A 480367-nucleotide genomic window follows, 5' to 3' on the forward strand; every position below is an offset into this window, starting at 1 on the left:
TTTCACGAACGTCTTTCATCATATCGTATGTCTCTTTTAAGTTAATACCATAAGCGATTGGATCGAAGGTTATTTGTTACCGTTGTGTAGTAGAACCACTTTTAAACTATACTTGCACGAATCTATGAAAAGGCGCCAGTCCTCAGGTTTACGAACTTGTTCTAAGTACAACATAAGCTTATCAATATTTGTGCAATAAACCAAACTATTTTCATCAATAAAGTACTGAGAAAGTTCTTTTTGTCAGCTTCGAAAGCCCAAAAATTGTTTGAAGTAAATTCCAACCTTGCAGACTTGATCCTAACAGTTCAGCCTGACTTTCTGATAAATTTAAATCTCTAACCAAGTCATTTAATTCACCTTGTGATATAATATGTGGCTTATTGGAAGATAATTCAAAATCAAAATCACTATTGTCTTCTTCAGTAATGCCTGATTCTTCATCTCTGCTTTCGAAACTTACATTCACACGTGACTCAGGAATTGGAATAATTTCACTGTAAGGTACAGGCCTGATTGCAGATTGCAAAGAAGGATATTTTACAGTATGTTTAGATTTGTTAGAAACTATATTTGCATCCGTAGTAGCGACTGCCGACAACCTCGCAGATATTTAGGAGATCCCTTCCCAGATAAATATTAGAGTTAAGTAAATTCGAAATAAATTTTATAACAAAATAAATAATTTTGCCAACATCATTTCCAGAATTAAATTTGGCGTTTGAACTGGAGCATCGTATTTGTCTACGAGTACAACTAATCTTTTGTTAAAATATAAATGTAATAGTTCGGGAAAAAACCTCACACCTTCTAATAAATCATCTTCATTTAAACTATTACTAATAATTTTATCACGTATGCATTAATAATTCTAACTATAAGATTAGTTTAGTTACTACTGTTCAACAGATATTCATATCGGTCAAACGCCCGATACCATTGCCTTAAAACTATTTACAAAATACCGAAAGAAGTTCCCTGTAGTAAAATTTATAAATATGACCAGATATTTTCCAAAATATTTATGTAAAAAACGCTTGTTTTTATACACATCTTAGAGTTTTCTATTCAACTTTTAGTACTTTTTTAGAAAAGAAATTTAATATTTCTTATTTTAATGAATCCGAGTTCTATTTCGGAACACTTGTACTTCACTGAATTTCATTCTCATATACACGTTTGTGCTATTTTGAAAACACCGAGGCACTGCGATCAAAATAAAACGTCATTTAGGTGCGAAGAAATCCTTAATAAGCGTCATTTTATCAACAAAATAAGATGTTTTCACCAGTCTCTTTCAAAATTCCTGCTACGGCCGGTAGCAGGAATTTTAAGAGAGGCATATCTAGACTGAAGTTTCGCGCAGAGTGCTAACAAAATTTCCACACGGTAGCACGTACAATATGTTTTTGCCCACTCTCCTCGTGAATGAGCCTCCTCTCCCAAAAAATGGACTCCTTTTTGTACCCGCCCCTGGATTTCTTGTAATTTTAACTAACTTTTTTGGGGGATCTCTTTAATGCCATTTTATATTTCAACGTTTGTACAAAAACTTGCTTCTCTTAACTTTATTAATGAAAATCAACAGGTTAATAATATTATGTAACGTAGATTTTAAATATTTTTAAAGTTTTCACTTTTGCATTACTCGCATTACGAAAGTCTGAAGAAAAGTCAAGATTCAGAAATAAACAAGAAAAAATACCTTATTATAAAAGAATAAAACTAACAAAGTACAAAGTTCAGTAATTTCAAAAAATAAGTCTCCTTGGGGGATCCTTTGACAACTCATCCAATACCTCATCTGCAGCAACTGCGATATCTCGGTGCGTCTTTAGGTTCACCAACCTAGTCGTTTTGTCTGCTAACATTGCATTTTTTAGGTAAGTCTTCAGTCTTCCGAAGGTGCTGAATGACTTTTCAGAGGTTGCAGTTGTGACTGGAAAAGCTACTACTAACTTGAAAATTTGTCTTTTGAGAAGAAATGAGCTCGTACATACGTTGAATGCTTTGATAGCATCCAATAAATCGAGTTCTTCTTGAAAAGCAAATTGTCTCCGTAACTTTACTTAACCCAGCCATGTATTTTGTGAATACTGAAGCAAGTCTCAAATGTGTCATACAAATGCTTTGCAGATCCTTTCACATTCATGGCGCTAATATTGGTTTGCATAATTGTTAAAATATTGAAATTTTGTAAAATGTTTTCATGATTAGAAAATCCGTCCGTCAAGTGCCTTATACGCTCCAAGAAAAGGATTAAACATTGGAAGCCTGTAACACGCTTGTGTGTCCTTTGCAGGCCCAATACTACGATTAGTTTTCTGTTACGTTATTTGTGGCATCTTAATTTGAATATCACACTTTTGACAATCCTACTTCACAATATCAGAAATTTTCTTGAGCTCAGAATTTGCATCTACACGTATCTTAACTAATGCACAGGTAGATGCGTAAGCTAACGTAACAGCCCCAGCGAGATATCCATATTTTCCAATTGAAGCTGTGAACTCAGTGGTAGGACAGTGTACATACTGCACCACTGCAAGAAATTTGAGATTAAACACTTTTCAAGGTATTCAAAATTCTGAAAGCCGTACTTGCTGCCTTAGAATCAGTCCAAGTCGTCGAAATTTTTTGAAGTGCTTTAAAAACAAACGACTGTAACTAGATATATGTTTCCATAGCTTCATGACGTTCAACTCAGCTTGTTGGAAATAATTTCTTAAAATTTTTCTGCTTAGGCTTAACCGGCTTGCTTTTTTCTTCAGCTTCAGCCTCTTCTTCGGCTTCGGCCATTTCGTCAACTTCGGCCTTTTCATCGGCTTCAGCCTCTCTGTCAGCTGCACCCCATCTTCGGATTTTATTTTTTCAACAGAGCAGCTTGTCATTTTAGAGTATTAAAAACCACATAAACAGTATCAATCGTTCTGAGAGCATTTCAAATGTGCACAATCTCACGAGCATTTGAAATTGCCAAGTTTAGGCAGTGTGACGCACAGTGCGATTTGATATATATTTTGCCTATATTTATATTTTTTTAAAAATATGCATGAGTACCATGAAATTTACTTCTCATTACGATTATTATTATCATTAAGAGTACGTTCATGCTCAAAATGTATGGAATACCTTTGAGTGCAACACGTTAGGTGATTACCACGATCTTTATCCTCTTAGCGATGTATTATTGCTGACTGATGTCTTTCATAACTTTCGAAACACTTCCATGCAATACTATAGTTTGGACCCCTGTCATCTTTACTCCACCCCTCATTTCACCTGGAATGCTATGTTAAAGTTTACCCGTCAAACATTTGAACTGTTAACCGACATCGATATGGACCTGTTTGTTGAGAAAGGAACGAGGTGGAGTAACAATGATCTCAAACAGATACGCCAAGGCGAACAACCCAATGATTTAGACCAGTACGACCCGTCAAAACCCACGCCCTGGGTTCAATGCTACGATTGCAACAACTTGTACGAAACAGCCATGATTGAGCCCTTACCCTACGCCAATTGTAGGTGGCTAAGTGCTGAGGAGATTATCTCCTCAGCACTTATAGACACTATAGACGATCGTGGCGAAAAGGACTATATTTTCGAAGTAGATCTTGAATATCCAAAAGAATTGCACGATCATCACAAGGACTAACCACTTGCATCCGAACGTAGAATACCAACTGACGACATGGTATCTACTTATTTGAAAAATTTAAAAAGATGCCCTGTCAAAAAACTAATGACGACATTATTCGACAAGGAACTTCATGTACTGCACTTTAGAAACCTTAAACTATATACACGGCTAGGACTGAGACTGAGAAAAATACATAGAGTTCTGAAATTCTCCCAATCGCCTTGGTTGAAGCGTACATCGAATTCAATACTGAAAAACGCACACAAGCAATAAACAGTTTTGAAAAAGACTTCTTTAAGCTACTAAATAATGCGGTGTATGGTAAGTCTTTGGAAAACGTACGAAACCGTATAGACTTCGAACTGATTACAGACGAACGTAAACCAGATAAGGTGATAGCAAAACCGAGAGTGAAAACTTGGTATGTCTATAACACAGAGGTGGTTGGGGTTAGTTTGAAAAAACCGAGATTTTCCTAAATCATCCGGTCTACGTTGCATTCTCCGTGTTGGACATTAGTAAAATGATTATGTACCAATTCTATTATGACTACATGGTGGAAAAGTACGACCAAAGTATAAGCCTTCTAATGACAGACACGGACAATTTAATCTATCATAGCATGACCGATAACGTGTATCACGATATTGTGCAGGATATTGACCTATTCGACACTTCGGACTATCCACCTGATCATATGTGCTTTAGTAATGTCAATAAGAAACGTCTTCGTAAGTTCAAAGACCAAATGAATGGAAAAGCTATTCGTGAATTTGTAGGGCTTCGGGCTAAGATGTACAGCATTCTCGATTTCAATAAGAATGATAAGAACGTAGCAAAGGGTATTCCTAGATCTTAGGTTCGAACTTTACAAAAATGTCTCTTTGATGATACCCTTACATACACATGTGCGTACGGTATCATAAGCAATCTGCACAATATCTCTATTCTATTCATCAGTCTAAGAAATTGCTTTCGCCCTATGACGACAAACGATACATAGAAGAAGAAGAAAAGACTCACACTCTTCCGTACGGTCACTACAGCATAAATAAAAAACGTATCGATAATGACAATGACATTGCCGAATAGAAACGAAGAACCGTATATGACACTTCCTACTCATTATGATTATCATAGCTCATCATCATATGGTAAACATACATTTGAATTGCCGTTTTTCTATTTCATCATTAAATTTTATAAATAACTAGCTGTACCCGCCACGCTTCGCTGTGGCACATTGTGGTTGCATGGATGAGAAATGAGAAACAAAACAAAGCATACGTTTCATACAAGTTTAATTTTGCAATACTTGTGGATATACAATATTTTTTGTTTTTCCACTGTCTACGTAGATATAAAGGCTATCTGGTTTGCCGACTCGGGAACGCGCACATACAGTTGTCCATGTGAGAAGCAATCCGCATCTAAATCTAAACCACACAATTCTAAAGATTGACCTTGAGCTTTATTGATTGTGATTGCAAATGCCAATCGAATTGGGAATAAAATACGTGTAAAGCGAATTATGATTTAATCGGTTATCGACTCGGGGGGTTTAGGGCGGTCCTGAAAAGGGCCTTTTTATGAATACACAATGTACAATTTTTTTTAGTGAAATAAATTTTTATATAACCATTATTTATTGGTGTCTGACAATAAGGACATGAATTGTGACCTGCACTCATTAAATTAATGAAGCACACAAAATGTGTGTTCACAATCAAGCAGTACAGCGCTCACCAGACAGTTAAGACACAAAGAACACCGAAGAAAGTGTTCGATCTCTTCGACGTTACTTGTTCCTCGCTGTACTGAGTTACGGCACCCATGTGCCGTATTGACTCGCTTATGTTATTTAAAAATCTTATATCGCGTATTCGCGATCTGTTTATAGCACGCGCTGGATGTCGCAAAGCACTCATTATTCTTAACCGTGCGATACGTAGCGGTATATCGTTCTCTGTAATGGTGTTCATGTTTAATAATGAATGCTACTAATTCATTAGCTATATATATATCTGTAGCATTTTCAAGTAATAATAATACAAAAGGAAGTAGTAATGAGATTATTAGATATGAAAAAAAATTAAAAAATAAAATATCACTTTCAAAAGGAAGTGGTAATTGATCTTTAGTTTAATTAATATAAAATCATAAACAAACTGTCTGTGTTCTTAATTATTTATTTTTAAAAAAATAACTTCAAGTAAAAATAATTAAAGGACGAGGTAATTTATTATTAGTTTAATTAATATAAAATGATAAACAAACTGTTTGCTATAAATTGAGTATTTATTTTAAAATTTGTTCATTCTTATTTGGTTACATTCTTACTTCCTGAATGGGCTTCTGACGCAATTTTAGTTTTCATTTGGTACTGTATCGTTTGATGACCACGAAATTTTTCTAACGTTTTTATCCAGTCAACATATGGCTCAGTTATAAAAGCACCTAATTTTTGGTCACCCATACCACTAACTTTTGGCTTGACAAAGAAATCACAGTATTTACAAAATGCTCCATCTAATTTTGGAAAATAAACAAGCCAATCAAATTCCTTTCCAAACGTATTTCAACCGTAAGTTGCGGAGTTTTTTTGTTAAAAGGAATTTAGAAGTTAGGGGTAGTGGCATCGAAAGTTTATCCATTAGTTCATTTCGATTTCCATCGATCCGCTTACGCTCTTTTTTAATATTTTCTATAAAATCCGCAATATCTACTCGTATTCCAGAACTAATAGAATGAGATTACCTTATCGTTATTTTGAATATTTTCAATTTCCTCATCGGCATTTTCATTGTCTCGTCGTTCCTTTCGTTGGTTTCACTGGCTCCACGCCCCTCTTCTTGATTTTGGCCGTCTTCAATTAAGTTCAGCCCCTTCGATTTGTCCAGCTAGCAGTTGTAGATTATCTGCAGTGACGTTATGCTTCTTAAAATACGACTCTATAGTATTATTCTGATTCGATTGTCTGTTTATATTCATTCACAAAAAAACGAATAAACTAAAGTGAAAAGATCAACTTGCATAGGTGCGAAAAATCTGTTTGGTCGATTTACATATCTCACACACATGGTCATCTTTTTATACAACGAACAGTCCGAGAGTCCGAACACCTTTACACCACTGTACATAAAGTCATATTTCCCTAATTAAATAACCACAAATACACAAACATTCATTCCAAGCAAAAAAAAAAAAAACTGCGAACATACGGCATTCGAGTGCGAAACAGTGAAAACAATAATCGCTTAAAAAGGAAAACAGTAATCGCAAATCTCTAGATTCAAATTTCAAAACTGGACACGTATATTATTCGCATAAATACCGTAAGATACAGTAAATGAACGCTGATACGTATATAAACCTCTATGCTCTATCGATAAACACATAAACCAAAAAAAAAAAATGCATCTTAAAAAGAAAAACAGAATTATTTTTTTACATTTCTTAAAATTACTTTGTTAACCTCCCGATTGGAACGGAAGGATAACGGGGAATAATATCCCCCTATTAATCGCAGAACCTGGACAACGGTCCCTTGTTGCTGGGTATTTTTTATTATCGGGCGGTATTTGTTTATTTAGTATCGGTTATGTATTTGTTTTGTTTATGACAGAATTATGGATTGCGTTCCGATCCTGACAGATCAAATTGTTGACCTCCAGAGGGCACTAATTCGATTTTATTACTTTTTAAATTATTTCGATGATATTTATTTGTATTATTTATAAATATTAACATAATATTCTATATTATTAAAGACAACATACAAAAAAATTTTTCTTTTTCTTTTAATCTATTATTATTTTTTTCTGCACCTAAGCCGGGTCCCTCCGAATTATGGGCTCTATACATTTGTCTATTGGTTAATCCGGCCCTGCAATTATGAATATGATTAATAATTAGAATACCGGGTGATTCAAAAAGAACTTCACAAGTTTAAAAGCCTATAAAAATTTAGTTAACTTATAGATTAGGTTGAGGTCTTCTTTCACAGCAAAACACATCAAGTTTGAACCGATGTTGTTTATTACTACGGAATTTGGCCACCAGCGCTGTCACCAGTTTTGTTAAAAAGAAACTTGTTTAATGGTGCAGAAGTGGCTGCTGTGTGTGTATTATATATATATATATACATATGTGTGTGTGTGTGTGTGTGTGAATGTATATATAACACATATTTATATAATAAAATATTATATTCATTTCCTGGCAAATATAGTTTAGAATAGCTATGTATAATGGGAAAGTAATGTAAAAAAATGGGGTATCAAGTTTTTTGCAAACCTTTATGTTTTAGGGTCCAACTAGTTCTTATAAACCAAAAAAGCACATGTATGTACGCGCGTGTGCGTGTGTGTGTGTGTGTGTGTGTCACACAATTTTTGGTCTTATATCTCAGACCGATTTTCTTCAAATTTGGCTTAATTATTTTTATATATGGGGCATTGATCATATTAATTTTTTTTTCAAAATTCAAAGAGGGTGTATGGCAAATAAACCAATTTCGATTTTCTTCAGAGGTATTTTAGGGAAAACTTTATTAAAGTAAATTTTTACCTAAAGTACATATGTAAATAATCCAAAAAACCAACCGCTACTTCTTAAAACTGAAATATATGTTTCTTGTTCTTTCGCTCAATCTTCCTTCGGTTTAAATATTTTCAAAAAATGTTTGATAGTTTATACTATCAAACAAAAAAAATTATCAAGAAATATTTATAGTTTTTGTAAAATATAAACCCGCATCTAAAATGAAGAAAAAAGATTTTGTAATGAAAAAGCTTTGCCAGATATTAAATGACTTGACCAGCGTAGCAGGGAATGCCAACTGTTTTTAAACCCAAATAAAACAAAAAAAGCTGACAACTGTGGATTGTTTCTGATGCACGGCTTACACACACAGCCTAATTTAAAATATTTATCATTTTATTTAAATTTTATTTATTTTTTTGTTTATTTAATTCAATGATTCTAACTAAAGAGCGCGCGTATACCGTATTTAATTTGCGCGGGTGTGGCGGTACTAGGGCGACAGTCGGATTTAACTTATGTAATTTCACAACTTACATAGAACAAATTTCGCTTGTACGATCAATAGACTGATGCAGCCGCGAGGCATAACGCACCAAATACCGAGTCAACCGGGCGATCGAGTTCGAGACTCAGCCAGAGACCGAGTTCCTTTTTTAGATTTTAAATCTTACTCATTTATTTAATTATACCGCTCACCTGTGACGTCACAGCATAGCAGTAGCTTAGAACACTTTGTGGGAATATTGCAAAAATGTTTTTTGCAAATATTGTTAATTTTCAATCGTTAACAAATGCGCCTAAGAAAAATATGACCTTAGTTAGGCGAAATCTTGTGATAAACCTTGCTCCGCAGCCTCACCCCCCTTGACGTTTTAAGTTGAAAATTTAATGGCATCAATGCCCTATATAAAGGATTAATCTGACCACGTATTGTGAAAATCGATCCAGTAGTTCTGGAGATATAAGGAGGGCAAGACCGAACACACATGCGTACATATGAACATTAACATCCCGAAAATTTCCTTCCAGTTTTTAGGTATTCGTGTTCCTTAGGTGTTAAAATGTCAACATCCGGTTTTCACTAGGCGTAACTCAATAGGATATGTTTGTATGAAATTTTTTCTAAGCTCTAGAATCAGTTACCAGATTATATCCCTTTCTTCCTAAATCATCTGTAAGTAATCAAAGAGTAATATTCCATATTTACCCAATTAGTAATCAAAAGATAAAAAATAAATAAAATTAATATTTATTAGTAATTGATAATACAACAATAAAAATTATAAAGTTAGTATTCATAGCAACCACATTAAAAATTATATTTAAATTTATTAGGAAAGGTAGAAGTGTGACTTGACACGTATTTAAAGCTGAGTATTTGGTTGAGCGACGAAATTTATTTTATATAAATAAATATATACATATATTAATTAAAAGGTATTTTTTTATTGTATAAATCTGTTTTTAAATGACTTAATCTCTGTTAAGATAAGTTTAAGCTATTATTTAAATACTGAGTACAATTTAAAAGATGTTGTTTATAAATGATATGAAATATATCAATTTTATAAGTGAAACATAAAGTGTGATAACGATGAATTAAATACTTAATAATAGAATGACAAAATTGAAATCTAATAGAGGCATAAAAAATGTATGTAAATTAAACTCTACGTATAACTATATATATAATTAAAATTAAATATGTATTACATAAACTTTCAAATATAATTTTTAACTTAAATATAAAAACTGTAGAATATTTTTAATAATAAAAGTTATTTTTTTTTGTGTGTAAACTTCTTGCTTACTTCAGGATATTTGTTTTCAGGATTTCTTTTCAGGCGTTATATTAAATGAAAATGAAAAGGTGTCTTTCCAGTACTAACTACACAAAGTACATTGCGAAGAAAGAGCTAGACAATATTAATTATTGCTCAAAGTAATTGTTCAAATCTTCAATTCGGTGACAATGAAAGTAATAAAATATATAAAATGGTAAAGTTATTAAAAAAAGGGTGAGAGTCCGTTTTATATACTACAATAATAATATAAAATTGGTTTCTAGTTAAAAACAACTTACTTTCAGAGAAAAAAATGAATATAATATCAAAAAAATAACTAATTACTCTATATAAAATTATTATTCAAAGTGATGGGTAAAGATTCAATATAGTAATTTTGTAAGTTAAAATTGTATTGTTTTGTATTTTTAACAGATTTCATTTTTTCAGGGTATTAACAATTTTTTTTCAGGTACATATGAAATGAATATAATATAAAAATAACTAATTAATCAGTATAAAATTATTATTCATCGTGATTCAACATGTATTCTTTTCAGGGTATTAACAATTTTCTTACAGGTAAATGTAAAATGAATATAATATCAAAATGAAAAATAGATAATTAATTATAAAATAATTATTGAAAATGATGGTAAGAGACTCAATATATTATTTGTATTAGCAATATAAAACTAATGTTTTTTAACATACTGTATCTATTTTTAGGATACTAACAATTTTCTTTCAGGTACAGATAAAATGAATATAATTGCAAAATAAAAACTAAATTCTTCATTATAAAACTATTGAAAATGATGGTAAGAGATTCAATATATTATTTGTATTAGCAATATAGGACTGATGTTTTTTAAAAAAATGTATTCTTTTCAGGGTATTAACAATTTTCTTTCAGGTATATGTAAAATGAATATAATATCAAAATAGAAAATAAATAATTTGTTATAAAATTATTATCGAAAATGATGGTGAGAGATTCAATATATTATTTCTATTAGCAATATAAGGACTTTTTAACAAAATTTATTTATTTTTAGGGTACTAACAATTTTTTTTCAGGTACATATAAAATGAATATAATAACAAAATAAAAAAAAATTATTCATTATAAATTTATTATTGAAAATGATGGTAAGACATTCAAGATATTATTTGTATTAGCGATATAGGATTTATGGTTGTAAGCAAAATGTATTCTTTTTAGTGTACAAACATATTTCTTTCAGGTTCATGTAAAATTATTATAAAATCAAATTAAAACTAAATTATTCATTATAAAATTTTCAAATTGAAAAGACATTCAATATACTATTTGTATTAGCAATATAGGACTTATGTTTTTTAAAAAATGTATCTTTTTTTAGGGTTTTAACAATTTTCTTTCAGGTACATATAAAATGAATATATCAAAATAAAAACTAAATTATTCATTATAAAATTATTATTGAAAGTGATGGTAAGAGATTCAGTATAGTATTTGTATTATCAATATAGGACTTATGTTTTTTTAACAAAATTTATCATTTTATTAGTGTACTAACAATTTCCTTTCAGGTACATATAAAATGAATATAATTGCAAAATAAAAACTAAGTTTTCATTATAAAATTAATATTTAAAATGATCTTATGAGATTCAATATATATTATTTATATTAGCAATATAGGCCGTATCTTTTTTTAGGGTATTAACAATTTTCTTTCAGGCACATATAAAATGAATATAATGTAAAATAAAAATTTAGTTATTCATTATAAAATTGTTATTGAAAATGATGGTAAGAGATTAATATATTTGTATTAGCTATAGGGGACATGTGGTTTTTAAAAAAATGTATTCTTTTCAGGGTATTAACAATTTTCTTTCAGGTACATGTAAAATGAATATAATATCAAAATAAAAAATAAATAATTTGTTCTAAAATTATCGAAAATGATGGTGAGAGATTCAATATATTTGTATTAGCAATATAGGACTTATGTTTTTTTTAACAAAATGTATCTTTTTTTAGTGTACTAACAATTTTCTTTCAGGTACATATAAAATGAATATATCAAAATAAAAACTAAATTATCCATTATAAAATTATTATTGAATTGATGGTAAGAGATAAAATACAGTATTTGTATTAGCAATACAAGATGTTTTATTTTATCACAAAGCTTGTTTTTTTAACAAATTTATCTATTTTTAAGGTACTAACAATTTTTTTTCAGGTACATACATAATGAAAATAATTGCAAAATAAAAACTTAATTATTCATTCTAAAAGTTATTATTGAAAATGATCTTATGAGATTCAATATATTACTTGTATTAGTAATATAGGACTATGTTTTGTTAACAAAATGTATTCTTTTCAGGGTATTAACATTTTTCTTTCAGGTACATGTAAAATGAATATAATATCAAAATAAAAAAATAAATAATTTGTTATAAAATTATCGAAAATGATGGTGAGAGATTCAATATATTATTCGTATTAGCAATATAGGACTTTTTAACAAAATTTATTTATTTTTACGGTACTAACAATTTTTTTTCAGGTACATATAAAATGAATATAATTGCAAAATAAAAACTAAGTTTACATTATAAAATTAATATTTCAATGATCTTATAAGATTAAATATATTATTTGTATTAGTAATATAGGGCTATGTTTTTTAACAAAATGTATTCTTTTCAGGGTATTAACAATTTTCTTTCAGGTACATGTAAAATGAATATAATATCAAAATAAAAAAATAAATAATTTGTTATAAAATTATTATCGAAAATGATGGTAAGAGATTCAATATATTATTTGTATTAGCAATATAAGGACTTTTTAACAAAATTTATTTATTTTTAGGGTACTAACAATTTTTTTTCAGGTACATATAAAATGAATATAATATCAAAATATAAAATAAATAATTCATTATAAATTTATTATTGAAAATGATGGTAAGACATTCAAGATATTATTTGTATTAGCGATATAGGATTTATGGTTGTAAGCAAAATGTATTCTTTTTAGTGTACAAACATATTTCTTTCAGGTTCATGTAAAATTATTATAAAATCAAATTAAAACTAAATTATTCATTATAAAATTTTCAAATTGAAAAGACATTCAATATACTATTTGTATTAGCAATATAGGACTTATGTTTTTTAAAAAATGTATCTTTTTTTAGGGTTTTAACAATTTTCTTTCAGGTACATATAAAATGAATATATCAAAATAAAAACTAAATTATTCATTATAAAATTATTATTGAAAGTGATGGTAAGAGATTCAGTATAGTATTTGTATTATCAATATAGGACTTATGTTTTTTTAACAAAATTTATCATTTTATTAGTGTACTAACAATTTCCTTTCAGGTACATATAAAATGAATATAATTGCAAAATAAAAACTAAGTTTTCATTATAAAATTAATATTTAAAATGATCTTATGAGATTCAATATATATTATTTATATTAGCAATATAGGCCGTATCTTTTTTTAGGGTATTAACAATTTTCTTTCAGGCACATATAAAATGAATATAATGTAAAATAAAAATTTAGTTATTCATTATAAAATTGTTATTGAAAATGATGATAAGAGATTCAATATATTTGTATTAGCAATAAAGGACATATGGTTTTTAACAAAATGTATTCTTTTCAGGGTATTAACAATATCAAAATAAAAAATAATTTGTTATAAAATTATTATCGAAAATGATGGTGAGAGATTCAATATATTATTTGTATTAGTAATATAGGACTTGTTTTTTTTAACAAAATGTATCTTTTTTTAGTGTACTAACAATTTTCTTTCAGGTACATGTAAAATAAATTTAATAACAAAATAAAAAATAAATAATTTGTTATAAAGTTATCGAAAATGATGGTGAGAGAATCAATATATTATTTGTATTAGCAATATAGGATTTTTTAACAAAATTTATTTATTTTTAGGGTACTAACAATTTTTTTTCAGGTACATATAAAATGAATATAATTGCAAAAAAAAACTAAGTTTTCATTATAAAATTAATATTTAAATGATCTTATAAGATTCAATATATTATTTGTATTAGTAATATAGGGCTATGTTTTTTAACAAAATGTATTCTTTTCAGGGTATTATCAATTTTCTTTCAGGTACATGTAAAATGAATATAATATCAAAATACAAAATAATTTGTTATAAAATTATTATCGAAAATGATGGTGAGAGATTCAATATATTTGTATTAGCAATATAGGACTTATGTTTTTTTTTAACAAAATGTATCTTTTTTTAGTGTACTAACAATTTTCTTTCAGGTACATATAAAATGAATATATCAAAATAACAACTAAATTATCGATTATAATATTATTATTGAATTGATGGTAAGAGATTAAATACAGTATTTGTATTAGCAATATAAGATGTTTTATTTTAACATAAAGCTTGTTTTTTTAACAAAATTTATTTATTTTTAGGGTACTAACAATTTTTTTTCAGGTACATATAAAATGAATATAATTGCAAAATCAAAACTAAGTTTACATTATAAAATTAATATTTCAATGATCTTATAAGATTAAATATATTATTTGTATTAGTAATATAGGGCTATGTTTTTTAACAAAATGTATTCTTTTCAGGGTATTAACAATTTTCTTTCAGGTACATGTAAAATGAATATAATATCAAAATAAAAAAATAAATAATTTGTTATAAAATTATTATCGAAAATGATGGTAAGAGATTCAATATATTATTTGTATTAGCAATATAAGGACTTTTTAACAAAATTTATTTATTTTTAGCGTACTAACAATTTTTTTTCAGGTACATATAAAATGAATATAATATCAAAATATAAAATAAATTATTCATTATAAATTTATTATTGAAAATGATGGTAAGACATTCAAGATATTATTTGTATTAGCGATATAGGATTTATGGTTGTAAGCAAAATGTATTCAATTTAGTGTACTAACGTATTTCTTTCAGGTACATGTAAAATTATTATAAAATCAAATTAAAACTAAATTATTCATTATAAAATTTTCAAAATGAAAAGACATTCAAGATACTATTTGTATTAGCAATATAGGACTTATGTTTTTTAAAAAATGTATCTTTTTTTAGGGTTTTAACAATTTTCTTTCAGGTACATATAAAATGAATATATCAAAATAAAAACTAAATTATTCATTATAAAATTATTATTGAAAGTGATGGTAAGAGATTCAATGTAATATTTGTATTATTAATATAGGACTTATTTGTTAGTGTACTAACAATTTTCTTTCAGGTCCATATAAAATGAATATAATATAAAAATAAAAACTAAATTATTCGTTACAAAATTATTGAAAATGATAGTAAGAGATTGAATATATTATTAAGTATTAGCAATATAAGTCTTATGTTTGTTAACAAAATGTATTCTTTTTAGGGTATTAACAATTTCTTTTCAGGTACATATAAAATGAATATAATAAAATAATAACCAAATTTTTCATTATAAAATTATTATTTAAAATGATGGTATGAGATTCAATATCAAAATAAAACTAAATTATTCACCACAAAATTATTATTGAAAATGATGATGAGAGATTTAATATATTTATATTAGCTATATAAGGATTGTTTTTTGAAAATGGATCTATTATTAGGGTACTAACAATTTTTTTTCAGGTGCATATATAATGAATGCAATTGCAAAACCTTAATTATTCATTATAAAAATTATTATTGAAAATGTTGGGTAGATATGTAATATATTAGTATTAGCAATATGACTTATGTTTTTTAACAAAATGTATTATTTTTAGGGTACTAACAATTTTTTTCAGGTACATATAATATCAAAATAAAAACAAAATTATTCATTTTAAAAATGTTTTTTTAAAAATGATGGTTAGATATTCAATATATTATTAGTATTAGCTATATACGACTTATGTTTTTTTAACAAAATGTTTTTTTTAGGGTATTATCAATGAAACAAAATGTTTCATTATAAAATTTGAAAATGGTGTGAGTTTCAATATATTATTTATAAAAGCAAATAAGATGTAAGTTTTTTAACAAAATGTATCTATTTTTAGGGTATTAACAATTTCTTTTCAGGTACATATAAAAGGAATATAATATCAAAATAAAAACTAATTTATTCATTATAAAATTATTATTAAAAATGATGGTAAGAGATTTAATATATTATTTTTATACGTAATATAGGTTTTATGTTTTTTTAACAAAATATTCTTGTTTTAGGGTATTAATCATTTTCTTTCAGGTTGCTATGAAATGAATATAATATCAAAATAACTAAATAATCAGTATAAAAAAATTATAAAAATTATGATAAGAGATTCAAAATATTATTTGTATAAGCAATGTAGACTTATGATTGTTAACAAAATGTATTTTTTTCAGGATATTAACCATTTTCTTTCAGGTTTATATGAAATGAATATATCAAAAAAACTAATTATTCTGTTTAATAATTAAATTTATAATTTCGTGTGAAGTAATTATTTATTTCATAATAACTTTTTTCAGGTAAACATTTTTCTTCCAGATATCCTATAAAATATTATTATATTATTATACTATTAAGATATAACAGATATCCTTATATTATTTTTATGTTACATTTTTTATAGCCCAAATGTTTATTGGCTTCTACTTCACTTCTTTATGTACTTGGATCATCAAGAATCCAGAGATGTCTGAAGAGTGCTCCCTTCATTACAACATCTTCAATTTTCAATTTCCAAACAAAGTGGAGAGGATTGGTTAGTCCTTATTTACACACTGAGAGGAATTTTCTTCTATTCCCAGGGTACCCCCAAGTTGAAAAGATATCTCCAGTTGCATCAAATTTGAGTGGGATCCCAAAAAAATAATGTAAGTGTGTATGTTTCCTTGTATTTTGTTTCACATATATTGCATGTGTGTGTGTGTGTGTGTGTGTGTGTGTCTGTGAGTAATATTTTCGTGTAAAGTAATTATTTATTTCATAATAACTTTTTTCAGGTTAACATTTTTCTTCCAGATATCCTATAAAACGTAATTTTACAAAGTTTTCTTATATTATTTTTATGTTACGTTTTCTATAGCTCAAATGTTTATTGTCTTCTACTTCACTTCTTTAAGTACTTGGATCATCAAGAACCCAGAGATGTCTGAAGAGTGTTCCCTTCATTACAACATCTTCAATTTTCAATCTCCAATCAAAGAGGAGAGGATTGGTTAGTCCTTATTTACACGCTGAGAGGAATTTTCTTCTATTCCCAGGGTACCCCCAAGATGAGAAGATATCTCCAGTTGCATCAAATTTGAGTGGGATCCCAAAAAAATAATGTAAGTGTATATGTTTCCTTGTGTTTTATGTTTAACATATATATTGCATGTGTGTGTGTGTGTGAGTAATTTTGTGAACTACAAATATGTTATAATTGCATATTTTCATTCATGCTTGTGTACATACTATGGAAATAAATAAAAGAATGTGTTATATATTCAGGAAGAAATATTAGAGCACAAATAAAAAAAATAAACATATTTCACTAATTACCTCTGGTTAAAAATCAAATTTATTATAGACCGACCACGTTTATAACGTGCAAACGAGAACTGCTTATATATTTCAAATATTAAATATATATATATTTAAATTTATATATTTCAAATTGCTAGAAAAGAATTCAATGCTGCAGGGGCCTACTACCATTTCCCAGAAATAAATCCTAACTGTACAAATATTTCATTTTGATACAACTTTGTATCCCATCAACGTTGATCATACAACTTTGTTATCCCATCACTGATTGCCACCAGTAATATTATTATTAGACATTCTAAACTTATTCTCTGAATATTTATTTTCAGTTTTAATATCGATTACACCACTCCTATAAAGTACAGATTTTTTTTCCTTTTCAGACTGGTATAGATTTTAAGTAGCATTTTAATATATCAATTGAGCTAGTATCTGGATAAGTAGGTTACTAATTAGTAAGTAGGCACTTTTCAAGATTTGGAAAAGTTGGGAAAGTCTTTCGTTTCTTAAACATGATAGGCTATAATAGTATATTAATTCTGCACAAAGTGGAAAAATGAAATAAACAATTTAAAATTTTGTTTCAGAAGATTTTCCACTTCAGACGTATAATTTGAAGAAGGAGGAGAAGAAGAAGAAGGAGAAGAAGAATGAAAAGAATAAGGAAGATCAAGTTATCTTATAAAAAAATTGACTTGCGTTAAAAATGATGAAATGAAATATTGTGTTTTTTTAATAAAGACTATATATTTTCATCATTTCTTAGTATAATAAATAATTTCTTAGTATAATTTCTTAGTATAATAATTGTGACGCACGTGGGGTTAGTCTATAATCATTACTTACAGTGCAATTAAGAACTGTTTTTAAATAATTTATTTATTTTTAGGGTACTAACAATTTTTTTCAGGTACATGTAAAATGAATATAATTGCAAATTAAATACTAAGTTTTCATTATAAAATTAATATTTAAAATGATCTTATGAGATTCAATATATTATTTGTATTAGCAATATAGGACTTTTAACAAAATTTATTTATGATTAGGGTACTAACAATTTTTTTTCAGGTACATATAAAATGAATATAATATCAAAATAAAAACTAAATTATTCATTATAAATTTATTATTGAAAATGATGGTAAGACATTCAAGATATTATTTGTATTAGCGATATAGGATTTAAGCTTGTAAGCAAAATGTATTCTTTTTAGTGTACTAACATATTTCATTCAGGTTCATGTAAAATTATTATAATATCAAACTAAAACTAAATTATTCATTATAAAATGTTCAAATTGAAAAGACATACAATATACTATTTGTATTAGCAATATAGGACTTATGTTTTTTAAAAAAATGTATCTTTTTTTAGGATTTTAACAATTTTCTTTCAGGTACATATAAAATGAATATAATTGCAAAATAAAAATTAAGTTTTCATTATAAAATTAATATTTAAATGATCTTATAAGATTCAATATATTATTTGTATTAGTAATATAGGGCTATGTTTTTTAACAAAATGTATCTTTTTTTAGTGTACTAACAATTTTCTTTCAGGTACATATAAAATGAATATATCAAAATAAAAACTAAATTATCCATTATAAAATTAATATTGAATTGATGGTAAGAGATTAAATACAGTATTTGTATTAGCAATATAAGATGTTTTATTTTAACATAAAGCTTGTTTTTTTAACAAATGTATCTATTTTTAAGGTACTAACAATTTTTTTTCAGGTACATACATAATGAATATAATTGCAAAATAAAAACTTAATTATTCATTCTAAAAATTATTATTGAAAATGATCTTATGAGATTCAATATATTATTTGTATTAGTAATATAGGACTATGTTTTGTTAACAAAATGTATTCTTTTCAGGGTATTAACATTTTTCAAAATAAATAAATAAATATTTTGTTATAAAATTATCGAAAATGATGGTGAGAGATTCAATATATTATTCGTATTAGCAATATAGGACTTTTTAACAAAATTTATTTATTTTTAGGGTACAAAATTTTTTTTTTCAGGTACATATAAAATGAATATAATATCAAAATAAAAACTAAATTATTCATTATAAATTTATTATTGAAAATGTTGGTAAGACATTCAAGATATTATTTGTATTAGCGATATAGGATTTATGCTTGTAAGCAAAATGTATTCTTTTTAGTGTACTAACATATTTCATTCAGGTTCATGTAAAATTATTATAATATCAAACTAAACCTAAATTATTCATTATAAAATGTTCAAATTGAAAAGACATACAATATACTATTTGTATTAGCAATATAGGACTTATGTTTTTTAAAAAAATGTATCTTTTTTTAGGATTTTAACAATTTTCTTTCAGGTACATATAAAATGAATATATCAAAATAAAAACTAAATTATGCATTATAAAATTATTATTGAAAGTGATGGTAAGAGATACAATATAGTATTTGTATTAGCAATATAGCACTTATGTTTTTTTTTAACATAATGCTTGTTTTTTTAACAAATGTATCTATTTTTAGGGTACTAACAATTTTTTTTCAGGTACATATATAATGAATATAATTGCAAAATAAAAACTAAACTATTAATTATACAATTATTATTGAAAGTGATGGTAAGAGATTCAATGTAATATTTGTATTATTAATATAGGACTTATTTGTTAGTGTACTAACAATTTTCTTTCAGGTACATATAAAATGAATATAATATAAAAATAAAAACTAAATTATTCGTTACAAAATTATTGAAAATGATAGTAAGAGATTCAATATATTATTAAGTATTAGCAATATAAGTCTTATGTTTGTTAACAAAATGTATTCTTTTTAGGGTATTAACAATTTCTTTTCAGGTACATATAAAATGAATATAATAAAATAAAAACCAAATTTTTCATTATAAAATTATTATTTAAAATGATGGTATGAGATTCAATATCAAAATAAAACTAAATTATTCACCACAAAATTATTATTGAAAATGATGAGAGATTTAATATATTTATATTAGCTATATAAGGATTGTTTTTTGAAAATGGATCTATTATTAGGGTACTAACAATTTTTTTTCAGGTGCATATATAATGAATGCAATTGCAAAACCTTAATTATTCATTATAAAAATTATTATTGAAAATGTTGGGTAGATATGTAATATATTAGTATTAGCAATATGACTTATGTTTTTTAACAAAATGTATTATTTTTAGGGTACTAACAATTTTTTTCAGGTACATATAATATCAAAATAAAAACAAAATTATTCATTTTAAAAATGTTTTTTTTAAAAATGATGGTTAGATATTCAATATATTATTAGTATTAGCTATATACGACTTATGTTTTTTTAACAAAATGTTTTTTTTAGGGTATTATCAATGAAACAAAATGTTTCATTATAAAATTTGAAAATGGTGTGAGTTTCAATATATTATTTATAAAAGCAAATAAGATGTAAGTTTTTTAACAAAATGTATCTATTTTTAGGGTATTAACAATTTCTTTTCAGGTACATATAAAAGGAATATAATATCAAAATAAAAACTAAATTATTCATTATAAATTTATTATTGAAAATGATGGTAAGACATTCAAGATATTATTTGTATTAGCGATATAGGATTTAAGCTTGTAAGCAAAATGTATTCTTTTTAGTGTACTAACATATTTCATTCAGGTTCATGTAAAATTATTATAATATCAAACTAAAACTAAATTATTCATTATAAAATGTTCAAATTGAATAGACATACAATATACTATTTGTATTAGCAATATAGGACTTATGTTTTTTAAAAAAATGTATCTTTTTTTAGGATTTTAACAATTTTCTTTCAGGTACATATAAAATGAATATATCAAAATAAAAACTAAATTATGCATTATAAAATTATTATTGAAAGTGATGGTAAGAGATTCAATGTAATATTTGTATTATTAATATAGGACTTATTTGTTAGTGTACTAACAATTTTCTTTCAGGTACATATAAAATGAATATAATATAAAAATAAAAACTAAATTATTCGTTACAAAATTATTGAAAATGATAGTAAGAGATTCAATATATTATTAAGTATTAGCAATATAAGTCTTATGTTTGTTAACAAAATGTATTCTTTTTAGGGTATTAACAATTTCTTTTCAGGTACATATAAAATGAATATAATAAAATAAAAACCAAATTTTTCATTATAAAATTATTATTTAAAATGATGGTATGAGATTCAATATCAAAATAAAACTAAATTATTCACCACAAAATTATTATTGAAAATGATGATGAGAGATTTAATATATTTATATTAGCTATATAAGGATTGTTTTTTGAAAATGGATCTATTATTAGGGTACTAACAATTTTTTTTCAGGTGCATATATAATGAATGCAATTGCAAAACCTTAATTATTCATTATAAAAATTATTATTGAAAATGTTGGGTAGATATGTAATATATTAGTATTAGCAATATGACTTATGTTTTTTAACAAAATGTATTATTTTTAGGGTACTAACAATTTTTTTCAGGTACATATAATATCAAAATAAAAACAAAATTATTCATTTTAAAAATGTTTTTTTAAAAATGATGGTTAGATATTCAATATATTATTAGTATTAGCTATATACGACTTATGTTTTTTTAACAAAATGTTTTTTTTAGGGTATTATCAATGAAACAAAATGTTTCATTATAAAATTTGAAAATGGTGTGAGTTTCAATATATTATTTATAAAAGCAAATAGGATGTAAGTTTTTTAACAAAATGTATCGATTTTTAGGGTATTAACAATTTCTTTTCAGGTACATATAAAAGGAATATAATATCAAAATAAAAACTAATTTATTCATTATAAAATTATTATTAAAAATGATGGTAAGAGATTTAATATATTATTTTTATACGTAATATAGGTTTTATGTTTTTTTAACAAAATATTCTTGTTTTAGGGTATTAATCATTTTCTTTCAGGTTGCTATGAAATGAATATAATATCAAAATAACTAAATAATCAGTATAAAAAAATTATACAAAATTATGATAAGAGATTCAAAATATTATTTGTATAAGCAATGTAGACTTATGATTGTTAACAAAATGTATTTTTTTCAGGATATTAACCATTTTCTTTCAGGTTTATATGAAATGAATATATCAAAAAAACTAATTATTCTGTTTAATAATTAAATTTATAATTTCGTGTGAAGTAATTATTTATTTCATAATAACTTTTTTCAGGTAAACATTTTTCTTCCAGATATCCTATAAAATATTATTATATTATTATACTATTAAGATATAATAGATATCCTTATATTATAACAAATATATAACAGATATCCTTATATTATTTTTATGTTACATTTTTTATAGCCCAAATGTTTATTGGCTTCTACTTCACTTCTTTATGTACTTGGATCATCAAGAATCCAGAGATGTCTGAAGAGTGCTCCCTTCATTACAACATCTTCAATTTTCAATTTCCAAACAAAGTGGAGAGGATTGGTTAGTCCTTATTTACACACTGAGAGGAATTTTCTTCTATTCCCAGGGTACCCCCAAGTTGAAAAGATATCTCCAGTTGCATCAAATTTGAGTGGGATCCCAAAAAAATAATGTAAGTGTGTATGTTTCCTTGTATTTTGTTTCACATATATTGCATGTGTGTGTGTGTGTGTGTGTGTGTGTGTGTGTGTCTGTGAGTAATATTTTCGTGTAAAGTAATTATTTATTTCATAATAACTTTTTTCAGGTTAACATTTTTCTTCCAGATATCCTATAAAACGTAATTTTACAAAGTTTTCTTATATTATTTTTATGTTACGTTTTCTATAGCTCAAATGTTTATTGGCTTCTACTTCACTTCTTTAAGTACTTGGATCATCAAGAACCCAGAGATGTCTGAAGAGTGTTCCCTTCATTACAACATCTTCAATTTTCAATCTCCAATCAAAGAGGAGAGGATTGGTTAGTCCTTATTTACACGCTGAGAGGAATTTTCTTCTATTCCCAGGGTACCCCCAAGTTGAGAAGATATCTCCAGTTGCATCAAATTTGAGTGGGATCCCAAAAAAATAATGTAAGTGTATATGTTTCCTTGTGTTTTATGTTTCACATATATTGCATGTGTGTGTGTGTGAGTAATTTTGTGAACTACAAATATGTTATAATTGCATATTTTCATTCATGCTTATGTACATACTATGGAAATAAATAAAAAAATGTGTTATACATTCAGAAAGAAATATTAGAGCACAAATAAAAAAAATAAACATATTTCACTAATTACCTCTGGTTAAAAATCAAATTTATTATAGACCGACCACGTTTATAACGTGCAAATGAGAACTGCTTATATATTTCAAATATTAAATATATATATATTTAAATTTATATATTTCAAATTGCTAGAAAAGAATTCAATGCTGCAGGGGCCTACTACCATTCCCCAGAAATAAATCCTAACTGTACAAATATTTCATTTTGATACAACTTTGTATCCCATCAACGTTGATCATACAACTTTGTTATCCCATCACTGATTGCCACCAGTAATATTATTATTAGACATTCTAAACTTATTCTCTGAATATATATTTTCAGTTTTAATATCGATTAAACCACTCCTATAAAGTACAGATTTTTTTTCCTTTTCAGACTGGTATAGATTTTAAGTAGCATTTTAATATATCAATTGAGCTAGTATCTGGATAAGTAGGTTACTAATTAGTAAGTAGGCACTTTTCAAGATTTGGAAAAGTTGGGAAAGTCTTTTGTTTCTTAAACATGATAGGCTATAATAGTATATTAATTCTGCACAAAGTGGAAAAATGAAATAAACAATTTAAAATTTTGTTTCAGAAGATTTTCCACTTCAGACGTATAATTTGAAGAAGGAGGAGAAGAAGAAGAAGGAGAAGAAGAATGAAAAGAATAAGGAAGATCAAGTTATCTTATAAAAAAATTGACTTGCGTTAAAAATGATTAAATGAAATACTGTGTTTTTTTTAATAAAGACTATATTTTTTCATCATTTCTTAGTATAATAAATAATTTCTTAGTATAATTTCTTAGTATAATAATTGTGACGCACGTGGGGTTAGTCTATAATCATTACTTACAGTGCAATTAAGAACTGTTTTTAAATAATTTATTTATTTTTAGGGTACTAACAATTTTTTTTCAGGTACATATAAAATGAATATAATTGCAAATTAAATACTAAGTTTTCATTATAAAATTAATATTTAAAATGAATTTATGAGATTCAATATATTATTTGTATTAGTAATATAGGACTATGTTTTTTAACAAATGTATTCTTTTCAGGGTATTAACAATTTTCTTTCAGGTACATGTAAAATGAATATAATATCAAAATAAAACTTAAATAATTTGTTATAAAATTATTATCGAAAATGATGGTGAGAGATTCAATATATTATTTGTATTAGCAATATAGGACTTTTAACAAAATTTATTTATGATTAGGGTACTAACCATTTTTTTTTTCAGGTACATATAAAATGAATACCATATCAAAATAAAAACTAAATTATTCATTATAAATTTATTATTGAAAATGATGGTAAGACATTCAAGATATAATTTGTATTAGCGATATAGGATTTATGCTTGTAAGCAAAATGTATTCTTTTTAGTGTACCAACATATTTCATTCAGGTTCATGTAAAATTATTATAATGTCAAACTAAAACTAAATTATTCATTTAAAATTTTCAAATTGAAAAGACATTCAATATACTATTTGTATTAGCAATATAGGACTTATGTTTTTTAAAAAAATGTATCTTTTTTTAGGATTTTAACAATTTTCTTTCAGGTACATATAAAATGAATATATCAAAATAAAAACTAAATTATTCATTATAAAATTATTATTGAAAGTGATGGTAAGAGATTCAGTATAGTATTTGTATTTTCAATATAGGACATGTTTTTTTAACAAAATGTATCATTTTTTTAGTGTACTAACAATTTCCTTTCAGGTACATATAAAATGAATATAATTGCAAAATAAAAACTAAGTTTTCATTATAAAATTAATATTTAAAATGATCTTATGAGATTCAATATATATTATTTATATTAGCAGTATAGGCCGTATCTTTTTTTAGGGTATTAACAATTTTCTTTCAGGCACATATAAAATGAATATAATATCAAAATAAAAATTTAGTTATTCATTATAAAATTGTTATTGAAAATGATAAGAGATTCAATATATTTGTATTAGCAATATAGGACATGTGGTTTTTAACAAAATGTATTCTTTTCAGGGTATTAACAATTTTCTTTCAGGTACACGTAAAATGAATATAATATCAAAATAAAAAATAAATAATTTGTTATAAAATTATTATCGAAAATGATGGTGAGAGATTCAATATATTTGTATTAGCAATATAGGACTTATGTTTTTTTTAACAAAATGTATCTTTTTTTAGTGTATTAACAATTTTCTTAAAGGTACATATAAAATGAATATATCAAAATAAAAACTAAATTATCCATTATAAAATTATTATTGAATTGATGGTAAGAGATTAAATATAGTATTTGTATTAGCAATATAAGATGTTATATTTTAACATAAAGCTTGTTTTTTTAACAAATGTATCTATTTTTAAGGTACTAACAATTTTTTTTCAGGTACATACATAATGAATATAATTGCAAAATAAAAACTAAGTTTTCATTATAAAATTAATATTTAAATGATCTTATAAGATTCAATATATTATTTGTATTAGTAATATAGGGCTATGTTTTTTAACAAAATGTATTCTTTTCAGGGTATTAAGAATTTTCTTTCAGGTACATGTAAAATGAATATAATATCAAAATAAAAAATAAATAATTTGTTATAAAATTATTATCGAAAATGATGGTGAGAGATTCAATATGTTATTTGTATTAGCAATATAGGAATTATGTTTTTTATGTTTTTTAAAAAAATGTATCTTTTTTTAGGGTTTTAACAATTTTCTTTCAGGTACATATAAAATGAATATATCAAAATAAAAACTAAATTATTCATTATATAATTATTATTATTGGTAAGAGATTCAGTATGGTATTTGTATTAGCAATATAGGACTTATGTTTTTTTAACAAAATGTATCTTTTTTTAGTGTACTAACAATTTCCTTTCAGCTACATATAAAATGAATATAATTGCAAAATAAAAACTAAACTATTCATTATAAAATTACTATTGAAAGTGATGGTAAGAGATTAAATGTAATATTTGTATTATTAATATAGGACTTATTTGTTAGTGTACTAACAATTTTCTTTCAGGTACATATAAAATGAATATAATATAAAAATAAAAACTAAATTATTAGTTACAAAATTATTGAAAATGATGGTAAGAGATTCAATATATTATTAAGTATTAGCAATATAAGTCTTATGTTTTTTAACAAAATGTATTCTTTTTAGGGTATTAACAATTTCTTTTCAGGTACATATAAAATGAATATAATAACAAAATAAAAACCAAATTTTTCATTATAAAATTATTATTTAAAATTATGGTATGAGATTCAATATCAAAATAAAACTAAATTTTTCACCACAAAATTATTATTGAAAATGATGAGAGATTTAATATATTTATATTAGCTATATAAGGATTATGTTTTTTAAAAATGGATCTATTATTAGGGTACTAACAATTTTTTTCAGGTACATATAATATGAATATAATATCAAAATAAAAACAAAATTATTCATTTTAAAAATGTTTTTTAAAAATGGTGAGATATTCAATATATTATTAGTATTAGCTATATACGACTTATGTTTTTTAACAAAATGTATTTTTTAGGGTATTATCAATGAAACAAAATGTTTCATTATAAAATTTGAAAATGTGTGAGATTCAATATATTATTTATATTAGCAAATAGGATGTACGTTTTTTAACAAAATGTTCTATTTTTAGGGTATTAACAATTTCTTTAAAGATACATATAAAAGGAATATAATATCAAAATAAAAACTAATTTTTTCATTATAAAATTATTATTAAAAATGATGGTAAGAGATTTAATATATTATTTTTATACGTAATATAGGTTTTATGTTTTTTTAAAAAAATATTCTTTTTTTAGGGTATTAATCATTTTCTTTCAGGTTGCTATGAAATGAATATAATATCAAAATAACTAATCAGTATAAAAAAATTATACAAAATTATGATAAGAGATTCAAAATATTATTTGTATAAGCAATGTAGACTTATGATTGTTAACAAAATGTATTTTTTTCAGGATATTAACCATTTTCTTTCAGGTTTATATGAAATGAATATATCAAAAAAACTAATTATTCTGTTTAATAATTAAATTTATATTTTCGTGTGAAGTAATTATTTATTTCATAATAACTTTTTTCAGGTAAACATTTTTCTTCCAGATATCCTTTAAAAATATTATTATGATATTATTATATTATTAAGATATAATAGATATCCTTATATTATAACATATATATAAACAGATATATAACAGATATCCTTATATTATTTTTATGTTACGTTTTCTTTAGCTCAAATGTTTATTGGCTTCTACTTCACTTCTTTATGTACTTGGATAATCAAGAAGCCAGAGATGTCTGAAGAGTGCTCCCTTCATTACATCTTCAATTTTCAATCTCCAGTCAAAGAGGAGAGGATTGGTTAGTCCTTATTTACACGCTGAGAGGAATTATCTTCTATTTCCAGGGTACACCCAAGTTGAGAAGATATCTCCAGTTGCATCAAATTTGAGTGGGATCCCAAAAAAATAATGTAAGTGTATATGTTTCCTTGTGTTTTATGTTGTTGTTTTATATATATTGCATGTGTGTGTGTGTGTGAGTAATTTTGTGAACTACAAATATGTTATAATTGCATATTTTCATTCATGCTTGTGTACATACTATGGAAATAAATAAAAGAATGTGTTATATATTCAGGAAGAAATATTAGAGCACAAATAAAAAAAATAAATTTATTTCACTAATTACCTCTGGTTAAAAATCAAATTTATTATAGACCGACCACGTATATAACGTGCAAATGAGAACTGCTTTGAATCTAGTTTTTTACAATATTTTTGCATCTACATTTCTCAATAATTTATATATTTCAAATTGCTAGAAAAGAATTCAATGCTGCAGGGGCCTACTACCATTTCCCAGAAATAAACCCTAACTGTACAAATATTTCATATCCCATCAAAGTTGATCATACAACTTTGTTATCCCATCACTGATTGCCACCAGTAATATTATTATTAGACATTCTAAACTTATTCTCTGAATATTTATTTTCAGTTTTAATATCGATTACACCACTCCTATAAAGTACAGATTTTTTTTCCTTTTCAGACTGGTATAGATTTTAAGTAGCATTTTAATATATCAATTGAGCTAGTATCTGGATAAGTAGGTTACTAATTAGTAAGTAGGCACTTTTCAAGATTTGGAAAAGTTGGGAAAGTCTTTTGTTTCTTAAACATCATAGCCTATAATAGTATATTAATTCTGCACAAAGTGGAAAAATGAAATAAACAATTTAAAATTTTGTTTCAGAAGATTTTCCACTTCAGACGTATAATTTGAAGGAGGAGAAGAAGAATGAAAAGAATAAGGAAGATCAAGTTATCTTATAAAAAAATTGACTTACGTGAAAAATGATTAAATGAAATACTGTGTTTTTTTTAATAAAGACTATATTTTTTCATCATTTCTTAGTATAATAATTTCTTAGTATAATAATTGTGACGCACGTGGGGTTAGTCTATAATCATTACTTACAGTGCAATTAAGAACTCGCCATCGTCACCCAATCACAATAATACTATGTTCGGTATGGTGCGGCGGGACGTAATAAACTCCTACTACAATTAATAGTACCATGTTGGACCTTTTTATTTGCCCTTCATTCACAAACCCGTCCTTGTTTATAAAACTGTCAGAAAAATTTTAAGTTAGAAATTCTAAAATCAAGCACGAATACTCTTCTAGATCAAATTAGTTATTTCTTATTTTCCAAAATATGTTAAAATTTTAATAAATTTAAAGTAATTTTCAGTAATAACTAAAAATAAATTAGTTATCGTATTACACAAATTACTTTTTAAATGCAGTGTTGCTCACCCTGCATTTTAATGCAGGGTGAGCAACTTAAAACCGAACCAAGCCGGCTTGAATTGCAGATTTGAGTTACTTTTAATGCCGCTACTACTGTACACTCTCTCTTTTTAACTCATCTTGTGATGAGTTAATCACTAGACCAGCCCGGTGGGTTGCTACGACTGTACGAGTGCCAGTGTTACTACTCCTGTCTATTGTACACTCTGCACGTTTCAATACTGTATTGATTCATTCTTGGTAGCTGGTTTAAGTGCGGGTTCTGTAAGTGATGGGTTTCTTTAAAGAAACCCATCAAATATTCACGGAAGGATTTCCTCATGCTAGTACCTCAACAAAGAGTAAAACAAACGATTTGCGTACCATGGTATCAGTTTCAAACTCAAAACAAAATAGCTGACCTTCCGTTAGCATTGCAGGCACCCCATACGCTCAGTTAACAAAGTGAACGGTCAGGACCTTTGCATTTCCTAGTTTTGTCTAATCGCGAAAACTAGAGTTTACGAGTTGTATCTCAATGAAACTCACAATCTAAGCAAGAGGAACATGCAAACAAAAAATTTGTTTAAAACTCGTTTTGTCTTACAGAGTTGTTAGTTACTTTCACAAATAATTTCTGAAAAAACCTTTTGGTTTTACTCTTAAGAAATATTTCTCATACAGAACATACTTACATTAAATGTTTCTTTTAGCTAATTTTTTTTTACATTCTTTAATAAAGCAAGCCTTCTCTTTTTCTCCTATTTTAATTAAACCACTAAGATAAGAAAATTTACCACTATTACAAACAAAAGTTCCTTTAAGAACTTATTTTAGTGTTTTTCAAAAAGCATATACTTTATGCTCATCGTTAGCAGAAAATTTGGAACAAATAAATTTCTTTATCTTTTAGTCTTACAGAAATTACAGGGAAGAAATCAATTTAAATAAAATGTTCAGAAAACAAGGTGAAACTTATTTTTTTAAACCACATAATTTAAAACTTCATCAGTAAATATTAATATAGAAAAGAAGCTGTACAAAAAGAGAAAAAGTTTTATAAAGAAAAAGGAATATTTTGAAAGTGTAGGGAAATAAAAGATTTGTAAACAAATCATAAAGAATGTGGACATGTTCCATATCATGTTTTTGCAATAATCAGCAGTGGTAAATTTTATTGATTATTGCAAAGCATGATTCCACATGCTTTATGATTCATTTTATTTAAATTGATTTCTTCCCTGTAATTTCTGCTAACGATGAGCATGTTTGTAAATTTCCATAAGTTTTATCGACTTTTAAAAAAATCTGAAATATAGTCATTTGGCAAACAAATTTCTTTGAATTATAAATAAGTCCTATATAAATGAGAGTTAAACAATCCATTTCAAAATTGGTTAGAAAATAACTTTCTTTCGAAACATCTTAGTTCTATTTTTACAGCCACAATTCGATTTTATAATTTATAATATATGTTTTATATTTAGCTGCTATTTCTTGGCATTTATATTTAGTTATTTTCATAATTCTTTCTTTAATTTTTCCAAAACTGGATTTTTTGCTCACATCCGGCTAATTTATATGTAGAAAATTTACCTCTAAGATCCATAAAAATGCTTCTTAATACATAATTCTTTATTTATTCTTATTCTTCATTTTGCTAATTTAATCCCCAAAATTTTTGTGAAGGAATCTATTCTCAACTGAAGATGATGCAATAAAGTAATTTTTTGATCATGGTTTTAAAGATTGTAAGTCAGTACATACTGAACCAGGCATCATATACAACATTTAATTTTCTATTACTATACATTTTTTAAAAAAAAAAACTGCATAGATATTTAAAAAAGAATACATTCAGTAAACAGTACATCCAGACTATGAAAGGATTATTAAGGGGTTTGAAGCTTATCCAGTAAATGCAAACACATATTAGCTTCATGAAATTTAAAATTATTTTTTTATTTAAAATATGAGGCTCTGCTGATTAATTTTACACACTAGCGTGCTACACAGAGACAAAAGGTACTATAGAGTTGGGGATGGCAGCACATGATAGCTAAAAACCCATGATGGCTAAAAACCCCACCTGCAATAATGTGTTGAAATCCATTCACAGATTCGTTTTCAGTAGCAGTTAAAATGACAACAGTTAAAACAGCAGTGATCGAATTTTTAACAGCAAAACTATGAATATTTTTCATCATTTAAAAGCGGTTTACAGTAATGAAACTGTTGTCAGGAGTACTGTGAATAGATGGGTGTTGGAATTTCACAAATGTGAAGCTGGTAAAGCGACAATTGAGGACGCACCTCACAGCCGATTTTGTTTCTGTGTCTGATGAGACACATCACAAGGAGGTGGGCGATTTTCTTCAAAGTGCCTGGCAAATCACCCAGCAACGCATCGCTATTAAGTTATGTATATCTAAAGAATGAGTAGGCTATATTAAACAACTGGGTTACCATAAATCTGTGCACAAAGGGTACACAAACTAATGGAACTGATGGATGAACACAAGCAGCATTGTGTTGAATGTTGCGAAGAACTTTTACACCGCTATCGTGCCACAGGAAACTACTTCCTTTTTAATATTGTGACCGGGAATGAGAGTTGGGTACATCATTACGACCCAGAAGAAGAATACAGACATTACAAATAACTAAAACCCAAAAAATTAAAAACTCAAGCCTCTGCGAAGAAACTTCTTTTGATAGTATTTTGAGTATCTGGAACATGGGATAACTGTGAACTCTGAACATCACATACAAAACATGCCCATAATCTTGCAACATGACAATGTGCAGCCTCACACATCGCATGCCAACATAGAGGCTCTCCACAAGCTAACTTTCAGGATATTCCGCATCCATCATACTTGACTCTGTGTGACTTCCACTTCTTCTGTGACCACTTAGATCTAAGAAAGACCACCAGAATTTTTCAGTGATGGAATGCAAAAACTTGTCACAAGTTGGGAAAAGTGTTTCAATGTAAGCGGAGATTATATTGAAAAATAAATACTGCCATTTTGTAGCTAAGGTATTGTATTTTTTTCACATAAGAAAAATGAATGTTCATTTTTTATATTTTTTAAATGTTCTGAAGGTTGTGATTTTGAATACCATTAGTGAATCACATTAATCAAGATCTAATGTACTGAACAACTCCTTGCAAGTAAAACTGTTTTTTCTACAGAAACTTAACATAGCCTCAGGTACCTAAAAAACTGTGCGTCAACTCCAAAACTGTCTTTTATTGAAGTATCCACGCAAAATATTAACACCTGCCAGAATGCTACTGGAGAACAAATGTGATAAATATTTAAATTCTTTAAGAAAAAGAATTACTGCAGAACTTTCAGAATAAACTAGAACTTTCTACTTCAAAGGGTAAGCAATCAGTGAAAAACTGAAGTAAACAATTTCACAAGTATAATCTTGTTAAAAAAAAAGAATTCTTGTTAAATCAAAAACATTACATTAATTGCTTAATGAAGAGTTACATATTGCAGCTTTGAAAAGCAGTTTTGTAGACGATTAGAAAATGATTTATGCTAATAACAAATCTTTAATGAGTGTTTGAACAGCATAAATTCAGCTTAAACTAAATAAGCAAGGGATAATTTAATACCTCAGAGTACTAACAATTTATTAAAATTGTAAAAGGCTTGGTTTGAATTCTATTACAATAGAAAGTTACATTTTTTAGCATTTGAATGGAGTTCTTTTGATTGCAATAACAGAAGTTCTCTCAAGACTGGTTGGAATGAGTCTATTTTACATTTCACTGAATGCATGGCAGACATGTATGGTAACAATGAGAATGATAGCCAAAAGTTACACCTAATTGATGTAAGCCTCATCAATAAGATGAGGCTTAAAACTATGTTATTATTAAAAAATTACTTTTTAATTATTTTTGAAACTACATTTACGCGTGCACACAAACAAAAAAAAAAATTGAAAGGGACTAAAATTTACAACCATCAATCTTTTTTGTAACCGAGATGTTTCTCTTCAAACTTATTATACTTTTCTATAAAAGATAAAGAAGTACATTTTACATTTAGAGAATTGCTGCTTTTGGCTACAGCTCAGCTGAAGAAAATATATAATATTTAGACAACTTAAAATCAGTTCACAAAGTAATCTACTTAATGCATAATATAGTTCTTTCTCAGTTAAACTCTATCAGATTAAAATACAGGTGGGGCAGTAAAATTGCATGTTTCTAAGAAGCTTGTACAGCAGGGGAAATAAACAGAACCTTCACTTTCCATAAACTTGGAAGTATAGAATAACATACAGCATTGGAGTGATCAACAATGAGGTTTCGGTGTTACAGCATGGTAAGAAAATGGTTACATATATGCACAACACGAATATCACCTATATTTTCATTTTCTGCCTTATGCTCCTGTTTCAAGTAGTAAAGTCAAACAGGTCAAACAACAACAAGAGGTGACAGTGCAAGAACTGCAGGATTCCCATTAATGTGGAGGCTGTATGCATAGTGATTACAAGAAGCCCTAGCAGAACTGCCCTGCCAGATAGCACAGCGTTGCTCTCAAACTTTTGACTTGAACAATAAGGAAAATTTTGCATGATGACTTGCACCTACACCCGTATAAAATGAAAATACTCCATGCTTTAACCACAGAAATTATTCTATTTGCGCTGGTTTTTATGAGCACATGTTACAGTTGCTTTTAGACACAGCTCATTGATATGTGGATAAATTAAATACAATTTTCGCTATTGAGCCAGTGCCAACCCTCAACACTTCAAAAACAGTCTCTCTCTATCTCTCTCTCTCTCTCTTCAGAAACAGTTTTACTGCAGCCTCTATTTGGCTTAAGTTACAATCTGGTGTGCAATCTCTTCAAATGGCATAATTGGCCCATAATTTTGCAAGGATGATGATGGCCATGCAGTTACAGTAACATCAGCAAGCTTTGTTCAATTGCTGGAAACATTCCTCATTCCAGAATTTCAACAATTTCCTGTAAATGAGAACTCTCATTTCTAACTAGACACACAACCAGGGTGACAATGAACTTACTGAAAAAACCTTTGTTGAACCGCCTCATCAGTAGGAATGATAATGTTCACAGGGTCCACAATCGTCAGAGCTGAGCTCTTGTGATTTCTTTTTATGGGGATATCTGTAGTCAAAGGCTTTTTGAAACCGCCCAGTGTAAAAACACTGATACTCAGACAATGCGTACAAAATGATGGTTGCCGTCTTCCTGGACTGACATTCACCAATAATCAACTTTTTTTGGCTCTTATACTAATTTACACAACACTCAACATTTGTTGCAATAAATAAGAAAAAAATGTTTTTGTAAGGTTTTTAAATACTTATAAAAAGTGGTTTAACTGCCCCACCTGTATATGGTTGATTCTCTCTTTAAGTGAAAATAAGTCTTGTTTGTTGATAGTTAATATAAAAATGAGCTTCGCGATTCATTCACAAAATCGAAATAAAAGATAAGGTAAGACTTAATACATTAAGATTTATACGGCTATACAAAGTATAGCCAAGCAGGTATAGCAGCAAGGCGCTTGCGAAGGGGAGTAGATGTACAGCTATACATCGAGGAAAAAGCGCCTTGCTAGAACAGCTCTGCTATATATGTTTCATGATTTTTTTGTTAACTACCATAGTTAGACACCTGCTACTTATTCGCTTGATAATAAAACAACAAAATTACAAAGTTTCAGTAAAAACAAACTGACATTCCTATTTCCAGAGCTTTAAATATTTAGCTAAGATTTCTATTTTGAGCTGCACTTAGCCGCATGTCCTTAAAAACAGTGTTTTACTATATAATAGTAGTTCACCATCATTATAAATTCTGGTAATGTTACACTTCTGACGTATTGGTAAAATAACATATATATAAAATTATCAATTTCAAAGGATATCATCTAAACATTTAATAATTAAGATTGAATACATAGTACTCAAAATAAACAATATAACTTTTGATTCGATAAAGGGCAACACAATAACACAGCTTCCACAGTAAAATAAAATGCCACCATATATTTCTGTGACTGTACATGATGAAAAAGAAAGAGGAATATATAATGTAATTAGTAATTTCATATTATTCATGGCAGAGAAAAAAAAAATTATCACAATAGCATAGTATAGTAATACATGTATATATATATATACATGTATAACATGTGAAAGGTACATAAAAGATTTAAAAGAAATTAAAATAAATGATGAAAATAATGACAAAATATTTTGATAAAACAGTTTTGCATTTAATATGTAATACTTTAAACCACCACTTATCCTAAATTCACTTAGGCATTAACTTTTTATGCTGTTTTAATTTTTATAAAAAAAATGCTGACAGTTAACTAGGACATAAAGATGCTTACTGTTACAAGGTTAAAAAAAAAACCCAATAACAACATAATTTTGTATTTTATATAGGATAATTAAAAATAAAACATAAAATACTACCTACATAGAAAAAAATTCAATAATAAACAGTTTCAAGACTAATTTTTTTCATTAAGTATAGATAAATATACATTTATAAATTAACAGTCAAAACATTTATAAATTTTATATCCTATTCTTCAAACTCTTGCAATAAATCTAATAGTAAACCAGCAGTGGATGGAGCAGTAGTGAATATATTTCCTGAAATAAAATAAATAAAAGAAAATAAATAAATTTCATACATAACCACAATAAACTAACTATAACTATGATACAACTACCTAACATAACCCAGCAACTGAAATTGTTGGGCGACAAATCATTCCTACCAAGAAAGGTAGAAAGAAATTTCTACCAAAAGTTCCTTCCTGCTACAAAAACAATTAGTTACCTGTGTAACAGCATTTGCAGGTTAGATATGCCTTCATTGGTAGATTAAAAGACACTAATATTATCAAATAATGCTGGACTTCAGTTGTTAAAAAGGAATTTGATCAATTAAACTTACATGAAAAGGAAATACATCATCCATATTTAATAATAAAACAAGTTCATAAATAGTCCAATAAGGCAGCTGGTTTGTTATGCAAGTTTAACCTGAAGCTAGCATATGGAACAGTCAATCACAACTCATACTACCAAGTCCAAGCAATATAAAAAATCTCTCCATTAATAATATTTTAGGTAATCAGCTACAAGAGGATTTTCTTGATTGCAGTCTGACAATAGAAGCTGCAATGTTCATATATAATGGCACAGATAGATGCTGCAATGTTCATATACAATGGCACAGAAAGACCATTGTTTGTAGAAGCCCATACCTTAAGCCAGGATAGTCACTTTCCTTAGATAAGATGGAGCAATACTGAAGCAGAAAACCATTGTACAAGAGTTGAATGATTTGTGTTCAAAACTGTATGCCGACCTCCCACAACATGATGTTCATTCAAATGAACATTTGAATTGACAAATCCCAAAATGGTAACAGTTAATTTTGAAATATTATTGATTCTAGCTGTGCTTTCTGCTGGTTACTTCAGAATGTCAGAAGATTCTGCTGGCTAAATTGACTTGATCCCTCTAGATACCTTAGGGTACCTTTGTAATATTACTTATGAGCATAAACAATGGGAAATAATCTCCTTACTGAGATTTCCAATGTAATGGGAAATCTTATCTGCAGATTTTATATAAACCTACATTTTTAAATTGTGTATCTAGTATAGATTGACCATAACCACTTCAGGACCTAACAGTGGATAAACTCAAGGGGAGAGTATATCATTAGCTTAGCTCAACTTCAAAGATCTGCTGACAGAAATTAGTAAAGAATAAGTACGAACTACAACTGAACTCTGGTTTAACCATGAAAAATCTTAACTTCCTAAAATTACCTAACTGATCACAGGAAATAATAAACTGGATCACCTAGCAGTGTATACGACTTTACTTTGAAGCATGACTGTCCTTTCCTCCATACCATATTCTAAAAAGCAAAACGATTCAAAAGGTTGCCACACATATTTTCTTTAGGTTAGGCCATTTCTGGTCAAAGCTATTAAATACCAGGTCAGTTACCAGGTAGGTTGACATTCATAGCAACAAATTAGCCTAAACAATCAGAACAGCAGAACAGATAATTTAATTTAACTAATGCATATAACTTTCAAATTGTTAAAACCACAAAGATGAGTTACATATCTGGGCAAAATAATTTGGGGTCATTCCCTTGTTTTAAAATATTAATTAACTTGGCTACACTGAATCAAGGGTATGATTTTTGCCAACTGATTAATACCTCTGAAAGTGTACATGCAACCAATTCAACAGCTTAAGGGCTATATTGTACTAATACTTTTAGAAGGTGCATCTGGTAGTTAAATTAATTTTTGTCATTTTGTCTCTGTCAAAAAAAGGCTCAATAGATATTTCATTGGAATTCCCACATCTACTGTAGATACTACACTCATCTTCTTACAACAACAGCAGAACTCACCACGCCTAGGCAATTGTGAACTATGATTTATAATGTGGAAACACTAAAGGGCCTCTCCTCTCTGCAACTCCTATGCAAAACAAAACTTTTTCTAAAGTACAAGCTTTCTGATCCAAATGGGTAAGTGCAGATTTTCTACAGTTTCCAGCATTTAGTCTTCCTAGTGTTATCTAAAATCTAAATGAGGGACTAATTTAATTTACTGTTCTCAATCAATCCTTTTTTCTTTGTAACTTCTATGATACACTGGGTCTAATACAAAAGATAAATGACCAAAGGTTGAAATTTGTAGATTTATTTGTGTCTAAAACTTGCTGTGTAGTACATTTTCTTATATTTGTTTTTAAAAACAAACTAATTTTTATGACCAATAACATTACATGACTTGCAATATTTTTTTAACTTAAAATTCCACATATTTGACTCTACTCTTGATATTGTTGACTACTCAATATTTCTAAAGCTCAGAAATATTTCTGACTCAATATTTTACTCAATATTTCTGAGCTTTAGAAATATTGAGCACAGATCTGTAAAAATGTAAATGAAATTTTTTTTTCAATCTAATGACTGATTTTAATGTGATCTGATGTTTTAAAATTAACTGTTCCACAAAATGAAAGCAGACAATATAGGAACAGTATATTCTGAGAATCAATTATATTTTAACTAAAATATTATCATGCGCCGAACCTTAAAAAAACTGTTAACATCTTACATTATGTTACCTCTTTTATTATGTTGCCTTTTAATTTTTTGCATGAGGCTTTTTCTGCCATATTTTCTATTATACACAAATTGCAACTTCTTTCTTCAATATTAGTTGGCGATGTTCCACATTCCCTGGTATCTGCATTCCAATTTATTTATATCGTAGTGTAATTTTTCCCCTGTTTTTTACCGATAGGACCAATATTTTCCAAGAAGTAATTAAAATGAAAATTTAGGAAGTTTAATTATATATAACCAATTGAAATTCAAGAACATTATACAACCAAATCTCTAAACTTTGTTACAGAGTTTTTAACAATAAACTTAAAAGTCCTAATATTTTTATTGAATGGTTAATTCACCACATAAGCTCCAGGCTGTTGCTTGTGAAATACGCAAGATATTTGTAGTGCATGAAAAATACCAAGCCTTACCTTAATTCAAACCCAAAACCTTCTGGATGAAAGATGGATGCTACACCATTTTGTCACAGAAATCAGTAAACGTTATTTTCCAAAAAGGTTTTTTAACAACTCTTTATTAGATCATTCTATACATCTTTTGTTTTTATTTCTTCCATTTTGATTTCAAATCCTTCATCTTTGAAAAGTTTTTGAATACCTGAACTGATGAAAATAGTTCTCAGTTTTGCTTCTGATGACATGGAGACTTGTACATACATGTAAAACATTCACTTTCTTTTCTATAGAGCATTTACAAATTGCATCATCAATACAAGTTTGATATAAAGTAGAAGAAGGAGGGTTTTATATATATCAATCAAATGTGGCCACAGTATTTTTAACCCCTTCCAAGTTCTAATATTCCACCTACATAGCTACTTCTTCCTGCCACTTTTTCTCAGCTGTTCTATTCACATAAGAGATATTTGGTGTATTCTCTTCTTTTTTTTTGGTGCTCTCTAAGATACAAGTTTTAAGTTGCCACATATCCATTCATGAACACACTAAGTTTTAATAAAATTTTTAATTCTTGTAGTACTTTTTTGGATACATGGAATGCCCTACTCGCACAACATGCATGTTACCATTTGAAGAATGGAAGAATGATTAGCCTCCATGCCTTTACATCATATGTTCTGCCAAATTATTTTTAACAGGCCAGGAATGATATTAACAAAATAATAAGCAACGATCTTTGAATATACATTAAATTTTTTTTCCTCTATATCTGAATCATGAGAAAAAAGTACCAAGGGCCAATAAGTTTTTCTACTTTAATTTTGAGTCTAACAACTCAGCTGAATCTTAACATTCAGTCTGAATGACTTAGTTTTTCAAGTTCATGCTGTAAAAAAAAGGTTGTAGATTAGAACTGCCCTAAATATAGTTTAAAGCAGTTAAATAAACTATCAACCCACAGACTTCAGAGTATTCAAAACACAAATAAAATTACTTTAAAATAAAGAGATGAACTTAGTTAACTTTCTACAAAATACTAAAAGTTTAGAAAACTATTTTAAACCAAACCTTTTCACACAATGTTCTAACCAACCTTTTCACACAATGTTCTAACAGCAACTAGTAAATTTTTATAAAAGTAGTTAGATTTTGGGAGGAAGGTAATAAATCTAATACTTATTACCTTTCAAATATTTTTCATTGCTGAACTGTTCTGTTCAGCGAGATCAACGACACTGTAAATCAGACTAATTATTCTTTTTAAGAATTTAACAAAGGCCTGCAATGAAATTTAATAAATGTATCACTTAACCTTCAAGAACTCTCACTAAAAATTTAATACAACTACTCATGCTTTGTATTTTATACAACAGTAACAATTTTTAATAAATATTGCATGCATTTTAGTGTAAATTAGACATGTACTTAAAACGGATTAATATTAGATTATAAAATTCTAAGTACCATTTGACCAAATGATATTTGAATCATCAAAATAATAGTGTATCTAATAAAAAATAACCAAAAAAAAAAATCAACATTTTACACTAAACATTTTAGGTTCCATTTGACCAAATCATGCTTGTATCATCAATGTTTTACTGTATGTAGAGTGTAATTAAAAAAAAAATTTAATTTTAATTAGATCCCATTTTACCCATGAAAAGACAAAATTTGGATACAGTTAATAAAAAATTTTGACTTAGTTCAACATTCCAACTACATCAGTACTCGCACATTATATTTTATACAGCAATCTGAAATGTCTCCAATAAAATTCCAGTATCTCAGAAATTCGTGAAATTCATAACATACTACACAATATACAACAAACAAGGAACAGACTTGTTGTACAAAATACAACAGTACAAGTTCCTGAAGGTTAATATTGGACTTCTAACTTAACTATTTAAACTAAAATAAGTTTTTATTTTAATTTTAAAATTAAATATGTATTTCAACTGACCCACAACATTTTTTGATCCAGTGTTGGCTATCACTCTACAATTATTTCTCTCAACAATTTTAAAACCAGATGAAGTCAACTGTTTGTCAAATTCTCTCTTTGAATTGTAGAATGGATTATAATATGGTAATCCAGAAAAAGGATTGATGAAATCTGCCCAGTATCCACCCATTTTCAGTTTGACACAAATCTCAGAAGCAGTAATCACAAACTAAAACATAAAAAATGTTCAACAAAACAAAAAGTGCAAACTATTAGAGCTTCACATATCATAACTTAAAATGTATACGATTGAAAAGGTAGTAGAATATTGTTTTAAAAACTTGATAATTAAGAATCTTAATTGTCATCCATAATAAAAAATTAACAATAAACTCACAAACCTTACTTGTGTGTGTGGAATGAATATTACAGCTAAACACACATGCAGTATGTGGTATGTGTGTCTGTGTGAAACATTGCCACACAGAATGGAATCCTGGGATAGATAGTAATCACATTTATTAAAAGGAGGTTGTACAGCAAATTTTATTCATGGGCAACCAACAACCAGGAAAATTATACTGGACACTCTTAGTATCTGTAAATTAAAGGATGTGAGCAAGGATGATAAATGCCATTTGTCAAAGGCCAATTAGTGTTACAAAAACTGGCTCTGTAAGTAGTCTTTGAGAAACTGGTAAAAAAATACTTTTCTAACATACGTTTGGCAAATTTTTGCAGAAATTAATAATTGTAGTCAAAAATAAATGAAAATGTTATTTACATGAAAGTAGTATTTCCTAGCCTTTGTAATCCTTACACAACTTATAATCCAATGATTAAACTCAAGAAATGTGAGCACATACAACAAACAAACCCATGCACCATATCCTTTTATATAAGATAACTTTATTATTCAAGTAATACAGAAAATATCATGAAGTTCTATAACTATAATAACCTATTCTACTTGTGAAAATAATGGAAAAAGTTTATATAAACGTAAGCCCTAAAAAGTTTTATATGGGAGTTAACGATTGGTGAAAGATTTCGCTCGGGTTTAAGCTACCCTGGTGAAATGAGGTCATACAGAAATTTTTAAAATGTTAATTAAGGAACAGAGTGATTTCTTATGGTTTTTGATTTAATTCTGAAGAATTAAATAAAATAGATCCCACAACCATATCTGCAGTAGTTTTTGAGATATTTGGGGTGAAAACCAATAAATTGGGGTAACAAAGTGTTTTTTACGACTGATGTAAAATAACTTTATTAAATGGGTCATACACACAAAAATTTTAAACAAAACTTGTAGACAATTTAATTTTGAGTAAAATGGTGTAAGGTAAATTGAATTAAACAGAGAAAAGTTAGAAAGATTCAAATTTTTATTTAGAAACAGTACACCAGAACAAAGTCCATATACATACTAGTTTATAACAAATGTTAAAAAATAAGCCCACCATTTTCAATACATTTCTTGGCAGACTTCTACACTGCTTTTGTTGCTCTTTTTAGTACTTCGGGGCTGTCCTCAAGTTGCTCCACAACATCCATATTGTGGACAATTACTTCCGAACCAGAATGTATTTTTGTTCATTATATCTTATTTTTCATCCATCCCCAGATGCAAAAATTTAAAGGTGTTATTAGATCGGACGTCGGTGACCAGGAACACAGACCTCCATGACCGATCAATTTCTCAAGGAAAATAATCTAAGTGGAAACGGCACAAAAGTGAAGAGGCACACTATCATGCTGGAAGTATACATTACGTCTCAGCGCTACAGGAACATCTTCAAGCAGCTGTGGCGTTCATTTTAAAGAAAGTGCAAGTAGACCTCAGCATTTAAGCAGCCAAGAGCTGATTGTAAAGAAGGCTGCACCATGTAATTGATGTTGAAAATTGCCTTCCATCATTTCATGAGGATTTACTTCTATCCATGTATGTTGACGCCATCTCGAATGAAATTTGCCTCTTCAGTAAACTAAACTTATTTATAGAGTTCTTGATTTATATTTCACCAGTTTCAGAACTCCAAGCGAAGAGGACTGTCTCCTGGGTGTAGATGTTGAACTGAATGTTTCTATCTGCATTGATAATAATCTAATCAATAATAGCATCATGTTGAGCAGATAGCTGGTACAAATATTAGGTAGTGAACCTGAAGATTAGGTAGTTTCCTGAAGATTGTGAAAAATATAGCTAATTGTTTTGGGATCTGAAATCTCAGAAAACTTATTTCATATTCTACTGCAGCAACTGTAAAATTACCATTACACACCCAAAATGAATACTATAACAGCGTATTCCTCTATTGTAAATTAGTACAGCCTATTAGTTTAACGGCCAACCGATCACATTCAAGGTAAAATTTACAGAAAAACTTCACTAAAATGATAGCACAGTTCGCAGTACCTGATAATACTTAATATATCATACAGAATGATTTAATTAATACAGTATTATATATTGTTGATCACCTATTCTTATTTTATTGCCAACATTGAAATGATAATTTTTCAATTAATTTATTGTATTTCTGTCATTAATAAAAAATTATTGCGCAAGTAATTTTTATTTCACAACTGTGTAATTCCCAAATCTTTTTAAATTTTTAATAGTAAATATTGATTTTACAAATTTTTCACATCAACAAAAAAAATTGGTTTTTGTTTACATTAAACAAGTACTTTTCTAACAAATAAAGTAACGTATTTTCTAAATAAAATTCAAATTTTATTTAACTTTCCTTTGTTTTATTCAATTTACCTTACACCAATTTGTTCAAAATTAAGTTTTGTTTAAAAGTTTTATGTGTTTATTACACACTTAATACAGTTATCTTACATCAATCATAAAAAACACATTTTTATCCCAATTTATTCGTTTTCACCACCCCAGATTTCTCAAAAACTACCGCAGATATGTTTGTGGGACCTTTTTATTTAATCTTTTAGGATTAAATCAAAAACCATAAGAAATCACTAATTTTGCCCATTAATTAATATCCTAAAGATTTCAGTACAATCTCAATTGACCAGGGTAGCTGAAATCGTGAACGAAATCTTTCACTACGTGTTAACTTGCAAATGAAACATTCCAGAACATATGTTATGAACTTTTTCCATTATTTTCACCAGTAGAATAGGTTATGAAAGTCCTGGGAGAACTTCGTGATACACTCTGTATAACATAAGCTTTTCAATATTATACTCAAGCTTCATAAAAGCTTAATTTGTTTTTCATAAAAATGCATAATTAACCTTACTGCAAATAATCTAACTCACCATTTCTCAACCTTGGGGTCCTAGTCATACAAGAGTCAACTTTACATGTAAACAACAATGAAAATATGTATGAGCAAAAAAAAATCATTTATTATAAACATTTTAGTTACAAGTAGTACACATGAAAAGATAAATTAATGAGATGGTTGCATTTGTTTTTCATTTTAAATTTTCTCCATATACGGATCAATGTTAGAAAACACAAAAGCAAATTGCCTTTTATCACCAAAAGGCAATTTGTATGTTTAGTTATTAGCATAACCATAGACAAAAACCCTTTTCACAAAGGTAAGATGTAATGAAAGGGACTAAATATTTTCAATGCTTCTAGGGCTAAATTTCCATATTCACTTAGATGAGCAGCCAGAACATATCTAAATCTTCAGACGTGAATTGCAGGTGTGTTTCATCAACGAACATTTTAATGAGCTGGTTGTGAAACTATACTGCTAATTTAGCAGCTGCAACAACGTTTTCACTAAATGATTCAGTACCAATCTCATTTTTATCTTCCGGGAAATACTCCACAACTGAATTTTTTTTTATCTTCATGCTATCAAATCTGTGGTGAATAATAATGTATTCTTCACCCAAATTTTTTCTCAATATAATCTGAAGGGAATGGAAACATATCAAAATTTTTGCTTTGAAGGCGAATAATCCAGATATCAAGCTTCTTAATGAAAGCAAGAACTTTGTCATTAATAAAATGTTTTTATCATGTCCTTGTTAATTCAGATTCAAGTTGTCTAAATACAAAAATACATCAGCTAAGAAAGCCAATAGCAACATATACTCATTATTGAAAATCATCAAGAATGGTGTTTGTACATACTGGAAAAATAATATTAATTTATCTTGCAATTCCAATAACCAGGTTAACACTTTCTGCTATGATAACCATGAGACTTCTGTATGGAAAAGAAGAGATTTTTACTTTTCATCAACTTCATTACATAGTTTAGCAAACAGCCTATTCTGTAATAGTTGACTTTAAATAAAATTAAACATTCTAAGCTTTACAAAGAATTAGTTTGAGATTTGCTGGCATATTTTTTGTGGCAAGAGCATGTCTGTAATGGAAGCAGTATGTCCCATTTTGCCCTTGGTATGACAATAATTTTTTCAAAAATTCAGTTCTTTTCTGTTACTGCCTTTGCACTATCACTACATACTCTAATACTATTATCCAACCTATGTTATACTTTTTAGAAGCCTCATAAAAATCAAATTAAAAAGACTGTCCTGTTGCATGACCAGGTATTGATTTGCAAAACATTTTTCTTTTATTGATTTATCCCTATCGCATTCATATCTAACAAAACATAAGAACTGAGAAATGTTTGCCACTGCTGATTCATCAAACTGAATATTACAAAATTCACTTGAACTCACTGAATTACCAGATTGCGAACCGGCAGCCATGTCATCTATTTGCCTTGATACTATGTCATTAGAAAGTGGGATTTCCATGCTTGTTAAACACTGACTATATCAATTGCAGCAGGCAATATGAGGTTTTCTACGATTACATGTGGTTTGGACATCTTAGCTACTCTTAATGTTACAAGAAAGAATGCTTCAAATGCACTTTTATCAGTACAGTTTGATTTACAAATGCTCAAGCATGTAATTTTCTTTAAAAATTCCAAGGGTATGATTTATGATCCAGATGTTTAGTTTCAAAGTGTTAAATTAATTCTGATGGATTCATGCTTTCATCGGAGAGGACTTGAAATCAAACAATGCACTGTGGCTTTCCATCCAAAGAGGTAAGATCATAATTTAAATAACTGTCATTGTATAATCTTGTCTTTTTACCAATTAATTCATTCTGGATGTGGATGGCTCACTTTATTTTTTCATGAATTTATCCCTTAAGCTTAACAACACAGAAAATGGTGATGAGTTCCTTAATTTGATTGTTACTGGCTTACATGCCAGAGAGAAAACGACAGTCAAGTGAATGGAGTAATCCTCAATCGCCAACCAGAATGACAAAGGTCAAGCCACAGCCATTTGAATGTAAATTGATGGTCACAGTTTTTGGGGATCGGTTTGGCATACTGCTGATCGATTTCATGCCATATGGAACTATAAATGCAAAAGCCTACTGCAAAACTCTACGTAAGTTATGACGCACCATTCAAAATCTGCAAATGGGCAGCTGACCGATATTGTCCTGCTGCACGATAATGCACATCCAAATGTTGTGGTGGATCCGACATGTGATTTACTGAGAATATTTGTATGGGAAATTTTTGATCACACATCATACAGTCTGGACTTAGCTTCTTCTGATTACCATTTGTTTGGGAAATTGAAGGAATTTTTGAGTGGTGAACTTAAAAATGCTGTTAATCAGTGGCTAAATGGACTGGCGGCTGAAGAATATGATGAGGGTATATTGAAGCTGGTATCACATAACCTACCATAAATGTCTTAATTCATGTGGTGATTATATAGAGAAGTAGTAGTATAAGGTATGTAGTTAAGAGAAATAAAAAATATTATGTTTTCAGAATAAATTTTTTTATAATGAAACTGTCTTTACTTTAGAGATAACGTCTCAAATGTTTATATGAATCTTTTATTTTCACTGGTAGAACATATTCCCAAATTATTTTTTTTTTCAAGACATGTTGTATAGCTGTTCTATAGCATTCAGAAGAAATAAGAGTTGTACAAACTCAAGGCTACAAATGTCTTAAAATAAATCTGGCAGAGTTTCAATGCTGTGTGGGTAGGTGCATTGTCGTGATGAAGCAGCCAGTTTTTCGATCACCACAATTCAAGTAGTTTTTTCTCACTGCCATGTACAATCACTTCAGCACTTCTGGATAGTAATGTTGGTTTACTGTGGTGCCCTGAGGAACAAATTTAACATGACAGGAAACAGAACAGATGTTGGTGAGTTACTCTTTTAATGTTTGCAATAATAGAATCACAAAGCGTTGAAGAAAATAATCACATTGCTGCAAAAGTTTCTCATGAATGCTTCCTAGACAACTGAGTAGGGTCTGTCTAGTAAATGCACCTAGTGGGAAAAGGCAGCACTCCCAACCACTTGTCTACAGAAAATAATTTCCATTTCTTTTTGGGTACCCTCTCCATATCTAATCATTTTACTGAATATAACACAATCCCCTCTCCTAGATAAGCTTATAAGGGTTGCAAATTAGTTTAGATTTATAAATGGGAAGGATCAAATACAATATGTTTTTAAAGAAATACATGAAAGATTTTGATCAGATTTTGACTAAGTTATAAAATATGAACATCACAAAAAAAAAAATAAATAAAATTCTTGAATGGCTAGCAAGCTTTTTGCATTTTCAAGAGTTTATTTTGATAGAATAATGTAATATCAGGTTTTGAAATTTGTAAGTGATAACAATAACTGTGTAGGATATCTATTATATAGTTTACTTACATACTTTGATTCAAATCTGAAATAAAATTACAAATACTTCTCTCCTCTGAAAATTACATTGAGCAGCGCTACTTTGTTGTAATTAAAAATATAAACTACCCGTAACAATAATTAAATAAATCTGAAAAGCTTTTATCTTTATATGTAGTCAAAATTCCAAATCTTAAAACAAATTTATTACAAAGAATAACAATTTTTCTAGCACAAAAAAATTCATTAAGATCAAAAAACTAATAATTATAGATATAAATTTTTAAATTTGTCAAACCATTTAAAAATATATCAAATAGAAAAATTATAACTGAAAAAGCATGTCTAAAATTCTGCTTTTAAAAAAAAATTACTTTTGCAGCAAGAAATTGAAGCACTGTAACAAGCTATACTGTACTGTATAGCTATAGGACCAATGAGTAATGGCAAACACTGAGCACTAAAACCACACCACAACCTCCCATATTTTTAATAATATGAAAGGATATACAAGAATGACCACTGTCGCTTATTGATGCTTAGCAGGACATTACAATCCATTCTCCAACATTAGATGTGTTAAGAATCTTTCATCACAAATAAGACTATAAAGGTCATAAATAATTATACAGAAAAACATGGAAGGTAATTAAGTGAAAGATTATAGTATTTCTTTATGTGTCATTTTAGCTATTGGGGCAGTAGTCTATAAGGAGGTTGACAGCGCAACAGCTCAAACAAGAATAAAACAGCTTACACATTATACATTCACGCTTTACTGTAGTAAGTTATTTATTTATGTTCAAAATAACAGGCTGAAACCAGATTATAATTGTTATAAAAATGACTGCTATAACAAATATTTCAGAACCAAATAATAAAAAATGCTTACAAATAAATAATACGTATAAGTAATCTTATAAAATAACCAGAAGTGATTAAATTATAATAATAATATAATTCAGCAACCAGATCACATTTTTATAGGTCTAAAGATTCTTTTAAAATAATGTTTCTTATTGTAACTCACTAGTTTAGTCAACTTCTCCAATTCTTGTATAGTAATTTGTTGTGATTTCTTTAACTTGGTCTTTTTCTGTGATAGAGTAATAACTGAAACTGAACCATTGCCAAGATCAGTTCCTGGAAACATATCTATAATGCCTAAAACAGATCAAAGATACCATTGGAAATGATAAGTACTAATGAAACAAAATTGAACATTTGTACTAAAAGATAAATAAAAAATCTTAAACTTTGCTCATAATAAAATATTATAATTTTTAATTTAGGGTTAAATTTGATTTTATTCTACAGGTAATTTGTAAAATACATCAAAGACAAAAAAAATAACAACGAGTAAACCTACCAGCAGTCAATACTCTTTTGCAGATTTTCAATGCTAAGTTCAATAATAAAACAAATGATAAAAGAGGCATCTGGAAAGTAAGTACTGTTTTCATTTGTTACTTAAAAAGACACAATTTTCAACAGAATAATTCTATTATTGCAACTACTTTTCTGTATAATTTCCACCATTATAAAGGCAGTTTATATATCTTGCAATCAATCTTTTCTTCATTCCTTCCTTGAATAATGGAGCTGCCAGTGAAGATAACCACTGTTGTACAACATTTTTCACATCATATCAAGGGATCACTTGAGATAGAGAAAAGAATGATAGTCATTTGGTGCCAAATCAGGAATAAGGTGGGTGCTTCAGCTGTTAGCAGCCAAACTGTTCAATCAAGACTTGAGTTTCACTGGCAACATGCGGATAAGCATTGTTATGAAGCAACAAATCCAATAACTGAGCGTGTGCCTCTCCTTTTGTTTTGGATTGCACAGCACAGTTTTTTGAGAGTATTACAATAATGTGAACTACTTAACAGTCTCATCTCTTGGCAAGAAAATAATCAACAATACTCTATTCTTAACCCAGAGGACAGTTCACATGATTTTTCGCGTGTTGAAACAGTGATTTTGACCCCATAGACTGCTGTTTGGATTCTGTGGTGGTGTGCAAGACCCAAGTCTCGTAACTAGTCACTATTTGGCTCAAGAAATTGTTACCTTCATTTTTATATCATAAAAGAAAAAACTGAGCAGTCTTAATTGCTTGTTTTTTGTGAACACTGTTACATTTTTGGCACCCAACATGAACAGAGATTGTTATAGCCTAGGTTTTGTGTTAAAATTTCATGCAGAACTGTTTCTGATATTTTAGAGAACTTAATACATAACAAAGAAATTGTAAATGTTCAATTACTGCATCGCTCAATGAACTGCTGCACAAACTTTCTAACCATTCCTTACTCATATTTTTTTAAACATAATTTTCACTAATTTGTTGATGAATATCAGCTGGTTTGATATTTCTCAAGTTTAAAAATCTGATAACTGCTTTAATTTCACAATCAGCAGGAATCTCACTTAAAACATTTAAAACTATGTTTAATTAACTATAAACAAACATTGTGTACTTGTAATGGCGTTTACTGAATGCCAATGAATGAGAGCATGTGTGAGCATACTCAAGAGTTGTGATCACAGCAGAGGGTGATAGAAGAAAATTGTACTTACCTTTTGGATACACATCGCATAAATTAAAATAGCAGTTTCTCACAATCAAATTTATATTCTCAGAAATCATTTGTTTAATAAATTTAGTAAGGTAACAACTGTTTCAATTAAAACAATATTTTAATTAATGATTATTTGAATGATCATTAAAATAAATTGTAGAATACTCATTTTCCAATGAAAATTCTATAAAGTTCAGTCTGTTTTCTGACTTATCTTAGTGATTTTTTTGAATAATTATCAACATTAACATGTTTACACATATAATGGAATATAATGCTCGAAAAAATATTCACAATATAAAGAAAAATTACTAATAAAGAAATTATTTAGCAATACAAAAGCAGGTAGACAAACTCTGGGAAGCAATATTTATGCAAATCACAAGAATGCATTCATATACAGAGTGTCCAGGACTTTCCAGGTATCCAAAAGTAACAGCTTATATTAAAAGAACCAGTTAATATATCTTAAATCATTACTTTCTTTACTAAACACAGCAACTCACCAAGTTTTAATGAAGGTTAGTCAAGTTCGATGTGTGCACCTTATGTAGCTAAACAGATATCTAGATGATAATTTTTTTTATTCTACATTGGAGGAGGGAAAATCTGCTACCAGATGCCCAGCAGTCTGTACTACTGGGTGTCTGGGGTTTCCCGCCTATGCGGGGACCCACTAAACACCCTCTCCCCTAAACTAAACTACATGGTGATGGTTGTTACCTTAAGGTGTTACATAAGGTATGCCCTCATCACTACGAATGTCTTTGGGAACTCCCGGCATCGCCCTCAGGTGATGGCTTTCAGCATCTCCCAAGGGCACCCAGCAGCGATGATCCTGTTGGACCCTGCTACCCACCCACAGAGGCTGGCCTTCCACAATCACTACTATTAGACTTACTTCCTGTTCTTAGTTCCATTCTTCTTCTTCTTTCAACTTTTTAGTTAACACTCTTTTAAACCAGCTATACTACAATGGTTCCACCCCTCTTCCGAACAAAGCATGTTAACCATAATCTCCTCTGGGAGTAATTCTGACTGGAATGAGTACTCTGACCTCCATCCAGGGCACCTTAAAAATGTGAAAACGCACATCTTCCTCACTATACAAACACCAAGGGGTCTCCCTTCTTCTCTTTGTGTGGAGGTAGTCAATGAACGACCCATATTCCATCAGCCACCTAGTCGTCCATATATCCAGCTCCCTATGTCCCCTGTTTAACCATGACCTGATGCACCTGGAATTAAGCGAAGTGTCCATCTGCCTGTGTAATCACCATCCCATCACTCTTGCTATTTTCTCATTAGCTCATCACTGGCCACCTTCAAATCTTCACCCTGATACCTGGCCAGCCTCCCCTCTGCCATTAAATCTAATGGATGCATTCCGGTGATGACCAGCACTGCCATGAGCAACACTGTTCAATAAGCTTGTGCGACCTGCAGCACCAGTCGCCAATAAACACTGTGTACACGAGCTTTGTTACGCTTAATCCATAGGGGCATGTCCCAAATTGGTACTGCATATAAAATGGCCGAAATGGTAGAAGCAATAATTCTTCCCTTCGAGGTGTGAAGGCCCCCAACATACCGCATCAGCCTCCCCACCGCGGCAGTCAACCTCTCTGCTTTCATACATACTTCCAAAAGATGTGTAGTAAACCCTCTCATCCTATCTATACACTCTCCCAAATACTTTGCTATGAGGAGAGGGTCACCTCAATAGCCTCCCGCCTTACAGAGACTCCAGGGATCCTTCTTCTCCCGGTCATCTAGATCATGATTATTTTGTTAGGCAACACTGACAGTCCTCTTAGTTTTAGCCATTCAACAAGGTACAACAAAACTTTGTCGGCCAGCTATTTCCTCCGTCACTATCCTCGCGGGCACTACCTGCACGAGGTCATCTATGTAAGCGACTATTTCAGCACCTGCTGGAAGCCTCCTTGCCAGGAGGCTCTCTTAAACAACACTCCACAAAAGGGGGTCCAGTAGTGATCCCTGAGGCGACACCCCCTTTCCATTGTCATGGCAACCTCCTCTCCTTTCATAGAGGCAATGTTCTACCCATCACCATCAAGTATTCTTGTATAGTTCTGATCAGGTAAAAAGTCACCTTCTCCTCCAGTTGGTTAATAATAGAGGTCCAAGTGGTGCAGTTAAATGCTTTCTTAATATCTAAAAATGACAATAGGAATTCTTCTGGTGTGTCTATATCTGGCTGCCGCCTCGTTCGAAATCTCCATAACCCTTCTAACTGCATCAATTGTAGATTTCCCTTTTCTAAAGCCGGTTTTCCAAAAGGCCTCTCTGATTCTTCAACTTTAATTCCAGTCTTCTAGCTAGTAATGTTTCTTTTAACACTTCTCCCACAGTGTTAATGAGGGACATGGGACAAAACCCACCCCCTCCTTAACAATCATCACCAAGTAGTCATGTAATCCCGAGCATCCTTCCAGCTCCCCAGGATAGTCTCCCTCAGGAGGGCCAAACTGTAAACTTCCAAAAACGCCAAAAGTGATGCCTCAGCAAAAATTTTAAGAACATCCACTGGGATGTCATCTGGTCCTGGACTCTTGCATGGTCTAAGTTTAGGTAGGGCATAATGCCATTCTTCCATGGCAAATCTAGGATCTCCACTGCTACCACTTGCCTCCTCCTTCAGCTGTTATCCTCAGGAAAACGCTTCCAAAGAGACTTCCTCAACTGATCTTTAGATAGCTTGGGAAGTGCCCTTCCAAATTTATCACTCACTCTTTCAAACGTGACACCAAAGGATCTCTTCGAGGTCAGCGAATACCTTATTCCATTTAGCCATTTTTGATTTTGTAATGATCTTTCTTAATTGTTTTCTAGTCTGTTTAAGCAATTTATAGGTCATGCTCTAAATCACCGTCGTGTCCTATCACCTGCTGCTCTGCATCAGAATCCTGCATAGTCGAACATCTCTTCCAAATATCTGCAATTTCTGGAGTCCACCACCAAACTGTTTTGTGTCTCATACACCTACCCTATCCATCATTAGATCACTGGTTAGGATAGGAGTCCATCATTGCGCCATGCAACCTCTCCAGCTCAATTCTATCCAGATCTCCAACGTTCTCCACAAAAATTTCCTGCAGTTGGGGTATCAATTCCAGAGTCACTCTCCAGAGCAACAGAGTCACACTCCAGAAAACCCTAAGATGCCCAACAATCACCTCTACACACCTATGATTGCTCAGCTCTCCTCATTTAATACTCTCCATTCTACTTTGTTCATATATGCCTCCCTGACAAACATCAGGTCAAAAGTGTATCCACGAAGTTCATGATGGAATGTGTGCTCATTAACACTCACCATACCCAAGGAGACCATCTTTCACAGCCCATCTCCGGATTCTTAGCATTGAACTCCCCAGACAACATGACCTGGCCATCACAACTCCTTATCACCACAGTCAGATCTTCAAGCACCTAAAGAATAGCCTGAAAGGATACTCTGCAAATGTAGCAGTTAAAAAAGGTAGTCTCTTCCACCACCACCCAGACAAAACCCCTGCCAGAACCACTACTACTGATATAAGTTCGTCCGGCCACCAGCAGTTGCACACGTGCAATTCGGGTTCTTCTACCACTTCTTACCATGCGTTGCTCCCCAGTTGGGCTCTGTGACCAGCAAAAGAACACATCTGCCATCTCTAGCTGTGCCCCATAGAAGATCATGGGCCTGACAGCTTCTGTATACACAGAGTTGCAGACTGAGAGGATTTCCAAGTCATCCTCCTCACAACACTTGACCTCTCTTAATAGGTACGCATATGCCTGTTTTCCATCTTTCTCTGTCAATCTAGTGACCAGGGTTTTTTTACTTATCCTTTGGCTGCCTAGATGAACCTGTTCCTTCTAAAGTTAGTTTTAGTGGCTTTGTCAATGTATATGCCGGATGATCTGTCGGTTCTGTAAAATGTACATTCAATTAATTTCCGTAACACACATGCCACATCACAATCTTTTGCAGCAAAAATCACATTATATTTCGCCAAGAGAAAGACTTTAACAATGCACTTCCCTTTGACAGTATATTTGCCCCTCCAATCCCTGAATCAATTACTATGATAAAGACCTTCCGTTCATAATCTTCCAAATCATCACCATGTAGGAGCATGGCGGCCTCACTACAGACCATCAAGTGTCCCACCTCAAGCTTACCTCCCATGGCGAGATCGCTGACTTTCGGAACCACTTTTAAACTGATTCAGAGTCTAAACTTCAGTTTTGATAGATCCATAAAACCACAAAGTCCCTGTCCCTATCAAGGAATGTCAATTCTTTAAGCTCAATAATTCTAATAAATGTAGAATTTCATCTGGCTACCACCATCTTGTCTACATCTTCATCCTTAGCACCCTCCTCCAATTGTGGCAGGATCTCACTAATGCCCATCTTGCTCACTGTCTGGCAGACTACCTCCTTACCCACAACCTTCTTCTCGAACTGGTTAGATTCACGGAGTTCTGCCACCACTCCCACCATGTCTCCTGCTAACTCCTTAAGCTCATGGAGAAGTGTGGTTTTTGCTGCATGTTTCATAAGAGTACCACTCAAGCTTTTTTTTTTCAATCAGCTAACGGACATATTTAAAGAATTCCCCTTTCAAGGAGTTCAGTGTCCCTCCTCCTGCTCTGCCCCCTCATCTTGTGAGGCTCCTTTTGTGGAGTGACTCCTCTTTCTTCTCTCCTTCTTCTCTTTGGACCAGCTACCTCAGCAGACTCACTAGTAGTAGATTCTGGCAAGCTGTACTCATGCAGCAATGCCTAAATAACAATGTATCAAGATTGTTTTCAACACAGTGCATTACCTCTGCAACAAACTGATATCATAAATTGCAATCGTTTGGTTTAATGTGATGAAGTTGTAACTTGTACACTCACAAATGGAGCTGCTTATGAACAATATCATGAACACTAGAACAAGAAATTTTCAGTTCTTAACTAGCCTGCTTAATTGACTTTCCATGACTGACAGTGATTGCTTTGTGTAAACGAACCATAGTCTCGTCACTAACTGCAACTTTTGGATGATTTCCAGTTTGTGAAACCAAGCTTCCAAGTCATATCCCACTGACGAATAGACTACAGGAGGATCAATATTCCATTCAGTTTGTAACTTATTGAAACTCCAGTAACCAAAGCCTGCCTTCTGTTGTACGATCCACATCCTACAACAACTACTACCAACTATATTTGCATTGTGAGTAAGATTGCCTGTGCATGCAAATTCCACTGACTTTGAGAGTATACAGAACAAATCTTGGAGATATTTCTTGTCCATTGAGCCTCTGTTTAAGAGATTATGATGACTGGTTTTCTAAATATAGGCAATTACTTTTGGATACCTTTAGCCCAGACCTTATATAATGAAATTTGTAATCAAGTTTAAACTTTCATTCTTTATGAAATAAATGTAGCCGATTTATATCTCCAAATTTCATAATGGCAGCCATGTCAATTTTTAATTTAATTAAATTCTCTATATCAGCTTTGTCAAATTATGTGAAATCTTAATTATTAGGTGAAATCTTTACATTTTATTGTATAAAAAAATTGCCACACATTTAAACACAACCGAAACAATCAAACTACAGTGTAATCTGAGAAATAGTTTTGTGCCAGTTTTTATTAGCGACAATAAATGTTTTTTCAAAATAAATACTGTGTCACTTAAAAGAAACACAAGTTTATGCCGAGATGTAATAAGATTGTTTGAACACTTTTTCATCATGATAATATATAAGTTTTATTTATATATATATATATATATAATCCTGCTCAAAATAAGTTTAATCACAGTAAAGTCTGGTTAATTAAAAATATATTTTATGAAATGCTATCAGAGAATTCAGACTAGTCCTATAAAAAATAAATATAGGGCATAGCATTCCTTGTAAGTTCAGCAGTAGTGGATACTTATGATCAGCATGCCAAATGACATCGTTCTGCATATATCTGGGTTTTTAATTTGCAGTTTTGTTATCACATGCTAGGCACATCTGCAATTTCACTATAGAGCATAAGGTGAAGCAGAGAGGTTAACATAAATTCTGCATCAAACTCACATATCTACAACAAAGAACTATCAAATAATCTACCAGGCCTATAGCAATGATGCAGTAAGTCAAGGTAATAAGGAATAGTCAAGGTATTTTGAGAGTTATCATAGCTCGTGAATAGAGAGATCACAGACACCATCGTGTACACACCCAGAAAATGTAAACAAAATTAAACAGCTTAAACAAATCATCTGACACAATGCAGACAATCCTCGTGTCTATTATAAAGACTTGTATTGAACTATTGACAACTTCATAAGAAGGACCATGGTTAAAAATACAAGAAAATTCATCAGGAAGCACAGAATATTCCAAACTTCAGGTTGTGTGTGGGGGGGGGGGGGGGGGTAGGCTAGAAGTAGGCAACTATGATCCAAAAACTAAGCAGATTCTTCACAAAGAGAGACCTCAACACTCACAGGCCAAAGAAAGAATAGCATTTCATTGGCAACTCCACCAATTTGGTAGTGAAACTGATTTTCTTCTGGAAAAATCAGATTATCAATGTAAAGTTCTGCTGTAAGGTTCTGAGATATCTAAGAAATGAAATTGGACACTACTAACAAATTTAAACTTTACTTAAAAGTATTTGGGTATTCCACCACAATTCTCCAAATGACATACCCAAAAACATGAGTTGTTTAGCTGGAATAACATTCAAGTTTTTCAGCTACATGTGTCCCACACTTAGTCAGTGAAACTTTCCTCTTCACCAAACACTCAAACTTAACGGTCATTTATTTTGAAATTGTGAAGGAGATCCAGTATGATTAGGCCCTACTCAAAGTATATAACAGACTTACTACATGAAACTTCCTTGAAGCATTCCAATAGTAAGAGAACCAACAGAAAATATGCAGTGCATTACTGCACAAGGAGACTACTTCATAGAGGATGGTGGTCAAATTTACATCAGGTAATTGAACAGAACTGAATTTAGTTTATGCTTTGATAAGCAATAAGGTATGTTTTTTTTATAAGTCTAGTTTCAGAATTTCTTTATCACATTTCATATTTACTGTTATTTGCTTTATAATCCACTGTTAGACATAAATATTCATCTAATTAGTAAAATACAGCATACCTTGTCGAAGCAAAACAGGACATTCTTGCACAGTGCAATCAAGTTCTAAACATTCAATACCTAAAAACTGAAAATAAACATTATTACTTAACTAACTTTTTATAACATTAAACTTAACTGACAATCTATTACAATAAAAGAAGATTGTACTAACAAATTTCACATATTTGACTTCAGCAACTGTGCAATCTTGAAATCAAAATTACCAAACATCCTTGATGTAGTAATAAAATTAAATTTTCATCAGTAAAATTTCAAGATTAAGCCTTAAAATGGTTACTTTTCTTGACTATTGTACTGATTTTTTAAACACGTTTTCTTATATACCTTTAAAAATATAAACAAACAGTTTTCTTGGCATTATATTTTAACTTTTCAAAAACGGAAAATAAAAAGGCAACTAACTTAAGGATAAACATGGCAATGTAGATAACTTCTTTTGCAAATTGCCATCTTCCTATATTTCTTTTTCACACGTCTGATTGTAAAAACATAATTTATCCTGTGATAAATATTCAAATTGTAAATATATAGTAAAAAACAATCTATTTCCCTTTAATAGCTAAATAAGGAAGCACATTTGAAAATATATGATGGGAGGTTGTAACAAGGTATGTTAAAGAGTAATTTTAAAACTTAATCCAAATTCAACAAAATCAAATAGATATAGTGTAAAGAGATTATTTGTTTTTTTTTTTTTAAAGACACCTTATTATGATTAAGTAATTTTTTTAAAATTAGAAACAAAAATTTTACGTACAAAATAATTTATTCATTAAAAAACATTTATAAAAGAAACTTACATAAAATTGTACAATCATTAAATAAAAATAAATATAAAATAAAACACAAAAATTTACTGCAATGGATTTGCTTCATGTATGACATAAAACAGTAATTTAATGTAAACTCATATAAATATAACAGTAATGTAATTATTGTTGTATTAACTTAACTCAATATAGTAAGTCATTAACTTTCTTATTATGTAACACACACTTATTTGATATTAGGATAAGATACCAGGTTATGGATAAGGGGAGAAAACTGTACCCAGATAACCTGATTGTTTCACATTATCTGGAAAACCTCAAAAAAGAATAAAATTTTGAAAAAGAAGGTAATAATCACAGCAATGTAAAATTAAATGATATCCGTAAATCATTAATTACAACAATAAGTGGAGTTTCCATCTGGATAAATAACTTTTTACTGTTTACTTTTTGTAACAAAGATGAAAGGTTGATAGCCATAAATTAACATTATGCAGTACATATTACAGTAAAATATCAATTGAAAATATTTTTCTATTTTAAATTTGAAAAGTGCTTTTGGGCTACACAATCTTGTAAATACTTTAACGTTAAAAGTTTCTTAGAAGTTTTCTTATCTTTCACAACAGGTAATTGCTCTAACATTTCCACAGATTCAGAATTATTTGGGCAAGTTACATCTTCTACAATTTCATCGTCTGAGCTGTCATTTTAGCTAACTTGCAAGGACGTCACCAACAAGCCTTCACAATCTCATCTTCACTCAAGATCTCATTCCCAATGTTATTTATCTCATGTTATCCAGAGAGCAATGTCTTCATCATTTACTACTGAACAACCTTCCAATTTCTGAAATAACTGAAAAAGGTTTTCATAAGTGTCGCTGTCTTTATCAATTAAAATTAGACAACGAGTGATTCTTCCATTTGGACATCTGGCCAAATATTTATCCAGCTTTTTATTAGTCACTTTGGTAATTTCATCCAAGCTGCGACACAAAAATCGCTGTTTTTACATTGATTGTTTTAAGAATTTCTATAAGATTTTTTTGTTCTTCAGTAGCTTCTTGTTGTTAAAACATTGAAGTTATCAATTTCTTTCTATATCACCTCTTCAAACCTTCTATAACTCCTTGTTTGAGGAGTTGTACGAGAGCAATTACATTTGGTAGTAGAAATTTGACATAAACATTACATTCAGCTGTTCTTCTGCTGGATGACATGCAGTACTGTCAATGAACAAAACCTTTCTTCTAGTCCTTTTTCTTTCAAATATTTGATGACTGAGGGAGCAAATGTGTAGTGAAACAAATTTTTAAAAATATTTGAACTCAACCAAGCTGATTTTTGGGACGTGTGTTTAGCTGGAAGAGCATTCATATTAATATTTTTTAGTGCACATAGTCTAGTAGACTTCCCTAATTAACAATGGCAATTTTAGTCCTAATGTGTTACTTCATAACAGAACTATAACTTTCTTGCTAGATTTATGGCCTTTTGCTGAAGTTTCAAATTTTGAGACCATTGTTTTTTTCAGTAACATTCAATAAAATATACCAGTCTTATCCACATAAATGTTTGAGCAGCAATTAAGTAAATTTTTTTAAAAACTTTTCACTAACTAGACTGTCACTACAAAGACTTTTCACCACAGATGTTTAATAGGCATATACCATGTCATTCTTTCCACCTTGCTACCCAACCATTTTTGCACTTAAGTTTTCAATGGTCTCTCTATTTTTTTTTCCAATTGGAAACTGTTTACTTCACAACTCCTAATTCAAGGGCTATGTTTTTTAAACTTTCTGCTTTGTCAACACGGTTAAGCGAATGCATTTTTCTTGCATAGAAACTGTTACACTTTTTCTTTTTGTCATTGTTTGTTTGTCCTGATTTTTCGTTTCAGAAACACAAAACATGCAAGCACACAAGAATGCCAATACATATTAACAAACAAGCAAAAATGTGATATGAATTTAACTATACCGTATTTACTATAATGTATATGTAACGCAACTACAACTACAAACGACCAAATTCGACAATACACAGTAACATAGTGTACAACACTAATGTCACATAGGCCTAATCATAAACAGAAGTAATTAGTCATCTTATTGGCATCTTTAAGAATCTACTCTCTTTTTCCTTCAAATGCGATGTTTTCAGAAACTTCTTTACGATTTATAAAGATCGGATTGGGAGGATTATTCCCAATAATCAATGGGATCTGGATTAGCATGATTTTACTGTATTTAAAATTATTGTAGTATTTTAATTTAAATAAAGTCATTTTATCTGAGTTTTTAAGAGAATGAAATTGTCAATTATCCACAAACGGTAAAATTTCACTAATATCTTAAATTTCTGTGATAATAAACTAATAATAAATTAAATTCAGTTTTTGTCATCTGACTGTAAGACATCAATAGTGTTGTCATTAATTAGAGATACAATGGGAGGCTCAATTTTGTTTTCTATTTTATTATCTAATTACCAATAAATTGGTTCAACAGTATCCGTTGTATGTTTTATGCAGCATGAATTTTTAAAAGCAGTATTTTCTGATAACACATAATTTTTGATTCGTCCCCAATTTAACTCAATTGGGTTGAATACAAAATAATAGGGAGGTAATCAAAGCACGATTCTGCCACAGGATCTTATATACACATTAAAATTACTTTTAGTGTGCAAAACCCTTTGCAATAAATTGGACCTCAGGTTCAAGCCACATTCTGATATCATTCTCTTTCAAAGACATAGCTATAATTCTTTCCTTTTTACATGAATGATAAGGGGCATTGTCTAAGAAAATAACCGAATTACCTTCCAGAGGAGGTAACTCACTACTAAACCGTTTCTCAATAAATAAATTTTGTGTACTTTTTATGAACAGTGATTTTATTGCGGGTTTTTTTTTTTTTTTTTTTTTTTTAGTAAACTATAATCATTAGTACATTTATAGTCAAGAATTACATTGTACACTGAAGCAGCACAACTTAAATGTTAGCAGTTTATTAACAACATCCGAAAATCAATGCCATTGGATTATTCTATAATTCACTTTTGAGAGCATTTAAAATTGTGTTTTTTTACACAGCTTTTTGTGCAACCTTTTTTTTCAGGGGGGATATCAGTGATCGTGCACCATTATCTGTTAAATCAATCAGACATTGAGTCAAAATAATGGTATACCTCAAGTTGTACAGACACAAATCTAGCAATACACTACACTCGCATTCCAATAAACTTAAAAAAATTGCATTATATTAACTTTAAATAACATTAGAGAAAATAAATAAGTAACAAAAAACAAAAATTGAACATTAGAACAAAAGTGTGGTCATATGAAAAGATCAAGGGTTTTAATAGAACTGAGAAGAGATGTTATATAAATTTTTGATTATATTGACTACTATATGACAAATTAATTATATGGTGACTAAATTAATTATATAGTAATATAGTATGTGGTAATGATTATAGTATTGTACACAGATATGGCCACGTTGTGAATCGGCACTGACAAAAGGGATGTGACTCAGCAGAATCATGATGAACTTCACTGACACAAAGGCAACTTTTGTTTATTCTTAATAACATTTAAGAATTTATTTTTTGGATAAAATTTATGTACCTACTCTTGTCCTGTATGAAATTGTTTATCTTGGAGTTTATTAAGACCAACACTAACAAAAATTAACTTTTTAAGGAGAAATTTGTTATATTATTAACAGGTACGAAGCCTTCATTAGTTATAGCAAGCATCTAGTTCCTAAACTTTTAACATGAATGCTTTTCTTTTTACTGATGAATTAATTCACCACAGAAGCTTACAAAGTTTGTACGTGGAAATATGTAAATGGAAATTTGTAGCATTTAATAAAATTCCTATACTCACCAGGATTCAAACCCAGGACCTCCGGATGAAAAATACTGCCACTCTGATCAGGAAATTTTCACCATTACATTAAATATCACCAATAATATTAATGGCTGATAAATGTAAAATCGGTCATAAACAAAAACAAAGGCTTTAATACAACTCATGAATTTATAAACTGAAAAGTGTATTTTTAACTCTGAATAAAATTAATTATACTCTAACAGAACATTTACCAAATAAAATTATCCGAAATAACTTTAAACAAAAAAAATTTAATTAAATTAAAATGTAGAATTTATTTCTTAAATTACCTGACTACTAGAATTTATAGTAGATGATGGTTCAGTCCATGCCAGTCCAACACTTCCAGGGAGAAAGAACCTATAACCATGAGGATTAAGGAGCTCCCAATTGGATTCAATTCCAACATTACTATTATTAAATTCTGCAAGCAAAGGCAAATGAAACTAATAATTCACAATTTTAAAACATCAAATGTAAAGGATTTAAATAAAGTTTGTAAATAAGATGAGAAAAAATTACTCTTTAATCACAGGTAGTATTAACAGCCACAGGGAAATATAGATGTAACCTACAGCAAGTCCAAAAAAGATTGTTTAATTTTCTAAATTGTTTTTCTAGGTGCCCAGTATGTAGGAGAGATGTAAGTTATACTGATTGCTATTAGATAATTCAAGTTTTGATTGAAACACCCTTCTCATTCCCATGAGCACAAATTTTTCAAGTTGGCACCCACCAGACAACAGAAAGCATTTTGTGCTGTGAAATACAAAAGACAACGTCTGTTACCACAGTTTAACGCAACTTTTGGCGACAGTTTGAGGTCGATCCACCTGACAAGAACTCCATAAGTGTTGGTATACACAACTCAAACAGGTTGCCTATGCAAAGGCAAAAACACAGGCCGTTCTTTGCATTCACAGAACAGTGGATAGAGTTCAGCAATCTGTTCAAGCAAGCCCCATAAAATCAGTTCAGAAAGTGAGCCGTGAGTTAGCATTACCCTGCTCAACAGTCTGGGATGTTCTTCGTTAAATGTTTGAAATTCAAGGTTTACAAGCTGAATCTTTTGCAGGCATTTACTGAAGTTGACAAACAACTTTGCACTGTCTTCAGTGTACACATGTTGGAATTCCTGGAAAATTATGAGTTTGGGGACAGAATAATCCTCAGTGATGAGACAAACTTCCATATCAATAGCAAAGTCAGCAGACATAATGTTTGAATCTGGGGTTCAGGACACCCTTGGCGAATCATTTAGTACATCAGAGATACTCCAAAGTTGAACGTCTTTGCTGCCATATGCAGAAGGAAGCTTTACGGGCAATTTTTCTTAGCGGAAAGAACTGTAAAGGGACACTTACCTTGACATGCTCCAGTTTTGGTTGATGTCACAACTTGGAGACTCCCAAAATTTCATTTTTCAACAGGATGGAGCTCCACCCCACTTCCACAATAACGTGAGAGAAGTACTGACATGACAACATGCGACTCCTTTTTGTGGGCTTTGTCAAAGACAAGGTCTTTGTTCCACCATTGACTCAAGATCTGATCAAGTTGTAGTGTTGGTACAACATTCATACATAAACATCCATCCATGAGTTAGGTGCTAATAAATTTTCAACATGCTTTTGTAAAAAAGAAATGCACTGATTACAGGATCTTTCTCTACAGTTAAATAAGTTCTGAATTCTCTAAATTAAAACATAATTTTATGTTTCTGTGATTTGACACAATCATTCTTCATTCTTTTAGGAAAACTTGAGTAATATGATGTTAAGAAAGTTAGCTTAATTGTTAACTCTACTTAGTAAACAAATCCCAACTGGTAGAAATATGTTCTAATTGAATGAGCAGAAGTAATGAAGACAAACTCAATTTTGGGTCCTTGACTACTTTTAAGATATATAAATTATTTCCCTGACTACTTACAATTAAATTTGTACAATTTAGACAAGATTAGTTCAATTTTTTAAAAAACTGGTAAAGAAATTAACATCTTGCGTTGAGAATAAAATGTAGTTTGGGGAAATAATAAACTTGAATGCATATAAACATATTAAATTTTTAATAAAAAAAAAGATTGTTGGACTATTAATATAATTTAGCAATAACATAATACGATATGACTAACAAATCTTTTGATCAATTACTTACAACACCACCTTCTTTGAGATGTGTGACAACTCTCAAGTTTGAAAGGGAACCAATGGATATAAGCCGATTACTACTACGTTTTCTGTATTAGTGAAATATTTGTTTACTACAATTTTTCACCCTATCCCAATTACATTTTAATCGTTACATAGAACTAGCAGTTGATGATGTTAAAGAACAATTTAGATTCGGAGTAACAGTACAAGGTGAAAAGATAAAGATGCTACGATTTGCTGATGATATAGTAATTCTAGCTGAGAGTAAAAGGGATTTTACAAATCCATGAATGGCACATTTACAAACAATGAATGGCATGGATGAAGTCCTATGCAAGAACTATTGCATGAAAATAAACAAGAACAAAACAAAAGCAATGAAATGTAGTAGAAATAACAAAGATGGACCACTGAATGTGAAAATAGGAGGAGAAAAGATTATGGAGGTAGAGGAATTTTGTTATTTGGGAAGTAGAATTCCTAAAGATGGACGAAGCAGGAGCGATATAAAATGCTGAATAGCACAGGCGAAACGAGCCTTCAGTCAGAAATATAATTTATTTACATCAAAAATTAACTTAAATGTCAGGAAAATATTGTTGAAAGTATATGTCTGGAGCACTGCTTTATATGGAAGTGGACTGGACGATTGAGTACCTGAGAAGTAAAGATTAGAAGTTTTTGAAATGTGGTGCTATAGGAGAATGTTAAAAATCAGATGGGTGGATAAAGTGACAAATGAAGAGTTTGGAATATGTAAAACAAATTGTTAGGGATGTAGGATGTAGGGGGTATACCGAAATGAAACGACTAGCACTAGATAGGGAATCTTGGAGAGCTGAATCAAACCAGTCAAATGACTGAAGACCAAAAAAAAAAATTTTGAAAAGTTTCATATTCAGCAGAAGCAAGATAATAAACAATTTTCATCTATTAAAATCTCTTTTTATAAATGTTAACATTCATATAATTATTTGGGAGGGATATAGGTTTGATATTACGGTGCTTTTAATGCTGTAAATGTATACATATATATATATATATAATAAAAAAAATCCAACAAATCCTTTTTACCCTTTATTTATTTTTTATGGTTTTTTTAAGAATTTATATTTAGTTTAAACAAATATATATATATATATTTAATGTACACAAAAATGGTCTTGAACAAGAAGAATTTTAAGAAAAATAAATCTTTGTGTTACCTTATATCTGTATGAGGTTTGAAAAAAAAAATATGCAGAATTTTTACATTTTTCATGCGGTATAAAAATCCAGTTGTCAAAATTTTTTTGTTGTGTTGGCACACTTGTCTCTAATGTATATTTACATGTATGCTTAGTTTACTGTTGGCTTTCAAAAAGTCTACACATGTGTTTTATATGGTCGGCGATTTTTAAATTGTGGAAAAAATAGAACACAGAATTTGCATTAAATTTTGCTTTAAAAATGTTAAAGTGCAGCACCGCATTAGAAATGTTGAATTTTGTTTTTGGCGATTTTTCTATGAATAAAACAAGTGTTTACAAGTTGTACAAACGTTTCCAAGAGGGCCATGAAGACGATGAGCAGCCTCACGTCCCAGCATATCAACAACCAATGACAACATTGAAAGTGAAGAAACTGATTATGGACATTCACTATCAGAGAGGTTACCGATGATGTTGGCGTATCATTTGGCTCATGCCAAACAATTTTTCTTTTGGTTTTTTGAACATGAAACAAATGTAGCAAAATATGTTACGAAACTGTTGAATTTCAAAACAATTCATGGCAGTTGCACCACAATAATATAATGCACCTGCAAACATAACACTTCACTGCTTGTTTGTGAATTTTTGGCCAGAAAAACATCATTTTAATGCCTCAGCCTCCATATTCACCAGACGTGCCCGCCTGTGACTTCTTCCTACACCCCAATCTGAAAAGAACCACAAAAGGACAATGATGTTTTGCCAACATTGAAAAGATACAGATAGAATCGGAGCTAAACACCATATCAAAAATTGTGTTCCATAGGGGCTTCGAAGATTGGAAAAAGTGCTGGCACAATTGTACTACATCTGAAAGGGAGTATTTTGAAGGTGACGAAATTGGTATTGATGAATAAATAAAAGTTTTGAGAAAGATTAAAATTCTGTAAAATTTTGATCAAATCTCATATACTCTGCTGGTTTTATTAAAATTAACTGTAATTTATTTATTAGAAGAAATAACAGTACACACTTTATAAGACACTCCAATTTGTAAGAACTTTTCACAGAGCCACTACATTTGTGTTCTTACTGCATTATTGGTAAAGGTTTTTAACAAGGTACTACATGATATTAATATATATAAAACATATTTTAATTTAAAAGCAATCAATCACAAACTTTCTTTTGTAAATAACTGTATTTACTCAAATTAAAATACTTTACAATGAATAAATACTGAAACACACATATTAAACATATGAAATTTTTAAATCATAATAGTATGTTTACTTTTTTTTGTTTACATAATATTATTTGAAATAAAAGAAATTCTCAGCTAATGTGAGAGTGCCTAAAATAAATAAATAAATATCTCCATAGACAATGTGAGGTCAGTTACATATGAATACAACACCACCACTGACAACAGGTTATTGACACACAACAGTTACGAAGGTACCTTCTCAATGAATGTAGAAGATCGGTGATATGGTAAGACCTTCTCAATTCAAAAATACAATAAAAATATTTAAGCAAGTTACAATAATTCTCAACAATGATTAAGCATAACTAGTGTTTTTGTTATCAAAGAATATGCTCTGTTTGAAAAAATTAATTAAATCTAAATCTAATTTTAGGCAAATTTTTTGCCTTATTTCAATGGAGAAGAGTTCTAAGTCTTGAGCAATATACATGGGAAACAAATTAATCACATATGAAACTGACAAGCAGTTACAGAAACTGATTCTAGAATGTAAGAATCATCAGCAATCTTCATCAAATGAGCAACAGACCTAATTGTATGTTAAGACTTTAATTTCCACTCTCGTAGGACAATCAAAGAATAGTTTTATCACGAGGTAGCTGATGTTTTCCATAAAAAGGATATTTGCAAATTTTATTATTTTTATCTTAGATTATATAAAGATATAATGCAATAAAAATACCACTATTTTCAATACCAAATAGAACCTCATAAAAGGATTTTCATAAAAATTATATATGAAATTCTGTAAACCTTTCTCTTGAAAACTACTCTTAAATATATCTTGAAATTTTTTCTTAAATTGATGCTCCAAATCCATTAACACTTATAGACCTAGCTTGAAAATAAATATTCTCCACGTTGGAACAATCTTTTTATTTATTAAACCACTTCTCACTTGCAACAAAAGCTTCATTTAAGCCACAAATTTTTAACTTTTAAACGCACTTTTTCCCTTGAAAAAATGTGGCAATAGAAATTTTGGATGATATACTCTACACTCTTCGCATAATTTTTTCTAATTTCAACGCAATTTCAGCTAAAATCATCTCTATTCTTCTACTGTAACTGTGGACTATTTAATTAGAAATGGTTAAAAATGCTTATATTTAATGATCCTCAATCATAATTACAAATTTATAAAAAAATTATTTCTTTTTAAATCGTTTGTTTGTATCTACATTACATAAGAAACCTTTGTCCCGTCACTCAATGAAATGCTATTAAATAAAAAAAGTAAAACCACAAAAATGTACCAGATTGTAACTTGACTTGAAGGAAACTGAATATTTACTGACAATGTTAAAAGATGAAATAATACTTTTATTATCAAACAAATAAAATAAAAATTGACAATATACATTATATACTGCTATGATGGTTACTACAATTCATTAAAAATACTTTTGTTTAACTGTTTACAATTATACGCAATTTACTGATGTTCAATACGCATGCAGTTTGTAATACTGCAATACCTGCAGAATATAAACTGTTCCTGAGAGACACTGTCAAGATATGTTCCATTATCTCATTGGTAGTTACTGGTCTGATAAATAACTGCAACAATATTCTGTTAAACAGTTACAAATGTACATCAAAAAACCAAGTATAATTAAAATAATATTGACGACATTACTTCCTTAAATAGAGTAGACTATATTAATGTAAATGAATGCATTCATTTTCAAACATGTTAAATCACAACTGCACAACATAAAACAAGCGAAATTGAGAGGTACCTACATTGTAGTCTATTTACTGAAAAATATGTATTTAGTTAATTAAAATTATAAAGTAGGTACTGGTAAATGTGTACTGATTCTCATTCTCATAATTCTACAACAATGGAACATCTCAAAAACAGAAGAGTTTGAGCAAGGATTAGACAATGATGCAATTTTTCTTAAGATTACTCAATGTAATCAATTCAAAGTGCAAATTGCTAGGATACTAATAGCACATGATATTATTAAAGACCACAAGAGTTGTTGCAACTTAGAAAAAAAATTAAAATTATTTCCTTGAATAGTTACTATACTTTTTCTTAGATTTTGTTGTGCTTAACAAAGGCCAAGACTTTTTCAGAGTGAAAAGGTAGACAAACTACATATACTTAGTTACATTATAAATTCAAATAATACTATACAAAATGATAAAGTTATGAGAGCAAAAAAGTAAACAACAATTAAGAGCAAGAAAGTTGACTCTTTCAGGTATTTTCAATTTTCATACCAAATTTTGAATATCAAACTAAGTCATCAGCAAACAGTTTTTTCTTATCCTTCTGTTAAGTGATGAAGAAAATAAACCTTATGAGCTTATAAATATCCTAATAACATGGAATACATCTATCCATCATAGCTACGATTAAGATGTCTTGCTATAGTATTATTATTAGTAAAAAAAAAAAAATATATATATATATATATATATATAAACAAAAATGTAATTCATTCACATACTATACTGCAAGTAAGCACTCTAAAAATGAATTTGCATGCTTAGTATAATTTTATAGAGTCCCATTCACCTGCATACAGCAGAGTCCAAAATGTAAATACAATATTCATAGTTTGTTGGGAAACAAACTACGAAGTAGAATGTTCAAACTAGTGGTTTAAAATTAACATCAATGTATACAGTAATCAACAATAAACTCTTTTCTTATTACTACACGTTATCAAAAATAAATTATCATACACATGTTGTGTATTCCTATAATCTTTCCTTAAAAATTTATAATATTACCAATAAGAATTTTTGATCTGGGTATAAATTTTGTTTGTCTAGAACAAGTTTTCACATTTTCTTTTACATCTAACAAAAGAAAGTAAAATTTGACCTAACTGAAGTTATCAGTCTACTTCTTGGTTTTTATTTGGTGCATAATTCTACAATTCCATTAAACATATATGCATAAACAAACAGGCAAAGTAAAAACTCAAAACTTATATATCTTACCATCAACAGCATCAGTCTGCTTTGTAACTATTTTAAATGTTGACTGATTGGAGCTGCTTCTACGAGAGTAGAAAGCTTGTGCATGCTTGCATATAAATAAGAATTTTCCTCCAACATTATTAGTTAATCTAAATAACTGTGAATTCAGCATCTGAAACATAATTAAAAAAAAACTTTTTAAATGAAAATATATAGAATTAATTGTTTTTAGTGAATAATTTAATAACCATCTATCAATGTTTGCTTTCTGTATAGCATCTGCTTTTACTTCTACCAACTTTATTCACACCTGAAAGGGTCAATAAATTTCAAGTCACCCAATGGTAGTTAGTTGCATTACCATTTGAACATTTTTAATTGTTCTAATTTTTTTTTATACTCATTTGCTGATAGTTCAAGAGTTCAAAACCAGTTGTTTTATTTTAAAATAATTGTATGCACAGGGTTAAATTTTACAATGCCTGCATGCCAATTTTTTCATTTTTTTGCATTTGTGGTTTTTAAACAGCACAAAAAAGTTTTATATTCAATACAATGGTTTTTAAACTTGGATTGAATTTGGTTAGTTAACTTTATTAGTAATCATTCAATTCTAATATTATCATTCAACATATCTGTGACTGGGTTAATTTAAATACTTGATACAGTTTTGATAGTATTCATCTATTTTGTATCTATAAATAACAACAGTGCAATTGTAAACCATCTGTGAACTGTTATGATAATTTGTAAGCAATCTAAAACATCCTGCCAAGACTTCATTAGATTAGAAGGAGAAAGCAATTAGTTTTTTCCAAAAAGATGCTGTCTTGTTTTAAAGAAAAAGCAATTCTTGTACAAACAATGACTAAGTATATTATTATAAACAATTAATAAATAAGTAAAGTAATCAAGTTACTGATTCAGTTACAGTTAGGCACAATTGGTGTTATAAAAAAACTGAATGATATACTTCACAGATTTAACATCACAGTAATAATTTAATGTAATTTTTGATTCGCATAAGACACTTTGTTTCAGGGTTTATATTAATGCAATTAAATTCAGTCTGTCTGTCACCTATTTAACAAATGTTTTTATCCTACTTTTTCTGCTATCTTTACTGCTCATTTTGAAACAAATGAATCAATTTTATGTTAACAATAAATATTTTTTTTTTTAATGCTTACTATTAAAAAATTTTTTCTACTCTTTAAAATAAGAAAAACTTATAACTGGAGAAAGATACATTATTGCCATTTAGAAACAGGCATATACTACATTGATAAGGCAGATTAAACATGTGTGTCTGACAACAAAGGAACACTCAACTGATCCTATCCTACTTAGACCCTCTAATATAAATTACTACAACTGAGTTTACCTGGAAAAGATGTTTACAAAACTGCTGTTGAAACATAAGGCAACTAGTATATTTTTACAGCTTATTAGCTATATGTGAAAATGAAGTAAGGTAAATGTGGAAAAGTACACTAATAGAAAATGAATATAGTAAGGATTTTTTAGTAGTAATAGACAGATGATAAGCACCAGTAGCAAGTCAAAAGAAAATTGTTAAAAACAATATTTGAGGAAGCAAACCACTGAGTAAATCCAATCAAGATCCTACACATTCTGCGTGAATTTTGTTAATTCTTACAGAATATGTTATTTCAATATCAAAACTTATTTTATTTGATTTATGAACCACTTACATGTAATACCAAAAATAATACAATTTCTTATCCACTGTACATCACATTCCCATTATTAATTACAATGTATTTAACATATGCCCAACAAATGTATTTTAATATACTTTACTATTATGTATGCCCTAAAATTCAACAATGATCAAATTGAATAACAAGAATCACTTTCAAAATCCATTTGCAACCCCAAACAAATTTTACAAGTGCACTTTCTTTTTTGATATAATCATGACTACAAATTTTCATTCTAAACTACCATGTTGTTTCATATACATCTCTAGCTCATGAATAATTCTTAGGTATTATAGTAAACAAGACTACCAAATATTTTTTCTCCACTGTACCAAGTATAATTAATGTTGGAAACATCATAAAACCCTAATCTATACAATTAATAGATTTTGCCACAGCAGTGACTTGTTTACAAGTTTTAATAATTGAAATTCAATTATCACTCACGATAATTTAATACATTAAGGAAACAGTTTTGAGGCTTGAAAAATCATTGAGATATGATGAAAACTGTGAATTAATAAAATGTTCATATACTCGTATATTACAGATTGTTACAATAATGATTTCAATCCCATAAATTATCATCTGACAAAGCAGGTTAATTCTGTAATGAATATTGTTACTTGAAGATCAAACATAAATCTGACACTTTCATTTTTTAGAATGCATGTGATAATGTTAGAATATGAAAACGTTTAATATCAAAACAACTTTCCACAGTTTAACAATGGTAAAAATCAATCAGTAGTTTGTGCAGGAGAGTGAAGTATAAACAAATAACACAAGATATTTAAATAATGCAATGGACATTAATATTATGAAGCGATGAATTATATACTGTTCTACTGCAAATTACTTAGAAAATACCAGTAGCAATTAAAATAATCCAATTGATACTGAGGACAGAATTAAGATCTATTATACATAACAGAAACAAAAGTGAGTACAACATTCTATACAACAAATGTTATTTCAAGATATAGTTGTGCCATCAATAAAGTGAAGTGTATAAGTTGCTATTTTCCAGCAGACCTAAAATAGGAGCTGCAAGAGAGTCACAAATGAATCTACACATAATGAAAATAAGTGTTCTCATTTAAACCAGCTTCAAACTGTTAATAACAGTCATAGCCCGTGATAATTATACAAACATACGACTCTACAATTGAATACACCTAGTCACTGGTTTTATTGTATCCCAGAATCAATCCTTTCACCATTATTATTATTATTATTAATTACGAGCAATTTTTATGACTGACAAAAGATAAAGCTAGGTTTAAAATTTATCATAACAGAAATAAATTTTAAATAACACAAGAAATACAATTTTCTAAAACTAACACCAAGCAGTGAATAAACACCTCAACATAAATTTTATTTTGCTTCACATAAACAACTTAAATTACCATGGAAACATAAATTAACAGTTAAAGTATAACAGAATAAAGAAAGTGGATGTGCATGTTAAGGACACACATTTACGATTTAAATAACAGCACATTTCTAAATATGAATAAAACAGTAGTAACTTAAAATCTACTTCAATAATAAAATATTGTTCAAATTTTGAACATTACCATGTGTAATGAATTATTAACTACATTAACATACTGAATTTATTACTAAAGATTTTTATTTTAATTTAAAAAAATATATTCCCAATACCCTAAAATTAATACTAAAACAACCCTATTATCGATTCAGTGAAATTACTTTATTTCTAAGATTTAAAAAAAAATATATATCAATTAATATTGTTTAAATATTATTAATTGCTGTTACTGAGTACTTTGCATGCATAAATGGAAAGTACTCAGACTCAGTTTTCCCATTAAACAAAACCAGAGAATACAGAAATCTAGCAGGGCTATTCTAAAGGGGTTCATGAAGTAAAATAACCAAAAATTATAATAATTTTCAGAGCTGGAGGGGTTATATAAAAATTATTTAAAAAGGAATATCAAGACTAAAGAGCTAGAAATACGACACTGCCAAGGGATTTTATTTTCACTCAACCCTACGGGGGCTAAAAAGGAATGTAAATTATATCAAGAAAAACAACTCATTAACTAATCATTCATTCTCCCATTGTTTAAATACTCAGAAGAAAGCTGAACTTTTTGCCTGGTATAAAATAAAATATGTAAACAACTATTTTTATTAATCCTTAAGGAGATTTAAATAGGTATGAAAAAGTGCCAAGATCAGAAGGTACTGGAACTCAAATGTCATGGATATTTCTCTCAGTAATAAGCTAACACTCCTGTAAAGGGACTCCTTTACCTGGACCTTCCTAATTAAGGAATTAGAAAATGGAATACAAACCAATGTTCAAAATCAGAGTACTCTTTTGGAATTTCCTCCCCAAAATTTTATCTATTTTTTTTTTTTATATATGACGAATCGTAGGTATATTAACATAAACAAACATGTATACTTAATGTTAAATATGCAAATTATATACAACAGTGATGCAATCTTTAATGATGGCTAACACAGTTTGTTGGATTTATATTTACGTGAATTTCTATGGCATCACAAACATAAGGATGAGGAAGATTTCTTTAATTTGATACTTCAACATATTACTAATTTCATCCTGTAGCATAATTATTGTTTAGTAAAAATAAGTATTGTATTGTATTTATAAAAGTAAATGTAATTATGATTTATAATAAATGTATAATTAAACATTTTTAAATATAACTCATTTCTCTAAAATAATTTTATCTTATCATTAAAATACACATATTTTTAATCAGAAAATATCATCCAATTGAGATGAAGCAATGAAATTTGCCACATATACTTTCTCTACTTACATTCAAAGCAACTTATACTCTAAGGTTAGAAATTTCCTTTTAAACCAGCCACGAGAGGGTTAATTAAACGAGGAATAAGTTTTCTATGCTTTAATCTGTGAATATGTTCTTAACTTAGTTCGATAAAAGCTTGAAATTCAGTACCCATTCTCCAACATTCCATATAACACACACCTCAGATTTTTCTGTTAAACTACTCCAAAAGTGAAGCCTAATATAGGTGGCTTTCACAGTTACCAAATCTGAGAAATCAAACTGTAATAAAAGCTAGATCTAAAGCCTGATATATATCTAAAAAAAAAAATGAGCTCTCAGATGAACCAACCCTAAACGTATTAAGTTTATCTGGCTGCACCCTTTAAATAATTAACATGAAATGACCCTGAAAATAATGAACATTTTAGAAATTAAATTAGATTCTGACAGAGAGCACAAAAAATGTAACTGAAAGTATGTACTTAACTGTAACTTTATTTACAGTAATATTTTAAGAAAAATAATTTATATCTTCTCTAAATTCAACAAAAATAAAACTTGAATAAGAACATTGTTTCAAACAAAAAAATCTCCTAAAATTAAAAAATAATAAAAAGGTTTTGACATTCAAAAATTATCAAAAACCTACAAACAATTTATTTATCCTAAATTTGGCACAACTTCAAAATTAAAAAAAAAAATATATTGTGCACTTTACATTGCTGCTCTTTAATAAGTTAACTTTATTAGTTTTATTTATATTTAATAATGTAAAGGCCTATAAGGATTACCCACATCAAACGGATGTATAAATAAAAAAGCAAAAAACCTGCATCCTGATAAATATATGAAAAGTAATGTACAGATGAGAAGAAATTAAACTGCAATAGAGTGTAAATTCAATACTTTGTGCTACTTATTTTTTTGTTCATTTTCTCGAATTTTTATACAAAAATAAATAATAGAAGAATGGCATCAAGCTATATATCATCAAATTATAGTAATGCAGTAGAGACTGCTCTGATAAAATGACAATTAAAAATAAAAAAATTAAAAATTCCTGAAAATCAGCTGTGTAGACAGTGAAACTTATACACAAATTAAATTCCCACTTATCTGGAAAAACTTTACAACAGGAACACTAGAGAAATTTTCTCTACACAGTAAAACAATAATTAAAATTAGTGTCTGTGAAAAGGAAAGCTTGAACTTTCATTAAAAAAAAATTACACATGGGTTTAATAGGAAACTTATTCCTTCCTTACTGAACTTACAAAAAAAATAGCTTCATTTTTTTGTTATATATTGACACGTGTCAGAATAACTCCGCTGTCAAAAGTTACTGTAGGTTGACGCATTTTGGAATAACTCCATTGTCAAATGTTATTGTAACTTACAATAACCACTGACAATTGAATTATTTCACAATAGCAAATGAAATCATATCTATGCAGCATACTTTGCTTAAACAATGAAGCAGAAGTAGATTTAATGCTTCATAACCATATTAATAAACAATGAAGATTAATTAAATCGTAACTCATGGAATAAGAGAAATATTCAAATTGAAAAAATATTACTTCAAAAGAACTCTTTATCCAGGAACTAAATTATTAACAAAAAAAAACTTTTTTTAATCGACTATTCGCCTGATCAATTTCTATTCTCTAATAATGTCGTAATACTATACATAAAGATAAGTTCTACGCCTTTAATCTACGTTCCATTATCTATAAATAATTACAGACTACACTAATAAAAAATAAATTCTTAATCACCCAAAGTGACTAGCTAAATGGAAAAGAAAAAAATTATGTTAAAGTATAAAGATTAGTAATAAAGTACAAAAAGATCCATAAAATTGTAAAGAAAAATGAATAAGCAAGTAAGAGTAGAATGCAAGAGAAAAGTACAAAGACCTGCTGCAGATTATGTTCAAAATGGAATAGATTTAAGGTTAAAACCAAACTTTTCATTCAAACAGAAAACACCAAATTATAGGAAAAATTTTAGATACTACTTCACCATGTACTCTTCAGGATTCAGTTTAATCATGTATACTATTAATTCATAATTTTAACCTGGATCAACTTAATAATACGGAACGATAATTCACAAAAAATATAATTTAAATATTTACCTGGTTGTTTTTGAGGTTAGGTATAAACTACATAAATTGAATACGCCAAAATTGAAATAAATTCCTTGATAACCCACAAACACACTACAATAAAATTAATTTGTATAAGTTTGGAAAAATAATCTAAAAACATATACTACGTCATGCAAATGTTATGGCATAGTACAAGTGTTAATTTTTATTTAAAACACAACCACCCGCTCAAAAATTACATTTCTGTCAAAATAATTAAACAGTTACACAGCAATTATTAATTAAATCAAAACATATAACTAATAAAAATACAATACGAAGAATGAATGCATCACAAATTTTTATTTTAAAAAACAATATTTCGACCTTACCTTCCAACTAATGTAATCATTTTAGCCTCTTCACGTTGGCAAACAATTATTAACAAAAATAAATAATTTTATTTTTATTATTTTATTTAATTGAAATAATGAAAGTAGATAATTAAAATTACTAAAAAAATTTAATTAAAATATATTTATGAGTTTTATTACGTCAATTTTATTTTGTCATATATAATATTCAAACGTAATATGTTCTCTATATTTACATAAAGTAAATATTCGATATTAAAATAAATTTAATGCTACAATATTTTAATAGTTGAAAAGAAAAATGATAAGAAATTAATTGTTTTGATGTTCGAAATTTGAATGTCTTCTCTTATATCAGCTGATAAGTGGCGAAAACTTTGAATTAGGAAACGGCATGAGTGGCAAAATTGAAAGCAAAATTATTTTCTTTCTCTATTTTTGTTTAAAAATTATACTACTTTACAAAGGTAAATACCAATTTTAGATATGGCATATGGTATTGACTATCCCAGAGCTAAAATTCATAAACAGCCCCCTTATTGAATCCTGAAGGGAAACATAGATATTTAAAGATGTGGTTTATTTATTATATTTTGGTCCGTTACATTCACATTCCACTTCAATTATGTATTTTATAATAATCATAAGATGTACTTCATAAAATGAAAACTACCATACTTGCCTTAAATTTTAACCCAGAACCTACCAGTTGAAAGTTAAAAGATGTGCCAATCGTAACATGAGTGAATGGCAGTACATTTTTGTACTGCCATTTGGCTGATCCTAATAATCCATTATAACATAATGCACATAATAATGATAACATAATCATTATAGCTGCAAAACCAAATACTTTAATAACACTCCCTTTGTCACTTGGAACACATAAAACTACAGTGACTGACATGTATACAACATTAATAGTCATAATTGAAAAAGAACTTATTTAGTTATTGCTTGTAATAATTATTTTATTTCCATCAGTGCAGACTTGTATTTTTTTTTTACTCTTGTTCCCTTGGACTGGTCCGAACTGGAGGGTATAACTCAGTCTAGAGGAGTGTCTTTTTTACTCAAATGAGCCTCTCCACCTGTTGGCTATACATCTGGCATGGCAGATAAGCACGCCGGTCAGCTCTTTTAAGGGTGTTATTTGCCCACTCAAATGAGGGATGCTGAGACACCCTCAACCAGTTTGAGTCTTTTCAACCTACACTTTTTTATACATTTACACATTTTTCGCTTCTTCTGTGATGACCTATAAATCATTTTTATAATAAACTCAAATGTACAATATTATTTAACTGATTATTACATACTCGAAATAGCGTTAGTTTTTCTGTGCAAACTTATCTTATTGTCAATTACTTACTTTATATTTAGACAGAAAAAAATTATTGTTGCTTTTATGTAACCTCAGCAGCAATGAATATTTATAAGGAAAGCCATGAGTCACCAGCACTATAGAGATATAAAAATAAATTTACATTTGGATGATAATGATGCTAAATACTCCAGACAAGGTCTATAAAGTGCATCTTTACATTGATCTTCTGATAAAAACTTTGGCAAATATGGTGTGTTTGTTCACCATCTTTGAATAGATGATACCATAATTTTATCACCATTCCTGTAAAATTTTTATGAAAGAAAAACCTGTGAACTTCAACTACAAGATGTGGTGTTTATGTTTTTCACAAGGATACCTTTTCCTAAATCAAAAGAAAAGAAGCAGAAGTAGATTCTACCCTTGGATTAGCTGCTTCAGGTGCTAAAAATTTATTGTACATTGTAGACAATCCTAGAAAGTAACAACATTAATTTTGATAATTTTTTTAATTTGTATGAATTTTTAAGTTTACTGAAGAAGAAAGGCTTTTTTGCAACTGGAACAGTTAATGAAAATAGAATTCAAAACTGCCCTTTGGAAGATTCTTGTCTTTGTGTAAGGAACTTCATAGGCCATACGATTATCTATTTGATACCACCAATTCAATTTTTATTACAAAATGGAACAACTCTCCTGTTAATATAACTAAAAATTTTCAGTCCTCTGAACCTCTAAATGTCAAAAGGTATTCCAAGGTGAAAAAAATGAAAGATTCATTCCAACAGCCAGATCTCATCAAGCAATACAATCGCTATATGGGTGGGATTGATTCACTGAACAATGCAACTATCGAATAACAATGAAAATAAAATAAATGGTAGTGGTCTTTGTTTTCAAACTTTCTTGATGTAGCTTTATTAAATTCAAGGAAGCTTTATCAATTCACCCACAAAGATCAAGTCAAGCAACTCAAATTTCAACAACTTGTAGTTAACATATTATTATTGTCAAAGGAAAATAACATGGAAGAAATTGGTACTCCACAAATGCAGATTTGGATGACCAACAGTGTTTTCAGTTGCAACAACTCATCAACACTCCAGTTGACAAGCATCTTCCTGATAAAAATGTAAGTAGTAGAAGAATCTGCTGCCAACAATGTAAAAGTACAATTGTATTTTTGTGTAATGAGTTGAACTTTACCCGAAATGTTTTATTGATTACCATAAAAAATAAACTTCACATATTCATTGTACACTGAAATAAATTGTAAACATTTCATTTATGTTGTATCTTAATTTGTTTTTATTTATATTTGTAAAAATATTAAAAAAATAGTAATCTAAATCTGTTTGTGTTAATTTAGACACTTTCCTGTTGAAGTTGCATTTTTGCATCATTTCATAAATCAATAAATAAACATATTTGAGGGTCAAAAATCATATATATGGTTCAGAAGCATCTATAAACCTAAGAAACATTTTATGACCAGTGCATCAGAGCATGGCAAAATATGGGTTAAAGCATCAGGGGCTTGGTTAGATAAATTCTGAGCCGGTCTCCATGACGTGAGCGGTAGCGTCTCAGCCTTTCATCCAAAGGTCCCGAGTTCGAATCCCAATCAGGCATGGCACTTTTTTCACATGCTAAAAAAATTGTCATTCTTCTCATCCTCTGTAAGTCCATCAACTGTAGTCCAGGAGGTTAAAAAAAAAGATTAGACATAATGTTTCATTTAAAAACATTTATGGTGAAATGTCTGGGTCTGCAAATGAGAATTTGGTGTATGAGTGGAAGAAAAAGTAAAATGAAATATGCGTGAATTATAATGAAAGAAAGATTTTTAATTGTGATGATTCTGATGCAATGCTCACCACACCATCTGAGCAGATAACATCAGATAGTTGCAGCAAAGTATTCTCTGCAATTTACTGCAGAGGATCAGAAGATTCCATCTCTGAGACCTCAAACACCTTGGAATTCAATATTGAGGCCTTCAGAATTATGGAAAGAAGAAGAAAAAAGGGATGGCCAAGGGTAAACCTAGACGATAGAAATAGGAATGTAGATAGTTTTATAAGCTTTTGATGAATTTAATGAAAGGATTAATTTTTTAACAACTATATGACTTTGCCACTGTTTTGATAGATCTGACAACAATTCTTTAGAAATGGATTGTATGTTTTTAAGTGGCAAGGATACACCATTTTATTCTGTGTTATTTTGGTTTTTTTTAATGTTCTTTGACAAGTTTATTTCTGGATGATTTTTTTGACAAGAGTAGCCTTCTGACTAGTTTGCTGGTGATTTTTTCAAGGAGGGAAAAAATCTTTTTTTTTTAATTGGAGAAAAGGACTATGACCTTAGCAATGGCCATAGTAATGACCCCCTCCAAAAAAATAATGGTGAGTTATCTTCTTCTTCTTCTTCTTAGTATTACATATGAAACAAATTCTGTTATTCTCTTCCTTATTTGACTTACAATTTAGTGGCAACAATGAACCCCTTACACAAAAAAAAAATTGCATGAATAAAGCTCCTTTTTTTTCTTATTGTCACTAAATATGAGATATTTTAAATTAATATTAGAATGTTCTTGATGGCTACCAAAATACATAGGTTTTTTATTTTCCACAGTTATACAAAATTTCCATATACATACAAAAATATAGAAATTTTCTTTTTAATTATTTAGTTTATATTTGATGAGATATACATGAAACAAACATAATTTCAAAGAAATAAAACTCCAATTATATGTTTTTTTTTTACTTTTTTTGCATGTACCCTGTCAGGTGTACGAGCACCTTTGTTATGATATATAACTCCTGGACTCACGCACCCGTATGGGTACATGAGCTCTCTTATTCCTCTGAGCCTGCCACTAGGAACGCCAATAGTTATGTAGACATCTGAATATAATATTACCTGAATAATAATATATATTTACCTGAATAAAACAGTTATTTTTAAACTTGAATTATATAGTCCTTTTCATGGCACTTCTAATAAGCTGTTGTATGATTTTAAACGTCTACATTATAGCCAGACTAAAAATAATACTATAAGAAACCTGTGAAAATGTGTACCCCATTGGGCACATGACGCACTTTACTAATGGACAGAGTACCCCTATGTGTAGATGTCATCATTTAAAAGAAAAATTGTGTACCCGTATGGGTGCACAATGTCACAAATGTGTTAATTGTACAACTGATGAAATTGAGCTGTGTACGTCTTTTCATCCATAAATTCTGAGCTTCTTCCCTTAATAATCCCAATATAGTAGTACAACAATTCATCAATTCATTGCTATTCTTTATAAAATATCAGTGGATATTCATTTTCTATAGAAAATTATTAAAACCGATTTTATCTTCTATACCTAACCAGCTATAAGCTTTTATTCCTCAATAATTATTTGGTTAACTGTTAGGCAACCTATTATCTGTCATATCAAGTATTTGACATATATATATTTTTTTAATATTTGTCAAGTTCTAATACTCATATAAATCCTGTCTCGAAATCTAAATGTGGGATATTTACAGGTACACAGAGGATGTTCAGAACTTCTTCAAATAAACCAGTGCTAATATTTAAAATCTCAAATAAAGTCCCACATACTTTTTGGGAACATTTCACTGGGTGTTATATATGCCATTTGTGATGGATTCTGATAATAAAACCTTAATTTTGTAAAATTTTCATTCTCAACCATAATTTTTACTCAGCTATAATACAGGTAAACAACAAAAACTATATACAGTAAAGGTATTCATAGTTTATTTATTGTAATTACTAAGTGATACTTTGGTTTCAAGAAACATATGAATTAAAAACAACTAGAGTAACTGAGCACAAAATTTTAGCATAGTGAAGTACGTGTTCGTGACTTTGGATTCGAGCCTTTAATAATGCTCATATATTTAACTTATTTCTTCAACAATGATCAACGTACAATATAAATCGATTTCGCTTTTGAAATCACAGCCTATGTATTAACTTAGAAGTTTTCAAGTAATTTTTTTTAGCGCTTAAGACACTAACGCCATCTACGATATATTATCGAAACACAGAAATTGCCATCTTTGAAACAGCTGATTTTTGTTTAATAAAATCGAACGAATTAGTCTGTCATTCTCCGTATTAAAAATTTGTTTAATGTTTTATCATCTTATATTTTTGTACGAAATTTCGTGTGTTAAATTGTAGTGAATAATTTTATATGTTTCAATTATTGTTATTTTTACGTATTTATGTACGCTATTGTTATAGGTAAGTTTCTCCTAGAACACGGAAACATTCTTAACCTAAAGCATAAGTATGCCTTTTTGCTACTGTGGGTATTATATACGTTGATTTCACGTTACAGTGCAGATTAAATAGTAATCTGGTTTTAATAATTAGGAAGAAATTTACAGTAAGTACTGGCTTTGTTGATGAATTTGTGTTAATAATATTGTCGAAGTTTTTCTTTAACGTCACGTAAAAACTGAAGTGGTATAATGTAAACAGATTCTCTCGTTAATTTGATTAATTTCTGTATGATTATTGATGAGAAAATTGTTGCGTGTTTAAGTAATATGTAATTTTTAATAATAAAATATTTTGTATTTAAATTACAGTTTTATAAATAGTGGATTAATTTGGTTCTTAATAAGTTCTTTAAATATGTATCTTAACTATTCAACTTTTGGAAGTATGTGAAATATGAAATACCTACCTGTATTTACGTAGGTTTTGTTGTTATCCGTGTAACGAGTCTTAAAACAGCCAAAACACGTTTTGTACATCAACAGACGGATATTTGATATTAAAAAAAAATATTCACTTTGAGCAATAGGATAATTGCACAAACCAAGCCTATTAATAATGTTATAATTTATAAAAATGCTAATATGAATTATTAATTATGATTAATTAAAAGTAATTCATCAGTTTTAGTTAAAATAAATAACTGATTGTTTATATAATTATAATTTCTATTCAGTATATTTTATATTATTTTTAACAATCTTTTTAGAATTTATCAATCTGATTGGTTTGATACTATCTCTGTCTCTGTTTGTGTTACTTATTCCTGTTCTTATTTTGCTGCTTTTATGCTAAATACCCATCTGTTTATAAATTAAGTAACACTTCTCTTATTAAGTTAAATGTAAAACCTGGTTGTCCTAATATATTGTTTGCCTCAACAAGATTCTGCCAGACATTTCAACATTCTTATTTTGAAATCATCATTTTTAATTCTACGAATCTTATAGATATCAACATCCAATCTGTATGATCAAAGGCTTCTTCCTTTCTGTTTTTCCTGTTGTCCTTCCAGTGAATACAATCCATTCAGTAACTTATTTTTTATTTTTCCCAAATAAACAATGTCATCAGATAATCTTAAAATTTTCTTCTTCGGTAATTGTTCCACTTTCACATTTTTCCTTTAACTTGTGTTTTGCTTCTGTATCCCCTGAAAAGGAGGGGATAAACTGATTCTTTATTTTTTACCTTTTCAATTCATCTGTTCTTAAAATTACCTAATACTTATTACTGCTGTTGTATAGATTGTAAATTGTTTGCTCTGTAACATTAAAAATTCTATACAATTTACATTTTCACTAAAAGTCTTATCTTATGTCTATGAAACCAATGTAATTGATGCCTTTAAGCCTTAGTCCTGAGAGCCAGAATAGCCTCCCATTATCTGGTCTGACTGAAACTCAGCTGGTCTTTAACATACTTTCCACTTCATGCTCTGTTTACCAGAACACTATCCTGGTGAGTGTTTTTTTAATTGATGTAACATTACTGATATTGTGATATTTCTCATTTATCTTATTTTAGTTTCTTTTTTTATGGTAAGAAATTACACTTTTTTATTCTAAAGGGAATTTATCTAGCCTTACTTACAGACCTACTTCTTTCAGATAGAATAGTATACAGATGTTAAATCATCAATCTGTACTCTTACAATAATTTTTAAATCTCATCTCATTCACTAGTTGTGTAAGAAAACTTTACATAAATACAACACTTGAAATATTAGTTTAAGAACCCTATTCCTAAAAAATCATGTAATTTTATTCCTGAAATTCTCTTTTTTTTGTTCCATGAGTAAATAATTTCTCATCACTATTTAATTTGATTATCTGTATATATATATTTATTTATTTATTTTATTAGATCTACCAAAGTACAGAATAAAGGAAGTAGGATGATGCACCTTATTCCACTATATATGCTGGAGTGCTTCCACGATTTACTCACACCATCAGCTGCATTGTATATTTATACATTCATCTCAAATTATATTACAAACTTTATATTTATTTGTTTATTTCATTTAAAAATTTAAACCTTTAATATTTTTATTTTAAATTTTTATTAAGTTAAATTAAAAATTAAAACAAAATTTGAAAAATTAATTAAAATTAAATTGTAAAAATTTTTGCATATGTAAAAATATGACGTCAAGGCATAAAATTAACAATTAAAGATCAAAAATTATAATTAAAAATTCAAATTAAAATAAAATAAAATTGATTTTAAGTAAAACAATTATGCATGTTTTCCATTTATCTGAACTTACTTTATCATACTGATTAAAAAATATGTTAAATAATACATCACTATCAAAATGGATGATGGTATCATCTACTGCAGCTTTAAAAATACTGTTATTCACATATTCTGTCTCGAGGTTGATCATATTATATTTATTTTTATGTTTATATAAAATTCTTAAAAATTGATTTAAAATATATATATATTTATTATTTTTTTCTTTTTGTGGAAGTTTGAATCTTATACTGTGGTTGTGCATGTCACTATTTACCTTTATTTCTGTTGGCAATGACAGTCATGATCACTTTGTATATTTAAAATAACAAAAAGAAAGCATCTGGAATATTTAAAACTGTTGAGAGTGGAAATGTAGCACCAGTTATTTTGAAAAAGTGAACATTTGGCTTCTGTTACTTATTGCCTCTGCAGAGGCAGTATGCAACATGATAGGTAATATGATACAATATGAAATTGATCTGATTTTTCTTTATATGATAAGTTATAATATACAGTGTAGAGTTGAGCACTTTTGCTCTTAGAACAGTGTTTTATCAGTAATATTTGAAATATAGAATTTTGAAAAATCTGTATGTGATTTAAAAACAATTAATTATGTATTTTAAAATTAGTATATTTGAATCAATTGACAAATTACTTCTGGTAGCTTAAATCTTTGATGAACTATGTTATTTGCAGTCAAATACTTGTTAATCTTTTGCCCAGAAATTCTTTTTTACAAACTCTGCTTCCTTTTTTTTAGCATATAGACAGTTTATTCTAGTTAAATTTGTAATTTTTTCTTATAATATTGCTGAATGTTTTTTAAAACTAGATGGCTTAGAATGTAGTATTACATCAGAGACCAGTAAGGAAATAATAAAATCAAATGAGAATTTTTTCATTCCATAACAAAAATGGTAATTAAAAATTTATTTGGAGAAATATAATTAATTTGTTTCAGTTAGTATAGATAGCTCATTATTATTGGTGGAAAAAATTATCAGGATTTAGAATATTTATTATTATAAATATAAATTAAATTTCATAATGTAATTGTTTGTGTGTTTTTTTTTCAGAATAATTAAAAAGTAACATTAGCTATTTAATATTTATTTCTAATGTCTCAGAGAATAATTAGCTGCTGATAAAATGTTTTACAATAAATATGATGTTGATAAGAATTGTAAGTACACTTCATATATTATTTTTTTAATTTTAGAAAGTCTAAAAATATTTTAGATAAATATTTATGCTGGTTCATTTGCACATATATTTATGCATGAATGCTGCTTATGCAGTTTGTGTATTTGAGGACTATATTAGTAGAATATTCTGGCTTGTTTACATCCCTTTGGTACGTTTATTTTACTCTATTGTATATATTTCTCCAACCAGTTTTCCAGCTATCGCTGGGTCTGAGTGATACGTGTAGGTAAATTCAGTTACTACTACCAGCTTGCCAGGCCTGATGTAGCTGCAGTGTAAGTGAAAATGTACTAGTAAACATGTAGTCTGGAACAGACTCAGGTCAAACCACTCCAGAAACATGGTTAATTAAAACCCAATCACCAAAGAACACTGATATACACAGTCTGGCATTCAAATCCATACAAAAGCAACTGTCTTTATAAAGACTCGAACCTTATAATTCTCAACCTTGAAAAACAGCTGATTTTGCAATGATGAGTTTTAACCATTAGACCAGCCCCACAGGTTTACTCTGTTAACATGAGATCTGTAAATAAAGGAATGAGACTGATTCAGGAAAACTTGTTATTTACAGTCCAATTATACAGACACTCTATCACCTTCGAAATAGTTCCCTTGGGTAGCCATGCAATGCTTCAAACAGTTTTCCCATTCTTCATAGAAGTGTTGGAACTCAGAAACTGGAATATCCTTCAGATGGTCAGTTACATTTCTTATTATGTTTTCTACTGTTCCAAAATGGTGACCTTTGAGGTGGTTTTTAAAGTTGGGAACAGGAAAAAGTTGCAGGGACAAGTCAGGTGAATAAGGTGGAATAAGGAACTACAGGAATGTTTTTCTTTGCTAAAAACTCATTAATTGAGAGTGCAGTGTGACAAGGTGCATTGTCTTTGACTGCAGCATCCAGTTGTCTTTGATGGCTGGTCTCACAAGGATAACACTTTTCCGCAGTCTTTCAAGAATTTCTTGGCAAACATATTGATTTACAGTCTGTCCTGTAGGCAAAAACTCCTTATGGACAATGCCACTATCAAATAAACAAATTAGCATGGTTTTGATTTTTGATTTGCTTTTTTGGGACATGGTGAGTTTGAAGTGTGCCGCTCCTTGGTCTGGTATTTTGTTTCGGGTTGTACTCAAATATGCAAGATTCATCACCAGTAATAAAATTATTTAGAAAATCAGGATCAGTTTCAATTTGCCCTAGAAGATTGCGGCACACTTCCACCCTGTTTTTCTGTTCAAGAGTGAGGATTTTTGGGACCAATTTTGCACAAACGTTTTTCATATCAACTCGTTTGTCAAAATTTGATGAACTGTGGTATGGTTCTAATTCAATTGTTCTGCAATCATTTTGACAGTTAATCACCAGTCGTATATCAAGTCTCTGATTCACTCAACATTGTTGTCACTTTTTGATGTTAACAGTCTTCCAAAATGTGGATCATCCGCAACTGATTCCTGGCCATCTGATAATGCTTTAAACCACCTAGAAACTTGGGCTCCTGACAGAGCGTCATCTCCACATGCTCTTTTCAATTTTGAAAAAGTTTCAGTAGCATTCTCACAGAGTTCAACTCTAAACTTGATTGCACAATGTTGCTCATAATTAATATCACTCATTTTTGTAATTCACAACAAAAACTTATTTCATGAAAAGTTTGTTTACGTCTCATGTGCCAAGAATTGACTAAAAATATTAATACCTAATATAAATCAGTTAGTTGTTCATATAACCATATGTTTACTACTAACTTTACAGTGTTTGGCTACAAAAAAAACTAGTCTCATTTCTTTACTTACAGACCTCGTATACCAGTTTTATTTATATTATTAATGTATTCATTTAATTTTATTTATATTAATTTATTGTTTCACACTTAACTAACCCAGTTTTTCTTATGTCTAAGATTCTTTATTGTGCACAATAATTCTTTTAATGATGTTATTTTGTTATTCTTAGTTGTAGTCAGAAGTTTTGTGAAGGGTGATTGCAACTATACTGTACCTACTTTGCTGTAGATTTGCAAATCTATAAGAGATAGTTGTTAGAATTGCTTTTCTTATAGGAATGATGTTTATATTCATCCAATCCTTTTGGTGAAGACACTATGTGTCAGTTCTAGGGTTGAATGTCATTGGCATGCTGATATGCAACATTATATTTAGTTAAGTGTAAAAAAAAGCAACTGGAAACCATTTTACTTCTTATCATTTATTAGAAATTTGATGTAGAATACTGGTTATTATTGAAAATGAGTGTTTTAGTTGATTTATGTCATGTCTGGTTGTGGTACAACTCTTCAGTTTGGAGCACCACATTTTTCAGATATTACAAAGAACATATATCCTGTCTGAAACATTATAATAAGCTAGGTTCACAAAATTTTTTCCTTTTTTAGAGTCAGTCAATTGTTAATTTATTGAACACATAAAAGTAAATTAAGCTATTATTTTGTAAGTAGTCTTACATGGAATATATGATAAGTTCATGAAAATAATAAAGAAGTTTTTTCAGGTTTTAACATAATTTCCTTTAAGTGTATTCACTTTTAAGTCTGATGATGCTTGAAGTTTTACCCTTCCTCAGAGAGTTGATGAAGATTATGCCATGAGCATTCCATAGTAGTGGCTACCTTTCCTGCGCGTGGAATGGCTCACTTTCATTGGAGCAAGTTCCCTGACTGTAACCTACTGCTCTGACTGTTGTGTGGTCTCAGATTCAAGTTTCATCAACTATTATGAAATAACACAAAAATTCCTTTCATTTACTTTGAAACAGTCCCAAACCGTGCTTAGAAATGTTTACTTGTTCATGATTTTGATCATTTAAGAGAAAATATGACACCCGTGCTTTGGTAGTTTTCACATTTATAAATATGATAAATATTATAATATTTATAAATATGATAATATTATAAATATGATTCACCCTTTCATTTGAGATGCTTATTGCCTTAGCAGTCTCACACACTTTCAGTCTTCTATTTTCTTATGGATATAATCATCACCTTATGAATTTTTTAATACTCTCTGCAGTCGTAACTTAAACAGAGCATCTGCAATTTTTAGTCATTTGTGCTCATGTGACCACTTTGAAAATAACCAAACCACTTGCAATGGAGCTTACTTATAATATTATACCTTTGCTTGGAACGTTTGTGGAACTCCCTCCCCCCCAAAAAAAACCTGCATAATTTTTTAACCATTGGGCCAAAAATCAATGTATTTTTAATATCCAATAAGAATTATGTTTTCCTGAGTTAGGAATTCCTGAAAGAGGGCAGCAGCTCTTTTAATAGTTGTTAAGGGCATAGGTCAGGATGACTTAAACGGCCATATCAACATCACTTAATCTCCTGAGTACTGCGCAGCTGAAAGCAATGGAAAACTACAGCTGCTTGTTTTTCAAGAAAATGTAGTTCTCTGCATTTTCATATAACAAAGATGGACGCGCCTTCCTTGGTAAAATATTCCGGAGGTAAACTAGTTACCCGTTCGGATCGCCGGGTGGGTACTACTAAGGAAGGGGTCACCAGAAAATTAAAGAATAACATTTTACGAGTCAGAGCATGGAATGTTAGAAGTCTAAAAAAGGTTGGTTGGGTAGAAAATTTAAAGAGTGGAAATGGATAGGATAAATGTAGATGTAGTAGGAATTAGCGAGGTTCAGTGAGAAGAGGAAAACGACTTATGGTCAGGTAATTTTAAAATAATTAACTGAACTTCAAATAATGGACAGGCAGGAGTAGGTTTTGTAATGAAGAAGAAGATAGGGAAGAGAGTAGAGTATTTCAAAATGCATAGCGATGAGTCATTGCAATAAGGATAAAATCAAAACCTAAACCAACAATGATTGTTAACATCTATATGCCTACAAGGCCCATGATGATGATGATGATGATGAGTAAACGAAGAAATTGACGAAGCAATTAAAGACATAAAAGGGGATGAAAATTTAATAATAGTTGGAGATTGGAATACAAGCATTAGAAAAGGCAAGGAAGGAAATATTGTGGGTGAATACAGGCTGGGCAGAAGGAATGAAAGAGGGGACTGATTTACTGAGTTTTGCACGAAGTATAATTTAGTAATTGCCATCACCCAGTTTAAAAATCATAATAGAAGAAGAATATACGCATGGAAAAAGCCAGGTGATACTGCAAGGTATCAGATAGATTATATCATGGTTAAGCAAAGATTTAGAAATCAACTCATCGACTCCAAAGCTTATCCTGGAGTAGACATTGATAGTGACCATAATTTAGTGATAATGAAATGTAGATTGGGTTTTAAAGTCCTGAAGAAAAGGTTTCAGATGAATCTGTGGAATTTAGCGAAGCTTGAGGAAGAGGAGGTAAAGTAGATTTATATCCTTTAAAATCGAAGGTTTTCTACCAGTTCTCTTTGTTCCGCCTAAGTTTGCTTCTGCTGATTTAAGAATTTGCTTTTCAACACTCCCATTCCTCTACATTTTCTACCTTATCTTTTTTACTAAGACCTCTTGTGATGTCCTCCTCAAAAATCTACTGAGGAGGACATCACAAGAGGTCTTAGTAAAAAAGATAAGGTAGAAAATGTAGAAGAATGGGAGAGTGTTGAAAAGTAAATTCTTAAATCAGCAGAAGCAAACTTAAAAGGAACAAAGAGAACTGGTAGAAAACCTTCGATTTCAAAGGATATATTTCAGCTGATTGATGAACGTAGAAAATACAAGAATGCTAGTGATGAAGAAAATAAAAGGAACTAGCATCACATAAGAAATACTATAAGTGAAAACTAGCGAAAGAAGAGTGAATTAAAGAAAAGTGTTCAGAAATGGAAAGAGAAATGAACATTGGTAAAATAGACTGACCATATGGGAAAGTTAAGGAAAATTTTGGGTTACATAAATTAAAATCTAATAATGTATTAAACAAAGATGGTACACCAGTTTATAGAACAAAAGGAAAAGTCAATTGGTGGGTGGAATATATTGAAGAGTTGTACAGAGGAAATGAGTTAGAAAATGGTGATATAGAGGAAGAAGAGGAATTCGAAGAGGATGAAAGGGCAGAAGCAATACTGAGATCTGAATTTAAGAGAGCATAAAAAGATTTGAATGGCAGAAAGGCTCCTGGAATAGACAGAATACCTGCAGAAATACTGCCCAGTGCAGGTGAGGAAGTGATTTATAGGTTACACAAACTGGTGTTTAATATTTATGAAAAAGGGGAAGTTCCATCAGACTTCAAAAAAAGAGTTATAGTCATGATACCAAAGAAAGCGGGAGCAGATAAATTTGAAGAATACAGAACAATTCATAAAAACAGTAATGCATAAAAAATATTAACTAGAATTCTGTACAGAAGAATTGCGAGGAGAGTGGAAGAAGTGTTTAGGAGAAGACCAATTTGGTTTCAGGAAAAATATAGGGACAGAAAAGCAATTTTTTGTAGTAGAAATAATGAAGATGGACCACTGAATGTAAAAATAGGAAGAGAAAAGATTGTGGAGGTAGAAGAATTTTGTTGTTTGGGAAGTAGAATTTCTAAAGATGGACAAAGCAGGAGTGATATAAAATGCTGACTAGCACAGGCAAAATGAACCGTCAGTCAGAAATATAATTTGTTTACATCAAAAATTAATTTATACGTCCGGAAAACATTTTTGAAAGTATATGTTTGGAGCGCAGTTTTATATGGAAGTGAAACTTGGACGATCGGAGTACCTGAGAAGAAATCATTAGAAGCTTTTGAAATGTAGTATTACAGGAGAATGTTAAAAATCAGATGGGTGGATAAAGTGAGAAATAAAGAAGTGTTGCGGCAAATTGATGAAGAAAAAAGCAGTTGGAAAAATATAGTTAAAAGAAGAGACAGACATATAGGCCACATATTAAGGCATCCTGGAATAGTTGCTTTAATATTGGAGGGACAGGTAGAAGGAAAAACTTTTGCAGACAGGCAATGTTTGGAATATGTAAAACAAATTGTTAGAGATGTGGGATATAGCGGGTATACTGAAATGAAATGACTAGCACTAGATAGGAAATCTTGGAGAGCTGCATGAAACCAGTCAAATGACTGAAGACAAAAAAAAAGAATATAAGAATTAGGTGGGAATATGCATGTTTCAAAACAGCATGGAATATTGATTAACAATAAGCAGGTTGGAGAGATAACCCAATAATCTGATGCCAACACACTAACCTTTATACTGGTCATTTTAAACATTCTCCATATTAACGTATTTTACATTTTAAAAATATAAGCATTATTGCTTATAATTATAGGTATAAATTATAATTGGTCAAACTTAACCTACGCTCGCTTCGATCGCTAACCTCGTAAGCCGTCTTGCTAGTTATGATTAAATTAAAAGATTTAAAGATTTCTTTTGAAACTTCCATGTTGCAAAATCAGTTACTGTCCTAAGCATCGTAGTCTATTTGATTATTACTCTAATTCAGCAAAAGATTAATCCATTTTGTGATAATATCTTTTAGTATTGCTTCTAGTATTTAGTTGTTTTGACACAAAATTTTTTGTTGTCCAGCTGAATGGGTGATATTGATTATCTCAAATGAAGTATGCTCAAGTTGTATGGGTGAAATTTTATGGGTATTCTTGTTTTAGAGATCAGCAAAGATAATGAACGTGATTATGCATATGTTGGTATGTTGGATTATGTGTGTATGCTGGAAAAATTTTGTTTTTGTAAGGTACTTGAAGTTTTTTACCTAAATTATATATCAAATTGTGTATCTAAATTTGAAGAATGTAAAGGAACTGCGGTCAGAAGTTTTATATTTTTCCTAATATTAGTTGAAAAGAGATTATTCATTTGATTTATGTGGAAAGGGAGCAGTATATTGAAGTTGTACAATTCAATTCTGGTTGAACACTCAAGTTAGGTTGTTGCCTTGTAAGTCAACAACTAGAGTTCATAAATTGTAATTTTTTCTTTTTGTATGTTTGTTAATTTAAATAATTTGGTGTCTATGGTGTCTGTGAATATTATTTCTATTATTTTAATCTTTTGATCAGTTTTCCTTTTCATAACATGTAAAGGAAACTATTTTACATGTTCTGAGTATTGGATACTACTGTACATATTCTTAGTAATGTACCCAATTTTGTCAAAAAAAGTATCATTCATCAAATTTTTTTCTGGACAGCCCTTGTCTGAATTTGGTTGTGAAGAAAATGGTTTCCTCCACCCCAACAGTGTTCTGTTGTATTTATATATTTCCAAATTGATAAAATTATTCTGTGGTTACTGGCAACCATCACCACAGTCTGTTATCATTCCATCTAAATATGAGAGTTTCTGTTTTTATGTCATAAGCGAACTGAAATGAATCTATATTCATTTTTAAAAAATGTTTTTTTGAGCTTTTTATTGGAAGTCTATTTTCTTTTACAGTGCCTTAAAAAAAATCCTTCTAAAAATATAGCGAAAAAAACTATCCTTCCTCTTCACACTAATGGATTGGGTTAATGATTCATCAATCCATTGGCCAAACGTACATGAACGCAACATTTCCTCAGTTAACAGAATACAATACCAATTTAAAAAAAATATTCTTATGTGTTTATAACTAATATCAAATTATTTGAATAAACAAATCATACTGTCAATAAAAAATTTTTGTGCTGATAACATAAAAAAAATAAAATAAAATAAAAAATAGATTATGACCACACAAAATCCATAATTTTTGTATTTCAATAAATCCGCAAGTTTATAACAAAGTAGTTGAAGTAGTCTTCAATACCTTAAAAGCAATTCAAATAATAAGTAAGTGCAAGTAGTTCAAAATAGATAAAAAAATTTTGGAATTTTAGAAAAAAACAAGTTTGAATGTAAAGGTTTGTAATAGATTTTTGATAACTAGTTGGATTCACAAGCGGATTATAATGCAGATTTCTTTTTAAATTAAAAGAAAGATTTTAGTAGTAATCTTATTATGCTGAAAAACTGTTTATTATATGTAGTGATAATATTAATTCAATTTCATGTAAACAGAGACAAAGTAACCCTTCTAATCTTTAAGAATTTAGTATCTTTTTATGAAGGAATTTGTGGAAATATTGCCAATAAGCTTTCTCTAACATAAAACAAATATGTCATTAAAGTAAGAGTACATTTCTTTTATTGCTTTTATCATAATGTTTAAATTATTTTATGAAATAAAAGCGCTAGTATTTATAATAAAATAATCAGCAAATCTCGTCCATTAGATTTACTTATTATATATATATTAATTTATATTTAATAGATCAACCCCCAAGAACAGAATAATTGAAATAGGATGACATACCTTATATCATTACATAAGCAAAAGCGCTTTCGTGAAGTTGATTCGCATCATCAGCTGTATTATATTTATATATATATATTTCATAAACCATCATAAACTCACAATCCATGATATCAAACCACTTAAATTTAATGTTAAAAGTATTTGTAAACTAATTAAATTTTACTAAAATTTTTTTAACTAAATTTAACTTATACTATAAAAGCTTATACAAAAATTTAAAACTTTTATTGAAATTTTAAAATTATAATCAAAACAAAACATAAGTTATAACAAATTATTTTATTAACACTTTATATTATATTTTATTATATATTATTGATATGTTATTAATAATAATAAAAAAATAATCTACAACCTAAAAAGTAAATTAATTTATGATAGCATTGTTTTAAAATTTGACATAACAAACACACCGGTCATCATGCATTCTGATAAATATAAAAATTTAATGAAACAGTATATAATAAATAGGTAATGAGTTAAAAGAGATAATGACCCTTATAGAAAATTTTTGAGAATTACTAAAAGTTTAATAATGGAATTTTGTAATATTTTAAATTATAATTTAACATATCATACTAGATTGTATCCTTATGAACCAAGTGCATCGTTTACCAAAGTTACACAAAGAGGATATAGCTATGTGTCCTTTAATTAATTTTAAAACCACTCCTTCTTACATTATATCTAAAATAATAGATAGAATTCTCAGAAGTAAAATAAAGTTAGAGTTTAAATATAATATAAAAATGGATACGAGTTGGTAAATAAATTAAAATTCTGAAATGTAAATGATAAAACTAGAATGGTTAGTTATGATATCTGTAATGTGTATCCTAGTACAACCATAGAAGTAACTATTAATATATTAATAAAAAAAAAAATTTGTAAAAAAATCATGAAGATCCTTATTTATTGAAAATATTGTTATTATAAGCAACATATGCAAACAAAATTATTTTAGTTTTGATAATAAATATTACACCCAAGAAAATACACTACTGATAGGTTTTCCGTTGTCATCCATATTGTCTGAGGTTTATTTACAAATATGAAGATAAGATACTGTACGGGATAACACATATATGTGATATTTTAATGTGGACTACATTGATGATATTTTTGTAGTCCATAATACGGTGATAAATGATGAACATTTTATTAATCTTGAATAGTTAATTCATACTGTAGTAATTTTAAATTGATAACAATAGAAAAATAAAAAATAAATCATTTAGTTGTTGGGATTGAGTATAGTAAAAATAATCAACGTATAACTTTAGTATACAGGAAACCAACATCTAACAAAACCACTGAATACAGAGCTTCAAATCACCCATGGTCACATAAGATTAGTATGTATACAAATATGGTAAATAGAGCTATTAATTATACGAAACATAATGTATATAAAAATGAATTAAACAAAGAATTAAATATTATAAAAAAAAATTGCTATGTATAATGGTTATGATAGTAGATTGGTAGATAATATTTTTAATAAACAAATGGTAAAAATTAAAAATAACACCAATTTAATACCAATAAATAACACAAAAAAATTTACAGTGTATTTTATTTAAAATATGTATATATTGGTAAAATAGTTGAACACATTACAATGGTTTATGATAATAATAAGTTATTATGATAATAAGTTATTATGATAATAATAAGACAAATAACCACATAATAAAACACTTGATAAGTAATATACATAATAATACTTCTGATTTGTTCAATTTGAGTGGTATTTATACAGTTGTATGCAATGATTGTGACCATATTTATGTTGGTTAGACTACAGATCTTTTAAAACCAGATTCATGGAACATTTAAGAAGTTATAAAAAAAAGGTAAACTGTGGTTTTCAAATGTATCAGATGATTTGATTAAAATTAAGCTCACAATATCAGATATTCAGACAAATTTAAAAATATTAGAAATTAAAAAGTGCGATATGGATAGGAATAATAACGTTTTGACATTTTAGAAAGGTATATATATATATATACATACATAAGAATGAATTTAATATGATTAACCTTCACGCAGAGTATGCCGATGATGGTATTATAAAGGCTGCAGTAGGTAACACCACTACCCGTGTTGATAATAATGTTGAGTAATTGATCTTTCAGTATGGTTAGTAAAGTAAATTCAGTGAAATGGGGTTTGATGTGTGATTTCTTGATAACAAATATTGGGCCTAATTTTATTTACAAAACCCTTGACAGTCTGGCATTCCAGAATATAATTATGCAATTTGTAGCTCTTCTGCAGCCTGATAAACACTATTTTTAATTGCAATAAGATGGAAGAGAAATAGCACAGGCCAAACAAGCTTTCAGTTAGAAATATAATTTGCTTACATCAAAAATTAATTTAAACATCAGGAAAACATTTTTGAAGTATATGTTTGGAGCGTAGTTTTATATGGAAGTGAAACTTGGACGATTGGAATATCTGAGAAGAAAAGATTAGAAGCTTTTGAAAGGTGATGCTATAGAAGAATGTTAAAAATCAGATGGGTGGATAAAGTGAGAAATGAATAGGTGTTGCAGCAAATTGATGAAGATAGAGTCATTTGGAAAAATATAGCTAAAAGAAGAGACAAACTTATAGGCCACATCTTAAGACATCCTGGAATGGTCGCACTGATATTGGAGGGACAGGTAGATAGGTAAATTTGTGAGGCAGGCAACATCATTTGGAATATGTAAAACACATTGTTAGGGATAAAGGATATAGGGGGTGTACTGAAATAGAATGACTGGCACTAGATAGGGAATCTTGGAGAGCTGCACAAACCAGTCAAATGAATGAAGACAAAAAAAAAGTGGAATTACAGTGTGTAGTGTAGTATCATGATGTGCATGATAAAATGATTGCAATGTGTATACAGAGGGGTTCTAAATTGCATGGCAATCTCTCAATTCTATAGCCAAAAATAAGAAAAAAGTTTGTCAAAAAACGGTTTGTGTGAGTTTTGACTCGTGAAACATTTTGCCCTGCTTTCTGCTCCATCTGTGAAATTAAACCATACTAAAATTATTAGAGTACAAATTGAGGGGTAAATTTGATTCTTCCTTATTGTTATTGGTCTAAGAAATTGGATTAAAGTGGACCCAGACCATGTTACTTACTTACTTTTTAAGAAAAGTGGGGTAGAACAAGAAAACGTTTTGTCCGAAAATATACTTTTTTAGGTTTTGAGTAAAATAACTTTGGAACTTCATCAGTAAACAAATAAAAATATCTAATTAACTTTGTAGAGAGTTTAATTATGAGAAAATTGATATAAATAACATCTATTAAAATTAAACACTAATTTGAGAAGTTCAACTTTTATTAGAAACATACACAAACTGGATCAGAAAAGTAATAAGATTTTTAACAGAAGAATTTTCATCAATATTTGAGTAACATGATATAAATGAAAATAAATAGCAAATCTATCAATAACAGAAAAAATTAATAAAAAATAGATTTAAAAAAAATAACAATCGTATACTTTTTGTTTTTTTTTCTAAAAACGATTAAATATCAAAATAGTTACTTGATGAAGCTGCAAACATTTCTTCAAAGCAGTTGCTTAATGTGGCTGCCAATCTGTTCAATGCACAGTTCAGCTCAGTGAATCTATATTAGCCAGATACATCTAATAGCATCATTATTATCCCTAACAGTAGCTCCAGCTTCTGTTATATGAAAATATAATTCTTTAATTCTTCCTAAATATAATCCTGGCTTTAATTCTTCTTGTGTATGAGCAGAATAGATTAAGAGCAGGGGTCTGAAAGGGGATCCAACCTGAAAGGAAATGTCTGCTGGCTTAAAATCATCAGGAGATTGAGGTAGCCATTTTACTGGTCTATTTAGACCAATCTGTTGCCTACTACATGTGTTATTAAAATTATTCATCATCACAACGGTAGAGAGCAAGGTGTGCTATCATTGAAAAACCACAGCTGCACTCTTACCTACAAGTGGAATATCTTCCAAAAGTTCCATCAGATCTGTTTGCAAAAGATGCAAATACCACTCTCCATTGAACCTTGGTGGTTCAATGGAGATTATCACCAAGAAGGTGATGACCATGACTATGAGATTATCACCAAGAAGACCACACCACACATTAAATGAAAAAGTGTGTTGGAAATGACTTGTAGCAGTCTCATGGAGATTTTATTCTGCCCAAGTGTGAAAGTATATCAATAATTTACAATGCTATTGTAAAACAGGATTCATCGGTAATTAGAATATTACTTAGGAAATTGGGATAATGTTCACATTTTCTAATTATCCATCCACAAAATTTCATCAGTTTATTAAAATCAGATGGTAAAAACTCTCTTGTACATGTATTGTACAGAATGAGTATAACTGTTGCTCCTGTAATGTCTGCCACACACTTTGTTGAGAAACATGAAAGCGATGTGACAACCTTCTGGTGCTTGAGGTGGGAGATTCTTGTACTGCATTTATTACTGCTTCTTCAGCATTGACATTTCTCATAAAACATTCATGACCAGCATTGAATCGTTATGGTTTAAGAACACCTGTTTCTCGAACTTGCCTCTTTAAACTTCAAATGTTTTACGATCTGGTGCTTTTCAATCTGGATAATTTTCCTAGTATTCATGCACAGCAGCCAATCCATTTTTATTAACTTTACCTTAAATTAACAACATGTCTGTTAACTCTCCAAATAAAGATAAATTTGTGGTAACACCTATTGTGAATGGCTGACCGAACAATAACACTGTAAATACCATTCAAATGAATATGCAAATGACACTCAACTTAATTGTTGATCATCTGTTATTGCCAACCTATGAAAAAATTAAAAAAAATTTAATATGATTTAGAAGGATGTCTTTCAAATTTATTTTTATAATATTTAGCATTTGAATATATATTGTTCTGTTTAAATAAAATTGTGTCAGTTTTCCGATCCAGTTTGTGTTTTGTTTTTTATTAAAAGTTGAACTTCTCAAATTTGTTTTTAATTTTAGTAGATGTTATTTACTCAGAATTAAATTCTCTACAAAGTTAACTTGAAATTTTTGTTCATATATTGGTAAATTAACAAAGTTATTTTATTCCAAACCTAAAAAAAAACATTTTTGTGTTTAATCCCATTTTTCTTAAAACCTAAGTAAGATAGAGGTTTGGGACTTTTATTCAATTTCGTAAGCCAAAACAATATGGAAGAACCAAATTTACCACCTGATTTGGACACAAGAATTTAAGTACATTTTTTACAGAGGTAGCAGAAATCAGGGCTAAATAATTTGCAAGCCGAAATTCTGGAAAGAAAGGTCAGAAAATGAACCATTTTCTTTATATGAATGTTTTTTCTTATTTTTGACTTAAGAATCATTTTCTGAAAGATTGCTGTATAGTTTTAAATCACTCTGTATGTAAACACGCGCGTGCACACACACACACACACACACAGACAGAGAGAGATTCAAAGTTGCACGGCAACCCTCAGGAGCTGAATCTATAGGTAAAAATAGGCAAAAAAGCTCATATAAACTTGGGTCAAAAACTCTTTGTTAGCGAGTTACAGCTAGTGAAAAATTTTGCTTGGATTTCAGTTGCTCTGGAGAAATTAAGACTTCCTCAGATTCTGGGAAGGTAAATTAAGGTGCAAATTTAGTTGCTTCTTGTGGTATTTGACACAAAAATATTTAAAAATTGGTCCCAGAACTGTACCTTCTATTAGTTTTAAAGATATCTGACATAAAACACAAAAATTGAAGGTAAAAAGTAGCATGCTTTTGGGTTTAACGTAAGAAAACTTTGTCAAATGGTTAAGTAGGTTATATTTTTTTTCAGTTAGAAATATAGAAAATTTAATTTTGAAAGAAATCATGTAAATTACTTAAGAAAAACTTGAATACAGAATATTGAAATTTAACTTTATTAAAGAAAACAAAACAGACTGAATTGTGAAAAAAAAATGTTTGCAGCATGAAATGTTAACAGAAGTTATTAATTTAAAATTTTCTTTAAAAAAAAATGTGTTAAATATATGTAGTAGACAATAGATATACAATAATAGAAAATAAACAATGTTTAAGCATTCCATATAATAAGAAAAAAAAAATTTGTTACAAAACTTACTGTCCCGATTTCATTTATTAAACAAAGAATAATCATAAGAATTTTATTGTTTCTGTAAATGTGATATGTATTACATATAATGAAATCGGCCATATAAAACATATAAATAAACTAACATATAAATTAAATACAATTATTATTACTAATGGTATAATTTAAGAACATTCTACTGCTGCATCAGAAATTCAAAAATTATTTTTTTTTTAAATCATCACATCTCTGTTAGTTGCTTAAATAGTTATTGTGACAGTTGTATAAATATTTTGTTTTAAAATCTTTTACAGCTTCTTACATGGATGGTATTCCAGTAAAAATTAGTGAGCAGTATAAACCTCCTAAAAAAATAACCATACCAAGTGGTGTTCTTAATAGGCATAGTGGTGAATCTTTGGAAGATGTAAGTATACTTTATAAATATATTATATTTCAATATTTGTTTTATTTGTTTAATAATAAGCTGTTGTATGTCATTAGTAGTTGGTTTATTTTTAACAGATTACATTTTCAGTAGCATGCAAGGTAATCTGAACACTGATGTTATTTAATAAAAAGTAACTTTATTTAGAAAAAAGTCATATCGCTACAATTTTTGAATATCTAGTAATGAATATCCCTCTTTTATTCTTAATCACTTCATGTACCACAATTTGGCATTGATCAACAAGTGTACAAAAGATTTTTTTTTTTTTTATTTCTTCATCATGAAACTGCATATTATTGAAGTAATAAGGTTAATTTTTGTGGCGCAGTTCATTTTTTAGAGTGGTTTTTGAATATTGCCCAAAGATTTTCAATTGGATTTAAGTGTGGGAAGTTACCTTGCCATAAGAGCACTTTAATGTTTTGTTCTTTGGAAACTTTTTACACTTTTCTGGCAATATGGCATGGCACCAGATCTTCTTGGAACATCCGTTGCATGTGGGAATTTATTTTGAAGTTGTATCACAAACCTTTTCTAAACAATCTTTTTATATCCATCAATTTTCAACATACCGTCTACTGGAAGTATTGAACAAGGATCTTCAGATGTGAAACAACCTGAAGATATTTTTTTCTGGGGATGTTTAACTGATTGTTGGAGCCAGTGAGCCAGTGATGTACTTTCATCTGATGCTTTTCTGATGTATGGAACCCTCTCCCCCAGAAAATAGAAATGAGACTTTGGAAAACATAACATTTTTGAAGCCTTCTTTGGTCCAGTTAGCATGAAATTTGGCCCACAAGAGCCTTTTTTTGCTCATTGCTGATGTTAGCTGGCTGACAAGCTTTCTGTCTAGCTGCAGAAAGTATGCGTCTAACAGTTATTGTGTGTAAATCTGTTCCACTGCCTGTTAATTCTCAATTCACAGCAGAAAATTTTGGATCTCTTTTTCTCTAATAATTGATCCTGTATTGAAATTGTTTTTCTTTTACAGCTACATTAGACTTACCAGTTTCTTTAAATTGTTTTAAAATAGCATTTACTGTCACTATCTAACACCACATGCAAAAGCTATTTGTCGTGTCATACTGTTTATTTATGTTCAGAAAGAGAAACAACTTTTGAATGCTTTCTTGCTTTCACCCTAAGACCCAATCAGGCTTGAAATTTTTCAATATGCTAGAGATTTTCTGTGCATATTCCCATGCATAAGCTTTAACATTATGGTGAATTAATCACAGTCAAAAAAAGAAGATATTTAAAAACATGAGCATTTAGTATATTTTTATTTTTCCAGACTCTACAGAACTTTTATTATTGTACACTTTCCAGTACCCTAACATCTCTTTCTGACTTATATAAATGAAAGAAAGTGTTGCTACTGAACAAGAATTCCTTTTTGTTTGGTATTTCTTAAATTTTTACCTTCTCTTTAGGTTATAGATAAGTGAACCAAATTCAGAAATTTAAAAAATTGGTTTACAAATTGTGCGTGTGTGTGTTTGTGTGCGTGTGTGTGTGTGTATCGGGTGATTAAAAATGTACTGTAAAAGCATATAAAAAAAGGTCTCAAAGGTCGAGGTCTCATTTGATAGTAAAACACATCAAGTTTTGACTTCTGTAGTTCATTAGTACTGATTTCGGCCACTGTCACCAGTGGTGTTAAAATTGGATATATTTATTGGTGAGGAATGTGCTTGATTTGTGTTTTGGTTTTATGATTTGCAGCCATAACTGAAGTTCAATGTAATTTTCATGCAAGTACGGTAGTGAGCCTCCCAGTAGGCATATAATTTACTTTTGGCACCAAAACATAGTTGAGACAGGCTGTTCTGTTAAACATACAAAACCACCAGGATTCCCATGCTTTCCTCCCTGAAGCTGCTGTGGAACAACTCGGAGAAAGCTCTGCATGTAATCCAAAGAAATCAACTTGACATGTGTTATGTGAGACTGGCATTCCACAAATAACTGTTTGTTATGTATTACATAAACGATTGCACTTGAAACTATTCAAACTAATTGTGTTCAACACATTACATATGAGACAAAGTTGCTCAGCTGCAGTTTTGTGTGGAAATGATGCATTGCAGATAACAATACATTTTTAGGCAATGTAATTTTTAGCGATGCGTCAACGTTTCATATCAGTGGCAAGATGACCTGTTGACCTGTTGTAACTGCTGAATGTGGGGTAGCAAAAACCCTCATGAAACTTTGCAGAACAGTCAGGCCTGTGCTTCTAAGAGGCAACTGTAAATGGTATCATTTATCTGGATAAGCTTCAAAATTCAATAATTCCTCAGTTAAATGTTGATGATCAAGATGGATGCCATTAATATCAGCAAGATGAGGAACACCTCGCTACCACTTATAAGTCAGAGATTTTCTTGGTACTTTATTCCCAGGATGGTGGATTGGTTATGAAGATCCAATTGCATGACCAACTTGCTTTCCAGATTTGACCCCACTAAATTTTTTCTTGTGGGTTTTCATTAAAGATTGAGTTTGTGTACCACTTTTGCTTGCTGATCTTGTTGAGCTAAGACTTTGAATTAATGCCACAGCTGCAGAGGTAACACCCGACTTGGTGCTTACAGTCTGCAATGAATCAACTTCAAGTGGGATGTATGTCACATTGCAAATGAAAGCTATATTGAACCAAAGTGAATGTTGGGTGACAAACTTGATGTGTTTTTCTATGAAATGAGATTTCACCCGAATCTGTAAGTTATCTTAATAAATTTTCATATGTCGTTAAATATGTGAAGTCCTTTGTGAATCATCTGGTATATATATATATATATTTGTGTGTGTTTGTTACTATTATTTCTCTTAATTTCTCAGAAAGTTTGATATTCACTATCATGGAATTTAATATTTCAATATGTATATAAAGGAAATGATTATATTAAACAAGAATGTCAGATAAGATGATATTAGTATTCAGCATTTTTAATCTAAACAAGAACAAGACCCCTTTTGTTGGAAGGATATTGTAAAATATGAGCACTTCATGATCTCATCCTTGCCCCTCACGTTGAAGAGGCTGCTTCAAAACATAATTTGTTGATTGGTCTCTTCAACACAACATTAGAAGTTTTAACAGTGACAACTTGAACCTTGTTATCTTCCTGCTGAATGAAATTCTACAATATGGGCCATTCTCCATTGTAAAGAGGGAAGAGAATCTTCCTTGATGGTGACCATGTCACCAATGCTTAAATTAGGTGAAGAAGTGGTCCACTTGTTTCTTTGCTGTAGTCCATTCAAATAGTCTCGTGACCAGAAGTGTTGTAATAACTGTTGGATTTGTTGCCAGTGAGATAGCTTATTTGCTGAAAGATCAGATATGAAAGCTTCAGGATTAGTTGTGAATACATCACCGATTAAGATTTGAGAAGGATTTATAGGAGAAAGATCGGTTGGGTTATCTGATAAAGGAACTAATGGGCATGAATTTATGCATGCCTCTACCTGTGCTAATAATGTTACAAACTGAACGTATGTTAAACTGATATCTTCATGATACATTTTAGGTGTGTTTTGACAAGTTTGACTAATGACTCCCATAAACCTCCAAAATGTGGAGCCTTGGGTGGTATGAAATGCCACGTTATCCCTTGTTGTGATAGAACTCTTAAATTCCTCATTCTTCTGTAACTCAGCTAGTTTCTAGCAGTTCTTGCTGAGCACTAATAAAATTAGTTCCGTTATCCGAGTAAATATCTTTGGGTTTCCCTTGTCTTGAGATAAATCTTTGAAGTGCTGCCAATAAATACTCTGTAGTAAGATCTTCTACTAGTTCTAAATGTAAAGCCTTTGTACTGAAGCAAATGAAAAGTGAAATTTAACATTTTGCTGGTGTAGCTTCTCTTCATGTAGTTAATTTAACATGAAATGGACCACAATAGTCTACACCTGTGGTATAGAAAGGACGAGGTGGTGTTTGAACTCTTGATCTTGGTAAATCACTCATGACTTGTGTTTGAAGTTTTGGATTTACCTTGAAATATGTAATGCATTGATGGAAGATTTTATTAGCTAAATTCCTGCCATTGATCGGCCAATATTTTTGACGAGTATTGTTTAACAATAACTGTGGCCCTGCATGAAGCGTTTTGATGTGAAATTGTCTGGCAATCAAGTCAGTGAATGTATGAGTCTTTAGTAAGACGATGGGGTGAATTTGATCTGGAGTTAAATCTGAGTGCTGTAATCTTCCACCAACTCTTATTACATTGTTTTTGTCTAAGAATGAACTTAGAGAAATGAGTTTGGTGGTTTTTGTTAGTGGTTTTCCTAGCTACAAATCGTTAAGCTCACTTGGAAATGATTCCCTTTGCACAATCTTCACTAAAGCACACTCTGCTAATCGAAGTTCAGAAGCTGATAATGGACCACAAAGGCGTAAATTTTGTGCTTGAGAGTTATTAGTAAAGCGTAAACAGTAACCCATTACACGTTGAGCCCTTGTAAAACTAGAAAAATTATTTACATTGATCATTTGGTTTTCATTTGTAACACATGATAACACTGTGTGACGACGCTCTGGAATTTGATCGCCATTTGGTAGAGTAATTGGCTCTTCTGGAGATTCCTGTGACCTGTACAAAAATAAGGCCCCCTTCCAATACAAGTCCGCCTTTGTAATCTTATCTGGCATTAAGCCTCTCGACAGATAGTCAGCAGGATTGTTTTGACTCTTCAAATGCTTCCATGAACTGATGTCTGTGTTGGTTTGTATCTTAGATACCCTGTTAGCAACAAATGTTGTCCAATGAGAAGATGGAGCCTTAATTCATTCTGATGTTTTAGTCGAATCAGTGTAATATGAAATTGAATCAATTTGAAGATGTAATACATTAATGGTTGATTTGCATAGTTCAGATAACAACAAAGTACCACACAACTCTAGTCTGGGTAACAAAATTTTCATTAATGGTGCGACACGAGATTTTGATTTGACAAAATTAACAGTGATGATTCCATCAAGTTCAATACACTTGAGATATATACAGGAACCATAAGCAGATTCTGAAGCATCTACGAATCCATGTATCTCTAACTTTAGAACACCTTTCTGTTTAGGGACTATGGCATTTTGGACTTGAATGTTTGATAGCATATGCAATGACTCTTGAAACTTGAGGTCACTCTTTAAGTAATTCATCAGGTACCATTTCATCCCATCCTAGTGAATAGGACCACAATTTTTGCATGATTAATTTCGCAGTTAAAATTACTGGATTTATGATTCCAAGGGGATCATAAAAATCCTTCCGATTGCCGACAAAATAGTATGTTTAGTTGTTTTTACAGCTCTGTTTTCATCACAAAAAGAAAATTGAAATACATCTTGTCTTGGATTCCACATAAGACCCAGTGTCTTAATTTTAGTGTCTTGATCAATCTCAACGCAACCCTTAACCATATCTTCTAATGGAACGTCAGATGGAATGTCTGGATTGTTGGCACTCCACTTTCTAAGATGAAAACCACTTCCACGAAGCAGATGTTGGCTCCAGTCATAACATCGTCCACATAAAAATCCTCTATGACTACCTTGGATGCGACTGGAAAGGAGGATTCTTCATCCAATGCTAGCTGCTTTAGAGTTCTCATTGCTAGGTAAGGAGCACTAGCGGTGCCATAAGTGATTGTCAGTAATTTAAATGTTTTAATAGGATCTTCTGGCTGGTCTCTCCAAAAGATTATTTGTAGATTTTGTTGAGCTGATTTGACATTAATCTGATGATACATTTTTTCAGTATCTACTGTTACAACATATGGATGTGTTCTGAATCTGTATACAATACTGCCAAGATGTGATTGTACTATTGGACCAATGATTGAGATGTCATTTAATGAGACACCGGAGCTTGTTTTTGAGGATGTATAGAAAACTGCCCATAATTTGGTGGTTGTGGAATCTTCCCTTAACACTGCATGATGCTGAATGCAATAAGCCTTCGATGAATTAGCTTCAGCCATTTTAATTTCTTTCGTATGGCCTAGCTCTTCATATTCTTTCATGAATTGGATGCATTGTGAATGCATCTCTGGGTTAACAGATAAGGAAGCGCCTCTCTAATGATAAAAATCTTTTGAATGCAAAATCCTTTGATTCACCAAGTTCACCTAGTTCACAAATATCACCCTTCAAGGGGATTTGCATACATTACCTTCCAAGATCATCCCTGAAGGTTGTATTCATATGTAGGTCTTTACACAGTTTGTTGTTTCCGGTGTACTGCCTTTCAGAGCAACCATCTTCTATGTCCCAAAACTTCTATATGGTTTTGTTTATGTTGTCCGGTGTAGGTAGATGGCACACTGTAATTATGTGCGATGTAGTGTTAGTGATTACTTTGTCGGAAATGATCCAACAAAGCACTGTATTTTGAAGGGTTGGAAATGAATCATGAAGTTTTAGTCTTCTGTTACGTAGCAAGTCAAAAAATAACTGCTCCAATGATCATGTCAATGTCACTTGACTGATTGAAATGAGGATCTGCTAATTGAACATTAAGTGGAATTTTCATGTCCGATTTCTCAATTGGCATAGTGGGTAAATGTTTGGTAATAGATGTTAGGACTACACAGTCAGTAGTGAAGGAAAATGTATTAAATCTTGAGTTAATGACACATTGAACAACCTTAGAAGTTTTGGTAGTGGATGTTCCAATTCCATTCACTTCTACAGACACATTTGCAAATGGCAAGCCTAGTTTTCTGACCACCCTTTCAGTCACAAAATTTGACTGTGACCCTGAATCTAATAGTGCACGACAAAGATGAGGAGCCCCACGATGATCGAAAACAGACACTAGGGCAGTAGACAACAACACTGAAGAAGGAACATCTTGGCATGATATATGTGATGTCGACATGATTGATTGATTTTAACTACTAGATTCAGCTTTGCAAATTGATGTATTTGATTCAGGATGCAAAGATGTATTTGTCCTTTCTGAATAATACAATAATGTATTGTGATGTTTACCACAAAGTTTGCATTAGCCTGCAGCACAATTTTTTATTTTATGATTACCAGAAGACAGGCAATTAAAGCACAGTCCGAACTTCTGAACCTCCCTTTCTCTATCTTTAATGGATAATAATTTGAATTTATCACAAAAATATAATGGATGGGAATTGTCACATAATGAACATTTCTTTATAAAAGATAAGTAGTTAGTTGTGGATATATTATTTTTTGAATTTTGTTTTAGTTTTGATTGGAAATTTTCGGTTGGAGATTAGTTTAATAAGGGTGCTGGTTTAGATTCAACAGCTTCTATGATTTGACATCTTTTCTGTAGAAGTTTTATTAAATCAGATAAAACGGGCACATTTTTAGAATCTATTTCTGATTCCCACTGACAGTGAGTAGTTTTATCCAACTTGCTGATAATCAAGTGAATTATTAAAGTGTCCCAGTGTTCAGTGGGTCGACCTAATGTATGAAGGGCACGCATATGTTTTTGTACATTGTCAATTAATTTTTTTCAAATTAGAACTATACTGTCTAATTTATTTAGATTATTGAAAATAACTGAGACCTGTATGTTAATTAAATACCTTTTATTTTGAAACCTTTCCACCAAGAGGTCCCAAGCAATTTTGTAATTTTCAGATGACCCTTCTAGAGATTGTAAGACACTGGCGGCAACTTGACAAAAGACAACTTGATTTAAAGACAACTTGAGATAGTGAAATTTCTGACAATTAGACAGATTTGGGTTGTCATGAATTAATGATTTAAAATTGTGATGGAATGATAACCATTTGTCATAATCTCCCGAAAATGTGGGCAGCTTGATAGCTGGTAAGGAAAAGTGGGGATAAGCCCAACTTGACTCCTTATTTTCGTCAGTTGTTTCATGGTTTACACCGATATTGTCAGCCTTAGTGAGCTGCTGAAGTTTAGTTTGGGCTTGTGTAGTTAATCGATAGAATGTATCTTCAAATTGAGCCCAATCATCATCAATCAATCATCATGAATAGTGTAAAATGTCAATTTTGGTTTGAGTTTTTTCAAAATCTGACAACAGTTCTCGAAACTTAACTAACCTAAATTTAAGCTGAGTAACATCATCTGATTTATCTAAATAACTACTGAATCTCATCATTTGTCCTTTAACTACACCTCATTTTTTAATTAACAGTCTTAACTGTTCTGAATCCTCCATGTTTGAACTGATAATAGTGAAGATATGATAATTCACAAATAATTAAAAATAATTAAACTATGACTCATCTGAATTTTTCTGGTCACTGCGCGTTTGTTGATGATGTCAGCATAGGCTGTACACGGTAGCCGACATCATTGATTATGAAATAAGTGCCGCATGTGATTTGAATAATTAAATTACGAACACATTAATTAACACAAACACATTAAATTGTGATTCATTAGTTGGGTTGGTCAGATCAATTATGGTTGATGTTGCTTCACATGAAACAATTTTTGCACTGTTTTTTAACACAAATTTTGAGTAGACTTTATATTAATGAGTTCTTATTATGCCCTTATTGTTGTGGCCCAGCTGGTCCCACCCACGTTGTAACACATAGAATGTAAACAAATAGAATGTAAATAGTAAACAAATAAGAGCCCTTCACGATCTCATCCACACACGCATGCGTGCACACACACTCAATTGGATACTGGTTATCCGAACACTAATTTTCTGAATGTCAACTATCCAGACTGCTTACTTTCTTAGGCAAAAAAAAATTAATTTAGGCAGTTAAAAAAATGTAATACATTATTTAAAAATCTAAAATATTATTCAAATAAAGCTTTTCTTCAACTGGAATGTATTTTTATCGATCATTGATTTTACTGGATTTTTTAATTGACTTTTTTGCAATTCATATAGGATAAAACATGTAAATTTAGGTCTCCATTAATCTAATTATAAAATTAACTTTTAAAAAGATTGATGGAAACACAATAATTGTCTAGCATGGCATCAAGAACTGTGATGTAATGATTTTTTTTTTATTCTGCTGTGCATATATAGTAGGTCAAAACAAATGTCATCGTTTCTGTATTCCTTGCCTTATGTAAGTTTCATAACTTAAGGCAGGTATGCTGTGTAATTTTCATGATGAAATCCCACATTTTTATTCACTGGGATATTTTAAGCCTCTTCTTTTAAACCAGTATAATAAATTCACTGATCTTATGTGCCCGCACAGGGTTTGTGCTTCCGTGAACTCCTCGGTTATCTAGTTCAGAGGGAAATGATGTAGGACATTCAAGATGCCCGGATGAGGCCTACAGCGAAGGCAAAAGCTGAGTTACTAAATCACTGATGTAAATGTCTACCGAGGCATTTACATCGGTGTCATCCCAACAGGGCCAGGCTTATTACTATGAGATGTAAAAAGAGTCAGGGGTAGATAGACGACTCCCAGCCCATCAGGGCTAGGAATGGGTGGGGTGGCAGCGACAGGAACGTCACTAGGCGGGTGTCTTCCCCTATCGGGTTGGGATGATCTTATGTGTGCCCACTTCTGCACAATTAATTTAACTCCTGTACTGTTAACATAACTGTTGATATCGTTAGGGTTGATTAACATCACATCTGCAGTAGACTGAAAACACGTTTTATCAATGAAAGAGAAAGTTGTATCTATGAAAAAACTAAAAATGGTGTTTTCGGTAAATTACTAACAGATTAATATGCTGTAAAGATATCAACTATTTCAGAATAAAGAAAAATGGAAATGCCGTTATGAATTATGCATTTCCAGAGGAAAACTTTATTCTTCCTCAAAGAATGAAGAGGTGAACCAAGCTCTTTTCTGATGGTTTATCCAAAAGTAATTCCTTGGTGAGCCAATTTCTGGGCCAATTCTATTAGTGAAAGCAATTATTTTTAATGAAAAACTAAATGGAATGAAAATTTTAAAGCACGTTAAAGGTGGTTTCAGAATTTTAAAGTGTTACATGGTTTTAAAATTGACCAAAATCTTATAGTTACTTACAAAAATCAAAAGAAAGTAGATGATGTACAATATTTTTTTTTCAGATTAGTAAGATTCTGTTAGTTATAATGAAGAATTATTTCCTTTAGAAAGTTGCTTATAAAGAGAGAATGGAAAATTCAAAGTTTTGTTTCTACCTCCTAATGTTACATCCACTTTACAAATGAATGGATCCAGGGGTTATCGTTTCCGTGAAATGCCTTTACCACAAAGAATTAATAAAAAAAAGTATTTTGGCTAATAATGTAGGTAAATAGATAGATGTAAGCAGTACAGTTATAATGAACAAAAACATTATCTTAAAAGACTATTGTTATATGGTGGCTGATCAATGGATTTCTACCAAAAGTGTGGCATTTGCATGGGATAAAATTTTAAATAAGACATTGCCCAGCAAGACTGATGAAATACATCATGAAAAACTTCATGATGTATTTATATTATATAAATACATTTCCTTATATTTAGCAAATATAAGGAAGTTCACAGAAGAGTACCAGGCTGTTGCAACTGTGACTTCATGATAGTTGATAAATGGATCATCTGTAATTACAACAATTCACAGTACTAAATTGTGAGTGACAACAGATCGTAGAATCCATATGAGAAGATAATCAGCTAACAGCTGAAGAAGAAGTTGATGACTTGCACCCAGGATTGTAAAAAAAAAATTCTCATGAATGATTATCCATTGCTATGGACTGGTTAGAGTGACAAAAAGAATGCATTTCTAAACAGATTCATTGTTTAAAAAGATGACATGATTGTGCAGCTTTAAACAAAAATCACTTACAGCAAAAACAGATTTGAAATATTTTTAAGGAGAAATAGTTTTTTAAAGGTATGTTTTGATTATTGACTGTCATTAAGTCTTATTCAATTAAATATAATGTAGTTTTTTGATTTTTGTCATTTGCAATAAGTGATATTCTTTATAACATACAATATCTAATTATTTCTATTCAAAATGTTCTTTGTAAATTTTTTAATATGGCATTTTCTATAAAACAGTAGGATAGTAAGTAAATTTTAATTTTTTTCTGATAATTATTGTAAATTTTGATTCTTATATATACTATCAAATACCCATTTGAATTTTAAAAACCAGAAGATTAGTTGTGAAGATATAACAAAATTTCCAAATAATCTTGTTACTCATAATTCAGGTTACTCTCGATCTAACAGATCGAGAGTAACCTGATGCATGCGAAACTTGCCTTCAACCTAATAACAAATACCCCGTTTGAATTTTGAAAAAAGGATATTGTTTGCAGAGATATAAGAGTACCTCATTGCACTTCCCAAAACAGTGCCCCATGGGCGGGCACCCTGTTGGTTACCAGTTGATGATGATGATTGGTCTAGCCTTCCACAAGTTGCCCACATACATAACCACTCTAGTCTTACATGCAGCCCTTATTGTTAAACAGATACTTTTTAAATTTACGTAATATTATTTTATTTAACTAAATTTAATTCTATTATTTTTGTAATATTATTTATTTGATTGATTACAAAAATTTGGTTCGAATCATTCTGTTCAAACCTAGCCTACACAGCGGTAAAGACTCACAGTTCTGTTCATTAAGTTTTGGCTTCAACCAGTTTTGTGTCTCTCTAATTATTGAATGATCCTTTGTATTGTAGCGTATTTTATTGCAATTGTGACTCACAGTAACGTATGCTGATGTTTCCTACAAAATTGCTTAATAATAATATTTTATACTGCTGCTAAGTTGTACAAAAATGAAGTAAGATATGTTTAATTCACATATTAAAAAGAATGCACTTCACTACTACTTATACTTTGAGATGAAATATATCTAAAAAAACCTCAGTTATGCCAAGAAACATGGGTAAAAATTTGGTTATGGTTGATGGAGTAGTTTTTTTGTTTATCCCAAACAAACAAAAACCTTTCTCCTCTTCTTTATATAATAGTATATATATATATATATATATATATATATATATACACACACACCATATAAATATTAAATTATACTGTAATTCCATATAAATATAATGGTATAACAGCTGAAAGTGAATGTCATTTCATCATTGTTTATTCAAATTAATATTCCTTAGCTTTATCTACAGGAAGTAGTAAAATAATGTTGGTTTTCCTTTTAATGTATGGAAAGCCTAATAGATTATTATTACCTAAACACATTATTTGATTTCATTTATTTTATTTTGTTTAATTTTTCGTTAACTTGTATTTATGAATTGCATTATTTAATTTGGCTAGAAATGTCAAAAAATAATTATAAATTGTATGCCTGTAATTTAATAAAAACTCTTGTACTAAACTGTATCTAAAATAATATTACACATTGTAGACATACATTAATCTTTTTGTTGTTAGAAAAAGTAAACTAAAAAGTAAAAGATAAGAAATGATGAAAAGGTGTTGTAATAATATTTTAAAGATAGCATTATAAAGCTATGAAGTTCAATCAATGATTAAAGACAGAAATGATTAGAAAAATTGTTATTTCATTATTGTCAATGAAACTAATGCTATCTTGCAACATAATTCCCTGCTATGTTTAGGCACTTGTCCCATCTTTCTGTGATTCTAGTAGTAAAAATAGTTCACTTTGGTGACTGAGCCATTCATATATGCATTCCTAACCTGCTTATTGTTGCCTTAATTGGTACTATGTAAAAACTCTTTGAGAAGGCCAAACAAGACTCTGATCCTGGGAGATCGGGACTGTAAGGTGGATGTCTCAACACCTTCTGACCCAATTTTTGCATAGCTTCATCATATCTTTTGAACGACATTAGGGCAGGTGTTACCGTTCATAAGAATTATGCCTTTTGAGAGAGAACCAGGAGTTGTTTCCTCTTTATTGTTGGTTTCAATTTATTTTCTAGCAAGTCACAATAATACTCACTGTTGGTTTTACATTTTTCTTCCAAATAACCACAATAAAATGGCCCCAAAACACCATTAGCATCACTTTACCAGCTGACTGGTAAAAAAGCCTTAGCTAGCTTTTGCTGGTGGGCAAAATCAAATGGTCCATTCCATATTCTGACGTTTCCTCAAAATTATGAATCCAAGTTTAGGCAGAAAGTATATTATGTGATCTAAAAAAGTATTACCTAAATTGAAAAACTGTTAAGTTCTGTGTAATTGTGAATTCAGGTTTTGAGTTAACTTTCTCAGAACCCACCTTAAACATGCTTTATGGTGATAGCGGATAGACAGTGTCAATATTCACATTACAAATTTCCACATTTTCCCTAAATTTTTTGCATCTGCCCTTGCGACTAAAACTTCATTTGATTTTGCAAAGCATCACTCAAAACGTTAACTGATTTTCTGCTACAGTGAACTTCATGACACTTTTTCCTGCCAAGTTTAAACTGTTCAATTTACTTATAAAAATTTTTATGGTGAATACACTCTTTATCATACTATTTTACCATTGGTAAGTGAATTTTGGCAGGTTTTACTTTTCAGAAAATAAAAATATTATTACTGCATTCTCTTCATCCGTGGCATACATTTTAAGGGGTAGCCAGCATTGTGGAATAAGCGGAAGAGTTGTAATAATGGAAGGAAATTCTTTTCAAACAGTTAATATGTTTTGTACCAGGGGTACTAACTTGAATGTCAGATAGTTCAGTTTATTCTTTTAAATAATTTTTCTTTGTTGCCATTTATATCTCTAATTATTGAATGATCCTTTGTATTATAGCGTATTTCATTGCAAATGTGACTTATGTCACAAAATGTATTTTATTTCACGCAAATGTATTTTATTGCGTATGCTGATGTTTGGTACAAAATTGCTTAATAATAATATTTTATACTGCTGCTAAGTTGTACAAAAATGAAGTAAGATATGTTTAATTCACATATTAAAAAGAATGCACTTCTCAGTATTTTCTTACTTCGTTCTTTTGTTTAAAGTATGATTTCAGACTAGAAAAGAGTATGATTCAAAAGATGGGGGAATGGCGTGAATTACGTAAATCTTATGCTGAAAGAAGGAAACAGAGATTGGAAGCAGAAGAACAGCAGTGTGGTGGTAGCAGTGAAGCTAAAAGCAGTGGAGCGGTATCAGAGGTGCTTTCAAGATTGAGAGTGCAGAGTCCTGAGACTACAGCATCGCAGCAGCCTCAGCCTTCAGTAACAGTGCCTGTGAGTCAACAGGAACCACCTCAATGTACTTCATACCATATACAAGGGAGTGATCAAAGGGTACAGAGTGTCCATTCTCACTCTAATCCTATTCTAACTCCAGTACCTGTTACTTCCTATAATCCCTACAATCAGACAGTATCGAACAAATCATTCAATATTTCTGATTTTGAATCGGACACTTCAAGTCCATTTGATAATATGGAATTGAAAACGCTAAATGATATAGAGGAATTAGCTCATGTATTACAGCCTAATTTAAATTCTAGTAATCATGACATTCCTTGTCCTACATCATCACAACCACAGGAAGTTAACACATTAACTCATGTAACACCTATTAGTGAGGCATCCTTATCACTTATTAAAAAAACTGATGATACTTATCCTGTAAGAATTAATGGTATAAATCAATTACATTATAGTAATTATAATCATTTAAATTCAAATCATCTGTGGCCTCAGTATAATTTAATACATCATCATCATAATAATCATCATCATCATAATAATCATAGTTATTTAGGTGCCCATTCATGGGCGCAACCTGTTCTTCCTTCCTACAATCCAAACATTCAATCCTATGTCGTTCAGAGATTGGACCATCTTGAGACTGACAACCAGCTGCAGCATTTGGCAACTTCAGTAACTTCAGAAACTACATCAAAAAGTGTTCCTGACATTATCCAGGAGTTGGAATTAGAGTTAAAAGATAAACGAGCATCAGAGAAACAAAGGGTTGAGAGGATTCTTAACCAGCCTGCTAGACCTGCAAGCATTGGACCTACAGAGGTATTTATATATTTTTTTTTTATATATTATAATATTGTTAATTAATCACAAGACATACACAGTTTTAATTTCCTTCAACAAAAAAGTTGAGAATGGAATTTTATTTTTGGTTACAGGAAAGTATAATTTTTCTTCTGAGTAATAAAATTTATTTTTTTAAATAAGTGGTATTACCCTGTACGATAGACAAGCTCTGCAGATTGAATTTTGACAATCTTCTTTACAGAAAAACTGCAGTTGTCGATAAATATCTAAGCTCACTTCTGTACATTAAAAGTCAAACATTTTAATCATAAAGCAATGGGTCAGTTTATTTATGAGACACAATAGTAACAATAACAGTAATAATGTTTTTCATACTTTTATTATACACCTTATTTCACTTCAGCCTATTGTACTCTAGTTGTAACTGATAAGACAGTGCACTAGTTTTTGGAATTATTTTATGACCGTTTGATCATTCTATAAAAGATTATAATGTATAAGTAAAGATGATATTTTTGAGTAAAATTAAAGCATTTCATCATTGTATAGCTTGAATAAGTGCAGGTATTACATATTTTTAAATATTGTTTACAAAATGAAGAAGATTGTCTTAAGATGGCATTTTACCTAATAACAGTGAAATAATTGATGAAACAGCAAAAAAAAAAAAAAAAAAAAAAAAAACAGCTGAACAGTGACAAGTCTGTAAATTATGAAAATTAAATCAAAACTGGTTGTTCATTAATTTTTAATGTATAAAAAAACTTTAACTGAAAATTTTTCTATGATCTTACCTTCAGTGTTTATTAGTTGTCAGTGGTATACAATATGGAAACTGCATATTCAGCTTTTTTTAACTTCATTGTAGTAACTGGCTTGTACTATTGCCATTGTATGTATTTCTTATCCTTTACTTTCAAGGATGTTACTTTCTGAAAAATTCTAATTTTAATTGAAGCTTCAAATTGTAAAGGATGCAATTTACCAACTTCTCTGGAGCCAACAACTTAATGTTTAGCTTGCAAAATTAATCATTTAAATTAAAAATACAGTATATAAAAAATAAAAAGAACAGCTATTGTACAAAGTCCGGGAGCACTTTAGTGTTGTATTACATTAATGTTAATTGCTGATTCCTGACTTGCTTTATTTCAATTGAGTGAGTACTGTCAGCTAAAAATAATCAGCTTTAAATTCTAATGGAAAATTAGAGTTTTTCCACAATGCTAATAGTGATTGGTTGTAATTATGATTAGAGGCCTATTAAATAATTTTTTTATTTGTGTGTAATCATAAATTTGGATGTTGAACTAGAAAAAGAATAGTAAAAAAAAATCTCATTATGTTTTTTAATTTATATCTTTCAAATGCACATTTATTTTAGCCGCTAACAATTAAGAGTCTAAACGAGACAAGATTTATAAAAAATAACAATTGTTTATATTAACTATTGAATACACTTTTATATTACCTATTGAATTGAGTATTTGAAAAGTTATGAAATTTTACCAGTAATTATTGAAATTAGATGAAACTAAACAAAAATGTACTTTGTTAGTTGAAATTATCTTAATTTTGTGAATTACTTGATCGCAAAAATTCATCTAAAAGAAACAAATTGCATTTATTTGTATTTATTCTTAAACAGTTGACATAATTATACTCTTCATTTTAAAAATATGTAGTATCTATTTTAATATTTTGAAGAAATGCTGTTAAGGTTAACTCATTTGCTTAACTTAAAGCTAAGAATAGAAAAGAGCAGAAAGCCAAGAGCAGAAAGAAAGAAAAATTATCTGCCTTAAACTTCTGTCAAAAGTCCTAAACTGTTCTTGACCACCACACACAGCTTCATTGAGATACTGATTTAGAAAAATAGGAAAACTAATTGAGAAAATAGGAACATAAGGTAAAATATCCTATTTTACCTATTTTCTTATTGCAGTATGTAGCAATCATTTACCTAAAAATAATAAGAAAAAGTCAGTTGACTCGTACTTTAATCTCTATGTAGTTTTACATATATTGCATAGAATAATTATTGTACCTTTTTAAGATAAAAATATTTGCTATAAACATAAATTATGAAATTTTAATTAATTAGTTGTGAAATTTGTAACATTTGTTATTTTGTAGAATCTTTTCAGTAAAATTAAAAATGTTCAGGCAGTTCAAGTACTGTCACTTTTTGTGTACCGTTTATTAGAATATTGAACAAAATTTATTTAGGTAAAATTTTAAGATTTAGTAAACAAAGAAAGTGAAACATGTGTAAATCAATTGAGATATTGTTTGGCATGAAATTATAATATTAAGTGTATGTTTAAAAATCATTAATCTGAGAATTTTTTGCTGTTAAGAAAACAAACATTATTGTTATAAAATGAGTAAAATATTTTATATTTTTTTTATGTAATGTAGATAGTTTCACTAACGAATTACTGCAAGAAAAAATGAAGTTTGGCTAAAGGTATTATGTAGCTGATGAATTTTTATTTTATAGTTTGCTAATTATTCCAAAAACTTTGTCTTATTATTAAACCACGTTACGTAATACATTCTGATGTAAAGTTATCATTTTTATTGAATTTTACTTTAATAAAATTAAAGTTAATTTTATATTTTGTATAACTATAACATGTTACCACATTTTTGTTCAGGTTTTTTAACTCCTCAAAAAAACTCTTTTGTTAAAAATTTGGAAAAGAATGTTGATTTCAGATTTTAAAACATCCAGAAATACAGAGATACAAAGGAATTTATAGACTCAAGCGTTTGGATATTTTTATCGAATATGTGGAACTGATTGTTTTATCAAGATCTAATTGGTTAAATGTTATTTTTGTTTTGCATCTTATATATTTTAAAAGATTAAGCTGTATAGATATTAAAATTGTTTATTTGTAATTTCAGAATGAAAGATACAAGTGAAAGATATTAGTCTCCTTGCCAAAGTGTATTGACAAGCAAGTATCTGGAAACTATATCTCTCACAACAGATTACTTGAGCCAACTCTCAAAGGATTAATTAAATCTTGCTTGGAATAGCTTTTGAGCAGTTCATAATGTTTTTTGTTCAGCTATTAATTAACCATCATAATTAAGCAGGTGTTATCTATTTGTATTATTACTAATTTATCATAAAGACCAGATAAAGGAAAACTCTCCATGATGCATTTTCATCCTATATCTGAGAATATAAAATAACATACTAGATTTCAATATTTTATAAAGGTCAGAAAACTTGGTATACTTAATTACTCTAAGCAGACTTACTCAAAATTTTGTTTGATTGATAGGAAAGTACGTCTCATTAATCCTTAATGAAGAAATTTTAACTATTCAAAAACTCCTTGAGTGAACCTCTATAATTCATTTGTATAAGTTTATCTCAGTCAAATTAAATTATGAGATTTATGTATTGCAAGTGTCACAGCACTATACAGCTTTTTCAGTATAAAAATTACTCTGTAACTTAGATCAAACCTTCAAGCCTCTGTCAGAATTAGACAGTACCTTCAATTTGTTCAAGTTCAGCAGCACATCTATAGCTAATATTTTAGAAATAAATTTTATTTATTCATTGTTTTGCAGTAATAAATATTTAGTTTCTTTCTGGTAATAACCATATTATACTTTCTTATATACTTTTTTTATTCTGATCCAATGTATTGATGGTACAATAATTTTTTACTTTAAAACAGATGATCATCTTAAGAAATACTGGTAAATTTCTATGGTGTGCATGCATCAATGAAGTAGGACTAAGTCTTAGGCATGAATTATGAGCTGTCTTCAGTTATGCATTATTGTTATAAAATTTTCTATATCAAAATATATTCAATAAATTACACACACACAGAGAGAGAAGGACAGATTTACACATGCACACACAAAGAGAGAGAGAGAGACCCAGACACATACAGATAGAGAAAGAGACACAGGCACATAACAGAGAGTGAGAGAGACACAGACACATATCAAAGTGTGAGAGAGAGAGAGAGAGTGATAGAGCGAATAAGAGGGAGAGTGAGAAAGATAGACTGCACATTATACATAGATTGTTGTTACATAGATTACATGAGACATTATACATAGATTTTTAACTAGCTCTCTCTCTCTCTCTCTCTCTCTCTCTCTCTATATATATATATATATATGTTTAAATAATATTAATGTACCAGTACATTTGAAATAATTGTAATGGTGGAGTGCAATTAGATTTATACTCTGTAAACTAATACTTTGCAACTAAATTCTCTGTCAATGAAATTTTAAAAAAAATATTCTAAAAAGTAATCGACGCAAGAATCCAAACCTCTTAACTAATGTTACTCTTGTGCTACCTTTTTTATTTAACAAGTAATATAAAAAAATGTTTTTTTTTTCTACTATTAACATATTAAAAATAATCTAAGTTATTGAATGAACAAATGAAACAGCCTTCCATGATAAATGAATAATAATAGCAGCAACTGAATATACTTGTGTTTCAGAGATTAGGATTTTTTGTTATAGTTAAGATTTATCAGTAATTAAAATAAAAAAAATTCCTTTTCGTTAGAATGATTTCATTTACTGTATGAACATTTATGCCCAAGTGTTTGATGGATTAAGTTATATCATGTTCATAAGAATAGACATTATGATTTAATTAAGAAATTATTTTAACCTTTCTGTAGTACGTAAAACATTATTTATCTAAAACGTCCTTTTAAAGTGGGTTTTTGATACACATTATCTAGTGTTAAGTATGATATTGGTTTGTCTGTAGATATAGTTTCATTCACTGTGAATGAAATTGTAGTTTAATGTAACTTTTGCTTAATAATCTCTTATCTTCATCATGTTATTATGATTCAGTCATTTTTATATTTCATCTTTACTAGTTAAGTATTTATAATCTTTTATTTTATCCTTCTCAGTGCGTTGTTTTCCATGGCAAGGTAATAATCTGTTTGTTTACGCTATCTGTTATAATCTGTCATATGGCTGTAATGCATGCAGAGCGCCTGACATAAAAGTAACTGTTTTCACAATTTCTTCTTTTAAGAGGAGTGATATTTGTTGTACAACTAGTCTTTGTGGTGAGCTGAGTAAATCCTGTATTTTGGAGGGTTTGCTGTGCTTTTAGAAACGGTACATTCAGCTGAGTGTACATGGCAACAGGAACCACTTCATTCCTCACTTTTTCTTAAAATTTTTGGTATGGGTACTTGTTATTTCTATGAATTAATTTGTCATTTTCAGGAGTCTAGTATATCATGGTCTCATATCTGGTCATCCACACATGACCATTAATGCGTAACACATAACCAATTAAGTAAATTAATCTTATCACTTACACAATCTTTTTTAATAAATAAAATTAACTTAAGAAATTCATGCTCTTATCCTTCAATGTGTTCTGTTTTCCTTTAGGATGAATTGCGGAAAAAATCAGCTTTACCAAATCCCTACAATCAGTTATCTCCATCTTGTCAGCAGCTTACAATGCGTTTGACTGAGATGGGTTTTCCTTCTGCTAGAGTTGCACGTGCTGTTCAGCATTTTGGTGATAATGAATCCAGGGTTAGTGAATCTCCTGTCATGTTTCTAGTAGATAATAAATATTTTTCACAAAGATTAACAATTTTGAATCGGAATCACGGCTTATCTTTAATTTTTCGTATTAGGTGAAATTGTATTATCTATTAGTAGTTATTGGTAATCAGTAATTGAATTAATAATAGCTTTTTAATAATCATGGTATTCATAATAGACAATCTATAAATGCTTAAAATTGTTCTGAATGACCATGAGTTTGATACCAGTGACCAATTTTTCTGTAATTGTCTTTAAATAAGTTATGAAGTGTTTTATGACTTTGAACAGATAATTAGTAATTTTGTAACAAAGATGAGTAAGTAACAGAATGTAAGTAACAGAAAATGACACTCCTTAGCTCATAGTAACTGAAGTAAGAAACAATATTTTTGGGTGCACAGTACAATACAAAAGCTTTTTTAAACATTACCTTTTGCACGCTTATATTAAGTTATTTTGCTTGAGAATGTGAATTGTTTTTAGGTTTTTTGTAAGTTTAAAATTTGTGTTGAATTGAATGTTTTTTAAAATAAAAATTTCTAACTGGTTTTTAATTTGGTGTATTATATATTACATCTGAAAAATTATTGTTTAATTAATACAGAAGGATATAGTGTAAATGAAGGTATTGGAGAAACAATGAATAAGAAGCAGTAACAATACTGCACAAATTTTGTGGGAGAGAATTGTTTTAGTAAGAATGGAAACAAAACTTACAAAAATCATTCATGCATAAAGTGCGTGCATATACTTGTCATCCTCTTGATGAAAAGTTGAACAGATGTAAGGTGTAAAAGGTGATGATAACAAATGAATTGCAGATGTGTACCATTAAGTGCTCAGAAATTTATTATTTATTACAGACTCTGTACAATGTACAAATTTTTCTTTTTACTGTACAGAGTGATTCACATAGTGATACCAATGCTTTTTGAGCTCATTCTATTCATAAAAATAATGAAAAAAATTTGTTATAAACATGGATGTAAAAATGCTTTGTTAGCGAGTTACGCCTAGTAAAAGATTTCACTCTGATTCCTGGGCAAAGTGGAATAAAATCATACTGAAATTCTAGGGACCCAAATTAAGGGGTAAACTTGATGGTTTCTTATAGTATTTGACCTGACAAATAGAATGAAACAGGTTCCAAAACCATATTTCCAGCAGTAGTTTTCATAATATTAGTTGTAATACAGAAAAATTTGTTGTCTAAAAACACTTTTTTTATGTTTGTAATAAAAAAACTTTGCTAAATGACTTTTATAAATATGTGAAATATATTATCAAAACTTATAGAGAAGTTAATGTAAAACTTATAGAAAATTGATGTAAAATAGCTCAATAAAAAAAAATACAAGTTCAGTAAATTTAATTTTATTATTAACACTTATTGTGTTAAATTTGAAATGTTATCAAGTTCAGAAAATGAAGTTAACATATAATCGATATAATGTTAAACAAATAAAATTGTAATTTATACATTTAATAAAGTTTAAAGTTTTAAAAAATGTGCCTTTATACTTCAATACATTTGGCTGCATGCTTTCAGGTTAGTAGCATTGCCTGTTGCAATTCTGCATGATTTTCTTAATTTGTGCAGTGGCATCTGTAATAATATGAGCAACCAACTCTTCAAGCATATTAACTTTTTTATTGTATACAATACTTTTCATCCAACCCCACATGCAAAAATCTAACAGTGTTACATCAGATGATATTGGTGGCTTGGAGTGTGGCCCTCTGTGGCCAACCCATTGCTCTGGAAATTGCTGATTTAAGTATGCAGATATAGTACAATAGAAATGGGGAGGTGCACCATCATGCTGAAAGTACATGTGGTACTTTGATGCTAGTGGAACATCTATGGAAGTTGTTCCTTAAGGAATTACAAGTAAATGTCTGAATTTAATGTCCTTGGGGAATGAATGCTCTATTTAACTGATAATGTGATGGTCTAAACTAGACCACACCACACACTGATGCTAAATCAGTATTGGAAATTATGTTCTGCTGTAGACTGTCGATTGACTACTGCTCAGGTGTGTTTGTTGTGAAGGTTATTGATGTTTTCCTGAGAGAAACTGAGCGTAATCAGTTAACAAAATGAACCTGTGCAATTGGTGGTTCATATTCAACCAGTTGCAATATTGCTAACAAAGAGGAAGATCTCTTGGTTGAAGATTTTGTACTTGTTGATTATGGTAAGAATACAGGTGGTTGTTATGAAGTATCCTCCACACCAGAGACTGGGAAACTCCAAACCTCTGGGAAAGGCATCGTGTACTAACACTCTGATTGGGTTTACTAGCCTTGATAATGGTTTCATCAATATTGGCACCATGATGGGCAAACGGTCACAGTGAGTACTAACACTGGGAAGTGTACCAGTTTTTTTGTAATTTATGGAATGTTCCATTAATTGTTGTAGGATTTGGAACCCTGCAGGTAGGAAAATATCTTTGATATTCTACAACAGCGGCAGCAGTTGCATTTCCGTTACATACCCCCAAGATAAATACCATGTTGGTGTGTGTTCCTCATTCATAAATATCAAAGCCATTGCTGCAGCATGATAGTTAAAACATAGTTAAAACAAAAACACACTCTTAAATACACTTTACCGGCAGCACTTCATAGCAGTAATGCAAAATAAGCAATGCACTGATCACTTGACAAAAAAATATCGCTGGTCAGTTGATTTCTCTGTTCCCAACTTATGAAAAAAAAATACTCAAATTCCCATTTGACAGTGAATTCAAGAAAGAGACATAAACTTTATTGTCTGAATAACATTAGTACCTGTTTATTTATCTTATTAGTTTTCTAATTTTATTTTTATCTTTAATACAACACTACCTTTTGTTTCATTGCACTTGTAGGAAAGCAAACATGCTTTGTACATGTAATCTCTTAGTTTTCATGTGGTAAATGTTACTAATAAAATCAAATTTCTTGAACTTGTATTTGTTTTTAATTGTGCTATTTTACAATAAAATTTTTTCAAGAATTTGTCAACAAGTTTTGATAATAAATTTTATGCGCAATAGTCATTTAACAATGTTTTGTATTACAAATGTAAAAAAATGTGTTTAAGTTACAAATATTTCTGTTTTATGTCTGATATTATGAAAATAACTATTGAAGTTAAGGTTCTGGAACCTGTTTTATTCAATTTATCAGATCAAAACCTATTAGAAACCATCAAGTTTACCCCTTAATTTGGGTATGGACCCCTTAATTTATGTTAATTTGATTTTATCCCTTAATTTCAGTATGGTTTATTTCACTTTGCCCAGGAGTCAGGGTGAAATCTTTAGCTAGCCGTAACTTGATAACGAAGCATTTCCGGACACATATTTATAATTAAACTTTTTTCATTATTTTTGCTTGTAGAATCCATTCAAAAAGCACTGATAGCACTAAGTGACTTGCTATGTATTTGTATTTAACCTCAGGTGGAACATAGATGTTGTACAGCCTTATTGGAATGAAACACTAGTCACCAAAATGATGTAATTTTTATTTACCAATAATGCCACAAAATTATAAGCCAACTGTATCTTCAAACAAGTTGATAGTCCCAATTGTTGGATTGGTATCCTGTTGATAATGTTATCAGCTGTTGATCATGCCACAATGAACATTGATTTCTTTTTACATCTGTTCAAATTGGCCAGTTTGGTATCTTCAGCTGCTATCTTGACCCACAATCAGCTCAGCATATTGGAGCCGGTTTCATTGCTTGACTGACATAAGCATAGTTTTACACATTACTATCCACACCATAACACTGAATTTTCTAGATCAAATCTCATGATCAACTGTATCAAAGTCTTTGGTTAGATCAAAGAAGAAACAAATGTGTTGTGTATTACATGCAAAGATATTATGCTTCTTCTTTTAGTTTCATTGTTAAAATAAATTATTAATAAATAAGGCTTCATTAGTAAATTTACAAAAAGTGTCTTGGATACATAACCAATAACAATTTCTTTTAGGACTTGGGACTTCAAATATTATAAATTTATTAAGTCTACTTTTTAGTTTTCTACTCAAGAATTGTATGTAATAGTAAAAATAATATAATTATGTAACAGGGACATAATGGGCTTTGGTTTAGTGTTATGATGAAGTAATTTGAGAAAAAGAGTTTGTGGTTTAATTTTTTTTAAATAACTGATTTATTAAGTGTGAAGCAAAAAAAAAAGTAATATATACAAACTAAATCAGATCCCATTTACAATAATTTAGAGAGTTTTCTGAAGAGGACTCTCCAATAAATATATATATATAAATCATGTATCTGATTTGATGTTCTTTAGCTGATAAATGAGATTGATTTATGTCTCTTACGTCTGTTGTACCTTGTTGAAAATATTGTTTTTCCCCATACTATCTTATAATGTGTAACTTCATTTTAAGAAAAAGTTATTGATATGTAATATTACTTATTAAATTATACATTGAAGTGTACATAGTGGTTAATTTACTTGCAGTATTGCAATAGTAATAAAACACTGTGTAATATTGATTGCTAAAAGTATTTGGTTATTTGGATGTAATTTACAAGTGTGCATAATTCCTTAAACTGCGAACAATTTAGAATATTTAAAACATTTTTATGTATAAATTGGCTCAGATTTAATCATTTTAGCTATTTCATATATGTGAATCGTTCTTTAAGCATTCTACAATGTTTTGTAACTCTATCTGTTGTACTTATTATTGTATTATTTGTATATAAGATGCTCTGCCTCTATTGCACATCATTCTATTAAACAATAAATTAAATTTCTTTTTGCTCTTTGAGTGTAATTCCTCACATTTTAATAAGCTAGACATTCTTTTTACGTAGTTATTATAGATAGTGAAGGTTAATTAAAAAAATTAGCCTTTTTGTAGCTCATAAAAAACAGATAAAATACAACTTGTAATAACATCAATTGTTTTCAGCCTAAAAACATTAAAATTAACAAATCAGACATGGTAAAGTATAGACATAACAGACTACATTCAATAAAAAAACACACGACAATGTAAGCACTTCTCCTATGGAATATGAAAATAATAATAAAGCCCACATTTATGCTATAAAGATTATAAATTATTTAATTATGTTATGGATATTACTCATCTCATATTACACCAGTTGTTAAGATAAGTAAAACTGCAATAAAATAAAAAAAAACACATGTAAAATAAACCAGTCTTTTTTTAAGCTTATAACATTACATTATATCTAAAAAATATTATCATTCATATGGCCTTCACAGCTTTGCTTGACATAGCTAAGTCTATCAACAAAATTTTGCATGACTTTTCCACAGATCATCTTGAATTTCACTGATATTTTATGCTCCTATGCATAGTTTTCTTGCAGACTCCTTGCATTTCTTTTGTAAATTTGTGTTTTAACATCATGTAGCAAAAATTTTCTAAATTTTTTGACCATAAAATAAAATTGTACTTTTGTTTGGCCGATTATGCACACTATAAATATTGTGAAGTGCACAATATGTAGATGTAACCGATTCCATATTTCAGTGATAAATTTTTATGATTTGTAAATTGTTGAGGTGTGTAGCATTCCATGATGATTTGCCTTAAACTACTGAAAACAAATGATGCTTGAAAATTAAAATAAAAATCAACATTGCTACTACAATCTGTCAACCTTTTGCGCTGAATTTGAAAGACCCCATATACAAGGCATGGTTTAAAAGTAAGGGCCAATTGGTAACAAAATGTGAACGGTTGAAAAAATGAAAAATTTATTAATGGTTTAAAATACTTACATATTTACTTTATTTTCTACTTGATCACCACTTCGATATCGTGAAACATGATTCTTCACATCCATTGCATAAAATTCTGCTGCCTGAGTTTGTAGCAGCTACTTTTGAACAAGCTTTTCAATTTTTCACTTGTGAAATGGGCACGACACAGTTCAGAAAGTGTTTCACAGTAGACTTGTGATGTGATGGATGTTCCAGGTTCAGTGAAAACAATTAATGCATAATCTTTTGGTTACAGAATTCAGTTACCATGATTTTCCTTTGAGATTGGGCTTGCTTGAATTTTTTGATTTAGGTGAACTGGAATGACACCACTGCATAGATTGTTGTTTCATCTCAGCATTGAGTTATGAAATCCAGTTTTTTCACCAGTGACAATATGGGAAAAAAATTCGTTTTCTGGTTACAGTGGTCTAGAAAAGCATGTGCGGATGTCATTCTTCTATCTTAGTGAGCACTTTTTAATATTTTTGCCACCCATCAAGCATATGGTTTATGATAGCCAAGGGTGTCAGTCACAGTTCTCAACAATGTTGTCTTTGAAACCTCTGGAAATTCTAGAGAAATATTTCTAATCGTAAAGAGACAATTTTCTCTCGCTTTTGCATTCATATGTTGAACGAGATTACCTGTCCAGATACTAGGCTTGCCACTTCTTTGTTCATTGTGAATATTTTAACAGCCTTCCTTAAACTCACGACACCATTGCCTTACTTTTCCTTCACTCATTATGAACAGCATTATGTCCTCTTGAGTTTAGAAATCTAATCAATGATAAAACTTCACATCTAGTGGGATTTGTTATTGCTGCACTTATTTTAACACACTGTAATGCAAAGCCAAAGAACAATGAACTGACAGTAGTGACAGTTACATACCCACCAGACCACTTAGTTAGTTACTGTGCATGTGTGAACCGGTCAGTGTTGTCAATCACTATTTATAACTCATCAGCCCTTAACTTTTGAACCACCCCTCTTATATATATATAAAACACACATGCGCGTATGCACACACACCTACACACACATATTTGTATGTATATATGCATAGATATAGTACAATGTAAGTGTAAATGTACCGGTAAACTTGTAGTCTGGAACAGACTCAGGTCGATAACTGAGACCATCAAAGAACACCAGTATCCACGTCTAGCATTCAAATTCATATAAAAGCAACTGCCTTTACAAGGACTCAAACCTTAGAACTCTTGACTTTGAAAATTGGCTGATTTTGCAATGATGAGTTTAACCACTAGACTAACCTGGCAGGTTATGAGATACATATTTATCATATGATAATATATATAAATACATTAAAACTACTTCACATCACCGTTTTGCTTTCCGAATGAAAATAAGTTGTACATTAATAATAATAATAGTTATTTTAAATTGATTTAAAAGATATAAATTAATTTTAAAAACAGAATAATTTTAAAAACAAATGTTGTTCTAGTAATTTATTTTATGAGGCATGTTTCAATAGTAAGGGCTAATTGATAATAGGAAGTAGTTGGCAACAGTGAATCATTTCAAGTATGTGCAGTAATTTCACCGCTTCATTAGCTAGCTGTCAGCTAGTTAGCAGTCTGTTTTTGTTTGCCTTGCTGTTGGTAGTAATTAATGATGACTGGGACAATGATCAATCCTACCAGTTGTGAAATCCAGAGTGTGATTTGTTTTCTTAACACAAAAGGTCATAATGTTTGTGAAATTCATCATGAATTTATGAAATTAATGCTGTATTAATGAGTGAAGAAAGGTAAGGTGGTATCATAAGTTTGATGAAGACTACAAATGTTCATGATGAAGAAAGAAGTGGAGGACCTAATGTTCAAAACGAAAAACACAAAAGTCATCAGAGTAGAAGGTTCCAGTATGTCATACCAAAAGAAGTAACAAAGTCAGTCAAATGTGAATAAAATGATGATGGTTTTCTTGAATTTTATGGTTACCAAGAATCACGAATTTGCCCCTAGTGGGTGGACAGTCAACCAGAAATACTATAAAATTGTAGTATTACATGAAAATATGCAAAAGAAAAGGCCTGCACTCAGGTGAGTCAAGAATTGGGTTCCATCACAACGCACTAGCTGATCATGCATTCTTGATCATGGAATTTTTGGCCAAATTCCTGTGCTTCGCAACCCCCTACTATACCTCTGATGTAGCTCCTACTGACTTCTACTAATTTCTTAAATAGAGATTTTTGATGGAAGGGAACCAATTTGATTCAACTGAAGACATTCATCCAGGCAGATATTAAGAGGGTGCATATTCTGGATGAAAACATCCAGAATATTTTCTTTTTTTAGAAAAGAAAATATCCTGGAATACTTCCAAAAGTGGAAATACCATTGGAATCTGTATGTACAATCAGAACGAGACTACTTTGCAGGAGATAAATCACAGTATCCTGCAAGTACTGCTATTTTAAAATTACAAACCCAATCTTAAAACTTTTAAAACTTTCTAATCACACCTCATAATAGCACAAATCAAAATTAATGATTTTTTTTTCACCATACATCTCTATGAGTGCACAAATGTAAGAAACTATGCTCAAGTTTTGGTTTATGTGTAGTATATATTTCAAAGTACAATTAGAGAGGATTATTTATTTTGTGATGAGCTATCAACACAAATTACTGCCGATGAAATATTAAAAAATCTGAATGACTTCTTTTTAGGAAATGAACTGGACTAGAAGCAGTGCGATGGCTTCTGTTCTGATGCTGCTTGAGCTGTGACAGGAAAGTATGGAGTTGTCGCCACCAAAATAAAATTGGTTATTGAAAATTCTACCCTCATTCATTGCAGAATCCACAGAGAAGCTTTAGCATAAAATAGACGTCTGAACAGTTTAAACATGTTCGCAAAAAGATTGTCAAGGTGGTAAATTTTAACAAATCCTCAGCCTCTTAAACTCTCATTTATTTTCAAGACTGTGTTTTGAAACGGCAGTGACCCTATTCAGCTTTCTGAAGGAAAAATAGCTGTGCATTACAACACTAGCCTACTTATCAGATATTTTCAATCATCTTTATGACTTAAATTTAAGTTTGCAACGTGAACAACAAATCGATTTTCAGTAGATGGTAGAATAAGGCCATTTATCAAAAAATGTCAATCTATAAATAATAAAATTTCAAATGAAAACCAAATTTGGAAAACTTTGTGACAATACATGAAAAATTGAAATGAAAGATAATCTCATCAAATAATATAGAATGCCTAATGCTTGTTGAAACTTTAAAGGATATTTTAAAGAAGAGTATTCTGAATTCCTGTGTACACAAAACCCCTTGATACTGAATATCATTCCTGGAACCCTCACTAACAATGAAACAGAATATTTGATAGAACTACCTTAAATGGAGGTTTGAAAGTAGAATTTACTAAATTCAGAGTTACCTGAATTTTGGCTGAAGGTTAAAAATGAATATCAATTCCTGTCCAGAAAAGCATTGTTATTTTTAGCTCGTTTTTTACTACTTATTTTTGTGGAACTAGATTTTCTGCTATGGTGATATTAAAAAATACATTTTATAATAAACTGAACCTTACTTCAAATTTTTGCTTAAAATTAAGTTAAATTAACTTTTACCTCTTCACTTATCTCAAGAAAATGCTGACCACCTTTTCACTTAATTTTTAGTCATTATTTAATATTGTATTAATTTTGTAATCAGTAATGTAGGTAAATTTATAATATAACATTTCTTTGTAAAATGAATTAATGTTTTTTTAAAAAAATTATTAAAATATTTAATACAGAAATTGTAATACATGATTTTTTTATAAAATAGATACTTTCAAAAATATTGTAATTTTTTTATTATTTTACCATTCAGAGATATAACTCTTTCTTAACAACATATTACATACACAATTATACTCCATCAGTATGCTTTACTGATCTGTAATTTACATGAATGGTACTAAAAAATTTTGAAAACTGCTCGTTCAGATGAGGTTTAATTTATACATTGTTCTCTTTTTCATTACATATGATTTTTTGACAGATTGATTGATTGACTGTCAAAAGATTTTGAATGTCATCGATCGTGCTAAAATATTATTTGTACCTGGTTGCAGATCCAGTTTAAGGAGTTCCTGACCTGCTAGATTTTAAAGTAACATTGGCAGTTTTGCCAAATCAATGAAAATTTTTAAAACAATTGTTTTGGTGGGTGTATTTTATTATTTTTTATCTTGACTTTTTGTTTATTCACAGGTTTTAGAGTTCCTGTTACAAGTACAGAATTTAGAAGAAACAGGTTGTCCAGCTGATAGAGCAGAGAACGCCTTAGTTTTGAATAAATACAATTTGTCAGAAACTGTCAGATATTTAGAAATGGTAAAACAGTTACTTGACCTGGGATTTATGGAAAAAAAAGTGATGGAAGCCTTAGAAAAACATTCCAATGACCGTGATAAAGCATTAGAATCGCTTATATCATAACTTGAACATTAATTAATAAACGTATTAATATATTATATTTATAAACGTATGTTGTAAACGGTGCTAAGTATAAGGATAATAATCTATACTGATTGATTGAATTAAGAGTGTTGTTTTTTTACTTATTTAAAACAAGTGCAGATACAAGTTGAATAATGCTTTTTATAGAACTGTCTAATTTAAAGGAACTTGTTACTTTTGTTGTATTATTCAATAAGAATTACTGTTATGATATATTATTATTCTTACTGTTACTATTACTGCAGTACTACTATTGTATTTCGTTACGTCCAAGTATTATTTGTGTATGCACATATATATATATATATATATATATATATTTGTATACATATAGTAATTACATTTTTATCACCCGCTTATAAATGATTTTATTTATTAATATTATTGCAGCTCATAAATCTGGATGAAGTGAAGAATATAGTTTTTAAAATAAATAGTATAAAACTTATTTTATTTAAAAGTAATTTTATTTTAAGTTTCCTTTTACTTTATTTTCTTTACGCTTTCCTCATAAAACATGGACAGTTAAACATGGTACAGATAATTTATTTTAAATATTGATGTACATTTTTAAAAAACAAAGAATTTTCAAGAACTAATGTTGATTTCAAATTTGTTCCTGTGAATTATGTTTAAATCTTCAATTTATTGGGGGAAATATGATTCCTGTTGTGTTACATAACACTGCACTGATTATTTGTGGGTTTTCAGTCCAGACTGGTAGTACATTATAGTGATTGCCATCATTAGTTTGTATACAAGAAGAGCTGTGTTCCATAATTAGTTGCATTTATGGGCCGAAAAAATTAAACTTGTGAATTGTATGAAAAAACCAAACATATGGACATCAGAAATGTGTCCATTGTTTGACTTAAATATTTTGTAATGGCAGTCACTCTTGTTTGATTAGCCGCACGTCAGAAGACTAGCCTCATCAATTATGAAAAATGGTAGTTTTGTGTAAATATTATTCTTGTTGACTTTTTGGAGCAAGGAATAATTGTCATTACTGATCGTTGTAAGGAAGCTCTCAGGAATCTTTGTCAGGCGCTCATAAACAAACATCCAGGAAGACAAATAGAATCATTCTCCAGCATAACGTTTGTTGATATGTTGTAGAATCTCTGCCTCTCTTTTGAAATTGTAATAGCGGGGAACCATAACTTATCTACCACACAGCTCTGACCTTGCACTCTTTGATTTTCACTGCTTGAGAAGTTAAAAGAACATTTCAAGAAGTGCAATTTGCTGATAATGAATTGAAAGAGCCAGTCAAAAATTCTTTGAGAATAAACAAAATATTTAAAAATAATCTCATCTTATCTGAACAGCTGACATTTCATCACAGAAAGCAATAAATTCTATTTATTCTTTGTTGAAAAACAAAGAGATTAAAATTTTTGCTACTCAAATGATGACGAAGGATACTTTGCAAACTTAATGAACAGAGAGTAATAATTGAAAAATAATTTACTTTTAAGTCCTTGATGGCCTTCTTTACAATTCACCTCAGGCATAACTTAGACATAACATACAAAATTCTTTCAAAAATTTTCTTCAATAACATTAGTTTACAACTCAAGAAAAAATCTAGGAGAATACCAGATACGTTTCACACTCTGGAGGAACTGTCCAGACCAGTTCATAAGTCTCAAGCTAATAATGATTACAACAGAAAAAGACGCAAAAAAGAGACATTGTGATAACATTTGTACATTTCAAGAAAGCATATGATTGCATCCACAGAGAAACAAACTGTGTTAGTTTTGCCAACAACTTGATACTGCTAGCAAATGACAAAGGGGGCTAAAATATAGATATTAGAACTTCAAAACATTGCAAATAAAATTGGCTTCAAAATATCATTCAGAAAGACAGAAATTATGCCGCAAAAATCAAAACAAAAGGAGTAAATATAAACTATAATAAAGTCAAAATAGTAACCCAATTTAAATACCTCTGAGAAATAATAACCACATAAACAAAATCTGAACAAGAACAAACAAACCTAGAGTAAAAAGGTGTACCCATAAACACAAACATAAGACACTACAACACAGTTATAAAACCAGAAGCCATCAGAAATACTCATCCACCTGCAGAAATACTTGCAGCAGAAATACTCATCCACCTGAATGAACAATCAAAGATTGATAGACTCCAGATAATCAAATGAAGAACTAGAAGAACCTTCATCAACAAAAAATATTCAGAAGACAGGGAATGGTGGGTCATGTTCAACAAGTAGTGTACAAAGAGTTAAGAAGCCATCACTGAAAACATGCAGGAGACTAGGATTCTTTGGACGCATCATGAGGATTCAAGATATGAGTCTTGTGAAACAGGCTGGTAGAGTGTAGTTTCAAGTCAAAAAAACATCAAGACAGGATACAGATGGATTAGAGAAATAAGAGAGGATCAGAAGGAAATTGGCCTTATACCACAGACAAGAATGAAAAGATTAAGGACAAAAACACTTGTTTCACACTCATAAGAAAGAAACTCGCAAGACAATCATTTTCTACGAAAAGTCGCTGAGATCGGAACATATGAAAAAGTACTGCGAGGACTGCAAGATCCAAAACATTCCCTTCGAAGATACTTGGATATTGATTTGACTAAAGTGATCCAATGCAATAAAGCTGAAAAAAAATAATAAAGTCATGATTATGAATAAAGGAAGTAACAACTAGAATTTAAAAAAAAAATGCAGTTTTTTATTAATAAATAAGCAGCATTCTACTTAATTACTCATAGGTGTTAATTTATTTAGTACTTACAGATAATATCTCATAAATTAATTACTTCCTAACATCTTAACTATGCTATAAAAGTTAACCTGGTAAGTAAACATTATTGAATATTTTTTACTTATGACAGATAATATTTGAGTATAACTTTTCTTTTCGTAAAAGTTTTGATTTGTTTACAATTTTATAAAAGAATTAATTACTTTATAGAAACGCTTAGTTTTTTCTTTATTAATCAGTTAATTTTCTATATCAAAACCATCTCTCAGATGGTTATTGTTAGTCAATTGTAAATAGAGAAAAAGTACCATACAATTATTTGACGAGAGAGAAACAAAACATTCTTTTTATTAAAATTTATGAATTCTTCATAATATTTTTTTTTTAATGATTTTGACATGTTAATATAACATGTAATGAAGAATAAAACAAAATATAGAATAAAACAGAACGCACAACATCTAGATAAAAAAAAGGATTTGAAAATAATTCCTGAAGACAGTATTGCTGAGAGGTAGCCAGTAAAGATAGTATTTTTACATTCAATTCCAAATTTGTATGGAGCACTAACATCACTTGTAATACATGCTACCTGTTTTAACTTTATGTTTGATATCATTATTTTTTTATTCTACATCCTGCATATTCTGTCTGTCTCTTGTTTACATACTAACTGCCATTTTAATAAATATAGTAGACAAAATTATCATGAGTGCAAAGAAAATAACAAGTACAAGCAATACATATATAATCAGAGCAGACAGTGTGCACTTATGAAGGACTTCCATATTGCTGAGAAAATTTATTTTACATCATTTATCTCTAAATTTTCTCTAATTCCTTTGTCACAATTTAATACTGCCAGAATTTTTACATGATTACCTAAATTACAATGTAAAATCCTAATTATTCTATAAATGTAATAATGAAATCAGAGTAAATAAAAAAAAAAAAAAAAATCAACTTTTGTACAGTAATGGCAGCTGATATTCTTTTAAAGCTTGTTTTTTCATTTACTTTTCTTATTTCTAAATTTTGACTAGCTGACAGCCATTTTTTTTGTGTTTCATTGCTGCTGATATGAGCAATATTTAGAACTCGTCCAGTAATTCTACTCGAAAGGAGTTTTCTTTTACAAATTAGTGAAGAAATTTCAAGATGTCATAGTAACAAACAGAAAGACTTACCTACCGTTGATTGTTAAAACTTAGGCCAACAAAGAAATTTAAAACAGGTTGTAACAACCTATTTTGAAAATTTCATTAAAAACAGAAAAATATTTTGTAAAGAAAAATTCAGAATGATGTCACAATCCAAAATGACAGGAAAAAAAATTCAGGTTTAACTGATTTTTTAAAACATTAATTCCCAACAGATTTTTTCAACTGGAAAACTGCATTTTGAATTGCTTTGTGCTAAATTTGTTATAAGACTTAAATCTAGTGAAGAAAATAAAATCACTTTGAAAATTAAATCAATTTGTTCATCTGTCATACATCATAAAAATTATATAAAGTGTGTGTTTAAAAGAAAAAATAGAAAAATACATTTAAAAAGTTAAACAAAAATAATTTTTTTTTCTTCAGTCATTTGACTGGTTTGATGCAGCTCTCCAAGATTCCCTCTAGTGCTAGTTGTTTCATTTCAGTATACCTTCTACATCCTACATCCCTAACAATTTGTTTTACATATTCCAAACGCTGCCTGCCTGCACAATTTTTCCCTTCTACCTGCCCCTCCAATATTAAAGCGATTATTCCAGGATGCCTTAATATGTGGCTTATAAGTCTGTCTCTTCTTTTAACTATATTTTTCCAAATGCTTCTTTCTTCATCGATTTGCTGCAACACCTCTTCATTTGTCACTTTATCTACACATCTGATTTTTAACATTCTCCTATAGCACCACATTCAAAAGCTTCTAATCTTTTCTTCTCAGGTACTCCGATCATCCAAGTTTCACTTCCATATATATTTGGTTTGGTGCTCCAAACATATACTTTCAAAAATCTTTTCCTGACATTTAAATTAATTTTTGATGTAAACAAATTATATTTCTGACTGAAGGTTCATTTCGCCTGTGCTATTCGACATTTTATATCGCTCTTGCTTCGTCCATCTTTAGTAATTCTACTTTCCAAATAACAAAGTTCTTTTACCTCCATAATCTTTTTTCTTCTCATTTTCACATTCAGTGGTCCATTATTTCATTACATTATTTCTACTACATTTAATTACTTTTGTTTTGTTCTTGTTTATTTTCATGCGGTAGTTCTTGCGTAGGACTTCCATGCTGTTTATTGTTCCTTCTAAAATTTTTTACTCTCTGCTAGAATTACTGTATCATCAGCAAATCGTAGCATCTTTATCTTTTCACCTTGTACTGTTACTCCGAATCTAAATTGTTCTTTAACATCATTAACTGCTAGTTCCATGTAAAGATGAAAAAGTAACTGAGATAGGGAACATCCTTGTCAGACTCCCTTTCTTATTACGGCTTTTTTCTTATGTTCTTCAATTATTACTGTTGCTGTTTAGTTCCTGTAAATGTTACCAATTGTTCTTCTATCTTGGTATTTGAACCCTAATTTTTTTTTAAAATGCTGAACATTTTATTCCAGTCTAAATGCCTAGTTTATTTACATGTATTATAATCATAAGAAAGACAGAGCTAGCATAAAGCAACAAATTAATTTCTAGTTACTGTGGGAAACTACACATTACTCAGTTTTTCTGTAATTGATATGGAAATTAAATAGTCTACAGAGAAATAATTTTTGTACGGAAAATTACTAATTCAAAAAATATTTCTATTTTATATTTAGTGAATTCCATTCAATGAAGGATTACAGTTAAAAAAAATTAAAACTATTTGAAACAAGTAAGTATTTTTTTAAATTACGTTTTATAAAGTTTCTAATAAGCCTAACCAAACTTTTTCATATAAATTATTGTGTAACTAGTTAGTAGTTCATTCAGTATCAAACTAGAAACTGATTTTAGCTACACAATAATATATCTTAGTCACTGTTATTCGTTCTTTTGTTGAAATATTTCTATCTATTTTTTAAATGATTTTTTTAAATAAAATTTCAAACAATCCTTCAAACAAATTACGCGGGGTTCAGAAATAAATGTAAAATCTAATGTTAACGGCTACAAGATCCTCCAGAAGTTACAAAATTTTCGTATTTTCTATGTTATTCGCGCAGTAATAATAGTGAATAAGAAGTTGGGAAATAAAGACGAATGACGTAGTCTGGAGTGATTGAAGAATTGACCCTTAAGAAGAAAGCCTTGATCTGAAAAACACAAGCGGTGAGGTCGAGCGCAGCGATACTGAAGATACATACAAGTAAAAAAGTCATGAGTTTTATTACAATTTTATTTTAAAAATATTTGTTTTTAACTCTTTAAGATACATACAAGTAAAAAAGTCATGAGTTTTATTACAATTTTATTTTAAAAATATTTGTTTTTAACTCTTTTTAAATTTGTTATTACTGTTTTTGATTTAGCCATTTACTGATGTAATTTTTAATACTGTGCTGTGATTTTTTTTTTTAATAATCGTTACATCTTTCCGTTCTTTTTTCAATGCGGTCTAAAAGTAAAGATCGCCGTAAATTTGACTCGGTACGATAATAAAAGCAAGATATAAAAAAAAATCATATAAAGAATATGTAAAAAAAAAATCATACACTTTTCAATAATGCAGCCAGTTAGTACTGACCAAATTGCATTATAGTTATTTTTTTGAGTGATATATATATTTCTTACATTGCGTTATGTTTCAGGCCTATACCTAACAATGCAGGAAATTTTTAATTTATTTGACATTCATTTTGTTTGTGAAATACAAAACATATTTCATCTGTAATTAAAAATAAAAAGATTAATAAGATGTTCAGTAAAAATTTGTATCAATAATAAACTGTTAAAATGATTAGTAAGTGGTTGATAGAATTTATACGAGTATAACACGATTGCCATTTGATTGGCTTTTCGGTTACAACGGAAGTCGGTTTTCGTTATGTTTCTAATCTTTGTGGAAGGTTTTACTAATATGAAAGAGGTTAATGTTTTTATACTAAATCTAAACAGAGTAAACGATTTACTCCTAAACTTAAATTTTACTTTTTTGAAGCTATTAAATTTAAACCATTGTATTTTTTGGAATAAATCTTGTAAAAATGAGTTCTTTACTTTTGTATGGGGCTTACATAATCCTGTTCAGCAAAAATCGATTTTGGGATTCAAATTATTACAAACAAAATCTACAATGTTCTTACGGAGAAGTTTTTTTATACATAAAATTTAAATAAAAAAATTACAAAAATGTTATGGATTTTGAGAAGTTTTTTAAAAATTTGACGGTTTATCAAAAAATCATTTTGATGTAACTCGGTGCACTTGCTTGTAGATCTGCAGAAAAAAAAATCAGCTCTGTTACAGATTTTAGTCGAAATATTTTTTTCTTAATTTGGCACACAATAAAATTACGATACTTCACAAATAAAAATTTTGTTAACAAGATTTCAGTAATAATTACAATAGAACTTTACTTGTTCTAAGGTATGGGTTGTTTTAGCTTCCTAAATTTTTTTTTTCTTCTTGGAATGAATTTTTTTCTTGTAGACTGCAGTTCGCACGGCTATATACGAGGCTTTTGATGATTTCAATAGAATATCTTCCTAAAGAAAATCTTAAGGTTTTTGTCTACCAAAGCGTTGCAGAACAGCCATGATTTTACTCGGAAACACCATTTACTATGTAGTAGTATTATTCTATGAGCAAAATCACCTTAATCAAACTGCGACATATACATTAATATATATTTAATAATTTTATTGTCATATCTGATAAGTAATATATACCGGTAAGTTTTTACTGAGGAAGAATTTGTTCACAATGTTAAGGTGGTCTTTTGATGTTTGTAGCAGCTGCTGATAAAAACAAAAACATTCTTTATTCTGAGAACAGTTACGTAGTAATGAATTTTTGCCTATGTATGAACTCTGCGATACTGTAACCATTTAAAACTCTTCTTTGTATCTACACTAATTTTGTTTTTGTGATGGCTATTTTTTTTATACTTTGTTAACATTTAAACAGTACTGAATGTTACAGTCCTAGGCAGTGTTTCACAAGAGTTATTCATTTTTTACAACAATCGTTTACAACTTTCCTAAGTCCAGTCATCAAGCTCCCATTAACATTATTTACGCTTTCTGTTTTTTTTTTTTCATTATTACAGTCAGAATTATATATTTGAAACGCTTGTAAAAAAAAAAAAACGTTTGGGTAATGCCATAATCTGACAAAAGTCTAAATGAATAACTGAAGTCAAGAGCCAAGGTTCCAATCAAGATTGGAGCCAATCAAGATTTGGTGTAAACACCAAAAATTATTTCTATTAATGAAATAAACAAAAATAACAAAATTATGTTAATTTACTGACATTAAGTTATAAAAAAGAATCCAAGCATTATAATCGAACATTTTTGAAAATAAATCGGTAAATACTCCTCTCAATACTTGTATATTTAATTTATCTTTGCTTTTACACTTGCCTTTTCTTTCACAAGCATTTTTTGAAAGTAGCATTTTATTTTCTACATACGAGTTCTGTAAATAACTTTGTATATCCGTTGCAACAGATTATGTAATTTTATTTTTTCTCTGGCGCATATGTTTTTTTTTGCCTGTTTCTGATGGTAGTATAAGTGGATTACTAATGATTTGTTAAAATAGATTGTCTTCCAAATTGTAATATTAGTAGTGAGTTTAGCGTGTGATACCGACGAGTCTGGATGCATTTGCTTGAGCTCTATCGTTATAGTTATAATTGTGGTATTTTCGTTCTTTGTTTTTAGTTTTTGTTTTGTGTTCTTGAAAGGTATTTAATTGTTGGTTTCAGTGTTGTTTTGTTATTTAGTTTATATTTTATTTAGTTTTTGGCCTTTAAAGGCCAGGTAATAAAGAACTTACTTTATTATTATTAGAAAGGTAATAAAGGCCAGGAGGCTTGCGCATTCTCAGTTTGAAGGAAAATCCAAAAGATCTCAGGATTGTGGCGGATGATAGTGAGACTGAGCGAAATGTCAGAGACGAGTGGATTAATGAATATTCAATAAAGACGATGGTCACTAAGGTCCTGAGACCAAGTTTGTTTACGACGTCCCGCAAAATTTGGGAGATAAAGGGTTCGTGGATGCGGTTTGGAGTCGGAATACAAAATATTCAGAGGATGAATTAAAAAATTTATTTGAAGTAGTTTTTCGTGCAGAAACAGGGGCAGCAGTAATGCGCTTTATACAGTTGAGTGTGACAAGCAGTTACATGCTTTTTTCTCGAGAAAGGTAGGTTATTTGTGGATTATGGGTCTTGCAAGATTAAGATTACAATAGAGTGAGTCGGTGTTTCCGGTGCTCTGGATTAGGATATGTGGCCATAGCATGTAAGGGTGAAGAGCTGTGTTCCTACTGCAGCAAGGAGGGATATTATGGGAAGGACTGTCCAATTAGGAAAGCAGGTGGCCCTCCTAATTGTGTTAATTGTTCCCGTGTTGGGAAGCCTGCAGCTCATGACTGTAAGTCAGGTGAATGCCACACATACAGACGTGCACGGGAGGTGCTGTGTAACAAGATTGACACCTAGATCTGGTGATTGTGGCAGTTGGAAGTTCTTTGATGTTTATGTTCTGTTATATTTTTGTACCTTAGGTTTCTATGTTCTTGTTTTTGTTAATGTGTGTTACCGTACTGTTCTTGTTGTTTCTATTATTTGTGTTGTCTCTATTGCTGACCCTGCTTCTTGCTTTGAGATTTCCTAGTTTTAATATTTTTATGGGTGTTGTTCTCTTGTACGAATAGTTTTATAGTTTTGTTGTAGTTTTTATCACGTTATTTGGCTACTTGTCTTCTTGTTAGGGTTTAGTTGCTTTCGTTTGTTTTGGTTTTTATTATTTTGTGTATTTTGATATCCTTATAGGTGTTCTATACTTTGGTCCTTTGATGCGGACAAAGTGACGTTGCGTCTGAAGCTCTCTTTCTGTGTGTTTTGAGCTGTTGTCGTGTGTGTACCTTCGACAGTTCTGAGCGAATTCGATTTGAGTACTTTAGCAAAGATAGCATCGTTTAAATTTAGACCCCTCAATCACTACTTGTGCACGCAGTGCAAGGCGAATAGTTGTTTGGGCACCCGCCTCAGCGTGGTGATAAGGTGGCAACGACTCCTGGTTGTAAGTCCCCGTAATGAGTAAAGGGTAGCGCCCTTAGTCCTACTCGTGTTCTTTTAAGAATGAGGGCAGTAATCAGTGGTTTTTTGACGTACGTACTGTACCTATTGCATTTAATCGATCCAGTAGCGGCGAAGAGGTGCATAGTGTAACAGGAGAATGTTTAAGGTCTCCGGCTGTCCGTGCTCGCTGCAGACAGTTGTCACGTTTGTGGACTTGCCCAATCTAGTGGGTAGGAGAAAGACAGTGAGAATTTCGTTAGTTAGGAAGGATATTAGGAAATCTTCGGCCATGACAGATTTTGAGGATGTGCGTAAGTCCAGGGGGAAGAGAAAGCCGGAGCCCTTGTCAACAAGCTCCTCCGAGGACGAGGAAGCGAGATGGACACGACGGGCGCACACACTCGGATTAAGGCGACCCCGGCAGTCGAGGCTTTCAGAAATGAGAAGGGCAGACCTGGCAGTTCTGCCCCGCTGGCTAAAGTAGTAGGAGGACCTGGACTACTTGTTTGAGTTCTTAGCGCTTCCCGGCGGCGTCAGCGTGGGAACGAGGAAGACGATTCTTCCCCGTCCCGCTAACATCAAAGAGGTGTTCTCTGCGGTGTTAGATGGTTTCGAGGCTCTGGCCTCCAAGCACGGAGTTTCCCGCTGTCCCGAAGCTTGAGGTCAAGGTTGACCCCAAGTGCTTGAGAAGGCCCCGGGTCATAATTTATGACATTGAGCGGAGGCTCTCTGACGAGGAAGTTCTGTCGCTCATACGAGAGCAAAACACCGACTTGGACGAGGCTTCGTTCAAGAACGAGTGTAGGTTAGTCTCCTAGACTGGCAAATGTGATAGCCCTCGGAATCACGGAATTTTTGAGTTAGGCGCTGGTCTCTACCAGAAGTTCGTGTCGGAGGGACGAATTTTTGTGGATTTCACATCCTGACGCGTCAAGAAGTACCTTGACGTCCCAAAATTTAGGGGTAAGGATAAAAAAAGTTCAAACTGTGTAGGCCATCCCTGCCTCTTGAAAAAAATTACGAGAAGTGAAATTTCACAGGTTTTCAAGTCCAAATTTAATGGTAATTTTCTCATAGAAAGAAGAGACATAGGTAAATAAACTACCTGAGCCAGTTTTTTTACCTTGAGAAAATATGAATAAATTGGTTTTTGTTTCATCCTTCCAGAACCAATAGTTTTTTAGTTATGATTTTTTACGTAAACCCTTACAATCACAAAAATAGCTGTGCGCACTGTAAAAATATGACCGCCACAGGTAAACTGTTTAAATAAAAAAATTAAAAAAAATAGTTTTAAGGTTCTGAGATTTGTAGGAAACAAGCGGGTAGGTTTCAGTTTTTTGAACTGATCAAGCAGCCACCCTTGGGTCACTTAAAATGGATCGACCCGTCACATGGTTTAAGGCTAAAACAAACAAACAATCAGGTTTAAGGCTAAAAGTTGTTTAAAATGCGTCAACTAATACTTTTTTAGCAGCAGTAATTGCTCACACTGGTACAAAATATTTTATCATATTTTTATTTACAAATACCAATATTTAACATGCGTATCAGCTAAAAAAAAAAATAAAAAATAATCATCCCTGACTGAAATAGCTATTGCAAAACGGTTGATAACCGGAAAGCCAATGATAAGAAATAATTCAGATTGTGCGTGACCAGTGAGAAGAATTAAACATTCGGCAGTCATTAGAACACATTTAAAAAAAAGTCTAGTTGTTTCATGCAGATATAAAATTATGTTAGCCTAAAAAGTAGAAAAAAGTGCACTTTTTTACTTTAAAGTATAAAAAAGGTATTTTTTCTAAATTTAAAAAAAATCTGAAGAATGTTTTTTTCAGATTTAAAATAAAAATTTCAGTAAGAGAAATCGTATAAATTAACAGTAAATAGTTGGAGAATAAGGTAAGAATAAGGTAACAACTAAAAATAAAACTAAGGTAAAAACAAAAACGCTGTTACCAGATATAAAACCTTGATTAGAGAGACTGCATGATGACACTGATTTCTTCATGACCCAGTTCCTCACAGGACATGTAAATTTTAATAGTTATCTGCATAAGTTGGGTAGACGAGAAGAACCCACGTGCATGTACTGTGAGGGACTGGATGACGTAGAATGTACGTTCTTGGAATGCCATAAATGGGCAAATTATAGTGAGAATGCGGATATATCGGGTAAAAGTCCACCTGATATACTAAGATACATGTTAGGCGACGAATTACAATGGAAAAAAGTGGCTGAATTCGTAAGAAAATTGCTATCTCAGAAGAATGCAGACGAAAGGATGCTGGGTTATTAGTAAGAGTTTAGGGAAGGGTGGACAGCCTCAGCGGTGAGAGTCGACATGCTGAGTTGTGTCAGTCTCGGTGAACCGCTGAGGACTCCCAAGGAAGTATAGGAGTAGGAAACTTGTACAAAAGACCCGACATCACGTCACGACGTACCTGGTATAGCATGGTGTCCAAAAAAGGCAATAACAACAAAGAAAATCTCAAAAGAGCTGACCTCATGGCAGGCCGACCTACCATGCCGGTATATAGCCGGTAGGTGGGAAGGCCTGTTAGAGTAATCAGATACTCCTCTGGGTGGCGTAATACAAAGTCGGACCGGCCCAGGGGAGTAGAGAGGAAAAAAAAGGTAAAAACTTAATTGCTGTTAAGTTTTAAATCATCTTCTCCAAGATGTATTGCGAGTAGTACAGCTTACAAATGCCATTAATGCATAAAAAAAATACTTTATATTGAACCAAGGTTGTTAGAAGAACAAATAATTTGATTTTCACGAATCAAATACTACAATAAAATACAAAGCTTTTTTAAATTTTATATGCACATGTACCTGTCGTATGCAGAACAAGATTTTAAGAGTAGTTCAGGACATAATTCGTAAAATTTAGATCGCTTTTTTAAGGAATCAAATAAAAAAACATTTGATTTACATAAAATGATTTTAAGTTAAATCAAATTAGAAATCTTTATTTGGACTAAAAGCTGAAGTTTATCCGGGTTCTGACAATTTAGTCAGAATTGTAGATGTACACAGCTAATATTTCACTAAGGAGACCTATACATAAATTTTTACCAACTTTTAAAGATTAACAGATAGCCTACCAACCTTTGATACTTTGATATTTCATACCTACTTTGGCATTTACCTAGTATCGGTATTACTTTGGTATTTTATACCTATCTTTGATATTTCGCATTTAATTTGCCTCATAATCTGTTTTTGCAGATCCCGAATTTAATATAAATAAAATTAATATCCTTATTGGAGCGCAGTTTTATTTGAATTCTATTTTACCTAGGAAAGTTATTCGAACCATTTTTTTAATTTATTTTTTAAATCGTTTAAGCGTACAGCAATATGAAGGTGATAAAAGATTTACATTAATATGCACAGTAATACATTAATCAACAAATTAAATCGTAACATGAAATTCAGTAATAATATAAAGTAGAAATCAAATAATATATCTTGAAAATATCATTTAAATTATCTAATTATTTATTTAAACAATATAATTTTCAAGATATACTATTTAAGATACAAGGTTAAGTAAATACTCTTATGGCTGATACTGAGAGCTAGAAATTTTGAAAAAAGAGAAACCCAGGATTAGTTTCGATTGTAAATTATAATTGACTGAGAGTACCTACTGTAATTAAAAGGAAATGAAGTAAAGTATCCCACCTCCGCACTGTATGGGAGTTTGCTTAGCAGTGCAGGTAGTGGCAGAGTTTACTAAACGCTATTTTTATTCGTAATGAATAAGATAGTTGGCTTTGAATCAACATTGTCCGCGACTTCTTTTCCCTGTATCGTTTAGTGGTGTTAGAAAAGTTTAACTGTGGTCCAGAAAATATAATGAGATTGTTTAACCAAAATTGTGTGCTTTTAAAGAAATTAGTTTTGAAATTAATTTTTTAGCTGCATTTCCATTTATAATCTTTTTTCTTAAGATAAATCCTTGTTTACGTATGTTTAAACATGTATACTCAATCACGTACTGCAATCATACGCTCTGTACGCCATAAATACGTTATAAAACAAATAGTGAAATGTCTTTCGCCTAAAAGTCTTTAAAAGTAGTATTATTACAACAATATATTTTCATTATACCTTCCTTACCTTTTTTGTATAATGTGTATGTGTATGTGTGTGTGTGTGTGTGTGTGTGTGTGTGTGTGTGTGTGTGTGTGTGTGTGTGTGTGTGTGCATGTGCGCGCGTGTGTGTCTATTAAGAGTACATATATATTAAACAAAAACAAAAAAACACTGAGTGTTTGTGTATGCATACACACACTCATTGTTTTTTTTTTGTTTCACACACACACACACACACACACATTGTTTTTTTTTTTAAATGCAGAATACCTTTGATAGCTTGCAAAATCTAATTTATAAACAAAAAAGTAAAAAAAAATGAAACATTATTAATTAAAAATAGCGTTATTTTTCAAAGTATTACCATGATGCAAAGTAAAACAACTCAATATGTCGTATGTTACTGTTCAAAAAAAAAAAACAAGTTCAATAAATTTATTACGTGGAGACTATATTTCTCTTCATGAAATGTGTACTTTGCAGCCGACACATTTATATTTTATGTCCTTAGTGTTTATTTTAGTGAGCTATAGTGAGCGTGCGTTTGAGTTTGTAAAATGTTCAATTTATTAATTTTTAATTCTATTGTGTATTTACATAATTTATATTTGTTAATGAACTTAAATAATACTTATTTTATTTATTTATTTTTTTAAAATTGATTGCGATGAACGCTCAAATAATTATAATAAATGGTAGGATGTTACTCAGTGGGCAACTCTATATTACTGGAACATCATTTGCTAGAAATAAAAGCTTTAACAGGTAATATTTGAAAATTCATCGTAGGAAATGAATGCTTTCTCATTCCTTGAAAGCTGGCTTTAACTTTCAGAAATGGAATTGATTTTATAAGAGTTCAAGTCTGCATCTAAGACCTAGAATACTAACACGAGATATGAATAGAGTTAGGACTTTTGAAATTATTGGACTGGATAACCAATTAAGATTTAGTTAGACGATGTGTTGAGTACTACAACAGAAAAGAATTCCTGACTACAAAAAAAATTAGTTAAGATTTAGAATGAAAATTTCATATAGATTCGATCTTCTTAAATACACAATTTAAGAAAATTGTATGACAATCAAGAAATTTTGTATTTGAATAAAAAGCCGTATTTACCGAACTTTTGTAGTTCAGTTTTATGTAGCGCATTCATTTACATTTTGGTTTTTGTTTTTTTTATAAAAAAATGTTTTTTTTTCTTTTATGTAAAATAATGTAAAAATAAGTAGTTATTTTTTAGTTGAATCTAATAATTATAATGAATTAATTTTAACTAATATAATAGTAATCATGATAAATAATATTGGTTATTAATCACAGTAATTAACTAAAATTGAGTATAAAAATGTAAAGAAGAAAACAATTCTAGATTATAATTTTCAATTAGTATTAAATAGTCAGATGTTTCACCAAACCTATTACATATACATATGTGTAATAGTGCCTATTAAATTACATACACACATTTTTAAAAATACATAAAATTTTATTTCACTAATAACTTCTGATTTTTTCATTTTTTTTTATTGTTATTGAAGAATAATTTATTGGAAAACTTTTTACAATCAGGAGTTAATAATTATTAATAAATAAATATATTTAAATTAAAAAAAAGTAAAAAAAAAGAAGAGGAGATGAAATCTGATTCACAATTTTCAATCATAATTTCCATCGCGCTCCTCTCTCATACAATAACAATGTTTAAAATAATAATGCAATTTGAGTATTTTCACTCTAAAGCTTCACTACTACTTTAATTATAAACCTTACAAATTACCAAGAATAAGTACATTTATTTATATTTGGCAACACCGATCCCGTTGCATTGAAAAAACCAGAATCGATGCCTCTCTATTACTTTCTTTCTTACATCCACCGTATCGGACATTCTCGTGGCTTCACGAGAAGTTTCGATTTGTCTAGAACATTTTGGAACGTCTGCGTGACCGTTTGCGCTAACGTATATAAGTGCTGTACCTCGTTCAATTTCAGCCAGTCTCAGTCGAGTCGATCCTTTTATCATTATCGAATCTATCGTGAATGTGTATGTTGTAATTTGTGTGTTAACTGCAACTCACAGTATTAAATATTCACGGCAGAAGAATCATGGATAAATTTTTAGGTGGGCATAAGCGAGCATTAGACGATAGTGATGCATCAACAAGAGCACAGACGAGCGTAATTCCGAAAATAAAATCAGGAAAATATTCTCAAGAATATTTAAATTTTGGGTTATTTTAGGTTAGTACTGAAGTAAACGAAGATGTTTACGCCAATGCGTAAAGTAGGTTTTAATCCAATCATGTTTTTGTTATTATTTTTGTCTGCTGTGGTTGCAATGTTTCATAAAAACATTTAACCAAACTAGTCTTAACTGTTTTTGTTATCTCCACTTTTAATGTTGTCAAAGTTCCTAGAAGTCTAATTTTCTTTGTCTGCGATCACGTCATTTCTTCAACTTGTTCGTATTCAGCAACTATTTTATCAGTCTTACGTAACTCTTTTAATAGTCTGATTGCTCTAAAAATAATCGTTGTTATGTCTTTCGTACCCAAACTTCCCGTTTATGCTAATCGTTCTCATACCAATACTAGCGCATTATCTCTTGTTAACACACACACACTCTCTTCTGTCCATTGCCTAGTTTGTTTCCCCCTCTTCTCATCACGCCTTTTCTTTTGTCAGAGTGGACCTGACTCTCACTATGCGTGGTTGCCTGCGTTTCGCTTTCACGTTTCTCTCTCTCGTATAGCTTAGCTATTCTCGTCACCTTTGTGCACTCATAACTGTGGTAATACTCCGTCTCCATATCGTCTTGTACTCTGTTGAAAGTGGTTCAGTGTCACAAAACCAGCCAAATTTATCGAATCAGGATCTTCCAAACTGGTTATTACAATTTTGTGACACCTCCGTATTGTTCAAGTTCTACTAACAAAGTGTTACCTCTGTATTTTCTGATACAACATTGTAGACTACGCCAAGGACAAACTGTATGTATATATGTGTACTTTAACTTCACGAGTTCATTTTTTACAAATATTTATATGTGATTAAGGCAAATTCAAATCATTCATCATTTATTATATTAAACAGTTTTGTTATTAGTAAAATCTGTGAAATACTTAATTAATTGTACATTGTGTATTGGAATTTCAAGATCTGCTTAAACAACCATTTCTTCATTCAAGTGTAGTCACGAAGGTGGCTTAGATAAAGGTTATGTCATTATTTCTCATGTGTAACATATTTTATGTGCTATTAATGCCAACTATTGTTATTATCAAATCAACTTGTATTTGAACAGTACCTCAGAATTATAAAAGAATATGTATGACACAAACATTAATGAACATGAATGTGTTGGTTAATAACATTTTATATACATTTTAGCAACTTTCAAGAATGTTTTCTATTGTACTGATTGTCTCTTGTAACTGCACAACTTTTTGATTTCATTTGGAAAATAACAATTTTTATTGAGACAGTTTATTTATCTTTTATTTTACATAATTCTAATGTGTTAGATTATTGCCGTTGTTAATAATTTTAATGAATGTTAAATATTGTTTTGCTCTATCAAGTATTATATTATTTTTACAAATTAGAAAAAGGAAGTCATTAACATGAGAATGGCTTAGAAACTTAAATATTTTCAAGAAGGCTAGCTTACTAAATGAACTCTATTTATATGATTACTTATTACAATTTGATTATATTGTAATTAACTCTTTTTATACTGGAATATTATCGTGGCCTTTTTTTCTATTACAAACTAGAAATGCAAGTTTTAATTATTTAATGATAAGTTTGAAGATGTTCATAATTCAGAAAAGGCAGTGTCAATGATAAGAATTGTTGTAGTTTATTTTTCTAAGTTAATGACATTCGTTCATTGCTAATTTTTCATTATTACAGAATATGCCAATAATGCAACAGTTTTCCAGTTACACTATGTTTATTGATGTTATGTTTATAAGTATATAATTGTAAAAAAAAGGTGTTTTAAATTCTTTTGTTTTCAGGCTTTGTTTAATTGTAGATTTTCAAAATGATTATTTGAAAAATGTATGTTTATGTATTTCTCATTTAATATTATAATTGATATGTTGATTCAGCTGATATTCCTTGTATAAATTCTGTTTAGAATTAAGTTAAGCTTATTTCATAATTTCATTTAATTTTTTAAGGTTACGATTTAAGAAAAGGTTAAATTGTTTTTATTCTAATTAAAGTCCAATTTCTTTTGGCAAATACGAGCTGTGTCATTTTATTTTTGTTAATTTTACCCAGCAGAAGATGAAAGGTCCCTGTGTTTCAATAGCTCAAAGATTTTGGCAGCAGACAGCATGAAACCTAATAAACTTAAACGATATTTGGAAACGCTTCATAATGAGTACGTTAACAAACTTCGAGAATTGTTCGAACTAAAATTAAAATCATATGAAATGTAAACATAATTTTAAAAAAACTTTTTAATTGAAAAAAGTTTTACTTGCCTCTTACAAAGTTTCATATAAAACAATCAGATGTAAAAAAGCCTCACTCATTGGTGAAGAGCTTATTTTACCAGCTGCAATGGAAATTGTAGAAACTATATTTGACAATTCTGCCAAACAATTGCAGTCTATACCTCTATCAAATGATACTGTTATCCGCCGAATTGGTGATATAGCTGAAGATGTACAGCATCAGCTTTTCGGGAAGTTGCTTGACAAATTGTTTTCAATTCAGCTTGCTAAGGCAACAGATAACAATAAAGATGCTCATTGCCTATGTTTGATTTTGTGATGATATATCAGCAGTAGAAGAACTACTTTTCTGCAAACCAATACAATTCGAAGCAACAGAATTCGCATTATTTGATATCTTAAATGATTTTATAAACGAGGCAAACACAGAGTGGAAAAATTACGTCAGAATATGCACCAATGGTGCTCGTTCAATGTATCGAAGATTCCAAAGTATAGAAGGACTTGTAAAATAAAAATCTCCACAATGTGTCTGGACACATTACACGATCCACAGAGAAGCTGAGTCCTGGTCTGAATATTGTGCTAACGACAGTTGTAACCGTAGTAAATTATATAAAAATGAGACCCCTAAAATCAAAAATCTTTTCTGCACTTTGTAAAAGACACGGGTGCAGTACATTCAGCGTTATTTTATTTTATTACAAGGCAAGATGGCTATCACATGTGACATTTTTGCAACGTATTTATGAATTAAGAGATGAAATCGCCTTTTTTCTAGAAGAAGAAGACCGACCGGAAGCCGAAAAGTTTCGAGATGGTTTATTTGTGATGGAATTGAGCTACTTGGTCGACATATTCGAGAAATTAAATAACTTGAATCTTAAACTTCAAAGAGCAAATACACGGTTGGATACGAGCGAAAAAGTTAATGCTTTTTGTAGAAAATTGGAATTGTGGAGCAGAAATTTAAAGCAAAAAATCTAGAAATGTTTGCAAATGTGGATGAAAATGTTAAAACTTACAAAGGTGAAAAACAAAATGTGAAAGTTGTGTTTGTAACCATTGAAAATCATTTAGCCATGCCGGCAAAGAATTTTAAAAAGTATTTTCTTGCTGACGACAACCTGGTAGCAAGTTAAGAGTGGGATAGGGATCCATTTCAAAATACTATTGAAGGCCTCTCAACTGCCGAAAAAGAAATCTTCATAGACAACGGCAAATGGCGAAATCAAAGAATAATTTAGTAATAAATTACTCTTTGAATTTTAGGTGCGGGTGGATGAGTTTTTTGCACAGAAAACAAGAGAATTTCGTATATGATTGCCATTTTCAACATCCTACCTTTGCGAAACCGGATTTTCTGGGGTGACTGCTTTGAAGACAAAATATAGATCTCAGCTAAATACTGAAAAAGAACTCAGAGTGTCTATTTCTTAGAGTGTCTATTTTTTTTCAAATAGACACTCAAATATTAAACCTTCAAATATTAAACCTTCCTTCAGAAACCCTGCAAGACAGGTGTCCAAGGAAGTCACTAATAGTTATTAAACTTGTTTTTAATTTAGTACTGGTAAATTAATTATTAAATCCATTGTGCAGTACTGATACAATCCTATTTATCAGTTGTTATATCAGTGTAAATGTGTATTTTATTATTTATTACGTCAGATGTATTTTATTTTGCATTCCTTTCAGTAAATTAATACATTTTTTAATAATATTTTCTTTTCGATATGCTCGCGTCTCGCATTTAGTGCTCCCCTAGAGGGGCGCGCCCCACAGGTTGAGAAACTCTTTTTTAAGCGATCAAATTTCTGTAAGTAAAACTTTCCTGCATATTTTTTTTTAATAAAAATTATTTGTAAAAAAAATTGTTTCGTAATTTTATTTAAAAAAGATCAAATTACTAACACTGCTTTTTATCCTTATTTATTATTCATTCTATTATCGTATTTACCAGTTTTGAATACACCTTTCTAAATTTGATTTGTACATTCACTATATATTCTATATGGATGTATTACAACAGGACATTGACTCTTCTAAAAAACCCCAATGAAATTTTTTTTGTTATTCTCTTTTTTTCTTATAAAAGAGCAGGCATCAACAGTTATGGTCATTAGACCTGAGGAAATTTGAACCACATGAAAAGATACCACATCGGACCGGGAATCGAACACGGTTTCTCCACACAAAATGCGGAGGCGCTACCTATTCAGCCACTGAGATCGGCTTCTCTTACTTTAATAGTAATTTTATTATGTGTTTCAAAGGTTAATTAATCCTGGTTTTTTCATTTACTAATACTAGCACACAATTAGAATTTGATATGGTAATTTTATTATTTAATTCAATAGATAAATGAATAAACATACATTTTATTAGGTTATCTTTCTAATTTTAAATTAGATAACTGGACTGGATGTCTTTGATTGACATAATGATGGCGAAAATGTTTTGTATTAAATAATTTGAAATAATTTTTTTTATAATTATAATTATTTTATTTAAAAAAAAGGGTTTCATCCGGCACAATGAAGGGGCTCCATAACTAAAAAAAAAGAAAAAAAAAAGATTATACATAAATGTGTCACCCTTCAAAGTTGAAAATTATATTATTAAATGACAAATGTATGGTATCTTTTGATCCACATTATGATCCTGGTTTCAGCCGCATAAATTAAACGTTATAATACAACCTTAGAAAAATGTTATTTTTTATTACGTAATTGGTATTATCTACATTTTTACCACCTCATTACTGTATAAAAGACAACGTATTTTTAATTTGTCTTAAGGAAGGTCTTTCGGAATCTTTACTAGTCCTGACATTAAAAAAATTCTTAAAGATGGTAATTTTGAGAAACAAATGGATTTTGCATAAAAAGAAGCCTGGAGTGCCTTTAAAGCATAGTAACCAACTTTCTGGTAATAAGAAGGATCCGAACTTCAAATCAATAGTGAGAACATGCTGCAGAAGTACAATAATTTAGGATGTTCCATGAGCTTGAAGGTTCACTTCCTAAATTCACATGTGTACTACTTACCTGAAAACCTGAAATCCGTTAGCGAAGACATGGGTTAGAGATTTCATCTGGATATGAAAGGAATGGAAAGGAGGTATCGAGGAAAATGGACTACTTCGATTATGACAGACGATTGCTGTATGTTACACAGAGGTGAACCCTACAAAGAACATAGAAAAAAAACGCGAAGCGGATTATAAACCGTCCAATGATACTTCGATACATGGAATAAAATTGTAAGTATTTTACATACTTCATCATTAAGGGTGGGTGACGATGGAGAGTGGTTTCCAAAACATGACATACATCATAAAAATTAATTAAATGAATAAAGTGAAAAATGCATTATAATAGAAATTAGTCTTATTATGTGGCAATTTTCATTAGAAATTATGGTGTCAGTGAACCCCACCGCCTACCTTTTCAGAACCCTCAACTGTTTAGTTATAAAAATGCATAGTAGTAACCAAAAAATTGAATATATATTAATTTATTATAAAAAAAGTTTTATTTCTGTTTTATTGTACCACATTTTCGCAATTTTTTCAACTTTTTACAAAATAAGAAATTCGCGATTTGCGAAAAGTCCAGTCGTGAAAACAAATGAAGTTTATTTGCAGATTCAGCTTTAAAAAATATATAACATTCAATTATCAGAAACTAAAAAACGCAACCGTCGCAGGATTGTGTAATTTAAATGAAGAGAAATCAACACAAAAATAAAAATGAATCTAGCCTTCCATCTAACTAAAAATACCTATAATAAGAAATCATTCGATATGAATGTTAAGAAATGACATTACCAAACAGTGATATTTCGAGAAGCTTTATATATATCGGAAACACTTAACTATAATAGAACAGGATTAGCTGAAAGACTGGACAAGATGAGAAAAAGGTTGCTAGTAAGATGTATGGCCCAAAATTAAATGTGAACTTTGAAGCAAGAAGTAGATCAAACGAAGAAATACATTCCAGAATAAACAGGATTTCAAACACAATTAGGAAACGATGCTTACGGTTTTTATGGACATATTTTCAGAATGGGCAATGATAGAATAACAAAAAAAATTAATTAAATGAATAAACTAAAAAGCAGTTCTCTATGGGTGAAAGAAGTTAAAAAAGAAACTGCAGAATTAAATGTTACAGATGAAATAATTAATGATAGAGATTCATTCAGTAAACATATTCAAGGTTATAAAGGTTTTCCAGAAAAAAAACCAGAAGAGTTGGCAGAAAATGTTCTGAAGAACGTAAACGACTACTGTCACAGAAAATAAAAGAAAACTGTACCAAACACACAAAACTGAAACCTTCAAAAAGAAGAAACTAAAGAGGTGCCAATTCAATGTTAATTAATGTAGCTTCTTAAGAGCTTATTCGAAAAAAGAGAAATATTTAAATTCAATGGAAGCTTCCTGGATTCAGTGAACTAAAAAATGCAATTTTTATATAAATTTTCTGTCCATTTTTTCAGTATTTCAATCTTTTAAACTGTCTGTTCTAATTCAAAAACCTAAGTAATATTGTTAATAAATCTAAACCTTGAACAATATTGTTGTCAAATTATTGTACTCTATGACTGGTAAAAAATACAACAGACTGATAAATAAATTTGCGGACAGATAGTTTAAGTTACAATCATATATATGTTTTTATAATCTGATAATGTTTTACCTGTAAAATAATCGTTAACCAATTTTAATGTAGGAATTTTTATTGACGAACGATTTCAAATTATGAATATCACAAAAATTAACTCGTCCAGAAATACAGATATATAAATTTATACGGATTTGAATTCTAAACAGTGGATACCGGTTTACTTTGCTAGTTGGGATTAAATTAACCCCACATGTCTCAGGAATATAGGGCCTGAGTCTGTACAAGACTACACCTCATCATACAAATCATCCTTACCTCATTGGGCTGCGGGGAGTTGTTTATTGTTCGCTAGTTGAACAAATTGCGACGAAAATATTAAGAAAATAAAAATAAAGAAATACCGAAAAAGCGGGATTTTTTTTTAAATTGGGGAAATTTTGTATGTGAAAGGGAATTTCTGGGCTCGTGTCGCTTGCGGATTGCTGGCGCTGGCCAGGACTTCCTTCAGTCGATAGTGCGCTAAGGAACTGGTGTAAGGGTGTTGTGCTTCGGTAATCGTTTTTTTGTTTTTATTACTGCTGGAATTAATTTTTTTTTCAAGAACCGGTTGATCAATTTTATGTACTGTTGAAAATATAGGTATTCAATTGACGGTAAGTCAGTCAAATTTGTTAAAAACTACTTATTGTTTATTTTAAATTTTTTACTACTTGTTGCTTCCTAAATTAGTCCACATTAAAATGCTGAAGTACATTCCATGTACGAATTTTTAAATCTATCCTGCTGTTTTTTTAGTGAAATTTAATTGATAATTTAACATAAATATGTTAATAAAAAAATAATGGGTAAGCTGTAGTGTTAACTTAATTTTTTAAATTTATATTTCATTAGAAATTATTACTAAATTTTACGGTTAGAACTAAACAAAACTTTTAGTAGTGAGTAAATAATGATGATTAGTTCGAAATCATTCCGTATTAAGGAAAAATAGAATTAAAAAAATACGTTTTAAGTATCCTCATTCTTCAATTTTTGTTTCTGTTTATTATGAAACTAACTTTTACACTTAAAATCCAGATTTTAGTAAATAAAAAAAATTTCACAAAAAACATTTTTTCTAAATACTAAATAAATTTTCATCTTTTCTCATTTTCTTAGTAGATCTTCAGTTTTTTTAAATTATTTTATCATATACTTTTTATCTTTCAAATCTTTCTCGCTATCGAAATGGACGTTTTTGTGAAGTGATGCTTAGTGAATAGTTGCGAAAGTTTAATTAATTTCTTGATAGTAATTTATTACTACTCATTATTTTTACATTTTCTGTACTAATATGGCATTACACTTATAAGGATAATTAGAATTACAAAAACATTTTGCAGAAAATATTTCTGCAATCCATTTTCATTAGATTTTTCAAATAGCATGAAGAGTAATAATAAAAATATTTACTGATAAAACTAGAATGATTAAGACAGAAACGGTATGATTGTTGGATATTATTAAGACACTCACTGCCCTTGTTTTTAAAACGACGTTGGTTCTGTGCGAGTAGAATTAAACATTTATCCTAGTTATCTTATGAATACCGTCTTATTGTTTTATCTGCCTAACATGCGTGGATTGATCAAGTTTTTTTTTAAGACTGTCAGAATTTGTAGGTTGTTTTGAACCGACCGATACTAACAACAGGTTTTTGTCGGCGCATTGCTGGGGTAGCCGCTGGCTGTTGAAATTTCTTGTTTATCTTCAAACGAAAAATAAATCAGTGGCTGCGGGCGTGAAAACCCCCTCTCAATATTCAAGTGAATAAAATACTTTTAAGATGAGAACCGATATGTAATTGTTGTTATACTCGTATTATATTATTATACGAAAGTGCTCAAACACTTATTTCAAGCTCGTGGTCAGCAGGGTTACAAAAAAACATTATCGAACTGTAACGTTTGTTACTCTATTCATCTATATACTTTTGCTTTGTTATATGTGTCAAAGTGACGTATTGTATTCTGTTTTTCATTCTTCTTTTCTTAACTTAATTCTTTGATAGTAAAGTGTAATTGCTTCTTTTTTATTAAAAATTAGTATTTATGAGTTATTTATTCTCAAGTGAACTTTAAAACTGGCTCGTTGATTAATTCCTGGGTGTTTCTTGTTATGTAACTATTTAAGTTTCTTGTAAATTGTTACTTTTGGTAGTAGTGGTAGGTATTTTTTGTTTTATTAAGTGATATTGTGTCGCTGAAATTTTAGCCCGTTAAATTTACAGTAAATATCATTGCAATAATCTTCATTGAGTACATTGAGTATATTTATTATAGAATAAAAGTTTCAAAATGTTTATGATCATTAGTTATTACGAAAATGAGCGTCCTCCATTGTATACCGCGTATCTGTGTTATCATTCTAGATGAATACGCACTTCTGTTTCGGTTAAAAGATTAATCCGGGTTGATTAAACAGCAAATTTCGTATCATGAAGAAAATTTAATTTAGTAATCCAAGTGTTGGCGCATGTTTTCTTGTTTAATAGCTTTCTATTCTTCAATAAAATGTGCAGTAAATTTTCTTTCTCTTCATTAGTAAAATAACATTTTTTTTTTGTAAAAGTAAATCACTTTTCACACGCCATAATCCTGCCACGCTGTTGATTCTTTTAAGCAGTAGATTTATGCGAGAAACAATTTAAGAAATACCCATTAAAATGCAGTCATTTTTGACCAAAATAAATAATATATACACGCGAGTATATAATGTATATATATATTCAATTACATTCCAATCATTTTCCCGCAAGTACTGAGTCTTGTTAATAAAATTGTGTTATGGAACAAAAAAGTTATTTTACAAAGAATAAATGCACTTTAATCAATTTGTTTTTCATCTTGATTTATGTATTCCTAATTTATCGACATAAAACACAACTTTTAATGTAGTCATGAAAAAATATTCTGTTACAGTACTTAAAACGAACATTTTTCAAACTATCGCAACTAAACAGTTTATTCATGAATATTGTTCTGACCCTTACATTAAAATGTTTAAGTATTAACGTAACGATTTGTTTTCTAATTAATGAAACTTTCTTTGAAAGGCCACTCGAAACTAACTTATCAGCTTCTTTCTCAGTGTAGTATCTGGTAGTACTACTGCCGACAGCGCCTGTTTTATGAAGGCTATAGAATCCGTTTTTTATGTGATCGTGTTAGATATTATTTGTGTTGTGTTTACTCATTTAAAATGTTTTTGCAAATAAATTTTCTAATTCGTATTTCACGGGTGTGTAAAGGTCTTAATTTTTGTGTTACGTATAAAATATACATGTTGCGGTTAATGCCTTCACTTTTATGTTCTGTTTTTATTGTGAATTGAACATTTTGATTCTTTTTTGCTTTTATTGTCTGTATGGATTTATTCTATCTGTGGGGGAATTTAAGTCCAGTCTCTCCGATATTACTTTTAAGATGAATGCCGTTGACAGTGTGCTAACGGATTCTCTGTGGGTAATGAGTTGAGGCGAAAGAAATTTGGAAGAAAATATTCAGTTCATTTGAAAACTTTGAAAGTGAGTCGTTTAGTAATCATTATTTATTAAACAATGAAAGTGTCACCAGGTTTCGTATGCTTGGGTAATCACTGCTTGAGTTTTATGAAATAGGTATAAAACATGTTTTTCTAACATGGCACCGTTGGTAAAATACAATTATTACATGTAATATAAACGGCTTACCAATATATTATTCGTTTCTCTCTAGCACTTTTGGCTGTTCTGCCATCTTCAGGAGGGATTATAATTTATGATTGAAATATATAAAAAGTATAAAACTCACATATTTAAATTATATACATAAAAATTGAATTAAAAACAAAATTTTAACTCTAGTAACATTGGAGCCTCTATATTAAAAGCATTACCAAAAATTCAAAAAACCGGTATGCCTATACGTCCACTTATAAATTTTATTAATTCACCTACATACCAATTAAGTAGATTTTTATCAAACATTAAAAAAATATATTAAAATCGAAAATAAATATAATTTAACAAACAGTTATGAATTAATAAATATTCTTGATAATATCAATATTAACAAAAATACTAAACTTATGACACCTGACATAAAAGATATGTATACAAGTATTGATATAAATATGACCATAAGTGTAATTAACACTACATTATCTACATTGAAATTACAAACCAATTTGATTATGTAATAATGATTTATTAAAATTATGCCTTAAATATAATTATTTTAAATTCAATAATAAATTCAAACAACAGGAGAAAGGACTTGCTGTGGGATCACCACTTTCAGCAATTCTGGCAGACATTTTTATGAATAATTCTGAAAATACAATTTTACCGTCAATAATTAATAAACAACAAATCATACTATATAAAATATATGTGAATGACATTTTAATCTGAAAAATTTCGGTTTTCAGATTTAACGGAAATATCCATTTTGACCATCCCTGAATCCATTTTGACTAGTTTCGGCGTGACGTCTGTACGTACATACGTACCTCGCATAACTAAAAAAAAATTAGCTACAAAATGTTGAAATTTTGGATTTACGATTGTTGTAACATCTAGTTGTGCACCTCTTCTTTTGATTGCAATCGACTGGACCAAAAGTGTCCAAAAAAAGCCAAAACATATTTTGGAACTAAACATAATTATGATCCAAATAAATTCATGGCAGTATTGGATTACTCTTATGATTATTATAATATTATTAATCTCGAAAAATTCCATCTATGCAATAATCAAATTAATAAATGAACAAATTAAATTCGATGATGATATATTATAAAAGCAAATAATAAACAGTAATAATTAAGTTGGTTAAACTGATTCCACTATCTACATAGTTCATAGCAATTTTGATTCTATTACAACACGGTCGTAGTTACTTTGACATAAGACTTAAACTTTTACAAAACGACGATCAATTGTTATGTATATAATTTAAATATGTGAGTTTTATACTTTTTATATAATTCAATTATAAATTATTATCTCTCCTAAAGATGGCAGAATAGCCGAAACCGCTAGAGGGAAACGAATGTTTATAATGTATAATAAAGGTATAAAACAATTTGTCTCAACTACGTGATTGCAAATGGACACATGAGGAATAAAAAAATAAAGGGTTTTTACGTTTTGTCTCCGACTTCATAAAAAAATTTTCCTTGTGTAATTCAATTTTGTAATGTAACTTTGTTAGGGCTTTTTTTAGCTTTTGTGTATAATCATCGTTTAGTTATCTGCCCTGATGCAGGTCTTTGCATCCCTTGCTAGCCTTCTAGTTTTCTTCTCTTGACATGTACCATTCGGTCAGTTTTTCTATTCTGAAATGTTTTGATTAAGTTTCTATTCCCCTTATCTTCTCAGTATTGTACTCTTCACTCTGTCTGTCTATTTAATATTTTTACCGATCTCCTTCATGCCTACATTTCAAATTCTGTTTATCTACTTGTGCTTAGAAGGACCCGGATGTTACTATAAAATGGACAGTCGGAATCTAAGTAAAATTTTTAAATAAAATAATATAAGACAGCTGTTAAATGAACGGATTAGATGAAAATACATAATTTTAGGGTTTTAGTTTCTATATGTGCTCCACTACTAACCCTGCAAACATCTAAACGTTGTGGTACAACTTATAACAAGGTACGGGTAATGGTTCGCGAAACATTGGCGAGGATCTGGGATATCTTACCTATTATTTTTCATCTTAATTGTTAAAATACATGCAAAAGGATGTCAGAGGACGTAATAAAACATCGACTGTGGGCACTGCGAAATGTTGCAGCTGCATCATTTCATCGATCGAAACGGCTAAGTGAAAATACTTCTGCAACGTAACCTTAAAACGAAAAAAAACACAGAACTTCTTCTTTTTTTTTAATATCTTTTGAAACGAAATGAAAGCATATAATGTTTGTTTTTTAATCTCATATTTTTACACGGTGTTGCTAATTAGTGTTATATGCAGCCTTGAAATTGAGTTGGTTTAAACAATTGTCTGCAGGAGGTACTTTGTTAACTTTTTTTTAGATAAATTTACGTAACGAATTGAAGTTGCGTTGACAGAAATTTTAAAAATCACGGTTTTTCCCCCGAAAAATTATTCTTTATATTTTTTGAAATATGAAACAAACAAATGTACCTCGTAATTCCTTACTTAAAAGAAACAAAATAATGTTATAAGAATCTTCTTTTCAACTAATTTCCTTAACAAAATTATGCCCCAAAACAAATATTTTAAAGAAATTTTGGCTTATTTTACCGTAGCTCGGTTAATTTTCAAGATAAAATAAAGAAAGAAAACTTAATTGTTTGAAAATAATTTCTCTAAAACTTCTGTTTAAGGTTTGTTTTTCCTTAATCTTAGTTATAAAGTTGGTCGCGAAGAAATAGTCAGAAACACGTGAAACAGCTCACGTGGGAGAGGGAGTAAAATATTGAAAAACTTACAGAGGCCATAACTTACTTACTTTTTATCGTAGAGTAAAACAAAAAACCGATTTGCTAATATCCCATTAGGTTTAATGAAGGTACACTGATGAAAGGTAAGAAAAGTGACAGCTTTTTGTCTAAACAGATTTTCAAATAATTTTTATTGATTTTCAAACATTTTACAGTGTATGTTTTAAATAAGTTAGAACTGCCTATTTTACAATATTGTCAAAGTATAACAATTCAATTTTTTTCCTTCTATAAAAACAAATTAAATGAACTGCTGACTTTTTTTAATAGCAATATATCTAACAATAATTGATCGAGTGAAGTAGAGTCGATAATAATCCTTTCATTTTCATGGTTTTTGGAGAAGAAAATTAAAAGTAGTAAAAGAATTTAATGGTTAATTAAGAAAGCAATAATCGGCTATTCAGGCCGTTAATGCCAACTTTTACAATTATGTTATTCATTAATTTTTTTTGGAACTATATTTCATTATTCTTTGATTCATTTTAAATATTCGTTTAGGCTAGTGTCTAAAGTGAAGAAAGAATTTGTTAAAATATAAATTAATTCCTGCCAGTTAATTGCATTTCAGACAAATGGACATTAATTACATAAAATCTAGAACAGTTAAGCATTTTTTATTCACGTTAAAAAATGGCATACAATATAAAAACGTTCAGTAATAGTATACAATAATGGATGTAATTATGGTAAATTTGTTGCGCTGTTGTGTAATCTGAAATTATAATGGTTTTTCTGTGAAACTTTTTTTTCTGAAATGGTTTAGGAATAATCTCTTTTTATTATTATTACTGTTCATAGTAGTCTTACCGCAAAAACCTAGTATAAAGGAAATTAAATTAAAAAACGTAATTTTTCATACACCAGTGCTCCGGGTACTGTAATATCATTGTTTCCCCAACTGAGTTTGAGGCACTGTTTATATTTTACTATTTCCTGTAGACAAGGGTATTCATTTTTTGCTTTGTGGTACTTGTTGCTGTATTTCTTTCAGCTTTGACACATCTAGAGCACCTGAGTTATAACAGATACCATCAATGTTGTTTTTTCCTAAGTGTAAAAATTTTCACTATGCAGTCAATCCTTGTCTTAGTAACTCTATAAAGTACAACCAAAATATGCTTCTCCTTTATCTGAAACTGGAATTAACTGCGAATTCTTTATATAACAGAACTTTTATTTACCCACGATTTTTAAAAAGTTTTGAAAGATTTTTTTTATTAAGTTTGAATATTAAACATTTATTAACATCCAACTTAATTTTGTGATCATGAATTATTTTTGAGATTATATGACCATCCAAAGATTTTTTTTTGGAGGGGAGGACTTTATCAACAGAGTTTTAGCAGGAAACATTTTATTTAGCAAAGGTTGTTGACTCATTTTGCTAACATTATTTGATTTCATACATTTAATTTTCTCATTATCTTTTACAAACAATTTGTTCAGATGAATATAGTATCATTTCATTAATCTCCTAAATCCATTTTATTGTATTTTACAACCAAACTAGATAAATGAAATATACAAGTCAAATAAAATAAAAGTAAAATAATTAACATTGGCAATTTTTAAGTTCTAATAATATAATTACATTGTATAAAACATAATTTCAAACGTAAAACTATAAATATATCTAAAAATTCTTAATTTACTTTAAACAAACATGGTCTGCTGATCAAACAAGATGAGACCAAAATCAAACATGTTCTGCTGGTAGCAGATCATGTTGCTGGATCAAAAATGATGTGCTTGTAGCGAGATGAGTGTCGATGATTTAGAATTGACATACCGACATAAGTAGACTATTGATTAGATTAAATTTACCTGTTAGATGATTAGCTTATTCTGATGTTTTAGAAAAAAAATATCTTACAAACAACAAACGAATAGGTTAAATTTTAAAGTTTACTACATTAAATGAAGTAAATAATAAAGGTTATGTCCTTCTATCTCCCATAATTTTAGGTGATGTGTATGTGCGTTATTCACAAGGAGTACATTCAATTATTACTTTATACATCTGTCCCTGTCGTTTTTATAGCTGTGTTCCATGTATTCTTGAGGTGTTAGAGCCACTTTTCAGAGACTTTTTATTATTAATGATATTCCCGTACAGATTGTATTCCCCGTACAATCCGAAATGATCAGATTGGTCTCATTTGCAAGGAGGAATATAAACTGCATCTCGGGTGGATTTGACATACTGAGTTGATTTACAAATCGTTTGTGCTTGATCGAGCGAAAAATATTACGGGAAACAGCTAATTTTTTCTGTTTCTCTAGTAAAACTGACACGAGATGGTTATTATTCATGAAAATGAAATGCTGTTTTCAGTAGTGACTTGTATGAGTCGTTTAAAAATATTACGATTATGTACCAAAGTATTGTAAGTTAAGTTTAATAACATACAAAGGCTTGTAGTAGATGCCGATTTACTTACAAAAGTTTCTAAAAAAAAAGAGTTTTGAATCGAGTCGTGAGTTTTAAATCCTGAATGCAATATTTGGTTTTGGTTGTAATTGAAAAATAAAATTAACGTGAAGTTAAGTTTGAATGTATACATTAGATTAACTATTATATCACTTACATAATTCTCTTACATTTGTGCGATTATTTTTTTCATAATAATCAATACCTCATATGTCCATCGATTGCACTATACTTTTATAATTATCTTTTTTCTCAGTTAGGTTTATGTAATGAAGAAAAGTAGTTTTATACGTTTAAGATAAAATGTAAATTGACTTTATTATTAAATAAACATAATGTTATCTCATTAATTGATCGACTTCATTACATTAATGTCATGCATTTAAAGTACAACTTAAAAAAAATTATAAGAACTGACGAACGTTTTGAATTTTAATTTTATCCTCAAGATCGAATTAGCGTTTAACAGAAGAATAGGAAATAGCAAATATGAAGTTTCAAAGGAATTCAGTTATTAACGCGTAACATGAATGCGCGAGGAATATTAAATAACTCTCATTACAAGAGCTAATCTTATTGCAAAAAGTAAAATAATAATTGCAGACCTCCAACGATGTCACCACTTCTTTCCGATCTTACCTCCATGAGATTATTTTTACAAAATTTTTGATGTGCTCTAATTTTAATTTTGAGTTAAAAAAACCTATGCTTTTTTGTAGTTCTTAAGATAAAGTTTAATGTTTTGATAATTTTAATTTCGGTCTACGTGTTTATTTATTTGTTCTGAATATTTAATACAAAATTTTTAAATCTACTTTGTGTTCGTGGTAAAATATATCTCATTTTTAACTTTATTAAATTTACGTTTTCTTCGGAGTAGGTAAAAAACGACTGCAGATTTTTTCCTATCGAAATTGATTGGGATACGTTTTATGAAATATTCAGAAACCAAAAAAGTCAATATCAAAATTATGTGCAAAGCACGCACTCCAGCTGCCTACTACAAGAGAAAAAAAAGTTTGTTCTTCACAATAATTCATTTTTCTGGAAAAAACTTATTTTCGTAAAACACTGTGTTTGAAAGTTTGGCTTTGTATTCAAACGGCTCATATTCGGCCTCGTTCAGGTTATATCTTGACCTTGTAAAGAGGTCATGCATCTTTGTCACGTTTCTCTGATAAAATTAAAGAAAAATTAAATCGAAGTTATGTTTTCATTCATCATGTTTAAATAAAGCCCGATTGCACTCTTTATTCGAGGCGTGAATGAGAAGAAACATACTTCTAAATATATATTTATTCATACCTGCAGTCTCAAGATTTCGATTATGTATGCGCTGTTGGGTTCTCATTTTCACGTCCGATCGGAATTGCGAGCTTTCCTATCTGAATCGCTTCGGTTGATATGTTGCGAAGATTGGCACTCTCGATCGGGTAAAACGGGTTTTCCATTTATTATTCTAACCATCTCACTGAAAGGAATAATCTCCCTATTGGACCGTAGGAAATTTTTCATTTTGATTTCGGTTTCTGATAATTTTACTAATTGGAATCTCTTAGTCATACCTGAATTTTTCCTCAGATTATTTTTTACAGGCGTTTATTTTTTACGGTACAGAAATGTATAATCAGCAGAAAATGATCATAACGTACTAGAAATATTATTAATGAAGTAAAAAATGAAACGTACTATCAGATAGTCAAAATTAAAGAAGTAATTGTACTGTGATGTTTAACTAGCATTGGTATTTTTAACGATAAAATAAGCACGATTAAATTTTTCACTATTAAAGAAAATTATCATATTAGATGAAAAGATTAATGGGTTCGTAATCGAGATCGGCAAACCCATGACAGTCGTTTTCTACTAGTTCGACTGGTGTAAATTCCCTTATGAGCCTTCGCAAAATGTAATCGCATGTTAAAAATATTTTTTAGTATTTTTCTGATGTACTTGGAAGTAAAAAATTAATAAAATTGTTTTTTTTTTCATTTTTTATACTTACACGTTCATTTTTTAGACTATCTTACGGATTAGAAATTATGAAATAAAACATTCATTTAGTTGAAATAATACTTATTAATCTTTATTTTCAACATAGGCTATTTTTTGAATTAAATAACTGAAAAAAAAAATAACTTCAACAGAATGAAAATTATAGTTGCTGAACATATCATAATATAAAAAATATGCAGGAATGATGGTAGGTATTTAACCACTAGCGTTGCCTTCTAGATCATCTGGTCTAAGGTTCGATTTTTGGAAAGGGATCTGACTTTTTTCAGCTATCACTTCAGCTACATACTATCACATTATACACGACGATAGATGTTATTATGAGAGTTTAATATTATGCCATAGTTATTAATGAAACTATTTTTTTCTGACGTATTTACAATTCATTACAAATTTTAATAAAATTTAATTTATCCTGTGTTTTATTTGTAGATTCATTGTTATTTAATTCAAACTTTTTAAATCCTGTACTGTAAACTTAATTGTACATTTAATTATACTAAAGTTTGATTAAATTAGTAGATTAAGTAGTTAGATTGACAGTCATTATAGATTGTCTATATTATTTTTAATTGGGATTTATAAAGCAGTAAATATACTGATATGTAACTTTGTAGAGTATTAAAAGGTAACATTTGGTTATCGAGAGTACGGCAGCGCGAGCGTTGTCTCGATCTCTCTCTCTCTCATGGAAAATAAAGTGTTTTAACCAGTTTTCACAATTGGTCACACGACACCCACTCTTAAACTGCAGATTGTTTTAGTCGAAACTCTGCATTTTTAAATACTAAAAAACGTAGCTTGATATTGGAATAAATCAACACATCTATATTGATTTTAAAACAAAATTTAACGGGCTTATGTAAAACACCGCAAGTTTGAAAATTTTTAAATAAGAATAATTCAATGTTCTTAATTATCCTTTGATCAAACTAAAAAAAATCTGATGTGGACACTACATGACTACGTTGTACGCCTATTAATTACATATACACGTTTTTTTTTAAATGAAAATGACATAAAATTTTATTTCATTAATAACTCCTTATATATTTTTCATATTTTTATTTTATTGTTATTATTGAATTATTATTCATTTTAAACATTTTTTACATACAGGGGTTAATAAACCATTAAATAATTAATATATTTAAACTAAAAAAAAAAGTTAAAAAAATAGATGAAGTCGGATTTCAACCGATTTGCCTTCTTACCCTTGTGAGATCCAAATATTCATTAATTAAAATTTTATTTGGTTATAACTCTGGAACCATTGAAAATAAGTACCACTTATTATATATCATTGAAAAGCTCTCAATGAGGATTTATTAGTGCCGTTAAGAAAAAGTATTAAATTTTTTGTTTGGATATTGGGCTTTTTTGAACACTTTTGGTTCAGTCGATTGCAGTCAAAAGGAGACGTGCACAACTAAATGTTAGAACAGTTCTAAATCCAAAATTTCAACATTCTACTGCTAATCGTTTTTGAGTTATGCGAGACACTTACGTACGTACATTCTCACGCCGAAGCTAATCAAAATGATTTCAGGGATGGTCAAACGGATATTTTCGTTGAAATCTAGAAACCGACATTTTTCGCTATCACAATACTTCCTTTACTTCGTACAAGGAAATAAAAAGTATGGATTAATAAATATAAAAAATTGAAGATTTTTACCAGTACTACCTATTTTAGTATTTTATGTGTTTAAAGTTGACATTCCCAACAAAGTGCTTAAAACCAGCTTGGGGTTTTTTCCTCACGTTAGTGATTTTTTAACAGAGTTATACATTATATATTTGGCCTACAAGTAGTTGCAGGTCCTGACTACAATTTTTATTAGTCCATATAGTGTTAATTTTACTGGCTTTTACAGTAGTGTTACTACTGTTTATGACAAAATTATTATTATTATTAGTTTACTAGATGTCCTAATACTGATCCGACAAGTTTTCTTGAAAATTATATTCGGATGCTGAAGTAAACTACTTACTCCTACTGCCGTACAGATTTTAGAAAAATAATTCTTATGGGTTTTCCCCTGAGGATTTACATATTATTCTGTAACTCACGTTTTCTGAAGCAGATTCAGTTTTCTTATTTGAATTATTATACAAATTATGAATTTCAAAGTAAAATTATCAGCAATTCTTTTTATACATTAATAATTTTGCAGTGATTAATTATTTATTTCATATTTCGGTTAATTGTTAAACAATATTTAAAAAAAAGTAATACCAGCAGTTGAGTAGCATAAGTTTCAGCACATTATCACGTAATGCACTAGAGCAGTAGGAAATTGTTAGCGGAAAAAGTGTTGAACAAATAATAATTTCTTTTAAATGGTTTGATTTGTCACAGCAACATATTATCTACTCTCACCTTTACGTAATATTTCTTGGCACAACAGCAGAATACTGTCATTATTTCACTAAACGTGAAAACGCGCGCGCGCACACACACACACACACACACACACACGCGCGAAAGCAATACACACGGCGCCCAACGTGTGTAGAAGTGAATATAAATTGTATCTCACATTATATATATATATATATATATATACATATATACGTATGAATAAGGTAAAAAACTCTTGCACAGTTCTGCTCAAGATGACCGACTTTTCGTTTCTGACGCCCTAACAATTTCACAGTCAGAAACGCACAGATTTTCAGAGTACAACGTACCACATACTTTCGATTAAAGAGTAGACCCTACACGCACGAATCAAATTTCAACCCATTCACCACTGTCACTCACTGCATAAGCGCGTGTGAAAAATACAGCATTATACAGTCAAAATAACCTCAAATTTAGGCATATTATCTGTTGACCTAAATTCACTGTTACTGAAGAACGACTTAATCAATCTTCACAAAATTTTCCAATGCACAACTTCAAGTTTACTACTAAAGCTTATATAAATTTCTATGATATTATAATTTTCATTGTAAGTAGTTTTGGACATTTTTTGAGCCACAGAATTTTATACATGAATGTTATTTTTGTGATTTCAGGCCACAAAATTGTGTGCATGAGTGGTATTTTCGTAATTCTCATACCTCAAAACGTAAAGAAAATTCATTTATATCCCCCAATCCCATCATGCGATGGAAAAAATACTTTAAATTGAGGTTATGTTGTTTGTTGTTGACCTCAAATTGAGGGTACATATATATATATATACTTTTCTTCGAAAAGTACGGTATTACTTTCAGTCGCATGTATGATTGGGGGTGAAAATGAGTTTTCTCTAAACTTGATGCTTGGGTGTAGGGTTTACTCGTTAGTTTTAATTAAATAATCATATTACTGTTATAAAAATTTAATTTTCTTATAAACAGAAAATATATTTTAATATTAAACAAGAGATAAATATTAAAAATTAAAAACCACGACTTGGTGACAAACTTTGCTCTTTTTGTTCTGGTTAAGTTCCATCATAATTTTGTATTATACTAGAAAATACTCCGTTTGAATTTTTAAAATCGGAAGATTGTTTGCAGAGATATTATAAGAGCACCCCATTGCATCTCCCAAAACAGCGCTACAGGAGCACTCCGTTTGTAACCAGTTGATGGTGATGATTGGTCTACTTTCGGCATCACCTCACCACTATTCTCATACGCAGTTCTCCATGTGGGAAGCCCATTATTATTAAACAGAATTGTTAAAATTTATTTAATATTAGTTTATTTAAATTTAACGTAAATTTAATTTTTATTTTTGTAATATTATTCATTCGATTGATTCGAATCATTCAGTTCAAATCCAGCTCACACAGTGGTGATAGAGACTCACAGTTCATTAATTCAATTCTTTAAAATTTGTGCTTTAACCGGCAAATCTTCACTATTACATACATATTTATACAGCCTATGCTACATCTGGTAACGTAAGGATTCCAACGCAGGGCCATACATCTAAATCGGTTCGGCCGTTGAGCTGCTACGGTTGAACAAACATACATAGATACTAACATACACCCTAATTACATTACAATCCTTTTTCGGTAGTCGTATAAAAAAAACTATTCCTCTTTTAGTTCTCTCATTTAATATATGTTTTGTATATTGCGCAAAAAATTATACAAAAGCATTTATATCAAATAAAAGAAGAAAAAGTTGGTCTTTGTGAGAAGAATTGCATAAGAATTTTTACACGACTGCCCAAAAAGGAGTGTAATGTATTCTGGGTGAATGTATGTATGAATGTTTGTTCCACCGTAGCAGCTCAACGGCTGAACCGATTTAGATATATAACTCCGCGTTGTAATACTTACGTTACCGGGAGTGTCGTAGACTGTATAAATATGAATGTATATGTATGTATGTATATATATATATATATATATATATATATATATATACAAGTCCAGTCGAATTTTACACATTTCACTTTGCGGGATTTTGTATTTGCTTCATGATTTATCATATAACTGACGAGTTTTATCGAAAAATCGCTAACGAACTGTACAAAAGTAAGTTTTAAATTACTATTCACATTTCTAAATAACGCTCATATAAAGTATTACACGGATAAAAGCATTATAACAACTTTTGTGTTGGGAAATTTTCGGCAACAAAATGCTTATACGGAAACAATTGAATCAAATTTGCCTCGTGAAATATTATTTGCTTGCATTAAGATATTAAGTACAGAATTATTCAACTTTTAAACAAAGAAAAGCGTCATAGTCGAATATGTACACAAAAAGCTAATCTGATTTATTGAACCGAACGAAAACATATTTTTCTGTTACTCGAACGATGATCTTTGTTTTAATTACTAGAGTTAATGCACAACATATGTGATCATGAATTGTACATAAAAGATGTTTAGAAATTAAATTATCAAACATTTTCTAATTATTACGTCAATAATTCAGGTATCTCGGATTTATTGCATTAAGTAAAAATGTGAAAAAAAAAATTGTTACTTTTTCGTTTTACGCTCCCCACTTTGTTGCATTTTTCACATAAAAATTACTTAATATAGCATGTTTTATAATAATTGACAAAAAACATTAGAGAAAACACACTAACATGCTGTTTTATACCGGTAATTTTAAACATATTAACATATTTTATATATTGGTCAAGGTTAGCTTGCGAAGCGAGCATAGTTTAAGTTTGGTTAGATTGTATTTATAATTATAAGCAATAATGCTTATCTTTTTAATATGTTAGTATGGAAAATGTTTAAAATGACCTGTATAAATCAGCATGATAGTGTGTTTTTACTAATGTATTATTGGGCTATTTTTATTGATTTTTATAGGACTACTACCGTATATCACTAATGTTTTATTTATCAATTATTATAAAACATGCTATATTAAGCAATTTTTATGTGAAAAAAGTGGTGGGGTTAAAACGAAAAAGTACCAAATTATTTTACTTCGAGATTAATCTACATGTTATAAATATATTCTAAATAAAATATATAGACGACAAATAAAATATAATACGTTTTATCCTAGTTCGTGAATTTTAAATACTAAAAATTAATAAATTGACTAATATTAATAATCATTAAGAAAAATTAATTTCTGAAAGTTTTTAAAACCTTTATTAAGTATTACTACGTTTTCAGATTTGCCAGGTGTTGTATTATCCAACTGAATACTATAATTGTTATTAATTTTGGCTTCAAAAAAATTATTAAAAGCACTGATATCACTCCTCAAAAACACTTCCAATGTAAAAATGGACACCAGACTTAGTATCTTTTACGAAATTGCATTGCCACAAAAACTAATTATACCATCGCATCACGCCTTACTTTACTCCGAATCAGAATGTCTCATCAGAATGTGATGTATCATCAAGAAGGGGTGAGAGAGATGTGGGACGCCCGAGGAAGATATGGCCAGATCAATTCAGAGTGTAGGACGGCTAACAGGCGAAATCCTAAATACGTGACAAAAAGAAGAAGAAATGCAAAATTGCATTTCAAAATTTGGAGGATTGAAGGGGGACAGAACTGATAGGTCAAGATCGTTAAAAGCCATAGGCAATGAAACTGTAAGTCACTAGGCATTCTTGAACAGATTCTTTGTTTCCGAGTGTACTACGCTGAGTACAGCGAATGCAGATTTACTGGAGGGCATAGTTTACTCTTGGACTTTTTAGAATGTAGAAACTAGAAGATATTGGTCTCTACTCAGTTAAATATAACATATGGTCATAATAGATTGTTTTAAAATTAGGTAGTAGATCAAGTATTGAGTTACTAAATCAGGAACATTTTTTGTAATTGTACTGAGTACGTTTAGTATAATTAATTAGTAATAAAACTCTGAGAAAAGTAGGGACTTAAGAATGAACTAATATAAAAATTAATAAACAAAAAATAATTACTAGTAATTTATGTGATTCTATATACTAAATATTATATATAAGAAATAATATAATAAAAAAAAGACAAGTTCTGGTGGTGTAAATTATATCTTTTATTTGCACTGTAAATGTTTTAGTCAATGAAAATTTTCATGACGAAAAGCCTTAGAAATAATATTACGAAAATACTGTATTACTATTATTTTTATTAGTAGATTTTTTGTTATCAATTATTATTTTACAAATAATTTTTTTTAAATCTCAGAATTGTAATTGTCATAAACAAAATTTTTGCAAAAAAGTGCAAGGGTTTTAAATTTTTTTTAAATTCCGACTCATCATATTTACTGGAAACGTTAAATCTTCTTTAGAGTCAAATATTGTGGTTTTGAATATCTGAATTAAATTAAGTAAATAATTTACATTTTTATTTAATTGTTTTATCTTTATAACAAACTAATATACGAATAGCATTTTAAAATAATGTGTAGTGTTTTTATTTATAGTAATTTATGTATAAAGTAACATTCATAAAACAAAATAGTGGTAAGATGGAATGAGCATTTAAGTTCAGAAATTTTAGTGTTACATTCTACAGTGCTGAGTGTTCTATGAAGAACCTAATCTTTTTTAAAAAGAACTTGTTAGACTTTTTATTTCGATTTATTTTTTGGCAATAAAAGTTAACTTATTTATTACTATTACCAGCTTCCTTGTTGAATACCATGTAAATTTATTATGATGTTATACCGTGGATTAAATTTTTTACTTCCTTGTACGAAGCAAAAGTAAGTATTGTGAATGCGAAAATTTTGGTTTTCAGATTTCAACGGAAATATCCATTTTGACCATCCCTGAATCTATTTTGACTAGGTTTCGGCGTGACGTCTGTATGTATGTATCTCGCATAACTCAAAAAACGATTAACCGTAGGTGTTGAAATTTTGGATTTAGGACTATTGTAACAACTAGTTGTTCATCTCCCCTTTTGATTGCAATCGGCTAATCCAAAAGTGTCCAAAAAAGCCGAAAATCAAAAACAATTTGGATTTTGTACTTTTTCTTAACGGCAATAATAAGCGCTCATTAACAAGCTTTAACAAAAGCAATAACAAGCTTTTCAACGATATAATAAGTGGTACTTATTTTCATCGGTTCCAGATTTATAGCCAAATGAAATTTTAATTAATGAAATATTTGGATCTTATAAGGGAAAGACATGTCATTTCGAATCAGACTTCATCTCCTTTTTTTAACTTCTTTTAAAATTTAAATGTATTGATTTGTTAATAATTAATAATAACAATAAAAAAAAATATCAGAAGTTATTAGTGAAATAAAATTTTATGTACATATAAAAATGTGTTTATGTAATTTAATAGGCGTACAGGAAGTCATATGGTGTCCACATCAGATTTTTTTTGTTGATCTGATTATTTTTATTAAACATTGACTGAGGTAACATAAGATTTAAATATGCTTGACTACTTTGTTAGTACAATAGTGTACTTAATTTTGTAATATTATACATCTTAGTGTACTCAGGATGAATTTACATCAAACAATTCTGTCATAATACGCCTAACATTGAATTCAGCAAACCTTAGATTGCGGTAATGGTGGGAGTAATGCTTCTCTTGCTTTGCGAGATTTTATCTACAATCCACTATATTGTTTGTTTGTCAGTGGTAATCCATTACTTATGATCTGTAGGGGGAAAAATAAGAAAGTAAAAATCAACGCATAATACTTTATACAATTATAACTTCAAGAAATAAATTTTATTTAAGAGAATAAACACAATAATAGCTTGTTCTTTCTTTTTTAAATACTATAGCACTTTAATACGTGATACGTGTATTGTTGTCGATTTTATTTTTATCTTAAATAATACTATATTTTTCATTCTGCTGGAATATTTTTAAAAAATAAGCACTTTTATGAAAATCAAGTGTTTAAATAATATTGCTTTTCTGAAGGCAATTATTTTCAGAAGCATTACAATAAATTATGGATTTTTACCTAGTGAGCAAATCTTCTCTTCGGTACCAATGCTCATAAAGAGTACAATATCAGCTTATTCGAATTATTATGCGTTTCTAGAAATTGCAGTAATTGATTCAACTTTATCTAGTTTAATTGCGAATTTATTTTTTCGCTATTAGAACTTGCGCTTTCGTACTAACTGAAACTATGATTTCAATTAATCATGCTTTATACTGATTTTTTAAAATGAAATCCTTAAAATTTAATCCATTTTAACAAAACAGTCATTATATAATTCTTTCATAGTTGCAAAAATAGATAAAGGCACAACAATTGGAGTAATAAAATAAACGGTAAAATGTGAAAGATAATTAAAAACAAAAAAACGTTTTTTAAAGAAAGAAACAACACCTGCTTATGATCTGAGCACCATTAATATTGAAATAAAAAAATAATTAAAATTCATTAAACAAAAAATGTGTTAGGTCTTAGGTTAACACCTAACATCTCTATATATGCAACTACTATTTTAATTCTATGATATAATACTGGCCCCTTTCTAACGATCAATTTTCCATCCGTTCTACACTACGCTATTCCGCGTATTATTTTTCCTTTCTGCCAACTTTTCATTCAATTCATTCATTGGATTTGAACTTCTGACGGTAATTATAGCTAATATTTTATTACTATTTCTGTTATATGCATTTCAAACTGAATTGACAAATCAAATAATTAAATATGTATGTGGGAATAAATATATTTTTATTCATATTAATTGTAAAAAAACGTAATCCGTTTAAAAGATAATATTTTATGATTGGAAACTACAATAGCAACATTCCCCTATTGTAAATGAACGTTTTCATTTAGTATTTATGCTTGGCACGGTCTAAATGCAGATGTGTTTGATGATTAATAAACAAATTAAAGAAACGCATCATCGGTGGTATTATATACCCTTCACTTTTCTATTGATCCAAATACTTCGTTTTACAAACATGCTGAAATATTTCTTCAAAACAATAAAGTATCCTTTTTATAAATGTGGGCCTAAGCCTGGTTAAAAAGTAGTCTGAAAAGGTAGTTTTCTTTAGGTTTTTCTACTTTCTTTTTCTTTAATTCTTATCAGTTAATTGAAAAACAAAGAAGAAAGTAAAACGATAAGAAACACGCAAGTGAAAATATATTTTTTCAATTTCTCATGATTTCTCGACTGATTTGCGGCCAACATTTTATTTTGTTATTTTGCATAAATCTGCTCAATCTGATTGTGGATTTCGCTTGCACGGTGTAGATAAAACGTTCAATATTCATAGGTATTCTCTGTTATACGACTGCAAATAGATAATTGCTTCTGTTTCACACTAAATGCACAATACATATTATTTAGTCTACGTTATTAATTAAAAAAATAAACTGAAATTGTGCGTTCAAAGTCTCTCACTGTGAATAAAAGCTAATCTTTTATCTAATATCCATATCCAAATTTCTTTAATATTAAATTATTCAAGCTTAAATCTCTCATCTAAATAAATTTTAAATCTAAATAAATTGTTGCCGAAAGTTAATAGTAAGGGGATGGGAGAAGGACTCATTTTTGTGTTACTCGTAATGACTGGAGATGGCGTGGAAGCGAGTCGTTAAGAAAGCATTTGAGTAAAATGTTTATTAATTACGCAAGCCTGCAATGGTTGTGTTTTTTAGTTTTTGATAATTGATTCTTATGTATTTTTTAACGCTGAATCCGAAAATAAGCTTCGTTTTTATCCATCACGTTAGGATTTTTCGAAAATTGCAAATTTCAAAATTTGTAAAAAGTTTAAAGTTTACGAAAATATGATACAATAAAATAGATATAAAACCTTTTAGGTAAGATTTCATAAGAAAGCTACCTATTGTAATGGGTACAGTGATTGAACTTCTGGAAAATTTCGACATATCTTCGCGTTTCACATCCCCCAGACCTCAACACCACCGTCGGCTCAAAAGTTTATTTATATATACAAACTTTCACTTTCTTGTGGACACGATAACTGCCGTAATTTTGCGCCAATCATATTCAGATTGATACATAAAATATAACGACCCAACATCTCGATCTAGTTCGTTAATGGGCAAAATCAGACCATGGGGGAGCTTTTTCGAAAAAAATATCGTTGTAACTTTCACATTAAATAAAGTATCGAATTCGTTTAAAGTTCTTAGTATGCTCTGGATATGGGCCTAAAACTTATCTAAGTAACTCACGGGGTGGAAAAAAATGGAGTTTTGAAGACAAAGAATCATACTTCCCTTAATAGGCAGAGTATCAAGTCGGTTTAAATTGGTCGTTAGTCCTCTTAACATTTCCTAAAATGTTTGTCTAAACCAATTTCTGATATGACAAACACTTACAGCAAGGGATGAACAAAATGTTGCTGGAATTGTAAGAAGGTGGGGCTTATCGTATGCTAAACATATGAACATTTTTCACATGCAACCCCGTCGTATTGAGTAAATTTGAAGTTTTTCTTAACTTAAGGTGGAAATCTTTTTTATCCCCTAGTTAGCACCGGTGAAATCTACTTCCGCCTTCCACCCTGCCCAAAAGGGATTTTTTTTAAAAATAATAAATTAATATACTATATTCAATTTTTTGGTTACTACTATGCATTCTTATAACTAAACAGTTGAGGGTTCTGAAAAGGTAGGCGGTGGGGTTCACTGACCCAATAATTTCTAATGAAAATTGCCACAAAATAAGACTAATTTCTATTATAATGCATTTTTCACTTTATTCATTTAATTAATTTTTATGATGTATGTCATGTTTTGGAAACCACTCTCCATCGTCACCCACCCTTAATGGTGAAGTATGTAAAATACTTACAATTTTATTCCATGTATCGAAGTATCATTGGACGGTTTATAATCCGCTTCGCGCTTTTTTTCTATGTTCTTTGTAGGGTTCACCTCTGTGTAACATACAGCAATCGTCTGTCATAATCGAAGTAGTCCATTTTCCTCGATACCTCCTTTCCATTCCTTTCATGTCCAGATGAAATCTCTCACCCATGTCTTCGCTAACGGATTCCAGATTTTCAGGAAAGTAGTGCACATGTGAATTTAGGAAGTGAACCTTCAAGCTCATGGAACAGCCTAAATTATTGTACTTCTGCAGCATGTTCTCACTATTGATTTGAAGTTCGGATCCTTCTTATTGCCCAGAAACTTGGTTACTATGTCTTTTAAGGCTCTCCAGGCTTCTTTTTATGCAAAATCCATTTGTTTCTCAAAATTACCATCTTTAAGAATTTTTTTAATGTCAGGACTAGTAAAGACACCGAAAGACCGTCCTTAAGACAAATTAAAAATACGATATCTTTTATACAGTAGTGAAGTGGTAAAAATGTAGATAATACCAACGTAATAAAAAATAACATTTTTCTAAGGTTGTATTATAACGTTTAATTTATGCGGCTGAAACCAGGATCATAATGTGGATCAAAATGAAAAAGATTTTCATTTTGATACAGGTGTTCAACCGACCAAAATCCTATTCTTTTCAATCACTGACCAATTAGAAGCGGATTTTTAATGTATCGCTTGTTTTTTTTACTTTAATTTTAATGCGATATAATAGTTAGCAAGCATAGATTAATGTGAAAGTGCACCCGTAGGAAAATTTCTGTATTCCACAATTTATTCTTCTGTTAATTACACCAGATTCTAAGGAAAAAATGTCTTTAAACACCGATCGATGTTAACGAAAAGGCAGAACTTATGACTAATAACCTATTACTACAGAAATGTATTGTTTAACGTATTTTTTTTATAAAATGTAAAAATGAATATTACGTTAACAATGTATTCTATGGTTGATTTAAATCAATATTCCCCATATTTTCTCAGCCGTAGAAATAATATGGTATGCAACTCTCTATAATTATAATTAATGCACTGTGAAGTATTGACTTACTTCGCACTTGTGCATTAATGGCTATCATTATAGGCTCGTTCCGTAATGTACTATTTTAAGATACCATACATTTATCATTTAATAATATAATTTTCAACTTTGAAGGGTGACATATTTATGTATAATCTTGTTTTGTTTTTTTTAGTTATGTCGCCCCTTCATTGTGATGGATGAAACCCTTTTTTTTTAATAAAATAATTATAATTATAAAAAAAATTATTTCAAATTATCCAATATAAAAATTTTTCGCCATCACTATGTCAATCAAAGACATGCAGTCCAATTATCTAATTTAAAATTAAAAAACACAACATAAAAAAATTTATGTTTATTAATTTACCTATTGTATTAAATACTAAGATTATCATATTAAATTTCCACTTATGTGCTAGTATTAGTAAATGCCTATGAAAGTCATAATAATATTATAATTAAAGTAACAGATGCCGATCTTCGTGGCTGAGTAGGTAGCGTCTCGGCATTTCGTGTATACATCCCGTGTTCGATCTCCGATCAGGTGTGTCATCTTTTCATGTGCTATAAATTTCCACCGGGTTAATGACAGTCCATAGCTGTCGACGCCCGATCTTTCATAAAAAAACGAGATTTATAATAAAAACCTTATTGGGGCTCTTCATGGGTGTCAAAAAAAGAAAAAGATGTCTGTTTTCTACAACTTCCATTTGTTTCTCAAAATTTCCATCTTTGAGAATTTTTTTAATGTCAGGACCATGTCATGACCCCCCCTCTTTAGTTTGGTGTTGATAACACTGGAAATTTTATCAGATAGATGTTTTTAAAATATTTAACTTTTTTTGGTAAGGCTTTTACAGATTGCTTCATCAAACGTAACTTGGTATTCAAAGATGGAGGAGAACTTTATTCCGATCTATGAAAGCTTTTCGAAGCACAGTTTTTAGTTCAAGGTTCTAATGAAGCTTTTTTTGGTCAATCTTTCGTTTTCCAATGATTTTCTCTGTCTCTGTCTCTTTGTGTTACTTCCTTGCTGTTCTAAGAGCATTGATATTATTCTGAGATCGCCTCACGTAATCCACTTATGATTATCTTATTTAATATTATCCAGAACGAATTCCAAACTATGTAACCCTCTTTTAAAAGGACAGAATGTCCGACGGGTATTGACGGATACGTATTCCTATTGTGAAGAAGGACAACTTTGAGGCTTCTTTTAAAGCGACTCAGAAGTTCACGTAAATCAGTGCAGAAGACTAATTCTCCTTTTTCGGAAAAATATGGAAGAAAATCCTTTTTCTTCTTATATTTTGCCTTTCCACCTTTAACTCGCCACAAATGTAACAAAAAAATATGAAAAATTTTTGCAGCCCCTTGAAATCATCTTGAAAATGGAAAGTTTTTTATGGCCTGAAAATATATTTTCCACTGACAAAAACTCGTTTGATCACGGAGGACGGAAAAAGTCTCGATTTATGCAAGCTGATGGTTGTTACGGCACTGATAATAGTTGCACAGTGCATGAGTGGCGCGGATTGCTGCCAATATACTTGTTACATCTTGTTAAGTCTTGACACAACCTGTCGTCCAAGCTCTCCCACTGTCTCGTCATTTCCAACCACGCCCCTCACCACTGCATCATATAGATCACGGAAGAGAACTGAACTTTGACTGTTTAGTTATAAGAATGAATAATAGAAGCCAAAAAAGTGAATATATGATATTAATTTACTATAAAGAAAAACGTTTTATGTCTATTGTATAGTATCACATTTTCGCAATTGTAACTTTTTACAAATTTTGAAATTTGCGATTTACGAAAACTTCTGACGCGATAGAAAAAATGAAGGTTATTTTCGGATTCAGTGCTAAAAAGTACATAGGAATCAATCAAAGTTAAAAATACATTTCACAAGCCAATTATTTTGCAGGCTTCAGTTATTAAAAATTTGCTGCACAAAAAACAGTCATATTCTGTTTTTGGTATGTAAACGTATAACCAAAGGCTAAACAGAATTTTACTTTTTTTTACCTCTATAAATTTAATACACGACACGTTTTTAAAATACCTTTTATAAATTTTTGGGTGAAAATCCAGTTATAATTCTTATTAGTCGTAAACGCTTTTTTAATTTTTCATTATCTTAAAATTTTGTATATCGAAAGAAGTATTGTATTAAAATCTACAAACAGTGAGCCAAATTTGAAAAATTAGTCATTTTACTATATTTTATCATCGCCAAAATATTTTCAGAAACGTCTATAGTACGTAATTTTTTGTTGAAAAGTTTTTAGGATTGATTCTTTTAATATCTGACTGAATATTATTCCGTATACTTACTTCTGTACTTCAAAATTATAAATAAGATTTATGAATTCTATTATCTTTTTGTTTTTAATTCTATTCGGAATGAAAATGAGAAATTTAACTAATCGAAATCGCTGCTTTTGCAGGATTGACCGGTTAAAACAAAAACTTGTAACTTTTTTTAACAAAATCGAATTTTTTTTCGTAAATTTCCATATAAATTCTTAATGATGAAATTTATGTTGAAATCTTACTGGGCGATCTGTGTTTTGACGATTTTAAAGTAACTTTAAAATAAAGCCTTTACGAACAGTTAAAATTGTAATATTGTGTTAATCCCTGATTCTGCACCCTTCCTCCAGATTCTTTTTTTTTTTTTTTTAGTACGTTTATTTTATGTGGTTTGTTTTTCTTTTCTTATATTATTTGTACACTTGGCCTTGATGAAAAGAAAGCCTAAAGTGGAAATTTTTATCCAAATTTTGCGAGACTTCTGACTGATAAGATCCGTGGCTTCAATGTTATACATATCTTTCAATTAATGCACTTTATTGTATGCATAAATACACAAAATCCTATAATGCAACTTATTTTAAATAGGTTGATCGTCTTATTAAATTAGGAAGACTTCTTATTTTTTGTTTTTTTCAGTATGAACAAGTTTGTTCGTACTGCTTAATTAAACAGTCGTGTTTACATTAAGGTGATCATGACCTTGACACCAATTTGCTACTCATTTTAAAATTATTTTTCTGTACGTTTTGTGTTCGCTCGCTCTGTTCAACATATAATTTATTGATGTATACTAGCTATTTTGTTATACGAAGTACTATTTTTTAAGATTTTAAGTTAATTTTGTGCTGATTTATTCTAACTGTTGTATTTATTACATATAGGCTTAATATTCTATGACACTAGAAGTTAGAGCATATTCTTTTGTATACTGTGCACTCATATGTAGGCTAGATACAGTTTACAGCATATTGTCTACTGTTCATTACACTTTACACAATTGAGATTTATATTAATTCGATTTTAAAACTTGAGTAATAAACTAATTGTTTGCTTTATTTGTTGTAGCAGACAAAATTGTTTTGGAGGGGCAATAGTGTTATTATTCTATTTATTGTGATTAGTTAATATGGTAAATATTAGGTGGAATCTATCATAAGCTAAATCTGCTGTGACCAAGAGAATGCACGTCTACATCAGAAACCACCTCTATCAGTCATTTAGCGGATAACATAGTTGAGGATCTTAACATAGCGGGTAACGTGGTCTTCAGCGGTAACATAGTTCAACTATGCGGCTGTAAAATAATTCACGCAAATATATTATACTCCTTTTCTACTTTGGATGATAAAGGTAAAATATTGAAAGCATAAAACAAACCTAAATATCTGTAATACATTTTTAATACATGTCATGTTTTGTTATTGAATTATTTAATAATTTTTATATCATTTACATTTCTATTTAATTTTATTCATTTCCAGTGCACGTTAACATCAATTCAAGCAAAAATTAAACGAGAAAATTTATGAAACGCATTATTTACTTTAACTGTTATTTTTTGCCGTTATTTCTAGCCTGCGTTTTACTTAGTGAGCCAAAGAATGGATTAACTACTAGACCTTATAAAACGTTGTTCAATTTATCACTATTAATGGTGTTTTTTTACTAACTTGGAATATTGTAGATGCTTTTAATGTATGAACAAAAGAAAAAGAAGCAAGCAAAATGAAAAGAGTTCCACTGAGTTCTCATTTTCCATTTTTATTCCGAGCTGTTGCGTTGTATAACAGTAACTATGAGTAATAGGAGTTAATGAATTTTTTCTCAGAGAAGTATTTCAGCTGATGTTAAAATTAAAATAGAATAGAATTGAATATTTTAAGTTAGAAATTTGACATATTTCTGTTAAAATTTTCTTTGATAAGAGTTAATACATTTTTTCAGAATATTTTAAAAATAATTTTGCAAATGTATACGGTAAGTACTTATATATCGTTTTTAAGTAAGAAGCATTTAGAGATATTTATTGAAAATGTTTTTTTAAAGTTTTTATTTGAGGAGTTACTTGATTTCGCAGAAGTGTTATTAGTATTATTTACCTTAATAAATAGTAAAATGTGTATTTAATAATCACTGCTTCAAATTAATTAATAAAAATCCTTAAATTATATAAAACGAGTCTTTCATCTCTTCATAAAACTTCCCTGTTCTTTGATTTTCATCTATAAAAATTACGCTAATGATTCTAATTATTCTTATTTTCTGGCATGCTGACTTATTTGTTTATATTGTCTTATTTGCTTATTAATACGAGTTCCTTCCGAATAAACTTAAAATATAACCTTAAAACAAGTATACAACTTAAAGAATGCATTCGAATGAAATAGTTTAGAAGAAAATCGAGTGATACTTGCATCCATTGTAGAACGCAACTAATATTTAGTAGAAAATGGGTTTAATAGCCGGGTATTTATTTACTCCAGCACAATGTACCCTTTCGTATTTCATACAGGATTTGGCTATCGTAATTTTATGATATGGCTAATTTTCATAACGTATGAACGAGACAGCCAAAATTTTTAGCGTGGTAAGCGACAAATACTAGAGTATCCTCTCAATCGATAACGAAACCGAAATTTGCTTACAGATTTCAAATGCATTATACCTCTGAACTTTAGTATCCCAACATCGTTACTAGATATCCATAATCCGTTGTACGACATAGCTACGATAATGACAATAAACTTTATTTAAAGATCAAGGATATTCAACAGAATTATTGGACACCCTCAATTCTAATGATAAAGTTAATAGAATGGCGCACGAAAGTTTAAGTCTTTAGTAGAGAAGTACGATTGTAATCAAAAACGTATAATTCAAGGGTTTCTTTCCATCGAGACCAGAAAATTGAAAAAATACTGTTCTTCAACCCATATAAGAAGGAAAGTAATTTGGAATGAATGACCTACTTAACTGTTGAACACGGATGTGCGCTTGGGCGATAATTTTTAACTAGGAAATCATGACTTGACTAGAAGTGACCCTAAATTTGTACGTTAGTTTAGCCTGAGCCATATTTAAGGATATGAAATGAAAGTTGTAGAAGAAACTAAATAATTTTGTGTGTCCGCGCGCGCTCGTATTCTCGGTGCACTTGCGAGCGCTGACATATTAATTTACTTTCATCTACGACTACTAAGAAGAATAATAAATAATATATAGAGTTAAGTCTATTTAAGTACTTGGATTTTATCGTTGGAGTAAAGAAATATCATTTATTATAAGAACTTAAGGAGGGTGGAGAGGGGATCTTGGAGTTGAAGTCATAATGGGTAACTTCAGAGAACGTTTTATTTGAAGTTTCAACACTGTCTGCATCATCTGTGCGTTTAGAATTCGTATAGTCATGTCGATTGCTTACTTTTAGAAAGAAAATTAGTGCTCATAGAAGATTTTAATAATCAATTTATAAATTATACTGAAGAATAAAAACAAAGTTTCCTTATAAATTGTTTTTAATATCGGTGTAATAGTATATTTTTTAAATATCAATAACTTTAATATTTTCAGTTCATGTTGGGCGCGAATTTTCCAAGCTCGCTTACAAATACACCTTTTTTTCTTATTGTTCCACGTTTTTATAGAATCCCTTCTTTATATCCTAGATTTTTAAATTCAATGGAAAAATTTCGTCATCTGCAGTAATTTTTATGGAATTAGTCCTTTCTTGACATCCGGAATATGATTTCATTGCATTTATTTGTAAGCGTGAAAGAATATGTAAATGGGATTTAATAGACTAATGCCGGTTAGTGTTTGTTTCTTTCTGACTCAAATGGACTTACATTGTGGTTACGGACCAACTCGTGTTTTATTCTCAAAGTCACTTCGCTTTAAAATTGATAGAAATATTAACTATATACGGACATATTGTTAATTAAAGAATTTAGTAGGCTTTTAAAAAGTCAGGAGATATTTGTCCATCACCTGACCAGATTTATGCATAACCTCCTTTGTCCTTCGTGAATTATTTATTGCGACCAAGTCTTACCACGATGAACATCAGTATTAAAGTTCTTTGCCTTTCTCAAATTAATAATTTTATTTAACTTTATCAGTTATTACTTTAATGTGAAGTTTCATTTGACGTCAGTAGCTTTAAGGATTTCAACCGGTGTCCGGTAAAATTTATCGGATAGATTTCTATCTTAATTCAGTTCCATATACCTTCGGTGTTGAACTATATTCAAATTAAAAATAAATAACATCCAGACTCTAAGTATAATCAAAAATGCTTTATGTGTAACACAATTCTGTTTTGTTATGTTCATTGAGGTAATGGTGAACAATTTTTTATCTATTGTAGCTTGAGTAACCCGACTGAAAGTTTTGTTGTAAAATATTGTTAAGTAACCCGGAATGACGATTATTACTTACTTTCCAAATTAGTGATTTTTTGCTGTTATCCTTGTTTAATCTTCACTTATTTCTTTTTTGATGTTCAGTTTCAGTTTTGACAGTTTCAGGGTCGTTTATTACAAATTTACTAATGGATTATTTCTTATTTCAAACTATAATGAATTACGACATTATTTCCATTTTCACTTCTAGTGATGCTTTTAAATATTCTGTTAATAAGACGTCTGCTATTGTCATTCTGTTTGTGTTAGAATCGTTTTTAATGATTTAAAATTAAAATGTTGGTTTTCAAGAAATTTTGTATCTGGCATTTTTATTTAGCGATCCAACAAGTTTACTGGGTTATTTATAACTTTCTCTACCGTAAATTTTATGTTGACATTTATTTACTTCAGGTTGGTCTATATTTATTTTGTTATTATTCTGTATAAATAATACTCTTCATCATCGTATATGTAAATTTCGAAAGTTGTGTTAGCGGTGGAGTATCTTGTTTTAGGTAATATTTATTTTTAAAAGTTAAATGATTTTAATCCAATGTAATAGTTAATATTTTATGCGTTTTTTGTGTGTTTGTTATTGCGGTTCTTTTGCGGTTGCAGTAAATACACTTCTCAGAAATGGTCGGCCTGAGTCTGTAAAAGACTACATCTCATTTACATGTCATATATGTTATAATCATCTCATTAGGCCGAGAGGGGGATTGCTTATTATTCACTAGGTGAACACATAGCAACGTACACATCAGAAAAAAACAATGTTTGTATATCAAAGGATGCCGAACTCTATTATTTGTTGATTTAAATATTATTTTTTTGTTAAAAATGCATTTTTAGCTTAATTTCTACTTAAATATTTTATCTGTTGCTTTGTCTGTTCTGTGTGATGAGAGGGCTTAAAATTTATTAACAGTCGAACTGTTATATTTATTATCTTGGGAATTTTTATGATTACATCCATCATAATTTATGCTTCTGGGTTGTTAGTTACATAGCATGTTGGTTTTAAAAACAAAAATTATTTCTATTTTTTATTATTATTTTTATCTGATCATTTGGGATCATCTTTTGATGTTGTACTTTTTTTCAACGCGTTATATTGTTCTATTAATAAAACGAACGTATTGTAAATAAAGGTAAATTATTCAAATACCTTAAAAAGTAAACAAACAATAATACTGCTCTTTCGTATCCAAACATAAAATAAATAAATTAATACAACTTTTAGAAAATTTAAACTAAAAACAGCAACTAAATTGCTAAATAATCTGATTTCTTTGTATCTCTTCCTAAAAAAAGGAAAAAATCCTTACGAAGAAATATTTTGCACAAAATATTAACTCCAATACATTCATGATAAAACATAATACAGAACAACGAAACCTTTTAACATTAAATTAAACTAAAACCTAAATAGAAAAAATCACATCCTACTGAAAAATAACAAAAATTTTGGAATAATAAAAAAATCAAAGATTTATGAACCAAAAATTTTTGGTTCATTTTTGGTTCCATACAAATTATGGATATTTAAAACTGATATTAATACATATATTAAATTTTTTTTAAATTAAAATTACACGTACAACGCAGGGTACACCTGCAACCGATAAAGTAAATTGCAATACATCACCGACAGAATAGAACAAAGGTAATACAATATACTACGTTCGGGAACACACGCTGTTTAAGGGAACACGTCCTAGGAAATAGGATGAAACTGTCGACGACAATCACAACAGCTCATTGAATTATTTGAGTCGATGATAAATGCTAATGATGTATATATATAAAACACGAGAGAGAGAGAGAGAGAGAGAGACAGACATTGATTTTTGTATCTTATACTATTAGATAATATGTATTATTAGAATGTATGTAATTATTATATATTAATTTAAAAAATTTCTCTTTACCCGTTTTAAGAATGCGTAATTTCGTGCTAAAATAAACAGATACTTTTCCTAAAACTTTTTTTCAGTGTTTTTGAAGATTACTTTTTTAATAAGACTAAACAGCACAAAAGAGAATAAATAATATCATTGCAGCTTTTTTACTTTATTTTTTTATTTTGTCTTCAGTCATTTGACCGGTTTGATGCAGCTTTCCAAGATTCCCTATCTAGTGCTAGTCGTTTCATTTCGGTATACCTTCTACATCCCACATCCCTAACAATTTGTTTTACATATTCCAAACGTTGCCTGCCTACACAGTTTTATCCTTCTAATATAAAAGCGACTATTCCAGGATGCCTTAATATATGGCCTATAAGTCTGTCTTTCCTTTATTGTAAATTGGAAATATTGCTGTAAGTGAACTAATGTTATTAGAGTGCAATATTATTTGCAACATTTTATTATTACAGTACTTCTACTTCCACCATTGTAGTTTTGTTTTAATGTTGTTCTATAGATATATATTTCCACACACCATTTACTGGAGAGAATATGAAATTATTTATTTTTTTGTAATGCAAGTATTATTTTTTATGTTTAATTTAAAATAAGTAGGTTTCTGAAATAGAAATTAAAAGAAAGTAGATATTTAACCGTTGTTTACCGTACGGGTGTTGTAGAAGAACAACATCGAGGCTCCGTTTTTTGACAACTTCATCTTACTCAACTTGGACTACATAGGCACCTGGGCATTTAGTTGACCGAACATAACCATCAAGAGAGTTGAAATAAATCTCAACTGCTCTTAAGTACCAACCACACTCCTTACTATTAACAGAGTGCCTATGACTTTGCGTAACTTTTTACAGTTCACGACGAAGCCTTCTTTGCGAACTAAGAACTCTATCAAGTAGTCCAGGTCGCCCTGGGCTACTTTAACTAACGTGACAGAACTACTGGTTCTGCCCTTTGCTTTTTTGAAGGCCTCAATGACTAGGTTAGATTTAAACCGGGTGGGTGTCCTTAACTCCATCCTCATCCTCAGAGGACGTCGAAGGTACTGTCTCCTGCCTCCTCTTCTGGCTGGGCTTACTCACTACCTCCTGGAATCCTTTAATGGCCGGAGCTTCCCTGTCCTGTTTACTCATTGATCGAGTCTTCCTTCTACTGGAATGTTGGGCAAGCTCACTTGTGAGACGACTGCCCGCAGCGAGCACGGGCAGCTGGAGACCTGAGATATTCTCCTGTCATCCTTCGTACCTCTTAGCCGCTTCTAGATCGGTTATAATAATGCAACCACGGATTAATGCCCTCGTTCTGAAAAGAACGCAAGTAGGAATAGGAAGTATTCCCTTACTCGTAATGGGGGTTTACGATCAGAAGTCGTTACCACCTCTTCACCGCGGTGAGTTGGGTACGCGTCGCAGAAATCTGTGTCTTATACACCGCAAGAGAAAAGTAAATAACGAGTCTACAAATGATGCTTAACAGCAGCCGCATATACAATCAGTACGCGTTAAAACTATCAGAAGGTACACATGCTACCGACAGCCAAAAACACAAACCAAAACAGCAAACCAAAAGACCACAAAAACCTCTGAAACGCATCCAAGGGACTAGAGGTTGATCGTAGCAGACAGTAAAAGACCCTGCGTACGATGTCACTAATGAGAAATACGAAAAGATGACTGTTAATTTTAGTAGTACGGTCTGCTATTGAGGCAAGCTGCAAATTCCACCTAACAAAGGTTTCTTCTACTCCAGTTTAATAATAAGTTCAGCAACTCTTTTTTTAAACCTTTTTCATTAAAGTTCGTCAGTTATAATCTGACAGTGTTAGCGGTAATGTTTTTTAGTTTGTTTGTGAGGTTTTGATTTATCAACCTTACTGTATTGGTATCCGAAAATTAGAGATTGTCAGAATATCATTTTACCTAACGGTGAAAAGAAATCATTGGCAAGTAATATCAGTTGGATAATAAATGAAGCGAAGTATCACGTAAGAGTTAAATCATTTATTATTTTGTTTTATGTTGCCTAATTCCGCTTGCTCACTCACATCTACTACCTTTCATCCTAGCAATTGAAATTTTTCGGAAAGCAATTTCCACTTCGATATGGAAATCCTAACAAGAGAATTTCTTAAAAAATACTACCTTCGAATGGTGAGCTCTCTTTTTATATTTTAAAGCCGAAATTACGAACCACAAAGTAATCGAAATGGAGATTCTAATAAGTTACTGCTGAATTACGTTTTTTGTTTTTGCCACATATTTTTTTGTCACTGGTTTACTTCTGCAACAAATTTATTTAAACTAAAACCATTGACAGACATGGTTTATGCAAATACGAGTAACATTATTATTATTTTCTTTTAGCTAATGTTTATTTTCTATTATAATTGTTTAACTTTTGTATTTTATTTCATTGAATCTATTTACTAACTGAAATTTTGAATTAATGTTAGCAGTTGAATAATTGAATACATGTTAGCAGGATGTCATATTGGACTTTAAATCTTATTTTAGCAAATGAAAACGATTCAGTTTTCTCTCTCTTTCTCTCTCTCTCCCTCCCTCCCTGCCCTCCCCTTCACTCTCACTTTGTAAAAAATTTGTTGCAAGTGTAGGCCTACTTATCATTATCATTTATTTATTAAAAATTTATGTGCTTAATTTTTTTTTAATGGAATGTTTAATAACTAATTAAATTTAATTGCTTTTATAATTGTGACTTATATAATAGCTGGTGTAATAAATTATTCTACGGTTCAATTACCAAGCGTGTGCAGATTGGCTTTAACTATTTGACAAATTTTCGGGCTGTTAGTGAAAAGTTGTCAACTAATGCCGTCTGTACACAACTAGTGGACCCTAACCACTAATAGGTATTTCCTCTCTCTTTCTGACACCATATTACTGCTGTTAACTCACTCGGTCACTCTTGTCGATGTCCATTCCTTTAATTTCCGTAACTAATTTCCTTCGCGTCTCATTCGTCTTATTCCTGGTAGTTTCAGTGTATTTAATTAACTGGAATCATACATCGGTTGAAGTTACGCGTTTATATTAAAATTTCAGAGTATAAAAATTATTTGAAAAATATTACACCTATTTATTTTTGCTGATTTTTATCTTTTAAATAACTTTAATTAGTGATTTCCCCTTCCCATTAAATTAGTCTATCGAAACCTGTAAGACGAGTAAAAAATGGGTCGCGGAAGAAAAGATTTGTTTCTGGTGTTGTGTGTTAGGAATAACTCATAAAGAGTCATTCACCGAATTGTAATTTTTTTTTTATGTTGTGAGATACAATTTATTTGAAGAAACACTGTGGGTATATAGAAAATTATACTTAAATGTTTATGTATAATTGGTTAAATGTTTATTGCATAATTTTGTTCATTTCAGCAGTTTATTAAATTTAAAAGAGATGTTAAAAAACTTTTCAAAAGTTAATTTTAGACACAAACACTAAAAAAAATTCTTAAATTTGTAAATATAAATAAAAAATAAATAAATCAGAAGAAAAAAAAATAAAATAAGTGATGTAAAATGAGCAATATACGTATATGAATGTTGCGTGTTATTAGACGTAATATTTATTTATTTTTGGACAGATTTTATAGTAAAAGTGCAACACTCCATCATAAAAAAAAACTTCCTCTTCTAATATTTATAAAAAAAGAGACGGATAATATGAGATTTTGTTCTAAATAAATAATTATAATTGTAATTATATTATAATTCCCAATTTTTTGCTGTGAAAATTTATAATTCTATGCAATAATCCTACTGGACGTTACAATAAAATTCAGTTCTTACAGTTTTTTTTTTAATATTAATCTTTAACTTTTATTATTTCATTTAATTTACGTATTTAATAATTACATTTTAATGCCTTATACTGGGGATTAAAATATTTGTTTAACTGAGGAGTTAATTTTAAGTTTAATGTTATTATTATTGTGGATGTTTTTTTTCTTCTTTCCGTAGCGGAGGAAAACGCTCTACCAGCCGCCGTCAGGCCCGCACTGACGGCAGTGCGGGGCTCTCACCCGTTAAAAAACCTCCCCTTCAACCATGCAGGGGCTGGATCTAAGCCATATGGTATGTACAGCCCCTGCATGATCACCCAGGCACTCCACTATCCGAATCCGTGTGACCGGAAGGCGACTCCGAGGAGACCCCGCCGCCCACCCCCAGAAGCTGGCCTCCCTTGATTACCCGTCATCGAACTCCAAGCCTCCATAGATTCGCATCTACTCAGCCTGCCGTCGCCTCTCTTCATTGGCCTTCTCTCGTATCATTGATGCGATCGTAGTCGAGACACACTCCCACTTGTTGCCATTGCTGAGCATTACCTCGATTATATTGCTGGCCCCCTCCACACCCTGACCCTCGAGCACTACGCGGAAGTTGCGCCATCTAGGGCAAAAAAATACCACATGCTCTGCTGTATCCAGTCCGCCGCAATCATGACAGCGACTTGTATGGCATCTGCCTATCCTGTACAAGTAGTGTGGAAAACATCCATGTCCAGACAGGAACTGGGTGAATTCATAGCCTGTATTACCATGCTTTCGCTCCACCCAGTTCCTGACGTCTCGTATGAGCACATAGGTCCACCTTCCTTTGTCCGAATCTCGCCATCTGTCACGCCAAGCCATGTAGAGACCGTCAATTGCCTCCTTTCTGTCCCCTCCGGTCACTATTGCAGCTCTCATTTGCGCTTGTAAGTCTATGGGCGGTACTCCAGCTATAACCGAAGCCGCCACGGCGCTGATCGTTCGATACCCTGCGATGACACGTATCTTCAGCCTACGTTGTTGCATAACCAAACGCCTCACGTTCCTTGCCCTCGACAACGATCCCAGCCATACAGGAACGCACAGAAGAGTACACACTGGCCAACAGTTTCCTCTTACCCGTCTGAGGACTGCCCTTATTTCACATCATGTTGCTCAGCGCCTTCACCACATTTTCGCCCTTTCTCACCGCCTCCTCAACATGTATAGTAAAGGATCGGTTCTTGTCCAGCCACACGCCTAAATACTTCGCGGCTGGACTAGGATGGACTATCGTGTGTCCCACTCTAAAACGCAACGGATACAGGCTGCGTCTTCCAGCCATAACAACCACTTTCACTTTGTCTTCAGCGAGCCGTAGACCTTGAGCTATTAGCCACCTCTTAACCACATCAGCCGCTTCTTCACCGGCCACCATCAGTTCTACTTCCGTTTTGCGCACAATTACAAGTGCCAAATCATCAGCAAACGCCACCGGGGTGACGCCCGCCGGATAGCGCTGTCTTAGAACATTATCGAAAGCAATGCTCCACAAGGCCGGACCCAACACCGAACCCTGAGGGACACCCCTCTCCACCGGAAATTTCGTTTGACCACCTTCCGACCTGCCCACCACTAATCTATCCTTAAAATATTCGTGCAACACCCTTCGCAGGTATGCCGGAATTCGTCTTACTTCTAGTTCACGAAATATAACTTCCCATGGCAGCTCATTAAACGCATTGCGTATATCTAACAGCATTACCGCTCCTATCTCTCTCGACCTCCGTGTGCCCTCCGTAGCTGATCGAATAATATTCATCACTCGACCGATCGCATCAATCGCTGAGCGTCCAGGCCGAAAACTAAATTGGTCCTCATGAAGTCCCCCTGCTATCTCTACGCCGTCGTTTAGTCTTCGAAGAGCAAGTCTTTTAAACAACTTCGCAAAGCAATTCAATAAACAAAGTGGTCGAAACGAAACCTGTGCCCCGTAGGACCATCAGTCTTCCTTAGCATCACTAACCTTGCACCTCTACCTGAACGGTGGAGAGGTGCAAGTAACGGTTGTCGAGGGCAAGGAACGTGAGGCGTTTGGTTATGCAACAAGGTTGGAGATTCCATCTCCAATATCATATTCATTGCACGTAATACCACACCAGGCACCGTCTCAGCCACAATTTTTACGACCATCGGGGGGATTCCATCCGGCCCAGGACTCTTGCCGCCTTTAATCAACTTAGTCGCCTCACTCAGGTCTTGCAGCGAGAATGGAACCATTGATTCCACCACAATTTCTTCCCGTTGAAAGTCCACTCCTTTTGGAAACAGTTCATCAACGCCTTTCCTCAGCTCATCGTCGGTGAGGAGTGGCAGCCGTCTTCCAAACTTTTTTTGTGACGATACGATAGGCATCACCCCACGGATCAATTTCCATAGCATCACACAATTGCTGCCACTTGCATTTTTTGGACGCAGCAATTGCTCCACGAAAGTTCTGTCTAACAAGCCACTACTCTTATGGCCCTCTCCATTACATCTAAACATAGTCTAGACCGGTCTGGCCATCCGCACTTCGCGGCCATATGGCCGCGAAGTGCGGAGGTCTCTCCACACCTGAAACAGCTCAATGTTTCCTCCCTCCGGCACACTCTGCAATTAATCCAGCTTATCTATATCCACTGAACATCGGATAACCTACGCGCCACAAACCCAGGCACCATTATCGTGGCATTCTGCGATCTTTCGTAAGCCGGCCGCAAGGATGTAACTCTCAAATCCGCCTCCATGCAGCCAGCATATGCCGCCACCGACTTGACCACCTCAGCAGCTGTCGCGTCATGCTCTAAATCTTTTATATAATAGTATGCAGGGCGAGCTCGTCGACCGATCTCTCTGACCGCAACCCCATCAACATGTTGCCTGATGGACTGCTCTAACAGACCCGCTTGTTTCGCCTTGACACTTCATCGGCGTTCCTTTTCCTAACCGACAGCACTTCAGTTACGCTATTGTCGTAACTGTGTGTAACAAATGTGTCCTTCACACATTTGAACAGTTCAACGAAGCTCCGCCCCTCAGCTCTGATCGATGTTGAACGTGACGGCTCACCCTGTCGAGTAGCCTTCCGTTCTCCAGTAGATTCATCGATGTATAACATTCGCTCCTTACCAGCCTGTCTACCATCGCACTCCAGCAATCGTTTCAAGACGGCTCCAGTTCTACCAGTCGGCGAAACAAAAGGAGCTTCCACTCCCATATCTCTTAGTTTCCTGATGCTCCTGAAGCAGTCGGCTATCATCCCATCTACATCCTCTGAGTTTACTACTATCGTATAGATTTTTACCATCTTGAAAACTTCCTCACCCCAGTGTTGGGCAACAGGTAGAGGAACCTCGTCGTCATCAACGCTCTCCTCCAGTTTCCTGATGATATCGTCAGTTCCTATTCTTTTGAGTGTCTGGGTGGCCTTATCAGATCCTGGCCTTATTCTCGCTCTACAACCGCTACATAACCTCTGATTCTCAGACCCCTCTGCCTGTGCGGTCGCTTCGTTCTTTCGAGGTAGTTCATTCAGCCAACCAGTTGAAATAATCAGCCTAACCCGCTGCACCAAGCCAACCAGGGCCGCAGAAATCGACTTAACATCCTGCTTTACTTCAGAACACGATTTGACGAGAGAATCCAACAGCTCAGCTCGGGAACACAGATCTTCCAGGACAGTTGCAAATCCCGTGGTTAGCTCCGGGCACACCTCCTAGCCCCCACAGTTCTGGAGATCAGAACCAGAATCACCACCGGACTCAGCAGTTCTATGATGGTAGTCATAGAACTACCATCATCTGGACACGATCTCCGCTTGATGGCAGGCGAGGACGTTGCCGGCGGAGACAGCGATTTCTGTCGCTTAAGGCTAGATTTGCCTCCCACCACAAAACACTCTTCCATTTCACCCACACAACGGTTCGTGAGATCGGGACTGTCATCCCCCGAAAAAGAGTCTGAACCAGCGTACTCTGCTACAGCAATCCGGCGGGTTCCCAACTGAGTAACCCTATCTTCCTTCCGCTTAAAACGCGTCTTCCGACTGGTATCCTCCGATACCACCTTCAACAGGCTCGACCAGTGCCTCTCACGGAGAGAGATCAGACTCAGAGTCACCAGACGAACATTTCCGAGATCTACAACCCCGCAACCGCCTTCCCGCTCCCCTCGAAACCGGACGGCAGTTCTCTTCACTTTTCGGATCCTCAAAATCGGACATCAGAAGAAATGAATAGGATAATCCTCCAACGCCAACAATAAAGAAATAACAAACAGTTGTAAACAAACTATGCAAATATATAGTTTTACCAACTGAAGTTAGCGTAAAACGCCAGAAAATGTATATATATGTATAATATAATCTATTATAAATATGTATAATATAATCTATTATAAATATAAGTAAATAATAAATAACACCCAACACAACAAAATATAAAGATCAGAAGCAGAAACAGTCACTGTTAACCTACGTTGCTATGGTAAACAACTCAGATGTAAACAAAGTTTAATTAAATTAATAAAACAATAAAAACGGGAACAAAAGCAGAAAACTGAACTCAAATCAAACCAACAAAAAACAATAACAAACAAAAACAAGCACAGTAAACCAAATGAACGTAAAAACGAACACTAGCACGGAGTTAAAAGAAACACGCCTAATCACCATGGAACTCCATTCTAACCTCCTTATTATTATTATTGTGGATGTTGATTTTATTTTCAATAATCGATTGTTTATTTTTGTTGATGTAGGCTAAAAAGCAAGAAACTAACTATTGGAATATGTTGCTATGGATACTATTACTTCCTGCTATTAGCCCTTCACTGCTGATTTAAGTATTTTCATTAACCTACATGTACAAATATTATCACTACGGGTTTTAATCTATCTGATATGGTATATGTACAGTAATTGGTGTTTGTTCTGCTGTAATTTTAGGGAAATAAATAAACAATGCATACGGTATTTATTTAACGTTAAAAAAAAAATATGAAATTATTATAATCTATTTGTATTATGCTATCGTTCTCCGAATTTTCATTTAATTAATAACTATTTAGGAGTTGTTTTATTTTATTAAATAACCTCCTATAAAATTTTAATTTAATTTTTGTTTTTAAACAATTCAAAGGAAATCTTGGATCTTCAGATTAGTTTTTGATAAAACTATTGAATTTATAGGTAGATAAAAAATATATTTTTTTACATTACTGTCGGTAACATTTTTTTACATAAATTCTAGAGCTATAATCCATTATGTGTTTCTTTTCCTTCACTTTAACTTTATATTTCTGTACATGCTCCTTCATGTGTTTATCAGTTTTGGACGAAATGATTTAACTTCAGCGTCCTGCGATAATAATCCTGCAGCAGAGAACAAAATTAACTTGAATCAATAAATTGAATTATCTCGGCCACCAATAAATTTGTCTCATTACTGGAAGAATTGCAGTGATTTTAAAAAGTAAATCGAGGACTCATTGGAGGTCACGGATCGCCCATGTATTGAATTATATATTCTACTAATAAATAATATAAAAGTATATTGTATATTAGTAGAAGGATTACTATAATGCAATGACGTAAGATCTCTCGCCCTCGCTTTCCCCTCCTACATGTCCTTGCATCAACGTATTCATTTTCAAAGAAAATGAATATCCACCATAATATATATGTGAATATATATGTGTTTCTTTGAATTCTTCATTTTGTTTCTGATATCCTGACTGTGGTATACACTTCTCTTGTTCTGTGATTCTGCATCAGATTTTTCATTAATTAATTACTTTGTAAGGGATAACAGTTTTTATAAGTACTCTAATTAAATATATAATAATAATATTATTACTTATATCATTTGTTTATTTTGTAACTGGAGCGGAAGATTTTGTATTGCACACTTGACGGCTTGAAATGGAGTTTTTGTCGTGTGTCTGGTATAGAACGCACTTACGTAAGTACTATTTTTTTCGGCAAGATATTATTTTTTAAGAATTACGCATTATAAGGTTACGCATTCGTGCCTATAATCGCTCATGCATGCGTAAAAAATTAAAAAGAACAACAGTAATTATAGAAATTAACATTTAAAATATATTTCATTTTTAACATCCATCTCTACTTCTTTATCGATAAATTAAGTCTCTGATGACAAATGAAGAAATTTTTTTCATTAACTGTTATCTTGCTGAAGTCCTTTTTTTCAACAGAATAGATGGCTTATGAACATTTATGCAGACTTGGAATTACATTCAATAATTTATAGTGAAAGTATTTGTGACTCGCATATTTCAGTAATATTTCTGTTAGATACAACTCTTAACGTATTGTAGCATATTGATGTCAGGAAATTATCCAGTTAATTAAAAAAATTGTTTAGTATTAGACTGAGATATTTTTGAATTTTCAATAAAGTAAATTTAAAAAAAAATGACTGCAGCAGTTTTTAAGGCTGGCTTTCGTATATATAGATGGGTGTCCATATAAGAATTCTGAGGTTTAAAGAACAATCATAATTTTTATTTTGTAGCACTCATAGTATTTTATCGTAATCTTAAAGCGGAAAGAATTAAGTGTTATTTTATACATTATCCGTCAGGAGCAGTTGAGTTAGACTGTTAAGCTGGTCAGGCTGTTATGAGCCCGAGCTTCAGCACAATAACGTCACCACAAGAGATAGCACAATGCGTGTACTGCTTTGCAGGAAAAAATCAGCAACTCTCGTAGAAAGAAATTATACGCAAGTCTATCGTAGATATTCTCCGAGTGACAAAACATACGTAAGTAATGTGAACAATTTTTGGAAACCGGCATTTTTTGGACACTCACCAGGTAGGCTTAAAATAAGTGCCAAAAATACAGGAAGAATTCGACAGACTTTCCAGCGAAATCCACAACGTTCATCTCGTAGTGTTAGTCGTAAACTAAACATTCCTAAAATCACTCTCCATGATGTTATTAGCAAACGATTGAAGCTTCGTGGTTTTAAGCTGCAGCTACTCCATGAAATTAAACTTAACGATTAACCATAGAATTCAGTTTGTAAAGTATTGACTTTATTTCTGCTGATGAAAACTATCTGCAGCGAAGCAAACTATTTTCTGACGAAGCAACATTTTATTTTTATGGAATCGTGAATCCCCACATTTGTTGAGTATGGGGTTTATAAAAAGTAATACGAATTGGTGAAATTTATCCAAAACTGTCCGAAAGTGAATGTTTGGTATGGCATTACGCTTGATCGAATTTTTGAACCATTTTCTTTTCTTTTTCAGACTATTAAAGGAATGTGCACTCGGTTTAGTTGTAGAACTTTGTATTTCCGCAGATTTAAAATATGGATGGCATAATTATCCAATAGGAATAACCACCTGCGCCAAAGAATAACAGCAGCCTTGGAAGCGATTCCGTAGACATGCTCGCCAGTGTGTGGAATGAGGTGGATTTTTTCGGTTTGACGTCTGTAGGTCTGTAAACGGTGCTCATATTGAGTTACATTAAGAGATAAAATAAATTTTAGATATGTAATTTTGTGAAATAAATCACAAATATTTGTAATTCTAAATGTAATTAAGTAAATTTAATTTAAAACCGCGGAGTTCATTTGCGGACACCGGGTGTATATATATATATATATTGCGGAGTTGATCTTTCATTCGATCTCTAGTATCATATGGTAATGTAACATTGCAGAGTGCGTAAGTATGATTTATTGTTTACATTTAAACATGGCATTAGCTGCTGATTTATGTAATAAAATCATAAAACCAATCACAACTTCCACTAGAGTAACTAGAATTATTTAATGACGTAAATTAAAAACGGTTTTTAAGATTAGTGGTAGAAATTATCTATTTTCTTAGAAATAGCTAGTTCGTATTGCTAGAGAGCTATTATGAAATGATTAAATTTGTAAAATGTTTATATTTGTAAATCTAATAATCAAATCTCTTACGGTTATCAGCCGGGAGACTGATCTAAGTTTGATTCCTGTTATCAAAGCGAAGGTAGCAATATGTTTAGATATGTTATAAACGCTTAAACGGCATGTGTCCTCGACTAAGAATTGGGAGATTCCCATACAATTTTTGGTTGTAGAGAATTCCTTCCGTTTTTAAAATATGCATTACAAACTATAATTGTAACATTAACTGCATAAAATGGACAGTTTTAATTTAAAAGCTTCTTGATACTCAACAAACTTTTATTTGAAGCTGAACGTTCATTATTTCTGTATTGGCTTTAACCTTTTTTTACGTGTGAGTAAAGAAAAAAGCTTTACTTTCACTCTTTATCTATGTTTTTTTATTATTTTCTTTTTATGACAAAAATGTAAGGTTAAATAAGTAAAATAAAAGGTTTACCAATGTGTTATTATTTTTAAGCGAATTCTAATGATTAGGCTTTTTAACATAATATAATACTGTATGTTCACAAATTATTGTATCTGATTAAAGCTATCTGGTAGAAATAACGTGGCACGTAAGTTAGTACAAAAACCTACTAACATTCAGCAAACATTTGGCACGGTACTAGGCCGACTAAAAACATCGTGAATTTAATATAGATGATATTTATAACCAAAAATACATGCGATGCTGTTTAATTAAAACTAGCTTACTATCCCAGTTAATATTATTATTTTAAAGTACTTTAAATAATTATTTTTTCTATTCACTTCATTGCTGTAGCTCGCAAATTCCGAAGTCGCTGTCGTCGGTAGATTCTAAAGAGCTCATGTCCGATTCTGAATTCACATTTATCACAAAATTGTCGATGTGCACATCATATAAATATTAATTTTTAATCAACGTTGACTACATGCTCTCAGACATTGTTCCACTCAGTTTCAGACACTTAATGAAATTTATTATCTTCAGCTAACTTATGAATATTCGACATGTTAAAAGTTGTGTTTCTTTTAGTTACTTGCCCTTTAACTTGACTCCAAATCATTTCAGTGACATTTAAGTCAGGGTGATAAGGAAGCAACCGTAAAGCTATGTGACCATAATTTTCGAAAATGTCATCTATTAGAAATTTCTTTTCATTTTCTTTGTGTAACTTTATAATATCCTGTAATTCAGTCTTCGTCATAGCAGGAGAACAGTTAATTCGTTGTTCGGCTAACCATTTCATCATATCGCTTTTTAAACCGTTAGAATTTGACTGCTTTTAGCAGAACGTATCGACGTTCGAACAAAACGTTCAAACGTGTTGTTTTTACGATGAGTTATCTAGTACAATGACCGACCGAGATGGCAAGTTGGGAGTACACTTCTCCCGTAAACATTTCGTGTTTTTTTTTTTTGGAATCCATCGATTTGTGATAATTTCCGTTCTTATTTGACTGATATATAAGTAAAGCTTTATTAATGAAGAATCCTTTATTACAACCGGCATGAACAATTATTAATAGCGAGTCCTTTGATACTGGTGTTTTCAGTTCCTCATGAAGGTTTGTTGTGTCTACCCACGATTTTGGTGTTGCATGATTACTATGAATGTAGGTTTCATCTTTGTATACCATCTGACTTCCTTCTTCGCAAAACAGGGAAATTTTTCGTAGAAATTTCATTCTTTATATATGAATGTCATGCCGATCTATACGTATTTTCCGGTTGTCTTCTGTTTTTTCCATCTAAATCCCATTTTACATTGTATTCTCACGTTTTTTACGTATTTTACGTAGTATTTTTACGAAGATCTTTCACTCCCTTTGAAATTAATTTCACTTTCCCGTGATTTTTCAATAATTCTCTTCAGAGTAGCAACGCATCTTTCGATTACCTATAATTTATTTATTAAACGCCTCAAAGAATCTAAATTGCCCACAGCACTGGGGCGATTTACACGTTTTTTCGATTAAATGAACAGGGATGGCTTCTCATTTTCATTTGATTACCTTTCTGCTATAATTCTTTGGACCGTTTTTTTTTTATACTTTTTTCGCTTGAACAACCGTATTCAACATTTCAGTTTTCCTCACTATTTCGGTTCCGGCATTGTTTTGTAAACATTGAATACAATTTCCCTTGCCTGAATAAAATTACTGTACCTTTTCCTCCTTGCTTGGGCATTTTAAAACAAAATAACTCTATGAAATATTAAACATTTACATGACTAAATTTATGACAAAGCCTTAAATGGAAACAACACAACAAATAGTAAAAATAAATCACTAACTATTCACTTTATTAAGTAAAATATATACCGCAATAAATGTTTTTATTATAATCACTTTAGAACATAATTACAAACGACGTGTGATATGATTCTTCACAGCACAATGATTAGAGTAGATTAAAAATAAATAAATGAAATTCTTAAAATTGCGTATTGTGTTTACATGGATGATTCTACTATTATTAGTTTCTATACAACAGGAAGTAGGCCTAGATCACAACATCTTTGTATAATTTGGAATAAAACTCAACAGTTACATACGATACAGAAAGTTTATGAAACCTGTTTTTTTATATATTACCATACCATAAAAGACGTGTAGAAATTGACAATGTTTTTAGTTTACTTGTAAAAGAAGACAATGCATGAAAAATGCTAGTAGATAGGCTTTCAGTCCCTGCACCAACATATGTATCGATACATATACGAATGGTTTAGTGTTCTTATTTAAACTATCGTATTTAGATTAATGCATATGAAACACATATTTCCATTTCAATATAGATCGCAATGAATACATGTTATATGAATGTAAATGTGTATAGTTATCGAAGGTCTTACTGTATTGATTATTATTCAACGTGCATAAGGTATTATGTATGTAGTTAAAATGTTTAGGCTGAATAAAAACCATCAGAAAAAACATATTCTCATTTTTCTATTATTTAAAACATGGAAACATGAAAAATTTGGTAACAACAGAAGTGAGTACTTACTATTAAAAGTTGTTGACTCCCATTGTCTGTCCATTTGTTTGTGATTTAGGAACACTGTTGCCCAATAACTTGAAGCTTACAAAGTTTAGTAGTGAGTGATGGTTTGAAATAAAAAAAATAAAATAAACTTCTTAGAGTAAAGAATAGGCGGTTTACTCTAAAATTATGCTAATTAATTGTAGATGAGGATGTTTAATTGTTACAATCGCTTTTCATCTGTAATGTAATTAGCAAACGATTTACTATTCCCAATACATGAGTGGATCACTGCTGGGTATAAGGGTATAAGAGAATGGCTGGTTGGGTTAAGGTAGTTATCGCTGTTATTAGCGTTATAAAATGTCATTTGTGTATCCTACTACATATTAAGACTTAAAACAATTTTTATTAAGTTGTAAAATTAATTATTCTACTGTTATAATAAAACCACTTTATTGTCTGTAGATATCGTTAGTATGATTCAGAAGTTCAACTTCTTCTATGGACAAACTTTCATTTGAGGAAACTTTATAAAGTCGTATGACAAAGTTTTGATTCTCTATTAAGCCGCTATTATATGCATTTCAGTAATTAGTCATAAGAAACCTTACGTAAATTAATTTACAGAGATACTAACTAAAGAAAGTTGTTTAATCATTTAATTTCTGATTAAAATTTAAATTGTAATTTATCGTAGATAATTATATCTAATAACTAGCGTACCCCGTCGCGACTTCGTACACAATATAGATGTAGTTTCACTCGCAATGCTTTTTTAATAACAAACTAATTTTTTTATAAGTAAAAAATATTTAATCAACAATTTTATATTTAGACTTTCACTAAATCCTAATAAAACGGTAAATAAATATTTATATGAAAAATACTGAAGGAATTACGATAAACAATGAATTGTCGCCCAAAACTTAAATAAAGGAAAACAAAAAAAGGAAGATAAGAAAATAGAACATCCATTTTATGAATGAATTAAAATAGTTCAATATAAAAGTCTAATAATGATAAACAAAAAATTTATTACAATCCCAAATCCAGCATCCCCATCGCGGCTTCGCCCGTACGCTATGGTTACTTGCGCTTCCTGTCACGATCAGAGGGTCATGGCTCGTTTCACTCTCCCTTCCCGTTTTCCCGTTTCCCTTTCCTTCTCCTGTTTCTCTTTTCCTTACTTTCTGTTTCCCTTCATCTTCACCCATGTCCCTTTCCCCCTTCCAATTTTCTTTGTTTTCTTTTCCGTTTCCATTTCCTGTCCCGTTTTTCCTTTTTTTATTTTTTCCATTTTCCCCTTCTTCCCTTTTTACCTTCTTCCCTTTTACCTTTTTCGATTTTTTCCTTTCTCCCTTCTTCACCCAGCGTAAATCGGCCCAGTAGTTTTTTTAGTCTATAGCGGACACACATATCGGGAACACTGCATTGGAATCGTAAAATATTCAGTATTACGTATGCTTTTACGTCCAACAGATAGCGCTGTTAACACGAAATTTTTTTTTTATCGATTGGAACCCCTTAAAATCAAAATTTCGCAAAATCCTTTTTTATTTCAGCCTACTTAAAAATACGAATTTACCCTGAAAATTTCAAGTCTCTACCTATAACAGTTTTGGTTGTACGTTGATTATGAGTTAGTGAATCAGTCAGGACATTCTATTTTATATAAGAGATTAATTTAGATCTCAAATTATTTGATCTAATTTTCCTTCTTTAATGTTCCTATGATTTCATTTAAATATCTTTATTTCGATTTTTAAAATCTCAAATGAAGATCTACTAACTCATTTAGGTAAAAAAAGGGTAAACGGATCAAATCCAGAAAAAAAAAATAAGGAAACAATAGATAAAATGTTTCACTAATACTGGGCATTTTTACCATAATCTTCATTTTCAAAAAGATCCATTTTTTGGTTGTCTAAAAATCAAATAATCACCCACTCAATCTTCAGTTCTTATTAATTCATATGAAATTTGTATTTATTTCTGAATAGAACTGGTGAAATATACTAGTAAACCTTTGTTGAGAAACCTCTAATGGTATTTTAAATTCGTTATTTTTTTATTTCATCGTATACTGAAATAAGTGCGTTATTTTCAATTCGTTATGGGCATTTTTAAAAATATTTTTATTTATTTCTAATATAATGCTGGTTATGATTTCGATTTTTAAAACACAATGAATAAACTACTTAAATGATCATTTAAGTGGAGCATATGTTTGTTGCTAGGTGTAAAAATTCTTATTGTTTTGTTTCGCTAACGAAGTAGGAAGTTAAAAAAAAAAAGATAATTATATGGAAGTAAAATTTTTTTTATTTTTCCTTCTCTTTCATTTTACAATATTATATACACGCATTGGTGTTACGTACATGTATGGATATGAAGCAGTTAGTTAAATTGTGTAAACTATTATTATAAACTGTTATTTTTATTTTAGTTGTACAACTTTTAGCTTTCATATTTCTACCAAACGTAACTAACAGATAGCTTTATATAATTTATTTGCACGTGATTAGTGTGTAATTTACATGACAAAGGTTGTCGTGAAATTCCAGTATAATAATATGTATTTTGTATCTTTCTGAAGGACGATTTACATTTTGTGTTAAGTTCAGCGTTTAGTACGTATGATCTACCAATAATATTGATCTCTTTTTAACCGCAATTGTTATGAATGACATTACGTTTTTTAAATATTACCCATTCGTTAAATTCAAGTACTTCGATTATTATGTGCTCCAGATTACAATTAAAGTAAGCTCATGCTGTTGGCTTTGTTCCTGTAAATAAACATGTATGTAGTGTTCTAGTAATGTTATCGAAACCTTTTAATATCAATTATTGTGATTTATATAAAATCAGCTTAAGTAATATACTGATAGCCAGATATTTTAGAACCAACAGTATTAAATTAAATTTTTTGTGGCTATGGAAGCAGATGGGTTCCTGATTTCCATTTTTGAAAGTTTTTAAAAAACTTTTATACTTTACCAGCTACAGCGATATATGCTGCTGTAGATATAACGGGAAAGTATATAGATCGGTAAAAAAAATCTGAAAAAATAGTCTTTCTTAAGTTTTGTGCCTTAAGAAGTCGTTAAAAAAATTAACAGAAAAAGTAGATTCAACTACTGCTGTAACTAACTGCTGTAAATAATCTGCGAAAAAAAACTTTTATTCAAATGTTCCAAAGTCCAAAAAATCTATATTTGTCACACGGACGTTAGTGCGTGTATGTTGGCCAATATTTGGTCGTATAACTCTGAACCCCGTTGACTGATTTCTTCAAACTTGATAGATAGATACTAACTTTGAGGAAAAAGAGTGTATTAAATTTTTGTAAGCATTGCTAAAAGGGCTTACGGTGTTTTGTTCGAAATAAAATTTCAAATCTTTACTGGGGTATTTTAGCCAAGAATCTTTCTTACAAAAGTTTTTTTTTTACCAAGATCAAAAATTACCAAAGTTTTTTTATTTAATATTCACACTTTCTCTAAAAAATTACATATATTTTTCTTTTTTTAGTTACGTTGCTTCGGAAAAAAAAGTTGATGACTATGTTTTGCATCTATATTTTGTACATCAATAGGCCTTCAAACTAGTACGTATAAAAGTGTTTTCCCCATTCCACTCCAATAGTCGTTAGTAACAAAAACTATTTTCTTAATCTTTAAAAAAATGTTCAATTTATTTTACATTTAGATCCAATTCAAAAGATACACATTGCATTCCCTTTAATGTGTAAAACTCTTAATCTTTTGATAACTCTTACTGTTTACTATTTCTTGAACAAAAATTAACCAAATATTTTCACACAACCTTCTTAGGAAAATATAACTTTGATTATTTAGAATTATGGTTGTATCTTTTTTTTTTTTAGACATTTTCAATAAATTATTTTTAAATGTATTATCACCACTTAAGGATATATTTTCTTAAAAAGTTATTTTACCCGAATGCTTCCGCTTGAGTGTAGCCGCTCCAAAAAAAGAAAAGTTTTTCGCAGTTTAAAATATTTTATGCTCAAGAAGTGTTTTCGTTAAAAAAATGTCACTAAAATAACTTTATACCCCACCCTTCCATTGATACTCCCAACCTTTAAAACGAAACATATTTTTTCGAAGTTGTGATGCTAATATATTAACATAAAAAAATTTTGTTATTGCTTTATTTTGTTGGGCATCTTGACTTCAAAAATTAAAATTAAAAAAAATTAAATATAAAAAACGTATAATTTTATATTTAATAAATAGCCTATTTAAAAATCAATAAAATTAAAATTTATGTCGATATATATATATATTTTTAATATATTGATAGCCAGAAAGTTTTTCAAAAATGAATTGTCGGTTTTTTATAAAATAAAATTTAATCGTTTAGATTTTCATAATTATTGTTGTTTTCTTTGATAATTAATTAGGGAGTCACCTTAATTGTAATATTTTTCTCAGTTTTTATTTTTTGCCAGGAGGTTTAGTTTTATTTTTACTACCGGAAGCTCTTCCTGACACTATCCTCGTAGAGGATGTGCCAATAGGAAAAGATTAATGAACGGTCACCTATCGACTCATTAATCATTTTGTTGTTGTATTATCGGCTTCTAATTTTTTTGTTATTATTATTATTTGTTTAAAATTATTTACTTAGTAGACAGCAGGAATACATTGAAGCATAATATAGAGTAAAATGGATTGTAAGTTGGTTGAGGGAAAAGAAAGTTGTGATCACGACATTCATAGAAAGATCAGAATTTCATACAAAAATAAGGCTGCATGAATAAATTATACAGTGTCAAAACGTCAACGTTGTTTCGGCGAAGGACTCATAGAAGTACATAAATTTACTAATTTATGCGTTATAAAGTCTTAATACTTTAAGACTTTATAACGACTGGAATAGTGCACTCACGTTTCATTAAAAATAATAAATAGATTATACGTACGGAAGAATGCAGAATTTAATTAAGAACTTCATAACTATTAGATTCATATCTCAGGATTCAATTACTAACTTTGATAACTTGAAGAAAAATTGACCACAAGTTGAAAGATTTTCTCGGTTATGAAGTCTAGTTTCCTGCTCTAAATTCTGGTAATTATTCAGTTGAGAGTAAGTCAGGATTAAATTAAATATGAAACAATTTAAGGTAAAATTTTAAAATTTCGATCGGGCCTTTTTTGCAAAGACCTCTTTGCAAAAATATTAATAGCCTCTTTGAACAAATGGTATTTTTATGACTTGCACAACATGAAGCGCTGTTTTAAAAGCTTTCAAGGGATAAAAAATTAAAGAAAATATTTGAAATATCTTTCTTATTAAACATCTTTCCAAATTTTTACCGTAAAATTCTTTTGTAAAATAGATAGTCGAGAACTGGAGAATGCGGGATAATGCAGTTAACTATAAGAGTAGGTGAAGGAAGGAATCCTTTCAATTCCTTAGATATATAAAGATCATCTTAAAATTGTGTTTACGTGAAAATAAAAAGTTAGTTAATTATTATCATATAACCCGTACTATTATTAGGTTATTTATAAACCGCTAGTTGCATAAATAATAACTTGACGTTTTGACAGTATGTTTTATTCACGTAGCCTTATTTTTATGAAATTCTGATCATTGCATGAATGTCGTAACATCACAATTTTCCATTGCCCTCATCCAACTCACAAAGGGATTATTCTCTATATTTTCTCTACATCGTGCTTCGACGTATTATTGCCATTTGCTAGATAAATAATTTAATAAAAAAAAAACAAAATTATACATCATTTCCGATTATCCGTTCTGACTAATTCTCTAAGCTCTAGGTCCAAATTGAATTAAAGATATTACATTTCATTGGATTTTATCGCTGTTGTTAGCGGAGGACTTTGAATCTTAGAACTGTACTAGAACTCTACAGCACTGTCCCAGGTCTAATCGACTTAAGACTGGATGAGACCAACTTCTTCAATTAGTTTAACATAGGTTAAGTTCTGACGCTGAAAAGTATTAACAAAGAGAATAAAATAAACTATTATTATTCCGATCATCAAAGTGGTAGGATTTTCGTTCGAAAAATGTTCTTGGTTGGAATTCCGGTCAGGGTTGGCACTTTTTTCAGACCCTACAAAATTTGTTTGTAATTGTAAAAAAAAAAATAAGGTAGCTGTAGTTGGGAATACGCTATGTTTTAAACAAATATCACGATTTTAATCTTAATATTACAAATAGGACAAATATGAGAGTTCCTGAAGATGGAATTTAATTCCGAAATTGATTAAACGATTGAAATTTAGATCATCATTAAAACTGGGATTATTTTTTTAATTTATCTCCATGACCTCTCTAAAAAATAAAAAGTTTTAAAAGAAATAAAAAGTCTACATTCATGATCTAAGTTATTATTAATACAACTAATTAATATCTTAAATGAAAGAAAAAATTAATTTGTATAGGAACTTTGATTTAAGTAAAGGTGTGTGTGGTAAATTGTTCATCAGTAATTATTATAATAATAAAAGTTAAAAAATAATAATAAACTTAATATGTTAGTTTAGCAAGTACTATGTGTTTATACATTTTTTGTTGGTAAATTAATTATATTATTTGCTGTTTTGGAATAAACTGGTATTTAGGTTTAACTAATGAATTTGTGTGTGTGTGTGTGTGTGCGCGCGTACGCCAATCCGATTGGGCCTCGAACTGTCATAGTTCTAAAAGAGAAGGTTAATCTTCTGTGTAATTCGGTAGAAATAATTTTGTGATCCTTTTTAATTGTAAAATTAACGGGAATAAGAAATTAACAATAAATGCTTTCTTTTTTTCTCTTTTATATGGGAACAGCTGTCTGTAATCGATCACATTTTTATTATGCAGCTAAAGAGTCACTGAAGCGTTAACCGTTGTCAAATATACACTCAAACCCATATTACTCGTATCAAGCTGTCTAATATCAAACAGTTATCAAACATCGGCACGTGGAATATACTATTTTATTGTTTTGTTTTAGGTTGTAAAATTACTAAGTTAAATCAACAAAAAAATTTAACACCAATATTTAAAATCCAAATAAATGTTTGAATTACATGTTTTATTGAAGTATTTCTATGAATAAATGTTTGAATGACTAAAGTTGATTCCAAGGAGAGAAAGACAACAGCAATCAACTCCTTTGTATCCAGTTTTGTTGAAGTGATGTTGGCATGCGCCTTGAATTTTCTGACTGGCATCCTTTTACTGCTGCCGACGGATAACATGAAACAATTTTTTGTAGTGTATGAAAAAATAACATTTCTGACCTGATATCGAACCCAGAACATACTGATAAAAGGCAGAGACGCTACCACTCCACCACCGAGATCAGCTACACAAGAACTAATAAAGTTTTTTTAATAGAATAGTATGAAGAAAATCGTATGATTTCTAATAGCAAAATTCTCGTAGACCTTAGTAAATTAAATAAATAATGCTGTTGTTTTTCTTATCAAAGTTTTTTCTTTCAAATTGGTTTGTATCCCGTGTATGTGCTATTTATAACATATATATGCTATATATGTGTATAAGTTATATAGGTATATATGAAGTGTATGTGCTATATATAAGCCATGTATCCCGGCTATATGCACAGTGTTTGTTATCATAGCCTTAAAAATTCAAAATTGTATATTCAAAGTATATTAATAACGTGTGACATTATATATATAAATATATTCTTTATTTTTTCATTAATAATATTGTTTCAGAACCTTATCTATCGATGTAATATTTGAATACTTATGTATTCACTTAGGTGTATTTGAAACCTTTTCAAGTATTTTTTTATGCTGATTTTCTATTTCGATTTGGAAATGAATAATATTTCATTCGTTTTTTTTTTTTTAAATATCAAGTGTTACTCCTGAAATTGAGAGAAATCATTCAATAATTTTTTCATGAAAATCAATGCCGCCATTCTAGATTTACACGAACACAAACTATCGTTACCCCAACCGCTACAAAATTTTCTTCGGTGGTGTATTCAAGTAAAGACTATATTTTAATGAAAAGCTTTAATTTAAATTCAATTTTTCTGTATTTACTCAATTTAAAATTAGAAGATTATTTAACTTACCTTAGTTATAGTTAATTTATTCACCAATTGTTAATCAAAATAAGCTAAGTTAAAAATGAGTCACAAGCCTGTCGTAACGAGATAATTGCGTCAAGGTCGCTGTAAAAATAATAAAGGAAAAACAATGCTAAAACTTATCAATGTACGTAATATTATTTGCGTTATATCTTTGCTATGAGTATTGAGCTTAATAATTCGCTTCATAATAAACTTGAAGAATACAGAGCTTTTTCTTATTCTCCAGAAATTTTGTTGTTAATCTGCGGAATTTGAGAAATTAAAACCTAAAAGAATCATAACTTAGGTTAAATAAAATTAAAGGAGGATTTTATTCTGCATATAAAAATCGGAGAGATTAAAAAAAAACTTAGAACATTGCAACGCATCATCATTATACAGCTACGTAACAAATAAGTGAACATATTTTAAAACAAAAGATAGTGTTATAAAATAATAGTTATCAATAGTTGAAATAGGTATCAATACGTGTACTCATGTTATATGTTTCCGGTATTGAATGATAATTTTTATAATAAACGCATTGTTTAATCTCAGAGAGTGGTGCACTCGTTCGTTGCTTTAAATTATCTGTCCCACTCTTTATTAGTTTTAATGCAGCTAAAGCACCTGAACTGTAAGAGGTGCTAATCAGAGTTACTGTCTCTGAGCGTAATGGATTTTACTTTAGAGGCAGTTTGTGGTGTTATTTGTGGTGCTGAATATAGCCGGGATGTGAAGGGTTTGAAAAATGCAACAGTATATTCACTTCTGTGAAGAAGCAGTGGGAACTTTGGGACGGAATCTTATTATTCCTAAAGGTGGTTTTACCGTTTTCATGAGTCAGTTATAACTATTTCGGTGTGACAGACTAACAGAAAGACACTCTTATTTGTAAAGAAAAATCGTTGTGTGAAAAGAAAATAAATAAAATACTTTAATAAAAAAAAGAAAAACACAGAGAAGTATAAATGAAGGGACATTACAACACTATAAAAAAAAAAAAAATAGTTCCGTCATATTTATAAAACACATTTATTCGCATTGTGCATTTGCAATAGACCTGAATACGGATTGGCCATATTATCCTCAAAAAACACATATCTCTAGGAAGATAAAATGAATTACTTAAATCTATTTGTACTAGTTAGACAAAAAAATAACTTTTTCAAACAATTCGTCATCAACAAGACCATTATTTTATTAAATAAATAGGTGATGTACTGGAAACTTATAATAAAAGTTTAGTATTTGTGAAGCGTGGTGTTACCAACGGGTATTCATAAGGAGTAAACGAATCGATATATCCGAAACAGTGGAAGAATAGAAACCACAGAAAATGCTATTGCACGTTTCCTATATTATTTTTACGTTCAACGTACGTGCGCGAATCACCGTAACACACTCCATCCTAACCACAGAATAGTAAACGACTCACTTTCACTTATACCTAACTTTGTTAGCTATAAAATTGTGTACCTTTGATTAGGTACACGCTAATCAAAACTATACTAAATTCAATACAGGTTACGTCAGTCCTCCGACTTAATGTACTACAAAATTAATTATGTTATTGATCTTAATATTAATAATAGATCTTAATATTATAAAATCGTGCTGTTATGGCAAAACCATCGGCAGCAACAGTAATATCACGGAACCACAAATTCAAGTTTCAAGAATTTTTATTGGTTTACACGATAAAGATCAATTGAATCGTTTGTTATTGATGATAGCTTATAATTGATGTCATATAGATCACCAGTCATAAGAATGGGGATAAAATCTATTTCTCTAGATTGTTTGTAAGTGTAAGCAAATTAGAACATCGTTTGTTAAGTATAGATTGAACAGGAAATATAAGGTTTTAATAAAACCCTTATGGCTTTAAATAAGTGTGAGTACAGGGAATTTATTTTGTAGCTTAAAATGCAGCAAATTTGTGACGATAAAAGTAAATGAAGGAGATTAATGGTCTAGAAATTCTAAGATAGGAAATTCTGTTTGAAAACAAATTTATTGAAGAAGTGGCCGATGTATGTTTCCGGTTGCAATATTTCATCTTTGGGAGAAGCACACGTTTTTACGACAGTGAAAAATTTAATCTGAATTGCTTGTTTGGAAGTAATTCTTGGACTTTGTCAAGTCGTCACTTGCAGCATACAGAGATAAGATTTTTGAAATCTTTTGTACGAAGCATTCACTTTCATCGAAGTTGGAAGATTAACACTCCACCTGAACTATGTATGGTCGGTATTAATGACAGGTTTACAGTAGAAAAGGAAATGGTGGTCTATGTTATGCGATGCCCAACAGATTAATTAAATTATGAAGGAGTATGCTCATATTGTCAGGAAGAATTCAGGCCGTCAAAAATTGAGGTGGTAGGAGAAATTTTTAATTTAATTATAGAACGTGTTTGTACATTATGGCTTATGCCTGAACTAAAAAAGAAACAATAAATTCTGTTGCAGTCAATAGTATCGTTGCTAAATCCACTAAGTTCTATTAATTTGTACATATTAGATAGATATTGCTGTTGTGAATAGTTTTTGTAACACTATTTAATCATACTTTTCATTTCATTATTTATATAAAAGGTAAATAAAATACTTTGTGAAAGTACATTCGTTCTATGAACGATTAGGTGGTAGGTACAAAGAAGACGAGAACGGAGAATATGAAGAAGTACAAAGTGCCTGAAAAAAATAATATTTGCGAAGTTTACTACAAGGTCAGCTTGCACGCTCGGTGTTCAATTAAAGGACAATTAACAATGTATATAATAAAACAAAGTAATCTAACATTGAAGAGGATTACGCCCGCGTTAGCATAAATTTCATTCTATTACCTTGTCCTTGACAATCGGCGATAAAAATTACTCGAAAACATGACATTTTTTTATCAAAAGTTGATGAAGTCAATATTGATACGTTTTTATTTACATTAGACAGTGCCAATCGCTATGTTGATAATCGTATTTTACTGAAAAATACTGAAAAATAAACCTTTATGTTTCACATTCAGGACTTTAATCTTCTGTAGAGAATCTGTGTGAAACAAAATGTATATTTACTCTTCGCAAACGTTTCTGAAAGTTCAGATTAAGAAATTAGTCTAAATAGATATGCTCGTATAATTTACACTTTCTTGATTTTTAAAGAAGAAATTAAATTTTGGCTCTTAAAAATATGTATACACTGCATGAAACGTTACGAAAATTAAAATTGATTTTAATTTAATTAATTTGATTTAATTTAATTAATTTTAATTAAAATTGATATTTCTTCGAAATATCAATTTTAGATCTACTTCGAAAGCAGAACTTTTCAAATAGTAGGAAAATTAGATTTTACACCCAGATCTTACTGAATGAGCTTTTTTTTCCATATTTCCTAACTTTTATTTTTGTATTTCATTGGAAAAAAATTAAACAAATTAACATGTTTTTTTAAACTTTTTACCTTAAACAGTCCACTTTTTGGTCTTTCATTTCAGAAATAGTTCGGCTAAGGAATAATAATTGTGGATAATTAAAGCAATCATTTGAAAACAGAATTTATGTAAGCAAATAAAACGAAAAATATTATGAAATAAATGATACATTTTTTTCATTGTAAATAACATTTAAAAAAATTTTTTTTTGTAAAAAAGGTAAATTAATATGAACTTAAGGTAAATGTTAAATACTTTTAAAAGTATCTTTAGCAACTTGAAAAATGGAAAGCGAAGTTCTATAAATAATTGTTCATTCTATTATTGTTACGTATTAGAAAATTAAAAAAAAGGTTGTTACGTATAAGAAAACTAGAGAAAAATTTTATTCTTCACCAGGCTGTGAAGAATAAAATCTATTTTATATAGATTTTTATTATATTGTGTAATAAATAACTAGCTGAAATATGAAATTAAATAATCTATACTTAACAACAAAAGTTCTTAGAATAAAGCTTTTATGAATTTTCTATGTTAACGTAATAATCAATAACGTTTATCATATACAATTATTTTTGTTTGGAACTAGATGTGCATTATAAGAGCTTCATACGTTTGTTTAGTGTCTAGCCTACGCCCTCATTGTAAAAGTTTATTGTTGATACTTAGTGAGTTATTTTATTGAACGAGCAACACGTTAACACTTTTTTTATTTTCTTTAAAGTACTCTACTTTAAAATATTTATGTTATTTTATTTTTCTTGGAAAATCTACTACTAAATATAAAAAACACAGTTTTCCTTTAATTTTTTTCTCTTTCACTAAAAGTGCATTATCATCTAGCAGAGAAAATAATCTGAATCATTGTGGTAATTATCATCACATTGTTGTAATCGAATAAGGAATAAAAGTTGGACAACATTAATTTTGTTGCGTTGCCTTGAATTGAATAAAAAAGGTAATGATCGACCAGCGTTTTGAAAAATTTCAAAGCTGAACTATTAAAACAGTTCTTGGAATTTTGATAAAATTTAATATTTATATCTTTACAATAAGTAGAATAAAATCATCATTTTTACACTTATTTTTACAATTACAAGCACTGTTCACAAAATTTGCTTGTGGAATCTATTACAAATTCCACCCATACACAGGTACTTTACTTACTTAAGAGGTTTAAATCGACCTGTGGTTTTTTATACATTGACACTTTTCTAGAAAGTTCCATTTCATTGGAATTTGGAGAAGTCACTTTTGTAAACAAATATTCTTTCGCAGTCAATGTCTTAATGAGTATGTTTACTAGTAATAATAAAACCCGTGTGGTTGCGGGCCAGGAATACAACCGTGGCGGTCTCCCTGCCTATCGTAAAAGGCGACTGATTGGATGACCTCAGTCCTAAGGTGTTACACACAGGCTAAGAGTATGCGGTTAATATGTATTTCTCCGGTGGAACTCAGTGCACCGGTGACCGTCTGTTTAAATGTAGTCTTAAACAGTGGCTCTGCGCTGTTTAAATGTACGTTTACTTCGGGAATCAGCGTAGGCCGACCCACCCTTTCACTAGGTACTCGAAATACTATGAATGATTCAAATAACCAACGACGGCTTACAGAACGTCGCCTAAGTTCACCCGAACCAACCCCAAGCACAGCAAGCGCAGCAAACACACAACAACAACCGCCTACACCAAACCCAGCAACGGGTATTTTGCCGGAAAAACCAGCAACTATCAAAGCTGGCAAACGAAGTAAGCGCTTGCAGTGGACTGATGATAAGAATAAAGATGCAATGCACTGTTACTACACCGCTACCAATCTGGAAATCATCTCTTCAGGCTAAATACATGAATCACACAGACTCTTTTTAGCCCTATACTCGTGCCTCCAAGTACTCATCACAGAACAGAGATTAGTCGACCAAAAGAAAATAGTCATAAAGAACAACCGCCTTATAATACTTGAACTTCAAACTATCAAAAACATAGTAGCCTGCAAATAAACACGGCCCAAAACAATAACCAAAGTAATACAACAGCCAGCAAATAAAATACTCACACACAACAAACCATTCAAACACAATCAAGCCCATCCAGAAACAGAAAGACAGCACCTATCACCAAATCACAACAAAGAACAAACGTCCTTCCAAAAAGACACGCCAGATTAACTAACACTCACCCATCACACAGTTATTACCCTACTATCAATAGCCTCTCACACAAGCAGCCACAGAAATAATGGAATTATAATTAACGCAATGGCTATTATCGATCCCATGGCAAGAAACCCCATCCCCCGACTAATCTTCAAGCATAACACACAGCAAATACTCAACACACATAATCCTCCTGTACATAACAAACTGAAGCACCATAGAGGACATCTACAACATAATATATGCAGCGGAAGTCACCATACTCACACAGAATAAACCACAAAGTCCAAGAAACCCTAACAGCATAAACCTAAAGCCCAGGTGACAAACAAGGATTAAAAATAAAATCAATAACATCGGGAAAGACTTAGGGAATCTCATTCAATTCGCAAATGGAAATACCTCAAAGAGCATCATAATATCTATGAACAATCTTAAATCCATGTCACCCCAACAAGCACCTCTAGAAATCTACAACTCACTCAAACAGACTATCCGTTTATGCTGCAACTCTCCGTAGGTATAACGAATTCAATGAAAGAAAAGGAACGAAAAATCTTTTTCGAGGTAGTGAAAACCAGTTCTACGAAAAAACAATATTGAACAATCAAACAACAGCAAAAAACCACCAATCTAACAAGAAATTACCAATTTCTAGAAATATCTTGATCAGAACCCAAATTTCACAACAACAACATTTCCTGGATCAAAGCAGAAGAAGACAATCACCAGCACATAACAGAACTAGGAGTCATCACACTTACAACACAAAAAAAATCACAGATGAATCAAATGCTGACACCACTGAAAATGCCCCAGCGTGTAGTTTAATATACAACGACATTAAAAACTTTCAGTACAAAAAATTCATCTCAACACATATAGCACTTGCACTACAAATCAACAAGATTACATTTCAACCTCACACACTGTAAATTCCTCACCCATGAAACTATCAAACCCACCAAAATATCGACCTATCTTCTACCTCCCAATCCTGTACAAGATCGTTGTACAAGATCTGAACAAGATTGTTGCACTGCAACAATCTACAAGGAGATAGAATATTAAAAAAAAAAAAAATTCTCACGTCTAAGCAGAAAGGATGCAAGAAACAAAGCCAAGGATGCAAAAAACAGCTCATTATAGATAGCGTTATCATGGGACAAACTGAAAAAGAAAACACATTTACCACACCCGTCCACAAATATTCCTCTGGCATCATCAAATGGTCACACAGATATAGAAAACATTCATATCCTCATCGATTCGGAACTCCCTAAACAAAGGATGTCACACCCAACATATGCAATGAAAGGCTCATCATACAAAGAAAAGAAGGTGGGTAGAGGAATCATAGACATACACAAAACAATACAGATATTCAGGAATTTCTTTTATATAAAACAAAGCAGCCTACATACGTGATAGTAAAAGCAGACAAAAACTGCATACCCCTCGCCATAACCCGTATAAGCCACGCAGCAGACACGCACAATCACAACAAGAAAATATATACACCAAGTCACAAAAAACACATTATGGATACCACGTCACACAATACCACATCAACAAAAAACCATTATATACCTGGTTACTCAACGGTCAGCTCTACCCCGAAACAGAGGGTTTCCTACTGTTTTTTCCAAGGCTCTCATCCAAGACTCTTTTTTCTGTTTAGTCTCCGGAACCACCATAAGGTATTACTTCAGAGGATGAAATGTATGAATGTAAATGAAGTGTAGTCTTGCACAATCTCAGGTCGAGATTCCTGAGAAGTGTGGTTAATTAAAACCCGACCACCAAAGAACACCGGTATCCACGATATAGTATTCAAATCCGTATAAAATTAACTGCTTTTACTAGGATTTGAACCTTAGAACTTCATCCAAGACTAAGTCATAGCAACAAAAAATTAATAAAGTACATAATCGGCGACCTATCCGTCATAAATGATACATGCAGGAGATGCCATCAACAAAAGGAAACAGTGGAATTCTTCATAGGTGGATACAGAGTTCTACTCGGAAACGAATACACAACCAGACATACTACAGCAGCTAAAGTAGTAAAACAAGCATTAGCAACAGCATACACATTCATGGAAAACCCAGATCCCTATTACAAATACACACCAATATTTGTACTCGAAAATACTGACCGTACAGGATTCAATATTCATACGGATAAAACAATCCCCGCTTATAGACTAGGCATCATCTTTCAATTCATAAAAGAAAAAATCATTTACCTAATCGACATTGTCATCCCCAACGACACAAATTTTCAAACCAAATATACCGAAAAGATTTACAAATACCACCGATCTAGCGATAGAAATAAAAAAGGCTCAGGAAACAAGAAAAGGTTATCATCATACCTCTCATTATGTCAGTGAGAGGCCTCATACTTTACACATTTACACCACATCTAGTACAGCTGGTGATTCAACTCACACGAATACAGAGACTTCCAGAGATCAGTCATAGTCAAAACATGCAACATTGTCAAATTTTTCTTTAATACAGAATTATAAGAGTATTTGTACTGACTTTGTATAGCCCGTCAATGCAGATTAAGAGTGCAATCACGCGAGGTAGAGATAATAATAATAATCTATGAAGTAGTTTTTATTTGTGTTTTTGTTTTAGAGTAAGTATATATTCATAGTTTTAAATATTTCCCTTAATTTCTTTTAGTATGAAACTCATGTAATCGTACTAGATTAGCCAAAATGTTGATATGCCGTTACTGGCTTTTACTGTGTAAAAATCGAATGTTATTTATTCCTGCACCTAAATAAGAAAGTCAAATAATATACGTTATTTCATTTTAATTGCGGCTCTACTCAAAGTATTATTTACTCCTGTTGAGAATCAGTTAAAAGAAACAAACAAAAAAAAATATCATTGATTACAGAAAAAATAAATGATTATTTGCTAAATTTAATGTTATATTTTTAATAACACATGTGTACACCTTTAGAAGTAAGATTTTTAGCTAATTATAAAATATTTTAGCTAAATTTTATAATTGGTAGAGAATTTTAATAAAAGTCAAAAAATAGATTATTTGTTATCGCAGAAATACTGTAGTTACATTTAATAATAACAAAACAATTTTGAATTTCATCGATTGTTGTGTAGTATTAATGTTGCCTGATTTAAGAAACAGAGCAACTTTAAAATTAGATTTATGCTTTTCTTGACTTGTGATTCGACACTATGATTGATATGAACGATGAATGAAGGTAGCCTATGATTTCACCGTACTGAGAGAAATTACATTGAAAAGAGAAGGAAATAGTAAAATCGTGTAACAATAGATCTTAATTATAGGTACTCACATGTCGGTATATATATATATATATATATATATATATATATATACCTTTTTATTCGAGGGAATTTCCAATTATTTAAATAATATTTTTTGCTTCGTTGTATATTCTATTATCTGATATAACACGATTCAGTCCTCGATTGTATATTTTCGTTTAATGTTCCCATTTCATTTTTGATTATCCTTACGTTATAAAATAATTTAAAATTATGGAATGATACCAAAATAAATATAAATGAACTTATTTCTTACTTTATCATAGTCGCAGAGAACTGAAAATTTGCATTCTCAATTAAAGAGTACTAAAAATACGGATATAATTTACAATATCATCCAAAATCTGATTAAGTGATGTGATTAATCAAAATAAGAATATTTTATTACTGAAAATACTGCTTCTTTAGTTAAATTAGTATAATTACTCTAACATTTTGATTTTATTTTTATTTTTTTACTGTTAAATCGTTTCAAAATTTTTAATGTTTTAAATGATAGTCAGTTCCTTATTCTAACAACCCGCATATTAGAGTTAAATTGTAATTGTTATCTAGAACGTAACTCTTAGTACATCTGTTTATTCGGTTCTTATACTCTATAAATTTTCACACCTTTAGAGATAATTTAGGATTCCACATGAGAAACGGATCCAGAAACTTCTTTTCAAGTGGAGCAAGTCATAGATGAATTTAGAAGAGGTAAAACGTAAAATGCATTTTATTTTTAGAAAAGTTTTAAAATCCTGAGAGCTTTAATGCTTTTCTGAAAAAATTATGTTTTAATCTATTAATCTGAAAAAAACATTTATTATTTTTGCTTAGAAAAAGATATTTTAGTTTAAGTAATACAATTTGGAATTATGGAAGATGTTACAGTAATTTTCTTTACTTCAGTTATTTAAATTCGATTAATTTATTTATAATATATTGTGATAAATTTATTAAATAATGGGACAAGTGTTAATTTTAAGATAATGTAAACTATTAAGTGTTCAGTAATTTTTCTTATAATACCTTGAATTTTAATGTAGTATTATTAACATATTATACCGGGGCGCCTCAAAACAAATGTTAAAAAAAAATAACTTTTTGTTTTATTAACTTAATAACAATTACACTTTAATTTTAAGTATCTGTACATAAACTCTAGCTAGTTATCAAGATAAAGTAGTACTATGTGCACAATACAAAATATTTACATAAAACTGGATAACTCAAAAAAGAAGGTAATTTTCATTGGCTATAATCTTAACATTTTATCTAAGCTCTTTTCATCTTGCAGTCTTTAAGATCCTAACAGTAAACTTAACATATTTTATCGGAACAACTATTGTTCTATGTGGGTAGCCCGGGTAAGGAAACATCTACCTTATACAATACTTTTTTTTATTCAAATTAATAATTGATGCTCCAACGTGAGTTTTCAACCAGTCATATTAAGTGACATTTGTTATTAATAGTTCTACCATTAAGCTGTCGTCTCGACCTTTGGCTTTGCATACTTTTCAAGCTGACTCTGGAAGCGTCAAACTGCGAGGTTCATTTACTCTTCGACTGTAATAAAATTGCAGTCGATGTTTACTTACCTGCTCTTAGTATGACCATTGTAAATTGTGATATCGGGAATACCATTTTAGATTCATTTTATTTAAAATGTGTACAGGATTCTAATTTATAGTTCTCCCAACTTTCATGTGGGATAACTATAAATTAGGACAGTGATTTATTCACTATTTTTACTCTCAAATAATTTATCCTTTATACATACATAGGCTACCTGTTATTTTAAATATTCTATTTTAAATTAATGCTGTACTTTATTTATCTATCCCTCCCGCTTACGTGTAGTGTGCTGTTATCAATAAATATTTGAATTCTGTTCGATTTTATATTTTATAAGATTCGGTTTGTTGTAATTGCTTAAAAAAATGTATATATATATATATTAAAAACACTGAAATGGATGAAACTAATAGTAATGATACTAGAATGATGAAATGGAGAATTAATTGATCTCTGGAAAAAAATAATCTTGTATTAATTTTGAAAATTAACTCTAAAAAAATTAATTTCTTTAAAATATCCTAACTGCACATGGACAAGTGAGTAAAAAAATTTCAAAAGTGTGTTTTTATATTCTGTTTTATTTATTTATTAGTAATAAAGAATTTTATTACTTACTTAAATAGCAATAAGAAAATTACGTTTGGTTTTTAGTGAATGACTGATTAAAAAAATTATCTTTGTCAGTATTTTTGAAATTTAATTGAAATGTGGACATTCTCTACAGTACTCAGTACTGATTTGTCTAGATAGTTATTAAAAGGAATTATTTGTCTTTGTAATCTTAAAAAAAAATTATCATATGCTTGAAATTGTATTGCGAGTTTTTTTTTCATATGCACACATTTATCTGTCTAATTTGTGTTTTTGCCGACGATTATTTGATGTAATTGAGAAGGCATTTGTAACAAGACTTAATAGCCGTGCCAATTAGGACTGAAAGAGTATATAATGGCAAATGAGGTTTAATTACTTATTGCACATTCAGTACTGTTTTTGAATAAATGTTCAGTATTGTAATATCTTGCAGAAAGTTCTTCAGCTACTGTAAAATATCCTATTTGAATTTTCACACTGATAGTTATTGTTTCTACACTCGATACAATAAATGATTAAACCTAGTAATACTGTTTGTTAGTTTGCGTAAAGTAGTAATATTGTAGCGTCACAAAATAAAAATTTTATCAGAAAAATTATATATTTAAAACTATTAGTTATTAAAAAAAAACCCTTAAGAACATTGGAAAAATATAAAAATTACCCCGTTATGAATTGGTATAATAGTTCATGAGATTATCTCAAACATACAAATAAATAAACTCCGTTCCGTTGCAAACTAATTTACATTACCTTCTGAAAAATTTCACTTAATTAAATTTCACTTAAACCCTTCTGTAAAAAAAAAATTACGCTACTTTCTGTTCTAAAGTTTTTTTATTAATATATTAAGATTTCTTGTATTGGTTCAATGCCGATCCAGGTACTATTTGATTGAGGAACCTTAGTTTCAATACCTGAATAGTATGATTATACATTAGCACATTTTGGAAAAAAATAGTTCAATTACTCTCCATTCAAACAAAAGTTTAAAATAACCGTTTGATTGAGTATACACAACATTCTTTTTCAGGTATACGAGTATATTGACCTTTGACCTTTCTTGAAGCGAAGTGAAGTGATTGAAACATTTTTAGAAACGGTCAAAGGGTTAATAAAGATTTTACTTTCCTGCACAGATTTTTTTCTTTCTGATTTGGTTGATGTTATCGATCTACGCATATTGAAATAAGAGTTTGAACAGTTCTTTCCTTACAGAAAAAAAAATCTGTCTCTACTGAGAGTTGTAATAGTTGTTTTTTGTTTTATGTATATGAAGGCCGATTTTTTTAATCGGTCTTTTTTAGATAAACTCCTTTTCTTGAATATAGTTTTTAATGAAATTTCTTTAGAAGTTGGAACATTAAGATTTCACTATTAGAATAATAAGCAAAATTTAGTATATTTCATGCATAATTTTCAGTTTTTTCTACATGGTTTCATCAAATAAATTGCAACTCGTTTAAAATTATCTTTATTTTCTAATTAATAATTTTTAATAAAGTAAAAATTTAAGTTTTTCATCTAACGATTCAATTGATGTAAATTTTGAAAAACGAGCATTTACTTACGCTTTAACCTGTTATTTTATATCTTGTGATGAAGTAGGTTAAACCTTATTAAATTTACTTCACAATATTTGTAGATAACCGAAGCAGTGTTTTATTGCCCTGTCTTTTTCATTTAATAAAAGAAGTTTCATTGCATTACTAAAATTAGCATAAAAAATAGAAAACTAAGCGAAAGCACCTATCTTTTTAATGATTTTTAACCTAACTGGAGTTCACGCCCGTTGATATGAGCATAAACAATTTAAAAAATCTGTGATGTTGACCGTTAGTTAATTTAGAAAATCTTGTAATAAAACTGTTTTAATTGTGGCAGAGAATAAAAGTATGTAATATTTTATTACAATAATATCGACAGCTATTGAGGACTGCCGCTCACAACTGAAGTAGGCGGCCAATAATTCTCTTGCCAAAGTACATAATCTGTAGTGACGCTAAATATTATCATCTTTTTCTTCTTCAATACAACATCAACAGAGATGTAATAATAGATGCTTATCATCATAAAAAGTTTGTTATTCAGTTTATCGAAATGACAGCATTTTATTAATTTAAAAATAATTAATTTTAATTAATTAGTTTAATTAAATGTCAAATTTCAGGCAAATTACAGGTTATATTACAGTTTTTGGGGTTTTATACCGAGAGTAAAGTCTAGTTAGCTATACGTGCAGTAAAAGAAAATGTGTATTGGTCTATAGTTCTTCCACTTTTTGAAGGCAAATTTTAACATTGAAATTGAAAATGCATTATAAAAGAAAAAAAAAAGATCTAGTGTAAAAATTGGCAATTACCCTCGATTTTTTTCAGTTTTTTTAATAATCATGTAAGGTGTTATGCGACTTATGTAGAATGACGCTCCTTATTCGTGGAATTTTATTCATTTTTTTCATGATTTTCCACAATGTTTGAACTTTAATGAATTTATCAGGTAAGATACCGAGTATAAAAATTATTTGGAAACAGTACGGTTAAGAATAAAGGATAAATATTGTTGTTTTTAATTCATTAGTAGATAATCATTTAGAACCTACAACGGATGTATTTAAGTTTAAAAGATTTGTACGTGCCGCTGAGATAATACAGTGTTGTGCAATAATTAAAGCGTATTGATTTTTTATTACTTTGACATTTAAATAAACAAATCTACTGTGTTGCTTGTCTGAATCAAATCTCAAATAATGTAATATTATGAGTAAATGTCCTGATAACTCAACAATTAAAGATAATTGAGATTAATCGATAAATGTTGTTTCATTATTAAGTATGACAAGATTCTTTGATGTACTACTTGATCGCACAGAAGACAAAGTATTTCATATAATTGTCCTACTAAAAATTTGTTATTTTCTTTATGTTTTATTAAATTGTAACTAATTATCAAACTTCTAATCTAACACACAACACACACGCGCGCGCACAGTATAACATCAGTGAATTCATTAATTCTAATTATTGTTATATTTACAAAAGTGAAGGAGCTACTTAGGAAATTTGGATGTTAATATTTATACTTTTACAAAAAGATTTGTGTTGATTTTAGTTGTTGCTTTAGTGTAAGAAGGTAATTTTACCGTGGGCTGTAATTAGCGCGCTCACTTTTTCTTTTTCCTGTTTAGCCTCCGGTAACTACCTTTCAGATAATACTTCAGAGGATGAATGAGGATGATGTGTATGAGTGTAAATGAAGTGTAGCCTTGTACAGTCTCAGGTCGACCATTTCTGAGATGCGTGGTTAATTGAAACCCAACCACCAAAGAACACCGGTATCCACGATCTAGTATTCAAATCCGTGTAAAAATATCTGACTTTACTAGGACTTGAACGCTAGCACTCGCGACTTCCAAATCAACTGATTTGGGAAGACGCGTTCACCACTAGACCAACCCGGTGGGTTAATTAGAGCGCTCACTAAAATATCTCAACGTCACGTATTAGCGGGCGGCGTATAGTTGTGCACATTGCGTGCGAGACAGATTGATCGATAGGACGGGTGGAACAGTTAGATAGTCATTCCTTTACGAAAACATGTCGTATAGCTCCGTAGTATTAGTTACTAACATAATAACCCACCGGGTTGGTCTAGTGGTTAACGCGTCTTCCCAAATCAGCTGATTTGGAAGTCGAGAGTTACAGCGTTTAAGTCCTAGTAAAGCCAGTTAATTTTACATGGATTTGAATACTAGATCGTGGATACCGGTATTCTTTGGTGGTTGGGTTTCAATTAACCACACATCTCAGTAGTGGTCGAACTGAGAATATACAAGACTACACTTCATGTACACTCATACATACTCATTCATCCTCTGAAGAATTTTCTAAACAGTAGTTACCGGAGGCTAAACAGGAAAAAGAAAAAGTTACTAACATAATATTACACAAGATAGTTAATAGCGCGGTAAGCCAGCCGTCAGCCTATGTGCATAGCAATACGCCCCAGTTATACAAGCATTTAAACTTGACTGTATACTATGAATTTATTACAAACCAATGCAACAAAAAGTCATTCTTTACGTTATTGTTTTTACTTCACATATTCATTTTCACGAACTCTTAACATTTTTTTCAAATTACTTTACCCCTTATAAATACTAGGATAATAGCTTAGAAAGTATTTCATTAGGCATTTTGGAAACGAAATAACGACGGTTTTTCTTGAAAAAAGAGAAGTAATAATGGTTTTTTAAGCTGGTGAACCATTAGCAGTAAAAGTCAAAACCATACTAATTTGTTTCTTCGGTAGTAATGATATTTTCCATAAGGAGGTTTTGCCTACAGGACAGAATGTAAATCAATATGTTTACCGAAAAATTCTTGAAAGACTGCGGAATAGAGTTGCCCGCGTGAGACCAGCCATCAAAGACAACTAGATGCTGCATCATGACAATGCACCTTGTCACACTGCACTCTCAATTAATGAGTTTTTGGCAAAGAAAAACATTCCTGTAGTTCCTCGACCACCTTATTCATCTGACGAGTCCCTACAACTTTTTCTTGTTCCTGACTTTAAAAAAACACCTCAAAGGACACCATTTTGGAACAGTAGAAAACATTAAAAAAAATGTAACCGACCATATGAAGGATATTCCGATTTATGAACTTTAACACTGCTATGAAGAATGGGAAAACCGCTTTAAGCGTTGCGTAGCTTCCCAACGGAACTATTTCGAAGGTGATGGAGTCAGATATCTTGATTGTAAATAAAAAGTTTTTCTGAACCAGTCTCATCACTGTACTTACAGACCTCGTATTTATTTTGTAACAAGAGAATATATTTTAATTTTTTTGCTGCAAGAAAATTAATTTAAATCAGAGTTTTCAGAGCGGAATACATAACAACATACTAAAAGCACATTTCTATAAGTATTTTTTATGATTTATTTTATATCAAGTTTATCGGTTTACAAAAATCAATTAATTTTTAGATTACGGCTTGAATAATAAAATATTCTTTTATCAAAAAAGGATATTGAATAATGTGACATAATTAAAAATTTTTTCGTACTAACTGATTCTTGAGTGTAAAGTTAGGAGTTTGTTTGAAACTCCTGACTTTATCCCGTTTAAGCTTCTGCAGATGACAATGACTCGCAGCTGATCAATAAGAGTAAATCAAAATCCATTTCTGACCTGTTACTTATTGTAGATGGTATTATTTATTCCACTGTCTGTTATTTTGTTATGTCTCTATCGCTATTTTTTTTCTTATCAGAGAAGAGGAAATATCTCCTTGACACCACACGTCCGCAGAGGTGGTAATGTTCGGCTCTCACCGAATAAAACTCCTCCCCCTTTTCTACACACGGATGGCCGGGCTCTCCATAAGAATAACGTAGTCTCTGGTGAGTATAGCAGAACCGTCGTTGCAGAAAGGTATGGTATAGAACTCAACGGAGTACCACAGCTGTTATCGGATAACATACATCTACGACCCGATGCAGATGAACACCCCTGCTCGCGCAGACTTTCCATCTTACTCTTCCGCCGCCTTTCGCCCGATAATGGCTCTTACCACTTCAAAGACCACACAGCACTTTTTGACACCCGATATCATAACGCAAACTATTGTCCGCGTCAATTGGGCCTTTTACTGCTTTACATCGCTCTCATGACACTGCCCACCTATTGGAGTGAAAGACGACATGTACACTATCGTCAAGGACGCCACAATAAGGACAAGGGTCGTCATAACTTCTGCCTCTGGGTACAGATACGATCTAAAGTAACCAGGATCCGACAAGAACTGGGTGAGCCAATAATCAACCTCACAAACTCCTTCCCGACTCACGGCGCCACACGCTTGATCAACCTGTACATCCATCTGTCTCTCTTGGTCAACTCTCACTGAAACGGCCAGCTGTTCAGTACGACGATGTCCTTATTTCCTGTGTAGTATTCCTTCCTGAACCTTGTCAGGAAGTGCAGCGGTGGCGGACCGGCTACACGGAGCGCCGCCTCAGAGCAGATAGCCGGCAAAACGCGCAGTAACTATCTTCTGTACTCCGTCGAGGGTCAAACAGTCACGCTGAGTGTTCAGGGTCCTTCCATGCAGGTGCTCCGTTAAAAAAAAACTGAATTAATAACGCTGAAATATAAAATCTAAATGCGTCTACATTTAGAAGCTCTAGGACCTTAACATTACTTAGAAATCTGCTCAAAGCGGTCAGTGTCTGAATGAACGCCTCTCATCTAGCCATTTTATTGCTGTTACTACCAGATTTTTATGCAAAATAATAACTATAACTTTTAAAATATGATGCAAAATAGATTTATTGTAAAAAAAGTTTTACTTGAAATATATACGTATAGGTAACCGTTAAAAAAATCCTGATACGTCACAATTCTTACGCTGAAAGGTCGAAACTTTGCCGAAATACTTGTACTCAAAAACTACGCAAAGTTTTCTCATCCAAATAGACTCTTTTACTTGGAACTGTCACTTCGGATATACATCCCGTTTTAACTGGTGCCTCAATGACCAAATAGCGTTTGCTAACTGGTCTGAAATGTTAAAAATGAGTTAATATTTGTATAACAAAACATTCGATATGTATTGTTTTTAAAACAATACATGCATCGGATTCTTATGAATCTTCAAATGTAAATTATGCGGTTGTAAACCGAGTTTAATCAGTGCAGAATAGTGTAATAATCATTCTCTAAAAAAATTCCACTATAAATCATTGTTGTATTAACAAAGACATAATTTTATTAGGTGTTATAGCTGCGTTCCTGTTTATATATGTATATGTATTCTTTTTATTTTTTTAAATTTTGGTTTCATGGGTTCTAATTGCCGAGTCAATGTGATTTAAACTTTCTTTTGCAAATTTGACCATCGTCAACCATCCAATATAATACAAGGATAATGTGCGATTTTTAGGTCTATTGCTAGATAAATCACTTACATGGGGATTACATGATGCAAAAAAGCCCTATAAATTATTAAATATTTATCCAACATCAATTGGGGCTCAGATAAAGAAATACTGCTGTGGCTATATAAAGCATTGGTTCAATCGAAACTCGACTGAGAACCAAATACATCCGCATGTATTGTATATTCATCCGCTAGAAAGTCGCATTTATAAAAGTTAGACGTAATACATAACTGTGGAATAAGATATGCCACAGACGCTTTCCGTACAAGTTCGGCGACTAATCTAATGCCTGAAGCCGGAATAATTCCACCACATTATAGAAGAGAAATCCTATTGCTAAGATATGCAGCAAATGTATGGGTTTTTCCTACCCATGAATAATAATTAATTATTAATATATATATATTCAACAATCATCTTTTGGCTTCATTATACGTACGTCGTGCTACCTATTCCAGACCAGCCGGAGTACGGTATCACAAATTGATAAGAAAATATGAAATTGCTCTTCCGGAGACAATTGCAATTTCTACAACAGAAATACCGCCATGGCTCTTAACAGCGGTAAATACAAGATTGGATCTCTGGTGAGGAAAATGATAGAGAAACCAGCAGTAAACATCCAACAGGAAATTTTTATCAACTATCAGTAGTCACGAAGAACATATTAAAATATATACTGACGGTTCTAACACCGAACGAGGCGTTTGATGTTCCATATATGTAAGTGTAGAAGTCCATTTTTGGAAACTACCAAATATGGGAAGTGTTTATACGGCAGAAGTTATTGTCATACAGCAAGCTCTTTGTTACTCTGAAAATTTCTGCGGAGAGAGAGTGCTTATATGTTCCAATTCGTAAACTGCACTTACTGCCATTCAGAACAAGAATATTAAGGACGTCCTTATCGCAAACATCCTACCCATTTTGTACGTTTTAAATGGACAAGGACAGCGATGTGTATTTGTATGGCCTCCAGGGCATTCTAGTATTGCAAAAAACGAAAGCGCAGACGAAGCTGCCAGAAAGGCAATAGTCTGTGTTAACCTGGACAGAATTCTTGTACGAGTAGCAGATGTTAAAAATGTTCAAACTAATACAATAAGAAACAAGTGGAGTAATGATTAGGGAAGTTTATGTACCAAATTAATCGCAGTTAAAACCTCTCCATATAAATGAAAGAACACGTGAAACTGACTCGCCGAGAACAAGTGGCGGTGACCAGACTCAGAATCGGTCACACGCGAATAACAAATTCATATTTGTTAACCAGCGAAGAAAGATCAATGTGAGGTATTTTTAACAAAGCACTTCAGTCAAGCATCTAATGGAAAAGTGCACCATATATGAGGAGGACCTCAGAAGGAGGTTCAGGCTAATAAATAATGTTGCTGCTGATATGGAAAGTGGAAAAGATGATAAAATAGTTGCTTACCTACACGCCAGTGGAATACTATATAGTCGACATATAATTTCAAGCTGTGGTAATGAATGTCTGGGCTCACCGCATGGCTTTTAAGTATTGCGCGGATATTTTGCTGTTGGCTCAGCGACTCGTCTTGCTGGCTTTTATAGGCGGTTAGAGAAAGGTCTTGCGGGAAGCAGTCTGTGTTATAGCCGGAGTCAAACCAATAGATATCTTAGCTAATGAGCGTAAGGAACGCTACGTTTCCATGGTAAATAACCTATTGCCGTCAGAACGAAAGCAGGAGGTTGAAGACCGGGACCCTACGTTTTGTACGTAGTCAGGTGGGATGAATTCCCCACAGGTCGCTACACGCATGGTATATTCCCTATAGTGTCGTAATCGTAATCGTAATTTAGGTGCGATTAGATGGGTCTCCCCCAATCGGTATTTCACACAGTTTCTCTCCAAGCATGGTGCCTTTCGGGCGAGTTTGGCTAGGTACGTTTGGTGGATTCGAGTCAATGACCGGATTGCGGGACTGATGATACAGTGGACCACGTCCTCTATGTCTGTCCCCGATACGAGGTCAAACGTTCACAAGCGGTTAGGGAAGTTGAGAGAATACATTCCTTTCTGGATCTCCGTACTAACTTAATGATCCGCGAGGTCTATAGTGGCTGGTTTTCTTCGCTCCCTTGCGATGTAGGTTTGCAGAGGGAGTTTGATCGAGGTACTCGATCATGGTAGGATCCCGGGTGGCTAGGGTTACGGCTTAGGCACAGTATTGGTTGGAGGTAGGCGCACTGGCATCGTGCCACGGTTATATTGGTATTGTTTGTGATTCGATTTGGGGCTCCCGATGGGGGGGTGGCGGCACTGCCGGGGTACCGTAAGACGGGGGGCGTGGCTTCCCTTCGCCGGTGGCGGTCCTGATCGTGACTTGGTAATGCCACGCGAGACACCATGATGTGACCGATGATGTGAGCGAAGAGGAAATGCAGTAAGGAGGAAGAGAGAATCAGAAAAGATACTGACAGAATCAGGAGAGACTTGAGGAAAGATTTCTTTAGCAATAATGCGATCAAACCAAGGTATTTAGTCATTGCGAGGGAAAATGGAAACTTCCAGAAGTTCAGCCCATTCTTAATTGCCAGACAGATTACGAATTGTGCTGGTGGTGCTGTCAAGGAGATTTAAAATACTTTTAATGGATTGTACATCGAAACTGTTAATGATAGTGAAAGCCAAAACATTCAGTCTCTGAAGAAGATCGGTGAGTTCGCTGTGTCTGTACAACCTCATAGTACGCTTAATTCATCGAAAGGAGTCGTTGGTCGTGACCTTCTTAACTGCGCGGAAGAAGAAATAATAGTGGAAATGTCGAGTTAAGGAGACATTAAGTGCCGCAGGTTATCCATGAGGAGAAATGGTGAGGTTTTTTCTTCAGCCTCACATGTGTTGACCTTTAATAGGCACAATATTGCTAACAAAGAATGAGCTAGCATGCACCGGCTTGATGTACGTGCATTCATTCCGCAACCCCCTAAGCGATGTTTTAATTGTCAACGTTTCGGGCACACTGCGGTCAGATGTGAAACGCGAGAATTTGCGTGTATGGATTGAAAACACTTGAGGTGATCCATGTAAAGATCCTCCAGTCTGTATTAACTGCAAAGGGCACCACTACAACTGCTGATCAAAGAACTGCCCGGTGTATAAATTGGAAACTGCCATTCGGGAGGTTAAAACGCTTCAAAAGGTAAGCTATCCTGGAGCGAGGAAAATTGTCAACATTGGAATACCTTGATCGACAACTACTTATGCAGAAGACACTGCTGCTCCTTCGTCATCTTAAGTTAACGTCGAGCAGTTTCTTACTACGATTGCACCATGTCTTGCTACAATATAGAGAGAATCATTGATACTAAGATTCAGTAGAGTCAGCGGAAAGAACGATTAAAACCTATGAAGTCTCAGCTCCAGATTGACTTGTTACACAAGGAACGAACCTTCTCAGCGTAAAGGAGCAGCAAAACCCGCGATCATGACATAACGAATCGATGTTGTATGTAAAAATATGTACACATCTGAGAAAGCCAAAAAAATCATTCCTTCGATCAGTCATAAGCAAAGGAGGGTGTGAAATCTGAGAATAGTGCAATGGAGGTGCAAGTAATAATAGAGAAAGCACCGGAAAGTGCTATAGAATCCGCACCTATAGAATCTCCAAAAGCCCAGAGGACAGCTAAGGAGTGGGTGTGTACTTCAGCCGCCCCAAGTTCATTATTGGGGCCGGCCTCCATGGCGCGAGTGGTAGCGTCTCGGCCTTTTATCCAAAGGTCCCGGGTTCGAATCCCGGTCGAGCATGGTATTTTCACAGACGCTACATCATCAACACGATCATTCATTTCAACCTTTGAAGCAGTACCAAACGGTGGACCTGGAGGTTAAAAAAAATTACACTTTTGGAACCCATTGGGTTGATCTGGTGGTGAACGCGTCTTCGCAAATCAGCTGATTTCGAATTCGAGAGTCCCAACGTTCAAAGCCTAGTAAAGGCAGTTACTTTTATACAGATCTGAATATTAGATCGCTGATACTGGTGTTCAGCTGATACTGGGTTTCATCAATTAACCACGGATCTCTGAAATGGTCGACCTGAGATTGTATAAGACTACACTTGATGTACACTCACACATATCATCCTCTGAAGTAATACCTGACGGTGATTATTGGAGGTTAAACAGGAAAAAAAACAGTTCACCTTTGGAGATGGAATCGAGTACGTCAGCCGCCGAAATTATATCACTAGCGATCGCATCAAGTCTAGATTCGATAACAACGATTCGCTAACTGCTCCATCTAAGTTGTTTTCACCTTATGTCAGCCGCAGAACGTCACTGGTATCAGAAAGAGAGGAAGATGTTATGTCCGAGGTCTCAAAAACTTTGTCATCAGAAGTTGAGGCCGTAAGGAGAATGGAAAAAAGGTGCAAGAAAGGATGGCCGAAAGGAAAGCCTAGGCAATAAACAAATAAATGTGATATGTTCAAGAATCCAAGTTTATCGTGATTAAATATCTGTATTTGCTGGACTTTGTAAGAAAGACAGAATTAACAATTCTAGTTTCATTGGGAGTGTGAAAAATATAAGTCTTCTTTTATTTTTTTTTGAACTTCAAATCGACTAATGACCAAAGTAATCGATGCCCCTAAAAACATCAAAAAAATTATGACAATAATAATGGTAATAATAATAATAATTTTTTTTTTTCTTGTGGAGGGAGGTGGAAATGCATTTACGCACGGAGTGTCGGGCTCCCGCTGATGGTATTATCCAATCACTATCAGCAGACTACCGACGAAAACCAACCCCATTTCTACCAGGACTCGACCCGGAAATGTTTAACACACTACTTCCGGTCGAGTCCCCCTATAATAGCCTGATTAGGTGCTACCTAATTTTCAGGATTATCTAGGTCTACCTTTTTGGTCCTGAGAATGTTGCCGACGAATCGGGCTACACTTTCCCAGCTGCTCAGATCACGGAGCATCATCGCAACCACGTTGTGGGGACTCAGTGCTCCAAGATCCGCCTCTAGTGTCTTTCGATCTGCCGCCCACCGAGCACATTTGAAAAAGGTGTGCTCAGCTTCGTCCCGTACACCGGGGCAATACAGGCAGTCGGGGGACAGCGCTTTCCCTATGACATGAAGGTAAGTGCGGAAATACCCGTGACCGGTTAAAAATTGGATCATGTAGTACTCCACCTCTCCATGCCGTCGCTCCGTCCACCAGAGGACGGAGACCATCGTCCTCTGGTCTCGTGGTTCCAAGTCTCTTGCCATGCGAGGAATGTGCGAATGCGTTCCTCGTTGGCAATGGCCACCCGGTCTTCGCCTGCCTGTCGCCTCCTGTAGATCACCTGGCCCTCCCTTGCTAAAGTAGCAATGGGTATGACGCTGGCGACCACAAGTATTGCAGGCTCGGAGACCGTCCGATACGCGGAAGCGACTCGCAAGGCTGCAGTGCGTTGCACCTGCGCGAGCCGCTTCCGGTTTCTCGCAACTCTTAATGCCTGGACCCACACTTCCGACCCGTATAACAGGATGGAATGCACCGTGGACATCAGCAATCGCCGTCTGCTGGCCTTCGGTCTGTATGTTCCTGGGCTGTATGTTCCGGTCTGTATGTTCCGTCTGCTGGCCTTCGGTCCGCCGATATTCGCCATAAGCCGGCTGAGAGCAGTTACGGCTCTCGCAGCTATGTCGGCGGCTGTACGAAGCTGCTCAGCAAATAATAATAATAATAAACGGTGATTATATACAAAACAGAATTTAAAGTAATCGTTAAAATTTATTCATAGGTAGATAAATAATGAAAAGTAGAATTCAGTCCCATTGACAAAAGACATTAGCATGATCGCTAGTCTTAACACTTTTAACCACTGGTCTTGTATTAACAACAATAGCACAATAGATAAGACATGTATAAAGTTCTTCCACTGCAGATACAGAGTTGTTTTATTTGCTGTTCACAAATAAAACAACTCTAACAGTTTATGAATGAAATTTAGTACATTATCTCTTTCACTTATAGTCTTAACAGTTACTCACCGAACCCATTTCATGTTTTTGTCTGCTGGAATTACTTGATGTCGCCTTAATCGCGTCGAACTCGCATAACAACTCCTCTATCGTAGCGCAGACTCTTCCCGCAAACTCACTTCTCGCAGAACTTCATCTTGCCAACTCTCTCCCCTCGCAGACTGACATCATAACTTCTCGCTTAGACTGATTCGCAGAATTGATTTCAACTAGCTTCCCCGTTGTATTTGTAGTCCTATCCTCCTTACTTGCCGGACCGGACCCAACTCGAAGCGGGAGAATAATCTTTCGCCTTCACACATTCGCATGAATTCTCTACCCTGGTCCGGTAACTCTTTTCACGCAACAACAACATCAGCTTAGATGTGTTTATAAACAAAGTTTTTGTTTGTTTTATGGGGTCCTTCAGACTTGATTTTAGCTTGTTAATATTCTGCATTTGTTGAAAACGTGTTACGCATAAAAATGTTAATTTTAATTAAGTTGATAATTTGAAAATACCGAAGTTAAATAATAATTAACCCTAATAAAAAATTAAAAATTTGGTAACTAATTATTTTAACTTTTTTTTTATAATTTAAAAACCTTTTATGATCCGTACGTGTAACACGTTATTTTTAAATGTTTTTCTACTTTAAATGGTAATCATTCGATTTTTTCTGAACACTGGGTATCGCGTTGATTATTAAATACTTAAATGATTATTAAATACAGTTTAATTTGGAGTTGGAACCAAATGAAAAATTAAATTGTATTTATTAAAATAGTAGACTTAACGTTGAAGTATTTTCAGCGCAATTCTAAGTATTCATTATTAGAAAAATAACAATTTTTTGAGAAAATACAATTTTTTATAGAAAGTTTCATAGGTAAATATGGACCACCAGAAGTGCGGTCGAGTTACTATGCAGAATGTAGTAAAAACAAATATAACGAGTTGTAATGGACACACTTATTCTCCGAACTTTGTTGAAATTATTAATCTCCACCTCAAGAAGAATAAGATGTGACCATTCCTATAATTATTCAATTAAATCGTTGACGGAAAGGAGTGGTTGCGTCAATATTCGTTGGCTGCTGCAAATTAAACATTACTTTTTCTTAAAAATTTCTGTTAATAAATTTCATTGCTTCGGTGTCGAGTGAGTTGCAAAGAGTAAATGCAATGTTAGTGACCTAAAATTTTATAAATTTCTCTAGATTGCCACAATTATAAATGCGTTTAGATTCATTAGACATTTTTTGTTACAGTATTAGTTAATAAAATTTGAAAAATTAATTAATTGTAGCAATATTCATCTTGCTGTTACAAGATTAAGATAAAAAAGATAATGCTTTCAGAACTTTAATAATGAATAGGTGCATTTAGAAAAAAAAGAATGTCAACTAATGTGACAATAATTACTACTAAATAGATTTTATTATTAATGGTTGCTACTGCATTCGCTTAACACTTGCTGGATAGAAATATCACCTCGATAAAAACATCGAGTTATTCTTACCCTGTTTGTTTCTGCGATATTTCTTTGCGTAAAGAAAATTCACGTTAAGAAAATCTTTAGGGATTACGGAATATTACACAATGCAATTACCCTATTCTTGCTTCTATATTGTTTCACGGTGCTAAGTATCCTGTTTATAACGCAAAATTATTAATTAATTCATTTTTTTTTTGTAAAAAAGATATGGAGAGTATTCAAATTTTGGATAAAAATTTACATTTGTATATGTGCTTTAATTTTAATTAATTTTGTGTTATTGAATTAAAAATCTGGTAAAATATAATCTAAGCAGTTAAAGTGTTTGCAGCATGATTTGTGCGGATTTTGAATACATATACACAACTTATATATACAAAGTTTCTTTTATACAGGCAGCATTTTACAGCTGCAATGGGTGGTTGCTAATGATTTTTTGTCATGCAAGTTTCAAATTGTAATGTCCTCACGTGATTTACTGCTTACTTATTTTATAGGTGGAATGAGTTAAAAGTATTTTGTTAGATTTGAGACACGCAATGTTGATTTTACGGTTTAGATTTTTCTGCGTTGCTGTAAATTAACACGTGACAATTCATATTTTATAATAATATATTTCAACAACAAAAATAAAACTTAAAAAAAAATCCAAATAAAACTGAAATAACATTTAACAGATCAATTCAGCTCTGAAAATGAATTTTTTTCTCTGCTGCATTTTAATTGGAGTTGTGTTTTTTTTTAACTTTCATGAATTGTCTTTTGGTTGATTTAAACTAATTTCACTTTTATAATTCATTTTAAAAAAAAAAAATGTTTTACGGCATTAAATTAATATTTCTTATTTTTATGGGTATTATATTCGCTAATCAACACTGATACTGCGTATGATTATATACATTCATATTTAGTTCGATGAAGTGCAAAATTTGCGTTAATAAATAATTTATAGTTTCTAATTTCGGACTTAGGTTAAATCATTTTTATTTTCTGATTTTTTTGGAAAGATGGTCTTTATAGATACTCCTAACAGTGGAACAGAGTACAAAATGGAACGGAAAATTAATTTCTTGGCTATTATAGTTTCGTAATTTTATTAAAAATAGTGAGTGCAGTAGTCGCTGTTAGCGGCATTAATCTGTTACCAGTTAAGTTATGAATTTTAGTTGAACTGGCGAACTACACCGACCAAAAACCTCGCAGACAATAGATAATCGCTTAAGTTTATAGATCTTCATCTCTACTGTCGTGAATGTATAAGTGTATAAAATAAGAAAATTATAAATAAGGAAAGATAAATAATTGCATCAGATCACCTGAAAGAAATGAAAAAATAATATTTATGTAGTTATAATAGTCATTTGTTTTTGTCTTTATCTATGAAGTATAATCGTTTCATAATTATAATCAAAAACCACGACGGCGTGTTTTAATCCTCAAATAATTTTCTTTTAATCTACAGAATTTAAATTCATAACTTAAAATTTATCTCGGTGAACTAAAATATGAATAAATATTTTGTGGCAGCATGGTTTTGAATTTTTGTATGAAAATGACATTACGGCATCATCACTTTACTTTTAAACAGCAATGGTAGTAAATATGATTAAATACTACAGAAGTAGTATTTTTTTTCCACCCGCAGGTTAGATAAATCGTTTAATTTAATAATCCTTACTTCTATGGAGAAAAAACAAAACAATGAAAACTGAATGATATTGTATTTTTTATTGGAATTCTACTTTTATTGTCGGGATATTCGGAACAGCTGCAGTTTTTTCTTTGTTTGACGATCTCAATTAGAACGAAACAATTGAAAATCTCTGTTACTCCTAACTGTGTGTAATATTCATTTGTGAAAGTTGTTAAGAAATCAGGTAATTTTTATCAAGTTTATCATGTAGAACACAGAGAAGCACACAAAATAATTTTATATATTAGCGAGAACAAATTGAATACGTATCTTGGTTTGATGCCTGATTTTTCTTTCCGTAGGGGAGGAAAAAGCTCTGCCAGGCCCACTCTGACGGCAAATGCAGAGCTTTCACCCGCTAAAAAACCTCTCTCTCTAGTCATGCAAGAGCCGAACCTAATCTGTATGGTATGCACACAGCCCCTGCGCGATCACCCGGGCGCTCTTATTGCCGCCTTGGGATAACCCATGCAGCGTCCCCGAGAGGCCATTAACGAACAACTCCGGAAAGCCCTCACCACCCGCCCCCCGCGGTTGCCCTCTCACAACCATCCGACAACGGCTATTCTGCCTCGGATTGATTGCCTTCTTCCGACTTGCCTTTTTCGTTCTTCTTTCTTAGATCTAACTATGGTAGTTATAGCAGTCGCTATTCTTTTCCAGGAAACCCTGTCTCTTAACATTATGCTGATGATATTTTGCATGCTCTGGACCTTGCTCCAGTATATCAGCCCTAAGGCCCCTACATCTTATGCACTTGAATATTACATGCTCAGTGGTATCTCGCTCATTACAGTCATGGTAGGTCACTGTTCCCTGTATTGCTCCTGTTCATTCTGTGTAAACAGTCTCGAAAATATCCACATCCTGAGAGGAACTGGGTGAGCTCATGGCTGATGTTCCCATGCTTTCTCTTTCCCCAGCTCCTTACATTGCTGATGAGCCTTTGTGTCCATATTCGTGTAGCTACCCATCTGTTATTCTAGGCTCAACATTACGTCAGCATCCCAAACCCGTAGGGGAAGACCGGAATCGCCAAAAGGCGATTCCGGTTACACCAAGCTGGACAGAATGAAGTTTGGGAGTCAGACTAAAAAGTATTTCACAGAAGCGTGTACCTCCCACATTAAGGAAGGTTTCAGAACAATCTTTAAACGGTCGCAACATCATCGTTTAAACATGAACAGGTGGCTGATGTAAAGGGAACAGATTACCATGGAGGATAGGGAATGCCCTATCCTATAAGCGGAGATAGAATACATGAGCTAAATTTAATGACAAATATTATTAAAAAATATCTAAATTTGGAACGAATTACACAATCTAATATAAACTAAATGATCTTCCCATAGAAGATGGATAAAATAGAATAGGATAAAGCAGGATCAGCAATCTTAATATTGGAAATTATACAAGCGATAAATGATATAAAATATTGAAAAATGCTGTAGGAATAGATGCTAACAATAGAAATGATTAAATGATTTAATGAAGAACCGGTGATGGTAAACTTTATATTTACTTTAATTTATCATTAGAAAAAATTCCAAACTAGTTAAAATTGGATATATATATATATATATATATATATATATGATTGTTAGGTGCTGTTCCGTTCCACATCGAGCCGTCCGGTGCTGCGATCTAGTGGGTTCTAGCGCTCACCGGAGAGTTCCGCTCGTACTAGCATTCTGCGCTCGAATCTGATCTAAGGCGGTTACGTCATACTCTTAGTCCGGATGGACTCCATTTTCGGATGAACGTTAGCTTTAATGTTTTATTTAATTTTTTATTTTTATATGTCAAGTTATACGTTATGTTATAATTCATTTCATTAACTGTCAAAATGACAGTTCATTAAATCATTATTCAACAAGCAACAAGGCGTTGTCTTTATTCATCACCTATGAACATACAGTCCAGCCTCGCTCTAAAATCTAGCAGGTGCCATAACCGCAAAGACTGTAGTCGACCGTTATGAATCGTCTCGTTACTCGCTAAACTAACGCGGCCATTCTTACAAATAACGTCCCATACCTTAGTAACGACTTTTCATATCAGCACGCCAAGCTTACTAAGATGTAGATGATATTTAATAACAAATTTAAGTAAACGTGGTGTACTTTGTGATATAAAATAACACAAAAATGATTTATTTTTCTGCGGTATTAACGTTAATTTTTTATTTATTTCAGTTTTTTAATGAATAATATTTTTCTTTTTAATTGGGAGGGAAATAAATATTTGTTGCGTTTAAGAGTGAATTAGATCATTGAGATTTTCAAGATTCAATTTTCTGTTTTACAAAAATCTCTAAGAATTGTCTTTCATGTTATACTGTAAGTAAACATAATAAAGGTTAAAAATTATTTCATTAGTATAAAAGAGGAAAAATGTTCTACCTGATTCCTTTTTAAATTGTTTTTTATAATATATTCGTATTTATCCAAAATCAATACCTGAATAATCTATTCCTTATTGGTAATTTATAATTCCGGTATTTTTCGATATATTTAGTGTTATAAATATTACTGTTTAATAGCATTTAACCATTTTTGAACTGATGATTGGTTAGTTAAAACCTCAAAGTTTGGTTTAATCCTAAACCTTGCGATGGTTTTGTGTAAAATCTTGTTCTTCTTTCCTTTAGAAGCATGCACAATTCTTCTGGTTAGATGAGAATGTGATCGATACATTAGTCGGACGAGGAGGTTTACGCAACATCTTGGTGAGTTCGTTGTTGTCAATCATCCATTTGTACAGTGGATGTATAGTTATTCAATATAGTCTAATTCTAGAAGGATAATAATAAAAGAATACAAAATATTATTAAATAAATTGTATCGTGAAGATCTAAAGTGTTACATAAGGTTACAAGGATATTTTTTGTCCACGGTTTGAACAATTAATTCTGTAAGCGAGTAATTTTGGAGCGAAATTAACTTGAAATATATATTAAAAATCTCAACACTCTAATTCATCTTATTATATCAATTTCTTTACACATGACTAAGGCTTTCTCAATTTTATACTTGACCACAAATGTCACTGGCGACATCTTCAGTAACCTATACATTCACATTAAAATTTCGCTTTCATATTACCTTCACCAATTTACAAGATTATTTTAGAATATTTATTTTTGATTATTTTGTAAAAGTTAATTTAATTTTGTCAACAGAATATCTTAGTGTTAGGAAATGGATAAACTTAAAGTCCTAATAATTAATTCCTGGAATGTGTTGTACTAGTATGTAAATGTAATTATATTTAATATGTTCTACTTTTTTATTTTTTTTTCAGTGCATTGCTGATTCCGGATCCTTTCTTGCAGCCGTAAGTCATTTTTCTTTTTACGTAGCATTTTTACTTCCTTGTACTAAGTAAAGAAAATATTAAGATCGCGAAAAATTTTGTTTTCAGATTTCAACGTAAATATCCATTTTGATCATCCCTGAATCCATTTTGTCTAGGTTCAGCATGACATCTGTAAGTACGTACGTTTGTATTTCGCATAACTCAAAAACGATTAGCTGTAGAATGTTGAAATTTTGGATTTAGGACTGTCGTAAGATCTAGTTGTGCACTTCTCCTTTTGATTGCAATCGACTGGACCAAAAGTGTCCAAAGAAGCCCAAAATCCAAACAAATTCGTATTTTGAACTTTTCTTAACTGCATTAATCAGTCCTCATTAAGAGCTTTTCAACGATATATCGTAAGTGGTACTTATTTTCATTGGTTCCAGAGCTTTAGCCAAATAAAATTTTAATTAACGGAGTATTGGGATCGTACAAGGGGGAGGCACGTAGGTTCGAATCCGACTTAATTTCCTTTTTGTTTTAACTTTTTTATCTTAATGTAAATATATATTGATTTATAAATAATTATTAATCTCTGAAAAAAAAAGTGAATATCTAATTCAACAGGCGTACAAGGAAGTCATGTGGTGTCTACATTAGATTTTCATGAACCTATTACTTAATATTGAATGTATTAAAATAATGTAGGTGTGTGTATGTTTGTGTGTGAGCGCTCACGTGTTTAACACGTCTATATGTATACTAGTAGGCGAAAAACTGCGTACAGTAATGACATATTTTTTCATATTTTATTCTGACTGTATCATCTAGTTGTAGACGAAACCCAAAAGTTGAAAACTTTTTACGGGTAAGAAAATAATCAATACCAGTATATTTTGTTTCCTATTCTAATGTATAAAAAATAAAATAAAATCGAGCAGGAGGTCACGTTTTTTTTTGTTTTACTGTCACTGTGCTGTAGGCTACGGATTTAAATACGGATCTATTTATCCGAATGTTGTCTACCTGAAATTTAAAAAACAATGTATGCAGCTGTGTTTGTATGAGTATTAATAATTCTTGCTGAAAAATATTTACTTAATATTTATTTAGTATTTTGTAGTAAAAAAAAGACAAACAAACAACTTGTTAGTAATATCTAAACCTGCTACGAAAAAAATTATTTTTTTGTTGGTCCATCAATCTTTCTTTCGAATCATAAATTTAGTGTTATATAAAGCCTAGGCTGTCTTATGCTACAGCCATGTACGATAGTTTTGTGTTATACCTATTTTTTGGTTGGTCGTGGATTATTAGTTAAAACCTTACCAATTATATTTATTTTTATAATCTTGACGAATTGTCAGACTAAAGACTATCTTGACTCTTGCTACCATCAGCTCTTATACATTGCCTAATCAAATAGTCTTGAGTCATAATGAAACGTCTTGAGTCATAACGATTGTCTTAATGAAACTCGTCCTTCCCTTGTTAGAAATACCCATTACTGAACACCAAGAGCTGATCATAGGGGTGGTATAAAGGTTCCCTAGACTTTTTTTTGTATTTGAATAGTTGATTTAATGTAAGTATAAAAATCAAAAAGTAATATTTTAAATTTGACTAAAAGGATTCTGATTTGACATTCCTGTCAAAAAAAGAAACCATTCGACCTGTTCACAGTAGCAAATATATATATATGGTTGTACCGAGCACAGTTTCAGTGTCATCAGAATTATTCAGTTCAGCATAACAAGTATCAACCCAGTTGCGAAAGTATTGAATTATACTAACCGAAAAATAAAGTTTCAATAAATGTTTGTAACTTCCATTTTAGCTTTGCGTCACTATTATTTAGTGTTAACATTAAAAATTGTTTTATGTAAACAATTCATTAATTCTTGAAGTGATATTTTCATTTTCGTAGGGTAAATGATGTACGATGTAAAATGATGAGCTTTTTTTCTAGATTCAGTTTCCATCACTTTAGTCATACTTTTTTTTTTACCTTAAGTAACTAATAAATTGTATATATATATATTTATGTGATAATTTGTTGTTTATTATTTACAATGTATATTTGTTCTGAATAAGTTATTCGACAACACATCTTATGATAATTGATACTAAAAAATTAATTATTTAAACATTGATATCAACGTCTTCATTAAAATTAAATGCGAGTTATTCAGCAGAGGCACATTTTCAAGTTTAAATTATGGTGCTATTTTTTAAATATACGTGGTAATTATCTTCTGACATATCAGAAATCGAGATCAATATTTTGCCTATAATTATTCAGACATAATATTTACATATGTGCATATTTAATTTGAAATTAAATTCGACCGATGACATGATTTTGAAAAATTAAAATTTGAAAACTAATTAGAGTGAGATAAATCTACGGACTTCTACGTAACAGGTAAAATAAATCTTGTTAAAAATAAATAATCTTTTTTAATTAAACACTTTAATATTTGGGAGCCAAATAAAATTTTTGAGTGATTTGACTGATGACGAACGGTTTGGGTACAGTCATTATTTTCAAATTCACAAACTGATGATTATGGTAACTGATAAATCTATAAATTAATAAAGGTAAACTGTATTTTTTTATAGTATCAGCCACTTGTTTTTGTTTTTTTATAAACAAATCATTGTTTTATTTATTTATTTCAATTCAATTCGTATTATGGGGTTTTTAAAAAAGGTATGCTGGAAAATACAGAATAGCTTACTTATGTTTAAAAACTAGCTTGTTTATGTTATGTTTCAATTTTAATCGTGAAATCTGTAGTAATATATTAGAATATATAATAGGAGATGGTTAATGTTTAGGAATTCAATATGCACGTCATGTTCTATACCAGTGTTTAAAATTTATTTATGTTTATGCTTTAAACCTTAAAATAAGAATCATGCGATGTGCCGTTATCTTTTCAAATTGTATTATTCTTTATTATGATAATAATAACTAAGAAATATAACTTAAAATTAGGATGAAAATTGTGGCTCCCATTAGTCGTGTAAATTTTAACATTACCTGTAGTGTATTAGTAAAATTGTGTATGTATATATATATAAAATTGTTGATAACAATTGAGAGCTTCATACTGACATGATTTCGAATTTTTTAAAAATTCATCTAATATATTAATTTTTTGAAGGAAATACTTACAATCCATAACACATAAATATTCCTGATGATGGATTAATATCCAGAACTTTATTATTAATAATAATAAAAATAGTTGATAAGTGGCAAAAGCGCTCGGAAATAATAATAAAAACAGTTGATAAGTGGAAATTATTATATTATTAATTTATTATGCATTTTTCAAAATGGTAAACGTGACAAGAATTACAGAAGCGATTATGTGAAGCTGGAAATTGTACATAGTGTAGGCAATACATAAAATGGTGTAGGATGCAAATAAAATTGTATTACCTTCATTGAGTGCTGGTATTCCTTTTTATTTTCAAACACATATTCAATTGTTGATGCAAGATAACGAATAAATACACATACACAAAATGATGGAATCGGGAGTTACAACACAATTTAATTATTTTTGAATGTTAGAACAAGTTAAAACTACATTAATTAAAGTAGGTGTACGTCACCCAATTCGCAAGAAATATTAAAATTTTACTGTCATCAGAATCATCATCGTATCATCACTGTCATTGTCAGAATCATTACTGTCACTTTTACTACCTTCTTGTAATGAAATAATGAGTTATTCCGTAGGTTGCCAATATTGTATTCTTTGCATATATTCAGCTTATGTTTCCGTAACTTGATCACAATACACCTTCCAATCTTTTCATTCATGTCGGTCACTATACTTTCACATAGCCTTTGAACACTTTGATATCAAATGTTGCGTATGACTTGCTTCATCCTTTAACTTTTGACCCAACCATCTCGATTTAAATCCGGTTGGTATGGAGGTAGTCGGAGAACGTCATGCTTTTTTTTTGTAAAAGTTCGTAAATACATAGACAATAATTTTTTCCCTGTTTGCTTTTACCAGTTCGTACAAATGTGGTTTCAGCATCGAGGAAGAATGAAGAACAATGCTTCTGCAACCACTTTATCATATCTTTTTTTCTTGAATTGGAAATTGGTAATTTTTCTAAAACGGTATTGTGATATGGTACGCTGTCAGAAATCACCACATAATTATTGGGAAGGTTTGGAATTAACATCTTCTGACAATTTTAAGTAATTTTCCGTTTTCATTTGATTTCTGTAATCGCTACTTTTTTTCCGACATGCTCTATAGTAAATCTGCTGCCTTTTGAAATAGGAACTTTCAGCCCGTCACCTAAATCCCCTCACTATCATTTATTTGTAAAGTGAGAAAATAATACACGTAACTCGTCGAGCTACACTATCGGTCTATTTTCGGTTCTTAATATTTTTACGGCAGTCAGATATCGATTACGCTTAAATCTTATGTCGCTCAGTGAGATCCTTCCTGTTATTTTCGGTTTTTCCCCCTAAAGCCCAATTGATTTATTATTTTCCTCAAAACCATCTCTTTTCTTGAATAACCTATGGCATCTTTAAGCGCTCACATTATCATTTTCACAGTCAGCAGTTGTTTATAAATTTCGTGAAATTTGTTTATAATGGTCTCACCATACACCTCTGAAAGTCATCTAGTCCCATTGCAGGAATTTCACGGGGGGTTTGTATTTTTAGTGGAGTAAAGAAAAAAGTCTCCACCGTTTCGGCTAATTATTTTGGCAACCACTTTTTCTCTTTTCTCACTATTTGGACTTGGGATCTACATCCCATACGCAGCTGCTGTTTTTTCTTCACATTTTTTGTTGTGAATCAGGTGTGTGGCTTTTTCCGACTTTGGAAATAGACCCCTTCTTGTTTCATAAACTCATATACACTATTTATTATTTCGCGGGCCTGCCGTTTTAGTTTTTTGTTTTTACAGTAAACTTAGGTTCACTCAAAATTATAAAACACTAAAAATACACAATCGATAATAAAATTCGAATATTTTTCTCAATCAAAACTCAAATAAATTGAAACGGAATTTACACAAATGCTCTTACAGGATCAAAAATGCAGGACATCTAGTTAATTCGGTTATACTCAATAATGGCTTATAAATTATTATTCATTTTCACACCGGCCTGGCTGTATTGGAGATCTATGGGCACATAGCAAACAATAGAGCTACATTTTTTCTTGATATGATTTTATGTAAATTGAATCTTTTCCTGAGTTATAATACTTGGCATGTCCGTGTGTATTTTTACAATAAATAAAATTATGAAAGATTATAAACTATGTTTATATATGTCAGACAGTTTTAATGTTATTTACTTTATCATTTAGCGTTTGTCTACTGACGTAGTTTTAATGCTTGTCGAGTATAAGCCTACATTATTAAAAGATTTAAAAATATACCATAATATTTCTCTTTGCTGCAAAATACTTAATCGTTTATTAAGTATAATCAGCAGAATTAAAAAAATATTTAAAAGTAATCCATAATACTATCCAGTAACATAAAATAATAAGTTTTATTTACAAGTAAGAAATTTGCTTCTGCTTTGAAAACTAAACTGAATGTTTTCAGTTTGTATAAGAGGTATCGTACTAGCCGTTATAATCTAAGTTTCAAGATTCTTCTTGTACAGCGGCAGCTAAACATTTCTGTAATGTTTATGAATTATTTCTCCGAACTAGACTCTGATTATAGCTTATTATTAAGGTACTGAAAATAAGTCTGTGCAAAATTAAATCTTACGTTTTTACGGAATTGATCACGGGTAATGATCACAGGTATGCTGCATGCAATGTATCGTTTGTTATCAACATAATGACATCGCAGCGTTAACGGAACTCGGATGTAATGAACAGAGCCTAATACAAAAATGTAAATATTTTGCGAATTACAATATTTTACTCTTTTACAAATGGCTTGTGAGTTTATTTAAAAAGTAGGCTATAATTTTTTTCGTTATAATATTGAATACTCTAAACTTGGAATTTGTCGAAGATATACATTTATGTTAGTAATTTGTCCTTAGACCTATTTAAAGGTTGATAACCTTTCTACTTCTGTTTCATTCTTCCTACGACACATTAGTTAAAGCTACTATAGAAACATAAATTATATGCACCCCACATGCGTAGATCTAGACATGTAGGCGCTAGTCCACATACTATCATACTACAACTACAAACACACATATCCACACTCTCCCATTCCTTGGGAGCATGCGCACGCACTAAAACGCACGCGCGCACACACACACACACACACACACCGTGCTACTTGAAGACAGGAAAGAAAGTAGACAGACCTCCATTTTGCGTCAGTTTGAATAAGTATATACATGTATAACGGTGCGTAAAAATTCGATTTCACTGTGAATCCATTGCAGTTTTTCTTCAACACGTCAATCATATTTCTTAAGATTTTATTTCACGTACATGTTTATAATTAAGCTAATTCCTGACGGAGATCATGTCTCTGCAGTAGATTTGGTGAGAAACTTATCTAAAACACGGTTGAACATGCTTTACAATGAAACCGATGGCAATAAAATACGATAGTGTTAGATTTATTTATTAATTATTTGTTCGAGGTAGATAAAACCCAAAATGGTTTTATCTATTTGTCAACGGAACTGCTTGGGGAGCTATTTTCTTTTTAGTACGTAATAATAGTAATTGATGGCTGTTACAAATAATTGTGTATGTAAATACATACCTGATAAGTATTTTATATTTTACAACTTACAATATAGTATATACATATTATTAACTTCATTCCGCACAGGTTAAAATTTTGGAAAAGGGAAGTATGCCTGAACAATAGGAGAATTTATTTTCGGGAATGTTTCATTTGGTATCATTATCAAGTACAGCGCTTTGAAGGTTGTCTTTGTTCAGGTTTGTGACCGATGTGAAGCTCACTATCTTTAATTCATAAATCTAGGTAGGAATTAACTTTTTACAAAATTGTAATTGACATTTTACAAATTGACATTTTACAAAAATGTAACTGTAACTTCAATTTTTTCCACTTAGCATGCTGGGAAGTTTCAGCAATAACTTCTGTGTCTAAATCCAGCTACTTTGTGTGAAAAGTACAAGTAAAAATGAAAATTACCTTTTATAGGTAGCTACACGAAGTTGGAAGGAGAGGATAGAGTGAAGAGTAATTGACTGATATTATTTGTTGTTAGTCTTGAAAGACCTAAGGAAATCCAGTCAAATATCCACATTTAGTTGTCGAATGACACATAACAAAATCGATGTATCATGAAGTTTAAATTTATTTTCAATGTTTTATTTTAAAAAAGATACAGGAAAAATTATGCTAATGAACAAAAAAGCATAACGCTACAGAAAATATTAAAGAAAAGAAACAAAAAAAAAAAACACTGAAAAAAAATCAAATACGATAAAAAATAGATTAGAAAGGTTAAAAAATAATTGGCCAAATCTAAATTTTATTTCATTAAAAAAAAACAATTAATGTCCTTTTTTAATCATTCCCATTTCTTTTAAAAACATTTTATATGAGGCAGAGAGAAAGAGAGAGAGAGAGAGAGATATATAAAGAGACAGAACGATTAAACCATATAACCGTAATGCATATAGATTTAATATATTTTTATAGTTCATTTGAAATTGTAGTGATAATCGTTCTAATCGATATTATAGGATTAAAAACGTCTGAGATTTGACTTTAATTTTTTATATAGTTTACTTCCGGAACAGCCATCTTTACAGACTTCTTCTTCTTTTCAGACTTCTTTACAAGGGTAAGTGCTGCCGAAAGCAGTGCGCCATACACAATAAATCTAAATCAATTATTCTTGAAATAGACGCTGTCGCTTTTTTGGGGGTAACAGAAGAGTCGAGGGGAGTATTGAATTACAAGGTTACTTTATTTATTATAGAGCTATTTGAAATTAAAATAAATAATCTTAATTGGATAATTGTAGTTAAAAATAAATGAGAACTAAATATAAACTACTGTATTAAAAAAAAAAAAAAAAAACATATTTTCAGGCGAAAAATATTTTTCCCTTTCCAGACGTGTAAGCTACCATTAAAAATTATAATAAAGATCAAAATTTTGTGCGTCCCTAGTTTTTGAGAAAATTACAAATTAGCTAGCAGATGATTAAGTGATATTCTTATTATACCTATTACTTTTTCTCAACTGTAATTTCACTAAAATAAAGTATAAATTCTTGGTATCATTCTGGTATTTGTTGATTTCATTCTGGTATCTCTGTGAAAGCCGCTGATGTGAAAATGGGGAGATTTTGGAATAGACTCTGTAGTCAGCAATTGTTACTGATCTGGGTAATGGTTATTTATTAGACTTTCATTACGCGGTATCATATTTCCCATTTATTAATATAATCTATACACACCTGCACCCAACAACCCATCCAACCAACACACACACAGACACACACACACACACACACACACACACACAAAACACAGAGCGAACGAAAATGTTAATTATCTGCTAAATTATTAAGCTTGGGTGTGGACTATGGTGTAAACATTTTGTAGGCCTAAAGTATGAAATATGACAAAGCTTTACGTCTCACATAATTTTTGTTAAGGAAATAAGAAAATATTGAGAACAGATAAGATCGAGATTTTTTGAACTTAAGTAGAAATTTGAAGAAAACGTAGTTTCAGGCCTGGAAGTTATTAAAAATATTACATTCGGCAGAAAACAAAAAGAAATAAATATGAAAAAGTAAATTATTAGGGGAATAGAATAGAAAAAATGTGATAATTAGTAATCATGGAGAACAAGAGATGTTTAGACTTGATGAACTAAGAAATATAATTAATAGAAGGTGCAAAGTAGCAAATTATACCTTGTTAAAGGAAAAATGTAATGATGTAGAAAATAAAATATTCTTGGAAATATTAAAATAATTTTTTACAATATTTTAATAATAAAATTCATACATTTATGAGAAACAATTTTAGTAAAAATAATGTTTTTTTTTGCCATTAATCAATTAAAAGAAGTACAAAAGTTTGTTTTGTTTACCTCATGCTCTTTTAATATTGAAAAAAATTAATATTCAAACGGGGATGAAAACTGTAAACATGAATGTAGAAAATCTTGGAGAAATGTAGTTACAGAAATTGAGGTGGAAAGACGGTTTGGGGAAAAGAGATAACTAATAATAATTTGACAGAGACTGTTTGAGAGAGGGTATAGGAGCTGGAGTTAGCTAATTATTAGCTCTCAAATGTAACCTTCTATAAATTGTTAAGAAGGTCAGAGGCGAAAGATTATTTAATAAAACGATAGAAGAAATAAACAAAATTGATGTTTTGCATTAATTTAAAACTAAGGGTTTTAATTTCTCGATCAAACTGTGCGGCTGGATAAACTAATGTACGGTCTTTTATGTTAAAGTGTACATTTAATAACTTAAAATTAAATAAATAAAATAAAATAAATTAAATTAAATTTAATACGATGATTACCAGAAAAATATTTTAAAATCACATTGAACTAAAAAAAATTAAATAGAATTAATATAAAAAATATAAAGTTTTTAAGTATAAAAAAATTATATTTGTTTAAATGTTTTAATAATATTTATGCAGGGCGAACGAATATAAAGAAAATTTACATTTCCTTAGATCACATAGATGTTTAAATTTAATTCATTCTCTCAGCATTGTATCTATGCACTAATTAGAAGACATTTTATAAGTTGATATCTGAGATAAAACGTCTTGATGAATGATTTATTTTTAAGTTATTAAAATTTTATTTTTGGAATTAAAAAGAAGATAATTAATAGATATTTTAGAGTAGTCATATTTCATTTATATTTATATAACAAGACTCTTTCTATGTCGTCAATTAATATCATAATTTTATTACCGACTTGCTTAAAAATCAATTAAACAGTGTTAGATTAAGGTAAGGGCATCATTTTACGACGTTAATTTTTTATTTGAGAAATTACTTACTTGATACTACATATCATTTTTTGTTTTAATATTATTCTCTTGTTTAGACCATTAGCGTTATCAGGTATGAATAATGTACGCTCTTATCTTGTAAACAAAAACATGTTTGTTATTTCAATACTATTTTCTTTTCATGATTTTAAATAAAGCCTTGTAGGATTTTGATTTACAAATCTAATTTATACTTACATTTACATTAAAAAAAAAATCTGTAGTGACTAATTTTTGATCATTCATGATTTCAAAATTTAAATGAACATATGAAAAAAATCTATTAATCATGAGTGAATGTGGCTTTTTACTAATAATGAACTTCATTACATGATTAATAAAATGTGTCACGATTCTTTTATAGGTTATTGTTAAATTTTTTTGCGAATTTTTAATCGCATTTAATTACAACAGTAAGCCTGACCTCTAACAAAGGTGACCTTATTCACTCTTCTAGTATAACTCGTGTTAATTGAACAGATTTTATTGGTAGATAATGATATTACTCAGCGACTAAACAAGTTTGATTTTAATTGCGTCATAAAATCGGTGATAATTAAATAAAGGTTTTTGAAACAATTAGTTAAGAGAGAAAAAGGTTTATATTGATTACAGTTAATGTTGATTTTATGTATAAGGAAAAATAATCGTAACTGCTGTAGGCGACCTGACATAAGCTGACACGCTTGAAAACGACGTGCCTGTTCTTAAAAGTAACCTATGCCAGGCTTATGAGTATATTTATAATCGAGTATATTTCCACATAGGGAAGTGTGTAGAAATGTACTTTATTTCACTGAGTCGCATTTGTGTACCTCAAAAAGCCTTTTTTTTTGTCTTCAGTCATTTGACTGGTTTGATGCAGCTCTCCAAGATTCCCTATCTAGTGCTAGTCGTTTCATTTCAGTATACCCTCTACATCCTACATCCCCAACAATTTGTTTTACATACTCCAAACGTGGCCTGCCTACACAATTTTTCCCTTCTACCTGTCCTTCCAATATTAAAGCGACTATTCCAGGATGCCTTAGTATGTGGCCTATAAGTCTGTCTCTTCTTTTAACTATATTTTTCCAAATGCTTCTTTCTTCATCTATTTGCCGCAATACCTCTTCATTTGTCACTTTATCCACCCATCTGATTTTTAACATTCTCCTATAGCACCACATTTCAAAAGCTTCTAATCTTTTCTTCTCAGATACTCCGATTGTCCAAGTTTCACTTCCATATAAAGCGACACTCCAAACATACACTTTCAAAAATTTTTTCCTGACACTCAAAATGCCATGTTTAATAAAGTATACTTGATAAATAGCACAATGATATTCTACTCCGTTCACGTCAGGATTAAATGTATAAAATCATAAGTACATCATTATTATCACGGAAAGAGACTTGAACCGGTTCCTCTTGTACCTTAGATGTTTTAAAAGCGTCATAACTATAAGACAAACAGCCTAAGCAACAAATTAATATACCTCTTTTCGTTATAATGAAGTGCATTTTACACACTGTCTCTATTAAGCAAAAGTGTTTATTTTGTAATCGTTATCATTTATCGATTATCTTTTACTGCTTTATACCATTTTTATAAATACTATTCATACTATCCCATCATTTTTATGTAGTCTGTAATGTTGACAATTTCGTAAAATGTATTAACAATTTAGCCCGTTGTCTACAGGTTGGTAAAAGACTCATTTTGTAGATCACTGGATTTGCTTTCACTTGCTTTATTCTAATATGATAAAAAATGTGTTATTTTAATAAATTATGTGCTATTCTGCACTGGATGATTAAAAATTATCAGGTAAAAAGTAAGAATCATTAAACATAGTAATGTTGAAAATGTTATTGGTAGTATTATCTATGATGTCTATAATTATGCTACTATAATAACTTATCTTAACAAGGAGCATAAACGTATATCGAGTAAGTGAAAAAGATTGCAATTTTTAACTTGGTTAAGTGAATTATTGCAAACTGATAAACGAAAACTTTATATCATTCATGTTCCCAATAAAAATTCGCGATAGTGTGCATTTATTTTTGGTAGGTAACTGAGAAATAGTAAAATAGTAGTTTAAAATCATGTACGCTTTTTAACAAAATACGTCTTGCTGAGGGTTGATTGGGTGACTAAAATCTCTAAAGTAAGTTACATGTATAGATCATGACGAAAATAGTTGAATCTTCGTTTTTTTCTAATTATTTTAGTTTTCTTTATAATTATTTGAAATTCGGTGTTAATGAGGAAAGCGCTCGAAGCCCTCATTGTAATATCTTTCTTTCTTACTGTTAATGACTAGGATAAACTTATGGGATCTAGACTTAGAATTAGAATAAGGACTGCTTCGCTTCAATTACACCTCTGTAATTGAAGCGAGCTTCAACTTCGTCCACTGCTGCAATTCACTGCAACGCGTTTATGACCCGCTTCTCAGATAACTGTCGCAAACGGATTGATTGCAAGAACCCGTTTCTCATCCTACAACTATCTTGCAATTCAATAATTGTTATCTTACAACTCATTTTTTTCAGTTGCGTCGTAATGTCCAGTGACTGGGATATTGATGTAGTCGCATATTGGTTTATAGCCATTGATTCCCTAAGTGGTCTAGGTGGACCCCCGGGGGTCCACGGGGGACTCGACGGGGGTCTACGTTGGCGTGACAAAAAAATGGGGGTTCACAATTCGTAAGCGGGGTCCACGAAAATTCATCTGGTTTCGATAGTGAAGAACTAAAATGTTGGCTTGACTTTGCGTATCAATCTAGGCAGATAATGTTTTGAGAAGCTCAGCGTCTATTACTTGTAAAAACTTGCATATTCCATATTCAGTACAACGAACGTGTCGAGACTTGCAAAGCGCCGCCGCTGCCGCCGCCGCCGTCCGCAACGCTTGTTCAAACGTGAAAAGGGACGAAATACGACTTGTGGTGTGTGTGCTAGCAATCTTGCATGAAGTTGTTTGATTCTTCACTAATATAAATACGATTGCCAAGGATAAACGTTACTCATTTGTTTTCGGAATTTCGAAAAGAAAAGTAAAGTGAATAGATGTTAGCGTTTGCCAGTGTCGGAAAAAAGTAGTAAGTACTTACCTGCAGGGGTTCCATCGGAGCTAGTACACTAGCTGCAGGGGGTCCACCGGAACCAGCAAAATTTTGAAAGTGGTCTATGAGAAAAATAAGTTTGGGAACCTCTGGTTTATACGAACCGATTTGTATAGAATTTAGACAAACGGAAGTATTAGGACTATCCTTTCATAAGTAAAAATATAAAGAGAACAGCATTTATAGAAGCCAAAGAAATTGAATTAGACGAAGAAAAATTTCAATCTTCTACAGAATGGAGATTTTTATTGAGCCGGTGGAAAAACTTCGATTTTACATATAAAAAGGATGCCGACTTAGGGAGATCATATCTGCTGACAAGATATGTTAATTATACTGAATTAATTTGATTTGTTATAACACAGCGATAGAAAGTAACCTAAAGTAAATATTCTTTTAAAAGTAAATTTTTTAAGGTTTTTTAGTTTATATTTTTAATTATTTTATGAAGTTTGTGAGTATTATTGTATGCAATCCCTTATGTAAGTCGCCAACAAAAATTTTTGAATAGAAACAGAAAAAAACCACATAACACAGAACTAGGTCGAATCACTGCTACTTTGAGACTGGGCAGGTCTGTTGCACGGTAGTCCCAGATCAGTTGGATCCAGATAGCTTTGCAGTTGTAGCAGAAGAAGAATGTTGTTTTAAATGTATGGAGCCGATCGCTATGCAGTCCAAATATGATCTAAATGTGATACTTTTTTCAGTTACAGCAACGGACAAAGGATGTATTATTTTGAGAGTCGTTTGAGAATGAAACAGCTTTATGTATAAACATTTAGTAAACAGATTTAACTACGGTTAAAAATTCCAACAGATGTAAAACTCAACCGGTGTATTTATTTTTGTGGCTCAATCTTTACTGTTCATTAGATTAATTTTCAGATGGTAGTGTAAACGGTGAGCTAAGATAAAAAACGTTTTCTTCAAATAGCCCGTGTATAACTTTATAAGCTTCATGACATTCCGAACTGTTGCAGTTTGAAACACAAATAAACAGGCTGAACAAGCTAAAATGTCGTGGTTTAATCTTTATACCGACGATAATAAAATCAGTTTTGGTATAAAAATTACACCATTATTCCTTAATTTTTTTCAGAATATAGAGTGTTTCAAAATACTTTCTATTGAAGTTCGATTCATTTTGTACATTTAAAGTTCGCGTGAATGTCAATCATTCCGTTTGTTGAATATTGATGTTTTGGGTGTTCCGTGCAGTAGTTTCATGACCTCTATTTTACTATTAGTGCTCTGCATTGCGATATGTTCCGTTATTGTAATTTTTGCAGATTCTTTTATCTACAACTTAAAAAAACAAATACTTTTTTTTAAGTCTACAATTTTTTCATTCTCAATGGTTTAATATTTTAACTTGAGTTTAAAGAATAAAATAAGAAATTCACTGTAATTAATAATAAATGTCTCACTGTCAAGTAATAAAATGGAACTATTATTATTGACTATTTTTTAATTAATTCGCTGGTAAAGCTTTCAAAATTCAGTCAGATCATATTAAAATTCAATGAAGTATAAATATTAACGTTTAAAAACGTGGTGCACGTTGCTTTTGGAAATTTATGATATTTATCAGTACCGATTAAATATAAATTTACAAATCGATTGATAATGTAATTCAGTGTTTGTGTTCTTCAGCACCATTCAGTTTTTCTGATTCACTTTTATTTATACTGCCTATCTTTTCATTTCTTATTATTAGAAAAAGAAGATAATAATATACAATTGAAGACTGTGTATTTAATAATCTCTTTTTTAATAATATACAGTTGAAGACAATTTACTATTTCATTTTAAATAATTAAGTACATTTTTAAATTTCTGAAATATTGCAATCTGATCTTTCAATCTGAGTAGTCAGATATTCACACAGATACAGATTGTTTAAAATTCAGTATACTACCTGATTTTGTCACATTATAAAATAAGTTAAAAATTTTATATTTGAATTATTTTAAAGTAAAATTTGGAATTATGTTACCCTGTTACAATTAATAAAGAAAATTATGAGATGATCACGAATTGTTGCCTCATGAAACTCTAGTGGGATGTTATCACGGTTTTATATAAAATCAACATATTTTATACTATGACGAGTTATGTGTTACTTTAACTAAACGCTAACGAAGGGTGGATCGTTAAAATTTTAAGAATAAGTCCTTTTCGTGCATGCGATTTTTCTTTATAATCCAACGGAATTGTGCAGTTCTATTTATTACGTCTCAGGACTGAGTTGATGAGATAATCAGTATTATACCAAAGAAAACCACTGGAATGTAACGGTAGAAAATCATAATCATGTAACAGATTTAAGATAGTTTTCCTTGAAGGTCGCCTCGCCCTAGATTTGGTCCTTATTGTTCTACTAGTTATGTATACTTCTTATTCGCTAACATCTCGTTGATCTTCTCGGATTCTGCTACTGGTTGATCCAGTCCGCTCCATGAGGAGCCAAAATTGTTGTCCGTATGTGTATTTCGATGTTGTATGCAAAACGCATGTCTTCAGATTGAAATCTATAATTCTTTATTAATTAAAAATTAATGAGATAATTATGATGTAACTTTGTTTTTAAATTAATTTGAATTTAATTAAATAATTACTTTAAGTTCATCCAAAAATTATTTATCAGTCTTATTATATACTATTTTTGTTAAATGTATTATTATTATTATTATTATTGACGGTATCTATTATTAACTAAATAAATGTAATGAAAAAATTTTCTTAAAGTTTTTGCATTTACGCAAGCTTTTAGATTGTTGTACACGTAATTACTTTTTGTTAAATACTAAGATTCGTTCAATATTTTGTATTACACGAAAGCTACAGGGTTGCGCTGTTATTTTCTTACTTCTCTATTAATTAAAACAATATATAGACTGGTGTAAACAGAAATTAAAAAAAACGGACAGGCGTAGAAAACCCCGCAACAGGCTTTAAAAATCGGTGAGATTTTATTACATGCTACAGAATTCAAAACATATACTTGTTATTACAACTGTAAACCTGTAACTTGTTATTACAACTTGATAATCTTAACATTTTAGTCAATAAAGTGCTTGTTTTACCTGTTTCTCTTGTAAAATTATTCTGTTATTTTATAATGATGAGGTTGTAAATGGTTACTTAATTAGCAGAATGTAGTTAATTATCTACTTTTTCATTTCTTTTTACTCTCTGCCCTCTGAATTTTACAATGTACACCTCTGTCGTTTATCAATATATATATTTTTTTTTTGACAAATAACAAATAAATTACATTTTGAAACTTGAGTTAACGTGCAAAAAACGTTTAATCAATTTTTTGATTTTGATTATTCCAAGTTGAGAAACATATGTAAGGTAGTAGAGTGACGGGGTGGTTTTGACAACTTAAGATGTCAATACCCGAAAAAATATAATCGTGCTACAACTGTCTTTCGTCCGGAAGGTCGTGTGTTCAACTTGTCGTATTTTTATATCTTATTAAATTTTCATTTCGCATTCTCGACTACAAGTTTGAGTTTAAATAATGAATTAATTATAAAAAAATTGATGTTACAAAATTTGATGGCCGTGCCGTTATCTCTGTGCGACTATGGTCTTTAACCCACCGGGTTGGTGTAGTGGTGAACACGTCTTCCCAAATCAGCTGATTTGGAAGACGACAGTTCCAGCGTTCAAGTCCTAGCAAAGTCAGTTGTTTTTACGGATTTGAATACTTTATCGTGGATACCGGTGTTCTATGGTGGTTGGGTTTCAATTAACCACACATCTCAGGAACGGTCGAACTGAAATTGTACAAGACTTCATTTACACTCATACATATCATCCTCATTCATCCTCTGAAGTATTATTTGTACGGTAATTACCGGATGCTAAACAGGAAAAAGAAGGCTATAAGACTACGGCCTTTACCGTACACAACCACTGTCCTCTTCCGTGCAGGTTGTCAAATTAACTATAATTTCACAATGTTGTAAGTGAAAAGTTTTTTCGATTCTATGTAAAATTACATATAATTTTTCGATTCTATGTAGATTTACATGTCGATTAATTGATCTGAACACTTGCAAACATTCACACCTTATGAACTAAAATAATATCGAATTTGTAACTACTTTTAATGCCGTTTGTTACGAAGTACTAAGGAACACACAGGTTGATATTAAAGTATGGCAGTGATCTCATGTATCAAAACTGAGAGTTACTAGCAGGTAGAAATAAGTACGGATCTACATAGTTACAAAATTACAACTTTATGGTGTGTTAATGTAAAAATTTACGAGAAAAACGAATGACGAAATGCGATCCTTGATAAATCCCTTCGTTTTCGAGTTATAAGCAATAAAATTTGCAGATGAAAAAATTTTGGGTGTAATAAAACAAAGTTTAAAGCCTAGAGTTAATATTTTATTTCCTATTACATTCAGAATTACATTCAATAGCGAACATTAAACAGATAGTGTTGGAATTCATGGCCCAAACATCAGCCTTCACAATAATAAATAACACAGATAATAATGATAATAATACACAATAGCTAATAATTTCCAACAAATTTGTATGCTACAAATTAAACGGCTAGGTTAACTTATACTATTTACTTTATCACAATATTTAATTTTAAAATCTAGTTTAATTTTTTCGGTCCTAAATTACTTAGAACAGTAGATTTTGAAAGCATATCTTTCATTTGTAGAAGAAATGTTCAAAATTCCACTCTACTGTTTGACAGTGCGCCAACCTTTAGTAATATTCGTTTACAAACCAGTTCTATTATGTTTGATGGTACACATTCAGATTTGTCAATTTTACGCCTTTCCAGTCGTCAATTATTTACAGGTTTGTTTTAAATATATTATGTGACCCCAAAAATAATTAGAAGAGACAGATCTTAATACGTGGCAAGTTATTCTACAGCTCCTCTACGTCTTATCCGATTATATGGAACTGTCTCATTAAAAATTTTCCGTGCCCTTAGATAATAGGTGTCTCTACAGCTTCCTGAAACCTTTACTGTTTTTGAAATTGATTCAATTATTTTTTAAGTTTCTATTTTAATCTTTTTAGTTTTGCAATTTCGTTGAAGCTGAAATATGAGCAAGCCTACAAATCAGACTTCTTGTAAGAGAAAAGTATGTTCTCTCGAAACAAAGCAAGATTTGTTTTCGCCCATTACTTTTTTCCATTGGTCTAATACAATTAAGCAATGGAACGGAAACACTGCTAACAACTCATCTATTGTTTATAAAAAATCGAAGCGTCTGGTCAAACGTTATGTCCGAACAGATATAAAATACATATCTATACATACATGTATATACAGATACGAGTCGATCTTATAACCTTTCTTTTTTGAATTCTTTTTTGCAATTGACAAATGTTTAAAAGCCGCCACATACGGAAGAAAACCACCAAATGACGTAACTTCAACAATTTTGGTGGTCTTAACACGCAGTAAAATTACCTAAGGGATCGCGAGTAATGTTACACTGTAAGATATCTGTCGGTGATATTCTCCTAAAGAGAGTTATAGTTATAGTCAAGAAATTCAAATGGACAGTTTTTAGGAGAGACAAATTAGACATTGGAGAACAGCCAGATGTTTTAATTCAATTTAATGACGAAAACGTAGATAATCGAGTAAAAATTTACATAACTATAATTGCAGTTGCCACAAAATGATATGTTGTTCAATTAATTCTAAAAAGGCTTAATGGAACTATCAATTCCTTTATGAGGGCAGTAATGGTAATTCTGTAAAAAATTCTGTTTCGTTATTCGTTAGAGGTCCAGGAATATTTAGAATGAAAGGATTTCTTATCCATAGGAATTCAGAATTGTCTTGTTTAAAATATCTTTCAAAAACTCAAATTGAAACAAAAATGTTTCAATAAACATTGGGCAATGGAATTTTATATTAAAATATCATTCATTAGCATTTTATATTAAAATGTCTTTAGGCAATGGCATTTTACATTATTCATGAGATTATCTTTCATTTCAGTTTTGTGTACTGTCACAAAATTTTTTAAATTTGAGAAGACTGCAGGTTTTCATTCGAAACACAATTATTCCTCAATTGATATTTTTTGCGAAATGCCTGTATTTTGTTCTCTATTGAAAATCGATTTGTTGTTTCAATTTGCAAACCTAAGTTTAAGTGAGGCGCCTGAAAATATCTGACAATTAAGCTAATGTTGTGATCCAAAGCTCGTCTGTGAATCGATTACGCGTTCAAAATTAGTATCCATTCTGAAAACCTGCAACTCTGAAAGTAGCTCAAATAACCTGCTTAGAAATTTTCCTTTAGACCATCTCATCTCTGTGCGAAGCAGTAACTGACGGTCACTGTCCGTTTCAGAACAAACGAAAATAAAAGAAAGTTTAAAGCCTGAGATTTAATAAAATTTACCACCTTGACGGCCTCCTGGAGAACATGTTTAAATAGTACCGGTATCTGATTTACTGCTAAAACTTCTTTGTAGACTGGATTCAGTTTAAAAAAATAAATTTTTATTTACGATTTAATGCACCACATAAACGCAAAGCTTGTGTATGAGAATATGGAAAGGACATTTTGTAGCGTATGAAAAATGCCGTGTTAGACTAAGATTCAATCCTGGAACGTTTTGCATGAAAAATTGGAAAAATTTATTTATATCATAATAAAAAGAACATTTCGAAGTATATTTGCGTGTATACAGGATAATATTTTTATAAATGAACCAAGATAAATAGAGTATTAAGATACATTTTTCTAATTCTTGGAAATGGTAGAGTATTTTTTAAATTCATGTACCTAATACAGAACGGAGAAAACTTGTAGAAAATGTGTAGTGTATTTAATTTCTTGAATTCCATGTAGTGTAAGAGATTGAAGAATCTGTCACAAACAGACGACTTCAATGCTATAGACGGTTCAAACGTTTCATTCAATATGGTGTGCGTGTTTTGAACGATGTTTCATTTTTTAGATTAAGCGTGATTTCATCTTTCTGGATGCATTAAAAATTAAAACAGTTCAGTGTGGAGTTTTGAGAATCCTTACATTATCATGAAGGTAGTTGCTGTAGCTGATTGGTGTAAGGCGTCAATCAGCCGCGTCCCATCGTAACGCAGTTACATTATCATGAAAGGCAGTCAAAAAAATATTCCCTAAAATTCGTGTTCGGTGCGCGATTTCGTGACGAAAATGAACGAATAAATTTTTATAGGAAAATTATCCGCAGAACGTTAATCAGAATTAAAAATAACGTATTGATATTACAAATATCGTAGCATTCCTTGAAATTTTAAAGCATAACTACTGGTTACAGTTAGATGGAAGAAACATTCGTATCAACCAACCTTACGGTGAACGTTTTGAACATCACTGTGACATGTAAATGGGGGAAAAAATATAGGCTGCTTGGTTTCCTGTTCATTAAATAAATACAATTTGTTTTACATGTGGGTGACTATGAACAAAATTCTGATTAATGTAAAGTATTGAATTGTAAATTGTGTTTAAATAAAAATTGGAAAAACATTTATGTAAACCAAAGCTAATTTCTTCTTAAAAAATGCTTAAATAGTAACTGACCAACCATCACAATATTTCAAAATTAATTTTTTTGGTATTTCAGATGATACAGGAAGAAATACTTTACTGATTGTATAAAAAAAGTAATTAAAGAAATAAGAAAAAAAAGAAAAAAAAGAAGGAAACAAGTATAAAAATCTGAGTGTGTTTAATGATTACCACTAAATCACTAGAAAAAAAGAACAAAGAACTATACAATAAAAGAATAAAACCATAAAAAAGTTAAATAGTAAAAAAGAAAAGCATTTCGTTAAGTTTAAAAACCCGAAGCACAAAAAGAACATAACACCGAACAGTTCTCTTAAATAGAATCTGGTAGGATTTAAACAAAAATCTCAGACGTAAATAAGGAGACTGTAAAAAAAACACAAGAAAACAAAGTTTAAAGATACAAAAAATTAAAAAAAAAAACAACCACAAGATAAAGAAAACTTGTTAAATGCAAATAACAAAGGTTCAAGAGAATAAAAACAACTAAAACCGAAGAGGAAATTTAACTAGTAATAAAACCAAGCAGAAATAAATTTAATTAAAAAAGAGTGAACAAAGCACCAAAAGGAAAACGCCGAACAGTTTTATACATAGTCTGGTAAAATTTAAACACGAATCTACTAGGACGTAAACAAGTAGAGACTTAAAAGTAAAAAAAAACAACCTGTAAAAAGAACAACCACAAGCTAAAGAAAACTCGAGAAGTCTGAAAAAAATTGAAGAGAGTAAAAGCAACTAATAACGAAGAGGAAATTAACAAGAAAGGTTTTAATAAAAACAAGATGAAAAAAATCTAAATAAAAAAAAGGGTAGAAAAAGATCAAAAAGAAGAAAACAACATCTAAAGCTACAATAGTAATCCGCCGATCTCCGTGGCGGAGTAGTAGCGACTCAGCCTTTCATCCGGAGATCCTGGATTCGGATTCCGGTCAGGCATGGCATTTGTTATACGCTACAAGTTTGGCAGTGATGGTTTAGTATTACCGGGAGGGAGGAGGAACCCACTCTGATAATTTTCTGGCTTTTTATAAAAATTTTTAAAACTGAAATTTTATGTAAAAAATAATTTAAGAAGATATAAAAAATATTTTATTTTAACTGCTGTGTAAAACCTTTTTATAACTTAAATATTTTTTTGGTAAAATTTCCCAAATTTACTTTTTCCTAATTTTTAATATCACATTAACTAACATTATCAAATTTAGGAATGAAACTGAAGTTTGTAACAAATAGACTTCTCAGAATTTTAATAGATTTAAATAGTAGATTATTTATTTCCGTTTATGCTAATTGATTGCTTATGACTCGAAAAATAGGCATTTATTGAGAAACGGTTTTTTCATCATTTTTAAAAAAAAAATTCTATATTTCCAAAAAAAAAGTTTAATTCAGTATAACGGATCCAAGATGGCGAGCAAAATTTTCAAACACTCCATGAAGCAGTAATTTTAACTATGTTTCAACCTTCTTGTATCTCTCGTTTTTGAAATAACCTTTTCCATACTTTAATATCACTTTCTGTTGCAACAAGGTGCATAATGCAGACCAATTTCTTTCGTTACTAATCGTACATACTGTACGAGTTAGATGATTTCAAATGTTTTCATATCTAGGAAAATAATACTAAATACTCTAGTCCCTGCTATTTCAAGAAAGAGTTCCAATAAATAACGTACCTCAAGCCTATCAAAATAACATTACAAGTCTATCAAAAAGCAAGTGATATTCTGTCCTTCAAGTTTCCCGTTTTGTCAGTCCACTTAAGGCCCTGGTTGTATAGTAAAGATCATTACTTTTAGAGAAAGTACCTCTGATTTTCCTATCATGTTTCTCGTGAAACTGTTTTTTCTCTCATAAACCTCTTTTTTAAACGTAAGAAAGACTGAAACAAAGTGTAAGCAACAAATTAATGCATCTTCTGTCGAGAAGAGTGTATTCAGTAAAAAATATAGCTTTTGATAATTTCTGATTTTAAATAGGTATAAACGTATGTTAAAATTAATCTGTAAATATAATAAAATCACATCTGATATCTATAGAAAAAACCCGTGCTAACAGATATATGACTAACAAATCTTGTTATATCCGCAACTTTTATTTGTAGTTCTTTATCGAGTCAACCGAGTTTCACTTGTTCTGGTGGCTTTCAAAAAAGAATCGAAAAAAATTTAGTAAGGTCAGCAATACAGTTTTCCTTTTTGAGTAATATAAAAGAATGGTCAGATAAAGCATGGGAAAAATTGTACTATGCCCTTCATGTAGCATGAATATAAAAGATATCTTAAAACAAACAGCACTTTATAACACTGCTGTGAGCATTTCTAGGAAATTGACCCTTGTCCTCGAAAACGCTAAAGATAAAACTCAAGTCATCGAAAGAGCGGTCATATAAAAACTGATATACAAGTAAAATAATTAATTTAGGATACATAGTGTAAATATAAGAAATATTGATGAAGAGTAAAGAAACATTTAACTCATTAAATGTATCGAAGACCAGAGGAATTGGCCGTACCCCAAATTTCTTGGAAACAGGTCACACACTTAGTTTCTTAGAAGCTAAATTAAAAACAAAGAAGAAAAGAATAATAAATAGGAGTTAGATAGTTGAGAAACTTAACTTTATTGTTAAAACTACGATTTAAAACTTTATTTTCTCCGGAATTTATTATCCCTTTAGAAGTCTTTATTATTGACCGCAATTAGAGACCTATATCTACGGGTACCTTTAAAAAATTTTAATTTATTTTAAATTCTTATGTTTTATTTTGTTCTAAAATAAACGGTTAATTAATCCCTTAAATCTTATTTAAGGGTGGGATATTTCTGTGACGGTTTATAAGCGGTATCAGTGGCTTTCTTGAGGTGAGTTTTTATCTTATCAAACCCAATATAGTTTGATAAGAACCCTCTTCTCCTTATTTAAGGGACGTGCATTAAATAATCTCAATTAGGATTTAACTTGTTTTTAGCTAACTTAGCTAATGTTTCTTTAGTTTATTTTCAATTAGTTAAAATTGAATAAAACGAGATATTCCATAGTTTTTAATCGACATTTATTTTAATTTTTTAAATACAGGGAATGTCTTCTTTTGCGGTAATTTGTTAGGATGTTTGTTTGGTTATTTATTACTATTTTCTTTTTGTTAATATCATTTTCTTTTATTGTCACTAAGATTTTTCTTCTATATTAATTTTCACAGTATCTATTGATGGTTGTCTATGGATGTCTACTTTTTGGTTTAGAATAATTTTCGAGATTATTAGTTGGGTTATAGTTTCAAATTATCTCGCTTGCTGTTTAGAGTAGTTGAATGGTTATAAAGGAAATTTTATTTTTTATTTAACAGTTCATTTTTAAATACAATACTGCATTCATTTACGTATATACGGTGTGTATAAAGCACACTTCATACAGATCTATAGTTTATTTAATACATGTTTACAGTGTACATAATGTAATTTCCCGGGAAAGATCTACAGTTATATGCTGCTTTTTCCATACAATCCTCTCAACTCTTATCAGACGATTTTCTAGGAAGTTAGATTTTTCTAATTTTAACACACAGCAGCTCTTTTTTACTTCCTTGTACGAAGAAAATGCTGGCTAAAAATTTCGGTTTTCAGATATCAACGGAAAAATCCATTTTGGCCATCCCTGAATCCATTTTCGTTAGTTTCGGCGTGATGTCTGTACATACGTATGTATGTACTTACGTATCTCGCATCTCAAAAACTATTAGCCGTAGGATGTTGAAATTTTAGATTTAGAACTGTTGTAACACCTAGTTGAGCATCTCCCTTTTTGATTGCAATCGACTGGACCAAAAGCGTCCAAAAAAGCACAAAATCTAAAATATTTGGATTTTGGACGTTTTCTTAATTGCATTAGTAAGCCCTCATTGAGAGCGATTCAACGATATGTCAAGTGGTACTTGTTTTCATTGGTTCCACAGTTATAGCCAAAAAAGTTTTAATTAATAACATAATTGGAACTTGCAAGGGGAAGGCACATCGGTTGGAATCCGACTTCATCTCCTTTTTTTTAATATTTAAATGTATTGTTTTATTCATAATTGTTAAGCTGTGATTGTAAAAAAAAAAATTACAATAAATAATAATTCAATAATAACAATAAAAAAAAATATGAAAATATCAGAAGTTATTAATGAAATAAAATTTTATGTACTTTCCATTTTAAAAAAATGTGTATATGTAATTTAATAGGCGTACAAGTAAGTCATGTGGTGTCCACATCAGATTTTTTTTACTTAAATAGAGGTTTTTCTTCCGCATGTCTAACACTAATAATTTATCTTAGGTTTTCATTTCTTCAAAGAGATCTCTAATTTTTAAATATTGTATCTACTGACTCTGATTATTTATTTTCTATTTTTTACTACATTTCTCCTGCAGCCGGTTTTTTATGATGGTTGGTATTATATGATTATTTTTCTTTCCAAAAAACTTTACAATATCTGTTATTACCATTTATCATCAAAGAACGCGCTCGTTTGTAAGCAAGTTTTTAATTGAAATTAATCATTTAATTTAAATTTGAAAATATACACTTTTTTGTGTAAGTTCCAATTTATAGTTATTTTTGTTTAATTTTAAAAAGGAAGAAAAACATGGGATAAGTAGTTAAAATATATTGGCTCACAGTTCTCCAAAAAATTGTCAAATACTTATTCATTCAATGTTACCTAAGGCAGGTAACATTTTGTTATTTTTAATTTCCTGGCATGTAGCTCTCTAGATCTACGCTACAAAAAGGAAAGTAACCAGTCAAAAAATAGGGTAGGATGCAGGTTACTTTGCGGATTCTGTACAGATATTTGCGTATATGGGGCAATTTTTTGGTAAAATTTTGGGATCAATATCTCCAAGTGAGGGGGGTGTTTAGGGTCAATTTTTTTCGAAATTTTGTAAAAATTACCACAGTTTATATTAGCTCAGTACATCCATGCTTGCTTAATTTACCATCTTAAAAAATAATTTCCCTAAAATTCCCCCTTCCCATAAAATTTAAAAAGCTATCATTTTATTTATTGCATATTTTCTAAATGTAAAAAAAACAATCCTAGGCATAGTAGTAGTGCAAACGATCCCAAAAAAATAATTTTGGGGCAGTATTGGGGTATGGGGGAGCGTATCAAAGTTTAAAGATAAAATTTTTTTACTTTTCAAAACTCTTTTTGGTTATTTAAACTTTTAATATTATAAAAAGTTTAATTAAAAATTTACCCTATACACAAAAAACAAATCTTAGATAACTTTTTATTGGTTTTAGATTTTTAGTAGATTTTTTTTAGTTTTAGATTTTTTCAGTTTCTTCCATTTTACATAGTAAAAGTAGAAAAATTAAACGTTTTTCTTGGAAGGTAATTTTGGTGGAGGGGAGCAGGAAAAAAATAAAAATATATAGAATTTTTGAACTTTTAAAACGTTTTTTAGCTTATTTAAACTTAGAGTAATAATAATTTTAAAATGAAACTTCATCATAAATTATCCCTCCCCCATAAAATAATATCTTAGATAACGTTTCACTATACAATAACCAATGCCAAGAAAGTATTTCAAATTTGTTGACAGGCATTTTGATATATTTTATTTGTAATCTCTATGGCGACATAAAATTGTGAGTAACTTAAAATTAACTTACTTGAGTACTATATATATATATATATATATATATATATATATATATATATATATATATATATATATATATATAAATATTATTGCTGGACTTGATAAATAAGTATTACGCCTTGATGTAAGAGAATACAGTGTAAAGAAAACTTAGGTCTTTCAGATGAAACAAGACCTTTTATTTTCTGTCCTTGCTCAAAGTAACTAGAGAAGAGAAAATTAGAATTGGAGTGTGTATAGAAACATCTTCCTGACTGTATAATGAAGGTGTTCATTTATTTGAATTGAACAAAATTAATTTGATTATAATCAAATATCACTGACTAATGTGTCATTAAAGAAAAAAAAAGATTATGTAAGAAAACTGAATTTAAGAAAGAACTACACCAAACTTTTGGGTATGAGACTCGTTTTGGGTAGGAAATTGAAACTAAACTGAGCTGGTATTCTTTTTTAACCATATTTCACTTACGTTACATTTAATTTTTTTTTTATTTCTTTTTTTATTACCTTTCCGTTATCATTGAAGTTACTGAAGAGATAAATTAATTGCTATAAATTTAATATTAATGGTTATACCTGTTAATTGGCCTGATAATGAACTATATATTATTTGAAAGTAATATTCGTGTACGAGAAATACGAGTGTTCATCAGAGCTTATTTTGGGAAGCTTATTGCAGGAAAGCTCTAAAAATTATTCCTTTATCTCGGTTATTTTATAACGGTGATTTAAATCATTTCTGTTTGACTTACATCTTATCCAAATCAAATTTTCGTTTTTTCTATTATCTTTGAGCCTGTTGTTGCTTCTTTGTCATCTTTCTACAAATTATGCTCAGCTATCTTTCTTCTAACCTGCATTCATGCATTTGTTCGATTCAAAATTAAATTATATCAATCGTTTTATGTAATAATCGTATAGTCATTTTTTGAGTATTCCTTCTGGGCTACTTGTGACTATTTCACGCTACATAAATAATTAATAATAAATAAGTGATGATTTAGAAATCAACTCGTTGACTGCAAAACTTACCCTGGAGCAGACATTGATAGCGACCATAATTTGGTGATAATGAAATGTAGATTGGGGTTTAAAAACCTGAAGAAAAGGTGTCAGATGAATCGGTGGAATTTAGAGAAGCTTGAGGAAGAGGAGGTAAAGAAGATTTTTGAGGAGGACATCGCAAGAGGTCTGAGTAAAAAAGATAAGGTAGAAAATGTAGAAGAAGAATGGGAGAATGTTAAAAAGGAAATTCTTAAATCAGCAGAAGCAAACTTAGGCGGAATAAAGAGAACTGGTAGAAAACCTTGGGTTTCAGACGATATATTGCAGCTGATGGATGAACGTAGAAAATATAAGAATGCTAGTTATGAAGAAAGTAAAAGGAACTATCGGCAATTAAGAATGCTATAAACAGGAAGTGCAAACTGGTGAAAGAAGAGTGGATTAAAGAAAAGTGTTCAGAAGTGGAAAGAGAAATGAACATTGGTAAAATAGACGGAGCATACAGGAAAGTTAAGGAAAATTTTGGGGTACATAAATTAAAATCTAATAATGTGTTAAACAAAGATGGTACACCAATATATAATACGAAAGGTAAAGTCGATAGATGGTGGAATATATTGAAGAGTTATACGGAGGAAATGAATTAGAAAATGGTGTTATAGAGGAAGAAGAGGAAGTTGAGGAGGATGAAATGGGAGAAACAATACTGAGATCTGAATTTAAGAGAGCATTAAAAGATTTAAATGGCAGAAAGGCTCCTGGAATAGACGGAATACCTGTAGAATTACTGCGCAGTGCAGGTGAGGAAGCGATTGATAGATTATACAAACTGGTGTGTAATATTTATGAAAATGGGGAATTTCCATCAGACTTCAAACAAAGTGTTATAGTTATGATACCAAAGAAAGCAGGGGCAGATAAATGTGAAGAATACAGAACAATTAGTTTAACTAGGCATGCATCAAAAATCTTAAATTCTAGTTAAGATTTTTATACAGATTGTATACAATCTTTATTAATCTTTATTAATTGTAGTTAAGATTGTATACAGAAGAATTGAGAGGAGAGTGGAAGAAGTGTTAGGAGCAGACCAATTTGGTTTCAGGAAAAGTATAGGGACAAGGGAAGCAATTTTAGGCCTCAGATTAATAGTAGAAGGAAGATTAAAGAAAAACAAACCAACATACTTGGCGTTTATAGACCTAGAAAAGGCTTTCGATAACGTAGACTGGAATAAAATGTTCAGCATTTTAAAAAAATTAGGGTTCAAATACAGAGATAGAAGAACAATTGCTAACATGTACAGGAACCAAACAGCAACAATAACAATTGAAGAACATAAGAAAGAAGCCCTAATAAGAAAGGGAGTCCGACAAGGATGTTCCCTATCGCCGTTACTTTTTAATCTTTACATGGAACTAGCAGTTAATGATGTTAAAGAACAATTTAGATTCGGAGTAACAGTACAAGGTGAAAAGATAAAGATGCTACGATTTGCTGATGATATAGTAATTCTAGCCGAGAGTAAAAAGGATTTAGAAGAAACAATGAACGGCATAGATGAAGTCCTACGCAAGAACTATCGCATGAAAATAAACAAAAACAAAACTAATGAAATGTAGTAGAAATAACAAAGATGGACCACTGAATGTGAAAATAGGAGGAGAAAAGATTATGGAGGTAGAAGAATTTTGTTATTTGGGAAGTAAAATTACTAAAGATGGACGAAGCAGGAGCGATATAAAATGCCGAATAGCACAAGCTAAACGAGCCTTCAGTAAGAAATATAATTTGTTTACATCAAAAATGAATTTAAATGTCAGGAAAAGATTTTTGAAAGTGTATGTTTGGAGTGTCGCTTTATATGGAAGTGAAACTTGGACAATCGGAGTATCTGAGAAGAAAAGATTAGAAGCTTTTGAAATGTGGTGCTATAGGAGAATGTTAAAAATCAGATGGGTGGATAAAGTGACAAATGAAGAGGTATTGCGGCAAATAGATGAAGAAAGTAGCATTTGGAAAAATATAGTTAAAAGAAGAGACAGACTTATAGGCCACATACTAAGGCATCCTGGAATAGTCGCTTTAATATTGGAAGGACAGGTAGAAGGGAAAAATTGTGTAGGCAGGCCACGTTTGGAGTATGTAAAACAAATTGTTGGGGATGTAGGATGTAGAGGGTATACTGAAATGAAACGACTAGCACTAGATAGGGAATCTTGGAGAGCTGCATCAAACCAGTCAAATGACTGAAGACAAAAATAAAAAAATAAATAAGTTTGTTACCATTTTCTGTCACGTTCTATCTCATAGCGATTTAATTAAGATATTTACCCCATCATCCCTAAGTCAGTGAGAGACAATGAGTAGGTACTTAACACCTAATTAAAAAAAATTAAAGTAAAAATTTTTTTATGTGGCCGCGCACTTTTGGATGGCAGTTAAAAAGTCCGATCCGTCAGGCTCAGGAAGGGAAACGCCGATTCTTGTAAACAAGGGTGAGCTGAATATAGCAGAACGCGGGAGACACAGTCACCTATGTAATGAATAAGTTTGATTTGTCAGGCTTCCACGTCAAAAGCTTATTCAGGTAAACTCGGGGGAGCCGACCTTAGCCGAGCAAGGGAGAAACAGTCAGCTGGTAGTAAAATAAGTATGATCCGTAAGGCTTTGCTTGATACGCTCATTCGGATAAATTCGGGAGATCCGAGTTTATCGGAGTGCGAGAGAAACAATCAGTTGTATGTGGTTTTTGTGCATGGCTGTGTTTCGTTTTCCATTTAATACATTTATACTTTTAGTTCGGTGTATTTGTAAATTATTCGTATAAATCTATACCTATCTTTAAGTGTATACGTTTAGAACATCATCTTTCTAATACTGAATATATTATTGAAGTGTAATTTAATCTTTGTGCATGTTAGTAAATTTATATATTTTTCATGTAAGACAAAAGATGTTTAATAATGTTTCGTAGTTGGATCGTTAAAGACGACCAGAGAGGTGAAGTTTCTCAAGGAACGTAAAATTAATAAATTGCTTTGAAAATAAACAGGTTGAATTAAAAATCATAGAGAAAATACGTTAATATATCCCATTTATTGTTTATATATATATATATTTATATATATATATATATTAGGTGCGACAGTATAATATCTCAAAACATACTTTTCATTACGCACATATCTAATTTCGTGAACTCCGTACATTATTTGTATTTATATAAGTATATAATTCGTATAACTACTATATCCATCTTTCAGTGTATTCGTTTGTGAATCATCGTTCTAACACTGAAAGATGTAATATATATTACTTCGTAACACTTACGATCATGATAGAAGTTTTCACCTCGGCCGTGCGATCTTAAGCACACGTTATTTTTTTTTACTGTGAAACGATAAAAAATTCATTCCCGTAGTTATTAAATAAATTAGATTGATACAAAAGAGATTTTTTTCGGCGTAACCTAATGTAACCTTACGTTAAACGTCCAGAAAATCCTTGAATATAAAAAAAAAACAAATTATTTTCAGGATTTTGAACTATGGAAATTAACTGGACTGTTTTCAGTGAAAAAAATTGTAATTCTTAATTGCTGGCAATCTGTGTTTCTTTCAGAACTAGCAATAATAAAATATCTCCATTAATTCGCTTAATGTTTTGAGTGAGACAAGAGATATTTAATAATTTTTCGTAGTTGGATCACTAAAGACGACCAGAGAGATGAAGTTCCTCAAGGAGTGAAAAATGAATAGCTTACTTTAAAAATAAACAGGTTGAATTAAAAATCATAGAGCACATACATTAAGACAATGGTTTCCGTTTATCCTATATTAAGAGGTTTGTGTTTACCCGATAAGAATTCTGACAACAGATTCATCTTTTGTTATTACCAGGTAAGAATCACAATTTCCAGATGACATCCTAAACGACACCTTCAAAAAAGTCTCGAAAAAACCGTTCATTTCCTAAATTAACCAAATCGTAATAATTATTAATTTGAAAGTAATTACAGCAAATTGAGGTATGGGAAGAATGGAAATTATATGGAGGTTTATGCCTACATGATTTTTTTAACACCACAGATTTCCTGTTGAAATTGTTTCCTTTAGTAGCCTATATTACTTAAAAATATACACTTTATCTGACTTCTTCTGTAAGTGAGAAAATTATAAAAATATTTAATTATTTTTTATATTAATTAAAATTTTTTTCTCTGTAATTTTTTTTTGTGTATGGATAAATGCGAATGGAAAATAGCAGGTAAGTTTGGCCAGATACAATGTAGATCACTTAAAAGGTTTTTTATGTTTTATCTGCTTTTTGATTAAAAGGCAGATTTTATATGTTTTCTTACAGCTGTTATTGCTTTACAGAATTCTGTCACTACTTTAATTACTTAGAAACAAATATTTGGCCTGCGATAAAAAAATAAATACAAAATTTAAGAAAAATGCACTAAAAAGTAAGAAGTAATACTTCAATTCTAATATCTTCTCTTGATTTCATATCATATTAAGTCTTAACGTGGAATTTAAAAAGTCGAAATTAATTATAAATTTATGAATTATTATTTTTAATGAATTTTATCGAAGGTTGTTTTGTTATTTTGAAAGTTTATATTGTTTCACAACGTTAAGAAATTTTTTTGTTTAAAATTTGAATAGATCTAAAAAAATAAGTTTTGCCAGTACATTTGACGAAAAGGTCGTTCTCAAGAAACGCTACAAAGAGAAACCAGGTTCTTCATTGAAGTAAGAAAAGGGATGCAGAGGAACCACGTAAAGGGATTGCTACCGAACCTCACTTTTGGTCCTTTGACGTAGGAATATGTATTATTTGTTACCCTCTAAGCTTTGCTATTGATTTTCTTGAGTTTTCCGAATTTTCAAACGAAATTACTTTGAATATAAAAATGATATCAGAATACAAATCAATTCGGTATAATAATTTAATAATATTAAGCAACGATTTCGAGAAAAATATTTTACAATTGTCTTTATAAACATTACAATTATTCATTTTAAAACTCTCTTATTTACCTTATTATTTGAAAAAACAAATTGCAAACCTAAATTACCAAAGAAACGTTTAGAAAAAAATCGTTGAAATCAGTTCATTTGGCGAAAAGTAAGGCTTGAAAGTAAAAACAAAAAGTAAACGTAAACAAAAAGGGCGTGTAATGAAATTCGCCTGCACTGTGTTCATTCTCCTTTTTTATCTGAATAAAGGTTTCTAATTATAGAACGAAAAAAAATGTAATTCTACACTTCAGCGGAAAAGCCAAAAGTATACTGTATTAAAGATGTTTAGCAAATTTTGTTAAACTCGATGTAACCGTTTATGAGACAAGCCAGAATAAATTGACGGAAGATAACAATTGTACAATCTAGTATGTACTAAGTTTGCATCATTTGTAACTGTTTCCCTAGAAACCTCTAGGACATGAAATTTTGAAAAAATCATTAACGTTTTATGCAAACATAAGTTCTCATTTTATAACGTAATATACAAGCAGAATAAAGATAACTAAAACAGACTTTATGGGCAAAGGTGATATATTTATAGGGTACGATTAGATTGAATAAATGACTATACTTATATTTTGTTTAGCTCTACTAAGTCAACTGATATCGTAAGTAATAAATACGGGGCAATCATTCTTTTAGTGGGGTAGCTGCTGAAATATATTTACAGGTCATTAAACCTCTTTGACTCAGCGTTCAGTATCGTTGTAAATATATTTGGTTTACTTTCAAATCGAATCGGATGAAGAATAATGTGGCCCACTATATTAGAATTGGTCAACAAGCATAAACTCGTAGTAGTCCCTCGGGTCAGCTAAGTTTCACCACGTTCTAACGATCGAGTTTTATCTCAGTCGTGAATCGGTTTATTTTTTTTTTTATTGTTGAGCTGTTTGTTTCTAAAATCTTAATTGCTACGCCTCTGGATGGGAAATTGAGAAAATGTTTCTGTTGTTTTAAAATATTATTCTTTTAACGTTATCCGACTTCAAATGGGTATTGTGTTATTTCTATATAGTATAATTATTTTTTCAAATTTCTTAAATATATTTAAACATAAATATATATATAAGACCTATGACACTCCCAGTAACGTAAGGATTCAAACGCGGGTCATTCATCGAAATCGGTTCGGCTGTTTAGCTGCTACGTTGGAACAAACATACATACATACATACATCCTAAATGTATTACACTCTTTTTGGGCATTCGTGTAAAAAATTTTGTAAGTAAAGAATTTGTGTCAGAGGTAGACAGGAATTCACGTAAATTTTTTATGATCTTAAGTAGCTTACTGTACATTTCCTGTTTTCATTTGTTTGAGTAAGATCTTAGTCAAGGTAATGTGTTTTCTTTAGTTTTTTCGAACATTGACAACATAATAAAAGTAAACGAATGAGATTGTATTTTATTGTCTTATGGAAGAAGGCACGTAAATTTGAGCTGGTAAAATTTTGTAAGCAATATATTAAAAAAAAGCACTATGTCACCAAAATAAAACCTGTTCTGTTCTATGTTTCATCAGCAGTAACTAGTTTAAAAAGAAAAAAATGCCTATCATGAACAACGACAAAAAAGAGTAGAAAGTACAATTTTTAAGCTCTTTTTTGTTTGACTACTTTAATTATAAATTCCACAAAGCAATTCAGTAAAATATTTAGTTAACATATAATATAAAATGTGAACGGGTTATCTTTCCTCTCATACAGCTTTAGATTGGTTTTGTGATAACTTCGGCTACACTGGGTTTTTAAAAAAAATTGACCACTTGGGTTTTACTTATTTTACCCAAATATTACCTAAAATTTTTAATTGTAGTATATAATTTTAGTATTAGTGGTGGAAAATGAATGATTTCGGAAAAAAAGTATTATCAGTTAGAAGCAGTTTGTTGAAATCAAAATTTTAATATAAAATTACTTTTATTTAAAATTGAATTGAATGAGTTGCTTACATTAGATGTGTTTAGTCAAAAACCAGTCTAATATCTAAAAAAAAATTATAAAATCATTAAAAAATATTATTTTATAAAAAGCATTGTAATATCATAAAAAATGTAATTTATAAAATCTATTACACGTTCTGCGGTGATTGTGATGTATTATGAGGTAAATGTAATTTAATCTAATAATATATGTTAACTATATCTGCATTATTTGTTTAATTGAATAAAGAAGAAAAATTTTCTAAATTTTCATATGTTGTAAAAAATTTATAAAAGTCCTGTACGAAATTAATTGCTTACTTGAATAATATTTTTCCTACTTTTTTATTAATTTATGAGAAGTCAGTAGATGATCATTAAGTTGGAAAATTCTACCGGTTTTTTGCTAATTTTTAAACATTTTGAATAAATTACTTCAATAAATCCCTCACAATACAATTAAAAAATAAGTCCGAATTAAATTACCTCCTTTATTCATAATGATTTCTTTTGTTATAAAGGGATTATTATTTGAATCATTAAATACGCATTCATAAAATCTAAGTTAGTAAATGTAAATGTTGGATGCCGATATTTTTCTTATCTTAGATTTTAAAGATCGTTAACGTCGATTAAAATTGGAATGACGACGTTAAGAGACATTTATATATATCGTACCTAATATAATCACAATAATAGGAAAAAGCATTTGATTAAAACCAATAAATAAATTATATGGAAGTATAAATAAATTATATTGATTGCATTCTCATATAAGATGATCTGATGAGAGTGGTCAGAATAGGAGACCCATAAAAAGAGATCCAAGGATAGTCTATGTACTAATATTTAAATGTAAAGGCAATGATAACTAAATCCTAAACTCCGTAGGAGAAGACACCTGCCTTGTGACGATCCCGCTCACCACACGATCCCTCCGTTCATAGCTCTGATTTGCTTCAACGGAGGTTGTCTTTTACACCCTATAAACCTGATAACACATCACAGTCATCAGTTTAACCTCTGTCAAAATGCCTCGGCAGAAAGTTCCTTCAGTGTATTTACACAACTTACTATCGCCTTCGTATAGCCTCTTCCACCTCGACTACCTACCATAACCTACAACCTTCAACTATTAAATTAACCGATTTGCGGAAGCGCGATCCCCGCGCCTTCCTGTAACACTTAACACTTAAACTCTTACCATAACTAACTTCAATTAAACTGTGCACCCAGATCATTTACTTGATTGAATCTTTAAACACCAAAAATACTATTCTCATACCAACAAAACAAGTGTTTTGTTGGTTATCGCTTCAGAGCTAATAATAAATGCTGTAATTGATATCATTTATATTTTGTTTATTAGATGACGTTTTTACAAGGTTAAATCAATTGATACGCTGTTTTCAATATTGCCCCACACGGTGATTCAGCAAGATTTTAACTGAGACATAAATATTAAAGACATCCTAAACGGTTGCTGAATTAAATCATAAATAATAACGCTCAAATTCTAGATGGGTGTTAAAAAGTCGTCAGCAGCTGAGACAGGAGAATTAAAAAAATGTAAATACGAAACAAAACTTAACGAAATTCAATAAAAAAAAACAGTTTTAATAAATTAAAAGAACCAACAAAGAAACATCTCAAAAAGAGTGTGTTTTAATATACGAATTGTTGCAAAAAAAGTATTTTTACCTACGATAAAAAAATTAAAAGCAGTTTACCGCAAAATTATACAATATCTCTTTTAATTATCCAAGTTTAAAGTGAAACGTTACATTAATAAAGAATTATTTATACCTCTGTTTATATTGTAAGCAGGATATTTTAAAATGTATTTAAGTTAAATGTTTTCACTTTAGACTTGATATATCTATAAAGCTTTTTTTTTGTATTTGGGTTTGAAAATTAACTTTTGAATGTTTAACAATCGAAATATATGAGCAGTTCTAACTTCAGACATTTGCTACTTGTAAACGGTTTCTGAGCGATTATATGTACGATTTTTGTTTTTATTTTTAGCAATTAAGTTGTTGAAATATCAAAACTAACGTAAAATGTTGTTAAACTAGGTATCAAACTTAAAATATGGAATTGGGATATCGAATATCTAACTGTATTTATTTCTAGGATAAGCTTTTATTGAGATATCAACTATTCTATTCTTATTCATTCATCTCTCTTCCTCTCCTTCCTCTACTTTCTTCCTGTAGTTTTAGGACTCTGTCAGTTAGACTTCCTTTGGGCATTTTACTAATTCTACATTAAAGAGCCTATACAGTTTCGTACCTCCATTATTTTTTTGTTATTTATTAATTATTAAAGTCTCCTATCTTAATTATTTCCTTATTTTACTCTGATTTCGTATTAATACGCTTTTTCTTACGGTTTGATTACATTTATATCAATAAGATTCTCTTCTATAGCGCCTGCATTTTGATTAATTTTTATCGTTTAGTTACGTAAATTTAAATCTGCATATTAACCGTAATTCATGTTAAATTTGTTCTGTTTCTCAAATCGTAGTCTTATTTTTAAATTCATTTTGCCTAATTATGTATGCTTCTCTAATCTTCTGGTATGTTCGTGGCATAATCTCTAATGGTTTTTAAAATGATTATTCGCTTAAGTAAGTTCGCTTTTTTAAATTTTCTGAAGGCTAGTTTCACTTTTGTTTCTTTGACGTAGTTGTCGATCCTCCACTAAATTCTCTTATAGTGGCGTTTCAATTCCTCGTTATTAATTGGTTTATTTTACCTTTTTACTTTCATGATTTGCATCATTTATTTCATCTTTTTCTTTTATTGTAAGAAAACAATCTTTATACCTTTTTGCTTATATTAACATAGCATTGGATCAGATTATCTCTGAAATATAATTTGTATATGTGGACGTCATTTATTATATTACGAGATATGATAACAGAAAGAAGGCGGGTATTTTTCGGAAATTACAGGTGAAGTTTTTTTTTTAATATTTTCGACGAAGAAACCTGTGAATGAAAAGTTCAAAGTTTTAATGGTTCAGGATGTTTCTGCAATCAATTACTTGGCACTCTCACTAATTACTGTAAGATGTAGCTGCTCCTTCCGGATTTATTCATAATTTTCTCCTGTCCACAGACATCTTTCAGGCTAATATTTCCCATAGGCAAATTATGTCGTTAATGTCGTTGAGCTATCTGTTCCCAACAACTAAACAATTTAAAAACTATAACAATAATTTATTTATTTTACTAATAAACTAAACAATTAATTTACTGCGGTACAATATTCAAATATGATAATAGATATTAAGAAAAAATAACGAAAATTATAGTAAATAATGCAGTTAAAATATTTAAACTAAATTTATTTATTTAAACTAAATATAAGAAATGTTAGATATACTTTTAAAAATCGTTAAAAGAGCAAATACAGATATAGAGATGTGAGGAGTTATAAATAAACTATTTAATAATTATGAAGAAATCTTAAAACAAAATAATAGGGTGTAAAACGAAGCCAGGAACTGTCACGAATAGTGACAGAGTATAATAATGTTTAAATGTAGATTAAAGTCTTAAGTGAATGAAATGAACTTAAGAAATATAAACGGATTGAAGAAAAATAATATTTTAAAGAAAATAAAGAGAATGAGTACAATACTGGGTAATGACCGGTTCTATTTCAAAAAGAGCATTAGTGAATGAGAGGACAATTCAGTTATCATATAAGTCTTAAAGTTAGGCTTAAAAAAAATAGTCATACTTAAAATCTATGGTTTAAATTGACTCTTGAAAATTTTTACGCTCTAGACCTTTGAAGATATTTGGTATTGTAGAGTCGAAAAAATGTTAAGGAAAATCGAGTTAAATGATAGAAAAGAATGACTTACAATCTGTTCAATAATTATAATCAGGCTTTATGATAATAATAGAAGACGAAACACCGCAAGCTTTAATTCAAAAAAGAGTGAAACTATGTTTATTTTTTGAAGAGCTTCAAAATAGTTATAATAGTATTTTACTTATTTTAATAGTTTTTAGTAGTAATTTTAGTAATATTTTTGTTTCAATAATGAAACGTAAAATATATTATTGTGAAAGGAACTAAACAGAATTTGTTAATTTTGTTAACAGAAAAGGTCGTTTATGTAATCAGTCCGCATTTTATCTGGTGGATATTTTAGGCGTGATAGGAAAAATTCTTATTAATGTTAAAGCTTATAATCTTATACAGTTAGAAAATACTTCTTTTTTTTAAAGAAAGTCTGAGGTTATATTATTTTATGCGACTGAAGAAGAAAACAATAATGCCATATAATAAAGGGAAAATTATATAAATCATTTATATTTTTTGCTAAATCCCCTCATGCTTTTTTGTTGTTTTTTTAAGAATTTGATTAGGATTATTTTAAAGCGGCGTTTTTAATCTGCAACTAGGAAAGTTATAATCTTGTTATTGTTTCATCAGACACCTGGGTACACCAACGAGTTTTGTTTATTCTTTTACAATATATATATATTTTTTTTTTTCATGCAGTTTAGACTGTTTTAACATTATATTAGAGTACTATGTTAGTCAATTTTTTTACATGAATAAATGTATACATTTCGTGCGGAACTTTATTTTCTGAAATAACATGAATAATCAGAGATTATAAATTACTAGTTTATTTTTAGTTTGCTACTGTAATCGCAGTTACCCTCAAATGATTTTAAATTCTGCTGACAAAAATATTTTATCTTTATTAAGTAATTAGTAGGAAGGTTGAATATAAAAATTTAAATACTTTTTAGTTTACAATTTTTATTATTTTAATAAAGATGTAACTGGTTGCTTTAGGCTGTTTAACGCTAAAATCTTCAGTCATCCTTCTCCTCCGTCCTATGTTCCTTTTGACAGTTTCTGAAACTTTGTTTCTCGAGGAGATTTTTCCTCTTTTCAGCATACACGACAGCGCAAGAAAAATTTATTCCGTTGAGGTTTTAATATAAAAATAATTTAAAAAATAAAAATAAACACGTTGAGTCGGTAGATTTATTCTCAGTATTTGATTTACATAGAGAAAATTTTGTTTCCCATTTAACGGTCTTATAGTCGACGAAACAAAATTATTCATTGATAAAGTGAGTAACTTACTTCATGAATTGTTTCTAATTTTAGAAAAAAACAATTTAAAAAGTGATGTAAAAAAGAATCAATGCATTTAGGCAAAGAACTAATAATATAAACAGTGTTAAATGGTAAACATAGTACTCTTCTGGGTTGTGTGTGTGTGACGTTTCAATAGCAAGTGATGTGCTTGTATTTACAAAGAAGTCTGAAATTCTCCGTAACACCCATTACTATATTAGATTAATTCATCTGATAGTTTACTCGAGTCAATTAGATACTCATTTAATTTATTCATAGAGTTTAATTTTAGCACACTTATTGGCGAGTACTAATTGTACACGAAGCGTCATAAATAGTTCGAATTATTAAATATACCACGCTTTATTTACTTACTAATAAACCCAGTGATATTTCAGACGTAATGCTCTTTGTCGGTTATCAGAATGCTATTACTATCTCTAGCAATTAACAAACTGATTCAGATGCCAAACAAGCTACTTGATCTCTCTTTGTTACCATTAGTAGGTTTAGCCTAAATGCCTTTAGAATCGGTAATCGAAACCAGTGTGAGTGAGATTGTTGACAATTTCGATAGAAAATATAAGATTTAGCCGTACATCTTCTGTGTAGCTTATCTTTGCCCTTTATGATTGCGGCATACCATATATACATAGATTCCTCATATATTTTAACTATGAGCTGATGGACTCACTCGATATTTTTTTTTAGGATGGATAAATGACGGGCCTTGCCATATGAGCGGTCATTAACCTCAATGTGCAACTATCGGACAGGAAATCCTGTTCCCCGGTCAAAAGGTGTCCTGCCTAAACATCTCGGCATGGACCTAGCAGCCTTATAGTGGACTACAACCGTAGTATCCAAAGAGATAAAGGATCAAACGTTAGGAAAATAGAAGGGTGGTGAGAAGGAACGATTTTTCCTCGAAGGAACCGCTTAGGAAATACCTCAGACAAAATATTAAGGAAAGCTCAAGGCCCATCCGTTCACTATTCCTTGCGATGGGAATTTGATTTCTAAGTGAGAACATTACACGACTGATGAACAATTTTTTAGCCTAAATATTTGTTATAAAATTCTTTTCTTCCAGAAATTAGAAAGATACTGAGATCATTTACAAAGAAAACCTCGCCTGTCCTCTGAATTGTATGGTTTTGTGGAAGTATTCAATTGAACGTTAAGTTTGTCAGACTCTCTACGATGGTTGCTCGATGGATCATGTAGTGTTTCGTCATATTCTACTTGATGTGATGTGAATCAGTAAGGCAGACACAAAATGTGATGTAGAATTCACTATTTTCACGTCACTTTAACATCGTTTACAAAATATGTCTTTTTTCATCAGATTAACCAAAAAAATATTTTTTCTTGTTAAAATCGTATTTTTATGAATTATGTAAAAATTATATTTTTAGTGAAAATTTCAGAAGCAGTACACAACATGATTTAAGAGAAAAAGAAATATACAAAACTGATATTTTTAAGAGAAGTATTACATGTAATTATTATATAGGCTCTCTCTCTCTTTCTTCCTCTTTTTTCCTGTCTAGCCTCCGGTAACTACCGTTTAGATAATTCTTCAGAGGATGAATGAGGATGATATGTATGAGTGTAAATGAAGTGTAAGTCTTGTACAATCTCAGTTCGACCATTCCTGAGATGTGTGGTTAATTGAAACCCAACCACCAAAGAACACCGGTATCCACGATCTAGTATTCAAATCCATGTAAAAATAACTGGCTTTACTAGGACTTGAACGCTGTAACTTTCGACTTCCAAATCAGCTGATTTGGGAAGACGCGTTAACCACTAGACCAACCCGGTGGGTTAATTATTATATAGGCTATCTCCATCTCTCTGTACGTATACATTCCTATATATTCTGTATATATATTTATACAATACACTTTGTAGCAAGATAATTTTGTGAATAACTGGAATACGAATAATAAGTATTATGCTGTTGAAAAAAATTTAATTTTATCTTATTCTGACATGAAGGTCTATATTGTTTATTCTGTTATTATAGTGCTGCTTGGAAAGCTTTGCCTTTTATTGTTATAGCTTTGTCGTGTTTGTTGTATTATATTAAGTATTTATGAAATATCAATAATCAATAACTTATTATTAAAATTCCTTCCTTCGTTTGCTGTCTTTGTCAAGAATTGCTTTTAGCGGCGTCGATATTGATTAACTACTACACTTACTGAAAGCGTACTCTCAAAATTGTCATTTTCAGAACGAGTATGATTCCAACTTCATTCGAACTAGTGAATTTTTTTATACGAAACCGAAATCGGATTGTTTTATGTGGTGAGTTACTTAAATTTAATTTATATACTACTCTTTTTTGTATTATTTATGCGTATATTATGTTCATTTGTTTTTTCTTTTTTTTTTAATAATTTCCACGTTACAATTAAAATATTTTAATAAATTTAAGCGTGATCCACAATAATTAGAAGTATTCTGTTTATTTTAATTTAATTTAATTTATATTCAGCAATTACAAGCCATCTACCCAGTTGTAATAACTTATGAAAGATGAACTTTGTAGGAAATGAAAATACTAAACCTTACCGGAATTAAAACCAGAACGTTTGGATGAAGGTTTAATCATAGTCTAATAATTATTTGAATATTTTTAACTAATACGTTAAATCCGTAGTAAATTATTTGTGTTTATGTACAAATACAAATAAAAGTAAAGTAAATGACTTAAACGGTTATCTGGAATTTGAGTTAGTTATAAATAACAGTAGACTTGATTATCCTTCATTTTAAAAGAATTTAATCCTTAAAACGGTCACTCTGTTGACCTAACATATTCCTCTAGTTAATATATTGAATTAATTACAGGAAAATATCGTCCATAGATACGTTAGCAATATATAGCAATATATAATATATATATATATATATATATATATATATATATATTAAATTTCTTATTCACGTCAGTAGTTTTCGAGATAGGATCATTAATTAGTTCCTAACAGCTAATTCTCCGAGCATGAATCTGAAGTTTAGAACTGGTTTCTGATTGTAAAAATTTTTGTCCTAAATTGTAATGGTGAATTAATTGCTTTCATGTTTTATATTGGCATTCTATTATATAATTAAACAAATGCACTGAAATTTAATTCTATTTTTATATTGTTTTTATAAGTATTTATTAATTTTTTTACTTTATATACTTTTATTGATTTTAAAAATTTTAGGTTAACTCACAATTTTTTTATTAGCGCATACTTATATCGTATACCTATACTGTATTGTCAAAGAATTATGTTTCTTATTCCTCTTCCGATTGAATATAATGCATCTTGAAGTATACAGAGTATGCTAAATATATTGAATATTTTTGTTTATTCATAAGACGTCAAAATATATAACATACATAGAAGCGTAATGAAACATTCAAGTGTATTAATTTTTGTACATTACAATGATCAGGAATACTTTTACCGTAAAATAATTTGGTAATCACAATTACTCTCAGCTGCTCGTGATTAGGTACTCCCATACTCCTGCATTTAAGTTTTCTTTGTTTTTCATAATATTTAATTCTGTTTTTTTGGAATGTATTGTACAATAATAACAATTAGTTAACGAATTGCAGAATTTTTAAATTGCTTATCAGAATGACGGTGAATTTTTTCTTTCTCTTTTGACAAACATTAATAGGAAATATCGATTCGTATATCGGTATCCTAAGTACACTTTTCTTATGTTATGAAGGTTTGAGATGATTCAACTGACAACCATAAAAGCATAAAAAAATAAAATAAAAAAGTATTTGCTTTATTTAAAAAATTAAATTCTGGGATTCATATAAATGTCTGTTTTAATATCTTGATCAGCTATTCCTACCCCGTGCTTTTTTTATAACTCACGACTTCTAATTAAAGCTAACTTGAATGAATTGTGAGACAGAGCATCTGATATTCTACCTATTCAGATGACAATACTAAATTTATTGTGTATTGTGCAATTCATTTTCTTAAGCCGATTTTCTTTGGCTAATCACTTCTTGCAAGAGTACATAGTCCGCCCTGGTACAAATTTGTAAAATTTGACACAGTCGTACCCACGACTTAATAAGTTTCTTTTTCACCTTATGAAAACCAGCATTAAGGATTTTTTTTTTAATAATCATGCTAACTGAAATATATCCTTTTCTTGAAAAAATTATCATTAACTGAAAAATGCATGGTGAAACGCTATACATGGATAATGAGAACTGGAAGTCATTAGATAGTTAATTATGCACATTTTTGGAAATTTTTACGCGTTTTACGTACGTATAACGGGTATAACGGAGATCCATTGAAGTTAAAAATAAAAGAAAGAACTTTATTTCTTATAATGATGTTTTTTAATTTCAGTTATGAATCCAAGATTAAGAGCCAATTATTTAGAGAATAAAATACTATTTTTTTACCACTATTATGAAAAAACTGCTGACTTTCAAGCACAAAAGCAAAGTTATGGCGCGACAAGTGCAGCTGTATAGATAAGAATTATTTAAACCATTGTAAAATCCAGAAGATTTTCTTTTAAATGCATAATTTTTTACAAAAGGAATTCAATATTTATTGGTGACAAAACTGAAACTTTGAATTTTAGTTCGTGAAAAACTGAATGATTAGTCTCATATGTAAGTCTTGGAAATTTTATTTGAGGAAATAAACACTCTCTCTAAACTCTATTTTACCATGAATATGATAAAAATAATACATTACAAGATATTTTTATCCGGTTTTTCTGCTACAGAATGGCAAACATGTGGTGCTGTTAAACTTAACCCTTGTGTTTCGACATTTTGAAAAGAAAGGATATTTTGTAAAGGAAAGCTAGCGTATGAGTTTCCCTTCAGTAGACCAAAGTTGAAGGGTATATGTTAGTAATTTCTGAACTGATATAGATTTTCTCAGATTTTACTTGTTTGCTATTCAAAATCAGAGAAACCTTTATAAAATTCTTATTTATCCACTAATATACTGGAATTCTAAATTACTTAATAAATTTATTTCATCAAACGAATTAAACTAGTCAATGCCGGTTTTGTTGGTTCTTTTACCTAGTAATAAATATAAGTGCAACAACTGGCTGCATTTAACTCTACGAAGTCAAAGATTTTGGTGAGATAAACTCGTGTATTCGAGCGAGAAAGCGAGATGATGCGTTCGTTCTATTAATTCAGAAACAAAATTTTCCGAAACAAAAACTTTTAGAGGAAATAATTAACGTTTAATTAATTATCATCATCTAACTAACACTAGCAAAAATAAATTGTCTGTAACACGTATTTAGAAAAATGTGCAATTTTTAACGCTTCGACTAAGGCAGTAACAAAAATGTTACTGGTGGCTTAGACATACATCAGTTATATTTGGAATCACTGTACACTATCAACAATTATGTATTAAATGACTGGAAACCCAATCTTTATGAAAATATTGTAAAATAGCCTTTGTGTATGAAGTTTAAACATGGTAGACATTTTATCGATGTTGACATACAAAAACGGTTTCGTTTTTCTCCAAATATCGCAGATTTTATTCATTTGTTGCCGGTAGCAACGGCAATAATTTCTAATATTGTTTTTAATAGCGATAATATTATTTCTTTGAATTATGTATTATTGTCGTAATTACCATATTTTCAATGAAGACACAGAAATATAAAAGTGTATGAAAAATGGCAATTTGTTGTATTTAAAAATCTAATTTCTTTCCTTTAGTATTAATATTGTTATTACATTATTTTAATATTAATAAGTTCATTAATATTGAAATGCATTTGTACGTTATTTTTAAATAACGTTTAAAAAACGTTATTTACTTGGTCACATTAGTTTTTAATAAATAAGTAGTTGGCAACAGACCAGAAAAACATTTGTTATTTATTAGAAATACAAAATTATATTTATTTGGGTCGTTATAATCGTCTCGTATTAAGTCGGATACATATCTGATTGTTTTAATTAAAGGCACCGAGTAACGAATAATTTCTATTATAAATTCTTGATTTTGACTAAGTATTCTTATTGTTTGTGATGTCATTAAATTATTGTATCGCTTATTAAAGTAGATTCTTCATCTTCATTTGTGAAAATAGTAAAATAAACTCTTCGTTAAAATTTATTGTGATAAAATATTTAACTGATTAAGGAAACATTCGTTCTGTAAGATTGAGTACATTATTTCTACGCTGAATAGTCTGAAATCCGCTTCCAAACCAGACAACTGAACACTTTTTTAAAAAATAATTAGAACATTTAATTTTCTGTGTTACATTATAGTTGAAGATCTGAAAATAATTCAATTTTTTGGGGGAAATTAATTTTTTCTCCTTATTATTTAATTTTTTTAACTAGATATCAGTTAATATTTGGAGGATAGTGATGTTCCAAAATCTAATGGAATCACCCTTGAGGAAAGAAGAGTTCTAAAACAACCTCATTTCATATCCTTAAGTAATTTATTCTTTCTCTGTTGAAGTTTTTCATGTTATAAAATATTTTAATATTCCAAACTTAAGAACCTTTTAATATGGGGTCAGCTTAAAAAAAAGGTTTTTTAATAACATATAACCACCATTATTAACTTGAAAAATGTTTAGCGATAGTTTAATTATGATCATCGAAAACAACTTTTTATTTGCTTCACTGGTTATCCAGGTTCATTACAGGTTTACTTAAACTGATGTAGATTTTTTCTTTCTACTTAAAAAAAAGGATTCCATACGAAGAACGGAATAACAAAAAACAAGCGTTTTAATGCTCTTAACGAGACGTGATTTGTGAACTTAGATTGAGTACACTCAGGATGATATTTTTCTTTGTTTTTTATTTTTTCATTTTATCTTCTTCTAGTGGATTTTAATTGAAAAGAAAAATAAGTAAAAACTGAGGATGGCTGTCAATTCTAGTTGTTGAACTTATTTTAAATTAACCTCATTATCTTTTATTAGCAATTGTTTACTGATGGAAGTCGACATGATCGCAGCGATGTTGACAGTGATGTATTTCATTGTAGTATTATACGATTGTATTTTCATTAAAATTGTTCTAGTAAATTTGTTACGTATGTTTAACTTAACCTTAGAATCTACAGAAAATTTTGTAATGGCGTTTCTGTCATCAGGCATAAATTTCTTCGTAATTTGAGTTAGGACTTGTAATTTGTGCTGTATTCAATTTTTATTAGCATTCGTTTTGTATGAAATTTTAAAATTTCTTTTTCATATCACGGATATATTATCTCGGTGCTATAAATTGTTATTTTCTTAAAGTTTAACACTCTTATCCGGCGTAACATTTTTTTTGTTTCCGACGCAATCACTTACCATTTACGCATTTATTTTTTTTTTCAAGACTAAATTTAAATAATTAAAAATTTATTATAACAGAATCTGTTTACAATAGAAAAGACACACCCGCATTTGTATATTAAATATATGTCAATTTGAATGATATACAATTTTTAATATTCAAGAACTGATATTAGAGCGCTGAACACAGGCAATAATAACAAGACTATTTCATGCGACAAAACTATGAGAATGGGGATGACCCATTCCCATAATAATTAAAACACTCATCTTTTTCTAAGTGGAATATTGCATAATAACATTTGGAGATCGGAGATTATTGAAGAGCTCTATAAAACGTTTAGGCGTAGTGTAATTGCTGAGCTTCTTAAACCTATCTTAATTTAAAGAAATTTGTTGTCGAGTATTCTAAAAACGAAAACACGGCTTGGAAAAATTACGTTGATCCTATTTGTAGAAATAATCCTACGTCCGTTGAATGGGAAAAATAAGGCACATATGTGAATCGGTTCCGAGACATTCTATTTCAGGAAAAAGGGACAGCACTACTTTACATACTTATCCAGATGATGTTACAAATATTCTGGCCAACAATTTCGTCTAGTCTTTCGTACAGAGAAAGATTACGAAATGAATTGTATAGTTTTTCTATTAGATAATGTTTAGAGTATTGAACGTTTCTACTTTAAGTAGTTTGAGAGCGCAGTAGTATGCTCTCGTTACACTATCTATGTACATAAAATATTCGCCGGAATCTTGTCACATATTCAAAATTCTGCATTCCGATTTTCATAATAAGACTTTTGAACATCGTACATCCCACGTTGTGGTGAGGGATTATCGCAGTATAGCTCAGTATAGAATTTTTGGTCTCTCTTAAATGTATGAGATGAATTAAATATGTACGAGAACTCGTACTTAGAGCTTAAAAATTTTAGGTATTTTACTTTTGTTGAATAATATGTCAATCAATTATTCAACATATGAACCACGTTTAATTCTGTCAATGCTTAAATTCTACCGGGCTCTTGCAAAATATTAGCATAATTACGGTTTGATCATTTATTCCCCTGCCAGTTAACCTTTTTTAGATAGTTGGATTCCACCTGTAACGAACTTGTTCGTTTTGCTATTAAAAGAATTTCGAACTCAAGCTAATAGTAAGCATTTTATCCGATACCCTGGCGAAATAATCTAGCATTACGTCTTTTAATGATCTTCGGGCAGTGTGTTGAATAAAGGTGCAATCTCAACATCCTCTCTATGATGTTGTTTCCAGGAATGGATCGGAATATCGGCAATGAGTGCTCCACGATAATTTTTTATAGTAATATAAGAACATAATACATATTCTCTTGGTTTGGCCTAAAGTTACCTAATAAATTTCTCTTTTAATCTACCTTCTGAATCAATATATTTATTGCTGAACTGTATATCATAATCATGGCTTTTCATCACATTGTGGAGGAGTACGGTCATGTTCTAGTTTGCTCTCAGTAAATTTAATCAAGCGCTATATGATGCATTCACTACCGCATCCTTCTGATTTCAGAAGTACACTTCTATTTCTCTATAATTTGTAACCGCATTTTTCGTGCCAGTTTCTGTTTTATTACTAGCGACGTGGGGATTTCTTTTAGTTTTTCTTTCCACAAATAGAGAGGTAAAACTTTATTGAACTTAATTTTCTATTTATTCAGACCATCTTATTAACTTTGGAGAAAAAGTTTCAAGTGTAATCTAGCATGATGTAAGATCTTATTTTGTTAATTCTGTTCTTAAATATCATCATTTGTTTAAGCGTAGAACATAAAGGTCAATAAGTTTCATTGCTTATTGAATAAACATCACTATTATAATGTTTGCTTTGTATTATCAAACACCGTATAATACTATATATATGCGAGTATCTACGAGTATATAAACAAAAATGTAAATGTTCGTTTGTTCAAAATGGAAAGGAAGAAAGAGTAACAGGAAAAGGAAATAAGGGAAAGAGAAATGGGGGAAGGAAAAGTGGAAAATGGGAAAAGGGAATATGATAAAAATGAAAATGGGAAAAAGGAAAAGGAGTGAAAGGGTAAAAGGGAAAGGTTAAATTCTGTGAAGTTCCGTAATGTTCATTTTGTTAATTTTTTATCAAACTTTCAATTGTATTCATTTAATCTGTATATATATATATATATGATATCATATATATATATATATATATATATATATATATATATATAATGAATTACTATATGTATAAACAATAAAATTTATTACAAACAGTTATAATAATAATAAAAAAAACCATTCTGTTGTGTTTGGTGAGATATTATTTTTTTCATGTATAATGTACTTTTTCTGTTCGTATTTGCTCAGTTTTTAATTAATTTTCAGTGATAGAAAATAAAATGATAAATAATTTTCAGGAAATAAATAAAATGATAATTTTTTATTGAAAAAATTAATATTGTAGATCTTAAATGCAGGTAGGTAGTCATTCAAAATTTAATTAATATTTATTCTTCTATAAATAGGAGTGTTAGGTGATGTACAGTCTCCATTTTCTCTTTTGTAAAAAAAAGTTCAAATTGTTTACAAGTGATTGTTTTATTATCTTATTAGCCTTAGACATTTAGAAGTTTCTACACATTTTTGTATATAATTTTCTTACTAACTTTTAATCCTTTCTGAGAAGCACTTTGTTTTTTAAAATAATTTTCCAAACATTACAGTTGATTCATTAATCTTACTAAAATTGCAATTTCATGAAATACCAGAAAGATTAACCGATCAATGAAAAGAAGTCGTTTCGACAAGTAGTACTCATAATACATTTATTGTGTAGCTAGTTAGATATCCCCACTTGGCCTACTTAAAAATAATCTCTGTGACAAGCCGAAATAAAATAATGTGTAATTAAATTTAAATTATAGTTTTTTACATTGTTTCAAATTCATGGCATAGTTTTCATATGCAAAGGGAAATATTGGTAACGGGAAGATTTGGGAGTCAACATGGAAAGTAATTATCTAGATGATCTGAAGTCTTATAAAGCCTAACAAAATTTTGTCTATTTTTATCTTGTTACAAAAACGGGGAAGATTTTTATATTACTAAATAAATATACAATTTTTTGTGTTTCATAACAAATTACACGTTATCCATCAGGATAAGCGAAGATGTTAAAATTAAGGATGTTAGTAAAAGGCTTTGCTAGTAGTCCGCGCTATTTTATATACATATTTTTATTTACTGAGATCTCGTCTTAATGACCTGCTGCGTCTGTTTTATAAAGATCGGTCTTCGTCTCCGACTGTGTATTTGTTGCGTCATTACTGTTCTTCTTTATACAGATATTTGTATTTTTTCTGTGTTCTGTCAAAAACTGATAGTTGTCAAAAATTATTTAAAAATTACAATAAAAAACAAAAAAAACTCGCATAAATAATTTACATATAGATTTTTTAAAAGTATAATTTTTGTTGAGTATTTGCAGGTAATTAAAATAAATGTTATTGACTTGGCAATCTTTAAAAACAAAAAAAAAAAGATTTCTTAGATTTTATGTTCCAGTGGTCATTAGAATACTTTGATGCTGTTTTTTTATTTCTTTGCTAATCGTTCAACTTTATTACTTTGTTCGTCCTAATTTCTCAGTTATTTGTTTTAACTTGGTTCTCCTGATATATTTCTCATTAGCTTAGTTTTAGGACATCCTCGGTACATTTCTGTACATGTAACTTTCTTGCCTTCCTTCTACTAATCTTAAAATTTCTTATTTTTGAAAATTATGAGCAGTTTATTTTCACTATTTTCTAAAATCTTAATTTCAAAGGCCTCTGTGACAAGCCGAAATAAAATAATGTGTAATTAAATTTAAATCATAGTTTTTACATTGTATCAAATTCATGGCATAGTTTTCAATTTATTAACTTCTATTTCAGAAGTGTAAAAAGAATTTTCTTATCGATTCCAAAATGCACCCTTGAATAAAATTTGAGTAATGTGCGGTGTGGGGTTTTCGCTTTAGCACATTTAATGGGACGGAAATAATTTAATTTTCTTTATAGGAATTAATGGGGAATTCATAAAATTTTGAATTAAGTAGTTACGGTATATTTTTGCCCGCATATCGGTACGAAGTATTTGACTTTTTTTGTTTCAAGCGATGATATATGACATAAATAACGGCAGACCAAGCTGATATTTTTCTCTTACAATCCTGTTTGGCATCTTGGATGTTTTAATTTTTCAAAATCTGATTGTAATATGACTTAACGATCGGAATGAACATTAGGAAGAGTAAGAATTCACGATACGGCGTATGAAACGTATAAATAGTATAACCTTCTTTTCAGGCCCAAACTTTACGTATTTCTCTGTTTTACCCCTACACTGCTTGAAAACAGAAAAAAGTTAGATATAAAAATTAAAAAAAGTTAGTAAAAGTCATAAAACTATTAGTTAGAAGCAAAACATTTTTACCAATATTTTCAGTAAGCAGGAATTAGATAGTCGGGTAACTTAATTTATTAATAAAGACGCAGAAACTTCGTTGCTGACTAACAACAGAAAACCTAAAATCATTAAAAACTTTTTTATTGTTGTGAAAATTATCTATCATAAATATTTATATTTCAGAATTTTATTTAACTAAAGAGATGCTTCTTGAGAGAAGCTTGAAAGTTTATCATTAGCTCTGGATTTCTTGAGATAATTTTTTGCCTTATCCTATACTACTTAACGGATATGGATTAAGGCACGAATTTCAATCCGAGTGAAAAGCTTCAGGAATTTAGACTTTGTTTAAACTAACTTTCTGCTTCTGACGTTAAATAAATAAAATTGTAATAGAATTAACGCAGGTAGAAGTAGAATTAATGTAGAATATTAATTATTTGAGGAACAAAAAAAATATAAATAAAATATATAATAAAATAATAATATATAATATAATATAATGTGTAATAATTAATCAATTAATGTATAATTGATGTTGTGTTGCTGTGTGCTTTTATGTAATAAAATAAATAAATATATATTTTTTAATGTAATAAATATTATCGTTTTAAAATCTTTCATTATTTGATGTTTGAGGTATATATTTATTTGCATTTAAATTTACTACTTATCCTGTAACTAATAAGAGGGCTTTTAGTAATGCAGTTGCGTAGTATAATAAAGTTGTATAGAGTTTAGTTGATTATTTAACAATCGAAATGCATATCTACTTTTAGATTTTTATTGTTTTGTAAGTTTTTTTTAGCTTTTTCTGTTTATGTATCTATTTGTTCTCGGCTAGGGCGTTCATTTATTTAATTAGATGAACAATCATTTAAATTATTCAACACTTTAGAAGTTACTTGACTTAAGTGGAACACTTACAACCGATGTATCGGAACTGGTGTACAATGGTACTGGTTTCAGTACAGGAAGAATTTCAATATATTATTGAAATTCTGTAGCTTACGATTTTCAATCGTATATAAATTCTCAAAATTTATTAATCATTGGCTCTCAGTGTTTAATTTGCTTGGTGGAGAAATTGGCCATCTAACTCAAAATTCTACCATCTGGATATCTTACAGCTTTGCTTAAACTATGTTGGGCTATGAATATTTTTTCGAATAAGAGAAGATTTTTTCCAATAAGATGCAAACTGTTTATTCACTGTATATATTTCATCAGTTTATATTTTGTAATTTAAATATTAAATAATTAATTTGTTGATGCTAATATCAACTTTTGGTTGTACATATATCCTTAGTAATTTACGAGTGCTTGAATATATCTGAATAGAAGTAACAAGCAATTACGAAATGACTCGCAACTGACTGGTTTATAACGAATTTGTGGGTAGTATACAATATGTATATGTATATATTCAGCACCCATTAACATTGTTTATTTAGTTAGAGTATTAGGTACAGTTCGGTTCAAACGGTTATTGAGTTGGCTGTGTGCTTCATTAATTCCGTGTTCCTATGGTCGAGATTTCTATTCAGTGGGTTGAGTAAATGAATTAACTTACCTTTAGAAATCAGGAGAGGGTTATAAAACGTTTGAAATTATATAGAATTTGCATATTAATATCTATTTGTTAATTAGATTGCTTGATTTATGAAAATCATAATCAAAAAATCCATGGAAGTAATAATAATATTAGATATCGAAAATTAATAAAAGAACAAAGGAACGAGCCTTTGTGTTGGGAGAGAAATATATATTCACTATATATATTTCAATCCCTATTTTAAGTTTATATTATTTAATATGTGATTTAAAGAAAAATTGATTATTTCAGTTACCAGAACTAATTTAATTCAAATTAAATTTTATTCATTTTCTTCTACTTTATACTGGTTGCTGAAAAGTTTTTTATTCATTAGAAACTTTCAGCCTTCCAATCATTAGTAACTTAGTTTTCTTTCAGCCATCCATATATTTTATATGGATCCATTCTGCTTTCATATCTCCTATTGTGAAGATTTATTTTTCAAAATATCTATTTGTGTGTGAATTGATTGATACAAACACAAATAATGCATTTGTTGCGCAGTAGTAAAGCTGTCTTTTTGCCGTTGCGTTGTTGTCAATTTTCTACCCTCTTATGAAATGCCAGTTCCAGTCGTAATGAAATTTTTTATTTTTACTTCCTTGTACAAAGTGAAGGAAGAATCGTGATTGCAAAAAATTACGGTTTTCAGATTTCAACGAAAATATCCATTTTAACCATCCTTGAATCCATTTTAACTAGTTTCGGCGTGACGTCTGTAGGTATGTACGTAAGTATATCTCATTACTCAAAAAGGATGTTGACATTTTGGATTTAGGACTGTTGTAATATCTAGTTGTGCACCTCTCTTTTGATTGCTTGGACTTTTTCTTAATTGTAGTAATAAGCCCTCACTGAGAGCTTTTAAACGATATATCATAAGTGGTACTTATTTTCATTAGTTCCAGAGTTACAGCCAAATAAATGTTTAATTAATGAAATATCTGGATCTTACAAGGGGAAGGCACATCGGTTCAAATCCGACTTCATCTCCTTTCTTTTTTAATTTCAGTATTTTGATTTATTAGTAATTATTAACCCCTGATAGTAAACATTATTTTAATAATTCAATAATAACAATACAAAAAATACGAAAATATCAGACGTTATTAATCTTATGTACTTTTCATTTAAAAAAAAATGTGTATATGTAATTTAATAGGCGTACAAGAAAGTCATGTGATGTCCACATCAGATTTTTTGCTAGTGTTTCCCTTCTCCTAGATTTTACTGGTCTCATCTCATATGTCTAAAGCGATTTATTATCTATAATAACACGGTTTTCTTCGAACTTCCTGTTTTTTCTGCTATGGTTTGGAATTCCTTATTTGAGTTTTCTTAATTACAGCTGAACCCCATAATTGTTTTTTTTTTGTTCTGCTTGATGATATCGCTACAAAAGCTTGAAGCTTGTGCGTGGGATTTGGAAATATAGCGTATGAAAAACGTCTGACCGGGAATTTTACTGCTGGTTTTTCTGAGATCCGTCCATTGGCTCGCGTAAGATATAATAAAACATTACAGAAAGTGATAAATCATAAACTTTAACAACTTACAACTAGGTTGTGCTTAGAAAGTGAAAAAAAACCTATTAAGTAAAGTTTCTTATGTTGGTTCTAATTTCTGTTTATGATTTAAAGAATGAAGTGGTTTTTATTTAGCTATTAAAACTTATATCTTAGGAAAATTTATTTTAACAATAGTAATTGTTATTTCAAAATTTAAGTTAAGAACGAATGTTAGAAAAAAATATTTCAGAATAAACGAAAAACTAATTTGAAAAAATTGATTACGAGTTAGTTGAAGTTTCTTTTCTACTTAATCAAACCGTGGAACTTTAAAAATTATTCTCGCTGTACACTTTCAAGTGGAGTAAACTGAAAAATTGTTGTTTTTCTTTAATTAGATGTATTGTTCATTTTAATTCTAGGATGTAATCTAGTGATATTTTATTTCCTGTAGTCAGAACAAGCAGATTTTAAAATAATAGTTATAAAAAAAACGAATTAAAAATAAAAAATTGAAAAGAGCAAGTAAAAAGCAGAATAATTTTGTTCTTTGACGTTTAAAATACAGGGGATAGTAACGTTTTGTTTAAAAATGACTTTGTTTATAATTAAATAGCGAAGCTATTTTTTTAATATAAAAAGAACGGGAACGATGCTAAGTTTGCGTACTTGATAATAATTATATCACTTTGTTAGACGATGTTTAACGTTGTTATTAAAAGGGTAATCTAATTATTTCACTTTTTCTGTCGTTTCATCTTTTTATTACAGCCATTCATTTCTTTCCTTTAATATATGTGTAAAGATTTACTCCCATTTCAAATTTATTTCGCCTCTTAAGATAGTAGTTTGGTTCTTTTATCGAGTGAATAATTTATATCAAAGGAACGTTTTTGCTTCATTTATATTGTATGAAGGAAAAGTATACTTACCTTAATAAATCTTTATGTATCGTTTATGATTACGGTAAGAATGGGAGAATGGGACTTCGTTCCCTTTCAGTCCATCCTGGGTTTCACACTATCGTGTGCCATGCAGTTAAATAATTTTTATCAAAATCTAATTTATTCCCTCTTTCTTGAAGAAACTTTTCTTAGAATAACGATTTACATCAGTAAGAAAATACGTTAGTATATGACTGCCAAGTATATATTTTGGTAACATTACAATTTTCTAAAATAATATTCAATAGTGCAAGCGTTTATATTATAATGCACTTGACTCGGCCATTTTTAAGAAGGTAAGCGAACTTATTTATTACATTATCGTGATATTATTTACAAATAATCAGCGCTTGTATATTTTCATACCTATGGACTTAAGAAATTCTTCTAATTACATTAGAAGAAAGATGCGATTTGGAAATTTCCTCGTTCACCACGTTGAAGATCTATAACACTTGTTTATTACAGATATCCTTTCTTTATTTTTCCTGTTTAGCCGCCGGTAACTACCGTTTAGATAATTCTTCAGAGAATGAATGAGGATGATATGTATGAGTGTAAATGAAGTGTAGTCTTGTACATTCTCAGTTCGACCATTCCTGAGATGTGTGGTTAATTAAAACCCAACCACCAAAGAACACCGGTATCTACGATCTAGTATTCAAATCCGTGTAAAAATAGCTGGCTTTACTAGTACTTGAACGGTGGAACTCTCGACTTCCAAATCAGCTGATTTGGGAAGACGCGTTCACCACTAGACCAACCCGGTGGGTATTACAGATATCCTAATTTTGACGAATTCAACATTTGAGACTTTTGAAGCTAAAATTTATGAATTCCATTTAATAAAAAAACGTCACAAAACGTTAGTATTAATACTGTAGTAATGGAGATTTTTCGGAACTGAATTTGTTCTGACAAAGTTGGACCTACTTCATTAGTAATAGCATATATACAAGTTTTTCCTGATCACGTCAAATCTAATTCCCTAAAAAATATGAAACATCTCTAATATTTGTTTTCTTTGGTGAAACGTGATGATGACAACACAGCGTTTGTGTCTTACTTTGGAGAAAGGTTACATGACTTGGTTTATCCAGCATGTTATAACTATCGTCACGTTATTTGGTACAAAAAACTACTAGTATTAAACAAATATTTGGCACGGTACATGGCCGACTGAAAAAATATCAGTTAAATATAGATAATATTTATAACTTAAAATATATACGATGCTATTTAATCAAAACTAGTTTAGTAACCCAATTGATATTATTATTTAAAGTACTTTAAATAATTATTTTTTCTACTCACTTTATTGCTGTAGCTCAAAAATTCCGAAGTCGCTGTCGTCGATAGGTTCTAAAGAGCTCGTGTCCGATTCTGAATTCACATTTATCACAAAATTGTCGATGTGCACGTCATAACAATTCATCTTCATCTTCAATGAATTTTTTCATCGTTGATAACATGCTCACAGACATTGCTCCACTCAGCTTCAGACACATTATGAAATTCCTCTTCAGCTAACTTAGAACGTCCGACATGTTAAAAGTTGTATTTCTTTTAGCTACTCGCCCTTTCACTTGACTCCAAATCATTTCAATGACATTTAAGTCAGGGTGATAAGGTGGTAACCGTAGAACTGTGTGACCATAATTTTCGAAAATGTCATCTATAAGAAATTTCTTTTGATTTCCTTTGTGTAATTTTATATAATATACTTCAGTTTTCGTCATAGCAGAGCAGTTAATTCGTTGCTTGGCTAATCATTGTATCATATCGCTTTTTAAAGAGTTAGAATTTGGCTGCTTTTATAGCAGAACGTTGTGGTACGATGCGTTATCTAGTACAATGACTGACCGAGATGGGAAGTTGGGAATACACTTCTCCCGTAACCATTTCGTGTACTTTTCGGAATCCATCGATTTGTGATAATCTCCTTCTTATTTGACCCATAAGTAAGTAAGCATTGTTAATGAATCTTTTATTACAGCTGGAATAAACAATTATTGATAGTGAGCCCATGAATATTAGTGCTTTCAGTTCCTCATGAAGGTTTTTTGTGTCTACCCACGATTTTGATGTCGCATGACTACTGTGATTGTAGGTTTTATCTGTGTACACAGTCGGTCTTCCTTCTTTGCGAAATAGGAAAATTAGTCGTAGAAATTTCATTCTCTGCATTTTAATGTTATGCCGTTCTATCTGTTTTTCCAGTTGTCTTCTGTTTTTTCCATCTGCATCCCATTTTACGTAATATTTTCCTTAAAGATCTTTTACACCTTTGAAATTAATTTCACTTTCACGGGCTTTTTGCATAATTCTCTTCACAGTAGGAACGCATTTTTCGGTTACATAAAATTTATATATTAAACGCCTCAAAGCAGCCGTGTCACACAAATCTAAATTGCCCACAGTAATGCGAGGATTTACACGTTTCCTCGGCGAAATGAACACGAATGGCTTCTCAGTTTCATTCAATTCCCTTGTGATATATAATTCTTTGAAGTATTGTTAATTTTGAAATAAATTAAATAATTTTGGATACAAATATTCCTTAAAAGTCGGCTATTCTCATTAAAAACGTTTCCTTGAAATATTTTATTTTGCTTTGAATTATTTCTCGAATAGTCATATAACTGAATCTGTTGTTCTTAATTTTTTCGAATCAGATTAGGCTGATTGTACTGTGCTACGTGTAGCACAGCATATGCATATTTTATTTGTTTCAAATAAAAAGGTTTATGATGGAATAAAATATTGCTAGATATTAGATCTTTGTGTTAGATTAGATTACTGTACAATATTAAAACTGAATCTAGAAATTTTAGTTATAATTCGTGAAAATAATATCGTACAAATTTCAGTCTCTTCTTGTTTTATTTACTGTAATAAAATTATTTGTTCTTGAAATCTTTTTGAATTTACTTGCACGTACCTATCTGACTAAACAGTATTACTGGAAGAGGAAAAACTTGTTATTAAGGAATTATACCTTAACTGATGGAAATTCACTTTTTAAGTAGCAATGACATTTTTTACCTTCATTATTATTTCTTATTTCAGAAATGTTTAGTCTACTGAAATCATTTAAATAATATTTGCTTTTAACGAATTTTAAAAAATTTCTTTATAAATTTAAATTATTAAACTGCTTGTACTCGTTAAAGCGTCTACATATTAGTAACATAATAAAACATTTATTTTAAGGTTATAAAAACGCTTAATTTAATAAAGAATTAAATACCCTTTTTTATAAAAGTAATTATTCTTGAAGGAAGTTTTTTTTTAAGAGTTATGGGCAATATTTTTAATTTTTGTATTGTTATTATTAGCATTCTATACCCACTGTTTATGATGCATATACTTGTATTTTTTTAAGCAATATAATTTTTAAATTTCTGCTATTAAATGTAAATCTTATACACAGAATTTATATGTTTTACTCGACCTATATCTTCTAGTCTACTTTATCTTCTATACTTCTATACTTCCTATATCTTCTATACTTCTCCTAGTCTACTTTTCGGCTGTGCCATTTGAAAACCCTACGGTATACCATTCAGAGTTGTTTTCTCTGAGATTATTGATGTTCAATATCCGGCCTGGCTTGTGGTAGGTAAATTTGAACGCAAGTGTCCCATCATTCGGTGGATATGGGATGATGATGTTGAAGAATGGGATCGGCTCAATGAAAAGATCATCAAGAAGTGCATACTTCATTTTGAGTGGAATGATACATGTGAAACAAACCTCATGATATTGAATTATTAGAACGCAGACTGCGCCACTTTAGAGATAATTACGCGTTATAATTACACTACAATGATTTTACTGAGGAAAATTATGTAAGTATTATTAAAGGATTTCAAGGGTTTAAGTGATGCTAATATAATCCGCAGGTAGTCGTTGTTTTAGGTTCTAATCGATTTACATCCAGTATAATGGCATTTAAACGACTTGCAGGGTAGAAAATCCTTCCGTCAATATCGTGTTAACATTAAAAGTATTAAATATATTCGTATTTTTCAACGATTTATTTATATTTTTAATTTGCTTAATTTACTTTGTACATGTACCGTAATATTTATGAATTCGTAACGTAATACAATTTTGTAGTATGTGTATTTATATTAGAAAAGATACCTTTTTAAGAACAACTTTTTAACCTAATTTGTGTTTTCTTTTTTAACTTAAATGAAAAATAATGTTAAATAGTGGATTAAAAGTAGATCTCTTTGATCCCTTATGGTTTGGAAAGCAGTAATTATTTAAAATTCATTACAACAAATTTTTCAGGTATCTGGTTGCAAAATCATATAGAAATTTAGATTTTACTCGTACTTTACAGTAAACGCTGCTAATTGATTTCTTATGGAAAAATTAACTCTCGTCATTAAATTGGAATATCTGCTTATAAAACATGAAGGTTAAAAGTTAACGGAAGCAAAATTAATTCGGTTATAGGTATGGAAAGAATAGTTTAATAACTTTAAAATAATTATTGCTCTTCTCCCAGTATAACCTTTTATAATTACAATAAATATTAAAAGAACGGTAACAGAATTCACTCTAGTGGACAACTTTTCTGATCTCAATTGGCTTTTTCTCTCTTGTCTGAAAAATAAAATCAATTTCATTTTTTAAAACAATTTGTCAGTTTTATCCGCGAAATACAGCTTCTTTACAGATAGATTATTTTTTACTGGTAGTCTGGAAAAAATTATAATGTACGTTAAAAAAAAATTATAAGCCATGCTTACGCGTTATTTGGTTTAGGTGTTGCATCATACATTACTCTAAAATAGAGTTTATTTTCTATTTTAAAACGTTCAAATGTATAAATTATGTAGATTTTTATGGGTATTTTTGTATATAGATATAAGTAAATATATAATTTGTACTTTTCTGTTCTACTCCATCTCATTCCTTTTATTCTTAAGTTTTGCAGGTTCTTGCCAAAGTAACAAATCTTATAATGTTGTATGATCGTGAACGTTCTGAATTATTACTCCAAATTCCATTACGAGTTACAGTCTCATGGGAAATAACATCTACGTTTTATTTGTATTGCGTTAGTGGCGTTCCTTCAGCTTTTTTAGTTGGTATGAGTGAACCTCAGCCGTTCAACCATCCAGGTTGAATCAATATCATCGTACATCAGTTTAAGCGATGATAATACAATTATATTCAATTTAATGTTAATTTACATTTCTTTATAGTTTCGCCGATATATCAAATTCGTGACGACTTAATTTCTTTTCTTTAATTTTTCTAAACGTATTTTATAACGCGTGTTTATACTCACATGAGTTATCAAGTCGACTGCTGAATTAACAACCGCCATTGGTATCATCAGCTGCAGTTATGTTGTAGTTACCTTTTACTACAACGGCAAGTGTGCTAAACTTAGTATTGATTTAATCCTAATCCTAATCCTTTCTTCTTAGAAGCAATCTTTGCTGGACTATCTTTGTCCGTCAAGCGTTTTTTGATAAAATTAGTGTAACCCCAACATGTTCCGACTTATAAAATTAAATCAGTCTGTAACACTACGATCATGGTATTCATTTAGGAGCATCACGATATGACCGTTAATACAGAAAGCCTTCGTTTGAAAACAAATGGTTCTACTCAATTTGCATCCAGTACAATGACATTTAAGCTACTTCCGTGATAGAACATTCTTCCGTCATCACTGAGATTTTATGTGTTTAATCATCGCTGAGATTTTATGCAAGGGGCTGTTTTATTGCTAACCAGTTTATTTTTTGGAAATAATTTGAGTTGTAAAGGAAAAAGAGATGAATTTTATTTTAAACTTTTTTTTTACTTTATATAATAATTTTTGTGGAAGAATTTAAGGAATTAATTTCACGCGTAAAAAAGTGTAAACTTACCTAAAATTGGTGAGGAGGAATTGAAATACTAACTAGGAGAATTTACACCTCTAATACTGTAGTTAAACACACTTAAAATAAAAAGTATGTTCGGAACCTGCGATATTATAGGCTTACATCGATAAAGTTTTAAATCTTTTTAATCTAACTGAAAAGATGGTCTATCGTTACTTTCTTTTTATTTTTATACCTGAAATCGACAAAACAACTTTTTTTAAACAAGTTAATCATTGTATAAACTCATCGCTGACATTTTGTTTACAAAATTTCGTAAGTAATTCTAAACTGTCTTGAGTTGCACGACGAAATGGCTGGATTATTAGACATCGTGTCACCTTCATTCTCGCTTTCACTTTCAATTTCGCTGATTTGCTTAAGTTTCACTTCCTTAATCATTCATCTGATAGCTATTAACATATTCAGTTAACACACTGTCGTCAGCATGCACATAATTATCCATATTAAATCCGTTAGAAGCATTTTTGGAACTAATGATCCGAATCAACTAGGAGAGAGGTATTTCGTCTTCTGGTTCACAATCTTCTTTAGTTGCAACTGTAGCAAAAGGATTTTTGTTTTGAAACAATTATGAATTGTAGTTGAAGATACATTATCTCATCTCTGTTGATTAATTTGATGGCATCCAGAACATTTGGATTAAATTGTTTTTTTTTCTAAGCAATAACGTAATTGTAATACAAGTAAACATCTTAAATGTACTTTAAAAGAGTGGATAATACCTTGATTTGTTGGTTGTTGTTTATGGTAGTATTAAGAGGCAAAAATACAATTTCTATATATTTGAAGTTTATCAGTATTGGGTGTGCTCGACAATTATCGATTAGCAATAAAATTTTTCTCTTACTTTTTCTTACTTCACAGTCCCAGTTACGAATTTCGGTTTCAAAATTGTATAAGTCATCCTCGCTTTTATATTGGCTAAGTACTTGTTTTTGGACGTTCTGAAAACAACGGTTTTTTTTGATTTTCTGATGAACAGCAGTTTTCATTCTACAGTTCCTGTCATATTCCAACACAGAAGAAACAAGCCTTACTTTTTAATGCGTTCCGCATTTTTTCCTTTAAATTTAAATGTTTTGTTTGAAGTTAATTTATTAAATAAAGCTGTTTCATCGGCATTAAATATGTCTTTCTATTCATGACCCGACTTTATTAGTGACTATTTTTCACTCAGCCAATTGCTAACGTCAGAATTATCTGCGCTGCCTTATTCGCCGCTAATTTTTGAAAAAAAAAAACGATTTGATGTCTCTTTTTAAATCGGTTCAACCAGCCATCGCTGCAAACAAATCCTTTGTATCCTCAAAATCGACTACCTGACTGACAACCCATTTAAGAATCAACTACTTGAACTCGACTGTAAAATTACTTACACTTTCCATCGGTTTACTACCTATATACACTTCATAATAGTGGAGGAATGAAATTTCCCAGAATCCAGAAATAGCTCGTACAGAATTTCACATCGGCTTACTACTGTATCTGATTTTTTTTATTACCAGCTTATTGTGGAAGAAGTCATTGCCTCCCTAGTCTACTGAACAATGTCGTTGTAACATTTCACTATTATCAACATACAGTACTAATAACTTTAACATTTAATTTCTGTCCCTGTATTTTAAAATCATTCACGTTTATAAATACACAGGGAACAAATTTATTATTCAAAAGAAAATAATTTATTCGTTATAACCGACTTCTAGCGTCGTTATTAGTACGTTAAAACAAGCTTTACTATACATTAATAATATAGGAAACCAACCAAATTTTATTTTTGCTCTTTTCAAATGACCTCGTTATAAGCGACTTCTACTGTATTATCAACCCTTCTAAACCTGGTACATTTAAACCAGTTACATTTTAAATTGAATGCGTGTTTTAATTAAGCTGCAATTGCAAGATTATACTAACATACTATTAAATCTGCAATGGTGAAGCTGTGTTGCTTTTTTTATGTAAATTGTATGTAGATGCTTGCCATAAAATTTATACAATTTGATTCCAAAATCAAAACGCCGGTTGCAAAATAAAATATATGTTATATATATATATATATATATAGTGTAACAAGATCAGAGTAACGGACCTGGGCACAGAGGATTCCTTCCAATTAAGAAGAAAATGTGAGAAAATAATGAAAGGAATCCAGAAGAATACTTAAAGGAGTCCTTTTCTCAAGCAAACAGGTCTGTTTAACAATCGGTCTTTGTAACACTGTCAATGGTACACCTCCAACAGCTGTTGTTTGGATCGGAGAAGGAATTAATGGGAAAATATAAGAGCGGGGACGATAATTCTCACGCTTCAACAGTTAAGGAATGTGGTCGGTTCTGCAGATCAGGGTATATTAGACTGCTCGGACAAGGGATAAAGACAGTAAAGAGAAGAGTATAAGCGAGCGCTGCGAGGTGTGTTCGAGGCGTAGTAACAATTTGTAGAGACGTCACTTTTCATGGACAGGGGTGAAAACAGGAAATTGTTCGGTGAATTACTGTTAGACAATTAGCGATATTGATAAATAATTAAATCCATTCATAAATGTTTAAGGTAGTACTACTGTAAACAGAAAAGGTATTTGCAGCGAATGGAATTGTACGGACCTGGTCGAATCTTATCTTGTTATTAATTCTATAATAGGAGTTAATATTTGAGATCATTATAGTGACTTTAGTCTATGGAATATTCTGTATTCTGGTATATATGATTTAACTACTTGTAAATATATCCTGTCTTTATTGGAAATTCTATTTTGTATGTGATTCAATTATTATTGTGATTTTTCTTCACTATTATTATTATTTTTGTCGTTGTTATTAGTATTATTATTATTGATTTATCTTATTTTCTATGCTGTTAATTTAATAAATTATATTTTTATAAACATTTGTATTTGTTATCTTTCAGTATCCTGATCGATCCTCGAACTCGCGACAATATATACATACATGCTAGCTGTTTTTTATCCTGGTGTTCATTGTTATTTATTAAACGGAAATGGAACTCTTAGTAAAAATTTCATATAATGTTTAAGAATTTTTTCATGTTTGGTTTATTTTAATTCTTGCCCATGAAATATTTATTAAAATCCTTCTACAGAGAGTAAATCTTAATAAAATGTCCCTGAGAAGTAGCTGAACAACTCTTATTGTTCACTGTTCTTTTTTTTAAATAGTAAACAGTAAACAGTTGAGTAATCGTTCTAATTACAAATATATTTTTTATTTCCGATCGTTGAAATTTTTCTATAATGTATCCTGATTCTGTAATTTGAATAATGGTTTTAATAAAGCGGGGAGATTGTTCGACTTTTTTAAAATACATCCTAACTGAGAAAATATCAATAATACTTTTCTCGACACGGGGTGTGGCTCACTGGTAAATATTTCAAATGAAGAGGTAGGAAATAAAGTTAACATGAAAATAAAAGCTATTTTATCTGTCTTCAGAGGACTAATTTTATATTTATATAAGTAAGCCTACATATTGCACTTCGCCTACCCGGGAAAACTTTTGAAAAAAAATGATATTTTTTATTAAATCGCTGATATCTCAACAACAAGGTACACAAGGTGTACCTTGTGTTTTCGATATCTCGAAAACAAGGTTTAAAATTTGTTAAAGTAACAACATAAAACTTTTCTTCATTTTGAAATTGTATTTACTGGAAGCACTTAGTTATTTCTTAAGCAAAGAAAGTGATTTAGTCAAAAACTTAAACCATTACCACACGCTAAAAACCTGTAAAATACGTCACGCTCACTGATTAAGATTTATTTTATGTTCAATAGTAGAGTTATGCGGATAAATATACACTTAAAATCGATCTCAAAATTCAATAAAACCGGTGGTAAAATAATAATGATTCAGATTGGCAGCGGTTTTTGATTTTTAAGCGAATATTAGTACATTTAAACAGATAAAACTGCGCACTAACGGACGTTTGATTATTTATATATATTCTTCGGTTTTTATTGCTGCAGTACTGTAAATATTAGAACTCACTTTTTTAATTAGGGATCCGAGTCGGTGTTATAACCTTATAAAAAAATTCAGATAGGCTAATGTAACACATTTGTTAGGTTATAATTTCTGGAATATTAATTTTAATGTATCTATATCAATTTAAACAGTTCATTAGATGGGAAAAATGTAATTTCCTTTAATTTTCATAAGAAACGTTTTACTGAAAAGCCTATGAATTAATGGAAAGCCTATATTAGCAGACAAAATTAAACACGCGAAAAAAGTGGGTCGCAATTTTTCAATATGCAAAGCTATTTTTGAAACAAGCTTTGAATATTGAAAAAAATATAAGTTAATTATAATTAATTTATAATTAAATTAATTTTATTTTATATAAATAATTTAAATTTTTATATAAATAATTCCATGGCATTTATAGATCATTCCAAAGTAAACTGATATTTCATTTATCTTTTGACATAACTAAAAAAGAAAATTTTTACACATTAAAGTCCTGTGTTTTTTTTCAGTAGTGGTTATAATTATGAATTTATTAAGGTTTATCTTAGCCGAAAAATTTAAATACATTTCATATTAAAGAAAATATGTTGGTTCAACGAAGTGCCTCTGATGTATTTATTTTTGTTGACAATGAGTAATAAAATTTTGCGATTATTAAAACGGTTTTATTTCGTAGATCCATCTTCATTTTTTGTGATCAATTAATAGATAATTTTAACTTCACTGATTAAATTTTGTTAATGCTTTTATAATTAACATTTATATCCCTTTGGTCCCATTGTTATACTAAGAGCAAAATAGAATGTTTGCTACAATTTACCTACAATTTGTGGTTTTAGATAAATATAAACTACGCTATAATGTTAACTGTACTGATGAATCGGTTTTACATTTTAATTTATTGAGCTACAACATGATTCTACTTTCTAAATTGTGAATCTTAGGATTCATTTATAGGATTCGACTTATCTTGAGGTCTAAGTTTATGCAAAGTTTAAACAGAACTGCAGAACTTTGTAATATGTTCGAAATAATAAAATATATTTTAAAATCGAATGAGTTAAGTATTCGAATTTAAAAGAGAAAATAAACCCTTTAAGTTTATAATAAAAGAAATGACCTGATTCTAAGGATATGCTTCTTTGAAGAGTATTAGGGGTAAATCTTACCTATCGAAATGTTCACTTCATTGAATAGCCTCATTGTAAAATGTGAAGTCACGTAGCATACATTAATGTGTATTCTACGTACACCACGCGTAATTTCGTGTACAGTCGCAGTTTTTTTAAGAGCTAGTGATGCTTAGGTCCCAGTCGTTAAAATCTTTCAATCTACGAAATTTTTATAGAAAATGACAATCTTATTCAATAAAGACTGAAAATTATGCAGCCCTCAAATTTTTGGCGCATATATAGAAATGTTTATTCCGGACTATCAAAATGTTGAAATTCTTATACAGTTCATTAGAATGAGAAGAACAGTTAAGAGAAGTAGGAATTACTCGATTTTCGATCATTTGTGTTTTAGTTGTGGAAAAGTAAAATGTGAAATATAGTACTTTCTTTCTAAGAGAGTATGACCACGGTCGAGTAGAAAGATCTTCTCGGATTGTAGGAAGAACCTAAGTGGAGATTAAAACTGTTAGTATTGAAAGTTTATTAACGTCCGTACATTTAACCTTTCCTATCGTGAAGGAATTTCCGTAAAACTTTTTATTTACTTGCATAAAATCAAATACGCCTAAATTAAAGCAGTAATTTTTTAGGAATATTGACATCGTGTTTTGAATGATATTTAATGTTTGATATGATGAAATTAAAGTGATTGATTGTTAATCAATAATTCTGGGTTCTGAGCTACCCAGAATGTCAGGAAATGCGTTTCCACTCATTCTTTAGAATACATATTGTTTCAACATAAGTGTGTTATAGATAAAAGTAATAAATCCATCTTCCTTACTTATAGCTAATATTATTATTATTATTTATTTATCATTTATCAGCCTGAAATCGTAGGCTGATAACCAATTACAAAAAAAATTTTTTTTTTAATGATTAAAAGTGAATTTTGTGTAATGTATCAAAACGTCAAGCCTGTTAATTAACTAAATAATTTACTTATTTGTTTACGTAATTTATGATAATTACTAATGTTTGTTCGATTAGTTATATATTATTGTACGCATTTTAATATTTAAATATTAAAAATTAATATTTTAGTCCGCTTCTTTTTTCGGTTATATCGGTTCTATTTTCAACTCGGAAATTTTTTTACCTCTAATTCGAACTAAATAAAAAAATCATTTGCTGGGAAAATCAAGGGAAGATTAATTGAATCCTAACATAGTTGAAATAACATTTCTCTTTGTTGTTTTCAATCAGATTAGTGATATTTCTACTTTCATCATTCCTGTTGAGTTATTCAAAAGCAAGGACTACTTTCAAGCGGCCTTATTTTTATAATATAGGATATTCTTCATCGGCTCTAAGTTAAAAAACCTTTATGTGAAAGGACAATTTTTTATTTCTTTCATAAAGCATAACCGGAACGGCGTCCCGGGACCAGTGCACTCCTGAAATAAATGGTTAGGTATTGTTGACAAGGAAGTTAAGGAAGAGGAAACATGGTGTTGGAAAACTGGGTTGAGGAAATTGTATTATGGAAAGGAGAAGAGAGGAATACGCTCAAAAAATGAGTAGGCAGAAATTTAATGAAGTTTACGTGATGATGAAAACTTAGGTATTTTAAGATATACAATGAAGAAATTTTTAGATTAATGCTTCGTAAGATTGTGATCATCTTTAGTAATCCGTTATTTTTTTTTTATTTTGTTTCTTAAATGTTTTTTTGATCTTGTTTTTGTCAAGTTTATTCTTGTTGAAAGTTTATATATCTACTCAGATTGTTAATAGTTATTCTTTTGTTTTAATTGCAGTGTTTTTATTTTCATTTTTTTAACTTCAACAATCTTATTTAATGTTATTTTCTTCTTGATTAGTTCTATTGTTTTAATCTATGTGTAAATGTCATTTTGTTTTTTGAAAATTCTGTATTGGGTTTATCGCTCTGCTGAGGGTAGTAATCATGTAGAGTAAGTATTTTTTTTCTGAATTTGTCAAAAACAAGGTGTTTAATAATTTGTCGCAAAGATTAGGTATTTATTAAAAGAAAATTTCTCAAGGAATGTTCTGTTTATTAATTATTATACACGTCACACGCACGTATGTGGTGCGCTGTTCAGCTGTTGGTGACGTCTCTCTTTCGCTGTATTTTCCGCCTTAATAATATTTTTATACACAATTTTCTAAAATGTATTTTTTATTTTCTTCAGTTTTAAAAATGTTATTTATATTTTTGTTTTTAACGCTTTTAGTTCTTTATTTTAACAAAAAGGGAACGTAGAAAAAAAGGATTATTATTTAAATTTAGGCGCTCAGTCCCATTCATATCATCTATATTTGTTAACTGAGACTCATAGGTACTATTATCAGTGGTTTCGCTACCATGTTAGCATGTAAGGAAGGCTATCTCTCTAATAATACTGTTCTAAGGTGTGTTTGCAGTATTGTTTACAACATTCGGCCTGGTTCCTCTACTTTACACGAAGATCCAACACCGACTCGATAAGATCAAGCCGACAGATGGTCTCCATGCGCATTAACTCATACTTCGAGCACTCATAAAGTATACGGTAGGTGTCATCCAATTATCCACATTGAGGACACATCTCAGAATTTACCAGGCCGAATTTCTGCGGTCTGTCCCTGAAAACACCATGGCTGGAAAGAAATTGCGTCACATATTTGTTAGGGTGCACCGAAGAGGCGTCCCACAAACCAACTACATTTGGAAAGAGATCATGCGTATAACGCCCACCCTCTGCCTCATCTCATCTTGCCTGCCACAAGGCATTGCCATGTTGTTCAATTTCTTGAACTTTATCCGAAGTCAACTCACCGGACTTGTTAGCAACATAACGATACTGCTTCTCAGACACAATCAAGTCTATCGGTTTCATACCGATAGACTATCGGTTTCATACCGTGATGATACCGAGGTGATTGCAGTGCAATCACCAAAACTACCTCCAGTGAAATAGTACAGTAACCACTTGTTACCGTTAACAATATTTTTTGAGTTGAGACCTTAATAATATGTTTCGATAACTTTTATATTTTACCCTGTCCGCCCAAACGTCATCTTGTGTTGATAACTCTACAGCTCAGGTATCCTACAAGCCCGAGTGGCTCGGAATTCAACCTCCCTCCGCAAGCTTCCTTCGACGAACAGGAGTCCATCGTCAGCATAAGCCACGATGCACAACACCCGCTTGGCAACCTCAGCCGCAGCAGAAAATCAAGCTTCACTCATCATCCACAATAAAGGACCCAACACACTCCCCTGGGGACATTCCTTAGACAGCGTCTTGCTAACCTCATGGCTCCCTCGCGGAGCAGCACAACCCAATGACTGAAGCAACTTTGCATAACTTGCAATTCACTTACAGTACATTCTCTTCTTTTTTTTTTTGGAGATGGTAAGTAGCAGAAGGCCACCATGGATTATTAAATGCTCCGGAAATGTCTAGGAAAATCCCCAGGACATATTTCGTCACACAGTCACACTGGTTGTTACCAACACATCACACGGAGTATGGTACCCTCAGTACCCTTTCCCGGATGAAACCCGTACTGATTCTCCATCAACAATGTTTTTGCGAAGTTAATCTCTCACTTATACTCATATACAGAACCTTTTCAATGACAGCCAATAACCAGAAGTAACGTCAGAAGCCTATACAACTTACTAACAACAGGATCCTTGTCGCCATCTTTAAACAACAATTTCACAATCCCTTTCTTCCAACATACAGGGAAGTATCCTAAACAGAGATGGGTGAAGGTCACACCAGGTAACATCCAGCGCTTTAAAACTGGATATTTTCCCCGAAGATAAGGAAATCCCTGTCTGAAATAAATTGTTTCCTGGTTTGGAGTGTCAGCATACCATAAAAAAAATGGCCGTTAAGAACTTAAAATTATAGCCTCGGAAGGACAAAACTTTCGGATAGACGTACAGAAAAAAAAAGAAAAAACACTGAAAGATTGGAAAGCGGAATACGAAAAAAATGAGAATCTAGTGCTTTTAGCGTATAAAGAATTAAGAAGATTCGTTGATAGGAGAAATCAGAAGACTTTTGTAGAGAAGGTTACTGTTTGTAGTGATCTGTAGTTCCTACAAAAAGACAAATAGAAGAAAAAATCGGGTCTAAAGACGTTTTATTGTAGTGCTCTTAAGTATTCAGGGAAGACAAATCGTTGACAATACAAGTATATATTGCAACGGAGACAAAATATTTCTGAATAAAATACTTCATTAACTGCAGAAAATTACTTCAATAATCACGTTTTAGGGTAACCTTTTTAAATGCTACTGTTACCAATATGACTGGACACCGGCTAAACATTTTCTTGCAAAATTTGCAGTTGGTATCCCAAATTTATGTTAAATAACCATTAAATGGCCGATAACTGGAAAAGGGTTATCCTAAAACTTCGGGATTAAAAGAGGTGAGTGGGAAGAGATGAATTATAGGGCAGTTAATATTAGGCATATTTTTAAACTATTTTTGAGAATTTTACGTGTGCGTTAATTCCAGTTTAATATTCAGCAAAGGTACATGTTTAGTGTTTTTTGAATAAAAATTTCAGTAATAAAATGAAATTGCACATTTAAAAAAAGCAAAAAGAAAAAAAAAAGGTTGGTGGAAAAAAAAGTTCGCCTTCAAGTTTTCAATGTTGTTATGAAGCAATTCATTAAGCTTCAAACAAATTAGTAAATATATAAGCGACCAGTATATCTGGATTAATAATTTTCTTTTGTTAATGACATTTGTATGCTGATAATTTCCTATGAGCGATCTTTGTGATTTCTAAATTACTAATTAATAATAATAATTATTAATTATTGAAAGTTCATATTTTTCTGTAACGGTATTTTCCTGTCATCTTTAGATTAACAGCAAATGAATTGTTGGTTCCTCAAATCACATTGTGAATAGTTAAGAAAACAAAAAGTTAAATAAATAATATTTATAAAAAAAATGTTTTTAACAATGGGTTGTTATCACCCACACTCAGAACAATATAAATAATATAAATATAATATAATATAATATAAATAAATATATATATATAAATAAATAATTTTTTGTTTGTGTTTCTAATTAATTCATTTTTTGCTGTTGAATTAATATTAATTCTATTTTACTTTCAGATGTTTCTAGCGGATATTCAAAGATGTTCATCTTAAGGTAAGGCTCTTACAGATTTGTATTCTAAACTATTTTTCCAAAGGTATGATACTGTATTCAATTTCAGTTAAATCTCAAGAATATATTCTTATAAATAATGTATGAAGTTGTCGTAATATTATTGCGTGTGCATGTGCGTGCGCTACATAACTGGATAAAAGTGTCGTTGAATAATATGGTAAATTAGATTAAAATTTAGCTGATTAATTCCGTGCATAATTGTTTGCGTGTAGATAATGAAGTAAAATGTTTTTAAATTGATTCTTCGTATCTCTGCAATCTAATAATATGTATTCAGTTTTTAATTATTGGTTACGGGATTAAACTTTTCAGAAAATTGTTATTATTTATTTCTTAATTTATTTAAAACTATTTAATCATTTTAAAATCACTGTTAGGATTTTGTTTCCAATATATTTTGTGTTGGGTTCATATGTATTATTTTAGTGGCATTAAACTTTTATTTAAGTGCTCGCTTACTGGTGGCATTATGTTTTTTTTTTTGAGAAAATTATTGTCACAGACAGATTACTTAAAATTAGATTGTCACATTTAATGACAGTTTTCAAGTATTTCTTTCAGTATGGTGTCATTGATTTACTATGCTACTATTCTGGCAGGAACAGTCACTTATTCCAGAATTTACTGCAAGATCGGACATTTCTAACGTTTGCAATTTTACAAAAAATTAAAAATTTTAACTTGTGTTTTTCATTCAAGATCGTTGAAAGGCATAATGGAAATTTACTCGCATTAAAATCAAAATTACTTTAACTCTTAAATGCGCAACTTTTTAAAAACACGTTGGTTCGTTTCTCATCCTTCTGTTTAACTTCACTTCATCATTTCCAGCATCGGACCGAACTGTGATCTCCATTTGGGTCATGACGTTCTAAGCTATATAAATAAAACATTTATGAAGCAAAGGTTTATGAACAAATAATCAAACCAAAATTTTACACAATGTGTTATATTCCATATATAACCAGAGTGCTACGAAATAGCAATCGGTAATCAGTAGACTTTATTAATATCTTTTAAATTTTGTATATGATTCTACCCTTGAACTGGGTTGAGCGATGATTTAAACCCAATATTGTATTCTCATTATTTTAATTAATAAAAAATTTGCTTTTCTATAATAATTGTAAATAATTTTCTAAAGCATAATTTTATATAATGTTCAAATATACTTCATAGAAATAGGTAATTTTATTACATACATAAGGTAACTAATCCGTTACTGTATTTCGGTTACAGTTTAATTTTACATAACATTTTTTTATAGAGAAAACCGAACAGTTTCTTTATGTCTAAGAAAAGGTTGATTTTATTCACAACGAGGAGTTGGTTGGTTTTCAATAGACTTCAATAAAAAGAAGTTAAAATTCTAAATTAAAATTTAATGAAATGTTTAAAAACTAGTATTTTTCATTTTGCAATCTGGTTTTAAAAGTTTATTTTACTTTTCTTAAAGCTTATTTTATTGTATTAACCAAATTATTGAATCTAAGCTGTTTGTATGACATGTCCTAACCTATAATAAAACATTTCCAAAATTAGCTTTTAATTTAATATTTAATTTTTTAAAAGCATAACAAACAAATGAAAAAAAAATATTCAAAACTTTACATTAACCAAAATATAATTAAGTATTGACAGGACTATGAATTTTAATTGATATTTTTTACTTTAATATGAAAATATAGTTTAAAAAATAAAAACAATTGAATTTATTCTGCAAACTATGTTGGTGCTGTATGTGATCAGCCGACCAAGTTACTTTTGCACAGTGAGTTTGGCTGACCACTTGAAACAATGGAAATTTTCCAAAATATCGATGCAGAATAAATTTCCTAAGTAGACAGAAGGGTGGCATTTTCAACATAATTGATCTGTCTGATAAATATTAGTAAAAAAATGAATGAATCGTGTTATATTTATTGTGGGAGGGGGTTTTGGAGTTCCCGAAAGAACTAGCCAGCAATTTAGGTTTCAAACAAACCTTGTATCAGGAAGATGGGCAAATCTCTTTGATATTTCATGTAATTTTAATTAATTTATATTGAACCAGATGTAATGTCTGTAAACAGTTATGATTTATGTAAATCGGACTTTTATGATTGTTGTTGCGTCTACACATACACAACCTGCAAGTATTGTGCATGTGTGGACGAGCGAAGGCTTTTTTAAAAAGAAATTTATTTTATTGTAGTTTTAAATTAATGTTGGATGTATGAATTGCAGTACCGTTCATGCTTTGAAAGTAAAGCGTAGGCAAAGGATGTGCACCGCTACAAAAGTCAGTTTTTTATATGAGTAGGAAGTCTTCTAGATTTTATTTTAAGTTGGCAGGTATGCAGCTGTTTATTATTATGATGTAGGATACAATTTAAACTCTAGAGTCTCTTTCAGTACAGTATTTTGTTAATAGTGGTACAGTTAGATTAGGTATAATTTTGGTTAAATAAGAGAGGAAAATGAAAGATGGCTTGAGTGAACACTAATGCTACGAAATAGCACTCTGTAATCAGTAGACTTTATTAATATCTTTTAAATTTTGTATATGATTCTATCCTTGTACTGGGTTGAGCGATGATTTAAACCCAAAATTGTATTCTCATTATTTTAATTAATAAAAAATTTGCTTTTCTATAATAATTGTAAATAATTTTCTAAAGCATAATTTTATATAATGTTCAAATATACTTTATAGAAGTTTGTTAATAAAATATTAATAACATAATTTTTTTTGGGGAATGATATTTTCAATATTAAATTTAAAATCATATTTAAAATTGAAATAATATTTTCTCAAGGAGGAATTACAAAATTTTTATCTGCCATACTATTACTAGTTGGGTTATATCTTTGCCGATCTCCTTGAAGCATAATAACGATAAAAAATGGAGCGTTGGTCACAGCACCCAGTCACTTAATGAAGTGGGAATATCACTGATTTAAGTGGATATAACGTGTGTCCTTTGTTGGGATGAAGTTTTCCAATCACTTTTATGTTAATCTGTATATTTAATTTTATTATCGTAATTTTTCTTCAAAGCTAAAGAAAAATTCCCTTTTCTGACTATTTTTTAAACCTAACCAGTTTTAATCTGTATAAAATACAAATCAAGTTGTAAAAATATACAGTATTAATATGAACAGCTAATATTATTTTAATGTTCTGGCACGATTTCAACGTTAACTATAAAAGATGAGGGAAAAGAATGAGTTCCATTAAAACGGAAAGAATATTGTTTACGCCATTGCGTAAAGCTGTTTTTAAGTTAACTCAACTGGTTTGGTATTTGATTTGTTTTCATCTAAAATTTAACAGTATTTCGATTTAATGAATATTTTAATTATAAATAAGAAATTTTTTCATACACTAAAATTAATGCATTCCATTCAACATACATATAAATATATGCTCAGTTGATTTTTATTTTTGGCTTTTGTATTGATTATTTATTAAAATTTAATTCTGTATTATTTCTTGTGTATAATGATTTAAAAAATAAAATAAAGAAGAAGAACTAAAAGTAAACATGTTACATTCACTCGGCTCCTTTCGGATGCACTCGGCGCCTGACGATCTAGCGGCTCGTCGCAGTTCACTCGGCTCCTTTCGGATGCACTCGGCGCCTGACGATTCAGCGGCTTCTGACCGATCACACAGCTCCTTTAGGATGGACTCGACTTCTATCGACATCACTCGGCTCTTTACAATTCACTCGGCTCCACCTACCCTTTATAAGCCGGCTCGCCTCGTGTGTCAGGTCATCAGCAATTGTGACTCCTTCGGAGAAGGGGGCGCATTGCTCCCTCCTTATAGTTAGTGCCCCGTTGTGGCGTATTCCTGCTAGCCTATGAAGCGTTAGCACCGAAAGGACTTCAGTGGACGGTCTGAAGGGGAATTACGTCGGGAGGACAGGTTTTCAAAAGCCTAGCCTTCCGCGGTCGGCCCATGAAATGGGTTCGATAACGCTGGTCTACAACGAATTGGAATGCAATTAAATCCGTCCTTAAAATCAAAAAATAAAATAAGACAAAAATTGAAAAATTAGACCCGTCACCTAAAATAAACCTTTTAAAAACACGCCCGATAGAATCATCCAGCAGCAAGGGACACTGTCCAGGTTCTGCGATCCGTAGGGAGAATCTATAAACTCCCGCCAACTTTGCATTCCATTCCATGTTAGGTCACTGTTTCTTTCTCTTTGTCACTTCCCTGTCAGGACACTTCTCCGTCACTTCTCTGCGGCCGCCTCGCGTTGCGTGCTTCTCTCTCAGTGTCTCGTTATATTCGTCGCCTTTGTGCAGTCATTAACATTGTGATTCAATTTCTAAACCACGTTTCACCTCTGTATTTTTGATACGCCGTTGAAGACTACGCTTAGGATAAACTGTATGTATTTATGTGTACTTTAATTTCACGAGTTCATCTTTTACAAATATTTATGTGTGATTAAGGCAAGTTTAAATTATTCATCATATAATTAAACAATTATGTTATTAGTAAAATCAGTGGAATACTTTATTAATTGTACATTATGTATTAGAACTTAAAGTTCAGCTTAAACAACCATTTCTTCACTCAAGTGTAGTCATGAAATGTGGCTTATATATATGTTATGTTATTATTTTTCATGTGTGACATATTTCATATATTATTATTGATAACTATTATTAATAATATTCTGGTTGTTCATCAAAAGTCTATGTTCAAAAGTCAGTTACTGAGTGCAAATTACTTTTTTACTTGAAATGTTTTTTAAATACTGACTATCATTTAATCTAATTTAATTTGTTAAGTGCAGAAATTAATTCTTATCTATTCATGAACTGAATTCATATTACTTCTCTTAAATTAATCTAAAGAAAATAACTCCTGATGTGAAGTTATGATTTTGGACTTCTTTGTAATTTCATATTTTCAAGAAAGCTTACTTACTAAAATGAACTCTATATGATTACTTATTTCAATTTGATTATATTGTGATTAACTCTTTTTTATACTGGAATATTATCGTGACCTTTTTTCTATAACTAACTGAATGCAATTTTTAATTATTTAATGATAAGTTTGATATTGTTCATAAATCAGAAAAGGCTAGTGCCAATGATAAGATTTACTGTAGTTTATTTTTCTAAGTTAATGACATTTGTTCATTGCTAATTTTCATTATTACAGAATTTGTCATTAATGCAACAGTTTTCCAGTTACACTATGTTTATTGATGTTCTAAGTTTATAATTGTAAAAAAGGTGTTTAAGTTCTCTTGTTTTCAGACTTTGTTAAATTGCAGATTTTCATATTATTAACCTATATGCAGTTTATTTGTGTGATAAATTGTTGATTTTCATAATGATTATTTGAAAAATGTATGTTTATGTATTTCTCATTTTAATATTATAATTATGATACGTTAATTTCAGCTGATATTCCTTGTATAAATTCTGTATAGAATTAAGTTATGTTTATTCTGTAATTTCATTCAATTTTTTAAGGTTATGATTTAAGATAAGGTTAAGTTGTTTTTCTCTAATTAAGGTCTAATTTCTTTTGGAAAATACGAGCTGTGTGTCATTTTATTTTTCTTAACTTTACCCAACAAATATTTTGGTTAACTGTTACGTAGGAGTAAAGTAGCTCGTATTTGTCCAGCTAACATTTCTTGAAGCACTGTGATTCTAATGTTCTCTTTCTGAAGTGGCGATCAGATTCCTATAATTTTTAATTAAAATTCTTTCCTTCGCAATTCTTTCTCGACTCGTTTGCTAATTGAATTTACAAATATTACAACGTAACACATTAATATTATTGAAACATACGGTTGAGTCCAAGAATAATTTCCGCCACATTGACACCCATTATCCATCAGATTTCTGTTCTTAGATATGAATATATTGTCATAACAAAAATTAGATAAGCACAATTTTTGTTTTAAGTAGCGTAATCGAGTTATGGAAGGCAAACACAGGTCAAAAACGGGGTTAATGTTACATGTAATTTACGGTAATCTCTATAAGTTTTCTATAATAAATTGAATTCTTAAAAACCTAAGAAAAAAGAAACAAGTTTTGTATGGTATAAATCTTTTCTCCGTAAAACGATTTATAACTTTTCAAAAACAAGCTATTAGGTAGATTTCATAAGAAAAGTTACCTATTTTAAGGGGTACCATGATTCGACTTCAGGAAAGTTTCAACATATCTTCGTATTTCACATCCCTCAGACCCCCAAACCACCGTCAGTTCAAAAGTTTATATCTATATATATTGCCGCCGAATGTCTTCGACGGCACGTGACACTTACTAACCTTATGGTAGCCCTGAAAAGGGCCGTCTTTGTCGTCGATTGGTTTCGAAAGCTCATTGTCGACCGCAGTGTCGGGTCGGCGTCGGTCGTTCTTCGCCGGCGTGGCCAAGGCGGTTCTTCCCGTGGCAGTGACCGGCCACGTTGGGCCGGCCACGTTGGGCCGGCCACTGCTGCTAAGTCCGCCGGCCAGGGCGATTGAAGTCCGGCCAGCGGGAGCGGGAAGCTAGCGTCCGCGCGTCCAGTGGCTCCCTCGGCGGGCCGGCTAGACCTGCTGCTCTGGCGGGGATGTTGTCACCCGCCGGGAGGTCCCACGTTGAGCCGGCCAGGGAACTTCTTTGTCTTCTGTCATCTTCTTCTTCTTGGTGTTCTCCAGGTGGAGATCGACGATGAATTAAAAGTTCACTCTCGTGTACGCTCTTTTGTTGGAGCCTGAGACAGGTGGGGCCGCAGCGCCGCTATGGTGGGAGAACTATGCGATCATCTGCGCGGCGGTAGTGTTGTTTGTATCAGCGCGTCCGTATACTGTGCGCCACTCACATCTGATTTGCTATATCGTGTTCGTCCGCCGATATTAAATTAGGCATATATCTGGTAACAATATATATATATATATATATATATATATATATATATATATATATATATATTTCACTTTCTTGTGGACACGATAACTGCCGTAATTTTCCACCAGTCACTTTCAAATTGATACATAAAATTCGACGACCCAAAATCTGCGTCGAGTTTGTTTGGGCAAAATCGGACCATGAGGGTGAAAATGGGAGGGGTTTTATTGGAAAAATTTTGGAAAAATATCGCTATAACTTTCCTATTACGAAAAATATCAAATTCGTTTAAAATTCTTGTTGTTCTTTTGATAAGGGACTAAAACTTACCTAAGTAAATTTTTTTGATATCACCAACCATTGGCTCAGGGGATGGAAGAAATGGGGTTTAAAAGACAAAAAAAAATCATACCTCCCTTAATAGGTACAGTATCGAATCGGTTTAAAGTGTTCGTTAGTCCTCTAAAGATTACTTAAAATTTTGTCTGCAATTTTTGATATGACGAACCCTTACGGCAAGGGATGAGCAAAATATTGTTGGAATTGTAAGCAGATGGGCTTGTCGTGTGTTAAACATGTGAAACTTTTTTTACATGCTACCATTGTCGAATTGTGTAAATTTTTTGAACTTTAAGGTGCAAATCTTTTTTATCCCTTAGTTTAAAATAAGTTTTTACTTTCAACAATTAAGATTTTACAAAATAGATATTAATGTACATAAGACTTTTAACTATGGGCACAGTTTCGTTGAAAATGCTGTTTATTAATAGCACATAAATTTTATTTACGGTCATGTTTTTAATTTTTTCATTCACATTGTTTAACTTCAATCTCAGTATCTTATTTTGTAAATGTCTGCCATGTTAAGCATTGTACCTTTGAGATTTTTGTAATCTCTTGAGTCGGTTGCTTAATTAAAACACAGATTAAAAGCTCTCAAGTATTACCATGACGAGCCTTCTGGGTCATTCAATTATTTACTTTTTTTTTTTTTTTAATCTCTAAACGTGCAATCTATGTAAAATATAAATCATTTTCATTTTACGTATATGTTTGTGCTATTAATTCAAACATCTCATAATGAAAAAAAATATATAGTGTTTCTGTTTTTTTTTCTCCAGTATAATACATTTGAAGTTTTTGAATTTTAAATAAAAGAAATATTTGCTGACTATAAATATTTACCTGGAATTCTAATGGATTAATGTAATATATTGTTTAAAATATATTTATTTTTGTATGTCAAAGAGGAGTAACTGTAGACATTGTATGCATAAATGCCAGAAATAAAAAGATTTAGTTCGGTGGAGGCTAAAGCTGCAATTGTATCATTTTTTAATCGAATGAAAAGCAGATTTCTGTTAAGATATATAAGTTATCTCATTGCCAGATTTTCCCTCCATTTAATATAAAGCAAATTTTTAAAGACTAAATATGTTTGTTTTTGTAGTATTAAGTCAGCTGCTGTGCCTAAGCAACATCCATTGAAGAGATGACTAACAAGTCGCATCAAGATGAAGAGGTATAATAAATAAACCCAGTTAATAATTCAATTATTATTAACTTTTGTTTTTACGATACACCAGAAATCTAAAACTTTTGTTAATCTGCATCTCACAAAGATACAAATAATACTGATCTAGTAATACGACTAATGAAGGGACTTTTACTCTATCTAGTATTTCATGTAAGATTGTTGAATTAATAATTGTATAAATATTTGATGTTAATAAAAACTAAAATTTCAGCAATTGTGTAACTGTCCACTTTATTAAAGAATTGGTGGATAGTATCTCACTTTCAAATGAAATAAGTTTAAGTGAAGTGGAGCAAAAAAGTGTGTATGTAATTTAATAGGTGTACAAGGAAGTCATATAGTGTCCAAATCAGATTTTTACAAATAATTTACTATAATTTTCACAGGTTTTCTTCAAATACATTCAAATTAAAAAAAAACAAAAAACAAAAAGAACAGTGATTAATATGGTAAATATTTTTTTTACGTAAATTGGTTTGTAATTCTTCAAGGAGAGACACATCTGTTTCATTCCAGATGATCAGTTGATAGAAATTCACATCGTAATCCAATAATGTTTGTTTTTCAACTATTTGGATTTTTTTCTTCCTAAGTATTTAAAAAAAACGAACCAGAACTTATACTTTTAATTTTTAAAATAAAAATTCCTTATTGAAATCGCACCATGAAAAAAAAACTAGAAACCTGAAAACTGTTATTTAATAAACGCTCAAACTGAGCGAGGATAAAGAAATAAATTTATTTATCTGGTAGTTATAACTTCCGGATAATCATGCGCTTGGTTAAGTATTTACTTCGTTACAAAATTCAGGAAACTTTATTCAGTTTTTTTTCATCTTGTTTTAGGAAATATTTCATAGTAATACAAAAAGTAATAAAGGATAAAATCTCATCTAATTTTTACCGATATTTTGAACCGATTATTTAGCACCAAGCTCAAGATAAAATGTTACTAGTGAGTAAAACGAAAGGTAATGCTTGCTTTTGAAAAACCACAAGTTAAACCAATAAGAAATCTCTAAAACTGAATTCATGATTGATTAAGAAATTTCAAAATGTTCATAATTACATTAATTTTCAATGTAATAAAAATGTTAGCATTTGTATTTTTCCCTGTAATTAATAAAAACGTACCTTAATTTTTATATCTTATCATCTACGTTGGCTTTGAGACCACATAATTCATATAATATGCGATGTAGTCTTCCTCCTGAATAGATATTTTCTTAGTGTGTTAAGCAGTATTGTTTAGGAGTTTTCTGGAGTTTCAGAAGTTAAAATATATGCTATTCGGATCTTTTAATTATGTATGTATGTATAAGTATTATAACACGGGACGATTATCAGTTTTATGAAATTCGAATATTATTTAGCGCTTATATAATTCGGATATTTGGACTTTTAAAAATATTCTGATCGTTATTCGTAGCATTTACATCTATATTTTAATTTGTATTTATTTATCTAAGTACTCGTGTTACAGGTTAATATATTTTTAAGTATTTATTTATTAATAAAACGATTAAAACTAAGTTATTTTACAAACATTTAATAAAACAAAAAATGTTGTAATAAATAAAGTAGATAAACAAAAACAAAAAAATGCATTTAGAGAAAATATTAATTTACTTTTACGCTTTCGAACGCCATCGTTGTGAATAAAATAACTGTAATTTTATCCTGTTTATTGAAAGTTTTTTTTTAAACATTCGGTCAAGATCTATTTCTTAATTTTCTTCTCACTAATTAAATCAGATCTGTAAATGAGTTGCTCTAAACAAGTTGTTGATGGCGGTGTTTCTTATTTTTTAATCTCCGGATCCATCGTTAGGCATTCTTCAGAGGATGAGAGGAATGATTTGTAGTGTGTGTGAAAATGTCATGCCTGAGCGGGATTCGAACCCGGGACCTCCGGATGAAAGGCGAGACGCTACCACTCGCGCCACGGAGGCCGGCGATGGCGGTGTGATTAAGTATTTTAAAAATAACCTTCGTCAGCGAGGACGGTGACTTCTTTTTCCAGAATTCCAATTATTTTATTCAAAAGTTATTAGAGACCTTTGAGTCGTAGCCTACACTTTTCTGTCGGGTATTCACCATTCTGAAAATGCCGGTTACATATGACCTGATGCACGATATGTTGGAATTTTATTTATTGATTATAAATTAAAATTTAATTTATATGAGTATTTTGTAAATCTCAAATATATTTTAAGTATTCAGATCCTGAATATTAAATGCGTAATCCTAAATATAGTTACGTAACGTCAAATTTTCATTTACTTAGAATATTATAAGGCAGACAAAGATGAGTGCTAGTGCTATTTTAAATTATGGCTGGTCAGATGTTACGGGGGTGCTGGTGATGTTTTCTACCTGAGAATTACCACTAGTTTAACTTGTTGGGGTAGGGGGTTGGTCTACCTTATTGCAACATGAAATGTATGAGTGCTACTATGTCATAAGTTACAGAATAAGAACATTTTTAAACACAGTAGCACTCTTTTTAAATATTATCCTGGCACTGTTAAAATATTAGTGTAGTAGTATTAATATTATAACAAAAGTGTCGCCCCATACGACTAAAGAACAATAAAATATACTGAGAAGAAGAAATGACAAATATTCTTGCCTGTGAATATTTTTTTGTCTTCAATCATTTGAATCATTTGTTTGATGCAGTTCTCCAAGATTCAATATCTAGTGCCAGTCGTTTCATTTCGGTGTACTCCCTTCATCATACACCCTAAAAATCTGATTTAAATATTCCAAAACGTTACCTGCCTGCACAATTTTTCCCTTCTACCTGTTCCTCCAATATTAAAGTAATTTTTCTACGATGCCTTAATATATTGCTTATAAGTCTGTCTCTTCTTTTAACTATATTTTTCCAAATGCTTCTTTCTTCATCAATTTGCCGCAACACCTCTTCATTTATCACTTTATTCAGCCATCTGGTTTTAACATTCTCCTATAGCAATACATTTCAAAAGCTTCTGATATTTTCTTCTCAGGTACTCCGATCGTACAAGTTCCACTTCCATATAAAGATACACTCCAAACATATACTTTCAAAAATGTTTTCCTGACGTTTAAATTAATTTTTGATGTAAGCAAATTATATTTCTGATGAAAGCTGGTTTCGCCTGTGCTATTCGGCATTTTATATCGCTCCGGCTTCGTCCATCTTAGTAATTCTACTTCCCAAATAACAAAACTCTTCTACCTCCATAATCTTTTCTCTTCTTATTTTTATATTCACTGGTCCATCTACATTATTTGTACTACATTTCATTACTTTCTTTTTGTTCTTGTTTATTTTCATGCGATAGAGTTCTTGCGTAGGATTTCATGGATGGTGTTTCTTCTAAAACTGTTTCTTCATTGTTCTTCCACTGTTTCTTCATTGTTTCTTCTAAATCCTTTTTACTCTCAGCTAGAATTACCATATCATCAGCAAATCATTGCATCTTTATCTTTTCACCTTGCACTGTTTCTCTGGATCTAAATTTTTGATTAACATCATTAATTGGTCATTCTATGTAAAGATTAAAAAGTAACTGGAAGAGGAAAAATCCTGGTTGGACTCCCTATTTTATTGCGGCTTCTTTCGTATATTCTTCGGTTATTACTGTTGCAGTTTGGTTCCTGTAAATGTTGGCAATTATTCTTCTATCTCTATACTTGACCCTAACTTTTAAAATGCTGAAAATTTTATTTCAGTCTACGTTATCAAATGCTTTTTCTAAGTCTGTAAATGTCTGTTTGTTGTTTGTTTTTCTTTAATCTTTGTAAATATTTAAAAAAATTAATGTTCTGTCCAGCTCTGAAGGTAATGATTATCCTATTGGGTTACTGATTAACCGAATTTGTCATTCAATTCTCTCTCTCTCTGCCGACTATTACGGAATTTAATCAATAACTTTTCATATTTGAAATTGGGGTTAGTTAGTATGCTCAAAAACGTTACTGGGTAAGTGATTAAATTAATTTATTCGTACTTTATTGTGCAACAATATGTAAATAAACATGTACAGAATAAAATATTGTGTAATGTATTACGTATATATATATGTATATCAAAACTGTTGTTAATTAACGTCATTCATATATCTGAACATTCTTTAACCTTTCATGCAATTTAATTAATTGACGATCTTGTTTATTTGGCTTTTAACATTCACCTAAAATCGGGTTTCCTTATATATATATTTAAAATCTTGTGGCTCGAAAACCTGAAAAACTACTAGATCAATTTGATTGAAATTTAGATATGCTCTAGAAGTTTATTGGACGAAGATTGGTTTAGTCAGTTCTTGAATCACGCTCAATTTAAGGTCGAAAAAACTTGAGTTAAGGTGATTGTATGGTCTCTATTTTTCATACACGCTTATGTAGCAAGTCACAGTGAGATGGTACTTGATCCTTGTTTTTTGTAAAATTTATTTTTATTGTAGTGATTTTTGACTTGCAACTATTTATCGATCAAATGCTTTTTTTTGAAAACTTTAGGTTGGCATGAGTTGATAATTTTCAGTAAGAAACAAAATAAAATAACGAAAATTCGTCTTCGGTCTTCTTTCGCAGACCTGCGTAAGAAAAACTTTTTAAACTAAATATACTGATTTTTTAAACATTATATTTAAAAAACTTAAATTTCCAGTACACCACTAGTAGTTAGTATTCATTTCATCAGCGTGTAATCTAATCAGCATCTCTTTTTAAATTCTGTATACTCAGTTAATATGAAGCAAATTCTTGAGTACTTCATAATGTACTGAAGGTTAGAGTCACACTTTCCATTGGAAATTGGAATAGTTGTATAAAGATAGGAAACAAAAAAATTATTTGTATTTCTTAAAAATCTTTTTATTATTTAAACATAAGAGATTCCCATCCAAAAAGCTTTTTCTACCTTGATGACTATCGTTTTACAAAATAACAGGGTTCTATTCACGCGGATAGTGCCGACAGAAAATTGCTGACCAGAATTAAACAGATTTTAAAGAAGAAAATGCCTTTCCAATTTTTGTACCTGTCGGCAGCCACTGCACGATATATGTAGTTATTCTGTTTTCGTTTCGATTGAAAAGTAACCATTGAAGAGCTGTTCGATGGACATGCCATGTAGGTGCCAACGGATGGCAGTATCTCTCACTGTTTGCCGTGCGAACAATATGATAAATCGAAAACCCGACGACCAGAAACCAATAATATGAACTTTGAAGTATAATATTGAACAGTTAATAAATAGAAACTATGAACTAGTGATTTAGATAACCGTATGTAATCGGTAGTGATATCATTATTGAATATGCCTTTAGCACATAAAAGTAGCGATAAGAAGAGGCTTAATAAAAATCAATCACTGTAGGTGTGTCTATGATTTTTGTTTATACACGCAATAAACGCGAGTAAATATTCCTTGAAATATACGTATGCTTGTGCTTTTGCGTACACTACCACACGTGCGGTTGCTCAAACAATTATCTGCTTCACAGCGCAGGCGACTTGAAAGCCTACAATAAAACTTAACGTTATTGTTTTCATGAAAGAAAATAAAATACAAATTAACTAACAATACTTAAAATGTATATTTGTCTTTTTTTTATTAGTAAGATAGTTATTTTTATTATTAATAAGACCTTACGATACCTGTTTATGATTCTTTTTTATGTATTTCCAGACGATCTAATATAATAATTCAATCTATAATAAAAATATAATTACAAACATAATTACAGTGCAATATATTTAACAAATAATGTTGATTTATATTTTATTAAAACTTGGTAAAAGTTGTATAATTAGGTTACATTACAAGAATATGGTTTGTTAATTTATAACTACAGAAATAATCACAAAAACAAACACTTGAATGAACTGAGAAAATTATATCACGAACGAATACCAGTCTTTCTTAATATTTACGTAAGTATGAGAAATTTGTATTTGGAGAAATGTCATTATAAGAGTGTTATTTTTTTTTCAAGGTCCGATCAATCACGAAATTAAAACCACAGTGAAAATAAAAAAAAATTTATTTGTAACAAGTACTTACATAGTTACGCTATTTCTCTACATAGTCGCCACTCTGATTTAGACATTTGTCGTAGCGTGGTACCAACTTTCCAATACCCTCGTCACAGAACGAAGCCACCTGTGTTTTCAGCCATGTTTCTACGCTGGTCTGCAGCTCGATGTCTGTGCGAAAATGTTGTCCTCCTAGTCAGCGTTTCATGTGAGAAAAGAGGTGAAAATCGGATGGAGCCAAGTCCTGGCTGTATGGTGGGTGATCAAACACTTCCCGACGAGAACGCTGCTGGAGCTTCTTTGTTGCAGCTGCAATGAGAGGCCGAGCATTGTCATGGAGAAAGACAATGCCTGATGATAACATTCCTCTCCGCTTATTCTGAATTGCCCTTCGTAGACGTTGAACAGTCACGCAGTATGAGGCTGTAGTGATGGTCGTGCCAAGTTCCATGAATTCCACCAAGAGAACTCCATTCCGGTCCCAGAATACAGTAGCCAAACACTTTCTGTTGGAGAAGGTTCGCTTGAACTTCTGTGGTTTATTACTAAGAGAATGGGAATGCATCCACTGTTTGGATTGTCCTTTTGTTTCTTCAGTTTCGAAATGGACCCTTGTCTCGTCCCCTGTGACAATTTTGTTCAAAAAATCTTCTCCTTCATTGTGGTAGCGCTGGAGAACTAGGGAGGCGTCCATTCTCATTGTTTTGTGATGGTCGGACAGCATCTTGGGAACCCATCTCGCACACAGTTTGCGGTACTGAAGTCTCTCACTCACAATGGTGTACAGAGCTGACCTTGAAATTTCAGGAAACGAATCACTCAATACAGAATTTGTGAACTGACGATTTTCTCAAATTGCCTCATCCACTCGCTCAACGAGATCATCGGTTGACACTCGCTTCCTTCCCTGACCGCCTGCATCATGAACATCTGTACGTCCGGCTTTAAAGGTCCTGCACCATTGTCGCACTTTGCTGTCACTCATTGAAGTTTCACCGTACACGTTACTTATTCGTCGATGAATTTCAGCTGCATTACACCCCTCAGCCTGAAGAAATCGAATTACCGCACGCACTTCACACTTGGCGGGAGATGCTATCGTTGTAGACACTTTTACGTGCTATCTGCGTGTTCACAACTAAACGAAGTGACGCGGCGTGATTGAAGGCCATACTAGAAACGCTGCGCAACACATATGGGCAAAGGTTCATCCGATTTTTGCGCGGGTTTTTATTTCGCCACACATCGGACCTTGAAAAAAATAACCCTCGTATTATTCAACCAAACACATCTTACCTGCTGTAACTGTCAATAACATTTATGATAACTTAGAAGCTGGTGTTTACTTCTTTTATTTTTGGAGAAGGAAAAAATAGTCACAGGTTATTTAGTTTTTTATAGATCAGTAAAAAGTGTTGGAATATTTATTAAAAAAAGGAAAACACATAAATAAATAAAATAAGACTCCTCAGTAATATCCGACGTCGTTTGGTCTATGTGAAGTGTCAATTGTCCACAAATTCCGTTAAGGAGGTTTAAAAAACGAGGATTCGATGTAAATCTATTTTGAACTATATTCTGAAGTGTATAATTTTTTTGCCACACAACGGCAACATAGACCTTATTGCCTTGGGTGGGACGAGATAAAATGGAATGAAATGTATCAATTGAGTGGATTCCTGAGAGGTTGCGGTGAAACTACTGTTGGATTATCAGAAATAAAAAACAAGTTTGAAAACGACTAAGATCAAGATTTGGACGCCCAAAAAACTTTCTCAGAGATTTCTTAAGACCGAAAAATCTTTGAAAGCAACAAGGTGTACGATATTAAACAGTTAAAATGTTACAATGAAATTATGCAGAAACTGAAGAAGCATTAGACATCAAACTGTTGACAGCTGCCGTCATAAAGCGTACTTAATACTTTTTGTATTACGCGAACAGTGAAATTAACTTAATTATTTAGTACTACTTCTGTTTTTATTTTCATTATATAGGCAAGGTCCATTAGCCTTGTCACATTGTTTAAAAAAAAGAATAGAATCACCAGCAGGATCGTCAGATGTAAGGGTGTATAGGACCCTTATATTTTAATAAAACACAAAAAGAAACAATGCATGAAATAACTAAACAAAATGCACACATACAACCCTTACAAGGTATAAAGGACCCTGACATTTACATAAAACTAAACATTAAACACACCGTAGAATAAAATACGTAAAAAATTAGACAACACCATGTATATTTAAGAACATAGAGTTCTCAAATCTATCCCTTCAATAATTTGATCGTTCCGTCACGGAACGAATGGCTTCTTGAATTTTCTGGGTATTCTGTGAATATATTTTCATGCCGAGCCAAATATAGCTTTATTTATAAAGTCAAAATCATATTCCAAAACTGCAGTTATTTCGAGGAGTTTTGTTTCAGAAGTGAAGCTCGTCCAACCTGACCATCTTTTTCAAGAAACCATCTTTTAGAGATGTGATTTAATTTTATTGAAGCATTAGTTGTAATTTGAATCGGAAAATGGTCACTTCTGAGAACGTCTTGTAAAAATTTGAAAATGTATTTCAATGCAATCGATGCACTTGTAAAAGTTAAATATATATATATAGGATGTCGATCCGTCTCACGCATTTAAATAAGTCCCTGAGCCGTTATTTAAAATAAAAAAGTCAGAATTTAAAGAAGCTTTCCAACTCTTTTCTCCGGTAATCTATACGATCCGACTCCCGAATAGGATTATGTGCATTAAAGTCACTCATTGCTGGTGTGGATGAGAGATGCTGGGTAATTAAACGCATTGCGGCAATGCGGAGAGCCGGAAAACTGAAGAGTTGTAAATTGCCAAATTTTTAATGATAGGCAGGATTTATAACATGTAGCATTTAAGACGTAGGAGAAATAAGCCGCAATATGTTTGACAATTGCGGGCTGTAGTTCCTTGGTGATACGTAGCGCATGATGTGTTCTTAGTCCCGATCGAATAACTTTTCTAATCTGAAGATCGTAAGGCATCATAGTAGCTAAAAACTAAGCATGTTAAGTTTAGTAACCTGAAATTTTAACTTATGAATTAGGTGCAGTTACGAATGCATTTACTTAGAAACACTGTTTGTAAAAATTGTAGCACGGTCAATTCACATTTCCTTCCTATTTATAGATCGACTTTTTTAAAACGTTTGTTAATTTGTCATCACTATTTGGTAAATTTTAAATATTTATTTTATCTAGTTTGGAATACGAGCAAGAACCCATAAACTAACCGGCTACAATGCAATAACAGGGTTATTTCACTAGTATTCTAGTATTCTTTTCACTAGTATTCTAGTGAAAATTATTGCAGTTTACAATGTGTCGCAGTAAAAATGCTGCCTTTACGAATTAGAGAAAAAGTGACGTGACGATAGTATTACAAAAAAAAAATAATAAAATAAATCTTTGTTTACTTGAAAGTTACAAAAAAGAAGCTGTTTTTGTGTTATATACGAATTTATTAGACAGAACATCTAATTACAGTACTTGTAATTATACAAAATAATTGTTGTACTTATAATTTATAGGAGTAACGTATCGTTACGGTATCTTTTAAATTCCCTTATACTGGCTATTTACAATTTAAATATCAATATAAATATATTAATATATAAAGTAATCAATTTTCTTAAGTTTTATCATTTGCGTAGGAAGACTGCAGTTTATAATAGGACGTTATAAAATTCTTGCGTATATTTCACTAATGATTGCACGGATGAATAGTATCTTTTGAAACTAGATTCGACCGAGTGTAAATTAAAAGCTTTCAAATCTAAGTCAGTAGAATATATGAATGTGTAATGTGATGATACCTGTCCATAGTGCGTGTTAAAATATTTCGAGATGACCCACTTTTTACAGTATAAGCTTCTCTCAAACGTTCTCGTTTGTTTAATAATCAACTATTTTATACCTTTGTCGTTCGTTCTCCTACATCCTTTTAACAAACACTTAATTTTGGTTTTGTAAACTCTGTTTTTATCTTTTCGTTCAAGTTTGTGTTGCCGGGTACAATAAAATTAGGCAACTAATAAAACATCATTAATCGAATCGCATTTAGAATCGGCTGAGGCGTATGTATTAATCTGAAATTGTATTTACGACAAATTAATCATTCATTTACTCAAGTTGAAAAAGACGTATATTTATATTATTTGTTTAAAACAAAATTTATTAGTACACTTTCAGCAACGGAGTTACGATGGTTAACTTATCGTAAATTTCAGTCCGACCGCCAATATTTTAGAGGACTACCTAGAGTATTCTAGCAATGAATACAGTAGGACAATGAATGATTAAAAAGATGTTAAGTATGGTGCGTTGTACATTATAACACATACAAATACTAATCACTCCAGCTGAGGACTGCCAATCTCCCCCGACTACCGCTACAGTCATACGAAGGAACATTTTAAAACTTTGAATTAGTTTTTATAACATTTTATAAGTAGGTAACAACAGTAGATCAGTAGATGTTTTTTTTTTTTTAATAAATATTTAGAGCTGTTTGAACCGATCAATTCTACGTTCCTTAAATGTTTTTGTCGGGTTAATTTGTGAATAATTTTTAAGCATTTTCATTTCAGTTTAATTTTTATAGGTTTTATTTATTTATTTTATTTATTAATCTTAAGAAACTGAGGATACTCTCCGATTTTATTCTTCGTTGAAAATTTTTATTCTTCATTCTTGGTTCAGCTAAAATTCTTCTGAAAATAATCTTTTTTAGATGCCGAATGTAGGGTAGTTTAAAAGAGCCAATCGCTAAAAATGTTTGCATTGTTTATCTAGCGTGTTCTGTGAAGTAAGAGTTTCGATTTTACAAACGAGTCTTCCAGTCATCGAAGTCAAATGCAAATTAAGATTACTGAAGGAAATAAATTCAGAATAATTTAACAAAGTTTCTTTGAAATCATTAAACTGTTTAGAAGAAGGATGTTAAAACTAAAACAGAATATCATTCTGTACGGAATTAAAATAACACCTTATTCTCATAATTTTTCTTTTACGGAATAATGTAAATGTTTTGATTTATAAATTTTGAAAATAATTTTCTCTCCTGGTGTTTAAACTCCTTTTAAACTAGATTTGTTTATAACTTATTTTATTATAATATTTTAACAATCAAATATACAGAAATTAAATTCTAAATTTATTGATTTATACAAGTATAATACATAAATTATTTACATAACTTATTTTATTAAATTTAAAGCTTATCTTTGTATATATTATTAAAATAATTATTTTCATTTTAATTCTTATTCGGTTTATTTCTGTTGACATAAAAAGCGCAACTATTACTATATACAAAAACTCTACAAAATTCATGTATAGTTCAAAAAGAAAAAAAAAGTATAGTATGGAGGTAATCGTAGCGACAGTCTGTAGCTGCCGGAGTGGATGATAAAATATAAAAACACACTCGACTAAAAAATATCCTGGACAGTATTTTTTTCCTTTTCTTCTAGAAATGCACTTTATTTAAAAGCATGAAATACACACTCACATATACCACTGTAATCATGAGTTTAATAGTTTTGCAATGGGAGATTAAAAGGATATAATGATCGAAATAGAAGCATAATTTATTTTATTTTAACTTATTTATTTTAGTTTAAAAATAACTTAAATTCATTTTATATAGACTTCGTAAAAAAAAACTCAATTTTTTTATTTATATGTTTAGTAAGAAGGGGGATTAGAATATCTACTAAAATAAATGACAAATTGGCTATTTGAAAAAAAATTGTTTATATGATTCTGACATTACATGTACCGTGTCTTTAGGTGACGGATGACCGTTACAAAACTTTTTGTACGTGATTTCTTTCAAAACTACTCAGTCATTTGCAATTTAATAATTTATTACGAGTTAGTTAACGTTACTTTCATTAAAAGCGCGTATTAATTATTTTAAAAGTAATTAATTTCTTGTATTTCTTGATTAAATCTTAGTGTACTTAGTCTAATATTGTCCTGTTATATTAAGGTACTGTTATTGTTTGAAAAAAAAAAAAAACTTTGTTAGTCTCACTATTTTTCCGTTAATTAGGATTTATTAATCATCAATTCCATTAAATTTTATCGTATCGGTGTAGCTGAAATATGTATTTTAGTTACAAACCTATATTTTAAACATGTATTTTCATCACGATTTTGGAAAAGCTTTGATAATGCGTGGAATAAAATAACGGTTGAGATACAACCTACAATAATAATTGCTTGTAAACATTAAAAAACATGTACTCCTTTTTATTAGACCATCTCTTTTAACCAAAAGTAAACAGAATACCCTCTTCTGCGTATACTAGACAGGTCACTATCATCTGAAGGTCGTTTTGTAACCGTAATGAACATGGTCGAATGCCTGAGTATTTCATACTAAAGTTTATCTTATTATTTAGTTCAGTTGTATTCCTATTTCCAAGTTTCATATAATTTAAAATACCTAAAGGTTTTTGAAATAATGAACATAACAAATTCTTCATCGGTCCCGATTTGTATCTAAATTTTTTTTTTAGTGGATAATGCTTTAAAATGTCTTGGTGTCCAGTTGGAATCAATTTCAGGAAAAGGTTGTTTAATGAGCTTAACAATTGAGGTATGGCAATAACTAACTTATTGTTAGTCCATTATAATCCCTTCATCTGGCTCCACTCTGTATGTGTGTGTGTGCGTCGCGCGCGCGCACGCTGCATAAACTTTACTAGTTTGAATTATTTCACGCTAACTTTCTTTACTAATGATAGCCAAAATATTAACTACTTTATTTTATTCCAATTATTAATCTCTATTCCATTTAATCCATTCATCATAATAAACGTAAAGTCATTTAATTACTTAGTTTTGATTAAGAAAATTTAATAACGTTTATTATGTTCGCAGATGTTAAAAAAAAGATACAGATCCGTTTCTTTTATACCAAGTTGATCTGTATAAATAAGGTATCCCAGTTACGTTTTATAGCGATTGTTAATTGATTATGAGTTGGTACATTATCATATTTTTTAAACAAAAACGAGTAATGCGAGCTGTGTGAGGTCATAAAATGACGTCAAAAGTTAAGCAGTAAGAATTTTGGTTATTTTAGTCTGCAACTGACGACTAATGATATGTGTGTTACTACATGCTGATAATAATAGGCGACGTATTCTGTAGAAGGATGAGGTTGTTATGTAATGGGAAAGCATAGCAGAATGATTGTTATCGAGGAGGAGATGGAAGATTGTTTGTTGTGGGAAACATCAAAGTAATATAAATTCTTAACGCTTTAACGCACAAACGGTATTGACAGCGCTCTTAGTTTTCTCTCTTTTTCCCTCCACTATATTTTTCCCCTGCTATAAGTTGCAAATTTGTATTCTGCTGTTCGCGAATTGAACTTGTAATTATAAATATAATATGGATGTATTTGACTAATTTATCACTGATTTCTTTCAACAAATAAAAATTTGACTGATCACAAACTGATGTATACTATCTATTGATACAGAATAGGCTGAGGAGGTATACGCCAAAGAAAATTAAGATTTTTATTGTTTTAGTTTTCTTAAAACAAAATTACAAATTCATTCATTTCCATGAAATTTATGTCAAACTGATTTTGTCATTAGGAAAATGAAATATCGTAAATTATAGACCTGGTCATCAATATGGTTTTTCGATATCATATTTTTCCATCCTACCTCCCGGGCCAGTTCCACAACAAAGCAAAGCACAGCTCAGGAGGTTGTCTACTCAAACGGGCCTCCCCGTCCGCCGGCCACAAGCCCGCCGGTTAGGTTATTTTATTGCTTGTCTCTAATCCCTAGGGCGTGGTATCCATGCTCGATTATGTCATTCCTGGACCACACCCCAGAAGCCGGGACTCGGTCTTTACGCCAATCCCTGTAGTGAGAGCACCCTGTTTAGGGCACTCACACCGGGTCTCGGTTTTTTTTGCGAAGGGATGAGAAAGTCCCTGTGCCTAATCACTGCATCCCATCCACGCAAGCACAGACGAACAGCAGCTCCGCAAGGGAATGCCGCTTAACCTCTTGCCACTCCATTCTCCCTGGCTTTTTGCTGGAGTATCCGTGTCACAAAATCAGTTACTGCACGAAACCTCTCTGCCTCTGATAACATACAGTCTACGGGCCCAGTTAACAGTAACGGGCCCAGTCACCAACTCACAGCAGCGACGTTCAGCAGCCCATGTCCGGCAGTGAAGGTAGAACCTACTCAGTGCCCGCACCATCGCTCCTGCATAATTAGATGTCTCTCGCACGGATACGGAAAACGTACGCCGTCGGTCCAGCCATACACCCAAATACTTCACTCACTCCACCTGGGGTACTATGACTCCACCAACCGTGATCTGGATCGAAGAAAGAGGATTCATGCTAGCGAGAGATGTGAATGATGTTTTCTCAGGAGAAATGGTTAGCTCCCTATCTATCAACCAATGCTGCACTAGGTTGATAGCTTCATTGGCCGCTGTCGCTACGTCGTTTATAACCCTCGCCCATACTACCAATGCCAGATCGTCAGCAAAGGCCACCAGTACAACAACTTTAGGATACCTCATTAAACACCAGGCTCCATATCGACTAAGTACTGATCTATGAGGTACCCCACATGTGACTGGAAAAGAGAGCTGTGAGTCCGTTGAATTGTAAAGCAGACATCTTTCTTCTAAGTACCTTTCTACCATTTGTCATACACCGCCGTTCACCTGCTTGTCTCGTAGGGCTTCAAACACGGCACCCTAGTGCAACGAGTACTTTAATACTTATTGTTGTTATTGATTGACTTTATATAACGAGATTGTTGTTATATTGTATTAGTTATATTACTGGTGTTTGATTATCAGGTTTGTTTTCCGTATGAGAGCGGGGGTTCCTCAGGGCTCTGTCCTGGGTCCCCTTCTCTGGAGTATTGCCTATGACGGTATTTTTCGTCTGCAGTTTCCGGAGGGTGTAGAGGTAGTTGGCTTTGCTGACGAGCTAGCACTATTAATCAAAGGGGTCGATGAAGAGCAGATTGAAGAAAAAGGCAATGATGCTCTGGCTACGGTTTATGAGTGGATGTCTGCCCATGGTTTGTCCGTGGCTCCTGAAAAGTCTGCAGTTCTGGTTTTTCGGGTAGGAGACCTCTTTGTCAAGTTAAGCTCGAATATGATCTTTCTCCAATTCCTATTGTGGATAGAATTAAATACTTGGGTATATGGATGGATAAGAACCGGAGTTTTGGTCCACATATATAGGAAGCCTGCAATAAGGCTGAGAAGGTGCTGTCGGCAGTTTCTCGGCTGATGAACAACATGTTGGGCCCTAAGGAGCGAAAGAGGAAGGCAATTGCAGCAACGGTAACTTTGGTGCACCGGTGTGGAAAAGAGGACTGGATATCCAAAAGTACAACATTAAGATGGCATCGTTACATAGGAGACTGCTCCTGCGTGTATCATACGCATATAGGACAGTCTCCTATGAAGCTGTGTGTGTCATAGCCTGCTCACCGCCTATCGATCTGTTGGCGGAAGAGAAGGTATTGAGATTCAAAGGGACACCTAAAAAAGAGGCGAAGGCGAAAATAATGAACGACTGGCAGGAAAGGTGGGCAGCGTCTTTAAAAGGCGGTTGGACGAGGAGACTTATCTCAGATATAGGATGCTGGGTGGGACGGCGCCATGGCGAGATTAGTTATAGTCTCACTCAGTTCTTATCAGGACATGGTGATTTCGGTGAGTACTTACATCGGTTTAAGCTCCGAAGATCTGCTGTTTGCAGGGATTGCCAAGAGATCGATAGTGTTGAACACACTGTGTTTAGATGCCATAAGTGGGATGACATAAGAGACAAGTATACAGCAACAACACCAGAGACTGTAATCAATAGTATGTTGACGAATGAAGATATGTGGATGGAAGTGGCAAATATGGTTGGGGAGATTTTGAAGGAAAAATTTGAACAGGGAACCCCTTAAAAAAAAAAATAAAGTGTCGTCAGGCGCCGCCTCTAACAGCCGACACACAGATTTTATCGCATCGTATCATAGTTATAAGTCTATGATACAGGTGTTTAAATGTATAAATTGTGTGCTCGAGTATTTTACTGTTAAATACTAATAAATAACATAAATTACGTAAGATTTGTTTTTTCTAAGAAGTGAATCAGTAATGCACAAAAATTACAGAAAGTTAAGTCGTTTATAGTGACATCGGATATAATGACATATCGGTTATAGTTATCAAAAACTTGTCTCTTGGTTGTTTTGGTATGCTGTTGATATATAAATATAGTATGTATACTGTTTATAATTACATCAGTTGTAGTGACATATCGGTTTTGACTTTTTTTTCTACTGCAATGCACCATAGAGTGACGGACGGTAGTGACTCGTCAGTAACGTAGTATATCTACATTGTAGCTACAGAAATATTTTGACGGTTCTCCTCTCTGTTCTTACCTGCATATGATCTATAGTTCTTGTTTTTCTTATCTTTTTCCTGTACCAGATTATTGTAAATTGAAGCAGCCACATTCAGTTGTTATTAATCTTTTGCTGTGAGCGTATCATATCATGCGGGTACAGTATTTTATTTTACGTATCCTGTGTAATTCATTTAATAGTGACTTAATTATGACTTCGCGAAAAACATTCACGATAGAGGAAAAGGCGCACATTATCTGGCGGTTAGAGAGTGGTGAAAGTAATGACATTGCTCAAGAATTAGGCTTAGGTCATTCGACAATATCGCTGATATGGAAGAACCGTGAAAATTTTGAAACAAATTCTATGAAATCAAAAAAATTACCGCCTAGTCAGCATAATGATGTAGACCAAGCGCTGTTAAAATGATTTAAATACCAGAGGGCTAGTGATATATTTATTAGCGGCCCTATATTGCAAACTAAGGCGAACAATTTTTCTGAAAAATTCGATAAATCACGTGAAAAAACTTCAGCTTGGATACAATGGTTCCGTCAGCGTCATGATATTGTGTCGGGGGGAATTTGCGGCGAGGTCGCAGAAGCTCCAACCGGTGTGTCAGAAAAATGGCTAGAAACCATTTGGCCAAAATTAAAAGAGGGCTATTCGGACGAAAAAATCTATAATGCTGATTAATCCGGTCTTTTTTTTTAACTGGCGCCAGAAAGAACCTTTCAGTTTAAAGGCGAAACGTGTTCGGGGGAAAATTATCAAAAGAAAGACTAACAGTACTAATTGCTACAAAAATGACTGGAACTGACTAAAAAAATAAATTCTGGTTATAGGGAAAAGTGCTAAACCCCGATGTTTTAAAAATTTTAAACCGCTTCCCGTTATGTACGAAAGTGACAAGAAAGCTTGGATGACAAGTGATATTTTTCCGTCTTGGTAACGAAAATGGAATTGTGAATTAAAGATTGAAAATGGACAAAATACTGCTGCTCATTGACAACTCTCCGGCTCATCCACGCGTTGAAAATCTTTCGTGTATAAAGTCAGTGTTCTTACCACCGTAAAAAATAACAGTCTTGTAGCCCTTAGATCAAGGCGTGATCAAGTCGGTAAAAGTTCACTACCAAAAAACACCTAATTTTACAAATGATATAGGATTTAGAAAAAAAAGGAAACAAGTAACTATTCTGGATGTTATAATTATGTTAGAAAGATCATGAAATGAGGTTTCTGCACTGACTGAAAAATTACTTTCGACATGCAGGATTTTCACCACACGTTGGCAAAGTTACTGACGTCGCATGCGAAGAAGAATCGTTAGCGGAATAGTACAATAGACTGCAAAACCAATTGTCAAATGCATTATTTGAAGATTATCAAGAGAGGTTGACAAAGATTTAGAAACGCATAAAACTGTAACAGATAATGATGTAGTAGCTTCAGTAATACCAGAAATAGACGGGGAAGTAGGTAATGACAACGAAGGTAACGATAGCGACAACGATGAATACATCAACCCGCCAAATCTTCCAGAAGTTTTAGCGGCGATGAAAACCGTTTGCCGGTTTCCCAGTTTTGCAGAAATTGCTAATGAAGAGACAAATAGTGTTTGTCTCTTTAGAAAAGAACCTTCAAAAACTGTATTACAACACGAAATATTCGAATCAAAGCAAAATAACCGACTTTTTGGAGAAAAAGTAATTTTTACAAGTTTTCTCTATCTTCTTTTACTCCGCATTTATACTTATTATTGCATATTTTTTTATATTATTTTATTACGGAAATAAACTATTATTATTATTTTAGTTTAGGTAGCTAGCCGTCATTGCTTATTGCGATTATCGGTTATAATGACCTAAAATCATCGGTTTCTTGGATGTCACTATAAACGATATTTACTGTACTTCGAAGTCTCTAAATTAGAGTAACAACAATAATAAAACATGTCATTTTTAAAAGGTTAAACGGTCGTATGGAAATGCAATAAATATTTATTAATTTAAAATTTATAAGAACTGCATTGATCATCAGTCAACTATACTGTATGACTGTCATTAAGAGAAAAATGAACTTCGGTTTGATAATTTCATTCTTCTTAAAACTTGACAACACAAGATTAAGTAAAAATACAACTAAAGAAGATTCATTCATTATCAGGATCAACATTGTCAAACATATTGTCTATTTCTCCATCAGTTAAAGTTATTTCAAAATTGTAATAATTGTGTACTGTACCAAAATAAAGATTAATATAATATTATTTAACAAAGACGAAATACAAAAGTGTATTGCGTGATGAATTTCTGTTATTAGATTCACTGATTTCGGCGCGGTTAACTGTTTGACTTTTCTTGTAGGGACTTGAGTTTTTAAGGCAGTTATGCACTTCCTGGTCAAGAAAAGGAGTTTCTGAGTCGGACCGTAGGCAGATTCATATATTATTCATCAAGGTTTAGAAAACTCAATTGACGAGAAAAGTGTATATAAATTGCTGAACCGGATAGACACACGAGTTCCATTGATGCCATGGAAATGAAGCTTTTGAAAGTGAACTCGGTGCAAGAATCACCAGCAACGCTTTGCCAAATTTCTGTTGAAGACTCTCCGACGCTTTTCTTGTGTGAACGTTCTAAATTCGAAGTTATTCTAAATTAGTAGTCTCTTAGTCACTCACCTCACAGTCGGATAACTATGGAAGTCACACGCAAGAAGTAAAAAAGTAAAAATCGTTTGTCTTTTCTACTATATTCTTTTCCAACTGATTCTCATTTCAGTCTATTTACACTAAAACAGAACACACCCTCATCACTTTCCCAAAATTCGAGACATCTTTGCATCCTTAACTTTTAAACTTTTTATGATCCATCAGAGATCCTTACACCATCAAGCAATTATTTTTATAATAAAAAAGATATTTATAATGAAAAACGAAAATATTTTTATAATATACGAAAGGATTTTTTAAAATAAAAATGTGTACTCTATAAAAAAAAAAATAAAAATAAACACAATTTTGGAAAACGCGATAAAGAAATATGCAAATTTAAATTTTGTCCGATAATTTAACCTGATAATCATTAAAAAGATTGCCAAAGTTAAATTAATTTTTAAGTGTTTTATCCGTTTCTACGTTAAAAGAGGCACGTTCACAAGTGAGATATATATTGAAGCAATATTTAAATTAAAAAAACGATCAAACAAAAAATTACTTCATCCAATCAGTAAACACTATAAATACGGTACTGTTGTAAAATTAGATTATTCATTATAACAAACTTAGTTTTTATTAAGGCACCTATATACTTCTTTTAAAGTAAAGACCTAGAGTTTTCTCTTGCATAGTCACATAGCATAACCTAAATTACCATTTGTTTGAATATTTACGTTTACAAGGAAAGCAATTTATTAAACAGATATAATATAATCAGTTAGTATTTTTATGTTTAGAAATCGTAACTTTAAGAAAGATTTATTTTTTCTTTTACATTTCTTGAAATTATTGGTATTAATTTTCAATCTGCGTAAGATGGGGAAATTTTATAAAGATTTAAATTTTGTTCCGGCAATAGGGATATTGTCCGTTCGTCTTGTCTCTAAATATGGAAATCTTGAAGGCTATATATTCTATTTACATTAAGGATATGCTTTTAAAAATATTTACCTAGCTTGTATAGTAAACGTTATCTGAATTTTTATACGAGTTCGTAATAATAGTGCAATGACGACTTTACCCTCCCATTTTTTGGAAATTAATTCGAGGAACTTGAAAAACTGTTGGAAATGCATAAACTGAGTAACTTTTCTTTCCTAATCGTATGATTTATGATTATAAATTCATGTTTGTGTTTAAAAATATGCATGTAAACTGTATTTTATGCTTGTAATAAATTCATGATTATAATGATGGAAAGAAAATTCGGATTTTAGTAGAGGTAAGTTTCGTATTATTTACAAAAATCATGTAGCAGTTAACAAGAAATTGAAAAAAGAAACCTGTGTTTCAGAAAACTTAATACATTCATGCCTCAAGAGGCAGAAATATAGTCTGTCTCCGCTTTCTTTTCAACATGTAGATACATAAATAATACAGGGATTAAGATAAATTTTAGAGTAGCGTTACAACCAAAGAGCAAAAATAAGAAAGATGACTGCTGACTTTTTTCTTTTTGGCAGAAAAAAAATGAGTTCAATAAATTCTGAATGATACGGGTGCATTAATAAAAGAAAATTTAGAAAGGAAATTTAGAAGAGAAATTAAATAATAAGGTAGAGGAGAATAATATGGAGAAAATATTGTTATTTGAGTAGTAAAACTAATAAGGATGGATGTGAAGTACTGCAGTATAAAAATCAGATTAACGTTAATCAAAGTGAGCTTTCATGCTAAAAGATTTGCTACAATCGAATAAAGATCTAACCGTAAAAATGAAGTCTTGAAAATATTAGTGCGGTGTGTGGCGCTTTGTGGTAGTAAAACATATACAAAGGAAAAATAAAAAGGAAAAGAATAAAGGATTTTGAAATGTAGTGTTACAAGGGGGTAATGGAAGTTTAGGTGGTTCATAAGATATGAAATGAAGAAAAGTATTAAGACGAATAGAAAAAAGGAGACATTGTGAGAATCTTGTAATGAAGCCAAGCTACATTCGGTCATGCATTGTGATATAAACGGTTAACTATGGCACAGAGGGACATATAAAAGGTAAAATCTGTATATAAAGACAAAAATTAAAAAAAAAAAAAACAGATAAAACTTGAAAACAGATAAAACAATAAAACTAAAATAAAAAAACAGATAATTGAGAATGATTTTAAAAGATTATTGTCAAAAATTGGTAATATATTGCGAGTTAGCTATGTAAGCTGGAAATTTAATTTAATTTGGTAACAGGTAGAAAGCTGTTGCAGTATTTCACAGATTTCTGATTCATTGATTTATTATCTACTTTTGTCCTTCAACCGGTAGTTGTAATTGATTAAGCATTCAATTGTTCTCGTTTAGTAATGATTAGGAAGCAATGTTCCGTTATTCATATTGTGTTATTAATTTACCAATATTGTGAATTAATATGATACTACCACTGAAATTCAGATCATGAGACCAGTTAGCTTAAAATATAATTGTTTTATATTTTTGTTTGCGCGATTATGCAGAGTATTTGACTAACTACAATAAAAAAAACAACATAACTAATTACATTCAAAAAATTGTACAATTTCTTTCTTTTTTTTTGAAAATGTATTTAGACTTATTTGATTTACTAATGATATAATACCGATACTAATTGATGTAACGGTACATATTACCGTTTTTTGATGTAAGGACTAACTGATTAATCGTCAACAAGTTGACTTTAATTATTCCTAGATTCCATAACCAGGTAGCGTCTGGAAAATGGTATCTATTTCTATCACATTACCTTCCAGGTCTAAGTAAAGAAATATACCATAAATGATCTTTCAGTAATGGCAGTAGGAAACGCAGGAGGGACAGTATTGTTGGTCATAACAAACATTATGAACTGAAAGGGCTATCTGGTTCAATTCTTGATGATGATGACCTCATTATTCTCATCAGAAAAAAGTACAGTTTATAATAATTCGGCAGCCATTTATTATAATGTAAAAAAATTATTTATTTTTTTCATGAAGTTGTTTCATTCGAATAATTTTTGGTTGTGCGTAATAATTTTAGGAACAGGAGTTCTCTGACTGATATTTTTGCATATTCCAAGTAATGTAAAGTTTCTAGAACGGGTTTGTCTATTTAGTTTTCCTCAAAATGTAAGTAATCGATTTTCGTAAATTCTTGCGAAATGTGGGTCTTTGATAAAGAATGTCATAAAATCTTTAAGATTCCTAAAAGCGGTCATTATATCGCTATTATGAACAGTTTTTTGAGACAATTTGTTTGTCTTTCTAGGGATTTTAAAATTGAACCTGCTTTCACACTTGTTTGAAAAACCTTATTTTATTACATACAATTTTCATAATGAATACAATTAATAATCGAAATTAAATTATGGTATTTTAAGCGTCTCGTAAAATACTGATTTTATACCTGAACATTATCAAAATAGTTTTTCTTATTTTAATTTTTTTAAAAGTGAACAAGATTAAATATTTTGACATTTACGAGTATTTATTAACATATTCACTTAGCAAGCAAAAATTTAAAAATAATTAAAACATACTAATTAAGTGACATTCTTAAAAAGTTAATTTTAGAAATTCAAGATAGCCAAAAAATTAAAATTTAAATGGGTTCTTTAATAATTACATAATGTCTGCATAAGTTAAAATATTAAATTTCACAACTAATTTATCCTAGTTATATATCAGTCCGTTACAAATTAATCCAACACTGAGAGTTCAGGTAAGAATCAAGTGGACTGTACATCTAGGTTTGTTAATCAGCAGTAATGCAACATCTTACTGCTGGAAGCACAATATGTTACGCAACATAAATAAAAATTAAGTAGAAACGTATGATATAAAACAATTGAATATTAAAAAAAAGTTTTATATGAAAAAAAAATATATATATATATATTCATTTATAACATATTGCAATGTGTTATTTCGTCTACGAGAAATTGCACACCAAATATCCACTTTTTGTCCGTATAGAGGAGACTCGTGAAGCTAATGTGGATTTTCAGTACAGCAAATGTGTGAATTCTGTTCATTCACGTATCCATCAATGTGGAACCATGCTTGGTCAGTCCAAAACTGATCATCGAGATCTTTCCCATCTGGCGTTACAAATGACATGAACCACTGACAGAAAGCTACACGTTTTCCACTACACAAATTCTATATGGTTGCATCTTTAAACACTTGTGCAGTGTCGTTTGGACGCTACCAACGGACTGACCAGACTGGCTAGACAGGCGTCGCGAGATTCTTGAGACTAACAGACATGCAGCTTGCACGTCGATCAACTTTTCTATTAGCATTTTCGGTCGACCACTTTTAGCTGTATCTACCACGTCCCTTGTCTCTTTGAATTTGTTACAGTCGCTGGATGGAGGACTTGTTTGGTGCATCCACATCATACCTTCCGTGAAAGCATTCTTGGTCTGATCATAACTGGGTACATCTAACGTATTGGGAGACAATGAATATTCTGTGCTGCATTCTGTAACCAATTTTTCCTCAATTTTTCTCAATTAATCCAGCAACAAAAGAAGGAAACATTATTCCATAAGGTTGCGTCACTTTTGAATACTCTGTTTTATTAGTTACTAACTGAATAATAAAAGGTGTAATGGAATGAGTTTATTTACTGTTGAAATCCAAATGTATTCGTGAGAACATCATTTAAGCATTTGAATGTTAATAATTTTAGATTAAAAACCAGTATTTAAAGATAATTTATATTATTACAAATTCTACATGTATAATCAGACGATAAAAATCCAACTGAATCCTAAACTCATAGATATTGACATTTTGGAAACACGCACAGAAATACTGCTGAAAATAATAGATCAAATTTGGTAATTTAAAATTATGTTTTATCTGGCATTGGCGTTTTTTTACGGCAGAAATATTGAACAACTATCAAAAAATTTCACGGCTGCAATCCATTATTCTGCAAATTTATGAAGCAAGCCGATCAGCTTAGGTGATATTTATTATCATTCGGTAACGCTGAAAAAACTGCCAAACGTATGTTACAATTTAAGAGCAAAGATGCTGAACTCTGATTCGTTGGTTGCGATTTATAAGGTATTATTCTCACGATGACAATTTTATCTTATCGCTGTTCCATTCAACCTGCCTTGACTTTCTATCAGGAATTCTACGGGAACTAGAACAATATATCTAAAATATATGCACTTCAGAAACGTAAAGATGAGTGTCCTTTTGATGCAGGTTTTTACTGATAGTATTTAAAAAACAAATATTACCTTATGAAAATCATTTTAATAGCATTGAACGGTTTTAATGTTTAATTTTTTTTCTTTTTACGTTCTGATAATTCTTTTCGGTTTTTGAACACATACTTTTAAAACTAAACACAGATTAATTTGATTTAAGTTTAGAATTTTTGCAATGATTTTTATACTTCCAGTGTTCATATCCTATAGTTGTTTTTTACTGATGATAGTAAATTGGTTGACTTTATCGAGTTGAGAGGTCCTTATTAAGCGGAAGGCTTTACATTTAACAATATAAAGCCGAAGTATTCTGATTAACTTTGACCTAATTATATTTTTATTTTACGTAATTACGTAAGCTTTGAAATAGGCGTCGAGTTTGAAAAATTTTGTTTGTTTATCTACGTAATAGATACTATGCAAAATATAAAATAATTGGTTTTACTTTTTTCGTTGACAGGTAAAAATTACAAAACGGTTTCTAATACAGGAATTTTTTTATTTATTGCCTTAAGCGTATTAATAATTCATTTGTTTCACTATCTCTAGAAATGCTAGTCTACATTTCATTGTAGGAATAAAATTTAGGTATTTTTTTTAAACTTTTTTAGAACAAAATTTTATTGATAATTTCTTATTATAAAATACCTTGTAATATTTTATTTGGTTATAAAGGAAGTTGGATTTTTATAAAGTTTTTTGTGTACAACATTTAAAAAAAAAGTTTCACTATTAATTCAAGAAGTGACTTATTTTTATAGGAGATACCAACAACTGTGTGAATAGGTAAGAGTTAATCAGTCTAAAATGTAAAAACTGAGTTCTTTCTAAACTTGCTTTTGTGAAAATAAGTTTTGTTTTCAGCTATAAAATCTATAATTGCTTTATCTACCTTTTTTTAAGACAATGTGAATGATTTTATTCAAGAATAAGAGTTTTCATTAATTAAACGTATTTAAAAAATAAACAAATTAGCCGGTTTTAAAAATTTATTGAAGATATAAAACATCTAGTTTTTTGCACAAAAATGTGGTTCAAATTTTGTAGGAGGGAAATTGTTAAATTGTTAATCACCGACTAAAACAAAAACAAAAAAAAATCAGCAACAGGTTTATATTTATTGGTTTTATAAATTTATATTTATATGTACTATATAAGCTCCAGGTATCGTGTGACATCTAACAAAATAATACAGGATAAGGTAGTGTATTTATTTGTTTGCTGAATTTTCTTCAATAAGGCTAATGAAAAACGTAAATTATTTACGTTACTCGTACATATTAATTTCTTTTTTTGCGTCTTATCGCTTAATATTTGTAATACAGAATCATTCAGCAGTTACACATCAACAATTATTAGACAACTTTAATTATTTTTTACAGTCATTTATAAGTAATATTAATCTGCCAGTTAATAGTGACATTGCTTTTAATAGACTGAAAACTAAAGACATTTTGTAAAAAAAAGAAAAGGAAACATTGGCCCGTAAGTAGAATAACCCGAAATTTAGTCGTCATTAATAAAAAAAAATAAGTTAATAATAATCAGTGAGCACTGTTTGCCGTAGAAATATTAAAATGTAAAACAGTTTAATTTTAAATATATTTAAAAAAGTAAATAAAATACCTGGTAGATCGTATAATCAGAAGGTTTGAAGATGTTTTTAATAAGTACTACAGTTCAGGTTACGAGTTGTTAATTATTATTATTACTGTGTTATATAGATTAAAGCAAGGCTACTTATATTATTTGTTTGTTTGTAACCGGGAAATATTGAAAAATTTCCAATTTTTTATGTTTATTAGTATTTTTACTCTTCATTGCCACTAGCAGAGGATGCTGGTGTATTTTATAGTGTTTATTTTTTTTCCCCGTTTTCTTTAAGCATCTGGACCAAAAACCAAAACCTTGAAATTACTCCTCAATTTCAGGAGTGAAATGAAGCAATCAGAAACTTGAAAAATTCTAAAACCAACAATGATAAAACAGAAAGTATCAAATTAACAACTTTAAAAAATGGATTTAGTACAATAAAAAATAAGATCAATGAAAAGTCTTAATAATTAAAAATAACCGACAAAATACTAAAATTGTCAAAATTAGTTACTGTTATGAGATTTACCAAAGTAAAATATGAAAAAAAATTCTTTGCAGCTCAATTTTTTACAGTCCGTTTCTTTACTAATTTTAGAATAATTAACTTTTTTTTAACTCTACAAGAATAAATGTGTGTTAATAATGTGTCATAAAGAGTACGTTGCAAATGAAATAATCCATTATTTTTAATTTTTATTCGATCAATTATTTTTAGTACATGGAAGAAGAAAAAACGGAGTTATTAATAATGAAATGTTTACAGCCCTTAGATATTGCTTGAATGTCGGTTAGATGGTAAATTACTTTACTGTGTTTTAAACAAATATTCGGCTTTTTTTCGTTCTGCTAATTTCTTTTACCACATTTTGTGATAAATATTTTGTTATAGAAGTCATTTATTTCTATTTCTCGCAATCACTGTTACTTTATTTATTTATTAATTTTTTTTTTATGTAATGTTGTAAAGTTGACTACGATTGTTATTTTTCATCTTACATATTAACGTAATAATTTAGTGTTCTGTTTAATATTATTCTCCAATGAATTTAATTATATTTTGGATTGTTATAAAACATATTTTAACCGTTGAATAAAAATTTTACCTTCAGGTTTTTATATCTTTAAAAATAAATATTAACGTAACTTAGGTGTTACTTTATTTCTAGATATTGAGAATGGCTCAGAAGTTTTAGTTTTTTTTGTTACCAATCCGTGATGAAAGTACTACTCGTATGTTGTAAATGTTGGTTATAGATATAACTCATTAGGCTATAGATTTGATTCGTGTTTTTTATTGTTAATGAACTGTTTTTATTTATTCTTAAAAATTTCTTTAACGCTCTCTTAAAGCACCATTGTTAAACATTTTACCGAATATTCTCTCTTCCACTCAGATCTTATAATAATGAGATGTACTTGTTTTATCACTGTAGTTTAACTCAATGCGCAATGGAACAGTTGAATCTGTTAATAGTACTCTATTGTTAGGCATCTTTTATGTAATGATAATTATTTTTTTAATTTTAAGAGGACTCTTATTTTTACTATTACAGTATTTAATTCTTCGAAAAAAAACTATTTTCTTTTAATTTTTGTTAAAATCAACTATAGTTCACCCTTTTCTTCCTTATTCCTTAAAATATTTAAATATTCCCTTTTTTAATTTAATTTTATGATTAAACAGGTTTCTATGCAACAGTTTGCAAGCCCGACTACAGATCGGCATTTGTTCTTGTACACCCTCTGGGCCGATCATGATTGATTGGCATAGTCAGCAGGTTAAGTAAACGAATTTATTTGATTGTATATTTACTGTAAGGCTTAAATTAATAATTAAAAAAATATTCCATACAATACTATACAAATTAAACAGGCTGGAAAGTCATTGATAAGTTATTGATATAAAGATAGACTGTTTAAAAGATTGTGACCCGTTTATTGTACATGAACCGTAACTTGAACGGAGTTCGTTTTCATTAAATGAATAAAAATTATAAAGAGAAAGAGGATGCAAGTAATAAGTTCTACAACAAAGACGACGATTAAAGAAAATGGCGAACGATGTATCATGAAAGTTCTCTTCTCCAATTCAGAGGTTTTTATATGAAATCATATTAAAAGGAAATTAACTTTTTACTTGGTAAATTGTTACATTTTCGAGCAGAAATAATAACGAGAAGGAGATTTCTTCTGTTTTAATTTTTGATGTTGTGTGTGCATTAGTACACGATTTTTACAAAGCTTAGTTTACTAAGTTATATATAAAAGCTATAAATCTATAGCCTGCCAAATGGATTGACGTGAAAATAATGAAACTAAAGTTGATATCTGAATGATAAATTTGGATTGAGAGATTTTCTATACAGCATGATACCGGCTATTACGTTTTATTTGTTACTTTATTTAAATAATTTTGTTAACTATAAATGCCATTTATTTTTTTGCGATTTATGTTCCCTAAAGTTAACAAACTAATAGAAGTTTAATAAACTTCTATTTACTGAATAAAAAATATTGGTGCTGTTAAGAAAACGTTACGTGCTATAAGATTTGTGATCACTTCACTGCCTAAAAGCTGTCTGTCTAGTTGCTCGATGTACAGAAACGAGTCCTTTTATTATCTTGACTGCTGCTGTTCACTGGTTTGATATCGTACGTTAAGGCGTTATTAATGGTTAACTGCGTTTACCGTTTACGCAGTACAATCTTTTAAAACGTAATTGTATAATAGGGTATATATTAACCCTTAAATCAGGTTTTAACAGATCTTATATCCTTCCCCGAATCGGCAACTGAGTTTGGGAGGCACACAATCGGCTATCGATCCGTGTGCGAAATCTATTGGAGTCAGATAATGTAAAAATGTCAACTTGTCAGCTAGGGTTCAAGATCGTGACACCAGTAGCGGCTCTTTTCTCGTAGGAGAAGCAGAAAGGCTGTAATTTAAATTTATGGTGGGCACTGCTCTTCTCAGGTCGTTTTTCTCTAACTCAATTTTGATTAAAAGGACATTTACCTCGTACAGCTACCGGATCAAAGCCGGGATTCTATCCCTCAAAAGTACATGGTCTTAGGATGTGTCAGGTCCCTGTGGTCGGTTCGTAGCGGAGCTACAGTAACTCGGTTTGAGATACAATTGCTCAATGGTTTGGTCGGTCGTGCCCGAAATCTATAATGATCGCGGTTCAAGTCCAGTATCGACAAAAATCTGTTACTCTAGGTTAGCACCCTAGTGGGGGAAGATTGTTTTATTTATTTATTTTTCCGGTTCTCTTTTGTACATAATTTTATAGCTACATTATATTTTCATGCAAAAAAGTTCTTATATTAATTTAATTATTAATTCTACTTAAAAACTATTAACATTATTAAAGTTTTTAATATATTTAGTTCTGACACAATTTGTAGTTACAGTTTCTTTTAAAGGTGAAGAGAAATTAGGTACGCTCGAGAAGAAACCTGTGTGGGAGTTGCCATCACATTATTTTAATTGCATTAAATGAAGTAAAACATTAAAATAAATATATAACATAAAGGCATTGTGCTGCCTGTGACAAAAGTAAATGAAACAATACTCATTCTTATTATTTACAATAAGGATTAACATCCAATTTATGGGAATAAACCTTGGTACCATCAGAATTGCATAAAAATAGAAGTTGCGAGTATTTTAACTCTCCAAGATACCAACATAGATTTCATTTATTTTATATTTTTAAACGTTTGTAGTTAAAAAAGAAGATAAAATAAATTACTCATTTTTTATGAGTACGACTATTATCTAAAGACAAAAGGGTTACCAATGATTTCAAATATATCTGGAATCATGTCCAAAGTTTTATTACAACATTTTATATAGTAATTAATTATATTTTGAACAAGCATCAAATATTGTAGATTAGGTATGTAGACGATATATTGGGCATATACAATCCAACTACAAATGACGAACGTACGACTATTTCATGTATACTTAATAACTATAATAATGACTTAAAATTCACTTTGATACAGAAATTAACAGGAAAATACACTTTTTGGACATTGAGATTGAAGTAAACGGAAACAGAATTATAGAAAACCATTCATTCATAGGAAAACAACCATAAATCATACCACTACACACAAAGAATCTAATCATCCATGGTCACAAAAAATTGGCACTATAAAAATTTAATTTTTGGTTCGTTGAAATATTCAAAAAATAACCCAGATAAACAAAAACACGAAATAAATAAGAACAAACCTTCACTTGCCAAGTACACTTTCGATGTTTCACGGAAAGATTGCTTTGGATCATTGATGAATTACATTCTGAGATTCATCGGAATCCTAATAAATTCACAGACTAAGTGGTGTTCGGCCAAATTGCGTGATTCCGCTTTGCATCTTGAGAAATTTAAGGATGTTTGGGATGATGCTGCGCCTGATACGGATGATGTGGCTACGTATGTGGAGGTGATAACATGGGCGGTGTTTACGCAGTCTCGGAAAATGATGACCTAAGTCATGTCCTAGAGTGGTCCATATCTGATGAGGAACAGGTTGAAGTAGTGACTAGACCCTGGTCTAGAGTAATGGACACTCCCCGGAACCTACGAAATAGTGATCGTATGTTGTGTACTCGCCAACAGTAAATTTGTTGTTTTTGTCCACTGTTGATAAAGAGGAATTTTAAGAACTCATAAAAATAAAGGTATCTTAAGAGTAGCAAGTCCCTCTGTCGAAAAATCGGTAACGAAGACACAAGAGGTATTATGAGATTGTTCTGATTATATACGTTTGTCCTACGATCAAGTGGTAAGCACCACTCCATATCTTTAAGCAATATTGCAATTTGCTTTCGATAATGTTTAGCAAAGACAACCTGGTAGGTGAAGACCACTTTAATGTTGTTTCGTAGTCCACGACGACGTGTGGTTTTATGTAAGATAGCCTGCAGCCTATCAGATGACAACCGTCTGGTTTGGAGTTTTGGAAATTTATAGGTGATTATCGAGGATAAACTGTTGATTACGAGGTTGCAATGAGATCTAAGCCGAGAGCATACGACCTATAAAATACGTCGGGATTCTTAAACAGTACAGAATATTACGCCGATGTCTTTTACTTTGGTAATTTGTTCAAAGAAGCTAATAATCAGTTTGTACGTTTCAGTTGACTAGTTTACTATTAATGGGGATGACATTTTAGTCAAAGGATTTTGTAACATCTCTTCCCACTTTCATTAATTTAATTTGTCTTCAGATTTTATTTAATGTACAAGATATCGCTGTACTATTTAGATCGCATTTACCAGTTCCGCATTAAAGCGGATGTTTAAAATTATAACCGTAAGAAAATATAGTTTGTTTAAGTAATTTCTATTAAGTAATAGTTTTCTGCTATAATCTTTCTTCGATTTCTTTCAAGCGTACCATACGTTTTTATTAAATTAATTGCAATTAATATTTTTCATAAAAACTTATGTCTAGTAAATCTTTAACTTATCCGAAATACTCTCACGCATTCATTTTTTTAGGAGAGGTTTGCTGTTTAGAAAAGTGGATATGCTTCAAAAATTATAATTACGAGTACACGGGATGATTTATTACGTATAACAGAATTGTAATAAGTATTCGTTTAACTTAATTCTAAAGATAATTATCATTGCCTTTATACTTTATACTACCTATTTACTATCTAAAATATACTTTATTAAAAAAGAGTATGCCAAAATAGTGAAATATTCTAAAGTCTTATAATATTGAGTTACGGTAATATTTGCTCAACTGCTTTTATCGTATTTGTAAATATTATCTTTTGATGTTCAAACAAATGAAATACTATTATAAACCGCTGTGTTTGTAATTGCCATTATTTGAACAAACTTCATTCTTTGAAGGCTCAGAATTTGTGTAACTTACTTTTAAATAAAGTATATAAAAAACGAAATAAAATTTCAAACGTAAAATTATTTCGTAACATAAAATAATTTAAAAAAAAAGTGTTTAAAAAAAGGTGCTTTACGTACAAGTAAATATGTAAAAGAATCTAATGAACATTTTTTGTGTTGTTTTAAGCTTTAAAAAAATATTATTAAAGTAATATGCCGATGGATATGAGTTAATATGAATATAATTAAAAATAGTTATGATTTGAGCACTGAACTGTACAAATTTTGAAAACAACGTACAACTGATACTATAAAAATCGACAATTATCATTTTAATATTTATTTTACCTTCCTCCTCTTGAAGATTTAAGGAATTGTAAAATTTTTCTTGAACTGAGTAAAAAGACATCAACAGGAAACATAATATATAGCTTTTTAATCTTTTGGTGTTTAAGTTCCGTTTAAAAATCTTAAATTGTTAAAGTAAAAAGAATAAAGACAGTTTTATAGCTTGATTTTAATTTTACCTACCGACAATTCAAAATTATACTTTTTGTAATTTAATCTAAAATTTATTTGTAAGCTACTAACAGATGAAATTTCATTATTTGTATAAGCTTAATGAATTCATTCACTTCATTTTTATTCATATTTAAAGATTCACCAATAAAATAAGAATGTATAAAAATGTTCTAACAGATTAAAAAAAAAAGTTCGGCGGATTGGTATAACTGGCACGAAGTTTGAGACTCATCAAACAAAAAATGCCTGCGGATAATTTATTTACACTAGTAGGAATTTTTTTTACATAGATCCTAAGTGAATGGTTCACCGGCATTTCTTCAAGTATTAGTTCTTTGTCATTATAAAGAGAGGCACAATGAAATAAAATTTTGATTTAGATTATATATATAATTTTCTTCCTTTAATTTTTTTATAAAATTACTTCTTCGAAATAATATATTAAAGAAAAATGGTAATGAGCGAACAGATGAATTAGAAGTAAAGATGAGAAGACAAACTAGAGTAAAATATAAAGTGGAATTTATAAAATAATTACAAAAAAGATGGTGAATCGTGTCGAATTATATTATTATCATCGAGTATCTTTTTTTTAAGACACGAAATGTATACTTTAAATGTTAATCATAAAATCAAAAGTAAAAAAAAAAATGTTTATACTTGCAACATTTTACTAAGCGAGTCCTAGACCTTTAATAGATATTTTATTTTATGACGTAGCTTACATCTGAAGGCGTTAAATTAGGTTATCCCAGAAAAATTTCGGTACAATTCGTTCACCGGTTTGGTCGATATCAAATTGATCCAATCTGAAATAACAGAATATTTTGCTTCAATTTTGAATGTAGATTACCATAAAATATTTTTCTCTGAGCTGTGTACATAAGAACAAACTCCAGTTCTATTCATTTATGTTTAAAATGTTCATAATATCGAGTTTACCACCCTGAAAGGCCATTCCAAAAACAGCCATTCTTTATATAAATGCCATATCAAATGTTTAGTGTCTAAACAGTGCCCCCATTTTTGTCTTATCATTTCTTGAACTTGCTGAAGATTATTTTTTTACGATTTAATGTAAGTCATTCATTTCTTAAATTAAAATGTCAGATAAGCAGTTTATTCAGGTGCTAGTTTATTTTGCAGGTAAGCTAAGTTTATTATTTTTTTAGTCCATAATTTTCAGTTGTTACGTATTTCTAGCTGCATGAGGCCGTAAGCTGTTATTTACATTGTTCTCCAGTAACGGTTCAAAAAAAAAAATTATAAAAAAGATGGTGAATCGTGTCGAATTATATTATTATCTTCGAGTAGAGTATCTTTTTTTTTAAGTCACGAAATCTTCTTGGTAGCTGTAAGTAACTACACTAATTAGTTCTGTGTCCGTACTTTGTTAATTTTATGCTTATAAACTGTAGAATCATAAAAGTCTGTAGAGTTTACAAGCATAGAAATACCATCCCAAAATATTAGACTTTCTTCATAGGGCGTCTACGTTTTCATAAAGATTATTTTAGAGTTAACTTAGATTAGAATTATTATTCAGGTCTTGAGAAGAAATCCTTGCACTTTTTTAATTTTCAAATTAATAATTAACTGCTCTGGTGTAGATAATCTCACTTCCGGAACATACCATCTACGTTCCGTGCCCAGAGTGGTAAGAATTGCACATAAGTACAATACATATAACTGGCTACGGGGTTAAGTATTTTTCTTGGAAATTTTATCATTCTGTTGACCTGACTTCAGGTCACTATACGATATCATTATTATTTTAATAATTTTTCAGCCACATGCAAATCATGAACAATAGAAAACGATCTTGGTAATGGACTTACACTGCCTATACAGTTGGCGATGTGGCGGCCAGGGTCTTTGTGACAGCAGGTTTAACAGAGACCTTTCAGTTGTCCACGAAGGCAAGCATGTAGTAAGGTGTTCATTTGTGTTGGTGCATAGGAGCCGTGAAGGTTTCAATTAGTAAGGAATTGGAATCAGTGCAGAGATCGCGTACCCAATCGCTGTCAATATATATACCGGTTCCAGGGTTGGTAGGCCTGAAGTGGGAGTGTACCCCGGCGCTAGCCTGCAACAGAAAGGATTAATTCATCATGAAAATTGAGCAATCTATCGTAGCAGAGGGACCACGTAAACACGCTCGTTTAGAACCAGCCAAGTCGCCGGAAACGAAACGGAAGAAGTCCAGAAGAATTCCACATGAGGTGGGGAGTCTGCAGAGAGCTGTCTTAAAGAACAGTTAACCCAGACCTAAGTACATAGTAATTACGAAAGAAGATGTTAACATCACGAAGGTAAGCTTTTTTCTTATCGTTCGTGAGATACCTAGTTGCGGTGCTGCTAAGACTTTCAATATTCTGTATGTCGAGGCAACTAACGACACACAGTAGCAGAATACTTTCTATTTAAGCAATATATGTGATTATACTACGCGTAGAGCCTCACAACACTTTCATCACGTAAACGTGTGTTGTGGATTGTCGATACCTACTTAATTGTTCTGAGCAGGAGATTGTGGAAGACTCATCACCACAGGGAGTAATAGAGTGCCAAAGGGTGGACATGAGAAGGAATCAAAGGAATGACAAAAATGGCCTGTTCGACCTATCATGTTCTCACCTTTAATAACCTACTTTGCCGGAGAAAATGCGCGCTGGTATACACCGTCTGGATGTGCGAGCTTTCGTGCCGCAACCCATGCGATACTTAAGGTGCCAGCGATTTGGCCACATCGTGGCTCGATGTGAGAGAAGCAAATATTTGTATGTGGTGAAGAAAATCATGAAGGGAGCCATGCAAGAATCCCCCATCTGCATTAACTGCAAACAACAGCATTAATGTCAATGAAGAACTGCTCTGTTTGCAAAGACGAGGTAACTATTGAAAACCTTAAGTAAAGTGAAGTGAAAACTTCACTTAAGTTAAGTTAAGGTTAAGTGAAAACCTTACGAAAGGTTAGCTATTACGAGGCCAAAAAAATTGTAAACCGGGAACGCTCAGGAAGTAACCACTGTTCCTCCTTCAACTGTCGATGCAGACCATCTCCTCGGCAACCTAGTTTTAACTTTGGCTGCTGGTAGAATAATCGGTAACAAAATTAAATCTCTCTCAAAAAGAAGCAACAAGACCATCCAAGTTAAAGCTACCAGCACTCTTATCGAGTAAGAATAAAAATGCAACTGAGCAGAACATGGAGAAAGATAAACTTGAAGAAGTTCGTGTTCGTCTACATAACCCTTAAATGACCTGTTAAGGGGGAAATTGCTTCGGAAACTCCTAAGGAGGCTTTGAAGCCATGTTTTTCTGAGATGGTCTCGTCACCAAAACCGCAAAAATCACAACACCCAAATCACCCAAAAGTACAGGCGGGCCTATTTTCCTCTTACTGAGACGGTGGATTTTGCGACTCCTGTCTTGGGTGTTTCTCCTGTTCCCGCTTTTGATTCGTCACCAACACTGAACCATGCCTATCCTTGTCAGCCACTTCCTTGGTCAACGACTCAAGAGCTGGTAACTTCACGGGTGATAGCATAATCCTCGAACATGAAACAGAATGTAGAATGAGAAAAAAAGATGAAATGAATTGGCTAAAAGACAAACATAGAAAGTAGCTTTGTAATATAAACGACTCGTTTTTGCAATGCATCATCAATGGATGTTTATGAAATATCCTTGAGCTCCAACGCTTGGTACATGATGTGGACCTTAATTGTAGAACTTATATCTACAAGAAACACATTTTCGCCAGATGTAAATTCAGTTTGAGAAGACGTAATGTTTAACGGCGAGATCAACCGCCAAATATAAGAGTTAGAGATGGAATAGTCATATTAACATCGAGTGATTTGCCACCGAAAAGGTTGAAATAAATACAAATCAGCGGTCACAAACAGAATTAATCGTCCGCTGCAGTGTATACCTAGCGAATTTGGATTGGAAGGAGGATAAAGTAACGCGTTCAATTACCCAGCTTTCCCCACACGTATTATTAATGGTTGATTTTAAAGCACACAATCCTGTTTGGAGGTGGAGAGGGGAAATACCCTCAGGGAAAATGGGAAATTCTCACAAATGAAAAGGGAAAATCACATGAAAAAAGGAAAAATCCCACAGCAAAGTGAAATTCCATGATGGCGGACAAGGAAAAAAGGAGAGAAAAGGAAAATTTCAAGATGTCGACTGGGATACTAGCGCTCCTTGTAGCAAGACGGGGTTCTATTGCTGCAGTCCTCACGGGAAACCTACAGATTTTATTAACCATTCATTTCATTCGAATTATCAAACCCGGGTCACAGTTCATTTAGTTAATTTCAAAAACGTTTGTGCTTCAGTCTCCATAGCCTCGTACGGGGTACTCACCTTACCTCATTTAACCTTGAACGAGGGTTCACACATGTCGCACCTCACCAAGCAACGTTAATCCAAGTGTATGTGTATCTGTGTGTGTTGGTCTAGCCTCGCACGGTGAGATTGTTTATAGTCTACCCTCGCATGGGTGCTCGCTTAATACCTTACTTTAGCCTCGGGGTGCTCGCTTAATATATTAGTCTAGTCTTGCATGGGGTGTTCGCTGAATACATTACTCTAGTCTCGCATGGAGGGCTTGTTTAATACACTAGTCTAGCCTTGCATGGAGTGTACGCCTTGCCTCGTTTAGCCTTGCCCAGGGGCTCACACACACAGCACCTTGTCTAGCAACGTTGATCAAAGTGTATCTGTGTGTGACAGAGAGAGAGCGAAGGACAGAAAGAGCGATAGAGAATATGACCTGTTTGAAAGTGAGAGAGATAGATAGAATGACCTGCATGTGAGAGAGGTAGAGAGAACGACCTGTACGTGAGAGAGGGAGAGAATGACCTGTATGCGAGAGAGGTATAGAATGACCTGTGTGCGAAAGTGAGAGAGATTGACCTGTGTGTGAGAGGGTGAGAATTACCTTGAACTTGTGCCAGGTTGCCAGGTTTGGTATATTAACACTACTCATTGTTTTGGTTTGAGGCGTAATAAATATTCTATAACTAAATTGAAATTTTTATAATTAATTTCAATGTAAACAATAAAATATTTGTAGTATAGTAAACTATAATGGGACGCCTGTTTTATTGAATACTTGAATTACATATATTTATAGTGTTTGATAAGAGTGCAATTCTAGTCATATCGCTACAAATCTGTTGCTGTGTAGTCCTGAAGACTAGCGCTCTCCATTCGATAACAGAAGAAGTTTGAATTGTAAACAAATGCTTTATTTGCTTTCATCGAATTGAGTCCTCATCTTCCATGAAAATATATTGACGTGAAATACTCGTGAATTTTTATGCTCTACGAAAATAGAATAAATATATTTTTAACTGACATATGATCATTTTTTTTTTACGTAAGTAAATAAAAACTGTAAACAATTTTCTTCGAATGGACCTTTTCTCAGCATCACAAATTTAATCATTAGTTCCCATTACTTCTCGTCTGTGTAATATTTTTCTCCTGAGAATAGAGCACAGCTACAAATCTGTTGCTGTGTAGTCCTGAAGACTAGCGCTCTCCATTCGATAACAGAAGAAGTTTGAATTGTAAACAAATGCTTTATTTGCTTTCATCGAATTGAGTCCTCATCTTCCATGAAAATCTATTGACGTGAAATACTCGTGAATTTTTATGCTCTACGAAAATAGAATAAATATATTTTTAACTGACATATGATCATTTTTTTTTTTACGTAAGTAAATAAAAACTGTAAACAATTTTCTTCGAATGGACCTTTTCTCAGCATCACAAATTTAATCATTAGTTCCCATTACTTCTCGTCTGTGTAATATTTTTCTCCTGAGAATAACATTTTTTTAGTATCTTAAAACACTAGTTTTGTTAACGCAGTCGAGTCATACTAGCTAAATAATTTATAGCAATTACCACATTAAATTTTTTTCAAATTAAAAAACATTTCTTATGAGATTTTTATCACTCCATTTTAACAGCTTTTCTCGAGGTACCAAGTATTTTATATTATTTTTATTAATCTTTTATTAATCAGGCTATTTTCTTGACTATTAGAATATGTAGAACAGTTTTTAAGTTGATTGTAGTATAATTTATTAAAGTGTTTAAAGTTACAAAAAATATTACGTGAATCAGAGCAAACTCTTCCTCTAAATGAACTTTCTTCAGAGACCACCTATGAAAGCTTTGAGTTCGGAAATGGACGCCAGAGTTTGGGTAAGTTTTTAAGAATCTTGTTTGTTCGTGTTGTGTTAATCAGTCAGCGATTTCAGGCATTCATGGAAGAAACGTAATTTTAAATGAAAGTTAATTCAGACTTAGGTAAAGAAGATATTATAACATTTATCTAAAAAAAAAGTGATCAATGTCGATTCACAAACTCTTCCGTATTTTTTAAACGCAATAAATCATGATTTCTGAAATTTAAATTTTCACTTTTTAAGAATAAACAATTTAATCCAAAAGAGTTGCAATTAACCTACTTCACAGTAGTACGATATTACTTCTACGAAAAAGTAATTCTCAAACTTAAGAAGTAAATACGGTCTGAATACTATATATAGGCTGAAAAATGTTTTGTGTACTATATATATATATATATATATATATATATATATATATATATATATATATATATATATATATATCCTATCCTACTAAAGGGCATTTATCTGTGTGCCTGCCTGTGTGTGTGTTAACGGTTTTGCTTTTTTTTAACCTTCAGGACTACTGTTTCGTATTGTTTTAGGAGATGAAATTAATTAAATTTTTTTAGCGTGTGAAAATGCCATGCCTGACCGGGATTCGAACCCGGGACTTCACGATGAAAGGCCGAGACGCTACTACTCGCGCCATGGAGGTCGGCGTCTCCCTTAGCTTACAGACATTGGAATGCACCGATCAATAGCGGAAAATCCCGATTTGTTAGCACATGTCTCTTGGTGGTCAGGTGTATACTTGTTAAATAATAAATAAGACCGGTCAAGTGTAGTCAAGTCCCGTGTGTTTTCGTTTGAAAAAAATCGATTAACGAAGTGAGTTAGTTGGTCGATTCCTTTTTTTCTATAGGGACCCCATTTAAATACGAGACATGTTGTTTTTATCCTACAACGAATTCTACAGGATGAATTCGGTAAGATACGAAACAAGAAAACTATATAAAAATAAATTGTCATGCATTTTGTTTATCACATCTCTTTCGTTGATATGTAATACATAAATGGTTTGCAAAAAGGATTCAGCTGAAAATGAATGTTTAGGCAATAGAGTTGTATGTAGAAAATAATGTTTTATATTGAAATATAAAAGAAACTTCATGTAGTAGGAAAATTATCGAACGACAATTTAAGCTTTACAGAACGTGTTTTGATTTCATTCTTTCCATAGAGATGAAGATATGATTGTCCATAGAGTTCCACGTAGATAAAGTCATACTAGCTCCTAAATAATTTTTTTTTTTGTGAAGAAAGATTGATAACTAATCTATATAGAGTATAAAAATCTGATGTGGGCCCACATGACTTCCTTGTACGCCTATTTAAATTACATATACACATTTTTTTAAAATTAAAAGTTCGTAAAATTTTATTTCATTAATAATTTCTAATATTTTTTCATATATTTTTTTATAGTTATTACTGAATAATTACTTATTGTAATTTTTTTTTACAATCAGATTACTAATTATTAATAAATCAGTATATTTAAATATAAAAAGAAACTTAAAAAAAGGAGATGAAGTCGGATTTCAACCGATGTGCCTTCCCCTTGTAAGATCCAAATATTTCATTAATTAAAATTTTATTTGGCTACAACTCTGGAACCAATGAAAACAGTTACCCCTTCTGATATATAGTTGAAAAGCTCTCAACTGGGCTTATTACTGCAGTTAAGAAAAAGACAAAATCTAATTTTTATGTATTTTGGGCTTTTTTGGACACTTTTGGTCCAGTCGATTGCAATCTAAGGGAGAGGTACACAACTAGATGTTACAACAGTCCAAAATCCAAAATTTCAACATCCTACGCCTAATTGTTATTCAGTTACGCGAGATACATACGTACGTACAGATGACACGCCGAAACTACCCAAAATGGATTCATTCAGGGATGGTCAAAATGGATATTTCCGTTGAAATCTGAAAACCGAAATTTTTCGCGATTACAATACTTCCTTTACTTTGTACAAAGAAGTAAAAAAGGAGTCCATTTCTTTGAAATGAAAGATTAAGAACTCCATAGGTATACAAAAGAATCTGATATATATATATATATATATATATATATATATATACATTATAATTTAGCGGGAGATTGACAATACTTACAGATATCTATCGGCCATGCTAAGAACGATTTTGCAAAATGATCCTTAAGTTCGATCGATTTATTTATTTCAGTAGTAAATATTAATGAGTAATTATAATACGGGTACTTGATAAACGCGAAATTTATTCCTCTGGAAAATATACATTATCTGTGATAGAATGATTTATACTGGAAAAAAAGGTTATTGTAGACATAAAGAAATTATTATTATTGATAAAAATACTGTTATGTTTTCTTCCATAAACTGAAGTCTTATCAATAAACTGTTCCTATACTTTTTCGCATTAATATGGGAAAGAAGAAAATTCAAAATAAATTAAGAAAAGTATAAACAACCATCTTGGGCTGCCCTACAAATATTTGTATATTAATCACGGGTTGTATATTCTGTTTTCTGGAAAATTTAAAACAGCTCGGAGAAATAGAAGGAAGGAGAATATGATTAATCAGTTCAGATTTACAGAAGAAACATTAATCTTGTGTGCTGAAAGTAAAGGTTTTTTTTATTAAAAAATCGATAAAGTTTAATTCGCTTTTCATTAAAAATCGTTTTTTATTAAAAATTAAATATTTTATAGATATGCATTTCCGATCAATATTCGAGTTATTAATATTTACATTTTTTTTTTGGTTTATTTCCCCTGTTTAAGATTTGTGATTAAATAAAAAAATTACAAAATTTATATATTCCATTAATTTTGCTGCAATGTGGTCAATAAAGAGCTTTTGTCCTTCACTGTGTTTGTAAAACACATTTAATGTTAAAAAGTGTAGTGTGTAACATTACAAAACGAATACATACCAAGTACAGTAGCCGCCACGTAACGGCAAGCTTGGAGTTTCGACAAAAACTACCCGTCGTAAAAACATATTCCTTACTCTTAGTAATCCCTCTTACCAAATAATTGTTATATTTTTAACAAATGAATGCAACAATTTTGAAATTAAATATGTATTGAAATGAAATAATACATATGGCTACTTCGTTACTGTACATTGCAAAATGTAATAACGAATGACAAAATATTATCTATTACTAATTACACAGTAAATATTGCGATAGATGATAATTACTGTAACTTTAAATACTGACTGGAAAATTAATTATCCGTTAAATTCCTCAGCTAGAACGCTCTCCTCGCTGTCATCACTATCTTCAGCGTATTTGATACTATTATCACTGTCACTACATTAAGAGACAATGAACGATTCTTTGAGAGAATCTATTAACGATCCTTGGCTCCAATATTCACTTTTGACCTTTTTAACTTTTTCACAGTAAGGTTCCCAGATTTCATCCCTCATCAATTTATTTTATCTTCACACAGTTTCTTGGATTTCTGTCATCTTAAACGTTCTGTTGTGGCTCGCAACATGTCCTTTTACCTCTGACCATACCATCTCGATTGGATTTAAATCAGGATGGTGAGGTCAAAGCCGCAGAACTTGATGCCCACATCTTTCCAACAATTGGTCAAATTGGTATCGTCTTCTGTTACTTCTGTTCAAGTTATATAGTTCATACAATTATGGTTTAAACATTTAAGACGAAAATTGAATATGATGTTTCTGTAGCCAAACAGTCGTGTCTTATTTCTGTTTGATGACACTAGAAGTTTTTTAGAAAGGGTATGATACGGAGCATTGTCAATAACTAGTGCAGGCTCATGAGGAAGGTTAGGAATTAATTTTTCTTCAGCTCCTCAACCCATTTCAAATAAGTTTTAGCATTCACGCTATCACGGTAATCACCACTTTTTGATTTGGCTGTCCAAGTTAACATTGCGTTTGAAATAAAGCCATTTTACCTCCAGTGTGAATTATTATTAAGCGTTTACCTTTATTTATTAGTAAATGAAATCCTACAACGCTGTCGTCAGCCCGTGATTTTGCCGCTGAGTGAGATGATAAAACAGAATTCTTCTAAGTAAACGATCGCCCATTTACAATTTTCTAAAATCACTGATTGCCTACAATTATGAAATCTTTTTCTGCCTACTATCATGTTTTTCAACTAATATTTTCATTTCGTTTTTGTGTTTTGCGTTTCTTAAAACCTAATTCTTTCAAAATTCTTCTTGAATTCGTTTCACTGCCGTTAAAATTAATTTTAATTTCCAATTCTTTATAGAGATTGTTAACTGTTGGCAGTTCCCCTATCTTTTAGTGAAATTCATTCAAAGTTCGCCTAACCACACCTTTATCAAAATCATCTAATCCGGTAACCGGATTAGAATATTTCTTTTTCTTTTTCGAGGTGATGAACGAATATTCTGGCCCCTCGGATCGAAAAAGTTCTATTTTTTCTTTCCTCAGTCTTTGAACTTGAGTCCTGGAAATACTACGGGCAGCTGTAGTACTCTCTTCACACTTCTGTATAGAAATTAAATGCTTATACTATAAACACACAAAAGTTTATTGCTTCGTAAACAACAGTTGTATCATGTTTATGCTACTAAGAGATAACTAATCATGGTGTTCCAATGTTTCAAAGCAGTAGTACAGAAGTGACGTGCGGGCTGATCATCCAAGCTTACCGTTTCGTGGCGGCTACTGTACGCTCTGTTTAACTTATAGAAGAGTAAAAATCTATTTAAAGAAGGAAGAAATTATTTCGTGAAAATATACTGTCTGTTTTTGGTTAAACTTATAAAGTAAGATATAACTATCGTTCTTCGTTTATTCCTTACCTACGTGGAATGTAAAGGATACCGTCTTGATCATTTATTAGAAAAAATGGAATATAAGAAAGAAAGATATTTTCTGGAAATGTGATTTAAGAAGCTGAGGTTCACTTACGGTTCTTGTACAACAGTAATATTTTTGGTAAACTCTGCCTTACATTATTGTGAGTACTATAAGGATGAGCGTATACTGAGAAAACGTAAATGTTGAAAACGTAAGGGCAAGTATCTGCGAGACAGAGTATAAAAGAAGTGTGTAGAGAGAGAGAAGCTGTTGTAGTTTAGGTCAAATTAGTTTGAAATAGTAGTTACAGCCATCGTGAATGTCGGGTAGCTGGTGAACATTTGTGAGTTATAGGGGAAATTTTTCTCTTTTCTCAATTTCTATTTTTTTTTACTCTTTACCTTACGCTAAATTATTGTTACGTACTTATGCGCATACAAAATAGTAATCCAAATCATGTGGAAAATATGTATATGTATAGCATGAAATAGTATAGTCAAAATGTCTAAATAATGAATTTGTTTTTTCTGTTGTACTTTTTATTATGTCTTGCCTATCTAGTATCGTTAAAACCTTGTTTTTGACCTAAACCTTGTCTTCTATATGTGTGATTTTTCAAGTAATATATTATTCTACTTATTATTACCTTATGTAGATCCGTAGGAATCCGTAGATTGGATCTGGTCCAATCCGTGGGCAAGAGTAAGATGCTGCCAACAAAATTAAAAGCTGTTGCCTTAGAAACGATTACTGAGAGGTACCCTGCTATAGACTGACTTCACGTTTACACCGATGGATCTGCTATTGACGTATGTGGTAACGGTGGTGGCGGAGTTTTCTTTCAAAAATTCCAGATGTCCGAACCGGTGAGAACGATGTCATCAAACTATGACGGTGAAATTCGAGCTATCATACTGGCCTTAAAACAACTAAGATTTGCCTCTGGAAACAGAGCAGTTATTTTTGTTGATTCGTAAACGGCAGTGGGGGCATTTACTTCCCGGTAAGTATGTCTGTTGACGTCCGGCTAGGAAGAGAAATGATGACGGTGCTGCTTCAGGCCGGTTGGACTGTGATGCTGCAATGGATTCCCAATCATCGTGGTGTCTGGGATAATGAGAGGATGGAGAGACTGGCGAAAGAAGATTCCAAGAAACTGCAACCACAGGTCCGGTTCGAATTTAGTACGGTAAAAAGATTATTAAAGAACAAGCTGAAGGTAGAAGCAATCAAAAGACACATGACCAGCAGTGATCTTCATTATTGCTGCCTAGTACGAGAATTCTCCACAACCTTCCGCGAAGTGTGACCGTAGCCTGTTTCAGAATCATTTCTGGACATTACCACAACATTTTTAATTGAAAGGATCTGCAGATAAAGTTATTCATAAAATAATGATATGGACTGCATTTACCATAATTGCAAATAGAGAATAGTTTTTAAATAACAATTAAATAAATTTAATTAGCATTTTAACTTTTTTCCAATTTATTTAAATTTATGTTTTCTTAACTTTTTTATATTAAATTTTTTTATTAAGGAAAGATTCATTCACAAACATTTAAACAAATTCCGAAAACAGAACGAAATTATCTTTATTTTTTTTATATACTGTACCTTACGTAAACCTTTACTCTTTGTGTGAAAAATTTTAGGCGATTTCTAGTAATTTTTATAAAATACACCAATAATGTTAGTGTTGTTCAGCCTTATTTCACCTTCCTATGCACATAATAACAATAAGGATACCTAAAACGAAATTCAAATAAGAATTCTTAGTTTTAAGTTGTTATAGTTAGGTTATAGGTATTAGTTTTACTATTATTATTATTAATTTATTTTTAATGGAAGTAACAATATCAAACTTATCAGTAAATTACTTGTCATATTGATTTATTTTTGCAGACCTTTTTCTAATTACAAAGAAAATAAAAAAATATTAGGCTCTTTTCCTCATTTAAAATAGCCTAATTCATTCAACTAGATTTAATATAATCTGGTTAATATATGTCTTTTTAAGAAACGGTTCAAAATTTACAATCCATAAAAAAATAATTGAATCATATGAATACTCAACTTTGGCGGAGAATATCGGGATAATTCATCAATGTACACCCCACCATCTAGATATACTAATACAAACTTGGCTAGTATACGGTGTTGTATACTGCACTGCTTCGATTTGATTACATAAAAAAATGAAGTTAATTTACTTGAACAACCCCGTAATATTATCGTATAATAGTTTCAAGACGCATACGTTGTCAGTGTAGTATGAAACTAACCAACGTTGATATATTGCACCGGTTAAAGGTAAAAATTTCTCCTATTAGGTATTAGGTTAATTTCTTCCCGCTTTGACAAAATGAGATTTTTTTACGCTGTTAAAAGGAAAGAGAATTTAAGCTTTTAAAAGTAGTGGGTTACTTTTAAAACCTGTGTGAATAAATTAATTTAATATAAATAAATAAATTCCCGAGTAAATTTAATTTAGCTTTACCATATAAGCTACTCTTATTTAAATTTGATGAGAATCTGATGTTTTATTTCATACAAAAAAAAAAAAAAAAATACTATCGTTTAAGGACGTAGTTTGTACACTTCATACTCTTATATTGTAATTGTAAAAATTCAAAAGAATTAAGTTAAAAATAAAAGCAGAAAAAAATTTGAATTCTGTTTTTTTGTTTGATTGACTGTTAAAAGGAGTGAAAGAGTAAAACGAATTGAAAGCAAAAACCCTATTCAAACCTTTTGTACTGTAGTATTAAAGCTAATGCAACAAAAATAACCCATTATTACCATCATTATTTATTAACATTATTCAGCCTATTATCATTATTTATTTCACGGAACGTTTCTGTGATAAATGAAAATGTCTTAACACCATCGATATTTTACCTCGTTGCGGTTTGTCTTGGAAAAGCTATATGTTATGGAGACATAGGAGTGAACAGTGAACTCAACTTGTCTATTTTGTAATGAAATACCCGCAAGACGAGTTGAGTGATGGAAGAGAAGAAATGAGCTCATTTTCCTCTAGGCGAAAAAGAGAAGGGGAGGTATTCTATATACGTTTATATATATATATGTTGTAAACGGAAAGAGAAAACAATGTTTTCACACTCAATCTTATAACCGAGTTGGATCATCTCTGTTGAGTTCTTTTGGCAAAACATTAATATCTTTTAAACCTTTCTTGATTGAATAGAATGAAAGATACAATTTCTTCAGTATCGGCTTTTCTGTCAGTCAAAATATATCGATATGCAGGAGAATATACTCATGTGTATATACAAGTTAAGTTTAAAACTAACGAGTTCCGTTTTTAAAAACATGAACTTTATTTTTACAATTACAATTTGTATAAATGTAATTGTTAGGAATTAATTGTTAACTTCATTCGCTTACATGCAAATGACTTAATACAGTAGAACAATGTATATCGAAGGAGTTCTGTACAGACTTCTTTACCTCATGAGAGTCTAAGTAGTTAAAATAAAGATTATTGCAGTTAAAATAAAGAAGCAAAGGTTGCAGCATTCTTTCACACGGTGGGTTTTCCTGGAAACTAGCCATAGGCAACACATGTGGCATATTATGATGGAATGTAATGCAGCATCTATTATCAGATTATTCTCAGTAATGTAATTTATATATATATATATATATATATATATATATATATATTATTATTAGTTCTCATTTTTAAAAACTTTGTTAATAAGATTTAAAAAATTATTCTACATTATCGCAGTATTATGATTTAATATCATAATAATGTTAACCAGTTACTTTAAAATTTGATTCACTGATTTTTTCATTTGCAGACAAGTAATGAATGTTGGGTGACCGAAACATCGTAATGAATTTAAAACAGGCTTCTATCACCAAATTTACAGAATATCATTATTTTTTTCAGTTACCAATCTGGTTTTTTAACTTCAGCATGATTTTTTACTTAAAATCAGTTAATAAAGTGTTTTAAAAAATCTGATGTGGACACCATATGACTTCCTTTATGCATATTAAATTACATATACACGCTTTTTTTTTAATGAAAAGTACATCAAATTTTATTTCATTAATAACTTCTGATATTTCTTCATATATTTTTTTTATTGTTATTATTGAATTATTATTTATCGTAATTTTTTTTTACAATCAGAGGTTAATAATTATTAATAAATCAATATAATTAAATAAAAAAATTAAAAAAAGGAGATGAAGTCTGATTCGAACCGATGCGCCTTCCCCTTTAAGATTTAAATATTTCGTTAATTAAAATTTCATTTGTTTATCACTCTGAAACCAATGAAAATAAGTACCACCTTTAATATATCGTTGAAAAGCTTTCAACGTGTGCTTATTACTGCAGTTAAGAAAAAGTCCAAAATCTAAATGTTTTGGATTTTGGGATTTTTTGGTTCAGTCGATTGCAATCAAAAGGGTACGTGGACAACTAGATGTTACAACAGCCCTAAAACCAAAATTTCAACATCCTACAGCTAATCGTTTATGAGTTATACGAGATAAATACGTACGTACGTACAGACATCACGCCGAAATTAGTCAAAATTGATTCAGGGGTGGTAAAAATGGATATTTCCGTTGAAATCTAAAAAACTAAATTTTTGGCGATCACAATACTTCCTTTACTTTGTACAAGCAAGTAAAAATGTTAAATTCTTTTAAAAATTTTATAATATCGGTTCTGCAACTTATACTTTTTAATTAATTAAATTGGTATTTGCAGTTAATTTATTTATTACTCTTAGCAGTACATTTAACCAGAATATTTTGTTTTTCTATTGCGATGAAGTCAAAATTTTGTTTGTTTTATTAATTTATTTGCATGACGAAACAGTACACTTTTGTATCGAAAATGATCAGAAACTGTTCAGTTTTATTCCAAAAAAATACTTAAATTATACGTCGTTTTAAAATATTACGAAATTTTTATGTATCTAAATAAACTACATTCGGCGCATCTTTACGAGGGTACTACAGTTACACTCATTACGGACAGTTTGAGAAAACATATTATTTTCCGGAATGTAATTCGCTCTTATTTGAATAAATTGAGGGATAAATGTTAAGTATTTAAATTTAAAAACAAAGGATTTTTTTTTATTATTAGATAACATTGAAAACGTTATAATCACAATTGACTACAATAAGATTATAACAATAATGAAATAATTTAATTAGTATTTTATTTTAAAAATAAATCTACCAAAAAGATTAATAATAAACAACGTGTACGAGGATATAATACTCAATAATAAATATAAGTTTTTTTTTTAAATATTCGGCATTAAAAAGTAAATAAATAATAAAAACATAGAATATTGTTACAATTGTGTGACAGAATTAATCAATCTAACAAGCCTATTTTATATAAAAAGTAAACTGAACAAAACAATCAACATTTAATAATAATTAGTATCATTCAGGATACTATTACATCAAGAACAGCATGCAATTTAATTAGTTTTACATTTTGAAAAGGTAAGTATTTAAATAAAAAGTTAAGAAATTAAAAACAATAATAATAGTAAACAACATACAGGATATAATTACAGAAATAATTGAATTAAACATTTAAAAATACTTATTGATTTAAACACAGATAATAATGACAACAAAACGAATAACATGCAAATTCACGCAAAACCTCCTACAACAACAATGAACTACATAATACACCATTAGAAATAGTAATTAAAATATATATATGATATATATACGTATATATTTTTTTTCAATTACATATAATATAAATAATTATATGTGTATTATATATAATTGATAATAATTATTTAAAAGTCCAAATGCTCATGCAGTTCTACTTTCTGTTTTTTTGTAGACCGTTGCTAAGGTTTTATTTTGTTTTATACAAAATAGTTGATAATTATTTTCCATCAACTTGTCAGCGGCCGTAATAGTTTTAATATGCGGATGCTAGATGAACACTAAATTTAACTAATATCAGGCATGATAAATGGATGTGACCATTCACTTAACAACGCACGCTGTTAGAGTTTTATAGTACGTTGGCGTTAGGAAGGACATCCGGTCGTAAAGATCTCCTAAATCCTTCACCTAATATCATAAAACTTAAAAAAAGAGAGCAGAAAAGACGAACTAGATGAATAAAAAAAAGATTCTATGTGAAAATTTGGCACTGAAGAATGACTCATGTTTTTCTTTTTGAATTAAATTAGTTTGGTATATATTGTATTTTGTTTCTCTGAAATAAATAGAATAAAATAATTGTAATTGTACTAACGTGTTTAACTGAACGCTCTTCATGTGAAACCGGAACATCTGTTGAAATTCAGTCTTAAATTCTTGAATTTTAGCATGTTTTATTCATTGTATCTTTTATTGTCTTACACAAGTATCCCTTCTTATTTCATTACTTATGTTTTCTTCTCGTTACGTAACAAAATAGGATTTCGTATCTTGATTACTTCTCTGTAAGCTTTTGGTAGACAAGAAAAATTGTACTGTACTGTAATTGTGATATCGATTAACTCTGTCTTAAAAATGTTTATTTATGCATTTTTTTATTTGTACAGAAATGTTTTTCGAATGAAGTTTAGGAAACAACTTTAGAAATATCGTGGTTAATGTATTGATATTCAATTTCTTTTTCTTCCTCTTACTGTGGTTGAAAAAACTCTCCACTGTTCGAAATTTATTTCTGTTAAGTTTCTTATTGCAAAATGTTTGTTTGTTATGTATAAGAAGGTAAATAGGTTTTTTACTGTTAATTTCGGAAAGGGACTGGGTTCATTAAATTAGGAAAAATCCTATTAACAAATTCTACATTTTGTTTTTTCTCAATCTGCCTCTTCTTCTTTTCCTTTTTCTTTATACATAAATCCATGTTTCAGCAATAGATTGGGATAATACAACAGCCAAATATAATTTTACGACATTAATATTACATATTAATATATCGCATTGTTCATTTTCTACGTTTTTTCTGATTAGGCCTATCTCGTCAGTTCAACTGCGTAAGAAATACTAATTTCAAGTGATCCATGTCTGTAATAAGTACATTAATTTCACGGTTTTGTGATTTTTGAAGTGCGTACTTTATTTTTAAACAAAAATCATTATTTTTCCAGATAACTTATACTTTCTTTAGCATGATTTCTGATTTTCATGTGGATTACTTCAAGCACTGTAGCCTTAACTTTCTTTTGTTTTTTTAACTATAGTAAACTATTTAAAAATATTACACCTGGTTTCTCGTCTTATAGTACTTGCAGCTTAGTATGTAAGGTGAACTGTCTTTTATTACATTCTTTGGACGTATTGAAATTTATTAATACGTGTTATTATTTTTATTACCATAATCCTTCAGTATTCTATATTTGTATTTACCATATATCTTGAATAAATATTATAATGTTGAATATTAAAAATTTTTTTTGGAGTAATTTCTTTGCTTTTAATAGTAGTGAGAAGGTCACTGATATTCTAGTATTTTACACACTACCTGTAAACAAACATTTGGCCAGTAAAAAATTAATAAACTAAATTTGATGATTGACTATTTATATATTTATTTAGATCAAAATAGATATAAACAAAATAACTAGCTTAGAATTTTATCTAACCGGTTATTCTAACTACTAAAAATCTTCATCTACTTTATAGCAAAAAAATAGCTATGTACAAAATTGGAAGCACGTTTTTTCGCTTTAATCCCACGCTAGCGGTATTATGTAGATTAGTTCACTTAATTTACAAACGAATGTTAATTAATAACTTCGTTTCAGAATTTTATTTATTTATTCTTTATGTTTAATTTCTAGTCATGAATTGCAGATGACGGCTATATATTCATCTGTAATTATTGATTATATGAGAGAAACCTTATTAAAAATAAGTTAATCACCACGTTTGTTTTCGGCACTAACTTCATCATTACACAAATTTCATTGACATCATTAAGCTCGTCAACTTTGTCCGTATCGCATTAGTTACCTTTATCAACAAAGGAGAAAGTAACAAATAAGCGCATAATTCCAATCTTGGTAAAGTTTTCATTATTTAAACTTAAAAACTTCTGGAAGATAAACTATTTTCTTTCGTAGTAATTGTTATTAATGCTTTTAAACCGGTTTTAATTTAATATATGCGTTCTGAAGATATAAATAAGTTTACGTGAGATTGGTTGTATTTACGGTGATAAAAATATTTTACATAGTTAGGTAAAAAATTAATTAGAACAGTTCTGTTGATTGTACGGTAACGATAAACTGGAACAATAATTTTAAGAGCCGGCCTCCGTGGCGCGAGTGGTAGCGTCTCGGCCTTTCATCCGGAGGACCAGGGTTCGAATGCCGGTCAGGCATGGCATTTTCACACACGCTACAAATCATTTATCTCATCCTCTGAAGCAATGCCTAACAATGGTTTCGGAGTTAAAACAAAAAAAAAAAAAAATAATAATAATAATAATAACTTAAAAACTGTCATTTATGCTGAGAGATTTATAAAGATCACGTTTCTCCTTTCCTTTTTGTAACTAAAGGAAGAGTGGCGATTGATAATCGCCTGTGAAAACAACATATAATATTTCTCGCCAGAAATATTTGTATTATAAAATAATAATTTAGGTGTGTATGCACTGTTTGGTATTATGATCTAATTTTTTAACTGACTTTTTTTGGCAATGATGGGATTTTTTTTTAAATATTAAAGTGAACAAGCTTTATTTTATTTTAATAAGCAAGAGTTTGAACATAGTTTTAACAACATCAGTAGACATACACGGAATAGGTCTTCATAGGACGTCCTCCTGAAAAGACAGAAGCTGCCGTGATCACAAAGGCCAAACGAAGACCCACCATAGTGATACCACTAGAAGAACAGTGTCACGACCGGCGGTTAAGTACTTAGGCGTCTGGATAGACGCCCGGCCTTGTTTCGGCACACACGTAAAGGAGGCATGTGAAAAAGCTGAAAGAACAAGGAAGTTAGTTGCTGCCCTTCTCCCGAACTGCCATGGCCCGAAGCAACGAAGGAGGAAACTACTTGTAAGCGTAGTCTATTCAACGCTACTCTATGGAGCAGAGGTATGGAGGAGAGTAACGAAGTACTAAAAGTACAAAGGCATGATGGAGTCCTTACACAGTAGGTGCCGCCTAAGAATTACCGAAGCATACAGGACTGTGTCGAAAGATGCGATAGAAGTACTTGCGGGAATCCTTCCGACAGTTTTGGTAATCGAAATACGGATAAAATTACGTGAGCTTGGGGTTCTCTCCTCCGCAGACAGAAGAAGAAGGACACGTACACTGACGGAGGAGATGGAGAACAAGTGGCAAGAACGGTGGGACGGCAGCACAAAAGGCAGATGGACACACCGCCTGTTGAGAGATGTAAGGCGCTGGCGAGAGAGAGCTCATGGCTTGCTGGATTAAAGCCTTACCCAGTTTATGGCGAGCCATGGGGGATAAAGAGCATACCTTCATAAGTACGGCCTCAACAATGAACAGAACTGCCCGGTATGCAAGGAGGAGGAAACGCCATACCACGTGTTCTTCCACTGTCCGAGATACGAAGGACCTAGGACAGAGCTACTTGATGTACTAGGTAGGGAAGTGATGTTCCAGCCTGAGGAGCTGATGGACATAATGATAGAAAAGAAAGAAAACTGGAAGGCGATCTCTACGTATGTGAAAATCATGATGAGGGACCTCCAAACATGGGAGGAGTCACAAAACAATGGTTGGCGTTCGAGAGTGCGGGGGCGGACAGGTTTGTGAGTGAGCGACTAGGGGGTCCCTCGTACATGTGGGGTTTGCCTTGACGTGAAGAGGCCGCGGACACTCCGCTCCCGTATCTGTTGGCATCCACAGATATTGTGTGACTTTCTTCTTTGTGTGTAGTATGTAGTTACATAGTTACTTGATGCATGGTGATGTTTCTTGTTTGCTGTTGTTTTGCTGTAACTGATGTGCTTCTGTTGATATTGCACTATGACATATGAATGTGTGAGTGGGCGTGTATTCCTTCCAGAAGGAATGCTTCGTTAGCGGTTCCAGGAAGGGTGGTAGCCAGGGGTGGCGGTTTAGTCGGTAGTGCGCAGGTTTACATACGCATATTAATAACATCGTGCGGCACCTGTTAGCGAGCCCGACACTGCTTAAGCGTCCGTAAATGGGATTTCCCACCTCTTTCACAAAAAAAAAAAGAAAAAAAAAGACGTCCTCCTAATAATAATAATGAATATTATCATTAAAAACTACGTAGATTGATAGTAATTACTGCAAATATATTTGGACTTAACTGACTGCTTTCAAATGAGACTTTTAATCTTTAAATCACATAAAAAGTCAGATATAATGAAATAAAGAAAATTAATAAAAAAATAATAATTATGTGGACATCAACCTGAGGTACCAAACTACAATTCCCAAAACAGTTTGATAGTAGGTCTAATTAGGTCTCCTATCGAATGCTCAAACATAACGTATTACAGTAAATGTACTAGCATGCCTTTTAAGTTCCTTGTCTTTAGTGCTGATGGGTAGAATTAATATATGCTGTAATAAATAATATAGTATATTCCTAATATATATATATATATATATATATTTATTTATTTATATGTTTACAAGTGATATCAAAGTATGGAAACTTCAAAACTAAGGGATACGAGGAGGTAGAAAAAAGTGCAGATTTAGATATAAAATTACTACTTGATTTTTTAGAATTGCTTGTCCGCCATATTGAATCAATTTTTTTTAAACAATAAGGTAGATTGTGATATATGATTTTACTGTAAAAGTTTACGAGAAAAATTTTGGAAAACCATTTTTGATAAATGCCTTCCATTTTGAGTTATAAGCAATCAAACTTACAAAAACGGAAAAACCACAGTAGTAATAAACCGAGGTAAAAAGCCCCTCCCTTAATAGCTCTTTTATTTCGCATTATCTTCAGAATTACATCCAGTGACAAACTTTAAACTGCTAATGTTGGAATTAATGACTCAAACGCTAATAATAACAGTCTTCACAATAGTCAATAACCGTAATAATATCGATATACAATACTAATAATTTGCAACATTATTGCAAATTAAAAGGCTAGGTCAACTGATATTATTTACTTTAATTATATATTACTAAAACCCTCTGACTAACAGTCTACGAAAGTAAAACCATTCACAGCTAAAATGCGTAGAAATTCTGGGACGGAAATTCCCTTAACGGCGTTGAAACATTCACAAAAAAATCATTCCTACTTTTATTTCCAGTCATAAATTCAGTTTGACGTTTTAGGCGAAAAAAAAAAAAAAAAAAAAAAAAAACAAGACTGTTACTGATGAAAATTTGTTGCATTCGTTAACGATAGAATAAGACAAAACCAGTAGAGCTTAGGTAAAAGGTATTTAAGCATAAACATATTTAATGAGTTTATTCTTATATTCAGTTATTTCCTGACTTATTCACATTAGATTATAGCTACTACATCATATAATTTATTTTGTTATACCACTACTAATGCAAATGTAAAAAGCCTTACTATTTAATAATAAAATTAAAAAATATAATTATAAAATAATTATCCATATAAAATATAATTTACATTATATTAAATATAAATTTAATTTTGCTGTCTATTAGAAAAAAAACATACTCACGCGTAAGAAAGAAGAGAATTTTTATAGAAAAAATTATTCAATTATTTTTGCATGTTTTTTAGCTTATGTAATTTTAAACATTCGTTAGCGTTTTCATCTCTATTGCAGGCTTATTTTCTTGGATAGTTCTGAATAAAACAAAATTGGAAATTCCAAAAATGAATTTAATAAATTCAATACGTTTAAATTTACCAATCGTTCGGTTTTTTTTTTTGTTACCCTTCATGTTGGTATTCATCAATGTTTTTTGTTCAGCTTTTCACTGCGATATTAGTAAAAAGAGAAAGTAAAGCGATATTAGGGGAAATATATGGTAGAGTACAGTGTCCCATCAGGGAATGAAGTAAGCATGTGAACTGTACAACAGCCTGGAAAAAAATTCTGCTTAAAATTAAATTAATCACTGTATACATTTCAACATTTTGTAATCTATACTTAAACATTAAAATAAATTCATTTGTTTTTTAAATATACATTAAATAAAGACATTAGTACGAGTATTACCTTCGGAGTCATTATGTAGGTAATAATAAAAATACGATAAACTTAATTTTGATTGCTTATAATTTATTTTCACTCAACAGCTACTGAGCGCCAGTAAAGAGGGATTAAATGTACTTAAAATTAATGTTTCAAAATCTGTACACCATTTGTCTACGTTCCTTTTCTTAATTTATAAACGGATTGGATAAATGTATGGATATAGAAATGGTGCGGGGATAAAACTGTACTAAAAAGGCTACGGTAGAACAAATGATATGTTAAATTGATCACCATTAAAGAAACAGAATTTAGCACTTAATAAAAACATTTGTAAAACATTTTAATGCGAAAGGAACAAATGCATGGTAGAAAGGCGGAATATATATGAGAGATAATTGTTTTGAGGATGGAAGCTACTCATAAATAAAAAAGTATGTAATTTTTACGTTGTAACTTCATGAAGAAAGGTGATGACACATTTGCTGTTGTTCATTTGAACATTGTTTTTTGCTACGATGTAAATTTTTTAGCAGACTTTGATAACTTTAATGCCTTTGAAAAAATTTTGAAGAAAAATTCATATTTTTTCCTTTAACTTTTTTTTCCTAATTTTCTGTTACATTACACGGGTAATGTAACGCAAGGTAATGTAAGGGAAAACATCTGCCTTCTCTTATATTTGATCATTTTTACCTAAATACAATATCCAGTGTCTTTTGAAAGAGATTGCAGATAAAAAAAATCATTTTACGATGGAAACTGATTTGCATGTTGCACGAAATATGTCTGGCACATTTTCCACGTGAAGAAATGAAAAGCAAAATTATTTTAGCAAAATTTAAAAAAATCATATCCCATTTATTTAAAATTATAATAGTAATATCAAACACTTGTCATGGAATTACGGAAGTACAACCATATTGAAATAGATTTGTAGGGAATTCGTTTTTTAAAGTAAGATCTCAGTTGTATTAAACAAGTACTTCGTTACATCTGAAAACAAAATTCTCCCTATGTAACAAGAAGGAGGAGGAAGTACTGTAGATTGGTTTAAAAAAAATAGGTTTGGTTTAAAATTTAATTAATCACTTTACATATTCTAAAATTTGATAATTTATACTTTTATTGATAACACTTGCTTAATAAATTATAAATACAACTCTGTAGTTTCTATTTTAATATCTTTAATAAGTTTTGCTACATTTGCTGTGAATGTTTCATTAACTTTTCAGAACATTTTTTAATTTTTGTTCTTGTGTAAATTATTTACATACATTTCAAATTTAATTTTCTTCATTAAAAATGGCCTCGTTATTATTTTTTTATAGATGAGATATAATTTTTTTAAATAAACTCCTACTTTCCTTTTTGGTCAGTATTTTTTTCGCTGTTTCATTAATTTCATGTTTATAATAGCTGAGTAAAAATAAAAAGAATAGCTGATATGAAAGAAGCTGTTTCCCCTATTAGTAGGCGGTTTATAATTTGTGACGATGAGAAACGAAAACTAAACGTGATGAACCACGTTTTTATTGTCACTTATTGTTTGTAGTCTAATACGACTTTTTTTATGAGTGTACCAAGATCCGCTGTTAACTAAACTATCAGGATCTCAATAAAAGCTTATTTTTTTTTTAAATTTAACCTTACACAATGTAGTATTGCTTAAGAATTAACTAATTTTTATATAAGAACTAGATTCCTGTGAAAAATTAATGGTAAATGTATCAATTTCAATAAAATAATTATTTTAAGAAATATTTTTTGTGTCATAGCCTTATAATGAAATGAAATCAGTTATATTTAATTATTTTTTTCTGTTTAAGTAGGTTAACTTGTTACTTTACTCATTATGGAATTCCTCTCTAAAATCAATGTAAATTAAATCCTCATAATCTACGTTTGGTAATTTTAATATGCTTATTAGGCAGTATAATTTAAATATTATTCTTTTACAAAAATAAACTTTATTTACGGTATCTGTACATGTACTGTATATGGTTTTAAGTCGATGTGATTTAAAATTAACATGGCGATCTAACCGTTTTAAATTTTGAAAATATATATTCACCGTATTCGGTTTTAAGAAAGCGATGCTTAATAAATTTTATAGTATATCTGATCGTGAAATAATTAAAAATTTGAATTGCAAACAAGTAACACACACATCACACTTGCATGGAGATATACAAATAGAAAGAGTATAAAAGGTTTTTGATAATGATATATGAGCTATCTTTCTCTTACAATATTAGTGTATTATTCGGCTTTGAACATGTTTACTTGGTACGTAACAGATTAATATAAAAAAAATAAATAATAGCTTGGAGAGCCTTTACTTTTAAGATCCTGCAACCCGCATTTAAGACTGAACTCCCTTTTATGTTGTAAACAACCAAATTATAAGAAGTGGTTTTTAATTTAGATTGAAATTAAATTAAAGAATAAATAGAAATGCTATTAAATGCCGCTTCTTAGTCGGAAAACTATTGAGTATAGTGACGTTAAAAATGATCTGGATTTGTGGTTTTTCAAGGAATTCTCTTAGTAACAATCATACATAATTCTAAGTTTCAGTGAGTGTGAAAATTCAGAAAAGAAGAAGCATATTTAGGAGGTTTCAGGTATTTATCCCTTTCGATAAATTTGGATAATTTAACATAATTATTAAAAAAAATTTCAGCCGAATAATAATTGATGTAAATAAAAATATAAACCGATTTTTATTTTTTGGTTAATTAGGAAATGAAAATAGTAACACATCCGGATTCTATTTTCTTTGTGTGTTTTCAATTACGGGGTTGTTATTTTTGAACATATAGCAAGCTCGTGTGATACTGGAAGTAATGATTCTTTGGTTTGGGGACACTGTGATGAGTGAGTGAATCGGAGAAATTTGTTAGTCAGTATTTAAACTCCGCAGAATGACGTGAAGAATAGATTACAGAAATATTGGTATTATTTTATAATTTATACGCTATTGTTTGGCAATGTAATAAGTTCGCTCGCGCCTATATGCACTGAGTGATTCAGGAGAAATGTAAAATAACCTGGGAACTGATTCTAGAGTTTAAAATAACGAAAAAATCTCATTCAAGGATATATCCAAAAACGCATTGTTATGAAATTAAAGCTAGCGAAAACTATCGCCCGGATTTCAGTTCCTCCGGTGAAATGAGATCATACTAAAACTTTTAAGAAGTTATATAAGGGGTAAACATGATGGTTTCGTATATTTTTTGACCTGAAAGATAGAATAACTGGTCCCAGAACTATTTTTCCATAGTTTTTATGATGTTCAATGTAAAACAGAAAAATTTGATGACGAAAAACAAGTTTGTTTAGGTTTGAAGTACAATAACATTGTTAAATGACTAAGAAAAGCGTAAATTTTATTATCAAAACCTGTAGAGAATTTAATTTTGAGAAAATTGATGTAATAAAGTCTGCGAATAATAAAAAAAAAATCATCAACTTTTATTATTAAAAACGAAACAGAACAAAACTTTTTTTTGGCTCAATAACAATTATAATTACAATCGGTTCTCTTGCAGAGCCATAAGTAAGTTTTGTGACAAAAACACGTGACAAGGGAGTCCTTAAGGAACCCCCAAAATTAGTAATACACAATAAACAGTTGCAAGTAAACTTAAAGTCCAATATGAAATTTCAAGCAGTCATAAATCACAAAAAATTAATTTCAGCACCATATAGTCCACAAAAAAAAGAAAAAAAGATTAGATAGGACACTACTAAACTTGACGGTATTAGATTCCAAACTGTTACGCAGGCCCTAAGTCGAGTACATGGACACGTCTCAATCGGCGGACGTCCCTGCTGTTATCAAGTAGATTAATTGCAAAGTGGTTTACATGATCCTCAAGTCTCTGCAGGTATTTAACACCGCGCTGTTATACAATCTCACGAACCGACGGAAGCTCCAGATAATCGTGAATCTCATATCATTCCGCGTGAACCATGGCGCTTCGGCAATTACCCTCTCTACATTGTTCTGAAATCGTTGTATAATTTCCACGTTACTAGTACTAGCCGTTCCCCACAATTCTACACCGTAAATCCACATTGGGCGCAGGATAGCCTTGTAAATTAAGTAAGATCTTGTTGGATGACGTGAGGCCTGAGTTTCTCCGAAGCAGCCAATGAAGTTACCTTACGTTCAGCTGAACCTTACGTTCAGCTGTTTCCTCTTCATCCTCAGGTGACACTTCCAGGTCAATCGCCGATCGAGGTGAAGTCCCAGGTATCCCACAGTCTCCGTTTGCGGGATCAAAACACCATCAAAGTACACACCGGGACAGTCACCCCTCCGCATAGGAAATGGGACGTGCGTCGACTTACCTTGATTAACTTTAATCCTCCACTTTTTCTGACACATACAGACACGCTCTAGCGCCATTTGTAGATCCTGTGAGGCTAGGCTAGGGGTTTCGTTAACGGCCAGGATAGCAGTGTCATCGGCTAACATGGCAACGATGCAATCATCCAGGACAGGAATGTTTGCAGTGAATATGGAATACAACATAAAGCCCAACACAGAGCTCTGAGGGACACCCGACCTAATCTCAAAGAATCTTGAAAACTCGTCATTACATTTCACCTGAGCAAAACGCTCCTCAAGATAATTCCGCAAGACTAGAAAGTAGGGTTGAGGAAAATGTAGCTTTAACATATAGAGAAAGCCAGGTATCCATACCTTATCAAAGGCCTGTTGAATGTCTAAGTACGCCGCCGAGCAGAATTTCCGCTCCTCCAGACACCCACCGATGATCCTATGGGATTGTACGATTGTGGAATGGTAACAATCCGAACTGGTGGTCCGGTATTATCCCCTTACTCTCCAACACTGGCCGAAGCCTGTGCAGTAGTAGCTTCTCAAAAAATTTAGATAAGACCGGTAATAGGCTAATTGGTCTGTAAGAAGAAAGTTTCTGTGTAGGCTTCCCTGGCTTCAAAATAATCACCACCTGCGACACCTTCCATTCCGCTGGAAAGTAAATCTTCCTCAGAACAGCGTTAGGCATTGATTCCTAATGTACTCAATGTCTTTAAGGGGTAGCATGACAAGTATTTTGTGCGTTACTAAGTCAAAGCCCGGGGCCTTCCTTAGTCGTCTTCCTTGGTTGACTAATTTTCAGTATTTCCTTTGTAGAGATTTTAATCGATCTGCTGTTTAATTGATCTAGCTGATTGGCATCGGGCTCTCATAGAAGTTGTTAACATTCATATTACCGGGACCCTCTTCATTGGAGTGTCGGAACGTTACCTCTAGGTGTGAGGCAAACAGATCGGCCTTTCCTTTGTCAGTCCTCGCCCACGGTCCAGTACGCCTCTGTAGGGCGGGGAGTGTTCCTCGTGATCGTTGCGGTTCCTTCGTAGCCTTCCATAAGGAGCATCCGTCCCCATTCAGGTGAGAAAGATTTCCTACGTACTCCTTGAATGTCTCGTCCCTGATAGTCCTCAACAACCTCTTCAGCCTCCGCGCCGTCCTATTAAGAAGATTCCTGTCTTCTGGCCTTCTGAAACTGCCAATTTCGCCGAAGACGCCGCTTCGAGACAATTAGTTTTGTCACTTCCCTCGGGTAGGTATTGTCTCTGGCTGCGTGTAAATATTCAGGTGTAGACCGCCATGCCCCCTCTTGCATTACCGACGTCAAAAGTTACGTCGCGTAATCAATATCCCCGGAGGTACCGAGTGGAAACGGGTCAGTTAGTTTCTCTATGATCCAGTTCTGGTAAGAAACCCAATCCGTTCGTCTCGTATGAAGAATAGACCTCCCTTTCCTCCTTATCACTGTCGTGCTCAATGTAGGTAGAACGAGCGAGTGGTCCGATGATGAATCATAGTTGTTCTCCACTAGAGTGCATGCTGATGACTTACCCGAGGTGACAAAAAAGTCAAGCAAATCCGGGATCTTCGTATCTGTTTGCATCCGGAGGTTCGTCAGGTCCGTCAGGCTGGAATCCCGATATCACGTCCAGGTGCAGATTTTGAACACATCTCCTCAGCGATCTACCCCTGTTGGTAGTTAACCGGCAACCCCACAATGGGTCTTTCGCGTTCCAGTCTCCTACGGTAATAAATCTAGAACCCACAGTTGCAAAGTAATCGGAAAACAACTTATCAGTTACAGTATTGCGCGAAGGGTATTACACCGCGACAGCCTAATAGGCCCCAACCAGTCTGTAATTTCAACCGTAATTGTCTGAATCTTTTTTTTTTTCCCCCTACTTCCCCGGGCCGGATATCCATTCAAGTATGCGCAGCCCGGAAAAGTGTCCTTTAAACTCAAAGGAGGCCTCCCCACCCGCCGGCTGTACGTCCGGCACGGCAGGTCAGCCCCCCGGTTGGATTTTTTGTTTTAATGTGCCTGCCTCAAACCCCCCCGACAGAGAACCAGGCCCGACAAAGCCGTCCCTAGCCCCCGCCGAGGGAACCTGGTCTCGGTCTTTTCATTACCCAGTTGTTATGATCCCCAAACGAAGGAATGATCTTCTCCTCATAGCTGCTTGCCTTAACGAAAATATTAAACTTCTAAGTTACCACGGGGCCTCAATGGCCTCTTAAAAGGGCTACATCATCTTTAGCCTTTAGCACTATCTTGGCAAACTCCTCCATTTTGTTCCAATTATCAGCGGATCGCAGGAGAAAAAGAAGCAGATTCTCCGGATTTAATTCTTGTAGCCCTGCACGTCGTCTATGTATAGTCCATCTATCACAGTGGAACAGAGTATGTTCGGCAGTATCCGAATCCTGGCAGAACATGCAAATAGGTGCTGGTCTTCTACCGAATCGGTGTAAATAATATTCGAAGCTACCATGCCCAGAAAGTATTTGAGTAAGATAATAACCAACCTCCCAACTTTAGAGCTGGGTCTATAATGACACCATGATATTTTGTTACTGCCACACGGTCTAGTCTGCGATCGCCCACGCGGAGATTTAGGCCTCTGAGTCGCCTTCTTCCAGCCAGAAAAATATAGGGACATTTATCTTGTCCACACTGCCCTCACTAGCACGCCCAGCTGCCACAGCATACGTTTTATGGAGAGATTCAGGCTTCGCCTTGACTGTCCTCCGACCCCACGACCCAATGAAGGGAAGTTTTTATCATCAAGCGCGGGACCGGCCACCTTGCAGCTTGTGGATTCGACTCTCAGAGCAAGCTGTGAGTTCTAATTAGCCTTCTGCCTACGCTTCCTCTCCAATATCTCTTGATATACTCTGCAGTCTCGTTAGTTTGCCGGATGGTCGGACTGACACGAGGCGCAGGTTGCAGGAATGCTCCTGTTCTTCCTGGGACAGTCAGCTGTCCGATTGCTTTCTCCACATTTCACGCAGCGGAAAGGCTTCATACAATTGCTCTTAGTGTGCCCATATTGCTGACACCTCATGCACTGCACGAGGCTTGTAGGCTTCCGTGACGTCTCGAATGACACTCTGCAATTGGCAATATACTGTAATTGAAAGATAATCTTATTGCTCTCCTGTGGCTCCAGGTTCACGAAGAAAATCGATATGGGATCCTCAGTCATCCTGCGGCGTGCATTTATCAAGTTCTTCACCCGATGCCCGTGGCCTTCGATTTCGTCTTTTATCATCCCCAGTGAAATAGAGCGGTGCAGGTTTCTGAATACATCACGAAGGGCTCGTTGATCCTTCCTTGTGAAAGTATGAACTATCATACTGTGTTCTCGAACATCATGTATAGTCTTCTTGTACGCTTCGATGTCGCTAGAAATTATTCTCAGCCGCTTACCTACAACCAGTCGAATGCCGTAATCACTCTTGCACACGGCCGCTTTCAGCAGCTCGTACATCTTCAGCACGTCGTTTATTCCGTAAAGCACAATCGGAGAAGGCTTGACTGGCTCAGGTCGGTTTACAGCATCCGTACCTAGTGGAAGGCTACTAAATCTATTCGATAGTGGTAAGTCGCCATTGCTAGGACTACGATTCACTCCTTGTCTCGTTGTCTCCTTGTCTCCTTTTATCGTCCTCCACTGACTAGTAGTAGGCTGGGATTCCATTGTTATACTTTCGTTATCACTCAAAACACCTGACAGATTGTTTGCCAAGTGGTCTCTAATAAGATTTTGCGCGAAGCCCTCCATGGGTCCCTATCCAACAACGATAACGGACCACGTTAACTGGACGGTACATGACAACCTACAATGTCAGATGGCCCCTCGTCTACCATATCTGCCGAGGGTAGCTGATTGATACCGTGTAAAACCTAAGCGTACATAAACATAAACGAAACTAGAAACAATAAAAAGTAAACAAAGAAGTAAGCAAAAAAGTAAACAAACAAAGAACACTCTTTAGCAACGGAGCGGTGGAACGAAAAGATCCTCCAAATTTATGACTGAAAAGAAACAAAAACCTTATACCTAATGATAATTAAGCTCCAAAACGCAACCGCAGATTAAAAGAGAACGGAACATAACTCAATATAACACAAAAATAAATTTTAGTTAGAATACACAAACACACGACTATCTCAAAGAACAGCTGAGAACAAAACTTAACAGAAAAATATTATCAATTTGTAAAAATTAAAAACAGCCGTTTTTATTACATTAAATTTAGAACTTGAAAAATTAGATTGGTAACACTAACTGCATACTAAGAAATTAACTTGAATACTAATGTCATGTTTTTCCTTTCATCACTATGCACCGATTGACGTTCAGATGATACATGAGCGCTGAGAAGTGTATCATTCTCAAAAAGATTATACCTTACGGTTTGGATCTATTCGTCCAAAATACCTACATCGGTATTCTTCATCTCAGTTGGATTACTTTCATCGCAAAAGCAGTCACAAAAATCGTATCAGCATATTCTGTATGAGTGAAGGAAAGCGGCTTTTCAAACAAAGAATTTCACTTTTTTAATTCAGATACAACTGGAAAAATCTAGGTACAGTTTAGAGTATAAAAAACACACTACTTAACTTGTTTCTCAAAAATAATTAAACACAATCAAAATTATATCAAAAACAACAAATCGCCTAACGTTTATTATTAACATGCAACCAGAATTTTATAACAATAATAAGTAATATTCAAACTAATTTCGAAGTATATTTCTGCGATATTGCTAAACTGAAATAAAAAAATAAGTAGAAATAACAATAAATTTTAATATAATAAGTTATATTTTGCTGTTAATGGGGTGCAATTTGGGGTGCTTAGTTGTTTACTAACGTTAAATATACGTATTCAGTACCAGTATGCTGTTATCTTAGTGCGTGATTGTATATATATATATATATATATATATATATATATATATAAAATCATTCATACTAATTGTAACATTTTTAAATTGTGTAGGTTAAGTTTGACCCACTGTCAAAACCAAATCAATATACGAATTTCACTAAAAACGGGTTAGCTTTTCCGAAGTTTTACTTGTACCGAAATATATAGAAAAGTTTAAGTTCAACTTGTAAATTGAATTATTTGAAGAGAATATTTTAGTATCATCGAAAATTTTATATATTTCTGTTCTGTTTCTTGATAATTACGATTAATTATTGATTACATTCGTAGGAAATAATATTTAGAATGTTATTTAATGATAAATTGATAATGTTATTAGATTTATATTTTAGAACTCTATTATTTCCAGTTCCCCTTGCAAATTTCTTTAAATTTTTCTAAAAACAGATTATGTTTACATGTGAAAATGAAGATCATTCATGTGATTGGTTTTGAGCAGACCTGATTTATTTTTTTTATAATTTTAGGCCTATGAATAACAATCATAAAGCTGCAAACGAGTGTCAATGAATTTTGCCAAATTAGATGATAAATGGTTTGAGTAACGCCAGTTTGGGATATTTTATATTCCCATTTTTGAGGCGGAATTCCTGCATTCGTATGTATTTTGAGTCATTCTGTCAGATAATGAATTATGATGGTTATGTGTGTGTGTGAGTGTGTGCGCGCGCATGTAGGTAATGTTTAGAGTCAAGCCTCTTCTTTTTCTCTAAGTAGGTCTCGCTGACGAATGTTCCAGAAGTATTGAAATCCAATTAAAAGTAACTAAATTATTTTTTTGTGGACTTGAAACAGATCATGCTGTATTAGAGAATAGGTGATAGGCGATGTCAACAGTCACCGCTAGAGAATTATAATTGTTGATTGATCAAGGTAGATCAATCATTGTTATAAATTTTATTAATAATAATTATTATACAAAAAAATAATGTATTTTAAATTAATGAGATAAATTGCTGAAAAACGAAATTTTTCAAGGCGATCTCATTTTTATGTACTAAAATAACTGACAAGTATATTTTGACAAAAAACGTAAAAGAAGAAGGCTTTATCTAAAAATAACAGAAAACGTAGATGTGGACAAATGGAATAAAATGTTTTTTATCTTCATGATGAAAAAGGAAACCACGAAAACTTTAGTGCGTGAAGTTAAGATTTTAAGTAGATTTTAAGTGAATTTTAAGATTTTAAGATTAGTTAGGTGCGCTCGATTTTAAGGATTTAAAATTTTTGTACCGCATTTATGGATCAATGCTTGGAAATCTAAAGATTTTCCTTGCATTGTTTAGGTTAACGGCCAACCGTTTGTCAAATTTCAAATTTCTTGGTTATTGTTGTGTAGCGTTTTACGGTAAAGACAGAGAACAGCGTAGAAATGAAAGATGAATGACACGTACATGCGGTTTTCTATAATTACAAGAATTCTTCTCAATCCTTCCGAATTTAAAATAAGTTGTTTTCTGGTTGTAGCACTGAGTATTTATTGTAATTCTTGTCTAATATTATGTATTTGAATGTGAGCACAGCTGTCATTAAAACTGAAAATTTTGTATGAAACAACGTTTTAGTTTGCAGCTTCAGCGAATAGATTTACTGTTCTAATCACATTTCAATCTTGTAACCGTCCTTATTGTTACATTAAACCTTTAAAACTTATACATTTTTGTATTAATTCGTTTCTAAATGCTGTTTCTAATTGTTTTTACGTTTATAATTTCTTTGAAAAAGCTTAGTTCGTCTAACATCGTTGATCAGTCTGACTTCATAAGTTCGAGTATAATAATAAATATAATATATAACATCTTCTATACACAGAAGACGTATAGAAATTATAGGTCAATTTTCACACGGAGCGTCTATTATTATATTTAAGATACAATGTATATTATATAAAGTGTGTTGAGTAAAAGTAGCTTAAATATTGGGTTTATAACAATTAGCAAAAAATATTGTATACAGTATTTTTATAATAGTCGGCTATCTTTATCAGATGTCAGATCTATGTCTACTCTGTTTTCTCTAGAATTATTTAATCATTCGATTTACTAACAATTAAGTCCGATTTATTTCCACGTTTAATAGTTCAGATGTATTTAAATTTTTACGTTTTATATTTTTAAGTTACTTTTATAAATGTATACGGTTTTCTATATGTAGGTATGTTTTTATTGTATAAAATATCGTTAAAAATTACTTCAGCAGCGAAATAAATAAAGTTCATTCAACTTTTCAAACACTGAATGTTTTCTAGTAGATATTGTACAGCTTATTTCAACCCCTGTAAAATTTTTCCCTGAGCAATTGTTTTCTTCCTCTCCTTCATTATACCTCACCGGTGTACTCTTCTTAATGAGAAGGATCTTTAGTACCGTCCAAGCGTTCAGTTTTCTTTTTACTAAGTTTTTTATAAGCTATTCGGATGTCGCAAGAGATAAGCTGCTTACTGGGTATCATTTTAAATTGGATGTTCGTTAATTACAAAATTTTGTGTTCCTTTTCATAAAATTTTAAAATTTTTTTATGGTTATTTAATGTAAGGGAATAGTAAAGGTTTGTTGACAATAAACATAATATAAACTTGTTATGGTTATATAGGTGTCCTGTTATTGGTATTTTAATGTAAGTAAATACTATTGTTGACATTTAAAATATCCCTTAATAGCATGTAATAACATGATGTTATTTCTTTATATCGAGCAATTTTTCCCCGCTTCAACAACAACAACAACAACACGCGCGCACGCATACACTAAATCATCTTTTATTTTACGTTATTCATTATTTTATTAGGAGTTTCCAGGACCCATTTTATTATATAGGAATACCCAGAAACTGTCATTTATATTTATAGAAAAAAGCTGAAAACGTGGTTTTTACGCCTTTAATTTGGTGTATGTATTTTGAGCTCTATAATTACGTTGAGAATTTCTGTAAAGTATGTAGTTTCCATCTTTTAAAATTTAGAATTTATCTTTACCTTTTTCAAATTTCAAATCACTTCCGTAATTATTTCGGCGGTAGAAGAATTTAAAAAAAAGATACTGCAGCTTAAATAATAGGATCCACATAATTCTTTTAACAGTATTAAAAGGTTTATGTTAGAAATTTCAATTTAAAAGAATAAAATATATCAAGAAACCACAAGTGATATTTTTAAACGATTTTATGTCATAACATTGTTTAATTTTAGGAATAATGTGTCACTGTGTTTTAAAAGAAATAAGACAATTTTAAATAACAATTTTTTTATTCTTTACAAGAATTTACTTAAAAATTACATATAACAAAAAAATATTCTTATTAGATTTATTAAATCAGTGGTTTTTACTTTAATGACATTTTACCGTTAGAAGTTATGAAAACTTTCGCAGACTTTTGAATACGTTTTTATATCTCGATTCTATGACAGAACAGTATTACAGATGCAATTTTATTACTAAATTTTAATCTTTCACTGGTAAAATTGTTGTAGGAGGCCTTGCATGTAGCCTAGAGGAGAATAAATATTACCATATTACAATGAAGAGTCCTGATGAGGAGGACACGAGAGATATCGCTCTACATGATCCGGCTGAAGTGGTACGAACTGCCAATCTTCTTGTCGATGAGGTGATAGCCAAAGCTCATGAAGAGGCATTAATCAAGTATCAAAAGAAACAGGTAAAAATTATTCTGTACCTTAATTATTACATGTTTTTAATGGTTAGATTTAATATCAAACTTATTATATAGTTCTGTTTCTTTCTAAAATTTTTTTTTATCCTTATTAACCACCCCGGGGGTAACTGGCATCACTTTCTAAAAATATTAATAATTTTATAAAGATGACTAAATAAATCGTGTACCAGTGTTGTCAGGTAGTCCTTCGTTTAACCAGTCATAAAGTTTCTCTTTTCGTGATGACAATTCGGAAGGTATAGGTAAAAATACGGAAATAAGTTGCTTGTCAGGATCAAGGATTTTTTTTTAAATATTGTGTCGAGCGAAAATATATAGTGAAATTTAAATTTACTTTTTCTTTAAAAGGAAAAATAATTGATACATCTGAGAAAATCAAAGCGTAATTTAAGAGGAAAAAATAAAGATTTTATCTTCGTGATGAAAGTCAGTATTAGCTGCTTGATTCCTCGTATATATTTAAATGAAGTTGTCCAAAACCTGCTTCATGGGGGTGAAGACATCAGGAGTAACAATTGATATTATCTACGTGATCCGCTGTTTCAAGTGACAGATATCATTGGTGGGTACATGTTTTCTTCTTCACAAAACCTCTAAAGTAAAAATAGTAAAATAGTGAGTAAGATCAGGAATCTGATCGGAATAGTATTTCCATTCGTTTTCTCACCGTTGGGCAAATGTCTGTTTCATTGAGGAAATTACGAAAGCAGTTTGAGAAGTGCGAAAGAGCATCCTCTTATTCAAAGATGACGTTTTCTCCTATTTCATGAAACCAAATATTTGATCTATTTCCAAATAATTTTCAGATTTAACACTGGGTTAGAAAGGAAAAGAAATGATCTGATTCTCGTTCTTGCTCAAGAATATAGCAAACTTTTACCTTTAGATAATTGCTTCATGCTCAGTGATTTTATGTGAATTTTCTGCAGCTCATTGCTCAAACTTTCACATTCTGTCTCTGTAAGTGACCAGAGATTTAAAAAATTGATCTCATCATTTCTTTCTATCTAAAATGCTTTCGTCAAAAAACTTCAATGAGAAGGAAATTTACTGAGAAGGTACTTCACCTGGATATAACTTAAGCAACAACTGGAGTTTTTGTGCTGTAAAACTAAGGCGTTTTTTGGACAACTTATGACAGATGTTTTTGTTAGTTTTCGATACGAGCCTATTTTCAGGACTATAAAGATAATTTTCTCGAATTGTTTCAATTTTTTCTTCCTGCAGGAGGACCTACCAAAGTGTTTCTTATCCAATATTCTTTAGTTTCTTGCCAGTGGCTAATGTTTTTTTTCGACGTGGAGAGTCTTTATTAAAAACTAAACAGTATTCTTGCTACACCAAATTCACGGATTTAAATCTTACTAGCTACAATACATATTCAATATTTCTCTTTATGGTGACCATCCCGACTGCTGAAAATTACGTTGGTGGTCTGCATAGGCACTCTTTCTCCTGCAGGAGTGTGTTCTTCCACCTAAGATCTTATCAAATACTACAAATCTTAAAACGATTTTATTTTATTTGGTGTCTGTTTAATTTTTCTTCTCTCAATATTAAAATAATTTAAAACTCCACATGGCTTTACAAACATACTGTCACTGTAGGTCGATTACATTTTTGGCAGTTTTTATTTTCGGTTAAATCATGCATATTAGACGCAGCTCAAGCCGCCACAAAGTTCAAATCATATTCTAGTTACACATTTATTATCCCTTAAAAGTAGCGATAAACCATTAGATTAATTGCTAACTGGTTTAACAATAAAACCGGTTCTAATAAACTGTTCTAATTATTATCTAGTTACAAGGAAGTAATTACTTTAATTATATTTAAAAAGTAATTAAAGCAGACACTTTTTATGGTATAAACTTCAAATTGTCTTGTATTTTTATTTTACGGTAAGTTATTGTCTTTAAATTTGGGCTGTTAAAAAAAACAGCTACTGTTAATTAAAGCAGTGGCAGCTTTTAAGGTACAGCTTTTCGCACGTAATACTTACATTTTAAATACTCTGCCAAAAAACTTTAAAATTTTTTTCATGTAATTGTAATACTTACATTTTAAATACACTGTTACATAATTCTTCTGCAGAATTTTCATTGATCCCTCCCACCCGTCTCTTAACATGTGTCTGTATTAATTCTGTAAGATTCAATTTACAGTTATTTGGTAGAAGACAAAGCACTTCTCAGTTTTTTGTCCGTTAACGTACGTTTTGCGAAACTTACAAACTCTCAACTGATTTGTTCCTCAATTTTAAGCTTCTTTAGAATTTCTACATCGTTTGTTTTATTTTTAAATTCACTATTTAAATGATATAACTATAGACTTTTATCACTTTTTAATGGTTTTTCTTTCTTATTTTTGATAATAGATTTTAGTTTTGGTAAATATATATATATATATATATATATATATATATATATATATATATATATATATATATATATGTGTGTGTATTAATAAGTTTATCCCTAAGAAAAAATTGTTATTTACACTTAAGTGAGATTTTTCGCCCTGCATGAACGGTATGGTCAATAATATTTGTTTTTCGTTTTTTCAAACTAATCCCGTACTACAATCCAGGAAATTAGCTTTGTTAAAAAAATTCTAAATGTACCCTTCTTATGGTTGCATTTACTGTTATTATTGCAGTCAGCTGTATACGCATTTTTAGTATTGACCACCAAAGTCGAGACTAGAAAGATTTTTCAAGTGTTAAAAAAGTGTATCTGATTGAGTTTTAAATATGAATAACAAATTGTACAGTTAAAATTTTAAAAAAAATCTTGATCACAGTTTATTTAATGGAACCTGACCACTTATTTTAAATAAATCTGTCTGTATGTGGTTAATTATTGGTATTAAATTATGAATTCGGATCGTATTACATACGTGTTACTGCATTCCGGAGGATGGCAAGTAAATGAACATTCGCATAAACTAAGAAATTGATTAATAGACATTCTGGAGGTAAAACCTTATTAAATTATGTTCTATTACCCGACTGCGTAGTGGTATCTTATTGTAATTAAAACTCTGACATTAAATCTTTGTTTTTTGTTTTTTTTGAAGTTGTACGGAATTCAATTAAATGATCTGATTTTTACAAAATCTACTTGCGAATTTATATTCCTTTTCTTCTATTTAAAAACGTTAATTGTCAAATTTAATAAATCATAAATAATTGTATCTTACGAATGAAATTCATAACTTCTTCGATATCCGTTTCGTGATTTTGTCTAGAGGATTTTCAGGCAACTAGATGTGTGGCCACTAAACAACTTTTTAATTTTAATTTTTAAATTATTAATAAAAAATAATTTTTTTTATAACAAAAAAATAAATATGAAAAGCCTTTTTAATATGCTTCTTTCAAAATTTAGAGGTATTTTCTGAAGAAACCTTTTAGACGATCTCTATGAAGGAGTAGTAGCGTCTCGGCCTTTCATCTAGAGGTCACTGGTTGAAATCCCGGTCAGGAATAGCGTTTTTCAAGCATTACAAAATTTACTTTTCATGTTTGCACAAGCTTGTGAATGGTGAAATAATCATTAAAAAGACTGTGAAGTTATTTTAATTTTCAGTTTTCTAATGATCGGTAACATCGATAGTTATTTGTTTTCAATTTTAAATTATGAGATGATTCATTAAATGTAGTTGAAACAGTTATCTGACGTTTCTGCATTAATTTTTCACTTTTCGTATATTTATGTAATGCTTACTCTTCGCTTTACGTTTATTTTAAAATCGCATAAATTTCACAGGTGCTAAATAAGGGATAAAAAATATTTCCACCTTAAAGTTAAGAAAAACTTCAAATTTACTCAACATATATATATATATATTTATTTATATAAACTTTTGAACTGATGGTGGTTTTGGGGTCTGGGGATGAGAAACGTGAAGATATGTCGAAATTTTCTGAAAGTCGAATCATGGTACCCACTATAATAGGTACCTTTCTTGTGAAATCTATCTAAAATTAACGACGCAAGCAGTTTTGTTCATTTCTGGGTGAATCGAAATTTATAATTTCTGTTATAAATGAATAAGTATGTATATTTATGATAAATTTGATGATATATGTAGAGTAATATAATAATAATTAGTAATTATTAAAATTTTTGCCTAAAAACAAATAAAATTATTAACAATTTTATTGGGGCTGGTCTTACATGAAAATTTTAAAACCTTTTTCTTTTGTTAAAAGGCCAGTGGTTTATTAAAACGATCATCTATAAAACAAGTTCAATTTCTGAGGTGCAGGAAAGCTTTACAAAAAAGGAACGATTCTGTTACCATATAAAATCATAAAACTAAACCTGTATTGGTTAAAACATAGTTACATAGTTGCAGACTTATCTTATCTTCTATACTCCTTACAATTCTGTTACCAAAAATAAATTTTGTGTTGAAAATCGATAATCCGTTTTTGTAATATTACAAACGATTCTTGTTAATTCTGATTCAAATTCAAATTTATTCCAATAATAATTTTACAAATATATATACAAAGTTCAATTCTATATATACAACGTTCTTTTTTTAGAGCTTTAACATAAAAGCTCCAGTGCCAAAGGTAATAATACATAAATGAGTCTTACAATACAGGCTAATCTAAATATAATTAATCTAAAGTTTGTCACATGGAGTCTAGTTCAATGATTATGTAAATCATTACATGTAAGGCTGTGTGCGGTACGATTCACAGCAATAGAACCAAATCTTGATCATGTAAATTTTGACGCTCTATTTTAATTTTATTCGTTCCAATTTAGAAAACAAAACACTAGTGCCTTGTATACTTTCTTTCTTTCTTTTCCTGTTTAGCCTCCGGTAACTACCGTTTAGATAATACTTCAGAGGATGAATGAGGATGATATGTATGAGTGTGAATGAAGTGTAGTCTTGTACATTCTCAGTTCGACCATACCTGAGATGTGTGGTTAATTGAAACCCAACCACGAAAGAACACCGATATTCGGAATTTAACGAATTATAAGGTTTCACTACATTAACATTTAAACGGAATGTATTTTGAGTGGGACTATACTCCTTTTTTTTAAATATTCTTTTAGCATTGAAAACTAAGATTATATTAATTCTGTCAAAAATCCGTATATGTTTTGAAGCTATTTTTTTTTAAACCCCAACGCTTTTATTTCGTAAGTAATAATTCAGTTGCTAGATTTTAATGTCAAATTATGTTTGCTATTAGAAATGCATTTCATTTATTATATATCATTCACTATTATAATTATACATCAGAATATTGTTTATTGCTATTATTAGATCAACGGTTTTTATATCTAACCTTTTATAGATTTTCAAGGTTACGAAAACTAAAAATTGTTTACTAATAAATAAAGTAAAAGAATGTTTCAAAATAAAGATTAAGATTTGTAATATAAAATAACCGAACACGTTAACCACCACAAAAGGTTTTTTGGGGAATTTTATTCTATTCAACTATTAATTTCTATTATTTTGTATTCAAATTTTATTTTAACTCTGACTATAAATCTTTTTTTTAATTTGTAATAAGTAATGTCGTTTTTTTTTTGTTATTGTTTCTATCAGGAAATAGTTAAAATTGCAGTAGTAAATTGTAATTGTATCAGAAATATTTTATACGAAAATTTGGATGTAATTTTAATTCCATAATAAAATAATGAAAAATTAAGATAAAAAATAAATAAAAAACATAAAAAAATTATAGTAAAAAATAAACGCTAAGAACTAAAAATTCACTGAAAGAAAAATTTAAAAAGACGTTATTAATATTAATATGGCAAATAACACTCGAGGGATCAGTCTCTTCTTACTTTACGCTATGTACGATTAATGTTGGCCAGCAAGGAGTACAGCAAGTTCAAAATAATACTTTATTGCCAGTTTGTTTAATGTTAGACGTGGAAGGTAATATCACCTCATATTAACTGGGCGCTAGGCGATGGGCAAAAACATGAGATTTAAAGAAAGTTAATTCGGTACCTTAGTTTGTTGCAGATATTAGATTTTAGTCAAATACAACCGAACCTTACAGTAAGGAAGTAATTATAATGATATGAACAGTAATGGTTCCTAAACGTAACCGGGCCGTTTAATACACTTATAGTTTTTTATCAACCTATCCTGTGAAATCGTAAAGATTCACAGGATAGTTTCTGTTTATTCTAAAAGTGGGTCTGTTCAAAGTCGAGAGTTCTTAGGTTTAAATTCTAGTAAAGATAGTTGCTTTTATTCGGATTTTAATAGTAGATCATTCACCGGTGTTCTTTGGTGATTGGGGTTCAATTAACCACACGTCTCAGAAATGGCGGGCCTGAGTCTGTTGAAGACTACACGTTTACCGATACATTTACAATTACGCTTCAGTCGCTAATGACTTTAATTATCGATGCGCTATTGTGACTATTAAAAATATAATAATGGCATATAACTATCAATAGAATAGAGAATCTGTCTGTTATCAATTAAATAAATTTATAATTTTTAGTTGAATTATTAACTTTGGTTTATTTTTCATAGTACGTTAAAGAAAAAGATTAACGAGTGTTAACTTATTAATCAGCATATTAAAAAATATTGTTAGTGCAATATTATTTTTATTAATTTGTAATGTAACTTTAAAAAAATTCAAGTTGTTTTCACACACTATTATTTAATGACTTTTTGTCAGTTATGCTTGATGCTGTAAGTTATTAAAGAACATAAATATTGTTTAGGTTTATATAAAGACTTTAGTAATCTTTTCTTTGTAATTTTTAGTTTTTATTTTAACAGAATTTAACGTTGTAATTTATTTGTGGTAAAACAAATTACCTGAGACTAAAGGTTTTATTTTTAGCACTACATTTCTCTTGAAAAAGTCCATTAATTTATTACTTAAGACCATGCATGCTTCCTCTTATGTCTGTGATGCATGAGAAGCATTACTAACGCTAAAGTAGCGCCTTAGGTTAGTGCTGTAGTTAAGTAGTGTCTTGCATAACCGTCTGTCTAGGTAGAATTCCTTTTTTACTTGAGAATAAGGATATTAGCTGGTCTCGATTCACGTTAGCTTTGGTCCGGGAGGCAGCCAGTCTGAAGCGAATAAATTGAAGGCATCACTTGCAAGACTGAATATAATTTTGCATTTTGATGGATTTGGGGCGTGCTGATAGCTACAACATATTCAATTACATTAAAGCACAGGTCTTTCAATTTAAAGGGTAAGACAGAAAATTTATGCAAAAAAAGTGTAACTTGTTTATCGTTACTGAAATATCGCATCATTGATTTAAATTAATATAAAACTGTCATCATGTAAATTCAAATTGGTATAAAATAGGGTTTAATAATAATTTTACTTTAATTATATAAATCATTTGTATGAATAACAAAAGCTTACTTAAAGAAACATTTTTTATTACATCTTATAATGCAAAGTATAATATTAAACATAAATTAAGTATTTAGTCGATTATGATAATTTAATACCTTTATTAGCGTGTTAATTTTTTAAAATGAACAATAATGATGAATTTTGGATTCATTCCGGTCTGTAATGGTGAGTCATATGGTTTAATAGATGTTTCATTAATTTTGCAAGTTTAAAAAAGAATTTTTTTAATATAATTTGCTTTAATAGTCACCATTATTTAATATTAGATTAATTTATGTTACGTCATTCTAATATTCAACCCGTTTTCTCGCTAGTTTTATCAAAAGATTACTAAGAAAACTGTCAAAAAAAAAATAATGCATATTCCTGTATATCAGGCAGCCTCAGTATCTATTCGTGAAAAATTCTAATGGAATCGCCTATTATTATTTAATGTTGGATTTTTTGTCAAAACTTATAGACAATCCGATAAAAATATTCCCGCTACAAGTTTATTCAGCTTACAATTTACAGATATTTTATTTTCATCAACTACAGTTAATAAAATCAATTATTACGCAGATTAAGAGTAGCTCTTACCTGATGAAATTAGTCTAATATCGCGGTGGACGTCATTTGAAGTCAGCTGTTATATCTGAACTGATGATATACTTAATTTGATCATTTTAAACGTACGTAGTTTCTTATGAAACTGTACAACGAATAAATTGTTGTTTTAACATATAGATTAATTTATCTCGATTACAAATTAGAACGGATTCAAAAGAATAAAAGATAAATTAAGCCTGTATTATTTGTTTTTCATATGTTTTATGAAACTATCAGACTAAAGTAACAGGTTTATTTGAAGCTTTGCATTGAATTACAAGCATAAAAATCCGGTAAAATTGATTATTCAAAAATAATATGTCTATTATAGATTTATTTCTTTTTCATTTCAATAATCTAATTTAAATATTAGAATAAATGTTTTGAAAACTGTAAAATATTAATTTTTATAAAGCAAAAAATTCACCGAAATTTTGTTCTATTTAGATGAAAGGAAATAATTTTAAGTTTTATGAAATATATACAGAATACGAGTATATTATATAGCATTTTTACTGATTAAAAGATTTTTTGTATTAAAAGAAAGTTTGGAAATTTAATAGGGTTTAGGTTGTGTATAGCTAACAAGCGTATTCACTCACACACATCCATCCCCCCTCATTCACACACACTGAGAGAGAGAGAGACACACACACTCACAGAAAGAAGGGCGATGTATTTGCTATTGAACATTAATGGTATGATCAGTCGGTTGGAAACAATGGCCAGACGGTATCAAGCTACAGGTATCTCTTATAGACCTAACAAATCCTCTTATGTACTGCGGTATCTTTAAATACAATATAATATTTTTCTCTTCAGTATTTCTCTCTCACACATTATATCTCAGATTTTGTGATGATGCAATTTGTTTACAGTAGGGTCTCCATTAACCGAGCCTTTCTTAACCGATATGACCGGCCGCCATGGGCGAGTAGGGTCAGGGCCTTTCATCCGGCGGTTGCGGGTTCGAATCCCGCTCGGGCATGGCATCTTTTCAGTATGCTACAAATAATTAATTAGATCCATATTTAGCCTCAGGTATAAAAGTCTGAAGAACAGTAAAACTAAAAAAAAAAATTAACCGAGGCCGTTTATTCAATGTACGAATTTTATTATAGCCTTTTACTGAAGATTATTCGTTGTACGTAATTACTATTGCGAAGTAACTAGTACTGTGTATTTACAGCGTGTGGCAGTAAGTAGAACAATACATTTCTTTAGTTTTTATTGTCTACTATACGCGTAAATATCGGTCTATTTTTGTGAGTGTGTATCTGCTGTAATGTAATACAGTATAGTAGTTGTAGTTTGTTGTGTTGTTTACTTGTATTTACTGTATTATGGTTATTGTTATAATGGCTATTTTTAGCAAAGATATTGCTAATACATAACATATACGGGTGGTAGTATCAATGGAGAAAAATTAGAAGCATTTAAAAGATCAAATGACAGAGAATCGATTAAAAAAAATTGGTTATGAGTTTGGTGTCGGAGAAACAACCGTCAGCGATTGAAAACGACACAAAAGAGAAATTGAAGAATACTGGTCAAAAGTACCCGAAAAGTTTTTAAGTAAATGATCTACGCTGAAGAAGCCTTCAGGATCCTTTAAATGATGCCGTTTTCTTATGGTTCAGGCAGTAAAGAACCTTTGGTGATTGTGTTGGCAGAATCATGAAATTCAATCGATCAAATAACAACAAACAGTAAATCTTTTACAAAAATATGGTCAGAAATTCGATAGGTTAACAATCATAATATTTTTTTTATTACGCCATCGAATGAGGAGTTTTGTGTTTTGTTAGAAAATATACCGGGATTTGAAAATGTAAAGGAGAATGAAGTGCAAGACTGGTTAGAATCGAATTCAAGGGAACTGACATTTAAAATTTATGGTGATGAGATTGTGAAAGTTATGACAGAAGAGTTTAATGAAATTTCCAGTGACGAAGACAAACCGATTAATTAAAATGAAAAAAATAGCTACAATGAAGGGACTGTATTTCTCACAAAAGCGCTCCAGTATTTAGAACAACGAAACGATGTTCCTTTTCTTGACATAACGGTAGTACGAAACTGACGTGATCGCGCTACTGTGGGCCATGTTACTCAGTTAAGACAAAAGAAGGTGGGTGACGAATTTTTTCGTTAAAATATCATACTATCCCTACCGCATACTGGGTCAGAATTGGAACAGTTTGTTTTTTTAATAATATTTTATCGATGTATAATTTTAACTCCTTTGGTTGCATGTAGTGGCATTCCAGGAACAAACAAAATACGAATTCAATCACTGATTACCAACATCCGAAGGAAGTGAAATAGCCGTACTTTATACATCATCATAAATTGTTTCTAATTGTCCAGGATTAAATTACAAACTATCTACGCATGTGTTGATTATTTTTAAAGATAAAACACACGTGATACAGATGAAAAGTTACATATTTTTTCTTTGTGTGTGAAAAATAATTGCTCCTACTTTGGAAGATCATGCAATGCAGTTGTAAGGTCATGTTGCTAATGGTTGCGGTTGTTTTTCAACTTGAATTTCAATGATTCTATATCGATGCTATCGCCGGACAATTCTAACCGTGACCAACTTCATAAAATAAGACCTGTTTTATCTGTTTTAATCAAAACTTTCAGGCAATTCCATTAGATGAACGTTTGTCAGTCGATGAACAATTATGTCCGACTAAACCAAGAATTTATATAAAACAGTAATGCCTTCTAAGCCTCATAAATGGGGCTACAAACTTTTCGTTCTACCTGGAAGCTCAGGCTTTACTTATAATACAGAGATACATATTCACCTTGAGAATGATCCCAACCAAAGAGTTCACTGATGAAACTTCTTTTTGACATTTATTATACTTCTATACAGTTGCTAGTATTAACGGAGCAAAAAGGTATTCGTTGTCTTAGAACTTTTAGAAGAAATAGAAGTTGAGATCCTAACTTGCCATTTTCAGAGATTGATAAAAAACCACCCGTTAGTAAGAGACAAATAAACGGTTAAAAAAATAACAGCAGGATTAAAAAACCAAAATACTGAAAGCTTTCAATTTTCCACAAAAGTTGATGGTGCACATGTAACAAGTGTACATGGTGTGATAACAAAATGTTGTCATTGATATCAACCTACGTTGGAAGGCAGTCCATGGGCAAATTTTTGCGGTTTAACTAAAAAACTAGGAAAAAACCTGTTGATGGCCCTAAAATTGTAAATATTTACTATCAACTCATGGGAGGAGTAGATTTTCTGGATTTTTATTTTGGGACGATTTTCAATCAGAAGTAAAATAAATGGTACTTTATATTATTTTATCATTTATTAGATTTAGCGATTTTATACGTTTGGTAAATGTACAGAAAATTCTGCGTAGAGAAACCACTATCATCCACCAGACAAGACGATTTCCAACAAGATCTTACCTTTTCTTTCGGCATATACAGAGTGTCCCATATAAAACGCTACCCAATCTTATATTGGTAGATTGAAATAATAAAAAGGCATGTGTAAATGTAAATGTAATTTTTATTATTACCATCCATTACCTTACATTTAGAGTAAATGTTGGAAGTGGCCGCCATCTTCTTGAATACAAGCTTCAATTCTTTTTACAGCGTTTCTTGCAACTTTTTTCAAAGTTTGTGGCTGGATATTTAATACAGCTTGTTCAATATTGACTTTCAATTGTTAAAGTGTTCGTAGTTTGTTGCTGTAGGCTTTTTCTTTGAGATAACGCTATAGAAAAAAATCCGCTGCAGTCAAATCTGGAGATCTTGGTGGCCGCAAGCCTCGACCGATAACACGATTACCAAAGAATTCCTCGACGAAATCAGAAGTTGAACCTGCGTAGTGCGATGTCGCACCGTCATGTTGTAGCCAGCAGTGTCTGTCTTCCTCTTCCAAGAGTGCAATGAACTGAAATAAAATATCCTGATGTCGTTCTGCATTAATGGTGTACACGAAAAAAATAGGACCGATTATTTTCTTCCACGATATCGCGCACCACACGCCCAACTTCTGCGGGTGTAATTGTTTTTCGTGATAAACGTGGGGATTTTCAGCACTCCAAATTCTACTGTTTTGGCTGTTTACGTAGCCATCCAAATGAAACCGTGCTTCATCTGTGAAAAAACGAATCCATAACATTGATTCCCTCGCGCAGAAATCGACGGAACCGTTGACAATATTGTAGCCGTTTTTCTTTGTCGGGCTCAAGAAGTTGATGAACCGTTTGAATGCGATAAGGTCGTAATTGTAATTTTTTGGTCGCTCGATGAACAGTTGATTTAGACAAATTAATTTCAGCAGACAAACGGCTGATCGATTTATTTGGTGAGGTGAGTCTTTGATTTCAGTGACTGTATCTGTATTCAACACTGACGCAGATCTTTTGTGTTCCTTGTTATTAACAGAACCGGTGTCTCTAAATTTTGCAACTAACCTAAATACTGATGTTTTGTTAGGAGCTGGTTTTTCGGGATGCTTATGGCGAAACAAATCTTGCACTGCAACCACTTATATCGTACGACTCAACAATGAAAACACGTTCATCTAGCGAAAATACCATCTTTTCTCTAGCAATACACTGAACGTTATGATTGCATTGTTGTTACTATCTGTAGTGTTCTACTTCGTCGCCGCGATGTTCAGATGTTGGACGAGTCCATTTCAGTAACGAGTAGGGGAGTAAGCTTGACTTTTGAAATTTCATGAATGAGTGATTTATGGGTTGCGTTTTATATGGGACACTCTGTATAATGCTACTTCTCTGGAGAAAAGAGGACGTCCTTCTGCTGAACTAGAGCTAGAATTGGAGAAAAAGAGAGGTCTCTACAGCTCCTTCAAAAGATGTCAGGATAGACGGGTTTGAAAATTGGCCAGATATTGCTGAGGAAGAGAACAATGTAAATTTCCTAATTGTGGGAAAAATCTTCTATAAAGTTCAGCAAGTGAATTGTACTTCTTTGTTTTAATAAAAGCCATAATTGTTTTAAAAGTTTTCACACTCTGTAAACATTTGTACAACTTAATTGTGATTTATTTTGTAAATATTGATTGTTACTCTTTCAATTATTTAGTTCAAGTCCTTAAAATATTAGGAAGAAAATGTCCAAAAACTTAAAAAATTTAAATATTTTTAAAAAATCCATAAACTAAAACTATGCGTGTCAAAAACTTTTATACAAATGTGTTGTAAAACTGTCATATAAATGGATATGTGCACAATATTTATTATTAAGGTTTATTTTGTAAATAAGTTTGGCTTAATATATAATTTCTTTAGAAGTCTTCAAATAAGTGAGTAGCTTATTATTTAATTTTTTTTTTCTTAAACTAAGTTTTTTTTACATTTCGGTATTTAATTTTTAATTTATCTACCATACTTTTGACTCGACCCAAGATATATCGTAAAGTTTCATAAATGGAACAAATAAGTTTGACGTATTTCAGGATATAGCATGATGTTCCAGTATTGGAACAATTATTTTTTTGGGTTTTTTTATGGGTAAAATATTGAAATAAATTTTTAATTATTTTTTTTGTAGCTGTATTACTACACATGTAGAATTTAAAAAAAAATTTTTACATTAAATATAAAATATCGTGCAGTGAAGGGCTAAGTTTGTGAGTCGATGCGAGAATGATTAATGACTTGTTTTTATTATAATAAATACAGTAAAATAAAATAATAAATCATGATATTGCTCTAAACATTTTTAATTTGTGGCTTATTCGGCTACCAATTCGATATTAATATGGTTTGTTGCCCAAATTCAAGAACAAAACTTAACGTCTCTGTTAACCGCGGATTCCATTATCCGAGCCGGCAATATCCCCAATTACCTCGGTTAAGAGAGGCCCTACTGCAGTTAATTATGCTGCAATGTGACCATCATAATTACTTTTTCATAATAGCTTAATCATTTTAGCGTACTTTATTATGGATACTGTGTAGGATTCTGTTGATCTAGAGCAAGAGGTGACAATTAAACGAGTACGCATCGTTCAAATGTCAATACCACTTTGATTTAAATGTTTCAATTAACTAAATATCCGTAAAGGTTTGCTCGGTAATTTATAATCTTTTCATTCTTGATTTTAGTTTATGACTTCCATTAGTACGTTTTAAGTAATTATTTTATTTAAGTTTGTTTAGAAACACGAATTTACTTTGCCGGCTTTTTACGTAATTTGCCTCATCAAATATTTTTCGGTTCGTATCTTTATTATTAAAAACCTATTTTTTTAATAAATTTAGTTTCATATTTTTACGTCAGTTTTTTTGTTAAGAGGTATGATTTAGCCTTTAGTATTTTATAATAAATGCGTGTACTAATCTTGCCTCTCGATACATTGACAGGCTAATTCCATCGATCCACAGAGATGCCGGATCATCAATAGATATAAAAATATTTACATAATTAGGTAATATTTTATTAAGATCCTTAGATCATTATTTTACTATCAAAATTTGATTTCAAACACATTACAAAATAATTTAGGTTAAACGTTCATTAAATTTGATGTCGGTTTAAAAGAATACAATTTTGAACTAACTAGACCGAATGTTTTTAATGTATAGGTAAGTTAAGAGCCGTCCACCGTAGCGCGAGAGGTAGCGACTTGGCCTTTCATTTGGAGGTCCCGGGTTCGAATCCCGGTCAGGATTGGCATTTTCACACACGCTACAAATCATTCATCTCATCCTCTGAAGCAGTGCCTAAGGGTGGTCCTGAAAGTTAAAAAAAAGGAACGGTTAAGAAGAAGCAATTTATAACAAACCAATTAGATAAGAAATAACATGTCACGGTCATGTTTCACGGTCGAATTATGCAGTTTTGGACATTTTTTAAGAAAAATTATATTTTCTAAAAATCAACAGTTGTTGGTTGAATTCTATCCTAAGACTACAAGAAATGCTATTTTCAACCGCCTTAACAGCTTAATTACATAAAACATTGTTTTCTAAACTTAGTGAAAGTGATTAATTTAATATGCGTTGAATCCATCTTAAAGGAGACATATTCCTGTCTTTGTTATCTACTCTTTTGTCAGAAGAATAATTTATTTTAGTTATCTTGTACCGTTATTCAAAATAGTAACCGGTTAATTTATAAAATCGTGGCTTGTTACTGAAACGATGTATACGTAAGTGTAAGGGAGTTTAGCGATTTGATACGGTGTTCTTAATTAACTTGAACTTCAGCTTGATGATAGATTAGTCTGGTAGTCTAAATTAACAATATTACTTAAGCGCAGATTTATTAGGTGAACTAATAATATAGTTAACAGCTTTATATTGTCTTATTAAGAAAAGCATGTACATTTTCCATTTTTACAGAAATGTGTAAATAATAAAAGTGTAAATAATAAATAGTAAAACTATTATCGTACATGATACAATAATGAGCTTTTTATTTATAAAGCAGATAATACAGTTGGGTAGAGTTAACAAATTGAGAAACATGAAATAAACTCAATAATGTCTGGTAGACCGTAAATTACGAATACGTTTTAAAAACTTGTTGCATTAACAGTTGATAAGCAATAAATAAAAAAAATGACAATCGAAAAATATTATCGCTTGTAATCAGACCCTGACGTATTTTACCGTAAGCTTTTTAATTTCTTTTTAGGTAATTGTTTTAATTCTGGTATTTTATAAAGTAGTTTTAGAAGAATTCTCTTAGATAGTTATTTTGTAAAAGATACTCTGTTTCCTCCGTCGGTAGATCACCTATTCTCACCGTTTACTCGCTTTTCCTATCCTCAACCGTTCTTCATCGACTTAGCTTTTGCGAGTGTTTAACGGTTGCTGCTAGGTCTACGCTGAGGATGCAGGATTGGTAGAGTCAGTAAATTTTTACATTCAAATGCAGGAGCTGCCTATAAAATGCAAACCCGGCATTTCTGTTTTCTGTTCAGTGGCTACGTAGTAAGTTGAAATGTCTATTCATTATATTTAGCCACCTAAAATAAAAAAGGTTCTGTTTAGAAGTTTCATTTTTATCTATTGCTTTATATAATTCTTTGTGTTTAAGTAAAACAATGCCCTCTTGCTTATATAATGATCGTAGGATATTAAAAGGATGAGAATTCCTCTAAAATTATCTTCTACTTTTATCTATTTCCTTATTTTTGGGTACAGGAGGTACTGTGTATGATACCGACCAGACTAATTTCCATCTTTATCTTCTAGATATTAATCTTCATTTCTAAATGATATGTTTCTAACGTATATCTGTTGGTTAACTCTGATTCATTCTTAAAATTTGATTTGAATCTCACAGTGATTGATGTTGTAGCAGTCGTGTGTATGAGTATAGGTAAAAATAATTTCAGTACTTGGAAATCACTGTATTAATCGCTGATTGACTATCGTGAAGTGATAATTAATTACTTAACGAAAATATAAATTTTAATGTGGAGAATAAATCGATCAACGATAAAATACCTTGATTGACAGAGTTTCAGTAGTCAAGGGCAAGACGTAGACATTTTTATATGCGTACAGTTAGAGGGAATTTGATAAAGCAGGTTACTTAGACACTACTTTTTGGCAGACTTTATGCATTAACTCTTCACATTCAGATTTCAGATCATGGAGTCTATTATATTTTTTTAAATTTAGTGTTTGATTTTGCAGCGGGAGAGTATATTAAATTTCCTTTATAAGCTTTGCTTATTTTGTCAGTAATCAAAAATCGAAAATCAAAAATCATTAACGATAATTACTGTCAGCGTTCGTAATCAACGGAACGTTGGTGATTTATCAAAGATTAAAATTTATGGTGTAGTTCCCAATTTAAACAGATGCAATATTGTGTTGAGTGGCGGGAAAGTCACCGTACCCCTAAAGCTGAACGAAAAATGTGAGTTAGGATATGTGTTTCAAATATACGGTATTTTCGTTGTTGGTTGGTTGGCAACAGTTTTTTACAAGGTCACACACTCTGAGTAAAAGACAGTTGTGCTAACATGGCTGGCAGAGTAGTTACAGTACCGAGGGTCGGTTAGTGACAAGTGTATGGGTTGATGAACGACAACATACGAATCGATGAAGCGAATTATTGATATGTTTCGGAAACGCTTTAATAAGTCGCCACCACGAAAAGCAACAATGTTGGATTGCGAAAATCGTGCGTTTGAATTAGGCAGTGTTAAAGATAGGCCGCGTAGCGGACGAAAGTTAACGTGGTTAGAAACACGTGCTGCTGTTGCAGTTTCTATTGAACAACCCCCAGTGAAATCAACTTTTAAACGGTTAGCAGAACTTCGTATACCGTGAACGATAATGCAAAACCATATGAAAAAGGACTTGAAAATTAGAACATTTCCTCCGATGTTCATCAGTGAACTGTCAGATGCAGACTTGGAACGTCGCGCTGCATCCTACCGGGCTTTATTAGAAAACCTCCTCACTGCAGTACACCGTGGAAAGGTGCTTTTTACTCGACGAATGTGCAATCTATCGCCGTTCGCGTGCCAGAAAAGTGTTATTTTGGTTGAAAGAAAATCCTTATTACGCGACATGGTTGAAAAGAAATCCACTGCACGTCATGATATGGGCTGAATTGACAGCTTGTCATTTGTTTGGTTCTTATTTTTTTGGCGGGCCAGTGAATGCAAAAACTTATTTAGAAATGTTGGAGACACGATTAATACCACAGCTTATAGAGAAGGATTCGTGATTAGATTCTTCTAAGCTAAGATGGAGCACCTGCATATTTTTCTCTATCAGTCCGTGCGTTACTGAATGAAAAGTTTCTAGGATGTTGGATTGACCGAGGTACTCTAGCTCCGTTATCATGGCCACCACGAAGCCCTGATCTCATGACACCAGACAATTCATTATGGGGAACTATTACGGCATACGATCTGCACGTCGCTACACCACAAATGAAGAATTGCGTAACGCTATGAGGGACGCCTTCCATAACGTAACACCAGAAATGCTCCGTCGCATGTCACAGAGAACGTGGTGACGTATAGAATTGTGCGTGCAGCATGAGGGCGAACACACATACCCAATGGATTATTAAAATTAATAGTATGTATTAAGTGAGTAAATAAAATAATTCATTATTATGTCGCATTTTTAATTTATAATTCATTATAAAGTTTTAGTCTAATTTTAGGGGGTACTGTGACTTTCCGGCCACCTTTACATTTATCAATATACAAGAGTAGTGTTATAACTAATAGTCATTATATAATAATAATATTTTAATAAATATATTAGTAATCAATAAATAGACATAAGGTGTAATTTTACATACAAAAGAAACAATAAAAACAATTAATTATATTAGAGTTAATAAATTATATTGGAGTTAAAGGTGAGAGTATGATTAGAGAGAAATTTTTAAATAATCCCCTATGAAGTCGATTCTGGTCAAGGAACAGGCAGAGATTTATCAGGCAAATTTCTGTCGTATCACGTTGTATTTGATGATAGAAAAGAACCCGCATGCATATTTTTATTGCTTCGTTTAACTTCTGTGAAAATTATTCTTATCATGGTATTATCTTTTGTTTTTTGCAGGAAGAAGATGAGATCGATGAAGGTAAGCCAAGATAACTGGATACATATTTTATAATTTTTAAGATCGATATTCCTGCACGACCTTACCTGAAGCCTTTGCGAGCATGAGCGTTTCTTGTGCTAGATATTGTGTGAAATTAACTTTTTGTCTACTGAAAACTGTTACTATGATTTTAAGAAAAAAATAAAATAAAGAAATTACAAATGCAATAATAAACAATACGTATTGAATGTTTGCTTTCAATTTTAATGCTAAATGTTTCTGTGATTGACTGATTTCATTTCCGATATTTTAGCCTCTAAATATTTAACAACGTGGTTAATTTTTGATGTAAATTTAATACTGTTCAATTCTGTTTAATTAAAGTTTATCGATCAGTTATCTCTTGTATATTAAATACTTGTTTATCTTCTTGTATAACAGAAGAATACATTTCTTACGCGTTCTCTACCAGGAAACCACTGCCGTAAATCCACTCTACAATATCAAGCCAAATTTAGAAATTTATATTGATAAAATTACTGTTCTGATTTAGTGAGTACTGATTAAAAATCTTTGAGTTTCCTGGAAATTTTATATAATATATATATATATATATATATATATATATTGGCAAATAAACGAATAAACTTGAACTTTAATAACAATAATCTCAAAATATAAACCATTGTAAAAAATGTAATATGCACCAAACTAAATCTTGTTTTCTTCTACGTTATTCTTACTTATTCAAACAACAATAAACGCGACATTTACATTCTTGAGGAAAAACTTGGGAAACATGATTTTTGCGGCCTTTTTTTAAATACGCTGTTTATTAGAATTGAACTGCTACAAAAAAAGTTTGCAAAATGTGCAATTTAAAATTTTTTAAATATGGATCCTTTACTTGACCGCCATTAAGTATCAGTTCGTTTCATCCAATTATTTGTCAGTGGTAGACGTTTAAAAAAAAAGAAAACATCATTAATATGAATAAATGATGTTCGTTTAGCCGTTTTTAATATCGAAATGATTTGTTTCATATTAATTTTTTAATTAATAAATTTTACGACAGAAATTGAAAATAAGGCTATAAAGGGAAGAATCATATTTTGTTGAAAATAAAAAAAGGCAAAATGAAAATTTTTATGTAGATTCTGAAACTTGAACGTACGCAATAGCGATCATATACATTCCGTAACTGCGTAAATTACTCAGTTGAAAGGTTTCTCTTATTCATCAAATTATTAGAAACTTATTAATCGTGAATTATTTATTAGAAACAAATTAAAATTATTTGTTTTAATACTCTTTTAGCCACCCTAAAAAAAAAGTCAAATCGCTTTTACAAGCAGTTACATACCAATAACTAGCACCCCCGTTGCGGCTTCGCCTGCGGTGTATAGTTAGTTACTTGCGTTTCCCGTCGCGGTTTGGGAATGTTTAGAGCTCGCTTAGCTCAACCTTCTCGTTTAACTAAATGGCTATGTCCCTGGACTCCTCTCTGTTCATTAAATTCATGCTTCTGAGAATAATAATGATAAATAAACATTCAAGTCTGTTCAACTTATAAAAAATATCAGTGTATTATAATTTCTTCAGAACAACACTTTGATATTAATACAGGACCCACTACAGGTAATTAGTTTTTAGATTTCCCGTCGCGGATTCACTCGCGAAATACATGATCAGAATTACAAAAATAGATTATTATCATAATGTTACCAAATCTCATAAAGATTGATTTAATAACGGTAGCATAAAATAACAAAAATATGAAAAAAGTTTGTTTTTTTACCCCTTAAAATATTAAAACTTAAAAAAGCCAAAATTAATTTTTATTTATATATAGAGAAGCCCAAATCGATTGAATATCTCGCTTAGTATAGTCGGAAGTAAGGAAAATTTGAAATTATTGTTAGAAATTTTTTACTTTTTCAGACCTTTCAAGGTAGAATATTAAAAAAATGTATAAATTGGTTTTCAGATGCTAAATGCACCTGAATAGAAAAATGTTCACTTTTGTTTTTTAGTATAAAAACAAAAGTGAACATTTTTCAGTTTTTTTTTTTTTTTTTTTTTTTTTTTACTTTTACCGGTTCTGATTGAATGATTCTACGTTTAATGAAATATGAATGTTCAACGTTATAGTTTGAGAGAGTTTTTGATCTGCCAAACTGCAAACTAATGTCGATTGAAGCAAAAAAATATATAACCAGTAAGGCAATTATTATGTTGGAATGATTATTTTGTTTAATTCGTGTGGGAATGTATACATCTAATTTGAAAATCCCGGGTTCATAAATTTGGTTTATTTAGCAAGTCAACAGGTTATATATTCGTTTATGTGGTTGTTATTGTATACTGTAGTTTATATTCAAAAAACACTGAATAATAACATCTAACCTTAATTAGTATATCAAATGTTAAGCCGTTTGATTGTCGGTATTTTACAAAATTCATGCATTTATAATTTCATTTTAGATATCCATACTCGACATTTACCAACATTATACACTGTGTTTTCTGATATTCCTCAAAGTTTTGTTTTTCTGATTTTTGGATTTAGTAACCAATATCGGACACTAACGTAAGCGTTTTTGATTGCAGGATAATATGATCTATGATTTTAGTCATAGATCATATTCAGTTAGTTTATTATTCTGAATTATGGAGTGAAATGTTAACTTCTTATTAGTTACTAGTTATGAAATAAAATTGTTTTTAATCAAGGCTCAACAAAAATTAAATAATTCATCTTCATTACTCGAAAAATTGTACGTTAAAAATTTATTTTGCTTCATTACCTCTTAACGTTTATTTATTTTTAATTTTATTTTCTACTAACATTTTTTTCAAAACAACACAGTTTCAGACATTTTAGATGCATGACAAAATTAAATAAAGTGGTGTTCGTTATTTTATGATTTTGTAATTTTATTTCTTAACCCAAGATAAGGGTTATGTGTTTGAATGATACATATTTTTAGTATGCCCCTGTAATTATTGAAGAACTGGTTCGTTTTAATGAAATCGGTATTAAGCAGTTTGTTTCTTCTGCGTGATTTACACCGGGTATGTTACGATTCAAATAAAACAAACTGATGGATAGTGTTTACAGTTTCTCCAAGCCGAAAACCCAACAATGCTCGAAACCACCAATTGTGGTACTAAAAAATGCTCAAAAACCTCCTCTAAAATTAATATTATTATATTGTTAACAAAAGTTATGACTATTTAAAATAATATTAAGCATAAATATATGATATCAGTTTTAAGTCAAAATAAATAAATGAATGATTTAATAAATGTAAGAGTACTTGAAAGAAAATTAATCAATGGAAATTTGATAGAAAAGTTGTTTTTAATTAATATTAAAAAAAAGATACCTTATATTAAGAATTAATTACCAAAGTTACCTGCTCCTCACGTGGGCATATATTGCATTCTTATTTATTCTTTTTTCTTCCTTGTACGAACTAAAGGAAGTATTGTGATTGCAAAAATTTTCGGTTTTCAGATTTCAATGGAGATATCCATTTCAACTAGTTTCGTCATTACGTCTGTACGTACTTACGTACGTATGGGTCTTGCACAACTCAAATTCGATTAGCCGTAGTATGCTCAAATGTTGGATTTAGGACTTGTGACATCTAACTGCGCACCTCTCATTTTGATTGCAATCGACTGAACAAAAAGTGTCCAAAAAAACCCAAAATCCAAAACAAAAATTTGCTTCTTGCTTTCATTGGTTCCAGAGTTATAGCCAAATAAAACTTAAATAAATTAAATATTTGGATCTTATAAGGGAAGGCACATCGGTTCGAATCAGACTTCATCTCCTTTTTTTTATTCAATATATTGATTTATTAATAGTAATTATTAACTTCTGATTGTAAAAAAAAAATTTACAATAACTAATAATTCAATAATAATAAAAAAAAAAAATATGAAAGAAAATCAGAAGTTATTAGTGAAATAAAATTTTATGTACTTTTAAAAATGTGTACATGTAATTAGGAACTGTTACTTATGTGTATATGTAACAGATTTGGTGAAACATCTGATTATTTAATATTAATTGAAAATTATAATTTAGAATCATATTATTTTTTAATTGTAAAGTTTAATTTCTGTTTAATTTTATCGACATTAAAGTTAACTACAGTGACTGAAAAATAGACCCTCACAAGAACAACATACACACTTTGGCATACATGCCTGATCATTAATAAATTTCAAAAAAAAATTCATATCTTTTAGTTCATTAATCCTCTGATATTGTCAAACAACATTTTCCATAAGTTGTAGTTAATCATCATTTCATTTATTTGTTTTTTGTTGCCAATCATTTAATCGCTTTTTGATTTGATATAATTCTTCTGATCTTAATTTGTGTACACATCTGGTTTTCAAATTTTCTGTCTCTTTATATTCATCATCCTCTCTTAATCTTTTTTTATTCTTTCCTTGGTCTTAACGTTTTCTTCCTCTTTATATTTATCATCTTCTATTAATGTTTTTATTCTTTCTTTGGTTTTATCATCTTCTGTTATTGTTTTTATTCTTTCTTTGGTTTTATCATTTTCTTCCTCTTCATATTCACCTTCTTGTCGTTATTTTGAAATTTATTTCTTGATGTTTTCTTTCTTTTACCTGCATGATTGATTGTTTTTCATTTCTGATTATTAAACAAATAATCCAATAATAAAAACAGGAAATTTTACACTGTTAGATCGAAATTAACATTTGTAACCGGTGTATAGGAGTTCACTAAATGGAATAGTTTAATTATTATTAACTTTTATTTATATGACTCACTAGAAATCTAAAATTTTTGTTAATCAGCAACTTATGAAGATACGAATAATACTGATCTAGTAATAAGGGATGTTTGTTCTATCCAACATTTCATGTAAGATTATTGAAATAATAATTGTGTAAATATTTGATGTTAATAAAAACTAATATTTCAGCAATTGTTTTACTGTCCACTTTATTAAAAAATAGGACCATCATATCTCACTTTCAAATAAAATAAGTTTAATGAAGTGCAGCAAAAAATGTATATATGTGATGCAATAGGTGTAAAAGAAAGTCATGTGGTGTCCACATCAGATTTTTTGCATTTATTATCCCTTTTGTATAATCCAGAAGTAAAGTTTATAGAATAACGTAATTTTAAGAATTTTGAACCTGAACCAAATGAACAAGGAATTTTGCTTTATTTATTGTGAGATTTTTATGTACATGCGTAAAAGATGTGTTAATGTTGTTTATCATGGTCTTATTGCATGCTGTTGAATCATATTGCATCTAACAATGATTTTAATTAGAACTAAGAGTACAGTAGGCCTTTGTATATATTGACATGAATGAGTTTCACTATTAGTATTTTTATCATGTCTCTTCAGTTTCTATTTCTGGATGACATAGATCTGTAATCTAAAAGTTGAGCAGTTTTGGGATCTGATTCAAGAACGACAAAAAAGAAGTAATTCAACTCGATCTTTAGAGAGGGATTTTTTTGACATTTTCAACAGTGATTCCTTTATTTTGCTTGACATTGATTTCCTGAATGGGCTATTACAACTTCGAATTACTATTCTAAAGGTCATATTTTAGAAGCTGATAAGGGTGAAAGTCAATTTTATGTTACTAAGGTTGTTGTGTACATAGGGTGTAGATCACAGGTTCAGTAAAGATTCAATTTATTCTTAAGTCATTGGTTGTGGCAGTATAAGAAAATTCATATAGTCAAATAAGATTTACATGAAGATATTTGAAAGCTGTATACTCAGATTTAAATGATTTAGAGGTGATCAGTATAATTTTAGCAGTTTTTTTGTACGTCAAATTTATTAGAATGAAAGAAGTACTTCTAATTTCTGATGTATGTGAGTAATTTTTTTTCAAATATTTGAATTATTCTCTCTTCGACGCCTTATAGATTAAATGTGCATGTCTACAGGCAACTGTATTTATGTTTGGGAGCATACAGAACTACTTTGCATCTTACAGATATATTATTGACATATTATTTCACAAGAACTTCACAAGTTTTTGTAGGTGTGACATTTGTCGCGACTTAATCCAACAGTTTATTTGATTGTAGAGAAAAGGATATGAGAATGTTGGTTTTAGTAAGATGGCACTACTTGTCATTCTGCTTATAATACCTTCAAAGTTTTTTCCTTTAGAGATATTTAAAAATTTGCTGAACAGTTCTCATACAGAAGAGAATCTGATAACTAATATTAAATGTGAGATGTCAGCAAAGAATATCAAAAGTGACTACGTATGTCATGGATGGGTAAAAATCTGAGCCAAAATTTGAGGAAGTTACTTATATCATCTGTTGCAAAATTAAAGAAAAATAAATTGGAATAATTTTGGAATTTGTGTTATGTTGTACCTGTAAATTATTTAAAAGTGAATTGTATCCTTTATGAAACATCCTGATAATTTGATAAAACAACCTTAAAAACCATTCAAATATTATTTACTGTATGTGAACAATACATGCATTTTCAAGTAGAGGATCTTACGTTATATATAATAAATTACATTTTACTGTTTCGATAATTTACTAATTGTTATGATATATTTCAGAAACTGATGCACTAGTTACAAATTACATTATACCAAATATATTCAATGCAAAAATTGTTCTTTGATATTCTAACTTACTTAAATTAATTATAAATAATAAATTTATATAATTATTATTCTAGTTCCCTACTAGTGAAGACATAAGGAAATAAATCATTGTTTTTCACCAGGAATTGAATAATTTTTTCATTTACACTACCTGTCCTAGTCTTTCATGCAGCTGTAGTACTTATAAAACATCCGAGGTACTAGTGACAATAGTTGAGCAAGGTTGTTTTCTCTAAAATTAATGATGTTCATTATACACTAGTACCTTTAATTTTTTTTCGTTTAAACCTCTGGGACCACCGTTTAGGTATTGCTTCAGAGAATGAGATGAATGATATGTTTTGTAGTGTGTGAAAAATGCCTTGCCTGACCGAGATTCAAACACAGAACCTCCAGATGAAATGCTGAATTAATTCAGCATATTACTATTCACTATACTAAGGGGCAGAAAGTTTTGACAACTCATATTACCTGAAAATATACTTATTATTGATTTATCTTTTAAGCGCAAGAAGTAGATCAGATGGGTAATGATGAGAATGATCATGATGTTTACAATGAAACTAATAATACTATTCGAGCATTCGTTCAAAATAAATGATCAGAGGAAAGGAATCCGTTTATAAAATTTCGTTTGATAAAACTCTCTTGGCCTTAAAAAAATCCCATAAAAAGTAATTAAAATATATTTGAAAAAGAAATTGAAATTCTAGTTATGTAGATAAGAATTTTCATTACTATTTATGATTTCAGTATACCAATGATGAAATGATGAGAAAATGTTTTTCTACAAAACACCTATTACAAGTATAAACATTTTACTGTTTCGATAATTTACTAATTGTTATGATATATTTCAGAAACTGATGCACTAGTTACAAATTACATTATACCAAATATATTCAATGCAAAAATTGTTCTTTGATATTCTAACTTACTTAAATTAATTATAAATAATAAATTTATATAATTATTATTCTAGTTCCCTACTAGTGAAGACATCAGGAAATAAATCATTGATTTTAATTATAATAGAATATTTCCCATGAAATTCTGTCAATTTTAAAAATTGGACTAACTTTTTATTATAATGATTTTCATTAAGTAAAATTAATAAATGTAAATTACATAATTGGAAAAATTCAGCCTACATTTTTCAGATCAGTTCTTTATTTTCATTGTTTCACTCTATCTATATACTCTACTTTAAATTATGCATATGAAACTTGATGAGATTTGTCGAATCTTATTACTCCTAACACATATACGTTGGTACTGAGAGCAATTCCTGGTGTTTTCTTGTAATATATTACCAACTCTATTTTCACTGTATAGACCACATTTTGCACAGATGCATAGTTTTCATTTATATTTTTACATATTCCTTGTGTATTTCTAATTCACTAATAATTCATATTTAATTCCTTTCTAATATTTCTTGTGGAATTTATGTAAATCTGTTATTGTATAAACCTCAATGTTTTTTTTTTTAAATCATAATTTCATAAGATTCCTGTGTTATATTCTGTGTCCAGTTTCAATAAAAGATTTATTTTTAAAGGCAGTAATTTTGCAAATTTTCTTTCTAAATCCCTTTCCTAACTAACCTCCTTAATTTATTGTCTGCCTATAATGTAACAGTAAAAATAGTTTTAATTTCTAAAGAATTAAAAATGTGATATTCATTTTTAAGAGTAAATTCTGAAAGTCTTTAACTGTATTGGATATACCAATGAAACATTTTTAACGTTTTCACCTTTATTTCTAGAAATGATCATAGTCATTGGTGACAGAAATAAGTTCTATAACAGATTATACTAGCTATGGATGTTCTTCAGGTCAGTGCTTATTTATCTACTGATCGAACAACAATTTCATGAATTTTATAATCTCATCTTACATATTCATAACACATTGTGAAATTTCCACATCTCTGTTTTCATCTTACATTTCACTGAATAATGTTGGATATTAACTATATCATGTTTATGCAGTGGTTAACAAAAAGCAGTTTAAATCAAGGATGTATTTTTGTCTGTAGCAGTATGTAGTTAAGATTTAGAAAAAAATTAATGTCAAATCTGAGAAAATTTAAACTAAATGGACATATTACCTATGCAAAGAAAGCATTCATTTTCAACCATAGCCTTTATCTCTGTGTGACTATGGTCTTTAACCCACCAGGTTGGTGTAGTGGTGAACGCGTCTTCCCAAATCAGCTAATTTGGAAGTCAACAGTTCCAGCGTTCAAGTTGAACGCTGGAACTTCAGTTGTTTTTACGGATCTGAATACTAGATCGTGGATACCGGTGTTCTTTGGTGGTTGGGTTTCAATTAACCACACATCTCAGGAATAGTCGAACCGAGACTGTACAAGACTTCATTTCATTTACACTCATACATATCATTCTCATTCATCCTCTGAAGTATTATCTGAAAGGTGATTATTGGAAAAAGAATAACTATGTCAACAATAAACCTTTTGCAACTTATTTTCTGACCTCCTATTTATTTTTATTTTTCTTCTAATATATGCCTTATCATATCTTCAATCTAAATGTTGAACAGAGTTGGTGAGAGGTAGCATCTTGCCTAATACTTTGATCTGGACTCACCCAGTTATCCAGTCATCTTTAACTTTTTTGTTCTTCTCCCAGACATCCAAATGAGAAACTATTTTAAATCTCAAACGTTAAATAGAAGAAGCTTGTTGCTGTCTGTATTTTAATACCATTCATTTCTGAAAATATTCCTCCACTTTTGAGGGCATTTGCATGCCCTGTACCCATCACCACTTATCTGCCCTCTTAGAAGAGAGTTGGCATTTTAAGGGAGGAACTTCTTAAACTGGTAGTAACTCGATCCCTTCATTCATTAGCCATTTGTATATATTAACAATCATTAATATATAAAATTATTACCTCCTCTCTACTATGTGTATGAATAACAGGATTTCTCTTTACTGAATCTTATTTCCTATATTATCTCTTACTACTTATTTCCTAGATTCTCTAGCACTTTTAGAAAGGAATTGATGTTTATACTGTAATAAATCTGGTTTTTACTGTGTCTGAAATCTGGATTTCCAGTTAATTTGAAGAGAACCTGTTGGAATGAATTAAACATGAGTAATTACCAGTTTTTCTCAGTAGTGCCATTTTGTTGTCTATAAATTTGTTCACAAATTACATAAAAAAAGGATTATATTTAAGAACTAAGTTACTGAACTATTGTTTGCAATTTTTCCTATAGTTGATTTTAATATGGTGGCCTTATTAAAAACAATGCTATTTTGGGTCTCAGTAGAAATGTAATTTTTTTTTACATAAAAATGTATGTTTTAACAATACTAATCTGGATCATAACATTATTTCATAAGTTTAACAAATACCAGAGTGAAAAACAGATTTAAAGAAAGAGGAATTTCCATTAAAGTGCTTGTAATCTTAGCTATCTGTTACAGAAGAATACTTTGCTCACCTCATGTTATTGTTTCTTATTGCAAAGGTATACACAGACATCTTATTTATTACAATGCATGTACTGAGTTCCACACTTTCTTGAAGCAATTGTACTCTTTGCCAACAAATATGTTAGGTTACCTCCCATTATAATATAACTTTATCTTTCATTCAAAATCCTTTTTTCCTTCCATTGTAAATTGAAATTATTAACTTATCAGAATAGAGTTGTTAAAATACAAAATTCAGTTCAAAAAAATATTTCCTTCCTTTACTGAAAGCCAAAGAAGCAATTTTTGTTTGTAAATGGCTGCTGTATTGGTACCAGTCATCACACAATTTTCAAATTGTAGTTAGACTGCATTATATAATTATTTTTTTAAAGATAATTGATCAGTCATTTTTTTTTTAAATATTATATTAACAAAATTGTGGAGAATTGATATTGCTCTACCTCAAAAAAAGGCAAAAAATAGGTATTTTAATTCATAATTTACTGTAATTTTAAAACGCAAAAAAGGATAAGTTTTAATATAGTATGTTTTTCTATGTTGTGGTTCATAAAATGTATACATTAAACAAACTTGTTTTGTAGAATTCTACGAAGACAAAATTTTTCGTTCGTGAATGCTACAATGATAAAGTTTTAATGTTATTCTTTCAATCATTTCTGTAACTCTTGAATTTGTGATCCTAATATAGTGAAATCTTGAAGAAGGAATTCCTCTGAGGTTCCAACAAATATCTGCCAATCATATCTGCTAATATCAACTAATCAACATCAAAGGATGATTTCTCATCCTTTTTCATTTGTCATAGAAAATTGAACCTCTACCAAATAAAAGTAGGGATTCAACAGGTTTAATCATTTATATTATATATTCCAATTCTCTCAACAGCTAGGAAACAGGTTGTATATCTTGGTTATTTGTCTATCTTTGGTAGATAGTAACTACTAATTGATGATTTTTAGAAATTAAATCTGTAAAAGGGAAAAATAGATTACAAAAATAAAGTTTAATCTCTAATCTGTTAAGTAGAAGGAAAACAAAAACTGTGAATTTTCTCAGTCTCATACGTTATTCTACTGGAAAAATTATTATCAGTGAATCCTAATGATTAAAAGATGTTAATGTATGAAAAATAATTTCTTATGTATTTATAAAATCTTTAATGGAATTAATGCTAAACACATGATGAGTAACACATGTTACTCAGTTTTTCTGATGAGTTTGACTATCTTTCTGATAGCTTGCTCTCAAATTATTTTAAAAAGTTCAATTGTCAGAGGAGTGATTGATTGAAAAATAATGCTAATATTTATCCATTTTCCTCAATAGCTGGAAAACATAAATTTGTATTTTAGTTAAGTTCAACTATTTCTAAGGACAGATTATTTAATAATGAACATTAGACGAATAAAAAGTGTCAAGTGCCTCAGAACAGAATATTTGAATTTCTAACTGTTTGAAGTTTGCTGAGCAATAAAATCCATATTAAATATTTTATAGGTATACTGACTAACATTGAAAGGATGTACTTTCAATGTAAGTTGAAAGTACAATGTAATGGCTACCATTACACTAAGTGTTTGGAATAAGAATATTCTTTATTGCTTGCCAAGAAAAAAACATTAGTATTAAATAACAAACAGTCAATATAATCATGAATAGCAAGCACCCGCAGGATAGTTGGAATAACAATGTTTTAAAATAGGAATGACATTGCCTCTGAATGGACCTTTAGGTAGTCACGTAATGGCTGCAAAGGTCATTGTTCCATATTGACAACCATCAGTAGAGGTCAAGATCGTAATTAAACAATCTCTGTTTGACCAGAAGTTAGGGAGCACTCGATGGTTAAAACCTCATCCACGCTACCATGTTAAAATATAAACAAACACAACGAACATAAAAAAATATTAATTAATCTTATGTCTACAAAAAAATTGAAAAACAGATTTTAGTCTGCTGTTCATTGCCAGTCGATACATTAGAGAAAACCATTCAAACTTTTTTGACTTTTCTGGATATTTTATCCATATTCATAGCAGATGTAAATAGTAATATTTCTCATCCATTAGTTATCAAAATTAACTAGTTTTTATTTTTTTATTTTATTTTCTGTTTAAGTATATTTTAAACCATTAAACATTTTCAATTTGCTTACTTCAGTTGAAGTCAAAAAATTCATTAATAATTAAATTTTTCCTGTAACGATCTTTTAACTGCTATTAAAATGCCTTTATTGAAATAAGTGTCTGGGTATGAATTTAAAAAAACACAGTCCAAGTCCACCAACTGTCATGTTCAACAGTCATGTTTACCAAATTATGTAAAATTTGAAATTTATTCTCATATTTATTTATAGAAATGAAAATCACATAACTTATTTTACTATAATTTTTTTTAACACCGTAAATATTTTCTAAACTATGAGCATTATTGCTGTTTTGTTCAAACGTTTGTATCCTTACTATAGAATTAATTGAAAGGAGTTACAACATTTCTTCACATTACCAATCATTAAGTCTAAAAAATTAGTTTACATCAATATGGTTAAAAGCTCATATTTTGAAATCCATGACTCCAGTCTCACCTAAGAAAACATTTCTTTACATACCATAATAGCTTTGGCAATATGTAAAGCCAAGCAATATTTGTTTTAATATTGACATTTATTTAATAAAATGATTTTGATTTGCTTTGATCTCTATCATGGAAAGTTAAGGATTTTTATTTCTTCTTTTATTCCTTTGAAAATGTTGGGATTAAAAATGTCACTAGCGCTATAGCAACCCTTTGTTTATACATATTTTTGACTCATTTTGTTTGAATGCATCAAATGCTTTTGTCTTTTACTTTTCACAATAGTATTTATAAAAGTTACAATTCATGTGTCTGACCATTTAAAATTTTATCACTTATACTTAATTTTAGATAATTCAGTCATGATGACAGAATTTTAAGTACCGTACTTGTGAACATAACAACAATTAAATGATGATCACATGTACCTTGTTTTATTAATAGGCTTACTATATATTTAGGGTCCAACCCAGGACATATTTTTAAAATTACTTATAAGTCTTAACAGTATACTGAAACATTAAACTTTATTTGTTCAGTTGTATTTTGCACTAGACATGACTTTTTTCACAAATGGTTAGTTTGTTTGTTTTAATTATATCATAAAATTCACCACAAGAAAGTTCTGAATTAATTTTAAAATTTAGCAGATGTTTAACAGTAGATACTGAAAGTATCTTTCTGCCCAAAAAAGGATGTTTATCCTTTCTGCCCAAATGTTCCCCATAATTAAGAAAATTTTCTCAACTGGAGCAGATGTCCCAGGCAAAGACATCGTAAACTCAACCATTTTAGAAATATTGCTACATGAAATATCAGTCTTGAAACACCTTGAAATTGCTTTCCACTTCTTTTCAATAATATCTGGTACTTTTTCAGAACTTGAACCACAACCTATCCTTTGGTTTTGAATTATCTGGTTCAGCAATGTACATTCATTCATCAACTGGGTCATCAGTATTTATGGAATCTATTATAATTTCATTAACAACTTGTACACTCTTTTTAAATCAGACCGGGCAATTTCAGTTTATAAATGTATCCACTGAAACTTACTAACTTTATCAAAACTGGTTCTCCACCACTCATAAAGTACTGGATACTAGAATTATAAAAGTTGTCAATGCTTGAGAAGAATTTTTATCCCTGAACATTATTATTTTATTTTAGAGTGCATACCAATTCTTTGGCAGAAGATGGTATAAATTTGTGGGTTTTTCTTACCTGAAGTTGACAAATAATTCAGAATATGTCTTCTGTTGCTGTAATAGAACTAGCTTCCTATTTCAGAACTACATTATTAAATAACTCTAGAGTCTCATATAAAAATTTCAAAAACTGTTCACGTTCTAGATTTTCAAAAAATCAAATAGTAATTTTGGGCTTTTGTCACAAGATAAGAGTATGATTTTAGGCCATCAAAAATGGAAAGAGTTCTTTCTACTGCAGGTAACAAACTAAGGAACCTTGTGCTACTATGAAATAATGCTTTTTTGTAATTTGTTTCCACAAATTCACAGAACTCTTTAAGTTTTGTTACTCTTACTCTTAATTTTTTTGTTATTCATATATATGAAGATAATTATAAATTTTTATAATAACTTCTATGTCCAGGGGTAGACAATCACCTGATGTTTGTACTGAATTATATACAATGTGGGCTGAACAATCAGTTCCTAAAATAGGATAATTTATCTAAATCACTTTGAACTTTTCTGAACACATTTTCATTCCCCGTTCTCTTCACACCATCACACCACCAAAATTACTATTAGTGTTGTCAGCAGTATAACAAACCAACTTTTCTTCATGTTTGTATTTTTTCACACACTGCAAAAGATATTGAGTCAAAATTTGACTCGGTATCTTTTCACTTAACACTTCATCAAAGTTTAAAGTGAATTCCCTCCTCCAGACTCAAATATCTTACAACAATCAGAACAAGTTTTATTTCATTTCTGTTTGAGCTATCCATTGTTACTGTTACGTAATTAATATTTTCCAAAGAACGCAACACATTGTCAAATATAAATGTGAAATACCGTTAATAATAATTGCCTCGGTTCTGGTTCTAGCAGATGAACATTTTGGATCATATAACTTTTTAACCAGGTTAGATGTGCAATGTGATGTTTTGAAACTGAGTTCGTATCTAGCAGTGTGGTATAAAAATGTAGCTTCTTTAGCAGCACATTCTGCGTCACTGTTATTGTTATTCTCATTTTTGCCTTTAAAATGGTCTCTTAATGTTTATTGAAGCAGTAGCATTAATAGCACTCCTATGTTTAGCTGTTTTCACGTGGTCCCTTTCCTTTATGTGCAACAGAAAATTCTCCAGTACATAGTGTGCAATAAACACGTTCATTGTAACTGTCATTAGACAATTTCAAAAATTTGTACTCATGTTGCAAGTTAATGTTAAACACACATTTTCTTTTGCCCATTGCTAAATGATGAGTCAAAAAACAAACAGAGGTAAAATGATGAAAAATGTGTAGACAAGTTACTTCCCACATGAAAACAACATAAACACATTTCCCCTGTTTTAATTTAGAAAATTTCTTAATTTTATTTAAAACAACTGGTGAGAAGATTACATGTTTGTATTTATTAAAAATGACAAGAAACATAATAAAGGCTTTTCTCATAAGCCTAAGTATTATGTTGTGTTCTATTATTTAGTTTGGTAAAGGTGGATATTGTTATTTTTTATGAACAAGTTTTTAGCAAAGGTTACTCATTCATAAACATAAACACTGATAAGTTTGAAATATTTAATTTGTTACATATCAGTCTAAATAATTCACATTTATAAGTTCCACGCAGTAATCTAGCAGCCCACTTTTATATGTTGAAAACTGATTCACATTTTTGAGGTAGCTCCATGAGAAAATATTTTACTCTAGATGGGAGATTATATATAGACATGATAATTATTTATTAACTGTTGAAAACATTGTTTATTGTTCACACTTAGCACCAACTTCCCCACTTATCACTTACCACTCATCACTTTTACCAACAATAATGTGGGCTACAGAAATACTCTTGTTATCATTAATGACAATTTCATCCACGTGATTAGCTATGGGTTATGTCTAACAGAGCAGCAAGATGCAATGATTTTTTCCATATTTCATAAATGGTTACGGTGGCATAGTGACTGAAACCATCACGTGGATGGTGTCTTCCTCTATGGGGTCAGGAGATTCATCCAGTAAATCATTTTATGAACTTCTAACTGCTAAAATTTTTTAGTTCTTTTAAATAACTATTTTTAGAATGCAGATGGATTACTGCGTGTCATCTGTTACATGGATAACAGAGAATAATTTGAGATTATGATGTAAATCATTAATAAATAGTACGAAGAGTAAGGGACTCAAGAAATTTTCCTGTCACTTTCTGTGTCCTACACCTTGAAATGAGAATCTGTATTTTACTTGTGTATTCTTAACAGAAGTTGAAATTTTCTGTTTACATTTGGTGAGGTAGAAATTTTAGCAATATTGAAGACACTCATTTGATACTATTAACTTAGTTTTTTCACCAGTAGACATGCAGACTAATTAAAATGCTTTACAGAAGTTACAGAAAACTGAAAAGGGGCCTTTTTGTTTTCCACTCTTGTTAAAATATTTTCTAAAAATGGAGAAATGGGAGTATTAAAAGACAAATTTTTCCTGAAACCTTTCTGAAGGTTTTTTAATACAATCTGCTTTTAAAAAAATTGCTAAAAATTTACTTTATTTAACTTAATTTTGTCTACTTTATTTATTTTTTCAAAATTAAAAATTAATTTAAAAACAAGGACAGAAATGAAGCTGGACAGTAATTTTGTAAATTATATTCAGATCTTTTATAAATTAAAATCATTACAATGGAAATTTTAAGGCACTAGAAAATAATTCATTGTTGAAATAGTCATTAATTAAATTTGTGAGAGGTACAATTTACAACTTATAACTTCATTCATAACTTCATAAACATAACATAACATATTCATAACTTCTTTTAAAATACTGTCAGGAACTTCCAAAATTCACTATATGTTTACCTTTTATATTCAAAATATTACTTTAACATCTTGTAAAATATAACTTTAACTTTAATAAAAAAATAAAAACCTTTCAAAGCTTTGTTTGAAATGGATCAGTATTATTCTTTGTAATTCCAGATAAGAGTTTATTAAATTCCTCTGCTAAAAGAATAGGGTATGAGATAACGGGAATTAAGTCCGTTTGTAATTTTAGTTAGGTTATTTGACCTATTTTTTTCCAAATCCACTTTTAATTTTAATAATTCTCTCTATAGTTTTCATTTTATTGTTTTAGTTACATATTAAGTGATGGTTGTATATTATTTTACTATTATGAATAACTTTTGTTTAAATTTATTCTTAATTTCTCAAATTATCTTGAAAATTAACAAATTTTTATTCCTTTTATTGCAAAATCATTGACTTTAAATCACTAAAAACACTTTTCACTTTTTACTTTGTAGAACTAAAGAAAATTGAGATATTTAATGAAATAACCTAAGGAAAAATATAAAAGTAAAAGTAGATATACTACAAAATAGAACTGATAAAATGATTTTTTGTCTACAAAAAAGCATAAGGCTTATTTATTACAAAAATCAAAAACTCAGTATAGGAAGTTTGTATATAAATAAATAAAATTAAAGACAATGTTGTGTTAAAGCCATTTATAAAAATGTTGTAAATCCCTTAATTTAAATATATATATTGCAATTCTTCTTTTGTTTTGTCTAATAATACTATCAAGAGCACTTATATGTAGATTTTATACATCGTTCATTTGTAAATTATTAGTACCATTTTAAAAAATTTTATAAAAATAAATTTCTAGAATTTTTGAGCATCTTAATTGTATTAAAATATGTAAATAACATGAATAGGATAGAATAATGCATTTTCTGAAGGTTTTATCTTGATAACAAACAGTTTAAATTTCAAAGACTGAAAAAAAGATTTTTCTATTTTATATTTAATTCTGTGGTGTCTTTGTCTAAAGGTGTTCTATTTATCATCCACTGAATACAAGAGTTGTAAAAATAATGTTATTTAGGTAGAATAGAATGATTTGTAATTATGTATATTTCAGTCTGCACAAATATATATAAATAGTTCATGTTCATATGTGAAAAAGTGTTCACAAATGTTTTCATTCTGTAAAAGGATGAACTGTAGATTTTAGATTATATGATCTATTTCATGGTCTTTTATTTAATATAAAAGACTAGAGGAAAGTAAGAAATTCAAATTATGTGATAAACTAGATTAATACATGTGAATCCTATATTAGTATAACATACTAATATTTCCATTTAAAGAACAGTAATGTTACAGTTCTTCAGTGACATAATAAAAGATTGTTTAGCGAAACTAGTGATCCTGTTTGAAAAAAAATTGTCTTCACTGATATTTTTGCAATTATTTTAAAATCTGTTGTTTGTTGTTAAATTATAATGCCTTCTATTTGCTACTGAGTGCTTGTTCATTTTGTGTGTAATATATTTATAACCGTGTAATTTTATATGAAAATATATTTCATATATTTTTAAAATTTTGAATTCAAAATGATACTCTAATCATACTTTTGTTCTCCTACCTTACAGATGAAATTTATTGGTAGTGGCAATTTTTGATACATTATGATTATATTGATCAGTTGTATATTTAGAATGTAGGTTTCTAGATCAGATTTAGTTCTTGACCAATGTCTTTCATTTTCATCTATAATTTAATCCAATTCATCTTCCTCATTAAAACTGCATAAAAATATTTCTGATGTTATAATAATAGAAATAAAATTAAACCGTAGAATTTAATTTTACTTTTCTAGTTTCCTTAACTTTTCAGATGATATAGGAAAGTCTTGAGTTACTATTGCTGTATTTTAATTTCATTACTGATTTACTCAAACTTCATGGCAGACTATTTTTTTACAGTCAGCTATTAGCCGGCTTATAGTTCAGAAGCTAGTGTTCAGATACAGTACCTCATTTAAATAGGGTCATTGATTGAACCCCAAAAACCAAAGTATAAACAAAAATAACTAAATTTTTTGTTTATTTAAAGTACTAAATTCTATAGTATTAATACAGACATTCATATAAGATAAAAATTAACTGCACTTCTGTTTGTATGTGAAACTAGTTTCTACAAAAGTGTAAAAAGGTTTCATATCCGTTGATTAGCGATCAACTTTTACAATCTTAATTTTTTTCAGTCATGGATATCTTAAGATGTATGAAAACTTGCCAACTTCATAATGAAAATATTTCACTTTTTATTGTACTTTTACTATATGATTAAAAGCCTAATTTGACATTTATTTCAAAAATCTAATTGTTGATTATACAGACAAATGTAAGCAATGTGTGAATCCTAATATCAGTGGATCATGTACATACATACATATATATATATATACAGAGTGTATCACCAAGTTCCCCTTGACTTTCATAACCTATTCTATTTATGGAAATAATGGAAGTCTGTACATATAAAACATATGTCCTAAAATGCTTCAAAAATTTGTGAGTTGCAGCTAGTGAGAGATTTCCCTTGGATTTCAGCTACACTGGTGAAATGAGGTTGTTGTGAAATTTGTAGGAGTTAATTATGGAGCAGAATTAATGAATGGTTATAGTTTTTGACCTGAAAAATCAAATAAAGTAAGTCCCAGAACCGTAATTGCATTAGTTTTTGAGAAATCTGGGGTGAAAACCAATAAATTGGGTTACAAAACCCTGATTTTTTACTTCCTTGTATGAGGTAAGAAGTATTGCTATCGAAAAAAATTTTGGTGTTCAGATTTCAACGGAAATATCCATTTTGATCATCCCTGAATCCATTTTGATTAGTTTCGAGGTTTCTCTGTGCGCAAATACAGACGTCATGTACGTACGTATATATCTCGCACAACTCAAAAACGATTAGGCGTAGGATGTTGAAATTTTTGATTTCGAATTGTTGTAACATCTAGTTGTGCACTTTCCCTTTTGATTGTAATCAACTTGACCAAAAATGTCCAAAAAAGCCCAAAATTCCAAAAATTTGGATTTTGGACTTCTTCTTAACTGCAATTATACGCCCTCATTGAGAGCTTTTCAACGATATATCATATATGGTACTTATTTTCATTGGTTACAGAGTTATTGCCAAATAAAGTTTTAGTTAATGAAGTATTTCGTCTTACAAAGGGAAGGCACATCATTCAAATCAAATTCAACATTTCCTTTTTTTAACTTTATTTTTTTAATTGAAATATTAAAATAAATAATTGAAATATTGATATTGATTAATATTTATTTATTAATAATTATTAACCTGCGATTCTAAAAACGTTTTGCACTAAATAATAATTCAATAAATCAATAAAAAAAAAAATTGAAAAAATCATTAATTATTAGTGACAAAATTTTATGTACTTTTAAAAATGTGTACATGTAATTTAATAGGGGTACAAGGAAGTCATGTGCTGTTCACATCAGATTTTTTGTTTGATGTTTGATGTACAATAACTTTGTTAAATAGATAATAAACACATAAAATTTTTAAACAATGCTTGTAGAGAATTTAATTTTGAACAAAATTATTTAATATAAGTTAGATAAAACAAAGAAAAGTTAGAAAAATCCAAATTTTATTTAGAAACAGTACACAGATCAAAGTGCATTATACGAGTGGTCCATTTAAATTGAGACATCTATATCTCAAAAACTACTCATCTTAGGAAAAAAGTTTTCGTATTAAAGTCTTTGCATTGCAAGGGGGAAATACGTTCACAATGTATATTATCCTTGATAAAGTCAAATAAAGGTCATTTCAATGTCAACTTAATTATTTTAAACAGGAACCTATTTATTACAGGATCGAATTCTTTGCAAAAATAAATAAAATTTTACTTCAGACGATTTTTTCTAAGATTGATAGTTTTTTTAATTATTCATTTTAAAAAATACTGTAGGCTTATAAATTGGTGTTTTTATTTCATTAACTATTAATAAATATTAAATGATTTAGTTTTTATTTATTGGAAATTATGTTGGATTGGTCGAGCAGATCCAGTTCTTTAGCCTGCTCGTTCTCTCGACATTATTCCAGTAGACTTTTTTTTATGAGATTACTTTAAAGAAAAGGTTTACCTAGAAGTACCAACTACGCTTGAAAACATGAAAGAGCGTTTGACAAATGTCTGTAGAGATATCATGTGAAAAATTCTATTAAATTTCACGTGTCGTTTTTTAAACATATCGAAAATGCATAGAAATAGGACACCACTTCGAACATTTGTTGCTGTAATTTATGTATAGTAAGTTTTTGTAATTATTTTAATTAAAGAGCATTAAAAAAAAAAAAAATTAAAATATCAGTAATTCATTACATCAAATATTTTCATAGAGTCGACATAACTTAACTGACCAAAGCGTGCAATACATATAGGCTGTGTACCATACTGGTTTGTACTATTTGATTAAAAAATATATATTACAACATAAATGGATTTTATTTAGGTTAATTCTTTTATTGATTGTTTATATTTAACATTTAATTTTTTTTAATTTAAAATTTAACATCAGATGGGTGTAATTCAACAGCTGGGCCAGATCTAATGAAACTAAAAGCTCCAGTTTATAGACCTACAGCATTTTTGAAAATGTGTAAATAAAATCTATCAATTTTATGAAAAAAAAAATCTGAAATGAAATTTTGTTTTCGCAAAGAATTAGATTCTGTAATAAAAAATATAGGTTCCCATTTAAAAAAAATTAAGTTGACCTTGAAATTACCTTTATTTGACTTTTTCAATGAGAATATACTTGTGAATGTATTTCCCCCTTGAAATGGAAACATTTTAATTGGAACATTTTTTCCTAAAATGTGTCGCTTTAATGTGTCTCAATTTAAATGGATCACCCGGTATATACCAGTTGATAATAAATATTTAAAAACGAGCCCGTCATTTTCACCACATTTCTTTGCACGCCTCTGTTGCTGTTTTTAGTTCTTCATGGTCGTTCTTAAGTTGCTCAGCCGTATCCATGATGGGGACAATTAATTCCTCACGAGAATGTATTCTTGTTTTTTATAAAGTGTTTTCATCCATCCCCAGACGCAAAAGTCTAAAGATGTTAGATCAGAGGATCTTGGTGGCCAGGAATGTGGACCTCCACGATCGATCCATTTCTCAGGGAAAAGATGATTTAAATGAGAGGAAACGGCACAAGAGAAGGGGGAAGGCGCGCCATCGTGCTGGAAGTATACCCCTCAGCGCTAAAGATACATCTTCAAGTAGTTACGACAATTCTTCTTGAAGAAAATCCAAGTAGACCTCAACATTTAAGCGGCCAGGTAATATGAACGGTCCAAACAGCTCATTGTGAAGACGTCTGCACCATACATTGACGCTAAATCAGTGTTGAAAATTGCCTTCCACCGTTTCATGAGGGTTTACTTCTGCCCATGTATGCTCATCGCGCAAGTTTTTGACGCCATATCGAGTGAAATTTGCCTCGTCGGTAAACAAAACATACTTATAGAGTTGTCGATTTGTACTCTACCAGTTGCAGAATTCCAAGCGAAGTGGACCGTCTCCTGGGTGTAGTATTGAACTGGCTCTTTACAATTAGGATAAAACGTGTTTTGTTTAAGTGTCCTCCAAACTATCGATCGTGAAACTCCGATCCGCTTAGAAGAACTTCGTGTACTGACCCCTGGTCTGCGATGAACTGCATCGATAATAATTTCATCAATAACAGCCTCTGTTGGACATATCGTTCGTAGCTGGTACGAATACTACTAGGTAGTGAAGCTGTTTTCCGAAGATTGCGAGAAATCGTGCATTTGGAATCAGGAATCCTGCGATTCGGAAAACGTATTTCGTATTTTACTGTAGCAGCTTAGCATTAACATTACACTCACCCATAATGAATACCATATCAGAGTATTCCTATGATGTAAATAAGTACGGCGTTACATCAATGCTAAAGCGATCCCGTTCAAACTACATAAAATTCACAGAAAACCTTCGCTTACGACTGCACAATTCACAGTACCCTTATACTTAATGTACCTTACAAAATGACTTAAACACTAGTACAATATTGCGCATTGTTGATCAGCTGTTGTTTATTTACAACTTTGAAATAATAACTTTTCAAATAATTTATTGTGTTTTTGTCATTAATAAAAAAAGTATTATCTGAGTAATCTTTATTATTATTTTTTTTTTACAGCTGTTGTGTAATTTCCAGTTTTTTAAATATTTTTTAACATAAATTTTAAACAGTAAATTGTGTTTTTACAAATTTTCACATCACCAAAGAGAATTTGGTTTTTATTTACATTAAATAAGTACTTTTCTGACAAACGTAGTAATGTACTATTTCTAAATAAAGTTCGAATTTTTCTTAATTTTTCTTTTTTTTATTCAACTATCTTAAACCATTTTGTTTAGAATTAAATATTCTACAAGTATTTTTTAAAAGTTTTATGTGTTTTATTATCCACTTAAAAGTTATTGTTCATCAAACATAAAAACTAGGGTTTTTACCGTAATTTATTGGTTTACACCCCAGATTTTTCAAAAAAACTACTGAAAATACTGTTCTGGGACCTATTTTATTCGATTTTTCAGGTCAAAAACCATAATAAATCATTAATTCTACTCCTTAATGAACACCCTAAAAATTTCACTACAACATTCATTTCACTGAAGCATCTGAGAGAAAAATACGAGAGAAATCTTTCACTAGCTGTAACTCGTAAACAAAGCATTTTATGTTAGATGTTTATACGTGATACTTTTTCTATTATTTTCGTGAGTAAAATAGGTTATCAAAATCTCGGTAGAACTTCGTGTAACGTTTTGTATATATATGTTGATAATTTAATTGTTTTTAAGTATATTATTCATTATACATTTATTTTGGAACATAGTGAATATATATTATGGAATAAATTATGAATTATATAATTTTTGAATTTTTATATTCCAAAATTATTCCACTATTTTCAAAATATAGTAGAATAAGATTAATTAATTTGTTATTAATTAATAAACTATTATATAAATAAACATAAATATATTATTGTAAAAAATTACAATTACAAAAATTGATGAGTGTATATTCTAATAACATGATTGTAGTTTTGAAAATTGGTATATTTTTAGAGTATCTCTAATTTACATATCAGAATAAAGTAGTTTCTTGAGTATATCCAGTTATCTGTGCAAGTTGTTACGTGGCATTTAACTAAATATCTGTGAGTTGCTGTATTTCTGTGTTTTGATTGACAAATATTTAACATGTGAACAACATCATTCAAGTGTTTGTTAGTTGAACGATTAACCTTGTAAGTGTTCATTGAAATTAATTTCTCTACCAATTCTCAATTGAATTCAGTCATCTATGAAATAAGTATTTAGCACCAAAGAGCTCTATAACGTGATAAAATGAGTAGTTAATGTGTTAGAGATTCTTAGAAACCTATATCTATTAATTTATAAAATTAACAATTTATAAATATACAATAATAATTTATGTTTCAAATATTTTGTTAGGTATTTGACAATTTTATATTGTGGACAGAACTACCAGGTGTGTTACGGTATACATTAAATGAACTAGTGAATCTTAAATAGTTTTTGAGCCAGTTGTACTAGTAGTTTTGTATCAAATTAAAAAGTAATATTTCGTTAGTGTAAATTTTTTTTAGTTATTTTAAAATGTTTGAATGCACAAAACACAGCCTAAACCTGTAGTTTTGCATGTAACATTACTGAATGATAAAGTTTTATCAATCTCAGCAGAGGTAGAAAATATCAATAACGTAGTCATAATTTTCCACAGAATTAATGAAGGTAATTGCAAATTGTTTAAATTAGCACAATAAATTTTATTTTTCTGTAGAGATTAATATAAATTTTAAATACATTCAACTTTAAAAAAAAATTTTTTCTTTAAAATGAATGGAAAATAAGATGCTGAGAAACGTGTTACGTGAATGACAGGCTATGATTCCAAATAGGATTTGTGGCTAAATGTCTTTTCAAGTTTTCAGCTTCTTTCACAAAGGAATCATTCTTTTAGTGTAAAAAAGAAATAATGCAAGTCTTCTTCGGAAAAAAACAGTTTAGCTGTTGGATTTTATTACAGGATAAACACTAAAACATGCATGTTTGTTTAAAAGTTCACTTGCACGTATACATATATACCTAAAAACAAAACACGGTCCAGAAATAATCAAAGTCTTTTCATGCAACCAATTTAGCATCTGTAAGTTACAAGATGTAGAGATAGACAGTGAACAATGTTTCTGATAATACTGCTTCATGAAATGTTTATATGGTATTCATTCTCAGACATTACAGTCAGAAGTTCCTTTCCAGGAAGAGAAAATATATTTTAAATGTATAGGTTTGAAAGTAATGGTACCAGAATCAGTAACCTATTACTGCGTCAGTTCAGCTTTAAGTATGGAAAGATGTTGAGTTACAGAGTTATTTGAAAGTAATTATACTAGGATTAGTTTTTAGTTTGAAATTGTTGTTAGACTTGCTAATTGGGTGACTGGCTTGTATCATTACTGAAGTGAGCCTTTAGCAAATTGTAAACACAAAACAACTGAAAATTTGGGTGTGAGTTCCTTGTTAAGAAATAAACAGTAAGCTAAGAAATAAAGATGATTCATAATCTAAGGCAATTCATATTAATGTAAAAACATTAATCAGAGTGAAATAATTCTGATCATCAAGTGATGACAAAACAGGTTTAATAACTATAAAACAATGAAGAAAAAATTGAGTAAATATAACATACTAGCTTATGGGCTGATTTGCTCTATACTTTGACCACCTTACATGGTTTACATAAAGTAGAATTCATTCAATTAGAAAAAAAAGCTTAGATATTATTGAAAATTTTTGTACAGTTTTTTTTTTCTAGTTAACTTACAATTTAATTAGACAGTTTATTCTAACTTCAGAATGTTGATGTTGATGTTTGTTGATGTCAAATATTATTTAAAAATAACATTTTCTTTATTATAAAATACTTAATTGCAAATGTCTTTTACATGTAACTGATCACAAATTTTGCTGATCAAATTTGTCACATGAGGTGCAACACTATGGTTAGCAACATGTACAGTAGTAATACACAAAACTACATGGAGTTGCAAGATCCTCTCTGGGTAAAGATTGATAGATCATTCTTCATCTTCAGTAATTTTTTTTTGGTTGCAGTTTGTATCTTTTTTATGTTATTTATTAGTCTATGTACTAATCTCTTTATTTGATAGTGGAACTATGATTTTGGTAAATTTATTGATAAAAATATTAGAGTTTTCTGTATATGTAAATTGTTTCATTAATGTACTGAATATAAGATGTTATCTCATTATTTGTTGGTTTTTCTATTCCTGATTGTTTTTTTAATATATTTGAAAGATAATGCTTACATATAATTATTTGTTAAGCAACTTTTTTATGATTTCAAGAAAAATAATATACTTTTGCACTGGAATTTGATTAATTATTATAAATTAAAAAAAAAAAAAACTTTTCAAGATGATGCAAAGACAGTTTGTGATTGGACATTTCCCAAATGAGTTCATTTGGAAAGAAAACAAATACTACAGATCTTCAAATTCTGTTTAGTTAGTTTAATTAAAGAAAACTTGTGCGTGAGTTCAGCGGGTAAAACTTGTGTATTTCACCTATCTAAGCCTGGAATGGGTAAAATATTCTTTCATCAGCCTTGTAATTTCTTTTCCATCTAGCGCTATATCTAGACAGAAAATGAAAGTATTGTATTCGGTCCACTTTGAGCATATACTGTTTTCACCAGATCTTTATGTTTTGACACCTAAGGAACCAAAAAACCGGATGGAAATTTTCCAGATGTTCATATGTACGTGTGTGTATTCATTGTCGCACCATAAATCACCTTATATCTCCAGAACTACTCCACCGATTTTGACCAAACTTTGTCAGATTATTTCTATATACGGGGAATTGATGCGATTAAATTTTCAACTTAAAAGATCAAGGGAGTAGGCTGTAGAGCAAGGTCCCACTCAGTATCTCTAGATTTCGCCAATTTAAGGTCTTATTTTTCTTAGGCACATTTGTTAATTAAAAAATAATAATATTTCCAAAAATTTTTTTTTGCAAAATCGTGCACCCAATCCAAAAAATGCTAAATGAACTAGTGACTAAGGGGGTATATTGTGTCAAGAGTATCCCGTTTCAGCCCAAGGAGAGCTTGTGTAGCACTGACGTACAGGTGCTGTAGTCATCTGCTATGTTGTGACATTACAGGTGACTGGTAGAATTAATAAATTAATAATATTTATAGTGTAAAAAAGTATTTAAAGTGGCCGTTAGTACTACCACACCTGCGCGAATTAAGTACGGTATGCACGCGCGCTTTAGTTAGAATCATTGAATTAAATAAACGAAAAGTATTACATTTAAATAACATGATAAATATTTTAAAATAAGTTGTGTGTGTAAGCCGTGCATCAGAAAAAAGTCGCATGACGGGAAAGTCCTACAACTGTGTTGTTAGCTTTTTTCTCAATCTTGCAATAACAGATGTATATTGATGAGTAAGATGAGATGAATGAAATGATTAGTAAAATTACTAGACTTTTGTCAGAAATTTAACCTGAGAATGTGCATGTGCTTCATGTTCCTAACAGTCTTTCTTATTAAATTAACCAGAAGTTAAAAGTACACTAGAATACAAACGATTATTATTCCGTCTCTATGTTGGAATTCTGATATTAAAAAATAAGTAGTCACAGATTTATAGAAAAATTTCTGTTTTATAGAAAATTATTTTTTCAGGATATTGTGTTAAGGTAAATAAATTAATTTTGTCAAAAAAGAAAACTGTAAAATAATTTTTCTAGTACAGGTGGCGCAGGGAAACGGGAAATTTTGAATTTGATATTGGCAGACCTATAGATGTACCATAAATGTTAGAAAGACGGTAAACTATAGAGCAGTAACGGAAATTTAGTTCTGATGGAGCAGTGGAGTGGTGTAGAACATGCGGTTGCCATAAGGGTGTTTACCGATGTGGTGACATTGTGACAACTGCACAATGAGTGTTTCAGCGACACTATGAGATCCCACGCCGCAGTCAAGTTCCTTCTTTAAATGTATTCAAAACTTGGTGTCGTAACTTTGAAGAGACTGGTTCGGCTTTGAAAAAAAACATAGTGGGAGTGTATTGTCTGTATCAACGCCAGAAAACATTGATGCTGTGAAAGCTGTAGTGGTAAGGAGTCCTCATCGTTCAGCATGGAAATGACAAATCGTCGTCACTGGAGCTCGGACGTTGGGGTGTGCTAAGAATACTCCATAACCTGAAATTTCAGCCTTACAAAATTGAAACTGTGCAAGAACTGAAACCTAACGATTATCTATTACGTCAACAGTTATGTGAAAAAGTTTTGTCTAAAATTAATGAGAATGCTAACTTTATTAAAAATCTTTGGATGTCAGATGAAGCCCATTTTCATTTAAGTGGATACATGCATAAGTAGAACTTTTGTTACTGTTTGTGCACAAACAAACCCTCACCATCTTTACCAGTGCCTGTTACACAATGCTAAACTTACTGTATGGTGTGCAGTTTTGAAACTTTACACCATATAGTAAGTTTTCATGGAGTGATAGGCCTACTTCTTTGATGATGAAGGGCGCTCTGCTGTCACTGTGAAATCTCAACATTATTTCGACATGCTAGAGATATTTTTGCTCCTAGGCTCCATTCTCTTTACAATCTTGACCTTCAGCAATCCTATTTCAACAAGATGGAGCCATCTCACCTACTGCCTGACAGGGCAGTTTATGGCAGCAGTGAGGCATTTGTTTGGGGATCGCCTAATTTCAAGGACTGCTAACATCGCTTGGCCACCCTAATCTACAGACCTTTCAGTCAGTGACTTCTTATTATGGGGACATCTGAAGAGCATCATGTACTAGACTAGACCAAGAGACCTTGCCTGGCTCAAAATACATATTGAAGACGACCAGCATCCCGGAGAACACATTGCACCGTGCTGTGCACAATTTTAAGAATCAATTTACTGAATGTGTATGCAAAAATGGAAAGCACTTAAATTTAATTTTTAAAAAAGTAATGTATATTAAAATTTTCACTCTTGTATAATATACTTTCAACATCAAATAAAGGTTCATAACTTTACTTCTTTTTTCTAGTTATTTAAAAAATTTTTCCATTTCTCTGTGCCACTCTGTAGTTGAGGGATATTATTAAATAAATTTAATTTTGTGATACTCAGTAAACTATTTAGATGTTTTTTCGTTTTTATTTTTCATTTTCCTAATATGTATGTTGCAATCTGTTCAACTAGTGAACAGTAAACAACCCCACCCTGCCCATTGAGATGTAGATGATATGTGTGAGATGTAAATGATTTATAGTCTTGTACAGAATCATGTCAACCATTCCTGAGATGCGTGGTTAATTGAATCCCAACTACCAAAGTACATTGGTATCCACTGTCTAGTGTTTAAATTCATGTAAAAGCATCTAACTTTTACTAGGATTTGAATTTCAGAACCTTTAACTTTGAAAATCAGTTGTTAAACTACTGATTTGTGATGATGAGTTAACCACAAGACCAAGCCGGTGGGTTTATTTAGATAAGAATTTAAAACCTTGCATCCAACAAAAAACCATGGATAGTGAAAAAAAAATGAAGGAGAAAGTTTCAGAATGATTTTATCAGAAAAATACATCAAAGGTTATTTGAAGTGAAGTAGTATTGAAAAGAATTTGAGAGGATTAAGCATATAGGACAACAAAGAGGAGAAAAGATTTGATAGATCACAACTAAGACATATTGTTTCAACAATTATGGAGGGAAATAAAGGCAAAGGAAAGAAAAGATGAGTAGTTCAGATAACTTAAAAATCAGGCAAGGATATAAACAAGGCAAAGCTCAAGGTCAGGTCATTGTGCTTGCAGTTTTTGATCTTGTCAAATGACTTCCACTGAAAAATAAGAAACAATGAAGGAATTTCATGTTTATTTTATTTAGCTAACTGTTATCTGATATAATGATATATCAAGCTCTTTTAAACTGAATTATTCTGTTATTAGTTTATTTTAAAACTCGCACTATATTTTATAACAATGTTATTGTATACATTGAAAGCAATGAGTTACCACCACATATCATGAGTTCAATTTTTAATAATAAAATATTGTAGGTTTGTGTTTTTAAGGTCTGTGCAAGATAAGTTTAAGTTTATGTAGAAGGTTTTAATTGCTCTAATGTATAGTAGAATACTTTGATTATCTAGTTTTAGTTTTGTATTTTGTATTAGACAAGTCTGTTATTTATTAAGATATGGTTTATAAATTTTGATGGATGCTTTTATTTCTTGATCATTATTGCTGCACGGTACTAATATTTCTCTTTGTTTTAACTGTAGTCATAAGCTATGTTTACATGTTAAGTAATAAATGATGTAATTCAGAATTTTCATTTTTCACTTAAGTGAGGTGAAATAAGTGCTGCATATGTGAGTTTATCAACTTACAAATAAGTAAAACTAGTACTGCATTCAAAATTAATATTAATTAATAACAACCACGATTTTATCCAAAGTGAGCTTGAAATTGAAGTAAACATAAAAGGTAATGTTAAAGTAATTACAAAGAGAATGTAGCTCTCTCTTTTTTTGGTAAAGGCTGGAAAATAAAGTTAATGCCTTCTAAGCGGTTAAAGTGAGATGATTTCCTACCAATTAGTGGTTACCATTCTATAGAAATTAAAACCTTGCAGACTGTGTTATGAAATAATATGAGTTACTCATAAAGTATCTTAAGTAATTGCTGATTACTATGAGAGCTTTTATATTACAATAGCTTAGTTTATTGTACCTTTGTTTGTTATGGTAATAAGCAATGAGAGGAAGTAAATCAGTAAATTCAATTGATTTTCTTGGATTTCAGTACATTATTTAAGGTGTTAGCTAATCAGAAAATATACTGAAAAGAATATTTCACTGTAATTAAAAAATCAGAACTTCTTTTTGTGATTACTGTTTAACATAATAAGAAACAACTTTACTGCACTCCTAACTACAAATATAGTAATTAAAGATATTGCTCAATTAGATTAATACTGTTTTTAAAGGTATTAGAATAGTTTTCATAATTTTTTTTTACTTAGTTAGATTTTTGTTTTATTAGTCTAATACTTTGTGATGCAATAAAAATTAGAAGTCAGTTTTAGCTAGGAAGGTTGTATTTTATTATCTGACAATTTATTAACAAGATATAATATTTTTCTCATTGAACATCATGATAATGTGTGAGTAAACTTAAAATAATTAAACATCCATCACATATTTTCATATTAATGAAACCTTTTCTTCCAGAGACCTTTTCAAATTAAATTTCTTCTTCAGTGGACTATCTAGTAGCATTGTTGTTAAAGGTGTCTATTTTTTAAGTTTAGAAACCCCCTTACGTATGTTGTTGAATAATGCATTTAAAATATGTAGATTAAATTTTGTGTTAAGATCAGATCTCTAATGATCTTAATTTTTGTATGTTTTCACTTAGAGATCATTTGACTTTATAGTTTTATCCACAAACTTGCTCCTAAAACCAAATTAATCATATATATCAGAACTAGTTGGAACACTGGTATCAACTTTTATCTAATTTGCATATTCCTTGGGAGTACATTTCCATGAATTACACTCCTTATAAAAGATTTCCATATCTTTCCTTGAGTACAATACTAGTTTTTCTTAGTTGTAAATAGAAAAACTTACACATGCAGCACTCATTTTACCTCAGTTAAATGAACACTGAAATGCCATTAATTTATTTATAGTCGTATGATAATGATTAAAATAATTTAATCATAATACAAAACACTTGTTTCCTCTATAACTATTTCTCTTTTTTCTTTATTCAACTTTCTGATACTTTACTTTCAAGTAAGTTTTCAAGCCATCTGGTACACCCTAAACAACTACTGGCTAAATGTTTCTTCTGCTCATTTTTGTTTCCGTGAAACTAATTAACTTTGAACTGAACAATGAATTTTTTAGAGCAATCTCTCTTCCTTCGTCCTACAGAAAAAATTATATACTTTTAAGGAAAGCCTTTCATTATCCATTTTTTCAGGTGAGCAAACCAATGCAACTGTTTCTTGTTCATTATTTCACTCTGGAGATCTGACACTTTCAGCCTCTCCAAAACTTATCCTACCCTAACCTTGGAGAATCGTTATCATACACTCCTTGCTATATTATTTAATTTACATTCCATACATATTGACTTCACATTTACATTTGTACAACAATTGTTGTAGAACAATACTTTCTAGCACACTTTTAAATATTTTCCATTTAAGATTCTACTTGTATGTCTTTTACACACCACAGAATACAAAGTGTGTGGGAAAAGTAATGAGACTGAGTTTTTACTTACCAAAGTTTTTATTTTTTCAAACAATATTATCCCCTTCAAAGTAATTTCCTTGGGCAGCTATACACCTGCGAAGTTGTTGTTCCCACTCCTGGTAGCAGTGCTGGAAGGCTTCAACTGGTAGGGCTTTTAACTGGTCAGTCACAGTCTTTTGAATGTTCTCCAGATTTCCAAAATGACGTCCTTTTAAGACATGTTTCAATTTCGGGAAAAGGAAAAAGTCACAAGGACTCAAATCAGGTGAATAGGGGGGGGTTGAGGAACAGTAGGAATGCGTTTGAGGTCAAAAATCCCCTGATGGAAATGACTGTATGACACTGGGCATTGTCATGATGAAGCATCCACTTGTCTGTAATGTCTGGTCTCACGCGAATCACTCTTTTCCTGAGCCTTTCAAGGACACCTTTGTAGAACACATGGTTGACAGTTTGTCCTGTTGAAACAAATTCTTCATGCACTATACCCCTACTGTCAAAAAAGCAAATCAGCATGGTTTTGATCTTTGATTTGCTCATTCACATTTTTTCAGTTGAGGAGATGACGGAGTGCGCCACTCACTCACTTTGCCACTTTGTTTCAGGATCGTAGCCAAATATCCAGGATTCATCACCTGTGATCACATGATTGAAGAATTCTTGGTCATTGTCAATCCTATTAAGAAGATCAACGCACACAAACCTTTTTGGCTTTCTGGCTAGGTTTTCTGGCACCAACTGCACACAAACCTTTCTCATGTCTAAATCGTCTGTCAAGATTTGATGTACGGTGAAAGTGTTTAAACATAACTGTTCACTCATCATCCTTATTGTTAAACGACGGTCTGATCTCACAAGAACCCTCACACGCTCAATGTTTTTGTCAGATTTTGAAGTTGAAGGTCTCCCTGAGCAAGGTTGATCTTCAACGTGTTCTCGGCCTTCCAAAAATGATTTGTGCCAGCGGAAAACTTGTGATCTTGATAAGAAATGTTCCCCATAGGCCTCTTTCAACTTTTCAAAGGTTAATTCGTGGATTCCCCAAGTTTAACACAAAACTTGATTGCACAACATGCTCTAAATTCTGATGCTCAATTTTCATAACACACAACTTCACTGATGGGGCTGTAAAAAATAATGTGTTGGCTGAACGGAGTTGAAACTTGTACTGAGCATTTGGAAGGGATGAACAAACTGGTCTAGCACAGACTAATAGACACAACATTGCCAGATCGCTTGCAGTGTTACCAATCTCATTACTTTTCTAACACACCTTGAATAGTTGACGTATAATATTTCATTTTCTTGTAATTCAAATCAAACAAAGATTCATTTCAAGCTATATTATGTCAGCATTTTTACACCCATTTCTACTGACCTGAATCTTCCCCTTCTTCCCTAACTACCAGAGATTTTATTTTTTCATGATTTACCCCTTACAAACTCCACTTTCCATTTTTCTTCACAAGCTCTCTTGCCATTATGCAACTTATATCATCCCAATCTTTGGTGATTAATACCTAATAATCGGCAAACATAGTTGGGCATATGTTTTCATACTCTATTGACACACCCATTCCTCTACATTTCTTAATCCATACTTTTAATAGTGTACTCAGGTGCAACTTAAAAAAAGATGCTTTCCTTTAGTTACAGAAAAATAAAAAAAACTCTTTCCTCCTTTAATAAGAATAATATTGATGGATCCTTTGTCTGGGTTAATTAATGATGAATTAATTTCACTTTCCTGCATTATTTACCATAGCTTTTTAAAATTCAGATCATCATTAACTTCTTTAAGTCCATAATAACCAAATGCAAAGAAATCCATCAATTCAAAAAATTTGCTGTTTTATGTTTACATTTCCTTTTCAGTGTTTTCTTTTAATATAAGTTAATACAATTGACCAATCTCTGTTACTATACACATATCTTAGTAATTAGCATTATCCTCCTTTTTCCATCTTTATTATTTGAAAAGATGAAAGAAAATTTCTGTTCCTCTTTTTAGTTCTTTGTACAAAGTAAATTATTGTGGTCACGAAAAATTTAGGTTTTCAAATTTCAACGGACATATGCATTTTGATCATCCCTGAATCCATTTCCACTAGTTTTGGCATGATGTCTGTACATATGTACGTACGTACTATATATCTCACTTAACTCAAAAACGATTAGCTGTAGAATTTTGAAATTTTGGATTTAGGACTGTTGTAATGTCTAGTTGTGTACCTCCCCTTTTGATTGCAATCTACTGGACCAAAAGTATCCAAAAAAGTACAATTTGTTCCTTAACTGCAGTAATAAGCCCTTATTGAGAGCTTTTTAATTATATATCATAAGTGGTGCTTATTTTCATTGGTTCCAGAGTTATAACCAAATGAAATTTTAATTAATAAAATATTTGGATCTTACAAGTGGAAGGCACATCGGTTTGAATCTGACTTCATATACATATATTTTTTTCAACTTTTAATTTAAATATATTGATTTAACAAAAAATATTGACTTCTGATTGTAAAAAATGTTTACAATAAATAATAATTCAATAATAATTTTAAAAAATATGAAAAACATCAGAAGTTATTAGTGAAATAAAATTTTATGTACTTCTCATTTTAATTCAATTTTTTTTACAGTGGTTGATAGTAATAAATAAATATATCTAAATAAAAAGTTAAAAAAAAAAATATGTATATGAAATTGAATTTGAACCGATGTCTGCATGGTTACAGATCCAACACATTCTTACTTACACCACATAACTACTTGAGTGATGTGAAACAAAATTAATATTTAAACTAATGCCGGCCTCCATGGCGTGAGTGGTAACATCTCAGCCTTTCATCCCGAGGTCCTGGGTTCAAATCCCGGTCAGGCGTGGCATTTTCAGACATGTTACAAATTATTCATCTTCATCCTCTGAAGAATGCATAATGGTGGATCCGGAGGATAAAAATATATATATATATATATATAAACTAATATATAATACTGATATGAATACCATAAAAAAATGTGATGCAATGTGGTGTCCACTACAGTGCAATTGTGTAACTGTCCATTTTATTAAAGAATTGGAGTATTGTATCTTACTTTCAAATGAAATAAATTTAAATGAAGTGCAGCAAAAAAATGTGTATATGTAATTTAATAGGGTACAAGGAAGTCATATGGTGTCCGCAACAGATTTTTTATTATTGCTATTAAGTCCCTGCCTTAGTACTGCAAATAAATGATTCTGTTTTATAGTAGATTATATGTGGGAGTCTTTTATTATTCATTCTTAGAAGAAATGCAATATTTAGTTTTTTCAGCATATTTCTTTAACTTCATATTATGCTCACCTAGAGCAGAATGGTCAAATACACACACTTTTCAAGATAATTTATTTCAAATACTGCTTCTCAATTACAGCTTTTTCATCTTTTGTTGTGCGTGTGTTTTTTACTGTATGTAATGTTTATCAAATGTTTGAAACGTAACCATATCCTAATCCTACACTATCAATATTCCACTAACTCCATTACCCACTTTCCCACCCTTTATGTCCACCAATTAAGCAATGATAATTTTGATGAACAGTACTGTCTTACTTTCTTAGATTTTTCCTCTTATAGAAACAAAACTGTCACTTGTTTTTATTTATCTCATAAATAACCATTTATAATAATAAATTAAAATGATGAGTATACCTAACCTAAAAACAAGATATATCTTTTGTGTGTGTGTGTGTGTATGGTACAAATATTTATGATCTCTTTATTTATTCATTTTTAAAAATTTTTGATTCTAAGTATATATTAAAGTACTTATTAGTTACGATAAACTATTTATTTATTTTTTACTTACTTTATCTTCATTTTTCCTTTTTTTATTTCTTAATTTATATCTTGGGTCTTATTTTATTAGCTCTTTATTAACTAGTCAATTGTATTGACTTGTATGTGTATGTTGTTAATAGTCTGCTATCTAGTTATGTATGTAGTTCCTCCAATTTTAAAACTTTATCTTGCATTTATCCGAATTTAATCTGTAAACCAGTAAATACAGGAATTTTTATTTTATCTTTCTGCCAATTATCACTGAATAATTCTGTATTTTTTTATTTTATTACTATTTGTAATACAAACTATTTTTCTGCCTTAAATCATAACTCTATTATCAGAACCCAAAAGTAAGTTAAACAGTTCTTCAGGATAAATTTTGAATAGTGTTTCTAAAACAGAGTGGTGATCAAGTTTTATTTCCCCTTTAACATAAGACAGATCATTCAGCATCTATTCTATTGGTAGCTGTACTTTTTTTACCATCTAGTTCTCATTTCTCTGTTTTATTTTTTTGGCTTACATAGTTTTATTCTGTACTGATTATATTTAAGCAATTTTTACATACCTTTGATTTTGATAAAACATATATTACACTGATGTGATTTGAAATATATGTTTTACCATCTTACATATCAAAATAATTACTCTGTCTAGATTATAATTTAAAAATCTTAATTAATTAAAATGTTAATTAAACATTTTATCAAAGTCTTAATAAAACTGTTTGAGCACAAAAAATTTTCATTTTCATTTCTTGATAACAGATTAAAATTTAACTTATAATAATTAGTTCACAATTAATAATGTGGCTGAAATTTTAATATTGGTAATAATCATCTAATGAAACATTTTCCAGCTATGTTTCCTTTAGTCTTCACAAAGACCATTCACTAGAAATTTATTTTTCCACCAACTTGGATTATAGAAAAATTCAAAATGTTAAAATATCTCAATATTTGTTGATCTTTTGATAAATAATTTGTTAATGCTTATTATAATTCTGTTTAATATTGTTTGTTAGTTATCAGAAATTAGTGAATAATCTAGTTAAACTTTTAGTAATGGCTTGTTTAACATTTTTCAGGTGGTATTGCTGGTTTATTAAAAAGAGGTGAACGTTGGCATTCAAGGGCCAGAGGAATAGTCGGTAGAATATTGACACACCTTAGGATTTGCAAGTAGTGTGTAAATGAATTTTTTTTCATATCAAATCTAAATTTCATGAATAGGACAGGAAACTACTCTGAATGGTAAATAATGATGCAGTGACAAAATAGTCAGTCTATAACAATATTTGTACATAAAGTGTCAATAATAATCAGATAAAATAAATTTGATTTCCTCTTCTGTTTTATTTTTGTATTGCTATTGAATAAATGACCAAAAATAAATGTAATAAAAAAAAAAAAATAGAACTAAATGATCTAAAAAAATCCTCTTGAAATATGATATAAAAATACGTTTTTAGTTCAAATGGCTTATTTCAATTCTTTTATGTATAAATGTTTGCTATCATCCAAACTACATTTCACTGCTCAGTATATCTGTATGAAATAGTTATTTGCTTGTGTTTTAAATAATTACTTATTAAAAATTCATAAAATATTTATTTTGAAATATATATTCATACACTACATGAGATAGTATAAGTTGATGTAATTTGATGCTGGTAATGAATGCTTTGTTTATTGATGTGTAAAAATTATATTATTACAGTAATTATGCAATTACTGTTTTATCCTGTTAAACCTTATAGTTTAAAAAGTAATTGGTACTAGGTTACTGAAAGGAAATGTTATTATTTTTAAAACATGTTTAACAATGTGTTATAATTTAATTATAAGAATGCAGTAATGAATTTGTAGAATCATGGCATGTTGAGTTTTAACTTGTGTCAAATGGTGAATTACTGAATTACATGTAAATAGTTAATTGTAATTAATTTTTATTCATGATTAGAATGACTATAAATTTAAAAGCTTTGTGAAAACATTTCAAAATTCATTTCATAAAACTCTTTTAGTTTTTAAATTGTGTTAAAGCAATTTAAGTAATACTTATAAATGAAGAGAAATTGTTCAGTATTCCTTGTTTATTTAAATATTTATTATGTCACTTACTGCTATATATTGCTTAATGCTTGTGAGTTAGCTTCTACAAGATATAGATCTCTATCTGATTGGAAAATATGTTACTACAATTATAACTTGTTAAAAGTTCTGTGTATTGTTTTTGATGAATTATTTTTTTGAGAATTGTTATTGAATTCAAACTGATAATATTATGAAAAATTCAATTCTAGTCATATGGTTCTCATATTGTTTTTAAGTTGAACAAGGTCTATAAAATTCATTTATGATTCTTCTTATATTTAGTTTAAAAAGTTTATTTAAATTACTCTTATTTGTTTTTAAAGATCTGTTTTCTTGTCAGCATTTTGGTTAAAAAAAATCAAAGGAACCATTACAGCCTAATTTTATCTGTAAATATGACATATAAAAAATCATAATTATAGTATCTGTTGATCAAATTATTTTTCTACAATATTTTTCATATGCACCTTGCAGGTTTTTTCCTTTGAAGAAAATATTATTTCTAAATAATACTAGTATTTCAAATATATATGTTGCAGTTAAAGGATTTAATTCTTTTATTTTACTTTTTATAAGTTAAACAAGTGCATTTTATCCAAGTGTAAGCAATAAAATATTCATTCTTAACTAATTTTTTTATAAATTGATTTTTTTGTTTACGCTACCAAAGTAATTTACAAGCCAGTTAAATAAGTCCTTGATTGATAAAATACTTGTGAATATAATTACAATATTATTTTACCCATTTAAAGTTATTATGAATATGAGTAATACAATTATTATCTAAAACTCTAAAAACAGGTAATGCAACTAAAAGACTTCTTTGATTTTCATTGAGTTGTGTTTAAATATGCCTACTGTATATGGTTGATAATTAAGTCAATGGATAAAGTTAAAAACAAAGTGAAGAAGTTCCATTCAACATTTCATGATGAATGGAAAAGTTAGGATTTTTTTGATGAAAAAGTAAAATCTACTACAGCACAATACTACTGCACATAAACTACTGACGCTAGTTGTAACCATCATTGGTTTCTGAATATAATCTACTTGAAAAGATTCAGAGATGAAAGTCACACACTGGTGGTACACTTTCCATATTGACAATTCCCTCAACTGTTTTTAATACAACTGACTGCAATACAAATAATTCATTTATATGGTGCAATTAAACTTTTGGAGTGCTAGAAAATAATACAGAACAAATCATATTATACAATAATTTATAATCAATATTAATCAGTAGAATGGTGAGGTAAATAGTCATGATTGATAGGTTAGGGAAAGTGAGGAGGGTTGCAATCTTCAAACTCCAATTGATATAAAAATACTGTAATATAATTCTCTTAATGTTACTTGTAAGTGATTCAAAAAGAAAGTAAAATTATTTTGCAGTTTTGTTTTATATTATTAGTCAGTAGTTCTAATCAATACTAATTATTATTTAATTGAACCTAAAGTAAAGCTGTAGAAACTAATTCTTGATTACTTGAGAACTGTCTACCAAAAATGCAATTTTATATCATTGTGCTATACATACATAATATTAAAAATTTTTTTAAATATTGTGTAAATGATTCCTGTAATAATTTTCAGTTTCATCATTTTTAGTTGCTTTTCTTTAATTTTTATTTTATTTTTCTTGCTTTTTAACACATTTATTATCGTATGTTAGAGAACAGTATTATAAGAGGAATATGTCAAAGGTAAAAGTTAGGTCTTCATTAAGAAAACAGAATAAGAAAAAACAAAATTTATTACTAGTTCAACATTTTTAACTATTTACTCTACTTTTTAGCAGTATTTAGTTCTGCATTCTTGTAAATAAGAACTATTCCTGATGTTAACGTTTAATGCCTCTGTTATGTTATGGCTGTTCTTCTTAATGGCATGCCATGAAAGTGAAAGCTTTTCAGAGTACTATCTTGGAATTTTTACTTCCAGTTCTATGTAATTGCAACAAAATAGTGATAATCAGTTTCTGACTCTTCCAACACAGTTTGTTTGGGATTTAATTATATTAAGTGAACTTGAATGGCATTATCATGTGGGTTTTTTTTCACTTGATATTTTGTTATATAAAGTTTGTTTCATCATCAGTCATGATATGGCATGAAAATCTGTTTTCCACTCTTATTTTACTTCAAAAATACCAACAGATTTTTCCTTATAATTGTTCAAAAGTACAAATGCTGTCCTTTTACATGTACATATATATATTATATATACATTTGAATATAATTTGATATACATTTTGAAATATATCATTTATTGAATGATAAATCCTGAAAATGTTGACTAATTATGTATATTTATATCAGTCATATTATATATTACTGTAAAATATTTTGTGGAATACCTGGAAATTCAGTGGTTAAAATTTTAATCATAAAATCTCATTTTTCTCGAACTTTTGCACTTGTTCAGTAAATTCATTCATCTGGGCAATGTCCCTCCATCTCCTCTCTTCATCATAAGCATTTGTGTGACTTACATTAAAATCATGATATATTATCTTATCCAAAGTCTGTAGAGTACAAGGTTGTCTACGTCCTATATTACATCATAATCAACTTCTTACTATGTCAATGATTTCACACTGTGACCAGCACTGAATGAACAATGAATCTAAAAATGGATTTATTTAACTTTTTTTTAACTTTAAGAGTGATAGTGCTATTTTATTAGCATTACTAAAACTTTGTTTAAATAAAGTGTATGCATTTGTGTTTATGAATGCTTGGATGTGGTATCTAAATTAGATCAATGGCATTATTGTTAATGATATTAATATAGATAATTATATAAATGTTAATTATGCCTACATGCTTATTATGTCTATAAATATGTGATAGAAATTATTTATTTAACTTTATTTAATTTTTTTTAAATTTATTTTACTCACAAGAAACTAAAATTACAATTTACCAATTTTTTCTGAAGATACCAAAATTTGAAACTCACCTTAAAAAATTACATAATCCATAGGTACAACAGGTTAATAAGTGGAATATGTCCTATTTAATCCATTCATGTTCACTTTCTCCTGTCATATTGTGAATGTTACAAATAATCCGATATGCAGAATATCCACAAAAGCAAAACCTGAAACTTAATGTTGCAGGTTAATAATAGATTTATCATAAAAAAAAAAAAATAGTTTCTTCCTATTTTAATTGTTTTCTGGCACATATCTGAGATTACACATTAGTGAAGAAGATAAAAAGGGACTGGAAAGTAATTAGGAGAAAATCTTTTATCCCAAATAGCATCCCCATCCAAAGAAAACATGAGTGAATTTTTTTTTATATCTTCAACTGATATCAGTTGAAGATATTGATATCAGTTTTTCTGGATCATTAGCAAAAATGATTTAATTTAGAAAAAACATTTAAATAAATCAAATTTATTTTAACAATTTGGATGTGGTATGGAATAAATATATGAGCATATGTTATAGGTCCTGTAAATTGAGCATTTTATTGTGAGGTGCCTTATTCTCCCCTTCATATTGTTTCTGTGCAGTGGATATATTTTTTATCTATTCTTCACATTTATTTAATTTTTTATGTAATTGAGTAACTATAAATATTGAATTCTAATATTTGAAGGATAAAATTTGTATGTTATCTGGATGAACTGTACTGTATTATTTTAATATAAAATTTGCAAATAGTTTTATCAATAACTGACAAATAGCATTAGAAGAGGTGAAAGCTTACAAGATATGGGCATCCTGTAATGCACCAGTAGAAAGAAACAAGAATACCAGAAAATGATGACATAAAAAAATATCTCAGCTAATATATTAATTTACTACAATAGAAAATATTATTCAATATAAAAAAATTAAATTAAAAATTTTTCATGGTCCAGATTTCAAATATTGGTTTTAAAAGAATATGATAACAAGAAATCAAAGGCAAAACACAATAAATGAATGGCTACTAAAAGAATGTTACCCCTATTAAGTTATCCATTTTTATTCACATTTTTATTCTAAGAAAAAAATTGAGTAGGAGCTGCAAATAACTGATTTAGAATTAACTAATTTGATATTTGAATAGATGGTTATATATATCTATTAATAAAATTCATCATATTATCTTATGCCTATTCAAAACTGGGAATCAGAATGACATATTCATTGGTGTGAACATACGCTGAAATTTTCAAATGAAAAATAAGCTTCATGAAAATATTGTAATCCTCAGTATGATGTAATTAAGATGGAAGAGGCAAATGAGTGCAGTAATAAGGAAATCAGAAGTTGAGTCTTTGTAAAGAGAGGTAATTCTTTATGATAAGAGTCTTAATTGATTTTTAAAACAATAAATTTTTTTCTAATTTTGACTGCTACACCTTAATTTTTCTTCTGTTATTAATGAACTTAATGATTATGGTTATGCTGTAGTAGGTTATCTTACTGTTACAACTACGACTACAAGTAACATTGTTTTGTGAAGAAGTTTTCCATTCTTAAATCTTGGATATTTACTTCAAAATAAGCAAGAATCATATGTTAGTGGATGCATAAACTTATTTGTTTAAGGTTTTTTTTTAAAAATGGACTGTACACTGAACACTGTATTTTCTAAACTGTTCTAAATTTCTTCTTTCTATCTAAAATCTCTAAAAGAAATATTGAAAATTATAAAAACCAAAATTCTTTTTTGAAAAAAAAATTGTTAAAAAATGGTGGTTATGAAGGACTTCAACTAATTCCAATTTGAGCATTTTTCCAATACATTTTTATAGTTACTTTTTTAAGTCTATTTAAATAAGAACTATATGTTTAATATAGTTATTGAAGGTAATTAGATTGTATCTGCATTATTACTGAACTACTTTTTTAAATATGATGTGTTACAACTTAGGTTGTGTAGGTATTTAAAGCAATAATAACTATAATTCATTGTTTATCAAAAACCAATGGTCTCATATTATTGCTTATTACATTTATACATCCAATATTTGTATAAAACTTTAATGAGACTATAATATGGGTTAATGAACCCACAAAATTAAGTAGCTTTATCTTAACCCACTTTTGTTTAGTATATAATTAAATTTATCATTTATTTTCTAAAATACTGATACAAAAAAAGCCATGAACTTCATATTTAAATCAACATTAAAACTTTATATAAAAGTAATTTGTTGAAATTTAACTGGAGTTATTTGGAGTTTAAGTTGAAATAATAGCCGATTCCATTTATGTTTTAATTTTTTTTATACAATTTAATTTTTAAATTATGTGAATAGTTTAAATAAAAATGTCATGTTTTGCATTGCATATTATAACAATTTGAAGCAGCTGATGTAGCTGAGCCTGCACTCGCTGTAGATTTCATGCTATACATTGTGATTGATCAGAAATAAGCTTCAAGATAAGTTTTTTCTGCAAACAACCTTGGTCTTACCTTTTTTTCACTTTTCTCAGACCCATTATTTCATTCCATTTCTCAGCAATTTCATTAGTGTTATCAGCTTTTACATTAGAATACTGGATCACAAACCAGGTTTATTATTGACAAGATTGTCTATTGTCACGCTGATCAATACCCATTGCTGGAAAAAGCAAACGATAACAAACTGTTAATGAAAAGGTTATTTAATGCATAGTTGACCTATTTTACATAAATAATCTAATCTTTTTTTGTTACTCTTTTTATAATAGCATCTCATCTGGTCCTTCCTTTTAACAAATGCCTTGTATGTAATTCTTTTATTGATTTTAATTAATTTCTTTTGTTGTAATTTTATAAGCATATTTTACTTTTATTATTTTTCTTGTTTCAGGGTTAGCTGTTTTATATCTTCTAAGTTAACACTGCATGAATAAAAAAAAAATTATTTGCTCATAAATTAATGTAATGAATTTGAATTGATAGTGCTAACATTATATGAAATGATGCTGCAGCTGTTATCATATGTATCTTTGATCTGTAGAACTTACTAGTGTTACATTTTATGTGCTTATTGAAAATTTTTTCTGGAACTTTGTTTTTCTAATAAAAACATACTTCCAGACAACTTTTCATTAAAGTGAGTAGTTTATTAATACTACTTTATGTTGTTTAGAGTAAAATTAAGTCTAGAAACAGAGATTAATTATTATATAATAATTAGGATTTCCAATAGTAATCATTAGCTACTTATCTGCTCAGAGCAGTGGTTAATAATTTTATTCAAATTTTAAGATGTGGATTTATTTGAGTGAGAATAAAATAATGCAATAGAAAGATAAACTTTTATCTAATTAATATAACTTAGATAAAATTTTACAATATTTATGATTTTATGTTTATGTAATATTATATTTTGAGTATATTTTTAATATTATATTAATTTATACTTTTAATATTCTGATTATATTATTCCTTTATTATTAAAAGTTAACACTAAAAAAAAGTTAAAATTGTATTTAAAAATAATTTAAAATGCTTTAGTAAGCATCTATTCTAATGCTATTAAAAAAATTAAGGTAATATTTTCACTTGCTGGTACATTCTCTATATAGTTTCACAAATTAATTAGGATGCAATATACAATACTAATGCTAATGGTTTCATACAATAAATATTACAGTTACTTATGAAATAAACTACTAGAAAATACTTGATAAATTGGGAGTAACTTGAGCTTTATTAACTTTTAGAAATTTTGTTTGGTACAGTGATTTCAGTCAGTGAGCGTATTGTTGTTAACTTTTACTGAAGAGTTGACTGTCAAGCATGAGTGAAATTTGAAATAATTTTTATTTTAAACATATCATGTTTACATTACATAAATTGTTTTAAATGACTGGATACTGATACTTTTTTTTGGTCATGCTTTCTTTTATTCCCCACAGAGGGCACTGCATATTAATCACAAAATTCTAAGAATAAAAGAATTTTATTATAATTACAATAAATATACAACTAGGATCAGTCAAAATATTTTTTCTAACAATGTAAATATATTTCCTTATTTATTTTATTGTATAGAAGCAGGGCAACTATTAAAACAGAATAAGTTGATAATGAAGTGTTAATATCCCTATTGATCTGGTTATGAGCCATCTACCAGATTTTTATGGAGAAACATAGTACTAGGTATCCCTCTATGTATTGTTTCTAAAAAAAAATTTTTAAATTAAAAAAATTGAATTGTTCTATACAAAGTAATAAATTCAATCTCTCTTGTTTTGTACCGTGCAGAGATATCTATGGTTGTAAGAGAAAAATGGATTATGATAATAAAAAAAATTGATTACGATCCAAAGAAAATATCGTGATGAAGTAACAAAGGTATTTCATTTACCTATTGTACTTTTTTTAATTCCTCAGGTTGTACGTACAAATAATTAAAAAAGCTGAAATTGAAGCCTGTAAAATTTGCAAATCTTTTATTGAAAATATATATTTTATTTTTAAATTTAGAATAGTACTCTTCCTTTTTTAATGAATAGCATTTTAAAAAAATTTCTCGCCTAAAATCCATTACTGTAAGAATTTCCATAAGAAACGACTGAAAGACTTAAAATTTAAAAATGTGTTTTATAGAATTCAGTTTTATAATCTTGAAAAAGTTTTCTAACTTCTATTCATAATATAAATTATTCAGAATTATGTCTAGCACCATTTTAATCCTATAAAATTTTATGTGAATAATATTTACAATTAGAAGACGTTGTGACTTGTGACTAGCACTGGCATGAAGGTGGATAGTGCAGCTACTTATAAGTATTTGTGTATGGTGTTTACAAGTATGTAGTTCATTGTTTTTCCTCATAAATTTTAAGAATGATATTAAACATTTTTTTTTTATATAATCATATAATCGAGAAAATTGCAAATAACATTACTTTTGTCGTTTACTGTAACATAAACTATATTTAACTTAAAATATCTACTACCTTTAATTGCAAAACACTACTTGAATAAAAAAATTACTGAAATTCTGCTGTAATTGTTTTGTAGAACGTAATCTAGTATGGTGTTATAATCATTCTTATTGAATCATTTTAATTATTTTATCCATTATTTAGATAATAAATAAATATATTAATATATTGTAATTGTAATATTTAAATTTATTTATCCTTGTATTTGATTAATTATCATAATTTAAACTTACATAATGTGTTTATCTTTATGGATGTTAATATGATATGTTGTAATATACCCTAAAAAGATAATGTTGATCCCTTCTGTGTGAATTATATGTTGAGTTATTGAATTGTATGAATTAATAGCATTAAAATATGATAGCTATAATTAAAATAATAGATTTAGTAACCTCTGCCTTCATTCTAGAAAAATAAATAATACTAAGTTGATAGAGCAATGCAGAAGCATGTTTGAAATGCTATATGATAGTAATAGATTATAATTTTTTTAATTAAAATACATAAAGTACTTACTTAAACAGTTAGAATTAAACCTTAACTTTACTAACCTTACTGTTTTTATATAATTTTATTTTTTATTAAAGATAAATTTTTTCTATAAAATTTGTTAATCACAAAAAATATTCTCAGTTTAAAAAAATTACATAAAAAATATTTTCATAGCACAGCTTTACTTGTCTTGAAGTTTCATCCAAAGTAACTTTTGTTAGGGTAAGGATAAAATTTGTATATTCAATTTAAGAAATGTTAGCTATTAAATTTCTTTGTTTCTTAAATAACATGAACAGAATTATTTTTCCATAGGATATATTTAGCCTGTTACAGAATATAAGACTTATTTTTATTGATAATTGATGTTAATCTGAAACTTGGAAAAGAATGGCAGTAGTGTGCAAAACGTATATCCATGTTTGTGGGTGTTGGTGTTTTTATAATAATATAATTTCTTTCAGTTGCCAATCTTTCTAGTATTCTGAATTTTTCTTAAGTACTTTCTTCCAGCAGTTTTGTTGCTACTTTCCTATACATACACTGAGCTTGAAGTTATCATTGAGTTGATAAGTGTGTTAAGAAATAATTATTGATTATTTTTATCAGTTATAGTGATCATTACCAGTTTTTTCTTACTTTTTTCCTTGGTGAGAGTGATATTACATCTATAAAATGAAGTATAAGTAATATTTACTGAAGTTGAAGAATCTTTATAACACAGAGATTAGGTGTTATTAAGACATGACAGATTTTCTTCACAAACGAAATGGAAATTGCTTTTAGCATATGAAATACATTCTGTTTTGGGGATTTTGGGTGAGGAGAGCATTCTTATTATATAATTAAGGCATTTGATGAAAGTTCTAGTTTAAAACACAGTGGTACATGGTTAGATTGCTCTCAAGTGTTTTGGGTCTCTTTTCAGTTCAATGGCCAGATCCACAATACAGAGGAAAGTTGTACAGAGTCATAAAACGTGTGGTCTTTGTCAGATCTTTAATATCTATCTTTATGATTTTGCACACTATTATATATCAAGAAAATTTATGAAATTCCTGTTAGGTTATGACAATCAACTTGGGCTGGTCAAGAAATTCTAAAAATTCCAGTTCTGTAGAAAATCTATATCTTTTTGAAGAGAAAGTTTAGAAAACTGGACTGTTAATGATAAGAGATAATGATAATGTTAAATAAAAATTTATTAACTGCTTAAATTTATGATAAAACATGTGAAAGAACTTATTTTCGGCAAGGCACTCAAGGGAACCTATGTGAAATTAATTTTTATAATTTTTTTTGCTAAATTTAACACATTTGCTAGTAAAAACTGTGTTTAGATTAATTTGCACACTATTAAAAGTAGTTTGAAAGATAAATAATTGTACTATTTGTTTTAGCTAATTGAAAACCCATCAGAGGCAATATGATTTTGGAAAAATGCAAATATGATGACTGTAGCAAAGCAAATAAATTTACAAAAGGAAATATATAACTTTGAAAATAAAATTGATCATTAAATGGTCAATTACCATCTCTTGCAGAGCTGTAACCTCTGCAGAGGATGCAGATTATTTTTCGTCTGTAGTTAGACTTATTAAATTATTATTAATCAGATTGCAGTGGAGGTAAAAAACATTCTATATTTTGCACTTTTATCTGGGTGATGTATCACCCAGAATTACATGTTTCATATAATTTTAATTCTTGGACATTTTTACACCTTATAGTGTTGTCTAAAATTATATGTTGCAACTAATGGTGGAAAAATCAAACCTACCTTTGAGCTGATAGTATTATACAACGCTTTAAAATTTCTGGGAAGAAGTAAATATTTAATAAATATCATTTATTGGATAATGTACTGAAAATAAATAAAAAAATGTTTAATTTTAAGACCAATTAATAAATTAATATAAATTAAAATACATATTAAAGTCATTATTATGTTCTTTTATAGTCATGTTTGTTTTTGTTCTTAGCCTGCCACTGGCATTTGTCATTACATAAATTGTCTTCAGACAAAATACTTGAACAGACTGAATCATAAACATATTATTTTGTAATTGCTTATTAAAAAATAAAAATGAACTATTTTATGTAATTTATATTAACTATTGAATCTAATATTTTTATATGAATCAAATTACATATCTTTATGCATAGAATATATTTAACATAATTTTTAAGATTCGGAATGAATTGTATACCATATGCCCCAGATGGCCACTAAAATTATTCTCAGTTTTGTGAATTGTTTTACATGTGTCTACTAATTTTAAACTTTTGTTAATAGAGAAAGTATGAGAATTGTTTGCTGTTGAAAATGGAAATCAATATTAATCATAATAATGATAAATATTAATCAATTAGTAGTTATTTCTCTAACTACTACAACTGTTATTTAAAAGTATTTTAAAAAGATTAATAGCATGAAGATCATATTTACAGGTTAATTTTAATGATAACATATTTATATCATATGAAATTGTTTTGATTAATATTTTAATTTTGTGTAACATATTAAATGCTAAATTAAGTGTGGCACAATAAATAATGTTCCTAGAGTAAAAATTAAATTGAAAATATTTATACATGTGTTTGAATTGCAATTTTATGACTTAGTGAGTTATATTGATTATCATTTTTCATAGTATGCTGATAATTCTTGTACCTGTATTTTAAGTTACAGAATATATTTTGTTTTTCTAGCTTTTACCATTTAGCAGTGTCTCACATCTGATTAAAATATGTTTTTTGTAGTTTTATTTATAAAGTTATTTTCTGATGTGTACAGACAGTGTTGGAGCAGAGAATATTGGTTTGTTCAAAGATAAGAGCTAAAGGTGCATAATATCACTATGAATAAGAATTATTGACGTTGACTGCTTTTGAGTAATTTGACGTAATTTTGTTATTGAATGATTATAAATTTATTGCAATGGAAATTCAACAGCCATGTAATTATTTTATAACCATGAAATTATAGTTAGATTTGCTGTTGCCTGATTGCATTGGAGATTTCTATACATTAAGATTTTATATTCAAGAATATATGGGTTTTTTACAAAAACTCATGTAAATCAGATAGGTTGTATAAGAGGTCATGAAATATGGTGTTAAAGCTCAACTACTGCTATAATATTTTCACTTAAACAGGAAATAATATTATGCACCTTATTTCTATTAAATTTTTTTTTGTGAGTTCTATTGGCAAAAATAATTATTTTTGTGGTTATACTTAGATTGTTATATTCCTAAAAAAATCATCATTTTAATCAGTTATAACGTAATTCCAATCATATTCTACCTTCCATCTTATGAAATTATTTTGATTAATATTTTAATCTTTTTTAGATTAAAATATAATGTTTTAATGCCAAATTAAGTAAGATAGATTTTTTTACTGACTACTGTGTTTAGAATATACTACTATTTTGCAATAAAAATATAAAGAAGCACTTAGGAAGTAGTTAATACAAATTTCATTAAAGTTAAGGATTAATTATTTCATTATAAGTATTACAAAACCTCATAACAATTACTTAAAAGAAGATTATTATTATTGCTACACAATATAGTATTATATTTTGTAGTGAATTCTTTTTTGTATAAAACCTAATATAAATTTGAAAGATCACATTGTGGTATATAACGTGAGAAAGGGATTTTTTTAAACTCAGCAAGTAAGATTTTTAATAGTAAAGGAAAATTTGGTGAATTTATAAAATTAATTTTAAGCCATCTGGCGCATTTATGTATAATTGTATGTATGTATCTTTTTATACTGAAACCTTTTTTAATTATTGTACCTAATTTTTTCTTGACAGTGTTCAACAACGGTTCTTAATTATTATATTAACAATTAAGATTAATCTTAATAATATTGTTTACAGATAGTTCATTATTACATTTTTAACATACTGTATAAATGTAACTGATTTTCCAACTCACTATATTTATAAATGTAATTGAATCACCATTATCAAGTGAAGAGAACGTATTAGTTCAAAAGTACTTTTTGATCTTTATGTTGCCTTCATGTATAATTTTTCATTATAAATTAATATTGCAAAAAAAAAAAACAAAATCATGTGTTATCAGATCAATTCAGGAGTTTTTATTTTCACAAAAATAATACTTTTTTGTAAATTTTAATAAAAAAATTCTATCAACATTTTTTAAGGATCAAAACGTACCTTGCAGTTGGTTTATCTTACTTTAAATTTCTGTAAAGTGGTTCATTAATTGTTATTGATATTCATAAGTCATAATTAATACAATTTTGTGGATACTATTTAAACAATTTTAAGCCAATGACTGGTGAAATCATGCTTAAATGATTTAATTTTTATTATTTATGGTGAAGGATTTCAATGGTTTCTTTTTATTAATTTTTTCCTTTATCATAAAACTAAAAGTTTAACTTAAGTGTAGAGTATTTGTTGTATAACCATGCATTTATAAATATGATAGATGTGTTATAAATTAATGTTACATGTGAAAATTTACTGTATTAAATTTTTAATTTTATAGAATATGTTAATGTTTTTGTGCCATCTTGATTTAAGTTTTTTATGTTATTAGAGTGTTTATATATATATATATATATATGTTATGTATGTAAAAATCTAATAAAACTATAATTATTTAGATTCTCTCGTTTTACTATCCTTGATAATAATATCTTAGTCAGAAGAAGATTTCTGTCAATTTCAACAACTGTCACATTATAAATGTATGTTGCTAGTTTCAACAACTGTAAAAGTGCTCTCTTGTAGTAAATTAATGAGGTACATTTTCTTGTTGATAAAATGGATGGATGCAAATCTTCAGAATAATAACTTAGTAATAGTAACAGTCTATGTTACAAGATTTAAGGGGTTGTAGGGTATGTTATTCATATAGTATAATTAATAACAAAGAATACAATGAGGAAGTTTAGGTAAAAGGTCTGTTTCATTTATTAATTTCATTCAGAAAAGTAATATGACATAATTAAAATAAAGTTCTATGTAAAAAATTTCATTTTTTATATAAAATTTTAGTGATTTTTATTTTTTCAATACTTAGGTAAGAAATTTTATTGTTTTTGTACAATATCAGTTACAGCGGCCACTAACTGACAAATAGGCAAAGAATTTAAAATCATAGGAAAAAAATATTCCTGAGTTTGAACCCTGATCAGACTTGGCATTTTTTATTTACTTCAAAATTCATATTACATTTTCACACACACCTTGATCTTTAATGCAGAAAAATTACATCCAGTTCAATGTAATATTCTAGTGGTTTATAAAAGTTACCTTTACAGTACTCTTGTTTACAATCATACACACATATGGAAGCACAAGCATACTGGCTGAGATTGATTTTATGTGGTAAAATTGTATGCTTTCAGTTTATGTGGGTAGTGTCTGGTCTACTCTGTTATTTTAAATTGATGCATTTATGTTCAATCATACAAATTTCTACATTTTTATCAGTAATGTGGAAATCAGAAATATTTAAGACAAACTTAGCACGTGGTTCTTGAAGGATTGTGAACTTCAGCAAGTAAATCTATTTACAGATTTTATGTTTTTATTTTCAATTACATATTATTTCCACCCAAAAAGTATTTATTATTCATAGATTTATTTTTTTCCCTTTTACCATTTTGTTTTTATTTCATTTTCATATAGCATTACAACATTGTTTAGATAGCTGATTAATGATCTAAAAGAACATGTAGGATATTTTGAAAGTTCTCTGACAAATTTCATTATGAGGATATTTCAAGAATATAAAAATGCCAGTATTCCAGTAATAACAGAGATATATCTGCAGAATAGATATAGAATATTACATGGAATAGTTTTGGGATTTGATATCTATAGTGTGCATGATATCGTAAAGACATCTGGTATCTGATTCAAATGTCTGTAATGTGATTAAAATAGAATCACTAATAAATGTATTTCAACAATTCTTATAGGATTTTTTATTTACTGTTGTAATAAGCTCACTTAGATTATTGAATAAAAATGTCAAGAAAATAAATAATAAAGTAATTACATCCTGGGGTTCTTTCTCCAAAGTGAAAACGATAGCAATGCTTTTTGAGGCTTATGCCTTCAAATGGTGACCCTGGATAGGTCTGAAAGAAGTTTCAGACTGAACTGAAATGGGGACTTCTAGGACTAATAACTCTTGTCATAACAATGGAACTGACTACACCATGTGGTTGCCTGCAATGGGAATCCACTTTACTAAAAAAAGTAGTATGCTGCAAGATTCTGGAGAGCCCCAATAACTATGCATGAAGGAATTGGAGACTTCTTGAAATTCTTCATTAAAAATCAAACCTAAGCAAAAGAAAATTCTGGCAGCCATAAACATAAAGCTTATTACTGAAAACTGGGAAACTGAAAAATCTAATTAATAATTTCAACACTAAAACATTTTAGTTGCAGCCTTTCAAGAAATGATAATTTCGAGTCTGAGAATTTCAGAATTTATAAAGGTAAAACTGAAAAGGTGATAATGAAGAACATGTCTCACTTACTAATGGCTTTTCTGGTAAACTGTACAATCATTCATAAACTTAGTCGTAAACTTTAAATCATCATCAGAAAGGCTTTCTCTTCAGTCCCTAAAGTGCGCTAACAAGACATATACATAGACTATTATCAATGCACATGCTTCTTTTAATGAAGGCAAAAGGAAATATCAAAATTGGAAGAATTTTGGAACTTGTTAGAAGCAGAAATGGAGCCAGTCTCCCTAGAACAATATTAAGATTCTCTTAGATGATTTCAATGGAATAGATAGAAGGAAAGAGAAAGAAGTAGGCAACTATACAACACATAAAAGAAAAACGGTGAAAGACTAATCTCCTTATGGCAGTCTGATGATTTGTAAAGTATCACAATACATTTTAAACTACTTCCTAGGAAGATGAAAACATGGTGGTCTCCGGGTGAAATATTTAATGAATTCCAAATAGATCATATGCATATGTGATCATATGTGTTCTGAAAATAAGCATAAAAGAAATGATGAACATTAAAGTGAAAAAGGACTTGATGTTGATTCTGATCATTATCTACCCAATCAAAAAGAGGTTTTTCCCAAAAATAGGAGGAAGGTGACACAAAAAAGAATCCAAATAATATATAATCAGAAATTATAAGAAACAGGAATTCCAAGAACAACTGAAGGACCTTAAAATACAAAACTGGCAAGAACTCAAGTTAAAACTTGCTGAGCAACACAACCTGTAGCATATTGATTGAAGAAAAAGAAGAAGAAACATATTTAATGGAATAAGCTGTGTGATGATGTAGCAAAAAGATTATGCCTATGGAAAAATTGGTATGCAAATAAAACTAAATTAGACCTCATGAAATTCTGCCAGAAAAAGAAAGCAGCTTACAAAATATTAAAAAATAGTGAAAAAGAATTTTGAGTTTGGTCTTTTAGAGAAGATAAACAAAGAGTTTCAAAATAATAACACTAAAGAATATTTCAAATTATTTAAGCAAAAGTTGACACCTGTGACTCAAGAAAAAAAATTGCACACTGAAGGTAATTTCAAAAAGAATTAACAGTTAGATTCAATATAACACAAAGCGAACAGCCCTGTTAGTTGGCTGAATACAGCTGGAATGCTTAATGTGATATAATGATATAGCTAACCTTCAATACTATTAATGTAGCAAGAAAAATCAAAACTGAAAATTTAAAACTATTGCCACTTTGTTTTGTTAATTGTAATGCTCATTTCCATTTAAAACATAAGAATTACCCATTTAAATATTAGGAATAAGAGATTTATACTTACCTTTTAAATTGCAATTTAAAGGTGTAAGTCACAAAATCAATCACCCAGACAAAATGGGATGTATCATTCAACATTAATCTTATATTTGTTTAATTTTACTTAAAAAAAAAAAATAGTCATTATAATAACTTTATAATTTGATCTCCATGGTGAAGTAATACCATCTCAGCTTTTCTTCTGGAAGGTGTGTGGTGTTTGAATCCTGGTTAGGTGCCACAATTTCATGCACTATTAAATTTAAACTCCATTTGTCAAACACAAGCTTATTTTCATATCTTATGAGCTTAAGCTGTTTTAGCTTGTATGATGAATTGTAGGGATAAAAAAAAAACAATAATAATTTGCTACTGAGATGCTAGTAGATGAATTGGAATGTATTTTTTATGCTGAATCATAAAATGAAATCAGTTTTTCTTCATCACCCTCAAATTTTTTGTTATGAACCTTTGAAATATTGAGAAATTTTTAACGGAATACAAAAAAAGCAGTAATAATTACAATTAAAGTTCCTACTTTTATTTTGCATACATTTATGTTTATCCTAATTTTTTATATTATTTTCCTTGTGTTCAATGAAGTCTTCACTTTTTAATCATCCAGCAGTAGTCACTCAATATAGGTTCATCCCATCTGCCTTGATAATGTTCCATCTGCAATATATCTTGGTGGAATCTTTCTCCTTGTTCGTTGCTGATGTTACCCAAGTTTAAAGGGAAAAAGTCCTTCCCTAGAGTAAACTGTTTTTTTGTCCAGTCTTTAAGTTCATAGTGTTTATCTTTTCCTTTCTTTTTCCTGTTTAGCCTTCAGTAATTACTGTTCAGATAATACTTCAGAGGATGATATGTATGAGTGTAAATGTAGTGTAATCATGTACAGTCTCAGTCTGACCATTCCTGAGATGTGTGGTTAATTGAAACCCAATCACCAAAGAACACCAGTATCCACAATCTACTATTCAAATCTGTGTAAAAATAACTGATTTTACTAGCACTTGAACGCTGGAACTCTCAATTTCCAAATCAGCTGATTTGGGAAGACGTGTTCACCACTAGACCAACCCAGTATGTTGCATAGTGCTTATCTGTAGTCTGATTACCCCGCAAACACAAGAAACACATATACTTTGTAAAGCCACTATGGAGACTGAGAAGAAGCCTTGTCACTTTCAGGTCAGCAATGATTCGCCATGAGTGTTCATCATACTTAATAGCTTTTAACATTTTTGATATACTTTCATATGTTTCTTACATTCCTAGAGCATGTGCTACCGGTATAGAAGAAAATTTATTTGAGTTATACAACAGTTTAAGCTTCTTTTTGATGAGTCTATAAATAAACGTCAATCATGAGTAACATATTCAATGTCCAGTTCAGACATTAGCCCCCTAACATCATGGCAGGAAAAAATTAAACCATATCTTCTAAAGTACTTCAGTAAATTTTCGTTTCGATTTCTATAAACTAAAATTTTAATATCCTTGTTTAATAAATTCCATTCTTTAAGACATGAATGTAGGAGTTCTGCATGTTGTTTCAACAAATACAAGTTACAAATTAGGTCGCTCAGTTCTGCTTGTGTGATGAGGTGAGATTCAGTATTTGATTCTTCTGTAATGTAATTGATATCTATTGAAGTTGAGGATTCATTGGTTGAGCCTTCTGGGGAATCAGAAATTTATTTCCAAGAAGTTGGAGCAATCGGAATTGGTAAATCAACACCATGAAGTACAGGTCTCATAGCTGAACGAACATTTGGGTATGCAATACTGCTTTTATTGTTTGAACTGATACCAGTAACTTTTTTTAAGCAAAAATAACAGTCATCATAATGTTTAGTAGGCTCTTGCCAAATCATACGTACGCCAAAACAACAAGACAAGTGCTCTTTTTTCCCTTTTAACCACTGGGTTAGTTTAACATAGCACTTGATGCACGCTAATGTGGAGCCCATGATTTATCTTGGTCTCCCAAGGGACAGTCAAAATAATGTTTATAAGCAGTTTTCAGCAGATTCGATACTGGTTTTCGTTGACTTTTTTTGATGAATTCTGCACAAACGCTGAATCTGAATACACATTCAGATTCAGCAAATAAAATACTATATAGAACACCTATTCCCTTTTCAGTTCCAAATTTTATGTTGACCAGTGTTATCATTGAAAAGTTATCTGCTTGGAACTTTTTACTTTTCTGATAATTGTAGAAAGTCATGAGGATACCAATTTATACTGAAAGAATATAAGATACCAATGAGACATCCCGATTATGTTAGGATATTCAATTATCCTTGAGTCATTTATGATGTTTCAGGACATCCCTTAGACATTTTATACATACTATACCTGCTGGAGTATTTAAGAAATATTAGGATATGTTTCAGATATTCCAGGGACATGTATTATACAGCATGTACCATATTAATCACTTATTTTTTTTAATTACATTATACTGTATATTAAAATTGTTTCTACTTATAATTTCATGATCTGTAGTAATATTCCTCTCATTAATATTGTGTTTTTCTAAAAGTGAAATGTTGAAAAGTTCTATAACTTCTTTAGTCAACTAACTAAGTAAATATTCTGAAATGAGTTATTGATTTATCTTTTAAAATGCAATTTAAATGTGTAAGTACATATTTCATCCAGACAAATCGATAATATATCATTTAACATTAATCTTATATTTGTTATATTTTACCTAGAAAAAATTAGTCTTTTTACCGTTTGCAGAATGTTGTGTAAGTGTGAAATTTCACAGTAACTTGCTGTGAATCTCACAAAAAAAATTTAATCAACAAACACTCACTGGAATGCATTTAGGTAATGAGTAGAGGATTTTGTAGTGATAAATTCCTATCCTTTTTGTGGCAAAGTATTGACAACAATATGTGTTTTTAATATTTTGCCACCATTTTTCAATACTATTCCCTTCATTGATAGACTTCAAACTAAAAGCCAATTGCTGTAACAATCTTAGAGCTTAATAAAAGAACATGTAAGTTGGATTTTGGGATAAAGTCAATGATGCTCAACATAGAGGAGTTTACAGAAATGGCATCAGATGTTGAGTTTTGGATTGTCAAAGAATGAGGGAATATTCAGTACTCCAGTCACAACATTTGAATGCAGAGGTAGTATCTTTTGTCAAGGCAACAATTTACATCAAGCAAAATTCATACGATCGATCTGTGAACTTAATAATAATAATAATAATTTATGGCAATTATATTTTAATAAAATTCAGTTGAAAAACAGGTCTCAACTTTAGTTTATCTGTAATAGTTTGATTGCTTATCAGTCCATAATAAAAATTCTTTTTGTCAACCAACTTCAGGTGATCGGCTACTGAAGTGAAAATTCTTGAATACTTTGTTTCTTGGGTAATTTTAATCTCAATTTTTTATTTCTCAATTTTAATCTCTCATTTGGAGTTTTCAATTTATCTATTGTTTAATATGTCTGTAGACATTATCTATAATGTGATATTCTGAAAGAAAATGCCAAACAAAACTAATATCTTACATAGACATGTGTAATGCAAAAATTCATAATTTATTTTTTTTTTAAATATTTGGTAAATTTATATAAATTAAACCCAATGTTTGAATAAGCAAACATACAGATCTACTACTACTAACTTATTTGTATTGTTTATTCTACAAATGATGGAACAAATAAATTTAAGGGGTTGTAACTGAAAAACATTACATGATGGGTATTTCAGAATACATACTCTGATTCAGCATATAAAATACTATGTAGAACACCTACTCCCTTTTCTGTTCCAAATTTTATGTTGACCATTCTTATCACTGTAAAAATTATTTGCTGGGAACTTTCTATTTTTCCTGATAATTGTAGGAGGTCATGAAGTTAAGAGGAGGTCATGTATGGTTAAGAAAACAATATTTTTTGGTTTAATTAAATCTGTGAAGTGTAAAGTCATATTTTATAATGTATCAAATGCAAATTTAACATCTTTATAAAAATACCCTAATTGAAGATGAAATAATATATTATGCTAAAAAAATGTTTAAGATGAACATAAATATTATAAAAGAGTTTCTTTAAATACTCTTTCTTTAAAAATTAATTACTCATTTCAAATGCTGGTTTAAATTTACATCATAAAACTTGTGGACATGTTTCAAAAATTGCTTTCTATAGTTCATTCTTTCATCAGTTTATTGCTCTACTGTGAGTAATATAAGAAAATCAGTTTGTTTAAGAAAGATTTAATTTTTAAATGACACTAATTAAATTCATTAATGAAGAGAAGTAATATTGCCATCCAAAATGCAATAAAATTAATGGAAAGCATATCAGTAATAATTAAATTCAACCAGGACAAATTAACTTTCCTTTGCTTGAGGCCATCCAGTTCAATACTTAAAAAAAATATTTCTAAACTATAAACCAAAATTAATTTTTGAAGTAGACATTTTTTAATAAAGTTTCACAATTTTGTTAAGCATAACAAGTTAATGGAAAAGATAACTTTTTCTTTTAGTAACTTGATTTTAAATAATTTTATTTTTAAGCACATCTTAATAATTTAAAGAACAGTATGAAGAATGTATATGTAAATTACTGAAAATATCTGTATGTTCAATGGTAAAATTATAATGGTTGTAGATAGTTTGACATGCATCACAATTTACTCTCAAAAATTACACAGGAATACTCAAGAATAAAGAAGATCCTTTATCAGATTGATGAAGGATGACTACAGTCAGGGTGGCATCATTACTCTCAGACAAAGTACTGAAATTAGCTGTTATTTCTTGTAAGTACAAGAGTGTTTTTCAAACTAAACTATTTTAATTTTATAAGGGATTACCTGCTTGTGCAGATAGGAGGTGGATTTCCAATATTGTTTTTTTTTTATAAATTATATGAGTGGTTTGGGGAAATGTACTGATCAGTGTGAATAACAAAGAGAAATTATAACGCCCTACAAAAAATTAATTTTTCTACAAAATTATTTTTCAGGAGCAGACTATTTAACAGAAAGGAAACTATCAATGAGGATTTTGAATTTGCTAAGTCTTTACAATTTCATCTATATCTGCGTTGATTTTTGAAGAAGCCAACAATAACAAGTTTTTAAATAAGAATCAGTTAGCTTTGATCAAAATTAATTTTTTGTCATATTCATGATTATGAATAATTTTGTTCACAACATATGTGAAGCCAAACCTACAAAAAATTTCAGAGCAAACTTGTACAAATTTGGGAAATCAGTAATCAAGAGAAATTTTCAAAACCCACGGGTTTGGGGTTTGGGGCTCCCACGTGACACAAATGCTGTCACTGTTATTTTATCAAAAAATAGGTTGTCCAGGTCATAGATGTACCTGGTGGCTGGCATCCTTTGCTTGCCACAAGACACATAGTGGTTTCCCTACCATCCCTTGTGGTCAACGTTTTGTCCGACACCATGTAGAAGCCAAGTGAAGAAAGCTACTCTCCCACTTGCTTGCAGGTGGCCCCAAAGAGGATATCCCAGATCACAAATCCCTCTCCTTAGGGAGCTGACAGATATGAAAGGGGATGCTTTTGAGTGCAGAAAACTCTGCACTTCGCAGAAATTGGTTTCACTGCTTAATTGCAGCCTTATGGACAGCCCGGTACTCTTTCCTACTAGGTGCCTCCTGATGGTGGTGGATACTGCTGTCGCCAACATGGACCACTCCTTTGGGCAGTCCAACACAATCGGAGGGTTTTTTTACCGCTTAGTGACTTAGTAAGTTTGCTTATTCTATGGAAATGTAGGCTTTTGGTTCAAAAACTAACTTTTAGATAACTGTACCATGTGAGTATACTCATTGGTTACAATCGATTCGAGTGAATGGTCATATGTAGAATAGGAATCGAATACTGAACAGGGAAGAAATAGGCGCTTGCCAGTACAAATTTTCTTTCGCTGTTTGTTTTGGTAAACTGAAATTTATTCAAATGCGTTCACCTGGATGTCTAATGTCTGGGAGAATTGCAATTCAGGATATGAGGACAACCGATAAGACTCAGTAGTTCTGCTTCTGTTCTGTCTTTTCCTTGAGCATCGCCTTTGTTTTGCACTGAACTTCTGCATCTGCTTGGCAATTTGGCACCTTGCCGGTAGTTTAGTTCGTGAAACCTATCGTGAACTAAATTTAGAGGCTTTTTCACAAGTAAATTTTTTAATTTAATGAATAAAAAAACAATCAGAATAATATTTTTAATTATTTAAATTCAAATTAGCAACTGGTATGCAATCAGGAATTTACCAGTCTCCTGAATTATAACCCATTGCTCAGAATTTCTTTCTTTGAGAATAATAATTTTCACTAGTCCACTAGGACTGGCTGTACAGTGAAGATAAGAAGCTCATTTTATATGTTAACTAATGTCATATTATTACAAAAACACATTTCCTTTGAAATAAAATATATAAGAACAACATGTACTTATTAACCTTCTTTATTTTAATATAAAAATAAATAATCTCTTACAATCACTTTTAGAATGGCCCTATAATTATATCCTTATAATTAATAAAAATATTCTTAAATTATGTCCTAATATAATGCATTAAAATATAATAACAATAACTTGAAGCTAGGTAGAAAATATGGATAATTAGTTTGAGAATACTACTCTGTTATTGGGTTAAATTAATGTCAATATAAAGTTTCGAGATCCATTAATGTAACAGGAATACTCATTTACTGCAATAAGCAATATGAGTATAGGCTTTTAATCAACAAAATTCACAGTTTCCAAAACTGATGCTGCATTGGCTATGGTGGACATTAAGCATCTCATATCAATCTCTTATTTTCCATGACCTTTCTTTCTCTTCTTTACATGACCTCCCTTATTTTATGCTTTGCCACTCTGCAGCATGCTTTCAAATGTGAAAATGTTTATTAATTTTATCAAACTTTTTTGAAGGGATCATAGGCTATATCTTTTCAGTGAAATGTATGATTAATATTATATATAAAATATATACTAGTCGTACATTAAAATAATTATAAAATTATCAATTTAGCTTTTTCTATGAATCTACTTCAAAATACAAACAATTTTTTTTTTGTGACATTGTAACCTATTAACCTAATCTCCTTTGTTTTAATTTATTAATTTCATTTCTGTAACAACTTTTGTATGATGATTTTCGAGAGATTTATGTAGCTTCATTTGTTTTCAAATAAAAATTTTGTAAACTTTATTACATGATAAATTATAATTGATTTTTAACGCCATTTGTAACTGTTTATTGAACTACCCTAGGTCTGTCAGTGCTCTACTCTGTCATTAGAAACAGATATATATATATATATATATATAAGTACTGCATGTTACGGGACATTCTGTAGAGTTCTTTATAAAAAAACGTTTGTTTCCATGCATAAAAAATGAACATTACTTCACTGGTATTTTTCCTATGTACGGAAATTTGTTGGTAACTCTGTAGAGTTCTTAATAACACACAGTACCATAAGGGGAAAAAGTAACCTATAGCTAAATCATGATCTTAATATAATTATTTAATTTAAAGCATTTGCATTGCTTTTTTATTTATTTACAAAATAACTGGATTAAGCTTAGTCCTTATTAGCATATGTCTATGAAGTCAGTATCTATGTCATGAAAAAAGAGATTTGATTGACAATGAAATTCATAAATTCAGACAATCAATACTATCTTGTAATCACTTTATCAAATCCAGCAGCTTATTATTGTCTGATCTTTCAGTTGATAATATTATTAACTTTTCAAGATTTTAAAATTGATATAGTAAATAAAAAATTAAAAAAAAAACAAAATTAATCTCATCAAAGGAAATATTTTTTAATAAAACAAGTATCAAAACTCCTCTTTTGAGCTTATGCTAAGATAGAAGATGCAATAGATATCTTAAACCATCCAGAATATCACATGAATGTGTCATCATTTTTCAGTAGTTATCAGAAGCAAATACAAACATTATTATGTTTAATGATTTTAAAAAAAATATTTTAACTTTGTAATTTTTTCATACCAATTACAAGTATTTGTACATTTAACAATTCCATATAAATGTATTTAGTATCAATAATTATGTAAACTGGTAATTAATCTGAAATTTTACTAAGTATAATTATTCAGTTAATAAAAATATATATAACTTAAAATTGTTAAAAAAATAATTTTTTACAATCATTAAAAAGATTAATTCTATACAATTAAAAAAAAAAATCTTTATAATCATTAGAATTACTAATTTCTATTTAAAAAAATGTGCTATTGTAAAAAACTATTTCTTATTTCTAATTTCTTAATTTAGTAAATAAATATTTTTTGATGAGGTTTGCCTACTAAAGTTGATATACTGTAATTAAAAAAAACATTTGTGTAATTTTTTTATTAACCTTATTGGAATTAAACATTTATAATTAAAATTTTACTTTTTACATAATAGGAAATTGTCAACCATCCTTTGTATCAATCCTTAAATTTTATTGTTAAGCCCAGAAACCCTCCATATCTCTTTTTGACCTTTAGACCTATGCTATGGTATAAGCTGCAATCAGAAGAAATAGTTAGCATCTGGAGATCAAATACTATTTATCTAGTATCTAGATACCCAAAATATTCTATGAATCAACCAATCATTATTTGATACAGTTACTGAAAGCAAATGTAAACATGCTTATTATTTTTAAAATTTTCAATTTATTTTTATAAATAAATTTTTCATTACTTACATAGTCACTCATTAATAGAAGCATTTTAATTAAATTTAGCTCATCACAATATAGATTGTATGGAATAATAGATGGGTAGTATTTTCAATTATGTAATTTTCAGGAATATTTTTAATTTTCTTTCCCTAACAACATATAAAAACAGATAACTTAAGTTTTTTTGTTGACTCAGATTGAGGATTACATATCATTGGTTATTAAGTGACAAGTGATACTTCTAAAAACAGCATGAAAAACTGTGTGCAAATTAATTTTTATTTTGTTTATATTAAGCCTATTTTTCATGTACAATGTAAACTTTAGAAGTCATAGGCACACAAGTTAGAGATTGGTGAAAATAACAAAATTAAAATTAAAGTGTGAAATTAAAATAATAAAAATCAGTCACAAATTTGAATGGATTATTCCAATTTGGCAATAATTTTTTCAGCTGAGAATATTGGCTTCAAACATAATAATACTGACATATTAAACAAACATATTAATATTGTAATTTCAAATATTCTATAACATTAATGTAATTTAAATATGAATTCAATACTTAACTGATAAAAGTAGTTCAACCATCCTCAAGAATGATGGCATGATTGAAAAAAATTTAAGTGTTTTATTTTCTTGTTTTATGCCCATTATTTTTTCTGAAATTTAAAGGCTGGGTATTCTTTAGTAGATCAAATAAAATAAACGAATAAATTTATATTTGTAGACAATATAAAATTAGATATCCAGAAATTTAGAAACTGATGATGTTAATGGTCAGTAACTATTTTATTAGATATACAGCAAATTGTGATATTAAATGCACAGTGAAATTGTAACCAATTCTGTATTTAATTATTACTGAAAAATCTTTAAAAAAGTGATTTTGAAATTAAAAAATTTATTTTGTGTATTCCTTGTAAATAAAAAATAAATGATGTTTTATTATGGTACATAAATTTCATTTTTGCTTTTACTTAGTATCATTTCAGTCTTTTTGCTGAGTTCTTGTATTATCACTGTTTGATCATGTATGGAAGACACTAGTTTCTCATTTATCTTTAAATTATAATCAATAGATTTCTTTAAATCTTCTCTAGTTTCATGTAATTCAGTTTTTATAATTTCAAGTATTTTCATTAGTGATTCATTAGATACATCAACATTTGTCTTTTTTTCCACTTTCAAATTCATGTTTTCCATTCGACATGTGTCACAACGCCATAAATGTTTCTCTTTTATCATATATTCCATATCATCTTCATTTACACCAATACAAAAGCCATGAAATAATTTTTCACAATCATTACATTTTATTCTCACCTGTTTCAAAGAAATTGACATACAGCATGCATTACAATTTTCCATTTTTATGAAAGAACTGGTTCACACTGAGAATAAAATGAATGAAAATTACAATAAATGTAGGATATTTTATAACATGTGTTCACCACAAATAAAAAAAAGTATAAAATTAAAAATTTGTTTCATATCTCAAGAAAATTACTTAACAACTTTTTTTAATTTTGTTAAATATGACTTAAATATTGGACAATTTCCTTGCAATTATCTAAAAATTTAACAACTGAACAACTGACACATTTTTTCGCCATGAAACAAGATTATTTTAGTGTTAATAATTATTGCATTAGTTATCTTGATAATCTGAACTAATACAAATAAAACCTTCAATGTTTTCAATTATGTACATTCTATATGCTTATTCAATATTGATTTTTTTATATTAGCTTAGTGACTAACAGAATAACTATCTGATTCCAACTGCAATAAGATTATTGATAAATGATAGATAACAGAATCATTTAGAAATTTATAAAAAACATACATTTCATTTTTTATTGCATTCAGACTGAACAAAACTATTATTTTCATTTTTTTCACAAAAAAGAATATTTTTCTGTTACATAAAATAGCATTAGGACTTCTCTTGTCATCACTTTATTGAACGCGCGCGCGCGCGCGCGCACACACACACACACACACACTTTAGTGGAGGAATAAATAAATAAATAGAAAACAGTTTATTTGTTATCACACTTTATTCATCAGTAATCCGTTCAGTACATATCTTATAAATCTCTTAGTTAGCAGCAATATCACCATTAAATTATTTAATAACATCGTGCTTACCTATCCTACATACATTATAAAAAAGCAACCCTAATGCAAAACAAAGTAAAAGAAATAAAAGAACTCTGACTAGACTGAGTATAATACATGACAGGTAAACAACATATTGGATAGTAAATAATAATTAATTCATAAATCATATGCAGGCTTATGGAAGTCACTTATAAATGAAAAAATGATAACATATTAAAATAAATAGCCTAAGTGCAATTTAGAACAATCATTACAACATACAAAAGAAAATTGCCATTTTTCAGTTTTTTTTTTATAATTTCAAATTATAAAACTGTAATTACACAACTGTTAAATTAATAAATCCATACATGTTTTCAAACTTGTGTAACATGCTTTTTACAACATCAGGTAAATAACTCAAACTATTAAATTAAATGATAATTACATGTTTTAATAACCCTCTCTTTTATTGATAGTTTAACATGAAAATTGAGAAATATTATTCTATTTATTATTCTATAATTAGAAACAAATTGCAATGCTGAATGCTTAATTTCAAGCCTTATCCAACACTGAAGTTCATATTAAATCCATTTTATAATTGAATTCATTTTATTAATCAATAAATTAAAAATACATTGCGGAAATAGTGTCTTACCACATACCTGCTTATAAAATGTTGACAAAATAAGTTAATAACAATTTTAAAATTCTACAGTCTTAAGATTGTGTTTAGTAACTTTATTAGGAGTTATAAAGCAACTATACACAAGATATAGAAACAAAATACTATGTATATTTCTTTTCCTGTAATAAAATTAAAAAATACATAAGTATTAATATTCTGTAATATTACAAAAAAGATAAGTTTAAATTTCATAACAGCCTCAGATTTTTTAATATCCACCTACTCTATTGTCAATCTTTATCACTTTTTCACAGTATACATAAAAAAGTTCCGTTAGCTTGGAAATTACACTTTTGGTGTAATTTTCATAAATAAGTTATTACTGATTAAAATATATAAATATTGTTATAAGAACTACATTTTTTAAACTTATTTTTCATAAATCCAACTTGAGTTAATGTCGTTATTTTTCCATCATATAATAATTTAATAAAACTAAAAATACATACCAAATGATTAGAAATATTTTGTTTCAGCTGCTATAACTTTTCATTTAATTTTCTTAGTGATCTTCTAATAAAGCATAAAACTAACTTATGTTTAATCAGAAGATACTCTATTGATATTTGGTTTGCACACCACACACACACACACACACACACACACACACACACACACACACACACACACACACACACACACACACACACACACACACACACACACACACACACACACACACACACACACACACACACACACACACAAAACACAGAGATATGCAGCATGATTCTGTACACCAAATCTTTTGGAACCATAATATCAAAAAGTATGCTACCGTTAATATTGTATACTCTGTTAACAAAATTAAGGATATTAAAATGGAAAAGAGGAAAATACTAATTAAAACAAATCTATGATTTTTGGTTAAAAAAAATTAAATAATTAAAAATACATTTTGTTAATGTATTAATTTCATTGAATGAATATAAATTTCTTATGTTTTGTATTTTTTAAACAATCTTCTAAAATTAAAATTAAGTGAATTATTTATGTGTACTGTTCAGCCAACTAATTATAATCTTTATAAAATAAATTTTCTAAAGAATATCCTTTGATCGATATTTCTTTAGTGAAGTAAATTTTTAAGAAAGTATTCCATAATAAATATAATTTATGTTCACATTATTGTCATTGTTTAAAAAAAAAATGTCATTGTTTACATTATGTAAGTTTATCATGTCTTATGAGAAACATAATTCAACTGTAATGTGAACAATTTGATTATGATGTACATTAATTGAATCATAACAAGTAATATATTAACTTCCAACAATAATAAATTTGTATTTATTTTCAGATATCCTCTGTTTTTGCTCTCCAATTTTTTTTGTATGTCTTCTTTTTCCAGTGCTTTAATGTTAATCTACTTTTTATCCTACCAATTTTAATCTAAGAGACCAGCTCTTAAACTAATATTCTGATGGTAACATACAAACAGATAAATTAAGCACACTTAAATTCATTCTTCAAACAGGGTAAGTACAGAATAAGAGAGTAAAAGCTTTAAAAAACAAAATTTTCTAAGATGAAATTTCAGTAATAACTATTCTAAGTTAAGGAAAGCTTTAAATTATTTTATGCTAGTTGATATAAGTAACAGTAAAATCAGTTACATTTTAAAGTTCAAATTGACATGTTATGTTTTCAAAGCAAATAAACTTTGCCTGTTTAAAATTCTGGCATTTCGTTGTAAAACTTTTACTGATCCAGATTTACAGATAATCAAGGATTGGCTATTATGTAAGCATAGCTTTCTTTCAGTTTCATATGATTAGTATAACTTATTAATTATTTTTAAATGTTACCATTTTTTTTAGTTTGTTTCCTTTTATAATAAATTACAGTTTTCTGGAATCAGGCATTTTTTGCTATTACCATTTCTCTCAAAAGAAAATACCTAGAGAAAAACATTTATTTCTTCCAAGACAATATTAATTTATATTTTAATTTAGTTATTATCTCATAAAAAAAGGCTAATTAATATAAATGCCATAAGGTCAATCATTAAGGAAGTCCTGTATGACATCTCAGTTGTTTCATTAATTTGTGGCAATAAGATCTCAGATAATATAATAAAGGTAAGTGGGCTGATGATGTCTTCCGAAGACTAATATATACTTCTAATGAAAGTTCATTAATTTTTAATTGAAGGGTGTCTATCCATCGTTAAACTATTTACAATAAATTTTAGATGACAATTGATCTTTTATGTAATATACTCTATATTTGAGAAATGGTAAGATGATATTAGACCAGATTAAGTATTTCACTATTGTAATAACAGACAGATTACTACTTTCTTGACCAGAAACAATTAATTCTAAGAAAATATTAAATTTTTTTTTTCTTAAAGTTTGTAATTCTTTATTGTTATTAAAATAAATAAATTTTTGATAAACATAACATGAACAGGAGTTGAAGACTACTGCTAATTAAAAAAAAGTATGTTAGAAAACAATGAAAAAGAAACAAGTTACCAGAATTTTAAACAAAAAAATTTATTTCTTTTTGTGAATATTTTTACAATATTTACATTATAAATTAAGCTTTACCAACAGTTAATTTAAACTAGATATTCATAAACAATTGTCAATGAAATTATTTAATAGTTCTCAACACCAATATTATTAATTTTATAAATTAACGAATTTTTCAGCTAGGCTGTCAAGGGAGACATATAGCACTGATATAAATATGCACATTTGTACAAAAGTCATTTTTACATGACAACAAAATAGATATTTTTTTCTAAATACGTCAATTAATTCTTCTTGTGATTTATCCTTTCATAATTTTTTATTATTTAACATTGTATAATTAAACATATTTTGATATAAAATGAGGGAATATTAAATAAAATTTACAGTTTTATTGCACAATTCAGTAGCATCATTCTGAGCAAGTTTTAAATTACATTATTATCATTATTATTTTGTAATACACTGGACAGTATATATTATGATCCAGTTTCAATTAAAAATATTTAACTGTTAATTCAATAAATCAGACACAGTTATAGTAATATAATTGTATTCTGATTTTGTAATATTTGTCGTAACCAAATAGTAGTAGGTTAAATGACATGAAACATAATTAATTTAAAAACTGGCATAACCATTCTCAAGAATAACAAGCATCATGGGAAAGCTCAAGTAGCAAAGTAAGAAGTATAAATACTTTTCTGATACACTCTTCACTGAACTACAGAAACTCTTTGATATCAACATGTCAAGGACACCAAAATGAAGATAATATTCAGGTCTGCAAGTTTCTCTTTTACTTTTTTCACTTGAGGAACTGGCTTAAAGTGAGCATCATTACTGTCAGAGTGGTAACTATGGCTGGTGCTTTACATGCATCACACCAATTAAAAATTATACAGATAGTGTGAAGAAACTAATTAACAGGTCCTTTTTTATGTTGTGAAACAATGCATTATATTCACTACCTCTACTTAGTAAGGGAGAATGAATATATACTACACAAATGCTTTAAAGTCTGTAAATAATGTAACAGAATGCTGTCTAAATTTTACTTTACATTTCATTTCTTAAACCGTAATAACTCAACTCCTTACAAACCTTGTGTTGAGAGAGAGCCAAAAGAAATTTATAGTATTCTACAATAAATTTACTAGAAATGAAATTAGGCACTATGTTTCCTCACTACTTTTTGAGCTGAATTTTATAAAAAATTACTACTATAACTAAAATACTAAAATTCTTTGAGAACAGGATTTTCAATAAAAATGTCAAAAATAAACAGTGATGATTAAAACACTTCTTTTTTTTGTTGAAAATTAATAATTGAATGAAATAATTAAAACTTTAATAAACATATGAATATATTTAGTATGTAATTATGTGAGACTTGGTATCTTGTTAGTAGTGTAGAACTCAATATCTAGTTTGTGTGAACAGAAATTTGATTCCGTTGTTTTAGCAATCCTTTAGTATATTTACTAAAGATCCTACTACTTTAACATGGATCTTAATATTCATAACTTACAGTAAGTAGCACGAGCTCCAAAATAATAATTAGAGTTGTGAAAAAAACAGATTAAAAACAGCTTCTACATCCAATAAACAATGCACTACTATAAAATTCTATATTTATTTTAATTTAACTCCAGAAATAGTAAAGAAAATACTTATAAGATCAAGACTTTTTGAGTGTATATAATAAAACTTGGTTTCATTTAGTGTTATTTTAATGACATAAAAGTGTTGCAATACTTCTGAAATGATATGACAGCTGATTGTGCAATGTTAAAAAATGGATTATGTTTTAGAAAATTGTAAGTTTAAAAATATCACAGAAAATTATTTTTATCTGTTAGAATAAGAAATAAAATAAATTATTATAATTTGCTTTAAGGGATGCAAGTACTTTAATAAACTGATACTTTATAAAAAAAATCTCTTGGTCTACTATAGTTATTTAATTTTAAAGTTTTCATTAATTTTTATCTTTAAGATTTTTCTTCAAAGATATCATCTTGATTAAGTTTTATTGAATTTTCTTTTGTACAGGAGTTTTTTCTTAATAAAATTATAATTGTTTTCCAGTTACAGTCCTATTTTGTAAGTATAAATTAATTTATACCATCAATGATCAGTGGTATCATTATATATTTATTCTACTCAAACCCTGATTTCTCTTTCAGTGATATTTAGAGTTAAACTTTTCATAAAATTAATAAGAGATATAATAAAATGATTAAATACAATTTAAAATTAATTAAAATCCTAACATAATAAAAAAAAATTGTAGAAAATAAATTATTATGTTTTTAATTATTTCACTTACATTCTATAATATTTTTTAATATATCATAATTTATATGTTTTCACTATAGATTTAATTATTTTTACATTGTGAAGTAGAAAGTAATGTAAAAAATTATCACAAATTAAATAAAATAAAATTTATTAAATAATTAAAGCAGAGCAACAATGGTAAGTGATGCTTCTTCAACCCTGACTTGCTGTAAAATTAATGTAAATAGTTAAGCAGTAGGCACAATCCAATCCAGATATCTTTTAGCATGATATTAACACCCATTGTAAATATTGTGTAAAGCCAAATCTTTTATATTAGTCCAAGAAATGAGCTCTAGTTCTTAAAATTGTTATCTTTGTTAACTTTGTGGGCTATTTATACTAACCACTAAGAAATTATACATCACTCCAGACAATTTTAAAGTAATGAATTTTTATTAATAATGCAATAAAATGATTTTTTTATCTCAAAAGATACTTATACACACAATTACTTCTCTTAGAATAATATCACTGTTGTTACATTTGTTTTGACGGTTATATGTTACGGCAGTCTTAAGCTAAATATATTTAAGGAACTAAGGTAGTAATATTACATACTCTTGAAGGAGGCTAGTTTTTATTTTCACTATAAATCACAATATTATATCACAAAAATTTAGGTAATACCATGTATAGATCATTAACACAATAATCTGGCATGTAAATATGACAATTAATGGATGAGAGATAGGCATATCAATCAACCACTGCAATGAGGAATAGTTGACTGCTTAATTTTAAAGTTTTTAATGGTAATAACTTCAAAAACCCTGATGCCAATGCAGGTTGTGCAAAATGTAATAAATTTTTCATAATTGAAATCTTTAAAATCAATTGGTTTATTATCAGGAAATTAGTACAATTTAGCTGTACTTTTGATCATTTGGTGTTTCTTGTGTAATATTTAACAAAATTTATATGTGCATTAACAATGTATGTCAATCAATATGCATAATAACATGTTACATATAAATAATTTGGCTGTGACCAAAATAACTACAAATTGTCTTTGTAATCAATCATAAAGATTTAATTTATAATAGCTTTTCTTAATGAAAAAAATTTTTAAGTGCTGATAAATTATAAAAAGAGGAATGGAGGGGTTTTTCTTGGAAATGTAGTATTTCAAGAAAGGAATATAGAAGTGGTGTTTATAAATTAACAGAGCCATTAAAATAAAATATTTATTGAAAATATTGTTATAAAATACTTGGTAATACCTTTGGTACAAGAAAAATAAATAAAATAAACTAAAAGTACATACAATGTTATATAATTATGTAGTCTACACTTCACAATGTAAAATATTACAACCTAATATAATAATCCATAATATTAATAACATTATTATTAACATTTGTGCTTTTATATATTAAATTTCATGGAAAAACATATGATCAATAATGATTATATAATAATTGAAATAATAGTAATAAATACGGATAATATTTAATTGTAATAATATAATATGTTAGGCACACATTACCCTAGGGTGAGGGGGCTTAAAATATTAATACACATTCAAAGAAGCATCTAAGATGCGGATAACTAATTAAAGTAAAAAAATTACTAATAATATACTTATAATTATGTAAAAAAAGTATAAATAAAATAAAAACCGTTCCATAATATTAACGACTTCGTTTATCATCATATTCTAAACTTATCCGATACTATATCGTCAGCGTCATATATTCCTTTTTTATTATTGAATCTTTATCATCATCATTATCATATCATCATTGTCATTATTTTCTTTACATTTTTTCAAGTCTAACGAACAGATGAATTAATCATCAACACATGCACACATTCATTCATTCACAATTATTTTTTTTAAAGATATTATACCTAAAATTACATATTTCTAGACATAATAAACTATATATATATATATTTATTTATCATTTCATAGTTTTCTAAGTACATAGTGTTTCTTTTTTCATCTCATTACAGTCACACATACATACCTAGTAAGGGAACAGAAATAATGTATTAACTTAGTTTTATATTCTTTATATTTAATCAACAAATAAACAATTAAAGCATTTTAAAGAACTTAAGCGACATTAATTTTACTGATAATATACACATTACTTTTTATACTTGGAAACAAATGTGCTAGCTAAACAGAAGTAGAACAAGAATAATAGATGATATAAGAGATCAGGAAATAAATAATAGTGGTGAGTTTAATATTTTGATAATTTTGCTGAAACGTTTTACTTACAAGATTCTATTTAAGATACAAGCTTCAATAAATGAATTTATGAAAAGTAAAATGTAATTTAACATTAAGTGTAGGCTACAACATTTGACAATCTGTAAGTATTCTTTAATAAACATGTAATGCAAGTTACTGTTTCAGTCTATTGTACAGTAATTAATTGAAGAAAAATGTAAAATAAATATGAGCTTTATTTAAACAAGTATAAACTAATAAATGAAGGAATTTAATAGCATAAGAAGAATACTGTCATATTATGTTAATTACTGTAATGATGTTAAAATATACCAAAGCATACTATTGTATGCTA

General features: G+C 30.3%; 3 protein-coding genes across 12 annotated transcripts; 2 read left to right on the plus strand and 1 right to left on the minus strand.

Annotated features, from left to right (window-relative positions):
• Positions 1 to 36155: 36155 nt before the first annotated feature.
• On the minus strand, positions 36156 to 77039 carry LOC142329451 (cobalamin trafficking protein CblD-like). 2 transcript variants are annotated; one of them, XM_075374098.1, is made up of 7 exons: positions 76977 to 77039; positions 69986 to 70136; positions 62699 to 62832; positions 57727 to 57793; positions 48997 to 49130; positions 41291 to 41501; positions 36156 to 36396 (listed from the first exon to the last, which is right to left on the minus strand). In XM_075374098.1, the coding sequence occupies exons 2-7, from the start codon at positions 70134 to 70136 to the stop codon at positions 36326 to 36328; spliced, it is 768 nt and encodes a 255-aa protein (XP_075230213.1). In that variant the 5' UTR covers positions 76977 to 77039; the 3' UTR covers positions 36156 to 36325. The 2 variants fall into 2 exon arrangements, with proteins under 2 accessions (XP_075230213.1, XP_075230219.1); XM_075374104.1 differs by lacking the exon at positions 76977 to 77039 and adding an exon at positions 76633 to 76968.
• A 5368-nt stretch (positions 77040 to 82407) lies between these two features.
• Positions 82408 to 132139, plus strand: LOC142329458 (uncharacterized). 3 transcript variants are annotated; one of them, XM_075374113.1, is made up of 6 exons: positions 82412 to 82566; positions 85929 to 86035; positions 100789 to 100901; positions 114856 to 115878; positions 121285 to 121434; positions 131484 to 132132. In XM_075374113.1, the coding sequence occupies exons 2-6, from the start codon at positions 86002 to 86004 to the stop codon at positions 131709 to 131711; spliced, it is 1548 nt and encodes a 515-aa protein (XP_075230228.1). In that variant the 5' UTR covers positions 82412 to 82566; positions 85929 to 86001; the 3' UTR covers positions 131712 to 132132. The 3 variants fall into 3 exon arrangements, with proteins under 3 accessions (XP_075230245.1, XP_075230228.1, XP_075230236.1); XM_075374121.1 differs by lacking the exon at positions 82412 to 82566 and adding an exon at positions 82583 to 82711; XM_075374130.1 differs by lacking the exon at positions 121285 to 121434 and having other exon boundaries at positions 82408 to 82566; positions 131484 to 132139.
• A 23322-nt stretch (positions 132140 to 155461) lies between these two features.
• Positions 155462 to 458324, plus strand: LOC142329471 (uncharacterized). 7 transcript variants are annotated; one of them, XM_075374158.1, is made up of 9 exons: positions 155462 to 155600; positions 240145 to 240177; positions 240265 to 240330; positions 311612 to 311648; positions 388418 to 388605; positions 407170 to 407191; positions 444275 to 444440; positions 451086 to 451331; positions 455070 to 458324. In XM_075374158.1, exons 5-7 carry the CDS (start codon positions 388465 to 388467, stop codon positions 444370 to 444372), a joined length of 261 nt encoding a protein of 86 aa, XP_075230273.1. In that variant the 5' UTR covers positions 155462 to 155600; positions 240145 to 240177; positions 240265 to 240330; positions 311612 to 311648; positions 388418 to 388464; the 3' UTR covers positions 444373 to 444440; positions 451086 to 451331; positions 455070 to 458324. The 7 variants fall into 7 exon arrangements, with proteins under 7 accessions (XP_075230273.1, XP_075230267.1, XP_075230259.1 ...); XM_075374152.1 differs by lacking the exon at positions 240265 to 240330 and adding an exon at positions 347737 to 347830; XM_075374144.1 differs by lacking the exon at positions 240265 to 240330.
• The last annotated feature ends 22043 nt before the right edge of the window (positions 458325 to 480367 follow it).

The sequence above is a fragment of the Lycorma delicatula genome, chromosome 1 (assembly GCF_047948215.1).
Source record: "Lycorma delicatula isolate Av1 chromosome 1, ASM4794821v1, whole genome shotgun sequence".
NCBI lineage: Eukaryota > Metazoa > Arthropoda > Insecta > Hemiptera > Fulgoridae > Lycorma > Lycorma delicatula.

Excerpts from the sequence above, each read along its gene's own strand:
- LOC142329458 (XM_075374113.1), top strand. The coding sequence starts at position 86,002 with ATGTTTTACAATAAATATGATGTTGATAAGAATT. Across the intron at positions 100,902-114,855 it reads GTGGTGAATCTTTGGAAGAT|TATGATTTCAGACTAGAAAA; the intron begins GTAAGTATACTT and ends TTTTGTTTAAAG. Across the intron at positions 115,879-121,284 it reads CAAGCATTGGACCTACAGAG|GATGAATTGCGGAAAAAATC; the intron begins GTATTTATATAT and ends GTTTTCCTTTAG.
- LOC142329471 (XM_075374158.1), top strand. The coding sequence starts at position 388,465 with ATGAAGAGTCCTGATGAGGAGGACACGAGAGATATCGCTCTACATGAT. Across the intron at positions 388,606-407,169 it reads TCAAGTATCAAAAGAAACAG|GAAGAAGATGAGATCGATGA; the intron begins GTAAAAATTATT and ends TGTTTTTTGCAG. Across the intron at positions 407,192-444,274 it reads AGAAGATGAGATCGATGAAG|GTGGTATTGCTGGTTTATTA; the intron begins GTAAGCCAAGAT and ends AACATTTTTCAG.
- LOC142329451 (XM_075374098.1), bottom strand. The coding sequence starts at position 70,136 with ATGCTGAATTCACAGTTATTTAGATTAACTAATAATGTTGGAGGAAAA. Across the intron at positions 49,131-57,726 it reads TCCTGTTTTGCTTCGACAAG|GCATTATAGATATGTTTCCA; the intron begins GTATGCTGTATT and ends GATCTGTTTTAG. Across the intron at positions 41,502-48,996 it reads TGGAGAAGTTGACTAAACTA|TTTGTGATTACTGCTTCTGA; the intron begins GTGAGTTACAAT and ends TTTATGTTTTAG.